The following is a 449,323-nucleotide window of genomic DNA, read 5'->3' as shown; positions in this document are numbered from 1 at the left end:
TTATTATTATTATCCGAAATAAAAGGTGCAAATGTGATACAGGCAACTTATATTAATACAATTGTAGTATAACTGAAAAAGATCGCATACTCGTAAGTAAAAGGTAAAAGTGCATGAAGAATGATATAAAAATATGACACTGAAAAAGACATTACACACAAATTTTTCTTCGTATGAACGACCGTGAACTATCTTGCCCTACAAAAATACATTTCAGTTTCGAAGAAAATCCTCTGGCATATTTAGAAAAAATGTTGACAGATGGGACGGATCTAAAGAAATGAGCTTAAATACATATGGAAGAGATTATTTTTAATAATAAATATAATGGTATAGTTTGCTATTTGCCGTGACATGCATCTGAATTATCCTGGCACGGGCGAACAGAAGTGAAATTTAAACAAAGTTAATCTTTGGGCCTTAGAATTTGGACAAAAAAGACATTGATACATATAATAATATGCGAGTTAAAGCTATCTGTTTAAAGCTCATTTCTAATCATCATTGAATCTGAAAAACGGTTTACGGTCCATGTACGTATTACGTTTAAACACAAAGCATGTCGACGTTCGTAAACGAACAGCAATGTATCTCTTCTGTGATGACGAGGCATAACAATGTCACAAGTTATTTTAATTGCCTGTATGAAATAAGAAAGACAATTATTCAGCAAATTCATATTTTTAACTTAATAAAAGATTATTATAATGATTAAGAATTCCAGTGAAAAAATCTCATGAATGATAGGCAAAATCAGAGAAAAATCGTTTTTCAGAGTTTATACATACCTCAAATTTTAAAGCTTAATTTTTTTTTAAAAATGGAAAGAAAATGGCTGCTTCTAAACTTTTTTTTCTCATTTTCCAAATTACCTGTAGTATTGGATTCCATGGAAGCATTAAATCTTTTATCTTTCCTGGAACTCGTCGACTTCTGAATCATAATTAGTCATATTTTATTGCAATGAGCAGCTTTACGCTTTACCTGATGTTCACAGATGCTCACTGCCTATACGATTTGTGTTGTGGCAGGACTTTATTTGTTAAAAACCGATAAATCCCTAGTGTACCGACACTTGTAAGCGCCATGATTCAATAAGAAATTCCCCGAAGTGCTTAGTTTTCTCAGTTCAGTGCATTTTTGTGGCTTTACTGACAAGGTGAAACTAGACAATTATTTCATTAGTCTCTTCCTGGTCATTATGAGAACATGTTACTTTAACAAGGGCGAGATGGGAAGGACGATAATATTATGTAATGAGTGGTCACAATTGTCTAATTACAGAATGTGCGCTTGTATTTTTAAGTCTTTAGAAAGTTAGTAATATTATAAGCCATAAAAAATCAAGCAAAATCAGCATATTTACGTTTGCAACAAGTAAAATGACAGTTAAGGATGTTAACATTGTTTCATTTCTTGGCTCTAATTCGCCAAAAGAAATAATATTATCAATTGAAAAAAAAAATAAAAACAATAATTTAATCAAGTTGAATCCAATCAAACTAGTTTTCCTCTCATCAAATTAATTCAGTTTAAACTGAAAAAAAAGTATTCATTATGCTAAACAATGCATTAATTTAATTCACCATTATACAAATATTATATATAGCATAGCATATTATAAATACAAGTTCAAACTTAATATAAGATTATATTGCTGTTTTATTTATCATTCTTATACTAGTTCGTTAAATTGATTTAAAATTTTCCAAGGTAATGTGACTTCATTCTTAGTTATTGTAATACAAAATAATTTTGGACATATAAGTAGAAAAATCAAATCATCGATTTTATTGAGATCACATTAATCATATTTTTTTACCCTTTAAAATAAAGTAAAATAACTTCATATTTTGATCTTTAGATTATGTGATGAAAATCTAAAACATGTTATCGCTTTTTAATATTTTACATGTCTGTTTCCTTAATTAGCCTTGCAAATAAAAATACTAAATGTTTCCATAAAATTAAGTTCGATGATAAACATACATCAGGTTTAACTTTCGGTTGAAAGTCTCACATTCCATGTTCGATCTTTTGAAACATATCTTTTTTACAATGATACACTCAGATAAATGTAATATTACCATAACGAAATAAATAGCCTACATAGAGAGTATATTTCACTTTTATGCTTGTTTTAACTATTGTTTATTAACAGTACTTCGACGATATATCGAATCGAAGGTCAAAACCAGTGTTTTCTTTCTCCACTGCTTTTCAGTTTTAGATATATATTCTGTTTTACATAAATACAGAAAAAAGTTCTTCAAATAAAGAGGCAAAATTGTCACCCACGGGAACTCCGATAGTGTTGGAAGACCTGATCTCCAATAACTACAATAGATATTATGAATCGGAAACTCAAGCATCTCTTCAATATCAGTTTCAGAGTACTTGTATGTACAATCAGAATAGTTTATCAAAATAATTTTGCAAATGACAAAGTAAGAAAATTTTTAGACTTCCATTTTTATTTATTGAAAAAGCAGCCGCCTATGATGTCAAAAAGTCTGGACATAAATTTATCACGAGAAATTGTAGCATAAATTGTTTTCAAATTTTGATTTTATTGGTTTTGTTAAAATTTTAATTTTATATTTTGTTCAAGTTCTTTCGAAATTTTAAGGAGTCTGGGGGTCAACAAATTAACCATAAGATATTACTTAATTTTAAGATATGAAATCTTAAACTCTAAACTATCACTTAGCAAAGAAAAATTTCACGGTCCGTTATATTTAAGTCAGGAGTAAAGAAAGAGACTCGATAGTATATTAATTTGAACCCCTATACATCTTTTGATTTTATGATTTTTCATGACGTGTAGGAATCTAGAAGAGATATGGTAAAAAAAATCACTTTTGCTTGTTGGGAATGTTGAAATACTTAAAATTGACATATAATTTTTAAGAAATGCCTCTTTAGAAGGGGGTTATGGAAAGAATTAACAGAATTAATTGAAATATGTGGAGAAAACGAACAGTATTCGGGCCTAAATATCTATTAAATATTGCTAATTAGGAGTAAAGCAAATACGGATCTCTAAAACATCAGAGGTGGGATCAGGTGCCGTAGAGGAGTGAAAAACCCCTTCCGAACGGTAACACCTGCCGAGTGCTCTTTGTCATAATCGGGAAATACGTCGACAATTAATTCAGTGCGTAAATATGGCCTAACAATCAGTATGAAAAAGTCATTCAGCATTTGACTTGATGATAAATTGTTTTTTGCTGACAAGGTCATGATTTCGACCATAAAACTTACGAAATAATGACTTCAAACGAAACTGCTGATATAATTGCTTCATCAACTTGTTGTCAATAACATACCTCATTTTAGAAATTGTTCATACGTAGTGCTATTCTGTATCGAATCAACTGAGAATGATAAACTCCGTATGCAGGTGAAAAAGAAATATTGCTGCATAAGTAAGGGAAGTTGACGATTGAAAGTTAAAGTCATTTAATTTACGTACATGTAAATCATAAAGCTTTGTTGTTAGATAACCATTAACGTTTTTCTTATATAAGATCCAAATATGAAACAGATGTGTCAGAATCTGTGATATCTTTTATTTCAAGCTCACTGGGATATATCGTGTCGACAAAAGAATGTAAATAATTATTGTTAATTGAGAATACGTCGTCGATATATCTAAATCTCGAGTTGAAGGCCACAGCAAGTGTTTTCTTCTTTTCAAATATGTACAGACATATGTATAAAAATTTACCCTTTATTTTAAAATTACTGATTTAAGGTACTTGTTATAAACATTGCTAACGATCAGGTATATTTTAATGAGGTATAAAGAAAGAGACTTCGTAGAACATTAACTTGAACCCGCTATGTGTCTTTGATTGTAAGAGTTTCCTTTCTTTACTTCACAAGTAATAATTTGTCCAGCAGAATCCACGGCTCAAGATATCAGGACCTTCACTTTGTTTCTCCAATTGAGCAAAGATGTAGGGTACATCTCTTCAACATGAATTTTCCATTTTTGGTGAAAATCGTATTATTCAATTAATATCCTTGTATCAAAAAAAAAAATTACATCATCAAAAATGATTTAATGATTGAAAGAATAATTTGCTAGCCCATTTCATGCTATTTTTATTTCGACGTTCAAGCTCTTTGGTATAAAGCATCTATTTATCTCAATATTTTATTAAATTAAATTAAACATTTAGATTTGCTTTTTATGGAAGAAAAAACAATTTCCTTTTGAACATTTTCTATGAAGTTCCTTAAGGATGTATTCTTCTGATACACGGAAAAAAAACGTGCATTAAACTTTTCACATGCTTATATTTTTCTGAAAGTGTAATATCCAAGGAATCATTTAAAGACAAGTAAAGTGTATGTTAGTGTTCATCTAAGAGAGATTCAACCCCTCCAACATAGGCCAAAATAGAGCATGGGAAATTTCATTAAAATAGCTATTAGACAACAAAAATACCTCATTAAGTTATAAATACACTCAATTTAAACCTAATTTGGCTAAAATTTACTTAGAAGTATTGCAAAGTTAATTTTTAAAGCAAAATATGAGCAAATAAACACCAATTAGATAACTTGTACCCAAAAATGTTGTTCACCGGTGTCAAAATTAGGCAATTTTTTCTCCATAAAATTGCTCAAAAAACTGAGAAAAACATATTTCTACAATTAAACTTTTTGAGAAAATTGTTGTACAGTTTCTTTAGGTATTATGGTTCCTTTTCATAGTATGAAAAGTAGGGGTTAGTGTACATATAAGAAAGTTTTGATTTTTTTTTATATTCCCACCCCCTATTTCTTTTTCAGCATTTAATGAAAATAAATCAAGGCATTTAGGCTTCAAAGTATGTGTTTTATTCACCGAATATTCAAAATTTGTGTGATAATTTCAAGTAATAATTGCAATTTTGTTAAGAAAAGCTTTTCATGAACAAAAAGTAATTATTTAACAAATAAAACTTCATAATAGTTTGTTAGATGTCCACTCTTTCTCTTGCCCTGCGGGTTCTGGATTTGGTTCTGGTTTGTGATGTTGGATGGTGGTTTCCCTGGGGTTAGTCAAATCCAGTCCCACTTTCTCAATTTGATTTGCATGGTTTTCTCCATCCCATTTTAGTGGTTCTAAAAACCTGCTCTCTTCTTAAGTTCTTCATTTGTGATTCTTGTGACAACAAGACTTACCTGAAAAAAATTATTTTAGAAAAAAAAAATAGATTATAATTACTGGTAATAACATTGTTCAAAAAATGTAAAATCATTATTTTGTCAATCTTTGTTTTTATGAACCCAAACCTGTAGTTTAGAATCAAATAATTTTTACATGTTCTATGATGTTTCATAAATGTTCCATTTTTTAACCCGCATAAGCCGCCATAGAATGAAGCGACCTAGTTTCTTCTCGAATGTAAGCAGCTAAAAATTATAGATGTTATCTTATTATTTTTGTACGGTATGTCTATAAATTTGGGATAGATATTCTGCATTTACAATATCAAAGGAAATTTATCATATATTACGAGCTAAAGATGCAATAAAAAGGATAATACGAATGCTGTCGTCTGCACGAATCTGAAGACCCCTATGCCTAACGTTCCGTACATGTATGTAGAATCTAACATGTTTATGCTATGTTCCAGTTCGCGATGTGACAGTATACTAGGTATTTTGAAACTTTTATATCTATAATACATAAACATTGCTATTTCAATAAGTTTGAAAGCATTGGAAACCTACATTTTCGCTTTCCACTGCTACTGGAACGTCGTCAACACACTTCGGCGCTCTTGGCTGGCATGTTTGGGGCGCTTTCGAGAATATACATGGCCTGATTGTGATATCGGCGATTTTTTAAATGTTTTAAAATTTCTGTTGGTTGGTTCTTTTAACGGAGTGCCATTGGGCATTCCTGTCGCTCTGAAACGGGAGATCCGGTCTTCTTCCCCTCTCGATCATGTCGATTTCACTTGTCGACTTTCTTAGGCCTATGTCGTAAATATCGTAATTTTGCACACGTCTTGGTCATCAATACAACATAGAAAGATTTTTTATTTTAAAATAAATATAGTTAAACATGTAAATCATAAAAACTTTAAAAACTTGTCTGTAAATTGTTGTCAGTTTGAATTTTACGACATGTTTAAGTACGAAGACCCACTTGTGGTAAAATGATCAGCAGAATTCATCCTTAAGGGCCTTCCTCACACAAATGCAAAATGTTTTTTTTGGACATTGAGAGAACTATATTGTATAAAGGTGTTATTTATATAATAAAATGCTTTCTTTGGTTGTTAGTACGGGAATGAATATCGCAGCTGTTGCAGAAAAAATACATAACCCGAATAAGCGGGTTATGTTATTTTTTTCTGCAATAGCTGCGACATTCATCCCGTACTAACAACCAATGAAAGACATTTTATTATCTGTTTAAATGATCATTTAAGGTAGGATTAAAAAGATTAATTATTGCATTGATGATACGAACGTCTTTGTACGTTTCATTGATGGAACAGCCACTGATCAAGAAATCTGTACAGGTGACATGCTTAGTGTACTTCATGCAGTGATTAACGCAATGGGTTTTCTTAAGAAATAAAGGAGGAAATATTCAGTGGATGTAAATATATTGAGCTTATCTATTTAATTTTCACTATTTGATACGTCGGATTTACCCCCGTGAAAAATGTTCAAATACAACATAGTATCAATGAACAGAAATCACTGTTAGTTACTTCCATAGAGACAAAACATGAAAATAACATGTTTGATTAATTTAACTTGCCTTTTTGAAATGTTAAGAATACATGAATTAATTACGAAATGACTGATTTACTGTAATTTCTTATTTTTAAGTTAGATTGCATCTCAATTTTAACAGATCTGTTCCTGTATTCATATGAAGCAGAATTTATTCAAAATCTAGATCGGTCGGCAGGAGATCCTCACTCCTTCATGGCACCTGATCCCACCTCTGATGTTTTCAAGGTCCGTATTTTCTCTGCTCCTATTTTGTATTTTTTTTATGGATTTTGATCTTGAATACTGTTTGTTCTATCCATATGTTTCATCTAAGGGCAGATCACTCTAACTACAGAAAAATGTGCATTCTTCCGAGGACTTATTTACTATGATCAAACATGTCAGTAAATCTTGATAAAATGATTAATTGTATGAACGAAATATATAATTGAAATCACGAATGTAATACCTGATAGCGCGAATCGAATAGCTTGCAAGTTGCAAGATTTAATTTCGTAAATGTAAGAAGGCATATTTGTATGAACAAATTATTTCTGTTCAGACGATTGAATAGTTAAAGTCATAAACCTAATTATTTGTTATATTTCTATTAATGTCTCTTTCTGGTAAATATCCAAATATGATAAAGATGTGTCAGACTATGGTACATTTGATTTCAAGCTCACTGGGATATATTGTGTCGACAATTAAAATGGAATAAATATTGTTAATTGATAATACGTCGTTGATATATCTAAATCTCGATTTGAAGGCCAAAGCAATTGTGTCCGTTCATGTATAAGATTTTGAATGAATTATGCCTCATATGAATACAAAAATACAGTAGATCTGTTAAAAATTGGAATTCCAAAAGATTGCTGGAAGACTTGGTCTCCAAAAACCACATGGATTTTGTCAATCAGAAACTCAAGCATCTTTTTAATATCAACTACAGAGTACCTGTCTGTACAATCAGAATTTTTTTCAGATAATCTTCAAGGAAAATACGGCATTTATGCTTCGTGTGCTTTCGTTTTGTGCAATAAATTACTAACTGGCGTAAAATATTTGTATGTACAAAGTTGTCATTTAATTTGTATTCAGAAATACAATATCCATGAATCCATGAGACAGATTATACTCAAAGTCATAAACTGCCTTACTTTCAGTTGTGGAAATTACTAGGTATAGATAGAGTACATGAAAAAGACAATGCATTATTTGAAATACGAATTACAAAAGTCGATATAAAATGAAAATTGACCAGTTATTTGCGCGTTTACTGTCATCAACACACATACGTATATTGCAAAAAGCTCAATTTATTTCTGGGAGGCTTTATGTTTTATCCTTCTGATGACTTGGAAAAAAAAATCATGAATGAAATTTGCTCAAGTATTTTAAAAACTTGGATTTTGTTTTTATCTTTGTACAAACAAGTTTCAAACAGCTCCTCTATACTTTAAATGGTTTATAACAATGTAAAAGAATCGATATTAAAAAATATAAACAATAGATAAGTATTTTCGGAGGACATTTCCTAGTGCATTTACCTATCAACATATTTATTCCGTCTTCTTATACACGAGTATTTTAATCTCAGACATAAGTACTTAATTGATGTTTTTAAGTACACACGTGCAATATTTGGTTATACTGTTTGCCGGGTAGTGAAAATACAGGATATTGATATCTTTTGTAAAATGCTTAACAAAAGTTTTTATTAACAAATACAAACAGTAATTAACAGCCGCTTTTTGTTTAATTTGATTTTTAAAACATGTTTAGATCTCAATTTTTGAAATAAGAAAACGTGCAGTTTCCTCACTAAGGGGTCATGACGGACGTGTTTTATTGAAAGTAAAATAGAAAAACACGAAACTCATCACTTGTGTTATTTCAATAAGAAGATTTAAGCATATTTCTGCAGAAATACATAATTAATTTGACAAACCCTTGATTGTTTCATGTTTCAAAAGTTTAACATTTTACGTAATGAAGCAAAGTGTCATTTCTTAATTGGGATGATAAATCGTTTCGCTTGACTACATTTTTCTGTGATTTTTACACGGAAGTGATGATTTGCAATTGTACCTGTGTACAACACTGACCAATAGAGCACCAATCAAAAATTTGAAATGGTATAAAAGGAGATAAATTTTACCAGAAAATGCATACTCCCTTGGTGATCATTCTGGGTAACAGTAAGTTAAATCAGATAAATTATGTTGTTCAATTTTAAATTAAATGTTTTGATTTCTTAATTTTAAAAACTTTTAAATTCTTTTTTCAGCAAATGATCATTTTCAATATATTAACCTATGGCTAAATGTTTTTAAAAGATATATTTTCCATGCTGTAATTTCTAAGTTTTGGACGTCATTCTGGCAGGTTTTACTTGATATATAACGAAATTCTTTTATTTAAACCAATGGAAATCATCGTCTTGCAACTATCCTATTAAAATAATCATTAACCCTCAAACACTTCTGCGAATCAACAATCAAGGAAATTTACTTCAAGTTAATCTATTCAAATAAGATTCGAAGTCTTTCAAAATTAGCTCCATTTTTTTTTTTTATTGAAAAAGGGAATTATAAAAATGCATGTATTTCGAAATTCATTTATTTTTTATTGTCACTAAAAGAACGACTTATATTTATTTTGTTTTATTTTAGGAAACATGTTGGGTTTTATCTCCCTATTCACATTGCTCGCTTTGGCAACAGCTAGACCCGGAGGTGGCTACTATCCCAAGGGAGGTTCCGGTGGGGATGGAATAGCTGTCATTCAAACCGGTGGCGGTGGTGGTGGTGGATCTGGGATTTTCTTAGGAGGCGGTAGTGGTGGTGGTGCTGCTGCAGCAGCTGCTGCAGCCGCCGCCGCAGCTGCTTCTGCAGGTGCCGCAGGTGGAGCTTTCGATGGTGGTTTCCATGGTGGATACTACCCAGATATCTTTTACGGTGGCATTGGTGGAATTGGAGGGGCTGGGGCAGCCGCCGGTGCTGCCGCAGGTGCAGCTGGACTTGGTGGAGCAGCCGCTGCTGCAGCAGCTGCTGCCGCCGCTGCCGGTGGATTAGGAGCTGCAGCAGGTGCTGGTGCTTCCGCAGGTGGATCAGGTGGATTAATTTATCCTGGACCAATCTATCCTGGACCAATTTACCCACCAGGACCTATCTATCCACCAGGACCAATCTACCCACCAGGACCTTTCTACTTTCCTGGATCAGGAGCAGGAGCTGGCGCAGCAGCTGGTGCAGCAGCAGGTGCCTCTGGCTTTGGTGGATCTGCTGCCGCCGCCGCTGCTGCTGCTGCTGCAGCTGGTGGATCCGGTGGAATCATCTACCCTGGCCCAGTGTACCCTTTCCCAGGTCCAATCTATCCACACGGACCCTTCTATCCTAAAGGTGGCTTTATAGGAATCGGTGGAGGCGGCGCTGGAGCCGCTGCAGGTGCTGCCGCTGGAGCTGGTGGATTTGGCGGATCAAGTGCTGCTGCTGCTGCCGCTGCTGCAGCGTCCGGAGGAGCTGGTGGATTCGGGGGTCAAGGTCTTTTCCTTGGTGGATCCGGAATCGGTGGCTCCTCTATAGGAATCATCGGTGGCGGATCTGGCGGTGGAAAGGTGAGAATGTTTTACATTGACCTTAGTTAGAAAGCCAAACTAAGAATTATTCGCTTTAAAAAACCAATTTTTAAAAATGTTTACAAGTCTCAATTTGCACTAATGTTTTCTCTTTTTTTTCATTGTTTTAGAAAGTATACTAAACTGTGATGGAATATTTTAATCAAGACAACAGACTGCCTGGGGACTGAATCGTATATGTAAATTTACATAATAAAAATATTTGTACTCATCATTGTAATATATTCTTATTTTTATATTTTGAGTAATTTACAGGAGATTTGAGTTTACAATGAGGTTAATAGTAGACACAAAGAAACACAAAATCCATATATGTTTACTTGTTTTCGGAAGTTCGTTACTGGTCTTACTATTGAAAGGTCTTTCAAAAACCTTGAGACACCCTTACAACAATCAGGCTGAGAATTCAGACTTAAAATTACTATAGTATATTGGATGAAATTTGCACAAAACATAATAGAGACCCAGTTCAATGATGCTTTGCATATGCTACAAAATTAATTCTCCTCTGTACATGTATAATTAAGGTCTTTGCAAATCTGCAGTTAATTTTACTTAAATGTCAAAGGACTTGGGTCTTCAATGATGTCTGTTTTTGTAATGAAAATGTAATTGTAATGTGGAGAAAACGACCAGTGTTCAAGCTCAACGTCCATTTCAACAATACATGTACAAATTGGGAACAGAGCGACACGGGCCGCCAAAAACGTCAGAGGTGGGATCATGTGCCATGGAAGAGTGAACATCCCATGCAATCTCGTCACATCCGCTGTGTGCGCCTCGTCATAATCGGCAAAAACGAACAAAACATCCGTAGACCATTCATTGTGTAAATAATGACCTAACGCAGTCCGCATTTGATCTAATGATAGTTTGTACTTGCTGACAAGATCATCGTATTGACCATGATAATTGTAGAATGATGAAAAATTGTAAAATTGATTGATCGATTATTGTTGTTTTACGCCGAGTCGGCAATATTTCAGCCATCATTGTAAAATTATACAAAGTTGAAACGCAATTGTCGATATCTTGTTTCATCAACTGTTTTGTCAATAGTGTGCTTTGATTTAGAAAATGTTTGCAAGTAGAGCATGCTTTTGCTTATTAAATTAAATGGGAGGCATAAAGTTAACCCAATATGAATATGATAAGGGTATATTGCTTCAAAGATAAGGGTAGAAATGAACGATTGAAAATTTGAGGTCATCACAGGATTTGAGGATTTGTTGTTAACCATGAATTTAAATCTTTTTCTATTAAAATATATATCTAAATTTGAAATGTGTAACTAACAAAAATGATTTTGCAAATGACCAATGACAAGGTTAGTATATATGTGTTTTTATTTTTATTTAAAAAAGCAGTTTCTATGTCATCAATTTTTTTAACGATGATTTGGAATCGACATCATCATTATTTGTTTTGTTTTGTTTGGTTGGTTTTTTGGGCGGGTGGGGGGTGGGGGGGGGGGGGGGGGTGGTTTGCTTTTTTTGATTTTTTGTTGTTTTTTTTTTCTTGGGGGGGGGTTATACAGGTAAACTGTAAATGCAAGAGATGGTTATTTCACCTGAGACGAAGACTCACATGAGCTTTCCTGATCAAAATGTTTTGTCAGCCGTTATCATTCTGATAAACTTTTTTTGATCTTCTCCCTCGGGCTTATATCAGCCAAACTTAGCATAGATTAATTCTTGGTGAAGGATATTCATTATTGCAAAATCATGGAATTATGCATTTAAAGACCCAATTTTTTTTTACCGTACGGTTACCTGAGGAGGGAGTGGTCCAAGTAACAGTGGTGTTATTTACCTGGAGACCCCCAATACCCAAGATGTCAAAAATCTGTGTATACGTAGCATTACACAGGAAGTCTGTGTCTGGTAATTAGGGTCAACATTACGTGTTTCGTGTCTGGTTTTGAGTGAAACTACGTAAAATAATTATTTTAATATGAAATTTATTTGTAAATTTAACGCATTCATCGTAATCATGGTAATGTTTTGAAGGAAATGTTTTCCTTACATAAAAGAAAAAATAACGAGTAAAATTTACAAATCAATAATATTTATCTTTTTTAATCTTCTATAAAAGAAATCACTTGATTAAAAAAGTCTGAATATTGAAATTAAAAAAAAATTATTAATCCACCTATCCGTCGTGCATGTGAATATGCATTTACCGCGATCGGATTTTTTCCCCCTAGCCAACAATGTTGTCCAAAAAATCCCATATTTTTTATTCTTCGTGTGTTAACAAAATTTTATTGTTAGAAAGTTTTCTTTTCAGAATCGATCACTATCAATTATCTTCACATTTTCATTACGTATATATACAGACGCTAGAGGAAATTCGAGCATTAATTCTGACATCAATTTCTGTACAACATCGTGCGGATTGTACCTATAGTACAAAATAAAACATCTCTTAAAAACTATGCTATGCCGTTTATTAGTGCTGAATATTTTTCTTATATCCCATTTCTTAAAAAATAATTTAAATCGTCGGATTCCAATTACGGCAAATAGAGCCGGTTCTGTGGACGCGGTCTTTTTTCTACAGATAACGTGGACGATATAACACTTACAAGTAACAAACAGCAGTGAAGATAGAAAAGAAATATTTTATAATGTCAATGTTTTAATTAGTCTACTTTCAATTATTTTTGAAATAAAATTCAAACATATTGGAGTTTTCTAACCCGCGTGTATACTATGCGGGTACATGAAAGAGTTTGACGCGTGACCAGGTAATTGTTTTCAAAACATGCAAACTCAGATTATCAGGAAGCACAGGTAGCTGACCTGTCAATCAAATCAGAAGCTATTGTTTTTTTAATGATTGACAGGCGGTAAATTATTGATCTTGAATCAGGTAGATTTTGGGGACGTTAACATAAAATTGGGTGTTTAAGTAGATAAATCAAGATTGTAAAACACGGGCAAAATGAAGTCTAGTAAAAATGGTTCATTGTTAATTATGTTTTTGAAGTTGTTAACTAAACATAGATTTAAATTTATCCGGATATTTTTTAGTATAAAAAAATGTAAACATCCCCTAATAAAATTAATATTCCTCTCTCTCTCTCTCTCTCTCTCTCTCTCTCTCTCTCTCTCTCTCTCTCTCTCTCTCTCTCTTCGCTGTTTCTTTCAAGTAAAGATACCCACCCACTTTTGTAGTCTGTTATAAAACATAAGACATTTTTGTTTAAGATAAACGCCCTTATAGGTTTATATTAATATAAAACAAAACATAGACAAAAACTAGCGTTTATAACAAATAATTATAAGTTGTGTCTAGTTCTGTTAATTATTTTAAACATAAATAGTAATGAATTTGATGTCATGTAACTTGGTGGCAAGTTAGATACTAACTTGCCCTCTTGTGTAACCGGGGTTTTTAATGCATCTTGATAAAAAAAATTTCAAAAGAAAATCTTCCTTTCATATGTTTAGTTACAGTGCAAAGTTTCTTGAAAGAGGGGTGCAGTATAAGATCTGGAAAAATCATTTCCGATATGCATACCTTATGTTTTGGTTAATTTGTGCCATTTTCTTGGGTTCCGGTGCATTCCTACTGAAGTATTGATTTTTACATATTCAATGAACAAAATCTATAAATTTTGCTTTTAAAAAGATAAACAATGAATTTTACGTTTTACGTGTAAAAATGGCTATTTTTATAATTACATTTTAAGGATAACATGACATAATGCAACCTCAAAGTAGGAAAGCTGAATCTTATAAACACAGTTGTATGCTTATTTTACACAACAGAGCGTAAATAGGATAATGTTTACTTAATAGAGATTATGCACCAAAAGAACACGTCCAAGAAATCAGACGTGAATTTAAACAAATCTGAGGGATTACAGAGCCGCATTTACTCCTCCTTGTGAACTATCTCAGTCCCATTCATTTTTTTTCTTACGAAAACGGATCTTAATTGTACATAACATCTGTCATGAATTCTGGGAATAAAATCATCTTTCTTACACTTCTGTTACTGAAGGTAAGTATGTTTTACCAATGTAGTTTAAATGTTAAAGCTATGAGATTATATTTTATGTTAGCTTGAACTTGAAAACCCATCTATTTCCGATACTTTTCGAGAATTGTGGTATCATTAACTCTATCCATGAAATATATATTCAATTCCCAACAATAATTCCTTTAAACATCTTTGCATCGTCATTGGAGTTGTGGATAAAAGATGGGTACCTTTCAATAATATATAGAGAGAGTGGCATCGTCAATGTTCTGCTATGGGAAACCTGAAATATGCTTTCGATCAAAAAGTCAAATGGGGGGGGGGGTGCACAATGGCACTATGTAACAAAGATTAATTTAATGTTTCGTTAAATTACATTCAGCTGTATAAGAGGAGTTGCGGATAAGAGATGGGTACCCCAAAGCTTAACAGACAGACGAACGTACAGACGGACGGACATCCCGCTCACTGTATACTCTCCCGCTTTTCAAGCGGGGGTATAACATGGAATTTTGGTGAATTCCGGTATTCGGAGTTGCTCATGTTTAATCGATAATTAAGCGTAGAACCTAGATATATGTTACATTGTTTACACCATAGCATCATGTCACCACATATTTTTAGAAAACCTCTTTTTAAAATTTTGTTGCAGGATATTTTAAAGAGGTACTGAGAGCACTGCTCTCACTAAGTAAATGATACTCCCGCTTCCCATCTGATTATAATGGCAAAGTCCATATTTTGCTCCGAAATTAGGGTCAGATCAAAAGGTATAATAGAAGGTGCAAAATGGCATAATCTTATTAAGAATATGTTAAGTAGATCATGAAATTTTCTTCCGTGGTATAAGAGTGATGTAGATAAGAGGTGGGTATCCTTCAATTTTACAGAAAGAATGGCAGTCCTTTTTTAGAAAGAATGGCCGTGTCCATGTGTTGCTATGGGAAACACGAAATATGTGACGGATTAAAAAGTAAATGAATAAAGAGGTGCACAATGGCACTATATAATACAGATTCTGTGAAAGTCTCATTAAATCTCATTTAGTGGTAGAAGAGGAGTTGCAGATAGGAGATGGGTACCCAAAAGCTTAACAGACGGACGGACGAACGTACAGGCGGATGGACATCCCGATCAGTATATTCCCTCCCACTTTTCAAGCGGGGGTATAACAAGATATGTTTGTGAATCACCGATGCATGGCATCTCATGACGAATGTTTCTAAAATGCAATTGAAACTCCAAGCTTAAAGTCAAAACGTTTTTTTTTTTCAAACTGCTGTCAAAAGAAAGATCTTGTCACAATAAAAACGCTTGACAAAAATGAGAGCCCCAACACCAACCATTCAATTATTACGGCCATGGTCACAGTTTTTCCAAAATAGATCAACTGTGAAGTCAAAATTAATTTAAACCAAGGAAAGGTCTTGTCATGAGGACTATACTTGTAAAATATCAGGCCTTGGCAGTAAATACTAAAAATTAAGAGCAAGGTTTAAGTTTTTATTTTAAAGATAGCGCAAACTCTTCATTCAAGGTCTTTAAGGGTCAAAATCGTTGGTGTCAAAGTGATGCTCTTATTACATATATGCAAAAACAAATTCAAAAGTTAATTTTAAAGAGTGAAAACTGTTGGTACGCAAAGGGAAGGTCTTATGACAAGGAAAGCTCATGTGTAAAAAGAAAGCCCTAACTCCACCTTTTTTAACATGATGACCAAGGTAATTTTTTTAAAAATATTATACACTTATACATAAGTTTATAGACTCTATATGCATATTCCCTGTTTGTTGCATTTTTGTGACTTTTCACAACAAGTATAGGAAGTGTATGGACTATATTCGCAGCACTCCTCCTCGGCAGGACACGGGTGTGATCCGCAGGTCATAGGTTGTGGCGGAGGAACATGCGGATCGTAGTTACAGAAAATCCCAGAACATTTAGTTCCAGGTCGTATGCTAGCGACAAAAAGGTCAAAAACGGATGTCTGCTGCATCGGTGCTCCATTTGTAAATGGTCCGTTCCAGTCAGGTGAAAACACGGGCCCTGAAACTTTGAAATAAGGGGGGCCATCCTTAAATGTGATGTTACATCGGGATATTGGGTCTTCGTTACACATATTGTATTTCATGTTAGCTTGAACTTGATATTCCATCCATTTCTGATACTTTTCACGAATTGTGGTATCATTAACTGTATCCATGAAATATCTTAAATTCCGAACAAAAATTCCTTTAAACATCTTAGCATCGTCATCGCAGTCAGGGTCACAGTTCTTTTCGGTGAATATACCACTGGTATTACTGTTGTAGTCGATAGCTGCTGTGGCTATTTTATCTGCTAGAATAAGGTATGAATCGTTATTGGTAAGTTTATACATTTCTGAAAAAGCTCCGATCATAATGCCAGTTTCATAAGTATATCCAACACTGTTTGAAGGTTTGCAAGAATTTAAATCAATGCCATCACTGATAAGAAATGTAGAGCTGTTGATTAAGTTATTAGAAAAGATATATTCTTCAATCTTTTTGTATTTACTCCTGAATTCTGTATTGTTAGTCAACCGATAGAGTTTGGCGGCTAGATGGAACATTTGGACATCTGTTATGGTCTGTTTAGCATTGAAGTTGTTGTCAAACCACATGCCTCCGTTACACTGCCCATTAGAATCCCAGCCCGTCTTCCAGCTCCAGTTCAGGATGTCAATGGCCGTCTGAAGAAACTCTTGAAGATTGAAAAGTTCGAATATCCTGGCATAGCTGAGACCAAACCAACCCATGTCATCAAAGGAAGGGTAGGGTCCATAAGCTTCCATCAGAGAATAAAGTTCTCTATGGGATCCCGTGACCACAGTCAGGTATCTCTTGTGCTGGGCGTACTCCATAAAGTTAGCCATGGACTCAAGTACAGCGCCATTTTGCCAAAACCCATCATACCCGTTCCAAATCTGCAATTTAAATTTCCACATTGCTGTAGTCTATAGTTTCTGATTGTTGCGACGAGTCCAGTTTTGAGGATAATATTGTCTTGATGAAATGAAAGTATCTCTTTGACGACATTTAATCCTTAACCATAAATATCAGATTTTATAAAGTTATATATGTTTTTCATGTTTCCGTATTTAAAAAAGTTACCTGGTAGCTAAACAGACCAGCTATAGGTGACGGATACCAATTCGATTGATGAGCAAACTCTGTAACACAAGCCATATAAGCGCTGACGTCATTTCCGAACATCTTCATGGAACAAGTTCCGTTCTCATTGGATATTACTGCGCTAAGAGTATAACCAGATGTTACACCGAATAATACTGTTATTGTCAAAAGTCTCATTTTAAAGACTTGTTTTCTAGCCTACTTTAAACATCTGATAGGATGCAGATATATTTCTGATAACGGCTAAATGGTTGTTATCGCTGTGTATTGATAACGATTAGCCCAGTATTACATGTAAATGATTCTATTCAAATGATTTGGGCATATACGATTACATCTGTGTATGGGTTACATGTATGATGAAGTGATGGAAAAAAATACTTATCCTACAGATTTTTTTTTTTCACTTTATTTATAAATGCCTATTTTCAACATCATTTCTCAGGTGAAATATAAAAATGGTGTTGATTAAAAAGCAAGCTTTGTGATATCGTCAACATTACATAAGAGACCATATAACAATGTGTGTGAGAACATGGTCTATACAAATTTTCCCCCATTAATAAATTAGCAGACCTACATCTGTATTAATATAACATAAAATTTATTCAAAACCTTATATATGAGAAGAAAAAAACTTGACCACCAACTCGACATTTAGATATACCATAAAATATATATAGGTATATATCGACGACGTATTATCAATTAACAATAGGTATTTCTATTCATATGTTGTCATGGTACATCCCATTGGGTTTGAAATAAAAGATATCACAGAGTCTGACACATCTGTTTAATATTTGGATTTTTTTACTGGAAAAAAAACGTAAATGATGATCTAATAATCAAACTTTATGTTAAACGTGATGACTTAAACTATTCAATTGTCAATCCCCTTTACCATGATGCAGCAATATACCTTTTCACCGCTTTATATCTCTCAGTTGGTTTTGATGCGCAGGAGCATGCTTTACTTATGAACAATTATATCTAAAACGAGGTATATTACTAGTATTGACAAATTGATGAAATAAGGATATCAACCATCTAGCTGAAAGTCATCATTTCGTATGTTCTATGGTCAATACAATGACCTTGTCAACAAATACAATCTATCATTAAGGTAAATGCTGACTAACGTTTTTTTATACCACATGTAATTTCCTGATCGTGAAAAGGATTACACGGAGGGTGTGACCGGTCGGCAGGGGATGCTCATTCCTTCATGGTACCTGACCCCATCCTATGTTTTAGAGGTCCGTGTTTGCTATGCTCCTGATCTGTTTGGTTTGTAGGGATTTCAAGCCTTGAATATTGTCATTATAAGAAAAGATTCAACAATTAATAGATTAAATTGATGCCTGTATATTCAGCAGTTTTTTACTATGGTTGAAGTTAAATAAGGGTGTATATAGTAAAAATCTTTTTAAAATCGTTCCTATGATCAAGCATCTATAATAATGGAACCATCCACAGGTAGTATAAATTCAAAATTATTCAAAGTATATTCCCCAGGGGTAGTTAGAAGTCACAATTGGCAATCAAAGTTATAATAAGAAAACATGTGATAAAAATCTTTAAAAGAATAAAGAATTGCAGTGCCAAATTTGGTCATATTTATATGGAAGCATCCGCAAAAAGTGTTTATAATAGTGTATACTCCAAGTTTGTTCAAATCGTAAATCCTATGGAAAGGATGACGTTAAAAATGACAATTAAATATTAACATGAGAATACTGAAGAGAAATATTTATAACCTTTTCTCTTAAGAACAGCAAAGCCAAAATTAGGCATATTTATTATTTTATATGGTAGCATCTCCATATGTGTATACATAGATTCACGTTTGTTCAAATCTTGACCCCCAGATGAAGTGGGCCATCAAAGTTTTAGATAAGAATACATAGGAAAAACTATTTTAAAATCTTATCAAGAACAGGAAATTCATGATAATTTATATGGAGACACCCTCAGGTGGTGCATATTCAAGTTTTTTCAAATCATGACCCCCATTGTGGGGCTTCAAAAAGGCAATAAAGGTTTTGCAATATGTATATTTTGGAAATAGAATCTGCAGATGCAAAACAAAAAGGGTCTTAGTTATTCACGTGAGCGTTGTGACACATAAGACTTGATATTTATTTACTAGTTTATTAGTACATGTATCACTTTGATTGTTATTTAACAACATAGGGATTAAAGCAACATAATACAATTTTAACAGCATGCATATTTATTTACCAATATACTTTAATGATTTAGTGCATATTTCGATTAACATTTCAGTATCAAATACAAGATTTGTTTGTTAAACTGATGCCCCCGTATGGCAGCTTATTTCAAAAGTAGATAAAAAGAATATACTCCTCGCTATAAGATATTCACAGTAGTGAAGGAGAAACTTCAAAAGAACTGTGCAACAATATATTCAACAAGAGGCCCAGGGGCCACAGCGCTCACCTGAGCACATTGGGCTTGAATTTAACACCACCCTCAGGTTTCCCTATATATCCCTATGTAAAACTTGGGTCGGCCGGGGGTCATGATTTGAAAAAACTTGAATCTACACTACCTGAGGATGATTCCACATGAGTTTCATCTTTCCTGTCCCAGTGGTAATTGAGAAGGATTTTTAAAGATATTTCCTATATATTCCTATGTAAAACTTGGGTCGGCCATTTTGGCCCCACCCTTGCCCCGGGGGTCATGATTTGAATAAAATTGAATCAACACTACCTGAGGATGTTTCCACATGAGTTTCATCTTTCCTGTCCTAGTGGTTCTTCAGAAGAAGATTTTTAAAGATTTTTCTTATATATTCCTATGTAAAACTAGGGTCGGCCATTTTGGCCCCATCCTTGCCCCGGGGGTCGTGATTTGAACAAACTTGAATCTACACTACCTGGGGATGATTCCACATGAGTTTCATCTTTCCTGGCCCAGTGGTTCTTGAGAAGAAGATTTTTAAAGATTTTTCCTATATATTCCTATGTAAAACTTGGGTCGGCCATTTTGGCCCCACCCTTGCCCCGGGGGTCATGATTTGAACAAACTTGAATCTACACTACCTGAGGATGATTCCACATGAGTTTCATCTTTCCTGGCCCAGTGGTTCTGGAGAAGATTTTTAAAGATTTTTCCTATATATTCCTATGTAAAACTTGGGTCGGCCATTTTGGCCCCACCTTGCCCCGGGGGTCATGATTTGAACAAACTTGAATCTACACTACCTGAGGATGCTTCCACATGAGTTTCATCCTTCCTGGCCCAGCGGTTCTGGAGAAGATGATTTTTTAAAAATGCCATTAATTTTTAACAAAGTCATGATTATCTCCCCTTGGAAAAGGGCGTGGCCCTTCATTTGAACAAATTTGAATCCTCTTTACCCAAGGATACTTTGTGCCAAGTTTGGTTGAAATTGGCCCAGTGGTTCTTGAGAAGAAGATGAAAATGTGAAAAGTTTACAACGACAACGACTACGACGACGACGACAACGACAACAACGACAGACAACGGACAAATTTTGATCAGAAGATGAAAATGTGAAAAGTTTACGCCGACGCCGACGACAACGACGACAGACAACGGACAAATTTTGATCAGAAAAGCTCACTTGAGCCTTCGGCTCAGGTGAGCTAACAAGAGGTGTAAATCAGATGTGAATACTTAAAATTGCCAAGGAACTGTTGGACAATTTGAAATCACAAGATTTTACCAAAATCGACAGCTTAAAAACTTACGACTTTTCAACTTTATACACAACGATTCCCCACGACAAATTAAAGTCCAGGCTTTTTGATATCATTGACAGCTACTTTTTTTAATGGAACTCGTAAATTTACTTACCTTGTCATTAGTCATTTGCAAAATTATTTTGTTAAAAACATTCTGATTGTTCTCTGAAGTTGACGTCAAAAAGATGAACGAGTTTCTGATTGACAATATCTATGTTGTTGTGTTTGAAGACCAGGTCTTCCAACAATTTATTGGAATGTCCATAGATAACAATTGCGTCCCGTTATTAGCAGACCTATTTTTGAATTCATATGAAGCAGAATTTGTGCAAAATATTATGCGTGAAAAGAAGAAAACAATTGCTGTGGCTTTCAACTCGACATTCAATTAGATATATCGACGACGTATTGTCAATTAACAATGGTAATTTCCATTCTTATTTCGATACAATATACATGTACCCCAGTGAGCTTGAGATAAAGACACCAGAGAGTCTGACATATCTGTTTCATATTTGGATATTTTACTTGAAAAAGACGCTATTGGTAATATAACAACTAAGCTGTATGATCAATGTAATGACTTTAACTTTCCCTTACTTATGCAGCAATACATCTTCATCGCCTGCATACGGAGTTTATATATCTCAGTTGATTCGATGCACAAGAGCATGCTCTACGAATGAACAATTTCTACAACGAGGTAAATTACTGACAGACAAGTTGACGAAATAAGAATTTCAGCAGTCTCGTTTAAAGTCATCATTTCTTTAGTTCTATGATCGATACAATGACCTAGTCAGCAAATACAATTGAGTCAAATGCTGACTGACGTTTTTCATACTAAGTTTGGTCCATTATTTATACATTGAGTAGACGAAAGATTTTTCCGTTATTTCCCGATCATGACAAGGAGCATACGGCGGGTATGACCGGTCAGCAGGGAATGCTCACTCCTCCATGGCACCTGATCCCACCTCTGATGTTTCGGAGGTCTGTATGTGCTCTGCTTCTATTTTGTATTGTTTTATGGATTTCTACACTGTTCGTTTTCTCCATATGTTTCATGGAGACGTCTTATCACGATGAATACTACTTTGCAACATGAAAGCCCTAGCACCAACTGTTCAAAAGTTATGGCCAAGGTTAAAGTTGGGTAATATTTTGCAAAAGTGGGCCCAGAGGTCAAACATGTTGGTACCCAAAGGAAGGTCTGGACACAAGAAATATATATGTGAATATGAAAACTATAGTTAATACCAATCAAAGGTTAAGGGCAAGGCTAAAGATTTTTTTGTGGACAAATGAACGAACAGAGCAAAGACTATAATAATATATCTTCTAATCTTCGATAAATAATCATGCATCACAATGTTCTTAATAAACTTCTACAAAGTACATAAAAAATATCTGGCATGTCACTAAAACTACGGACATTCCAGGTTTGTTTCTTTTTCGTCTGTTTAGAGTTTGTCTATATCATTCAGAGAAACCCGAACAGAATATTTAATTAAGTTCATCAGTAATTCAATTATCCTTCTCACAAGATGTGTCCTATATTTCTTTTTTTTATCCTTTTGATATGCTCAATGTCTTCTTTACGTGTCAGAAGTTTCGAGTCTTCTTGCTGGCATCTGTATAAGCCTAACAAATGAACGTTTTCTAAGTGTAAAGAAGGTCGCTTTAAATTCAATACACAAATGGAGCAGTGATGATTTTTAATTTTTACAGAAATAGTTAATGAACAAAAAATCTGTCTGAACACTGAATTTGCACCATAAATGTGCATGTTATAGCTTATCAAGAGCACAATTCAATATTATACATATATGTAGATTATTTAGAACAGGACTGACTCTAAAGTGATAGAAACCTTTAACTTCCAGTTGAATATCATGAAGTACCTTTATATATAAACGTTGTTCAGATTTTCTAGCAGCCAGCCAACAGCTTGTGTATCCCTTAAGGCTTCTGATACCCGCCACAAAGGTCAGTTTACATAAGCTGACTTTAAGACCTGTAGAGATGAAGTACCTTTATCTTGACACATGGTTTAAGTAGAGACTTGATGTCGGAACTATTGTAAATATATTGCCGCACCTCCCCTCAAAAGATTTGTCTATAATCTAGGTGACCTTAAGGAACCTTTACAGATTACAGGTATCAGAGAAACTGAATACATGTATCGGACTTCTGATTGTTAGTTTATTAACATTAATTAAAACATAGCTGATATGATCACTCCAAATGATGTGCAATTTGAAATTTATAGTGATTAGATTCTTTTTATCATAAAATGCCCTTTTTCTAGGTTGATTCTCTTTTTCCGTGAAATGTTTATACGTTAGCAATGGTCATGTACATCAACCAATTTGTAATGATAAATACTATGATAAACTTTAATAGAATTTAATGTTCTAAATTAAAGTATACGAGCCCGTTGATTTTACAAACAAAATTACGTAAGACTAAATCTCTAGTTAAATCCTCCAATACATCAGGCAAATTCAATGCCGGATTGAAACTGAACCAGCTTAATTCTTTGATGAGTTATACAAGACCTTCACAGCTATCTTGAGCTTGAAACACAATTAGCTCTGGGAACCCAGATAATTATACCCTGCCATAAGAAGGAACAGATCCCAGAGTAAACATAGCCGCGTTAACGACTTCTCCCTACCAGCCTGGTACTCTAGATGTTTTGTATGCTGAATGACTTTCACTTTGTAACCCTATCAGAATTCAGAGGAAATATTGTAAACTATGTCACTCTGCGATTATCAAAGGCGACCGGGCTGTGCCAGTAGGAAAAGCTGATTGTAGAATGAAGTTATAATTGTGTTTAGACATATTCAGCCAGGCAATCATTGTGTGGACTTGGGATTACTGCTGCGTGTTGCTCTTTGTTATTTGTTTCATTGTCGTTCTGTACAAGATCTAGAATTAACTCACCCCTTATCACCTTAGCATTTGTCCCTACCGCCCGTAATGGTCGTGAGAGGGGTATAGATCTTTAAACTGTTAAACACCTGTAAAGTGCGCGGGTCGAGTGTTCATTTAGGTGTTTTATCAGTGGATGAGGGAGAAATCGACATGGTGGTATAATTATGCGGAGAGTACGCCTATGCTTTCTTCTTCTGGTAAGGCACTGCTTCCGGATTTTAACATAATGTAGACTCTTTGAAATGCAGATGTGACATTGTCCATGTAAAGGGACCCACCTTGAAAAGTAAAAAGCTATGTGTAAACACTTTTCTGATTGAAGTAGGGATTAGTGCTGATCTAGTTTGTAACAATTCTTGAAAGAAAATATAAAGAATTTATTAAATGTTTTTATTTCATAATCTAGTTTTATACAGCAGGAACAATGATCAATCTGATTAAATTACGATCTCTACGTAGTGCAGAGAGTCTCTGCGCTATGTACATGTACTAAGAGATCAGATTGGAATAATGATATATCTACAGTGGGATTTTGCTCGAAAGCTAGTGTAACCAAACTTAATCCTTTTATTTTTCACAATCCTCCAATAAAACGAATTATTTTTAGCTATTTCATTTGAGACTATACATGCTATATGCTCTGCAGAAAATAATTTTCAGATTGTAATGGACTACAAATCAACGTGATCTGGTAATGCGGCATTCGGTGCATGAGTGTAATTCCAGTAGAGTATGTCAGAAATCATGTCGTTTATCAATAATTCAGAGCTACAGGGGTGCTTAGCAGATTTTAACTCTTGTCTTTTCGTTTACATGTGAGTGATCGAAAGACAAGCCTGTCAACTTTATAGATTTTACAGACGAACACGGTATGATTCACTAAAAATTTCTAAATGAATGTCATCTTGATGACACTCTCAGTTGTAATGATTAAATTTAGGTCGTATTTGATGTATTGTAACTTGTAACGATCGAAAGTATATAAAGGAAACCGTATGGTTAATTTAGGGTAGAGATCACTGCTCAGCTGACGCAGTAAGTATCCACTGTATGCTGGAGTAACTGAGTCGCCTGTATCTCGATAAATGAAGTCACCTTTTTACACATTTTTTTCCCTTCATAAACTTCCTACAAAAAAAAAACTTTCACAGAATAGTTACCCTAAGTAACTCAGAAAAGTTCAATGTCATACCGTGAAAAACGTGATCCTTTATCATTATTTTGATTTTTAACATCCCGTTAATTTACTTAGAAAAAAATCAAATGTATGTCGAAAAAATTGGATGCACATGTTTTGTTTTATTTGATGATAATGAAAAAAAGAAACTGGAGTGAAGTTCCTAAATTTATAGGGTTGTCTGGTCGATATAATTGTTCTGTCTCCAATTTGTGTTGCTTGCGCATATTGAGAAGATGCCATCATATAAAACGTCTAACAGACAATTAGCAGATTTGTATGTACGAGTACATGTATACTACAGATTGATGACCAGAGAGACACATGTTAAAAAAAATAGTGCATTTTCTCTGTATGTTAATAAGCCATACTGTAAAATTTATATCAAATTAGGTCCATGAGATTGTAACGAGTGAAAAAATTTATATACACTGTATACCCAATCGTGTTGCAGAATGTCAATGAAGGTGGAGCTATTTATAAAAGACGAGAAATTTTCATTTCGTTGATTTAAGACATGTTATTCTAAAAACAGAGTTGACAGAATGCTATTGCCGTAAAAAAGAAGAAGAGGTTAAATAAGTGCAGTTCGTTCTATTCTCTCTCTCTCTTTTTAAAGGCATGATTTCTCTTTAGTGCATATACAAAAATTATCACAAGTTTGTTACTTTATCGTGTTTATCTTAACTCAATGCTGAATATACGAGCACATCAGAGATATACGTAATGGATATTCTTATTAATTTTAATGAAATCAAACTTGCATTACTTTTTCCACTATTTAAATTATTGGCATGGTATTTAAGCACAAAAAATACAAAACAGAAATTCAGGATTGTTTATGATTTTAAAAAGATGGGCCAAATTTACACTCAGTTGACTTGGCGGATGTAATATACACCATAACATTAGATGCCTAATAGGTCAATGCTGTTATCAGAAAGATAAAAGTATTTTTTTAATCTGTTTAGTAAACATGGAAAAGAGTAGCATGTTGCTTTGAATATGAACAAGGATACGTTATGTTCACGGTCAGTAAGCATTTGATATTTTATAGCAAACATTATTGCATGCAATGGACTCTGTATTTATCAACTTCACACAAATATTACTAAACTGATATACAGAAAAGGATCGTTTACAAGATGTAGATTACTCTCGCTCCCTTTGATCCAAATCTAACAGAATGGTTTTTCTCAGATGTTATACATGTTATGTACCAGACTGTGTTATTTTGAACGAACAATATTTCAAAGATGAGAAAAGTTCAAGGTGGCCATTTTCCATGTTATCACTGTATCTGGAAATAGCACCAGACACACGTTTCAGCATATTAAGATATCTTTTAGGGTTTTAACCTATTTCTTTGGGTGGTATTATTATACTTAACAGAATATTTCTACTAAACAGTAGACTTCAAAGGAATGGCCCAGGTTTGAAACCCATTCTTTTTTGTGGGGATGGAGTGGAGGTTTTTTTTTCTAATCTCCATACCTTTATATTATTACAGATTTATTTACATGACACTGAAGCTCGATGGTCTGGATGGAGTGCTTGGAGTATATGCAGCAAGTCATGTGACGGTGGATTGTCCAATCAGAAACGTCAGTGTTTTGGAAACAGCAATTGCCTTGGACCGGAAGTCAGATATCGTCATTGCAATATACGGGTATTTCCCTTCTTCATAAAGCAAAAAGTTAAACGTGTTTTAACAAGGAAGAAGGAATTACCTTCAACAAATGTAGGATAACTCTAAAACTGTTAAAACGGAATTTGAAACACTCGCAACGCATGGCTTAATCAATTTCACCAGAAACACCTCGAGATTTTCAGAGAAATACTAGTACAATGTTTTCTTTGAAAGGAGATATTCCGCTTGATACTAAATTTGCTTGTACTATTTCCTTCTTTTCTTAACGTTCTGTAAGAAAATTTGAAAAATTATGGGAAAATATTAAGTGAGTACTGGGGGTTACTTTCTGTTAGGTGGCTATATAATTTTAAAATCATGCGTTACTTTGCAGCCTTGCAGTGGTTACCTTATGAATGACAATGACAGGATATGTAATTTCCACAATAACATAAGGTCCGCGAACCAAGAGTGGAGCCCGTTATCACAGCAGATATACCCATGTTACGTGTTCTGTAGGGATATGTCTGGAAACATTCCAAATGAAATCAAAACTGATAAAGAGGATGGCACGAAGTGCAGCTCTCAGCCCAATTTCTACTGCATTAAGGGAGAATGCAAGGTATAATGTATTCCCATTGAAAACACGTGATCATTTAAAATTACTAGTGTAGAGTGATAATACGAAAACGAACATTGTAATTTTAAGGTTACGTGTTCTGTATAATACAAAACGAAAAAGAAAATATATTACAAGCATGATTAAAATATTTTGGTATCAATCAATTTGTATCAAAAAGTAAGACGATGCTGTTAAAAATTCTGTCAGAGACTTGGTTGTGATGGGGAGGTGTGGTCTAACAAGTTGATTGACAGCTGCGGTGTCTGTGGAGGAAATGGGTCTACTTGTACTGGCAGCAGTCTCGCACAGTCACATTTCTATTGGCTGGTGGAATGGATGCCATGTTCGGTTACTTGTGGTGTAAGTGCATATAAAAATTGCAATTAAAATGTTTATAAAGTATTATTGGCAGCTAAGTTCTTTAAAAAGTGCAAAAAGAAATATCTGTAACAATGCAAACATTTTAATATTGTGAGCACGTTTTATAAAGATTATGCGCTGTGCTATTTTTAAAAAAAAATTATTCAACTTTTTCATTAACTTTCTAATGTTTTAACTGTATTTGCTTCATAAATATACATGTTCATTCTACATTAAAAATTCGCATAAAAGGCAAAACCAAAGAAACTTTGTAAGTGGATATATACAAATTATAAATTATAAAATTTGATTCGAATTCGTGAAAAGTTAAAATTTTGATTTTTTATTTGATTTCAGTAATAACAATGATCATTTTTCAAAGTAAAATTGCAATTTTCTAAAAATGTACAAACAAAAGATCATGTAATGCAATACTATATATTCAGACAGGTCATCAAAAATCTCACATAAAATGCATAAACAGACGGACAAAGAGAAGAACAATGGACTATTATTGTGACAGAGAAAAGAAACCTAGAGACCTTACCAAGGAATGTTCCTTACCAGAATGCCCATCACAGTAGGTTGTCTCAATCATAACAGTTCTTCGATTTTCATTATTGATCCCATCGTTGTATTTGAAGAACGTTGCTTGATTACATAAGGCGGGCACTTGTTTCGTATTGTCCAGGCCTTGTTTTTTACCACAAGGTGCCTCACACAATATCAGGCGCCTCTTCTTCATGCTCATATATTTTACTAATTTTATGTGAACTTCCGGTTAAAGTCATATTGTGCGAAAAAAGTAGAGATTTTTGTCTTTTCATTCTGATGTCTCGGGGTTTATCCTAAATAATAACCCTAACCGGAAGTTGATGTATTCTTTGTATAGTGTTAAAGTGGTATGGTAATTATCAAGGAATGAATGAGTGCCTTTTAATCTATATATTCAATCATTAACACAATAAGTAATAATAATTTGAAGTGTCGATTGATAATTTTGTGTTGATGCTAATATAAAATTTTAAAAACTCTGTTTTACATTATTTAAGGTGGGAAATTTCTACCTATGGGCGATGTTCTGTGGAGTGTGGCGGAGGAGTACAGCGTCGGCATGTCCGGTGCGTTCAGCGGTCCGGAAGAGCAAACGTTATAACTGTGAGATTCTCCCAGTGTCCTGATCCAATCCCGATGTCGGAAAAGGCGTGCAATCTGAACTTTTGTCCGGCCAGGTGGCAGACTGGTAAATGGAGCCAGGTTTGAGTTTAATATAAATTAAATGTATTTGTAATACTGAGTATTGTTAAGTTGATCGTAATGTAATGAAATCTTGATATTGTTTTCCTTGATATTGAGTCTATACTGGTGCATGTACTTTTCAAAAAATTTACTCCTCTTGGTAATTTCAGTGTTCAGTATCCTGTGGTATTGGCACTCAACTCCGAAGTCTGACTTGCATCAAGTCTCCTTCTCACGGGATACAGATTAATGTTTCCCATTCGGAATGCTTTGGTGCCCGACCAGAGACTTCACGGGCATGTTCAGTAGAGGCTTGTTTTAAAGACTTTTATTCAATTCCTTCCATTGTTGTGGATAATTCTACCTTCATTCAGACTCGGCGAATGAAAAGAGTGTACCTTAATGTTGGCGGTAAAGCTATATTATTACCAAAACAACCAGTGAAAATTACATGTATTGTGAAAAATATGGATAGAAGACTAATATTTTGGACAAAAGACGATCGACTTATTCCCGTTTCGCCTTATAAGAGAGTTCATGTTCTACCGAATGGAGTACTAAAAATTAAACGAACAGACCCAAATATAGACGCAGGAGTTTTTACTTGCATGGCAGGGATTGAGAAAGCCAGCATCTACATATCGTTTCAGAACAAGAAAAAGGCCACTAAGACAGCTAGAACAATGATAAAGCATATGGAGAAAGATATATTAAAGTTAGATAAACCACAATCAGACAAAATGCCAGGACCAGACGCGTTAAATAGCAACAGGTCCGAAGTAGCGGAATTCATGGTTGGTGATTGGTCCCCATGTTCAAGAACGTGTGGAACGGGTTTACAAACACGGGAAGTGACGTGTAGTGTGTACTCAAATAAATATATAAAAATTGTCCCGGTTAAACTTTGTGAGCAGCAAGAAAAACCGGTGAATGTTAGACAGTGTTTAGTTCAGGAATTCTGTCCACAATGGAATGTAGACAAGTGGGGGGAGGTAATTCTGGTTTTCTCCTTCTTCATATGGTCATCAATATATTCTGTCTTTAAAAATGACATAAATACGTGCCGTATTTGTTTGAAAAATTCGTTTATTAGGCTATAAGTTTCTGTACTAAAATGTAATTTTTATTTTCACGGTAAATAATGTTAATGTTAATTCTATTTCAGTGTAGTGTAAAAACATGCAAAAGGATAGGTAAGGCGGCACAACAACGTGCGGTGTTCTGTACAAACGGAAATGGTACAATCATACATCGCTCTAAATGCCTGAATATACCCGTACCAGTCGGTTTTCGGGAATGTGACAACGAGGAATGCAAGGTGGAGTGGCAAACTTCCAGGTGGACGAAGGTAAAATTAGTTCACACCGTACCAAAAAAAGAAATATAAATTACGGACCATTCATTTATAGGAACTGTCTGGCGGAGAAAATGGGTTTCTTTATCCGATTTGCTCATTCAGCGTGATTTATACTTAAGAAATTTTTGATTATTCAAGATAAACGTCAGTATTACAAGAAGTACTTACTCATTTAAAGATATGTCTTGATGTTTCAGTGTAAGCCACATTGCGCGCCCCGTGGAAAGAAGTTCCGGTTGTTTTCTTGTGTGTGGAAGAATACACGTAAACTGGCTTACACTCAGTGTAGAACACTTCCTCGTCCGTTAGCATGGAAACCATGCAAGTCCAAGTGTAAAAAAGGTATCTTACGAGGGATGTTCAATAAATAATGTCCTCGGTGCTCGGAATGAAGCAAAAGACGATTTTTTCTCTTTTAATTAAACACATGTCCGTAACACTTTTTATTCCTGATTCTAGTTCCTTCCTCTCATAAACCTTTCGATTTTTTTGCAAAAAAAATTTGCTTTCTAGCCTCCTCCAGAATTTAAACTACCTCCCCGAATACGAATTTGAACAGCAAGACCACTAATATTTAAGAAAAATGCATATAAATCTGTCTTTGTGCTCTTGCAATTCTTTGCTCTTCTCGGACCTTTGCTGTTTTTGTCAAGTACATCTTATTGTAAATTTTGTTTTAAGGGTTTTAAGCAATAGATTTAAGTTTCATTATCTGTTTGCATTTCAAACAAACGTGGATAACAAGAATTACTGATATTTTTAAAATAATTATTTAGATTTTCTTACACGCTGTCGTTTTCACTCAGTTTTCAAAACACAGGGTGACCTTTAAGTACTAAGCTTTTTTACTGTCAAATGTTTCTTTAAACTACACTCGAAATTATGTCTATTAAATTTGCTATGTGTCTTAAAGTCAATCACACATCATCAAAAATTATTTGTTAAAATTTGGCAAACAGTACATTAGTTGTTATAATTTTTGTTGGCAAGGACGGTACCCATTTTTGATGCCCAATACTAGTATATAATTTTTTATCATTGAAATCCACCTGCTCATTTGTCTATAAAACAGACATTGGTTGCTGCAAATTTTACATATTTCACTGAATATTTCTTTGGGATTCTTAACAAGTTTTAGAGTAGCTTCGATGAAGCTATTAATCTCACTCTAGTTCACTGATTCTTTACAATTCATTTTAAATTCAGTGTCTCGAATAGCCCTTGTTTTCCAGCATCTCACATTGAAAGTATATGATGAAAAGTGGTCATGTAAACTGTTACAAATTCATTAAAGATTCAATAATGAGAGAAAGTCAAGCTTAATGCCATATGATATCTGCATTGTATGTTATACAGTTCAAGACATTATTTATTGAACAGCCCTCGAACATTGGAAGTATAAAAACTTCACATTTCATCAGACTTTACTACGAACGGGAAATTGTAGTATATACTATGTATGGTCAGGGACTCCGTTATTGAGTATAGTATTCATTTTATCATGTTTACTCATTTATATTTCTCGCTGGGGTAATATAATAATATATTTTATTATATGCTTTAGCTTTAAAGCTGATAAGGCAAAGAGTCAAGAATAAAAAAAAATTAACAAACAAAGTAAATGATTGTTTATCTAACCATCATATCTGTCAGGACAATTCACATCATCTCTGATCTCTAGAAAAACCCCTATATATTCATTGCATAATTGAAATATCGTGTTTTTATTGAATATTACATTCTATGTAAATTCCTCAATTAATTAATTACGCAACAATTTGTATTTTTCAGCGTGTCACGACCATTCCAGATATTGTTCCTTGGTGGGACAGTTAAAAATGTGCCGATATCAGACTTTTACCGACAAATGCTGTCAGACTTGTAAACATTTGTAAAAAGTGTATTGATTATTTGTTATTCAATTGTTTTAAATGATTAGAAATTAAATAAAAGTATTCAAATATCAGTTAGTATGACTTGATTTGATTCGAAGTTTTTTGAAACTGGTTACAGTGTATGGTCTGTCTCAACTGACTTAAAATTAAATTTGCTTCTAATGTACGTAACAGATATTATTTCTGCATGCACACAACTGTCACCAAGATATCAACCTTGTACATTTTTACAAATTATCAAAACCCGGATTTAATTCAGTATGAGCAAGGGACTCTTGAAAGATTTTAAAAAATCTCTAATTCTAATCCGTTTAATTTTACATGTATTAGGAAGTATTTAAGTTTCTTTCAAATTCTTTTGAACTTGTTCTTTTTGTCGTTTCTTGGGAAAGTTGAATTAGATGTTGATCAAGAAAATGTAAACGAGGTATGTTTTTAAGCTCAATTCATCGTTAAAATTATTATAAAATACGAAAATTCAAATTTAAATAGATACATTCAAAAATATAAACTTAAAATCAGCCGAATTCAAAAATCAAAACTTTTCCTGTATGTCAACATGTACGACGTAGTGATACTAGTATGACATCATAATTCTGAGTTTACCTTAATCCTTTCATCAACTGGCTGCTCTTTTGTCGGATCCTTCAAGGATGTTTATGCTGTGCTGGAACCTTCGAGACTTTCTGAGCCATGCTGAATCCTTTCATTGAAGGTTGTCTGTAAAGTGTCGGATCCTTTCATTGAAGGTTGTCTGTGAAGTGTCGGATCCTTCCATTGAAGGCTATCTTTGTCGTGTCGGATCCTTTCTCTATAGGTGTTAATGCTGTGTCAGAATCTTTGGCAGCATCCAGCGTTATGAAAGGTAATTCATCATAAGGCCGGATTACCAAAGACAAAACACAGCTACAATAGATATAAATTAGATAAACCATTAAGTATGTTCGTTTCGCAGTTTGGAGCGACGGCTTAACAATAAAATAAAAACTCATAGTCAGTCTCTTTTGTTTCCAGGGCCTTATAAATGCTAGTAAGTGCAAACACCTGATGCTGGGAGCCCGCATAATGTAATCTTTCCCATATTTCGGGGTTAATTTTCACAACTCTTTGTAACAGAGAGAGAGTGTTGTATGTGTTCAGACAAATCAAAATATCAATACATCAAAATACTAAAACTCTTTAACACCCTTATCCTCCTCAATGATATCTTTAATGTATGTGTTCAGTGAATTGTATTGAACATTTTACTTTTAGGCTTATATAGCACATATAGAACAAAAAAGTAGTGACCGTCACGTTAATTTTTTTTTTTTTTTTTTTTTTTACATATTTAACAGTTTAGATTACTATAAGTAGTATTGAATCCCTTATATAAATTTCAAAACTTTTAAAGCCAAGCAGTTAAAAAATTGATTCTTTTAAAATCTATCCTGTATCCGCTCATGTCCTAACTTAGACAATGATTGTCATTATACGTAATGATGAGATTTTGAACAATGCAAAAAAAGTATAATTTTGATTGAATACTACTCACAGTGAACCGTCACTTTACCTGTTATAGACAGGTACATGTAGATACATGTACATGTATACTCTTGAGTGTATAATTATCGGACCATTAACCACATCTGGGCCTGTACAAAATGGTATCAGTCATTTAAGTCCCCCTAGTGACGAAACGAGAGGGTACCAGCAATATGTTTATCTTTGTCTGTCTGTCTAGCTGTCCGTCTGTCTGTCCCTCTATCATTCTGTCCCACTTAGTTTTCTGCACTACTTTTCTAAACTTTTCCAAATATGGCGTTGATTTTTGACATACGATTAAACCTTGATGAGTAAAGGATCAAGTATGATTTAAGGCCTTTTTGATTCTTTAAGGGGGGCCCATTAACGGTTGGGGGCTTGTACTACACTTTTAGTCATGAGAACTGTTTGCTTGATCACCATCATCTATAGAAAAATAGTAAGAATCACATTCTTTTGATGAAATAGACAAAGTTAAGTAGTCCCTAATAAAATCCGGATAGACCTAGTACTACATAGTTACGGTATTTTCATCTGAAATCAGTTGTCAATCACAAAATTAACAAAATCAAAAAAGCTCAGCTATGAATTTCTTTGAATTCATATGTGCTAAAGTCTAAAAATTTAATCAATCTGATTCCTATTATACATTAATTTTGTCGAAAGTTATTGTTAAAGTTGAATCATATATTGTTTAATGAGTTAGTAGTACATCTATGATGGCATATTTCTGCCATGCAAGATAAATTATGTTAACATGAAACATGTGAGAAAAATATGTCAGCATGCAAGATAATTATGTCTACTGGTCATGCAAGATGATTATGTTGGCAAGCAATTAGTTATTTCAGTCATATTTCAGCAGGTAAATCGTCCAACATTTTACGTTCAATGTAGGTTAACTTAGTAACGTTTACTTGCATATCAATATTTAATTATTAAGTTAATTCCAATGTGTTATTTTTTCCAAACCACATTCGATATAAATTAAACCATATCATATGGAATGAACATTGATTTTAATGAATGATTGAGCTGAATTTTATACTTGTGTTTTAATTTAAGAAAAATAGAAATTAATAATATAGATAAATATTATTTCATTTTTTTCATTTAGCGAAAATAATTCCATTTAGTATTTTAATATTTGACCTATAATCTAAAATATTCAATTAAATGTATACAAATATTTTGTATATTTTGCAAGTTAGGCCATTCCAAGTTTTTTCTATGTTTAGCGTCCACCCATCTTTCAAAAACCTACCTACCTATTCGCAAAAAAAAAAAAAAAAAACACACAGACCAAAAAAGAAAACACAAACTTTATAGTGATAAAAGGAATTCGTCTTTCAAAGGATTTGATTTCAAAAAAAAAATTTTTCTCCTTTCTAGATCTATACTTTAACAAAATCCATGTACTAAATGCTCAAAATATAGTACCAAATAGGAAAAATTGTAGACAGATTAAAACAGGACATGATAGAATTCAAAGATTTCGACCAGAATAATCAATATCGGGTCTTCTGATTTTGTTTGTTTGTTTTTTTTCTGATATTGGTTGTCAAAAATCAAGGCGCACGCGGACGCTAAACATTGAAAAAACTTGGAATGGCCTTAGTCTTTTTTAAACAATAATAACAGACTCTTCCAAGAACGACTTAGTTTGCAAGGTCACGTGATCAATGAGACGTAAACAAAGATGGCCAACACAAATGTCTGTGGCACAGTTGAAAATGTTTCCGCCGCTAGAGTGTTACAAACAATCCCTGTCATAATCAACAAAATACTGGAAACTCTTCCGATGAAGTCACTGCACGCCTGTGCAAGGTAGGTCTGAAACTACACAGCAGGAACAAGTAAGGAAGAGGTCTTTGTCAGTTTGTCATCAAAGTCATGACGATAAAAAGATAAACATTTAATTTTAAAGCTGTTATTTATTTCCGATGTCATCATTTGAAATATGTTTAATGACATGATTTTTTTCATAATTTGTCATGTTGTTGTTGGAAGAAAGTATCTGCATTAAATATTAAATGGTAGAAATTTCTCTCTTTTTGCGTTGTAGAGTGTGTCGGACGTGGAATGAAATTGTGAGAAAGATAAAGCAGACAAGAACAAGTCTATACTGGCTCTGCGTGCAGGGTGAGGATGAGGAAAATCCAAAGGATCACAACATTGTAGAAGATCTCACAATGTCATTTCAGGTACACTTGATTATCTTTGCACTGGCCAATTATTCGGTACTACGAATCATCGAAATGCCCCCAAGAAAAATCACTGAAATGCCCTTTAATTTGGGGTGCGTCGATTTACCCAAATGGACCCAAATGGAACCCAAATGGACCCAAATGGAACCCAAATGGAAACTCAAATGGACCCAAATGGAAATCAAATGGACCCAAATGGAATAGGAATATTGTATATGTATTTTCAAGTTGTTAGGCCAAAAATAAAAATAGTCTTGTTTCCTGCTACCCGACCTACCCTATTTTTTTGCACCTGACCCTAAAGTTTTTATTTAGTTTTTGAGGGAAAATCGAAAATTTCATGATCCAAAAGTGAAAAAAATATACATTCAAGTGGTATTTCATGAAATATACATGTTTTAATTATGGACTTGCATGAAACACTATTTATTTTAAACAATAATATTGACCTATGACATGTTTAATTTGGTTTTGTAATAGTTCATATCCAACAAACACCATTGGAAAAAAATAAAATAAAATAAAATAATAAAATAATTTCCAGACCTACCTACCCTATTTTTTTTAGGCTGGTAGCAGGAAACAAGACTATTATTTTTTTTGGCCTTACTTATTCAAAATATTGAAAATACTGAACTTAACAAAAAGAGAATATTTTAATATTAGTATTTTCTTAAATTTTATTTTAAAAAATATATATTTTTTTATTTGTTATAACTTTTGCACATAATTGAATACAAAACTGGAGCATATAGTTTACATGGCGGTAAGAACGGAGTAATGGGGGGGGGAGGGGGGCATGCCCACACCCAACAATTTTGCCGATATATAGAATAATTTTAAAAATTAATTCGTTTTCATATCTCAAAATACAGTGTTAGGAATTAATGATTAATTTAAAACTCCATTTGTAACTGTAAGTTCTTTTTTATCATTTTTAAGTAATGAAATACGATAATACATATTTAATATTCCATTTGATTTCCATTTGGGTCCATTTGTGTTTCCATTTGGGTTCCATTTGGGTCCATATGGGTAAATAGACGTGCCGTTATTTTCTTATGAATAAACCCCATTATTTATAAATGAAGAGTTGTATGTTGTTGAGGTACATATATTGCAATATATTTATAAACTAAAGGTGGGGCTCTAGTCTTTAAAAACTTTTATTTCTGAATGAACTTTGCAAGTGAAGTGGTTAAAAGTAACGCTGGAAAATTAAAAATCATATTTTGTATTGCAGAATATGACTTTGGAGCCTGCAAATGTTTTTATTTTCTGTACTACATTACTGTTTGAAGAGTCTCTTTATGTACCTTCCAAAAGTCAGAGTAGAAGACCCAGGCAATGCAAGAGTCAATCATATGATGTAGAAAGCTTTATTACATCCTTACTGCCCAGTTCCTGCAAGTCCTTCTCAGTGGCAGCAGATGGAATTATTGGTATACAAGTTTACAATATGATTATAAATGTTATATTTTTTTATACCCCCCGCAAACGAAGGAATCACCTTGTCCGTCTGTCTAGCTGTCCGTCTGTCTGTCTGTCCGTCTCTCTGTGCAAACGTGTCCGGTCCATATCTTTCTTACGGAGGGACATTAGAATCTGCTACTCCACACAAAGATTGCCCATGACCTAAGGGTGTGTCATGACTTTGACCCAAGGTCATTTGGGGAAGTTCAAGGTCACTGGAAGAAAAAGTTCATTATTCGTGTCCGGTCCATATCTTTCTTATGGATAAACTTGGTAGGTTCTCATTTCACACAAAGATTGCCCATGACCCAAGGGTGTGTCATGACCTTGACCCAAGGTCATTTAGGGAAGTTCAAGGTCACTGGAAGAAAAATTTCATAGTTCGTGTCTGGTCAATATCTTTTTTATGGATAAACTTGGTAGGTTCTAATTTCATACAAAGATTGCCCATGACCCAAGAGTGTGTCATGACCTTGACCCGAGGTCACTCGAAGAAGTTCAAGGTCACTGGAAGAAAAAGTTCATAATTTGTGTCCGGTCCATATCTTTCTTATGGATAAACTTGGTAGGTTTTCATTTCATGCAAAGATTGCCCATGACCTAAGGGTGTGTCCTGACCATGACCCAAGGTCATTTAGGGAAGTTCAAGGTCACTGGAAGAAAATTTTCATAATTTGTGTCCGGTCCATATCTTTCTTATGGATAAATTTGGTAGGTTCTCAATTCACACAACTATTGCCCTTGACCCAAGGGTGTGTCATGATGTTGACCCAAGTTCATTTGGGGAAGTTCATGGTCACTGGAAGAAAAAGTTTACAATTCGTGTCTTGTCTACATCTTTTTTTATGGATAAACTTGGTAGGTTCTCATTCTACAAAGAATTGCCCATGACCCAAGGGTGTGTCATGACCTTGACCCAAGGTCATTTGGGGAAGTTCAAGGTCACTGGAAGAAAAAGTTCATAATTCATGTCCGGTCCATATCTTTCTTATTGATAAACTTGGTAGGTTCTCATTTCACACAAAGATTGCCCATGACCCAAGGGTGTGTCATGATCTTGACCCAAGGTCATTTGGGGAATTTCAAGGTCACTGGAAGAAAAATTTCATAATTCATGTGTTATACATATCTTTATTATGGAAAAACTTACTTCTGAAAAAAACCAGCGGGGGGTATTTTGTCCCGTTTGGACAGTTCTAGTTTGGCTTATATTTCAATATATTTACATTTGCAAATGTTTTCCTTTATATAACACTACTGAAAGCAAGCGTATTTATAACTGTATAAATACAGGTACAGGGTCAAGAGGTCATAGATGTGCGTATGGATACATGTTCGACGTAATTTCTCAATGACGTCATAAAGGGTCGACGCGCGTTCAGTGGATTACATACATGCCGTTGGGTTTGAAAAATAATGCATTTCACATGTTAAAAGTCACAATCAGACAAATTTAAAATTGAATAAGTCACAAACGTAAATATAAGTAATAAGGTATCATTTTTTGAGTTTTATTGGGATGTAAAACGGGTTGGCACATGATCAAATCTTCCATAAAGCCCTTCAGGCTTTATGGGATTTGATCAGGCGACCAACCCGTTTTACATCCCAATAAAACTCAAAAATGATACCTTATTTCTTAAATGAAATCTTCAGAATTATTTCCAAGTTTTTATCATATTTATTTTTGAATTTTCAAGTACATGCTGAAAACAAGATTCATTTCTGTTCATATTCATTTTAGGGAGTTTATATATTAGGAATGTGAGATTTTATCGGTATGCCGGTATAGCGCGATTTTTTGTTGCTTGATACATATTATGATGTGGAGACCAAAATACCGGTGTTTAGTTACAAATTATTAAGTCCAGAAATTATTCATTATTTGTTAAATATTTCAATTTTCAATTACAGAAAGTCTAAGAAATGTCGTAAAATGTGAAAAGAATGGCATCTTACTATCCAAACATGATTAATTTTATGTACGTAAAAATTTCAAAATAGTGAAATTTTGTTTTTCTAGCATATTTTAAAGAAAAAAATGAATATTCATTTACAATCATTGTAAAAATTGCTTGTAAAAACGTCATGATATTATTGTTATATTTTGGGAAAAAATTGTGATATATATATTATGAAACAAATTTTTTGGCGATACCTATCCCCATTATATATCATGAATCAGTACAATATTAAATTGTTTTTAATATTATGTAATGTATTTTTTTTCTGTTTTCAGGTAGTAGTGAAAATAAAACAGTAGAAATTGAACATTCGGTGATGGCAATAACTTATTTAGCTATTCCAAGAATGCCAGGTGTTGAAATTTATGACTTCTTCATAGACCTCAATAAACATATTTCCCCCATGAGCCCAGAAATTCCTGACCGATTTAATGTGGAAGAAGTGACCACTGTGCCGTTTGACCAGGAGGTGAAGGCCATCCTGTTTTTCTCTGACCTTCACTTCTGTCCTCAGGAGATTCAGTTGGGACTGCTGGACTATTATAATGGCTGTCCTGTAGTCGGGGGATATGTGGACCATATCGTGACACCCCTCTCAGAATGTGGCTTCGACGAGTAAGTACATGTTCTACTTTAATATTAAATTTTTTTCTTTGATATATGAAATTAAAGTCCTATTTATTGATAAATGCCATAGTGGTTTAAAAATTTTATGTTCATAACCTTGAAGAAATGTTATTTAGAAACTTGAAAGCATTAATATCTGAAAGTGTCAGACTTTTTTTAATTAATGAAAAGCTTGCCCAGGACCATCTTCCCAAGTCAAGAGTTTCTTATCCACTCCGCTCCACATAAACCCTTGACCGAATAGGCTAAGTTTGACTGGTTAGAAATGCTTCCTCTGATTGGCCCCATGCAAGTTTGCATGAACCAATCAAAATCATTGTTTTATTTAAACTGAAACTAATTTGTAAACAGAAAAACATGCCAGATTTAGTCCCAAGGATAACGTCTTTATCATTTAATAGCACAGTTACAGGTTTGTCTCAGCTTTTTAGTTGAGTTATATTGAATTTATTACCGACTACCAATATTATCTCGAATTCTCTATTGAATTTGTTTACTCTGATTGGCTAATAGCAGAGGTCAGTAGAGTTTAAAATGTGTAATCTCACTAGATGGCGTGACAGTTAACCCAGTCAAACTTAGCCTAGTCGGTCAAGGGTTTATGTGGAGGGGAGCGGATCAGAAACTCTTGACTTGGGAAGATGGCCCAGGACCAAAGTATTACATCTTGCAAGTTGCACCCATGTTTAAAAATGTGCAATATTATGTTTCAAGTTGATCTAATAGTCTATTAAAAAACTGATTTAAAAATGCCCTTTCTTTATTATAAAGTTGATCCCTCCAAATAAAACACAAAACATGATCTTTTCTGATATTTTTTAAAAATTAAAAACATAAAAAAAAGAAGAAGAATGGTTGATATTTTGAAGAAAGTGTATATCATTGACAAAGTTAAGACTACTATTAATGCAAAATCATAGTTAAACGTTACGTGAACTTGTAAGAGTTACATTTCTTTACACACCTTTATGTTGCAGGTCCTCGGATTCACAGGTTCGCTGTATTGCTTTATGTGGACCTAATGTACACGTGGCCTCTGTTGTGGTTAAGGAAGACACAAACAGCGAAAAGAAAATAGAAAATGAACTTCTGAAACTGAAGGCCTGCAATCTGCCAACAGAGAAAAGCTTTGCTTTTATGTTTGCATGTCTAGGCAGAGGAAAAACTTATCACAATGGCAAAGAAAATGTGGAATCTTCCATATTTAGGAAGATATTTCCACACACGCCATTGTTTGGTTTCTTTGGGAATGGTGAAATTGGAATGAATTATCTTCATCCATATGATTCCACGAAAAACAGTTGTAAGTCAAAGAAGACTAAGTCTAATCCTAAGCTGTCTCATGCATACACCTCAATATTTGTCTTAGTTTCTATCACCTCTTGTTAATCTAATAAAGTTTTTATAATAAACATGTATGTGTTAATGTGATAATTTCTTTCAATCATTAAGAAGTGGTTATAAACAATGACCTTTTATTAAGATAAGGCTATCCAATGATTCTTATATGTATGAATATGTATTATAATATTAATTCTAAATCATCCTTTTCCAAAAAAAAAAATCTTGTTTGAAATTTTTCTTGTGAAGGAAATAAATGTAAAAATAAAAGTATGAGGAACAAAAAAGATAATGAATACAGCTGTAGATTAATCTCTTTTTTTTTTTTGACATTTAATGATAACCAATAGTCATTTATCTTTTTCTTTTTTTTTTTTTTTTTTTTTTTTTTTTTTTTTTTTTTTTTTGTTTGGTTTTGCAATCACCAAAGAAATTTCTGTTTATGATATTTTCTCTGGGTTTCCTGTTGTTTCATTCTATCAACTTTCTCTATTGAAATACAAAGCAATATTGTCATTGAAAAGGACCCATAAATATGTATGGAAGCAAAATATAATTCAATGTCTTTTTAATTGATCACATGCCTATGCTATATGTCAAAGATGAATATTTTAGACGATCAACTAACGAAGAGAGTGGTTGTGAGATCGAAAAGTAAAATCATATGATTCCAAAAATCAAACAAGATGTGTTTGTGAAAGACTATGCGCCCGGCGGCAACAAAATTCGATAAAAGCTATTTTTAGCATATAGGTAACAGTGAAGGTCACAAGGTCATCGACCTTGGCGTCATTTGAAAGAACTTTATTAGTGGAGTATGCATACCAAATATGAAGTCTCTATCTCCCATGGTATAAAAGTTGTGAAGGTTCAAAAAAGCTACATTTAGCGTATATGTCACAGTCAAGGTCATTGACCTTTGTGTCATTTGAAAGCTTTATTAGTGGAGTACGCATACGAAATATAAAGTCTCTATCCTTCATGGTTCAAACGTTATGGCGAAGGTTAAAGTTTGCAGACAAAAAAGATATTTTTAGTATATAGGTCACAGTCAAGGTCACAAGGTCATTCCCCTTAGTGTCATGAGAAAGAGTTTAAACATAATGACGTCATTTTATGACGTCATTGACCCTTACTACACAAGTTAATAGGCAACATCAACAAAATCGCTTCGGCGCAAGGGCATACCTTACTTTATTTTACAGAAACAAGGTATAAATAGACGCAGGATATTCAAAGAATTCAAGATATTGCTGCACAAATCAACAGTGCAGTTGTTTACTTTAAAATTGTAGCGTTTTAAGTTGAAACAGGGTAAAAATTCACGGTCCAGTGTAAGTTTCCTAAATTTTTATCAATTGAGAAAGAGCATGAGATTTGTGCAGCAGTTTTATTATTATTTACAATATTCTCCTTAATATTATCAGGTTGGGGGGAAACGTAAATTCCACTATAATAGTGGTATATCACTATTATAGTGAAATTCCGCTATATTTTCAGCTGTATTTACCCTCGATATCATCAGATAACATGCTTGCTGTTTAAAGCGCAATTCATGATGGGTATGAAAATGGACACTAATTACGGGTATGGAGGCCCGTTGTGACAAATGCTTAAAAGCTCATTTCATGTAATCTTTATTTTGGTAGAACCGATATATCTCGTCTAAATGCAATAAATCTTAAACAATCTATAAGGTGACACTTCTTCAGGATGTATATGTATCCATAAATGTGTGTGTGTGGGGGGGGGGGGTTCTCCCCCCCCCCCCCCCATCAAACAGTACCTTTCACTATTAAAAATGTCCCTTGATTGGAACCAGCCCCCTTCCCAATTTTTTTGTTGTAGCATACAGTTCAATAATGGTAAGGTGGTAATGTATGATTAAGTATAAATTCTGGTTGTGAAACAAAGTTAAAACCTAACACCCCCCCCCCCGGAAATAGGATTTTCAATATTTAAAATTCTCTCCAATTTCCAACGTTTTTTAAAGTCTTTTTTTCTGTTTTCTGGCTACTAACACACTACTAATACACTACGAATATGTAATGGTTTATTTTATATGTTTTTATGTTATTTTTATCCAACAAAAATTACACGAAATATAGCTGTAATTTCAAAAAAAAAATTACGTTTGGATTTAGAGATAAAAGACACTATGAATTATGACACAACTGCTTCATATCTGGATATTATATTGGAGAAAGAGATGGCAAACCAACTACTAAACTTGATGGTAAACCTGATGACTTCAATTTTTCTATCGTCAACTCCCTTTATTTATGTAGGAATTAACCATTATTACCTGCATGTGGATTTACAAACGCGGTTATGCCCCACGGGTGATTGAACTTGATTCAGTGCGCATGAGCATTTTCTTCGTATGACAATTTTTAAAACGACGCAGGCTTCTGACAAATATGTCTACAATCTCACATGAAGTCAACACTCCGCAAATTTCATGATCAATCCTCTGACCTCGTGTGCAAACACAATCTGTCGTAGGTTTAATGCATGTTGACTGACGTATTTCATACAAATTGTTTAAGCCATTATTTTCATACTAATTTCCATTTATACGATCATGACAAAGAGCAAAAGGCAGGTGTGACCGGTCGACAGGGGACGCTTACTTCTGCATGGCTTCTGATTTCAGAGGTTCGTGTTTGATTTGCTCAAAATTTATATTATTGCAATGTCCTTTTGAGCTTAATTACTGTTTTTTTCTTCGTATTTCATTGTAACTACTTAAGCTGTTTCTCCTTTTATTTCATTAATTGTAAGAGAAATAATCTTATTCCGTTACAGTTTAAATTATCTTAAAATTTCATAACCCTTTTCAGTGCATAACTTAGTTAAATACTAGGTAAATCATATGCCATGCAACTAAGACAAGAACAAAATCGTACAAAATTTATACTGTAAGATATCACTTCTACATCTACAGGTAATCCCATGCAAGAACAATGTGAGTGTCTTTCCGGGATAAAACTAGTCGTTTGAACTTGCCGTTTTACCATAAAAAGAAACGTTATACTTGTGATAACCTGAAGAAGTGTAACCTTATAGATTGTTTACGATTTATTGCATTTAGACGAGATATATCGGTTCTACCAAAATAAAGATTACATGAAATGAGCTTTTAAGCATTTGTCACAACGGGCCTCCATACCCGTAACCATGCAGACAAAGATTGTCTTTTCTACTGTATTCATTGCAGATTGAAAATTATTACAAGCATTAATTTCTGCACATGTGTGAGAAAAATTGGAATTCAGTCTTTCTTGAATACTGCCACAATCGCTGGTTGCTATGTGAAAAATGTAACTTCCGTTTTACAAAGTGTGTTCGCATTGTTAAACGCATCGGCAGAAAATTAAATAAAATTCATAATATGTAAGGGTGCCAATTAGTTTCAAGTTATATACCCATCATGAATTGCGCTTTAAACAGCAAGCATGTCATTTGATGATATCGAGGGTAAATACAGCTGAAAATATAGCGGAATTTCACTATAATAGTGATATACCACTATTATAGTGGAATTTACGTTTCCCCCCAACCTGATTATACATTATGTATTTTAAATTAAATAGGATATGCCCTTGCGCCGACGTTGTTTTGTTGATGTGTTTTATTATTTTGAATGGGAAAGAACAATGACGTCATAATATGACGTTATAATGTGTACTAGCTATAATATGCTGTGGGCATTAAGTATGAATGAGGAAATCAATTTGAACTTTCTTTGAATATAAAATATACAATTTATGCATTTTTATTAGCTCATTTGCATAGAAATCCCCATATTTAGCCTCAACTCACTTGCGAATTCATTAGTGGAGTATGCAAACCAAATACGAAGTCTCTATCTTTCATGGTTCAAAAGTGATGGCGAAGGTTAAAGTTTGCAGACAAAAGACTATCTTTAGCATATAGGTCACAGTCAAGGTCACAAGGCCATTGACCTTGGTGTCATTTGAAAGAGCTTATTTAGTGGAGTATGCATACCAAATATGAAGTCTCTATATATCTTTCATGGTTCAAAAGTTATGGCGAAGGTTAAAGTTTGCAGACAAACAGACAGACAGGACAAAAACAATATACGCCCCTGATCGATAATATTTGGCCTGTTTAACTGTGTTTAAAGGTATACAGGATTGTTTATTGCAGTTCCTATAAGCCAAAATGGTTCAATAATCTCATGAACACATCGTGGAGGGCAGGGAAACAGATACCGCCACGCCTCTCTTATGGTTAGATATGTGAGGAGTAATCGTATCATCTCGAGCCTTTCCACCAAAGGTCGGAAAAACAACCTCGATGATAAAAATTTATACATGATGGAGGCGTTTCCTATTTATTAAGGTATTGGAGAGACCGTCAGACTTCAAAGACACTTCTGTAGACTTTTTTTGGTAACATCTTTAATGAAAAGGGCGATAATATATTCGAGGTTGCTTTCCGGTTGTCGGAAAGGCTCGAGAAGTCGCGATTTTCTAACTACAGAGTAAAGTATAGTACTTATACTGTGGCCATGGATTAATATTGTGTTTTAATTTGTTAGTGAAGTTTCTTTGGGTAGTTTTCGGGTTACAGTCTTTCTTTTGCTGCACGATTAAATCAATGTTTCAAATATTACGACTTGTGTCCTAAAGATATTTTTGAATTTTACACCATATCAATAAATCACTTTGAATTAAAGTCTGTTGTTTTACAGTGTATCCATCAATAACTATTGTTTGCAGCGGAAAAAAATATTGCAATAAACATTTATTAATCAAACTTTGTGGAATACATTTTATATACATCAATTTGTAAAGAACGTTGCCCCCAATGTTCTGCACGTGGAGTCAGCTAGGACAGACCCGTCATACACATGCGTCCCATATTTATTTTACATACGATATCTTATATGTAACGAATACATGTATAATATATGTTCGTCGAATTAAAAAAAAAATCAAAGCTTGTCTTGTAGCAGTCACGTATATTTGACACACATGTGTGTTTGTTTGATTGCCGTTTAATCTATTAAATGTTATATTGACAAGTTCAGTGAAAGTAAAAAGATAAATAACTCAAATGATACAAAGAGTAGCCAGCATGATGCAGTGGTGAGAAGAATTGATCTGGAGTCGCTAAGTACAGTGTCCTGGGTTCAAATCCCGTAGCGGGACGTGGGGACCGTTCTCTATAGTGACTCCTGGAGGACTAAATATATAGTGAGACTTCTCCCGGGGAAGTTTTACTATAAAAGCAGTCTTCCCCTCTTCGTCGCGGAGACTTTCCCTTCAAATACAGTTTCCGGAATTTTTTTCTTCATTGTAAAACAATACAGTTAATGTTTTTAGTGTTTGAATAAAATTAAAGTTTTCCGTCATGTGAATAAAAACTTGTAATTTTCAAAACATTTCAAAACGTATTAACAGTTTTAGCCCAAAATAATTTTTGAATAATGCGTATTGATAAGTGAGATACATATAATTGAATAAAAAATGTAAGTACGTCATCGTCTCAAGCCACGGTCCGGAGTCCGCTAATAGCTACCTCCAGAATGGGAGAGGATCGTACATGTTGCCCGTGGTTTGCGACGATGCAAGTGTGCATTCTCCATGCAGCCAGTTAAACATAAACAAACTCCACAAGTCCATGAGTAATGGCCTAATACATATACATGTATTAAACAAAAACTACACTTCTTTTGATAAGAATCTTTTAGGACAAATTTGCTGATTGCATAATAAATTTTAATGCGCTATTTTATATTCATTCATTTCAAAGTACAAATCTATATTAAAATTTTATATGATCACAACCTGAACGCAAAAATATATATTTATATAGGTGTAAAGGATTTAAAAGGTTCATGCTTCTCTTTCCTTTTCATTATTGTATACACAACAGAGATACATGTATGGTATACTAAGCTTAAAATCAAGCAAAGACTTGTTGTGGTACATATGGGCGTATGAAAATATCTCCTTTTCTGCCTCTTAAATTTAATGCAAAACATTGAATTTATTATTTAAAAAAAAAAATCTGAAGTGACTGAAATTATTAACAATAGGGACTAAAGTGTCAATATAAATTTTGATTCTCTATACAAACTATGATCCCCTTATACTAGCATTTGAAAGCTTCACATCTAAGAGAAGAAAAAAAAATCCGTAAAAAGTAATTATTCTTTTGTAACAGTTTGTATCTTGCTATGACAACGCTTCAACATATGTCAAATTTTAAGAAAATCTAAAGATATCAAGTATATATATCAAAATATATATAACATTTCCTACCAAAAAAAATAAGTAAAACGGAGGAAATTCGGATTAAATTAGCCATCTATTTTAAAATAAATGCCTCAATTTGGTAGTATTTTCTGACAGTATCTTTTTTGTATATAAAGAAAAACATTTAATCTTTTGAAAAAGAAGTAGGCATCAAATGATTTTATTCTTTATGTTAAAGAAAAAGATTTTAACCTTTAATTGACCTTGTACCTAAAATAAAACGACTAAATTTAATCTAATTTTATTATCTTCCTGATAATATAAAAATTTCATTAATTATTATATGAGAAGAATCCTTCCTTCAAATTGGGTTCCTATTAATTCAATATGATACAAAATTCGCTTCCATTTTTCTCATTGACTGTCCGTATATATGAATAAATTGATAAAAGTCGGTAAAATGGCGGACTTATTACGTAGTTGATTGATTGACGTAATGTTTGTTGTTTTACGTCCCTGGCCTGGATTTTTGATGTATGTAAAAGGTAGAGGTCAAACAATGACGGATCTTAAACGATTCTTACACCAATACAAATTTGTGAAGAGGTATAAAATACGGACCCCTGGGAATTCTAGAGGTGGGATCAAGATTAGATTATACAAAAGTAAATTTACAATTTTTACTTTTAATTTCAAAGACGGAGATAAAGAACTTCACCCGAACTTGCTCCTAAAATGAAACGGGTCCTATTAAATCTAGCTGATACATAACTTAGTAATATTGCCTTCTGTGAAGATTTTATGTTAAATACAATAAATATGAGAAGAATCCTTCCTTAAATAAGTGATTCCTATTTATTTTAGATTCATTATAGCGAGATAATATTTATTACACCGATAAAAAAAAATTACAGAATTCACTGGTCTAGACTCTATATGTACATCATGGAACTAGGTCTGCATTACTTATCTAAATATAGTTCATTGCATAATATGATACGTGCTTAATAATGTAGGAAGTAAAACAAGAAATTAAGGGGGGAATGTAATGAGACGGAAAACCCTTTCCCTTTTCTCTATCTCCTTTCTCTTGATTTAACTTCTTGCCAAAGCGCCACCTTAAGCAACCTAGATGTAAGGATAGACAGAAGAATCATCGATCTGTAGCCAGATTCGTCTCATTATCTACCGTAAGATTTCTTTGCTAATCACTAGAAATTTGAGGATAGATACCCAGTAGTAATTTGACCGAGAGTCCCCGTTTTTTGTAATATATGTAGCTATTTTTGTAAACTGATGGGCTGTATTGCCCAAAGTTATATTCTGAATAAACTATATTTATTAATTTTATAGAGAAAATAATTTATTGTCAGTAAACATTATGTTACTTCATTTAGAACATTAAAGTACATATGAACAATTATACCAAATATTAGGCTTCAGAGTGGTTAGAGCGTACGTCTGCATTAGAGTCGCGAAAAAAGTTGATCCTTACGTCACGGGTTCGAATCCCACTGTGGGTCGTGAAGACAAGTCCTTCGGATGAGACCGTATAAACCAAGGTCCCGTGTCGCAGTAGGTGCTGACAAAAAAGATCCCTCCCTGCTCAATGGCCCTAAGTCTCGAATATACGACAAAATTTCCATCTCTCCACCGCCAAATGATGGGTCTCCATATGAGTGAAAATTCTTGAGAGGGACGTTAAACAATATACAATCAATCAATCAGAGCAGTCCTGATATTTTTATACGGTATTTGTTCTGCTCCAATTTTGTATCAATTGATGGACTTTTGAGCTTGAATACTGTTCGTTATCTCCATATTTTTCATTCTAGAACCTACAGTATATGTAAATTATTGTATATATTACATAACTAGTATATGTCTGTGTCTGTGAAGAGCTGCAAAAAGCATTAAACCGTTCCTTGAATTGTTTTGTCACTGATTACATGTATTTATATTTACGAGTGTATTATTTATTACAAATGACTGCTTTGTATACATAATTATATTTGTACGTGTTGGTGTGTGCTACTTTGAGAGAAGTGGTTGAGAATTGTAAAGAAAAAAATGTATATCAGGAATATTTTCTCTGACCGTTTATAAAAATATATTTATTTAATTAAGTTTATCACATTTATACATTTATGATGTTTTCTGATCTTTAAAAATTTACCTGTATCCCCCCCACCCCAATATTACACCATAAGCAAACTATTATATGACGTATAGTAATTATTAAAAAAAAAACTGTCCTTCATTCTGTCTGGTTGAAAAATACGTAAATTGTTACTCATACCCGTATTTCTACTTTATTATAAGATGAAAGACTGTATATAAGCTTTAATACCTAGTACTGTATGTCATATCAAATTCTTACCTTTATAATTTCTGATAAACTTACATAGAAATGATGACACCATAAGACAGTTCTTTATTTCTTCTGGAAAACCTCTATTATAGATTTTTTTTCGGAAAAGTAAGGCAATATGCTCAACCAGATGCTCCGTTGTCTTCAGAAATATTCGAGATCAGGGACACACATCTGGATGAAGTACAAAACTAATATTGCAGCGATGACTTTAATCTAGCTTACACATGGAAAATTATTTTAAAATGCTTTTTGGATGTATATTAAGTATTGAAGGTAAAGTGTTTTCTTGTAGTATATTTCTTTAAAAATTTCCAAAAACATTTGTGTAAAAAGACAAAAGTTTGAAAGTATGATGAAATTTTTAAAAAGAGTTATTTAACTTGATCATGAGATAATAGAATATTTCAAAACTATATATATTTAATCACTATTAAACAATGCAAAGTTGTAAAAAGTTGTTCAGGGAAATTTTTGTGTCTGAAAAAGTTTTTTTTCCTGCGGTTAAAAAATAATTGCACAATATTTTTAGTAATATTTGTTGTCCTTTTAGCATGTACCACAATGCTTTATCCTATCTGATAAAAAAACACAACAATCTACTTTAAAGCATGTTTAAAATCAACAAGTTTCATCAAGCGAAAAGCAGTGAAAGAAAATCGTGGTGAGTAACACATATACAAATATTTACAGAAATGAGACAAAGTGTTATTAATAAATATTGTCACTGGATTGTTAGCATGAAACAAATTCTCTTCGTCTCTATCGAAGCTGTCTTAGTGCTGCAATAAAACGCTACCAAACCAACGTTAAGGTGAAAGCCAACGTCAGTATTAATGACTTTACGCCTTCCATTGGAGTCGAAGCGTAATCATATCAGAAATCTCCCTCTACTAAATAATTAATGTTTGGTGCCAGTCCAGATGCAAAATTGCTTTACCCTATGAACCTCCAATCCGCAATGCAATGATGTGAAGATTGAAATGAATGCAATGGGTTTAAAAAATAAAGAAAAATGAAATAACAGTGCTAATTACGATACGGTTAATAATCAAACGTAGGGATCGACCGCCATTTTTGCCTTTGGTAACCTAGCTTTATGAAATATTAAATGAAATCATACAGCTAGATAACCAAAGACAAAACTAGCACCGCCATTTTGTCACGTGGTCCTTGGTGACTTAACCACAGAACCTTGCCATCTTCAGAATATGTAGCCTCTGGTGAACCGTGATATTAGTCCGGGGTTAAGCAACAGAACAGTCTCTGGTTCCAAACTAATTGTACCTAGTTCCTGAAATAAGAACAAAAAAATCACTGTTCAAAGTTAAAATACATGTACTTAATCTATATATCGATAGAGAAATATTTTCTGTTCGTTTTTATTTACAGAGCCAAATAAATATTACAAATTCCAAATGCAGACGTCGTCGATTTATCAAAAGTAGAATCTATGTGTCAAGCATTGCTCAAAATGTTACACATGGTTCGAAGTATTTCCCTGATTCACCCATGATCAGTCATGGAGAGTCAAATTCAATTCAGTGTGAATATTTGTATGTTTAATAGAAGAGAAAAACAAAGATTTGAAAACGAAAAGAAATTTGCGTATACCTGTGTGTGTGCGTATAATTTGCTTCTTTAATTCAATGGCGTTGGTAGATTAATAATATTTTATAAGCTTTTTTTAATTTAACACACCGAGAATATAACTTTATGGACAATCTTCTGCAAGGAATCAAATGATCAAGGTGCATGTATATTACAGAACACAATCTACCCGATCATTTAAAGTATTATTTGTATTATATTGCTAAATGGTGTTTTTTAGGAAATTAAATCTGATAAAATTTGCTAGAGTGTAACCTTCTAGCATGAATATTGAGAAAAACCCGATTTCTTCTGATCTAGATTTTAAAAATTACATCAACGGCTAATCAAAGTAATTCTAGATTATGATATCCTCTTGTTATAAAGTGACAAATTAGAATTGTTCATGAAGTCTCAGAAGCAGAACCACACGCCATTTAGGCCTCCGGTAGCATAGCTTTATGATCTTGCAAACTCAACCATACAGCCAAGCAACCAAAGACATAACTGGCGCACTCCAACAATTGTAGCTCTGTGATGTTCAAAAACAATTTCAATATTTTAGCTTTTCTAATTTTAGTTGAATATGCTGTATAAATCAAATTGCGCATATCGAAATATGTGAAGAAAGAAATCAGCTAAAGGATAACATCTCACAGCACAATTTATTTTGCGTGAGGAAAATACTGAATACAGATTAGAGCAGTGAAGATTGTTTGTTCACAAGATGAATGAAAAATTATGTGATTATATCAGTGTCATATATTTTCTAAATTTACAGAGCAACATATCTTAGAAATTGCCTTACCCTTAACTGTAAAACACAAGTAATGACCCCATCAACAGAATTAGTCAACAAGAACTCCAGAGTGCACATAGAAATTAAAGCAAAGAAAAGGTAAACTTGTTAATTCTTATGTTTAAGGAGAAAGAAAAAGAGGCCCAAAAGCAGTGAAATGAAACAGAATCTAAATCTCAAGCCCTTGGGCATACAGCTTGAAAAAATCCCTGTCTAATGATAGTATCGATATGCCATAAATCTTGCATGTGAGGCTTCACAGAGGGGTTTTATTAATGTTACTTTTATGAAATTCTAAATGACTCTTCATTTCCATCTACGATGCTACATTATCAAACAAAAGTTTTGACACTTTGAGAAGGCATCAAGCAAGAGAAACCACAAGATAACAATTGACAGTAAGACTAAGATATGACAGCGACTTCCTGAAGAGTTTCCCGGAGCTTCCGCTGAATTGGGTCCTCATTTTTGCCTCCGGTAACTTAGCTTTATAATTTTGCGAATACAATCATACAGCCAAGCAACCAAAGACAAAACTGACGAAGAATCTCGATCCCGATCATAAAAGTCCACAACCACAGACAAAGGAAGAATTAGCATTGGTTCCAATGAATATAATACTAAGCATAATACTAAGCACCCATTTAAAGTATTAATTTGTCTTTAAATTAAATGTATATATATTGAATACATATGTTATCACCGTAAACACAATCCATACGCACTGAAACGATGTGTTACTAGTGTGTCCGAAAAACTCAAATATATAAATAGAAACTACGTCTTTATTTTTTTTTATTGGATCTTGAATTTTTTAAACAGATTTTTTTATTGATAAAGATTTTTTTTTAATTGCAGAAGTAAATGAACTGTCTCAAACAAAATTGTTGTCTGAATACATGTTTGAAATTATCGATAAAACAGGCCTACGATTTCACGTTTTTATTGTAGACTAAAATTTTTAACGGAAAAGTGGATACACAGATATTTATTAGGATGAGAGAAACACGTGTTAAATGCCATAAAACTCGTCAATTTCCCTTTCCTTTCTCCCCTGGTGTGAGATAGACAGTATTGATAATGTTCACTTCATATACTGGATTGTTAATGGTCGGGCGAGAAAGCTGCTGGCGGTTAGACAACCTAATTTGAATGAAACAGAATATTTCTGCTTTTACGGGCAAAAAAAGAGTTTTCAAGTGCTTTACCGCCCGCCCTATTCAATATTTCAGATTGACAGTTTATGAGTTCTTATCCTGACAGGAAGAAGTAACACCTTTTTTAATATAACAACAGCTATCGTACGAGGGGCATGACTAGAGCGTTTTGAGACCGGGGGTGGTATTCCATTGCTTTATCAAAACAGTTCTCTTATTTCAATTTCTTTAATCGATGACGACAATCCATATTTTTGACTTTTCTTAAAAGTGTGTGCGTTTTAAAGGAGCTTTTTTCAAACTGAAGGTACATTAGCTGAGAAGGTTTAAAGTACCTTATTAAAATTTGTAATAATTTATGATGGATGTTAAGGGAAAATTAGGCACAATAGACTACACTTTACTGCAAAAAATTGACGATAAAACACATTCTTTCCGAATAAGCATGCACTGGATTTGCACATAAAACGTGGAGTGAATTTTTTTTTTTCCAATTTTCCGATTGGGATAGAAAAATAATTACTGTTTTGCGTGAAATAAAAATTCCAAAAACGTGACGTGTTTAGTTATGAAATACTCACGAAGGAGACTCAAAGGAGAAATCCATTGTACAGAGAAGACACACAACAGGGACTGAATCTCTACCCGACCTGTCAGGTATATATACAGAGGACACGAGGAAGACTCGAGGGACGGGCAAAAACACGGAAGTGACCCGTGGGTTCTTCACTTCTTACACACGCACCCCAAGGGGGTTAGAGAGACATGTTTGTGTGTAACTTGGCGCTGACAAATCGCGTACTAGCTCATGTATTGATATACTATGATTGGAAAAATACTTTTTTTCTGTTTCTCCCCAATATCGGAAGAAATTAATTCTTTTTGAGGTTTTATAATGTATTTTAGAGTGAAAAATAGTAAATCCTATAGTAACTAGGAGAATAATTCATTTCATTAATGTTGAAATGAGTCTTTGTATCGAAACATTATTTTTCCAGCATTGTAATTAAGACTACTTGTATATGTGTATTCAAGTTAGTATACATTATAGGTATATTTTTTTATTAGTTTTGAGATGCACGCCTTTTTCAGGTAGTAACCAGGTTTATCGTTATTTCTAATTTATATTTTTATGACTATGTTGTGGAGTAAGTAAAATAGCGGTAATCAATAATATGAAAATTTAAATTTTGCGACACCTGCAAAAAACTACAAATTCCAGCTCGGGGCGGTCGTCGAACTATTGTTCAGCACTTCATTACATGTAATAACGTGTTTTTCTTGTGAATTACAACATCCTGATCTATTACAACATAATGTATTGCTGCTACGCGATCGAGGTAATTACACCCATAATGCGCTGCAAAACGTGGCAAGACTAGTCCAACAGGCCCTCGAACTGTGTCCGAACACTGATTTCGGCACACTGTTAGGAATTTCACACCACTGTTTTAGCAAGATAGATACAATGATATGATTCAGGTGTAAAACAATTATTTTTCTAATTCTCACAAGGACTGTTCCCGTTTTGAGCAACCTCACTGTTTTTTTTTTTAAATATATCACGTTTTAAAATGATTGCCTGATTTCAGATTGATACCTTTCTTGTCCAATCTTTCTAGAAATCTTATAAATACTAGAAATCTTATAAATATCAATATGTATCCTGATACAAAAGGTGGTCGGGAATATAAACAAATCCCTTTTTTTACATGGCTTATAATATTAATTTTTTTTTCTTATCTTAAACTTTAATAACTAGCAGATGGATAGATTTTTTCACCCTCAATATTTTCTCTCTAATAGGCCCTAAATAGGTATATGCACGTGTTTGTCTTATTTTGAGACCAAGATCACAAGCTTCTGGTACAGAACAATGTCGATGAATTGTGTCAATGTAATGCATTATTCTCTAGAGTAGACTGATAAATTCTGAATATTGCTAGCAGGTTAATCTGGTCGGAAATGACGTTATTTTAAGCCGGAATTAGCAAGTTATGCATAGCATTTATTTTACTGATATATAAAATATTTTCCCTGAAACAAACCGAAGAAAAGGCATTCTGCAATCATGACTCATAAAGAATTTGATCAAGTACCTGATTAAACAGAAGGGGTCTAAAAATCCAGCTTGGTGTTGATTTTACTTGTCGTAAGCTTAGTAAGCCTAGTATTAAATATTTTAATATAAATTATAACTGGGTAACTTCACAATGGAAAAAATATGGAAGAAAAACTCAGCTAACTATGTACAATATAAATATATTCTTTCAAAGTATGAAGAAAGCCAAATGTACTAGAAAATTTACAATAAGGTAGCTACAAATCAGGGCTCACTGATTTGTAAAAAATAAGACGGCCGAACTCTGTCGTGCTTCCTACCCATCTACAGCTTACAACAAAACTATAACTTACTCTCGTACCCACTGTTTAGAAACCCAAGATACATCGTCACAATAGGAGTCACCAAAACCACTATGGTCCTTGCAAAGCAAATTAATTTAATTTCTGCCATTCAAATACTTTTAAGCTTATTCACATTCGTTAGAGCAATATCTTAAATAATTTTAAATATAAACAATTATTTGCACTTTATCACGTATAGTTTATTTGTTGGTAAAGTGTATTCCATCTTCTATAAGCACACGAGAAAAGACTCTTACTCGAGAAGTTTTTTTTTCTTTTTTATCACACTTTATCATATTTATAAAAACAACCATCAGGACCTTTCATATCTCCTCACTACAACGATGCATTATATTCAGTGATATTTTTACAATATTTGCATGTTTTAGAAACAGCACATGACGTCATTTTAGTATGTAGTTACTAAGATGTATTCGTTTTGATGTACGTGTGTGAATATTACAGCGAACAAATTAACAGAGAAACGCGACACGTGTTATTCCCTTGAAGTTACACATTTACACTACTGAAATATATAAAGAATTGAATACAAAGTATATCACTTATAATTCTCTACTCTCATATAAATAGTATTACGATATTTTACACGTAGAATTTATGGAGTGAAATATGGAGATAACGAACGGTAGTCAACCACAGAGTCCACTTAACTAAGCAAAAGAAGCAGTACAAACACGCACCTCCAAATCAACAGAGGTGTGATCGGGTGCCATGGAGGAGTAAGCATTCCCTAACGACCGGTCACGCCTGCCGTGTGCTCCTTGTCATGATCGGGAAAACATAAAAAAATCCGTATGCAATTCAATGTGTAAATGATGGCCTAACCATTCAAATGAAAATTCAGTCAGCATTTGACTTATTGATAGGTTGTATTTGCTGCAGTTGGTTTCAGACATTCAAGATATGCATATATCAATCAAAAATAAATCTTAAAAAATGCCATGAATATTTTGAACAACAATTCTTATCTTAATGAAGTTAATGTTCAGTTCAATTCATATACAAAGTCTTATTAAATTAAGCTTGAGTCCATTTACTCAGTGTAAAGTAACGATTTTCCTCTCCGTCTTCCTGGACCCCTTTCCCGCAAAGCCTTGTGTCTGATGAAGTGGGCTTTTATGTCGTTGTAATGTTTGGAGACAAATGAGTGCGATAATAATCATCAGCAGGTTGTATTGAACTCGGTGGATTCCAAAGGCGATGAAAAAAGCTAACCTTGTCAGGACCGTTAAAAGAACAGGAAAAACGGTTTCCATAACCGCCCACGGATACAGGGTATAGAAAGACAAACAGCTTACATAAGTAAGAAAAGTTTATCAGTATTTTGTAATTCAGAGATCTATGAAGATCAAACCAGAGATGAATTCTGACCTAGCTTTCTTCCCAGTTGGTTAAAAACGATTTTTCTCCCCTGTTTTCTATGCCGGGGTCGTACATTTCGAATTCTTCAAAGTAGAAATTATTGATACTTTCAAGTTTCAGATTAAGGTATGAATATCCCACTATTTCATCTATAAACTTGAGTTTAAACCCGTCATTAAGAATTCAGGCTCAAAATTGGTCAAGAGTTAAACAGAGCTTAGTTGTTACCTTAAGCAAGCATAAGAACATTGACTTGCGTTCTATAAAAAATCCACTTTGCTCTTCATTTTTTGCCGTTTGCTTTCTTTTCAATGATTGCATGGGATATAGTATAGTTAAATTTTGAAATGGGAAAGACTGAGAAAAACACAGTGTATAATTAGTTTTAAGTTATCGAACTTAATACTATTATCTGTAAAATATTCCTAGTATTCGATTTACAGGTTTGGGAGATGAAGAAGGTTGACTGTTAAAAAACCAACGTCTCTTACTTGTGTTTTGACCTACTGATTTCTGATTTAAAAAGCAGTGTTGATACAAAGTTTCATGGTGAATTGTAGGATATATATATTATATTCATCTTCAACTAAAATCCTAATTTGTTCACGACTGGATTTAATTATCTAAATTGCACTTAATGTGCTCATCATCTGATAGTGTATTCTTGTATTTTATGTACTTTAAAAGGAATCGCAGATTATTTGCATATATTTTGAAGTATTAGCATATCATGTACATACCTGCATAAATGCAGAGAGAATTTAATCGAATGTGTGTCTGTACTTGAACACTCGTTAATTCGTCTTTTGTTACGAAAGTACTCAGATAATTCTAAGGTTATGGTTAGATGACGTTTAAAGAATACTCTTTTTTATATCATTTATTTTAAGCACATTGTATATGTGAGTACATGCTGTTTGTGTCTTTTCAGTACTGTATGTTCTTTTTTCAGAATTTCAATAAAGAATCTGAGTCTCATTCTTGCTTTTCTAGAAATCTGTCATTTCTAATTTCTATCCATTTTGTAGAATTTGCGATCCAAAGAAATGACAAAATAAATCAAGAAGTGAATGAAGTATAACAAAAGACGGCAAATGGAACCAAGCAAAAGTCCTCTGTATGATCAACAAATAAAAATAGAAAGTCAGAAATGAACATAAAAAGAAAAATAAAGAAAACCATTTTTAGGGACAAAGTAGCCTAGAAAATGCATTATAAGAGTGTATCAAAAAGAGACAGGAAGAGCAGAGGATGACGCAAGGGATGCCTACCTTGATAAATGTACCAGTAAACCACGTGACCAATATTCTCTCCATCTTGCTGTTGTATCATCACATTGTCCAATAGCCTCGAGAAACGTAAAGCTAGAAAAATCATAAAAGGTTAAGACATATAGTCAGTCTATATAAAAATGCCAGTAACGCGAATGCGTAAGAATTAATTTCATCTGAACAATACAACTTTAAATTAACAAAATATAAATATATGCCCGTTGGATAGCACAGACGATTTATAAAACTTTAAGACAATATTTAAATCCACCATTCACAGTTTAGGTTGAATTAATCGGTTGTATACCTGGGACTTTTTGGCCAGAAACACAATATACCTTTGCTTTGTGGTCTGTGATGAAACATAAATATTTTAACTTCAAGAAAAATAAGAATAAACATGTTGGGTTTTAATGAAATGCATTAAGATTTAAAAGCAAATGTTAACCTAGGTCCCATTCAAGAAGTGCAATTTAACAGTTACTTTATAGATACAGTAACGCGTTTGTAACCGTCTATAAACAGACACACATGAATGAATTTGATACAGAAAACAATCCCACTGAGATGAAAACTAGAAACATTTTATAACTCATTGCTCAATTTTAGAAAGTTTTCGACCTCGGTCTTTCGCTTGTTGTAGACTTATGTTTGTTTGTTTGTTTAACATCCCTTTCGAGAATTTTTCACTCACATCGAGACGTCACATTTTTGGCGGTAAACAAGATGCAAATTCAGACCTATACTCGCCATTCGAGGACTTTGAAGTGAGTAAATATTTTTATTGCCCCAGCTAAGCAATATGTAGTAAGATTAAGAATAAGTTTTTTTTTCGTGCCAGCAGCTTATCATCAGGTCCCGCAGTGGCACCCGAACCTGCGATGTAAGGATCAACTTCCTACTAGTTGACTCCAAAGCAAACGCTTTAACTACTGCGTAAGAATTATAAAAGACGTCTGTCTATCAACAAATTCTGCAAGATTTCACCAACAACAGGTATGTGTTAAAATATTTCATGTTTATATATAAATGTTATGTGTAAGCTTTTTCTGCTGCAGTTTCTTGGAGTTTAATCGGTGCATGGATTAATATCTATAAATGGCAACATCAGCCATAAGAATTATCCATTGCGTAAGACGGTCAAGTGCAAATAGTTTACCATATTCGTCAAATAGCATTTGAAAAATCACTGAATGTATAAATGAAAGTCCCTCTTTTCCTTCCATGATTAGATTATGCTCAGAATGTAAGGCAGCAACAGAGAGCTAGAAATAGTGTTTGAATGGAGAGCGATGATCTATCACCGTGATGGATGTTCCCGCCACGATTCTCTGGTCTGACGTATCCTAATATTACACGGGGAAGGATTTCTGTGTTTGTTTATTTCCTATATATATATCAATGTTTTTTTAATTTTCCCTTTTTTAAAAATAAATTAAGGTAAAATTTAATTTAAAATAATGTTCATTGAAACACCACTCTTATAACTGGTATATAATTTCATCTCCACAGGTGTAACTATACTGGAATAATTTAATTAAGAGATGCTTCACATCAAAATTGTACAACCACTACAATCGGTAAATGGAGACTAAGGGCGCTCAGGCCATCGAGGTGATTCCCCGTATTGTAAGGTGACCTTGACTTGAAATATATGTTGGTGAAATAAACCGTTAACATATCGTAATGATCTCTTTGTATACAATGACTGAAGGTGTTCAGTGACATTGCATTGAAAGTAAAGGTTTAAACACGTCCTCCCAGGTATTCACTACCCACGTTATACGATGAGTACCTTTTAATGGGTTTCAACAGAGAAGACAAAATGGTATTCACTGAATAAATTCCCTCTATATGCCGTCATTTGAATTTTGTCAGAAGAGGCCAAAAAGGAACCGATCCACTCGCAATGAGGAATCTTTTGTGTTTTTCTGCACATTGTCTTCTAAAAATCATTTTAAAAAATACCCTGCGCAAACAATTATAGAGGGAAACAAAGAAGGATAGAGAAGAATATTGTCATGCAGCAGGTATTTTCATGAATTTGCAGTCTACTCCTATAGAAGCTTATGAATGAATCTGTAAACAAACACGGAATGCTATGAAAGAAGCAGTTCTTACGACAGAGCAGATATAATAACCCCCAGGTTAGGTATCGATAAATTGACAAATACACCCGGCCATATTCTGAAACGAAAGCGATGAGTTTGAGCAATTCATGGGTGTTCTGGTACAATACTGTTGTCAATCTTTTATTGGTTATGAATTCAAATGCAGAAATGAGGTGGTCTCTCTACAGTTATAGCCTATTTAAATTTGACAGTAATAAGCCGAATACAGTACACTAATCAGCAGAAACTTGAGGAATAGGTGTTGTTCGGTATTTTTTTCATATTTCATTATGATTATTTTTTTTTAAGGTTAAGCTATGTTGTTACTTTTTTCCTTTCCTTATTTTTATTTATTTATTTATATTTTTACGAGTCGTTATGCCTTCTTCTATTTTCTTTTGTTTTTAATTTTTTTTAACTTTGAAACTTTTTTATTGTAATATATACCATTTTTGATTAAATTTCTAACATTTAAATTCAAAAATTAAAAAAAGATAAAAAATGCTCTCCAGCCTTTTAATGAAAGTGATATTACTTTAAAAGTGAAAAAATATCTAATTAGTTCATTTTAAAGCAATTCATACAAAAAAATGTATTGAATTAAAATCTTTGCAAATGTCAGTAATTTTTTGATAAAACGATTTTGAATTCTCGATATAAAAAAAACTACTAGCATAGGGAGCCTTAAAAATATATAATTCATGAAAAAAATATATGGGAATATTAAAAGAAAGTAGGAAAAATATATAGGAAAACATATAAACCAATTCATGATGATGCATTGACAATTTTGTATTTTGTTGCTTTTTTATTATTAGATAGGTACCCTCTCGAATTCTTAACATGCTTTTTTGTGCTATACACTACAATCTATATTATTTTTTTAAAAATTCTTTCATAATCAATATCTTTAGATGTTACACTGAGAGTAGGAAGACTTTTTTACATGACAAAAATGGCTCAAAAAGACACAAGTGTATATAATGTTATAACTGTAACTATAAACATAAATTATGCCAGCCCTTTTTATGATTCTTATAAGGAGATTTTACATTCTGATAGGAGCACACTGCACTCAAGTGTAAGAAAAAGAAATCATTACTTTTTGATAAATTATTTTACTGCAAAAAAAAACTTAACAGAACTTTCTCTTGGTGAACATGTTTTTTCATATTACCTCTTCTTTCTTTCTTTTTGAAATCGTTTTCTTCATATAAAATAAAGAGATACAAACCAATATAGAGATTCTGATTTTCCGATCGACATTTGCGATTTTACAATATTTTCCTATAATTGCCTTTGGACTGACTTATTTTCAAGCTTTTCTTTTCTTTAATGTGTGTATATATAAATATCTTGTAATAATTATTTATATATAATGTAATACATTCACAAAGTTGTTTTTTAATCGCATGAAACTATTCTCGTGTTTAATCCTAATTAAGGCTAATTAACTTCAATGTTTTACATTTTGATTAATGTTATACTTTCTTGTTGAATTTAGTATTTTCTTTTTTTCATTTAAAAAATATGAAAATTTTCTCATTGTTAATTGCATTTCGTTTGGATCAATATTTGAACAATTGTTTGTCAAATGATCCGTAACGATGAATATTGAATTTTTAAAAAAAGACATAATTATAAATTTCAACAAACTTTCATATATAACATATAGTTTATTTGTTTGTTTTTTTTTTTTTTCATTATTCCTGTATCAAAAATAAAGGAGACTAGTAAATTCAGCGTTCCTTAAATTAAAAACAAATTCTGAGGAATTGAATATTTATTTTAGTCACTTTAGGCGTAATGGTCAAATAAAATCAGAAGAAAGGGAAGTTTATAGCGAATGGTGCTTTAGCGGTTTGCAAGTGAACTCGTTTTACGACATGTCAAAAATGACAATTAGATACAAACATCAAAGGTTGCCGACACCTGAATTTAATTACAAATTTCAATTTACAATTAAAATAAATGCACAGGCTGAAAAATCCATTTATCATGTTTCCATTCTTTGAAGTACACATTTTAGCGTCAGGTTTTACTATGTGAAAAGCCATTTCGAGCTATTTAAGTAACAGTGACGTCATACTTTTGCTTGAGGTTGACCCAAACCGTTTTGGTTTGCTAACAAGGTTTTAAGTTCACTGTTTGGGCGAGAAAATTTCCTTAAAGGCATTTTTTCATCCTGAATATTCGCCTATTTGCCTTGCCTCATGAAAACGAGAATATTCAATCAGAAACAAAAGCTAACTTTAAATAAATACGACAATATTATTCATTAAAAAATTGCTAATCTTAGTTTTAGGCAACAAATAGATTGAAAAAAATACCATTTAAGGAATGCAAACAAAACAATATATATGTGCGTGTGTTTTATGTGTTTTGATTTTTACAATGACCTATCTAAATACCGACATTATTGTATGGCATATTATTATTTATAACGAATGCTATTGCTTTTAATTAAGAATGCAATATTGATCAATAAATCCGAGTTATGTTCTCCTCTCAGTATTTTACCTGTAGTGTTAAACAAGTCTCTGATCATTTCAAAGTTGATCAAGTCCCAAAAGTTTTCATTATTTAAGCAAAATAATTTTTTTTTTAAAGGAATTGAAGTTTATTGTTTTTAAAGCCTTTCATAATGAATAATTGTGTTTAACATTATGGTAGCTAATCGTTGTGAATATTTCAAAATTGATATTAACTTTGAATTGAATTGTACCTGTAAAACATTATTGTTAAAAAATGTCCAAAAAAACCCTAATTATTTGAATATATGTGTACATTGGAACAGCACATTACAAAAACAACATGATTAAAATTTAGAATTACTATAAAGTTTAAACATGAAAATTCTTTTAATTCAACATATTCTTTTTCTGTTTGTAAGTTTCTGAAAATTTTAGTATGAAATTTAAAAAAAATTTATAACCTAAAAAATTCACACCTTAATGAAAAAAATTCTTGTAAATAATCTGGATTTTTTTTATTTAAAAAAACATGAAAAGGTGTGAAAGTATTTCATGGACAAAAAATTTGTTTGGTAGAAAAAAGAAATTAATACATCAACATGTGTTATGGCTTAAAATTAATTTCTTCCTATTCATAAACTTTCAAATCCTATTTGGTAAATATGAGATCCTTGCGAAATTATCAATCTTATCGTCTATCATAATAAATGTAGATATAAAATATGTTAAAAAGACACCCTAGTCAAGAAAAAGACAATGTCTAAAATTTTGACTGCTTTAAAAGTTTTTTTTTTATTATAAAATCTAACGGAAATATTTAGATATTTTGTCCTTATACTTTTTAATTTTGTTTGAGAACTTAAAATTTTCGTTAAGAGATAGAAATTTTGGTATTATGTTTACGTCCTATAAGATTTATTTAAAGCTTATATAAGTTTATAAAGATTTCTACAAAAAAGTATAGCGGAAATCTCTGAGTTTTTAAAAACTCAATATGAACTTTTAAGGACATCAATTATATGTCTTGAAAATAAGTAAAATATTCAGCCAAGAAAACCTTTTGTTGCCACGCCAAAGTTTGAAAACGCTTCGATGATCAAAGATCAAAGCTCCTTCTATATTTTGCTTCTTTTTGGCATTTATTTCCTTACCACAAAATATCTTAAACAGTTATGAACCAAAACCAATTAAGAAATAAAATTCTGATTTTGTTCTCATTTTCTTTAAAATGTAGAATCTTATTAAATTGATTATGCAAAGATATAATTGAACACGTGGTTTTAAATAATAAAACTACCTTTATTGATGTAATTGTTAAGTATTAGTTTTGACTCGGTGAGGAATATGTTACATTAAAAGTTTAAATCTAAAGTTTAAACTTATCTATAGTTATATAGATAAGTTTAAACTTTAGATTTAAACTCTTAATGTAACAAATATTTTATATATGATTTTTTGTTGAAAAAAACTACCTCATTTAATATTTGTATACATACAATGTAATATTCTATAAACGACTTTCACATTCAGTTTTATTCCTTTAATTTATTACAGTTATCAAATTGCACAGATCGCTCTGTTGCTGAAAACGTTCTATATATTTTTTTTGATAAAGATAAAACTTGTCATTTTTGTTCTGTTTTTTGTTTTTTTATAATTATTTTCCTGCATTGTCATTAAAGCTTTTTCGCTCAGAGAAATCGAATGGTTATGTTGACATGAGCACTACATAAAAGTTAACAAGTAATATGTTTTAAATTTGTAATAAAATCTTGGACTTCGTGATGCATAAAAATATTTTAGTAATATGAAATTCATTTTTTATTTGCTTTTAAGAAGAAATAACTACGTTTCATAATTCAATCTTCGATCGTCATGAGAGGACCATGGACATACTTGTCATTGTATACTGAAATGTTGATGATGGACATCAGAAGTAAATGTGGTTATCAACCAGGCGTTAACATAATCCTCATATATCCTACATTCATGTACATTTGATGGTACATTTGATACCTTATAACTGGGCTTTAACCCGGCGTGACCTCGATAGACAGTGATTGGTCGCGGATTTATAGATGGTTGTTTCTCGGGGCTAGGCGTAGATTGATCATCTATTCAGTGTCTATGTGAGGAACATGATGTCATTATGGAAACTTAGTCAAAATTAGGAAAAGGGCGACTTACCTACTTCGTACTGAAGACTTTTTTGTTCATGCTTTGTAATCCTTCTGTATTTGGCAATAGGAAATCACATTTTAGATCCCTGTTACCGTGTTTGGGTGAACTTTTGTGACCCTTTTTTAAAGTCTTAATTTTTAACACAAGTCTTCTTAAAATTTGAATTTGAAAACACTAATCCTGTCTGGCATTAAATGTCGATTACTTAACATACACCATAAACCGCAAGAAGTTTCTTTTTAAACTTTTCACTTTATGAACGATTAATTTTTATAATTCCAATTTCGTCTATCCACACATAGAACATGACACAATCCACATATAACGTGAGAAATTTCAATAAGAAAGAAACATGGAAGCGACCATAAGATCATGAGAAAAAGAATGGAGATTTATCTGCAAAGCTTATACACCTACACAGACCAAACGTGGTGACGGGCCCTTGTCTCTTGCATGCATTAAGTAGCTAATCAATTTCGATGTCTCCCCAAATCACTTGAACAACTTTCAATCACTCATCGATCTACAGGGTTCGAAACACTCAACAAATGACAAATGTTAAAACACTTGTTATTCTTTTCAAGTTGGATTCATTTTTGAATTAAATGTTCGGTGGTTTTTCCCTTGATCAATAAAATTGTGATGTTGTTATGTTAATGCTGTACTGTGAGCAACCGAGTGAATCCGAGTGAAAAAATATGGCTGCCATCTAATACAGCACTTTTACCTTTTTATATGATATATTAATGCAAATATAAAAGACTCTCTTTCAGTAAATCCATCCTTTGAATATTCTTTTTAAATATCTCTGATTGCTGTTGGGGAAAGATCATTAAAGAATGAAAAATGTTTAGCTGTTCTAGGTGAACTATTCTATTCTTTATCAATAAGGCAACATAAAGAAGACTTAAAAATTCGTCAGACAAAATAAACTTTAATTAAGAAGGACTTAATAAAAAAAATTAAACCTCCACGGCCATTTTATTTGGATATTCCCAGGTGCATGGAGTGACGTCACTTACAATCGGCAGAAACTGTACACTTCACCCATAAATCACATGTAAGTAGAATAGCTATATGCAAAAACTTAAAACACAACGAAAGTAAAGCATGCTTCCTGTTAAACATGTTTATTAAAATAACATTAACATTAATATTTTTCTTAAACATTACATGTAGAACTCTATTGGCTGTATCCCATGCAATACTTATTGGATCAAAGGAGGACGTAACATGGTCTAAGAATGTATAGCGTCGGATGCTTGCAAAGCTGGTGAGTGTAAAATAAACAGGAAATAAGAAATCAAGTAGCAAATTTATGCTGAGACAAGATCTGTCGGTATGAAAATATCAGAGAATAAAGGAAATAACATCATTTAAACCATTAAAATGTGAAAAGGCTTTTCAAACTTAATTAGAATGTTTCAGGAAGGAATCTTGTTTCAAAATTACTTCAGAACAATGAATTTAGTTCGAACTTTTTGTCACATTCAAAAACGCTTAGAAATTCTTAATAGATACTTAAGTTTTAAAAACATAAACTAAAGTTTTAAAATTTATTTAATAAATATGAATTTCAAAACAAATTACAACCTTGATGGCTAATAAAAGCTTTCAATTTCAGTAAAGATTTTGAGCAAAGAAATAGGTAGTGTTTTCTCTATATAAATAAACGACCAAAACTTTCTGTTTATGTGTATCATTTTATTTTTATATGACTGCTTCACCATATGTAAAAATAAGAAAATAAGGACGCATTTAATAAAAACTACTTTGTACATTCCCTAAAATTTAAGAAAAAATGGAGGAAATATGGAAAAGCCATATCTATTTTTTTTTAATTATTCATGTCAATTCGGTAACATAATCTGACAGACCCTATATAGTAACATAGTTTAATGTAAAAAAGAAAGAATAATTGTTGATTGGTTAAAATACTCTTTTTTATTCTAAATATCAAGAAAAAAAGAAAATGACCTTGACCTGACCTTACTTTTAAAATAAAACTGTCAAATTTAATCTTATTGATGTCATCTATTAGTGATATTGTGTGTATGTTTGTGTTTATACAACAGTTATTTTGGACGGAGAAGAAAGGATATAAATACAAAAGCCATAGGTAAGACTATATTATTGCAAAAGTTAACTGTTGATATACCTCATATAAGTAATGTGTTTAGAATAGATTCTACTCTATATACTGTTTGAAAAATTGCTGAAATTGAAGAAGACAATAAATGGGGACATTGTCTTATTTTGGTGACAAGATCAAGTCAAGGTCGTTCTTCTTTACTTTAATGATGATAAATCATTGTTGCAAACATATGATACATACTTCAACTTTGCTTTTCTCTTTGATTAAAAGATTATACTACATTATAGCTCTATCATTACGAATTCAGATAATAAACATGCTAAAACAAATACATGTCGGTTAAAGAATATTTCCTCTGAAAGATAGGAGTATCGTCCAACCAAATGACTTTCTTAAATATCAGTAATTCTTATGCAATGGATTTGCAGATCTTTCTTATTTTCAAATATGGCGAAGATGTCAAACTCATATACATGTAGATCTGAAGTCACCAAGTATAAAGTTTATTTAATTAAGAACAAGACTCTATTTTGGGATTCATTACTTTGTTGTAAAATTGAAAAGCAGAACTTGTGATATTTTCCTACTATGCTGCTTCTTCAAAAGTATGGTGCTAAATTTTGAATGAAGTAACATTTTATAAAGAGTTTAAGTAAAATGTATTTGACTATTCAGAGAAACAAGAATTTGCTTCATATACGGTGAGAGTATAGTGTACATATTGTGTATATTTTACATGTATGCACCGTATAAATATCTTGAATATGATGTAATAATAAAAACTGTTCTCAACATTAAAAAATAATGATCATTTTTTTAAAAAGATTAAAGGAACTTCAATCTTCATTCAGATGACACGTTCTTCATTCAATAATACATACTTGTTAAATATTTCTCAAGAATTTGTGATTGAAATGTTATAATTGCTTTAACAAGTTTCCTCACAAAAAAATAAAGGTTCCTTACTAGTGACCAGGCATTTGCTCTGGATACCAGAGGAGGACATTTACTATACAATCCTAGTAGATGTCACTTTCGAATTGCTGATATTACTGTTTTTTGTGTTTTATATTTTTAAGACAATTCTAAAATTCATATATATGGAAATAAAAAGACGAAAACGAAAATATATTTGGTATGTTACAAAGAAATAGAAACTCTTATATTCGAGGATGGTGTAGTCAAACCTTAAAGATAATGGTTAATCTTTTAAAAGTATTAAACAAAGTCCATAAAAGTTATGGTCTGACGAAAAGACACAAACCCCGATGGTTCGACACGCCAAAATCTGATGGTGAGGAAAACAATTAACGTTTATGACGTCATAGTGCCACTGCGCCAAACCTCAATGCATCACCATGCCAAGGTCTTAAAAATAAGTATAAATAAATAAATGCAAAAACTAGCTCTTATTTCTCATATTGATTTATTCAGTGTGCGAAAAGCATGCATTAACCCTAAATGCTCGAAGAAGTGTGCATTAACAATTTAACTTTGAGATATCTTATAAGGAAGTGGGTGCAAGACTAACCCTAATCACTCGACTATAGTGTGCGAGGCATGCTAACTTTGTAAAAATCTCTCGGGTGCTGTGAGAACAAAATTTCTGTGAAACATTTCTTCAAATGCAATACAATGACTTAACTTAATCAATAAATATTCGAGTGTTGTGCTATATACTAACCCTAATATCCCTGGAAATTGCAAGCAATAAGCAAAATAAAATTGAATGCGAGGACGAATTTAGAAATGATGGCTTTTGAATGCAGGACAACGGCGTCAACGATTGACGTCGGATTATTGTGACGTCATAAACGTTGATTGTTCATCCGCACCATCGGACTTTGGCGTGTCAAACAATCGAACTTTAGCGCAACGTGTCTCCTAGGAAACGAGCCATCGGGCTTTGGTGTGACCATCGGACTTTGGCAACCGTAAAGACAGCGAGCCATCGGGGTTTGGCGCAGACCCTCGGGGTTTGGCGACACCATCGGACTTTGGCGTCACCATCGCACTTTGAAAAATACTTACATATTTCAACAATAATATAACTATCAAATACCTATATATCGTTTACTTTTTGGTCTACCCTCGATTTTAGCCTATGTCACTTGAATTGCTGATATTACAGTTTTTTTGTGTTTATATTTTTACGACAATTTGAAAATCATATGGAATTAAAAAGACGAAAACGAAAATATATTTGGTATGTTACAAAGAAATAGAAAATTTTATATTCCAGGAAGGTGTAGTCAAACCTTAAAGATAATGGTTAATCTTTTAAAAGTATTAAGTCAAGTGATATAGGTTTTTTTCTCTTTCCTTACCGGAAGTGGATAAATTGATTAATTTCAATAAATTCTTTTCCTGAGAGATAAGAAGAAAGATTGTGCCTTACCTTGTAACTAAATTTAGACGGAGATTTGATCTACATCTGGCATAACTACAATGTATAAGGAAGGGTGCCTTCTTGAATCTGTGAAAATTTCAACAATTTTTAAATATCTGTGAGAGAAAACCCAACAATTATACGCTAAGTACTCAACAATCCTATTTTAAATTTGTAGATGGTTAAAATTGAAACCAAAAGCATGCTCTATTAAAGGGAAAATATCAAATTAATGTAAAAAATTCGTATGGTGTATGCCATTTAAAAAAATAGACATGCCGTGGCCGTGTCACAATACAGAAATAAGCAGTATCATAATTATATGAAAAAAGTATACTACCTATCCATGCATTTTCCAATGTGGCCACCAAAAAAAAAAATATCGTGCGTATGTTTGAGTGAGTGATTATACACATGTATAGTTAAATATTGCGAAACTACTCACTGCATATAACAAAGCAAGTATGAATATACATGCACATATTTTATAAATTACAACTGATGTTTCATTTTACAAGTTAATACTTTTATAGCATGCATTGCATTTTGCAATTGTTTGACTACTGGTATTTTATGACCATAAAAACTTCTGAAGAGAAACTATTTAGGAAAAAACATTTTTTATCATTAACTTTTTATTATTAAATTTTTGTATATAATTTACGATCTTTTAAAACTTGAGGAATAAATATCACTAAAAAATTGATGTTGGATTAAATATTTTCTTGTTCGATTTTGAATAGAAGTGATATAATAAATGAATATGCAGCTTTGTGAGATTTCTACATAAACCAATACTTTTTGCACAAATTTTATGACATTTTCACAAAATCTTACATAAATACCACATTAACCCAAATACTGAAGCACATGATTCAGTGGTCATTGGTGTTTGGTAAATAACATAATGGTTGCTGGTTCAAGACCGGCTCAATGTGTCTGATGCTGCAGGTGTATTGTCCTTAACGGAGGCACTTGTTCTGCATTGCAGTTCACCTTGCTATCCAATCCAAGGTATTGCCAATGGTTCCCATCAACTTAGCACAACAGAAAGGCGGTATATATGCAGCGGCCTTGTGAATCTCAAGAGAAGACGTTTAACCTAACTCTGACAGTGACAGATATTATTTAAGATAAACTCCTTCATGGCACCTGATCTTACTTTTTATGTTTTCAGAGGTCCGCGTTTACTTTGCTCAAGATTTGTACCATTTCCATAAACATTCGAGACTGGATACTGTTCGTTGTCTTTATATTGCTGATTTCTGGTAAAAGTTTATCTTATTTATCCTTAAGCGAAATCAAAAGATTTTAGCAATCATTTTAAACATTGATTCAACTAAGAAAAGTGTTACCGTTTCAGTTTTATGCAAATAAGGAATACATGAAACATTTCGTTTTTATTTTGTTTAGAAAAATATATTACGTTGAATTTATTTTCCTCAGCATTTCTACATGTATGTATGTAGATTTTCATGCAGGTTTCTTTTCTGTTGTTATAATTTTTTTTCTCCTCTGATATAGTTCTGTTGCTTGAATGTACATTCTGTACTTTTTTGGTAAAGGCTGATGAATTAAACAGTTTAAAATACTTAGCTCGTATGTTGCCCACAATGTAAGAATTAATACACGTATAGTATCATGTTTACTTTCTTGAATCGTTGAAAACAAATTAAAACGGTCATTAACAATTTCTTTAAAAAAAGAATTTCTTCTTTTTATTTTTAAAAAGTTTCAGTTTTAAAATGCAAACTAAGATTCAGATTTTAGATTTTAAAATCATAATTTTACTTATTGACAACGACTCTCTTCACAATATTTAATGAAACACCATTTGTAAGATCTGTTCTTTTTTAATGCTTACCTTTTTGTTGATGTGATAAATTCACTGACATTGATTTGACTTATTAATTAAACATGTTGATATTCATTATTTTTTTTTTGAAACATGAATTTAATTATATTTCCAACGTCTCAGTCTATAAAAATAATCTGATATACCGATGTGTTGCATTTCTTTATTGATTATAGTTTTCATATTCTTCTTTAATGTTGTAAACTTCAACTACCTGTTAATGTCCCTTAAAAATCTTATCATATCAAAGACAAATTTCAGATTTAACTTTTTTTCATTGTTTTGTCATCCTTAAACGCTTTGTGAACGTTTAACAAGTAACTCTATTTGATTATAGTCATATACAAGTTTCATGCGGGACTTATAATTTCTTTGCTAATTTTTAATAACAAATTAAACGAAATTAAGTCCCCAATGAATATTTCTACATTAGCATATAAAACTATATCATATACTTTATATACATGACCGTGTGATGGGATATGTCCCTTTACTGTATTATCCAATGATAATGCGACGCAAAACCCATGAATATATATTTTAACAAAATGCATGTCGGTATGCAAAATTGGAGGATCACTTACTGGGAGCACAAGAACCATATTTCTTTTCTTTTACCTTTAATTTCTTCCCTCCACTTCAATTATTATTAAAAGAAAACTAACAAAATTCAGACTGTCGTAATTATAGACGGGATTCCATTGATAAATCCATTCTACACAGAGTGATAGGATGTGTTACTGTATATATGACGTCATCAACCATAGCGTGACTTGGCGGTAAGAACTTGACGGCCATCTTTTTTAATTCGACCATTTTAGCTCGAGATGGCTCTACATTGTGCTGACCGAGAACAAGTTTTCTGACTTTGTCGCCAATCCCAATACTTCCTGACAATCCAGTGGACCGAATCCCTCCCACGGTTATCCAGCCCCTGAAACAGGGCATTTTAATTAAAAATTAATAATTCGGCTACCACAGCTAGGTCAGCAAAAAAAGTACTGTAAAATAAGTCATGATACTGGTATGCATATTTTATAGGAACGGAATCATGTAAGGCGACTGAAGAAGTCAAACTTGTCTTTATAAATGCATGTATTTATGATAGAAAATATATGTACAGCACATATGAATTTTTTTCAAAACCATTTACTTTTGAAACATTGTTTTATTTTGGGACTTAAATAGAAGAATAAAAGAAAACAGAACGGGACCAAAATCAGTATGAATGTACATCAAAGACGACCTCTGGTCTTATCAATTGAATCTTGAAATGTTCACGAATGATGAAATAGACGGAATTAATGAATAAAGTGTTGTATTTAATAAATTACAATTAACCAAGTGTCTGATGCCACAAAGTACAGAATAATTAGGAATTATTCTGATAACCTGAATATTAAGGGTCACCTCGGTGTATTTATGAATGAATTGCAGGTACAAATATTTTCTACATATAAGTTATTTTGCATTCTTATATATTGTGGAAATTGAACACAATTTAAACAATTTCCCCAAAAATCCGAAAACATAAAATAAGGCAAAATAAAAATAAGATTTATATATATATTTGTTACAATTATAAATACATGTATATTACTGATCAAAATGGAATTCCAGGATAGATATTATATCTAATAGATGAGATTTTTTAAAAATCTTATACCTTTCTGGATAAGAATCAATATGGTAGTCCTTTATTTCTGTCGCAGGTCGAACACCCGTGTAAGTGTTCACTATGGGGCGCCCTCTTAATCCATTCACACGGGACTCCCCATACCGTATTAGGCGCTGGATCGTGTTCGAATCACTCCCTGGGCGCCTTTTGTTGACTGTCTCCTCAAACGTTGGTCCGACAATGACATTACCGTAAACTGACAAATTGAAATCCCATGGATAAAAAAAGTGTTTTAAAACAAAAGTATCAATAAAATTAAGCAAATTCTAATCATATAATGCCCTGTTCACACGGAGAGTTTAATTCGAATTAAACGTAAAGTTACTGCGAATTAGCTTCGCTTAGCGTTCACACGGAGAATTTAATGCGAATTAGTTTAATTCGAATTAATTTACTGCGCATTAAATTACTTCGCATTAGCTCCGTGTGAACGCTAAGCGAAGCTAATTCGAATTAAATTTTGACGCATGCGTAAGACCAGAATTAAGTCACAGGACACGTGCTGGTAATTATATATAGGTATTTGTGCTATATTTGGTTCAAAAATTGAGGAAAAGTATGTTTATCACTAAAATCAATGAATACCTGTAGCCACTATATGATGTATCAAAGGATGGCTCTGCATACATGACGTGATTTACAAATGACGTCATAATAGACTTACTGACGCCTGACTGCAGAAGAAAATTTTTAATTCGCATTAGTTTACTTCGCATTAGCTGTCGTGTGAACGCAATTTAATTCGCATTAATTTGATTCGCATTAGTTTACTTCGCATTAATTTACTGCGAATTAAACTCGTCGTGTGAACAGGGCATAAATAAACTCCTAACTGATATAAAATTATTTTAATTTATTAGCCTCTTTATAAGAATGGCTTTGATAATGTCACGGTTAACTAACAAATTGATATAGTAAGTTTAAGCATTAGCTGGTATCTCCATATTTTTTTTAATTATTTAAATGAAGAAAAGTATATTTTTGTATTTCTATAGCAAAATTTTCATGCAATTTTTGCCGCCAATTTTGATTTCCAGCGATAAGTCTATAGACAGATGATGTCAGAATGACTTCAGTAGCATTGTAACGTCATCAGGATTTCAGCACATTCTTGCAGTATTATCTTAGGCCCCTACTCCAAATAATTCAATCCTCAGAAATTATGATTTACATCAGTATAATAAAACGCTTATCCACTGGTTGTGAATGGGATAGCTCTTTTATCAAACCCTTGACAGGAACTATTCCCCTCGGGCAAGCCCTCGGGGAATAGTTCCCTGTCACGGGTTTGATAAAAGAGCTATCCCACTCACAACCTGTGGATAAGTACATATAATATTCTACCTAAGAGGTCTATTCAAACAATACAAATTAGGAGCAGAGCGAAACACAGACCTCTAAAAAATCAGAAGTGGATCGGTACCATAAGGAGTGAGCATCCCCTGCTTACCGGGCACACCTGCCATGTGCTCCTTGTCATGATATGGAAAACGGATATATCGTTAGACTTTTCAGTATGTAAATAATTGCTGAACAGCTAGTATGAAAAATGCTTATTAGCATTTGACTTATTGATGGATTGTATTTTTTGACAACGTTATTGTATCGACCATAGAACTTACGAAATGATAACTTTAACGAGACTATTGATATTTTTGTTTCATTAAACTTGTTTGTCAATGGCTTTCCTTACTTAAGAGATTGTTTGTACGTAGAGTATGCCTTTGCGTATCAAGTCAACTGAGAGACATAAACCCCATATGCAGCTAGTAAGAGTTTATTGCTACCAAAGTAAGGAAAGTTGAAAACAAGAAGCCATCACGTTTACCAAAAAACTTATCATTAAGTTATATTAAAGTCTCTTTTTACTAGTAGAATATCCAAATATAAAACAGATGTGTCGGACTCAGTGGTATTTTTTATTTCAAGCTCTCTGGGATATATAAAGTCGACTCATATATATTGCTTGGGATGGTTTTATGGCGTAAGATCTGTGCCAAAACTGAAGATAATTCTATTTTTTTTCTGTATACATTTTAATTGAAAACAACATTTTGTAAAATCACTGGCAAATGGTAAATTTTTCCCAATTTCATTATTTATTGAAGTACTTAAACAAGAAAATGTTTAGTTATCTCTTTCTAAAACATCATTACATATTTAGCTTTTAGAAAAGTCCATCGTTTACATCCAGTTCTAAAATTCAAGATCAATGTTGACTATATAATTCATTGTGAGTATGTGACTTAAATTTTCATGTTGCACTAAAATTACAATATTTGAAAATATCGATGCTGAAAAGATAGAAGGTGTTGTTATTTATCAAATAAAACAATGTCTTGATTTGTGGTAAAATATGTCAAGAAATTTTGATGTCAATGAAATACTAGTATGTAGAGAAAAAATTATCTTCACTTTTGGCACAACTTTGTACCTTTGAGCTTAAATTAATTTAATTAAAAATTGTTTATATACCTGTTTTAAAAATAATTTCACCTTTCCCTCTGTCTGTTGGAATTGGTAAAATACTAGAATTGATCAAGTGTTTTGCAGTCTTTGGATAAACTGCATATTGTCCTTTCTTTGGAACTATGCTGAAAAAAGCATATGAATATTTGATTTTATAACATTGTTAATATTTACAACTGAGTTGTAAATATTAACAATGTTACAAAATTAAATATCTTTAATTTCTTGTAGACAAACATTTTATTTTTACTTTTTAGTCGTGTACACTGTACAGTTATTTATTTAATGTTACATGTATAAAACAACATATTTTTCATAGTATATAATTATTTTGAGAGAAAAAGTTTAACCTGTTAGACTATTGAACTTTTTTACTTTAGAAAAATCATTTTTTAATCAAGAACATAACTTAATGCATAACTGTTGCCTTATCTTCTCCGCGATTAGAAAATCAAAGTTTCACATTTACCTGTTAAGAATATGAAATTACTTTATCAATAAATATTGTGCATGTCTAACTGCATGTGAGAAATTACAAGTTGTTAACCAGACTATATATGTAACTTCTAAGGCATTTGACAGCCTGCGGCGACACAAATGATATAAACTTTGTACGATAAGATCTTTCATTTCATTTCATTGGTTTCTAAAAAAAATTTCATAACTTGTGACTTGATAAACAGAACTCCAAGATATTTTATTGCTTTGTACCTGAAATGTTGCAGCCCTGCCAGTTTGTCCACGATATCACCATAGAGACCACCACAGTTAATGACGACACGCCCTGTAAACTGACCACGTGACGTCATCACGTGCACTTGTTGGTTATGATCTGCTCTACATATGCTTTGTACCATAGTGTCAGTTTTGACCTTCGGACAAAGATATTAATACTTATCACATGTGGTTTATTGCAGATTTCAATTTTTATACCTTTGTTTAAAAGATTTCAAAGAATTCTCTTTGCCTATCAGGGTTTTTTTCGCCTTTTTTTTTTTTTTTTTTTTTTGGTTGTGCTCAAGATTGCGCTCAAAAATTTCTCTAGATTTAACTTTATACTTTTGCAAATAAAATCTTCATATGTAGGACACTCTGAAAATCAGTTGAGAAAAAATATTTAAACCATTCCTCTCAAATTGCTTTTTTATGAACTCATGTTTCAAGGGTAGAAAAAAAATTAATGCAAAACTTACTTCAGATGTATTAATTTTGCGGGAAAAGACTATCAACAGAATCCGTTGCATAAAGATCACCATGCAAAACGAACAGTTTAGCTAAATGACGCTAGATTACTTTAAAAAAAAATATAATTTCAAGTAACATTAGAAGGCATATGAGCCTGTAAATTAAGGAAAGCAATAAACAGTATACAAATTTCAGAACCGTTTAAATTATTTCTGTGCACTTATGAATTGAGTTACAAAAATCGTCCAGTCTTTCCTCTAAAACCCAAATGAGAGTGATTTGACACTACTGACTGCAAGTTACAAAACTTTACCATAGCTCCCTTTCTCCTGGCATCGTGTGCCATAGAGATGGCCGTCAGCCACGGGTCCACCACGGTCTCATCGGGGATCCACAGTGCCCCCTGGGCGTGTCTGCTGAGCCCGGGCTCCCTCCTGTACAGTTCAGACAGACTTATCTCTGTAGTGGAGGAAATCCCTGCTGCCCTTGACCTCTCAGTGATGATGGGTAACCTTGACACCTTTAAAACATCTTACAACTTATTAATATTTCGAAGAATAATGGGAAGTTAATATTAGGATTCTAATGATGCATATAATGTAATCACACAAAAGAATTTTACAAGTAAAATTATTAGCTCCCTTTTTTCTGTCATGTTTCATGGATGGAGTGGCGCTCAATGGATGAACAAAGTTTACATACAGGTAGGAATTCATAAGAAAAAAACTTAAAAAATTATTATCCATAGAACAACAAGGCCATGATAAGCCACATTCAATGGGATCGTTGTATCAATCATCGGATAAAAGATATTCAAGTTCGTGCAAATCGAGACACCGGGTATAGGTTGGGCCACAAAAAAAGAACAAATTTTTACGTAATAGGACACAGGCATCTTGCATTAATTATTTTTCTATACATAACCCGCACCCAAAACAAAAATAAGTAACGTCAGGTATCTGTGATATTGAAATATACAAAACAGCCTGCCGATGAAGAGCAGCAGTGCAATCGTGATTCAGTAGAGTGTTATGGACCAGGGGCCTTTTATGAATGAAAGGTACTATGACAGTTAATATATATATTGTAGGTTAGAGATACTAAAAATTGTTAATATATATATTGTAGGTTAGAGACACTAAAAATTGTGTTTTTTATTAACCTGTTCTTGTGTCCAAGCTACCATAGTTGCCCCATTTTTTTCGTATGGCAGTCCAAGTCCTTTTAATAAATCAAACATTCGGGGAAACGAGTGTTGTATACACTGAATCTCCAGACTGTTGGGAGAGGAATCAAACCCGGTGTGGAGCATCCCGCTATCAAAGGGGTAAAAAGGGTCAAATTAAAAACAAACTTGGCTTTTATAGACACGTGACATTTATTATTCCTACTGTTAATTTGAAAATTTTTATTCCATTTTAATCTGATATCTTACAATTTGAATTTATTGAAGTTGTGATGGTACAATTATTTGAATCGAAACAGCATGACATTAAGTAAATAGAAAAGCGATTGTTTGAGATTTTTCCTCCGATTAACTCTCTCTGATAAAAATTTCACTTTTATTTTTTTTTCAATGTTGAGAAATACATGATAACTGAAAATAAAATTTAAGATGATATCACAAGGAAAACAACTAAATTTAGCTTTAAAATTTCTATCAATCATGGAAATTCAATTTACCTATTTCCCGAGCTTGCTTCAGACACCAAGTTTTCATTTTTCTCCAGCAGAAGACATTTGTAACCGTGTGACGTCATATCCCAGATAACGGCGCATCCCACGACGCCGCCTCCGACAATGATCACATCGAACACCCCAGCCATTCGATCTCACCATATGTTGTCAGAGCTACAGTGACGGAGAATTTTACTTTTATTGAATTTTTTTTGTTTGAATATAAATCAGATAATGGTTAAAAAAGAAAGAAATGAAATATATCATCTCAGTTTGAACGTTAACATTGAAGGATTTGGTTGCACCCTACACCCGATTTTTCTTGAATATTTAAATTTAAAAAAAAAATTATAACTACTTTTTAACAAGAGTTAATTTAGTGGTTAGTGTAAACCCTCCGAAAAATATAATGTTCATTTTCGAAAGACATTCGAGGAATTTTATTGTTCGGAATTTTCAAAAGATCAAAACCTTGGTACTGTTTCGGCTTTTACAAACCATTATATAAATATATAAAGTCATTGATTCTTAAAAAAAAACAAGAAATGAAAGATTATCTTTAAGATAGACAAAAGTACACAACTGATAATGATTACAATCCTGGCTTGCAGCTGTTCCTTAACTGCATTCACCTTAAAACTTCGTAAAAAACAAAGAAAAAATTTAGATCTGACCTGTCAGTGTGGGTGGAACTATTTATAGAGATAAACATAAAAAGGGAGGCCACTCTATTAAGAAAATAGTTGTGAATTTCACATGTATTTTTTTCTTTATCCACAGAATATCTTGTTTCTTCTATATACAGTCTTTCTGCTCTTACCAAAAACTTATCAAAGTGAAAGTCCAGGCACGTAGCATCGTTTTGAAAGTGGGGGGGGGGGCCAACCTGAGAAATTTTTTTTTTACTTACCTGAAAAAGTTGACAAGCAAAAAAAAAAAAAAAAAAACGAAATATTAAAAGTTGCCCAAAGTCGAAAATCCTATTTCGCGTGTGTGTGTGTGTGTGTGTGGGGGGGGGGGGGGGGGGGGGGGGGGGGGGGGGGGGGGGGGGGGGGGGGGGGGGGGGGGGGGGGGGGGTAACTTTTTTCAAGACCAACTATCTTTCAATTCAAACTTATTGGGGTAAATTTTCTTTATAACACTACACTGTGCTGAAATGTGGGGGGGGGGGGGCAACCTTCCTTTCAGTATACATTTCCTATAGTAAAAGTAATGTCGGGAGAAAAAGTGGGGGGCCAGGCCCCCCCTTACTACGTGCCTGAAGTCTATAGTCATTTCATAGATTTTTACCTGATTGCACATTGCATCTACAAGTATTTAATTAAGGTAGTCCGGTCCTCTAATTCCGAAAATCAGGCCTTCAATGATTAAAAATGCTCACAAAAATGTATCTGAATTTTCAAAGTATGGGTACATGTATTTACCCAAGGAAATTCTTCGAACTTAATCATTCAAGTTTATCATATTTTATAGGGAAAATATGTAAATCTCAAAAAACTTATCGGGAAATGCAAATAAAAACATACTGTAGTAACTAAAGGAAGAAAATTGTAGATCTTTATACTTAAACATTACTTTATGTCTTCTGTTTACTTCATTTATTTTATAATGTATAGTGTATAAAGTTATTTGATCAAGTCCTATCATTGCAAAACACCATAAATCACTTCTATCATAAGAAGCATGGGCTAGATTAAAGAAATGTTATTTCGTTCAATGTGTAATTTTCAAATACTTCTATGGGGTACAAATGTCAACTTTTTTTTATAAATCCGTTTCTAAGAATTCAAAGAATCTTGAAACACATTGAGCTGCATAACATGAAAAGTGTTGTAAACATGAAAAGATTTCAATTTCAAGCTTCATATAGGCATCCTTCCTTAGAGACCAGCGGACATCCTTAAGGCCAAGTAGTATTATTTATGGTTGTTACTTTTACAACTAAAACCCTATTGTTAGTAAAGTATTTCCTTCGATATATTAATTGAATATTGATGATTTGAAATCGTGGTTGTTTGGGGCCTTTTGTTTTTAAAGTTGAAACCATAGCAGCGATCTTTTCCTCGCAATAACACGAGAGAGATGATTTTAATATACCCTCTCATAAACATTTTCGCTAATTAAAAATCAAAGTACAACTTGAAAAATTACGGATTATTTTTTTCAGTAATCTTCAGAGTCGTGCGGCAATTTTATACATAAGGAAGGATTTAAGAACATAAAGAGTGTGAGCCATAAATTTTATATAAAGGGGAAAAGCTGAAATGATATGAATTATGAGTGAGCGCACTTCTCTGCTGGTCAACTAAGACTTCTGTTTTCTTTGTTTCTCTCCTATATAGCACTATTTTTTCAACATATTCAAGAAATGTTAGATGGAGGTAATTTTTTTTAATACAAAAACCTATAACACAAACTGTGCCTGCGTGTTAATAACCATATTATTTGAAGTGGTTCTACCATTGGTTTCATGCTTAATGTAATTATGCCACAAAGATACACAAGAGTAAATCTTATCTCAGGGAATATGAAATAATAATTTATTATTAAAACAATGAAATTCTGTAAACAAAAACAATAGTTCTGTATAAATATTTCTTCAATGATATTTTACAACACACATCATCACACACCTCATTGAGTTAGTCTTAAATAAAGCAGGGCTCAAACGCTACATTTCTGTATCAACCGTCTTCAAGAGTTAACAAAATTAGTCTCTTAATTGATGAAGAGAATAAAATGTTCGTTTATATCAACCACAACATTACATATTTGAACAGTGTTTAACTAACAGAAGGGATACTAGTAATTATGACGCTTTCAAGAGAGTTTGCTAATTGCATAGTCATTTTTTTCATTGTAAAAAAGTTACATGGACTAACTATACAAGCTCTCATCTAAAGTATATTTAATATTTTTTTTAAAAAATATGCAATATGAGATCATTTTACATAAAATACTGGTACTGGAAATGAATATTACTTATACATTTCACTTTGATATTGATAAGAAAATACATACATCTGTATGTACACTTGTGTAATTGTAGTTGCCTTAGCAATATCAATTTTTCATTAATAAGAAAAGCTGTATTGGATATTTTGGCTGACAGAATTGAAATAGAATACTGACTAGAACTGACATTTGTAAATGAAATAACATGAAATAATATTATCCTGTATACTTTCATATTTACCAAGTTTCTTTGGTTAATAAATTCTATATGTATATATAAAAACACCAAGGTCTGCAGATAAATGTACACAGCAAGATCTCATCCCATACATATCTGTAAAAAGGAAAGGCTCAACATACAGAAACATGTATCTGATAACACAAGAGTTTCATTCTCAGATATGTGTAAACATTAAGATCTTATTCTACAGATATCTGTTAATACTTAGACCCCATCCTACAGATATCTGTAAACATTGAGGTCACATCCTACAGATATCTGTAATGAATGCGGTCTCATCCTTCAGATATCTGTAAACGCTGAGGTCATATCCTACAGATATCTGTAAACATTGAGGTCTCATCCTACAGATATCTGTAAACACTGAGGTCACATCCTACAGATATCTGTAATGAATGCGGTCTCATCCTTCAGATATCTGTAAACGCTGAGGTCACATCCTACATATATCTGTAAATACCAAGATCTCATCCTGAAGATATCTGTAAATATCAATGTCTCATTCTACAAGTATCTTAAACACTTTGGAATCATCCTACAGATATTTGCTCACTGATATCACTTCCTGCAGGAGAATTTCCTGTCTGAGTCAGGAAGAATGAGCTCTTTTTCTTTCTAGAATACCTCTTACTGGAGCTACTTGGATACATTGGTATATCATTAGTACTTTTCTCCTCCTCAAATGCTACACTAGGGATAGGTGTTCTGAGGGATGTATCATGTTCCCGCCTGATTTTAGATGTAAATGAGGATTTCTTCCTTATTTTGTGAGACCCTTTATAAGATGTCATGTCATCAATAGATATGTGATCCTCATCATTTTCCAGTAAAGTCTTACTACTGAGCTGGCTCTCTCTGGAAGCTAATCTAGAGGGCAGTCTGGAACCAATGCTTTCCCTTGAGGCGAGGCGTGACGGAAGTCTGGAATCATTGCTTTCCCTCGATGCCAGTCGGGCGGGGTATCCTGAGTCAGTACCCTCCATGGCAGCCAGTCTGGAGGCTGCTCTCAGGGCCTGAGTCTCTGGGGGAGCACTTTTTATTTTACAGGGACCAAGTTCATCTGGGAGGTCGTCTGACTCCCAGTCTGAGTCTGACTGTACAGGGATACCCCTCTTGTCTCTCTGCCTGTCCTTATTCTTCCCAGCTGACCCCAGCCCTGAGTCCCGGCTAGCACCAGACACACCTCTATCATCCTCTTCTGAGTCCCTGAAGCCCTCACTCTCACTATGTAACTGACTTAATCCTTGTGATAACTTTTTCAGATTTTTCTGGTCCTCTTTGTCTTTACTATATTCTTCCTCCAATTTTTTGGTTCCTCCAAGACGATCAATTATCGATTCCTTCGCTTTCACTTCCTTCTTTAACCTCGAGATCTCCTCTGTCTGTTCTGAGATTTGATTGGACAGTTCTAACACAATTTGCATTTTGCCCACATCAGGTGTGTTAGTCTTTTCTTGTGGTCCAGCTCTTTCAAGTGAATCTAATAGAACAGAAAAAAAGATAAACATAGAAGATGATTAATTATTGAACATAGTACAAGGATAGCCCCTATACAGCTGCCCAAATCAATCATAGACATGAACTTGAAAGGGTGACAGAGTATAAATACTTTAGCAGACAAGCATGAACCCAATTGTGGTCAATGAGAGTACGAGTAAATATTCGTATTAGTCGTATTGTCTTTTACACACCTTCCAGTTCTTTGTTTTTCTCCAACAGTCTGGTGATTTCATCTCTAAGTTCAAACAGTTGTATTGAGGTCTCTTGTTTGGCTTCATTCAGTTGTGTGGTCAAAGCTTTTATTCTCTTCTTGTAGCGAATTCTCTGTTTGTAAAATACAAAACATATGAGTTTTTGTTTGTTGTGTAATGATTTTTTTCCTATAAAAGGGGAATAACTCTAATTAGATACTCTAAATAGAACAAGTTGCCTCAACAAATCGTTCTTTTAAAAAATCATTATGGTGTAATAACACTATATTTTCTGAACAATTTATTTATTGCATTTTATACTGGAAGTATAAAATAGATATACTGAATAAAACTTCTAAATTGACAACAGTATTAAAACTTGAAAGAGTTTTAAAAAGAACTGCAGATTTTTTCTTCTTGCTTGTTCTCCCAGAAATTAAATGTATGGGTTTTCATTATCCACAAAGTCCTTTTCAGTTAAAGACATGGTTTTCTTAAGATATTTAATCATTTCAAATCTTTTAAAATATGCAATAAATTATGAAAATACATAAAATAAATGCTTAAATCTGCAGAAAAATTGTAATGACTTGTATCTAAATCCCTCACCGTCTTACTGAACTCCTGTGTCTGTTGTTTCTGTTCTTTCTCCAGTTTTTCTATAAACTGGTTCTTGGCATTGATGGTTTCCTGGTACCCCTCCGGCTCCTCCTGAATCTGGTGACACGAGTTGAGGTACTCAAGTCGCTCCTCCAGAACCTCCACCCTCTCCTGGAGGTCCAGGTTCTGACTCTCTGTCTCTGTCAGCTGAAATGATTGGGTGTAAAAATAAATCTGTTGAACCAATGTCCACTTATAAACATTGTAAAGAGACATACAGAATAAATAAAAACAAGGTTTATTTACAAATAAATAATATACTTACATGTTTAACTTGCTTTTAACTCAATATCAGAGAGTACATGTATATAACAAAATTAATGTCAATAAACCATTTTATAAATCAAAATATAAATTGGGAAAGATCTCAGATGTATAATTTCAAAATAGTGCCCTACCTTTGGAGAGAGTTTCTTTTTTCAATTTCTATGTCATTTTAATAATTAATATCAAATCATATTTTAACTGTTTATGTTAAATGTGTACTTGTCTTGCAAAAGCCACACTTCATACTTTTTTTAATCAATAATATACATATCTCAATATACACTGTATATTCTATACATTATATTTTTTTTCCATGTGATTGATCAAATGAAGACATAAAAAATAAAATCTAATTAAGGAAACAATACTAATACATGTAATTATCTGCATTTAGTCTCTCTATTGAATCAAAATCTGGTAACTAACTAAAAATGTTTAAGTCTTAAACTTGCCTGTTTTTGTAATACTGTCATCTTTTCTTGAGCTTCAAATAGCTGTCTTTCTTTGTCATCTGTATCAACTTTAACATCATTTGAAGTCTTCTTGGCAAATAGAAACAGTATAAATTAGTTGTAAATTAGTTGTAAACTTCTGCAGTGCATACATATTACTGACAAGTGAACTATTTAGATTGTACAATGAAAATCCTTTTGAGCTTCAAAGTTCAGAACATACTTTGCAGATGATATATTACATGTACAAGCTCTTTGTTCATAATACATGCCTATCAAACATCCTTGAAATAATATGTAAGAAATGCTGAAATATTACCACTCTGGGGTTAAATGATTTTCGTAGTAGCTATCAAATGACCCAAAATGGGATACTTTTTATGGTGATTTTAAAACTAATTTAACATATCTATATTTTAAAAATCACAAATTTCAGTGCAAATCATTTTTTCAGCAATAGATTAATTAATATATGTTGGGGAGGGCATAAGTTTGTAGAACTTGTGTCTAATTCTTATGAAATAATAAATTACAGTAAAAATGTTTGAACTAAAGCCATGTAATTCTAAGCTTATTTCTAAAGACTTGACTTGTATTCCTCTTCGCTCCTTGGAAAGCATAGGGTCACACTTATTTCTAAAGATGGTTGTTAAATGTTTATGAATTCTCATATATAACAAGGTTGTTGATAACTCAGGTTTTATGAATCGTGTCAAAGATAAAAGAAATGAATTTAATGGACATGTTTATGTCAATATAATCTTTTGATCTACTGACCTCCTCTGATGTTTGTTTATGTAGAGATGGAGCTACCCTTGGCGAGGTTGTACTGCTCATAGACTGACTTCTCTTTATCTGGACAGATGGACGTTGCTGGGCTGAGAGAGAGCAAACACGCTTTGTTTCTCTACCTGTTTTGGGCCTAAAACGAAATTTACATACATGTATAAACATCGTCATGTATCAATAGAAGTGAAAACTATATATTTTGTAAAAAAGGCAATGTTGTATAATTCAATACATTAATAGGCAGATTTACTTTGAAAAAGAGACTAATCTGACAATCCATTTATTCAAAACAATTAAATTTTATTATTCATCAGTGTTCATATCTCCAGTTTCTATCCCAAAACATTGATAAAAAGTACAATGTCATATAACTTATTAACTAATGAATTTAAAATGTACACCAGGTGTATGAATGGGTTAATCCAGTAACATTGTAATCCTCTTAATTTAGCGGCACAGCACAGTGCATGCATATGACAAAATCCTTTCACGTATTCTAACAGAGGACTTACCGAACATCCTCGTCCTCCTTATTTCCTTGTTCCACTTGAAAGGAATGCACCTGACTTGATCGACTCGAACCAGATCCCATTTTAGCGTGGTGACATGCATCAATTTCAGTTATCTGAAATACCACAGGAGCGCGCCATTTGTAAACAATGGCATAGTTACATTTTTACTGGTTCATGGTCCGGATAAAAGGGCGAACCACCAGATTAGTAAACATTAGTTCGTACATGGTTGCGATTTCAACGATCATATTCAAGTTTATCATTTAAGTATACGAAATATACAAATTACAATATAACTTGATTATTTTTTTTAATTCTTTATTTTATACACAATATGTTTTATTAAAAAACAAAATCTAACATTTGTACACAGAATGCGTTTTTTTAAAGAGAGATAGAGAGAGAGTCAAACTTGTGTGCATCTACATCTACATCTACCAGTGACGTATAACCCCCTTGTTATACGTCACTGCATCTACATATTACAGCGTTCCATCAATCCTGATGATTATACGCTGGCCCTGCGCAAACGGACCTATAAATTTTAATTATAAAACACAACTATGTGCCATATGCAATGAAAAACAATTTTTTGTGCATGAAAAATGTGTATTTACATTCTGTTCTACTTGTTTTCATAAATATGAGAGTTATGGGACATAGCTTGGGACCAGAGTTCTGAACTGGTCCAGAGAGGCCGCTGCCACCACTGAGTGTGGGAGAGAGAGGTTAGTGTATATAAATTTATAATAATCTGTTTGTACTGAAGGTCTGAAAGTGAAGAGGACTAGTATTACGTGTAATGGTCGTTGTCTGGGGTACTAAGTAAAGGTTTTGATCTATAGCCACTAATTTGTGTGTAATTTTAAATAACATTATAAGTGTACATATATTTCTTCTATTGCCTAATGTTGGCCAATTTAGATAGTGATGGGTCGGTGACCTCTTACAAGTAAAGAAGTAGAAGTAGAAGAGAGAGAGAGTCGTGTTATTTTGTTGACATGAATAGGATTTTTGTTTAAAAAACAGATTTGAAAAAAAAAATTAATATATAAATAAGTTACTAGCCTTTGAAAAGAATATTCCTCATCACTCTTCCAAAGACTATTTACCTTTACAGTACATAATGTTATAAGGAGTCTGATTTTATTACAACTGTGGTCAATGTGGAAGAAATTACCAACAACTTTCTTTTGGCATACACATACAATTAATATTTAATGCATACGAATCAAAGAACATGTAAAGGTTAGAAAATACTAGTTTAGGTATGCACGAGTTCATTGTAAAAAAATATTTACAGAAACACGTGAATTTTCGACCTAAATTGTTTGATTAATTAGATACAGTCGATCTCGCCCATTTGATCAATATTTTTGTACTTGAGTCTAGAAGAGATAAAGTTGGGCACAAAGAAATCTATTTTATAGATATTTCATGCCAAATTCAGAAAAAAATGATATACATAGTTTAAAAGTTAATAAACTAGTTTTTTTTTTTGGGGGGGGGGGTGGTGGTGTAAACTTTAGTTTACTAAGATTAAAAATACAGTTAACGATTCGTCACTATATTTTTCAAACTATATATCTAAATATATACATTTGTGGTATCTCTCTATTATATAAACATACAGATAACAAATATCTTCAATTCTGTATGAAGTTTGTCTGAGGTCAGAGGTCAATACGTGACCTAATCACACGGCGCAATAATAAATAAATATAAAATGACTTGCTCTTCTTGCATTTCATGTATAAAAAAAATGAACAAAATATATGCAAGTAAATAATTATTATTTCATTTACAACGTTAACAAGTATTTTATACAGTTTATGGCTATCGATTTAACCTGTATATACATGGAGAATATACCGATAGAAACTAGCTTTTGTTTACAAGTTTTATGTCACTTTTTTCAGCTGTACAGTCTCGAATGTTTATCCTTATTTTTTGGTAGACTTCTGGTTAAATCTTCATGATAAACTGTATTTTTGTCATCAAATTCTACTCACGATAAATGTGTAAATCTGTTGGAAAATATCAAAGCATTGCAATCACGCCACGAACAGCTGACAAACATCTCGACGCTGTCGTAGTTCAAAGTAAGTTTTCGCTAGTGTCCCCGTGTTTTGTTTACATCATGAATATGCCTTTAGTTATTGATATCGTTGGTTAAATGTTTTTGATCTTAAATAGCCTACTTGATTGCAAATTAACTGGCACTGTCAAGTGTTTCCATCCATCGGATCATGCATCCTTTTCTGGCGACCGAAATTCCTCCAACTTTTTATCATCGGTCTTCGGACGTGTTTCTGGTGTCTTTTCAGCATCAATTATCAATTTTCACGAATAGAAATATTCCCAGACAACAGTTTGTTCACTATTACTGATCACAGGTAGCCCTTAACAAGATATTCCCTTAGAAATAAAATCCTTAGCCTGCTGAATTCGAAGCGTAACCGCCATTCAAGCCGATTTACACCTTGCGTCATTTTTCAAAATCTACGACGGACGGTTAGTGCTATAATTTATATTCGAAAATATTCAAGTGTCTGTCTCAAATGTATATATAAGTAATAAATAACAAGTTTATAAACTTCAATGGGAATTGAAGTGGTCTTACGTGATCAAATCTTCTGAGAAGGCCTTCGGCCTTCACAGGATTTGATCACGTGACCGACCCACTTCAATTCCCAATATATACATTTGTGGTATCTCTCCATTATATAAACATACAGAGAGAAAATATCTTCAATTCTGTATGAAGTTTGTCAGAGGTCAGAGGTCAATACGTGACCTAATCACACGGCGCAATAATATAGATCTACCGGTACATAAATTATAAAATGACCTGCTCTACTTGCTTTTCATATATAAAAATGAATAAAATAAGCAAGTAAAATGATAATTATTTTATTTTAAATGTAAACAAGTATTTCATACATTTTTGGGCTATCGATTCAACTTGTGTACATCTATAGAGAAAACTAGGAGTCTAGCGTTTGTTTACATTTTTCTTCACTTTTGTCAGCTGCACAGTCTCTAACGTTCATCCTTACTTTTTGGATAGACCTTTGGTTAAATTTTCATGATAAACTTTTATTTTATCTTTAAATTTTACTCACGATAAATGTGTAAATCTGTTGGAAAATATTTTTGCAATCATGCCATGAACAGCTGCCAAACACCTCGGCGTTTTCGTAGTTCAATGTAAAGCTGTCGCCAGTGTCTCCGTGTTTATCAGTGTTTTACGATAAGTATGCCTTTAGTTATTGAAACCGTGGAATGTTTTTGATCAAATTGCAAATTAATTGGCTCGGACAAGTGTCTCGATCAGTCCATCGGATCCATCCATCCCTTTCCAGCGACCGAAATTCCTCCAACTTTTTATCATCAAACTTCGGACGTGTTACTTGTGTCTTTTCAGCATCGATTATCATTTTTCACGAATAAAATATTCCAAGAAAACAATCTGTTCACTATTACTGATCACAAGAAACCTTTCACAAAATATTCCCTTCGAAATAGATTCCTTAGCCTAATGAATTCGAAGCGTAACCGCCATGCAAGCCGATTTACACCTTGCGTCATTTTTCAAAATCTACGACGGACGGTTAGTGCAATAATTTAAATTCGAAAATATTCAATTGTCTGTCTCAAATGTATATGTAAGTAATAAATAACAAGTTTATAAACTTCAATGGGAAATATATACATTTGTGGTATCTCTCCATTATATAAACATACAGAAAGAAAATATCTTCAATTGAATTCTGTATGAAGTTTGTCAGAGGTCAGAGGTCAATACGTGACCTAATCACACGGCGCAATAATATCTACCGGTACATAAATTATAAAATGACCTGTTCTACTTGCTTTTCATGTATAAAAATGAATAAAATTTTATTTTAAATGTAAACAAGTAATTCATACAGTTTTTGGGCTATCGATTCAACCTGTGTACATAGAGAAAACTAGGAGCCTAGCGTTTGTTGACAGTTTTCTTCACTTTTGTCAGCTGCACAGTCTCTAACGTTCATCCTTATTTTTTGGATAGACCTTTGGTCAAATTTTCATAATAAACTTTTATTTTATCTTTAAATTTTACTCACGATAAATGTGTAAATATGTTGGAAAATATCTTTGCAATCATGCCATGAACAGCTACCAAGCACCTCGGCGTTTTCGTAGTTCAATGTAAAGCTGTCGCCAGTGTCTCCGTGTTTATTAGTGTTTTACGATAAGCATGCCTTTAGTTACTGAAACCGTGGAATGTTTTTGATCAAATTGCAAATTAATTGGCTCGGACAAGTGTCTCAGTCCATCGGATCCATCCATCCCTTTCCAGCGACCGAAATTCCTCCAACTTTTTATCATCAAACTTCGGACGTGTTTCTTGTGTCTTTTCAGCATCGATTATCATTTTTCACGAATAAAATATTCCCAGACAACAATCTGTTCACTATTACTGATCACAAGTAGCCTTTCACAAAATATTCCCTTTGAAATAGATTCCTTAGCCTAATGAATTCGAAGCGTAACCGCCATGCAAGCCGATTTACACCTTGCGTCATTTTTCAAATTCTACGACGGACGGTAAGTGCAATAATTTAAATTCGAAAATATTCAATTGCCTGTCTCAAATGTATATATAAGTAATAAATAACAAGTTTATAAACTTCAGTGGGAATTGAAGTGGGTCGGTACGTGATCAAATCTTCTGAGAAGGCCTTCGGCCTTCACAGGATTTGATCACGTGACCGACCCACTTCAATTCCCATTGAAGTTTATAAACTTGTTATTTATTTCTTAATTGAAGTGGGTCGGTACATGATCAAATCTTCTGAGAAGGTCTTTGGCCTTCACATTATTTGATCACGTGACCGACCCACTTCAATTCCTACTGAAGTTTATAAAATTGTTATTTATTTCTTAATTGAAGTTTATAAACTTGTTATTTATTTCTTAAATGTTTAACGTTGCAAACTGAAGTTTACGAATGCTAGTCTATAACCTAAGATTCTCTGTCGGTAAATAAACTTGACAACGCCTATTGTTGATAAATATAGATTCTTGTTTGTAAACTACTATTTAATGCCCTGTTCACACGGAGAGTTTAATTCGCAGTAAATTAATGCGAAGTAAACTAATGCGAATTAAAATAATGCGAATTAAATTGCGCACGACCTGTTCAATAGTTGTACGTTTTTGAAACGTAGGTCAAATTCCAGGGTCAATGTCAAAGGGTCAAAAGTTTGGAATTTTTGTGGAAAAGTGGGTCAAACTCCAAGGTTAAGGTCCTAAGGTCAATTTGGTAGTACCCAAAGAAAGGTCATGACACAAGAAATATACATGTGAAATATGAAAGTCATAACTCCACTAAATCAAAAGATATGGGCAAGGTTAAAGTTTTTGCGGACAAACAAACAGCCCGACAGACAGAGAGACAGACACGGACGGACACAACAAAAAAATATTCCCCAAACTTCGATTACGGGGGCATAAAAAAACAACAATTTTCACATCAAGTAATAGGCCCATTGTCCACATCACTTTGACCATACTGTTCTTTACCAGATTCCCCCCTTGTAATACCTATTGTCACCCCACCCTACCCCACGGGTCAATGACCGTCATAATTTGGACAATTTAAAATCTACACTACCCCATGATACTTTCACATAAGTTTCAGCTTTCCTGGCCCAGTGGTTCCGGAGAAGAAGATTTTAAAAGTTTTTTCTATAATATATTTTAATGTAAAACTTGGATTCCAAATTATGGTCCCGCCCTACCCCAGGGGGTCATGAATTAAACAATTTAGAATCTATACTACCCAGGATTTTTTCAAATAAGTATTACTTTTTCTGGAACGGTTGTTCTTGAGAAGAAGATTTTTAAAGCTTTTTCCTATATAGTTCTATGTTTAACTTCGATTCCTTATTGTGGCCCCACCCAACCCCCGGAGGTCACGATTTGTATGATTTAGAATCTACACTATCCCAGGATGCTTTGAGTTTCACATAAGTTTCAGCTTTTCTGGCCCAGTGGTTCTTGAGAAGAAGATTTTAAAGTTTTTTTTCTATATATTTCTATGTAAAACTTTGATTCCCTATTGTGGCCTTGCCCTTCCCCCGGGGGTCATAATTTGAACAATTTAGAATCTACAATATCCCAGGATGCTTCCATATAAGTTTCAGCTTTTCTAGCCCAATGGTTCTTGAGAAGATTTTTTAAAGGCTCACCCTATCTTTGTCTTTTCCTGATTATCTCTCCTAGGGAGGGGACTTGGCCCTTCATTCTAAAAATTCAAACTCCCCTTTACCCAAGGATGCTTTGTACCAAGTTTGGTTAAAATTGGTCCAGTGGTTCTTGAGAAGAAGTCGAAAAAAGACGGACGGAAGGACAAAATGTGATCAGAAAAGCTCACGCGAGCCTTTGGCTCAGGTGAGCCAAAAACCACGACTTTCATGGAAAAGATGGTATATCCCCTATTAGGGCATAAAATGTGTTTGTATACAATGTTATACGAGTACATATCTTTAAAGTTATATTTTTTATAGCCAATGAGTGTTTGCAGTTGATCTAGTCTAGAAAAAATCCCACATATTCTATATAAGTAATTAATGACCTATCAAGCAGGGTTATTTACATACAATTCCTTATGCAGCAAGCATGACAACGGTATGTTACCACAATAGATCAATCATCGTCACTTACAGAACTAATAGGATGTATGCGAATTGATTCTATTCATCGATGCTATTTAAAAATCAAAGTACTGAAAGTACTGAATCGAGGTGACGTCCAGTAAAATGTGAAATTCGTCCCCAAGTAACTGGCACATACAAAAATTTAAATCTAGAAGAAACCCTAATGAAAATCACTGGAAAGAAAAATGTGAGCAACACGGCAATGCATCTTATAACTTATTTGATCTATTAAAACTGAACTAGTTATCCTTAAGTACCCGTCACCATAAGCGGAAAACACCTCGCATTTCTTTACAAATTATATTTTGATTTGTTTTCTTGTTACACAGTAATAAAGATGAACATTATATTTAATGATATTTACAAAAAAGTGCAGACACTGGACTTATATAAAACCGCTAAATAGAACGTGTATCCTGGCAGTGTCATTTTGTCCAATGTATCCTAACTCTCTCACCAGGGTCCTCTACAATATGCCAACATATTAAAGACCCCCCTTCACATACACCCTAGTTAAACTTTTCATACCTTTTTCTTAAATTCTAAACATGAAAAATTGTTTTAAAGATTTCAAATAGTATTAAATTACATTTTTATAAAGGCATCAGCAATGTACACAAATAACGTTTTTATGACATATTTTATATGTAAAAATGTAGTCATGTTGAACCTTTGTAATAGACCTTCATAAAAATGACTGACAGGTAAAAATGACCATGTTAATGCAGTTTCGATGGAAGAGCACATATATAGGGGAAAGATGCTCACTGATTTCACATAAAAAATGATACCTATAATTAAATTAGCGTATATTTGTTTAGACGCTTTTTTCACTTACTTGTTGTAGTAGCTTTGAATGTTATTGTAGATTTTCAGCATGTATAAATTACGTTACAATCGCTTTCGTTTACAAATTGCACGGAGTTCCCGGAAAGTGATGGAGTAAGGGTATAGTGACGGATTTAGAGGGTTGGGCAATGCTCAGTTATACAAATATAGAAATGCTAACAAGAATCTTTGCCATACATATATGAATGTATAAAAAAGAAAATAATGTGTCATATATTTTTGAAATTGTTGTATGCAGACTCTGGGGCCATACAACTTATAGGCTATAGATGAGCTCACTCTTGATCTCATTCTCACTTTTACATAAATACTAGTAATTCATTAGGTAAAAGGGAAATTAGGATCAAAAGTGCGCCGGAGCCAGGAGACAACATTTATCATCGATGCAGCTTAGCATTTAATACAATAAAAAAACCTAGCCTCTCTTTAATTTTTTTTTTTGCCAAAAGCAGGCCTATTTTGACATTTTGAAGAAATATATAAATACCGCATTTTAAAATTTGACTTCCCAAATAGAAGAATATGGGATTCGTGATTTTACTTTAGTGATTGGATCGTCCATCAATTCTAAATCTATCAGTATTATTAGCTTTAAGGTTTAAAATACATTATTACTATCAAATTAAAAAACTTAGCATACATATGTAAGGTATCATATAGTTAAAAATATATATTATTTGATATTTTCCAGTTAAATCAATAGCATCTTTTTTATAAATGTCTATAGCTTGAAAACAAATTGTTCGTTATTATCATTCTAAAGTTTCAACTGATAGACTTTGTTACATCCTCTTTAAAGTTCATTTTCAAATTCTTTATAGATCTAATTATTTCTCTCTTTATGAATTAAAAATAGAAATGATTGAATCATGCTATGACATCGACAGATGACTTCTAACAACGTAATTTTTCATATGCGGAATCTTAAATGCTAGAGGAGTTCCGACCGAGTATTCGATAAAATGGTCATTAGCATGCAACGAAAAAGGTACAAGTGCCCTGCTATTATTCACCTGAGCTTTCGACAGTGATAACACCAAAGAGATTTAAAAAATAGGGCCGATATTTTTACGTTCTAAATAAATTTTTTAATGAATTACAAAAACAGAGGGGTGAAAATAACTTCGCCTTTGTGATATTTACCATAAAGTGCGAAAATACCTTCGCTTTTGTAATAAGTTACGGTGAATTTTGGAGCTCAGTAGGGACTATTGCGCCTCAGACGCCTCTATGTTAACCCCAAATTCATTCAATTGCATGTTTCAATTCAAGCAGAACGCCTGTTTCTGTTTTGTTTTAGTATATACTGTTCTGTTCTCTCCCTTGCCTGCGATTGACGTTCAATACACATACATGTACGTCACGATCTCTGCGGTAGCCAGTTATTTACATTTTACCCTCGCTAAAATAGTTCGGTGCGTAGGGATACTTCAATTCTTCATATTCTTATTCCCACAGAGGAACTTGTATTTAGTATTTTTAAATCTATAAAAACACTACTTGTTGCTTGGAAATCGCATTAAATACATTGTAGATCTTGTTTTGTGACTGAAATTCTGATTTCAATATATGTATAATCAGAGGACTATATTTCTTAGAGAACTGCTAAAAATTAACGTTTTAATATTTCCAATCAATCTTGCAAGTGCTATTGTTTCATATTAGCAACATATCTCTGATTTGATCCTTGCCTTCTAAGGTATCATTTTTTAACAACAAGAGTACTGAATTGTCCAAAAGAGCGGAGATCAATAAGAAAATGCAAATGGTAGTGATCACAGGATTCCGCCATTGAAGCTATAGAGCAGCTATCGAGGCTGACTTACGTCACCTCGAAAAATCACATACAGGTTGTCTCTGAGAAAACTCAGTTTTATTATCAAAAGTGAACATGTGCGATAAATAAGTTAAAAATATACGTGAGACAATATAAGTTATTGATTGACACGAATAGGTCATCATGGTTTCGCTCTGGTGTATTTCCTGGTGAAGTACATATTGCATGTTGTCTCTGAGAAAACTCAGTTTTATTAAAAAAAAAGTGAACATGTGCGGTAAATAAGTTGAAAATATTGGTGAGACAATCTACTGTTGATTGATACGAAACAGTCATCATGGCGAACATTCTGGCCTCGCTCTGGTGTATTTTCCTGGTGAAGTACATATTGCACAGCATGGCTTTGTGTCAAAGCTGGATTTCTGTATCCACTTTAAGAGATTGGGGTTTTATCCTTTACTGTAAATAGAAAAAAAATTTATTAATTTGCATTTTCGAACTCCTCACATTTCTTATTTCACATGGACTATCTATGTTGCAATTGACGTCACATGCATATATTTTAACTGAAGAATGATCACCTGTCGTAACAAATGCAGGGATAAAATTCATTATGTTACAAATTCATATACCAAAAGGAGTCTCTTAGACATATCTATACCCCCGCTCTGATGTGAATATATATATATGAATATAGGACAGACATACAGATAAACAGGAAAAGCAGGAGCTCGGATTCGTGTGAAAATTAATCCCACTATATGGCATGCCAAAACAAAGAGTATACTAAAATTTCATGTACCTGCAAAGAATAGTTACGGGAAAAAATTACGACGAAAGTGTTACGGACAGACAGACAAACAAACAAACAGATATACAATGGTAGGAAAAAGTACTTACTCCTTGGAAATTTCTTAAAGCTTGTCTCTTTTCTTCCGGAGACATCACTGAAAGGAGAATATTATACAATTTGAAAATGGATAAACTAATGTTTATTACAGATCCCAAATATCATTAAAAAATCTGCTGAAAATATTTAAGATAAAGTACTAGTATCTCAGCACTCACTTCCTGGTCTACGTGTCCTTGATCTATTGGTGGTGGCAGCAGTACTTCTGGTGGTGGTTATCGGTGGTTGCTCTGTTGAGGCGGTGGTGGAAGTGGTGGTAGTTGTTGAACTGGGTTCATTAGCACTTGTGTCTGTTTGGACTCTTTCATTAACGACAACATGTTGAGTGTTTTCGTTTCTGTTGCTCTCTATCGGATTACCTCGGCTAACTACCACACGTCCTGGTCTACGTCTCCTTGCAAACTGTGCTGTTTCCATGACTGGAGGTTGTCGCGTGGTTGATTCAGTTGTTGATGGTGTCGTCGATGTTTGAGTAGTTACTGATTTAGAATTTATCTCAGTCTTTGCTAACGTTGGTAGTGATAATTGTTTTGGAATATTGATAGAATTCCTCGAAACCCCAATAATATTGCGACGAATACCTCTGGAAGACCCTCTCAAAACAGGACCTTTACTTCCATTCGGTCGAACTCCTCGACTGTTTTTACGAATACCCCTAAAACTTCCTCGGGAAAAATCTCTTGTCATCCCTTCTTGCGGTTCCTGTGAAGAATCTTTTGACTTAATTTCTGTAATAGGTTTCGCTGTTGTCGTCGTTGGATTTGTTATGAGACCTGTTGTTAGTTCACTTGGAGAATCTGTTACGTCTACTGGAATAATTTCAGCCGGGGTCTCAAGTATGTGTATTTTATTTTCCGACACAGATGACGGCGTTGTGGGGATATTTATCGATCTGACTGGAACTGATCTCCCTGGTCCGGTGGGTTGTCTGCCTCGTGTAGATCCCCTCGACACTGGGACTTCTCTACCGATCGGCCGCACGCCTCTACCGTTAGGACGAATGCCCCTGAAAGATCCTCTGGATATACCTCTACTCCCTTGTCGAAGTCCTTGAGATGGACCACTGGAGATGCTCACTTTGACTGGTTTTACTGTTGTTGTTGTTGTCGTTGTTGTTTTTGTTGTTTGGTCTGTGAATCGAGAAGTAGATGGATCTACTGGGAATTCTTCATCCTTTGCTTTATCGGATTTTGTTATGTCCACTGGTTTTGGCTTTGTGTTCACAGCTTGAGAGACTGAAATAGGTCTTAACTGTTGGACTTGTACGACTTGGATTTGTGGCTTTTCTATTTCTTGTTTTATAATCCCTGCTGCCTGAACGTTAGGTCTAGATTGTAGACTTTTCAGGGGAGTATCTTTTATTGCAATATCTGATCTGGAGACTGGCGTATCCATAGAAATTTCAATGTCCTTTGCAATTGAAGCTTGTTTAACTTTGCTCAGTGAATGGCTTTGGTCTTGGTTTGCACCAATGCTTTGTGTTTTACTTGGTCCTTCTGTTGAAATTGTTGGCTGTCCTGTTGATACTGTTTGTGTTATAAATTTGTTTGGAATATTAACAGGTGGGGGAGGCCTGATAGCTGATTTTGTATTCACCAAAGATTTCTGACTACTCTTTTGAGCAATGTCTTGCTCTTTGACAATAATAGAGCTTGACGTTGTTGGTGTCTTTTCAACAATAATCTGAGGAACATCATTGATTTCGAAATCCTTGAATTCATTTCCAAAGCCGGGTGTGTCTTCAAAGACGTTTTTGTCATTCAATTGATTGTTAGAAACTTCTTTGTTGCTGAATCGGAAGGATGAAGGTGATCGTCCCAAACTTGGAGCGACGATAGAAAAAGTTGGGGATGGTAGATCCGATTTTTTGGTTTGCTGGATCACAATGACAGGAATTCTATTTCCTTTCCTGGCAAAAGCTGATTGTGATGGTTTGAAACTGTTTTTAACCACTGGTTGTGGCGTGCTTATAATTTTGGGGATATTAATGTTAGGTGGTGAAGGAAATGGAATGAAATTCTTTGGTATATTGCTGTTTCTATTTTGGGATATTTGTCCCAAAATTCTATCGATGTTTTGTTCAGAAGAAAGTTTAGGTTCAGGAGGAGGGCTGAATTTAATCTTTTTCGCTATAAGTTTTGTCAGTGAACTACCATATCCTCTTGCTGTGTTTCTGTTCATCTTGTTAGAATAGATTCTGTCGGGAGAAATTTTGTCCTGATTTTGCGGTTGAGAAATGGGTGGTGTGTGGTGGCTAGTGACTTGGCGTGCAATGGCTCTGCGAGCGAAAGCTGCCCGCTTGATCTTATTTGTAGTTGGTTTGATCGTGGTAGGTCCCATCACACGTGTGTCAGCTAACTGTATCACGTGGCGGGGAGGGTTAAGGGGGGCATTTCTTGGTATGTTTGAATTCCAGACTTCTGTTTTCCCTAATGCTCTGTGTATATCCCCCTTCATCTGTAACTGCCAAAGCGCTTTCTCAATTTGTTGATAAACGCTCTCCTCTCCTCCATAACAAGCTATTTAAAATGAAAATTAATTTAGAATGATGAAAAAGGTACTTTAAATTCAACTCGTTTGCTTCATTAAATAGAAAAGTGTATGGCAATTTGATCAAGGAATTTCATGTAAATTCAACCCTGGGGATTCCCCATGGGAAACAAAAATCAGTTGTTATACTTTCTATCTGTCATGCTAATTAATTGGGTTCACGAAGGTGAACAATGAATCTCTCTATACAACGTGAACTTAAAGGTATCTCCAAATAACGTTTTTATATTATAATGTATAAAAATTAAAGGATGACGCTTACAAGTTTCAGGAATGATGGACACAAGCACTAAAGCTTCTATCACACACAGGAGTTTCTTCATGTTGTCCTACAACAGTAAAAATGCCAGCACTTGACAATAAGTTCATAAACAACACATGACGTTTATGTAGGTGCCGTTTGATGGTGTAGTATGTCTTCCTTCCTTTTGATATTCTTATCACTTAAACAAAGATTATTCACTTCATTTTTTTTATTTTGACAATATCAAAACTCTAAATAAAATATTTCAAAAATTTCAAAAACTTTAAATTGAAATCTAGAAAAAAAAAATGATTAAATAATACCTTACCAATCTGAAACAAATGTGTCCTTATAACTTTTATAAATCCACGTTTTAATTCACTTTAAGAGATATTCCAGGTACAGAGAATAAGCTGTCAAATTTTGTGAAACTGTTTCAAAGCATTTTTAATACTCTCCTTTTAAAATTATCTATAACACATTTATACTTCTTTTGTTTCCAAAATCATTGATGCAATAACAGAAACTTAGCAGCGCATACTTCTATTACGGTTTATTGAAGTGGAGTAGCCAATACTTGTCTTAGGACACATCCGGGAGGCGTGACCCCGTGAACGGCGTCATAATGCTCATTCACGAAAAAAGATTGACATGACAGCATAATGACGAAGTTTTTGGCCTTACCTGGTGTATGATTTATTTGTCGGTCTACAGTGACCACCGTCAACAAAGATCAGTTAGGTTTATTTTTATTCAACTTACGTATTTCAAGGATTAAAAAGGCCCGGAAAGAGGAAATTGCAGATTTTCGTGATTTTTGGACAGGTGTTAATTTTATCTATTTATCAGTAAACAAAACAAACGATAAAATTTGTCTTCAGACGTTTGTCGCGTTCATTAACCGCAAATATGTGTACTTTGTCGTGAAAAAACCGTCAGTGTTGTCACTTTCTCGACTTGTCAAACAGCGGTTCTTTTCATTGTTTTCATTTCATTACAACTAATGTGCACGCTATTTGCAATCAGTAATCACGATTTGAATTTCACAATCAAATTAAGGATAGGTTGAACCTAGAATTATAACACTTAAATTTTCTTATGCACGTGGCAAGCTTTGGTAAATTTAGTGCTTTCCTTTATTCAGTTTCGTATACCATTAAATTTGCTTTCAAGATCTCGACATTTAGTATTCTTTAAAAAACAAGAATTTTCTATGGTTATTATTGACCATTAAACACATTTAAAATAAATAAATAAATCAAATATAGTGTGAATTCATAGCATATTGAAACTAAGTATAACCAAACATGTTTCAGGTTCTCGACTCGTGGAAAATAGGAAAGTGAAAGTAAACCGTAATATCAATTGCGCTCGGTGAAACTATTTGCTATTCAAATGAATTTAGTAATTTCTTGGTTCATTCTTTGTTTTAAAAATAATGATAATTAAAATCTACCGTAATAGAACAGAGGGACACAATACTTCACCAATTTACCAGAACATTACTAGACTTAAATCGGACAAATTCTCTGATTTTTATAATGTTTGGCTAAGATCTAACGTCCCAGAAATTCCCCAAATTACTTTTCAGAAGTTCCCCAAATTCCATTTTGAAATAATTAAATATGCATTTATATACATATTCACCAGCTTTAATTTCCTTGTATTTTTAGCATATTTTTTGCAAAACAGGCAATTCAAGAAGTGTACGAATGTCATAGTAAGAACACTGAGGAAATAAGGCTGTGTGGCATGATCATTTGTATTTTTTTAATTTGGTAAGTATTTTATCCTGACGCTACATCTGCGCGGTCCTAGTATTGTATATCAAGATCCTACAAAAAGTAAAGGTATCAAAAGAATGACTTCGTTTGTTTCTGTGTTTCGAAATACTTCCGTTTACTTTGTAATATATACTGACCCGTGTTTCTTTCATGATTTTTACTAGTCAACGCATCTTACTCCGAATCATATTGTATACCCCTTCCCTTCTCCATAATCGCAGTCATCTACGTTTCAGAGAAATGCAAAAGTTAAACTGTTCAAATAACATTTATTTTCATTTTTTCCCTACAATATCATACATATAACATTTCTTTCATTTCTGTAAACACACTCTTAAATTCTTAATTTATCTCTGAAGGAATATCTTAAGCTGAATGTGAAATGTGTTTTACTTCCATATTTCAACAAGTTACAAGAAAACATTGATGCAACCATCAATTGTCGCCCGGGAAATATATAAAGTAAACAATGGAAATAAGTCTTCTTCATCAAACCGCTTAGATATGTGTGAAAAGTCATGCGTCTAATTGATGGAGACGATAGTGGAGAACATTTTGAAAACTCATAGTCGGATAAAAAATCAAACAAAAACGGTACCATTTAAAACTTGATCAATTCCTCAAGTAAATGTTAGTTGCATAAAATATAAATTGAAGTTAGACACATGCATCAACTATATTCAAAAATGTATTTTAATTTTCAATTTCCGAATATAAAACGCGAACTGTGCAGAGTACGTTTTTATGCGAGAAGTAAAATTCGATGTTCTAAAAAAAGGGACCTGTCATTTTTTCTATAGTAAATGATAAGCAACTTTATATATTAAATATGAAAAACATATATATTTTTACAGATTCACTTTATGGAAGTAAATATATTATGTATCTCCTAATTTATCAAGGAAAGAACAATCTGATTAACAATCTTTCCAATGTTTAGAAAACCTTTAATTCTGAATAACTACTCCCGCCCCAATCCCCATACACCAACACTTAAACTTACATGTATAGAGCAGCCCGGTCCTCCGGGCTGCAATAACGAATACAAGGCCGTAACTAGGCTCACATTTTTAGTGAGGCAAGGGTTCTGGGCATTACTAGTCCCAGATGGGGCAAGGGTAGTACGTGATGTCCAGTGATGGGGGGTTCCAGGAGAGGGGGGTCCTGAGACCTGGATATTAGAAAATAAAAGATTTAATCTTAGAAAGTTTTTACGTTTTGTTAGAGGGTATGCTCTAGAGTCGAAAACTAAGGAGTTGATCCTAACATTGCGGGTTCGAATCCCACTGCGGGATGTTGAGACCAGTTCTTCAGTCGAGACCGTAAAAAGCTAGGTCCTATGTCACAGTATGATGGCACAAAAACATCTCTCACTGTTCAATCATCTTCAGTGACCCTGAAAGCCCAGTACAGTGGAACCTCATTTATCCGGACGCTTTGATTCCTAGTCAATTTGTCCGGATATGTGAAGCGTCCGGATACCAGAATTACCAGTTAATTAGAACAAAACAACGTTAAAAAATTACGTTCCGATAAAAAATCGTCTGGATACTGAAGCATCGGGATATATGAGGGTCCACTGTACATGTATAAATTCAAAACTTGCAGCCCTCCACCGGAAAGTACTGGTGTCTCAATATTAATGAAAAAGTCTTAGCAGGGACAGAGATATATTTTTTATGTCTCTGGAAGGGATGTTAAACAATCAAACAATTTACAAAACAAACATTTTGAATTATATTTTACATGCGTTCCAAATGAAAATGAGGCACCTGATGAGATATGAACGATTTACAGAAACTGAAACAAAAGTTGAAAATATTAATTTAACATGAAGACACACATACTAGTAATCCATAAGTTTCAATGTAATACTTTTTCACATTTAAGAAAACTCTAAAAATTTAGTGAGGCATTTGCCTCACTTGCCACAATGGTAGTTACGGCCTTGGAATATATAAAACAGCACTATGAAGTAAATATTTAAGTAAAGCTAGTTTAGCTTTCAAGCACACTTTTGTCATAAAACGGCAATAGGGGGATTTCCAAAGGGCTTTTCTATGGCTGTCAAAACTATGCTCCAGAAGAGCTGTTTGAGAATTCTTCCAGGTACCCACGTTGCAGAAGAATTTCCACGTAGCATTTCTTTGATGGTGGACGTCATATGTTTGTTATCAATATCACTCAACATGATAATTACTACCGCCTCTGTCCCTTGATTGCGGATCAGCTCCTGTGCTTTTGCAACCTCGAACTGACACCATTCGTCCTGCGCAAACTCGTTGGACATAACCAAAATGATTTTCTTACTTTCCTGCATTTTCTCAATGATCTGGCCGACGATGTCAACGCCTACGTCAAAATCTCGTGAAGGTTTACAAAGACTATAGAAAAGCTCTCCCTCCAATTTAGGCACCAGTGTGTGGAACACCCAACTCTCATCAGAGTCACAACTTATTATGTAGCAATCGAACAGATAATCAGTTGATAATTCTTACATAACCTTTCCTACGTAACTGAATCAAATAGATGATATTTCTGACAGTCGGAAGATGCCAGTATATAAGGATAATCAACATAATACAAAGGAAAAAGACAGAGCCTAGAAGACTGCCGATCCATACCCAGGGGTTTACCTCTCTACAGTCCACGGTGGTATAATTAAAAGAGACCAATAATTTCTTGTTCCAGGCAGATGGTGATTCACAAACATATCGCTGGGGATACTGGGCCACTGTTACATTTTTCGTGGATTTTAACCAGTCCCGGAACCAGAGAAGTTGACAGGAACATGAGAACGGGTTGTTGGACAAGTCGATCTCTCGTAGTCTTGTTTTTCTTGTGAACTCGAGAGAGGAGCGATTGACCACGGCGATGTTGTTTCCAGAGATGTCCAGTTCTTGTAGATGTGTTAATTTGTTAAATATGGTCCGATTCCATCCAAGTAAATTGTTATTTTGCATTTTTATTATACGAATTTTTAAAATTGTGTCAAAAGTACCAGGCGCAAGGTCTTTTAATCCACAACCCCCGAGGTTAAGTACTTCCAGTCTGACAGAGAACCGCAAAATTCTCTTCAAAGTTACACCACTTGAAATCTTATTGTTTCTGAAGTCGAGGTCTCTTATATTTGGAGCAAACTTAAACATATCATAGCTATATCTTCCTTTTTCATCAAAGTTATACAATTTAGAACTGAAATACAGGGTCTGCAAGGAAGTCGAGTTTAAAGCAAGATAATCGATTCTTCGTAGTCTAGTGAGACCCACTAGAAAGAGGGTTTCAAGCATTGGCAAGGCAGCAAAGGTGTTGTTTGGAATAATTTTAATGTTTGCAAACACAAGAGATAATTTCCGAAGATTTGGCAAACAGGTAAAATCTTTCATGAAGACGGCTCTCAGTGATGTTTGGCCCATGTAGAGAGTTTGCAATCGTGGCAAAAGACTCCTTCCTTGATTATTGCAGAAATTAGGACTCTCTGTAGGTATGTACCTTCAAGACTTAATTCGATCATATAGGCCATGTTGTTCAAATCAATATGACTTTGACGAATTGGGTTTCCACTCAAATATAGGTTTTTGACGTAAGGAATTCGTTGGAGAAGTCGAGTACCATTAAATGAATGCAAGTTGTTATGCGATAAACTTATAAATGAAACGTTGGAATTTTCAAGTCCATCAAACATATAGGTAGGAATAGTATTCCATTTATTGTACGCCAATGCCAATCTTTCAACCATGCCATTAACATGATATAGAGCTTTTGCAACAACATTGCTTTCAAGCAAATTTTCATGAGAAATTTCAAGCCTCACTAGATATTTCAAGTCTTCAAATGTATCCTTATCTATTTTCAATAATCCATTATTATAAAGAAAAAGCTTCTCCAATTTGATTTTGGTCAAATTTACGAGCATGTTTCGATTGATGTTGGGTAGATAGTTTCCCAAGTAAAAAAAGTTGTTTGATGTACAGAGGTAAGACAGGGAAATAGCTTAGGTGAGAACACGTAGCACTTCTCTTTTCCTTAGAACACGCACAATACCCGTCCCCACAGCGAGCTAAAACAGCGACAAGTCCCACAAGAAAAACACACTACAGCAGTATTCTTCTCAGGCTCATTTTATAGGAAATCCTTGCATTAGTTTTTAAAAAGATTCAGATTTTTTTCTCCTAAAAGAATTTTAGTTTTAATTTGTCCGGATTGAATTTTTAAGAGTCATTCTCTGTAAGCATCAAAATGGGCTGGAAATTGAAAATCACGGATTTTGCTGAAACTTGGTGAAATAATTACATTATAAGCCCTGTTTACAAAAATATTATTAAAAGTGATCAATTGGTCTTGTTTCCATGGCAACCAGGTTACCTGTTTTTGCACATAGGTGGAATATACCTAAAATGATATTTCTTCCCATTAATTTACATTTAATGAAATAAAGGTGATTATTATTATTTTTTCCTTTGAAATAATTTGTAATTTGTATTTTCTATACAAAAAACTTGAAAAATTTTTTTGGACCTGCCGTTAAATGCAAAATAACATAAAAAATTGCCTTAAAAAAGGGGGGTTGAACATAACAATGTACACAAAAAACGCAGGCACTGATGGAATATTCTGATGCTCTGAATTTCACTTTGTACAATAATGAAGAACATATGAAAAAACTGGAGAGGTAATATTTACTTTAAGAAAATAAATTGATTGTGAAGTTTGTAAAAATCTCTAAATTGACACAAATTTTTTGTCAAGAGTTATTTCCCTTTTCGGAAATCTTTTGCTTTAATCGTTGAAAATGAAAGTAAAAGTACACAGCAGAAAGCGACTTTGAGGGGTAAATACTGTGTGCTTTGGATATTTTCAGGGGTTTTAATCCAACCTGTGAAGTATTCAACATTACCCTTAGTTAAATGATTGTTCAGGCTTTAGTGTGTCTGAGAAATATACATGTTTATGTATAGATGTGATAAACTTAAAAATGGATTGCATCCTATGAAATTCCTGCCTATGTGACAACAAGAGCTGCATCATTGAAAAAAGTGTTTAAAAACAAAGTAAGTATCAAATGGACTTCAGTGCTAATAATAATAAGGTTGTGATGAAGAAATATACATGGCAATAATAAGCACTAGGCAAGTTCCAATGAAATATTTATCACATACATTGAAAGTTGCACATATTTTGTATGAGTTTATTAATAATAGGGCATGACTATTTATTATAAAGATAACTTTAAAACACCCAAAGCATAAATAATGACATGGTTCTAATTATATCACTAATTTATAGTATAGGCATATTATCAATCTGATTAAAATCAGATGTTGATGAAAATTATATAAACCATCTGTCAGGCCATCCTTAAAAAAATGTTTGTTTGGAATTGCTGCGTAATGGGTTTCGGACACAGGAGGGAGGGAAATAGTTTTTTTTAATTAAAGGTAAATTTTAAACTTTTGATAATAATCTCAGTAAACAGTCACTACATTTTCTGACTTTTTAAAAAAGTATCTACAATCAACTAAAAAAAACCTAATTTTACATAGATCTGACACAATATTTAAGTGTTTTGTATGGTGTATGTGATACATGTAATGCCCCCCCCCCAAAAAAAAATGATTAAATAAAAAAAATATCTTCTTACTTTTGGTCAATAAAATTTTTTCAGGAGGGGGCAATTCCAAACAAACTTTAATTTTATCTTGGCCTCAATAAAATCATATATGTTATATTAAAAACCAAATTAAACTAAAGCAATTCTGTATTATGACAAAAGCTAAATACCTCCTAATAGCTTTTTAATTGTGTGCTTGAAAAAAAAATGAGATGGGGGGGGGGTGGTTTAAAAAGTTATTGCTATGCAAGGTATTTCATCAATTTTTTAAAGAATTAATTTCATTTATATATCTTTTTTTTTAATAACTGGTAATTATTTTTTTTTATTTTACAAGTTGAGCTTATGAAATCACATCGCTAAACTGAACACAGGACAAATCTGCAATTTTGTTTTAGATTTCAATTTGTACAGGGCTGAAATTTGTTGATGCAATTTTTTTTGAATGGGGATCGATGATCGTGGGTGAATGCCTTTTCATTCGAATTTGAAATCATTGCAAAAATAAAATTGATATCAGATTATTTTATTGCATTAAAGAAAAAATAATTTTTTTAATTATTTAGATTTTTTGTCATAGCAAACACTGTCACAATTGAATTTAAGTCAAATTTATAATACAACGTGTACACTTTACTGAAACAATGTATAATGAAGTAATACATTAAGGTTTTTAGGGAATATGGCAATTTTCAGCGGAGAGGAGGACCATTCACGTACATGCAGAAATTGGGGATTTGTAAAAATGGTCATTGTTGAAATCATATATAACTAGGATCTATGTGCCCAAAGTATAGCTGAGAAAGAAAATATTATATTTGATTTTGTCATATTTTATGAAGGCATCTCAGTATTCCATTTATTGCAGACTTTATGTTCTGTAAAATATTTTTAGAAGCTTTCCAAATACTGAGTAGTTTAAAAAAAAAAGTCATTTATATGGAACGCCATCACTGCCTTATAGCATACAGCTATGCATTTATTATGTCAATTTATCATTGCGTGATGTGAACATATCTTTACGTTATGTCCATTTTGTATGGGATGATGAAAATATATCTTAACATCATGTCAATGCTGCATTACATGAAGTAAATACATCCTTTCATTATGTCAGCACTTCATAACTTGAAGTAAAAAAATCATTATGTGAAGTGATAATGTGTTTACATTGTGTTAAAACTTTATTACGTGAAATGAATGTTTCTTTACATCATTTCATTTCTGTAATATGTGAGGTCAAAATTGCATTACGTCAAGTAAATTGTGTTTTATAATTAAACTTATCATTACATGAAGTCAAAAGCCCATTTCTTTTTTTGAGAGTGAATATTTCTATTATATCAAAGAATTATTACGTGATATGGATTTATCTTTATTTTACGGCGAGGGCATCATGACGTGAGGTGAACACATCTTACCTTTATGTCTTTGCTTTATTACGTGATGTAAAAAGTGTATAACATAATGTGCACATATCTTTATGTTATATCAACACTTTATTGCATTATGTCAAAACTCCATTCCGTGATGTGGATATATAATTACGTTATGTCAACTCTTTCTTATGTGATTTAAAAATATCTTTATATTGTGTTAAATCTTTATCATGTTGATTCCAAAAGTTCATTACCTGATGTTAAAATACATTTACATTATCTCAAAGCTGTATATCTAGTATATAATGAATGTTGACGACCGTGTTTTAATGACTGGTAAGAAGGGGGGGGGGGTCCTAATTGATTAGGAAAAATTACAGGCACATAATATCAACCCCCCTCTTTTCCCAGGCATAACTTTACTATAGAAAATGTAATGTTCATCGAAACTGTACAGCCCCCCACCCCCACTTCTTGTTGAAGTATAGTCCACTAAGGGTAATATAATATATCTGGAAAAAAATAGGACTGATTGAAGTTGGACCACTCTCCCCGAAATAGGATTTTCGGGCTTGGACATTTTTTTTTCTTGGCTTGTCAAGTTTTTTCGGGTAAATGATTTTTTTCTGGCTGACCTCCTCTTTCAAAAAATGATGCTACGTCACTGGAGTTAGTAATTTTTTTTAATCATTCCAGGGCCAGAATTCTATTACAAAAATCTACCAGTCGCTAATCTAAATCAATTGAATATGCCTTAGTAAGCATGCATGGGCACATATCAGTGGCAGATATGGGAATCTTTAACAAGGAAGGGGGACGGTATATGGTTGGAGATCAAGGGCGGAAGGCGGAGAAGCTCTCAGGCTTTATAGTTTTATAGAAAAAAGTTTTCAACTTAATTCAGCTAAACTTAATGTGAAACTAATGCAATGTCCTACAAAGTATAAGACTTTTATTAAAAAAAAAAAGAAAACAATTCAAAATAAAAAGAAAAAATGACTGCTGCACAACTCATAATATTTGTTTTATTTAATTATCAGATTAAAGTAAACACCATTGAATTTCGACGTGACTTTAATTCACAGTCGCAGTGTTAAGGCTTTGCTTGTTTCAAGATTGTCAGTCATTTGTCGCTTAAAGTTTTCATTTAAAGATGTCATTCCGAAATCGCTGAGAATCTCTTCTACGACAGTTTTCTCTCCCGCCATTTTTAGTGCTTGCGGAACGCGGAAAATACGTTATGCTCATATAAAGGCCGAGGATGCCCGTGTTCGCATAACGTAATAGTGAATCGACATAATGTAGAAGAGTGCGCACAGTACGGCATGAGCTTTTCACATCAGTTAATAAAAACTAAGATTGTCATGAAAAGTAAACATAACGAAATGCAAGTTGACGAAATAAAATTGTAGTATGTGTAAATGTCATAAAGAGTTGACATAATGTAAAGGAAAGTTAACACGATGCAATAGTAGTGTGGGTTAATGTCATAAAGAGTTGACATAATGTAATGGAAGGTTGACACAATGCAATAGTAGTGTGGGTTAATGTCATAAAGAGTTGAAATAATGTAATGGAAGGTTGACACAATGCAATAGTAGTGTTCTGCTATAAGGCAGTGACGGCGTTCCATACATTTAACTTGAAAAAAATATTAATACAAATACATCAAGCCCCCTTTTTTTTAACAAATTGGAGGAGGATCTGGTATCATTTTATTGGCCGTCCCCCTCACTTTAACACCCCCCCCCCCCCTAGAAAACTATTTCAGATAATTATATTTTTCTCACTTTGAGTCAAAATGAGGTTCTCTGTTGATTGAATTTCAAAAGCTTATAGGGAGTTCATTCCCATGGGCATAGCCCCCACAGACAGTGTTTTGGACCTAATAAGAGCATGGTGGTTTGTAATTATATGCTTTCCATCTGCATGACTGCACTTTCCTTAATACTTATTTTAACCCTGTGCCTTTATGAGGAAGAACAAAATCACAAAATCTTTAAAATACATTCTGAATTTTGAATGTCGTTCTTAATGTGTATGAAAGACATTTATCTCTGCTGGGAAAACTTCAACGAATTTTTTTAGTCCCCTACCGGTGAAATCGGAGGGGACTATAGGTTTCCCCTGCGTCTGTCCGTCTGTCTATCTGTCCGTCCATCTGTCTGTCTCCGTCTGTCTGCCAGTGTGTCCCACTTGGTTTTCCGCACTTTTTTTCTAAACGCTTGCAGATATTGAGCTGAATTTTGGTATGTGGGTGTATCTTGATGAGTTACAGATCAAGTTAGAATTTCGCGTCACTTCATTGGTTTTTGACAGAAGAATGGCATTTTGAATTTTTCACATTCGTTTAATTGAGATCGGGTTCATGCTGCGCTAACTTCCGATGGTCGACATAAATACGAAGCAAGAAAAAGACGGAAAAATAAGTTGAATTTTTGTCTTAATGTGGATTATTTTATTAGGTTTATGGCATCCACAACCTCAAAATCAAGCAGTTTTACCTTGGACATAACTTTTGCAAATTATTAAATGACATACTGAAGAAAAACTTAGTTTCAAAAAGGGGAAACCGGTAGGGGACATGTATTGATTATTCAATACTCTCCGAATGCTTGTTTATGTATGGCACAGAGTGTCTGACACGCGGATAAACAGGAAGTTGACATCAGATTTAACCTCAAATGTTACCCACCATGCATATGGCATGCCTTAGCAAACACCTGCTAAAATTTCAAGCATCTTCAATGAAAAGCTGAGTTCCTGAGAAAACTGCAACCAAACATTTGCTACATACACACACAGGCAGACAGACAGACGAACGGACTGACACACAAAGGTAAATTAGTATACCGCCCTCTCCTTCGTAGCGGTGGTATAATAATAATAATAGGAACTGCAAAATATCATTTGAATAACATCAAAAACAAGTTGAATCGAGGAGGGAGGGGGCACTCTTGACTATGTGCTTGTCCTTCTTAAACTAAGAAACTTCTTAGCACATAGTAACTAATGTACAGGTTAAAACATGTGTATATATGTTTCAATTAATAAAGCAAGTTGCTTCCAATAGATCGGTCATGATTTTATGTAGGTATTTATTGTTTCCATGGAAACAAATCATGCTGCAGTAATTCAGATAAATGTGATCAGTTTAAGTTTGAGTTCATCTGTATTTTTGTCCCGCTAAATAAATTAAAAGTATAATCAAACACTGGTGGCAGTTCTATGAGTTTTGTATACTGGTACATCAATAATTGTTATTCCTGAATTATTTGGTTACCATAGCAACTGTTTATTTTAATTATCAATGTCTATTTTTATGTATAAGTGAAATGACAAAGTTTACATGGTTTGTGGAATTTATTTCATTGAGGAAGAAATATAATCAGGCAATAAAGCAGTAGATTTTGTATATTAAACATATCAATGATAAGGATTTTCCTGAACTATTGGCTGCCATAGCAACCATTTTTTAAAATCAAATCATTAATTACTACATGTATTTTGATATTTAGTGAAATACAATTAAATTCAATTTATTTTATTGAAAAAGAGAAAAAATCATGAATGGAGCTTTTATGATATCCGTTGTATACTTGTCAGTATCACAAAAATTGTGATAGCAACCGTTATAAGGAAGTGTTCAAAAACTGTTTGGTTACCATAGCAACGTGATTTTAGAGCTTGAATTTTTATTTATTATTTTTTTAAAAATGTACATAAGTGAATTAACAAATATAATAAGTGTTATCTATTTATTGAAGAAATTAAATAATGCACTGAGGCCACAGATTCTGCATAATGAAAACGTCAATAGCTATAGTGATTTTTCCTGACTTTTTGGTTGCTATAGTAACAGTTTAATTTATGAACTTACATTTTTATCATTTTATTTTAAAAATATGTGGTTTAGTAGTGTGATTTGTTTTACTTTTGATTTTTTTTAACCTATAATGTACAAAAAGGAGCCAAATGTTGAATCTACAAATTAATCCAAAATTTCCATAGCAACCGTTTTCATTTTCGTTTTATTTATTTTTAAGAAATATTACCACCCTAGAAATTTTATATTTTGTTGAGTAAGGAATGACCTTTTTAGTGATGGTAGTTGTTTGTTAAGGATTGCCTGCGTTTTCTTGCTACTAGGCTTAGAAAATGCCAAAAATTGGCATTTTTTCAAATTTGTTAAAATTTGAAAAATTCACACTTTTTACTTAAAGACAACTCTTTTATGACCAACTACTGAATAATTTCATCAGTTGTGGTAGTTACTCCAACAAATATTCTATCAGAGTAGGCAACAATTAAATCTGTAAATAAAATGCAGAAAATAGAAATTTATGATGAAGATTGTATACTTTCAGTAGGTTGCTCTGTATTTTTGGCCTCAAAATGGTGGTTTTGGTTACCATGGCAACCGGGACTCAAAATAAAAAATTATCCCCAAAAATGTTCTATACATGGTGTTTCTACATTGCATGCAAAAAATCAGCAAAATCTGTGATGTACCATTTCCAACTTTTTTCTAAATTCTTTGATTCTTACAGAGAATGACTCTTAAAATTCAATTCATATCCGATATTAATAAATAAATGAGGAAACATGAGGACCGAAATCCAATTAATCATATAATTGTAGTATCTGTGCGACTGTCCCGTGGTACGACTTACTGCCTGTATTACGTCAGACGGCGGGATAGTCGCACTCCCCCTCTTCTACACCTGGATGCCGAGCAGACAGGACGTGTCTGGGACAGCAGCTGCGCGGGAAGTCGACCCGGGCCAGAACACACTGTGATTGTGTTTGTATATATGTTGAATGTTAATAAATATATTGTAAAGAACACCTCCTATACGGTTACTTTACTGGCGCCCAATTCGCGGGGCCCGGAGATTCCCTTACCATTGCTTACTGCTTCAAGTGAGGTATTTTTAGACATCGGTTTTAGCCGCCATTTTTGGTGCTGCTAGGTACGTAAGAGCACGTGTTGATTTTTCATGTATTTTTCTCTGTGGACTTTAGTGTGTCCTCTCTTTCTGGGGATGATTTTCAACCCCGGAGCCCAATGCCTCACACTACCTTTGTCCGAGACTTGGTGAATACTTGGGACATGTCCAACCCCCACTGCCCGATCACACCCAATCCCTATGGTACCAAGGTGAGGATATTCAAACCCCACAGCTAGGTATGGCTATGCTTAGTGTATTACAGCAGCATAGTGTCCCTGTGTCAGCGACTAGTAGTCCTGCCTATCTCAATACCTTGGCCTGCCATTTTGGAAGGGAGGGAGGAGGATGGCACATGAGCAGCCGAATATATGTGGGCCCGCCAAGCTGGGACACTATGCTAGTCAGCCAGTCCCGGCCTACAAGGATCGCAGCTTTGGTACAGCTTTGGTACAGTAACACCTACACAGGACACCAGTAGGGTAGCTGGGAGTAAGCCCAGGTACAAGGACCTTAGGTATGATGGTAAGACCAGCTGGAAGGCATTTTTGCATAAGGTCATGAGGTTGTCTGGCAGTCAGCTGTGGACCGAGGAGGAGCAGCATGACCAGTTGTGTTTTTCCCTTGAAGGGGCAGCAAGCGAGTATTATACCCTGCTGTTAGAAACCAGTAGTCAGCTCCGTCTAGGCGAGATCCTGCAGAGATTTGAGAAGCGTTTTGGCTCCTCTGCCCCAGATCTCGCGCATCAACTTAACTTCCAGTCTGCCAACCAGGACCCAGGAGAGTCACTGCGTCATTGGGCCGACAGGGTCCTGACCTTGGCGACACGAGCCTTCCCCAATGTGCCTGATGTGCACACTCATGCTATACCTCGGCTATGCTATGGAGCTGAGGACAGAGATGCTGGTCTTTATGCGCTTGATAGGCATCCCTGGACAGTGGAGGAAGCCGTGGAGCGCATGCAATACTATCAACACTCACGGCATCACAGGCCTAAGCAGTCAAGGGAAGTGAGAAAGCTGGATTCTGCTCATGACATGAAGCAGACTGATCCCGGGAGAGTAAATGTTGCTGCTGTGAAGGAGCTCACAGCCCTCCGGGGCAGGATAGAGAAACTCAAGGAGTTGATGAGGCAGAGGGAAGCTGCCCCCCTTCAGAAACATCAGAGGAGTGGTACCCCGTCACCCAGATGGACAGAGCGGGACTGGAAGCCTGCTGTATGTTTCAGGTGTGGAGAGGTGGGGCACTTCCGTAGAGATTGCTCCACCCGAGCTGCAGGGAAGACGATGGCTACTGACGGGCAAAGGGGCGGGACCAGTATTGGAGGACTCTCTGTAGAGTTGTTTCCTACGTTGGATTCCAGGGAGCTGGGGATCGGTGTTTCCCGCTCCTGTGTGCGGTGCCGGCGCAAGCGCCACAGACTGAAAGATCATTTTGGGATTCCACCATCACCGGAGCTTTGCTTGGCTGAGGAGGAAGTGGTCACCATGGAAGAGGAGGTGGGGACTGTATCTCCCCACTACACTCTGGAGCCGCTTGGACCAGCCATGGTTGGTGATGAGCCCCATGACCTGGGAGGGTGGACCCATGTGATGTTGATCTGATGCTGCCTGCAGGGATGGGTAATCCCTGGGCACCGGTGAGAGTGGGTAAGGAGCCGTCTATACGCACTGAGCGTTTATGCGGATCTAAAGGTTTTACTGTTGGCCTGTGCGTGCAAGGCATGGAAGTTACAGCAGTAGTGGATACAGGGGCTGAGGTCAGCGTGTTGTCGACCAAGATGTATGATCAGCTGGAGCCTAAGCCCCCAATCCTGGAAAATGTGACCATGAGACAGGCCGGAGAAAATGCAGAGTTGGAAGGATTTATAGTGGGGCCTGTCACTCTGTGTATTGGTCAGCAAGAGCATGAAATGGAACTTCATGTTGCCCCACTACAGGACGCTATGTTGCTGGGCATGGATTTTCTCCGTGCCCGGAAAGCCCAGTTAGACTTGGGGCAAGGCACCCTTACTCTGGGGGATGAGGCCATAAAGGTGGAGTTCAGGAGGTCTGGTGGTATTCCAGAGGAAGGAGTGACCTTGAGAGGAGGCCCACTAGTTGAGGCAGACAGGTGTATGTCTGTTCCCCATTTAGTGAGGGACTTTGGTAGTGTGGCGCCTCTGACCCGTCTCGGAAGTACACTAGGTATACCAGGCCCAGTAGTAGAGATGTTTGGAGAGTCCCTCTTGGATTCTGCCATAGAGGATATCGGTGTCGAACCACTATCCCCAGGACCAGCCCAACCTATTTTCAATAAGGTGGACTATGGTCATGTTTCTTGGCGATTACCGAGTTGTGTGGGCAGGGGCCCAACCCCAGAGGAAGAAGTCACCAAGGACCATGTTGCAGAAATGGGGACAACCCCGTATGATTTAGGCAGTCCCTGGTCGTCTGATGATTCGATACCAGAGGAGAAAAGTACTTGTCGCTTGTACAGATCCAGGCGGAGGCGTGGGCGACGCCGGAGGGCAAGTTTGCCCTCCAGAGCCTGATGGTGTAAGTTTTGTCAGTTTCTGAGTTGTGAGTGGGCCTGGTGACCTTGGCCCACTCGGTGAATGTTATACAAGAATTGTTAGAGGTTGTCTGGGAATTATCCCGGGCATGCCATTTGGTAGGAACTGTGATTACTGATTAGGATTCGTGTAAATCCTTGTGGTGGTTTAGACTGGAGCTTGCTCCGGCACTTGTTATTCTTGGGCAGTTAGCCCGGGAGGGCGTTTACAGCGCCCCGACGATGGAGATGGATCCGGACCCTCTTTCCTGTGGTAGACTCAAGCCTTTCAAAGAAAACAGGGGGGAGTGTAGTATCTGTGCGACTGTCCCGTGGTACGACTTACTGTCTGTATTACGTCAGACGGCGGGATAGTCGCACTCCCTCTCTTCTACACCTGGATGCCGAGCAGACAGGACGTGTCTGGGACAGCAGCTGCGCGGGAAGTCGACCCGGGCCAGAACCCACTGTGATTGTGTTTGTATATATGTTGAATGTTAATAAAATATATTCTGAAGAACACTCCCTATACGGTTACTTTATAATGTTAATTCAATTATTAAGTGAGGAAGTTAATACAGAGCAGGATATAAATACAATTCGCAGATACCCTCAAGAATAAAAATGAAGATGTCATTTTATATAAATCTGACGTCATGTTTGTTATAAAAATTAGGTATGGAATGTTTCAATTCGATGTGTCATTGGCCTTGAATTATTGTCTACACTTCGAGGTCACTATACGTTTCTCAGTAGATAGAAACCCTTTGAAATGTCTGTCATGATAACTTTATTTGCATATGTTTAAACAATAAAATTGTTTTTTATGTTTGTTAGTATGGGATATAACAGGTGGAGATAAGTAACAGTATTCATTATCAAAAATCTTCATGCAATCAGAGAAATACATTTCATTGTTAAATTTTTTTCTGTATTCTGTTAAATTACATAAGATGTATTTTAACGGAATTAATTGTTTAAATACATTCTTAATGTAAATGCTCGAAACTACATAGGGAAAAGCAGCTGGCGTGATATTCATATAATTTTCTTTTTAATTGAAAAGTATGCGATATCATGTAAAATTTATATAAATATTTGATTATACGATATTTTTAAAAAGAATTTTCAGGTGATTTTTTCTTTGCACGATATTTATACGATTGTTCTTTATGTAAACATTATATGATTATAAGACATTTACATGTATGTCATAATGGCATGAAATTTTTTGTATAAATTTCATCTACATGTATCTTGTTTTTCGTCTATGTCTCATGAAAAATTTATATAAAATTTATGCAGGCCACTTTTTCCTGTGTATACTTAGGAGGGGGTACCTAGCTATAAGCTATTAGATAAACAAAAAATGATATAGAGATTAAATGGACTCAAATTGTATAAAACTTTAATAGCTAATAAATACAAATGTCAAAAAAATATTTTGAGACAATAATAAATATAAATGTGAAGTTTAAAAAAATATTGCACACAATTGTCATATGGCACAAGGGCGATGGCTTTGCCATCAAACAAATTAACTTTGGTAGGATTTCGCTTTCTTGAATATTCCAAGAGAACTTAGATAACTACGTTTTCCGGCGGATAGTTCCTTTCTGATTGGTAGAGCTGCCGGTGAATTTTCAGACCTTGTACCTAGTCGTTCTGACAACATTTCCTCAAACCTCTGCTTCTGAGCTTCCAATGAATGGCCACCGATTCCAGTACCACTTCCGGTGAGATGACCTGGAATTGGTCCGCCTATCACTGGGGACCCTGGAGCACCTGGGTAGCCGTTTGGGGGCATTATTGGTGGTAAGATATCTCCAATCCCACTCCCGGCTCCTTGGGACTTACCATAATCAGGTGCTTTTCTCATAGGGGGATCAATTGGTCCAAACGGTGAAACGTCTGAGACAATCTTGTGCGAGTTGTCATTGCTTGGGGCTTTTCTGATTGGTTCAATTGGCTTAAATGGTGAAACGCCAGGAGCGATTTTGTGTGAGTTGTCATAGTTTGGGGCTTTTCTGATTGGGTCCATCGGTCCAAATGGTGAAACATCAGGAACGATTTTGTGTGAGTTGTCATAGTTTGGGGCTTTTCTGACTGGGTCCATTGGTCCAAATGGTGAAACATCAGGGACGATTTTGTGTGAGTTGTCATAACTGGGGGGTCTTCTCACAGGGTCGACTGGAAAGTCTGGATTAAAAATCCCTCCTCCAACAGCAGGCACAAACGGAATGTTGTCTGGTACATGTACAGTCTGGACTGGTCCGTCATAACTGGCAGGCTTCTTCACTGGTGAAATGGGTACTTTATGGGAGTTGTCATAGCTTGGAGCTTTCCTCAGGGGATCCCTCGGAAAATCTGGTTTGAAAATTCCTGATTCCATACCAGGTACAAACGGTTTGTTTTTAGAAACACTTTTCACGAGACCATCGTAACTCGCAGACTTTTTCAATGGTGGTATACGAACTAGCTTATGTGAGTTGTCATAACTAGGCGCTTTTCTTACAGGATCTACGGGCAAGTTGTTATTGACACCAGGGATAAATGGCGTGTTGTCTGGAAAAATACCGATTGGTCCGTCGTAACCGGCAGGTTTCTTCACCGGCGGAACTGGTACTATATCTGACTTGCCGTAATCTGGGACTTTTCTCACAGGGTCAACTGGATATTCTGGTTTAATAATTCCACCATCAAGTCCTGGAAAGTCTGGGTTAAATATATCACCGCCAACGCCAGGGACAAACGGCGTATTGTCCGGGAGTTTTCTTACTGGACCATCGTATCCGGATGGGTTTTTCACTGGTATTATAGGTTTGACAGAATTATCGTACACTGGTTTCTGTCCGATAGGGTTGATTCCTGAACCTGGTCCATTAATAAAAGGATTATTAAATATTTGGCCATCATTTTGTGTAATTTTGATTGGTCGTCCATCAATGATTTGGCCCGGTAAAGGAATTGGTTGACCCTCTATCCATGGTTCCCCGATCGGACCCTCTGGAAGAGTATCGACCCATAATTTTGTACGATCTGGTCCTGGAATGTTATCGACCCATTGTTCACCTAGAGGACCCACTTGACTGCTATCGATGACCACAGGGTTAATGACATCTCCGGGTTTCAATACAGGACCCACCTTTTGTACATCCCGCGGATCTATCGGACTGCCTGGATTAAGGACTTTTGGAACAGATCCGCCCACTTTGGGATACAGAGGGTCTTTATTGCCTGTTAAGAAGAAAAAAATCTGAATCAAGGTTTATATTCATAATTAATACCTAATCAAATGTAAAGAGAGCATTTCACAGTTCTAATATAACATTGAACACAATTTTTATTTATTTAAATTGAGTTTATTGTTGAAATGAGATTATTGTTGAAAATTACCTGCATAATTTCCACATGATACTGCTATAGCACATGACAAAACGAGAAGTCTAAGCATCTGTAATGAAACGATAAAATTTGTTCAAATACAAGGAAATCAACACAAGACAAATACAGTATCGTGATACATGCTGCATGAGTCTTGACGAACATAATTTAATATATTCAAAAGATGTTCTACTTTTTAAATTTTTTTTTGTTGAATTATAATAAATGCAGCAGTTTTTGCTTTAAACTTATTAATTTCTTTTTTCATAAATAAACATGCATCTTGTACATACTAATGCAATTTATTTAAATTTCGTAAAAAGAAAATGTCTTTTTATAATATCACTTTTGAATTTACTCTCAGGTTCTCATGCAGAATTAAAGTTGACAAGTTGACTGGTGTAATACATATATTCACTACAAAATGAAGACTGGCTGAATCAAAATTCAAGGGAGTGGGAGCATGATAAAATTATATACATGTAGCATGTCCGCAAAAATGTTCATCTACAAAACGATCTTTTTTTTTTCTCTTTTTTTTGTGACAAGCATTTTGTCAAAAGAGAAATGTAACAAAACTCGAGATGGATTTATAAAAGGTTTCAAATAAAATCTACATTTTGTTTTAATTTCTGATATTTAAACATACCTTAGTTGGAAGTTTCTTAGTTTATTGACTATAAAACTAACATCGCTAGACTTTTATATTAAACACAAGGAACTCGACAGTTGTGTGGAGATCCCATTGGTTCCTTTGTCTTACGTAACGTGTGTACATAAATTTGTCACATGAATAATCTACCATTTTATATTACTGGGGGTCGCAAAGGAGAAACTTTTTGGTTAGGTATTTTTTAACAGTAGTGAGACCTTCAGATTAGAAAAGAATACATCCTCTTTGGTGTTCATGCCTTAAAATTTACCTGCAATCATTTGAAAATTCAAGGAATTTTATGATTTTGAAAGATTTCCCTAGGCAGCACCTCTTCAGTATTATTATCGTAGATGCGTCAGTCCGTTTTAAATCCAGCACTCCTCCAGCTATGTAGACAAGCAGTTCTTAGTGTATGTCTTACGTTATTGATAATTTGTGGTCCCATCAATCAGTTTCAGCTTAATGACAAACTAGGGTTTTGAGGCTTTAATGTATTTATAGAAAAAGCTTTCCCTCTGATTTTATGAAAAAATTTGATCACCTTGGTAGTTCATACATTTATTTTTTTTCGCTGAACATGCATGTTGAGATAGCGGTTTGCATTTTAATAACGTGATGATTAAAATGCAGGTGCTGTGGGCGTAAATAGCCAAGTTTTGTGTTTAATAATTTAATTTTCATCATGTACATGTATCTTCTTTTCTTGACTGGTCGAGTCGAGATGTCATAAAAATTGTTTATTAATTATATTTCAGTGTACGTGTTATTTTCACTTCTTAATTTGCTCTCATTTGTTTCTTCGTTCGTTGATTCATTCGATCTTTATTTTTTTTTTCCCATTTGAAGATCTGTATGAGGAAAAAAAAGAAAAGAAAAAAAACAAACAACCGTTCCAACATACATGTATGTAAATGTATGTTCATCATTGATGAAAAAAATATATATATACATTTGTATATATCATATGAATATAGCTTTTCATGCAATGGAAAACACAATCCATGAAGCAGACCTTTCCGAAGAAATGTCATTTTCTAAGAGAATTTACCGAGTGAGAGTATGTTTAAGCCTACCTACAAAATTTAGAACATGATAGAAATATTGCTTTCTAAAGTCTTGACTATTTTAGACAATCATTTTATCCCGTTTTTAGGAAACGAATATTCATCTCTCTCTCCTCTCTCTCTCCTCTCTCTCTCCTCTCTCTCTCTCTCTTTACGTTTTCATTTATTTCTGTATTTTTTATTTATTTGCTTTTTTTTTTTGTTGTTGTTGTTAAACGTCTTTCTCGAATTTTCTATTTTTTCCCTTTTTTTCATACATATGGTGACGCCATCACTTGCCGTGGAGAGCTGCAACTTCAATATAGACCTATATCAGGCACTCAGGGTCATTTTAAAATTGAGCAGTGATCGAGATTTCGCACCCGCACCTTTGAAATATTGGACGTTGGTTCAAAAGACACGTCCCGCGGTGGGATTCGAATCCGCGACATAAGAAACGACTCCTGAAAATTCGTGACTCCGAGGGCAGACGTTCTAACCACTGCGCCTCCAGGGTAGCTGCAGAACTGTAGCTCTCATACAAAAATACATATTGACAGACCGGAGAGCTACAGTGCCACCCATTGAAAAAAATGTATATTTATTGCGCACGAAAAAGTGCGCTGTTTTTCGATTTATTTCTCCATGTTTTTAAAACTGTCGTCTCAAAATATTACTAACCGTGTGTTCCTAACATTTCTGACACTGTTTCCACAACAAAATATGGTTTATAATTGTTTTTAATAGCCCTCCTGGCCCTGAAATTGAGATCATTGAAAATTTCGTCTATTGATAATCCCATTTTGGTTTGTAAGATGATTCGGTCCAACACGCTTCGTACTGATGTAAACTACGAGAGTACTTGACAAAGGAGTAAGGACTTTTTTGAAATCTAGTTTTTTTGCAATTGAGGTAAGAATTTTTAAGAATTAACCCAGAACCTTGCGCACTTTTTTGTGCGCAATAAATATACAGTTTTTTCAATGGGTGGCACTGTAGCTCTCCGGTCTGTCAATATGTATTTTTTCGGAGAGCTACAGTTCTGCGGCTACCTCGAGGGCGACTTGCTTGTTGTTAGAAAAACTAAATGTGATTTATTTCTAAATTCTGGGTTAATTGTGATTTATTTCCAAACTAAACAGTTGTCCACTAAATTGTTCATGTCCCCGAATACTTATTAAGGGACCAGGCAAAATTTATTACAATGATGGGATCGGTACAAACAGGCATGGGACAATGAGTTTTTCCATCGAAGAAACCCATGGGACAAAAACATTTTTCAATGACTTACAGTACTTAACCCAAGAGAAATTATCATTTTATTTTTTCAAAAATCGTATTTTTGAAACTGCAGTGACGGATACAAATGGCAACATAAATCTTTTTTTTACAACCAGGCAAGTAGCATCTTTTTGAAAGTGGGGGGGGGGGGGCAACCAGAGAATTTTTTTTTCTATGTTTGAGATATCTGTAGTCTAAGAGACTCCTTAGTTTTGTCAATTATCTCAGTAACACCAAGTTGTAACCATGGGACAACAACTTTTTATAAATTTCAAGGCATGAGAAAGATATTTTTTTAAAATGAGGATTTTGTTTTGTACTGGTCTCATCATTGTGATAAATTTTGCCTGGTCCCTAAGCAACATATGCGTCGGAAGCAAATTGAAAGTTGATGGGGGGGGCTTAACCAACAAAAAAAGGTAAACCCCAATTTTCAATGCATAGAAACTGTCTATCTTTGCAAAAAAAGTGGTGGGGGGCTAAGCCCCCCCCACCCGCGGTTCCGACGCCTATGAGCTATGAGCAAAGTTTGTTACGAACATATAGGGACTTCTCCGGAACCGGATTGTTTTAGAATAAAGTAATAAAATTTTGAATATGCTTTAAGAGATACTATACCACATGTATACATGTACACATAAATTCTACTGAAGAGTTTCTCCTGTATGATTTCGATTATAACTCCCGAGACAAAGCTTACGGGGGAGGGGGGAGGTCAGCGGTAAAAAAAAAGTCTTGGACAGGGTCCGGATAATTAGACATGTTAGAGTTATAACAAAAATAAAGTGAAACATAACGGACTGAAAATTAAAAACTTTGCCAGCAGTAGTATTTTATCTATAGCCGTGTTTGATATCAGTATTAACCGGAGAAAAATTGCGGACCAAGATTGGTTCATGCTTTCATTTTTCATTTGCTGTTTCCGATGGCGGGAAAAAGTATAATAGCAGAAACTACTTAGAAAGTACAGAGAAATGATAGATATAATGCGTCTGTGGGAAAGTATAAACGATCTACTTCTTTATTGTAATTTCTCATGTATCGTGCATTTGATTTAGGTCCCTAATTTGATTTGTAAATTTAAATTCTTAATAAAAAAGAATAAGAAAAATTGAATCTTACTGTGGGTCTGAAGTACATTTGTCTTTTGTATCCGAATGGCCCGATGTGACACTGGTCAGCGTGTCGGCCGTGTGACCAATAAGGCAGGAGGGATGAGTTAAATACTTAACACATTTCATCCATAAACAGATAAAAGAAACAGCTGAGGAAGCATGGATGCTTGGAAGGTAGGTTGAGAAAAAAAAGAGGTTTCATCTTCAGCACAATCGAATTGAATCTTTGATAAATAAAGTTAACGAGGTCAGGTACTGTACAGTTAGATAAATTATCTTGTTGACATTTTTGTATTCACTGTCAAAGCCTCAAGCAAAGTTCTTATTGCCGCTGACAGGAAGCTTGATCAAAATTTAAAATTTCCAGACAGTGATTGGGAATACCAAGAACTTGTAGAAGGTCAATGGGACTATGACGTCTCTGTCAAAATTTTTTGGGGCCATTAAACAAAATAAGAAATATATATACGAAAGAATATATGATTTTTAATTTTTTAAAAGATGCAAAGAAGCAAATTAATGAATTCACATTTACAACCAGCAAACCATAGCAACATGCGAGGTAATGTACCTGATGTAAGTGCTTCGTATCACCAGACGCAGTTTTTTACAGGGTTCAACCAATGAGATTTGTTGTTTTAAAATTGACTGGCTCTGCATTTATAACATAAACTAGTTAGAAAAAGTATATGCAATATATTTTTAACCTACATTGTTGTTGTTAAAAATTGAACTGTCACCTTGGCACCACCATTATAGATACATTGTAAGCAACCTTGTACTAAGCTGCAGATCTGTAGCGTTATGGTTTTATTTATTTGTCTTTGACTATAAAGCTATACAGATCCCGTAATGCAAAAATAGGTGCAATTTACGGCACAGTATTTTTTTCTCGCACTTTGGGAAGAAATTCTCCACTTTCTAGCATTGGTCAATCAACTAGCTTTCACTCCCTAATTCTAGGCACATTATTTAACTAATCTGTATATTTTATCTATCTCCCAATCGTTTATTGTCGTCTCTACAAGTGATAAAATCCCTTGGTTAAAATTATTTGTAAGACTGCTGAAAAATTCAAAATTCACTTCAAGTGAGTTTATTAGGGATGGGTATTGCCAAAAATTTCGTATCGCGATATATCACGATTTTCACCCAAATTATCATGATATTTTTGCAAGCAATATTTACAATGATTTTATATAAATAGTCAGTGTTTTTCTTAAAAATGTTCAAGAAAAACAAAATTTCACTTTTTATGTACATAAAATTAATCATGTCTGTAAGGTAATTAGCCGTTCTTTTCACCTTTTACAACATTTTTAAGACTTTTTGTAATTGTAATTTGAAAGATTGAACAAGTAAGTGAATAATTTCTGGACTTTATAATATGTACCTAAATACCGGTATTAAGGTCTCTGTATCACGATACGTATCACGCAACAAAAAATCGTGATATACCGGTAAACCGATAAAATCGCACATCCCTAGAGTTGATCAATGTTTATTGCCTGTAGAGACAAAGTCTATAAATGGTTGGGAGGTGGATAAAATATAAAAAATTGGCTACAGAATGTTTCTAGAATTAGGGAGTGAAAGGTTGTTGATTGACCAATGCTAGAAAGTGGAGAATTTCTCCCCAAAAGTGCAAAAAAAGTATTGCCCTGTAAATTGCACCTTTTTTGCATTACAGGATCTGTAGCATTATGGTCAAAGACAAATATATAAAACCATAACGCTACAGATCTGCAGCTACCTTGTCCTCACTTGTTTAATGAGAATTTGATTTTGGCATAAGCCATGATTAGCGAGGATGCTGAGATTGATAAAATTGAATACCCCTAAAAAATAATTGTATTTTATTTGTAATACATGTAGTTTCTTTAGTGTGCATTTCAAAATCACTCAAATTACATCTCACTAAAAATAAAATACCAATTTTTAAGGACAGAAGGCAAAATTTATGTCTTGCTAAAATTTCTACTTTATATGCTGTATGTTAATGGAAAAATTTTCACTTCAATTCGATTATGCCACATGGCGTAAGCCTTTTCCAATCACTGTCCAGATACCGATAATCATGAAGATTGATCAACGACATCATGTAATTTTCCATTATAATGTTCATGCATATCTTCAAGAATGATGTCATTAAAATGTACTCTTTGTTTACATGCTATAGGTAGCCTTAAATTGGATGATTCTTACAGGAGGATACTTGTATTTCAACACATCATGTATAAATTGTCAAGGTACAAGTATTTAATATACCCCCACTCCCTACACACATATAGATACACATACACAAAGTTTAGGGAGATATTTTGTAATTGGCATGTCTTTGTGTCTGTCTGTCCATCTATAGATATTTGTAAAATTATTTTCTATGGGACAAAGGACCCGCAGATGAAGTGGCTACATGAGTCATTTCAGGGCAGCATAACCCCCCCCCCCCCCCCCCCAAAAAAAAAAACAAAACAAAACAAACATCAAATATATTGGAAAAATTAAACTTTTATTGTTAAACAATTATATAATAAGCAAGTAATATAAATATTTTTTAAAAGTTCATATAATTTTTCAGCCTGTCATAGATTAATAGATTTTACAATGTATTGGTTGGTGTCTTTTTAGGTGACTTTGGTTTCAATGGACAGAATTACCTGGCACTAGATGTCACTCTGGGAAAACAGGACCTTAACGCCTTTACTCTAGAAATGAGATTCAAGTCTTACAAAAAGGATGGCTTAATTCTGATTCAACGCTGTCAGAATTTAATGCAATTTTACTCTGTCTCCCTAGTCAACAAGCATGTCGTATTTTGGTAAGAACAGTTTTGTACTACTTATAATCCATACTTATACTATTCCATGGAAGTATCAATTTTCTCAAAAATTAAACAAAGGTTAATGACCTTTGGATGAAAAGTTTCAAAAACATTAATATGCAATGTTCCTAGAAGAACATTTATAATGTTTTAAATTAGTTTGGAATAGCATACAGTCATTATGTTTTCATTTTGTTGCATAATTAAAAAGGTAGGTAGTACTGTAGGGGTTAAATTGACTGTTTTTGTGATTAAAATATCAAAATAAAGGCAAAATTGAGTGTTAGCTGGTAAATAAGAATTTTAAAAAAACCCTGAAAGTTCAGTTGAGATTTTCTGGTCACCTTATGTCCAGAGTCTGAATAGCTGTCTCTCTAACTAAACTTTTCACATTTTGGACTTCATAAAAGCCACTCAGCCAATTTTAACTTTACAGGCACAGAACATTTTTTAGCTCATCTGAGCTAAAAAAGGCTTATTGATAAATATTTATACAAAATGTTGGCATTTTGTTGTAGCTCATGATAAGGGAATCGCTGTCTATTTTAGCTGTAGAACTATATCTCTTTGCTTGAGAAAATTTGGACTTAATTTTCCAGGTTGAATTCTAGTAAATTCTTCAAGATTGAGAGCATACATCCTGTACAATATGACAACTGGAATAACCTCACTTTAACAAAGACAAACCGTCGAATTAGACTTACTCTAAATGACCATCCTGTCGTTAAGGTAATTTACTTAAGTAATATTTGATGAAATGAAAGGAACATTTTCAAGTAACTTTGAATGAATGATTTGTTTTTGCTTTTTAGAGTGAGAAACTTGGATTTTGGCCACCAGATAATATTTGCTTGAGTGAGAAGTTATACTTGGGAGGCTACCACACCCCCTCAGTATTGACCTTGGAGAGTCCCACCATTCTGCCTTTCAGTGGTTGTGTCCGGGAACTGACGTTCAGGGGGAGAAGAGTATGGTACTCTCTTGTAAGTGGCTAATTATTATGGTACTCTCTTGTAAGTGGCTAATTATTATGGTACTCTCTTGTAAGTGGCTAATTATTATTGTACTCTCTTGTAAGTGACTACTTATTATGGTACTCTCTTGTAAGTGACTAATTATTATGGTACTCTATTGTAAATGACTTATTATAATGGTACTCTATAGAGGTAACTAATTATAACCCCCGCAAACGAAGTTTGGGGGGGTATATAGGAATCACCTTGTCCGTCTGTCTGTCCGTCTGTCGAGCTGTCCATCTGTCTGTGCAATCGTGTCCGGTCCATATCTTTCTTACGGAGGGACATTAGAATCTACTACTCCACACGAAGATTGCCCATGACCCAAGGTGTGTCATGACCTTGACCCAAGGTCATTTGGGGAACTTCAAGCTCACTGGAAGAAAAATTTCATAATTCGTGTCCGGTCCATATCTTTCTTATAGATAAACTTGGTAGGTTCTCATTTCACACAAAGATTGCCCATGACCCAAGGGTGTGTCATGACCTTGACCCAAGGTCATTTGGGGAACTTCAAGGTCACTGGGAAAAAAATTTCATAATTCATGTTTGATACATATCTTTCTTATGGAAAAACTTACTTCTGAAAAACCCAGCGGGGGGTATTTTGTCCCGTTTGGACAGTTCTAGTTAAAGACTGTCTAGTGTTTTTTTAGCTCTGCTGGTTAGAGACCACCAGAACAGCTTATTCAATAATTGGTTAGGTGTCTGTCTTTATTCCTCCTACATGGGAACATGTCATTGTGTATTGCTCATTCCCTATACTTAATTTATAGAATTCATAACAGATTTATAGAATTATGGATATAGCAAAGTAAATTCAAAAGTCCCCAGGATTTTGTTATAACAAGTTTTACAGTTTCTCTCTGCAAACCTAAAAAAGATTTTTTTTTTAATTAACTTGATAAAAAGTCAGTACATCTCATTCTAAAGGCTTCATACATTTCCCAATACAGTTATACAAAGAGTACAGATTGTCACTGGACACAGTGATGGTAGATAAACTGAGGGGAGGACTTCTAAGTAATTCTGCAGTCTTCTTAATGTTACTCTGGGTTTTTTTGTTACTGTTGTTTTTTGTTCATCTGTTAAAATAAATTTGGAAAGATCTATATTCGGTACATTGCATATCTTTGCCCCCACGAAAGTCATATTTTGAAAAATTCTTAAAATGTGTTGAATTGTATAAATTGTATGAAAAATATAAATTAACAGAACATAATTATCATTTCAAAGTAGATTATTCACAATTTTTGTTTTTATGACGTCACAAACTAGTCTGATTTTGCATTATTTTTTAGAAGAAGGACAAAATGGACCAAATTCCCATAATTTTAGCTATAGAATTGATAGAGCACAGGTCTGCTCAGGAACCATATTTGCATATTTAATTGATATTATCATTCTACACAATATTTGAAAATATTGAGCCTGCGCAGACCTGCGCTTGGTGATTTTTACTTAAAATATCAACGCAATATTTACATTTTTCTATAGAAATCATGGAATTTTTAAATTTACGTTGTTTTACTGACGTCATTTCAATCATATGACATCATTGCTAATGAAAATATTCAGTGCTTTGAAGTCAGCATGTATCCCCCTGTTTAAGAACATAATGAAATATTACTCCGTCAAAGTTTGATTTTGGGGGCAAATATTGGTTATTACCGAATAAAGTCCTTTCTTTTAGATTAAAAATTAATGAATTTTTTACAGTGTTCATCTTTCCTTCAGGTTGATTATACTAGAAGTCAGAATAAATGTATTTACAAAAAATAAAATGAAATAACCTCAGAAATGAGTCATTTTGAGGCTTTTTTACATTAGAATTAGAAATGTACCATATTAATGACATCATATTTCCAGAATGGGCATCAATCATGCCAAATTCTTTAATGTTTTATCATATTAATCTCTTTAAATCATGTTAAAGCCAATTTAATAACTTTTTAAGAACATAAAATTTTTAGGGCACAATACAGTCCAAACTGTACTTTCTTCTTTCAAGTTTCAACTTCACTTAAAATTAATATTTCAAAATTTGAACTATATAGAATTGAACAAAAGAAAATTGGAAGCAGTCAGAAAAATCCATGTATGGAAAATCAGTCACTCCTTCATATAAAGCACATTAACGTGCATATGCATAAATTAATATTAGACAATGTCATGCATAATTAATATTTGACAATGTGTTTTGAAGAAAGCTGTGATATGACAGAACTGTGTAATTTTACCCTAACTGCATGGAACCTGACAGACAACTTGAATCAGCTGTGTCACTGGACGGGGTCAGAGGTCACCATCACTGCTGAGCTCATACGCAACTGTTCCTCAGATCCTCAAATAGCTTATCAGTGGGTATGTTTATAAAGCTTATCAGTGGGTATGTTTATAAAGCTTATCAGTAGCTTAACAGTGGGTATGTTTATATAACTTATCAGTAGCTTAACAGTGGGTATGTTTATATAACTTATCAGTAGCTTATCAGTGGGAATGTTTATATAGCTTATCAGTGAGTATGTTTATATAACTTATCAGTAGCTTAACAGTGGGTATATTTATATAACTTATCAGTGGGTATGTTTATATAGCTTATCAGTGGGTATGTTTATATAGCTTGTCAGTCGCATATCAGTGAGTATGTTTATATAGCTAATGATGGGTATTGTTTATATAGCTTGTGATTGGGTATGTTAATATAGATTGTCAGTAGCCTGTCATTGGGTATGTTTATATAGCTTGTCAGTAGCTTATCAGTGGGTATGTTTATATAGCTTGTCAATTGCTTATTAGTGGGTATGTTTAAATAGCTTATCAGTGGGTATGTTTGATTTATAAGAAAATCAATAGCTTTTCATTACTTATTTGTAAATAGCTTGTCAATGGGTATGTTTAGATCATTTTTGGCCTGTTTTCTTTATCTTAATGTGGCCAAAAACACACAAGATATCTGAAGGTTCTAAAAATGGAGGTTTAAAGTTCATTCATAAAATAATGTTTGCTTGCCTTCTCCTTAACTCTGTGGAAATTTGCTGAGACAGTTAGGTTGGAAAATCTTTTTTCCAGTAAATTTCAAGATATTTGTTGACTGGATAAGCAGAATAAAAAGAAAAAAAGATTGGATCATGGAATTAAAAAAAATATATCTAGTTGGGCATATTTAGTCAGTTCGTCGTGAGAGGGCAAACAAATAATTTTTTTTTTTTAGATTGTCTAAATTACTTTAAGAAATGATTGGGACTTTGGAATGTCCATGGTGTTGAGTTAGATGTGTTTTCGATAACAGAATTCAACTTTACACATAATTAAAGTATACTAATTACATTGTACCATTTTTCTTTTGGAGCTACATTCTATATTATGTATTGATACACATGTATTTGATTACATGTCTATGAAAAACTAGATTATAATGCCCCTAATTTTGTTTTTGTCTCCAGACTGTTCATTACCTCTATGGATTATTTACAACAATATCAGAATTCTCCAAGTCTCTGGTCTTACCCACAACACCCCTGAACAGGTCCTCCCTGACTCTAACAGTGGGGTCTCAGCAGGCAGATCTTACCCTAGGGGTGTACGGAGTCAACCTTACTGTAGTCCTCAATTCAGCAATCAATGCTACAGTGGTCACAGTACTGGTTTGTTTTTATCTTATGTTTTATACAACAGTCATATCACTTGAATTGAACAGTATTAATAATGAAGTTGTGTATTTTTTTTAAGTCCATTTATTCTTTGATATCCTGCATGAACTATAAACCAACTTTTACTTATGATGACTTTATTTTGCGATTTACCAGGGATAAAATAGCTTGAGACGATAATTTTTTGCGATCAAGCCTTTTTTGGATCTTTTGTTGATGGACACATAAAGTTTAAGGACCCGGCAGTTCACGGCAAAGAAAATTTGTGATGACGAGGTTATCGCGAACCTCGCAAAAATTTCTCCCACGCGAATAAAAGTTGGTTTACAGTATTTTATCCTATCTTACAGTTTTTCTCGTCAAGAAAACATTGCTGACATGTATGTGTTGTGTGTAAAGAGAGAGATTTATACATTGTGCCTGGTGATTGCCTACTTTTTTTTTACAGGGGTACTTTGTGGTAGGATGTAGTGACGTAACAAACGTCCGGGATCAGGACTGTTCATATATTCAGGATATTATAACACATGACATTATGATTTCAACAAAACTGTCAAATACAAGGTAAACACATTCAGGTCCCGTGGGTTGCTATTACAATCATGCTTTTCATTTTTAGCTCTTCTGGTCCGAGACCAGAAATATATACGCAAGAGTAAGGGGTTACCGGGTTGTTGTCTCTTATTCTGTTTGTAAAACTTTTTTCGAAATGCTACTCCTGCAGTTTTAATTCGTCTGATTTCTATATAACTTGGCACTCAAGAAGGCTACACTAATATGCATGATTCTATAAAAGGCTTTATGATTTCAATGAACAATATGCTGCCATGGTTACTTTGAAATAAATTTCTGTAAAAAAAAACTTTCATAATGATGCTCCTTCTACAATTTTGGTCTGAATTAAATATTACTAGGCACATTAATAGACTATACTAAAAGTACATAATTCTGTTTAAAAATTTCTGCAAAATTCTTTCAAAGGCTATATTCCTCTTTCAGTTTAGTTTGATATCAAAGACTTTGCTACAAAAGAGATCAAACCAAGCATCATTATTCTATTTTATTGCTGTTGCAAATTAAGTTTTAAGACCAAGTGCTTTTGCATTTTTCCTTTGTTATAAGTACAAACTTGTAGGCCTGCATGGCACAGTGTTAGGAGGAAGGTGTCATTGAAATTGCTAGTTCTCTCCGTTTCTATGGCTATTCTGCTTTTTTCTCCAATGCATGTTTAATAACAGCACAGTAAAAGAGACTTAAGACTGAGTTTATTTTACTTTATTTCAGTCACTGTAAAGGCCAGTCAGTTGTTACCAGAGGGAATTATAGCCATCCAACAGAATTCTGGGAACTGGAGCAAGAAGCCACAAATATTTTGTTAAATTCCTCTACAAACACAACAAATGAGCAAACAAATATTTCGTTAAATTCCGCAACAAACATAACAAATGAGCAAGCACTATTCCAGCTAAAGTAAGTTCGGAAAATTGATAAAAAATTTTGGTCTAGAAAAATTAATTTTATTCTTTTTTTTATTTTTGGTTGACATACTCATACTCATACCCTGCCCCCAATTTCACATGAATTATCTAATACTTTTGTTAGCCCTATCAGAATTCTGTTTTAGGTGCCTGTCTAACTGTAAAGTTAAGGCTGTACCTTGTCTAAATGTCTTTATTAGCCCTATCAGAATTCTGTTTTAGGTGCCTGTCTAACTGTGACGTTAAGGCTGTACCTGGTCAGACCCTGGTACTACAGAGTCTGTGTGTTCCGTGTACTTCTCATGCCTGGACTGTGTATGGGTGTGGCACTCAGTGTGACGTGCTGATTGGTGCAGACCCTCCACAGAATGGTTCTAAGTTTAGTATCTCTGTTAATGAGAGCTATGAATATCAAGAAATATTCTATACAGGTACTTATAATTATGCAATTTATAGACTTCAGTTTGTAATAGATCCTACAAACATTTCTTTTTTTTAATATCAGTCAGATGTTATAAGTTTGATCCAGGTGAAGATTAAAATTAATCATTCTTAAATGTTAAAAAAGGAATTGAAATGTTGTAAAAAGAAAAGTTATCACTTTCTAAAGGGTATTTTTTTTTTTTTTTACAATCAAACTCTTCTCAATCGGACAACATCTGTTTAAATAGGTAAATGATTTATGATATTTTGTATTTATTAGGAATCTTTCCCAGTGGCAGGAATGAGTCAGTACAGTATAATCTGACTGTGAACCTACCCCCTACCCCGGGGAATTGCACCATTACCCCCCAGTCTGGTTACTCCCTGGTGACAGCATTTAATGTGTCCTGTCAGGGGTTCACAGACCCAGATCTCCCCTTGACTTATGTTGTTTATCAGAGACAGCCTTCAGGTAAATAGACCATGTAAGAGTTACAGTAAAGGAAATCTTATACTTAAAGAGAACTTTTAATGATTTCCATAGAATACTTTTCCCTATGTTCTATGATACGGGTTTCAAGAATTCCATTCTTAAAATAGCAGTATTTAAGGTCCCACTGACTTCTATATAACTGAGTTTTACTGTACTTCTTTTGTCTAGAATCTCCTTTAAAAGGAGAAGAGTGGACATTGATCTAGAGAACTTTTTTTCTGCAATTACCTCCTGGATCTACAATCTTTTGAGAATATTTTAATTGCATTTGTTCATGAAAAGTTAATACTTAGCTCAGTAAGCACAAATTTTTGCCCATTTTTAATGTTGTGTTGTTTGACGTCCACCTATTCAGCAATTTACATCAGAGAATTTGGCCAGATCTCTAAAAATGCAGGAGGCAGATTCTTTGGATTTGGATTTCACAATTGTATTTCAGTCAGATTCAATAGTGCCATAACACAATGCATCACTATTTTGGTTGTAGTGTATACTTTCAAGCAATATTTGCAATAATAGCATTTTTACTTTAAAAACAGGCCAGTTCAAATCAAGTCTTTCCAAAGCTTACCTCAATAAAGGCAAAGTCTCACAACAAAAGCGTTGTCTGATTAAGTGTCAATCCCTTGATGCAACATTCATGCAAGTTGGGACTTAGTGCTACGGACAATTTTAAATTACTTGGGATTGGAGTTGGCTCTGTTTAAAAACCTTAATAAGCTCCCCTTGCCTTTATAGTGGTGAGCTTTGTAAAGACTGTGCTGTATTTAAAAAAAAACTGACTGTACTTACAATATAGGTAAGGAGACAGAGCTAATGAAGTCTGATGAGGCTGTGATTTCTCCCTTGTATCTGAGTGAAGGCCCAGGGGAGGATAACTACACACAGCGACTGAGTGTGAGATGTATAGACAGTGAAGGCCTAATGTCAGCCACACCCATTACTGTACAGGTAACAGACTGAGTGTGTGATGTATAGACAGTGAAGGTCTAATGTCAGCCACACCCATTAGACTGAGTGTGAGATGTATAGACAATGAAGGTCTAATGTCAGCCACGGCCATTACTATACAGGTAACAGACTGAGTGTGAGATGTATAGACAGTGAAGGTCTAATGTCAGCCACACCCATTACTGTACAGGTAACAGACTGAGTGTCAGATGTATAGACAGTGAAGGTCTAATGTCAGCCACACCCATAACTGTACAGTTAACAGACTGAGTGTGAGATGTATAGACAGTGAAGGTCTAATGTCAGCCACACCCATTACTGTACAGGTAACAGACTGAGTGTGAGATGTATAGACAGTGAAGGTCTAATGTCAGCCACACCCATTACTGTACAGGTAACAGACTGAGTGTGAGATGTATAGACAGTGAAGGTCTAATGTCAGCCACACCCATAACTGTACAGGTAACAGACTGAGTGTGAGATGTATAGACAGTGAAGGTGTAATGTCAGCCACACCCATTACTGTACAGGTAACAGACTGAGTGTGTGATGTATAGACAGTGAAGGTCTAATGTCAGCCACACCCATTACTGTACAGGTAACAGACTGAGTGTGAGATGTATAGACAGTGAAGGTCTAATGTCAGCCACACCCATTACTGTACAGGTAACAGACTGAGTGTGAGATGTATAGACAGTGAAGGTGTAATGTCAGCCACACCCATTACTGTACAGGTAACAGACTGAGTGTGAGATGTATAGACAGTGAAGGTCTAATGTCAGCCACACCCATTACTGTACAGGTAACAACTAAAGGATGTAGTCAGCATATGTTTTTAACCAAATATTTAAACTTTATTCAAATATGTATTTTCTATTGTACTGCAAAAAGCAACAGTGCCGCACACAATTTAGAATATCAGAAAAAATCATAGAAAGTCTTAATTTGTCCTAAGAACTACAAAGCCATATTTAGTCATTTTGATAATGAAAGTAGTGTAAATTCAAGTTTCTTCAAATCATGACCCATTTGGGGTTGGTTGTGGTCACAATGAGGGAACAACTTTTAACAATTATAAAGGGAAAAGTCATTAAATTTCTTCTCAAGAAAAAGAAAGTGATATGTTAGGTCATACTGTAAACCAACTTTTATTCACAATCACTTTATTTCGCGATTTACCAGGGGAAAACTACTTCGCAACGATTAATTTTCGCAATTAGGTCTTTTTTGATCTGTTGTTAATAGACACAGAGGATTTAAGGACCGGTTCGTAGTGAGAAATATTCGTGATGACAAGGCTCTCGCAAACTTCGCGAATATTTCTCGCACGCGAATAAAAGTTGGTTTACAGTATTTATATTGAAGCATCTTTAGGTAATGTTGAAAAATATTGACTCAAATGAGCATTGTAGCCCATAAGACTTGTTTCAGTATCAGTTTATGAGGTCAAGTTCATTAGCATATGCATATATAAAATCAAAAGCATGAGAAAAAAATCTGAAATAAATCATATATATATTTATCTGGAATCAGAATGAGGTTTCCACTGAATTGATTACTTGGAATAGAAAAGATAATTGTGATTTTTTGTCTTCTTGACAAATACAAATTCCTACTGTGTATAAATTGTTATATAATTATCAAATTTAGGTACAGCCATTGGAGGCCAATCCTGGACAGAGTTTGGATGTTATAGATGTGATATCTGAGAGTGTGCTGGGAAATTCCAGTTCTGCCGGCATCCTTAATGATCTTCTGGCTGCAGGGAAACAGTCAGGTAATGTGGCAGTCAGAAAAATAACAAAGTTACTATATCTGAAAAAAAAATATCAAGTTGACTTTTGAAATTTTTGCTTTATTAGCACTACTTTATCTATACTTTCAATAATGTAATGATATATCAATTAAAAAAAGTAAAAGTTGACTACTTGTTTTGAAGGCAGACTTAAGTTTACAATTCCTATTGCATCTTCACTGAGTAAACATTTTTTGTTTCCTATTAGATTAAGTAAATCTTTTTATTTAAGCAATCTATGCAAAATATAAGTTAGTGTAGACCTCAGTAGCCAAAGCCATCTCTATTTAGCACAGCTGTAACACAAGTCCTAAGGTCTATGGTAGTGACTTTGATGATGTTTTTACTGTATCATCTGAATTAAAACAGAACTATTGAACTTTTGAACAGCTGTAACACAAGTCCTAAGGTCCTCGGTAGTGACTTTAAACAAAGATGTAGAGTCAAGTCCAGGAGATCAACACAGACAAGAGCAACGTACACAGGTATAAACACTGATATAATTATAATGTAAACTTGACTGACTGGCCATGTGGATGAAATTTATTCACTCCCCCATTTCAGTGTTTCAAATTATTAAATATTTTAAAATCTAAAAAAAGGTATTTGGACATACCTGGTATATTATCTTTTTTATTAAAATTTTCTAGTACTTCACAACTAGGTTTTGAGTACTTGAAATGTTACTCTTTACATTTAAATGCATCCTTTAACTATTTGTTTAAAGGTGGAAAAAGGTAAAGTAATGTGTAATGGATCTTTGCCTTATTTAAACTGATGAGAGAGGCATTAAACATTTGACCTTGGACAAATTAAAGGTAAAGTGATTAATGCTTCTCAGGTAAAAAGCAATCTATCTTTTTATAACCCCCGCAAACGAAGTTTGGGGGGGTATATAGGAATCACCTTGTCCGTATGTCTAGCTGTCCGTCCGTCTGTCTGTGCAAACCTGTCCGGTCCATATCTTTCTTACGGAGGAACATTAGAATCTACTACTCCACACAAAGATTGCCCATGACCTAAGGGTGTGTCATGACCTTGACCCAAGGTCATTTGAGGAAGTTCAAGGTCACTGGAAGAAAAAATTCATAATTTGTGTCCGTTCCATACCTTTCTTATGGATAAACCTGGTAGGTTCTCATTTCACACAAAGATTGCCCATGACCTAAGGGTGTGTCATGACCTTGACCCAAGGTCATTTGGGGAAGTTCAAGGTCACTGTAAGAAAAAATTTCATAATTCATGTCCGGTCCAAATCTTTCTTATGGATAAACTTGGTACGTTCTACTTTCACACAAAGATTGCTCATAACCTAAGGGTGTGTGATGACCTTGACCCAAGGTCATTTTGGAAAGTTCAAGGTCACTGGAAGAAAAATTTCATAATTCGTGTCCGGTCCATATCTTTCTTATGGATAAACTTGGTAGGTTCTCATTTCACACAAAGATTGCTCATGACCTAAGGGTGTGTCATGACCTTGACCCAAGGTCATTTGGGGAAGTTCAAGGTCACTTGAAGAAAAATTTCATAATTTTTGTCCAGTCAATATCTTTCTTTATTATGGAAAAACTTGAATCTACTACTTCACGCAAACATTGCTTATGACCTGAGGTTGTGTCATGACTTTGAACCAAGGTCATTTATGCAAGTTCAAGGCCACTGACGGAAAAAGTTCATGATTCGTGTCTGGTCTGTATATTTAGTCTATTTTTTTTTTTTTATTAGGCTGCGCCTTCGTTTCATTTAAAAAAAAATATAATGAGCAATTACATTTGCACTAAAAATGTTTTAGCATTTCTCTCTTCTCTTAGATCCATAAAATATTCATGATTTAGCACTTCTGAAAAACCCAGCAGGGGGGTATTTTGTCCCGTTTGGACAGTTCTAATTAAGAAGTTGAATGGATGAAAATGTACTGCTTTCATTCAGAAAACGATTTCATTATAACCCCGCAAATAAAGTTTTGGGGGGTATTTAGGAATCACCTTTTCCATCTGTCTGTCTGTCTAGCTGTCCGTCTGTCTGTGCAAACATGTCCGGTCCATATCTTTCTTACGGAGGAACATTAGAATCTACTACTCCACACAAAGATTGCCTATGTCCCAAGGGTGTGTCATGACCTTGACCCAAGGTCATTTGGGGAAGTTCAAGGTCACTGGAAGAAAAATTTCATAATTTGTGTCCGGTCCATATCTTTCTTATGGATAAACTTGGTAGGTTCTCATTTCATACAGTGATTGCCCATGACCTAAGGATGTGTTATGTCCTTGACCCAAGGTCATTAGGGGAAGTTCAAGGTCACTGGAAGAAAAATTTCATAATTCGTGTCTGGTCCATATCTTTCTTATGGATAAACTTGGTAGGTTCTCATTTCACACAAAGATTGCCCATGACCTAAGGTCACTGGAAAAAAAATTTCATAATTTGTGTCTGGTCCATATCTTTCTTATGGATAAACTTGGTAGGTTCTCATTTCACACAAAGATTGCCCATGACCTTGACCCAAGGTTAATTTGGGAAGTTCAAGGTCACTGGAAGAAAAATTTCATAATTCGTGTCCGGTCCATATCTTTCTTATGAATAAACTTGGTAGGTTCTCATTTCACACAAAGATTGCCCATGACCTAAGGGTGTGTCATGACCTTGACCCAAGGTCATCTGTGCAAGTTCAAGGTCACTGAAAGAAAAATTGTTTGATTCATGTTTGATGCATATCTTTATTATGGAAAAACTCACCTCTGAAAAAACCCAGTGGGTGGTATTTTGTCCCGTTTGGACAGTTTTAGATAAAAATGTGTTGTGATGGTGCTAGTAATTGTTTTTTCTTTCAGATCCGTGGTGCCCTTGTGGCGGTGCTTGTCAACTCCTCCTCGGGACCCCCAGAAAGTATCGACATTAACGCTATCACCAGTGTCCTCAACACAGCCACTGAGGTTCAGGAGGAACTGTCAGAGGAAACTCAGGTCTGGGATACAGAAATGAAATATTTGTTTTGGACCAAAAGTGAGGAAAAATCAGAGACTCAATAAAAAAAGTTAAGACTCAGGGAAAATGTATAACTTCTTTGTTGAAATTATCAGTAACCAGAATCTAAGCATTAGCAAACAGTAAGATTCCAGTTTCTGAAAATGTTCACAGATTTATGTTAAGAATATAACAGTACACAAATATCTGTATGATTTTAGGACAAAGCAGTAGAATTATATGATGGAATGACCACAGCTTTTTCTACACAATCCGTCAACGTCACACAGAGTGCTGCTGAAACCACTGCAGGGTAGCACTGACAAGCTTAAAACTCAAAAAAAAATTTAATTTTTTTCTTTAACTGTGTTTATTTGTTTTCCATTTATCATAATACACACATTAAGTTATAAACTTCATTATTAAATAAAATCCATTTATTATGCCTTGAAATGGCAGCTTTGTATATGGTTGGGGATATAGTGTTTGACATATCTGTCTTAAATTCCATCCTTTTTAGCTCACTTGAGCCAAAGGCTCAAGTGAGCTTTTCTGATCAAAATTTGTCCGTTGTCTGTTGTCGTCGTTATCGTTGTAAACTTTTCACATTTTCATCTTCTTCTCAAGAACCACTGGGCCAATTCTAACCAAACTTGCCACAAAGTATCCTTAGTTGAAGGGGATTCAAGTTTCTTCAAATGAAGAGCCACACCCTCTTCCAAGGGGAGATAATTATGAATTAGTTAGAAATTAATGGCATTTTTAAAAAATCTTCTTCTCAAGAACCACTGGGCCAAAAAAGATGAAACTGATGTGGAAGCATCCTCAGGTAATGTAGATTCAAGTTTATTCAAATCATGACCCCCGGGGGTAGGGTGGGGCAGAACCACTGGGCCAGGAAATATGAAACTCATGTTTAAGCATCCTCAGGTAATGCAGATTCAAATTTGTTCAAATCATGACCCCTGGGGGTAGGGTGGGGCTACAATGGCCGATCAAAGTTTTACATAGGAGTGTATAGGGAAAATCTTTAAAAATCTTTTTCTCAGGAACCACTGGGCCAGGAAAGATGAAAGTCATGTGGAATCATCCTCAGGTAGTGTAATTCAAATTTGTTTAAATCATGACCCCCCGGGGTGGGGTTGGGCCACAATGGCCGATCAAAGTTTTACATAGGAAAAAATTGGAAAAATCTTCTCAAGAACCACTGGGTTAGGAAAGATGAAACTCATGTGGAATCATCCTCAGGTAGTGTAGATTCAAATTTGTTCAGATCATGACCCCCGGGTGTAGGGTGGGGCCAAAATGGCTGATCAAAGTTTTACATAGGACTAGATAGGGAAATCTTTTAAAATCATCTCCTCAAGTACTTCAAAGCCATGATTAGTGATATTTATATGGAATCATCCAGAGGTAGTGTAGATTCTAGTTTGTTCAAATCATGACCCCCAGGGATTGGGTGTAGCCACAATTGGGGATCCAAGTTTTACATTAAAATATATTTTTAAAAATCTCCTCAAGAATATCAAAGCCATGATTAGTGATACTAGTATTTATATGGAAGCATTTTCGGGTAGTGTAGAAAAATAAAGCCAATTAAAGGGAAAAATCCCAAGAACAGAAAAGCTTTGTTTAGTCATATTGACATGTAAGCATCCTCATGTATTGAAGATTTAAATTATTCAAATCATGGCCCTTTGGGGTAGGGACGGAAACAATGGGGAATCAAATTCAAATTATTATGAAGTTATATATAGGAAGAAAATGTTTTTAAAAAATCTTTTTATCAAGAAAAGCAAAGCCATATGCTATATTATTATGAAGGCATTCTCAAGTAGTATTAAAATTCAAGCCGCCCCCCCCCCCCCCCCTTCAGTAAACTTTTCAGTTAAGGTAAGGTCTCAGGTGAGCGATGTTGCCCCTGGGCCTCTTGTTATTCTGTCTATCACATATAGTGATAAGCTCAGTTTCAAAGACACTATTGAATATTTAAATCAAAATTCAGACTGATATATATTGGATTTTGACATAATAATCCAGGTTACTGTTGGAAGGAATTACCATGTTACTGGACACCAAGACTAAGTCAGGGTACAAGGCATTACACTCAGGACCAGCAAATGACACACTAGAAAGACAGGTGAGTTGAGTATGAACATATTAGTCTATACAATCAAATATTACACTAGAAAGGTGAGTTGAGGTTGATTGATGAAGGTTATTAAATTATTTTTATGGCCTTTAATCTGACCTTGACCTTTCCTAAGACCTTGAAACCTCTTTTGTTTTATATTTACTTGGCTTTCAATGAAACTGGTCAAGAATTGAATCTGGTCATGGAATTTTTATCAATCTTCATGAAAGAAAAAAATACAAATTGATCAGAGCTATTCATCTTTGTCAAAACTTTCAAACCTTTATCCTCGAAATAACCTTTACCTCACTTGTTTTGTGTTCAGGATAGTTGAAAAACATTCATAATATTCTTCTCAATATAAATATTAAATAATTGCTTTGATCTTATAGGTAAAGAGTTCAGCAGAGAAGCTACTTGGGACTGTAAATACAATCACTGACGTAATGATGGAGTTTATCAAGCCTGATGCTAATCCCTCGGTGTTTACCACCAGTAAAATGAACCTAGCTCTATCCAAGGCTTCACCCTCACAGTTAGCAATGAAGGAATTAAACCTAAGTAGGGGGAATAACTATGGTGATTTCACAATTCCAGCAGATAGCAAGTTGTCTGTCTTGTTGAGCAATACATCGTATGCAAGCATTCAGGTAATCAACTAACCATGAACTTGACATGGTTTTAAAACATTATGGATGGTTCTTTTTTTGATTGTAATTTCTCACATGATCAATCTTGTACTTCTCTTAAGTGTTATTACATAAAAATAATTCACCTCTCTTAGCACAAAAATTGTGAAACATGTACTGAAATCACTTTTTATTCGCGAGAACTTTATTTTCGAGTAATTACACGAGACAATGCGTTAGCGAAAATTTAATTCTCGCGTATAAAAGTATTCCTTACAATTATATAGAGGAATAACAACTATTTGTGAAAATTATGTCTCGCTTACAAAGAGTCAATTACAATCTCACGAAAAATAAGTTGTCGCGAAAATTTAGTGATCTACAGTATATGGTTTACATATTTTTAGTCATATTTGTGTGTTTGGTAGGTAATGCTAACTGAGAAAAATCCTTTCATCTGGGACCTTTCCTCTGATAATCTGACCACACCAATGGTTTCCATGACTCTGAGAAATGACCAACAACAAATTGTAAATGTTACAGATCTAACGGATCCAGTACAAATATTCATCTCCAACACCAGTGAGTACCATAGAATTCTTTATAGGGCTTTATTGATATTGCATATTATGCAGTAAGCTTTAAGACAAAATGTGCAAAACTAAGCTCAATTTCAAGCATTTATGAAATACTTATAGATAGTATACCATGTGTTATTTGTGAGAACTAGAAACTTTTCATAAAATGGGTTGGAAATGGATGTTAATAAATGGTTTAAAAGGGAATGAATTCATTTGGTTTAGATTCATACTTTGGAATCTTTTGAACAAGAAAACTATTCTGTGAAAAAGTCATACTCTTCATTTTATTCAGAACTGTTTTAAGCAAACATTTCTATCACACAGATCCAACGGCAGAGAAATCTGAAGAGAATTTTACCATCAATGCCGCAAGTTTTGATAGTTTTAACAGCACACCTGATGATCTTTGCCGGGTTTTGAATTTAAATGTCACTAAAAAAAGATCCAACATTTTGACCATACAACCTTTGACATTTAACCTTTCAATCAGTGCAATGGAAATACAAAATGGTACTAATGTGAGTCATTATGACATCACATCAGCGGGGATTTCCCTCAATAAAGCTAACAACTTTACTCACATCTTTACTTCCTTACCATCTGGAGTCATAGCAATAGGTTTCTGTGTTGATCAAACAATGGATAACTATAGGGAATTAAACAAAGGATGTTTGTCCTTGACATCATGTGTATTGACCTTGACGTTGGAGATCCAGGGTTACTCTGCTGTGTGTATGTACTGGAATGTGTCCGGGGATGCCTGGTCTTCAGGTGGATGTCAGGTAAAAAGATACTTAACAGGATTTATTGATCATCAAACAGTTTCATAAAAAATATGATCTGACAGGTCTTAGCTAGATTTTGTCCAGTGTTACATCTACTCTCTTAACTTATACATTCTCAAAAGTCTCTTTATGGAAAATGGAACAAATTAGTGCAAGTTTCATGCAAATATTTGGTTTTTAATTGAAATACATTTTAAACTGGTTTAGTTGTTTTAAGGGACTCCGACCCTCAGCCAGGAAGGACAACTCTTTAATTTATAATTTAATTCAAAAAGTCTTTAAATGAAGCTTGAAAATTAAATCTTTTCATGAAACAATTTTCATTATATGCCTCTCAATGTGCTTCAAGGTTCTTTGAACTTCTCAGAAAGGTCTAATTAAAAGTAGAAATTTTTATCCTGAAAAAGTATTTTTAGATACCAATGTTTATTAACATGATATGAAATTAGAAGTGATTTATGGAGCTTTGCAAAGAACCTTCAAGCACATTGAGAGGCATGTAATGAAAATTGTTGCATGAAAATATTTAATTTTCAAGCTTCATTTAAAGGCTTTTTGAATTAAATTATAAATTAAAGAGTTGTCCTTCCTGGCTGAGGGTCGGAGTCCCTTAAACCAAAGTTTTAAAATGAACTCATCATAGAGACATGCTATTGTATTTACAGGTAGGAAGACAGACAACTCCTGAGACTATACATTGTGAGTGTAATCACCTCACAGCTTTCTCCGGTAGTTTTTTGGTGGCGCCTAACTTTGTGGACCCTTTCGGAGATGCGTCCCTATTTCTGACGTTTTTCTCTAACCCAGTGGTGGTGTCCACAGTCCTCATTATCTGGTTGATTTACTTCACACTTCTGACCTGGGCCACAAAACAGGATAGAAGGGACATGTACAGGGTAAGGGGTAGAGATATGTACGGGGATTTTTTTTTTTTGCTGCTGAAATTTTTCAAGTTCATCTTTAGAAGCAGAGGTATTTTACGTCAAGAATTTTGGTGATTTCTTAATAATAAGAAAAATATCTCTTATTAAAAAGATATAGATGTACTGTTATTTGGAGGGGGATGATTTTCATTTGTAAGCTTTCAACTCAAATTTCTAAAATTTTCTAAATTAAACCAATTAATATTTACCCTTTTTAAGGGTGATCAAAGTGTGTCTGGGGCAAAGTATGTTTAAATTAACATTTTGCAGGGAGGAGTAATTGTTGCCCATGAGAATGACCCAAACAACAGATATGCCTACCTGGTGTGTGTAATCACTGGCTGGTGGAAGGACGCTGGGACCTCGGCTAACGTCAGTCTATCGTTCTCTGGGACGCGGGGTCACAGCGCCAGGCACTGCCTGAGTGAGTCGGTACCCGGGAGACAGTGCTTCATGTCGGGGTCTGAGGACTGGTTTCTGATTACCACTAGTCACAGCTTAGGGGACATCAAGAGTCTGTCTGTCTGGCATGACAACTCAGGAAAATCTCCGGCATGGTAAGTTATAGTAAAACCAATCAAAGTTTTCAATATTAAAAAAAATTTAACAGTTAGTGGATAAGACAATTCACAAAGCTTTACTTCAATACTTGGGGTTTTTTAACATTAGGTAAACATTTCTGTTATTTATTATCCACATCATATCATTAAATTTTGTTGAATATGCACTTAAACCAGCATCAACAGGAAATCACAAAATGTAAATCCATCTAAAATGGATTTTTTTTAAGAAATTGGCTAAGAAAATTATAACATGGTACATAAACAGAACCTTGTTTACAGAATTTTCCTGAAAAGTGGGAATTCAAAAATTGTCTTTATAAAGATTATTCACTTTCTCAACATGCTCAAGGAAAATAATAAAGAAAATACAAATTATTATTTTTTTTAAATCTTCTTGTAAACAACTAAGCTAGAAAAGATCAAACTTAAGTTTCCCTACTTATATAATTTCAAAGTTGTTCAAATTATGACCCTGGGGATGGAGGACCCCCAAGGCCATGCCAAGTCAAGTAAGAATCCTCAGGTAGGTTAAATTCAGATTTTGTCATCAAATCATTGCCCCTTTAAAGGGAACAGGCTAGGGCATATTAGAATATTGAACAAAATAAAGCAATATCAATTATAGTTCAAAGAATCAGCAGCAAATTTTTGTGCATCAGGTACTTATCAAGAATACTCATTGAGGACCTACAGAGCCAGAAGACATGGACGTTCCTTTACAGTGATTGGATTTCTGTGGACAGGGGGTCTGTCTCCCTCAAAATCACGCTGCAGTCCTGCTCTGATGAGGAGCTGATGTCCCACAAGAACCAGCAGTTCTTCTTCAAGTCCAGTCGAGACCTCCGGGACTCCCACCTCTGGCTGAGTATTGCGTCCAAGCCCTCCTACAGCACGTTCACCCGTGTCCAGCGACTGTCCTGTGCCCTCTGTCTACTTCTGATGACCATGCTGACCAGTCTCATGTTTCACGGAATTCCGACCGATGACCCTGCGGACCAGGCCAAGGTGGGATACCTAACCGTATCTCTATCTGACCTTGTTATAGGGGTCCAGAGTGGGCTGATCATGTTTCCTGTAAATATCCTCATCATTCAGCTGTTTCTGAAATCTAAGAGGAAACCGAGGGGAGGGGCTCAAGTCAAGAAGAAAGCAAGGAGAGAGAAGTACTCGGTAGTCAGTGTCGGGACTAGTGAGGGAGATCAGACTTCAGAGAAAGAGATGGAGCCCGCAAAGGAGAATGGAATGTAAGACATTACACTGTTACACAGAAACAAAGCATTCAGAAATGTTAGGTATTTGAGAAGAAAAATAAATTTTACTTTATAATCACTTTGACTATGCAAAAAAACTATTATTTTCATATTGATACAAAAAGTGTTACTTTTTTAGCTCACCTGAGCCGAAGGCTCAAGTGAGCTTTTCTGATCACATTTTGTCCGTCGTCCGTCCGTCCGGCCGTCCGTCTGTAAACTTTTCACATTTTCGACTTCTTCTCAAGAACCACTGGGCCAATTTTAACCAAACTTGGTACAAAGCATCCTTGGGTAAAGGGGAATTTAAATTGTTAAAATGAAGGGATATCCCCTCGCAAGGGGAGATAATCAAGAAAAGACAAAAATAGGGTGGGTCATTAAAAATTCTTCTTCTCAAGAACCACTGGGCCAGTAAAGCTGAAACTTATGTGGAAGCATCCTGGGGTAGTGTAGATTCTAAATTGTTCAAATCATGACCCCCGGGGGAAGGGCGGGGCCACAATGGGGAATCAAAGTTTTATATAGAAATATATAGGAAAAATCTTTGAAAATCTTCTTCTCAAGAACCACTGGGCCAGAAAAGCTGAAACTTATGTGGAAGCAACCTGGTATAGTGTAGATTCTAAATTGTTCAAATCATGACCCCCGGGGGAAGGGCGGGGCCACAATGGGGAATCAAAGTTTTATATAGAAATATATAGGAAAAATCTTTGAAAATCTTCTTCTCAAGAACCACTGGGCCAGAAAAGCTGAAACTTATGTGGAAGCATCCTGGTATAATGTAGATTCTAAATTGTTCAAATAATGACACCCGGGGGAAGGACGGGGCCACAATGGGGAATCAAAGTTTTATATAGAAATATATAGGAAAAATCTTTGAAAATTTTCTTCTCAAGAACCACTGGGCCAGAAAAAGTGAAGCTTATGTGGAAGCATTCTGGGGTAGTGTAAATTCTAAATTGTAGGAATCATGACCCCCGGGGGAAGGGCGGGGCCATTATAGGGAATCAAAGTTTACATAGAAATATATAGGAAAAATCTTTGAAAATCTTCTTCTCAGGAACCACTGGGCCAAAAAAGCTGAAACATATGTGCCCATGGAAGGATCATGGGGTAGTGTAGATTTCAAAATGTCTAAATTATGATCAGTGGGATAGGGTGGGGATGCATTATGTATAACAAGGGTGAAATCTGGTAAAGAACAGAATGGTCAAAGCTTCTCAGGTGAGCGATGTGGCCCATGGGCCTCTTGTTTTAAAATTTTGATATGAAAGTAACTGTTTTTCAGTTTGCCATGGTGGACAGTGTACATTGCCTGGACCCTGGTCATCACTCTGTCAGTTGTCTCCTCTTACTTTGTAATGCTGTACGGCCTTAAGTTTGGCTATCAGAAGAGTGTGGAGTGGCTTGTGTCATTCTTCACTGCTTTCTTCCAAAGTGCCTTTGTCACCCAGCCCCTGAAAGTTATAGCCATATCCCTTATATTCACAATGATTCTGAAGAAACCTGTTGAGATCCAAGGAGGAAAGACCAGTTCAGGTAATACAGAGTTCAATACAGGTAAAGGTCATTATTGGTTGAGGCCAAACAGGAAAAGTGTGATACAGGTCAAGGCCTGTACAGGTAAATACAATACATAGTTCAATACAGGTAAAGGTCAGTATTGGTTGGGGCCAAACAGGAAAAGTGTGATACAGGTCAAACCCAGTACAAGTGAATAGAAAAAAGAGATTAATGTAGGAAATGCAAAAAATTACATTTATTATACCCCCCGCAAACAAAGTTTTGGGGAGTATATAGGAATCACCTTGTCCGTCCGTCTGTCTGTGCAAACGTGTCCGGTCCATATCTTTCTTACGGAGGAACATTAGAATCTACTACTCCACACAAAGATTGCCCATGACCCAAGGGTGTGTCATGACCTTGACCCAAGGTCATTTGGGGAACTTCAAGGTCACTGGAAGAAAAATTTCATAATTCGTGTCCGGTCCATATCTTTCTTATGGATAAACTTGGTAGGTTCTCATTTCACACAAAGATTGCCCATGACCCAAGGGTGTGTCGTGACCTTGATCCAAGGTCATTTGGGGAAGTTCAAAGTCACTGGAAGAAAAATTTCATTATTCGTGTCCGGTCCATATCTTTCTTATGGATAAACTTGGTAGCACAGGCACCTGACATTACTTATTTTTCTTTTAATAAAAAAAATATACACATACCGAATAATAAACAAGGTACCCATCTAAACCCGCCATCTTGGATTTTCGAAGTAGGTCATCACTTGTATTTTCGTCTGAAACTCCGTCAAATAAATTCCCTGCAACCATATTCTTTCTGTAGCCAGTCTTTCGAGGTCTAAACTTACGGACACTGCAGCCAGAAAGGCGCATTACACTTGCAAATATTGAAAATCCCTCGTCAAACTCAACCTACTGCTTCAACATTCCGAGAAATCGCCAAAAGGGGGCCGGAAGTTTACATACTACTTGAAATTCTTAGGGAAAGCCCTTTTTTGATTGGTCAATATATTTGTGCGATTTATTTTTAAAAATAACCGGCGAAAGTTAGTACTTATTCCAAAAACAATATTTCAGACAATAATACAATGTAATATACATGTAAGAACATTCTTTTTATTTCTCTCAAAATAATTTCGATATATCTTGATTAATAAAGCGATTATATTTTGTAAATGTCGAAGATCGGCCTGATCATGCTAGCTGATCAATGAACATTTTCGAGACAAATTGAGTTGGTTGTAAGGCCCTACTTACATGCACTAAATATAATTAATAACACTGTCATTATTGATGCCCTGATTGAGCGCTATCCGTGCAGAAGATTGACTTTATAAGTATGTACGCACGTGTGTGAGAGCTGTACACTAAAATTATCCCAGGGAATGTTGAGATCAATTTTATGTATTGCAATAAAGTAGTGACATGGCGACATTTTTATTTTTTTCTTGGTGACAGATTATACATAAACATGTCGCATAGGCTTATATTTGATTTCATTACATATCCTTTTTTCAGTGTGATCCTTCTCCTTTTTCAATTAAGCATATGCCATGTATATATGTATACATATATATAACTAGATGGTTTGCAGTCTATTGTTTTTTGAAAACGATTCAATTAACTCTAGATGATTTGTTATTGATTTTTTTTTAAGCACCCCTCCTCTCTTTTATTCAAAATTGTTTCGAACGCAACGACCTGTATAGATTGATATAGTATATTTTACAGGTATATTTATAAGAAGTGTTTTATTTTTCCCATTTTGCATTTTTTCCATTTCTATAATCGAAATATTCATTAAAATTTCAAAGTAATTATGACACCCCGCTTTAGATCCACCACAAAACTGACAAATACGGAATTCCCATTAGCATATTGATGTAAACTTCTTGCCCCCTTTTGGCGATTTCTCGGAATGTTGAAGCAGTAGGTCGAGTTTGACGAGGGATTTTCAATATTTGCAAGTGTAATGCGCCTTTCTGGCTGCAGTGTCCGTAAGTTTAGACCTCGAAAGACTGGCTACAGAAAGAATATGGTTGCAGGGAATTTATTTGATGGAGTTTCAGACGAAAATACAAGTGATGACCTACTTCAAAAATCCAAGATGGCGGGTTTAGATGGGTACCTTGTTTATTATTCGGTATGTGTATATTTTTTTTATTAACAGAAAAATAAGTAACGTCAGGTGCCTGTGCTTGGTAGGTAGGTTCTCATTTCACACAAAGATTGCCCATGACCCAAGGGTGTGTCATGACCTTGACCCAAGGTCATCTGGGGAAGTTCAAGGTCACTGGAAGAAAAATTTCATAATTCGTGTCCGGTCCTTATCTTTCTTATGGATAAACTTGGTAGGTTCTCATTTCACACAAAGATTGCCCATGACCCAAGGGTGTGTCGTGACCTTGACCCAAGGTCATCTGGGGAAGTTCAAGGTCACTGGAAGAAAAATTTCATAATTTGTGTCGGGTCCGTATCTTCTTATGGATAAACTTGGTAGGTTCTCATTTCACACAAAGATTGTCCATGACCCAAGAGTGTGTCATGACCTTGACCCAAGGTCAACTGGGGAATTTCAAGGTCACTGGAAGAAAAATTTTATAATTTGTGTCCGGTCCATATCTTTCTTATGGATAAACTTATCTCTGAAAAACCCAGAGGGGGTTATTTTGTCCCGTTTGGACAGTTCTAGTATTTCAATAAGCCTCCTTTACATTTTTTCCCAAACCAATGTGAAGTTATACAATATTAGTTTATCTAGTACCTGTGGTATGTGAAATCACTTATGACTGACCTAAATATTCCAGAAGAAAAGAAGGAGCAGTACAGGGACATAGACAGGAGGCAGGGGTACTACGTCCCTGACCCGCTGTCCCAGCGGCTGATGAACCGAATCCGCAGACAGCTGAAGCTAGAGGAGGCCACTCAGGCCACACTCAGGGACATCATGCTGTACTTAACCTTTATAATATGTATCATCTTTATGGCTCATGGACATCGATCTGTCCGCGATTCATACAGGGTGCATAAATTTCTAGAGAATACATTTGTACAACCCAGACATCCTCCTATCTACATCGATGGCTCAGGATATTCCACAGACATCTTGGAACTTGACAACGTAAGTCTGGGATAATTTCATGGGTTTTAGGAAAAATGGTAACCTGAACTGTGTTAAAACATGAATTTCAAATTTAAGGATTCTGTTGCATTTGATATTTGTGCACCTTATATATATAAAAATTGAAGTAATTTCTTTTCTTTATTGACAAGTATTGTGAATGAGAGAACCCCCCAAAAATTAAATTGATTTTAAGTTCTCCTCTATTTTGATTACAGGTGGCTAATGTAGAATTATTTTGGTCCTACATTGAAGAGCGTATAGTGCCAGTCCTTGGTGAGATGTCCCTGGGGAATTCTGCAGTAGCCACGTCCATCAGTGAATACTACCTGTTGGGATCGTATAGACTGAGACAAGTCCGGATAAAACAAGGTAAGAACTATTCCTAATTAAAGGTGTCAAATCTCATTAGGGAATATTGTGTATTAAATCAATTATTACAAATATTACAGCAAAACTCGTTCAGTATGAACACGGATATTGCGAATTCACAGATAAAGCGAAGTTATCTTGGATCCCCAGCTATATAAATTTAACAAATTCCTTTTATGGATATAACAGATTACGGATATAGCAAAGTAATTTTATAGGTGCCAGTGACTTGGTTACAACCGAGTTTTACTGTAAATGAATTTATTGAGGGAGATTTCTAGTTTGAAGAGAATAAATTTATTGAGGGAGATTTTGTTTGTGTGGAAATCATTTAGAATTTTTAATCTTGATATTTGCAGACACGTGTGATTTCCCAGATGTTCTGAGGAAGAGTTTCTCTATTTCGTTGGACTGTACAGGGGAGTACTGGGTGGGGGATGAAGACACAGGGGACTATAACCTGACCTGGAGGAAACCCCTCCCCAACAAAGTCAAGTCCATCCCTGACACCTGGAGCCACCAGTCCTCCTGGAAACTGAAGACTATACCGTACGAGGGGAGGTTAGCGACTTACAGTGGTGGGGGGTATACTGTGGTCTTAGCTGGGAACGTAACCCAATCTCTGTCTGTGATACACAACCTACAAAACTCAGACTGGATAGATCTTAGAACCAGAGCTGTCTTCATCGAGTTCACAACCTACAATGCTAATGTCAACTTATTCAGTGTTATCATGATTCTCTTTGAATTCTCCAATATTGGAGCCATATTTCCAAGCTACCAGATCTTTACTACAAAACTTTACGGTTATGATAATGGTCTGGAAATATTTACTGCGGTCTGTGAGGTATTTTTTGTCATTTTTACTCTGACGTTTTCATATATAGAAATCAGGAAGCTGTACTATGGAGGTAGGACACAGTACTTCAGTGATCCGTGGAGCTTTGTGGAAATCATTCAGATTATTTTGTCCTTCAGTGTGATTGGCCTGTTTTTCCAGCGATTCGTCTCGGTATCTAGTACACTGTCAGACTACCTCACCAGTACTGAGTTTGTCAGCTTCTACACCGCCATTTCTTGGGACATGATACTAAACTATGTCATGGCTTTCCTTGTGGCGCTGGTGATTCTGAAATTTTTCAAATTTTTGAAATTTAATGCAAGAATGTATTTACTTTCACAGACCCTTTCTATAGCCAGAGCAAACTTGATTGGCTTTAGCGTGATAATCTTCCTAGTGGTAGTAGGATTTGGACACTTTGCGGTGTTGGCATTTGGACCTTCTATTGAGGGATTTATGGACATGGGAAAGACCCTCATCACCCTGTTTAGACTAGCCCTGGGAGAATCAGATTTTCCTTCACTTCAGCAAGCCAACAGATACCTGGGCCCCGTCTTTTTCTTCCTGTACATATTTCTGGTACAGTGGACAGTTTTAGTGGTGTTCATAGCTATTCTGAACTTTGCCATTGAGGAGGCAAAGAGAAATATTGCTGAAATGAGGAACAAGTTAGAAGTTGTGGACTACATTTATAACAAGATTTATCAGTTATTGCCAAGATGTTCTTGAAAGAGTTATTTGTTTTCATCTTGTTTTCTGTTCTGGAATTTGTTAAAACAACAGAGCTAGGTGCTAAAATGTTTCTCTTTGTTGAATTAAAGCTTTGAAGAAAAAAATTGTAGTTTGAATTGTCATTTGGTAGGAAAAATAATTTTTTTGTCCCCAGCTTTCACTGAAAATGAGGATTAATAATTTAGGTGTCTGTCTGTCCATTCATCCCTTTCTGTCAGTATGTAACAGTTTTGTTACCAGATGATATCTCAAGGAACTTTTAACCTTTTGGAATGAAATTTTATATCCCAACTTATGGCCAATGAAAGATTCCTAGTTATTTTGAGGTCATAAAGGTCAAAATGCTTGTGTATGAGATGTTTTCCAAGTGATGTCTTTAAAGGCTGTAGAGCTTTTGCTGTGAATTTTTTTTCACAACTCCTTATGGCCAAAAATAGACCCATATTGATTTTGAGGTCAAAGTTAAAAATTCATACAATCTATCTTAAAAAAAAACAAACAATTTTCATTACCCAGACAGTGTAACATGCTTATAGAGAACATGCTTAAAATGAATTGACATGTACAGCAAAGTTTTGTCTTTTTATGGCTTTCAAAAAGAAAAAAAGATTTTAAAAAAATTTTCCAATATTATTCCTGTGTTATATTTGGCTTTCCAATCCTGGCCCCAACCTTACCACTTGGAGGTCGTGATCTGAATAAATTTGATGCATTTATAAAGGTTTCAACTTTGGGTCTTTCTTGAAAAGAAATTTTTTAAAGATGCCACCAAATATTAACTTTAAAAAAAATGTCCCCTAGAAGGAGTGCTTGACTTTCTTTTTGTACAAACTTGAATCACTTTTATCTTGTGATACTTTTCGCAAAGTTGGTTGAAATTGGTCCAGTGGTCATGGAAAAGAAAATGAAAATGTGAAAGTTTACAACAATGAAAGATAACGGACAACTTTCATTAGATAATCTCACTTGAACCTTTGGCTTAGATGAGCTAAAACATGCGTGGATCCAGATTTTTTTTTTCCCTGGGGTTCCACCCCAGCCAAAAAGAAAAAATTGTGACACAAATTTCTCGACAAGCAAAAAAAAAAAAAAACGTAAACTCCTTTCCCAAAAGTTAAAAACCTATTTCATGGGGAAGGGGGGGGGGGGTCGTTGACTTATCAAGCTTCATACTTAGGACTTTTTATACCAATTTATTACACAGATCTGCATTTTTGAGGAGGGGTTCGCTAGAGGGGGTGTCCAAGGTAACTTTTACTTGGTTAACTAGATACATTCAATAACTGCAAATTCCGCGGGGGAGGGGGGGTCCGTCAAATGGCCACTGTATGTGATGTAAGCTAGACTAAGAGAGTTTCAAGTGGGCTTCATCTGAAAACTTAATACTCGTATAACCATTAAGACCTTTGAGCCTCTTATTAGCTCACCTGAGCTGAGACCATCCCCTGGTGAAGTGAAGTTTACTTTGTTGAATGGAAGGGCCAAACCCCCTTTACAAGGGGTAATAATAAAGAAAACACAAAGATATGGCGGGGATATTAAAAAATCTCAAGAACCACAGGGCCAGAAAAGATGAACCTTATGTGGAAGTATTCTGAGGCAGTGAAGATTCTAAATTGTTCAAATCGTGACCCTCTGGGGTAGTACTGGGCCATAATAGGGAGTTTTTCATTGAAATATATAGAAAAAAATCTTTAATTTTTTCTTCTCAATGCCCTTTGGACCAGGGAAGCTGAAACTTATTTGGAATCAATCAAGGGTAGTGTAGATTCTAAATTTTCAAATCATGACCCCGGGTTTAGGGTGGAATCCAAGTTTTACATTGAAATTTAAATGAATTATCTTTTTAAAACTCCTCAAGAACCACTGGGTCAGAAATGCTGAAGCATCTTGGGGTATACATTTGGGGAAAGCTGGTGAAGAATAGGAGGACTAAAGTTACTCAGGTGAGCGTTGTAGCCCAATTTGCCTCTAATACTGAACCGATTTCTGCTTTTCCTAGCTTTTCAAAGTATTCAGGTGAGTGATGTGACCCATGGGCATCGTATTCATTTTTTTGCTCACCTGAGCTAAAGCTGGCATACGACTGCAAATGTCTCCCTTACGTCGCGGGTTCGAATCCCACTGTGGGACGTGGAGACAGGTCCTTCGAATGAGACCGTATTTAAACCCAGGTCCCGTTTCGCAGTAGGTGCTGGCACGAAAAAGATCCCTCCTTGCTCAATCAATGGCTCATAGTATAGGACAAGATTTGCAGCTCTCCACCGGCAACTGGTGGCGTCTCCATAATAATGAGTAAAAATTTTTCGAGACGGACGTTAAACAATATACAGTCAATCTTCCCACGAATCACTAGTCCATTTCCTACAAAGCAGTCTTCGGTCAAGGGTATTCAAGTAAATTCAAATGAAAAGTCAAGCCCTCTTTCTTTTGTTTATTTTATAAAATGAAACCATTTCCGCCATTTCACGTTTATCTTTTATAAATTGTTTTTGTAAATATTTTACATAAAACCTTATTAATCATTAATTGGTTTGAGAGAATATATTGAACTTGAACTTTTTAATTTGAGAGTATTGTGGTTCATGGGCATCTTGTTTAATTTGCCTTACTGAATTAATAGTAATGGGGTGTGACGGTGAATATACTTTGAAAATCCAATAAAATTATTAATAGAGCTTTATGAAATGAGTTTTTTGTAAGATGGCTAAGACCTGGCAATTTCGTCCAATAATATATGACTTTTACCTCTTAGAGAAAAGTTCAATCATACAATATTTACGAGGCTTTCGTAAAAATAATTATTGCTGGTTTACTAAAGCTTGAGTTCTACCTCTTCAGATATGTTGTATAGGAAAATGGAAAACCATGGTCAGAGAGTGTTTAATATTTAATTGCTATATATTCGACGTTTTTGTTCTCGGACATGGAAACTCGAGATGAGATTTGTTCAAAAATCGATTTTTAACAAACACCCTGTGTCTTCATGTTCTCGAGATCGCCGTACCCAAGAGGAAGCCGTTCATTGTTAATTAAGGGATATACACGGTAAAACTGAAATTCAGATTCTTAAATACTGGTTTACTGTGTACAATATTATAATACCAGTACTAAGTAAAAATTGACTCCATTCCTGGACAACGTAGATTGATTGTATATTAACGTTTAACGTCCCTCTCGAGAATTTTTCACTCATATGGAGACGCCACTACTTGCCGGTGGAGAGCTACAAATTTTTTCCTATACTCGGCACTCAGAGCCATTGAGCAGTGAGGGTTCTTTTCCGTGCCAGCACCTACTGTGACGCGGGACCTCGGTTTATACGGTCTCATCCGAAAGACCGGTCTCCACGTCCCACAGTGGGATTCGAACCTGCTAGGATCAGGGGTCAAGATCTTACTAGTCTAAATTAAATTAGTATTTAATTTTCGAAACTTTTAGTGGTATTTTTGATAAATAAAAATGTTACCACAATTGAAAGTAAATAGGAGACTTGATGTCTTAATCAAATATGTGGGACTTTGCCTGACTTGTTTTGAGGTGAGCTCTGTTATCTTTGATTACTTATGGTTAAGTTTCTCCATCGTCCTGATATATTATACCTTGGACAAGGAGAGTATGGCATCCTACTCTCTTTCTCTGAAAGCCATAGTTGGTTAATTCCATTCAAAGTAAAGGTATTCTCTTGGTGATTTAAAATGGGAACATTTCTTATTTATTCGATGCTGAAAATCTACAACTGCTGAGAACGCATATTTAAATTCAATTCAAATACAGTGAAGTCGCCAATTCCGGGTCACGTCAGGGTGTTTCTTTGATATTTTGCAAATCTGTTCAATTTATATTTTATGCAATATGTGTATTAAAGGACAAATAGTGAGTCATCCAAACACCTTTTCGTTTTCAAAATAGCTGCACGGGAACAATATTTACAGGGGTATTTCAGCAAGGCCTAGCTTCCCCAGTTACGAATCATTTTCTCCATTTCCGGGTCATATGACTTTACGGTGGTGTAATATTCATGGAACGTTTCGGAACACGATTTTTATGATGTTGAAAAATAAAACAATTCATGCAGCTTGGAAAAAAAGTAAAGCAACCACAGAAATATGTTTAAATTATTTTTAAAACAATTACAACAAAACATGCTGAATTAAAAAAATGTATTAGGATTAAAAATAATACAATTAAATTCATTTATTAAAAAAATGCATTTGAAAGGTTAACTCGATTTTAATTTTTAGAAAAAATATTTTCCAGTTAGAATACTTTTGATAATCAAGGTAAATACATGGTTGTCGATTGGTTTTGTACATAGAATTTTGACATGTTCATGCCACGAGATTGCGTGACCCGCAATTGGAGAAACTACTACAGTTTCATTTGATAATAATTGTACTTTTATTTGAGCAGCGATCATTATGATTGATTTCTGAGTTAAAACTAAATGCATTTGTCATACTTTCAAGCTATCATTACTTATCTAGAACCTTTATACCAGCCTTTCTACAGCGAACAAAAACGAAAGTAGCCCGTCACCGCAGCAGAAACATTCAAATCTTTAATGCGTGCGTTTCAGAATTTCGATTGTCGGATGCTCTCTTAAAGTTTATATTCAAAATTTTGTAATTAATTACATACAGAAAGACCAGTTCTTCACGACCAGCATATTCATTAAGGTTTTTTTGCGCTTAAATTTTAACACTAGGCATAAAATACACGCGAGTGACCCGGAATTGGAGACGACCCGGAATTGGCGACTCCACTGTACTTTGATGGTTTCAAACCACGGGAAAATCATAATTTAAAAAAATCATAATAATATAAGCATCATATTCAATAAAACTGTTTCCCAAAAATTGGGCCAAAAACTTTATCACGAAATCGTATGCAGGCATCTAAATTAATTCTCACGATGTAATTCCCTGACCAATCGCTGCGGAGAAAACAGTGATGTGACCGTTGTTTCATTCTCCGCCTCATTATGATTTCTGATTGGTAGAACTCTTCAGGGGATAACCGGTGTATAACACTGTCGTGAACTCAACATTCAATTTTTATACAAGAACAAAGGCTGTTTGAGACTCTTTGAAATGGAATATACAATGATAGAAAATCCCAAATAGAAAATCATTAAACTGTTGGAAAAACAAATATGCCATGCAGTGACCAAGAAGATATTTAAAATCAACACTCTTTTCTTATTTATGAACTTATAGAGCGATTTAAAGTGGGACAGCGCATTGTTGGACAACAATAGTATTACTTTGTCTGAGGGGTGACACTGGATGAAATAGATCACACACATCATATAGACATCTGTTAATTACTAATGCATGTATCAAGAGCTGTTTCCGCATGGATATCGTTGATTTTATCATTTATCATAGGTAAGAATATGTTTTATTATATTTAGGCGGAGGGGCGGGTGATTATGTCCTGTTAATTTTTAATTTTTTTTTTAATTTGTAGATCAATCAATCATGTAAACTTGACTTTTTCTACAGTAAATAATTGCCATGTGGACCATGTACATGTATCTCATTCCAAAAATTGTCACGGCTTTGACTCTGATCTCCTGATTGGGAAACATCAATAAAAATTAAAATAAAACTAAAGAAGAATAAAAATTAATTTATAATAAATATTATAAATTTAATAAATTTATAAATAAATTAGTACTCTCTCTCTCTCTCTCTCTCAACCCACCCACCCCCAAATAGTAAATATGTCGCTAAAACTCAGTCAATTTGAACGTTTTATCATTGCTATAATATAAAACAATTATCAGAGAATTTTCCCCTCAGTGTCATCCTTCGTCCATTGTCTCCTAACTATACTTCTTAATCAATTAAAAAACGCAAAATACTAATTGAAATTCCTCTTTTAAGAGTAACAAAAGATAATTTATTACTTTAATTATTGATTTACATATATGTACAATCATTTAATCAGAAAGTCAGTGTACTCACAGAAATTCCCGCTTTATTGGATCGGATTCTTTACGTACTTTTTTGTGTACTCTTCCTCATAGAATAAAGACAACTTTAGATATATAGAAGTGAACACTTCTTTAAAATAAATATGTTTTATCACAAAATCGTTTTTACTTTTTTTGAAACTATTTTAAATATTCTCTGTGCTAAGAAGACAAAAGTATTTAACATTTTTAATTCCATTATCTGGACATTATGTATTCATTATATAGAAACTAGATCCAATAGTCGGAAGGACTAATTGTAGGTAGGAAATATTTAATTGGTTATCGTGAAATTAACACAGGTCAGGGCTCTAATTTTATCTATAAAGTAATTTCTTAATTAATTTTGATCGATTTCCAGTGTTTAATAAGCAAAGTGATCTCTTAATTCAGTTACGTGATATAGAGTGTTTGGAATTTGTCGCCTGAATGGACCGCGTCCTGTTTTATGATGCAGGACAAGATATATGATTAAGAACTGCATAGTGAAATGTATATCATTCTGCCACCGGTATTTAACCTTCAAATTACATGAAAGTCCATAGACTTAAAAGAATTAGTGAGAGGGTTGTCTATAATAAATCTACGAAAGCCCAGAAAGTTCAAACGAGATTCCAGATTCGACATTCAATATCTAATCTGGGCTTTCGTATATGTTTCAGGCTTTTTATCGTGTTCTCATATTAATTTTTCTTTGAAGCTGTGCAAGATAGAGCTACATCCCAGCAGCGCACCTCGATTAAACAAAAATCAAAATCATCATCAAGTGTATTAAAATGTGTAAAATCTTAATTATTTTCCATACTATTTGGAATAATATATTGAATGTAGATTAGTAAAGTAGGATTTTAAAGATCACAAACACAATCAAAAATATTTTTATAAAAACTTTGAGTGTCTTTAAAGAGACATGTTTTACATTTAATCTGGCAGACAAGTGTACAATATCATACGATAAAACAAAAATGCCCTGTAGAAAAAAGAATAACCAACATTCATTATATACTGTATACACAATAGCAAATCTTAGTAACTGTTTGGAGGCCAATACACAATTGAATTCTTTTATTAAACCAATTGATGGGAATCTTTTTTCATAAAAAAATAACAAATTGGGTTGTTGGATCGGTTAATAAAACAAAACATTTCAAAACAAATAATTATACAAGTAAATCATAATCAAAAACACAATTATGTTCTGAGAATCTGCTTATAAATACTATTCACGACTTGTTTCTGTGGGTATTTTTACTCATAATAAACTACAGTAACTGTAAATTATGAATATCCTCTGATGAAGTTTTAAATAAAACGCCTTCTCGTATTAACCGAGATTCAGTACCGCAGAGAATCAACAACTTTAATTATTATAGCTGTACAAACACAATTTGTTATTGCAATAAATCAGACAATATGACTATAATGTGAAAACATTACAATCGAGCATTCAGCCGCGCTGATGCTATAATAACGAATCAGTAATATACCAATGAAGATGACTAGATAAGGCATCAGTGCATAGGGTCACCAAAGGCATCAATCAATCGATAAATTAATCAAACAATCAGTGTAATGACGACACGCTTGGTTAATTATGGAATGTGGAGGTATATACTCTGAGCACAAATTCAAGGAACACAGAGTTCAAGTTATTAACATACATCCAACAGTATAGAGTGATGTACATTAACAGATGGTTCTCATTTCTGAAAGACAAAGTCTCAAAATGTAGAAACCAATAAATATATTTTTCAGTCAGTTCAAACATTTATAAGAAATTCTGGTAGATTTAATTAATTATTACTGCCTAACACTTACACTCTATATATTAGTTATATATTTATCATATGTAACAAATGCATGTTTCAATTTAACAAACATGTTTAGTACATCAATATTCCTTTTTCACTTATTTTCCCTATGTATATATATTGACAGTTGTATGGTGAGAACCTAGTAAGTTGTTAGAACTTGTGTTCAAACCATTTATATAGTATTTATACAATAAAATATGTTCAAACCACAAAGTCTCATAGGAAAATCGGTAATAAAGTATACGTCAGGCTAGCATTACCAAACATTATTTAAAATACAAATGTCAAAGAACGGGGATGCTTCCTCCTCCGTGGCACCTGGTCCCTCTTCTGATGCTCGTTTTATCTGCTCTTAAGTTTTATTGTAACAATATGCTCTTAAATTTGATAAATGGTCGTTGTGTATCTCCGTTTTTCATTGTACTACACTATTTGAATATTAAACAGTGAAAGCAATGTAGTTCCAAATTCCCAGCAATGAAATCAGACTGTGAATCAAATCAATCAAGTAACCCATTTCTTTTTAATAAAAATTCTCGGGACAGAGAACTAGAAAAAAAAATTACATCCGACAACGCGAGGTATCGGATATAACACGTTTGTTTAGCTACCCGGTCCTGTGTTTCTAAAATCGAAATAAAGACATAATTTTAACACAAAAAGAATTTGTTATAGCAAGACCGCTAGCAGGAAATTACCTCGAGTAAAGTCATCATAAGATTGACAATGTTAACATGATATGTAAGGCTTCATTTCTTTTCTTGTTATAAATTCAGTTCATCTTCAAGAAATTGGTTTTTCAACCATATCAGTCCTCTGGATTTTAGAATATTTTGTCCACTTTAGAGTGATTGACCAGTTTTGATCAAATAACATCTTGAATTGGTGGATAAAAGATAAATGGCTCGAGGAATTTCAGCCTTTTAGTCTTGTAATTTACATGTACTCGTATTATCTTTCCCTCCCTCGCAAAGAAAAAGTGATACAGTGTACTAGGTATGATAAGCTATCTGTCATTTTAGAGAATAAAATGTATTATTCTATCTTCTGAGAATCTATATTGTTGACTTTCATTTGTGTTTTTCCCTATGTTTCCCAGAATAATAATCTCAATAATAATCGATCTCAATACTGTAAATCTTATTTTATAATTTTTCAGAAGTAGCTACTCAGAGCACGGCTAATCAGCAGGCGTTACACACGCACCTGTTTACGTCGTACGACGCCGGGGAGAAGCCATACTGCGGGGGGTCCGTCAATGTCACCCTAGACATGGCTCTACGTCAAGTCATCGATCTGGTCAATATTTTACAATGTTTTTTGTTTAATTGCTGAAAATGAGACAAGTTAAACTGACATGATGTTTAATTATCTTGTATAATAACAAAAGATGAAAGGAATAAGAAAAACTTGAATACATAACAATGATATTAGTTTGAGGACCTGCAAACAGCGTGTCCTGTCAATATTATACAAAATAGTGTTTGTTTTGGAATTAGTGACAACTTTAATTAATCAGTTATAAGAATGTCTTTAAAGCATAGGAAATTGAATAATGTCAACCTTTAAGTGATATTTTATATATAATGAAAATCTATAATTTGTAATTACTTTCCTGATTGCTATGCTACTAATTAAACACGTTGCAAAATGTACTTTTAAAATCGTGCAAAACTCCAAGCAGATACAATGGTTCTCACGGACCTATTTAAGTTTTCTTGTATATTGATCTTTAATTGTCTTTCGCAATATGTACTCGTTTTTCTATACATTTTCCCAAGTCAATTCATATATGAGAGAGAGAGAGAGAGAGAATGTTTGGGGAATTACCAACTTACTCATCCAGTTTAGATGTACATCAGACATGAAGACCAATTTTATGCATTTTTGCTCCGACTTTGCACAGTTATGAGAATTCAGTAATTAATACCTTACTCAGAATTAGTACCGATGAATGAAAATAATTCAGTACAGTGTAAAAATACACGTGTTTTACACATTTTTCACCAAGTCCAATTCTGATTCCATTAAATGCTCGAAAACTCTCTTATGGTTCTATAGATCATATAAAATATTGACACATGTATTGATAAAGTTAGTGGACAAATTATCAATAAAATTATGTTTTATCACTGAAATATACTTTTTTTGTTTTAGTAATGCATTCATTTATCATGTCCATGTGTTGACATGCATTGCATTAACAATTATTACAGAGAAATTCTCGTCCACAGGCTCTCAATCTATAATTGTTTATTGTAGGACGAGCCCCAGCAGATTTTGAAAATCAATGTTTGGGTACGACTGGTAGGTAACATATTTACATTTGTCTGTAGGTTTTGTGTTTTTCTCTGCAAACATTGAATGTAACATTTACTGAAACGTTAATTTATTTTACTAGTTTGTCTGTGTCTTTAATGTTACCGGTATCGAAGAGTAGCATATTTCTCCCATAGTCAGCTGCCTTATGTATTCCTACGTAAGACTTGGATTATCCATTGTGGCACCACCCTACCCCGGGAGTCTTGTCTAGAGAAAACTTGAATCTACACTATTCTGGTCCAAAAAATGAGACAGGTCACCTTTTAAACTTTAGAATAAAGATTTTTGACAAGAAAAAATACGCTTAAGACTTAGGACAAGTGCGTTTCACGGGGTGAATGTGGTACTTTATGAAAGTGACGCACAATAGGTATACTCCCCATCAGGCATGATTTGGAGGAAAAGGCGGTTATTAACAAACAAAACCCTTTATTTCTAAATGGTTTAATTCAAGGTCTTGCAGGCCATTATCCCTGAATCACTGTTATAAATGCAAATGTAGCACACGATGGAAAATTGAAAATTAAACCCCTAATTGCAACCAGTAAACTGATGTAGGGTGTTGCATCGGACAATGGCGTCGGTACTCTAGTGGTCAAGGTGCCGGACTCCAAACCGAAAGGTTGTGAGTTCGAATCCTGGCCGCGACAAGTCGACGTTGTGTCCTTGGGAAAGGCACTTTACACGAATTTCCTCACTCCACACAAGAGTAAAAGGGGTACCTGGCTATAGACAGTGAACTATATTGTCAGAATGTTAATGTTCTAGCGCCTTAACAGCAGCTTGCACTGAGAAAGATTCTGGAATGCTATGGTCGATCTGTTGGAGTAATAATGTATTGTAAAGCGCTTTGAGTAACATTTATGCTAGAAAGGCGCTATATAAAACCAATCATTATTATTATTATATTATTAATACAATCAGACACACATGGGAAGACGTACATATGTTTTCGACGTTTCTAAATGTTTCTTATTCTTTCATTATGATTTAAATATAAATATAACTAACTTATAAAATTGTGTTAATTTAGCTGTTAACTTGTTTGCTCACTTCTCCGTTTGTTTTATGGCGCAGAAATGGCAGGACTGTCGTCTTACATGGACCCCCGCCAGCTTTGGTAACATCGGGAATTTTATTGTCCCTTACAAATACATCTGGATACCAGATCTTACGTTATACGACAGGTAGGTTGAAATGTTAAGTTTCAGGGAAATATCAGTGTAAATCTCTGAATATTATTATGTCATTCAATTAAATGAAATGGTTGTCTTTTGCCTGCTATTTCTCAAGGACAGGGTGAGCATCATTCACTAACACAACAAAATGCAGCAAAAACATACAAAAAAACAAAACAAAACTAGAAAAGAAATAAACAAACACGCACAACTTTGCTTCTAGCTTTGGAATTCTTCAGCTCATGGTAGTCTAGATATTTATATCCCCTCGCAACAGAGTTACATGGAGGGGTTTTAGTAACGCGCTTGGATGTGTGTTAGTTTGTGCGCTTGTTAGTTTATACTTGTGCAAAAAGCCAGGTATTGACATAATTTGCATCGGGATTGGTTTGGAATGCTACCTATATTTATAGATACTAGTATGTTATTGGCTAGGTGATGCTCCTTTGTTTTCAATCATGTTATACACATTTTTCGATATACTGCTATTGAATTCATATCCACTAAATATTATTTCCTTTATTCCTTATGAAAGCTATGGTCATTAAAATAGAATTGGACAGATATTTGCCATGCCAGTTATAATACAACAACATGAACAAAGTACTTGTAAAAATGAATTACAATAATTTTATAAAGAATATTCAGTGATTTTAATTGTAAGTTTTAACGAGAGAGAAATTTCAACAAAAACATTGTAGCAGGAGAAATGGAACAGGAATAATTCATTATTATAATATAGACCTACAATAATTCCTTATATTGACCTGCAAAGGGCGAAGTGAATATTGTACTTCGAAGGTGGCTAAATCATCGTTTTGACCGCAAAATAAAGCAATAACTGTGTTTTATAATATGATTAAATGATAGCAAACTCCAACAAGGGCTCAGTGAATATTGTACTCCTCAGGTGTCTAAATCATGATATTGACCTTAAAAAAAAACAGCAATATTTCTATAATCTAATTTAATTAATTTAAAGAATGATATATTTGAACTTCTGTGATACTTAGATGTTATTTCTGACAAAAAACATGACCCCCCCTCCTTTCTCATTTTAATAGACTTTATCAGTATGACATTGTGTTAACAATAGTAGCTTTGTAACTCAAGAAATGATTATGCATGTACATATTTGTATATCTTACCAGTTTTGATCATGCAGATGGTCTGTAAATATACAGACTGTTTAACTATAACTCACTAGGAGAAAGCAGAGCCGTAACTCGTAGATTCATAACTCACACGAACAGTACGACTACGATAAATCTAGCGACCACAGTGCTTAAAATCTCAAGGGTGTCAAGGTTCCTAGCAACACGACTGTTACATTAAGGTGTCATACAGAGAATCGCTAAACCTATCCGATCGCAATGAGAGTTTTCAGCATGTACAAGAGGTTGAACGTGATCACTTTGTTTAATTACAGAACACCATCCACAAGAGACCAATCAGCAATTAGAATATTAAATGCACCTGTCACTCAGGGGTGCAACTGACCAATACGAATGAAGCATAGATACTGTATAAAAATTATATGAGATTTTTCGCCCCTGTTTTAATTTTGCTCCATTCGCCCTACACAGTCGGGCGAATTTAAAACGAAACGAGTTCAAAAAAATCACAGTACTTATTTCTTAAACAGAACTGTGATTGGGCAAGTTTAAAAAGCAACAAAATTATATGCAAATATGAAAGGGCGAGTATAACACGGGGAGACGATAACCCTGTATATCAATGCTGCCTTCCCTATGTCCTTTTTGATTGATTGATTGTATATTGTTTAACGCCGAGTCGGCATTATTTCAGCCATATTTTGGCGGGATATGTCCTTTTTGTGTATAACCCAACAGCTTTATTATCACATATTCCTGACTGGCATCCAATTTAGTATTTTTATATTAAGTTATCCGAATCAGTTATTTTTTTCATAATTTAACTACGCATGTTTGTATTTGCTCTCTTCCTTTATAAGTTATTGCCATTGACGATTTTTTGTTCATGTATTCAAGTTAAGATAAGACTCAAAAGATTCAATCACTGATCGAAAAAGGAGTCTGTCGCCAAAATGTTATTTCGCATCGCACTCTCTGTGACATTTTAACGTTTTTTATGTACTTATAGAGAAAGCTGGACTTTTCCGTGACAGAGGATCAGAGAACGTGTCCAACATTCCCCAGAGGCCATACAACGAGACGAATGTTTGTTAATGATCTTATTGTCATTTCAGTGTTTCGGGTGAGTTTGTTGGTCTCAAGGAATACCGTCCAAACATTTATCCAGATGGCACGGTTTACTATAATTTTCCTTCTGTACTCGAAAGTCTTTGCACTGTTGACGTCGAAAAGTTTCCGTACGACGAGCAAACCTGTAAGTTGTTGTTTGGATCCTGGGCTTATCATGGATACGACCTAGACTTACAGGTAAATTATTATCAAATTTCAAAAGTAAAACATTTCGCAACCCGTCTTTTGCTCTTTTTTTTTAATTAAATTAAACTGCTTATAATTTTTTAGAATAAAAATCCAGAAGGTGACCTGTCGTCTGCTGTCACTAACGTGGAGTGGACGTACGTCTCTATGAAGGCGGAGAGACACGTGCTGTATTACGGCTGCTGTCCAGAGCCCTACCCTGACGTCACATACTATCTGAAACTAAGGAGGAAACCCAAATTTTACCTCATCAATCTAATTATTCCGTCCATGTTGATTACAGTTATGGCTGCTTTAGGATATTATCTCCCTGTGGAGTCGGGGGAGAAGGTTTCCCTACAGATCACCGTCATGTTGTCCCTCGCCGTCTTCCAGCTTCTCGTGGCCGACAAACTCCCGCCATCAGCAGACGCCACGCCTGTCATTGGTAAGATATCATGGTGTTTTATCAATACTATACCCTGACCTGTAGAGTACGTGTAGACTGTAGATCGTCACCAACATGCCGAAAACTTAGTGAAGACAAACTTCGGCCATCAGAGGACACGATTCTAGTCGCTGGTGCGATGTCTAGCGAGAAGCAAAGAATCAAAGCATGGTTTTAAACTTTCAAACATTCATTTCCTTTGTTGAGCATATTCTCTTTCAGAGAAACTTCAGCTATTAAGATATAAGTGTCGCCTAGTAATAGTAATTACCAACTCCGTCTGTCTGTCCGTCAGCACTTCGATTTCCCCACAACTTGACATACCGGTATTTAATATAAAGGTGTAATAATTTTTTTTTGCTTTATAAAAATTCAATGGTTAGATTCTGCGTACATACATTATTGCTTAGAGACCTGTGGAAGCCTCGAAAAGTCGGTCTTTCTCAATGTCGTAGGGAGAATGTTTGATGAAGTAATAGGATATTCCCATATTTTGATCTTTTGAAGTTACTGAGTCGTCTGTGAGCTCAAGGTATGCATAAAGTGATTCAGTTCAAACATCTATTTTCTATTGCAGCTACCTACTTCAACTTTTCCTTATTTTTGGTGGGTCTTGCTTGTCTCATGGCAGTGGTTGTCTTGGCAATCCATTACCAAGGCAACCGACGCATGCCAGACTGGCTATACAAGTATGGTTTGATCAAATTATCTTGCATCACCTTTGTTCATGTAGAGAACAATGCACCAGTCAAGGAAGAGGTAGGTCAGATTAAGATACTCGTTTACAATTACGAGTATTTGTTTTCTAAGATCAGTAACATGTCAAGAATGGAAATTACGAGGAAAAAAACCAATTATTTCTATACGGTTATTTCACCTTCTGTGGTAATCCTAGTGACGGAAACCCAATCAACCGTTCTCTAAGAGAATCCACAAAAAGCGAGACTGCATGACCGTTGGTTCTCTGCAAACATCACTTTAGAAATTCGTAACATTTATGGTTCATTTTTCATTGTAGAAACAAAATACAGTGAAAACCATTATGGTTAAGGGTTCAGTACATAAAGTTCGCCCAGAACAAAAGAAAACAAAAGGATCCCTACATTTGATGGAATACGATCAACCTGTGGTTGTTGAAGAAAAAGAACCTGTGTCAGAAAAAGATCCTGACGACACGGCACCAAAAAGGATATACCAGGATGACTGGAAGAAATTCGCGTGTGTTGTGGACAGATTGTCCTTCTATATGTTTGTAATTATTGGGACCATAGGCACTGGAATTGTTTTCTCTCAGTTTGGAATGTGATTTTTGTTATGTTTGTTTAGATAGACCTTAAATAAAAACCTCCAACTGAAAATTTATATGTTTAATATCCATGCATATTTCAATATTTTACATGTACTTGCATACATGTAGTACCTAGATTAATGTTGGATGCATCTTAAAAAAAACTAACAGGATTGAGTGATTCATTACCTTTTACAATATCGTGGTTGAAATCATTAATTTTAACCGTTGATTCTAGGGTTTTCAATTTCACCTTTTACGAGACCTACCCTTGGGTATCAAAGATTTTTACATAGGAGTTTGACATTCTGAAAAACTGTATTCTTCACAATACATGATACACAAACAACACACCAGATACAATACACTGACAGCACACTAGACATGATACATTGACAGCACACCAGACATGATACGTTGACAGAGCTGCCAACATTCTGAAATGATAAATAGTAAGGCGGGGTCTAGGGACCACCTAGGCCCCCTGCCGCTGAAGATGTTTTGTAAACGGACATGCAATCTGAGGCATGTTTCCAGTTTATTTACTTTAAAACACTGACATGAATGTGATCGTCCTTCTAAATCCAAAACGATGATACAGGCAAGTGTTGACATGAATGTGATCGGCCTTCTAAATCCAAAACGATGATACAAGCAAGCGTTGTAAGAATTATGAATATATTATAATAGTAGAAACTATAGACTGCTAGCTATGAGACCTGAAAATACCGGTATTATAAACTTGGAACGAGAAAAAAACTGAAATCGGAAGAATATAGAGAGAAATCGTAAGGCGTATTTTAGACGCTGGTTTCGTACGCCTTACGCAAAAATCGTAAGGGTTGGCAGCTCTGCGTTAACAGCACACCAGACATGATACACTGACAGCACACTAGACATGATACATTGACAGCACACCAGACATGATAAACTGACAGCACACCAGACATTATACATTGACAGCACACCAGACAACATACACTGACAGCACACCAGACATGATACACTGACAGTACACCAGACATAATACATTGACTGCACACCAGACATGATACACTGACAGCACACCAGACAAGATACACTGACAGCAGACCAGACATGATACACTGGCAGCAAACCAGATATGATACACTGAAAGCACATAAGACATTATACATTGACAGCACACCAGATATGATCACTGACAGTACACCATACATAATACATTGACAGCACACCACACAAGATACACTGGCAGCACACCAGACATGATACATTGACAGCACACCAGACATTATACATTGACAGCACACCAGACAAGATAAACTGACAGCACACCAGATATGATCACTGACAGCACACCAGACACATTACATTGACAGCACACCACACAAAATACACTGGCAGCACACCAGACATGATACATTGACAGCACACCAGACATGATACATTGACAGCATACCAGACACGATACACTGACAGCACACCAGACACGATACACTGACAGCACACCAGACATGATACACAAACAGCCCTAAAATCAATGGAAACACTGGCAGTTCACTGACAGTACAGACGGCCAGACACGATACATTGACAGCACACCAGACATGATAAACTGACAGCACACCAGACATTATACACTGACAGCACACCAGCCTTGATGAACTGACAGCACACCAGACATGATACACTGACAGCACACCAGACATAATACATTGACTGCACACCAGACATGATACACTGACAGCACACCAGACAAGATACACTGACAGCAGACCAGACATGATACACTGGCAGCAAACCAGATATGATACACTGAAAGCACATAAGACATTATACATTGACAGCACACCAGATATGATCACTGACAGTACACCATACATAATACATTGACAGCACACCACACAAGATACACTGGCAGCACACCAGACATATACATTGACAGCACACCAGACATTATACATTGACAGCACACCAGACAAGATAAACTGACAGCACACCAGATATGATCACTGACAGCACACCAGACACATTACATTGACAGCACACCACACAAAATACACTGGCAGCACACCAGACATGATACATTGACAGCACACCAGACATGATACATTGACAGCATACCAGACACGATACACTGACAGCACACCAGACACGATACACTGACAGCACACCAGACATGATACACAAACAGCCCTAAAATCAATGGAAACACTGGCAGTTCACTGACAGTACAGACGCCCAGACACATAATACATTGACAAGCTAGACATCTGATATTTCACAACTCATGATACATCAAAAGCCCATGAGCTTCATCATAGCAAAAACTGACGACCTCTGAAATTTCTCTACCCTGAATATAATAAAGCATCACTCAAAGCAACAAGTTTATACATTTTATTTACCAAATTTATAAATTATACGCTTATTGAGATTCTTAACAATTATTTGTGAGATTCTTTTAATAAATGAACACATGTTTTCTTCAGAGTGCTAAAAAATACACAATTGCAGGTCTTAATATTGCAACATAAAAGAACACAAACAATGATATTGATACATTTTAACAAAGGAGTCCTTCCACTGAAAAAGGCTTTAAAAATATTCGTTAAAAAATTAATATGATCTAGTACTTAACTGAAGAGGTGTGTCTTATACTACCATATGGTATGTGCAAGTATCAAATATAACCATTATTATGCATTTGAACAAAAGTTTGAAATTCCTCAAAAAATAAATGTCATTTTTATACAAAATTATGGAATGTGTGTAACTTGAATCAGATAATATTAATCTCAAGCAAAACAAATCATTGTTGCATAATTATCCTTAATATGAATTTTAAAAATCACTTTTGCTCTAGTTTTTAAATACAGCAGATCATTTATTTACACATGTAACAGATTGAAAAAATTGGGTTTATACATGTACTACCTTTGAGATATGAATATTAAGGTAAGTATATAATTTTGTTCATCCCCCTAAGCTAGTTAGAGCTCAGAATTTAGAAAGTTTTGCTTGTTCTCCATTGCCTTTTATACCCGAGGACAGGTGTAGAATTTATTTCCCTTGGTTTATAGAGCTCTGAGTAGATATAGAATTTTTTTTAACTTTGTTCTTTTTTGCTAATTTGAGCTAAGTGTGCTATTTAGAGCTCATTGTGGGTTTTTATTTAACTTGTCATCTTTAACACTAAGAGGTAAAAATAAAAGAAAATGTAAAAAAAAAAAAAAACATTTATATAGAGACATTATGTGACTTTAAAGAAATCTTAACATTTGGGTTTTTAAGTACAAAATAGTATAAAATTTTTATACAGATGCTTCCACATAAATAATTACAAACGTAACATTTTCTAAGATCAGACATAACTTACTGCATAAAGAAAAGAAAAAATCCCCTTTTTGGCACCAATTTAAATTATTCACATTGCAATCGTCTTTTTAATTTGAAGACATGAGACAATCAAAAACATTGGCCAATAATACAAAATTAAACATATAAATAAACAATACATGTATATATATGTTAACTCATCATACCATTATTACAAGGTGATAAATGAAAGAAGTTCTGTATCATACTTAATAAGGACATAACATTTTTTTTTTTAAATAAATAGTTATCTTTTTTAATATCATATTTGTGATAAAATAAATGCCATGCCACGAGATGTTTTGCAGATTTAAAAAAAAGGTCTACCAGGTTCATTACTCTTCTGTTTTTGTTTTTTGTTTTGAATTATAACTAAATAACCATTTTTAAAAATAGATACAGCAGTAAATGTATTTTAAATTAAAGTTATGCAAACCTGTTGAATTGTTGTCCATATTAAACCTACACATTGAACACTGTACTGAGAAAGCTTAAAAAAAGTTTTGAACTTGTTTGTATATTAACTTGATAACATTCAAAAGTACACTTAAACTATCACGTCAAAAACTTTATTACATGTATTTATCTAACATGTTTAGTATTTAAAGCTTTCGTACCTCATCTTTCTCTTGATAAGACTTTGATCTTTAACAGTATTTTTGTTTTTTTCAAATAAAACGTTATACAAGAAAGAAATTATACACTTAAAAAACAATAAATAAATACGCACCTTTAATGCCTTTCATAAATGCCACTGTCCCTACGTTATTTTTTTTTTGTCCTTAAACTTTTTTTATTATTACATTTATGACAACCACATTGAACACCAGGTAGTATTGCACTGCTTCTGCCAAATTAAATTGATGTCAATCAAATTTTGCTTACTTGAATTTGTCTTGTTCAGAGTCTCTGAATTAATTACTTTTTTAATTGACACTCTCTGTGTGTTGGCAAACAAATGATGTCCCCCTGACAATCAAACATATGATTTCATAGAATCAGCAATTCCCCATCACCAGTTTTAACAACGACAAAATCGTAGCTCATTTTATAAATAGCAAGTCATTCTGAACATGTGTGAGACAGTTCATAAAAGCTCAACTTTTAACAATAAACTATAACAATCCCTAAGTAAATCAAAATACTCTTATGTACAAATACAAAAATTATCAATCAAATTCTTCACATGTATGTGCAATTTGTAGCTACTGAAAAATCCCAATATTAAATGAGACATATTTGTCAACAAACTGAAAATTCACACATATGAGACAAATACGTACCAAAACAATAGTTGAAACAAAATTGAGAAAAAAAATTTATCATTGGTAAGGAAAACTCAATTTAGGAGGAGTTCATCACAATACAGCTATTCAATAAAGCAACTAGAATCTGAATTCACTGAGATTCCATAATATCTTGATAAAAAAAAACTTGAAATGCCTTTTGTCAAAACTTTAACAAATAAAATTGTACAGCAAATTTTTAGCATAAAATGTAATGCAGTTATTGAGGGTAAATACATGTATTAAATTGCATGTAATAATCACAGTTCTACATGTAGGAAACTCATGTCCTGTAATGAACCAACTCTTCTTGTGCCTGTTTATTACTTGAATTGTTTAATGTCTAAGATGAGCTCATGAATATAATGCATATGGCAGTTGAAAATCGTATCACAACCTTTTGCTGGCAATGGGAACTCCATCAAATATCATATACACATAACATTTATATACAAATAACACACACTAAAGCTCACATATGATTCAACAAGAGGCTCTAGATGGGTATAGAAGGTCACCTGAGTATCAAAGTAGTTCTACCCTTAATGAAATTGGCTAACTGTGTGTCTTGAACATTCTTCAGGTTGCTTTGGTTAGCGTTTAGGGTCAAAAATAGCAATTTCTGTTATAAATCAATATCTGTATTTTTAAGCAAAGCTAAGAAAAGAACTCTATCTTTACTACTATTTCAAAATTGTTTGTTAAACTAAAGAAAAAGTCTTAAACACCTGCCCCGCGGATCATGAAACGTCTTAAGCTTAAGTCAAAATATTCATGTTGTGCTAGAACTTTAATTAAGTCAAGCAGACAAAAATTAAAATATTTTTTAATATCGCTTTACAAAAGTGTTGTTATCTGCAAAATTAGAGATTCATTCAATGATAAATAAACATTTTACAGGCGATTATAAATTTGACTTAAGTCACATCTGTTTCATGATCCTGGGACCTGTAATGTGATTTTACAAGTATGATGTCCACAAGCATCAATGTTAAGCAGTCCCTACCCTGGGTCTTAAATTCACAAAACCTGCTTAAGCTATAGCTTATTGCTCACTGTTATCAAAGTTAACCCAGAAGTCCAGGAGAAAAGGAAAGTTCCAGAGAAAAAAATATATTAAGAAATATTTTTCAAAAAAGATGACCAAATTTCCTTAACCATATCGTGAACCCTTTTCTTAACTGTAATATAAATTGTATTTCATAACTCTACAGAAAAGAGCTTATTTTATTTCATATTCTACAGAAACGAGCTTATTTCTCATAATGAAACTAAATTTAATGTTAGGGTAAATGAAGTGAGGATGTTTTCCTCCTAAACCCAGATACAATACTTATTTTTATATCAAAATTGGTTTCCAGAGTTTAAGGTCAGCAATGAAATGTTCACACACGATGGACAACAGCAGACAAAGACAGATAGCAATAGGTCATTTGTGTGACTCAGGTGACCTTAAAATAAAACCATTCCTCCAAAATAACAAATAAACATTGAAATTCAACCTGAGCATCATAATTAAATGGAATATAGCAGCTTATACTATTATGCACAAATAAGACATAGGTTATCTACTCTCTGTGACTTTAAGGTCGACCGGGTCAGGAACTGGTCCCAGAGGTTAGGAGTAGAACGTGAGAACACTGGACTGGTTCCCTCGCAGGAGTAAGATGGGGGGCATATCTTTGGTCAGTGTCTCTATCCAGGCCATGTACAAACCAGCTGGACACGTACTCTTCCTTGGCACGGGCAATGTCCTGAAAGTCAGTAAGGAAATTTTTATGTTTACATCCACTGATTGCTTTCTCCTTAATTCCTTAAGAAAATCAATTGCTGTTTATCTTTGACCATGAATAATTTAGCTACATCCTGGTTTCTTAAGTTTAACTGTTTTATGGCTCTTTTGTCCATGTATGTACCAATAATACAAGATTATACATACAGTGCTTTCACCCACTCTTAATAAATAATTTAAAGACAGATCTCAATATTCAAAATAAAATGGCTACATATATTTTTTTTGTTGGTACAGTAAAACTCGTTTAGTACGAACACGGATATTGCGAATTCATGGATAACGCGAAGTCATTTTGGATCCCAAACTCTATGAATTTCATGAATTCCTTATACGGATATAACGAATTACGGATATAGCGAATTGATTTCATAAGTCCCAGTGACTTCGTTATAACCGAGTTTTACTGTAATGGGATTACAATTCCTGTATAAGTTATGGCTTTAAGAATGTGTCTTTTTCCTGCAATGCCTCATCAATTTTTCCCCATTTAAAAAAAATGAAAGCATTTACCAGGAATTCTTTGAATAAATATGTATTGAAACCTTTAATTCTTTAACTTCAAGCATATTGGAGAGAATTAAAGAATATTAAAGTGACAATATGGCGCACCTCTTCAAAAACAGACTTGTTAAAATTTTCCTATAGGATTTGGATTTTTTTTCATACTCATAAATGTATACACTTTCAAAAATTACAAATTTCAGAAGTAAATAATTCTGATTATTTCATTAAAATTAATAATTATTTATGGTACATAAATGTATACATCGCAACGTGTTCGAGTTTCCACATTCCATGCTATAGACGCATGCGTATAGTTTTCATAAACAGAACAGCATGGTAAGAGAGGGAAGCCCGGTAGGCCTGCTACATTGACAAAGTCGACCAAAACGAAAAACAAAACAAAAAATAGGGCTTGAAATTAAAAACCAACTTTCCTGACAAAAATTTAGTTGGGAGATTAATATAATCATTGGATGAAGAAGAAACGGGATATCGGCGACATTCACGTGGGGCTCGCGAAGTTCTACCCTACAGGTTTGTTGATACATGCTATCATTTCTCGTATCTCCATGGCTTTCAAAGAAAAAAGAATTCAGTGTAAACTCAACATAAAAAATGCACTTATGACATATAAAAATTATTGCCAGTTGAAGTGCAAATTGTATTGGAACTGCAGAAAGATATTTTGTTTGACATTTTGCCGCGCTGACGTATAATGATTTGGTGGATTTTCCTTTCCTGCACCCCAATACACAAAACGTCAACATTCGTACTTAATCATGTTAAATTTGTCTGAATGCAGACTAAAAATGTTAGCTACTATCAATTTACCGGAGATTTAAGATATTTTGATTCTGAGAATTGCTTTTACCTAATATTCCATTATAATTGTAAACCCTTCATTGTATGCACGTGCCATTTTAGAATTCACGTGGTACAAGTAAACAGATCTGAGTTGTACGATCCTTGATTTTCCTGCAGATTCTGATTACGTTAATTTTGTATGAGGAGAAAATTTTTATTTTTTTCAAAATGCTTACTTCAACTTTTTACCTTATTCCTGAATGATATATTGGGTAAATTTGAACGAAAAAGCACACGATTTGCAGCCGTATTGCCGCTTTAACAATGAAATAGATTGTTCTGAATAAAACAAAAACTTACATAACAATAAGTGCTGCATCTTTAGAATGTTCCAACAACAACTCTCTCAAACGGACATTTCTCTTGGTCTAAAATCAAACCAAAAGTGACATTACAAATCAAGTTACTGCATGTATAATAAGGAATCCATTTTATAATCCGACTGTCCTGCTGATTCGTGCATTGATTGTACATGTATCCTACCTTATCCTTTAAGAACAGTTTCTGCTCCTCTGTGATTTTCCAGGGGTATTTTTCTGAAGTTTCCCCATTATCCTCATCCAACATCCAACCCTCCAGTAACTTCTCAAAATTCTTCATGCTGTAAAAATAATACATATTTTGTACACAAGCATCCCTTTTAATTTGTAAAACTTAAGCTTTGTACTTAAGCCCCTACATCACTCTATAACTAGATATAAAAACACCCTTCCTCTATCTTAATGTAAAACAGGTACAACCTTTGTTCCAGATGCCCCGTATCCTACAAACATGCTGTGAGCATTACATGGATCTATCACAGGAAACATTTATATAAGAAATGAATTAAAAATAATATATAAATGATTTTATTGCTCATGATGTGAAGTTCATTAAATCAGTTAGCCAGCTAAGTGATTCAGTAAATTTAAAAATGTCCATACCAGTATCTAAGACCTATCTGTATGTCCAGGCAATAGCAGTTGATTGCGCAAGGTTTCATTTTATTTATTCTTAATTAAAAGACAAATGATTCTATAGATTAAACAAGCCACCCATTGGCCACATCGCTCACTTAAGCACTGTGGCTATGAAAAAGGCAAAACCCAATCCAGTTTTGAAAAGCTTAAATGCATGTGGTCCCAACCTACCCCTAAAAGGAAGAAGTGGGGGATGATTTGAATTATCAAATCATATTAATCATAATCAATGATTTGGAGATGATTTGAATTAACTTCAATCTACAAAGGATGCTTACAAACATGTATTTCTTCGACTTACTGATTTTTTCCTTATAAGTTTGAACTTTCATTTTTGCCCCACCCTGCCCCCAGGGGTCAGGATTTAATCAAACTTGAATCTACAATAGGATGCTTCCATATAAATATGACCAATCATGGCATTGTTGTTCTTGAGAAGAAGATTTTTAAAGATTTTTCCTATATATTCCTATATAAAACTTTGATCGTCCATTGTGGCCTTTTGACTTGTTTCATTCACCTCTCCTCTGACGGAGATCTTCCAATGTCTGACAAAATCGTCATCTTCTCACACTGGATTCTGAATCGACTCAGCAAGGTCGCCATTCTGAAAACATAAGGAGAGAATTTCTACAGCACTATTTAATGTTTAAGACTGAGACACAATTCCAATTATAGGTTATGAAAGAGTCAAAAGTACTGTGTTATGTTACACTGTAAATACCGTAAAATCCCTTGTATTGGACGCACTTTTTTTCGTCAGAAAATTGTTTAAAAGTAGGGATGCGCTCAATACATAGGAACAAAATTCAACCCCCTTTTTTTCAGGTTACATTCGCAGTGCCGAGGACCATTTTCCTGATCCATTTGAGTTGAGTTGATTATCCTTTGTAACCATTTACGTCAAAGTTATTCTAATTTCAGAGAGTTATATACGTAAGCCCTACCTGCAATCTGATTAAAATCAGATCCTCGGTCCGTTCCTTTGTTTTTTTATTGTCGCTACACTTGTAGCGACAATAAAAAAACAAAGGAGAGGATCGAGGATCTGATTTTAATCAGATTGGCCCTATCTGTTGTAGAAATAAACATATACCCTTAGTGCTGAAAGAAAGAAAACCGTTTCTAAAATTAAATTCTGATGAAAAACGATCTTTGTTTATATTTTATTTCCATTGCATATTCCGCCATTTTGAACTACCGTCGCTTATATCATCAACAAAATGCATGTCGCTTAAGACATATATGTATTTAATTAATACCTATAAATGAGTCAACAGCTATCATCTTTTTGATGTTTTCTGAATTATTCTCAATTCTATAACTTATTTTTATTTTTTTAAATTTTAGATATGTAATTCCAGTCACAAATCGTTAGGGATTCTATTGCCGCGTCATTGCTATATTTAACTTCAGTCTATTATCGTAGGATTTCATTTGTCATACCGGCATACGCCGAATGCGCCGCTTGACCTTTCGTAACCCGGCTTTTTACTTCATTTGACCGGGGAAGGTTCACTGGCGTACGCCGAATGCGCCGGTCTGAAATGACCGGCGAGGAAATCGCCAGTCTTAAAATTATGGCGGGAAGAGAAAACAACTGTGAAAATGCAGATACTTTTTTACCAAATCGACATGTTCTTTACTTGTTTGCATATTTTGAGCAAATCTCTATTCGTATATTCAAAATATGTTTTTATTTTCTGAAAAATAAAATTTTTATGAGGTCCATGGGTTTTTTTTAAAATTGAATTTCGAATAATTCTACAAAGACATAATGTAAAAAGGGACAAAACTCAATTAATTGATTATCATTTAGCGTGATTATTCACTTTTAAAAAATGTTTTCGCCAGTTTACTTCATTTGCCTCTTAGCCGTTTTACGCTGGTCATATGACCGGCGCAATTCGGCGTACGCCGATCAGTGACAAATGAAATTGGCCCGTTGATACGTAGGCCATGACCATTGTTTATATAACAATTATCACTTCAAAACCTGCGTTATTAAAACACTAGCCAGTGTAAGCACATATAAATGTATTTGTAAAAACAGTCAATTACATTCAAGAAAATTATCAATGGATACCAAGAACTGTTTAATTACTAAAAGCCAAATTTTCGACATTAATATCGCTTGGGTATGACCCAGTTTTGTTTACGTACATACTGACACGCGCTTTGTATATATGCATTCTACTGGTAAGCATAAATTGATAACACGCTTGGCTTGGAATTAATTAAAAAGAAAATAATCAAGTATTATTATCTCTTGTTAGATAACTATTACAAAGATTAAATTAAAATGTTCACACATGCACACTTGAATGTGTAAAGTGAAAAAACTGACGTTCTACTTTTGTTTGAGATTTGTAAATTTTTCATTATAAGTTACTGTACTAGAAAAAGTAATGTCACATCCAAATTCTGCATTTTTGGGATGCGCTTTTTACTTAGGACCAGCGATTTTTTCAGGATTTTGACCCCCAAAGTTGGGGGGTGCGTCTTTTACAACATTGCACTCTATACACGGGATTTTACGGTATTTGGAAAAAAAAAAGTTTTATTTCACCAAATAAGAAATCTCCATTATATTTTTTTAAGTGTAAGCCCTAATTTCTGTATTTCCTATCTAGCTCCTTCTCTTTTGTAATAACAAGAGGCCCAAGGGCCTTGAATCGCTCTTCTGATAAATTGTACAACCTATCACTTCTATTTGAAGCCTCTAACCCTAAGTATTCTAAGAGCCAAGTTGCATCAACTGACAAAGTTTGATGATTCTTAGCCAATTATAACTGAAGATATTTTAATAAAGCTATAAAAAAAAAACATAAGTAGGTCACAATGACCTACTTTAAGATTGAAGTCTTCTGAGGACTCAAGATGCATTAATAGACAAAGATTGAAGATTCTAAGCCAGTAAGTATGTGAGATAGTCAAAAGTAAGTCACTTTGACCTACTTTTTCATCTACATTCTTGGAAAAACCAAAATGCATCAACTGACAAAGTTTGATTATTCCAAGCCAATAAGTACTGGAGATAATTAATTATAGCCATAAAATGTTAAAAGTAGGTCACTGTGACCTAATTTTTAGTAGGCGAATTTCGAAAGCCCAAAATACATCAACTGACAAAGTTTGATGATTCTCCGCCAATATGTATCCGAGATATTCAAAAGTAGGTCACCATGACCTACTTTTTAGTCATCACTCTCTGAAAACCCAAGATGCATCAACCCACAAAGTTTGATGATTCTAAGCTTATAAATACCTAAGATACTTAAATAAAGGTATAAAATGTCAAAAGTAGGTCAACATGACCTACTTTTTGGTCGTCACTCTCCGAAAACCCAAGATGCTTCAACCCACAAAGTTTGATGATTCTAAGCTTATAAATACCTAAGATACTTAAATAAAGGTATAAAATGTCAAAAGTAGGTCACTGTGACCTACTTTTTGGTCGTCACTCTCCGAAAACCCAAGATGCATCAACTCACAAAGTTTGATGATTCTTAGCCAATAAATACCGAAGATACTAAAATAAAGCCATAAAATGTCAAAAGTAGGTCACCGTGTCCTACATTTTAGTCAACATTTTTCAAAGTCCCAAGATGCATCTGCTGACCAAGTTTGATGATCGTAGGTCTGAAGGTAATCAAAATATGCCTTTTAAACAATATGAAAACATATGCCTGCAAAATTCAAAAAGTAGGTCACAGTGACCTACTTTTTTATAAATATGTTTTAAGGTCCCAAGATGCAGCAATTTACAAGATTTGATGATTCTAACCCTCTCAGTGTCTGCAATAATGGAATTAAATGTTTTAAAAAGGATAAGTCATAAAGTTCAAAAAGTAGGTCAAGGTGACCTACTTTTAAGTTGACGTTGTTCAAGGACCCAAGATGCATAAACTAACAAAGTTTGATGATCATAGGCCTTAAAGTGTCCAAAATATGCCTTCAAATCAATTTGAAAATAAATGCCCGCAAAATTAAAAAAGTAGGTCACTGTGACCTACTTTTGATTTAACTATGTGAAGTCTTAAGATGCATCAACTTACAAGATTTGATGATCCTAGTCCTTATAGTAAGCGAAATATAAACGTTTTTATCAATTGTAAATTTAGGTCAACTTTGAAGTGACCTTGAGACCACGCCCTTTGCCCCAGGGTCATGCCTTGAAAAATTTTTAATCTTCAACATATTCTGATCCTTGTGTGTAAGTTTGGTGAAAATCTGCTTGGTGGTTCTGGAGAAGAAGATTTTTTAGCAATCAGTACTTTTGGTTTTGTTTTCCTGATTATCTCCCCTTGTTTAAGGGTCCCAACCCTTATTTTAGTACAAATGGTAGTCCTTGGGCCAAGGATACCCTGTGACAAATTTGACACTGATTGGCCAAGGCGTTCTTGAGTTATGGCCCATTTTCTAAAAAGTTAACGCACTCCGCACACCGCACGACGCACAAATGGCCATAGCATTAGCTCTTTGAGCCTTTGGCTCAGAAGAGCTAAAAATTGTAAGTTATACTGTCTGTCCTATTTTCCCCTCTTCTTTTGTAAAATTTATACATCTTACTGTCTCTGTATCCTATCTCCCCCCATCCTGTGTTTTTCTTTGTGTAAGTCCTACTGTCACAATGTCCTATCTTCCCCGTTTGACCTCTTTATGACCTTGTGTAGGCCCTTCTCTCTAATGTATGAATCATTGTCTGTTTCCCATTTGACCTCTATATGACCTTGTGTGAGTGCTTCTGTCTAATGTATAACTCACTGTCTCTGTTCCCTATTTGACCTCTATATGACCTTGTGTCAGCCCTTCTCTCTAAGGTATAACTCACTGTCTCTGTTCCCTATTTGACCTCTATATGACCTTGTGTCTGTCTAATGTTAAACTCACTGTCTCTGTTCCCTGTCGATTTCTCCTCTCTTGGTTCCTGCAGCAAACACTCTCAGTGGACAGCTTCTCCAGTACTGCTTTGTGGACAGGATATAAGGCAGTAAAAGGGTCAACCCTACAAAACAGGGGCTTCACTCAATAAAATTTACATTACATATATTAACATGAAAAGTACATTCATTACATATATTGAAACTTAATATTTACTCAGTTCTCTTTTGTACTTGATCCTTCATTATGGTTTAGCCATTTTTACAATAGATAGCTTCATTTTAATAGCATGAATAAAAATATATGATTTATCCTAAAACTAAGTAACACACCTCCATCATCAAAGAGCCACCAGACATCAATGGTTCCTTTTTTCTGTTTTTTGGCGAAGCGGTTTCTGATATTCTGTTTGAAGTTATTGGGTTTGACCTCCGCTGGCATATCTACAACCACGTCCTTCTCTTCTGCCTCACTGTCACCGGAGCTGGAGCTTCCGCGGCGCAGCATGGTGGGACTGCTGGGGGAACTAGGTCGCTTATCCTCCTCATCATCTAAAAGATTTACAGTCAAATATCAGCTCATTGCAATTCTTCATTATCTTATACTCTAAACCAACTTTTACTCTCGACAACTGATTTACCGGGGTAAACTAGTTCCCGATGATCAATTTTTGCAATCAAGACTTCTTTTGGATCTGTTGTTTATAGATACAGACTTTAAGAACCGGTTCGTGGCAAGAAATATTCGTGGTGATGAGGTTCTTGCAAACCTTGCAAAAATTTCTCGCGAATAAAAGTTGGTTTACAGCTTTAGAACATTTTATATCTGCCATAATCAAATATGTACATTTTATTACTAGAAGTAAAATATAAAATTGGTAATGTACATGTACGTTTAATTAAAAGCTTTAGAAAGTACATGGATTTACATGTACTGTGAACAATTCTGTTTGTTAGTGTTTCCTTAGTGAAATTCAATGATTTACCACAATCAACATCAAAATTGTGCTTTATTGAGTGGATAAGAATATTGGGCGCACTTGTTTCATTAGCCAGGTCAAGCCGGTTAATATTTCGGAAGCGGGCAAGTCACTTGTTTCAAATATTTTTAAGCCGCCAGGCGGTCAGAAAGTAGCCCGGATCGCCTGAAAAACTTCGAGCAGCCAAATGAAAAGCAATATGGCCGAAAACGGAGGTAGAAATGTTCTTGATAGTAAAATATTTGTTTTTTATCATTTGCCGTAGTCTGAGAGTCAATAAACATACAGTACTGAGATAATAAGTGACTTTTACAACATGTTTGTTTATATTTGCACGACCACCATTTCTTTTTTTTTAATTTTAAAGCTGCTTTTCAGTTTTGTGTGTAACGAGGCCCTATATATGCATGATATGCTCCAAATTCACAGATTGTACATTGAATGGATCTAGTAAATATTAAAACGAAATATATCCACTAAATCGATGTCCTCGTGCGTTCAGAGAATTTTTTACAGCAACAACACCAATACCAGCCATTTCCCGCTTATTTTTCACTCGTTTCAGCGACATTGACCGGGTCAATATGTCATGTGATAAAAGTGAACCGGTTCATCCCCTGGCTGTCTGAAACAAGTGCGCCTATTGAATATCATTAATACTAAAAAAAAACCCACTGTTTTTATATACAGTTGTTATCATAAATAGTGGCAAGTGATTTTGTTATGTGAAGAATATTCCATACATTTTGTACAGTTTAATATCAGTAATCATGGCAATAGTGACCTCTTCTTTAATGTTGTAAACAATTTTAACCAAAAATACATTTGTAATAGGTTAATGTGATTTGGAATCAAAGAAACATGCTGTTCATGTAGAAGTATTTAATTTTTATAAATCTAGTTTCAGAATTACATGCTTAAGCCTTTGTATGTATCATACCTTCAGAAATGTTAACATAGCATTTAATTTAATTTTTTGGAGAACTGCAGACTTCAGTGTTTGAAACAGCATTGATAGAATTTGTTTACATGGCAAAGATAAATATCTTAGAAAGCTAAGAATATGTCTATTTTGACTGCAGCCTTTAAAAGAGTATAACTTTTTGCCAAAATAAAAGCTAAAAGAGGCCCATAGGCTAAAATCATAATCTAAGTTTTGCTTCTCCAGATTTGAGCAAGATTTGTTTGCCTCTATATTCTTACTGGGGTATGTGGCTCCATCCTAGGGCTCAAAACTAAACCAAACTGGAACTCTATTATTATAAATATTATGGCCCCATCTTATCTTTGTGTCCATGATTTAAAGAAATTAAAATCTTCACTCATGAAAGAATCTTTTATAAAAAAAAAAATATTCTGGTCAAGTGTTTTTAGGAGAAGAGGATTTTTATAAAACCCTTCTTGACATCTTGTTTACTTTTCATGAAAATCTTCCAAATGGAAAGGAGGGAAGCAGGACCCTACATTAGAACAAACAAATTCAGTTTACTCGAGGACTCTATGTGTCATTTTTGGTGGACTGACAAACAAATAGGTAGACAGATGGATGACAAACTTTGATTAGAAAATCTTACATGAGCCTTTGGCTCAGGTGAGCTAACTAGGCACCCATTCAACTATAAAATTCCCAACTAAGACAATTCACTATTGATAATATCTCATTACTAAAATATTGAAAAGGAAGAACAAAACCTGAATCAAACATTCTATTTCTGTCATTACATGTCTACTTGGACATCAGAGGTAAATCAATCTGTTTTATCAGCAACTCCTAACACCACTGACAACAAAAAAATCAACTTTCTGTAAAGACCCAGGTGCTGTAAGAGGTGCCGAAACACTATAAATTTCAAAGATGGTTGCTATGTTGAAAGTGAGGCTACTTACGCTTTCTTGTCAATTTGAACCTAACTTTTGGATGTCGATCTGATTAAGAAATTCATATATAGAATCAAAGTTTTGGCTTTTATACATTATTCAATTATCATTATTTTAATTCCCTGAAACAAAGTACATTGTGTATTCCATAGTCTATCTCTGTGTTTCAAGCAGATATCCTAAGAATAGATCTAATTCATTTGACAGGTAAAATTATATTTCCTTGCTTAAACAATTTAGATCTCAATTTCAGTTTAGACATTCTAATTTTGTTTTAAAAATTGATAATATTCATGAAAGAAGAAAATCTAGCAAAATACCTAAAGATTCATCATTGAATGTCCTTCTTATTAGATGTATGTTAACATTAATTACTGCTGATTAAGCTTGTGAGTCCTATCCTCAGTTCTATACGTACCGTCCGGGTCTCCTTCATGATGCACCGAGTCCTCGATCGGTTCGCTCTCATTAGGGTCCGTCTCACACGACAATCTCTCCTTCAATCGCAGAATTCCCACTCCATACTCCAGGTCAAAGGCATCACTACAAACAAATGGAATGCAACAATATACTGCTGTAAAGGGCAGGGTCAAATCTGTTTACTTATAAGCAAATATCATGTGCTACATGGTTCAAATATGAGTTTCTTGATAGAAAAATTGATTCAGGCCAGATTAAAAGAAATAATAATTGTTAATTATGAGTAGTTGGGACCATTACAGCTGTCTGAGTGGATTACAGAAAAGAGAGGATCAAAACTACAAAGAATTCTTAAACTATAGATGTGAAAGAAGTGCACAGAACTGAATTTAAAGCCAAAATGGTCAAAATTCTGGACTACCGGGTACTCAGAATTTGGATTAAACAAATTACATGTAGGGTGAATTCACCATGCATCGGATACCCTTGTACTTCAACAAGTTCTAGCGGTATCGCTACCGACGGAAAATTATCAAAATGGAGTTTAACATTTAGTTTGTGATTAAAATATCAATTTGGGACACAATTATATGCCTTTTATTGAGAAAATATCCCCAAAAATCGAGTTTTTAGGAAAAACTGAAAATTCACCATGGATCGGACATTGTTCACCATGCATCGGACAGTATAGACTATCATACCTTTATCACAGTGCTTTAAAATCCTTGAAATGGATTTATTTTCATCTTTTATCTAAGAAATAACCCTCAACTTTAATTTATTCGACGATATTATTGCACAAAAGTAGAACGATTCTCGATACCTCACTCTGCCTTAGAAATGCTTTAAAATGCTTATAATGCCGTAATTCGCGCCTTTTTCTCATGGTTTATCATACTCTGGTTTGTAGAAATAAATTGAGTAAAATTCCAATATATCGATAACTTGTATTTTGACTGAAAATATAGAGTTTTTATTTTCCTTTTCCGCAAAAAACAGCTGTCAGCTGGGTTCTGTATGAAAATGATAGTGCTTACCTTTGCATCGAAAAGTGTCCGATGCATGGTTAATTTGTGTCCGATGTACGGTGAAAATAGCATACTAGTAAAAACCAGCTCTAATAAGAATTAAACAAACATTGAAGTAAAATTTAATTATAATTTATGTAAAATTACAAATCCCTTTCACCAAAGTTTTTCCGTGGAAGTCGAATTTAAAAGAACGATAACTCTAAAAATTGCAAAATCATAAATTTCGGGTTATTCCCCTTTGATGATGTAAAATATGACGTAACTTCAAGGCCATCTTCGGGGTATTTTTATCATAACATGATAAACACAATCGGTATTATTAAAAAATTTAAATCTTTGTCTTTATGACAGAAACAAATAAATACACAGAACTCTTGAGTTGAAAGAGAGTTTATTGCCTAAAGTTGTCCGAAGCAAGGTATGTGTCCGATGCATGGTGAACTCACCCTATACTGTATGCAGTGAATCACACTTTCCTTATATAGATACATGTAAATAATTCATTGAATTGAGTTACACAGAACAGTGACTACATTATAATTAGTCCACAGCAACTACAGTATAACTAGTGTACACCTGAAGTAGTACTCACTGAACAATGTTGACGTACTCCTCCACTTCACACTGGTCAACATCAGGGTCATTCCAGCGAGACATGAAGCCCATCATCAGAATGTTAGGCCGCAGCTTACCAATACCTACATTCTGAAATGGCAATTACACTTTATATTACTTTCTTTTAATACACAAGAACTGGCTTTTTTTTGCTTGCTTATAGGGTATCTTAGTGTTACAGGACTATACTATCCAATCATTGTTCATGTTTATATTTGAAGCCTGCTTTATGTTTTGGTAGAAGTACATTGGATACAGGGTATACAGAGAGTCTGACTGACCTTAATGCTTGTTTATTCAAAGTGTAGAAGGCCTTGACCCTTCTCTGATTTAACCAGCGATAGGCCTCCTTGGGACGACTGCCATGGAGATGTCTAAGGTTATCGGTCTGGGTGCCCTATCACAGAAAAAAATACTTCCCGAATTTATTATCCAACAAACCATAATGCTGATTTTATCTTGTTTATTCAAAGTAGTGTATAATACAATATAACATAACTTGCGGCAGTTTATGCTTGATAAATCACATAGCGGTAAAAAAGAGCATTAACTGCCCCAAATTATGTTATAACATTAAACTGTTAAAATAAGCTTCATTTTTTATAATTTAATTTCAGTGTAGACAATTAGACAATTTTTCCTCCAAAAACGGCTTCAAATTGAACATATTTTAAAAGTAAGGTCAAGCGAAGTAATGCACTTTAATTAACGTAACTTGACGTAGGCAACTTATGTTATACAATATAATGTTACAACTAAAATTAAATTATTTGTGCATAAAAGCATTGTAGCTTTCCTACAACACTACAGATAAATTTACAAAGATTTTTAAATACAAGAGTTATCTCCCTGTAGATGGAAGATTTTTCAATTTGTATACAATTTATTTAGTTAATAAAAGAATCTGTCTTGATAATTTTTTATGATTGTATAATCATAAAATTACTTACTGTCTATAATTTGGACTATAGCTTGGATGAGAAATTGAAACTAAAGAATAACAGGTCACGTGTTGCTTGCTGGTTCTCCAAAGAAATGTACTTATAATTACATGTGCACTATTCATAATATCAAGAGAATTAATTTTAGATTTTCTCCAAAACATGTCTAAAACTATACCTATTAAAAGCTTGTAGAGAATTTTTAGTACAGCAGAAATTAAAGTTTTCTTAGTCACTTGAAATTCCATTACTATGTACAAAGAATTTTAAATATGTACTGACCATTGAAACTCCATTTGGTGTTTGGCCATTTTAAAAATCTGAGTCATGTATCAAATCCAGAGAAATTAAAAATGTAACTTTTTATGCTAATGGTGAAAGCACATGTAACCTCCCAGACAGACAGATAGTAGACAAAGTGATCTCAAACTACAGGTGGTATACAATTAAAACCTTAACATTTGAAGAAATTTGTACCTACTATGATGATATTGCCACAATTAAAACCTTAACATTTGGAGATATTGAGAAACTTGTACCTACCACGATGATATTGCCACAGACCATCAGACTGATCTTGTGTGTCAGAGAATAAACAAAGTCCACTAACTCTGGCCGGGTCCACGGGGCACCTGTCAACACCAGCACTTGAGGTCTATAGAGGAGAGAGAGCATAAAGGGAGATTATCAAGTAGTCCAATTATTTACTGAGGAATCATGGGGTCAGGGTTTGTGGGTAAGCAAAATTTGAGAGATGACAGTATTAGAGATCAAAAACACAAAGATGACTTGTAGAGGTGATTTTACCTGAAGTTTTTGATATGGTCCTCCACAGAGATGAGCTTGAGTGTTGTGTTTAGAGCATTCTTATAAACATGGGCCTGGGTGGAGGATCCCCAGTTTACATCTAAAAAGACACAGAAGATATTAATCTGCAATGTTAAAGACAGTGAACAGAAAATTCATTTACCTGTCAACAATTTAAGGTGGTGGATACTTAATAACTTGTCTCTACCAGAGGTATTTAGCACATATCTAATGCAATAACAAAAGTATTCTTTGCAAAACATTTTATTCTCTAGTTTCTTTATAAACTAATTTAGAAAAAAACAATATTACTCATAATAATTCAAAAATAGTCCTACATTAAGGATTCATGTGGTCTCTTGTATATCTCACCTGGTTTTGAATAATGGACATAAACAAAAAGAGCACAAACAATAACGAATGTAATGAGGGCGGTCCACCAGTTCATAATAAACATCACAGCTATACAGAGTAAGGCACCAACTAAACTCAACCACATGGAATAATAACGGAAAGCTGGACGCCAACCTTTACAAAAGAAATCGGTTCAATTTAGAGAATGAGAAATGTGAATCAAAGGAAAAATCAAAGGAAAATTGATGAATGAAATATTCTCAATTTGTTTTACTTCAACGGACATATTCCTTATATCAGCTTATTGTATATTACTTTCTTATTAAATCAATCCTAAAATATGATTTATTATAATTTTTAATCTTTAACTCCTGACTTTTGTAATTTTCCAGCAAGTACATGTTTATGTGTGAGACTTACCTGGGGAATTGGCAAGCGAGGCATCAAAACACGAGTAGTTGATTAGAGCATATGACATCAAGAAGAAGTTAGAGATGATTGGAGCTATGGCATTCAGATCACCTGTAAACAGCCAGAAAAATACTTATAAATTATCATTCATCATCTCTTGAAAAAAATACTTATATCTGACCAGTAGAGCTAAAAAGAAATCCTTACCTATACATATAAATGCCACTCCAATAAAATAAGCTAGAAAGTAGGCTCGCCTAGGGTTCTCACTAGCACCATAACCTTTGGCAAAGATATGTATCTTAGGGAAAATTCTATCTTTACATACAGCCTGTAAAACAAAGATATGTATTTTAGGGAAAATTCTATCTTTACATACAGCCTGTAAAACAAAGATATGTATCTTAGGGAAAATTCTATCTTTACATACAGCCTGTAAAACAAAGATATGTATCTTAGGGAAAATTCTATCTTTACATACAGCCTGTAAAACAGAGACAACACAGGTAAAACCAAAAAAAAATATCATAATACAAATATACTTGGTGTTTTTTATTCCAAAAGTTAACCAAATGTGAAGATTTGAGACCTACTTTGAAAACATGCCTACTTAACAATATACATGTTAAAATGCTCATATATTTTAGGATTACTATGCATTGGCATTCATTACTCTTCTTTTTAGGTATTTCATAAAGGTACCTTTATTTGTGTATATAGAATAAGTAGCAGAACTGTTAGGCTCTTTATGTATGAGTAATTTGCCAGACACAGAGCATCTACTTCTCAAAGGCACAATTCAGTGACATGAAGTTGGTGCAGTATTTGTTTGTTTTAACTTCATAACCCAATAGAGTTTAAATGTAAATAAAAATACAATGTAGTAACATAACTTCACAGTTTACACATGTTTCTACAGAATTATTTCTAAACCTTTAAGGTAGATCATTTTATAAACTTGTCCTATAAAATATATTATGGAAAACTTCCCAGGAAATGTGAATATCAGCAAGTACATCATCGTCTCAAGCCACGGTCCGGAGTCCGCATATATAGCTCTCTCCTACCCGTGGCTGCTTGATCACAAAAAGTGTCGTAATCTTGAATATTTACGCCTCTCAATTGTGATGTCATATTCAGTCAGTGGCAAATTTTGTTTCCATCGCAATCGAAATCAACAACTGACGTCAACAGTATACAGGAAATATTTCCTTTACTGCGATTGGATATTGAAAGGTCGCAATAAAGTTCATCATCCGACTATGCTTTACTCGCATTGGTTAATATTTTAATGAGCTACGAAGAATTCTCTCCTCGTTCAACCACGGCCAGATGGGAGAGGAGTGTACATTTTGGCCGTGGTTTGCGACGATGCAAGTACATGTACCTGAGGTAAAAATTGATAAGAACTCTCAATGCCCAAGAATAGTGCATTGCATGTATGAAGCTTCCATTAAAAAGTTTCTTACTTGGAAGACTTTGGGGGCAGAAACTAAACTAGCGAGGGCAGAGGATAGAGTGGCAGAGAAAATTCCTACGGTGAGTAGGGGGCCCCAGGCAGAAACCAGCTCCATAGCCTGAAAATAGAATTATCACATACTGCAGGGACACATAAACACTGTTTTCTTTAAGTTTACCTTATTTCATCCAATGTCAGATTTTTATATTTATTTTATCACTAGCTGACACAAAAGAATATGAAAAACTAAAATTCAGCAAATCCAAAGTTTTCATTTTGTAATCTATTGCACTCTGAGCTCTTACTTGGAAGTCATGCAGCAGTCCTCTGGTACAGACCCCACCCTTCCCAAGACTGCAGTTCCTGGCCTGATCAATCACACTGACCCCCACCCCACTGGTCAAGTTCACGACATCTAGTGTTATGTTCACAATGTCTACTGTCATATTCTGAGTACTGTTATACATCAGGGCTGTCACATGTACTGGTTCAAATCCTGAAGCCTCCCGCAGTATACAGGATCCCATCAGCCAGGCACAGGCAATGTAAGTAATGGAGGATATAACAACAGCCAGGAACGTCCCTCTTGGAATGTCTCTTTGTGCATTCTATAAACAGTGGATAAATAACTCAAATGATGTACCATAATTCAGATTCACATAACTATTTCACATTTTTATGCAAAATCTGTTTAAATAAGCACAATTTTGAAAGTACAGTATGTAGATTAACCATAAAAATATTCATAACCCTTCAGCATGACATAATTTTAAAACATTTAGTATGCCATAATAATAGCAAAAAATAATAGCTTGGGGATAAGGTGAGCAGAAGCTTAATAAAAAAAAAATCCTTTCCAAGAACATAAAAATTACTAGAATAAATACTGTTTAAAAATTATTCCAATTCATAGACACAGTACAAAAATTATTCAAAGCAAAAAAATGTTGGCACTCATCAACATCTTTAAAGAGAGGACTATGGGCCACATTGCTCACCTGAGTCACCATTCTCTACCTGCTGACACAAGTAAATGTACCTCTCATTGTGGTCAACAAATTGAAATACATGACTTCAACATTTTTGATTTAGAATACAAGGAGAATTATGTCCACAAAATGTAAAATATGTTTTGGTATAAAACTTTGTTCCTCAATTGGGGCGCTGTCCTTATTTAAGGACCACTATTTCAATAACTTATGATATTGCTTACTGGTTTTCTGTAGAAATCCTAGATTACATTCCAATATATCCTCACACAAAGCTATGATCTGATCTACAACTGAATGAGGTCCTGCAGAGTTTTGAGAAATTCTTTTAAGCAATGTTTCTTATAAATTGACTTTTGATAACTCTGACCCTCTATTACATTCCTAGATCCTAAGACCACGTTTCAAACAAACATCGTTCAGCACTTATATATACCTGGTATATTATTAATAAGAATAATTGTTGCCCTCCTGTTCATTATTATCAGAGCAACATGAAAATTTGTTTGTGTATAAAATTTGATCAGTTTGGTTCAGGTAGGCTTATAGTTACTTGGGAATAAAAATGTAGGTCAGATCCAGCATCCAAAGCAAGTCTAGTAGTGTCCATCCGTAGATGCATCATCCATGCAAGTTTGGTTCAGATAGGGCTTATAGTTACTTGGGAATGAAAATATAGGTCAGATCCAGCATCCGAAGCAAGTCTGGTAGTGTCCATTCCTAGATACATCATCCATGCAAGTTTGGTTCAGGTAGGACTTATAGTTACTTGGGAATGAAAATATAGGTCAGATCCAGCATCCGAAGCAAGTCTGATAGTGTCCATCCCTAGATGCATCATCCATGCAAGTTTGGTTCAGGTAGGGTTAATAGTTACTAGGGAATAAAAATGTAGGTTAGATCCAGCATCCGAAGCTAGTCTGGTAGTGTCCATCCCTAAGTCTGGTAGTGTCCATCCCTAGATGCATCATCCATGCAAGTTTCGTTCAGGCAGGGTTATAGTTACTTGGGAATGAGAATATAGGTCAGATCCAGCATCCGAAGCAAGTCTGGTAGTGTCCATCCCTAGATGCATCATCCATGCAAGTTTGGTCAAAGTAGGGCTTATAGTTCCTTAGGAATGGACCTACTCCAAAAACTTTAACCTGGTCACTCATCTGGAAAATGTAGGTCAGATCCAGCATCCTAAGCAAGTCTGGTAGTGTTAATCCCTAGATGCATCATCCATGCAAGTTTGGTCCAAGTAGAGCTTATAGTTCCTTAGGAATGGACCTGCTCCAAAAACTTTAACCTGGTCACTCATCTGGAAAATGTAGGTCAGATCCAGCATCCTAAGCAAGTCTGGTAGTGTTAATCCCTAGATGCATCATCCATGCAAGTTTGGTCCAAGTAGAGCTTATAGTTCCTTAGGAATGGACCTGCTCCAAAAACTTTAACCTGGTCACTCATCTGGAAAATGTAGGTCAGATCCAGCATCCTAAGCAAGTCTGGTAGTGTTAATCCCTAGATGCATCATCCATGCAAGTTTGGTCCAAGTAGAGCTTATAGTTCCTTAGGAATGGACCTGCTCCAAAAACTTTAACCTGGTCACTCATCTGGAAAATGTAGGTCAGATCCAGCATCCGAAGCAAGTCTGGTAGTGTTCATCCTTAGATGCATCATCCGTGCAAGTTTGTATCAACATGTGAAGTTTGATAACACCATCTTGAATGGTATGTTTAAATTTGAGCTAAACACTAATTTAAGAAAAGTGAGGTCAAGGTCAAAGGAAAGGTCAAGATCAAAAAATGTTGATGCAGTTGCATAGCTCTCATCAATATCTATCAGCATATGAAGTTTGATGAAAATATCTTGGATAGTTTCTTTGAAACTTAGCTTTGAACAGAGCTAAACGCAAAGTGTGACGGAAGGACGGAAGACGGACATGGCAAACACTATATGCCCCGGCCATATTCATGGCGGGGCATAAAAATAGGACCCTGAATTGTGACCCCACCCCACACTCAACCTTAGTCTCTGTCTTGTGTCTCTTCTGGTCCAGTGATTCTTGAGAACATATTTTCAATGTTTCTCAACTCCAATCCTTTTGAAAAGGTAATGGCTCATTTGAAGAAAAAATCTCATACCAAGAATGCTTGGTGACAATCTTAGTTATGACTTACTGGTTTTGAGAAAAAGTTGAAAATGTAAAAGGTTTACTGAAGTATACAAGAGACTTCATTGAACACTTTGACTCAGGTGAGCTTATTTAACATTCCTGCTTATCTGAATAAAAAAAGAATAACAGGTTCCTTTCAGACATCTAACAAACATCTAATCAGTATCCTTCAATTATTAATAGCATTCAGATAATTCTCTACCTTACAATGCAAGGTAAAAAATAAATAAAAGGCTTCTATAAATATCTATTGTCAATGGATCAGAGAGACAATTTCCATACTTTGAGATCCCCTGAGATGTTTGCACCAGCTAATATCCCAGTAGCTGCAGGGAAAAATATTGCAAATGTAGAGAAAAAGTTTTCTCCTTCGGTGAACTTGGGACCTAGGTTCTCCAGAAAGACAGTCCCTGGAATAAAGAAATGGAGGTTAATGTGTAAATGTTATTACTGGAGGTAATCAATAAATTGTGGCATTGATAGCTTCCTCTGAAACATGTGGCATTATCTTATTCTGAAGCATCAGACTGACACATGCTTGTCTATTTATACCTCTTGACCATTGATTGGTTTCTCTCACCTTGATAACCTGTGATTCCCTTTAAGACTTTCTCTTGACTTGGAGGAATAAAGGTTCCAATTAAAAAGTTAAATATGGCAATTAACAGAGCACCCAGTAACACAACTTGAGCCTGTAAAGATAAAACAAAACTCAAATTTGTTAAACAATTAATTTGAGAATGATGTGTATTAGTGGGAGATCAAAGTTCCAACCCCCCCCCCCCCCCCACACACACAAATTCTTTACTTTTCTGAAATTTGAAGTTTATTTCCCCTTTCATCCCCATATACTATATAAGTAAATCTAAGTGCACACAATTTGAGTATAAATTCATCCAGGCATGAGTTATCTCTCTTGTCAGAGGTTCAAAAAACCTCATGGAATATATATTAATATCTCATACTCTACACAGTGGTCTTGGCTTAGGAGAATTTTCTCTGTATTTTTACATTATTTGCCAGATTCTGCAGGAGTTACTTACCCTTGCCTCCCATTCCATGCCAATGATGGCGATCCCTAATAACAGTGTGGCTGTCAGAACACCAATGATTCGAATGTCATTAGTTTCATCCACCATTAGAGCATCATTAGCCTGAAAAATAAGTTTATAAATCACTAAATCCTCCGTCTAATGAGCCTGTTCTCCTGATTCTTAGGGGGATCTTTTAAGCTAAGCCAGGAAGGAAACATTAACTTAAAAAATTAGAACTAACCAAAACAAGAATAACTAGTTAAAGATGAAGAGTAAAGCAAAAAATCCTTAATAGATGGATTTATATGTAGGAAGAGCTAAATAATGAGTGTGGTTGTATTGAAAACCATGCAATAGATTTGATGATCAAGTGACAGTTATGAAATAGTTCCACTGAGTGTGCTTGTACTTAGTTATACAGTGAGAAATCCTGATGTGTTTGCAACTTTGGACCTGCTGAAGCATCATACAATATATGGAGGGTGCTTGTATTGATAGTCATGCAATATATCTGATGTGTGTGCATGCATCTATTGCCATGCAATACATCTTGTATACTATAGTCCCATGCAATAAAGCTGATATCTGTTTTAGCCATGTACACTAGCCATACAATCGATTTGAGAACAAACTTGAATAGAGCTTTTGTTGAGCCCCAAGTAAAATATGTAAAGTGTGTAATAAACTTGAAACAATTTTTTAAATTGCCTTTTTACTAGAAAATGATTAAAAAATAGAAATCAAACTGGTTTATAGCATCTTCAGATAAGCATGATAGGTGCAAGCAAAGTTTAACTCAGTTGTTTTTTACTTAGTGATGATAGATTTTTCAATTCATCTTCCAAATTTTCTATGCACTGTGTGAGGTTTACTTAGTCCTAATGAGTTCTTAATCATAAAACTGAACTAAAATGAACCACAAAGATTGCTTGCCTCTTAACAGAAAGGTGGAACTTACAACTGACACTTGTTGTTTACATTTAACTCTCAAGTGTAACCATCAGGAAGATTCATTCCTAGAATCACCAACTATTCCTTTTTTTTTTTTTTGATTTATTTAATTAATCTTTGGACATGACTGTAATGTGGAATTTTCATTTGTCATGGCTGTCCATAACAACACTGTTAAAATAAAATTTAGGAAACAAATAATTACTGGCTTTTTAACAAATCTTTCAGGAAATTGATTTCAGTGTCCAACCTTAAACAGGTTGCTTGCAGTCCTTCTTTGTGTTTACAAACATTCATACAACTAATGGCTTGCCTCAAATAAAACCTTGATTCTAAACCCTACTTATCCTTTGGTATTCAACTCAGAGAACCCCATTGATTGAACCCTCCTCTTCTTTAAAACCTATTATTTCTGTTTGAAATTTTTGTCTAAAAAGAATAACCAGTCAAAATAATGTGGAATTCTGGACACTCTAACCATACAAAAGCTGCCAGAAATTCCATTAAACCTGTTAACCCTGCAGCATTTCTGCATGTTACACAGAGACTTTGTGGATTTTCCCTCGTGTATCTAATTTCTGCTCCTTTTAATGCTGTGGTAGATCAGAAGTACCTATTGATTAATTCTCCCTGCCAATTCTTGAGGATTAGATCTGACTGCTGAAACAGAACTGTATAGGCACGCTAACAAGTCACACAGCCCTGATCTGTTCTACTGACAGACACATCTTACGGTCTTTGTTGTGGTTACACAGTCTTTTAATAGGCAGCAGATTTCTAAAGTTTATGGGAGGATTTGATGTTTTTGTCTCTAATACATTAGATTTCATGCTTATACTGTATACATATGAGCCTGCATTTGTACCACCACATAATAAAACAAGATGAAAAGTATTCTCTTATAACAGTATATAGTTACAAATGTTATATATCAATTGAAAGACCTAGTCCCTAAAATCTCTCGTGTGACTTTATGTGTGGCATAACGGTATATGCAACGATTATATATATGTTGAAAGAGCTCTCTTCTCTTATGTGACTATATATGTGTGACATAATAGTATAGATATCAGTTGAGAGCCTGACAAAGTGTAGGTGTTTTGACATGTTTGAACTGTAACATAATCTTTTATTGAACTAATACTCTCTACCCTATATTTATGAAACCTTATCATATATATTTTTGCCTTATATTAAATATATTTGTCATGTCACAAAGAGGGAAGAGGCACTGTCAATATTCTCTGTGCAGAGAAATAAATTATCCTGTGTCTAGAATGTGCACATCTTAATGTATACACTATATATAAACCACAATATGATTTATGGGGATTTTATGACACATTCCTCCATATCTGTATTAGATACCTTTAGTAGATCTCTGACCGTTTCTGCAAAACCAACGACATACATGGACACTGCAACAGCATTGGCGACAGAGAATATGAGGCCAATAGCACCGCCGAACTCTGGACCCAGACTTCGAGAAATCATGTAATATGCTCCTCCTAAAAAATAGGCTCATATTTAACAAATACATAAATTTTTCCAAAGTTTCCCCTATTAATTCCTTAAGCATTCAAATTACACCAAAATGAATCAGTATTACTTTATGCCAGATAAACTGTATCTTAGCTATGCACTCTATCATTTAAATCTATTTTTAATGGGTATCTCAACAATAACATTCTTTATATGTACTGACTTACCTCCCTTGACCTCCTCATTTTTACAGATATCAGACATAGATATCTACTGACTTACCTCCCTTGACTTCTCTGTTCGTACAGATATTAGACATAGATATCTACTGACCAACCTCCCTGTTTGTACAGATATCAGACATAGATATCTACTGACTTACCTCCCTTGACTTCTCTGTTCGTACAAATATTAGACATAGATATCTACTGACCAACCTCCCTGTTTGTACAGATATCAGACATAGATATTTATTGACTTACCTCCCTTGACTTCTCTGTTCGTACAGATATTAGACATAGATATCTACTGACCAACCTCCCTGTTTGTACAGATATCAGACAGATATCTACTGACTTACCTCCCTTGACTTCTCTGTTCGTACAGATATGACATAGATATCTACTGACCAACCTCCCTGTTTGTACAGATATCAGACAGATATCTACTGACTTACCTCCCTTGACTTCTCTGTTCGTATAGATATGACATAGATATCTACTGACCAACCTCCCCGTTTGTACAGATATCAGACATAGATATCTACTGACTTACCTCCCTTGACCTCCCCATTTGATGTACAGATATCAGACATCGATATATACTGACTTACCTCCCTTGACTTCTCCGTTTGTACAGATGGCAGACATAGATATCAATGTGAGCAGAGTGACGACAGTAGCAAGGAGAATAATGACGGTGGCGAGACCTATCCCAGCCTGCCCCACCACCCAGGACAGGCGCATAAACAGCATCACACCCCATATATTCAGCAAACATCGTACCTACAAAAATTGGGGAAAATTTTTACTTTTTAGAACATCTCTAATCTGCTTTCTGATCATCACAAGAAAAGTTGACAGAAACTGTACAAGGACAATTAACAACAACAGTGTAGTATACCTACAATCATGTTTTTTTAAGACCTCTTTATTTTACCTGGCTCATAAGCATAGTTGTCCATATGAATTGAAATAGAATGGGACATTTGGAAAGTAGAACGGGATCTGGGGTTCCTCTCTTAATTATGAGTTTAGAAGGAATATCATAATTACATCTTTATGGCTGGGGATATTCCCCAGCCCCTGGGTCTTAAGGAAAACTTAGAGAAGGATACAAGGAAGTGTACAACAAAACACATCAGAACATTTTACAAGTCTGCATTAAATATATGGGTGGTATATTAGTTCTATCAGCTTTACTTATGTAATTTATTAATAACCATTTCTAGCAACTTACTTTGAAACTTGAGGACTTAGAAACTAGAGATAAACATGTCCAGTCCTAATATTTAAAGTCTTGAAAAACATTTCTTTTCTAGAGATTTAAGATAATAATACATTATATCAGGTAGGTAAATATATGTAAATTAATTTTTATATGTCAGTATAAAATCCTTGTTATCTTTTCTTTCCGTTTGTGGTCAGCCATTTCCTCAGTTTAAACCCCAGAACATTGACCCCTGGCGCACCCATGACCCTCAGTCTGTTAATTTGATGGTTAAGTAACCACATAAAAAGAAGCAGTGAACAGTCACAAAACAAAACATAGCCTATACATTACTGGTGACCATTTTAAATTGACACGAGGAATTATATTCTCCACTGATCAAGTGCAAATAATTCCCTATAGAAGAAGAGGACCTACTCTATCTATCATCATTCTTCATTCCCGATAACCTACCAGCTTCACACTCTATGTGCAGAAGAAACATAAAAGAGATGCCTCACTACCTCATTAAAATTTCCCAAAGCTAAATCCTCTTTAGCACAACTGTCTTAAATAGAGATGATTTAAACTCCAAAAATTCAAATTTGACCTTTTTTTTCATTTTTTCTTTAACAAGGATAGATTACATATAATTTTATCAGCTTGAATTTTATAAATTCAAATATGAATGTAAAACAGTTGTTTGAATTGATCTTTTCAAAGAAATTTTGGTTCTTTGAGAGACAAAACATGTTTGTTGTCCAAAGATATTAAAGAACACTGTTGCATTTGGAGAACGAAGGTCATGCTGGTGTGAAAAAGATCTAAAATAGTACTGCTCAATGGCCCTAAGTGTACTGATCTAAAATGGCAGCCTTTTACAACCTGTCAATGGGTGCCACCAAAACAAAATTCTTGAAGGGATGTAAATCAAATAAACAATCATTTTAAACTGGATATAAAATGCCTACTATATATTCTAGTTTGATCTCATGAAACTTACATACAAGTGACATTTATTCTTACATAATATATTCTTTGTGCTGACATTTCTTTCAATAAGTACTTATACCAAGACATAAAATGTTTATAAATTAAGAGACAAGCTACTCTGCTTTTGTCATTTTAAACTACTGTCATCTAATACAACTGTTGTAAAAGACAATCAGTGAATAGTGTAGATTAATTGTTTCTTCTCAAAAACTGTTCTCAGGTCTTTAAATTACTACCCATATGGTCAAGCATGGTCAAGTATTTCTGTACAGTGGAAATAACATGGTCATTTCCTTGATGTATATAAATAAAAGATCAATAGTTCAATATTTAAATTGCTGAGACATCCCCCACAATATACATGTATTATCCCTATAGAACCTCCTATACAAACACATGTAATATTTATGTGCTTCCTGCCTTGACATGTAACTTTACTATGGACAACTTATAAAAGGAAGTTATTTGTTTGTGAATAATCTAGCAAGCTGAGTAAACAACATATATATAACTATAGGTTTACTGAACTTATGAAATACAAACAAGACAAATTCCACAATAAGAAAGAAAAATCTTTAGGCAAATATTCCTTCCTTTTCAGACATCTCTTTCTTTACACTAAAACTGAGCTTGCACAGAAATCAATTTCATCAATTTATCATTTCACACTCTGTGGTAATTTGTCCTAATTGATTGCTGATCAATTAATCTTTTTCTAGCTGCCTCTGGACCCTTCTCAAGGTCACCATCTGACAGACTTAACAGGGACCTCTCTCCAATAAAAATGAGATTCCTTTGCCTATTCATCAAATCTTTCAGACCAGAAGGCTCTGATCCAAAGACCCATAATGATGAAGACAAGGAATTCTGTCTTGGCTTAGTTCAGGGAATGTTACATACTTTTACAAGCCTTTGATTTCTTGTGTATTATCAATAAGTTGATGTCCTCATTAGCTGAGTAATCTTTCTCGTAAAATTGGGATGCCAGGACTCCTTTCATCCTAACCAGATAATAAATTGCAAGTTTTCTCCTTTCATTAGCATATAGGAAGTCAAACACTAAAGCTTGTACAAAGGGACAAGGTCACCATTATGGCTCATTATCACAGGAAGTGTGTTTTATTACAAACGACCTTGACCTTAGGAGACAGGGTATGAAGTGCAGTTTCCAGAGCACTTAAATCTTTAACAAGTGAGTATTAGTAAAAGAATGTTAATTGTTTCAGCTGTGCCTGTTCTATTCTAACTCTACAGAACAGTAGGTGTAACCTTCAGAACAAAGCAAAATCTATTTTCTGTAATGAAAATTCATATCTGAGATCATAGTCATGAGATAATCTTCGAAAACTCATACCAAAAAAATCACAAATTTTTACAGAACTGAGAAGGTTATTGTCTTTGCACTGGGGTTGTAACTTCTGGTATTGATATGAGAATCACATATTCACAGTATCAATTATCAGGTCTCAAACTCTGGGGGGAAATAATCTTATCAGTCTGATGTGTAATGAGAGTCTTATTGTTAATAAAGCAGTAATTCACATCCAGTCTGCCAGATGTACTTTTTATCAGACAATAACCACAGAACAGATTAACTCCTAAACATTTATTTTTCCATATAGACAATTCAGGATATGAGTTTATCTCTATAATATTCAGATTGTTATTTTCTGCAAATTAATTATATTCAATTCGTTCAGAGCCGCAGTCTTCTTGCAATTTATCTTTACCTGTCTGCATTTTTTTTTATGTTTATTTATTCTATTTTGCAGACTTTAATGCCAAAAAATTCAGGCACTGATTAACACATGGTTGAACCAGTGGAAGCTAATGCTTGACAATTAAATGATCAGGTAAAATCTGCCCCTTATTTCCTGTACAGCCAGTGGTAATGGGAGTCCATTAAAACTAACCAAGATTGGGTTTTTAAAAAATCAGTAATAGCATTAAAAAAATTGAAAAATTGGGGAACTTCTGAATCCATACACTTTTAAAAAAATGAGTTTTATCGCAGCCATTTCAGCCCAAGAAAAGCATATATCGCAAGCATAAAGCATGTACCATTCTTTAACAACATGATAGACTATGCTTAATTACTAATTAGGTATAAGGTTACTTCATACATGTACTTAAAAAATAATGCAGATTTTGAAAACAACTTACTTTATCTCTTCGTTTCCTTGACACTAGTATTTACAATATTTGATCAAACATCACTGGAATGCTTTCCAATGACAGAGTAACTTGAACTGGACTTAAATGACACATATAACTCCCCCCCCCCCCTTTCCTCTAAACTAAAAATAACCCACCAATACTCCCTTGATCCATCCAAACTTGACTGCGGTGGCTTTATTAGCGGCAGACTCTTCCACCAAGTTCTCTTCTGATGCCAAAAGTGGTTCTCTCTGTTTGGCCCGAATCACCTCCTCCTCCTAAAACAGAAGCACTCAGTCAAATATCATAGCTGTGATGAACATGTTCAAATATCGTAACTTTGATGAACATGTTCAAATATTATAACTGTATTAAATGAACAGTCAAATATCTTTACTGTGATGAATATTCAAATAGCATAACTGTGATGAACATTCAAATATCATATAAACTGTGATGAACATGTTCAAATATCATAGCTGTGATAAAAATGTTCAACATGTTGATGAAATGTTCTATCACTGTGATGAACATGTTAAAATATCTTAAATGTGATGAACATGTTCAAATATTATAACTGTAATGAACAGTCAAATATCATAACTGTGATGAACATTCAAATATCATAACTGTGATGAACATGTTAAAATATCTTAACTGTGATGAATATTCAAATAGCATAACTGTGATGAACATTCAAATATCATAACTGTGATGAACATGTTCAAACAATTTTTCAAGGAAGATAGAAAAAATCAGCTTTGGATATAAGGTTGAAAATTTTATTCATAATTCTCTAAAGCTTTCATTTATAAAAATGGATTGTTCACCAAAATATTTGCTGTTCTATTCCTGTCAGATATTATTTCTATAAACACAAATATAAAAAGACAGGGATTCTAAGAATACTGTGCATTACAGCCATGTACCATTCTACTGTGAATGACTTACAAACCAGTACCAGCCAGAAGAAACCAACTTTTTTGAAAGCATTTGTTTCTACGAGAAAACAATTGTTTTCTGTTTGCCTGTCACTGCCCTGTGGTTCTGTAGACATTCTTTGGCAGTATCAAACAAGTCTGGGGAAGCAGACCTGTTACAGCTTAGCCTATTATCAGGACACCCCAAGGAATTTACAAAATACAATTTGTATTTACAGAAAACATGGGGTATCACTGTAGAAAAATGAAGAGTGGTGTAAAATGTGGACTTCAAAATTTACAAATCCCTTTATGATTGGGCTGAGAAATATTATGCTCTGCAACTTCCTAAGAAAACATATGACAAATGACAGGAGACAGGTGACTTAAAATGCAGAACAAATGTGTTTATTCCATTCTCAGACAGGTCAAAGAGACCAAGCATGAATTATATTTCCAGGTAAATCAAAATGTTTGTTGACTGGGATTAAATTATTTGGAAGTTCAGTCGATATCCATATTGATTACTAGAAATTCTCAGTTGACCCATAAAATTCTGCAGACTCATTAGTATTGATTTCCACTGATTAATGATTTACACATTACCAAACTGGATGTCATAGTTAGTTTACAAGGAAACAATATATATACATGTTTAGATATCTTACATGCTTTAATTTTAATTTTACCAATAAATAACATTTGCTAAGTTTTTAAAAACAATTTCCTAGCTGTCTGCAATTTCTATTTTGTTAATGCAAATTTTCTGTTTCTCTACATATGACATCAATTGAAAGTAGTACTGTTTTTACAGAATAAATTAAAACATCACAGACTATAGAGATGCTATGTAATGTATGCATGGTCCTTTATTTGTTTTTACCTCTTCTTAGAAGATCTATCTTTTGGAGTGAATTAACAAGATTTCAGTCTTCTTTAGTACATACTTTGTACTTACTCTAATTTACAGAAATTTATAAGTGTTTTGTTTTATCGTGTTTGTAGAAACATCAGCTAATGCTCCCCTTTCTATTTTCCAATATATATCAACGTTTCTTGAATGGCCTCATGCGTCCTCCAGGGCACGGAGAGGATACATAAGTAAGTATATAAACCTTCATCTCAAATTGTGGCCAATCCCTACCCCTGGGAGTCATGATTTGAACAAACTTGAAAGATGCCTCAATTTCTATGACTAATCAATGACTGTTGTTTTGGGGAAAATTTTCAAACTTTTTTCATATATTTTCCCTTGTAAAACTTTGATCACCTTTTGTGACCCCATCCTCCACTTGGTTCAATATGATTTGAAGGCACTTGAATTTACACTAAGTATTGTAGACTTTTTTGAAGTTTCATTTCTTCTTACCAAGTAGTTTTTGAGAAAATGACATTAAATTTTCACTGATTCTTAATTATCTCCCCTTGAATAAAGGGCATGGCCCACCTGACATTCGAACAAATCAGAAATATTTATTTTTTGTATAATGCATATAAGAGATAATAATAAAAAAGCAAACAAATGAAGAAAGACATGAACATGGCATTAGAAAGTTCTGTATTAAAAGAAATCTTAAATCAATTTTCAATGTGTCATTTAATAGATTTCACACATTCCATGAAATATTTGCAATTTGTAGCGACTGTATAAATAGTCTTTTATTATAAAATATTCAAGAAATCTTGGTCAATTAACAAGCGCCTGTGTAACATGACATCTCAACGAACATGTTAAAATTAATGAGAATTTTCTTGACAAGGCCAGTCTTTAAAATTCATCATCCATATCACATTATAGTAAAAGCTTACAAATCAACTGTGTTATTTTCGAATTGCAGAATTTAAAAGGGACAATAAATCATTATCAACCATGCATTGTAATGAAAATAATGGAAACAATCCAAATGTTGATATCCTAATCGAGGGGAAACTTTCTAGATACAGGGACATATTTACTAGTATATATGTGTATCCCTGCTTACTACTAGTTGTATTTTTAATATTTTTAACCATTACCGGATATACAACCTTAATAGACTCTACACGTGACTGCTGCTGCTGACGATGTGTAACAAATAAACAAATCAATAAACTCAAATCTATGACAGGTACGAAATAAAATACCTTTTCTTCGTGGAGTTCGGCAAGAGTTGGCCTCGACTTCAATGCTGCTGTTGCTGAAAGCAAGTTTCTGTAATGATCAACATGAGGAATAGCCTCCACTGTATTTTTTCCAAATGTTTTCATATGAGTTTCACATGAATTATTATATCCATATGTGTCATTGGGACTCACAGTTCCTCCGAAAAAATGTACTGAATCATATGGAGATTTGGGAGACTTGGGTGAATCCAGGATTTGAAAGTCGAGTTGTTTTGCCGGTTTCCCGGGCGCTGGTTCGGATTCAGATTCAGAAACTGGCGGCTGATCAGTCTCTTCATTTTCATCGTCGTTAACTCTAGCCACTAGAAATCGCGATGTTGAAGGAGCAGTATTCATTCCTCTAGAAAGATTGTTTAATTCCGTCTCTTGTAAAATTCCGTTACCTGTCTCTTTCGATGTGAGTTCGTTTATATCTTTTCCTTTCAGCTTACGTGCCTCATGTAGGTCCGCCATTTTTTAAATGTGACGTCACAAGGTAGAGAAGTGTCACGGTCGATAAATATGCAAATATAAACACGCCCCGATTCCTTTTATAAGATGAAATCTAAGTTATTTCTAGATGAAAACTTTCCAAGATATTAAGACAGACATTTTATCAAGGCAGAAAAAATATTATGCATTTCTAGAGCGTCCGAATAGTGTTTATCTGATAATAAAATACAGAAGTGATACATATGCAAATAAATAGAGGCCCTGAAACGGACTATAAAGTTTAGTAAACAATGCCACGTGCTTTAGCTCAACATGTGTCTGTGAAGGAGCATACAAGATGGAATACATTTAGGCCTTTTGAACATTCAAAGCGTCGAAAAGGCAATTCTCAAAAGCCCAAAATAAAATTTAAACATTCACTTTTTTTTTATTTTAAAGTAAGCTTATATACATGTATACATGATAATTATGATAATTATATACAGTAAATTAAAGCTAGATTGTTTCTAAGGTCAGTGATAATAAGACGGTACGATGTTGTATGTACAAGTAAATCCTACATGTCATGTGTACTAATACATATGTACATGTACATGATTTACAAATCTCAAATTTCTTAACATAGATAACTTTTATTATTTCAAAATAAGAAATTTGTAAATCAATCGATAAATAACAAAACAATCATATTGGGGGTGTCAGTTGTAACAGGAGAGGAGAAAAAATAGACGGATCAGACTAATAACAAAACAATCATACTGTCATGTTCAATTTAATAATATGGTTTCTGAATTTTATATCCATGGCATTATTTAAAGTAATGTACAGAGAGAGATAGAGAGAGATGGGTCATTTAAACCTGTTAACTTTATATAGTTGTTATATTATTCTGGTATACCATTTAATGATGTGGTTTCTGCCATAGCATTTAGAATACTACGAAAAATCTTGCTTATTTAAAAAAATGTATAGGAGAATAACGAGAGTTGTAGGTAATAATGTTTCCTATCAGTGCATGGTCATGCATGTCTCATTAATCAAGAGCGCGAGTAATGTGGGCGTTAGCTCTTGCAGTGACAATTTCTGCAAATTCAAATTTTTATTTCAAATATTTTATACTCAAATGCGTGACTTCTACTAAGATATTAAAGCACTGCCTTGCTAGCAAGATATTCTCGATATCAACGCATCATATCTAATCTCTACGGAAACTGCTAAATAATAGCATATTCATATCATTTTATTCAGGTAAAAATATCACATAATGTCATGATTCACATTTAAAACAATACACATTTAGAGAATTTTTTTTAATGCTATGTAGTATGTAAGTTAACATCGCATAATATGCATTCAATATTTTTCTTTTCGTCATTTTTTTGTATCAAACTTAACGAGGGAATACGTCTGCGAAAAATTTGTCCATTCTATCAAAAAATTAATATATACGTGATATCAAAGTCTTAGATATTCACGCTTGACTAGACTGATTTATGCATTGTTTGTTTTTGTACTGGCTGAATTGACTTGTTTTACTGGTGTCATGTTGTAAATTTTGAATTTAACGTGTAGCAGTAAATACAAAATTTACAACATGACAAGTTGTCATGTATTTTGTATTTACTGCCACACAGTAAATTCAAAATTCAAAATTTACAACATGACACAGGTATATAAATCCACATAAAATGTTGTGGGAAACAGACAGTCTTACGTAATTAAGCGAAAATAAACTTCTTGTGAGTAAAAAGTGATTTAAAGTATTTATAAAACTCTCAGCAATTTAATGTGTATAGGGAAACCACATACTATAAATCCCTATATGTTCGCGACATCTTATTTTCACGAGAGAATTTTGTTTACTAGTATTATATATCTTTGGATACATGATATCTTAATTTTGATATGATATATTGCTTTTAATTATGTTTAATTTTAAGCTTGTAATGCTGTCAACTGAGAATTGGCGCAACTTGAATGAATTTTTCATTCTAAAATTTAAATAAATTTACATTTATAGTATTACATTTATATTATATTGCTGCAATATCAGGTGAAATCACTTGCAAACCATGAAACAAATTGAAAAAGACCACACGTAAGGTACTGTGCATTGAGTACACCAGTCTTTCCATTACCCCCCCCCTTTCCAAGCCATGCCATCCAGTTCTATCCTCCATTGATCTATCGTCATTACAACAGTTAACAAAAATCTCATCTCCTTGTTTCTCTCTGAAAATTCAAATCAGTTTGAGAAAGGATGCAAGGAATAATGTAGAAACACTGTTGACAATATCTGGTATTGATTTCTAAGGAAGCAATATTTCCCATTACACAGATTGACTGACACTGATGCCTTGGGATTGACGCAGTTAGCACTTACACTTGGAAAAGACCATCAAACCTCACTTTAATCTACAGACTCCCTCCAGACCAAAAACTGGGGACCAACAAAACCCCAAAGGTGACTTCATAAGATAAATCTATGGATTTTTGAGTAAACTGTAATGAACAGCGATATAAAATTTTTAATTATATTGAATACAAAATTTATAACCATATAACAAAATTACAGTTAACAATGTTGAACATTACATATATAAAGATTCATTTCCTTGCCCTTTACTTTATTCTATGCTCTAATACAAGTAATCTGGCTAGTAAAAATGAAATATATGGAAATAACAAACAGTATTCAAGCTCAAAAGTTCATTAAACAATTCAAATCAGGAGCAGAGCATACAAGGACCTCCAAAACATCAGAGGAGGGATCAGGTGCTATGGAGGAGAGAGCATCCCTTGCCCCAGTCATATTTGACTTTTGTTCCTAGTCATGATCGGGAAATGATGAAAATTTCCTTTGACAATATGGCCAAACAATTTGTATGAAAAACATTTGTCTTCATTTAACTTGATGACAAGTTACAATCATTGTTTTACTACTAATCTTCTATCCCCACTTGATTGGTAATCAGCAAGGTTAAAGTATGCCATCCTCAGCTCTAATACTAGGAATTTGAAAAAGACAGCCCAATTCTAGCATTCTATAAGATAAATGTCATTCTACTCCCCAATACTTGTAAACTGTCAGGATAAAGTCAGTCTATGTTCCAATGCCAGTAGTTTGCTAGGTTATTGTCAGCATATGCTCTATTAATATTTATCAATTGCTTTTTATTTAGTGTAACCCCCCCCCCCCCCCACACACACACACACATTTTCGTTGCAGTATAGTCAAATAAGGATAAATAAAATTATCAGAATGTTGAGACATCACAATAAAAAAAAAATTTGAAAACCCTTTCAGTTTACAGAATACTTTATAAATGGGACTTGCACACTTACCATGATTCACAAAAACACTTCATCCCCCCCCCCCCAAAAAAAAAAAAAATCAAACAAACAAAAAACAAAACAAAACAAAACTTTTCTTATATCTTTTTTATTTTGTTATTAATGACGTATTTCAAATTTCAAAATGTTACTTCTAATCAAATTCCATAAAAAATTGCACAGGACACCTACATTTAAAGAACCCCTACTCTGGAGATTTCATTTCTTACATTCAGTTTAACAAAGAATAAAATGTATGTGCTCTAATACATCTCCATAAAAATATAAGCTAAATGGTGCATAATACTGAACTATAAGCACCAAACTGTTCTGGAATATACATTTCACAACCCTGATTACCTTTAGTTAAAAGGTCATGGTCAAAGTTTGGCACAGTACCGATCATCATCATGTTTAATTTTCTTTTATCAATTAACACTCATTTAATTTCACAATGGAGAATAAGCAGAAGAATATGCATAAACAGAAATCCAGGATATTTCTGCAGACTGAAACATAAAAGAACAAACAAGCACAAAACTTCATTAAAACCGACCATCAAAGAAAGGCGGGTATGGGTGTTCAGTTTAAAAAAAAATAGAAAATTTCAAAACTTTGAAAATAATTTATGAATACATGAGGAAAAATCTTGACAAGACTAGTGAGAAGTAGACAAACATGTATGAACCAGTGTTATCTGCATTCATAATTACGTCAAACTAACGAACATATACACCTGTCACAAAAAGGCTGAATAACTTGAAATAGAAATGTCTGCATTGATATAAAAAGTTTATAGCTTTGTTACAAAGCATTATGTAATTCAAGAATTTTTTCCTCTTTCGAACATATATGTGCCAGTTTATTATACAATAACAAATATGAAAAATAAACCATAATCTAAACATTAAGGAAAAAAGACATTTGTTTCAAACCAGATGATGGCAAATTAAGAATTAAGATGTTCTGAGACAGTTCAGGGCAGTGATGATAAAAACAAATTCAAATTTATCATTTTCACTAACCTTGATTTGAAATAAATTTCAGGCAATGCACAAACACAAATTTGCACAAATAAATGATTGATCACTGACTTGACTAGGGACAAGCAAAAACAAAATTTAACCCGCTTGTTTACAGACTTTACAGAGCAATAAAGACACTAAAAATATGTACAGAAAATACAGTTTGATACAAAAATATATGAAGTAAATTTTTTTTTATAAATATGAACTGTACAATATATAAAAATGTTTAATAAAATATATATAAATATAGACTTGAAAATATATCACAATAAAATAATCTTCATATATACATGTACATGGAATATTTGTCCATACATGTACATGTAATAAATAAACTGAAATATTTTATCAATAAAAGTTTCTTCTAAGCCAGAATCAAAATATACAAAAGTCTTAGTTAGCTTGTACAAGTACCGTATAAAAGTCCATCACAAATCACCTCGAACAAATCATGTCTGATCACAAATACTGAAACATTTATTAAAATCTCAAATCTGAGATTAGAAATACAGCCCTATATTACATTTTATGGCTGACGTTTGATGATATGGTATCACATGGAATGGATTTTGTATATATCACACTTGCTATTATGGCACGGACTGGTCTCGTTTATAGGATTTACGCCTCGTCCTCGACTTGTAAATCCTCCTCATCTTCCTCAGGGATCTTCGCCATCTCTTCCTCTCCGTCGATGTCAGAAAACGCTACTTTTTTCTCCGCGGACACGGGTTTATCCCCGTCTCCAGAGGTCAAGGTTATGTGTTTATTTTCATTTTTCGGAATCACTCTTCTCTTTGGTTTTTTCCAGGCGTTCCAGACGCGGATTGTTTGATCCCAGGAACAAGAGACATACTGTAAATACAGGATATATTTACAATAAATATTCCAAAAGGTAAATGGTATGAACTTTTTCCTCAATAATTTCATTTGGTTTTACAGAAGAAAAAAATATATCCGTGTTCCATATTTACTGAAGCTGACCTGGTTTCTCTCTGGGATGTGGATAATACTTCTTACAGCATCAGTATGTCCAAGATTGGTCTGAACCAGGCGGTAATGTTCACTGTCATAGACCCTGAAATTATAGGGACACTGCTATATACAATGTTCACTTTCATATACAACTGTACCCTGAAATTAAACGACACGGCTATAGACAATGTTCACTGTCATATACCCTGAAATTATAGGAACACTGCTACAGAACATAAGTGAACCTATGTAAATTTAATTAATTCCACCCTTCTCCTCCATTATGGCACATTTGTACTATCTAACCATTTTTTTAAAAGGAAATCTCAAGAAATATTTCACAAAAATTATTTTACTTTATATTTCAGTCAAAAGTGTTTTGACTTTTATAAAAACCCATGGATTTTATTTGGTTCTTTTTCCTGTAGAAATCCCAAGTTCTCATGACTGTCTCAGCCCAGGCTGACAGTTCATGACTTGTGGTAATAGTCTCGTCTCTTAAAAATGTCACACAGATTGACTTTTCACTCCAGTAATAGCTTACAAGACATTTTGGAGAAGTAATTGTAGTCCATTCAAGCACTGATGCGAAAAAACATGCAAGCAAAAACAAACATTTAATTCACCATAGAAAGGAACCTGGTGTGCTGTTAATGTCAAGAATTTTTTTGTTTATGTACAGTATACAAGATGGCCAATTAAATGCTTCCAAAAATATCTTCAAACACTTTTTTATATATTTTCTAGAATTGTCACATGCTCCTGGGACTAATTGACATGTTTCCTTGAGGAAGAAATGTTCTCACCTGGACATAAAGTTTTAGCTTTCATTCAATGGACCAAATATTAGTGATTTAACAAACAATGCATATTGTTTTATAAACAATGCCACTCTATAAAACTTCTTATCCTTTGTTCATTTACCTGATGGTGTTCTGGATACCAGCTACAATACTTCCATTCAGTTTATCAATACACATACAACACACCCCTCCTTGAGCAGCCAGAATTTGTTCACATTCATTTAAACCATGCCCAGCCTACAAAAATCATACAAACTCTTTTATAGAAAACAGATTGTAATTTAAAGGAATTTTATTCACATATAGGAATATACAAGAATATGATTTAAGTCAGTGATCAAATACAACAAAACACAGTGCTCACCCAGATTCGGATAGTTCCATCTTCTGAACCTGTTACCCATGATCCTTTTCCGTGGATGTTCCATCGCACACACGTAACTTCACCTTCATGACCTTGTAATGTGTTGACCAAAGTCATTTTAGCACCATTTGTAGAAAATTTTCTTATATACACCATTTTGTCACTGGAGGCATAGGCAAATTCTTTGCTGAATAGAAAGATAAATCTCCAAGTGAATTTTAAAAGCTCTTATTGAATACAATTCACATGTTCTTTCTAAAACAAGCAGTTTCAAAGATAAGGATCCATATATGGAAAAAATTGTAAAACCAGTTACAGTAAAACCTGTCTAACCAGGACCACTGGTTCCAAAGAAATTTGCCAGTTTAGACAACATTCCAGATTACACATAAAACAAGTCAATTTACTGATAGGGACTAAAAGTTTTTATCTCTTAACAGACATGATTTTGGAAAACACTAAGGATGTGCGATTTTATCGGTATACTGGTATATCAGGATTTTTTGTTGCGTGATACTTTCGTGATACAGAGATCTAAATACCGGTCTTTAGGTACATATTATAAAATCCAAAAATTATTCATTTATTTGTTCAATCTTTCAAATTACAATTCCAGCAAGTATAAAAAATGATTAAAAAGTGAAAAGAACGGCATCTTACCGTCCAAACATAATTGATTTTGTATACATAAAAATTTCAAGATAGTAAAATTTTGTTTTTCTAGCATATTTTTTAGAAAAATAATGACTTTCATATAAAATCTTTGTAAAAACTGCTTATAAGAATATTATGATATTATCGTGATATTGTGGGGAAAAAATCGTGATATATCGCGATACGAAATTTTTGGCGATACCCATCCCTAGAAAACACAACATCCACATTAGATACCTTGTGTTTATTGCATACTATCCATATGGTGGCATATTTATGCCTTCCACACAACTTTTTGTTAACATAGCATATTATGCCAAGTCAAGATAACTATCTCATCAAGTAATGATAACTTTCTTGTTTGTTGACAAACGCCGACTTTATATCTTCCAGATAAGCATTCATATCTTTGTGATAGCTATTATATTCATGATGCAAAATAAGTTATCTTGTCATGTCAAGATACTGTAAATACCTAATTAAATGCGAGGAATTTATTATTGCGTAATTTTGCAAGAAGCATCATTCACAAAATATAATTTCTCGCTTTTATTTCTATGGTGCTAAAATCCACGTAAATTCTCTTTATCAACCGCCCATTCATGAATAAATATTCTTTCGATCTGACATTAAAGAGCCATATTACGATAATAAGTACTTGTGAAAAATAAGGATTATCTACAGAAGCTATCGCAACAAATGTGATATCTTATCTTGACTGGACAAGATATAAAGTCGGTGTTTGTCGACAAACAAGAGTTATCATGACTTGAAGAGATAGTTATCTTGACTTAATTGACATGATATAACAAAAAGTTATGTGGATGGCATAAATATGCCACCATATATACGTACTGTTTTGGTGAGTAGTCCATATCCATGATGACCCCGTCACAGGCAAATTCCAGACTCTCATAGGCAGCACCAGGGGCAGTGTTACGGAAAGTACCCTCCAAACTAAAAATAGATACACATAACAAACAATCCTTTTACAACATCATAGAAATATATTATATACATTTTTTTCTCAATATGAGTTTTGAATTTTCACTCTTATGTAATGTGTCCAAGGATTTTCATGATAGTGTACTTACGTTCCTTTTTCTAGATCCCAGATACAGATTCTCTTATCCCAACCTCCACTCAACTGTCAATCAGAAAATGACATCATGTTAAAAAAAGGCAAATTACAAGAATATGTCATTTCTATATTGTTTGTTCTCCAATGTAAAATATGAATAACTTATTGAACATAAATCAAAAGTAAAGTACATTGTATTATGGATCACAATTAAGTTTAAGAAAAGGAATAGCAAGTTTTCAGATATAAATCACAAGTTTTGTATAGGTTACATCATAGAAGCCGTCGATTTCAACGCACCATGAAAACGATATAACCAATAGTATGAGGTATCTATGACGTAAGCAACTTGTCGCATGTCTGATGATGTAAATTTCATTGAGAGTGTCAAAATTCAATAAAAAAATATTGAGCGTGTCATGAACTTAAGATTCATTTCAAGCTAGCTCTACAACATGTCGGACGTTCTTAGTGAATATGACTTTGACTTTTTAACTGAGTTTGAAGATTTTGACGATTTATTTTGAGCCAGACACTCGACAAATATGAAATGATAAATCACATAAACAAATATCAAGGAGTTTAACGATATAAAGTTTGGAGATTTTACCGTATCTTTCAAAATGGATTAATCTTTTGAACAACCGGGGACTTCAACTGAGTTAAATACATGTATTTTTATTTAGTTTAAGGCTAAGAAATAGCTTAAAAACATGTTCATTTTTCTGTAGTTATGAACTTGTGAAATAATATCAGTTTTTTTCTCATGACCTGATTTCTGCCTCCTGCAGTGATATATGCAAGTTTTCGCATATGTGATATATAAATCACAAGTTTTATAACGGATAACACATAATTTGTATCATATTGCAAAGTTTAACATGTTTACATAATTTATAATAACGATTCACATTTTAAAAGTTTTATGATAATACACATGAGGCCAGCGTACAAATTCTGAGTTATCCTGTGGCCCCAGTTTGTTTGAATTAATATATTATAATTCTAGAATTTTAGAGAAAACTGCATAGTGTAATACTGTATACAGGTAAAATTTCAACCTCATTTTATTTTTGTCCCCTTTGCCCTAATCAAAACTGGTTAAATTTAAAATGGGGCAAATTCAAGAACACAGTTCAATTTCTAAACAGAACTGTGACAGTGCCAGTTTAAAATGCAACAAAACTTTTTGCACGTGTGAGAGAGAGTAAAATATCACGAGGCGAAAATAAAGCGCTCGCTCTGTTGAATAGACCTTTGGATTAGAGGTTGAGCTCTACTTATAATGTTATACCGATTTCTTTTTTAACCCTATAGCCGTTTTGAATGATATCTAAATGAAATGGAAACACTAATGAAATTAATTTGTGATAACACTTTAAAGCAAAAATTAATGGAGAAATACATTGTAGTAATCTTTATAAGGTATAGGTTGATCATGTCAACAATTTAAGGTGAGGGTCAACAGCCTTAATATTTTAGTGTAAGTAGGAAACAGCTGAATCAGACAGCTAAGAAAATGACAGTCTATGAGACAGAACATAGAATGAAAAATTATTACTTTAATTTACAATGACATACACTTATCATAATAAGTATAAGTCATGCAGATTTATGTGTGCATGTATTTAGTCGGTGATAATTTGACTTGTCAGCACATTTTTATGGTGCACAGCTATTTAAGAACATGTGACATAAAAGTTTATTAATAGCAGGGATTCCTTGTTGTGAACTTTAAAAAATGGAACCTTTCTCAAACACATTATTATTTTTTTTAAATTTGAAGAAAAGTCTCTAAACTTTAAACTAGAAGCATTTTCAACCAATATACATGCATACATTGTTATCAAATGTGTAAACTACAGAGTTGTTGGATATTATTATCAATGTCCAAATTTAATAGTGGTCAAATATATCAATGTGTAAAATACAGAGTGCTCAGACAAAAAGTTTGGAGACTAAGAAATTTTGTAGTACTTTATGCAAGACATTCATGATTCTCTGGTTGACGTTTAAATATGAATCATAATGACCTTCAAGATTAATGGGATCTGCATAGACTTGGAAAATTCCATAAGCATTACCATAACAACTTTATAATGTAAACGATAAACAGAGATCTTATAGGTTTGGTCAATAATTAATTGCCAATCTAATTAGTATGATGAATATATAAGTACTTTTATCTAACTGAAGTTTCTTCGCACATAAGATATATACCTGGCTAAGTAAATGGGACAACGTGCCAAATACATGACAAATACGTGACAAAAACAAACAGTTTTCATGACATGCATTCGACATTTAATAATCGTATTGATTGTCAGTGCGTAGTTACATAACGAATTGACAAGTTACATTACAACTTTACATGATACATGCATGATTCAGAGAAATCTATGACCGCAGGGCTTTCTAAAAATATAGATCAAAACTGGGAGTTAACCATTTCAAACATCGTCTTCACATTATGTCATATAAGCTACTTCTGCATTTCAATACTCCTATCATTTATTTTATGCAAAGAGAAATTTACTTAGTCTTGTTTTATCCATATGAAGAATTTAAAATATCATTTGAATATATTGGAATCACAATTGTCATTGTTGTTTACTTAGTTTTCATTGTCTTGAAAAAGTAAATTAATTTGGATGTAAAAAAAAAAAATTTCATTATCAGAAAACCTCTGACAAGTTTGCAACACACACCATTTCATGTGTTATTGCATAAAAGAGACTTTGGTATAGACTAGTTAACAAAATTATCATCAGATATTGAAAGAATTTTTTTTAAAGCAGTGCCTAAATAGTTAATATTGAACATTAACAAAGTTGAGGTGTCTTGTCTCTTATCTTTGGAAATGATTTTTGTCAACTTGGTTGTATTTGACCAGACCAGACCAGACAGTTATTTTACAGACCAGACAGTTGTTATACAGACCAGACTATACTTATACAGACCAGACTGTACTTATACCGACCAGATATGTGGTGTCCATTCCATACTCCTTCCCTATCACGACCATACTGGTGACACAACTCATGTGCTCAGCAAACACAAATTTACACACAAATCCTGCCACTCGATTTGTCACTGAGTCACTTTCCTAAGTGCCAAAAATAAAAAATATATATATCACAATAACTGGCAAATACTTTTAAAGACAATAACTTCTCAAATTGTGTATATACGTATATAACAAATTGCAATTTTTCAAGAGAAAAATCAAGGTGAATTCTATGGTAAATTTAATTTTCTAAATAAAGGACTATTTCAACAATGGAATATGATTCTTACTTGTATTTCAAAATATTTTTTGATAAAAATGATTAATTTTGTTAATTAATTTGAGGAATAGTTTGTGGTTTGTACATATATTTTATAAAATTTAACACTATTTTACTCCTATTGAACTGAAAAATCTGAAATAAAAACTACAATTAATTAATAAAGTTAATAAAGCCACCAGTGAGAGCAAAAAGTTTTAACTTATTTTTTAAAGAAGCAGCCAGTTTTAAGAAGAAATATTCAAAAGAGACATGAATGACAGAATCCAATCACCAGAGATTTTGTCACAAACACCAGAGACAACAAGAGTTATGTCCCTTCCCACCACTCTTAACTATAGTGTTTCAATACCCATCTCTGTAAAACCATCAAGACCAGGAACTCTACTGTTTTACTGCATGCTTATCAAAATGTTTTCCATGACTGCATACATATAATCTTTGAAGAATACTTGGTTGTGCTGGCTCATAATGCTTTCCTCACCTATATGATACATGCCTCTTCCCAAATGACAATTTAATACATTGTATTTTAGTTAATTGTGTGCCACAGTATAACCAGATAGTGTCAGTAAACTGTATTCAGAAGTAAACATCTTAACCTTATAGTATTCAGTGGATATCAGGATGCAATCTCCATCTTCAAATATACAGGTACTACATTAAAATGACACACAAATTCTAATATGCATTTCGCATTCTGTAAACATTCCGGTACATAAATTTTGAAGCAATACTCTGTGAGACAAAAAAAATCTTTCTACTATAAATACAGTGAAATGTGAAGAAGCACTTTAAGTGATTTTTTTTTTTAAAATCTACATGCACAATTTAAAGCTGTATAAGATTAAATATGTAAATCTAAAATAGCCATTGTGTGAGACCTGGAATGATCTTGTAAAATATACTTTGATAAACAATAAATGTATTTATTATGCAATTTAAAAATAAAGTTAACTGACAAAACCTTGCTAAAATTTAAGGTTTAATGACCCATGAAGAGCAGATCAAATAAAGCAAGTTCAAAAGACATACACTGCTTTTTAACTCAGATAAAATCTTTGCAAAAATACATCTAAAACAAGAATACTATGCTAAACTTTATTCAGAAGACCTAGGAAAAGGACTCTTCTATATACTATCTGGACGTAGTGTAAGGTAGTAGCTGCATCCATTCATATCAAAACTTTAGTTTGGATAGTAAGTAAAGAGGCAAACTGATAGAAAGGCATACAAACTGACAGACATATAAACCAGGTGACAGACAGACATGATGATTCCAGTTCATCTTCAAAATTTTAATTGTGAGCTGTATAAAGACTACCCTACTTAATAAAAAACAAGATTGAAAAAGCATTTAAAGATGGCAGCATCAGATGGCACATTTAGTGGGTCAGCTAAAAAATCCCATTGATGACAAAACGAAAGCTTTAGATAAAAGTTAGAAACTAATGGCACAAAAAAAAAAAGAGAGACTGCACTCGGTTATGTAGAGTACCGATTTAACACTGCTTATTTCTTCTTCTTCTGATGTCTCCTCCTCTTCCTTATCAAGAAATAAAATTGTCAGCGTTCATTTTTAGAACTCTGTGCTCTGAGTATGATTATTTTTTCATATATAAACAGCTATTGTTCAAGTTTTAAACATTGAAATTTTACTGATAAAGCTTCTTTAATAGTAATGTAATGTCAAGGCATACACACATACATTGTATATATAAATATTTATAACTTTTTCAAAGATTTGCATGCATAGATTTCAAACAATGAAATTTATCATTTAAAAAAAAAATGCATTTCACAACACTGACTGGGAAAGAATAAACCATGTAGGAAGGCTGGATTTCACTTTTGTGGGTGGGGGTGATTTTTGATGAGGTTAACTGTGAACACATACCAGGGTGTTGGGTTTATTCTGTGGTAACAGCTCAGAGTCAGGGTCAAGTAGGATACTATATTTAGCCACCAACTTCTCCATATCCATAGGTTTCATATCCTTCAATGCTTTCACTGCATCTGAGTCAAATGCCCAAACATCTGTAGGGAAATACAGCCTATAGAATCATCACTGAGTTTTTCACAAAGACTTTTACAAAGATTTTGCACATTCTGAATTATATTGCTTTTATATGTTGATAGCTCACCAAACATCAAGAAGCCCAATATAAATCAATATCAAAGAAGTGAGGTCAAAGATCAAAAGAAAGGTTAAGGTAAAAAATGATGAGGCAATTGAATCACTGTAATCAATCTGTATTAGCACTGGAATAAATTCAACTTATTGAATCAATGACAATATTTAATCTTTAAATTAATAACACAAGCCTATCATTTTTGATACTGACATATATTGCTGTCCTCTGATGCTGCTATGATGTAGTCAAATCTCTCCACAAACACAATCTTAAGTATGGTTGTATTGGGGTGGTTATGTACCGAAGGCTGTAAGAAGAAGCAAAATCAACTTAAATGCAATGAGGAGATTTTAGGCAGTAAGTGAACATCAGAGATATATGTTTATGTATTTCAACCCTCATTCTAATTTATGTGTATATTTAACAAACACCTTTACCGCATGTGTCTTTTAACATTATACTCCTCATAGCAAAAGTTTTATTCGACTGATATATAAAACCAGTTCTAATCTATGAAGTAAAACCTGTATTGCAGTGTTTGTTCTCACCGGTGGTATAAGTGGTTTATTGTAAGCGTAATGACTTCTGACATGGGTGATTTTCTGTTTGGAGGCCTCCACCTTAGCTGACTGGGTGTCGTTGTACAATTTGGAGGGAGACTGGTTCAGCTGCTGCTCCAATAACAGCTCTCGTGCCTTGCTTCCCACTTTTTTCTGCTTTTTTAGTTTGTTGTCACTCAGCTGATAAAGTTCCTTACTGAAAGAATCAAAATAAACCAAAACTACTTCTTTATACATTTCGCAGGATATGCCTTCAATTTGTTTTCCAACCACATTTGTTACAAACATAAAATTAAGCAACATTTTTTTACTTTCAAAATGCATGTCTTATTCTGATTGTTTACATATTTTCATGTGTTTAGCATCATGAGCAGTTTTTCTGGAGATCTAAAGGGAAATAACTCTTGATATAAAACCTACCTGTACATGAAATGGTTAGACTGCATTCTCTCCCACTTAATAATCACTCCTTCATTATCACCAGAAAATATCAATATGGGTACTTTCTTAGCTGAAAAGTAAACAAAACATTAATACTGGTTACTTCTTAACTGAAATGTAAACGAAACTTTAATTCTGGAAACTTCTTAATTGAAATGTAAACAAAACATTAACTTACTTATTGTTACTTACTGTAACTTATACAAAAAAGAAGTAGGATTAACTGTTACTTGTACAAGACTGAATGTAGGATTTACTGTAACTTGTACAAGGATGAATGTAGGATTAACTGTAACTTGTACAAGGATGAATGTAGGATTTACTGTAACTTGTACAAGGATGAATGTAGGATTTACAGTAACTTATACAAGGATGAATGTAGGATTTACTGTAACTTGTACAAGGATGAATGTAGGATTAACTGTAACTTGTACAAGGATGAATGTAGGACTTACATTAACTCATACAAGGATGAATGTAGGATAAACTGTAACTTATACAAGGATGAATGTAGGATTTACTGTAACTTGTACAAGGATGAATGTAGGATTAAATGTAACTTGTACAAGGATGAATATAGGATTTACTGTAACTTGTACAAGGATGATATAACGAATTTAGGATATACTGTTTTGACTTGTACATATAATGAAATTTAGTCTTTTACTGTAACTTATACAAAAATTTGATGAATTGTAGACTTAATTTTCTTTATCTGTATATAAAATTCAATTCATAGAAAACCTTACTGTAACTTGTACAAGGATATTGTAATATTAACTGTAACTTAACAAGGATGAATGTAGGACTATATATTAACTTATACATATGGATATAATGAATTAATATAGCAAATTATACAAGGATGAATGTAGGATTTACTGTAACTTGTACAAGGATGAATGTAGGATTAACTGTAACTTATACAAGGATGAATGTAGGATTTTATGTAACTTACACAAGGATGAATGTAGGACTTCCATTAACTTGTACAAGGATGAATGTAGGATTTACTGTAACTTGTACAAGGATGAATGTAGGATTTACTGTAACTTGTACAAGGATGAATGTAGGATTAACTGTAACAGAGGCTTTCTAGATTACATGACTTACTGTAACAGAGGCTCTCTAGATTACTGGAACACTTCAGAGCTGTGATACAACCAGATGGATTATATTTCCATACCACCAGGTGGCGTCGACTTGTGGAGGCTGTAAAAAAACATCCAAATGTATTTCTAGTCAAAGCAAGGTACATTTATTGTAGGGAAAACATCCTAATGTATTCATAGTCAAAATAAGGTACATTTATTGGTTAACTTGCATATTTATCTCCATATATGAACCTGTGGTAATTTGTTTTAGAGTTTTCTATATATGATTCCCCTTGGACACTTACAACACTCACTCGTAGCTACAATCATTCATCTCAAAGATGAGTACTTGAATATTTGCAACATATTCACCAATAGCTACAATCCTTCGAGATATATATCCTTATAATATTTACAGTACTCACCTATAACCTCATTCAGCTCAGGAATGTACTTCAGAATCTGCAGCTGATATTTTTCTTCCTCCTGTTGCTGGAAGGTTCCAATAAAATCTGATACCTACAATGTAATCAAAAAGACTTCACATTTGACATCAATTTTCATAATAATGAATGGTTAAAAACCAGCTGGAAGTACAGTAAAATCGGTTATAATGAAGTCACAGTGAAATTACTTCGCTATATCTGTATAAATTCATTATATTTGTATAAGGAATTCATTACATTTACATAGCTTTGGATCCAAGATAACTTCGCTATATCTATTCATTCGCAATATCCATGTTCGTACTAAACAAGTTTTGCTGTATATGTACTATATTTATAAAAATGTTTGACTGTAAAACTTATCTACACAAATATACTTATAAGTAATGAAGCTCTAGACTTACATTATCCCCTGACTTGGGATCAAACAGACTGGCATATGATGTCCCCCCAGCTACCCATACTGTCTTGTTACGAGGCACATAACAAATTCCGGAAATCGTAGCTAAGAAATTGTCCAGCTTGTGTGTGAATTTGCCATCTATAGACCAGATCTTCACAGTCTTATCAAAAGAACCAGTCATCAACCTAAAACAAACATGTGAATTGAGAGCTTACATGAAACAAATTATTGTTTTACCTTGGACTAGCTTTGACACTGTTTACTGGACATGTCAACCATATTTCTGTTAATGGTGAGTAACTTAATATAGACAACAAAATGGTGGATAAAATGATGTTACTGAGCTGTTTTCTTTTAAAAGGGGACCCTGAATCCTTTCAATAGGGAATTTTAGATTCAAAAGGTAAAAATATTGATTAATTTATGTTCTGTTGCACTGATGTCAAGATGTTAAAATATTGACAATGCAGACACCTGTCCTCTATTCATATTATGCAATATTATAACAGTTACCTCAAGATTTATCATGAAATGCTTGGAAAATTTAATCTGCTTGTTGGAAAGAAATGTGTATCTTAATTTTGATTTAAAAAAATCAAATTGGGATAGGGTCCTTTTACCAAACTAGCATGCAAGCAACCTTATAAAGCTCTGTAATATTCATCCATGCATGTTTACATAAAAAGAAACATGAAAGTGCTATCTTTTTGCATTGAAAGAAATCAATATATATTGAATATTGTGGTTAAGTTTAGAGTATCATCCCTTTTTAGTGATATAATCATCAAACAAAAAAGATGACAAGTGAAGGAGATTTGTTTTTCACAGAGAAAATCTTTTTATTTTAAGGGGGCCGACTATAGTTTCCATTGCGCAATATTTCACGCATCATAGTAAAATGAAGTGTATTTACTGTTTTAATGCAACTTTTTTTGCTTAATTATTGAAATTAAACAAAACTCAGAAATTATAGGTATAAAAAGGTAATTACAATTTGATATAACTGATTTTTTAACCGATTTTGCGATTGATAGGTAGGTTGACGTCGTTACAGTGTTTTGTTTTTTTTTGGACGTTATGATAATCTGTGTGTAGCTCTTAAAGAAAGGGGTAATCAAAATATTATTAAAGAAAAAGTAATAAACATACGCTCTTGAAATTTAAAACATAGAAATTTGAGAATATCTCCAATATTTTTAAAATATTTTCATGTAAATCCATTATGTACGTCATATTTTGTAATACTCTATGAAAATAGTAAAATTTGCTATTTTTTTTTGGCATTTTGAGATGCCCCCTCTGGTAACAAGACGGTAGAATTTTGTGTTTCTTACATATATTGTATAATATAGTATTACTCGTCAAATATTATAGTTTGAACAAAATGTCTATTGTAGTATTTGTATAATTTGCTTTAAAGTGCTAAAAATTGGCATTTTCCTATATAATCCTATAGTAAATGTACCTGTATTTTGAGACGGTCCCTCAAAAATACCTGGACGGTAGATTTCCACCAAAATTTGCATTTACACTGAAGTTAATGTAAGTTATATATGGTATAAAAATGAAGAGTTTCACTATTGTAGTTTTCACACAATAAAACTAAAGTCGGCCCCCTTAAATGATCTATGGTTTTGTTGTCGTATTGGCCCTTGACAAAACAAAACACATTAGTCTGCACAAGACTGTTTATTTACTGAAATACACTGCATTGATCAATATCTCACAGATGACTGATTTGAACAAGTTATCTACAAAATACATGGATGTTTTCCTAGAAACATTTTATTATTGTTGATTCTGTGTTTCTAGTTATTTAATACTAAGATTTAATATGATTCTAGCCTTTTCCCTTTTACTAAGCATTCCATTCTTTGGGAGGAATGCAAATCTTCTACATGAACAGTCTTTAATTTTTCCTACTCAATGACACTTCATGACAAATTACATTAAATATTAAGAAAAAAAAACTAAACATTTGAAGGCTTTACAGTCACAATTTCAGCTGAAAGGTTTATTTCAGACTTTGGTTCTTGTGACAGAATAAGAGTTAAAAGCTTTAATAATTCATTGATTTCACTCACCATTGGTTATTTTCGTTGTCTTTTTCTAGCAACATACAGCAAATCCCTGCATCATGAGCTTTAGGGTGCCTGATAATTAAAGTTAACAAGAAATATAAAATAATGCAAAGTATGCTAAATGAATTGGTGTATTTCCCATTGCATGTGATAAATCCCAAGTCCTATTACTGATATCAAGAAACCACTAAACAAAAAATTGTCAGTCGTATTATTCAATTCTTATGATCATGTAAATACTGTAGAAGTACTTTTTTCCACGTGGTATTAATTTACACTATGAACGCGGTCACACATTTTTGGCAGAAATTTGTCCAAGCGTACTTAATGTATAAATGTAAGGCATATAGTGACAGGCTAGGAAAACCCCATAATTTTCTACACGCGGATTAAACAGAAATTGAGATTCCGTGGAATTATGACCCCATAGAAAAAAGTACATCTACAGTACATGTAAGCTTGACCTTTGACCTAGGTACTGTCTTATAAAATATGTGCATCTTCCTCTAACTATTCAGCGTCTGTTGTCAACATATTGTCTCATTAGCTGCAGCTGACTGTAGCTTTACTGATCACATGCCACCCATTGAAAAAAGTGTATATTTATTGTGCACTGAAAAGCATGCTGTTTCTTGATTTGTTTCATCATATTTTTCAAAATTTTACTAACCATGCGTTTTTAACATATCCTTTTATTACTTCCACAACAAACTGCATGTACAAGTCATCACAGAGCTCACTGGAAAATATTACCTTGTTTACTAATATGGCAGTAATTAGTAAAGACAGGCCAAATTTTCAACAGTCTCAATATTTTAAGCCCAGTAGGACTATATTGTATAAACAATGGTTTTGGGAAATATTTTGTTGTGAAAGTAGTAAAAGAATATGATAGGAACACACAGTTAATAACATTTTGAGATTGCAGCATAAATAAATGGAGAAAGAAATCAAGAACAGCCCATTTTTTGTACGCAATATATATACCCTTTTTTCAATTAATGGAACTGTAGCTCTCTGGTAATCTACCCCATTTTTTTTTCAGACCAGCCAGCAACAGATCTGCAGCTAAAGGTCTCACATAAAAGTTTTAATGGATCTATACAGACAATGTTAAAGGGCAAACAAATCTTGATGCTAGACTCTACCTTAAAAGATTTTTGTCAAAACTGACTTACTGATGTAATGGTGCCAAACTGTTGTCTCGTGTGTATGATGAGTCATAAATCACAATTTTCTGATCATACCTACAACACAATGTTTATAATAAAAATTATCTCAAGATTTAGTCATAATTAATGTCACATTAACAGAATTGCGAAGAAATGCTGAATTACTGGGAAATCACTGATTTTTTAATGAGTTTACTTTTTGTTGTTTTTGTGGTGTCGACTATAAAGATCCAAGAATTTATAAACTCTACCAAATGTAAAATTTCAAATATTAAAATAACAACTTAGTGCTTCTTTATCCACAAAATCTAATCCCCATGAAATAATATACATTGTATTTGCCTTAAAGCATGAGATAATAAGCACCGCCCTCAGATTTACCTAGTCTGTATTCCCCATCAATCAAGCGAATTAAGGTCCATCATTGGGTACTTGAAATTGATGGACATTTAGCTTCTAGTCCCAGCTGTGTATAACTCGTACATCTTGTTTGATAAAAAAATTTGACTCAACAAAAATATATGATTTTACAGTATATGCTTATTTTCCAAATTCTTACCCTGCTGAATAAATTCTGGATTCGTGACACAGAATACATCGAACAATATCAGTATGCTCCCTAGCAACATACAAAACCTCCGTATTAATCACATGACCAGATTCCTTATCTGAAAAATATGTAATCAAAAGCTTAGTCAATTTTTTGAGCAGGCCAGAGTCATCAATGAAATATAAAAAGGTATGTTAATCAGCTGATTGTGACTAACCCTCATCCAGATCATACACCCGGACACTTCCATTAACTCCACACACTAACTGCTCCCTCCTATGGTTAATGGCCATACAGTAGACGGGCATACCAATCTAAAGACAGAATAGACAGAACAAAATATATTTACATCCAACACAATCACTGCATAAACTACAGTAGACATGTCGCCGGTACAGATTTCTTAATCAGTGGCTGTTTCATCAATGAAACGTATAAAGACGTTCGCATCATTAATACAATAATTAATCTTTTTAATCCTCCTTTAATTGATTATTTAAACAGATATAAATATAAACAATAAAATGTTATTACTGGAATGAACGGTCGCAGCTATTGCAGAAAAAATTTACATAACGCTTACGTGGGTTATGTATTTTTTCTGCATTTAACAAACAAAGAAAACATTTTATTGTTTAAATAACTAAGACAGACTTCTAATCATATAAGTAAGACACACTTCCCAATAATCTGTAAGTAATTAAACAAAGTAAGTATTATTGAATATTTTATTTAACTGGTGAATTTAAGATTTTAAGATTTTAGAAATTACCTTACACTGATAAACTAATTACATTGATTAAATAACTAAAATGGTGAAATGATTATACAGTGATGAAGCAACAAAACTGCTGAAGTGTTTACACTGCTGAATTACTAGTTACACTGCTGAAGTAGTTACACATACTGGTATTCTGTCATAAACTGTCCCTCCAGTAGACCACGCTATAATGTTACCATCATTAGCTGCAGATAACATCAATTTAGGACTTGCCCTGAAATATTCACAGAATTTCATATCAGTCCTTATTCACATTTTTCAGAAAATTTCACTTTATTTGCAAAGTTCTCATAATATATTCATTTTTAAAAGAAATTGCAAGATGTTATATATGTTACGGCAATGAAGTACAGATGTATTGTGTATTATGTACTTTGTTTATGTATTAAAAGTAAATGTTCTTTAACTATTACATATAGCAGTAAATTAGATTAATTATAAAGTGTTCCAAATACCCTGGCATGTGTTTTCATTATAAGCTGATAAGTCAGCTAATGAAGTGTGACCGGTCCAGTTTAAATTCCAGCTTATACCTTAGAATGCTAACTTTCATCACATTAGATCTACTAATTTACTCGAAAGTATTGATCCAGGTTTAAGGTCATTAATCCTAAAACATGACATGAAATAATTTTCTTTTAATTTAAATCCTTTTGTACTCAGTGTAAAAGTTAAATGAAATGGTCAGTGAGATGAGATTAATCTACACTGTAAGCATATAGTAAGTAAGTAAGTATAAATATCACTGGAGGTGTCAACAGATGGAAAGCTTAAGAATGCACAATCTGGTCCTATAACATGAGGTCTGGGCTTTATACTTGTGCATTCTCTCATTGTTTTTCAATCATGTATTATTACAAATTTTTAAGAGTAAAAATTCATATTTTAGTGTAGAATATAAGAATTTTAGAATTTTGAATACTAAAAAAAAGAGCAGAGATTGTGTGCATGCACTCATTTATAAGGTGTGCAAATCTATTTCAATCCAAATTTTGCAGCAGGGTGTATTTTGTCACATATGAAAAGTGGGGCATAAAAGAGCCTAGTTCATAGTAGGGTCTTACCAGAAGAGGAAATCTGTCACCCATCCTTTGTGTTCATAAGCTGTCATCACAAGCTTCCCACCCTCGGACTCCCAGAACTTGATCACTCCATCTGAAAGGTTCAAGGTCATAATGATACTAAAGGTTAAAGATCGTAATGGTACTAAAGGTTAAAGATCATAATGGTACTAAAGGTTAAAGATCATAATGGTACTAAAGGTTAAAGATCATAATGGTACTAAAGGTCAAAGATCATAATGACAATAAAGGATCTAGATCATAATTGTACTAAAAGTTAAAGATCATAATGATACTAAAGGTCAAACATAGGTAATCAGAAATTACAGAGCTCACCTCAACGAATGTTGTCTTTAAGTAAGGCAAAGTCTCACAATTAACCATCAAAAAGTGTACATTCCAAAATGAAAATATTTATGCAATTTTGATCTGATACTTTGGAATAGACCTATATAAAAACTTCAAACTATTTCTTTTTCATGAAAATGTAATTAAAATCCAGCAGTTGAAGCAAATCTGAGAGTTTTCATCCCTTGATGCATCATTTGTGCAAGTTTTGTTTATACAATGTTATATAAGCCTTACAGTTTTTGGGTAATAAACCTTCACCCATAACTTTTACCTGGTCCATTATCTGAAAAATGCATGTCGAATTCAGCATCCGAAGCAAGTCCATTAGTGTGCATCCTAAGATGGATCGTCCATGCAAGTTTGCTCATAATAGTGTTCATAGTTACTTGGAAATGAAATCTGCATCAAAAACTAACCTTTTCACTCATCCACAAAATGTAGGTCACATTCAGCATCTGAAGCAAGCCTGGTAGTGTGCATCCTTAGATGTATCATACTTGCAAGTTTGGTCAACATAGGGCTTATATGTACTTGGAAATAGGACCTGCATGCACCAAAAACTTGAACCTGTTCACTCATCCAGAAAATGTAGGTCAGATTCAGCATCCGAAGCAAGTCTGATAGTATGCATCCTTGCAAGTTTGGTCATTATAGGGCTCATAGTTACTTGAAAATGAGACCTGCACCAAAAACTTTAACCTGTTCACTCAATCAGAAAATGTAGGTCAGATTCAGCATCCAAAGCAAGCCTCATAGTATGCATCCTAAGATGTATCATCCATGCAAGTTTGGTCAACATAGGGCTTATAGTTACTTGGAAATAAGACCTGCACCAAAACATTAACCTGTTCACTCAACCAGAAAATGTAGGTCAGATTCAGCATCCGAAGCAAGCCTGGTAGTGTACATCCTTAGATGTATCATCCATGCAAGTTTGGTCAACATAGGGATTAAGTTCCTTGGAAATGAGACCTGCACCAAAAACATTAACCTGTTCACTCAACCAGAAAATGTAGGTCAGATTCAGCATCCGAAGCAAGCCTGGTAGTGTACATCCTTAGATGTATCATCCATGCAAGTTTGGTCAACATAGGGCTTATAGTTCCTTGGAAATGAGACCTACACCAAAAACTGCACCAAAAATGTTAACCTGCTCCAAAAACATTAACCTGGTCATTCCTTTGCTGAAATTGCAGCATCTGAAACTTTGACTGTTACAATGAAACACATTTGAAGCATCTTCCATGCATGTCTAATCAATATAGGACATAGAAGTACTTAAAAAGACAACTGCTCCAAAAAACTTAACCTGGGACGCCGACACCGACGCCGAGGGTATTACATAAGCTCCCCCAACTTCGTTGAGGTGAGCTAAAAATCATTTATACTAAAGGATAAAGATCATAATGCCACTAAAGGTTAAAGATCATGATGCGCTCACTATTAAGACTAGCATAGCATTTATCATAAAGTGTGACGATCAAATAGATTTTGATTCCGCTTTTAAAGAGTTATTAACTCTAAAAACTAAAATTAATAATTAAATTGAAATTATTACCAATAATTATTTTTTTTTACAATTCGATATATTCCCTGTGATTTCTTACTAGAAAGTGATTTAAGTCTTCTTTGCTGCAAAATTTATGTGTGGACAGTGTGACACAATCCATTTTGGTATACCAGTCAAGATGTATTTTCGTAGTATTTGAAGGTGAATTTGTGCAGTAACTGTTTGTCACACACATTTAAATTACAGTGTCAGAAGCTCATAAACATGTTATATAATATTTGATATAGTTTTTCCAAGTCTTGCATCTCAAAATTCAGAGGACATGATTAATTAACTATTCCATTCTTTTTTTTTAAAAGTAGCTCAATGAAAATTCATTCAGTAAAAACTGTATTGCTGTTATTTTGAATGTTTTAGACAAACATAGCACATTGTATATAAGCAAAAACTTACCCTCAAACATCCAAAAATATGCTGTACATCAGTATCATGAACTATTTTAAAGTCAAATGTCAAGTTTAAAGGTCACAAGGTAAAAAAAACCATGGTATTTTACACAAGCCACAGTGCAAAGGAATACAAGGCCAGCATATATAATCAAGTCCATATTTCTTTAGTTCTTTAAATTACTGATATAACAGTCATTGTTTAAAAGATGTGTAAGATGGACAAACAGACAGATGCTAGGTAAATTTGTGTAAGTACATGTATGAAGCTGCTCTAAAGGGAAGTTTGTAATTCCTCTGTAATTTTGTCACAATGCGTAAATTTTCTAATATTTATTATCATTTCCATGTGGTGAGAGCACACATGAAAATTAGTACATCATGTTTATTTTGAAATTTCAATTGGTTTAAGTTTGCTTATATTTATAGAGTATACAAAGTCTCAAGAATTGGAGTGACATTAGAAATATATAGGTCTTTATCATATACTAACTTTGTGATTTTTCAAGAATCATTGTTCAGAGAATTTTCAGAAGAAAAATCCAAAAGGTCAATGTTATTTGGTAAACACAATGAAAATGTAAAGAGCTTTACAAAGAAATGCAATGGGACTGTTTGCTTTCTCTCATTATTAAGTAATTCATCTTGACACGAGAAGTAAGTATACACTCTGTGAATCATTTTACATAAGTAAACATCTGAATTCATTCCAGTGTTTACCTCTATAGAATTATGACCTTTCGTGGCTTTCTTTGGATGTGGTACCTTTACAAGAAATACTTTTCACCTTGGACTCTAACTGAACAAGACATATTAAAGGTCCAAGATTTGTTTGCCCACTTTTTAATCTGTATTACAGACTTGTTATTTTAATATCAAGATGATTTACAGGATAATCACATTACTATATCTTAACAAATTTGAAAAGAATTCCATGTATCCATATTTCTTAATGTTACAATGTATATTAATGTATTTTAAAAAGAAGTAAGCCAGTCAAAAAAAATCAAATCAATAAAAAAATAGTTATGAAAAAAAAATCATATTCAAATACAAAATCTTACATTTTTATTTTGTCACTTTTATTTTCCTTGCATTAGTCTTTTTGTACTGCAGTATTCCCTATTGTAGGCTGTGACAGCATTTATTTAATTGACAATTATGTATACAGAGAATTGTAAATTATAAATATGGATATAGAATCTTTGGCAATAGTCTGTGTTAAGGTGGTTTATTTACTCTATTTTAAATAAAACAGGATGTTTTCTTTATAATAGTACGCTTCGTGAAGGGAATAGAATTGAATTTTTATTTGTTGTACTTCTTGTTTATTTTCTCCCAATGCTTTCTCATATGTTTAAAGTAAAGAGTATCATTTTCATTCAGTGGATAAATTACATGCATGAATTTTCTAGTTAAAAATGTAATTTATGTTGAATGTGCGACCGTTTGGGAGAGCGCAGATACTTCTCTTTTTTTTTTTAAATTTAGATTGGATACAACCAAACATGGCAGTTGATGCATATATACTCTGACATCACATGATGTCAATTGTAAGTTGCATTACCAGAAACAAAGCCTGAGCAATGCTGAAAGTTAATAAAGAACATTTCATTTACTATTTATCATCAATATATATCCATTAATTATGTTAAATGAAGGCGAATTTATTTTTTGTTGAACTTTTGTCGTTATTCTTATGAGAACATAGCTTTAACAAGTGATGCATTGTGGGTCCAGAGTAACTGCAGAAAAAAATTGTTTGGATCAATGTGCAAAGTCTGTATTTTCTCTTTGCCCAGACGTTTCTTTAAGAGCTAGAAGTGATGAGTAGTGCTTCACGCTGCTCTCTGTGCTCCCTATTAACTGCATGTTTTTACATAGACTGACAGAAATAGAACTTGAAAATATGTTTAATTATTTAATTTCAAGTCCTCTATAAATTAATTACATCTTTTTTGAAGCCATGCACAGTTTGGATTGAAGACTCAGATACTGCTTATCTCACAAGGGGCCTGAAATTGTACATTCATAAAATAAGTAATGCTCTTTTAAACATCATCGCAACTTCAAATTTTAGTTTTACCTTCACAACCTATTAAGATCTCTCTCCTTGCCGAGTTGTATCCGATTGCAGTAATGGCACGGGTGTGGGTGTCCCGCAACGTATAATGCTTTTCCATGGCCATTTTGAAAATTAATTTAAAAACAAACTAATTTAAACACAAAACCATATTACAAAGTTTCCATGTTAAGATAACAGTAGGTTATTTCCGGGAGCACTGAACCGCAGCCTATTTTTTCTAATCCCCATGTCGGTTTTGCCGCCATCAATGTATTTCTTGACAACAAATACTTCCGGTTTGTGCATTTCGAGTAGTTCGATCCATAAAATATTCTACATAATATTCCATTGAAGAAAAAATCATTGATAGTGTTATTTGTGTCTTATTTTATACATAATATCAACATCTTTTTTAATATCCTAAGGTAACAATGATATATTAAAAGTTCAAATTCAGGGTTTATCCCATTTAATTAAATGGGTCTCTGCGTCAAGGACCCACTGTGTAGCTACCGCACTACCCCCCCCCCCTCCCACCAGCACCACCACGCACACACCCACTCCTTCTCACACCCTCACCCTCACATACACACCCTACCCTACTGCTACAAGTAACAGCCTCCGTTACCGTCATTACCTCCTTATATACCTCGGAAATAATGAATATTTTATTGTTTCGTGTCATTCGTTAAGGTTCAAAGCCTGATTTTTTTTTATTCAACAATTTATTTCCACTTGTGGTTTCAGCGGTGAGAATTTTTACAATGGATGCTAGAGGTTACGAGGCGCCTTGGGTCAAAAGTACCTCGCCGTGAACTTCTAGCATGCTGGAGTATACCAAACCCTTGCTTGCTTACTGCCCCCTACTTTTTCCCAAAGAGTACTTTTTATCATTTAAAATGTTTATTGAAAAACCGCCCCTTCCCTTTTTTTTTGTAGTATACTCAAAGAAGGGTAATGTAGTGCTCAATGTATGACAATATTAATTTGATACTGAATGATGCTTGAACCTATCACCTCAATCCTACGAAATACTTAAAGGTTATTATAATGACCATAGGACTTATGAATTTAATGCTGACTTTAAACGAGTTTGTTGTTGGGTTCCCTTTAACATCAATTTATCTGTCAGTAGCCTGAGTCTCTTTAAAAATTAGTCGCCCTCGAAGCACGTTCTTGTAAAGCAATAAGTTAAGAGACATAAACACTATAAGCCAGTGAAAGTGAAATATAAATACATAAAATAAGGAGAGTATATTGAGTGCTAAAAATTGAATCGACACAAATCTAATATTCATTTTGTTAAATTTTATTTTAATTTACGTCATGGCTACAGTTATAATTGGCTTGATTGATAGAGTTTTTAATGCCAAATGAAAAAAAAAATCCCTTTAGTTGCCACAACACGCACCGTCATCAGTGCAAACACTCGTAAATTATACATTTTGACGTTTTGTGTATGCTTGCAAAGTTATTAAAATTACTTATAGTAAACTCGGCTGCAAAAGAAAAGTGTAAAATAATAATTTGGTACAAAATTTAGTATTATTCTATACGAATAAAGGAAGCTCTAGGCTAAACACTAACAAGTGCTTTTTGGACTTGGAGAAAAATATATCATATAAAGTGTGCATGTTGAGACTTTTTAATTTATTTTCAACATAAGGTACATGTACCTGCCTTAATTCTGCAGGGAAAATGTTCAACGACAATGGACTATGGGTGAACAGAAACACTGTTGTTTATCTACATTGGGAAAATTAATTCAATTACATATTAAATTCTTGGTCTAATATAATGCTACATTTTAGTGTGTTACAATTGTGTAATTAACTGACAGGTAAATAATCATTTCTACTATTATCTCACTTCTAAGGTAGATCACTATATAACAGCATAAACCCAAAAGTACCCTATGATTAGAACTCTTTATAGCTTTACAATTATTGTACATCTGTAATAGAATAGAATAGAATAGAATAGAATATCATTTATTTCCAATTTTGGGCCCATGAAGGGCATTCAAGAAAAATACAACATAAATTAAAAAAAAATATAAAGCTAAAGAGAGGAAGAGATCCAAATGATAGTTGAATTCATATGCAACAATGAATATGTATAATATATATGATAAAAGTACACAAACGCAAACATTATGCCACATCATGCATAAATTTTAGTGGATATATCTACCTTGTCTGCATATTATATCATTCTCGACTTTCAGGAACATCCTGAGACAACATTGGATCTTTTATTGTAACATTTAAATATATATTCTGCAAAACTATTTATTATATCACTACTTTCATTTGACATTAGCCATATAAATTTATTTCTATTTGAAAGTGAGGAGAAATTTTTATTTTCTTCACTTATATGACTAATGAATACTTGCCTATATAGTTTATAAGTTGAACATTCAAATATAAAATGGATTTCATCTTCTACAGAGTCAAGCACAAAGTTTACACTTTCGATTTTTTCTGTATCTGCCAGTTTCAATTTCAAGCTTATGTGAACTAATGCGGAAGTTTGTAAAACATTTAAGAACTTCTGGTTTTGATATCATAGAAAAATATTTTTCTTTTATTAGTCTTGTTTTGTATAATCCATATGTTCTAGTTTGCCTTTTTCATTTCTAACACACTCTGATAAATTATTTTGCATATATTAGTAAATAAAAAACTATTGTATTTAAATACAGGATAAAGCAAAAATGACTTTCTTTCTAACACAGTGCACTTGCTAGGAATTATCACATAAGTGACGTTTAAACACATATTGCACCACATACCGAATGTAAATAAAAAGTAAAATGTAAAACACCATATACAACCGATTTCTTTCAAAATGGTGCATAAAACAACAAAGTGTGGAGTTCACTCGGGGAATACCCTGCGTGCGTCACACAGCAAGTAAGTTTTGTTTATGTTGTCAATGTGGTGGATCAAAAATTTTATAATAGCTAGAGATAAATTACCATGAAATTAAAAAAAATTACAGAAATAATGAGAAGGATATTCTGTTTAAAAGAGAAGTGGACAGGCTTAATTTCGCCTACATCCACGCTGACTCTTAAGAGATTAATGATCGAGAAGGGATGTTATTTATAATATTTGTCCTAGACTATAGCATTCAGCGGCAAATGTGTAATCTTTCTTTAAAAAATATCACGTTTTTTTAAAACCTTCAAGCAAAAACAAAAAAAGTGTTTTTAATATAAAAAAAATAAAATAAATGATATATCAAATTTTATACCATGTTAATATTTGAAGTGGGGTTTTCCTTTTTCTTTCTTTCTTTTTTTTCAGACAGGGGACGGGGGTCCCGGTAAAACAATTCACTAATCAATTTAATGCAAGGAAACTCTTCCTTTGGGGGTGGGTGGGTTAAGGAATTTCAATATTTTTTTCGCCATTCATTTACACAGGCTGCATGAGAAATGGTTTGCGATGGGGATAGTTGAAAACTAAAAACAAACAAACAAACAAAATTTTGGTGGTTTGCTAATTAATTGTACATTTTGAAATTAATTTTCTCAAATCAATCAGATGTAATCGTAATTCCGACTTCTTCCAGATACACCAAGACATATAGAAAACAGTCCTGTCTTGTAAGAAAAGTAAAGAATTCCACCAACCTTCGCCTTCTGCAGGACTTTGGTATTGGCACGGATGATGTAGCCTACTCCCTCAGTAAAAAAGGCCGCTGGGTCCTGCCAACAGTCCTGAAGGAACACATACTCCTCGGCGGATTCAGCGAGGAAGGTCCTAACGTTCAACTCACCGAAAAACACAAACTAAGAAAAACAGCCAACTGTCTGGGATTTTACGCCTCTAAAGGACCAACCAGAAAAGCTGTTCCCTCTAAGAAACGATATTTCAATATCTCCAGTGTCAGGAAAGAACCCCACGTGACAAGTGAGGAAAAAGAAGAAGTAACTGAAGTTAAGGGAGTCAACCAATGTTCTGAACCCGAAATAAATGTTGAAGTTTTCCTACCAACTCCGATCACAAGCTCTCTCACTCACAACCAGAAATACATCAGACCTATTCATGATACAGATGTACAATTCAGTACAAAGAAACAAAAACGAAAGCAGAGACATCGTATGCAATTAAAGTTTGACATGGAGGCCGAGGTAGATAGCTACGAAGATGATTATTGGGAAGATGAGGAGACTGAAGGTTACGATGATGACCTTATTCAAGCTGAGCATCAGCGACCACGGGGTTTCTTTACAGCAGCTGATGTCCTCAGATCAGCACAAAAAACCAAACAGATCTTTGAGAAGTCGACAAAGAAAATGGACCATAAAAACTACCAAGATGAGAGAAACAGAAAAGGTAAACTTGTATATATCGACGAACCTAACCTCACAACACAGAATAAGGAAACTATGGACAACAAACCAATCGAAAAAAATACACCAGACATTGGTCAGCGTAGAAAAAAGCAAGCCATGGTTCCAAGAAAAATTGTTTTGTCCACCGAAGAGACAAGACCAGAGTTCTTGAAATTCATTTACGGTCAAAGGTATATGGAATGCAAAACATTTCCTCGCTCTTTCATGATTAACATAACAGATGAAGTGAAATCTATGATGAAACAGAACGTTCGGATGATGTATAAAGCTTTCTTAATGGACTTGACAACTGTCCTGATTTTCACGTATGATATATACACAGCCTCCTCTGATGGGGAGGAAATATTCGATGTACATATGAATCTTAACATTGACTCAGAAGTAATAGAGTTAGAAACTCTTTTCGATTTCTACACTGGATCAATGGAGTCCGTTATTGGCCAGGCTGTCTCTCAAGTAAAATCTTACTCGGAAATGCAATTTACCAAGCTGAAACATTATCCAAAAGGAAGCAATGAAACAGCATTTGATGCCATAACTCCAGGTCAGGCAAAGAGTAATACGTCAACTCTAACAGAAGAAGACGTTTTCGCTGAAACTTTGCTGATTAGCAGAGATAGAAATGAATCCAGTGAACAGATAGGCCTTGGATTCGAGACTCTTCCACCAGAAATATGTTACATCTGCTTTGATGAAATGAACGAGAACAGACCAGGAATTGCGATGGAGTGTTGCGGCCATTGGTTTTGTAGGAGTTGCTGGAGAGAACATCTAAAGCAACAAAATTTCTCCAAGTTGCTTTGCCCTGAATTCGATTGCGAAAAAGAAGTGGACTTCACACTGATTTTACAAGTTTTGAACATTGCAGATGTCCGGAAATACTTGATTCGTCAAAAGGAAACTTTAGTACAGAGCCAGTGCAAATACTGTCCAAACGAAAATTGTGATCGTGTCCTCTCATCATCTTTAACTGAAAGTAAACAATACAACACCATCTGTGAGTGTGGAACAAAGTTTTGTCCTGCTTGCTTCAAGTTTCCTCACTGGCCAGCCCCATGTGAAATATCACAGGAATATTGGAATTTATTGAAAGAAAAGGGAGTTGATGTAAAGTTTAATGCAGAAGATGTTTCATCCACGGAGCTCAATGTACGCGGAAAAAGTTGTCCTAAATGCAATCAGTTTATAGAGAAAGAGGGCGGGTGTTACACTATGACGTGTGTATGCGGCGTCAGCTTCTGTTGGGGGTGTCGTGGAATTTACGGAGTAAACCACAAAGAAAGCGACCTCTGTGCCCAGTGGAAACACGGCGACAAATTCCGCACTACGAAAAAACGCATCTCTACAGATCCCCTACTTTCACTGAAAATGAAAATGGAACCCGAACGTATTCAATTTGCAGTCAATCAGCGCGCCGAAAGAGCAAATTCCAAGATAATACTTATGAAAAGGAAGACTCATTATTTGTGTTTAAGAATTAGGACTCTGGGGCGAAAATCCTTAGCAAAAGCTGCTGGCTTCCTTGAGGGATACGAGTCAAATGAGACCAACATCTTGTCCAAATTTAAAGATTTCTTGCGAGACATGATTAAACTTTATCTGGAAATGCGACATCTTGCCGAATACACTGCTGTGTTTGCAAAACAACAGAATCCAAAATCACAAAGGAGTTTAAACTGTATTACCGAGCGCTTGGATGATTTAGCTTCCCAAATTTACGTGGAATTCCAAAGGGACATTGGCGCAGACCTGACGTGTCTTATAGATCGAATGCTATATATCAAAAAGCACTGCATTCATACTGTGTCTGGACTTGTCAAAATTGTTGATGAAAAGAAATTCAGTTAATTCTTTTTAATTGAAAAAAAGAACAATTATAACATTCAGTCAGATCATAAAATAGTTAATTTACAATTGTTCAGAAATAATCATTTACTTGTATTTAAGGGAGTATTAAAACAGATTTTTAACAGAAAATATAGTATTTGTTACCATTTTTGACTTTGATGATTTTTATCTCACATCTCCTTTTCCTGTAGAAATCAAACAAAAAATCTGACCTATCCCTTCTCAACTGTACCTGTAATTAGTGACAAATTATCAAAGTCTGGTTCCAGATTTGAATATTTGATTAGACGTTAAAGAAAACTCTGGAAGTATTGTCATAATTTCGCACAATTAACATATAGACAAATTAATATTTATGAAGTAATGAAACATATGGAGCTAACAAACAGTATTCAAGATCAAAAGTCCATAAAACTATATAAAAAAAGGAGCAAACAATGACCTCCAAAACACCGGAGGTGGGATCATGTGCCATGGAGGAGTGAGTATCCCCTGCTGACTGGTCACACCCGCCCTGTGCTCCTTATCACGATAGGGAAATAACGGAAAAAATCCGTCGTCAATACAGTGTATAAATAATGGACTAACAATTAGTATGAATAAGTCAGTCAGCATTTTACTCAATGATAAATTGCATTTGCTGACAAGGTCATTGTATCGACCATAGAACTTATGAAATGATGACAGCTAAAATTGTTGTTTTATCAACTTGTTTGTCAATAATTTACCTCGTTTTAGAAATTGTTCATACGTAAAGCATGCTATTGCGTATCGAATCAACTGAGATATATAAACTCCGTATACAGGTGATGAAGGTATATTGCTGCATAAGTAAGGGGGGTTTAAGTTAAAGTCATCACGTTTATATATTTTATTTATGTATTTATTCACCAATCAAAGGGCCTCACGGGGCATATGCAATGAAAAACAATATAATCATGATTATAACTGCATTAACAAGTAATGGTTGCGTCAGGTGCAAAATTGGCTTGATCCTCACTTGAAAAAGTTCTCAGATTTGAAATGCTGGTTTAGTTCACAATGAAATATTAGCATCACATATAATATAATAATAATACAATATAAAGAAAAAACCAAGCTGCTTTACACTTCAATGAACAGACAAATAATAGCAAACAAGTAATCATAAAATTACTCGGTATTATTACAAAAAGTATATATTTTGCTGGCCTGGTAGCATAGGGTACCAAGGGACGATGCCTATTGAGCAGTCTGGAAAAAATGAAAAACCAGCTTGCTCGGTCTTGTACCCCAAGCAACCAAGACAGCTTACAGGAGGAAAGCTTAATTTGTTGGCCTGACTACACGGGGTAGCAAGGGACGGTGCCTATTAAACAGTCTGATAATACAGGGCCCGTTTAACAAAAGGACTTCCGACTTAAGACCAAGTTAATTCTTCATATAACTTTTTAAATAACATTATATCGAAAATTATTTTATACCTTTATAAGGAATATGGTACTGAGATATTTTTACACAAACAATTTCTCAGAGAATTATTAATTTTGAAAAATTTTACAATCATTTCAAGTGTTTGGTCTAGTCGCAAGTTCTTTTGTAAAACGGGCCCCAGACTGTCAGTCTTGTACCCAGGGATTTTCCACCCAATTTTGGGAATGGGTCCCAGGCCCTTACCATTGCTGTTCATTTCTTGGAAAAACAGAGTAATTTTGCAATTGGGAATGGGGCACATATTCGCAACACGGGGCAGTGGAAAATCCCTGGTACCCCTAGTAGTCAAGACAGCTTGAGGGTATAAAAGTTCCTAGTATATAAGTTGAAAGGCAATGCATAAAGATACAATTCTTCGGAAATCAGATTCTATATAAAAACAAATACAACGAACAAGAATTTATACGAGTAGCTTTTAAAATAAAAGATGGGTTGACAAGGCGGGCGAATTAAGTGCCTATATTGGGACATACTAGTATATGAAGTGAAAAATAAAATCTCAATTTTATCAAAATTTTCTTAGACATTTAATCTAGCATTGAAGTATATTTTATGTAAAATCTCACAAAAATATTAATTAAGGTCTAAAATCTCACTATTGGTAAAGATTATTATTCTTTTTTTTTTTCTTCTACTTCCTACTAGCCTCACATCTCACTTATTTCTCAACTGATTTCGCTCAAATTTTCAGAGATACAATTTCAAAAAGTCACTTCCGGTTTTGAGTTATTTCCCTTTAAATGAAAATTTATAGGCTTTCGTTTCCAGACAAAGGCTCAGAGACGGCTAAAGCTGGAGCAGAAATTCTACTGATTTTAGATAATAGAAGGATTGAAGTTGTGCACATCGGTTTTTGTTTTTCGATTTCTCTATTCAAAATGGCGCTATATAGGGGTCAAAAATTAGAACGCTTAAAAGAGTAAAAATTACTCATATTTTGCTTCTTATCTTCTAAACTAAAAATATTTTGTTAAGACATATAGAACAAAATTTGTGCAGAATTAGAAGATCTTTCACATTTCTCAAAAATTAAGGGATCTACAGGGGCCAAAAGTTTTTTCCAGATATCTCAAAAAGTATTGAGAATTTGTAATACGTCCAAGAAGCAAAGTTGTTCAAAATGTCAAGCTAAATCTATTGAAGTCGTCAAAATGCGTCCGGCGACGTCACTTCAGGTCAAACCGGAAGTCGTAAGAAAATGCATATTTTTACTGTTCTTGACAAGTTTTTGGGTAACATATGTCACTTAAAACTTAATTTTCTGTCCGTCGACATCACTTCCGGTCAAACCGGAAGTAGCCAAAAAAGCTTATTTTTAAAGGTTTTGATACAAAATTGAAATTATAAAGTGACTGGACACGACTTAGCTCATTGCTTTCTTTTGTTGACGTCACTTCCGGTCAAAACAGGACGGAAGACCTACTCGTTGCTTTGCAACGAGCTTTGCTCTAGTTACTAGTACATTCCAAAAGATGAGTTTCCTTGGTCTCTGCTAAAAATATAAGAGGATTACAGCGTACTACCAATCACATTTCAAAAATTGATTGGGCTACTTCTAAAAAAAAAAAGATTTTCTTTATTTTTTTTTAAATCTTTCATCTCCCCCCCCACCCCCCCCCCCCCCCCCCCCCCCCCCCAACCCCCCCCCCCCCCCCCAAAAAAAAAAAAAATTTTGGACATGTTCAAGTCAGCACCAATCATATTCTCATAAATGTAGAACTATACTCCAAACCAAGGAGCAGTGAGATATATTTTCCTCCTGCGAAACGGGGCATCAATTTATACGGTCTCACCCGAAGGACGGTCTTCACCGTCATAGCCATCCCTTATTTCGAGATTCTAGAACAGAAGCTCTAACCATGCACTGCGTCATGCGGGCATAAAATGTCAAATTATATTTTTTGAAGTGTGACAAAGGGGAGATGGTGTATTTTTCTTTACATATACTTTAATTTGATGTCTCAGCATGTGTTATATTTATCAATTTTGACATCTCTCCCCCTCCTGTCTCACACTTTCAATGACAGTATTGTCAGTGTAGAGATAAAAGGTAGAGCATTCCTTGTCTTAAGAATTTTGCCGAAATTAATTTGTGTGTGTGCGTGTCCTACGTGTACATTAACTTATATTATACAGTTATAAAGTACTAGTATATAATTGAGGGAGTCGACAGATTCCAGTTCCTCAAGAGCAAGTTTATTATAATAAATTGGGCTCAATAGATCATAAAGTGAAAATGGATTGATTCTTTGAAAATTGTCTTTTCTTTTCAGCTAGAAATTATGAAGAACACGATTTACAGACAATGTACATATGTCCATAATAGATTATAATAATTTGTAAAAATAGTGCACAAAACAAGCAAATGGGGTGTCTACTCAGGAAATACCTTGCGTGCGTCACATAAGTTTGTTTACTTTATATAAATGGAGCGCAAATTATAATTGTAAAAACACGTGTAGTCTCACACCCGGTTTTTTTTGTTTGTTTTTGGTTTCATCGGAGATCCCCTCTCATAAAAATATATTTAAATATAAAACAAACAGATAAACAACATTCAATCCCCACTAAAGTTGTTCAAACAGTTCATTTTTTCTATATACATGTATATAATAAATATGGAAATATCCGACGATGTATTAATCTTTGTTAATTTGTTAACGTGTCGTTTCATTCTTTTTTTATTGTCCCCCGCTTTCGCGAAAGCGAGGGGACATTAAATCTCATTCGTCTGTCCGTCAGTCTGTCAGTCTGTCCGTCTGTCAGTCTGCCCGTCACAAAAACTTTAACCTTGCCCATAACTTTTGATTTAGTAGAGCCATGACTTTCATATTTCACTTGTGTATTCCTTGTGACAAGACCTTTCTTTGGGTACCACCAAATTTGACCTTTTGACCTTGACCTTGGAGTTTGACCCACTTTTACACAGAAATTTCAAACTTTTACTTTGGCCATAACTTTTGAATGGAAGGTACTAGGACTTTCATATTTCACAAATGTATTGTTTGTGGTAAGACCTTTCACTGGATACCAACAACCTTGACCTTTTGACCTTGACCTTGGAATATTTACGTACTTATGAAAAAACGTTAACTTTGACCATAAGTTTTGAACGGTGAGGACTAAGGCTTTCGTACTTCACATATGTAATCCTTGTGAGAAGACCTTTTATCGGATACCAAGAACTTTTACCCTTTGACCTTGACCTTGGAGTTTTAACTACTTTTTAAAAACTTTAACCTTGGTCACAACTTTTAAACAGTAGATACTAGGACTTTTATATTTCACATATGTATTCCTTGTTGCAAGACATTTCATTGGATACCAACAACCTCGACCTTTTGACCTTGACCTTGGAGATTTACATACTTATGAAAAAACTTTAACCTTGACCATAACTTTTGAACGGTGAGGGCTAGGGCTTTCGTACTTCACATATGTAATCTTTTTGAGAAGACCTTTCATTGGATACCAACAACTTTTACCCTTTGACCTTGACATTGGAGTTTTAACTACTTTTAAAAAAAAAACTTTAACTTTGGTCACAACTTTTGAACGGTAGATAATAGGACTTTTATATTTCATATATGTATTCTTTGTGGCAAGTTCCTTTCATTGGATATCAACAACTTTGACCTTTTGACCTTGACCTTAAAGATTTACGTACTTATGTAAAAACTTTAACCTTGACCACAACTTTTGAACGGTAAGGACTAGGGCTTTCATACTTCACATATGTAATCCTTGAGAGAAAACCTTTCATCAACAACTTTGACCCTTTGATCTTGACCTTGGAGTTGACCTACTTTTAAAAAAGTTAACTCTGGCCATAACTTTTTAACGGTCAGGATAAGGGATTTCATCCTTCAAAAATATCAACTTCAATGATAATTTCTATGAAATGACATATGATAGGATGTTCATATTAGACACAATATGTTTTAAAAAAAACATCTCACCAACGAAGACACCGAAAGCGGGGGACCACAATTCTTTGAATTTGCTTGTTTTAATTTAGAAAGGACTTAATGTATGACAGTGGTACACATTAAGTATTGTCTCTTGCGGGCTGGTTACTAAAGGTTTTGAATTAAAAACTATCGTTAAAGTGAACAGATGTTTCACAACTCTTCACTATAATAATAAGTTAAAACTATGTTCAAGTGACTGTTTTATTCATAATCAACTTTCTTCCTTCAGATACACCAAGACGTATAAAAAACGGTCCTGTCTTGTAAGAAAAGTAAAGAATTCCACCAACCTTCGCCTTCTGCAGGACTTTGGTATTGGCACGTTCCATGTTCCATCTAAAAACAGATACTTTGATGTTTCCAGCATTAAAAAAGACCCATCTTTGCCTGTTGATGAATTTATAGAGAATTAATCAGTCATTGAATGTTCTGAACCCGAATAAATGTTGAAATTTTTCTACCAACTCCGATCACAAGCTCTCTCACTCACAACCAGAAATACGTCAGACCACTTCACGATGCTAGTGTTCAAGTCTGTCATAGGAATCAGAAACGAAAACAGAAACATGGTAAGTTTGACATGCAGAACTGGAAAAACAGCTACCTTGATGATGTATGGTTAGAGAACGACGTTTGGGAGGAAAACGAAGTTGATTTCGATGAATATTTTTCTAAAACCGAGTTTCAGTGACCAAAGGGTTTCTTTACAGCGGCTGATTTACTCAGGTCAGCCCAAAAAACAAAACAAATCTTTGAAAAGTCGACAAAGAAAGTGGACCACAAAAACAGCCAGGGTGAGAGAAAAAGAAAAGGCAAACTTGTTTATATTGACGAATCTAATCGTGCATCAGAAATGACGAGTGATAAAACAATCGAAATAGATTCTTCCTATCATTGGCAACACAAGCAAACAACGGTTCCCAGAAAAATTGTTTTGTCCAAGGCAGAGACAACACCCAAATTCTTGAGATTCGTGTACGGTGAAAAATACAGAGATGCCAAACACTTCCTCGCACTTTCGTTATGAACATTACAGATGAGGTGAAATGTATGATGAAAAAGCACAGCCGAATGATGTGTAAGGCTTTCTTGATGGACGTAACTACAGTCCTAATGTTCACTCATGATGCTTACACCTCCTCATTGGATGGTGAGGAGATACTGTGTATGATGTAAACATGAACATTAATATCGACTCTGAAATAATAGAGTTAACAACCCTGTTTGATTACTATGCTGGGTCATTGGAAACTGTAGGAAACCAGGCAGTATCTCAAATAAAATTCTATAGGCAAGAACAGTTTGCAAGGCCGAAAGAGTACCTAAAAGGAGAAAGTGAGACAGCATATAATGCTTTAAATTCGTGCTTGCTCCAAGAAACCTGCACTTTAAATGAGGAAGATGTTTTTGCGGAGGCTGTATTGAGTAACATGGAAAGATATGAACGAAACAAACACCTCGATTTTAAAAGATGCAAGACTTTTCCACCAGAAATATGTTGCATCTGCTTTGATGAAATTAACGAGAATAGACCAGGAATCGCGATGGAGTGTTGCGGCCATTGGTTTTGTAGGAGTTGCTGGAGAGAACATTTAAAGCAACACAATTTCTCCAAGTTGCTTTGCCCTGAATTTAATTGTGAGAATGAAGTGGAACTTACGCTGATTTTACAAGTTTTGAACATCGCTAATGTCCGGAAATACTTGATTCGTAAGAAAGAGTCTCTAGTACAGAGTCAGTGCAAATACTGTCCAAACGAAAAATGTGGACGTGTAATTTCACCATCCTTAGCTAAAAGAAAACATACCAACACCGTATGCGAATGTGGAACCGAATTTTGTTCCAAATGCTTCAAGTTTCCTCATTGGCCTGCTTTATGCTAAACATCACAGGAATATTGGAGTGTTTTGAGGAATAAAGGTGTTGATATAGAATTCAGTATTGATGATATTTCATCCACGGAGCTTCAGGTGCGCGGAAAGAATTGTCAAAATTGCACTCAATTTATTGAGAAACAGGGTTGGTGTTTCACGGTGGTTTGTGTTTGTTGGACTTGCTTCTGTTGGGGATGTCGTGGAATTTACAGAGTAAATCATCGGGAAAATGACCTCTGTCATCGGGGGAAAGAAGGAAATCTTCATCGTACTTCAAAATAAGTCATAGCTGCTGATCTATTAGTACCAATGAAAATGAAAAAGGAACCGAAACTCATCCAGGTTGCTTTTAATCAACGTGTAGGAAGAGCACACTCAAGAACCTTGCTTATGAAAAGTAAAACTGATTCTATGTGTCTCAAAATTCGAACTCTTGGACCGAAACCGTCATTTAAAGTTGCTGAAATATTGGGGGGGGGGGGGGGGGGGACGGGTCAAACGAGAAAAGCCTTTTGTCACAAGTCCAAGGTTTTCTACAAGATATGATTAAGCTCTATCTTGAAATTCGTAACCTTGCCGAATACCGTATAAGTGGAAATTTTAGCGAGACGCAAATTTAGCGATTTGTCCTTAAAAACTGGTAATTAATTTTAAGCGAGATGTTATTTTTGCGATTTCTAAATGCACACTAAAGAAGCTATTACAAATAATACGCAATTAATTTTTAGCGATATTCAATTTTAGCGATCTCCACACCCTCGCTAATAATGCCAAAGAACGAGGGCGCTTTTGATTGGCATTCGGCAGGAATCTGAGCGTAATTGAAAAGTGAAAATTTTATCGACATGCCACATGAAATTTTAACATTTTTTTTTATTATCAAGTTGCTGTGCAACAGGAAAGGAAAATATTTTCCCGAAATTGAGTTTTGGTTTGTTAAAAAATAACTTGAAAATTGGCCAGATCAGACATTTGGTACAAAATTGTACATTTTTAAACACGTTTTTCTAAAAATTTTCTATCTCTGGGTCTTCTCTCCATGATTTAAAAAAATTATTTGTCTGTATTTTAATTCAAAGAAACAAATACACATTTTTAAAAAATGGAGAGAAGACCCAGAGACCACGAAAAATGAACTTTCCCCCAAAAAATCCAAATGTGTGAATGTGGTGCTTCTTTGTCCTTTTAAAATCATCTGTATATTTGTAGCGGTGATAGCTCAGTGAGTTGGGCTACCTGTTCAGTTTTTTTTTATTCATGCAAACAACCATTTATTTTGTCAGTTTCGTTTTATGTACTGATGTATTAAAATTTTGAATTAGATAAATTTTGGTTCAGTTTGGTTCTCAAGCAAAATCAATTCTAATCTTCTATTCCATATAATGTACATGTACACCCCAGATAGCAGGATGTTATTGGACCTTTGTTGGGCCAACAATGCTCCTTATGTTGGGCCACCGTATGCATTTAACATTGGGCCATCGGTAATTTGCTCATCGGCCCTTAATCAAACCAACTTGTTGGCTTATTGTTGGGCCAATGTAACAGTTAATATTGGGCCACTGTTGGGCCAATGTATTCTTTCAATATTGGACAAACGTCATTTTTGTACAGTTGGGCCATTGTAAGCAATTAATATTGGGCCAACGGTAATTTGCTCATCGGCCCTTAATCAGACCAACTTGTTGGCTTATTGTTGGACCAACGAACGGATATTATTGAACCATTGTTGGGCCACTTATTCTTTCAATATTAGGCAAACACCGTTTTTGGTCCAATGTTGGTTTGTATCTTATTGGCTCTCCATCAGGACAACTCATTTTTCTTCACTGGTTGGCCATTTGTCCTCAAAATTGAATAACAAACTATATATAATAAGGTTATACTAGTTTTGTAGTACAATTTAATGGTAAAAGCCCTTTAATACTATATAATATTTATGCTAGATTAATAGTTTAATACATATTCACAATATCTCTAGGAATTACCATCAACAAGTATTGCATTGTAAGTAGCTCTACATTAATTTAAAAAAATGAGGAAAAAGAAATCAGAATATAAAATAGCATTATAACATACTAATATTTCATTACTCAGTACATGAAGAAAACATTAATAAGGAACAGAAAGGTTGATGCTCACTTGATGCGAAACATGTAGGGTCACATGATGGTATACTCCCTCTATGATGTAAATTTATGCACAAGTTCAGTAAATTGCAGGTATCAATAAGCACGTCTAAAAAATAAACAAACCCATCCTGTTCTCAAAATAATACTAAAATGAATCCCGCAATTTTGTTTACTTACACAAAAAAATGTTTCTGGCATTTGCATCGTGTTTGTTACCAGCAAACAGACACAGAAAAGGAGAGAACTACAGGTATGTCACAGTTTAAAACAGAAAAAAGTTAGGCACTGCCACGTTCAATATGATCCGGCCTCTCCTAAGTCTCCTCTTTTCTCTCCAGAGTCTCCTCCTTCCCTTGTTTTCTTCTCTGTCCGTTTCTTCCTCCCTTATCCCTGTCCTTGGCATACCTTAGCCATTCTTTGATTGTGTTCTCAATGTCTTTTTAGAATCTCCAGTAGCACTAAAATTGTAGTATTTAGTACTTAATACATTTGTTACTTTTCTCAGTAAAGAGTAAACATACGATTAAATTTACAAGTATATCACTATATTTTTAAGCTGTCAATTGAGGAATAACCGTCTTTTTTGTTTCATGGTGTGATTAAGCGATTAGCTTGCGTGATAAAGGCATTTATGCATAAAATTTCTACGCTTGATCATCATCATCACACTCATTCAATGTTGCCCCATATAAATCATTATTCAAAGTAAAATACATGTTTAGAAAATTTGTCGGTACACTGAACACATTTTAAATGAAAGAACCCAATTTATGTTTAGTACTGAATAAACTTTGTTTTAACTTCAACATGTTCAACATTTTTAACATGTTTGATCATGTGCTCAACTTTAAGTGTACATAAGTAAAATGAGTGGTAGACTTCGGAAATTTATTATACTAATTTCAATCAGATTTGTTAATATACAGATTTGTAACAATCAAATGTTTATACACATTGACCCAATGTTGGTCCAATGTATCGGGCCAACATTGGGCCAATGAGCAAAATGACACTGGGCCAACGTCATTTGCCAACATTGGCCCAATGTTCTTCTTGACATTGGGCCAAGATTGGCCCAATGTCGCATTCAATTGGACAATGTTGTCGCAACGTTGGGCCAATATCTGTAGCAATAACACTCTAAATTGGGCAAACGTTGGCACAACATATCGGGCCAACATTGGGCCGATAAGCAAACTTACATTGGGCCAATGTCATTTGCCAACATTGGCCCAACCCAGTAACCGATAACACTGGCCCACTGTTGGCCAAATGTTAGCATGCTATCAGGGACAGTGTTGACTCAACAGCACCTGGCCTCTGCACTGATTTACACAGATTTGTACACGATATCGTTTAAACTATAAACGTTAATTAAGCTGTGTCGAAGCAAACATATTATAAATACTTACAAAGTGGATGAAGATATGCAAGGCATCAGTCTCATTATGCTCGTGTCAGATTAAAAATGGCGCGGATATTACAAGTAGCCCGGATGTTACCTACCCATGATGCTCAGCCAGATTTATGGTATATTGGGCCATCTTGGGGCCGATGCCAATCTCCCAACAATATTTTCTCTCACGATAATAGTTTTATGATGTAATGCCAACAGTTAGCCCAACATTGGCCCCATTATACATAACCAACTATCAATATTCCATGTTGGACCATTGTTGGCCTAATAAAGGTAACCCAACAGCGATAATACAAACATAATGTAAGATTGGAACAACGATGTTCTGCTATCTGGGATTCACATCCTGTTCCTGAGAACTTTTAACTAACATGTATTCAGTCTTCTCTTAATTCTCATGAATACCACGCTCATGAAAAAAATCATAATTTTAAGCGTTTTATTACAAATGAATAAGCATGCACACAATTCAAAAAAATAGAATAAAACACTCTTTGGTGCTGTGATCACTTATGTTCAAAGTTAAAATGTTGAAAATATCATATCTAAACAAAAGCAATCATCCAATGAAAAGCATGGACATAGAATATCCTCTTAATTATTTCAGAATGTGCATCTAAATTTATACTTGGAACCAAAGTTATCCAACGTAAAGCTCAGCAGCTTATTATAAAATTGACACCATCATTTAGTTGGCAGTATAATAATTGGACGAACGTTGGCCCAATATAAATATCCCATCTTTGAAACACCTAAACAAAATAACACTCTCGCTAATATCGGGCCAACGTTGGGCCAACATTCTATTACCAACTTGATAAGACATTTTCTTTAAGGGTGTATTACAAACATTGGGCCAACGTTGGGCCAACATACTACTTCCAACTTGATAAGACACTTTCTTTAAGGGTGTATTACAATCATTGGGCCAACGTTGGGCCATCATACTACTACCAACTTGATAAGACACTTTCTGTAAGGGTGTATTACAAACATTGGGCCAACCTTGGGCCAACATACCACTACCAACTTTATTTGACACATTCTTTATGGGTGTACTACAAACATCGGGCCAACGTTGGGCCAACATACAACTACCAATTTGAAAAGACACTTTCTTTAAGGTTGTATTATATACATTGGGCCGACATTGGGCCAACGTCAGCATCCTTCCTTCCTTGGAAAGTAAAGTGAATGGAAATTGCTTACGTTGGACCAACGTTGGGCCAACATAGGAATTCTGTCATGGTCGAGAAGGTTGACATGGTAGCATTGGTCCAACGTTGGCTCAACGTAGTTCCCCAAACTCCAACCATACAACCTTTTACCAGTGTTGGCCCAACATAGTCATGCTATCTGGGACGTATCATGCATCTATACATTGAGTTTTGGTTTGTTAAAAAATTACTTGAAAATTGGCCAGATCAGACATTTGGTACAAAATTGTACATTTTTAAACACGTTTTTCTAAAAATTTTCTATCTCTGGGTCTTCTCTCCATGATTTAAAAAAATTATTTGTCTGTATTTTAATTCAAAGAAACAAATACACATTTTTAAAAAATGGAGAGAAGACCCAGAGACCACGAAAAATGAACTTTTCCCCCAAAAATCCAAATGTGTGAATGTGGTGCTTCTTTGTCCTTTTAAAATCATCTGTATATGTGTAGCGGTGATAGCTCAGTAAGTTGGGCTACCTGTTCAGTTTTTTTTTTTTATTCATGCAAACAACCATTTATTTTGTCAGTTTCGTTTTATGTACTGATGTATTAAAATTTTGAATTAGATAAATTTTGGTTCAGTTTGGTTCTCAAGCAAAATCAACTCTAATCTTCTATTCCATATAATGTACATGTACACGTATCATGCATCTATACATTAAATTATTTTAGGTGTTTATTTTTTGTGAAACATACATGTAACTATGCTATACAGAGGTACCCCCTAGGAAAAAAAGGACATAAATGTTACAATCTCACAAGGTCTTTCAAACTAAATGAAAAAACATAGGTAATCAGAGATTACAGAGCTCACCTCAACGAATGTTGTCTTTAAGTAAGGCAAAGTCACACAATTAACCAAAAAAAAGTGTACATTCCAAAAATGAAAATATTTAAGCAATTTTGATCTGATACTTTGAAATAGACCTACATAAACAATTTAAACTAGTTCTTCTTCATGAAAATGTAATCAAAATCCAGCATCTGAAGCAAATTTGAGAATTTTCATCTCTTGATGAAAACTTTAACCTGTTCACTCAACCGCAAAATGTAGGTCAGATTCAGCATCCGAAGCAAGCCTGGTAGTGTGCATCCTTAGATGTATCATCCATGCAAGTTTGGTCAACATACAGCTTATAGTTACTTGGAAATGAAACATGCACCAAAAATTTTAACCTGTTCACTCAACCACAAAATGTAGGTCAGATTCAGCATCCGAAGCAAGCCCGGTAGTATGCATCCTTAGATGTATCATCCATGCAAGTTTGGTCAACATAGGTCTCATAGTTACTTGGAAATGAAACCTACACCAAAAACTTTAACCTGTTCACTCAACCGGAAAATGTAGGTCAGATTCAGCATCCGAAGCAAGCCCGGTAGTATGCATCCTTTGATGTATCATCCATGCAAGTTTGGTCAACATAGGGCTTACAGTTACTTGGAAATGAGACCTGCACCAAAAACTTTAACCTGTTCACTCAACCGGAAAATGTAGGTCAGATTCAGCATCCGAAGCAAGCCCAGTAGTATCCATCCTTAGATGTATCATCCATGCAAGTTTGGTCAACATAGGGCTTATAGTTACTTGGCAATGAGACCTGCATCAAAAACTTTAACCTGTTCACTCAATTGGAAAATGTAGGTCAGATTCAGCATCCGAAGGAAGCCCGGTTGTATGTATCCTTAGATGTATCATCCATGCAAGTTTGGTCAACGTAGGTCTCATAGTTACTTGGAAATGAAACCTGCACCAAAAACTTTAACCTGTTCACTCAACCGGAAAATGTAGGTCAGATTCAGCATCCGAAGCAAGCCCGGTAGTATCCATCCTTAGATGTATCATCCATGCAAGTTTGGTCAACATAGGGATGATAGTTACTTGGAAATGAAACCTACACCAAAAACTGCACCAAAAATGTTAACCTGCTCCAAAAACATTAACCTGGTCATTCCTTTGCTGAAATTGCAGCATCTGAAACTTTGACTGGTACAATGAAACACACTAGAACCATCTTCCATGCATGTCTAATCAATATAGGACATAGAAGTACTTAAAAAGAAAACTGCTCCAAAAAACTTAACCTTAACCTGGGACGCCGACGCCGACGTGGACGCCGACGCCGACGCCGACACCGACGCCGACGCCGAGGGTATTACATAAGCTCCCCCAACTTCGTTGAGGTGAGCTAAAAACCTATGGACGTGTTTGTAAAATCTGACCAGCTATGTTCAGCCAACCAAATCATGGAAATTTAAACCACAAATGTTTCGTACAAATGATTCCTGCAGATCACACGCCAAATGCGCCCATCTTCTTTAAATCCTCACTAAAAATTCTTCTTATACGGTATACTGCCGTCTTTGCACTGCATCTGAACTTTCGATCACAGAAGCTTTTGAGCTCCATTATTGAGCGCTTGGATGATTTAGCATCACAACTTTACATCGAATTTCAGTGATGTCAGTGATTGTGTGCCTGGCCTGATAGATCTAATGGTTACAATTAGGAAGCACTGTTTAAAAACTGTGTCAGAATTGGTAAAATTTAATTATAAAAGAAAAGAGTCTTTGCTAATTTTCTATCGTTCTGAATGGGTATTGTATTGTTAATCAGTTCAAATGTAGGTGTATATATATATAAATATATTTCATTATAAATAATGTCCGGAAATATCAAATATTAAACTTTATCTGTAGGATAATTTCCATTCTTATTTTCAATTTTGTCAATTAATAAATAAAAGTGACATTTTTTGTGAATATTTGATTAAAAATGGATTTGAAAGTCAGTTTGCTTTAAAATTGTATTGAGAACTTCCGACTGTTGATTCTGGTTAAAATCATGTCATGAAAGAAGAGGTATACTGCTTCGGTTGGGAATGTCGTGGAAATTTTTTTAAGAATCCTCTCTACACTGCACACTAAAGAGTGCTGATTCTAAGGTATTTTTCTGCAGTTAGAGTGCTCTGCCCTTAGATCTAATATCTAAAAATAGAAATATACAATGTATTACTCAATTAGTAATTTCAAAAATAATTTTTGTCATTTTAAAAGGCCAGGATAAATTAACTGAACGTGTTATTTACATGTATTTTCTTAACTGAAGTAATTAACAGTGATTTCTATTCACTGATACTGTGTTGTCTTTGAACATTTTTCCCAGGGGTAAATGCCACGCACCATATGGTGAAAACTGAATAAATAAGCAAAATATTAACTCCTTTATACAATATATTTTTCTCAATGTCCAAAAAAAATTTGCACTTGTGTAGAGAGAGGGTCCTTAAGCTCATATGATTTTCCGCACAAAATAAGGCCACATTGGTAAAAACTTCATTTATAAAAAAGGACAATTTTAAAACGGACTTTGAAAAAAAAATCAATTTTTTTATTCTCTAATTTGATGATAAATATAATACACAATTAACATCTTGTAGCACCACCCTTTGCCTTTTTCGCTGCTTTATTCTGTCAGGCATGCTATGTACAAGGTAGGTGCAAAAATTCTTTTGTTACCGAGAAGGAAAGTTATTGTATTTGTTCCACATTCTTCTAAGAGGGAATTTCTTGGACAGTTCTCTTTTCATTTTAGCCCAAATGGTTTCGATTGAATTGAGGTCCGGACTGTTACCTGGCCAGAGGAGAGTGCGTATTCTTTTACATTTTAGCTTTTCTTCTCCAAACTCGACGATTTTTCCTGTCATTGTAAGACTTGAATAAACTTTCGTCTGAGAACAAAATACTTTCCAAATCTTTCCCGTCATGCGTTTGTGATATCTTGCCCATTACAAACCTCTTTGTTTCTGATCTTTTGAGTAATGGCTCTTTAGAGAGAACGAATATCTAATTCCATAATTTAAAAACTTTTTTCTTGTAGTCGTTTCTTTTACGGATATCCTGGTTGATTTTACAATCTTGTCCTCAGTTCTCTTATTGCGAATCTCCTGTCTTGCAACGCTGGGTTCTTTATTACTCTTTCTTGTCTACGGGTGACCATGCCTCTTCTTCCACGTCCAGGCATAACTCTGTCTGAAATGGTCCGATCGTATCCGAAACAGAACTTGACCTAGATATTCTTATGATAAATCTATATACGAAATTTCATTGCAATATGTGCAACCTCAGCAAAGAAAATGAAAGGAAACTGCAAATAATTGGAATTTATCCGAGTCCAAGGGGCATAACGCTGTCTGAAATGGTCCGATCTTACAAACCGACCGACAGACAGCAGCAAAGCAATATGCCCTCCCTTCTTCGAAAAGGGGGGTATAGGAGGTGCACAATGGCACTATGTAACAATTCTGTGAAAGTCTCATTACATGCCATACAATGGTAGAAGAGGAGTCGCAGATAAGAGATGGGTACCTCAAAGCGTAACAGACGGACGTACATACAGACATCCCAATCACTATAATAAAGACTCTATGCGAGGATCGAACCAAATTCTCCTCCAATTCCTGAGAGCTTAGGACGGAGCTGTTATCGCTACACAACATGAATTTTTATGCCCCCTTTGAAGAAGGGAGGGCATATTGCTTTGCTGCTGTCTGTAGGGAGGGCTTCGCTGCTCTCTGTCGGTCCACCATCAGTTTCCGTTCAATTTCTTTGCAGGGGTTGCACATATTGAAATGAAATTTGGTTAACATAATTATCATAAGAATATCTAGGTCAAGTTCTATTTTGGGAACAATAGAACCATTTAGGACAGAGTTTTGCCCCTTGGACTTTGAAAAATTCCAATTATTTGCAGCTTCCGTTCATTACACCCCCGCTTGAAAAGAGGGTATATAGTAATCAGGATGTCCGTCCGTCTCTCAGTACGTCTGTCCGTCTGTTGCTCTTTGGGGTACCCATCTCTTATCCGCAACTCCTCTCACACCACTGAATGAAATTTGACGAGACTTTCACAGAATCTGTTACATATTGCCATTGTGAAACACCTATTTTACTTCATAATTTAGGTATCCCATAGCAAAACATGGACACTGCCATTATATTCATCTGGGAGTCGGGGGTATCATTTAGTGAGCTCATTCAGTCATTGCTCACAGTACCTCTAGTTTTCTTTGCAGAGGTTGGTTATATTGAAATGAAATTTGGTATACAGAATTATCATAAGAATTTAATATCTAGATCAAGTTCTGTTCTGGGTATGATCGAGCCATTTAGGACAGAGTTATATGCCCCTTGGACTTGAAAAAAATCAAATTATTAGCAGTTTCCGTTCAATTTCTTTGCAGAGGTTGCTTTTATTGAAATGCAATTTGGTACACAGATTTATCACAAGAATATCAAGGTCAAGTTCTGTTTTGGGTATGATCAAGCATTTTGGAGAGAGTTATGCCCCTTGGACTTTGAAAAATTCCCATCATTTGGGGGAAGGGGGGGGGGATAGATGATTTACAAACATCTCTTGTTATAACAAAGATTATATTTCCACAATAGGGCGTTTTTGGAAAACGTTCATATTTTATAGTCTTTGCTGATTTAGCTGATCCCGTTCATTGTGTGACGCAGGCGGTCCAACATCTCATTGACAATTTTTACATTGCAATTCCGGGTCAAACATCGACTTTTTTTTTTAATGACCGCTAATTACAATGCCTCATGTCAATCAAATGTACCCATGCTCTTTCCCTAATACTTAAGTTAAAAAAAATGTCCTTAGCTCAAGGAAACAAAATTTTAATTCACTCTATGATTAAAAGTCGAATTTAAAAAGATTAAAATTAAGACGGATGGACGCCAGGTTATCAGAAAAGATCACTTGAGATTACTCAGGTAAGCTAAAAAAAAGTTTGGAACAGGGAAGAAAAATCTTTTATTAAATAAATCAGATCATTCAGTGATTACTTGGATCAAAAGCACAATTACCATTTACATTAAACCCTTTTTTTAATCATTGACAATAACCAGACTTTTATAAAATATCTTTTTTGTATCTCCATGTAATATGTCAAAAATTACTCAAAATTTTCCTTCTCTTTTGAATTTGAACTGTTAATTTTCAAAGTGTTTTTAAAAAATAAGTACACATGTACATCAAATTAATGATACTGGCCTCAATTTTTTGAATGAAAACATAAAAGTAGCTACACTACACGAATTGAGAAACATATTGTCTGACCTTAATATATCTGTTCTATACAACTTGCACAATACTTGGAATAACTCAACTCACTAGATTTGTTTACATACATTTAATACTGACAGTGAAGTTGAGTGCCAATGAACATATCAAATTTGAACAAAAAGCTCCCATCAATTGTGAAATCTCTATAATTTATTAATGTAAAAAAAAACTTCATAAAAGAGTGAAAAATAGAATAAAAACAAGTTTTCATTTGTGCCTCTGAAGGTCAAATGGTGTTAAATTTTCTCCCAATACCAAAATCATTTTATAAATTTAAAGGCAGAGATTTTAAGCACCGCCTTCAAACATACCTGGTCTGGGTAGCCCTGTCAATCAAGTGTGTGAAGGTCCATCATTGGTTGCTGGAACTTGATTGACATTTACTTACTGGTCCCTGTGTATACCCTGTACACCTTGTTTGGGACTCGTTTTGACCTTCTAATTAACTTTTGATCCTTTGATGTTTACTGAACATGGTATACAGAAACTGTATTGCTATGTAATTTTAGATTGATAATATATGAATTTAAAATATCTTTAGTATTTAAAAGGATTATAATATAATAAGCATTTTTTTTTAAAAAATCCTTTGATACATAAAACCTTCTTTTTTCAAATGAAATTTGAATATTAATTTTAATATGCTAAACAGTAAACCTAGATTGGAAATGTTATTGATAAGGTTCAGAGCAGCACTGTGTGATGTAATTAAATTTAAAAATAATGTTTCTAATCATGGGTCACTTATATTTTCCTTTTTTATTCAGATAAGAATTTACAAGCATTCTTTTTTTTTAGCATGTTTCATGGTGACAAAGCCTTATTAAGGTTTTGAAAATCCCAGAAATTCTTTTTTAGTGAAATGTAGTTAACATGTCTCCTTTTTCATTTAATTAATAGATGGGATTCTGGGGATGAATGAATTATTAAAGTCTAATTTGGTTGTCACAGGATTTTTTTTTTTTAATTAACACATACACTAACATCTTAAATAATCTTTGTTTTAATATTTGAATTTATAGTATGTAATCATAATAATTTCATGGGTAGGGGTGTATTCAAACAGTCAAAAATAAACAAATAATTGAAAAACCTTTTTACTACTAATTTAAAAATTTTCTCAAAATCCCCAACACAGGTAAAATTTGACATCTGGGTATTTCACTGTGTATTAAATCACTTTCTGTGTATAGGGATTAGGAGACAGATGGCCACAGGTAGACTGCTAGCCCCCAAGGCATTCACACCTGTGCAGAATAAGCCCCTCCCTCACCTGGAATTTACCACCCGGTAAAAAATCTCTGCCTTTAACATAATGGTATTAACGTACATGTATTTAGAAAATTAAGGACTTCACACTTTCTTCAGAATAATACTAATACTAAAACAATCTGAAAAGCACTACTGTAACACATGCACTACTGATTACAAAAAGGAAACAAAAAAATCTTATTTACATGACTCTCTTCACCCCAAAATACTCTTTGTTCGTTTCATGTTATTCACTTTTTTTTCTTTAATACTGTATATCAAAATTGATATTCAGTCTATCAAAAAGCTGTAGGCATTTAATCTTCCTCTACTTTCCCCTGAATTTATTCGTTTAAAACAAAATAAAGGTCTTCAAATAATTAGGTGTTTCTTCATTTCAAAATAATACTAGCACTAAACACTATTAATAGCACTACCATAATGATGCATGCTTTACTATTACTTTTACAACTACTAAATAACTTCTAATGTCTCTACATGTACTTGTAAAACTTATCAAACCTAAAATTCAACACTCCATGAAACAATACACGTACCTCTCCAATTAAAAAGAGAGTAAAATTTAAAACTTAAAACAGGAACCTTAGATTGCAATGGTTGACCAGCCCCAAGACCATAAACCGGGAACAGACTTAAGTCAAAATTTTGATTTTTATTTTTTTGAGCTTTATTGAATGATTGTGCTTAAAATTTTGCAGTAGGTATTTTATTGTAACAGGTCTGTACTGTTCATATGTTAATATTAAAAAATTCAGTTTTGCATCATATTCTAATTTAAATATATGGCAAAAATTTGTTTCGTTATCAAATTATTTCGAAAGTTACAGTGATTTGAAATTTTTGACTCAAGTCTGTTCTCAGTTCATGGTCAGAGGTCATCATGAATTCTAGGGTAGTCTATACAATTCTGTCAGAACGTTTGTAACCCTTTTGTGACTTCATGCAACCCACAAATTAACACTTCGACCAATTTGCTTTCTTTCAATTAATTCCTTGCACTTTACTGTAATAATTTGTAAATTTAATATTCCATAGAAAGAAATGAGAGAATTTCTTCAAACCTCAACTTAAACTATAATTTGCATACCACTTTGAAATTTTTGAATATACACTGCAAAGGAATATTTAACTCCGTTATACAAACTCTTTACAAACGTTCTACAGCAACATACGAGCACTGGGGATCATGATTTGAAGAACATAATTAAAAAGCTAGCATATTGAATTGTTGCAGTTCCTTCCCCTCTATAGATGATGACTACTGTGGATTTTTCTATACATAAACCTGAGGTACATGTATATAATAATAAGTTTCTGTATATTACTGGAAAGAGTGAAGTAAATTTTGGAAGGGCTTGGTATTATTGACTTGCTTAAATATCATGCTTGATGAATAAAGTACGAATAATTTGAGCAGCTTTGCACTCTGGGGATCTTGTATAACTTTACTTCTTGCCTCCTTATATATTCAAGGTGTTTTAATTTTTTATTTTGATCTCACTCAAATATTGACCCAGAGATTGATTTTCAAATTAAATCTTCATTGAATACATAATGGAAAGAAAAATGTTGCAATTCTTATCCATTTTGCCCCTCAAATGTAAAATAGCATATTAAAATGAATTATAATGATAGAGAAGAACAGGAATAATTCAAGCTTCAATCAAACTCCCTTAAGCCTGATGTTTCTTGAGCTAAAAATGCTCCCTGCATTTCAGTCAACATAAATGAGTAAAAAGTTACTTCACAAAAATATATTATTTTAAGTTATAACTTTTTAACTATAAGAAAAAGAATATTGTACCTTAAGAATATTCAATGTTATTCACATATTTCATGTACCTTGGCCTTTTTCAACACTGATCAACACTAACTTTTACATTAATTGTCTAAAACCATAAAACTTCCTACATATTTTCAAAGTTTTTTGTGGCAAGATTTACCAACTGTGCCTTTTAAAATAATACATGTCAAAGAAACACAAAATCTAATACTTAGAAAACTATAATTTGCATTTCCTCCAAGAAAAGGTAATGAACATTTGAACTGTAATAAGAATTATAACACTGAGAAAGTTGGCACTTCCATTGCTGACTAGGGCAAAAATCACAACATTCAGATAAAGGACTCAAGTGTTAACAACAACCTTGGAAAAATTTGCGAATGTCTTGGTTCCTAGACTTGGAGGGCGTCTTCCCAGGGTTTTGTGGGCTGGATGGAAGAATCTCTCGTCCTACATCTCTGTTGTTAGGCTTGGCGATTTCTGGAGTTCTGTATGGAGTAGCACAATGAAAGCTTTCATCACACAGACTTTTCTTAATCACTTCATTTTCTAGGCCTCTGCTTCTTGGAGATGAAATGAGCCTTGACTTCTTCGCTGGACTTCCATAGACATCTTCTTTACAATCTTTACGTTTTTTTTGCTTGGTTGCCTGAGAAGAACAACTCATATCATCGTTCAAGAATTCAGAGTTTTCTCTTAGATTTTCTTTGCTTTTGGCTTTGGTCTCATGACACATTCTGAATGTTTTTCCAGAGACTGATTTGTCTTCTTGTATATTTCTCTTATAATCTGTATCATGTTTCTGTTTTTTGTCCATAACAAACCTGCTTTTCTCCAAAATAGAAAACTCATCATCTTCACATGAAATAAGGTGCTTCACAGATGCCTCGCCACCATTGTATTCTGAGGAGCAGAGACTTTCCACATCACTTGCAGTGTCATTAAAAGACCTAAATCCAACTCGCCTGGCATAATAATCATCTTCCTCAACCTCTTGACCATTATCCATAGAATCCTTCCAACATTGCTTATTGTCGGTAGGTACACTCTGATCATCTAGATCTGGCAGAGAATTTGAATCATCAGAAAAAGCCTTCATCATCTTTGCTCTTGACTGTTGTTTCTCTGCATCTGCACTCTTATGATGTGTGCTACCAGACAATTTCTTCAGCTTTAAAGGAATCCCTTTGTTTCTTTCATTGGGTTTTGCTGGATGAGAGTAGATATTTTCATCATGATAAAGTTCTCCCCAAGTTTCCATTGCATTGTTGCTTTTTTCCTTTCTGCCAGACATGTTTGTCCATCTTTCGCAAGGTTCTTTTCTCCTATGTGCACTGTCAGAACTAAAATTCTCTTCTTTTGGATCTTCTGATGTTTTCAATTTCTTGTTCTTTGCACTGAAGATATCTTTTCTGTAACTTACTAGGTTGTTGTCTCTTTGTTTTCTTTTCTCTTTCTTGTCTTTTTGCCCAATGTCTTTTTCTATGCATCTTGCAGGGCTGTTTTCATATCTTTTTTTGACGATGGGAGAAAGTGAATAACTTGATTCATCAACATACAGATCTCTCAGTGATGTTTTCAATTTGTCTTTTCCTCTGAAATCATCATTTCTATACCTTGGAGGGCTGTCTTCATATCTTTTCTTGACAGTGGGAGAAACTGAATAATCTGATTCATCAACATACAGATCTCTCAGTGCTTTCTTCAATTTCCTTTTATTTTCTCTTCCATCATCTTTTCTGCTTCTTGGAGGACTGTCTTCACATCTTTTCCTGATTATGGGAGAGAGAGAATAATCTGAGTAATCAGAATACAGATTTCTCATTGCTTTCCTTTCATTTGCTCTTGCATCTTCTTTTCTGCTTCTTGGAGGACTGTCTTCACATCTTTTCCAGTTTATGGGAGAGACAGAGTAATCTGAGTAATCAGAATATGTATCTCTCATTGAGTTAACTGACTGTTTATCTTTGGGAGGTGATGAGTATCCAAAGTCATAATGGTCCTGATCTTTCCAGCTAATGTAATTCTCCTTATGCTCAAATGCTGCTTTTTTTCCTTGGTCTTCCAATTCTCCCAAACAATTTCTATGAGTCTTCTGGCCCTTTTTAGAGGGTTTGACTGGGCTGTTGTAATTGGATACATCCTTTAATGGTTCTTTAATGTTAGTAATCAATTTCTCAGATACCGAATTCAGTGAAGAGTCTTCATCACTAGCAGGATCTGAATCCTTTCCTTCAAATTCCGAGTTACAGAAGGATGAGTCCATGTCGTCATCTGAAGGTACCCATTCTATGTCTGAACTATCCCATCTGGATTTCTTGTGCGTCTGTGGTACTGGCTTACACACAGTGTCCTGATATGACTTATACACATCCTGTCTTGGTATCCTTCCAGCTGACAGAATCCTCTTAACCTTGTATTCTGGGATGGAATAGTTCTTTGGTACCATAGGGTAGGTGAAAAATGGAACAATTGTTTGGTTAAGTTCATGTTTACTCACAATGTCTAGTGTCCTTGAAAAGTAGTGGGCAAATCCAAACACAGTGAAAGAGGATACACTTTTCTTCAAATTGGACAGTAAAGACTTCAGCAACTTGTCATCTGAAAAGAACAAGAAGTCTGTGAGCCAATGCTCACCAGTAATACCCCAACTCTGATGTGAATATACACTATTATATTAATGTATACGTCAAGCTTAGTTATGGGCAGATGCATGGATAAACATTAAGCTGACATCAGAAAACTGTGACGAAAATTTGTTATGTATGAAACGGACAGACACATGGATGAACAAAAGGTTGACATTGTATTTGAACAAAAATAATACCCACCATTAACATGCCTCTGAGAAGATTGTGTTAAAATTTCAAACATCTGCAATAAGTAATTGCTGAGGAAACTGCGACAAAAATTTGTTATGCATGAAACGGACAGACACTTTGTAAACACTATGTAAAACTTTGGTCGGCCATTATGGCCCTGCCCTACCCCTGGGGGGTCATGATTTCAACAAACTTGAATCTACACTACCTGGGGATGCTTCCATATAAATATGATCAATTATGGCTTTCCTATTCTTGAGAAGATGATTTTTAAAGAATTTTCCTATATATTTCTATGTAAAACTTTGGTTGGCCTTTGTGGCCCCGCCCTACCCCCGGGGGTCATGATTTGAACAAATTTGATTCTACACTACCTGAGGATATTTTCCCATAAGTTTCATCTTTCCTGGCACAGTAGTTCTTGAGAAGAAGATTTTTAAAACAAACCACCAAATTTTCATCAATTCCCAATTATCTCCCCTTGAATGAGGGCAAGGCCCTTCATTTGAATAAACTTGAATCCCCTTCACTCAAGGATGCTTTGTGGCAAGTTTGGTTGAAATTGGCCTAGCGGTTCTTGAGAAGAAGTCAAAAATGTGAAAAGTTTACAGATGGACAGACAGCTAGACAGAGAGACAGACGGACAAAATGTGATCAGAAAAGCTCACATGAACTTTCAGCTCAGGTGAGCTAAAAATGTATCTCACCATATGGCATGCCTCAGAAAAAATTGTATTAAAATTTCAAGCATCTGCGATGAGTAGTTGCTGAGAAAATTTATTATGGACAGACAGACACACAAGGGTAAAACAGTATACCCGCTCTTCAGAGTGAGGTATAATTAGTTCACCATAAACCTAGATTTTAATATACAGTGGACCTTCAGATATCCGGACGCCAGATATCCGGATGCTTCAGTATCCGGACGCTTTTTCATCGGAACAGAATTTCAAAATGTTATTATGTCTTGTTTAACTGGTGATTCAGGTATCCGGACGCTTCACATATCCGGACAAATTGACGGGGAACCAAAGCGTCCGGATAAATGAGGCTCCACAGTACACTGTATATATAATTACCGTATATACTCGCCTATAAGTTGGTCCGCCTATAAGTTGGTTGTATTTTTTCACGTTATTTTGGTGGGATTTGCTATTGACCCGCTTATAAGTCGGTACATTTTTTGCCAAAATCGGATGCCAATTTCAAGTAAATCAATTGATGTTTTAACCTGGTTTCAATTAATATTTTTCGAAATGACACTAAAATTTAATCTTAAATATTTTTAATAAAGTGCTGCGCCACAGCATGATACGCCAATCAAAAAAAATTACAATTTTCTTGAACAGTTTAGGTGCAAGAAAATCACATCAACCTTGATTCTAAGATTTCGATGATTTTTCCATTCCTTAAAATATTTATCCATCCCCTGTGATGTAGGCATCAATTATAATAAATATTACATCACTGATAGATTTCTGTGCTGGTTGTGTTAGACCTTGTCAAATGCCCATCATCAAATTAGTCTTAACAACTTAATCTATACCAAATTAATTTTGAAAAGAAAAGGCTGGCCATCAAATGACATATGTTATTAGCTGAACAGCAGTTCTTCTGTCTAATCCCCAAAGGGTACAGATAAGACTGCTTAATCATAGCGACTGAGACATCTAGCCTTCCTACATTGAACTCATTAATTAATCTTTAACTGGATGCTTGTCTACTCATTACTACCAAGAGATGAATGGGTCTGCACTACCTACTATAATTTTTTTTTAAAAACATATAAAATACTCAAAGGTTTTTTTTTTTTGGTTGAGATTTAATTTCCGACAGGTTTTAATATGTAATTCATATGGACATGCTGATTCCACCCCACCCCATAAAATTAGTTTTTAAATTGATAATATTACATAATCTCAGATTAGTCTATAATGCAATATCAAATTAGTTTTAATTACTTTTCATCAAATTCATTTTAAAACTTAAGCTAGTCAACAAGAGCTATAGCCTATTTTTAATCAAACAGGCTTACCCATTTGCCCAATACTCAATATAGATAACACCAATGCTCTGTCAGTTAGCTCCTCGCACTCAAAACCCATTAATTTCTCTCTAATTTGACATGCAATTTTCTGTTATCAAAATTCTTCTTGACCAGTGCTTGATAATTACACTCATGGGAGAGGTAGGATTTCTCTAACATACATTATATTTGTTATAGATTGCTGTCGAGTGTATGCTTAAAAAAAATAAGTATTTTCTTGATTTAACAATTTTTTTAATAAGGACAGTGCAATACTCTTACATTATTTGGGATGTGTAAATGAATAGTAAAAAGACACATTTAAAAAAAACTAGTGGGTATTGTTTTTTTAACAAAAAACACATGTCTCCCCTTCTTTACCAACATTTTCAAATGCAGTTTTACTATCAAGGTCAAAAATAATAATGCAGTGCATCTTTTAAGTCTTAAAATTGATCTAAAGTTATGGTCTGATCTTGTTTTTTCCTTAATTTAACCTTGAATGAAGAAAGTGATCAAGGTCAAATAATTTGATGTAATGTATTTAGGCTTAATGTTGTCTTTACTTGTTCCAAGTTTAAAATCCAAAATGTCAAGAAAGGTCTTAAGTTATGACTTAGAATATATTTTATATGAACGTTTGACCTTGTCCCAATAATAATTAGATTAAGGTAAACAATTTTGATCACATAGACTCTCCATCTATGTGTCCTCTGCATGTTCCAAGTTTGAAGTCTAAATGTCAAAGGGTTCTCAAGTTATGGTCAAAACATGTTTTTCTCTATTTGACCTTGAAGTAAGAAAGGGGTCAAGGTCAAAGTCCTGGTGCACTAGATCTTGTATTTAATGTCTTCTTTCTATGTCACAAGTTTGAGGTCCTAATATCAAAGGGTACTAAAGCTATGGCATAAACTCTATTTTGATATGAAAGTTTGACCTTGACCCAATAATACTAGATCAAGGTCAAATATTTTTATCACAAACACCTTTCTTTAATGTGTCTTCTGCATATTACCATTTCGAAATCTAAATGTCAAAAGTATCTCCAGTTATGGTCAATTCATGTTTTTCTCCATTTGACCTTGAAGAAAGAAAGGGGTCAAGGTCAAGGGTTCTGGTGCACTGCATCTTGTACTTAATATCTTCTTTCTATGTTTGAAGTTTGAAGTCCTAATATCATAGGGTATTTAAGCTATGGGCTAAACTCTATTTTGATGTGAAAGTTTGACCTTGACCATATAAACATTGGATGAAGGTCAAACATTTTGGCCACATACACCTTTCTATTATGTATACCCTGCATATTCCATGTTTGAAGTCTTAATGTCAAAGGTATCTAAAGTTATGTTCAAATCATGTTTTTTTTCTCTATTTGACCTTGAAGAAAAAAGGGGTCAAGGTCAAATTTCTGGTGCATTACATCTTGTACTTGATGTCTTCTTTTATGTTACAAGTTTGAAGTCCTTATATCAAAGGGTACTCAAGCTATTTCCAAAACTCTATTTTAATGTAAAAGTTTGACCTTGACCTTATAAATAGTTCAAGGTCAAAAATTTTGGTGGCGTGCACTCCGCCTTAAGGTCATCTATTTATGTTCCAAGTATGAAGTCTTCAGGTCAAAGGGTATTCGAGTTACAGCCTGGACAAAATTTGGATGAAGAAGAATAATAAGAAGAAGAAGAATAAGAAGAATAAGAAGAATAAGAAAATCGACAAAAACAATATGTCTCCCCTTCGGAAGGGGAGACATAAAAATTCACTTAAATTAAAGGTCACAGTGACCTTGAAATAGGTTGCGACACACCTTCTACCTAAGATACATAAACTGGCCAAGATTGATGATTGTAAGTCTTATGGTTTTCTTGTTATGGGCCGGAAAGGATTTTTCCATATTTGGCTATAACTTCTTAATTAAAGGTCAGAGCGACCTACTTTTTGTGCGCGACACACCTTCTACCCAAGATGCATCAGATGACAAAGTTTGATAATCCTAGGCCCAGTAGTATTAAAGTTATGAGCCGGAAACGAAAAAGCTAACAGACAGACGGACGGACACGAAGCCTATAACATTAAGACGGGCGTATAAAAAGGCAATGCTCACTAAAAATACAAATAAAATGTTTAAAATATATAAAATCTTGTACTTTATATGCATAATCTAAGAATATATAAATTATCATATATTATATCCAGACATTTTTTTCGATAATAGTCGGAAATGCAAATAAAATACTAAATTTCAGCCTCCAGAAAAATATCTCTTTATGACTTGCCTATAAGTCGGACATAGAGTTTTAGACCAATATTTAACTCCCAAAATACCAACTTATAGGCGAGTATATATGGTAGTCCAAACTGAAAAGTAAGGGTGAAACATTAACCGAATTTTGTAAAGGTTTAAACGAACAGCAGTAAACCAAACGGTACCGTTTAAATGGGAAAATTTTAATATGTGTTCAATTATTATGGCTACTTACTCATGAAACACTATTTTAATAAACCATTCTTTCACTATATAAATATAAGTATGAGTAGTCATTACTGTTTATTTGTTGGTTTTTATGACGAAGAGGAGGAAGTGTCAACAAGGGGCCCATGGGCCACATCGCTCACCTGAGTAACTTTGGTGATGCAGTTCTTTACCAGATTTCCCCTATACTTACATTGTGGCCCCCCTACCCCCTCCCAACCCCCATCTTTATTTCAATAATTTAGAATCTACACTACCCCAGAATGCTTCCACCCAAGTTTCAGCTTTCCTGCCCACTGATGCTTGAGAAGAAGATTTTTCCAATATATTTCTATATAAAACTATGACTCCCTAATGTGGCCCCTCCCTACCCCCAGGGTCATGATTTTCAAAATTTAGAATCTACACTAACCAAGGATGCTTCCACATAAGTTTCAGCTTTCCTGGCCACCTGGTTCTTGAGAAGAAGATTTTTAAAGATTTTTTTCTATATATTTCTATGTAAAGCTTGGATTCCCTATTGTGGCCCTTCCCTACCCCCCGGGGTCATGATTTTTATAATTTAGAATCTACACTTTCCTAGGATGCTCCCACATAAGTTTCAGCTTTCCTGGCCCACAGGTTCTTGAGAAGAAGATTTTTAAAGATTTTTCCTATACATTTCTATACAACTTGGATTCCCTATTGTGGCCCCGCCCTACCCCCGGGGATCATGATTTTTACAATTTAGAATATACACTACCCCAGGATGTTTCCACATAAGTTTCAGCTTTCCTGGTCCACTGGTTCTTGAGAAGAAGATTTTAAAAGATTTTTCCTATATATTCCTTTGTTAAACTTGGATTCCCTAATGTGGCCCCACCCTGCCCCCAGGGGTCATGATTTTAACAATTTAAAATTTGCACTACCCCAGGATAGTTCCATATAAGTTTCAGCTTTCCTGGCCCACTGGTTCTTGAGAAGAAGAATTTTAAAGATTTTTCCTATATATTTCTATGTAAAACTTTGATTCCCTATTGTGGCCACGCTCTATCCCCGGGGGTCATGATTTTTACAATTTAGAATCTACACTACCTCCATCGTCTCAAGCCACAGTCCGGAGTCCGCATAGAGCTCTCTTCTACCCGTGGCTGCTTGATCACAAAAAGTGTCGTAATCTTGAATATTTACGCCTCTCTATTGTGACGTCATATTCAGTCAGTGGCAAGTTTTGTTTCCATCACAATTGAAATCAACAACTGACGTCAACAGTATACAAGAAATATTTTCTTTACTGCGATTGGATATTGAAAGGTCGTGATAAAGTTCATCTTCCGACTATGCTTTACTCGCATTGGTCAATATTCTAATGAGCTACGAAGAATTCTCTCCTCGTTCAACCACGGCCAGAATGGGAGAGGATCGTACATTTTGGCCGTGGTTTGCGACGATGCACTACCTCATGATGCTTCCACATAAGTTTAATTTCTTCGGGCCCAGTGGTTCTTGAGAGGAAGATTTTCTAATGACCCCACCCTATTTCTGTATTTTCTTGATTATCTCCCCTTGGAAGGGGACCTGGCCCTTTCTTTTAACAATTTAAATGTCCCTTCACCCAAGGATGCTTTGTATTAAGTTTGGTTAAAATTGGCCCAGAGGTTCTTGAGAAGAAGTTGAAAATGTGAAAAGTTAACAGACGGATGGACAGACAGCTAGACGGACGGAGAGAAGGTTAGACGACGGACAATGGATGATCAGAAAAGCTCACTTGAGTTTTCAGCTCAGGTGAGCTAAAAACTGAAACGAGAGAGTAATATAAAAATACAAGAGGCCCAGGGGGCCACATCGCTCACCTGAGCAATTTGCTAGGAAAAAGCACATTAGATCCGAACTGAGTTTACTGAGTTTGGGTGGGTGGGGGGGAGGGGGGGGGGGCTTGAATTTTAACCTCCTATGGGGTCATGGTTTGAGCAAACTAGAATCTACACTACCTGAGGATGATTCCATATAAATATCACTAAACATGGATTTAAAGTACTTGAAAAGAGGATTTTAAAAGGTTTCCCTATATATTCCTATGTAAAAATTTTATCTGCCATTTTGGCCCCATCCTACCCCCGGGGGTCATGATTTGAACAAACTTGAATCTACACTACCTGGTGATAATTCCACATGAGTTTCATCTTTCCTGGCCCAGTGGTTCTTGAGAAGAAGATTTTTAAAGATTTTTCCTATATATTCCTATGTAAAACTTTGATTGGCCATTTTGGCCCAACCCTACCCCCGGGGGTCATGATTTGAACAAACTTGAATCTACACTACCTGGTGATAATTCCACATGAGTTTCATCTTTCCTGGCCCAGTGGTTCTTGAGAAGAAGATTTTTAAAGATTTTTCCTATATACAGTGAAACTTCTCCAAACCGGCCCCCCTGGAAACCGGTTCTCCCTGAACATCAGCCAAATTCATAAGTCCCGGCAAAATTCTTAACATTTCTTTACACATAAACTCTTGTAAAACCGGCCACCGGCCACTTTTCCAAGAACAAAAGTTAAGAAACGTAGGAAATATCCCCTCATCATACCGGCCACTTTTTGATTGCAAGAAATTTTACTGTCATTGGCCAGAGGGGTAATAATGACCGGCCGCTGGTGTGAAAAATAGCCTACCCACGGTAAGTCAGAGGTGTGAAAAACTGAATATGGCCTCATAAGGTTTTCTATTGTTTAGCCGTCTTGAAGGGGTAGTCATCGTGTCAAACTACGTAAATGGCCGGTCTTAGCTGTGTACATATGATTAACATCAATTAAACCTGAATTAATAAAACATCAAGCAACTAATAAATTTAAAATCACAGAATGAATCAACAAATTCTCGCACGCCATATTGCATCATCTTTTTAAATACACATAAGCGGCCTTAAAATTTGGGAACTGTTAAAAAAATAAAATGTTTACCAAAATAGACATTTCATAATTAAAATAACAGAAGTTTTGCTCAGAAATGTTTTAATTATTAACTGAAGTATAAACAATTTTTTTAATGACGTAAGCGATACACAAATACACATGCAGTATTCTGTATAGAGTTCACTTAAGGTAAAGGGTCCGGTTTATTTCTTCTATTATCATGGTTAATAAAGTAACTTTCCATTTTTTTTTTCTGTTCTTATTTTTTAATTTCTTTTTATAAAAATCAACATGTATTAATAACCATAACATGTTGACAGATAAATATAACAGAAACCAATATTAAATATTTTTCCTAGCATCTGTAACATAGTTCTGCATTTCTTCAATACGTTAGATTCTCGGGAAACCGGCCACCCCTCTAGTCCGGCCATTTTATTCAGTCCGGCAGCTGGCCGGTTTAGAGAAGTTTTACTGTATTCCTATGTAAAACTTTGATTGGCCATTTTGGCCCCACCCTACCCCCGGGGGTCATAATTTGAACAAAATAGAATCTACACTACCTGGTGATGATTCCACATGAGTTTCATCTTTCCTGGCCCAGTTGTTCTTGAGAAGAAGAATTTTAAAGATTTTTCCTATATATTCCTATGTAAAACTTTGATCGGCCATTTTGGCCCCATCCTACCCCCGGGGGTCATGATTTGAACAAATTTGAATCTACACTACCTGGTGATGATTCCACATGAGTTTCATCTTTCCTGGCCCAGTGGTTCTTGAGAAGAAGATTTTTGAAGATTTTTCGTATATATTCCTATGTAAAACTTTGATCTGCCATTTTGGCCCCACCCTACCCCTGGGGTCATGATTTGAACAAACTTGAATCTACACTACCTGGTGATGATTCCACATGAGTTTCATCTTTCCTGGCCCAGTGGTTCTTGAGAAGAAGATTTTAAAAGATTTTTCCTATATATTCCTATGTAAAACTTTGATTGGCCGTTTTGGCCCCACCCTACCCCCGGGGGTCATAATTTGAACAAAATAGAATCTACACTACCTGGTGATGATTCCACATAAGTTTCATCTGTCCTGGCCCAGTGGTTCTTGAGAAGAAGATTTTTAAAGATTTTTCCTATATATTCCTTTTATCGGCCATTTTGGCCCCACCCTACCCCTGGGGGTCATGATTTGAACAAATTTGAATCTACACTACCTGGTGATGATTCCACGTGAGTTTCATCTTTCCTGACCTAGTGGTTCTTGAGAAGAAGATTTTTTAACAAGAGGCCCAAGGGCCTTGAATCGCTCTTCTGATAAATTATACAATCTATCCTAAGACCCAAGATGCATCAACTGACAAAGTTTGATGATTCTTAGCCAGTTAGGGCTGAAGATATTTAAATGTAACTATAAAATACTATAAGTAGGTCATGGTGACCTACTTTTTGATTGAAATTTTCTGAGGACACAACATGCATTAATTGACAGATTGATGATTCTAAGCCAATAAGTACTTGAGATAATCAAAAGTGGGTCACAGTGACCTACTTATTGGTCAACATTCTTCGAAAACCCAAGATGCATCTACTGACAAAGTTTGATGATTCTAAGCCAATCAGTACCTGAGATATTCAAAAGTGGGTCACAGTGACCTACTTTTTGGTCAACATGCTCCGAAAACCTAAGATGCATCAAATGACAAAATCTGATGATTCTAAACCAATTAATACCTGGGATACATAAAACTAGCCATAAAATGTCAAAAATAGGTCACTGTGACCTACTTTTTGGTCAACGTGCTCTGAAAACCCAAGATGCATCAAATGACAAAGTTTGATGATTCTAAGCCAATAAGTATCTGAGATACTAAAATATAGCCATAAAATGTCAAAAGGAGGTCACTGTGACCTACTTTTTGGTCGTTAAACTCCAAAAACCCAAGATGCATCAACTGGCAAATTTTAATGATTCTAAGCCAATTAGTACCCGAGATACTTAATTCTAGCCATAAAATGTCGAAAGTAGGTCACAGTGACCTACTTTTTGGTCGACATTTTCTGAAGACTAAAGATGCATCAACTGACAAAATTTGATGATCATAGGTCTAATAGTATTCAAAATATGCCTTTTAAACAATTTGAAAACAAATGCCTGCAAAGTTCAAAAAGTAGGTCACAGTGACCTACTTTTTGATAAATATGTCTTAAGGCCTCTAGATGCATCAACTTACAAGATTTGGTGATTCTAAACCTGTCTGAAATAATGGGATTAAATGTTTTAGAAAAGATTAGCCATAAAATTCAAAAAGTAGGTCAAGATGACCTACTTTTAAGTTGATGTTGTTTGTGGACCCAAGATGCACCAACTGACAAAGTTTTATGATCATAGGCCTTAAAGTGTCCAAAATATGCCTCCAAATCAATTTGAAAAAAAAAAACCTGTAAAATTTAAAAAGTAGGTCACCGTGACCTACTTTTGTATTAACATGATGTCAAGTCCTGAGATGCATCAACTTACAAGATTTGATGATCCTAGTCATTATAGTAAGCAAAATATCAACGTTTTTAATAAGTGTAAATTTTGGTCAACTTTGAAGTGACCATGCCATGAACAATTTTTAATCTTCAACATATCCTGACCCTTGTATGTAAGTTTGGTGAAAATCTGCCTGATGGTTCTGGAGAAGAAGATTTTTTAGCAACCAGTACTTTTGGTTTTATTTTCGTTATTATCTCCCCTTGTTTTAGGGTCCTACCCCTAATTTTAGTACAAATGGTAGCCCTTGGGCCAAGGATACCGTGACAAATTTGACAATAATTGGCCAAGGGGTTCTCGAGTTATGGCCCATATTCTAAAAAGTGAACGCACACCGCACAAATGGCCATAGCATTAGCTCTTTGAGCCTTTGGCTCAGAAGAGCTAAAAATGCCATTAATTTTTCTCTAATTCATAATTATCTCCCCTTGGCAAAGGGCGTTGCCCTTCATATGAACAAATTTGAATCCCCTTTACCCAAGGATACTTTGTAGCAAGTTTGGTTTAAATTGGCCCAGTGGTTCTTGAGAAGAAGTCGAAAATGTGAAAAGTTTACAACAACGACAACGACAACAACAGACAACTGACAAATTTTGATCAGAAAAGCTCACTTGAGCCTTTGGCTCAGGTGAGCTAATAATACGATAACATTGAGGGTTCCGGTTTATGTTCAATTTTTCAAAGCTTTATTTTCAGGTAATTCAACATTATAAAGTTATAAGCATGATACTTTTTATTTTGTATTAATCAATAAAAAGCAACAACAGAGGTTATTCATTTTAGAACATAATTATACTGTAAACCAACTTTTATTCGCGTGCAAGAAATATCCGCGAGTTCTGCGACCTCCTTTAACTCGCGAATATTAATTGCCGCGAGCCATTCATTTTGCAAAGTATTTGAAGAAACTGACGAACCGCGTATAAAAGATGACATGAATAATAGTTGGTTTACAGTACTTGGAAAAATAAAATAATACATCTCTAGTTTTCACTACTCGGAAATCGGAATTAAATATGTTAGACCATATTGGTTTCTAGATAGTTTTGTTTAATATTACGTTTCCGGTATCTACCGGTATTACCGGTATATCAGAAAAAATGTTTGTATCAGACACAGAGTGTTTTCTTCGGTAAATATGAAATAAAACAACCTGTTTGGATGAAATTTTTTTTTTCTGACAGACGTTGATATTAACCTACGTGTAAACGTTTACTCAATTTGTAAACGTTTAGAGCATTTAATCGAAACGTCGCCGTTTACAGGTGCAAACGTTTCGCCCCTTACTGAAAAGCACGTTTCCATTTGAACAAACTTAAATCTACACTTCCTAAGGATGCTTTTGAATTAATATGACACATGGCTTTGCTGTTTATCAGATGAAAAATTTTATTGATATAGAATTTGTATTCCTCTGTATAGCTATGATCCACTCTAATGGCTCCTCTATTCTCCTGATTGGTCATGATTTGAACAAATTAAAATCTACATTCCCTTTTTGAGGCTTTTATATTGATGATCAATTATGGCTTTGTTGTTCTTGTGAAGAATTTTAACAGTTTTTCCCATGTATTCCTACATAAAACCTTGATCACCCATCTTGGCCCCACTCTACCCCCGGGGGTCATGACTTGAACAAACTTGAATCTACACTTCCCATGGATGCTTCCATATAAATAAGACCAATCACTGCTTTACTGTTCTTGGGAAGAATTTTAAAGATGTTTTTTAGTGTCACCTTAAAACTTTGATAATAACCCATATCCTTGCCCAAGGGGTTATGATTTGAACAAACTTAAAAGTACACTACTAGAGGGTGGTTCCATAAAATTTAGACCCATCATGGCTTTGCTGTTCTTGAGAAGATTTCTTAAAGATTTTTTATATGTATTCCTATGCTAAACTTTGAAACCCAATCCCCCCCCCCCCCCCCCCCCCCCCCCCCCCCCCCCCCCCCCCCCCCCCCCGGTCATGTTTTAAACAAACTTGAATCTACAGTACCAGAAGATGCTTCCATATAACTTACACCAAACATGGCTTTGCTGTTCTTCAGTAGGAGATTTTAACAGATTTTTTATATGTATTCCTATGCTAAACTTGAATCTACAGTATCAGAGGATGCTTCCATATAACTTACACCAATCATGGCTTTGCTGTTCTTCAGTAAGAGATTTTAAAAGATTACTGTATAGGGGATTAATTTCATGGGTTGTAATTTTCAGTCACGTTTTTCTCTCATCTGACACGATCGCGGTTTCTTGAATTCGCGGAATTGGTACATAATAAAAGTTACCTCCCTTGTCTATATCCCTTTATCCATACCCTAGCTACGTGTAAACGATATTAATAATCAGTGTTACGACTTTATTTCACGAACAACTGGCTAAGTTTAAATAAAATAATTAGATTTGATATAAAAAAAATTGACGATTTATTTAACATGGCTATTGAAACAGCTTGTTTAACAAATACGGGTTATTATCTGCTGATTTGAATTTAAGTTAAACGTGATAATTAAATTAATTGAATGACGAGTACTACTCGTAATTACCTGCCGAAATGACCATGTACTTCACGTACATGTATGTAGCCCTATCGTTATCTATTCTCAAATTTCCAAATAAAACCTGGAGATTATTGAAAATTTATTCACTGTTTCTTGAATTCACGGATTTATTAACACCGTGAATATAGCGAATATTAACACCGCGAGTTATTTTCCCCCTATACAGTATTCATATGTATTCCTATCTTTAACTTCGAAACCCCATTGTGGCCCTACCCTACCCCAAGGGGTCATACACTACCAGAGAACAGGGATATATCTGGAAATTGGGGTTGTTGGGCCAAACATAATGGGCCGGGGGTATGGGGGCCGCCCTAGGCCCTCATTGGGTCCAACGCCCTGGTGGGGGGTTGGGGGGGGGGGCGAAGCCCCCCCAGAAAATATGGATTTTAGGCTTTTTCAGCAGGATTTTCTGGCCATTCCTGAGGGGTTTTGTATGAAAATTACAAGCAAAATAAAGACTTAAATTTTTATAAACTCAAAAATCAACTGAGAGGCTAAAAGCAAAAAAACAAAATGACATTTTCAATTCATTTATCAATTCAGGATTCCAATATTGGAGTTCTTTTTCAAAAGAAGTCATGGATTTTCTTCTAATGAAAAAGAACCCGTTTTTATTTTTCTCCACACATCAAGAGCCTCATTAAAATCAAAGTCATTAATATCAGGACCATTAATTATTATGTTCATTACTAGCTTGCAATGTTCTCTGCTTATTCGATTTCGGATCAATCATTTACTTGAATCTCCACAATTTTACAAATGTATACAGAGACTACAAAAACATATAGGTGATTTTATACGTAACAGTAGATCTATACGGCCGGGGAGCATATTTTATTTATTTTCTTTATAAACATGCACAATTTTCTAAGAAAACCGTGTTTGTTGTTATCCAAAATGTGTTTAAAACTAAGGCTTAAAAAAAAAAAAGTTTGTTTCCTGTAACATTCCCAAACAAGAGGCCCATGGGCCACATCGCTCACCTGAGAAGCTTTGACCATTCTGTTCTTTACCAGATTTCCCCCTTGTAATACATAAAGCATCCCCACCCTACCCCACTGATCATAATTTAGACATTTTGAAATCTACACTACCCCATGATCCTTCCACGGGCACATATGTTTCAGCTTTTTTGGCCCAGTGGTTCCTGAGAAGAAGATTTTCAAAGATTTTTCCTATATATTTCTATGTAAAACTTTGATTCCCTATAATGGCCCCGCCCTTCCCCCGGGGGTCATGATTCCTATAATTTAGAATTAACACTACCCCAGAATGCTTCCACATAAGCTTCACTTTTTCTGCCCCAATGGTTCTTGAGAAAAAGATTTTCAAAGATTTTTCCTATATATTTCTATATAAAACTTTGATTCCCCATTGTGGCCCCGCCCTTCCCCCTGGGGGTCATTATTTGAACAATTTAGAATCTACATTATACCAGGATGCTTCCACATAAGTTTCAGCTTTTCTGGCCCAATGGTTCTTGAGAAGAAGATTTTCAAAGATTTTTCCTATATATTTCTATATAAAACTTTGAATCCCCATTGTGGCCCCGCCCTTCCCCCGGGGGTCATTATTTGAACAATTTAGAATCTACATTATACCAGGATGCTTCCACATAAGTTTCAGCTTTTCTGGCCCAATGGTTCTTGAGAAGAAGATTTTCAAAGATTTTTCCTATATATTTCTATATAAAACTTTGATTCCCCATTGTGGCCCCGCCCTTCCCCCGGGGGTCATGATGTGAACAATTTAGAATCTACATTATACCAGGATGCTTCCACATAAGTTTCAGCTTTTCTGGCCCAGTGGTTCTTGAGAAGAAGATTTTCAAAGATTTTTCCTATATATTTCTATGTAAAACTTTGCTTATTCCCCATTGTGGCCCCGCCCTTCCCCCGGGGGTCATGATGTGAACAATTTAGAATCTACATTATACCAGGATGCTTCCACATAAGTTTCAGCTTTTCTGGCCCAGTGGTTCTTGAGAAGAAGATTTTCAAAGATTTTTCCTATATATTTCTATGTAAAACTTTGATTCCCCATTTTGGCCCCGCCCTTCCCCCGGGGGTCATGATGTGAACAATTTAGAATCTACATTATACCAGGATGCTTCCACATAAGTTTCAGCTTTTCTGGCCCAGTGGTTCTTGAGAAGAAGATTTTCAAAGATTTTTCCTATATATTTCTATGTAAAACTTTGATTCCCCATTTTGGCCCCGCCCTTCCCCCGGGGGTCATCATGTGAACAATTTAGAATCTACATTATACCAGGATGCTTCCACATAAGTTTCAGCTTTTCTGGCCCAGTGGTTCTTGAGAAGAAGATTTTCAAAGATTTTTCCTATATATTTCTATATAAAACTTTGATTCATATTTTATGTCCCATTGTGGCCCCGCCCTTCCCCCGGGGGTCATTATTTGAACAATTTAGAATCTACACTATACCAGGATGCTTCCACATAAGTTTCAGCTTTTCTGGCCCAGTGGTTCTTGAGAAGAAGATTTTCAAAGATTTTTCCTATATATTTCTATATAAAACTTTGATTCCCCATTGTGGCCCCGCCCTTCCCCCGGGGGTCATGATTTGAACAATTTAGAATCTACATTATACCAGGATGCTTCCACATAAGTTTCAGCTTTACTGGCCCAGTGGTTCTTGAGAAGAAGATTTTTTAATGACCCCACCTTATTTTTGTCTTTTCTTGATTATCTCCCCTTGCGAGGGGATATGTCCCTTCATTTTAACAATTTAAATTCCCCTTCACCCAAGGATGCTTTGTACCAAGTTTGGTCAAAATTGGCCCAGTGGTTCTTGAGAAGAAGTCGAAAATGTGAAAAGTTTACAGACGGACAGACAGACAGACGGACAGACGGACGGACGGACGGACGGACGACGGACAAAATGTGATCAGAAAAGCTCACTTGAGCCTTCGGCTCAGGTGAGCTAAAAATTAAGGGTCAGTAGGTCGGAAATTTTTTTTTTTTTTTGCTTATGAATGGTCAAACATCCCCGGACAGAATATACCAGGTGTCATATTTACAGTGGACACCCAACATGGCATCCAAAATGGCTGCCAAGCGGCAGAAAACGAACTTCAGAAAGTTGTAGGGGGAAATTGTTGTTATAATAATGATTACTCTTTATAACTAAGGTAAATGTAAACTAGGTTGACATATTTTATGTCTCAAGTTAAGCTACAAGCTAATTTTCTTTTTTTAATAAATGGAATCAGCTGATTGATCAAACGAAGTTTTGCCATTTGTCAGAAAAAAAAATCCACCCGGGGGTAATTTGAATGGGTCGGTCGGGTTACAGGAAACAAACATATTTTTTTTTTAGGCCTAATTACATCGGAGTAGCGATTCTGTTTTGGTGAATCAACAGATCAAAGCCACTTCTGCTGAAATTTGTGTTCGTTTCCTTCACTCTCTGTATCAGTCTCTAGAACTGTATTATCTGTTTCCATCGTATCGTCTGTTGTTTCATAATGTTTCATCTTGTTTACTAGGGAAATCGAAAAGAGTAGATTAGAACGGTTTCTTGCTTTGATGAGGCCATCGCGATCAATGTCATGCAAACACATTTTTGTACATATTAAAATCCCTAATTTCAAGCGTTCATATGACCTAATTACTTTTAACTAATCATTGTGCATGTTGCAAAGCTATTTCGTACTGAACAGCGAACGATAACTGTGTAAGGCTTTAAAATATGTGAAAGTGAGCGAGGACCGATGGTAGGGTAGACTGTGCATCATTTTCTTTTTAACTGCGCCAGTTTAGCCCCGATATTTTTTTAAAGTGCGTCATTTTAATAAAATATGCGTGAAATCGCAATGGCGCGGCTCAGATCAATCCCTGGAGAATGTTTTCACACGAGTTTCATCTTTCCTGACCCAGCTGTCCTTTAAAGCCGATTTTTAAAGATTTTTCTAATTTATTTCTATGTTAAACTTTGATCCCCATTTTGGCCCCATCCTTCCCCCAGGGGTCATGATTTGAACAAAGTTGAATCTACACTACCTGAGGATTTTTTTGCACAAGTTTCATCTTTCCTGGCCCTGTGGTTCTTGAGATGAAAATTTTTAAAAGATGCCATTACTTTTTCCACCAATTCCTAATTATCTCCCCTTGGAAGAGGGCATGGCCCTTCATTTGAGCAAACTTGAATCCCCTTTAACAAAAGATACTTTTTGGAAAGTTTGGTTGAAATTGGCTCAATGGTTTTTGAGAATAAGACAAAAATGTGAAAAGTTTAAGACAACAACAGCAACGACGACAGACAAGGGACAAATTTTGATCAGAAAAGCTCACTTGAGCTAAAAAAGTCCAGTGTTTTCCCTTTATTTTAAAGTAAAGGGTTAGAGATCAGTTGTAACAGGCTAGAAGCTAAGGTTTATGAACAACAGGGGTGTGCAATTAGCATCGCCCGACGCCTGGGGCTACCATTCCTTGGGGTCGGGCTGGTGATTTTCTGCATGGAGGTAGCCCGTCGGGCTAGTAAAAATTATAACTACACACGCAATACATGAGAAGCACAACCTGTATTTTCACTCGTTTTTGCTATCAAATTCCCAACCAGTGAAAATTTTTCTGACAACATGCTCCTACTCTCAATAAATCTCCATAATCTTATCTGTTTTGCAGCACTACCTGACTTATTTACTTCCAAAAACGATCGTTTTTTCCTAATCCGAATTTCCTCTATTCTTTCGTTTATGGTAAATACATGCAGATATCTCATTAAATTATTTACGATCACTCAATCAACTGAAAGATAAGTGTTTTATGACTCACATAAAATATATTTATAGTGTATTTAATGATTTAAGATGAAAACAAAATAAATTAAATTTCATTCTAAATGAGCAGTGAGGCTGAGTAGTGCAATGTTCAGAAAAAGGGAAGATAATTTATTTAAATTCATTTTAATCTTCTTTCATTATAATTTATACATGATTCAATTTCATAGTGAGAATTAAACTTTAATTTTAAAAAGAATGACCTCAGTACCCTGACTTTTTCAACAATTAATTTCTTTTCAACGTGTAGTTTTTTATTTTAATTTTTGCCCCTATATTTGGGCTATTAACTTTTCACTTGGGGCTAGTAACTTTATAGCTGCCACTAGACCGTGGGCTAGTTATTGATTATTCTAACTGCGCACCCCTGAACAAATTCTCTGTAGACCTAAAAATAAATTTTTATTTCAAAGCAGCATTTTTTTCAATTGAAGCGATCAATTTGGCCGGTAGCCTGTTCTTAGGGAAAACACTGAAGTCTGAGAAACCGATTATCAAATATCTACCAAGTTGACATCTCTAAAATTCACTGATTTCATGGGGTTTATTTTAGTGGTTTGAGATTTTTTTGTTTTGGTTGAATTAACTTGAATAAAACATATCATTATCAATCAGAGGGCTAGTAAAAAAAAAATTTCTGGCTAGTAAATATGTCAAATTCACTAGCCCCGCTGGTCAAAGTGTCTCCGAAAAGTTTTTAAAGGTACTTGGACACAGATTTGAAGTTATTATTTTCTCTACAATATTACAACTTATATACTTTAATAGCATTTCACACAAAAATTAATTAAAAATCTTATTTCCTATAAAAGATATTAAAATTTCAAATTTTTTGGCAGGTTGGATTGACACATCCTTGCACTTTCATAAATTAATTCTATTCTTAATCCTTAGGGAAAAGTGGCAATCTTGTTGTGTATAAATGAAAAATATTAATACTATAATCCAGAAAATTCAGAGTAGACATGTTCGAAAGCAAAACAAACACGCAATCTATTGTCAGTCCGTGCAGTTGTGGTAAGCAGACTGTGACGTTTGAACGCGCCCGTAGAATTATTAACATCAACAATAACAGAACTCGTGCCCTGTTTACAAAAACTGTGTGCATAACACGAGTGTGCTCGATTTGCTAAACTCTGAACGCAACTCTTAGTTCGGAGTGACGATACTTGTGAAGGAGTTTTGCTTTCTAACAATTTTACTCTGAATAAAATCATTTTTCTGGATAAAAGTTTTAATATTTCTCAGGCCAAAAAAATAATAGTCTTGTTTCCTGCTACCAGCCAGAAAAAAATAGGGTAGGTAGGTAGGAAAATTATTTTATTTTTTAATTTTATTTTTTTTTTCCAACGGTATTTTTTGGATATGAACTACTATAAAACCAAATTACCGTAATTTTCGGGTTATAGGTCGATACTTTTTTTCTCAGAACCGCTGGGGTCGCCCAATATACGAATTCGACCTTTCTAAGGCTCAAGTTTACGAAAAATGCCCCAAAATCAATAATAAAAATTTACGTCAATTTCAAAGCAAATCTGTGCCACTTTCATAACTTTTTTCATTATCTTACGCAGAAAAAATTAATGCCCAGGTAAACAGTAAAATATTTATTCTATAGCTTTCTTACAAAATAAATTCCATTAATTATCCGTTGATGACAAAGGAAAACAACATTGCTTCATCTATTAAATAATTCCTCAACGTATTATCCATTAACATCATGCGGTATCCATCTTGTGAAGTTAGGAAGTCGCTACCGTTTACTAAAAGTAAAACCGCAACCGTATCAAAATTTAAAATATGGAAAAAATTTTAAGATCACAACTGTAGTGTTTTTACCATTTCTTAGTAGCGATAAATTGAAATAGTATATTAAATATTTTTTATTGTCTTAAGCAAAGAATTAGCAATAAATACGGGTGACAGAAATATAATTTACATTGAATTACCGGCATGCAAAGATTGGCTTCTAACAGAATTTTAATTGTCTGAAAGATAAAGGGATTTACACTGTGTACACAAAGGTGTAACACCTGTGTTCAGTTGGTTTAAACCTGCGGGGCATGATTATAACAAACCCACGTGCCGTTATTGAATCTACACTACATGAGCATGCTCCCATATAAATATGATGAATTATGGCTTTGTCATTCTTGAGGGTATTAGTGTTACACATCATTGAACAAACAAAGCCGTGAAATTCATGTTGACAGTCAAATTGTGAATGTACTCTCAATTAAATTTATAAATTAAACTTATTAGAGTGTTTATATGATTTCAATTCTTTACTGTTGCTTGATATATACATTCAATGGTCATTTGCGTGTTTTAGCGAATCCCTGGAGAAGAAAAATAAAAATGGCGGATATCGAAGTAATTGTCGTCAACCGGTAAATAATGTCTGAATAAAGTTAACAGGAATGTGTCCAAGTTGTTCTGAAATCGGAATTACTTTTCTTTGGTCTCGGGTATTTCCCGAATATTATAGCTGTAAAATAATAATGTACTTACGTGTTATTTATGCCTTTGATTTAACAACGGTGTGAAACTACAGAGGCATTGAACAGGCAAGTTGGAAAAAGATAAGTAGTAACACAATTCAAAGAAGTTTTAGCTGCTTTTTTAAAAAAAAAAAAAACTTTATTTAAATTCTGTACTCATTAAAATACCTGTTTAATTTCTTGATACGTTTATGTCACGGAATAACCCCGGTAATTTTAGGGTTTACCTGCTCTGATACGTTGTATCTGCGTAAGCATCTTTAGAAAATGGGAAACAAAGCCTCGTCCTATATAGTAAGTTCGTCCTATCTTAGGATTTTTCAAAAATTAAGGCTGAAAATGAGCCTTTCGACCTATATACCCCATCGACCTATAACCCAAAAATTACGGTAAACATGTCATAGCCAGGTAGATATTATCTTTTTAAATGAAATTCCATGTCTTTTGATGCACAACTCAAGTGGAATTTTATGTAAGTCCATATTCTATAAATATATTTCATGTAATACAACTTGAGTATAATTTTTTTTTCACTTTTGAAACATGAAATTCCTAAAATTTTGAATTTTTCCCCCAAAAGCCCAAAAAAACTTAAGGGTCGGGTGCAAAAAAATAGGGTAGGTCGGGTAGCAGGAAACAAGATTATTTTTTATTTTGGCCTCATTAATACACAACAAGATTGCCACTTTTCTTAAGGATTAAGAATAAGGTTAAAATTTGTGAAAGTACAAGGATATGTCAATCAAACCCACCAAAAAATTTGAAGTTTTCATAACTTTTAAATGAAATAATATTTTTAACTAATTTTTGTGTGAAATGCTATTTAAATATATAAGTCGTTATATTATAGAGAAAATATTGACTTCAAATCTGTGTCCAAGTACCTTTAAGAAGACTGCAATGAAAACTAGAACTGTCCAAACGGGACAAAATAACCCCCGCTGAGTTTTTCAGAAGTAAGTTTTTCCATAAGAAAGATATGGACCAGACACAAATTATGAAATTTTTCTTCCAGTGACCTTGAACTTCCCAAAATGACTTGGGTCAATGTCATGACACACCCTTCCATCACGGACAATCTTTGTGTGAAATGAGAACCTACCAAGTTTATCCATAAGAAAGATATGGACCAGACACAAATTATGAATTTTACTTCCAATGAACTTGAACTTCCAAAAATGACCTTGGGTCAAGGTCATGACACACCCTTCGGTCATGGACAATCTTTGTGTGAGGCCTAAGAAAAAAATTATGTTTGTTTCCTGTAACCCGACCGACCCATTCAAATAATCCCCGGGTGGATTTTTTTTCCTGACAAATGGCAAAACTTCGTTTAATCAATCAGCTGATTCCATTTATTAAATTAAAAAAATAGCTTGTAGCTTAAGTTGAGACATAAAATATGTCAACTAAGTGTACATTTATCTTAAATATAAAGAGTAATCATTATTGTAACAATAGTTTCCCCCTACAACTTCCTGAAGTTTGTTTTCTGAGGTAGGCAACCATTTTGGATGCCATGTTGGGTGTCCACTGTAAATATAACACCTGATATTTTCAGTCCGGGGATGTTTGACCATTCATAAGCAAAAAAAAAAAAAAAAAAAAAAAAAAAAAAAATTCCCCGACCTACCGACCCTTGATTTTTTGGGAATGTTACAGGAAACAAACATTTTTTTTTTAAGCCTGAAATGACAACCTACCAAGTTTATCCATAAGAAAGATATGGATCAGACACGAATTATGAAATTTTTCTTCCAGTGACATTGAACTTCCCCAAATGACCTTGGGTCAAGGTCATAACAAACCCTCGGGTCATGGGCTATCTTTGTGTGAAATGAGAACCTACCAAGTTTATCCATAAGAAAGATATGGACCGGACATGAATTATGAAATTTTTCTTCCAGTGACCTTGAACTTCCCCAAATGACCATGGGTCAAGCTCATGACACTACCTTAGGTCATGGGCAATCTTTGTGTGAAATGACAACCAACCAAGTTTATCCATAAGAAAGATATGGACCGGACGCGAATTATGAAATTTTTCTTCCAATGACCTTGGACTTCCCCAAATGACCTTGGGTCAAGGTCACGACACACCCTTGGGTCATGGGCAATCTTTGTATGAAATGAGAACCTACTAAGTTTATTCATAAGAAAGATATGGACCGGACACGAATTATGAAATTTTTCTTCCAGTGACCTTGAACTTCCCCAAATGACCTTGGGTCAAGGTCATGAAACACCCTTAGGTCATGGGCAATCTTTGTGTGGAGTAGTAGATTCTAATGTCCCTCTGTAAGAAAGATATGGACCGGTCACGATTGCAAAAACAGACGGTCAAGGTGAGTCCTATATACTAGGGCTGTGTATTGAGCCAAAATTTTCGATACGATACCAGGGATTTATCTAGCTATTTTGTTTTACTACCGTTTTATATGTAAAGGGGGAAAATGAGAGCCGCAGGCTTGATCTGAGCGCCAGAGGCGTCATATAATTCCTGGGTGTTATGCCCCCCCCCCCCCCGGAAAATTTTAAAATAAATGGAGCAAAATCGTGCATTCTTAGAGCTTCTGAGGGTCATTTGTAGACCTTTACAAAGGCCACAAAAACTTCACTTTTGAGACAAAATATTAAATAACAAGAAAAAAATTTAAACCAGGTCGATTCTTTATTTAATTTTTTCTCTCAGTATCTATCACAAATCAATTCTGTTTTTCATGTTTCACTACTAACATTGTTTTTGTTGTTACTCCATTCTTCCATATTCATAGTGATTTAAGCTCCATCTTACTCATCTACACTTTTCTTAACTCTGCAATCGCATACGTATATTTTGACATCATGGACATGGCACATGTTTACCGATCAATATCAAATAGAAGCTTAAATAATCTACTCTCTCTTTTAAAAGCGTCTGAATGACTAGGATGGTGAATTAGGATATGCTGTTAAACTTCAATCGGACAAAAACGGAAAATTTCAGTACGATGTTTTAAATATTCTCCGTTTAATCGGAGAATTTTCGATCTGAAAAAGGGGAATTTTTCACCTTTTTCAAGAGGGGAAAGGTACCGTTTACCGGTAGTAAAAACAGCCTTGATAAATCCCTGGATACGATACAATATTTTTTAAAGCGATATGCGATATATTGAATTCTAAAAGAAGTCTATTAGAAAAGGCTTCTAAATCATTTTAATGCATACATTTCATAACAATTAACTGTTTTATTACCCATTTTAAAGTTCTTGTCTCATTTTCTTTAAAAATAACACTTCAATTAAAACTTTTGATGACAGTTAAATCAACATGTTCAAATAAATTTCTCTTTTTATTTTGTAATATTGATAAAAACTTTGTTATTTCCTTAGAAATTATATAATTATTGAATTTTTTAATCCAAAAAAGTAAAATATAATCTTTGTTGACAATTCACCATCTTTTAAACAGAACATAAAGAAAAAATGTGTGTGGATACGTATTGGAAGTTATTTTTCGATACGATATTTTTCTTGAATATCGATACGTATCGATATATCGATATATTGATACAGCCCTACTATATACCCCCCCAAACTTCGTTTGCGGGGGGTATAATTAACAAAATTTGAGATCTGATATACAAGATATTTGTTTTAACTTACAAACCTTTGAACACACGAGGTTGTTGTAGAACATTATTCCAGGCATTGGCTACCTCTTCTAGTAAGACATGTGTCTGCGTGTTGTACTTGTGGCCAGGGTTTAGGAGTCCAAGGTCAACACATTCTCCTGCCAAGTAATCTGTCAGCAAGCACAGAAGGGTGCATTCTTCCTCAGAACTGATCTGACGATTGACAAGATACTGAAAAAAAATCTTAATAAGCATTTAGTGTTCAAGATTAAATAAACACACACATGGCTTAGAATTACTCTTCTGATAAATTGTATAACCTTCTCACTATTAGTATCCAAAATATTAAGTGAAATCTTGAAATTCCAAAAGGTCTCCATGACCTATTTTAATTTAACATACTCTGAGAACTAAGATACAACTGACCAAGTTTGATGATTTTCAGATACAACCATGAATTAAATTCCCAAAGTAAGACTCAATGACTTTTTTTTTTTTTGGAAAATGCAAGGGCCCGAGCGAGTCTTCTCAGGTTTGATGTGTGGAGGGGGTATCCATACATATCAGGTGCATATGGATGAGTAGTTACTAGTATTTCGTTGGGGGGAGACCATTAGATTTGGGGGGTGGGTGGGGGCAGGCTAGCAATTTTTTTTTAGTCAGATAATTTATTTCCATGTCCGTGAAGGACAGATTTATTCATTTTATTTATTTCCAATAATCAATGATATATTTAATAATATTTTTTGTCACTGGAAAAAGGAAATATCAAAGTCCAAAACTTTGAATATATTGTTTTTTGTTTTTGTTTTTTTTGGAGGGAGGGGGGCATAGAACTGTGCAGGGACAAATAATTTATTTTCTTGTCGGTCGAGGACAGATTATTTATTTTCAAAAATCTGCCAGCCCCCCCCCCCCCCTCAGGATGTTCCGTCCCCTTGCAATATGCGTTTTTTTTAACTTTAATTTTTTTAGCATATGATTTTATTTTAATTATATAAAAGCTAAAAGCTAACACGCTCCCTCTTATCAATTATGTCTGGAGCTAAATCTCACCAAAACTTTCCAAACAACTGATGGCGGCAAGTCTCCGTACAGCATCCCCATCAGTGAGGGAGGATTATTTACAACGAAGTCTTCAGCTGTAGCCAAAGTTTTTGTAATATTGTCGTCGTAATCTTTTAGCAAACAATTCTCCGCAGTTTCAGGTGGTGAAATATTTGCTGTGCCTTTGGCTCTTCGTTTTCTTGCGCGAGGCATGTCTGCTGTTTTCTCAGTGACTGAATTTCCCGCGATATTTCATTTCCGGTTGCATGAGCAAAAATTCCCATAATTCTCTGAGGTAAACAGTTGTGTAACACACAGCTTTAGCACATGGTGGTGAACTCGTGTCAGAAGCCAAAATCATGCCAGAAGGTCCAGAGCTGCATCTTGCCAGCAAGTTTGTTAATCTTGTCTGTAAAGGAAGAGTTTTTAAAGGCCCGATAATTAAATCGGAGGTGAGTAAACATGCCGATGTGGAGTTTGAGGACGAGTACACGATCTCCGCTACCTCCAGGGGTAAGGAAATGAAACTTACATTAAACACCATGTGCAAGGACAATAAATCACTCAATAAAAGCAGATCTCTGGACATCGTATTCCAGTTTGGCATGTCAGGGAAGTTTGATTTTTATGAAGCAACTGAACTGAAGAAGCACGCACATTTGAATTTCTTCACTAAAGAAGAACCGAAGATGGTGTTAAGCTTTGTTGACTACAGAAGATTTGGGAAATGGCAGGTGGGCGGTGAATGGTCAAAAGAGAGAGGTCCATGTGTTCTGTTTGAGTACCTGGCCTTTAGGTAAATCACAAGACGTACTTGAATTTTTATCAATAAGTTGCCAAATAAGCTAAATATCGAAAAATTATACCCCCTCTATATAAAATAAAAAATAATATAACTAGAGGTACTGTCAGCAATGAGCTCACTAAATGATATCCCCCCCCCCTTGCCTCCCATATGAATATAAAGTCTGCGTGTCCATGTTTTGCTATATGGCCCGGGAAACCCAAAAAATGTGTCGGATCAAAAAGTAAATTAGCTAGGAGGTGCACAAAGGCATTATGTAATAAAGATTCTCTGAAAGTCTCATCAAATTTCATTCAGTGGTATAAGAGGAGTTGCTGGTAAGGGATGGATACCCTAAAATGTTAACAGATGGACAGACAGACAGACGTACAGGGACGGACATCACAATTACTATTTCTTTTACTTACTATTGCTTTTCAAGTGGGGGGTATAATAATTATACATGTAGTGATGTACATTCAACATACATTTGAAGATACAGAAATGATCTGAAAATTATTGCAGATTTCTGATATATATGGTATTTCATGAGCTTTGAAAATCAGAGCATTTGTACATTTGTAAATGTAGACTAATATTTTTACATGTTTATACACTGATATACATGTACATAAATAAAAAGAATTATTTTGTAGGAAGAATGTTCTGGACAATATGAAGAATTCAGTTTTCAACAAACCAATATGTGAATTTCTATTGAACCAGACATACTTCAATGGAATAGGAAATTACTTGAGAGCTGAAATACTATACAGGTAAAAGAACATGATTTAATACATGTTTGTGTGCATGGTGATTGAAGTTACTAGGTAATGTCCCTGTCTGTGTTTGTGTTTATGATGATTGAAATGACCAGCTGATGTTGGCCTGCATGTCTGTGTTTGTGCAGTGTATATTTAATATTAACTACTGTTTATGATGAATTATTTAAGGGCAGGGATACCACCTTTTGTGTCAGCTAGATCAGTACTGGAACCTCTGAGTGGGGAAGGATCTGAGAATTTACTGAAGACAGAGACCCCTGACATTCTACAGCTCTGCCACATCCTGCCTCAGGAAGTGATCAATCTAGGTAGTCAGAAAATTGTCATCTTACAATCCATCATAGATACAGCTTATGTATAGGGAAAACAAAACAAAGATGTATCCTCAGCTGTAATATGTCACTGCAACTATGTCTCTCTCTCTGAATGGTTATATGGACGTTTAGCAAACTTGCACGATGGCAAACTTGGTACAAAGCTGTACATATTACCCTGCATTGATATGTGGAAAGGAGACTATTCTTTTTATTGTTTTTTAGCTTACCTGAGTCGAAGGCTCAAGTGAGCTTTTCTGATCAAAATTTGTCTGCTGTCTGTCATCGTTGTCGTCGTTGGCATTGTAAACTTTTCACATTTTCATCTTCTTCTCAAGAACCACTGGACCAATTTCAACTAAACTTGGTACAAAGTATCCTTGGGTAAAGGAGATTCAAGTTTGTTTGATTTGAACATATTTTATTGTAATATAATGTGAAGGGCCACACCCTCTTCCAAGGGGAGATATATAATTATGAATTAGTGAAGATTATTGGCATTTTTAAAAAATCTTCTTAAGAACCTCTGGGCCAGGAAAGATGAAACTCATGTTGAAGAATCCTCAGGTAGTGTAGATATAAGTTTGTTCAAATCATGACCCCCGGGTCAAGGATGGGGCCAAAATGGCCGATTAAAGTTTTACATAGGAATATATAGGAAAAAATCTTTAAAATCCTCTTCTGAAGAAACACTGGGACAGGAAAGATGAAACTCATGTTGAATCATCCTCAGATAGTGTACATTCAAGTTTGTTCAATTCATGGCCCCCGGGGGTAGGGTGGAGCCACAATGGCCAATCAAAGTTTTACATAAGAATATATAGGAAATATCTTTAAAAATCTTCTCAAGAACCATTAATTGGGACAGGAAAGATGAAACTCATGTTGAATCATCCTCAGATAGTGTACATTCAAATTTGTTCAAATCATGACCCCCGGGGATAAGGTGGGGCCATAATGGCTGGTCAAAGTTTTACATAGGAATATATAGAAAATATCTTTAAAAATCTTCTTCTCAAGAACCATTGGGACAGGAAAGATGAAACTCATGTTGAATCATCCTCAGATAGTGTACACTCAAGTTTGTTCAAATCAAGGCCTCGGGGGTAGGGTGGGGCCACAATGGCTGATCAAAGTTTTACATAGGAATATAAAGGAAAAATCTTTAAAAATTTTCTTTTCAAGAACTCTCTCAATAAGTTAAATGCAGAATTGATATGAAGGCATTCTCAAATAGTATTAGAATTCAAGCCCCCCACCCCACCACATTACCTCAGTCAACTTTTCAATTCTGATCTGATTTGTGCATTTTCCTAGCCGATGTGCTCAGGTGAGCGATGTTGCCCCTGGGCCTCTTGTTTTTTAAAATCAGCCTCATGCCTTTGAATATAGATACTATTAATTAAACACAATTATAATGAAATTTGAATTTAGTGATTACTTCTGAAGTAAATGTAAATTAAGATGGAGAAAATATAGGAATATCAATAAATATCATGTAAAACTGAAATGATAAGGTATTGTTAAAACATTAAATCTTCCAGGAGGGACAGGGTACGACCCAGAGGGGAGAGATCCAGACTATTCCAAGTTCTGTGAATGGCTCCAGTGTTACTACAAAGAAGGCATGGAAAACATGGCGGACCACAACAAAAGAACTATATGGTTTCATGGCAATCCAGGACCCTTGGTTCCAAATGGTATCACTATATGTTTATAAAAAAAACATCTTAGGCCATCTTTAAAATAATGCTTGTTTGCCCTCTCCTGACTCAAGGTAAAAGTATTGGGGCGGTAGATAGGGGAAAAAATTCCAGAAAGTTTCAACATATTTATTGATTGAAGAAGAGGAATAAAAAGAAAGAAAAAAAAAATCATGTCCTGGAATGTTAATAAAACGAAATGGGTCCATTTTAAGCCAGTTGGTTGAGAGAGGGCAACCAAACTTTTTTTTAAAGATGGGTGGCCATATCATAGTATTTATCACTGTGCATTTAACTTTATATGGAGGATGTGTTTTTATGGAATGATCTTCAAAGTGACAGTTCTTGACTGTCCTGAAAGCTTTTATAAGAGATGTACTTCTGGCTATTCTTAATATTTTTGATTTGTTGATGTTACTTATTTTATACCAACAAAGAGGTTTAAATGGTTAACTTCTGTTTGAAAATGGCTGTAATTTTTTTTAAAGAGCATAAATACTCTAACGTTTTTCTCTGTTAATGATAACATTTGACGTACACATTTTAGAAATCAAAGTCAGGCAGCTAAAGAGAAGCTCAAAAGTGGCCAAGAGTAATGCAAAGGTAGGAATATGATAAAGTTCATCAAGTGTGTGATATAATTCAATAATATTTATTTACATTTGCTGATGTCTTTCTTATGTAACAATGATAGTGAAATTGAATTTCAATTTTTAATGACATGCAGTTGGTCACATGATCATATTTTCTTGCATATGCATGGAAAGCTGTTCAGAGGTTGCCCCCTTTGAAAACTGTTGCTATGGGCTTCAAAAACCCATATATGGTGCGATTCTATGCATGAGTATTGGTGGCACTGACCTGGACCCCCCTCCCCCCCCCTCCTTTTTTCAAAATTTGCTGGATTAATTTGCCCCTGCAAAGTAATTATAAAATGAACAATTGGAGTGAACAGATATCAGCATTAAATTCATTGAACTGGTGGAAAATTATAAAGAGTAAAAGAGTAAATGCTACAGAACAATTACATTTTATTTTGAAGTGAATACATGTACTTTTTATATGCTAGAAAATGAAGAAAGACATAGAATCAGAGAAGTCAGGTGAAGAAAATGGAGGTTCAGAGACTGTGACAAGAAGGAAGCTTCAGGTAGCAGAAGGCAGGGAGTCTAAGCAGAAGGCAGCAAAATCTTCAACAAAATCAACAGCAAAATCACTTAAAAAGTCATCAAACAAATCCAGAAAGCTGGACAGTCCATCGGAATTAAGCAAAAGTGAATCTGCAGTTGTAAGAAAAAGAATTAAAAAAAAGGAAGAAAAAGACTTCAATCAGAACCAAATTAAATCATCCATCTCCAAAGAAAAGTCAACTTCAAAGATTGTTGTAAATGGAGATTCAAATACCCTTAAAGCAAAGGTATCACAAAAAGGAAGGAAGAAAAAGACCATCAAGTCTGATTACATAGGCCAAAAATCCACTGCTAGTAGGAGCAGATCAAAGTCTTCTGCTTCCACTTTGTACAGCAGGAATGGAATAGAGGGTACCCCAAAGTCTGTAAGGCAAATGTCAGAAAGAGGTGGGTTTGTCTGTAGTGAAAGCTTTATTTCTATTTTCTTATTGTAAATACAAAATAAGATATGCATAGGCACTTCCTATCTTCACAATGCCAAGGTCTTATGATATCATTCCTCTACACAAACCCTTGACAAAAGTTGCAATATAAAAGTCAGGCTAGAATGCTACTACTGCATTTGTTCCCAATCAAGGACTGGGGACTAATCATAAAATGGCTTTATTAAAGGTAAGTTTTGTAAACAAATATGATAACTTAAAAATGGAAAGCACTAATAATGTACAATATGTGACTAGTGACCTCAGATTAAATATTTGAGAAACATTTTTGAAAGATCCTTCCCCTTTAGTTCCCAAAAGTGCTATTGCTTCAAACCACTTGAAAATGACAAACTTAAAAGAATGGTTTTCTCATTAATTTGTTATCTATGGAATGCCTCAGCTACCTTATGTGGAAGACATTCATTATACTGGTATGCTGACAAACATTATATGCTGATACTTTGTCAATATATACTGATACTTGAACATTATTTAGTTTAAAATATATTTTATTCATATATAGAAATGGATTGAACAGCAGGCATAAATGCCTATGATCGTTCTCTCCATAGGTCAAGGTACAATTACAAGTACATGTAAACATTGAAAAAATGTATGAAGAGTAGATTATCAATTGGTACATATTTAGAATTTATTCAGAGAGAGAGAGAGAGAGAGAAATGATAAGAAAAAATATATATAATTTAACAAATGGATAGGAAAAATAATAATTATATAATAAATAAAATATAATCAGCAAAAAGGAAGAAAAACAAACAAAACAAAAAACAAGAACATATGTTTGAGCAATTGTTGTTGACCCAGAGTAGGAAGAATTGAACATTATTTGCTGATACATTAACATTATAATGTGATACTAACTTTGTCATTATATAATGATACTTTAACATTATTTGCTGTTTTTCTAAAGTTTATAGAAAATGATTTTGTACATGTAATCTTTCAGCTGCTCGAGCAAAACGTCGTCATGAGAGATGAATCATTTGATAGCATGACTTTCCTAAAATGAGATCAAATGAGAGGTCGGTGTCTACATTTCTGGACATATTGTCTGAAAACCCTGAAGGAAAAACCAGTCTGATCAGCAACATCTGCTGCATTATTAAATGATTTTCTGCTATTGTGAAGGAGTCAAATCTTTCCCAGCCAAAAATGGACAGGATTTTGTGGATGGACCGGGTGCCATGAATGTTGTGATTAAGTATTTCTAGGCCTCATCTTGAATATGTGGCATGGCAAATAGTGTTAGTCTTGTTCTTTTTCTGTCCATTCATCCTTCCTTCTTACCCATTGTCAAACTGCCACACCTTTCATTTAGATCTGTTTTAATAGTGTAAAGATAGTTTAGCTGTAATTCAATCATGGAAATAAATTGATAAAAGCTATTCAAGTATTACAACTTATAAAGACCTTCACCTTCCCTATTACCTTGACTCTACTATTTCTTATTTGTGTTAATATTTATACTTTTTAATCATTTTAGGCAAAATTCATACATTACATAGTCATAAAAACTATTCTTCATTGGAAATTTTTTGACTTTGATGTTCATAGTGACCTTATTTTATATTCTCTTTCCCATTTTTGAACCAAAGCAATATAGGGTATGTTTTGAATACAATATTATATTTTTAAGAATGTTCCACTCAGGTATTTCAGTACAAACAGTGGTATGTAAGTCAGTTAAAAAAATTAAATTAATTGATTTTAAATATTGTACTTATTGTTTTAAAGCATTTTTATAAAGTTTGTATATTTGTATTTATAATCATAGAACTTCAATAAAGTAGTTAACAACATTAAAAAAAATATTTTTTGATGGATATGTTGTGTGTTAAAGGAGTTGCCAACTTCTACCTATATGCAATAAATAACAAGTATTTACTTAAACAAGCAAATTCAAAGAATTGTGGTCCACCGCTTTCGGTGTCGTTTTGGGTGAGATGTCATTTTTTTTATGACATTTAGTGTCTAATATGAACGCCCTATGATAAGTCATCTATTTAGAATTATCACTGAACTCCAAGGTCAAGGTCAAAGGGTTAATGTTCTTGGTATTCAATGAAAAGTCTTTTCAAAAGGATTACGTATGTGAAGTATGACAGCCCTAGCCCTTACCATTCAAATGTTATGGTCAAGGTTAAAGTTCTCTCATAAGTACAAAATATCTCCAAGGTCAAGGTCAAAAGGTCAAGGTTGTTGGCATCAAATGAAAGGTCTTGCCGCAAAGAATATATTTGTAAAATATGAAAGTCCTGGTATCTACTGTTCAAAAGTTGTGGCCAAGGTCAAAGTTTTTGAAAAGTAAGTCAAACTCCAAGGTCAAGGTCCAGGGGGCAAAGTTCTTGGCATTCAATGACAGGTCTTCTCACATGAATTATATATATATGAAGTATGAAAGCCCTAGCCCTTACCATTCAAAAGTTATGTCAAGGTTAAAGTTTTTTTCATAAGTACGGAAATCTCCAAGGTCAAGGTCAAAAGGTGAAAGTTGTTGGTATCCAATAAAAGGTCTTACTACAAAGAATACATATGTGAAATATGAAAGTCCTAGTACCTACCATTCAAAAGTTATGGCCAAAGAAAAGATTGGAATTTTTGTGTAAAAGTGGGTCAAACTCCCAGGTCAAGGTCAAAAGGTCAAATTTGGTGGTACCCAAAAAATGTATTGTCACAAGGAATACACATATGAAATATGAAAGTCATAGCTCCACTAAATCAAAAGTTATGGGCAAGGTTAAAGTTTTTGTGACGGACGGACAGACAGACGGACAGACGAATGAGATTTAATGTCCCCTCGCTTTCGCGAAAGCAGGGGACAATAATGGAAAGAAAAGATAATTATGAAACAATGTTTGGAGATCAATTAAAACCCACTTTTTCGGATATCTACACATTAAATCGTATTCTGCTTGATCTCAAATTTTTTGTGTAACCATAAACGATTGATTGTTAATCAGAAGTTTTCAAAATATATTATTGGCAAATCTACTATTAATTAACTAAGGCTAAAATTATGTTTGGATTTGAATTAATAAGCATTTGAAAATAAATTTCCTGTTTATTTTTTTTAATAATAATAAAAAAATTATTGATAATCATAACACTTTTCCTTCCTGTTTGAACAAGGTGTTTTGCATTATTGGACATTGCCTTTCTGCATCATAAACAATACAGATAAACGCAATACTAATTTATATGAAACAGAGATAGATCTCGAATTACCTAGGCCAAGAACCACTAGGTATGGAAAACAGTCATTCAGCTATGTGGCTGCTACGTTGTGGAATTCTCTACCAAATCATGCTAGGGAACTTTCCACCCTCAGCCAATTTAAAACTTTCATTGAGACATGGACGGGGGAAAAATGCAAATGCAGTTCCTGCAGAAACAACAGCGTGGGGCTGCATAGCTGATGAGACAATATTTACGAGGGGCGTTCAATAAATAATGTCATTAGCTCGATGACATACAACATAGTAGTCATATGACAAAAAGCTTGACTTTCTCTCATTATTGAATCTTTAATGAATTTATAACAGTTTATGTGACCACTTTTCATCACATAGTTTTATCGTAAGAAGCTGGGAAACAAGGGCTATTCGAGACACTGCATTATAAATGAATGGTAAAGAATTAGTAAACTAGAGTGAAAATAAAAGCTACATTAAAGCTGCTGTAAAACTTGTAAAAAATCCCAAAGAAATATTCACTGAAATATGTGACATTTACAGCAACCGACGCCTGTTTTATAGACAAATTAGCAGGTGGATTTCAATGATAAAAAATTATATAATGGGCATAAAATATGTATAACGTCCTTGCCAACAAAAATTATAACAACTTATGTACTGTTTGCCAAATTTCAACAAATAATATTTGATGATGTATGATTGACTTTAAGACACGTAGCAAATTTGATAGACATCATATCAAGAGTACTAAACACTGTTTAAAGAAATGTATGGTACTCAAAGGTCACCCCATATTTTGATAAATGAGTGAAAACGACAGCGTGTACCAAAGTCTTAACAATTATTTTAAAATACCAGTAATTGTAGTAATCCACGTTTGTTTTATATTCAAACAGATATTGGAGCATGAATCTATTGCTTAAAACCATTAAAACAAAATTTAACATAAGATGTACTTGATAAAAACGGCGAAGGTCTGTCAAAAGCAAAGGTATGCAAGAGCACAGAAACAGATTATTATGCAATTTTCTTAAATATGAGTGGTATTATTGTTCAAATTCGTAATCGGGGAGACAGTTTAATATCTGGAGGTGTCTACAAAGCAGTTTTTTTGCACAGAAATCGAAAGGTTTATCAGAGAAAGGACCCAGAATCAGGAGCCCACTGCATTGAATTTCTTCATGACAGCGTTCAAACCCGCATGCCCTAAAGAGTAAAGGGGTTTACGGGATAAACAGAAAGTTAAAGTTTTTTCACGTTAACAATATTTGCCAGATCTTTGACCTTTTGACTTGTTTCTATTTCCAAACTTGAAAAAAAAACCTTTCAGAAGGAAAAAAAAACAAGTCCAGAAAATCATTGGATCTGCCATTTTCCAGTATCCTAAGGGCCATACCCAAAAATGAGTTCTAAAAACAATCAGAAATTGAATAAAAAATGTTACGGACATGTGTTTGAATTGAAAGAGATTAATAAGTAAAATCATGAAGACTAAATCATTGAAAAGCGTCGTTTGCTTTTTTCTGAGCCCCAATGACATTATTTATTGAACGCCCCTCGTATCTGTTATTTATTCACTTAGTTTAGAAACAGCTGAATTTTCATTTATTTTTGAAATCTTTCATTTGCTTTGATGATACCAACTCATTTTATTTCATAGTTTTCTAGTGTTTCTTTTACTATTTTTTTTTTCTTTACCCTCACAACAATGCATATCTTGCCTATGTAGGTAGGGACTGACCCAATCACAAGGCAAGGCAGGATGTGTATTGATGAGGAACATAAATTATTTTTAAATTACTGTTATTATTATTATTATTATTATTTTTTTTTTTTTTTTTTTTTTTTTTTAGTTATTTTTTTCCCCTTCTTCTTTCTCAAATTTGGTTTAGCTATGTCTGTGTGAATTTTTAATTTTCTAAACTTTCAAATTTATTTATTTATTTATTATAATTATTATTAATAATACATTTAGTTATTTTTTTATCTGAATTTATGGATTAAACTTAGTGCTTAATTTTTATTATTATCATATAACTTTTATTTATTTATTTATTTATAATACTCACGTTATATTTATTTTTGTTCCTCTTAATGCAATCGTATTGCTTTTCAATTTGTCTATTTTTTCTTTAACTTATTCTAATGAAATAATAAATTCTTATAATTTGTTAAATTCTTAAAATTCGTTTTATTTGTCATTTGTATGTGTATATATGTACATGTGTTTTTGCATGTTAATTTATGCTGTAAATGTTTTCCTGTGATATTTTAACTGTGATAGTGGTTTAAGAGCTCTACAGAGCTCATGTTTCTTGTTATGTATTGTATACAATGCCGACTTTAAATAAAATTTACTTACTTACTTACTTACTTAGATCGATTTGGTATTTCATCTGAAGGACTTTCTATTATCTAATAACTTTTTACAAAAACTATTTGATGTTACATTCGGACAGATGTTGAGTGTTTTCCATGGCAAACTTTTACATTATTCATATCAAGTGGTAAGTGGCAGGGGCGTAGTATCCGGGGGGCCAGGGGGGGCCTGCCCCCCCCCCCCCCCACTTTTTTTCCCAACCTTACTTACACTGTAGGAAATGTTAATTCAAAGTCTGTTTGGCCCACCCACTTTTAGAAATGTACCGAAAATGTAGTATAAGAATTGGTACTAAAAGTAGTTGACACTGAAAAAAAGTTTACCTAACCCCCCCCCCCCCCCCCCCCCCCCCCCCCCCCCCAAATAGGATTTTCTCCTTCGGGCAACTTTTTCCTTTTTTTTTTTTTTTTTTTTTTTTTTTTGTGCTTGTCAACTTTTTCAGGTAAGTAAAAAAAAATTTCTCTCTCTGGCTGCCCCCCCCCACTTTCTAAAACGATGCTACGCCACTGAGTGGTACACCTTTTGTTTTCACGCCTCCTGACCTCCTAATCCTGTGACTGAATTTGATTTAAATTTCAAATGGTTTCATTTTCATACTGAAAAGAAAGACTTTCCATTATACTCGTTTTGGAGTAAGGTTCCAGTGTGTGAGCTCAGTGATTAGCATACTTTTTTTTTTTTTTTTCTTTTTTTGATTACCATACTTAAAGTTTTCTTTTTTGTTAAATACACTTCCTAAAAAACGCTCAAAGGAAGGTCCAGTGTACGCATCGAACTGAAACGTAAAATTAAATCCACACATCAATCATCAATATATCTGATGTTTTTTACATGCATTAAGAAAGCTTTTTCGTGTTTTCCCTTTTGAAATAGAATTTCAGTTTCTGTAAAAAGAATTATTTGTCAGATTTATGTAAATTTTACACAGAAGAAATATAAAGATATGCTTTCTTATTCAATCATAGAGACATTAAGGGGTCTTTAACTTTTTCAGCACCTTTGCTGAAATGACAAAATTTAGTCAACCGGCATTTTTATACCCCCTGCTTGAAAAGTGGGAGGGTATAAAGCCGTCAGGATGTATGTCCGTCCGTCTGTCTGTACGTCCGTCTGTTATGCTTTGTGGTACCCATTTCTTATCTGCAACTCCTTATATACCACTGAATGAAATTTAATGATACTTTTACAGAATCTTCGTTACATAGTGCCATTGTGCACCTCCTTATCTTACTTTTTGATCTGACAATTCATTTTGGGTTTCCAAGAGCCAAACAGGGACTTTTCCACTATAATTATATGGCAGGGCGGTGGGAATGTTCAGTGAGCTCAGTGATCACAGTACCTATAGTTTTTAATTAAAAATATGAATTTTCCGGTAAGTAGTTGGAAAAAAAACCACCGCAAACTACACGCATGAAATGTGAATATTGCGACGTGATAAACATTTTGCACTGTTCTAATGATTATCTGCCTTCCTAAAGCATCTTTCAAAGCATTGGCTATCGTAACTTTTAACTCGATTACAAAGTTTCTACCTAAAAGTTTTCAAACGACACAGATCCTTGTAGAGTTTAACATGAAAAAAAAGACAAATGAATAGAAAATACAGCTCTAACAAATTTTTGTTCATGCAATTACATGTATTTTAAATTTGAACCATAGAATGATCTACGATCAGACAAAAATTATTGCTTTAAAATGGTATATCTGAGCAAAAAAGTACAAATCAGCCGTTGGGTATGGTGGTACATTAATTAAATTCAAATTTTCGATGGTCTTGTCACTTTACTTAATGTATTATATAATTTTACATTTGGCATATGAAGAGTGAAGTTTATCGAGTCATAATTTATTATTTGGACAGAGAGCAAATATAGTTGTTCTTTATCCTGATGTTACATTACGTGTGAAGACAAGTAATAGTTCAATGAGTGGTATTGTTATATTGAGGACAGGATATATGAGTGAACTGATATTGTTCTTTTGAGGACAGAAAACAATGAGTGGCTCTAGCACTGATGCAATAGTGAAGACAGAAAATATTTTAAGTAGTTATTTTATATTGAGGACAGGATATGTTGAGCGATCTTCCTATATTGAGGCTACCAGTCTATCTGCTTTCAATTTAACTCGCCTTAATTTTAAGCTCAACATATCGTTTCTGACACTCGTTCATTTTCTGTCTGCCTTCGTCTTCACTATTGTCATCAACTTAGACCGCACTGTTAGTCCAATTTCAATAAAACTAAGCATCTTAGAATAAAGGGAATTCAAGTTTGTTCAAATCAAGGCCAGGCCTTCTTTCAGGGTGATATAATAAAACAAGATGAAAAAAAGATGAATTCAATATTTGAAGAAGAGGACTTTGGGTCACAACGTTTGATCTGAGCAACTATGGTGCATTTGTTCTCGCTCAGTAGATTTTTGCCAACATATTCTTATGTAAAACTTTGAAAACTTACCAGTTATGGCCCTACCCTCCTCAAGATAGTTAGGATTTGAACTCATTTAAAAATATGACTAATCATGAATATGACTTCAAAGGATTTTTTCCTATGTATTCCTATGTAAAATTGATTGCCCATTGTGACCCCATTCTACTCTTGGGAGTCATGATTTGAACAAATTTAAATTTACACTTTCCCCAATATATTTGTACATAAATCTACACTACCTGGGGATGCTTCTATATTATTAATGTATCATAATGACTTAATATTTTTATGAATTTGCTGTTCTTGAGAGGAAGTTCCCCTTTATAATTCCTGTGTATCACTTTGACTCCTGTCGTTGCCCTGTTCCATTGTATCGGGTCATGATACCAATGCTTTGCTGCTTTTGAGAAGGTTTTCTTTTTTATTTCAAGTCTAATATCCCCGACGACTCTTGATAGGAACAAATTTGAAAAATGCCCTCACACAATTTCATGTTTTCCGGCCCATTTGTTCTAAAGAGGAAGATTCTTAAAAGATACCGTGAAAGAGAACATGAACACTTTTTGGACAACTTTGAATTTCCTTTAAGCAATACCTGAACGTAGATGTTTGTTTCTAAATGATTGGGCAACAAACAAAGGAGTCGCAATTGTTCTTTAATTAACAAATGTCTGTTTAGCTTCCAAACAACCCCTCAGTGAAAACCTAAATACACATCTACATGACACACCAACAAATTCTAAATAATCTAGCAATCTAAAATATGATTAAGCTTCTGTGAAAAATCTTTGACGAGTTCAGAGAATCAGGTCATGTCAAGCAAATACAAACAATCGTCATTTCGTCTGAACTTCTTTGACATCTTTCACAGTAGCCCACTCATATTTTCAATGTATCTTGTACATAGGCGATTGGGTTTTCAAAATTACAGTTGTAGATTTTCCCACATTACCGAATGATTTGAGGAGTAGGAAAAGTTTTCTGTAAAATGTTGGTTTCCTTAACTGCTCTTATATTTTAAACAGCAGCCAAAGCATCTTTTGCTTGCAAAAATTTCGAAATCTTATTGCAAATTCTAAGCATAATTCAAAGAAAAAATGATGGGCTACTGAAAAAAAAACTATCTGAGGATAATAGGGAACCATTTTTGTTTAAACAGAAAATCGTTGTTGTTTTTTACTCTCAGGTTTAATCCCGGGGCCCCAACCTTATGGCACACCATGAAGCATTTTCAATCTGGCAGTGTCAATATTTCGCTATGGGAAACCCGAAATATGTGTCCGATCAAATAATTAAAATAAAGGGTACAGAATGGAGCTATTTAACAAAGTAACATTTTGTGAAAGTGTCATCAAATTCAATCAGTGGTATAGGAGGAGCTGCGGATAAAAGATGGGTACCCCAGAGTGTAACAGACGGACAGACACCTTGATCACTATATATTTACATCCACTGAATATTTTCTCCTTCATTTCTTAAGAAAACCCATTGCATTAATCACTGCATGAACTACAGTCGGCATGTCGCCTGTACAGATTTCTTGATCAGTGGCTGTTCCATCAATGAAACGTACAAAGACGTTTGCATCAATAATACAATAATGAATCTGTTTAATTCTATTTTAAATGATTATTTAAACAGATATAAATATAAACAATATATACACTCCATAACCCGCTTTTATGTATTTTTTCAAGCGGCGGGTATAATGATCAGCTTGACTTATGCACAGGATAACCATCACGCTACATGGTGACAATCGATCGTACCACGTCTTGTCAAAATTACAGACAATTTTACTCATGCTGAAATTAATTGATGTTCATTATATAAACGATTATGTTTGATAGTTTATTACACACCACATCTCAAATTAAAAAAAAAAATCTGCCACGTTTACCAAATAGCAAAACACTGAATTACAAAAAAAAAAAACAAAAAAAAACAAACAAAAAACAAAAAACAAAAACGGGTAATTAAAAAAAAAGTTACAAAATATTTTATATAATAAAAGCAAGGGTTGGGTACACAAAATATTGTGGCATATTTCTGCCCCCTGTATATGCGAAATAAATTTTGTTAACATGCAAGAAAAAAAATGTGTCAACATGCAAGATAATTATGTCTACATGCAAGATTATTATTTTAGTCGAGAATATAATTCTACTATGGGTAAAATAACTATAAAATTTACTTATTATTACATTATTTGACATCAAACATGCAAGATGCAACAAAATTTATGTTCACATGCAACTTATTTGTATTAACATGCAAGATAATTATGTGAACGTGCAAGATATTTATGTCAATATTAACATGCAATTTATTTATGTCAACATGCGACCTATATTTATCTCAGCATGCAAGTTATATTTTAATATGCAAATTAATTAAATCAACATGCAAGATAATAAGTTGCATGACAACATGCATATCTCGCATGATGACATAATGAACGTGCATATTAATATTTACAAGTTGCATGCCTGCATAATTATTACGTTGCATGTTAACACAATTTATCTTGCATGTAGGGGGCATAAATATGCCACCATAACAAAAGTTTATATAATAAAAAAAGGAGCTGGGAAAGTTCTAGTGCTGTGATTTTCGATTTCAAGGAAAAAAATTACGCAATTCTTAGGTAAAGTGTTATAATAATCAATTAAGGAAGTAGAACAAACAAATCTATTTCATATATATGATCCTGAAAAAAAAAATAAAGATTGTAAAAGCTTTGCATAGTAAAGGGTCAATACCCCCCTCCGAAAAATGCATGATTTAAAAAAAAATTACTTCCTCACTACCATTTCCCATTCCCCAAACTTGCTAGCCTTTATTTTTAGAGGAACCTTTTTTTGGTCTTTATAAAAGGCTTTATTTTTTTTTGGGGGGGGGGGTACTCGTCCATTCTTTCCATGCAACAATCAAAGACATTTAAAATACATTTGAGACATTAAAAATTTTTAAAAATAAATCCATCATTTACATGATTCATCCATCGGAATCCATCCTGGATAAACGAAATCCTCTATAGAATTATTCCTAAATTCTCTAGAAAATTCAGATCCAGGAACAAATATATGCTTATAATACACAGTTATTCCCCTCGCCATCCAGCCTATCCACCAACCATAGGATCCGACAGACATGATGGTGTGATTGGCCAGGGATAACAAAGCCATATCCTCAGCGGCAGAAAGTCCAGTGGAGAAATAGACATTACGTTCTCTGCCCAAAGCCTTTTTCGACCATTCTATGTCATTAGAACCCACAATAAATAAAACATTTTCAAATTTATCTCTGAAATATTTCATTGCATTGAGATAATAAGTTTCATTGGGTGTGATTTTCCCGTATTTCAAATGCCCCTCCGTTGCGTAGTCACCTCTTCTTATATGTATACTCACAACGACGTTACCTTTCTTCTTGATGTCAAAGTTCATAATGAGCATAATGTTTTGGAATTGGGACAATGCCTTTTCCTTGATGGAATTCTTAAATGTAAACAAGTCACGAATTTCCTCTTCATATTTTATCCAGTATTTCCATGACTGATAATATCCGTCATATTGAACACTCTCACAAGAAGGAACGCTCAAAAGATCCTCATCGAAAGAGAGTCCCCAGCGCTCAACAAGGAGGGGTAGTCTTGAGCAAACTGCTCTTCTGTCCTTAATATCTGGCGGTGTCTTATCATAGATATAAAATTTATCCAAGAGTTCAAAGTTTTCCGGGATGACAGGAGTAAGAAACTTTATCTTAGCCACTGTATGAAGAAAGGCGTATTGTAGCATTTGATTCCCGAGTCTACCTTTGAATTTGACACATGCAATATTTGGTGAACGAAATGGTATTTCTTCCGATCTGTTAAGCAGGATCCAAGCAGCCAAACTGCAGAGAAGTACTAATATACACAAACGATCTGAAAAAAGTTAAAATAAATTTCTTTAAAAGTTCATGAAGATCAAAAGAGAATGCATTTATCATTTCAGACTTCTTACTTTTTTTCAGTAGTATTATATATTTTTTTGTGAATGAGCAAATTAAAAAAAAATGAAATTATATTGTTTATCTGTGTAGTAGACGTCAAGTTGGATAGCAAAATTCAACGTACTAAAATGTGGCGGTCAGACGGGTTTGATTGTCGTTGACCTGGCCCCGGGATCATGAAACATATATGTCAAAAGCTTCATGTATTACATAAATGTTGTGGAAGTCAAGCAGATCAAAATTGAAATACATATGTTTCATGCATTGATTCACAAAAGTGTTGTTATTTGCAAAGTTTGAGATCAATTCAATAATTGATAAACATTTTACAGGCGATTGAAAATTTGAGTTAAGTCTCAGTCTGTTTCATGATCATGGGGCCAGGTAGCTGAGAAGCTCGATCAGTTATTTTGGGTGCCTGAGTTTGAATCTAGGTCTGGCCAGTCGTATTTTGTGTGTATATCGCAGTGAACCTTAATGAAAGACACCACAGAGACTGCCACATGATCTGTTTCATGATTGGATGTTTAATTGACTATTAACAAGGGCCAAACAAGTAAACTGTATGACAAACGAGATGACTTCAATGTTTCAATCGTCAACTATCCTTGTTTATGCAGTCATTTCCTGCTACCATCTGCATATGGTGTTTATAACTCCCGACTCGCACGACAATCAATAGCATTAATTTTTAAAGCGAAGATAAAGTTGATTTTACAAGCATTTCAACATTCTCATAATATTATAAAGCCAGAAATTTGTCAATTCTATGGTTGTTGTAATGACAGAGTCAGCAAATATATTAATCTATTATTGGGTCGTATTTTGGCTGACTTGTTACATACCTAAGCCTTAGATTTTTGTCTCAAATTGACCACGGAATGTTCCATCTACCTGAATAATACACAGGGCTAACGGCGGGTGAGACTTATGGACAGGGGACACTTACTACTCCTAGGCATCTGATCCCAACTCTAAAATCTTCATACTAGTATGTCAGTCGTTTTGTGTCCTCTACACAGATATGTATTTTTTTTTTAAAAGTTTTTGTTCATGATGATGTTCAAAATGATACAACTGGGAATGGTCACTATCAGACTTTTTTGGATCTGGCATACGTTTTCTGGATTTTTGAAAGGGTTAGAGGTTTTCGGGAAAGACTCATTTGGAGAAAGTACAAGCACCATTAAAATGATAAAATTAGTAGAGATAAGCTTCTTATACTTTTATAACAAATTCGTTTCTTCTCTCTGATTACATTTTGGTGAAAGACCTGTCAGGGAAGAGTTGTAGTTGCTGTCTTCGAGGGCGAAAACTTTTAAAGAGCGAGGAATGTTGGATGAATGTTCGTTGGCCAAATGCCTCATTGGAGGACCTGACTTTTGATTCAGGGGTCAGGTCAGAATCCTTGTCTGGTCCGTCACTGTTTTCTCCTAGCTTGTTACATTTGGTGAAGTGTCTATGTCTAGAAAGGTGGAAGTTAGAGAAACATGAGGAAAAGCTAAATTGATTTCATTTGGGGCGAACACCTTTAAGGAGGGAATAATTTTAAGGTTAGACGTGTTTTATTGCTGGTAGCCAGATATGTCAAAAGCATTTCAGCGATTTACAATTCTAGATACTTTCATTTATATATCAACTCAATATATTCGAAATACTCAATAAACTCGAAATTAAAAACACTATATCAAATCTGTTTCATATTTGGATGTTTTACTGATTATAGATGATAATGGCCAACTAACAGCAAAACCGTATTATAAAACGAGATGGCTTCAGGCTTTTTTCTCCTCGGCTTTCTTTACCTACATGTATATATACATGTAGTAATATTGATGTGTTACCTGTTTATGGTATTAATTTATGTTCATCGATCAATTTGATACGAGGAACATACTCTGAGAACCAAGAATTTGTAAATCAAGGCAGACTGCCGTTAGTCAGGTTAATGTTACCAGGGACTTCAATAATCCGGATTAAAGTCGGCATATCAAAAATTCTCTTAAAATTATAATATCCTTGTTTACAACATATTTTGGAATAATTTTAGACATATCAAACAGCAACTGAAATCATTTTTGTTATACTGATCCCACCTCCGATGATTTGGAGGTCTGTGTTTGCTCTGCTCCTATTTTGTATTGTTTTTTGGACTTTTGATCTTGTGTGCTGTTCGTTATCTCCATATGTTTCACTTATTCTGATATCGGATTTTCCCATCTACATGGTCAATACAATACAGGCTGAGGAAGGATGTGACAGGCCAACACGGGATGTTTACTCCTGAGCACCTGAACCCGTCTCTGAAATTTTCATGGATCTTTTGTTTTTGTATTTTTCATTTATTCAACATTTACATTTTCAAACGTCTTTGTCCAAGACAAAACTACAAATTATGTAATATCTTTATACCCTCATAAAGTGATTTACCCAGTGACAGTTCTCGTTGCTAAGTAATATACTGTGGAGGGTCTACAGAGACTTCTGAATAAAAATTTTATCTTTTTATATTGAATCAAGGAAATAAGGAAAAACTGGTGTGTGTTTTTTTTATGTTTATATGGTAATGATCATTTTTAGCGAGGTTCATGCATAAATGGCTACTTGTAATATTTGATCAAAATCTTATGACCACGTAAAAGCGATAAAACTTTTCGCTGTAATATTTATTGAATCACCCAAACAAAAGTTCCGCATACGCAATGGAACTTGAACCATACAACACTTGGAGTCATATAGACTCAGATAAATCTTCCAACCGTGTCAAGATGATAAATCATGTTGCTTTAATGCTGCAGAGCCGATGAAACTTGATCCAGTAGATTACGGTGGTATTTTTTAATTTAAACTACACAGGATAGAATATCCATTAAAAATTTTCTATCATGCTTTTGATCCTCTTCCAGATAAAAATAATTAAATTTTTATTCTAAATTTTCTTGATTTTGACCTTGTCCTTTTTTCTTTTTAGCGTGTATAACTTTGTTATGGGTTTTTAATTTCTTACATTTAACTCTACACAACTCTGATTCAACACAAAAGTACTCTCAAGTTGATCATTAAAGGATGCCAGAGTTCCTCATTTAAAACATGTACGTATTCTTCGAAGACCAGGTTGTCCTAAAATCTAGTTGGAATTCCTAGGAGCACTATTAGCCGACCTGTCTTTATACTCCTATAAAGCAGAATTTATTCAGAAACCTCTGCACAAGAAGAACACAATTTAATTTTATTGGTCTTTATTGACTATAGACTCTGTAAAACATACGGTGGTTCCCTGAACGTCTACTGGACAAAACAAACATCTAATTATCACACTCAATCAATGATTTCACTAAATGGAAATTTCTGGGTCCGACTTTATACCTTGTTTAAAAATTTGCAATATTTTTTTTATATTGACCACTGTTCGTTATCTCCACCTTTTCATTCTATAACCCAACCTTAAAATGTGGTTATCATTTTAAACTAGAGGTACTGTGAGCAATGAGCTCACGAAATGATACCCCTTGCCTCCAATATGAATATAATGACAGTGTCCATGTTTTGCTATGGGAAACCCAAAATATGTATCGGATCAAAAAGTAAAATAGGAGATGTACAATGGCATTATGTGATAAAGATTCTGTTAAAGTTTCATCAAATTTCATTCAGTGTTATATGGGGAGTTGCGGATAAGAGATGGGTACCCCAAAGCGTAACAGACAGACGGACGGACATCCCGATTACTAGAATACTCTCCCGCTGATTTTGAAAAATGAAATGGCAATACGTCGCTCTACTTATCTACATAAGAACAGTTAAAAGATTCCTTTAAAATCGCCAATCAGATTTTTAAAACAAGAGGCCCATGGGCCACATCGCTCACCTGAGCACTAAGGGTAGGAAAAAGTAGAAAATGGCTTTTTCTTGTAAAGTTTAAATCCAAAAGTATTCCCATGACCAATCATGGATTTGCTATTTTTTAGAAAATGATTTTTAAAGAATTTTCCTATATATATCTTTAAACTTTGGTCGGTCATTTTGGCCCCGCCCTACCCCCGGGGGTCATGATTTGAACAAATTTAAATCTACACTACTTGAGCATGCTTCCATATAAATATGATGAATTATGGCTTTGTCATTCTTGAGAAGAAGATTTTTAAAGAATTTTCCTATATATTTCTATGTAAAACTTTGGTCGGCCATTTTGACCCCGCCCTACCCCCGGGGGTCATGATTTGGACAAATTTAAATCTACACTACCTGAGCATGCTTCCATTTAAATATGATGAATTATGGCTTTGACATTCTTGAGAAGAAGATTTTAAAAGCATTTTCATATATATTTCTAAGTAAAACTTTGGTCAGCCATTTTGGCCACGCCCTACCTCCGGGGGTCATAATTTGAACAAATTTGAATCTACACTATCTGAGCATGCTTCCATATAAATATGATGAATTATGGCTTTGTCATTCTTGAGAAGAAGATTTTTAAAGAATTTTCCTATATATTTCTAAGTAAAACTTTGGTCAGCCATTTTGGCCCCGCCCTATCCCCTTGTCATAATTTGAACAAACTTGAATCTACACTACCTGAGCATGCTTCCATATAAATATGATGAATTATGGCTTTGTCATTCTTGAGAAGACACTTGAAGATTTTTAATGAATTTTCCTATATATTTCTATGTAAAACTTTGGTCGGCCATTTTGGCCCCGCCCTACCCCTGGGGGTCATGATTTGAACAAACTTGAATGTACACTACCTGAGCATGCTTCCAAATAAAAATGATGCATTTTTGGCTTTGTCTGTTCTTGAGAAAAAGATTTTTAAAGAATTTTCCTATATATTTCTATGTAAAACTTTGGTCGGCCATTTTGGCCCCGCCCTACCCCCGGGGGTCATGATTTGAACAAATTTGAATGTACACTACCTGAGCATGCTTCCATTTAAATATGATGGATTATGGCTTTGTCATTCTTGAGAAGAAGATTTTTAAAGAATTTTCATATATATTTCTATGTAAAACTTTGGTCGGCCATTTTGGCCCCGCCCTACCTCCAAGAGAAGGACAATTTAATTTTATTTGAACTTTAACTTGATTATGGTCTACACTACCTGAGTTCCCTGATGTTTTCCAAAACAAAGTTTCATCTTTCCTGGCACTGTGGTTCTTGAAAAATTTGAAGATTTTTAAAATATGCCACCAAATTTTCATTAATTCCCAATTATCTCCCCTTGAATGAGGGCGTGGCCCTTCATTTGAACAAACTTGAATCCCCTTCACCCAAGGATGCTTTGTAGCAAGTTTGGTTGAAATTGGCCCAAATTTTTTCAGAAGAAGTCGAAAATGTGAAAAGTTTACAGACAGACGGACAGGACATCCCGGACAAAATGTGATTTTGAGAATAAAATGGCAAGCTCACTTGAGCATTCAGCTAAAAGAGGTGAATCGCTAAAAAAAAATCATTTATTGTCTCATGTGTCTGGCATGTTTGATTTCAGTTTGGGCGTTTGGTTAGAATTTTATATTTGTACTTAATTAATATGTTTGCCAGCTTGGCAAGACTTTATGTAAGTTTGGCTAGATTTTATGTAAAATAATGTTGTATATCAGCTTTATTGTAAATTTATATATAATACAATGCTTATTCTCAAGTATGTTACAAGCTGAATAGAATTTCAAACAATACAATTGTATGCATTTTGACTTTTGAATTTTTGTTATTCTCAAAATCTAATATGTAGACCGCTTGGTGTTCATTTAATATTAGTTGATTTCCATGCGAGGCTATGTGAACTTTTTTATAATCAAGTACGGTCAATCAAAAGACAAAATTTTTGTTTATTAAAAAGAAAAGCTTCAAAATCTAATGTTCAAGAATCTATGCATAATTTACAATCAATTGAATTTTTAGTTATTTGTCAAAAGGCTAAGTGACTATAAGACCGACAGCTGGAATGGTGATTCAAAGAAATTGACACAGAAAGTAGAGTCAATAGATACTGGAAAATCCATGTGAGTCAATGAAAAGAAATGATCGCATTTTTTATAATCAGATGGCTCAATCAAAAAAGAGACAAAGCCTTTTGTTAATAGTCAAGAACACAAAAGCTTCAAAATCTAATGTTCAACTAAATAGAGGATGTGAAATAATTTAAAATATATCAATTATATAAAAAGGAAATTGATTAGTTCAACAAGAGCAAATGCAATTTGAAGGTATTGTTATTTTTTTAAGAAGAGAAATTTCATCTTTACAAAAGGCCTAAAGATGATATAAGACACATATAAATCAAGACAGCATTGGAAATGGATCCTATTACAAATGTGTCACTTCCGATGACACAGGACAAACTTACAAATACACAATCAACACACACAATACACAAGAGCGTAACTACATCCCCATCTACTCCCATGCCACTGATGAGATGATAAAATAGATGCCCATCGTTAAAATGAGTTCAGCAGATATAAGGTTCAAGCCATGAGGTTTTTTTAAGCGCTAAGCGCAGCGCTAAGCGCTTTCCGTCAGCGTAAATCGACTTCCGTTCGCGATCCAGCGCCACTATAAGCAAGTTAGATAACTCCTCTTGTTATTCTAAAAATATGCAACTGGAAATCCCTGACTCTCTTCCTGCTATTTTAGTGTACTACTGCGTTACGTGTATTTCTAAGAATAGGAAGCAATTAGTAAGGTAAAGGGATATTCCACATTTAGCGGATAAAAGCAGTTCTTATCATGCTCTTCTCTATACATGTAGTTCATTTAAATCATGTCGACACATATTACTTTTGTATCATGTAGCTAATAATTGCTGAATCTATTGCGCAAATACTTAATAAAAGCAGTATACCATTTATCATTTATATGTAAATATAGTGATTGAATAAATACATAATTTAAACTCAGATCGGATTTTAATAATTAAGTTTTATACAGCTGTAAATCTCAAAATGGAAGTGAGTTACTAGTATTCAGTATTAAAAAAAAATAAAATTGATTAACAATTTACTACTTACATAATACTAGTATGGTGTGTTCTTTATAACATATCCATATAAACTATTATTTTTTTCATCTAGACCCTTACTTCAGGCAATGTAATTAAAACAAGCCTTCCTTTTAACACCTTGCACCATGCTGAGAGCTATCAGTGAAGTTGATTTTCGCATCTAAGTATCAATTAGTAACAGACTGCGCAATGGATTCATGGACTGTCTTTTTAAGGTCTTGTACTCTATACTTGAATGATATGAGTAAAACATTATGTAAATAATTCGAAAGGAAAGGCAGTTTCTGTGGCTGTACAGGCATGTAGGGCATGTGGTGATTGTGTTTTCGACGAATCCATTCAGATAGTAAAACTTGTTTTCTCGGAATATTGTGCTTTAAAATTGTATGTGTAGTTTGCAGGTTATGGCGAAAAATGCTAAAACCTTAATTTACGTTCTTGGCAATGGACAGATTTTTAAATGTAATGTTAAGCAATATAGTTTAATACTTGAAGTAAAACTATAAGGAAGAAATAGTTTATGTAAAAATGTGCCTCAGCTGTGTTGCCAATTCTTAATGTAGACTAAATAAAAACAGAATAAAATAATGTTGTATACAGCTCAACAAACTTTTTAAGCTCACATGGTTTTTCGCACAAATTAAGGTCACATTGTTATGATATAATAATGTGTATCGTGACAACAAAATACATTTTAAAAATATTTGTTTACATAATATGAGTTTTATTTCATTTCTGAAACATAATACACACAAATCAATTGGTAGAACTTTGATATATTCATGGCTAAAAAATAACAACTATTATCATTTGAATTTTTGTAGTTTCTTGCCAATTGCAGCTGTCCTTTTATCCTCTCTTTTGAAAACAATAGCTTTTGGCAGAAACGTAGACATGGGTACAGTACAGTTACTGTAACTTGTATTTTCTGTATATATCGACTCTTTAACTCGGGTTGGTAACAGTATTTTTGATATGTTTAACTGCTTTCTATGTTACTAAGGTGGGATTTTAAAGAGTCAACTTCTAAAATCTAGAATCATGAAAGATTCATCCCACTGCAAAATTTGAACGTTTCAAACCGTAAATGCATAAAAATTTTCCTATTCAAAGAAGGAATTTATTATTTAAAAAAAATAAACAAAACTTCATTATCCTACCCTTTAATGTGGTCTCCTTTTGCAATATTATCCCTTTTCGGTGCTACATTTCGATGAAAACACGAGGAGTATGGCAAATGAGCAAAGATTATTTTAAAATACTCAACTTTAGGAAGAAAATTAAAAAATTTCAATTACATGGGATCAAGGAAAGCTCGTTTTATACAATTTGTGAAAACCTATGTTAGAATCGTATTGTCGAATCATCCTATCATTTACATATAAATTTTCCTTTAAAACATCCGCTTTGGAAACTTAAGATGATAATTTTAAAAGACATTTATGCTTGACATTATATATGTAATGTAACGAAGGGTTATGCCATTGTACTGCAGTTCCAAAATGGAAATTTTTATTACAACAATGTGACCTTAATTTGAGCGAAAAACCATGTGAGCTTAAAAAGTTTGTTGAGCTGTATCTTCATGAAGATTTAATAATACTTGAGATTAATACTTGCATATATTTTCTTTCTTGTTCTCTTGAATTAGTTTTCAATGAAATAGCAGAAAAATAATGAGCAAATTATTTTCCATATTCCTTTTCATCTAGCACACAATGCCGTAGATATGTTTCTCCTCTCAGCATGTTTTGCATGGTAGTGAAGATCATACATACACAAGTAAAGAATGGTGTAAAGCATCAAGCGTCCGTAAAAAATATTGAAGCATTTTAAATTATTTTAACAATAGTCAAAAAATGCTTTGGGGGTTTTATGATTTTTTTTTTATTCCAAAGAGGAAAAGTGTAAAAAAAAAAAAAAAAAAAAAATTGTTAAAAAAGTAATATTTACAAATGAGTAAATCATATTGTGATATCAACACAAATGTTACAGCATATACGCCATAAATCATGTGCATGTATTTGAAAATCAGAGATTAAAGGATAGCATCGAAAGATAAATATAATAGTTTTATACTCAAATGTTTATTTACCTGTTAAATGTATCTGACAAAAAGGGCGTTAATTCTACAGATGTTCATTTCATCTACAGTTTTGTGACATGACGATGTTACAAACATGATGCCAATCTTCAATTTTAAACAATCGTAAACGCGGAATGAATTTTTTTTATTAAAAATGATCCCCAGAAGATTTTAGCTTTCAGTGTTGCACATAAATGAGAGGAATTTTAGCGACATTTTCAAGTGTTCACATTTATTTCAAAATATACATTTTCCAGCAATTGTATCGCTACATTTAAACTCTAAGTTTCATCGGAAAACTCAATAACCATCTCCCTTCCAATAAACAGAAATTTACACGCAAATATTACCTCTATTAGATGTAGATTCCTACAAGGCGATGGGGAAAGAAAATATTTTTACAAGGAGAAACATCTTTTTGCAATTTCATGTATATGATAATGATTGATTTTTTGACAGAAGAAAAAAGGCATAAGACAATATTGAATTTCATAATCCAACGGGAAGTTTTCAGGACTAACATATTTGATTATGTACCAAACAACTGTGCTCGCCTAAGCGCTGTCGCACTGTCAACATATTGCTTAAATTCAATACAACAGGAAATTTAAATTCAAAGTAATTCTGATCAATTTCGAATCAATATGCTTAGCGCTTTCCAGTACTTTCAGTACTTTGATTTAATACTGTTCCGGTGTGTTGTTAAGGAAGAAAGTTTATTGGTTAAGCTTGTCCAAAGCGTGTATAATATCACAAAAAAGTCAAATTTAGAAAATGAAGTAAAGACTCTATACTAACAGTATTCAATTTCAAAAGTCCATTTTAAAAACAATAAAAATTGATTGCTGCAGTACTTATTAATCAGGCGCGTAGCATCGTTTTTGAAAGTGGGGGGGGGGCCAACCTGAGAAAATTTTTTTTTACTTTTTTTTCCAGACCAACTATCTTTCTATTCAAACTTTTTGGGGTAAATTTTCTTTCTAACACTACCCTTTGCTGAAATGTGGGGGGCCAACCTTCCTTTCAGTAAACATTTTCTATAGTAAAGGTAATGTCGGCAGAAAAAGTGGGGGGGCCTGGCCCCCCCTGATACTACGCCCCTGTTAATAAGTTGTTGCATATTATGGATTTCATTTAAACAAGTGTTCAATCAAGAAAAGCCACTATTATAAATCAAGTAAAGCCACATGTTTTTTGTAAAACAGAGAACCCCCTTGCTTACGTTGTTTTACTGCATTCTTCAGTTCCAGGCGGAAAAGTCGTATTTTCATTGTGTAGTTTCTCCTAAAATTGAGATCCTCAATATACTGACGACTGCAACTAAAACAATCGGCAATAAATTAACAGTTCATTCACAATCTTGGACATCATATACGATAGATGATCCTGAAATACATGAAAAAAATCTAATAACATACCTATGAAGTGCGTACTATCAAAAAACATAAACGTCACACGCATGCATGTACTACATGTATGCAACTAAACTAATGCATTATAAATGCAAAAGGAAGAGACAATCAATACGGGAAGTAACACATGAATAACCTACTCAAAGCCAGACTAGTGTCACATTTCCTTTAAACAAAATTCCATTCGCTAAATAATCTTTTTTTAAATTTTTAATAGGTTTAAAATTTTCAGAATACTGGTATATAAATGAAAATTTGTGGAACCCAAACTGAAAAATGGCTGAACAAAGCACACGTGTTCCGTATTAGCCGAGTTATACGAGTCAATCAAACATAAATATGAGCCATTCATTCGTAAGATGATTTAATAAAGACCACAGTTACCATACACAACAAAGCGATCATTCTCAAATGATCTTTTTGTTCCAAAATCTCTAAGTGAAATCTAACAGAAATCCTTATTTTGGTGTGAACTGTAATTGATTGAAAATGAGAAAGAACCTCAGGGAATTTGGTTCTCTTGGGAAAACGTCGTTTTTTATGGGCGGCGGAAAGGGTAAAAAAGACGTTTATGCAAAACCAACAACTAATTTTATAAACATAATGAAATACAAAACAGACAACCTTAAAAACAAAATCAACAGACTCGTTTGCAAAATCAACAGACTCCGATGCGAAACCAACAATCACCAATGCAAAACCAACGATTATTCACTGAATTGTCGCTAGATGGCGCGCAAAAAACATATATTACCTGAATTAACGCTAGATGGCGCGCAAGTTTTTCTACGTCGTCATTATTTTTGTACAATCATAGGAACGTAAATGGATCAGGGCCACAATTATAGAGTGAAGGTCAAAAGCCTGAAAAGTAGCACATTTAAAGTAATATACGCCGTATGGATGCCGATTTGTGAAACAAAATGATTAAATGATTTGAAACACATAAAGTGTAATGAAAAAATAATATTTCCACAAAATTTAACTATAAAACTCGTTGTAATAACAGAACAATAAAGCAATATCTGCAATCAAGAATTCAGTCTTTTCATGAATATTGATAGAGGAAGTGCGTAAACAGTAGGTCTAAATATAGACACGTATGTCCACGGGAAATTATAGACAACGAGGCACGTTGCATTTTGACAACGATTATTAATAAAAGGTTAATATGCGTCATAACAGAGTATAGATGGTTGATACTGATTACATTTAAAGATAAGTTATATTAATAGTAACACGCCATCCATGTCAAAAGTGAGTTGTATCTCAAAGGGCTTACCTCGTTTTCTTGACGCCGTGTTTGTTTATCAATCTAAAAGTAGCGACGGCGTCACGTGGTGGATTTACTTAAAAATAGACATTATTCTCCTTGCAGGATAATAAATAATTATAATTTGATAACTTTATAACGAATTCTATTTAAATGGTGTAATTTACAGCATTTTCGTAACTTTTATTGGTAAACAAAATATATAAATTTCCAGCCGTATTTTAAAATGGCGCACGTTATAGCGTATATTACTTTAAAGGAAATTCGCATGCCTCCCTTTCAATGATAAAAATAAAAACATGCCCATGTTTGTGAAACTTTCTGGGTATATAATAAAAGTTTAATGTCAAAAGTTTACAATGATATGCATCAAGGTGCATTTCAAGCATAAATTATGCATAGAAATGGGTATTGAAATGAGAGGTCATTTGGTTTGTTTACACATTTTAAGCCAAGCGAGAACTATTCGGAGGTCATGACGTCAGAAGTTTATTAATAACCAAGGATTTCCACATTGAACACCCCCATTTTTATGTGAATATTTATCTGACACTCTGTCATGTGTTAAAAAATATTTTGGAAATGAACCTTTTTTAAAAAAGTTACAAAGAAAACAAAACACATGTTTTTACTATATAAGTCTATATATTTACATTTCCAATGTCTTTGTCCGAGATAAAATTACCAAATGTAAATGTACTTTATTTCCCCATCAATGTATTGGCGCGGTTCCAAAAAAACCACGTGCAGGCGGGACAAACAGCTAGACAGAAGCAGGGCTTTGAGCGCATGGATTGGCGGATTCAAAGCATATAAATATAAGGAATAACTGTCAGATTTTTCAATTTCATGAAGATGATCAATCGATTGGCTTGCGTGATAATTTTATGCATAAACGCCTTCGGCGTTTATGCAAATTATCACGCAAGCCAATCGATTGATCACTTCATGAAATCGAAAAATAAGACAGTTATTCCTTAAATATATGTACATGTAAGCTAATTGTAGTCCGGGTCCAAATCCCGCGAAATTGTCTATCAACATCCATTTTGCAAACCTCGGATAATAGCATCATGTCGAACTTTTAAAATTCAAACATATTAGAGGCAGCAAGACAAACGACTATTACAAGAAACCAGTAGCAGATATTGTTTTTTTCCCCCAAGAGAAATTTTTTGAAAGAAAAAAATCCCCTTACACTCTTAAAAAAGTTCATATAAAATTATTTAATTGTGTTCATGCATTACATAATTTGTTGATACATGAAAATTCACTTGGCAAGTTGTACTTTTATCATTTTTGCTTTTCTTTGTACGACTTATGGTGAAGTCTATCAAATTTATTTTAGAATAAGCTAACTTAGGAAGCAATCTGATTAAAATCAGATCCTTTGATCCACTCTCATTAATTGCTACTTGTTTAGCGATCTATGTGCGCGGATCAAAGGATCTGCGCACGTGAAAAAAATATATGGGCTGGATTGTTTTTATTGGGGTGGACCCACCCCGAAAAACAGGATCTGCGCCTGTACAGATATGAATTATATAGGACAGAAAAGATAAATGCTCTAAGGAACAGGATAATCACGGTTGGTACTTTTTGCGCAAGGGAGATGATGATATTTGGGGGGGGGGGTATCGATATCATTAACTCATGAAGTTTCCGTCAAAGTCTCACAAGATTTTGGTAACTTGTTAATTAATTAAACATGAATTAAAAATGTTTGATAATAAATCTGGAAAACATATACGAAAGGATAGTTTTAATTTTATTCAAAAGTTTTACTATGCGTTTCTTTTTCCTCTCAGTATAGTTGAAACCGTAAAAGAAATTCAGGGGCTGATCTAGCTGCAGATCTGTAGCTCTCCGAAAAAAAAATATTGATAGACCGGAGAGCTACAGAGCCACCCATTGAAAAAACTGTATATTTATTGCGCACAAAAAAATGCGCTCAGTTCTCGATTTATTTCTCCATGTTTTTAAAGCTGTAATCTCAAAATATTACTAACCGTGTGTTCCTAACATATTCTTTGACTCTTTCCACAACAGAACATTCCGCATAATTGTTGTTTATAGTCCTCCTGGCCCTGATATTGCAATCATCGAACATTTCGCTTATTTATACTGCCATTTTGGTTTCAAAGATAATTCGGTCCAATATGCTTCGTTCAGATGTCAACTACGAGAGAACTTGATAGAGGAGAGAGGAATTTTTTGAAATCTTCCATTTTTTGCAATTGAGGTAAGGATTTGGAAGAATTAATCAAGAATCGAGTGCACTTTTTTGTGCGCAATAAATATACAGTTTTTTCAATGGGTGGCACTGTAGCTCTCCGGTCTATCAATAATTTTTTTTCGGAGAGCTACAGATCTGCAGCTAGGGCGGATCCAGCAATTTTCGAAAGATCGATGCCCCAGCACTCATGCATAGAATCACAACAGGACCACTTGAAGTCGGTAACTACATATATTTATAAGAAAGGGGGCACCAAAACAGTTGACAAGCAAAAAAAAAAAAACAAAAAACAAAAAACAAAAAAAAAAAAAACAAAAAACACCACACTCTAAGTCCTTCTTTGGGGGTAGAGGGGGCTTTCTGTAACTTTTCTCTTCGGACTGCATTATATACTTTCATGTAATGCTTGAATCTGCGTATTTTCCGGCAATAAAAACTGTGGAGGGAGCTTCCAAATCAAAATATTAATTAAAACTACAGCAAAAGATTACTCTCAGAAAAAATAAGTCCCCTCAATCTGCATTTTTTTTTGGCATGTTACTTGTGAGTGGTCGGAACTCTTAGCCGGGGTTGGGAAGGTACACGGAGGAAGGTACGCGAAAATCTACAGATCTACAGAGCAGAGCGGACAAAGATTTTCCATTTTTTCAAAATATTAGACTTATTCTATATTTATACAGAAATTTTTCTCTCTATGTACAAAAATAAAAGGGGGTTCCAACCACCGGAACCCCCCCCCCCCCCATCTGGGTCCTTCAATGAAATTTACACTATAAGGCTACAAGGATGAGACTTAATTGTACTCCTGTACAAGATGTGGTGGCATCTTTGCCATGGTATGCGCAGTAGACCTTGTCCCATGTGCATTTTGCCTAATTTCTCCGAGTCCGAAAACAGTATCGCCCAAACCTGGAGTAATCGCTGTCCTACATTCCGTCACTTTATTTTTAAGCCCCCCCCCCCCCCCCGAAAAAAAAACCAAACACATGGATACACACATCTTGCCTTTATTTTTTTTTCTTTATAAAATTTTTAAAGTACTCAAGCCATTCCCTTAAATATACACAGGGTCAATCTAATAGATAAAAATGGGTATAAAATGTACTATATACCGGTAGTATATGATCCCTTATTATATATAAATAATTTCGATACCGATAATATATTCTTTAATACATTCCGAGGTTTACCAATTGGATCCTGATATAATTTCGCGTGATTTACGTTCCTATGATAGTACAAAAATAATGACGACGTAGAAAAACTTGCGCGCCATCTAGCGTTAATTCAGGTAATATATGTTTTTTGCGCGCCATCTAGCGACAATTCAGTGAATAATCGTTGGTTTTGCATTGGTGATTGTTGGTTTCGCATCGGAGTCTGTTGATTTTGCAAACGAGTCTGTTGATTTTGTTTTTAAGGTTGTCTGTTTTGTATTTCATTATGTTTATAAAATTAGTTGTTAGTTTTGCAGAAGCGTCTTTTTTACCCTTTCCGCCGCCCATAGTTTTTGATCCCCAAACACTAGTAGTCCATCAAGGTAAACATCGAAATTTCGAACCTTATTAAACATCTACATGACAATCTCAATCATATTCTAAAATATGATAGTGATAATGCGGAAATGTCATTTTTCAATCTTCCTCAAAATTCCAAAATATGAATGGGATAATGCGAAAATGTCTGTGATATTATCTTCTTCCTCAAAATTCCAAAATATGCATGGAATAATGCGGAAATGTCAAATCATCTTCTTCAAACTTAATATTTTTGTAGAGCCCATTCATATTTTAGACTTGATGGTGCCTTGAACATATATTAAATTAAGAGATTATAAAAAAAGTTTAAACTTTAGATTTATACTTTTAATGTAACACATGTGCTAAAACATTTTAAAATTCTCATTTTCACCCAGAGGGTGGTTGGGGTTAGGGGTTAAACAGTGCTATTTTTATAATTTTTTTATCGTTAAGGAATAAAGCAATGCTGATGTTTTCTCCTTGTCTTATCCCTATTTTGCATGGAAAGTATTCAGTAACCATTTTATTTATAGCTATTCTGGATTTACTTTCAGAGTTCATTTTCACTATTACATAAAAACATTTTCCAGTAATAATAATTATTTTGAACAAGTTTTTGCTATAGTCCTACTCTATATACATTGACATCAAAAGCAGCCTTAAAATCTATAAATGGACAGTATGGTTTCTTTTTCAATAAAGAGGATAACTCAATTTACGATTGTATAGTGAAAATATTATCTATTGTTAACGTTGGTTTCTTTGAGATCCATTAAATATTTGGTGTAGCATTCCTCCTCAAGTCTTTTGTATACCTGACTGATTAAAATTGCATGCAAGCAAACTTCTGACACGCGGTAATCTGTACAAGTAGCTCCTGATTTTATTGTTTAAAACCTTCCTATTTCTATTATACTTATCAAAGGAGATCTTAAATTAAATCACGTGACTAAGAAAATAAAGGCTCTTGACATGCTGTTTCCTCAAGAATAAAATTTGAACTTATCAGAAACAAACGCATTCTATGGAATAATCATCTTTTTACTGAGGTCACTGTGACCGCGACAGTTTGCTTGACGGGGCGTGCTAAAATTTTGTATGCTGATTATCATATTACTCATTGATTGGAGGAGTAACATTCTACATATTATTCTTTGTATTTAGTATTATTTGAAATTATACACGGTCTTTTACATAATCTCGTGTCCATCTTCCATTTTATTTGGATATTTTACAAGAAAAAGACATTAATGGTAAAAACCAAGCTTTATGATAAACATAATGACTTTCCAATCTTTAAATTCGTTTACTTATGCAGCAATATACCCTCCACACCTGCGCATGGGGTTAATGTCTCTCAGTTGATCCAAAACGCAAGAGCATGCATATTGCACAACGTACGGACAATTAAAAAACAAGGTAAATTATAGACAAACAAGTTGATGAAACAAGAATATCAACAACCTCGTTGAAAGTTATCATTTTGCAAGTCCTATGGTCGACACAATGACCTTATCGGCAAATACAGTCTATCATGATCATTAAGTCAGAATGATTGATGGGCTAATATTTACACACTGGTATTTTTACGGATTTTCTGGTTATTTCCCGATCATCAAAGAGAGCATATCACATGTGTGACAGGTCGACTTGGGATGCTCATTCCTCCATGGTACTTGATTCCATGACTGATAATTTTAACCTGATTTGTCTAATGACTTCTGAACTTGAATATTATTCATTAATTACCTCCATATATTTCATTTTAGTACATCTTTTATTATATGATATAGTTATGTCATCATGCTATGTCCGTTTCTTATATGAGATGCTTTTTACAAGACATGCTGTCGTTTTAACATTATATGCAGTAAACAACAATATACAGGTATACTGTGCATCTCACATTTCAGGGGATGCTCACTCATCCATGGACCTGATCCCACCTATGATGTTTTAGAGGTCCGTGTTAGCTCTGCTCAAAATTTGTATTGTTTAATGGATTTCTGATTTTGAATACTGTTTGTATATTTCATATGATAAAAAAGGACAATTAACACCTCGATCATTTCAATACGAGAAGTAAATTTAAAGCTTAAAGTAACACAATGAGTCAAAATCACGTGTTTCTTTTACGATACTGTAGCATATAGAGAAAGACTGCAAATTATGAGTACTAGTATATAGCTAAGATATGACAATTAAACTGCCAGAAAAAAACTGCACAATATACAATGAAGCGCATTGAAGTGGTAAAATTTTTCGTTTGGACGAAACGTTCTGAGTCATGTTTTGAACGTCAATTACAACATAATGACACGCCCATATTTTTAGAAACGAGCATGAAATATTCGTCGTAATGTTTTAGGACACCCCAATCTTCACGACAAGCAATATGAGTTACACTGAAAATGGAGCTTTAAAAATAAGAAGAGAGAGTTAGACACTCCCAGCTTCTGTAAAACACAAATTGCAACGAATATGTATATATTTTTGAACTTATCATGTCTATTGAAGTTACCACAACACATGGTTCGGTCGAACACGTGTTTACTCGGTATTTATTTAGACCGTCAATTTCATTGGCTATTATATTTATGGAAAACCTGTTCTACAGGTATTCGAATAAACAAATTGACCGTTTTATCCATTTCTAAAGAAATGGGCGTGTCATAAACGTTCTAAAGATAGCTCAAAACGTTCCATTCGAACAGAAAATTTTACCACTTCAATGCGCTTCATTGTAAGTGCCGGAAAAACAACGTTTGTATCTAACGTTTCGATCGTTGTTTTCGTGTATGTCGAGGTCACGCCACTTTTATTTTTATCTCAAACTTGTAAACAACATTCAACTGGAGCATGCAAAGGTAAGAAATATGTTCTAACAGCATTTTAAAAATTTTCGGTCTACTTACATTCACTCCTGGGAACTTGAACCATGATAACTATGAAAACTTATTCAACTTTTCTGCGCAAGCGTACAATAGGGAGGAAGAAGTATTGAGCAATAGTTTCGTTATGGGACATACTGAAATTATTTTTACTTTTATTTTTCTCCATAAAAATAGATTTTTTAAGTTTTGAATTCTGTAATTTTCTGAAACCTAATACTTTTAGGAATTGAACAAAATTAACGATGGTCATGCAAAATTCTGCAGTTGTCAATTTCCTCCTTTGTGCGTCACGGTGTCACTTTATGTAAATTAATATGATAATGATTTGTAGGGTCTCTACGAAGTAATCCGAGTCAAAGGTCAATGAAATTGTCGATATTATCGAACTTTTAGATTCTAAAAAAGCCTCTGGTCCAGACAACTTCAGTCATATTTTAATAAAAGAATTAAATAATGAAATTGCAACCTCACTAGAAATTCTGTTTAATAAATCTTTGATCTTCCATGCGTTTGGAAGCATGCTAATGTAATTTCTTTCTTTCAAAGTTGGAGAAATCAAACCCATCCAACAACAGACCCATTTCCTTATTGAGTTGTGTAGGAAATTGTTTTTGAAAGAGTAATGTTTAAATACATTCATAATCATATAGTATCACACAAACTTTTATATAACCTACAAGGTGGATTTATGCCAAACCATTTAACTGCTACCCAATTAATAGAGGTTTTTGCTATTGAAAACACTAAATATCTTTTCGAAGGAAACATAAAATAGTTTTGTAAAAGGTTCATTAAATGATAGAAAGTCCTCCAGATGAAATACTTAAACCGCTCTTGTCTTTTTTTTCATACAAATTAGTACTAGTATTGTTTATGATGCAGAAAGGCAATATCCAATAGTAGTTTACTAGTTTCAATCCCCCTGTTATCTTTTACACGTCTTAGGTCTTTGTATCCACGGAAGACAACCTCAGCATACTCATCTTTAGGGATGCCCCAAAGACACTGATGAATATCATTTCCCATGACACATCTGATATTGTACAATCTTCCTTTGATTGTTTTCATGTGTTTTTGGAATAAAAAGGCCTCACTTTGGCTGAGATATAGCGAATATGGGCAATGGAAGACTTCTGTACATGTATACATGTTCTTTCTTTCTTTAAAATCTTATTTACTTCTCTAAGCTTATTTGTATCTTCGTTGTTAGGTACAGGAAAAATACCCTGGTTACCGATATTTTGACTTACTTTGCATGAAATCTGTTCACATTTCCTTATTGCAATTCAAACATTAAAAATCACCTTTGGTAGTCCTTTATTTGGATGTATGAAAATATTTAGATAGACCTCTAAAATACTGCTATAATGGCTGTGTGATGCGTACAGTGTGTGTGTTTGTCTGTGTCTGTGCTTGTCGCTCTCGCTTTCAGCACCACCCCTGGCTAACAGTTTGCTGTGAAATGGAAGCAAAATATGTAAGTCTTCCTGCTAAGTATAGCCTCTCCACAGTTAGCCCTATGTGGCCCAGATATGGGATCCTCCTCGAGGTAGCAGATGGAATTTGGGTACCTTGCGGCCCCAAGCAGAACCACAAGGTCTTGGAGGAGACTAGGCCCCTAAATGCACGGCATGCATGGCCCACCGGCGTGTGGATAAGCCCTGATGCCTGCAATCCTAGTCCCCAGCTATGGGTAAATAGCAACAAACCGCTGCCTTGTGGTTACCTTTTGGAGAAGGAAAGGCTAAGGAGTAAACCCTAAAGAAATCCGCTCAGGTAAGGGCGTTAGCTGGGTAAAGTAGTTACCTAGGAGAAGATAAACTCTAATTTAAAAACACGGGCAGATCTAGTCTCGTTAGCCATGGAAAGCCATAGATCTATTGGAAGGAAACCATAAACAAATTACCCTGGTCCTCCAGGTTGGGGGTTGGGCAAGGGGGTAATCTCCCCTTCCTTTAAAATCGTAGCGATTACAGAAACAAGGACTAGAAATATTTCTACTAACGTCGAGTCTTCAGCATACCACCAGAATACTGCATGTTTGACTGTGAACAGTGAAAGCCGACGGGAAGCTGTCCACACGAGAAGTATACTGAACACACGAAAAAAAATGAGAGTCGGTTTCTGGAACGTACGAACCATGTATGAAACAGGAAAACAGGCTCAAGACATAAGTGAGTGTAGATGGACAGATTGTGGGAAGAATACTGCTAGTACAGGGGAAGTTATTGTTTACTCTGGAAGAAGGGACAATCAACATCATGAGGGAGTAGGAGTCATCCTAAGTAAAAACGCAGCAAAAGCATTAATAGAATACCATCCTGTAAATGAAAAGAATCATCAGAGTAAGACTGAAAACAAAACCTGTTCAGACATCTATAATACAGGTCTATGCCCCTACAAATGAAGCAGAAAATGAGATTAAAGAGGAATTCTATGAGGCTCTACAGGCAGAAGTTCAAAAAGTTCCAAAGCAAGATCTGATGATCGTCATGGGGGATCTCAATGCGAAAGTTGGAAGCGATAATGTTGATTATGAAAGAGTTATGGGGAGGAATGGCTGTGGAAGTATGAATGAGAACGGTGAATACTTCACAGAATTCTGTGGAAACAACAACTTGGTCATTGGTGGAACACTGTTCCAGCATAAAAAGATACACAAACTCACATGGGTGTCACCTGGAGGGAGAGATAAAAACCAAATTGACCACAATGCCATCAATGGAAAATGGAAAAGATCTTTACAGGATGTTAGAGTGAAGCGTGGGGCTGATGTTGGAAGTGATCACCACCTTGTTACTGCCAGCATAAAGCTTAAGCTAATGAAGGTAGCGCCAAAAAGCAACATCAGGCGAATAGATACAGGCAAGCTGAAAGAAAATAAAATGAGGCAAGATTTTAGATTAGAGCTAAAGAACAGATTTCAAGTCTTGCAATGTGGTGATGTTGATAATGAATCGGTTGACGTACACTGGAGTGAAATCTGCAACCTGTTTAGTGAATCGAGCAAGAAGTGTCTAGGGTTTAAGAGGCAGGTGCATAAGGAATGGATCACACCAGATACTTGGAATATCATTGACAGAAGGAAAGACCTTAAAACTAAGCTATGTAACACCCACTCTGAAAGAATAAAAGAGAGATTAAGAGAGCAATACTCCAACTGCAATAGAGATGTGAAGAAAGCAACAAAGAAATATCGTAACAGTTTTATAGCAGGCATAGCAAGAGAAGCTGAGAAAGCTGCTTCTGAACAAAGAATGGGAGATCTCTATCAAATAACGAAAAAGTTGAGTGGAAGGAAAAGAAAAACAAACATGCCTGTTAAAGACAAGCAAGGCAACCTCATTACATCCGAAAAGGAACAAGATGAAAGATGGAGAGAACATTTTGAAAAAGTGTTGAATCGCCCGGAGCCTAACGAACTGGCACACATACCGGAAGCTGACACTGATTTAGAAATTGAAACAGAGGAACCATCTAAAGCTGAAATACTCAAAGCAATAACAGCCCTTAAGAACAACAAAGCACCTGGAAATGACCAACTGCCAGCAGAGCTATTCAAAGCAGATCCAAACCTTGCAGCAGACATTTTACACTCATTATTCACCAAGATCTGGAATAATAATACAAAATACCAACGACATGGTCCGAAGGAAGTATCATTAAAGTGCCAAAGAAAGGAGATCTTACTAACTGCAATAACTGGAGGGGCATCACATTGCTATCAATACCTAGTAAGATTTTCAGCAGAATAATTATTGACAGGATTAAAACTGCAATAGATGCCAAACTAAGACAAGAACAAGCAGGTTTTAGAAAAGGGAAAAGTTGTTACGACCAGGTGTTTACCCTGCGAAATATCATAGAGCAATGTACAGAGTGGCAAAGGCAGCTTATAATAAACTTTATAGATTTCGAAAAAGCCTTTGACAGTATCCACAGGGAAAGTCTATGTAAGATCTGAAGACATTATGGAATACCATCAAAGATAGTAGAACTGATAAAAGCTTTTTACGTGGAGTTTAATTGTTCTATAGGCAGCTCATCAGATGCATGCTTCATAGTAAAATCTGGCGTGAGGCAGGGATGTGTGATGTCAGCTCTCCTCTTTATACTAGCAATTGACTGGGTAATGAAATCAACCCTAAATGGAAATAACACAGGAATAAGATGGACACTCTTTACCAATCTTGAAGACCTAGACTACGCAGATGACTTGGCCCTCCTATCACATCTGGAAAAGCATATGCAAAGTAAAACATCAAAATTACAGAGAAATGCAGAAAAAATTGGACTAAAAATCAAGACCAGGAAAACTGAAGTTATGTCATTAAACACCAAACAACCAGCAAGAATACAGGTTGATGGAAACAACCTGAGCAACACAACAAAATTTACCTATCTTGGCAGCATAGTAACATCAGATGGAGGTGCGGACAAAGATATAAAGGCCAGACTAAGTAAAGCCAGAGGTGCCTTCATTAGCCTCAAGGACATCTGGAAAACAAATGACATAAGTAGAAGGACAAAAATAAGAATATATAACAGTTGCGTACTATCTGTCCTACTCTATGGGTCAGAATGCTGGAGAATGACAGAAGGAGACATGCAAACTTTCTAGTTTCCACAATGGATGCCTCAGAAAGATCATGAGGATTTTCTGGCCAAACAAAATTACAAATGTGGAACTACATGAGAAGGCCAACACAGACAACATCTTGTTGACTAAACTGGCGATGGATAGGGCATGTGTTGAGGAAGCCAGCCGACAACCTCACCAAAGTAGCCCTTAGATGGACAACAGAAGGGAAGAGGAAACCTGGTCGGCCAAAGACCACCTGGCGAAGGACGGTTGAAAAAGAAATGAGGGACCACAAGCTAACGTGGGGAGAGCTGGAAAGAAACGCTAAAGATAGAGAGGTGGAGAAATCTAGTCCTTGCCCTATGTGCCCACGGGCATAACAAGGACTAGGTAGGTAGGTAGGTCTAAAATACTAAAATCTAATAAAACATGTTTGGAGCCCTTACTTCTCTTAACCATAATAAAATGACATTTTCTTCTTTGATTCCACATTTTTTATTATTAATCTAATACTTTTTTTGGATATGAGTTGATTTGAACATATTATATTGCAATGAATATATACAATGGGATTGTGCACAAGTTCTAAAAATTAAATTGCCCTCTTCCTACATGAAATATCACAAAAGACTAAATTAGACTCCAATAGTTTGTACGGAATAAATAAACTCACAATGTATACATATATATTGCTACATTATTTTTTTATACCAATTAGAAATTTAAGAACATTTAACAATCAATTAAATCTACCAGAATGCCGGATATAAGAATATACAATGGAGATAAGATATTCATTTTGAGTAATACTGAGTGATACACGTATCCCCATGAGTAATGCATAAATGTCAACAATATGGACTTTAGTAAACATCGGATATAAAAAGTGCACATATCTTTTCTCATTTATCAAGTAAGTTTATCAATTCTTTTGTTTTCTGTTTAAATATTTGTATTTGAATGGAACGTTGATATATTTAACGCGTGTTTTCCAGAAGGCATTTGTAAGAAAATAGTGCATCTATCTGATAGAAATCTTGTTATATCTTTTGACTGTTATATTCACTCTCTTTCTTTCTTTTGAATTATTGAATCCATCTGAAAAGTATACAGCGTCAAAGAACATTTTATTTTCCAAACATAATCATCCTAAATATGGGTTCTTCGGCGATTTATATAAAAAGCACAGTTTTCACATATGCCCTTATATTCATCTTCTTGGTAGAAATCATTTATAAATATTTTTCAGCTCAGTGTAGTGACTTTTTTGTGCATTCTTAAAAAGTGAATTTCTTTGCGAGGAAAATTTATGGAGTTTTCTGTGTTTAAGAGCTCTTTAATAGAACTTTTCAACTGTGAAAAAACAAAATTAAATGCCTAAATAAAAAGTCAATATTTAATCAGGTCTTTCCACGTTCATGATTTTAAAAGTTCAAAAGTACAAAAAAAACTCCATGTATTTTCATTTAATGTAGTTAATGCATTATAGCCTGATGCTAAAAATTCCAAAATACTTGATTCTTAAAAGATACCATTGAATTGTGAATATAAGGGAAGTTATCTTAAGTTAGAAGTATAATAAAAGAATGTCTGAAGGAAGCATCTGGGATTGAGTTATTGTCCTTTTCAATATTTTTTTAAAGATTGATTAAATAAGAAAATTATAGATGATTAAATAAAGTATCTATATATTTTTTTTTCAAATTATTTTACTTCACAATATTTATCATTACACCAATTGTTCAGTTTTGAAAAAAAAATCGATGACATCATAGGAGGATGGAAATACCTTAAGATATACTGTACATATATATTTGCAACACCTATTGAACGACCCTCGTAAAATATAAAATATAACTCTAGGATATGTCGGTCTATTAAACTCGAAAATTAGCATCTTATTCTAGGTTTATAGTCACTGCACTGTAACGATAATCTTACTGGAAACTACACATTCTTCAAAGCTACGTTACACTAAAATTCGTAATATTTGCCACAAAAATAAACTATAATAAATACATGTAAGTCATTACAAGAATGTCAGTGACACTCAAATACTAATTCCGTAATAAAAAGCCATTGCAAAAAAATTCTTCTTGGTACAATCGGTATGAAACTACAGTATGGTATAAATAGGTACGTATAGTATAGATTTTAAATTGATTATAATATGGTTTCAAAAGTTAGGTGTTTAAATTTTCGATAAAAAGAAGTGCCGAAATATTGCTGACTTGGCGTAAAAAAAAAAAAAACAATATTTAATCAATCGATAAAAAGAAGTAAATTTACAAATTTGGTCAGGGCTAGTGGATTTATAGTCAGGGCTTGTAAAAATTATTGGACGCATCCCGACTGGTTTAGTACACATGCACTTATAAAATTTAAGTCAAACCCTAATAATGGCTTCTCCACAAACAAGAAATTATTTTTTTTTAATGAAAACAATGTCAATTTTGCAATCATTTTCTAGCTCCGCTTTCTCCTCTCCTTTGTTTTTTCTTCAAATCTTCAGTATATAACATTTTTTCCTTCAAATGTCTCACCAATTTGTGTAGAATTATTATTGACTCTCTTTTTATCTCATTCAGGTAAACATATTTTCTAAATTGTAAATGCAGCCATATTGTGATGGTTTTTTGATGTGAAATTTGATCAATATTTTAACCTTCTAGTTAGCAGAGAATGTAAGCCACTGACAATAGTGTCCAAAGATTAGCATCTTATACATGTACTTACTTGTCTAGTTTACTTTGACTACGTTAAATCCTCTTGCATACCTACAATAACAAAAATCCAAAATGGCAAAATATTTCCAAGCACAGGTTTTGAAAGCAAGAAAACCAGGTACTCGGGGTACGTAGCAGCGGTTAGCTACAATGCTGTCTGATTCTCGAGGAGGCGGAGTCAATCCTCCACATTAAATGTACGGATACCTGATAACCATGCACATACACTTCTCGCCTTGTATTTAAATATATTACAGGGGCGTAGTATCCGGGGGGGCCAGGGGGGGCCAGGCCCCCCCCCCATTTTTTCCCAACCTTACTTACACTATAGGAAATGTTAATTGAAAGCCTGGTTGGCCCCCCCACTTTTAGAAATGTACCGAAAATGTTGCATAAGAATTGGTACTAAAAGTAGTTGACACTGAGTTTACCTACCTCCCTCCCCCCCCCCCCCCCCCCCCCCACGAAATAGGATTTTCGACTTTGGGCAACTTTTGCCCTTTTTTTTTTTTTTTTTTTTTTTTTGCTTGTCAACTTTTTCGGGTAAGTAAAAAAAAATTTTCTCTGCCTGGCCCCCCCACTTTCAAAAACGATGCTACGCCACTGTATTAAGAGGAAAATGAAACGCAGCGTGACATAATTTGCGAATATTTTTGTTTAAAAAGCCTAATTTAAAAACAAGAGGTCACCTGAGCAATTGAATTGGATCGTGTTTTAAACCAAAGGCCATGAAATTCACAATTTTGAAAGAGGCGCCATTGCTTATCATAACTATACATTTAGCTTTTAGCTTGCTTACTTTGGTTACTTTATACCAAGAGGTAGATCAAAGAGTCAAAGAGAAAATGCATTTCCACTTTACAACCAGTTGTGCACCCCACCCCACAGGAACCACTGACCCCGGGGCACATATCTAAAAATTTTGGAAATTTTTAGGTCACCTGAGTCACTCAGGTGACCTATTGCTATCCGTTTCCGTCCGTCGTCTTGCGTCGTCCATCGTGTGTTAACATTTGACGGTTTCAGCTTCTTCTCTGAAACCACGTAACCAATATCAACCAAATTTTGTATACAGCATCTATAGGTGAAGGGGAACAAAAATTGTGAATTTTATGGTCCCCGCTCCCCTGGGGCCTTAGGGGTAGCGCCAAAACCACTAAAATTAATGCAATCTTAAAAATCTTCTTCTTTACTCCTGGACATCAAGCCGTCAAACTGTTTGCATGATTGTAATCAGCATTGAGTCCTCTACCAAAATTGTGAAATTCATGGCCCTGGGGTCAGGGGTTCTAGTGTGTGTGTGGGGGGGGCTAAATAAGTATATAGTGAAAATGCATCATTTCTTCGAAAATCTTCTTCTCTGCTCCTGGGTATTAAATAAACCAACTAAGTACATAGTTATGATGAGCAAAAGTGTCCTCTACCAAAATTGTGAATTTCATGGCCCCAGGGTCAGGGGTTCTGGTGTAAGGGCGGGGCTCTTTTGATTATATAGTGAAAATATATGAATTCTTTGAAAGTCTTCTTCTTTGCTTCTGGGTATTAAATAAACTAACTTAGTGCATAATTATGATGAGCAAAATGCCTCTATCTTAATTGTGAATTTTATGGCCCCAGGGTCAGGGGTTCTGGCGTTAAAGCGGGGCTCTATTGATTATATAGTGAAAATACATGAATTCTTTGAAAATCTTCTTCTTCTCTGCTCCTATGTATTAAATTAACTAACTAAGTGCATTGTTATGACGAGCAAGAGTGCCTCTACCAAAATTTTAAATTTTATTGCCCCAGGGTCAGGGGTTCTGGAGTTGAGTGGGACTCTATTGATTATATAGTGAAAATACATTAAATCATTGAAAATTTTCTTCTCTGCTCGTATGTATTAAGCAGATGAACTACCTGTATAGTTATGATGAGCAAGGGCCCTAAAAATTGTGAATTTCAAGGCCCCAGGTCAGGGGTACCATAGACTGGGGGGTGGGGGGATGGGGGCTGTACTTATATACTTAAAATGAATGGTTTGAAATCTGCTCCTTGGTATTAATCAAATATTTTTAAAAAGCAAGGATGCCTTTTCAAAAATTGTGCAATGTGTGGACCTAGGCCTAAGGGTCAGGGTTTCATGTATGGTAGGGGCACTACTGATTATAGCTGAATATTACTGATTAGTTGAAATGTATTTTTTGTTCACCTACCCTGCCTATGTGTATTAAGTAACCAAACAAAGCAACTGCTAAGTGTATATTATGGTGATCAATGGTGCCTCTTTCAAAATTGTGAATGCCATAGCATCTGGCTTAAAACATGAAACAAATTCAATCACTGGAAAGTTTTTGCATAATGCTCAGGTGACCTGTAAGGCCCATGGGCCTCTTGTTAATCATCAATTCTATTTAATCATAAATGGTTGATTAATACCAAAGAGCAGATTTCAAAGCATTGATTTATTTTCAGACTATGTAACCCCCAAGTACCCCTGACTCAGGAGCCCAGAAATTAACCATTTTGGAAGATGCACCTTTTATCATCATTAATATGTACTTAGAACATTGGCATAATACCCAGGAGCAAAGGAAAAGATTTTCAAAGTATTCATGCATTCTCACAATATAATCATTAGATCCCCGCCCTAACACCAAAACCCCTGACCCAGGGGCCCTGAAATTCACAAATCTAGAAGAGGCACTCGTACACAGTCCACTGGTTTAATACCCAGGAGCAGTGGAAAAGATTTTTAAGAATTAATGTATTTTCACTATATAATCAATAGAGCCCGCCCTAACACCAGAACCCCTGACCCTGGGGCCATGAAATTCACAATTTTGGAAGAGGCAGTGTTATTCAACATAACTATGTACTTGGTAAGTTTATTTCATACCAAGGAGCAGAGAAGAAGAGCTTTGAAGAATTAATGTATTTTCGCTACAGTATATAATCAATAGAACCCCACTCTAACTCCAGAAACCCAAACCCAGGGGCCATGAAATTCACAATTTTGAAAAAGACATTCTTGCTCATCAAAACTGTGTACTTGGTTAGACTGTTTGATACCCTGGAGCTGAAAATAAGATTTTAAAAGAATTTATGCATTTTCACTATATAATTAATAGAGCCCTGTCCTTACTCCAGAAACCCTGACCTGACCCCGGGGCCATGAAATTCACAATTTTGATAGAGACAGCCTTATTCAACATAACTACTAATATTTGGTTTGTTTATTAAATAAAGAAGATTTTCAAAGAAATGCATTTTAGCTATATGGTCTATATAGCCCCGCCCTTGCACCTAAGAACTCCTGACCCTGGGGACATGAAATTCACCATTTTTGGAGGTATATGTACTTGGTTAGTTTATTCAATGCCAAGAGCAGAGAAGATTTAAAAAGAAAAAATGCATTTTCACTATATAATCTATTTATAATCTATTTAGCCCCGCCCTAGCACTAAACCCCTGACCCCAGGGCCATAAATTTCACAATATTAGTGGAAGACTCAATGTAGATTACAATTTTGCAAACAGTTTAACTGCCTGATGTCCAGAAGTGAAGAGGGAGATTTTTAAAGATTGCATCAATTTTAGTGGTTTTTGGCCCCACCCCTCAGGCCCCAGGGGGGACATGGACCATGAAATTCACAATTTTTGTTCCCCTTCACCCATAGATGCTTTATATTAAAATTGGTTGAAATTGGTTGAGTGGTTGCAGAGAAGAAGCTGAAAATGTTCAAATGTTAACACACAACGCACGACGACGGACAGAAACGGATAGAATAGAAAATTCAGGTGACCTTAAAAAAATGGTCAGAGGGGAATTTTGATTACCGTGAATTAAGGTTACCTAAACATGAAATGTATGACTTCACATGGGAAAAGGTAAAGCTAGAACAATTTCCAGTTGAGTTTGGACTTATAGTAAAGCGTGGAATTCTCGACGTTACCTAATTAGTTTCTCAAATTTACACAGCTTTCCTTCACTGTTGAAAAATACATACGATAGAAATTCGGCCGAATGTCAACTGGTGTAGCAAATAGGCAATTAAAAGTTCTCGCACGGCACAGAAGCGGGGCTAAGTCGTCTCACCGTTGTCAACAACAATTCAAAGTTCTTGATGTTATTAATTTCTTAACCAATGAGAATCTATATATTCGTCATTTGACAGACGCTAATTACATTGCGCCGAGAATACCACGCCTTACTGAAAGTCCAAGCTAACTTGAGAACTGTAATAAAAACACGTGCTTATTGAAGAGGGCGGGGTTTGTTAACAAAGCTCGTAGTACAACTATAATTCCCTCAAGAATCAGTGAATCGGAAGGAAATGAAAACCTGATCCGTGACTCATAAATTTACACAAAATTATCACAAATCAGCTCAATATCAGAAAACATAAAAAAGTGCGAAAAACCAGGTTGGGCGGAGTGACAGAGGAGGAGGAACATTTTGAAAATTACCTTTGCTAAGTCCCATCCGGTTTCACCGGTAGGAACTGATTTATTTTTCATTTTAAAAACTGCATATTTATGAAGTTCACATACAGAAAAATAATTTGAAAAGGTTGTCTGTACCACTATATGTCACGCTGGTGGGATGTCGCGTCTCGTTAGATCTGATGATCCGCGCCTGTCAACTCGACGTGATACGACCCTTCGGATCAAGTTACTGTTATAATAATATATATGTATCAGCAAACACAGTTTGAGAAAAATATGAAGAATTTAAATGAGTTTAAGATTAAAGGGAAGATCCAGGTAAAAATCAAGATGTGTTTGAGAAACACTCAGATGCTCCCGTATGGCAGCTTATGGCAAAGGTTTAAGTTTCCAAAATGAAAAGAAAATTCCAAGGTCAGGATTAAAAGGTCGAAATTGCTGGTATCCAATGGAAAGCCTTTTCAGAAGGAATACAGATGTGAAACATGAAATCCCTAGTACTTTCTGTTTGAAGGGTATCGCTAAGGTTAAAGTTTTTTTTTAAGTTGGTCAAACTCTGAGGTCTAGGTCAAAAGGTCAAAAAAAATTATATCCATTGAAATTTGTCTTAATAAGTACACATGTGAAGTATGAAAGCCCTAGCAACAACTTCAAAAGTTATGGCCAAGGTTAAAGTTTGGAATTTTTTGTAATTTAAGTGAGTCAAATTCCTAGGATACGGTCAAGAGTTTACATTTTGTGGTATGCAAGTACACCTGTAAAATATAAAAAGCCATTAGCCCCACCCACTCAAAGGTTGTGGGCAAGGGAAAAGGTTTTGCGGACAAACAGAAAAACAGACAGACAGACATGCGGACAGAGCAAAACTATATACCCCGAATCTTTGATTACAGATTCATAAAAAAGATGAGCTTTTGAAACACCGATGCTTCCGTTTTGCGAATGCAAGTCGAACCCCAAGTTCAAGGTCAAAATTGTTGGTGTCAAGAGGAAGGTATTGTCACAAGAAATACATTTTTAAATTTGAAAGCCCTAAGTCCTACCTGTTCAAAAGTTTTGGCCAAGATTAATGTTTTTTTATAAACCGGATCAAATTCTAAGATCTGGGTCAAAGGTCAAAATTGTTGGTATCAGGACGAAGGTCTTGTCACAAGAAGTACACCTAGGAAATACAAAAGCCCTAGTTTTAATTGTTTAAAAGTTATGGCCAAGGTTAAAGTTTTATAAAGTGGGTCAACTCTAAGGTCAAGGTCAAAAACCTTGATATCAATTGAAAGGTCTTGTCACATTAAAGGCAAATGTGAAGTATAAATTTCAAATTCTTAGCTAGCACGAACTGTTCAAAACTTATTGCCAAACTAAAAAGTTTGTAGTTTTGTGCAAAAGTGTGTCAAACTCCAAGGTCAAGATCAAGAGGTTAAGTTTGGTAGTACCCGAAAGAAAGATCATGCCACAAGCAGGGATCGAAATTAACTTTTTTGGCCACTAGCAAATTTTAGCTTGTGGATTTTTGTAACTAGCAAGTTTAAAATTTAATTTCACTTTAGGGCCTCACAGGAGCCATAAAAAAAGAGCCATAGCTGCCTTACCGACGATACGGCCGACTCAAAGGTAATCCTTTTCAATTCAAGATCAACCTACATGTATGTAATCATTTGTGGACCAGTGTTATATTTTCATAGTTGCAAGTTTGTTATATGACAATCATTTACTTGTTCAATGCTCTTATTCTAAACAAGACTTTGAGAAAATAATATAAATATAAAACAAGATAGCAGCTATGACTTTGGGTCATTAAAATAGTTTAGGACTTATTTTCCCAAGATAGTTTCAATTAAGGTGTAATGTTGTATTATATATCTCTTACATTATTTATAAATGTATTATAAAATGATAAAAGAAAACATAGGAAAAATGCACAGAGAGAAAAAAAAATAAAATCATAGCGAAATAAGAACGAAAAACACACAGTAAGACTCGAACTCACGATCATTATGTTTACAATCCAGCAATCATACTACTACGCCACGAAGTATTGAAAATCGCTGGGATAAATTTCAGACAGATTGTTGAATCTTAAAATGATCTTGAGAAGAAAATTAAATACATATTTTCAACATTTTAAATATGAGGACCACCTTTAACCAAAATTATCTAAATGTAATGAAGTGCAGTCATATCCAAATAAAATTATTCAAAAGTTGTTTCTCTGGTTAAGGGTGGTCTTTTGCAACAGTTCGTCATTGTTTAAGGGGGGTACCTCAGTATTTACTATATTCATATAAACTGAACGATTTTTATATGTATCATATGAAGGAACTATTAATATTTGAATATTATTTTTGTGTGATTTGCTTTAGGGCTTGTATAAACTAACTTTGTAAGACAAAGTTTTGGTTAAACATTGTATTTAAAAAATCACTACTTGAGTAGGAGAAAGTGACTATTAAAATAAAATGCGCTAGGGCTTTTTCAAGGCTTGACAAAGTCCGAATTGATCATAGTACGTGCTAGTTAAGAATCGGCACTGAACCCCCAATGCACATGCGCAAAAGAACTGTCGTGGCAGCATGGCCGAACAGAAAGTAGAAGAGCAACTTGAAAAGATGAGTGTGTCTGATCCTAAAAAGGCATGACAATTTTCGTCTTCAAAATCAATTCAAAATGCTTTCAAAGTCAATTCTCTTCCGTATTTCAAGGAAACTAGGGCCAAAGTTCCTTGCTAGCCCAAGCAGGGTGTGTTTTTTCTGGACCCGATTTCATCATCATTCACTAATGGCATAATATTTGGAGAGATCGATCTTGACACAATATTTCATCAATTATTATATCAAAATTGTTTGTATCCACAGGTAACAATTAGTGTATTACTTGTTTTGTTTTAAATTAGGGATCCAAATCGAAGAAAATGGACAAAGAGACCAAAGGCAAATTGAAAGACGTAAGTTAACTGCGTTATACGAATTTCACATTCCTAAGAGTTATCTCAAGTTGTCGGCGTAACGCTCATTTTCCCCACTTTGTCCTTTGTAAGTTACCTGTTAATATTTTCAATGTTCAGACATTATCAAACAATTTCGATCTGTACCTGTATTGCCAGAGTATGGGGCAACATAAAAAAAAACATAACCATATGAAGGGTAACACGAATCACCGGAATGCCCAATTTTGTAATCACCGAAATGCCCTTACAAATCACCGAAATGCCCAACAAAATCACCGAAATGCCCACACATATGTTTTTACATGATGTTTTTCATAAAAATTAATTCTTATTTTTATCATTAAAGCATAACTGACGGTAAAATTAATTATTTTCAGGTTTTGTGCTCGCGTACTTCAAAGGGAGATAACTCGTATTTGTTTCTAGGAAGCAAGATCTACGGAGCCTAATCATGCTAATATATATAATAATAATGATATTTCTCAGAAAAAAAAAATGATGACAAGTGATTGTCACACGTCACGATTATTGTTTTATGACCTTTGATTAATAATGTAATGTTAAAATATGGTTTGTATAGGTTCCTAGTCTTAATTTTTATAGTCAAGTGCACATGCTATTATTACAGATACATATATCATACGTACACTGTTCATTTAACTAGTTGAAGTTTTGGGGAATTTTGATTTGTTTAAGTTTTTTTTATTAAATGTTTGTGTCCTTTTCTTTTATTTTTTTTCTTTCTTCCTTTTTAATTGACTTTTTGTGAACCAGGTTGGACAATTTATACGCCTGCCGACGCCTGTCTGGGGAAATACATGTAGGTCTGGCGGTAAAATCTAAATACCCGTCATTATTTATGGAGTAAATTTATCTTTTATAAATATCTTATTTTAAGGACTATAAAGTTAATGTTTTACCAAACAAAATGAGAGAGAGAGAGAGAGAAGGTACCGGTAAACCAACTCCTGTGATAATTTACGATCGATATGAAAGATTTTCAAAAGACAAATGCAATCACAAAAGAAAAATAATAAGTTTTTAAACTCTGTACTACGTTAAGCAATGAAAATGTTTTCATTTTTTAAAATAAATATTTATTTTAATTTGTTACTGGCAATTGATTAGATACATTGTCAGTCAGGTCAATTACGGATCGTTCCTCTTGTATTGTGGCAAATATTTCGGAAGTAGGAAGTGCTTGATAAATCATGTAATGTCTATATTCCACCCATTCAACAACTTAAAAAAATTACGGTAAATTGTCAACTTTTACTATTTCATTTTCAATTGATGTAGTAAACTGTTCATTAGCAAATTTAAAGATCCCCTTTCCTGTGTTTGTATAACGCACGTGCGTACTTTCGGTCACTGATTGTCATGTACCTGATTATATATATATGTAACATGACATAAGAGTACTACACACCTGTCTCTAGATCAATTAATTAATCACTGTGTATACACAGTAAACATATTATTTCAGACATCCAATTGTTTCAAACCAATTGAACACAATAAAATCAAATTAATTTTGTCTTCGTTCTTTTTTCTTTTATAGTAAAATATGAAACTTCCAAAAAAGTTTGTTATCTTATATAACAAAAATGAAATAAATATTTAATTTTTATATATTCTATTAAATTTCTTTCAATATTGCAGTTCTTTTCTGTGCTGAAATGAAAAAAAGTGTATAATGATTTATTTTCCGCAGAAATAGTGTGAACATAATTTAATGTCATTTATTTACGAATTGGATCAGCAAAACTTTGATTTATACATGTAATATTTATCATACACTATCAACCATTTCCATCGATCCTTGTAAATTAAATAATGTACCAGGGACATATATAAGTCCCTGATTATACCAAGCTTATAATCTTATAGTTCAGTGATTAAAAAATAAATTTTGATTAAAGTCGTATATGGCATATATTTTTGTTTACATACTATAAACGTAAAATTTTTCTATTTGATTATAAATGTAACTTAATATATACATTGTTAATATAGGATTTTCTATTAAAATTACACATATGTCCTCCTTTTTTTAGAAATCAAGAAAATACGTCAACAATATTACAAATAATTTTTTTATAAAGAATAACTTATTGTTAGGAATATATTTAAACGAAAAAGAGGGAAAATTAAAATAAATAAAACTATTTTGGCACGTGTCTTTAATCAGTGAGAGTTATCTTTCTTTGATACTTACAGGCACATATCTTCAAATAAAAATACTTACGCTAAAATTATGAAATTTTTACTTGGTATTTAGGCTTTAGAACAGTTAATTCCATCAATATTTATTATTTTTTTGTTTATTCTTGACAATATAAGGGGCTTTTCGGTGGCATTTCGGTGATTTCTTGGGGCATTTCGGTGATTACAGGGCATTCCGGTGATTCGTAGTACCGCCATATGAACATACTCATACAGAATTTAATTTTTAAAATTAAATTTTTCACTGATTTGGAACTGAAATATCCCCACGTTTCTATATTTAAAGTGAATTTAAACTGTGTCTGATATTTAATTCTGAGTAAAAAAAAAATTGGTTATTGTTTTAAATCTCAGATATCTATGAAACCCGATCAATTTAAATTGTGTAATTTACAGGAATGTCCTTTATTGTATAAAGTAACAAAACAAATAGAAAGATCTTAGTAATTTAAGTTAGTCTGAACTTATCAAAAATATGCCATATATGATTTTAATTAATGGTGTTATTTTAGTTTTGGCAGTTTATGCTTTACCACAAAGCATACACTGTCCAAACCCATGTTATTTCAATTTAATTGCTATAGACAGTCTGCATTTTCTATGTAATTTGTCTATCCGTCAACCACTTATTTCGCACACTGCTGTTGGTATGTTCTATGTTCAAATGTAACTTCTCCTTAGTAATAAATTCAAGCAAATAGAAGTAGAGTCTTAAGGAATTCTGGTTTCCTTTCTCCATCTGGTATAAAGATTAGTGTAACTAGTTTGGTTAAAAGTTTTATTTTTAATAATAATTTTACAAAATGCTATAAAGTAATTCATTTTACAGTTGGTGCCTCCTCCAGAATTTATAGAACACAGAGAAAAACTGTGGCAGCAGCTGAAGGCTGATTATGATAAGTGGGTGGCTGCTCAGCCCCAGGGTCCCATCAAAGTAACCCTCCCTGACGGTAAACAGGTGGACGGGCAGGCCTGGAAAACCACCCCTTACGAGGTCGCCAAAGGCATCAGGTGAGAAATAACAATCCATCTACGATGAATAAAAGTTTTATGAGTGTTCTGATAAGACTCAATGATTTTTATGAACTAAGATTACATTTAATGATTTTGTAGTGAGTTTTTGTCACATTTTTTACATTATTAGATATTAAACATGGTGCATTTCATATTGGTGAAGTGCCCTAATTGACAATGTATTCATATACTTCATTTTCTTTAGCCAAGGTTTGGCTGACAACACTGTTGTGGCAAAGGTGAATGGAGAACTATGGGACCTGGACAGGCCTTTTGAGAAAGACTCAACCCTACAATTGTTAAAGTTTGATGACAAAGATGGTAGGAAATTTTAGATTTAGATAAAAATTGTGAAATTGCACTCAAAATTGAAATATGAAGTTCATGTTAAAAAAAAATAATTCGAGTGAATTAGTTTAGTGACTGACATCAGATACTTGTTAAGATTTGTAGAAAATTAACCAGTAAGAACAACAATTCCTGGTCAATAGGCTTTTATTTATAATGATGAATAAAAATAAACAATACTTTCTGAAGCGATGAAACTGAAAACAGTTTAGATCAATGTTTGGTTTTGACAGTTTTTTGTGAGTTTTATTTCAGTGTGAGTTTTATTGTTACATAATTGGAAATAACATGTTAGGTATTGTTTGTAAACACTATTTTTATCTCTGTATTGTGTGTTTTTCAGGGGAGTATGTTTTCTGGCACTCCAGTGCTCACATACTAGGGGAAGCTATGGAGAAATTGTATGGTGGACATTTGTGTTATGGGCCCCCTATAGAAGAGGGATTTTATTACGACATGTTTTGTGAAAGGTATAGTCCCTCTAAATTTTCTGTTTTTACTCATAATTTTTTTAGGTTGATTTACATTCACACCAGTATGAAGTGTACCTTTGTTCATTAATTGCCAGTAGAATCAACAAACAGATTGTTTCATTTGCACACAATACACATCACCATCAAAGTTTTTATAATGAAATAATGATGCATCCATAAAGTGTATTGTCTCATGCCATTATCTGGGTAATAAATTGTTGTTGAAGTGTTTTTTCTTCTGCAAGGACATTGGCTATTAAACTGGTAGTACAACTAGTTATTATGGTAGTATCAAATTTGGCATTACACATTTTATTATTAGAATTTTATTTTTTTTCAGTGCTGCAGTGTCCAGCAATGATTTCAGTAGTATAGAAGACAAAGTCAAAGGAATAATTAAAGAGAAACAACCTTTTGAGAGACTGGAGATGAAAAAGGAGGATTTACTTAAAATGTTTGATGTAAGAATTTTAACTGTTGTTTAATAAGGTATCCATATGAGTGAAAAATATTGAGAGGGATGTTAAACAACAAACAATATAGTTTGTGTAAACAAGGAAGTACTTATTTTATATTGAAGTCATGGAACATGGGGGAAAAAACTATCATAGGAAATTGAAACTTATTGTACTAAAAGAGTTTCCCATTAAAAATAAACATATTTCTCTAAAGAGTAATCAAAAAGAGTTATATATGACCAAATCATATTGTATAGAGGTGTGTGAACTCAAAATGTCAGGAATACTGTTAATCACAGAAGCTTGCTCAGCAACTGCAGACAAATTAGTCAATCCAGCAGAGTAACAGCAATAATGTTTATGTATTTGATTTTGACCTTAACCCTTTCAACACTGTAGACCTCCACAACGGTCTGATAAAATTTCTCCTTTCAACACGGTAGACCGTTGTGGAGGTTTCAGACACAAAACTGAAAGTAACATGTTTATTCTTAGAAATAGAAAGTATTCTCTGCGCAAAATCTTCGCTATGAATTATGGGTAGATTGATATAAACATCCTGTAACAAATATGGCGGACCACATGGCAAAAATCATGGAAAAAAGGAAAAATTAGACGAATTTTAAAGGAAACAAAGAAACTAGCAAAATGGCGGTAAATATCAAAATGTCTGATGTTTCTGGTGACGAAATCTTAAGAAAATATGGGGATTTGGACATTATAAACGTTCATAGACATTAAAGATATGCCTAATAAACATTGTTGTGAAAGGTAGTAGGAGAAACTCGACTTGGAATCGGACTATGAAGGCTCCAAGACGGACCACATTTATGAAGCCCCGGACTTCCCTCAATATACAAGAACATCATGTTTTTATTTATTTATTTTTTGGACTTACTTTTTCAAAGAATAATGACATATTGCATATCATTTTAATCGGGAATAATTTCTCTTTTAAACGATGGTAAGAACTTATGTGATTTTGAAACTTCATAGCAGCAAATTTATCAAAATATTACATAAGATCATTCAAAATAAGACATATTATTTTTCATTGGCGCTTTTGTCTTGTTAAATAATTTTAAATGCATATAAATTTCATACCATCTAAAAGAAAAATGTCTTACCTTTCTTATGATGTGTCTTTTATTAAAATATTTTAATAAATAAAGGAGTTATTGTATTTTTTCTAACGGCAGATGAATTTTCCAATGATGGCTTAAGTTACTCAGTGTACTGGGGTTGCTTGATAAAAGTTACTCAGTGTTGAAAGAGTTAACAGGTTTAATGCTGTACATGTAATTTGTGGAAATCAAAATAGAATAAATATATGCTTAAAAATTAGTCATAATTTGTGATTTCAAGTTAAGCCCCATTTTCTTTAAGTTTGAACATATATTGATATCGAATTATATAGTGTACCGGTATATATGCTGATATTAGCTGTACATATGTGTCAGTGTTGCTGTACAGCTAATATCAGATTGTGCTTTATTGTAGTACAATAAGTTTAAACAGAGAATTCTGAATGAGAAAGTCACCACCCCGACCACCACTGTATACAAGTAAGTAGTCTATCCACAGGCAGAGTTCACTACGATGTTCCCTTCTCTTTTACTGTTAATCACTTTTCATTTGCGAGAACTTTAATTTCAAGACAGTGTGCTTGTGAAAATATCCTTCTTGCATATATGTTAGTATTCCTATGGATTATATAGGGCAATAACCAAAATTTGTGAAAATTTTGTCTCGCTCATAGAGAGACAGTGACTGTCTCACGAAAATAAGGTGTTGCTAAATTTTAGTGTTTTCACTTTGCATTTAAAATTTTTATAATTTTGACCTCAAAAAATGTAAAAAAAAAAAAAATTAAGAATATTCAATATGTTTCAACCATTGAACAGAAATGTAAAAATATTCAATTCTTTATATGTCCTGAATGCCATTGATGTGTTGATATTTTGTAGATGTGGACCATTAATTGATCTGTGTAGAGGACCACACGTAAGACACACAGGAAAAATCAAGTCTTTCTGTGTCACCAAGGTAAAAAAAAAAAATAGATTAAATACATAAAATTTGATGCACTAGTGACTGTGAATAACAACTTAAGTAACTGTTTATAAGCGGACAAGATGTTATGTAGTTAGTATATTTTTACAGAGCTTGTCTACCAATTGGGAGCAATTAACACGTACATGTACTTAGGTACTTAGTATCTTCCTACAGAGCTCTTAAACTTACTGGGAGCAAGGTAGTCTGTAAATTATACATATATATACATGTACTTCGGTAGTTGGTGTAAATTGCAGAGCTCATTCACTTACTGGGAATGATGTACTGTACATTTACATAGGTAGTATATTCATACTTAGGTAGGTGGTATATTTACTTACTGGTAGTGATGTACATTTACATAGGTAGTAAATTTGTACAGAGCTCATCCATTTACTGAAAGTAATGTTCATGTATTAAATAAAGTAGTTACTATATTCTTACAGAGCTGATCTGTTTACTTGGAGTAGTGTACATGTACTAAGGTAGTTAGTATGTATACATGTACTGGTATTTAGGTAGTGTGTATTTTTGACAGAGCTCAGCCACATATTGGGAGGGTAAGGCTGATGCTGAGTCTCTACAGAGAATATACGGAATCTCATTCCCCGATCCAAAGCAGCTCAAAGAGTGGAAACATTTCCAGGAAGAGGCCGCCAAGAGAGACCACAGAAAAATCGGCAGGGTGAGTTCACTGTCTACTAATAAGGAAAAAAATGTTAAGGTCTCAGTGCTGAATGACAGGAGTAAGTGTAAGGAGGTATAAAGTGAGAAAATCAAACAGGTAAGATCTTATAAGGAATTAAAAAATAACTTTTCTGTTTTAGGAACAAGAACTTTTCTTTTTCCACGAGCTCAGTCCAGGAAGTTGTTTCTTCTTACCAAAGGGAGCCTATATATACAACACCTTGGTAGACTTTATCAAGGTAAGCTGAAGCTGGTTGTATTTTCTAGTAAGCTTACTATGAAGAAGTAATATGACTCGCTCATGTTGACTGGAGGTCTCAGATTCTTTGTACTTTGACATTTATCTGTTTGATAGAGTGAGTACAGAAAGCGAGGGTTCCAGGAAGTTGTGTCCCCGAACATCTACAACTGTAAACTGTGGGAAAGATCTGGCCACTGGCAACATTACGCGGTACAAATGTGAAAGCTTTGTCTCACATCTCATTTTAAGCACGGAATCACAAAGTCACACAAATTTAAATAAAAAAATTCAACCTGCTTAATTTGAAGGTTTATAATGTAGAGATTTCTCTTTGCTGAACATGCTATGATTTTCTTTTAAAACTTGATGTTTAGAGTTTTTCCCCTTTGGTCTAATTTGTTTAATTATCACAGCGATGTTACGTTAAATTTGTGTTTGAGTAACATTGAAATTAATGGTTAATTGTGAAAATGACCTCATGTTAACATAATTTCTTTTCTTAGGAAAACTTGTTTCAGTTTGATGTTGAAAAGGAAAAGTTTGCTTTGAAGCCAATGAATTGTCCAGGACACTGGTAAATACTGTGGGAAACATTGTCTTGGCATTATATTCTTCTTGTTTTTTTCTGTTTAATTGTTGATGACATTTTGTGTCTTTAAATGATTTTCCAGTCTAATGTTTGATCATCGTCAGCGGTCATGGCGTGAGCTACCCCTCAGGATGGCTGACTTTGGGGTGTTACATAGAAATGAGCTGTCCGGAGCACTCAGTGGGCTCACTCGAGTCCGCAGATTTCAGCAAGATGATGCTCACATATTCTGTATGCCTGAACAGGTAAGTTCTTCAACAAAAATTAAAAAAAGGTGGTTTCATTGAAAAAATTTAGTTTTTATTTTGCAAATATCCTGCATCAACGAATTGAATACTTTTGCACAAGTATTGAGCAACTGATATGTTACATGCAAACTTCTTCAGCTACAATATATAAGAGCTTTTGCTCCTTGAAATATTATAAGCAGTTTTTCTTCCCCTGAATCCAGGGCTAAGTTCTTTCATTATGATCATGAACATGTTTTTTTGGCAAATTCATACGAGTAAAGAGAATTTTAAAGAGAACATACATTTTGGTGGTTTAACCCTACACCTCAAGTCCAGAGGGGGAAACAAGCACTAACAAGTTTTTACAATATGATCTGTATTGCTTTGTACCAAAATTTTGTTACATCTGGTAAGTTTCAGAGCTCATAGCATCTCTGGTGAATTGAGTGACTTGGGTAACCAAACATACAAATTATTCTTTACCACCTCTGAAAGGTGACAAAGTTACCTACTTAGTCCTCACTAACTCTGAAAGGTCACATAGTATTCTATTTAGTCCTCACTACCTCTGAAAGGTGACAAAGTTACCAATCTAGTCCTCACTACCTCTGAAAGGTGACAAAGTTACCAATCTAGTCCTCACTACCTCTGAAAGGTCACTTATAGCTATAATTAGTTCTCACTAACTCTGGAAGGTCACATAAGTATCAATTTAGTCCTCTGAACTGTGTCTATCAGAAAATTATATCCCAAATATTTAGAAGGAAATATTATTTTCAATCCTATGTAATTAATGAACATTTTATTTTATTTTTTTTTTCTAGATCAAGCAAGAAATGGCCGGATGCTTAGATTTCCTTAAGGCTGTGTATGATGTGTTTGGTTTCACCTTTAAGTTGTATCTGTCTACCAGACCAGAGAAATATCTCGGGGAAATCGAGATGTGGGATGCAGCAGAAAAGGTAGGTTACTTAGGAAACTGTCTCTAGCTAAGGACATCAAGATGTTGATCACAGTGATTGGTCAACTTTTAAAATGTAACATCATTTTAGGGAAATTCCTAAGTTAAAAGCAATTCTTTATTTGATTCTTTCATGAGAGGTTCAAAGTACATAATCTTTGAAGTGGTTGTATTTCTTCCTTCAAAGGTGTCATTCAGGTTTTTGTGTTTGTAGTTCATTAATACAAGTGTAACTGCAATCAATGTATAGTGTCTTGAAATGGCTTGAAATATTTTGTTATTTTGACTGAATTCCAAAATTCCAGAAATGAGCCATTTTAGACAAAAATGTAAAGTTTAGCAACTGTTGGAGAGTTTAGATGAATTTTCTGTATGTTTTAGCAATTGACGGAGATTTTAGATGTATTTTTCTGTGTGTTTTAGCAACTGTCGGAAAGTTTAGATGCCTCCGGGTATAAATGGGAGCTGAATCCTGGAGATGGTGCGTTCTATGGACCCAAGGTACAGCTGAGAATTTTATTATTATATTAGGACTCCTTAAGGAAAGAACTCGATGAATTCATAAAAGTTTTTCTTTTGTATGTACAGATTGACATTATCATTATGGATGCCATGAGGAGGCCCCATCAATGTGCCACTATTCAGCTAGATTTCCAGTTACCTATTCGCTTTGATCTTCATTATGTCAGGTAATTCACAGTTAAGGTGTCCATTGGAAATATAGGCACTTTGTTGTGATAAAAAATATATTCTTTATCGTGATGACCTTTCTTTTGAGTACATTTCTAATATCTTACAAATGAATCTTACAAATGTGATTTCCATTTGTCACTGTTTTAAAAAGTATTGTGAATAGAGTAAATAAAAAAAAGTGTTTTTATAACAAAGCAAAACTGTCTATACATTTACATGTTTTGCTGTATAAATAATTTTTGTCTGCAATCTTGATTTTTAGTACAAAGATGCAAACTTTTAGAATGAAATATTTTGCACATGTAAATTGCTCCAGTCAAAAGATTTTAAACATATCATTCAACGCCAAAGCCTTGTACATGCATTTCACAACTGATAATCATAGATCCTACATTTTCATATCAAATCAATGTAGTTAAACATGACAAGCCTTATTAATCGTCACTCTGGTACATGTATGTATTTGGGTAATTGTTTAGTATGTAATTCTATTAACAATACCATATATACCCTGTCTTAGTGGAGATAGTATAGTATGTTGTTCTATTAATACTGTCCCCTGTTGTAGTGGAGATAGTATAGTATGTTATTCTATTAATGCTGTCCCCTGTTGTAGTGGAGATAGTATAGTATGTTGTTCTATTAATGCTGTCCCTTGTTGAAGTGGAGATAGTATAGTATGTTATTCTATCAATACTGTCCCCTGTTATAGTGGAGATAGTATAGTATGTTATTCTATTAATGCTGTCCCCTGTTGTAGTGGAGATAGTGTAGTATGTTATTCTATTAATGCTGTCCCCTGTTGTAGTGGAGATAGTATAGTATGTTATTCTATTAATACTGTCCCCTGTTGTAGTGGAGATAGTATAGTATGTTATTCTATTATTCTATTAATGCTGTCCCCTGTTGTAGTGGAGATAGTATAGTATGTTATTCTATTAATGCTGTCCCCTGTTGTAGTGGAGATAGTGTAGTATGTTATTCTATTAATGCTGTCCCCTGTTGTAGTGGAGATAGTATAGTATGTTATTCTATTAATACTGTCTCCTGTTGTAGTGGAGATAGTATAGTATGTTATTCTATTAATGCTGTCCCCTGTTGTAGTGGAGATAGTATAGTATGTTATTCTATTAATACTGTCCCCTGTTGTAGTGGAGATAGTGTAGTATGTTATTCTATTAATACTGTCCCCTGTTGTAGTGGAGATAGTATAGTATGTTATTCTATTAATACTGTCCCCTGTTGAAGTGGAGATAGTATAGTATGTTATTCTATTAATACTGTCCCCTGTTGTAGTGGAGATAGTATAGTATGTTATTCTATTAATGCTGTCCCCTGTTGTAGTGGAGGTAGTGTAGTATGTTATTCTATTAATGCTGTCCCCTGTTGTAGTGGAGATAGTGTGGTATGTTGTTCTATTAATGCTGTCCCCTATTGTAGTGGAGATAGTGTAGTATGTTATTCTATTAATGCTGTCCCCTATTGTAGTGGAGATAGTGTAGTATGTTATTCTATTAATACCGTCCCCTGTTGTAGTGGAGATAGTGTAGTATGTTATTCTATTAATGCTGTCCCCTGTTGTAGTGGAGATAGTATAGTATGTTATTCTATGAATGCTGTCCCCTATTGTAGTGGAGATAGTGTAGTATGTTATTCTATTAATGCTGTCCCCTGTTGTAGTGGAGATAGTATAGTATGTTATTCTATTAATGCTGTCCCCTGTTGTAGTGGAGATAGTATAGTATGTTATTCTATTAATACTGTCCCCTGTTGTAGTGGGGGAGAGGAGGGGGAGAAGAAGAGACCAGTCATCATACACAGAGCTGTCCTGGGATCTGTAGAGAGAATGATTGCCATCCTCTGTGAAAACTACGGAGGAAAATGGTAAAGTACCAAGTTATCAAAAATCTCATTGGAAAAATTCTGTGCTTGTTTAAGACTATTAATGTAACAAAGTTCAGTTTATATATCAGGGTGAAAAGATATCCATATTATCTAAATGATCTTTAGAAATCAACTTAAGAGTTTTGTTGTTTGTATTATTTTAGGCCTGTGGAGTTCCTATTTCCTCTCTTGTCCTTAGTACTATGTACCTATTTATTCTGTTCTCTGACTTTTTAGGCCTTTCTGGTTGTCTCCCAGGCAGTGTATCGTTATCCCGGTGGCTCCACCTTTTAATGATTACGCTATTCAGGTAAAATAAAATACAGAGACTGTTTCCATCCTTAAGGATACACCAAAGGTTTCCAAAGGGCAAAATTTAATTTGCTTGTAATTCTTTCATTAACAAAGATAACATACCCTAAAATCTTGAAAATAAGCCGCGGCTTATTTTGAGTTTTGGTAAGAAAGTGGGGGCTTATTTTCAAGACCGGCTTATTTTCAAATTGCGGCTTATTATCAATGCAAAAAACTGGTAAGGGAAGAGAGCACTCTTGTATTCATTGGTGTTTCCCGGTGTACGTTCTTTAGGATTGTCTACTTTATATTTTGAGAATGTCGATCCCGAAAAGTTAATTTCATTGTATACAGCGTATGAATTTATTTGAAATATAAACTTGTTTTAAAAAAATTAAAAATAATATATAAGATATCCGCTTGCAATTGAATTACTTGATATTTAATCAAACTAACAGTCTAACACATATCTAAACAACTCAACTATACGGTACATTGAAATTTAATTACTACCAAGCCCTGCCCGGCGATCAGCAGGTTTCTTGCTTCGGGCAGTATTACCTGGCAGTTCAATGCTTTACAAACAAAAACTTCCTTTTATCCATTTACTTATTTAATTACCACCCCAAACACATCATTAGCTTGTACAGGTCTTGATGAGATAATTATTGTTCTGACAATTTCATGAAAAAAAAATCACCGTTTAAGCTGGTTCCGTAATCAATTTTTTTTAACCAGCGCGACATGATTACTGGTAAAAAAAAAAAGAACTTTATAAACAACCCTTTATTTTGTAATTTTACATAAGTTTATTAGTAGCTACAGACTTAGTTCTACTGTGACATCGTTATATGCTGTATACAATGAAATTGACTTAGTTCTTAGACTTAGTTCTACTGTGACATCGTTACTCGTTCGTACTATGTCATATGCAGAAATTGGTAAAGGTTAACGAATTAAAGAAAGATAACTTTTTATTTTGCACAGTAAATAAATATCGAAAGTTTTCACTTGTCAGATTTTTAAGATGAGATAATCGTCAAAGGTTTAACATCTTTCCTAAATGGCATTGTCATGACCGGCTTATTTTCAAAACTGGCTTATTTTCGAGTAATTTTTAATGCAAGAAATGGGTGGCTTATTTTCAAAACCGGCTTATTATTAAATCCGTCTTATTTTCAAGATTTTAGGGTATTAAAAGTATATATCATTTGAAAGCTTGTTAAATTCACTATTTTATGATCTTAATTTAAATTTTCAATTTTATCTTATTAAAAAATTATTAATATTTTAATGTAAATATTAGTGCATTTATATTTTATAAATCAACTTTTTTGTATTCCACCTCTCAAAGTCAAAATTTTGCCTCAATGTAGACTAAAGATTGAACTTTAAAACCGTATCTCAGATTTTTGATAAATCTTCTTATTCAAAAGTTACATCCATTTGTCTTTCAATGTTACCAATTTATTAGCCTAATTCTACATTTCCCCCAATAATTCGAGAACTGAGCAAGATATCAAAAATCTGAGATACGGTTTTGTGAACACACATTTGAGACGCATTCTGGCCAGTTTTCAGAGAAATTGGTCAATAAATAAGAGAGCTGAATCCTTTCAAATAATACCACCAACTGTCTGATCTTACTTTACAGTAGAGGGCAAAAACCCGTTACACAACAAAGTCTGCCAAAGCTGGAAATATATGACACCTCAGAGATTCAGCTTTGGATACCTGTCACTTATCGATATTTCCTATGCATATTCACAAGAATGGGAGGTTCTGTTCTTTATTTAGGTGCTTTTAATGAAGTAAAATAGGTTCAATTCTGAATCAGAAAGATTTCCCGGCAAAATGGCAAGAGCTAAGCTCCACCTCCTATTTCATGGTCATTAGTGACCTGTTAGATCTCCTTCCCTAAATCTAGAGTCCCTGTAGTTTAATTACTGATAGCCTCTGTGTGGCTAGTGAAGAATTCCCCAAGTGGTCACAGTGATTTATTGCTCATTTCAGAAGCAGGCAGTTACAGACCAAATCAGAAGCTTCAATAACGGCACATTCACATGTGTTAGTGTTTATGTTTGATTATTGTTAAATAATTAGAAAACCGTTTAATAATCAGCAAGAATTTTTCATGCATTATAAAGCAGTGATTAGCATTGTTTTCTTAGCCAAAAATCTCAAAATTGACAAAAATCTTGAAAAAAGCCTTTGGTGTATCCTTAAATAAAATGTCTAGGAGTTATGTACAGAACAAAATTTAATTTAAATAGAGCCAATCGCAAAACCCCTAAAGGATTACATTGTTTGTGACGAGCTGACGCTTTGCTTGTCGAGAACTTTAAATTCTACGTCACATTCTTGCCACATCAAAGGAAGTAGCCGAGATAGCGTCTCTCCCACGCTAAAGTCGGTCAGCTGCAATACACATCGCCGACGTTTAACGAGTTTACAAAAGGGGACAGAAAACACAAATCTTATTAAACAGTTTAAAAAGAGCATTATTTATATTATATGCATTTTTTAGAGTCCATAATAAATTAAAGCCTTGAAAATTTAATTTTATAGCATTTACCATTTGTGTATATGGCACGGTATATATGCGATATAAAAGGATGTACATGATCAATTTAAATTGCTGGGTTTTAAGTATTCGTCCTGGTCATTCTTGGATTGTGTAGTATTTTAATTGTTTCAAATCACTAGTACTGTTGATGTGAAATGATTTTTCTGTGGAAAAGAGAAATATTCCGTTTAAGTATCAAACCATGAACTTGAGACTTAAGAACTTAGTATACATAGATTTTTTTTTTACATGTATACCCCAAACAGCCGTATTATATCAGTATGATATGTACTTGTACTTTAAGTATCCATATATAAAAGAACATTTCTGTCAAGAAGAGAAGTATGTCTATTCACAATTGTCAATAATTATGTCAAAATACTAAATTAGAACGGGTGCATAGTTTTACTTTAAAAAATACACACATGAATAACTCTCTCTCTCTCTCTCTCTCTCTCTCCAGGAAACGTTTCAGTGGATATATATGTATTTCACTGAACATTGCATCAGTGATGTTTAAAATATGATCAGGTATTTTCGTTAATTTAGCACTCAGTCTCTGATTTTTTAATTTTCAGTAAGCACACATTAAATCCATTCTGATTGATCATATACGACATACATGCACTGCTGCAGAGTTTTTTTAAATACTGTGCATTATGTAGAAAAGTACTCAAAAGCACATTTTTTGCAATCCTTTATAAAACTGAGATTTCTATAAGAACATGTAAATACCCATAACAGGGAACCCATACTGAGCACTACGTACGCAGAGTTTTTTTTCAAACAGCAACATATCCCCCATATATGGGGGGGGGGGGGGTTAGCATGGAAAAAAAACAGGTGCGATTTCAGCAACTGTGGGACAACTTTATCAAATGCTAAGACAACTTTTAATAATTATGCGATTCAATGAATATTTATATTGTACTAACGCAGTGGAACTACAAGAGGCCCATGGGCTACATCGCTTACCTGAGCACCGTGGCTAAGAAAATAGCAGAAATCAGCTTAGTATTGAAAGTTTAAATCCATTAAATCCATAAGTGGTCCCAGGGAGTATATGTGAACAAACTTTAATCTTCACTTCTTGAAATTTTCTTCCATAAGTTTCAACATTCTTGGCACTGTGATTCTTGAGATGATTTTTAAAACATGTCATCAATTGCAAATTTTCATATTTTCTGAATTATCTTCTCTAAGAAGTCGCCCTTCATTTGAATAGACTTGAATACCATTTACCAAAAAATGCTTTGTTGCAAGTTTGCTTAAAATTGGCCCAGTGGTTCTAAAGAAGAACTCGAAAATGTGAAAAGTTTAAAAACGGATAAATGGACATCGGGCAAAATGTGATCAGAAAAGGTCACTTTGAGCTTTCAGCACAGGTGAGATAATAAAGACTAATTGATATTAACTTTGTTGTGTTACATACAGCACAGACAAGTAAATTGGCGAAAAAGTATAAGGGGGAGGGGGTATGCTCTCGTTTAAATCCGATTCGTTTTTTCCCTTCAAATACGTTAGATCTGACGGGCACATAACATAAGGGCCAGCCCTCGACCCACCCTACTTTTTTTTCGTTTCAAACATATTGTTCGAAAGGTTCATTGAAAGGCTTTACGCTTTAAGATACTTTACAACCGCTTAAGTAAACAGTTTCATGTTATTTTAGTACATGTATATACTAAAAATATCAATTCGTGAAAATTATTGTTCATGTTATTTTAGTACATGTATATACTAAAAATATCAATTCGTGAAAATCATTGTGCATTTATTTTTAATTTTTTTCGAGAACAGTCTATTTATTTTTCAAAATCTGCCAGGCCCATCTCTAGGAATTAGATTTAGGCTTTTTGACATAGGCGTCGAAACCGAGCGAGCGGAAAGTGGGGGGGGGGGGGGGGCTTATCCAAAGTTAGACTTAGTATAGACATTGAACATTGCTGCGTAGGTATACCCACGAAATAGGAGTTTTGTGTTTTGAAAATACACATCCCTTGTTTTTGTTTGTGTGCTGGTTTTTTTTTTTTTTTTTTTTTTTTGCTTCTCAGGTTATTTTGGGAGGTCTAAAAAAAATTCCTTATAAACCCTTAGCCCCCACTTTAATTTGCTTCCGACGCCCATGATAATTAGATATTTTCCGTCGTTTGGTATTAATTACCTTGTACATACAACATTCGTTAAAACTTAAAAATAAATTGAACTTCAATCGTTAAAATTTGAAGGTAAATCGACACGTCTTCCCAGGCCTTCCCTCTTTATCTTTTCTCTCGAATATACGCATAAAGAGGGTATCAATTTTTCACCAGTATATTTTGTACCAAATTGCAACAATCTCAGCATGCATGACTTGGGTTGATACGCGTAACTAATAAATCTAATGATCAATGAATCATGCACTACTCGACTTTTATATTTGTTCGCAAATATGAAAAAAAAAGTAAATTTTGCGATAATAGAATAAAATAATCGACCAATGAAATATTCGTAATGGACTGAAAAAAATCTTTACATTTTCAAATTCAAGGTTTAAAAAAACTTTTTGTTTAATTCAAGGTTAAAAAAAACTTTAAACTTTGCAGGTAACATTCAAGAAAACGACATCGTGACTGTCTACTCCATTTTTTGAACCCCGAAAACAAGCTGTATGTTGCAGCTGACCGACTTTAGCGTGGGAGTCGCGATCTCGGTTACGTCCTTTGATGTGGCGAGAATGTGACGTAGTATTTAAAGTTCTCGACAAGCAAAGCGTCAGCTCGTCACAAACAATGTAATCCTTTAGGGGTTTTGCGATTGGCTCTAAACTTCTTTTTAACAATTTCAATTTAAAAGGTTTAGATTGCTAATGACTTAAGACAGCTTTCTTATGAAATTTTTGTTAATAAGTTTTTAATCAGAGGTAATTCATTTTTCATTATATTGAATATATATGTGAATTATCAATTAAATCTTGTACATAAATATCATGATGTTTGAGAGCAGTTACATTAAATGTAGTTACCTGTACTTTTGTTTTTAGGTTCGAGATCAGCTACATAATGCTGGATTTATGTGTGAAGCTGACGTGGATGATGGCAACACACTTAACAAAAAAGTCAGGAATGGACAGTTAGCTCAGTATAATTTTATTCTAGGTGAGTCGGGGAAACTTTGACAGTGTTCAACTGTGCCATTCAGCTATTGTATTCAAAATCAAGAGGATAAACATCTTTCAACACAAAGAATTATGATGGACACAGTTCATTTAAATATATTTATGAATTTGGTTGTAAATCTGTGATTTTAATCTAATTAAGAGAAAATTAGCAAATTCCAACTAGAAAAAAAAATGTGTTTTCATATTTTACATTCATTAAATCATCAAATATATTTGAAATAACTGAGTATCAGTGAACCTTAAAACTTTACCATTGAAATCTGTATTTACATGAGAGATTCTCTAAGTAGATATAAAAGTAACAAATAATATTTTAAATGAAATTAAGATGGTTATACATTATTTTTAGTTGTTGGTGAAAAGGAGTTTGAAAACAAGACAGCCAATGTACGCACCAGAGGAACAAAGGTACACGGTGAACACAGCATAGAAGACATCATCACAAAATTCTCCAAATTCAAGAACTCTCGATGTGCTGATGCCGAGGAGAAGTTTGAGTGAACTCCTCCCGAGATGACATTATTTATTTATTTCCTGTCACTGTGATGAACTTGTGTCGCTGTTTTGTTAAAATCATGATAAAAGCAATAGTAGTGCTTGTTACATCCAAAATAAAAATTGGCATCTGTATAGAAAAAGGACAAATTTATAAAGATGAAATTGTATAGTGAAATGCTACTAAAAAGTGGGGTTGTAAATTTAAAAGTGGGATATTAGCAGGGTATTTTTAAGTTCATATTAGTTAACAATTTAATTAAGCCTATCTTTAATATGGTGCACATATTTTTTTGATTGATTCCAGTCCTGTGTTAGATTAAATTGTTAAACTACTTAATATTGAACCTAGAAATTTTATTCATAAACTCTAAATGTGAATAAACACTAAAATGTTTCAAGATTTAATTTATTTTCAATTTATACAATTATGTTCAAGTACATATACAATGTATAAATATTGTGGGTGACGCAGTGAGGATGCAGTTTTTCATGAAAATTTAAAATTAAGATTTTATTTTGAATTGATACAAATTCAAACAGATTTAATATGTTATTTTAAAATTTGGTAAACACTTTTTAAAACCATTTAAAATTTGCCTTGACATGAAATATGGAATTTAAATCATGAACAATTGAGCAAATTCTTGACAAAATAAGATAGTTTTCATTGGTAGATTTGAGGAGAGACTACTGGACAAAGGTCTGATGACATAATGAGATAATGGAGAAGTTGAAGTCTTGGGTAAAATATTCATGAAATCTACAGTTGTGACTTTGGTTGTAGGAGCTGATAGTCTTGGGTAAATTAAACTGGAGTTCTACAGTTGTGACTGAAGTTGTATGAGCTTGTAGTCTTGAATACATTTCTCTGTTCTACAGTTGTGACTTTGGTTGTATGAGCCGGTCTATCTGACAGGGAGCAAGGTCATAGGAAGGTGATTTATCCATAACCATCTCACTCAGCACTTTTCCCACCACTGGAGACAGCTTGAAACCATGTCCTGACAAAGGAAAAACTTAAGCTACATTTCTGAAGTTCAATTTCCACTCAAACTGTATAATGGAGCATTGTTATAAAATATTTGTCATTTATTTACAACACTGATCACCAGTTTCTTTGATTTACCTGAAAACCCTGCTCCTATTATGATGTTTTTCCAGGCAGGATGGTGATCCAACACAAACTGTTTGTCAGGGGTGTTCTGAAAAATGAGTGGATTTTTTTTTGGTGAAAAGATAATTATTCTTGGAGAATTGAATAGTATGATACTCCAGCCTAAAATTAGTCCCAGGAAATTTGGAAGTAGATTTGCACTTAAATTTGATTAAAGGATTACAATTATCAAGCTCAAGAGGTAATACAGATCATATAAAATCATAATAATTTGGAAACCAAAAGTATGAATGAGTTTAACAATGTTGTCAATCATATGGAAAGGGGGCATAGATTAATACACTGGTGTAAAGATATGAACACTTCAGAAAGTTATAAGGAGAATAACATACTGTGTACATGCAGGTTTCAATGATGGAGGGCGTGCTTTTCAGACTTGGCATGTACTTGCTGACATACTGCTGCATCTCTGTTATGACCTCCCGTGTGTCTGCTTTATCTCTACTGTCAGGATTAGTGACAGGACCAACATGTAAACAGACCTACAGACAAAACAGACAGACCTAATGACAAAACAGACAGACCTACAGATAAAACAGACAGACCTACACACAAAACAGATGGACAAACAGACAAAAAGACAGACCTGAAGACAAAACAGACAGACCTGAAGACAAAACAGACAGACATACCTAGTGACAAAACAGACAGACCTACACACAAAACAGATGGACAAACAGACAGACCTACACACAAAACAGATGGACAAACAAACAGACCTACACACAAACAGATGGACAAACAGACAGACCTACACACAAAACAGACTGACCTACAGATAAGTAGAATTACAGACAAAACAGACAGATCCAAAGACAAATATTCTAGTATTTTTTATATACTTTGACATGCCCTGGATATTCTAGACTAGGCAGTGCGTAAACATGAATATCTTCTCCATCATGGATGAAAGCTGGGAAACGATCAGATGAAAATTCTCCTGCCGTTTTCTCTTTCCAGTAAAGTACGGAAATAAGTACAACCTGAAATAAAAATAGTAATCCAATAAATATTCAAATCAGTATGATTAACAAAAATAGTGAAGACTTAAATTACGTATATCTAAGAAACATTTTTTAATCTATTGACCTTAGAGTTTGACCTGCCTAAATTAAAATTAAGCAAAAGTAGGCCAATATCCAAGTTGAAGAGGTCAATATGTTAATAAAAGACTTTTTACAAAGGAATTGACCAGCCGTTCAAAAGTTCTGGACAATGTTTCAGTTCTTGCGGACAAACAGACAGGTAAAAAATTATTGCTTATTCAAAGAAAAATTTTGAAAAGCTACAGATATTTACCTTCAGTGGAATATGTATCCCTAATTGAGGAAGAAGTTTTGTTGCCCACGGCCCAACCGTAAGAACAAGCTTTCTTGCTTTGTACTGTCCCTTTGACGTTATTATAGTGACGTCAGAACCCGGAATAATGTTAATCACTTTCTCTCCGTCTCGTAACTCACCGCCATATCGGACGTACATTTTCTAAAGAAAGGGTAAGAACAGATGGTTGAAATCAAAAGCTCTGTACAAAAGTTCTTCGTGATATTTGTAATGGAGAGGTCACCTGGAATGCCTGCAGAGCTTTATCTGCCATGAGAACGCCGCCGCTGTAGTCCAACACTCCCACGTGATCGGGGGGTAACGACAGCATCGGGTACCTGTTCTGTAGATTCTTATAACTAAGGACGTCGTGGTTAACTCTATGCCGAGCCAGTGACGATATAGTGCCCTTGATGAAAGGATTATCCGGCGTACCAACAGCAAGACAACCGCAGTTCCTACAATTACATGTGATGGTATGTATACATGTGTTTTTTATGTTAGATAAAGTATGATAATTTAAAAACGTATATATTCATTGCAAGCAATATGAAAAATATTAAAGAGCTTTATAAATACTCAATCTGAATTTTTTGAGCTGTATCATTAATTAGTATCATTGAAAGACATACAAAAAGAGAGAGGTCCCGGACTCTCGTTCCAACTCCCGCCATAATTTACCCCCCTCCTTCATCATGTTGGCATAATGGTCATCCTTCCCGTACGCTACTCGAGTAATTCTACTCTGCCCATGCGAACTCCCTCTCGAGTGAGGTAACGGAAACTAAAACATTCAAAGAATGGGAAAATTCTTTTTTTTGCGACCGATTTGATGCTTTTCATCAATTTAACTTGTTATTCTTAAATATGGGTTCAAAATATATTAGCGTTCAACAAGTGCCTGTGGCTAATAAACTTGGATTGGCTGACCTGACTTAGAGGTAACAACTGTTGATTAAACTCATAGTTTTAAACATGTATATATACAGGTATAGTCAGCAAATTTTTAACTGTAGCTAGATTGTTCCCAGTTCATCAATGGTATAACTACCAGTATGTTTAACTCATTTTTGTAATTCTGCTTTGGATTTACAATCAATGTCGTTTTTAAAAACCGTATTTATTCAGAACTTTCACACTTTGACCTTTAAGGACTTCCATATTAAATCTCAAGAAATTAATCAGTCATACGTGGCGTTAATATGATCTTGCTTAGATCACCTTGACGGAGATAGACCTACCTGTTCCAGAAGCAGTGTTCTCTGACCATTCTTAGCGAGGTTATACGCCGTGGCAGACCCCTCTATCCCGGCCCCCACGACCACGGCATCATACAACGCCATATCAACCAACCGACATCAACTCTGAACTAAAGCAAAATTAGAAGGTTAACAATCAGGGTATTAAATATCATCTTTTTCGCAGGTTGCCCGCATGGCGCAGTGGTCAGAGCGTAGAAGTCGATCTTTACATCCCCGGTGCAGGACGTGAGACCACTTGAATAAACCAATTTCCCGTGTCTGGATGGCTCTGAAAGAGGGCCAGGTATGAGTCTAAATAGCAAAATGGTTTTTTCTAAATAGAGTGAAAAGGTATCAAAACGGACATTAAAACTAAAAAGTGTGTATAATTTTCTTTCCAGCCGTCTGAAACTGCTAGAATCTCTCAATATGCAACCCCGTAATTAAAGCAATACTAGAATTAATGTGAGCACTGAGCTCACTAAATGATATCCTCCGCCTCCCATATGATTATAATGACGAAGTCTATTTTTAGCTGGTATGAGTAGAGTTGCGGACAAGAGACTTGCACCCTTCAATATTACAGAAAGAATGGCAGTGTCATGATTTGCTATGGGAAATCCATATACAGTGGACCTTCAGATATCTGGATGCTTCAGTATCCGGATGTCTTTTCATCGGAACGGAATTTTTAAAAGTTACTTCATCTTGTTTTACTGGTAATTCAGATATCCGGACGCTTCACATACTGACTAGGAACCAAAGCGTCCGGATAAACGAGGCTCCATTGTATATGTGTCCGATCCAAAAGTAAAAATAGGAGGTGCACAAATGGCACTATGTAACAAAGATTCTGTGAAAGTCTCATCAAAATTCAATCAGTGGTATAAGAGGAGTTGCGGAAAAGAGATGGGTACCCCAAAACGTAACCGACGGAAGTACAGACAGACGGACGGACGAACGTACAGACGGACATCCCGATCACTGTGTACCTCCCACTTTTCTTTCTGTATAATAAAAGGGAAGGACAAGCAGCTTCCATTTGAAATACAATGTTACATTGAAGGATTTCAGTTTCTTTTAAAAACAATTTTGATCGCCTGAGTGGCATGGCGCAGTGGTTAGAGCGTTTGCTTTAGAGTTACGATGTAAGGAGTTGCAAAGAGTTGGTCATTACGTTGCGGATTGGAGTCCCGTTGCGGGACGTGAAGAACACTCTGTTAAACAACAAACAAAACATACTACTTTGAATAAAGAACTTAGTTACTCTTCCTAGGAATTTGACATTCAAAATTCCTCTGGAAGAATGTTCCCAACAGATGTTGAACCCTGTTTAGAGTTTCTAATACTTGGTGCATGTTTGTACCGAGCAGAGAATGTTCTTTAAATACAACCATGACAACACTGAACCTACCGGTGTTGGAATTAAGAAAACGGGCTCCATATTCTCCGACTTTACAAATTGGAGGCTCAAAGGTCAGCCTTATTTTTCAAATTGAAAATATTTACATGCATTACTAGTACTGATGCCGAGTAAGTAAAATCGGTAGCGGCAAGCCAGGGCCATTAAGACGTAGTTGATATTGTTTGTTCACGGTTGTTTCCGGGATCCTAGATTCTGAAAGACTTAATTGACGGTTATTAAATGACTTCGAAATTGGTTATTTTTCCACGAACCTTACATTAAAAGTTAACTTCTTATAAATCGAACAAGATTATGTTGTGTGCTTGAAATATTAGTAATCGGAATGTCCGTCCGTTACGCTTTGGGGTACCCATCTCTATCCGCAACTCCTCCTCTACCACTGAATGAAATTTAATGAGATTTTCACATATTTTTTTTTTTTTACACATTGCCATTGTGCACCTTCTGTTTTACTTTTTGATCGGAAATATATTTTGAGTTTCCCAGAGCAAAACAGAGACACGGCCATTCTTTCTGTAAAATTGAAGGGTATCCATCTTTTATCCGCAACTCCTCCTATACCACTGAATAAAATCTAATGATACATTCACAGATGCTTTATTACAAAAATGCCATTGTGAGCTCCCATTTTACTTTTTTATTTGACACTTACATGTATTTCGGGTCTCCCAGAGCAAAACATGGACTTTGCCATTATAACCATATGGGAGGCGGGCGAGTATCATTTAGTGAGCTCATTGGTCACAGAACCTCTAGTTTTCCATTTGAAATCATCATGTTTTAAGTTAGACTGGGTCTTTCTTTGATACATTCTTCATGGTTGATAAATTGTATAATGACGAGTTAACTACTGGAACCACAGATATCTGTTCCCCATGTTAAGCCTCTTTAAGCTGAGTCAGATTACGTCCATTCTAGGATGATTGTTGCTCTGATGCAATACATGGTCTCTGAGGTCTAAGCTGATGTTGTACAGGGAGCTTCCTAAGATCTGATGTAAAGCAGAATCAATACCTCAAGATTTGCTTTAGCCGATTTTGACCGTTTAGATGTCTTTTGTTTGTTTTCTTGTTTGTTTCCCCTGATTTCATTATACAGGATACTGTTTTTGATGCACAAATATAATCACTTGTAGTGTGACTGTGTCCCAATCATTCTAACTTACTTTCTATAGAGGTGAATAGCATCACGATTCTGAACCTATGAATACTTCATGCAATTATCATAGTGGTCATAAAGCGTACAAAATTATTCAATTTATACACCCAGACGTTGATATTCTCTTACATCAGGAATTAAAACCCGCCATTCTCATAGATCATTAGCATGAAATGATTATAACTTTAACTGAAGTTATTTAGCCTCCACTGCATGCATGATTAAAAGTGTATTTATTATAGTTTCGTATGAAGACACAATGAAAATGTTTTCGAACATAATTAAATAGCACGGTTTTAATTACAAAGTCGGTTTTAATTTAGCAGGTGTCTATTGTAGGTAATTAATATCAAGAGTACATTATTCCTGGTGCTTTTGATGTTGATTTGCAACAATAATATGAGAGATATGACAAGATGAGAGTATGTTGTAAAACAGTTGAAGAATATTTATTTATTGTTCCACTCTCTGAATCTGTTTCGCATCAATCTTGCAATATTATCAATATAACCTGAGTGTCAACCTTATAATACTGGTAGTTACAATAAAATGGCAAGAGTGTGTAATATTTTTCGATTTTAAAGCCTATTCCCTGTTTTCCCAATGATCTCCAAGACCCGTATTCTTAAAACACCTTACCTAATTCTTGTGCAACATGTATAAAGGTCTTTCGCTGTTTTGGATAAAAGGTTTTTGTTGTAAATAAAAGAACATGAACTCACACTTGTTGCAGCTGTATCTGATCGTGCTGGGTGGTACAATGGTTATGGAACTCAAGGTCTTGGCCATTAGGATGTAAGTTCAACAAACTTTCAGTGTGCACATCTATAACTTAGTTCCAGTAACTAAGTTGCATTTTCCTTATTTTGGTATCTTCGTTAGTTGTTTTTTTTTTTTTTTTTACTTGTAAATAAATTCGTCAATATATTTTTGTGAAGGTGCGTTAATTATTGTTTTGATTTGTATTGCTGCGGTACCTATTATGTATCTTTGATAACGCCGATCAAATACTATAGTAACAAAAGTTACCTTGTTTATTTGTACGGAAAATTGAGACTTCAAACTGTACTAAAAATCATGGATAGTTCTACCAAAGAAATGTAGTCGCAGTTTATAAATGTAAGTGTAAAAAAACTTACGTTAATACATGTACCTTTGAAACCATCCTAATATCTACTTGGGGAAGTAAACAGCAAAGTTACCGGAAAATGAAAAAAAGGAGCTTTGACAAAACATCATTTATCATGAAAGAAATTCTTTACGCTTCCTCCTTTAAGGTATGTCACTCGTGAATTTTATTAAATCAAGGATTTTTTGAGAAGTGTATTTTGGATAAGTACTCATATAGAGTAACTCAAAATCGCAGAAAAAATTGGGGGTCAGTGTTCATCTAACTGATCTACGGTACAATGAAGTTGACCTTTTTGCACTTAAATTTCACATTTTTGGTTAATTACTTTAACCTTTATAATATTTTATCAGATGTAACAATGGAAATCAATATGATTTTATTTTATGTAAAATACTTTGAATAATATTTATCATTGAACAAATCTTGCAAATTAATGCGCGTAAATTATTGTGTGACATTTTTGCACTAAAAAAACCCCCATATTTTGGGGTATTATAAAACTGAATAGGGAATAAATCATTTTCTTAAATCAAGCTTATTACGACTTGAGTGCTGATCAGTCACAAGTATCGAGTACTTTAAAATAATGAAAGAAAAAGTTGGGGTCAGTGATGTTAATTTTGAAATATGGGTCAAAATATGCGATTTTCATGCGAAAAACAGTGTAAATTTTATCTAGACTTATTTGACATATCTTCATTTTTTGGCAAAAATTCTTGAAGGAAGGTGTAAAACTTGTTATAAAAATATAAATTAAGACCAATATTAACTATATTCATAGCAATATCATACTGGAAAATATTCTCCGAGTAAAAGTATGTGAGGCTAAAGATCCAAGATATTAAATTTAATAAATGTGCAGATTTGCAGAATTATTTGCTAAAAATCCTTCCACCACAAGAAATAGTCCCTTATAAATCTTGCTTCTTTGAAGTTTTTTGAGCAGTTTTTTCTTTGAATGTTAAAACATTAACATTGTTGAAATTAGATATGTTATAAACATTTAATTTTAACAAATAGATTTGAAGTAAGATGGTCTGCGCTAACTTTTCTAAAATGCTGACGAGTGACATACCTTAATTACACGGTGAGATTTTTTTTAAAGTCTAAGATCTCGCATTTCCTGCAACATAAAGGATATCTCACATGTTTGTATTTGTATGTTAAAAACATGACATCCTGATTACCGGCATGTTTCACATGTATGTTTCAAGGATGTTTTTATTTAGTTTGAAATATATTTTGTCGTGAATATTAAAACGTATTGATATTATACAATTGTTGCTTTTTTCAGTCAAAATGATAATTTGACCATCTAAATTACATGCAGTAATAACAAAATTCATACTGACTTAATTTTGTTGAATTCCGATTTTGTACAAATGTTAATTATTTTATGCAAAATATCTTTTTACCCCTAAATATCATCACATGAAATAAATATAGATAATGAACAGTATCAAAGCTCAAAAGTCCATTAAACAATACAAAATGGGAGCAGAGCACCTCCAAAACATCAAAAGTGGGATCAGGTGGCATGGAGGAGTGAGCATGCCCTGTGCTCCTTGTCATGATCGGGAAAATCCATCCACAATTCAGTGTGTAAATAATGGCTTAAAAATTAATCTAAAAACTTCAGTCAGCATTTGACTGAATGATTAATTGTATTTGCTGACAAGCTCATTGATCATTGATTGATTAGAGACTGTTAAAAGTGCCAAACTACTTGGTGTACATATAGATGAATGTGTAACCTGGTCTATACAAATTGAATTTCTATGTAATAAGCTTTCACAAAATATAGGTATTTTACGCCGTCTTCAAAGTTTTATGTCAAAGGCAGCATTGTTAAAAGTTTATAACACTGTTATTACTTAAGCCCTAGAGGGGCTTGAGTTATCTAGAACGATGCTAGGTCATCGATTTACTCAATTTAAAAACACGAAGATGTATTATTTTTGTAGATAAAAACATTTCTAGAAATAAAAATGAAGCTTATCTTAAAAATGCCTGTATATTCAAAGAAATTAAGTGTTAAATGTCGGATTCTATTCTACGACGAATGAACAATGAGTGAAGCTCCGCAGCCGCATATACAGAGATTTCGCGCTTTTCTTTGCGTAGGAATCTCAGGTAACTTTTTACGGTCGCCGACAAAGCATCCTTGGACGAGTCCACTGGTTACACTGGACATGTCGCTTAGCTAGATCAACCCGTAGTTATTTCTAAATTCAATATATTAAATTTGTTTCAGAATACATGTATTTTATTCAACAGAAGATTGAACTCAGTAGCCCTCATCTTATACCATTTTAAGATATTAATGACACTTCTTAGTTGACTTTCTACGGCTTGAGTATCTCTGACGTTTTGTCAGTATATACTTGTTTTTCCTCATTTTAACTATTGTTGCTCTGTTTGGTGTTCAGCCAAAAACAAGAGTTTTATTGATAGAATTTTTAGATTACAGAAAAGGGCCACTAGAATTATCATGAATGTGAAAGACATTCAAACTCCTGTTGACACTTTTAGTGCTCTTAAATGGATGCCTGTATATGATTATCTTATTTATAGAAAACCTGTGCTTGCTTTTAAAGTTATGAAAAGTATGACGCCAGAATATTGAATGTTTTTACTTATGTTGGCCAAGTTAGCTCAAGGGCAACAAGAAGTAGTGTTAGTGGCCTTTTATATATTCCAAAAGCACGAACTGAATATTATAAGCGATCCTTTAAAGTTTCAAATGCAATTTTATGGAACCAGTTGCCTGACTCCGTTAGAAACTGTAATTCTTTGGCTTCTTTTAAATCAGCATATCTGCAAAGTTATAATTTAAATAGGTGAAGAAATTGTTCTTAAATGAATTTTATCTATGGCACAGTATTTAATACTAGTAGTTTATTTATTAGTATGTACAAATATGTCTGATATAATATGCTATGTATATATTCTTTTTTTACTCTAGTTTCTACTTTTTTTTAAAATATATCTGTCTATAAATATGTTTTATACAGGACCATAATGTAAACTAGTCATATGTACTAATTGTGCTATCCTGTCTAAATAGAAAATAAATAAAAGAATTTATTATATCAACCATAGAACAAGTTTGCGAAATGATTACTTTAAACGAGACTGCTGATGTTCTTGTTTCATCATCTTTTTTGTCAATAATTTAACTCCTTTTAGAAAAGGGAATGTTAAATCCAAAGTCACAAAAATTATATGTAGACTGTTTATCATTTGAGGAAGATGATTTAAGGAATCACTGTCTAGTTAGCTCTACTGGTCAGAGACCAGAAGAGCTTATGCGATAGTAATGCGTCCGGCGTCCGTCCGTCTGTCCGTCTGTCTGTCCGTCTGTCTGTAAACAATTTTTCAAAATGCTACTCCTCCTACAGTTTTGGTCTAATTTCAGTATAACTTGGCACACAAGTAGACTACACTAAGATACATAATTCTGTGTATCGGTTTTTGATTTCGATGAACGGTGTTGCCGTGGTTACTAAAAATAGAAATTTCTGTGAAATTCTTTCAAAACGCTACTCCTCCTACAGTTTTGGTCTGATTTCAGTATAACTTGGCACACAAGTAGACTACACTAAGATACGTAATTCTGTATATCGGTTTTTGATTTTGATGAACGGTGTTGCTGTGGTTACTAAAAATAGAAATTTCTGTGAAATTCTTTCAAAATGCTACTCTCCTACAGTTTTGGTTTGATTTCATTATAACTTGGCACACAAGTAGAATACACTATGATACATAATTCTGTTTATTGGTTTTTGATTTCGATGAACGGTGTTGCCGTGGTTAAGAAAAATAGAAATTTCTGTGAAATTCTTTCAAAATGCTACTCCTCCTACAGTTTTGGTCTGATTTCAGTATTACTTGGCAAACAAGTAGAATACACTAAGATACATAATTCGGTATATCGGTTTTTGATTTTGATGAACGGTGTTGCCGTGGTTACTAAAAATAGAAAATTTCTGTGAAATTCTTTCAAAATGCTACTCCTCCTACAGTTTTGGTTTGATTTCATTATAACTTGGCACACAAGTAGAATACACTAAGATACATAATTCTCTTTATCGGTTTTTGATTTCGATGAATGGTGTTGCCGTGGTTACTAAAATAGAAATATCTGTAAAATTGTTTCAAAATGCTACTCCTCCTACAGTTTTGGTCTGATTTCAATATAACTTGGCACATAAGTAGAATACACTAAGATACATGATTCTGTGTATCGAATTTTAATTTTGATGAACGGTGTTGCCGTGGTTACTAAAAATAGAAATGTCTGTAAAATTGTTTCAAAATGCTACTCCTCCTACAGTTTTGGTCTGATTTCAGTATAACTTGGCACACAAGTAGACTACACTAAGAACATAAAGAGACTTTATCAACGATCATTATTCTATTTAGTTTCAAATCCCAGCTGCTTAAGTACTTTTCTCTTCCTTTGCTATAAGTTCAAACCAGTAGAGCTTCAGTCTCGACAGAGACTTCTGGTTTTGAGAGTATGCCAGGGCATCAACAATAGTGGGAAACATGGGATAATTTGCATAACGGGCGAAGCCCGTTATGCTAAAATTATCCCATGTTTCCCACTATTGTTGATGTCCCTGGCATACTCTCAAAACTAGACAGTGATTCCTTATATTTCCATTTCATTGTGAAATAAAATTGTAGACTTAGACATTAAGAATGTAGACTAATCGATTTAAATTACACGAGGACTTCCATGCCAATTTCAATAGTCCTCCCACACTGACGTCAAACACAAAGGCAGCCGCACGAGATTTACATGCATATTTGGCCTCCTTAGCGTCAGACACAGAGACAGATGCGCACGAGATTTGCATGCGTATTAGGCCTCTTTAGCTGCTGATCTATCGACCTGCCTAATTTACATTCCGGCAGTATTATCAGGAAATCAACTCCGCTTACTTTCAAAGGATTATTATAGAAAAAAAATTTAGAAATGGAAATATAATGATTTTAATTGTGAAAAGGATTACACAAAATATACCACAATCAAGAAATAATTCCAAATCATGGCATAAATTGTTTGTTAAAATATGTCTATTGATTTTTTTTTCCTCGCCCTTTTCCTATACTGTACATAGTATAGACGCCTCATTGTCACGAAGATCGGAGTTTCCTGTTTGTATCACACTTTTTTTTATTTACAATGTATATCCCTTGTGTAGCCCCCTAACAAAGATCTGTACATGAGCCTTTTACTTTAATATTGCTAACTACAGGTGTATGATTATTTAGGGTATATTCGGGTAATTCCGGACAAAACTCACGTAAGCGTTGTTCGGTGGGAATAGCAGCGCGAAACTGATTGATGGGTAACCCAGTTTTGAATCGATGTGTGAATTCCATACATAATCCTCGATAAATAAATGTTTTAGATTGTTTTCCTTCAGGTCTTATTCAAATATTAGCAAAATAAAACGTATTGGCAGAGTGGGGTAAATCCGGACACAATGCGGGTAAATCCGGTCAGGCCAATCTTGTAATTGTATGGCGGCGTAAACGTGCAATGTCAAATAATAGCATATACAGTAAGTAATTAGATTATTTGTAAGATTTCAAAGATCCTCAGCTCTATTATATAAAGCATCTCAGTTGTTAATGCAGTTATATTCAGAGAGATTTAATTATTAAATTTCTAAGTATCTTACATCTCGTTTATTACTTTTGGACTTCAGAATCTATGAGGACGACCATTTGTTTTTGATGAGAGGGGAGTTTGCATTTGACAATAAATAATCTGTCCTTTAAAAGAATAAAACTATATATTATCAAATGAGAATAACATAAATAATCCGACCCTAATTGATATGTCACTACCCCCCCCCCCCTTTCCCCTTTACAAACACGCACATATGAAAAAAAGCATTCTCGGAATTTTATTTAAATGAAAAATGTCACACAGTCATTAGTCTCGTTTTCCCCAGACTCTCGCTCTCGAGACCTTGCCCGCTCGGGCAAAGTCTCGAGAGCGAGAGTCTGGGGTAAACGAGACTACACAGTCATTTACTTTTAATATTTGATCTCACAAATGATATTTGAAGAATTAAGTTGGTGGACAACTCGTTGAAGTACAGAATCGTCCGAAATCCTGCAGCCTATGGAACATCGCTGTTGTGGACCAACACGTTGATTCAGTACTACTGGGACCTCTTTAGGTTTTAATAACCATTTTGACCCTGGTACAATAGTAAACAAGTTAAATTGATGCAAAGCATCAAATCGGCCGCAAACAAAATTTAGCAGTAAAAAAAAATTCTTTCACATGCAAGGAAAGCACGTCAAGATATTCAAAGGAGAAATGGTTGAATCTTTTTTTTCAGCTTATCTTCAAAGCAAAGTAAATTTTTTTTTTTTTTTAAATTAATAAATAGACATTTTACCGCATTTGCTCATAAATAGATTCATCGACGTAAAAAAAAATAAGTCAATGATGAATGATGAGAATTTATTGCAAATGATGATGTAGCCCTCTCAAGATAAACCACGTGCTGATACCCTGGATCTTTGTCACGTGATAATGCCCATGGCTTATGCAGAGTAGGCTCTGCTGCAAGCCGCAGTGCAAAATGTAGGGAAATTATCTTTGCATCATTTGCAGTTTTAGAGCATATTCAAATCAATATTTTTACTGAGTTGAATATTCACCATGCACTTTTATCACGTCAACATTTTCCGGAATATCATGGCAATTTCCTTTCATATCTTACATACTCCCAGACCGGGGAGTTTCTGGAAAAAGAGCACCAAAGACCCAGATTTTGACATCATTTCCTGGTTGAACAAGATGAAGCAGAGTAATAAATGGGTAGGCTTTACCTGATTGGCTGAATTGAGGTATGTAAATATTTTCATTTTAAAGCAAAAATATTAATGTTTGAAATAAATGATGGAATGTGGGAATATTACAAAAATTCTAGAAATACCAGGGGAGATTGTAGGAGTGGGGATTGATATTTTTGGCAGGGTGTCATTTACTGCCGATCTCTGTAAGTTCTAAATAACTGCAAATTTGACCTATAAACGCCGCGGAACGGTATATTTTTTTTCGTGTTTTTAATAAGTGCTTAGAACGAACTTTCAAATAATACCAGTGATTTGTTTGAACGGGAATTAGTAAATTACTTGGAGGGCAAAAGGTTTGTATAGAGTTCTATGGGAAATTAATTGGTACTCTTTTCCCTTCTACTATACACTCTTTTTATATAACCATAAATTATCAATTATCTGACGAGAAATGATAATGAAATTGAAATATAATAACAACAGTTAATGCTAATATTAAAGCAAGTTTTTTTTTTAAATATTTTACTCATGATTTTTACTTTTTATCAATCAAGAATTATGACTATAATGAAAAATAACGTCTCATTTCCCCATGTGCACTTTCTAACTCAACCACGAATAGGTCGGACGCTGCTGCGGCCGATAACAAAGACGATACTATTTTGGCATCTCATTCTGTCCGTTTTAAATATGCCTTCTTATATGGCCCGTCTAATATTGGCGTCGCATTACAATCATATGGATTGTTTTCTTCATGTTGGAGCTTATACCCTGCCCCCACTGCAGTCCCCAGTGGTGCATTCCGAATTTCCGACGGCCCATATTAAGTTGTGGATGACTAAAATTGGCATCTCTGCGGAAATGTAAAAAACTGAAATGGATAAGATGTAGGAAGAATTTATTATGTGTATGCGTGTCACTATGTGTAGATTAGAGTATTTCATAAGTATAATTTTTAAATAAATATTTAGAGCGTATTATGGGCACCTTATTTTGTACTTTGAAATTGTAAAAAATTATAGTATCATCACTCACTCTTAAAAAGAGCTGCTTTATAGGGGAAAAAGGGGGGGGGGAACAGAGTATTAAATATATTTGAGCTCTTCCACTTTATGACTGTCCCGTCATGTTACTATAGACTTGATTTACTCTTCGCCCAGCTCACATTTTGACCCCTGTTTTATTATTTTTTTTAAATAATCATTTTTTTTTAGTAGATTGTAGATAACTGTAATGGACATCACCCACCCACACCTGCGCACACACGAGTTGATGATTATGAAAGCTTTTAAAATTCTTTATCTGTGTCCGAGAATTTTAGTTTGAGACCCCCTCACACCGTTTCCCTAGCTGAACTGTAGCTATACGAAAAAAAAAATTACATACTCCGGTCTGTCAATAGGCTGATTTTTTTTTCGGAGAGCTACAGTTCTGCAGCGACCCTTTTTCCCCAGTGCGTGACTCTGCATGAGTCTCTGTAGCATACAACATATAATACATTCTTGAAATTAATTTATTATGTATGATATTATGTAAACAACTCATTCAAAAGGCCTAGTTTAGAATTTCGTAATCTTATAGATTTAATGTAGGCCTAGATGAAAATAAATCACATAGAACTGCTAAAAGAACACAATATAACTATGTCCGCAATTACCCTCACTTAATTTTTTTTGGTAGGGTAAATCCGGACAATTAATTTTTTTCATTTCAAGTTAAAATTTGGCATAAAAATATAATATCACATAAATTTTTTCGATGTTTAACTTCTTTAGAACTAAAACATTACAGTTATTTAAATATTTTCATTTAATACTTACTTGTTTCGTAGTTTTTTTCACTCTGGTCTCTGGTTTAGGCAAGTTGAATATTCCCGCAAACCGACAACAACACCAAAACAGAAAGTGCAAAGGTCATTTTATTGACGTCATGCTAAATAATCGGGAATTCCCTTTGATTATAAATGAATATGATAGAAAAGAATAATGGTTTTATTTTCCGAAATGATACACACAATTCAGAGAAAATAAGACGATTTTCATTGACGATAACATAAAACAGAGGCATTTTATTTCTGTCCGGAATTACCCGCTGTCCGGAATTACCCGAATATACCCTACTGAGCGGTTTCAGCTTTAATCTAAAATGCAGTGCCGTCGTTCATGTCATACTCATTAACATCAACTATAGTTTTAAAGCAAAATGTTGATAATTATTATCTGATAATAAAAGCTCTCTTAAATAAATAAAACAATAGAATTACACAATTGATAATTGAATCTGCTGCAAGCGATTAAAATCGTTTTGGAAAAAAAAATGTAAATCATATTTCATTTTTAGTCGGGCTTATTGCTAAAAGAGCAATTGCCGGCTTATGTGATCCTGTTCAAGGCAGGAAGTCGACCCCATTGTCGCCATTTTAAAGTTACGAGTAAAAATATAGTTCTTGCTATCAACCGCTTTTGAGATAATACAAACGCTAAATAAAGCATTGCAAAAATAAAACGAAGTTTTATCTTTATAAAACGTCAGTAGTAATGACTTTGAAAATTTCAGTTCTAAGTCAAAGAACATAGTTCATCAGCGTAAGGATTTTTGATAATCAGTGTTATCGTAGTTCTCATCACATACGAGGTAAAGCAGGAGAGGGAACCAGACTGGCCTGTTTGTTTACATTCAGCTGCGGTACCAGATTAATTCTGATTCTGACAAAATCGAACCGTGGTATTAGGATCGAAAAACTCACTGTCAGTGTCTTATCATTTATATTGATAGTTTTAAAATACTTTTTTCATCAGAATATAAACGTATGATTCATGTAAGAAATTCATGCTACTCTGTAAATGAGCCCGGCTCTCTGTACTTCTGAGTACTTTGATTTTCCCTGGGAATCACTTGTAAAGGTTTACAAAATCATTTTCCAGATATAATATCGGTGCAATTTAATTGTATTTTATTCAACCATAGTTTTTCTTTTCCCAAGAAGTCTTTTTTTCTGTTGGGGTTTTAAAAAAACGATGTTTTCATGTTGAGTTGTGGTCTAAAGGATGATAAATAAGGAAATGTTTTCTTTCTTTTAGTTTATATAATTATTACATGTATTATAATTAACACAGTTTATTCACCGTTATGGAAATTTGTAAGATTGAAAAAAAACTATGAATATATTATAATAAGATTATACGATTTAGTCTGTCCTCCACGATTTTTAAAAAAAAAATTATACCGTTATTAAATGTATTTTATGGGGTTTTTTTTTTCCTATTTTGTCTCCCACTTCTCTTTTTTCAAACATGTATATCATTATTATAATTATACCTCTGACCTGATTTTATATACTGTAAATAATATAAACATTGTGTGCATTATATACTTAGATGGTTTTGAGTGAATAAATAAACTTGAATTTGAACTAGTATTCAATCAAAAAAGGAAGAAAACTTATGAGCTTACAGATTAACAAATAGATTTTTTTTAATTTTAGTTGAATTATTGAAAAGAAGTTGCATGCAGCAAGAAGCACGCGGAAAATATTTACAATCCTTACTGACATCAATGCTAAATGATATTTTTCAAAACATAAATATAAAATCTTAAACACGGTGTACAAAATGATTGTCGAGGCAGAAGAAAAATATAACTATACATAAAAGCAAAAACACGTAACGAGGATTACATCTTAGATGCAAAAGAACTTTACAGTGTTCTTTCAATTTATATACATATTGATACTGAGGACAAATAAAATATCCAGGAGGCAAGTCGAAAATTTAAAAATGCTGTTTTGGCATATTTAAAATATCGATACTAAGGAAATATTTAAAGTGCAGAAGAAGAAAAAAAATGCACCGCGGAAAAGTCAAACAGCTTTAACCAAAACGGAATAGTATGGATCCCAAAAAAATTTAAACAACTGGGACAAACGCTACAAAGTGTGGATTATGGATCCCAAAGGAAGCAAATCTTCGAGGACTTACGTATTTATCCCAAAGAAAGTAAAACAATGGAAAACGAAACAGCACGGCATTGATACAAGATGAACAATAAAGACAACGAACAGTTGATCACGCTCAAAAGTCCGTTAAACGACACAAATTAGGAGCAGAGCAAACACGGACCTCTGAAACATCAGAGGTGGGATCAGGTGACAGGAAGGAATAATTAAGCACCCAATGTCAATTAACATTTAGAAATATCGACGACGTGTTGTCAATTAACAATGTTAATTTCCATTCCTATGTCGATACAATATATTCTGGTGAGCTTGAGATAAAAGATACCACAGAGTCTGACACATCTGTTTCATACTTGGATATTTTACTTGAAAAAGACGTTAATGGTAATCTAACAACCAAACTCTATGATAAATGTGATGACTTTAATTTTTCTAGCGTCATCTTCCCTTACTTATGCAGCAATATACCTTCATCACCGGCAAACGGGGTTTATATATCTCAGTTGATTCGATACCTTAAAGTATACTCTACGTGCGAACAATGCCTTAAGGGGGATGTACGGCCACCTTCAGTGCAGTAAGAACAAAATGTAAACATTTCTTCAAATGGCTAAAATACATTATGTTTTGATCAAATTTGAAGTCCTAATGATAAAGATACAATAAATATGCATAACTGAATGCACATTGTGCATGTATAATCTATACTCATGCAGAAAAATGCTTTTGATATGCTCTTTAGAACTGCGCAACTACAGAATTCAGCAGAGCCTTAAAAAATCCAAAAAAATATGCAAAGCGTGCATTAATGTTCTCTCTACAACCATTTGTCAAGAAAATGTCTAAATTTTGCACTTTTCAATGGTAATTTCAAGTTCAAAACATGGTACTGTTGTCTTCAAAATGAGTGTAAAAAACCATGAAAGTAGTTCATGGATAACAGCACGTGGTCTATTTTTAGCACAGAATTTTGTTTTCCAGACCTCTTCTTAATACGGAGGCACATAATAATCTTAAAAAGTAGAGGAGAATTACAGTTGCAAAATGTTTCAAATGATAAGCACACTTTTAAAAGAGGAAATGTGTTATAGTGTGGCTTAAAGTAATTAGTATTATTATCGAACAGTTGTTAAATACTTGTTGGTATAAAAAAAAATTCTTAAACTCTTTGATTCCAGATAAGGAAAAATGAGCGCCATCAAATTTAAAAAGTCTGCCACAGATAACTTATTTTATCTTTCAAATGAAACACAGAGAAAATTGGACCGGTCGGCATAGGATGCTCACTCCTCCATAGCACCTGATCCCACCTCTGATGTTTCGGGGTCCGTGTTTGCTCTGTTCTTATTTTGTATTGTTTTTTTGGACTTTGAGACTGAATACTGTTTGTTATCTCCCTATATTCCTTCTAAACACAAAATCGATATGAATGACCTTGTTTTAATACCTACTAGTATACTGTGTCAGAAAAACATTTACAAATACAAATTTCTTCACATGCATCGAAGTACCATTTGAATAGGAATGAAATCATTCAGCGTGGGTTAGGAGATTTACTGAATGAAAAATACCTTTTTTTCTATTTGCCCATATTGTCAAAATTACAATTTTACAGAGTAAAGAAAAAATCAACATGATTAATTATTTTAGACCATCTTTAAAATGACGTTTGGTGGTCCTCCCAACTCAGACAAAAATTATTGGGTCCGTATTTATAGGTGAGAAAAAAACTTCCTCAAAATTTAAACATATTTGTTGACGAAAAAAAGGATAAAAAATATCATGGAATGTAAAAAAAAAATTGAGTCGGGTCATTTCTGGAAGTAGGTTGGGAGAAAGGGCAACCAAATATTTTTATAAAACGTGGTCTTAACAATATAAGGCTATAGTACATGTTCCATCACATACTTAGTAATGCAAAATTTCTGAGCATTGGCACTATTCAGAAAAACAAACCGTCATAGAGTTTTGGGGGGGGGGGGGGGGTTAGCCTCTCACGCTTTTTTTTTGCGAAGATAGACATAGCATAATGCAATGGACCTTTCTTTGCAAACATTGTGCTCGCTTCTAAATTTCAAAGAAACAACTCAGTGTATTTTCCCAAACTTCGTATGTTAGTGAGAGCTTACAACATGGTCAGCATAATGAGACGTGATGTGTTTTTTTGTCCAAACATTACTCCATACAATGTGTGGGTCATCGCAAACAATCTAGCTATTTATGTGAGGTGTCTGAAGGAAATCCTATAACTGACTATTTTTTCTATCTAACTGCTAAAAAACATTGACAGGTGTACCAACTTTTCGAATGTAATACATTTAATTACAATTTGTTTTTCATGCACAGTATATCGTTTAACATTTTTAAATTAAAAGCTAAGCATCCTCCTTGCAGAGCCCCATTTGAAAATAACTTCTATCGCCAAAGAAAAGAGACCGGCCGTAAACACATATGTTTAGGACATTTTTAATCTTTTTTCTTTAGTTTTGGAGAAACCAACAAATTATCAAGACTTGTTCCATGAAAAATTAAATATAATCATGGTAATAAACGAATCTATTCACATTAGATATATGCACATGCCAACCACGTGCTCAGTGGAATAATATGAGCGAGGAAACTCGAGCTTTAAACAGAACAGTTTTTCCCGATTTGCTGGTTTGGGGTTAAAATTGCATATTTTCATTAATCAGACGGTGCGATGCAACAAATAAAAGTAGTAAGTTATATAACCTTAGGATTATTACTTAGTAATTTCTTGTTTTGATGTTGTTATGGACGCATTTATTCTAAATTCAATGTTTTTTTTAACTCTGTGTGACAGAGGAATGGCGGACGCAATAAACATATGACCTCAAGAAGACCCCCATATGAAAAATGAAATTTACAAGAATTATGGATAATAACAAGAAAAAAGCGAAACAAATGGTTGTAGCCATATTATCAATGAACCGAACTGACATCATTTTCGATGCATTTATCATCTCAAGAATGCTGTAGCTGCGCAGTTCTAACCTGATTAATTTCCTCCTAATTAAAACAAAATAAACTCAATTATTTACTAATTTTGGTCTCTAACAGTAGGTTATGAGTACATTAGCACTTTGAGTAACTTTGAGCTAGTTTGGTAGAGTATTAAGAGTATTCTTGGTATTTCTTATTTTACACATGACTCGATCAAATATGGCTTGTACATCCCCCTTAAAGAAGAAATTTATTGACCAACAAGTTGTTGAAATAAGGAAATCAACATGCAATCTCGTTTAAAGTCCTGATTTAGCATTAGCAAATTCTATGGTCAATGTAATAACCGAATTGTCAGCAAATACAACATGTCATGAAATCAAATGCTGACTGACGTTTTTCATACTAACTGTCAGGGTACTTACAAACTGATTGTAAACGTTATTTCCCGATCATAACAAGGAGCACACGGCAATTGTGACTGGTCAGCAGGGAAAGCTCACTTCTCCATGGCACTCTATCCCACCTCTGGTAATAATTTATAGGTCCGTGTTTGCTCTCTTCCTGATTTGTTTTCATTTTTTTATAGGCATCTAGGCTTGATTGAGAAGCGAAGTATCTTTTTCGTATCAACACCTACTGCAACAGGGAACCTCGATTTGAAAGGTCTAATGCGAAGGAGCAGTCCCGCCGTGGGATTCAAACCCACGACGTATGTATCAACTCCTTACTCCAGAACTCTATCAAGCAAAAGCTACTACGCCATGCGGGCATTTCCTGCAAAAAGAACAGGGAATGTAACTGCTCTCAGGATGATTTAACAACGGGAACAAAACGTCAGACCAATGAGAACTATTAAAACAGCACAGGAAAAAATTCAGAGAAATTTTAACAAAGAGGACCAAAACAGTAAATAGCATTCGTCCCCGAGAAAGTTAAACGATAAGGACTGTAACGGCATAGCATGAGCCCAATGAGAACGTAAAAACGACGGGGAGTCAAAGCGTTTAACCATGTATCATAGAGAAAGAAACAGGGTCTGAAAAAGTCAGATTATGTATTCAATTAACTTGGACAAAAATAACACGGTATACTTCTTGTAGAAAGTAAAACAAGGGGACAAGAAAGACGAAGCGAGTGGATCATAAGGTAGGTAAAATAAAGATGAACGTTCACGTGGACCAAACCGCATGCAAGGCACGGATCCAAGCGTAATTTGAACCTGAGCATCGAGGACCTATACTAAGTATTACCCGAGTGCAGTACACATCAGAATTTCTAACTGGAATCAAATCGAAATGAATTATTCAGCATTTAAAGATATATTTGTTTGGTTAACCATCTTCTTAATAAGTAGAGCAATTTTTAAACCATTCATTGACTGGCGATCTGTAAAGTATACCAGATCTATTGTTTTGCTGCAGCTAACTGTTCTAGTAACCCATTATCAGCAGACATCGAATAATCAACGATTGCCATCATTAAGATTTTATTTAATGCAATTGAAAACTTATAACGAATATTAAAGATCCCTTATGTGCCCCCTGAATCACAAATGGTCTGAGTGGTCAAAAATTTTCATATAGTCTGAAAGAGAGATCGGCATTATTTACCTTAAAGTTTAAAATTTGACCCATAATTGCAGTAAAGTGTACATAAAAATGACACATAGGTAGGTCACCTAAAACTAAAGCCACCGCGTCTACTTATTCTATTATTATAAATGTGCAGTGAATTGGAAAATCTAATTAAGAAAAGTAGAGTAGTTAGGAATACACCACAGACTTGCTGATTCGAATAGTGCAATGGTCTAAGTATGAATTAAAAATCTGCCATTTTAAGTCTGTTGTCACTAGTTTGGGACCTCCTTTTCTGTTAGGAACAAAAATGTTAAAATTTGACATTAAGAATTTGAATTGACTTTAAATGATAAATAATATATATAATAAATTCATTTTTCAATTTTTGATCTTCGGGAGTTTGACAATATATTTGCTTTTTAAATTTTGTTATATATTTTTTTTAGATAGGTCACCCATCACGTTGTATGAATCCCGTTAGGCGTCTTTCCTCACTGCCATTCTTGATAAAATCATGAAATGTGATTATAAGTAATAAACAACGATTATTCAGTATTCATGGCGTTGTGACAAGCAGTATCTCTGCTGGTATTTTTTTTCCATTTCAACAGAACAATTGCTTTTATATCAGCACAAAAAAAAAACCCATAATAAAACCTTATCCAATGTTTTGCAAGTAAATACTAGACATGCTGCTAGATTGGGAAGAGTTTAAGTTTTGGTTCTTTATCATCGAAAAACGGTTCAAGTTCCATACTTCAATATATTTTGAATTTTTAAGATATTTTGATAGATGAAGGGAGAATATCAGAAGTATCCCCTCTGATATTTCGCCTTTGCTCCTGTCAGCCTCTGGAATACACTTTTGTGTAATGGAAAATTTGAGTTTTCTGACAAAATTCAGTTACGAATTCAATTGGTAGTTGGACAAAATCTGTTAATTTAACTAGAACAAAGGGAAAGGTAAGATGACTTATTAATTAAGTCGTGTTAACCTTTCCCTTTTTTTCTACCTACACACACCTGGGTAAGATTTTAGGAAAACAAATAACAATAAAGTTTTCTTTATTAGCGGAATTTAACACTTTTCACATCTTCCCTCTCAGTTCTACAAAAGAGAACGTCATTTGATTACAGGGATTTAGTTCAAAATCACAGCAAAAACTTCATCAGCTCCATAATACAGAGCGTCATTGGGATAACAAATTATTGCTGCGAACAAAAAATAGCTCTAATGCCCACCCTAGTAAGCAATAGCTTTTAAGCAATATAGAACAACATCGAAACAAAACAACACAAAAAAATTAAAAATTCAAAAAATAAAGCTGTTTTTGTCTCAATGCTGTATTCAGCACGTCATTGCAAAAACACATAGGTTTAAAAAAAACTGCAAAAAATGTAACATAGATTAAAAAAAAATAAAAATAAAACTTCATCCAGTGCACAAACCCACTCCTAGGTGATTCCAGTCGGCACAATAAAATGTGTGCGTCATTCTGAAATGACCGGGGGGAGAGTGGGCCCATGACTGACATTACGAAGGTCCCGCATCAGTTCATTGATTTATAATGAACATCATTGCTAGGGCCTTCCGATTATTATAATGTGATGATTAATAAACAGCGTGTTTAACACATGGAACTCTTCAATATAGTACAGAATGGTGTCTAAAATTCTGAAAAATAAGTGATTTTAACCCGTCATTCATTTTCAATAGCACATAGATAAAGTTTTTCTTACATTACTGACATTCATTAATTTTTCAGGGGAAAATTGTTATGCATAAAAAGATAGGAATAGGTGGGTACTAACAACAGGTAAAATGGTTTCAAAAAAAATCAGTGACTCACATACAAATCTTATTACTACACTCTAAATTAAAAGAAAATTGTATTATTACAAGTTAAAAAATACATTTCGATACTGCATGCATGATTAAACAATGAATACTTTCGGTATATGACTAGCTTTTGTAGCATTTTATAACAAACAATATAATCCTTTAAAATATTAAATTTTTTTCTACTATACTTTTATCACAGTCTACATTAAAACAGTGTAAAAATGTAGCACAGCTTAAGCATTATTTAAAATATTATTATTAAAATAAATCAACATTGTATATCTATAAATAAAGAATTTGTAACAGGAATAAAACCCTAAAACTAAAGTATATGTATGTAAGATCTACTCCACTTTATTTAATGGTTAACCAAGAGAATTATAACAATGCACTAGAGGTATGCAGACCGTTTACATGGTTTATAGTTATAAAGTCACTCCGCTGGTTAATTGAATATGGTTTTTATCCGTTCATAACGTGCGACAAAAATCCTGTCAGCAGGCACGTTCATCGATCTCTTGCCTTTTTGCGTTGGAAATAGCCTTTTTTGGAGTCATCGGAAGACAATTTTCTGCATGCTATTGATTTAATCAGGTGGCAATGAGAGGGGACCACCATAAGAGGCCCAGGGTTCTAAAATAAGCAGCGCTCTCTCTCTCTTTATCACGTACTTATCTCTGCAGGATTAGGTATGAATAGAATTGTATCAGCTAAGCTACTAGAAAATTCTCGAACATTTCTGTCTGACTACTTTTAAAGAGCTAAAATTAAAAATACAAAACATATACTCTCCGTTTCAAAGTAATGAATCTACCATATATGCATTTAAAAAAGGTATCTACATATTCCTTATAAAAAGTATTTCCCTGAATCACAATATAATAAAAAAAAATCATGTAAAATGAGACATATTCAGCTACATGTAATTTTACATATAGACAGATATTTCCTCTGTGAAATCAATTCATGATAATTCCTGTTTTATAAGTCGTTTTTGCATCAAATGACATTTTAGCACCGATATCAATTCTCTCTTTGGACAGCTAGCTCTCTCCTAAAAATTCTCTTAATTAACATTTCTAATCAAGATATTGTCAAGGTTGTCCTTTTTTCTTCTTCTTTAGGTGTCTTGGTTTATTCATTCTTCCAAGAAAACATTATAACATTGTCTTGTTTCGATCGTTTCCCCACTTATGCTTCAGAATTTTAGACACCATTCACACGTTTTTGGCAAATCATACAACTTTCTTGGCCTCTCTGTAGCGACGTTCGTACTCCGCCAGCGCCTTTGTCTTGATTCCACCCGCTTTCATGAATGGACAGAAAGTGTTAAATAGCTTGTCCCAGTGGTTGAAAAATGGCTGGAAGTTTGTCATTGGCTTCAAGTGGTGCATATCATGCTTAGGGGCACCACCAACCACCCCGAATGGTTCCCAGTTATGGATACAAAAAGGAAACTCGTACCCAATATGTGCCTCCACACTGACAACGATACTTAACAGCATGTAGAACCAGGTCGTCATAGGGTGGCACTTGAGGAACCACGAGTTGGTGGTGGTCAGGAAACCCACGGTGACTAGTTCCCAGGGATGGAGGTACTGAGTTACCCACACAAATGGACTGTTGTAGCGGTGGTGCACAGCGTGGATGTGCTTGTACAGAAAACGCACCTTGTGGTGGGACCAATGCCACACATAGTACTGGAAGTCAAAGATGACCAAACTGGCAATTATGTGCCAGAGAAATTCCGACATGGTGGGAGCAAGGTGTGGAAGCGGGGTGGGCGGGGCCCAGATCCACTGTCCGACGGCGGCAGGGAGGACGAAAAGCACATGATTCCAGAAAGTCAGCTGCAGGGTATCGTAAACTTGTGATAGCGTTACTTTTTTGTCCGTCTGAATCTTGTATTTATGGATCCATGGTAACCGTTCGCCGAGGAGATCGGCAATCATGAATGGGGTACAGAAGGAGAAATAGAACACTACGGAGAGAATAACCGGGAAGAGAGGGGATGCTATGTACTCCTCCCTGCCAATCCGAAAATCCCAAATGTATTGTAGTATCCGGTGGTTGGATTTGGCGGTGTAATTTCCATGTAGGGCACCGCTTAGTAGGTCAGATGTATTCCAGATTCCGCGACCGAGAGCTAAAAGATCTACAAAGCTTCCCGACGACATTTTAAATGTACGAGTCACATTTACAGCTGTTCTTTAACGCTACTCGTGTTTTAAATGAATTTTGTAAATAAGAAACAATAACACAACCCCTCTCTCCCGGTTTTCACGTAGCCGATGGTTTAGATTCGTTGGCTCGACTTCCCTTGATGTTTATTATTGACAAAAATAATCTACGTGGGGGCGCGCGAAGGGGACACGAGCTGCTCTCAAGATAACGAATTATTGAGGAATTTTGTACACATAGAGCAGCGTTACGTGCAACATAGCTGGCTACAAGTGGTCTTCTGAATGAACTTCATTTGAAATCTAATCTTTAAAAAAAATATACACACGAATACGGGGTTTCATTAATCAAGCTAAAGAAGTGGAGCAATATCTGTCTAATATTCCAAGCAACTTAATCTTTGTTCTACATTTGTCAAATTTTAAACGATACATTGTTTTTAAATATTGATTTAACTCTTATCTTCTTACAAATTCAATTTTTCTTATGCCAGCTGTGTCTTCTTCATTAAAAACATTGCATTTTGTCATTGTCAAAGTAAAGACTTTAAAAGTTTTAATATAGCCTAATTAAAACGTGTAAAATGTTCTGGGAAAAAATTAACAGAGAGAGGGGGTTGATATTTAAACAAATATATTTGTTTTTGAAATTGAAGAATTAATTAATTGTGAATTACGAATTAATATCAGTATAGGTTATGTAGTAATCTAGCTCAAAAATAAAACTCCATATATGGTAAGTTTGATTTTTTTTTTCTGAAATACCCTTATAAATACATGATTTTAAAAAATTTAAATGAAATTTTACTTAACATTTACTTGAAACTTAAAGTTTAAAATATTGCCTAAAATGTGATTATATATGATCTAAACTACGCGTGTATTTATCCTGTAAGAAAAATAACAACCCTTTCACAAAGATAACAAATACAAAAAATATATATTAATATATTGACAAATTCCTCTTCATGGTGATTTAGCGTTGAATAGCTTTGAATGGCTCCTTTAATTAAAATGTACATAAATTTATCGATTTTTATATAAATATTTTTTTATTAAAAGAGTTACAATTTGAATTATATCAAGACTCTTTTTTATGCGTGGTTCATATGTATTGGGGATTTATTGTTTAGGTATTAGTTTATTACTTTTCGATCGTCTTTTTAATGTGTACTTTTTTTATGCAAGGATGATATCTGTTCAAATATTTGTTCCTCTACTTTCGTTATAAATATCGTGCAAAATAAACAAATGGATTATTTATTGCCGAGTAAAAACTTGAAACTGAAATAGATTTATAATGCAATTCATAATTGAAACACCTTTTCAGAAAATCAAGTCAATGCTCTATCTTTATTTATAGTGATTGATCTTTATTTATAGTGAATGAAACATAGTTACGAGGAAAATGAAGCAATATTTACCTGTGTGACCTGGGGTCAAACATACCTTGTCCCAATTCCTTCTTATCAGGGTGCACGAGTGAACATAATGGGATCACACCATTCGTCCAAAATTCCAAAGTTTTTGGATAATGAAATGATAACCATGCTCTTACACATGCAAACAAACATGCAGTGAATCACATTTTCGATCATAAATATGTGTATTATATTTGGGATGAAAGATAATTTTCTTACTACGTTGATTTGTTTCGAAAGAAGAAGATAGTCATCCCAGTGATTAATATTAATTATTATATTAGATAATTATGACAAGAATATTGACGTATAGATTGTTAAGGCAACTCTACATATTTTGAATTCAGCTACCTTTTAATATAAAGACATATAATTACATAATAGTGTTGTTGGCTCTATCAATGAATATGTAATTAAAAAAATATTTTTTAAAATTGATTGGTTGTATTATTCGAAAATTGTTCAATCATATATATATGTGATCAGTGTCTGTATAGAATTCAACACCACAACTCTAATTTCTAGAAACTTTGATTACGTGCGGTGGTAGCAATTTTCTATCTCTTTAATGCAAGTTTCACTTTTTGTTTATATAAGTACGTTGGTATATTGTACAATATGTAAATATGGGCGTCATTATCTGCAAAATAGTAATGATATCATAAGGCAACAAGTATAGTTCAAATCAGTCCCCTCTTCTTCTCGACTTTAGTGGACTACATGAGAGAAAATAGTGGTTTAATGAGATTTATTGGAAAGGGCTATCAACATAACATGTATCACCAAACTAAATTGAAAAAAAAAAGTTGAATATAAGGAACAGTGATCGATGGTTAAAAAATCCAATAAACATACAAATTTGTAGACAAGGCATAAAACACGGTTGCCCAGAAGATTTAATTCCAAAGATAGAATCAGGGGCCCGTTTTACAAAAGAACTTACGACTAAGACCAAAAAGTTTAGATGTTTGTAAAATTTTGCAAAATTAACCATTCTCTTTAAAATTGTTTCTGTAAAAATACCACATTCCTTTAAAAAAGTTAAAATAATTTTCGATATAAAGGTAATCTAAAAAAGTTATATGAAGAATTAAATTTGGTCTTAAGTCGTAAGTCCTTTTGTAAAACGGGCCCGTGGTACTTAGAAGGAGTAAACATCCCCTGTTGACTGGTCACACCCGTTGTGATATATATTTATTGACGAGGTATTGACGGTATATTATATTCCAAGTTCACTGGAACATATAGAGTAGACATGTGAATTCAAAGAAGTAACTATTGTTAATTAAAAAAAACATTTCGTTGAAGGCTACAGCAAGTGGTTTCTTCTTCTGACGTAGAAGTTTTTGTTTTTTGAACATATTTTATTGACAACATGTCAAAAGGATTGGACACAAGTTCCAAAAGCTTAGATAGTCCTCTCCCATACATAAAATCTCAATAGCCATACAATATTTACAAAGTTTTTCAGTTTTACAATAATATACATGCATATACATCAACAAGATAAAATTCCAGCTTATGTTATAATACAGCAGATCACATATATGCAATATTTACTTTTTATAAAATATTTACAAATGTCTTAAAAAGCAATTTTCATTAAACACAACACAAATACAATGTACATTTTATATTAGCGGAGAAGTCTACTGCATTTCAAACTGTCCTCCTTCACGTTTACCTGTTAATTCGTTAAAAATTTTAAACATGCTTACTGTCGAGTAATTCTTATTCGCGAGTCTAGCGCCATTCCTTTTCGCGCGAATATTTCTCGTCGCAAAGCATGTTTTTAACTTTATATTTATTTTTTATGTTGTCTCGAATCAAAACTTAAGAAATTGTCAACATACAGTTAATTCTCGATAAACCGCCGCCTTTTGTAATTTAGAAATCATGGCGGTTTAACGAATTTTGGCGATGAATTGAATTTCCCATCTTTTGGGAAACAAAAAGTATCTAGTATTTAAGTTGGATATTAACATTAGCATATAAAACAACAGCAATTTGCCAACAAACCTATGTAAACTAAATCGATCATGCTTTATTGTTGTGAACCCTATATACTAAACCTTTGACACACTTTTTGACCTGTGGGTTGTATTACATTAATATATTAAAGATTAAGGACATGAAGTGCAAATGCAAGTCTTGAAACTAGTAACAAAGATTATAATACCCGAGAACGTTAAATTCTCTATTAAAAAGATAAAGGAGGAATGATACATATATATGTTCAGTTATCACAATACACTTAGTGACATGCATTTTTGTTCTCAGTATTTTTATGCCAATTGTGATTATGAATTACACGGGGTTACTGCGTACAGAATTATGATGATCTAACTGTTTACAACCTTGCCCCTTGTCCTCTACAAAAATTTGAATTTTTCAATTAAAATTTGTACATGACAATTCATATAAATATTAATTTTAAAAAAATAATTTTTTTGTAGAGGACAATAATACAAGGTCTGTATAATTATTTGTTGGAACAAGATGAGATGAATATAGTGGAATGAGAAATACTTTTATTGCTATATAGTGTTGAAAATTTTATATTTGAATAACAGAAATATTATATATTTTTAAACCATTCTCTACAGTTACTGAAAATCTTAATTTCAATAAAAATTTATGCAAACACATAAAAAACAACATTTTCCATGTATTTTCTTCAGTGTTTTACATCACATTGCCCAAGATAAATCTTTGCCTTTCAATTGTTACCTTAAAGATGACTGAAAGTTAACTAAAAAGCGAATTGTCAACTGAAAGATGACTGAGAGTTAACTAAAAAGTGAATCATCTTAAAGATGACTGAAAGTTAACTAAAAAGCGACTGAATTACAAAGCTTTGCCATTCAGTGTCCCATTTAGTTAACTTAAAAGTGCAACATTTCTTCTCGTGTTCATTAATTTTATTTTCTTCACTTTGATATCCAGTAATCAGTATTCTATAGGAGCGCCTCCAGTATAACGTTTCTTTTATATATGCTCAAAGAAACATACATTTATTTTAAAGAAATCACTGCATCATCTTTAAAAATGCAACCATCTTGCTAGCTTCAGTTTTAAGTGAATACCGGTATTTTACTTTATTTCTATGCGTTTTTTGGCTTTGTTTTACCGCCAAACATTTGCAAAATTCTTCACCAATTTCGTGAAAAAAAGTGTCACCTTATTACAACAAGAGATGTTTGTAAAACACTTACGCCCCCTCCCCCCAAATTGGAATTTTTCCAAGTCCAAAAGGGCATAACTCTGTCAAAAATGGCAAGATTGTACCCAACACAAAACTTGACCTAGATAGTCATCTGATAAATCTGTATACTAAATTTCATCTCAGGATGTGCAACAGTTGCAAAGAAAATTTAACTGAATTTTTTCGAAGTTTTTTGGGCATAACTCTGTTTGGTACGATCGTACCCAAAACAGTACTTGGCCTAGATATTCATGTGATATATCTGTATACTAAATTTCATTTCAGTATGTGCAACGGTTGCGAAGAAAATGAACGGGAACTAAGTGGACCGACAGACAGCAGCAAATCAATATGCCCTCCCTTCTTCGAAGGGGGGCATAAAAATACCCTGTACCTTTATTTCTTCGTTTCACTTGCGAACTCTGAATCTGATTGCATATAATATTCTAGCATTTACAACGTGTGGATAGTCCATAGTAGATCTTACATTTCTGGAATCCTTTGCGCGTGGACACTGCTTCTCTACTGTTGTAAGTGATAAGGAATCCGTTTTTGACAGTCTCGAAAAACTGCTCTCTTTCCACAAACGTTTTGTCGTTTTTGAGCAACAAAAGCTGAGAAAAATAAAGCAGCCTTGAAGACAAATTAATGCAGTAGCCAAATAAGATAAAACAAACCATGTGACAAAGGCGTCAAGAATCTGCACAAACCAAACCAAACCCGTAATAGAGAACAGCTTTGCAAACGTTTTTACTTCTGAAACTTTATCTTTTCTCATTTTACTTGATGAAGAAATTCCTCGAACAGTATTTAAGAAAAAGAAGCAATTTATAAAACAGGTGAGCGAGAGGGGAATAACGAATGATACGATGTTTGAAATAATATTCTCCACAAAACATATTTGTACTCCATACCCAAGCGTCCCGTTTACTGCAAACATCACTATAACGTTTGTACAAACAACGACTAAAGGTGTTAAGTAAGAAAATGCAATATATCGATAGAAGGTACTGATGGTGAAGTTAACCCCTGATCGCACCAGATTCTGACTATGGAACACTCTGTACATGTGAAAACAACAGATTAACAGACAGGAGCAAGTGCACAACCAGAAGTAGTGAAGGAGGATTCCAACAATTTCACAGGCAATTCGGTCGTCTTTATTGTTAGAAAACAGAAACAAGAGCTGAGCACAAAACAAAGAAAGTACAAGACTCATTAGATTTAAACCGGGTATCGTCCGTAACACCTTGAACAAACAATACGTTATAAATGTAATCAGTAAGCACACTAAACTTATGCCTGTGCACATCAAAGTAAATATCTGAAGAGGTAAATCAGATTCAGTAGAAGACATTTTTTTCTTCTGAATATCTTCCTGGCATATATGAATTTTTCCTTTCAAAGAAAAAACAAACTGCCATATCTGGAATCGCTGTTGGGTCTTCTTTAGGATTATTTCAAGAGTTTCATAACCAATGGTAAAATCATCCTTATTATATACTGTTTGTTTACAAAAAAGTAAAGAGCTCACGTGGTTATTTTTTACAGGTGATTCGAATAGGGACCTGTTAAGAGAGTCCAGGTAATCGTAGTAGGCCGAAGGCGAAGGATAAATCCATCTGTCGACAATGTATGGCGGTGTGTGTTGTAAGCCCTGTACCTTGACTGAAAGGGTGGAAAAGGATGAGATATTGTTTCTGATGCCCCTTAACTTATCCGAAGTAGTAAAATTAAATGAAGACGGAAATGAGAATAAGGAGAGTTCAACCACAGAACGGTCAAAATAATTATATGCTTGTAATTTTATGTAAATAAGAGTTTTGAAATTTAAGGTATTATGGCATTGTCTTAGTTGTCTAGAAGTAATTAAAGGAATAACAAAATATTTCTTAATCCCATGAAAGACAATCTGTTTTAGCTGTCTTCGTATTTCAGAAAAGATATCTTTCACTGTTTGATTCAAATTGAAGTTGGATATGGTTTCTGTTGATTCAACGTTAACATTCACTTCAAAATTCAGTGTGTATATTATTCTCGTCGCAGTTTTAAAGAAAACGACACATCTTTCGTCTATTAAGTTTCTGCCAGGATAACAACTTAATTGGTCACTTTGCATCTCCTAAGAAAAATAAAAAAAAGACATTAGGTAAACTGCCATATTGTCATATATAGTAAAACAAAACTCATACATAAAACACGGACCCCCGCAAATTCCAGAGGTGGGATCAGGTGCCTTGGAGGAGTAAGCACACCCTCTTGACCTAACACTCCCACCGTAAGCCCTATGTTTGATCGAGTAGATGGGATACTCAACAACAAAAATAAATATATATATGCTAACCAGGAATTTTTAACTATTTGATATTTTACAAGTCTAAGTATGTTGAAATCGCTGTAGAATAATCTTATCTGTCATTAACCTGATTTGATTTTTAAAAATTGGTCGTTCTCGGTCCATTGCGAGATAACTAAAATCGCGAGCAAGAGATGCTAGGGAAAAGATATGCAAATAATTCAGATACATGTATCCCCTTTGTTGATTTTAATTTTAATCTTTTTTGCTTGCACCTCAATACCATCTTGCTTTGAATGATGGGTGTGACCTATATTTTCAGAATTTCTTAAATCTCAATTAATATTTGTGTCCCAGAAATCAAAGATTCGGGTGCAGATAGTTTTTGCTCTATCTGTCAACCTTTTGTCTATCTTTTTGTGCGCCCACATTTACCTTGTCTATAACTATTTTTGATTCGTTTGAGCTATTGCTTTTCTATTCCACATGTGTATTGCTGGCGAAAAAGCCCTTTTTAAATACTAAAAATGTTGCTCTCTTCACCTCGAGAATTAAATCACATCTTAGGATACTAAGTTATTAAACTGCCACTAGCTTAAAACCCGAAGAAAACAATCCACAAATAATAAGACTGAAAGACCAAAATTCCGTATTTAATTTGAAATTGTATGATTCTGCAGCCTCGAGACGAAATAAAATAAAACAAGAGGCTCAACGCTCACTCCTCCATGGCACCTGATCCCGCCTCTGATGTTTCGGGGGTCCGTGTTTTCTTTGCTCTTATTTTGTATTGTTTTATGGACTTTGAGATTGAATACTGTTCGTTATCTATATATCCTTCACCTGAGAAACTTTGGCCAAGCTGTTCTTTACCAGACCCCCCTCCCCTTGTAATACCTATTGTGGCCTCGCCCTTCCTCTGGGGACATAATTTGGACAATTTAGAATCTACACTACCCCGGGATGCTTCCACATTAGTTTTAGCTTTTCTGGCCTATTGTTCTTGAAGAACAGAGCTTTCAGGTTTAAAAAAATATACCATTTTCATCAATTTATGTTTAATCTAACTTTCTCCCACAAGAGATTTCAGTCTATGGTTACGGAAATTGTCTATAACATCCTTTTGGTTAACCGATCATGATATAGTTAAAAGGTCACGAGGCCAATAACCATGGTTTTACATAAGTCGTAGTTATTCGCAATATATGAATTTAAATCTCTTACAGTTCTAAATATATAGGATGTGACAAACGAATGGACCGACGCCAGATTCAGTTATCCCTAGATGTTGCTTAATTTGCATCTTAGGCCACACAAAAATATTACTCTTGAAAAATTACTTTTATAAAATTCATTAACTAAAAAGTTTGTAAAATAATACAACCTGGTAAAACTGTTACAAACCATGTTTAATGCATAACTTAAGTCTTACCCCATGATTTAAAGAGGATTGAAATCCGTGAAACATGAACAAAGTCCGAACAAGCGGGGGTCGAACAATATTTGATCCTGGATCCGAGTTACATATGTATTGGCGACTCTGTTGTAGCAAGCAATTCGGAGCACATGGTTTATAGCAGGATTCGCAGAATCTGTTCTTATACCTCGGTTCAAAAGAATTGTGCAAAGTAACACCAGTATCTGGAAACAACGAGCATGCTTCCTGATAAAATGGAGTATAATTAATGCTGCTGTTATCACACGTGTCTATATCAACTGAAGCCTGTGGATTGCAATGTTGACAAAAGTCTGTGTTCAAGTATTCACTATAGTGTGAATTTTCACATGCCCATTGTATATCGGTGTCAAATGTTTTAAGACTAGATGTGACGTTACAACGAGAATAACCAGTTTTGAACGCCTTAGGACATTGAAAGGAATCGCCTGTATTGAAGACTAGCGAACAGTTTTGTGAAAGTGCATTTGATATCATATCAGTGAAACTTGCAGCATAATAAATGTTCAGTTCCCTCCGACACACGATGTTAACTTCCCATGCTTTGTAATGTGAAGAAAAGTTTAGACTTTTTGCTATGACTTCAAATTTGTTGTTACAGATGTAACAGTAAATATTTTTATATGATAATTTCCCAGAGGAGACTGGAAACATATCAAATCGACCAATGCTGTTTTCACACATGCGTCGTATGGCAGCATAATACTCCGAACCATCATACAGGTTGTCGGTCCTGTAACAACCGCTGATAACAGTGAACATTTTAGACTTCCTACCAGTGTTGATGCTGTCAGAGATGCATTTGATAGGCCACATCAGTGCAGTATCCAGACAGCATTTACAAGGCTCTTCGAGCATGCACGAAGGATTGCACTGACAGTCATCACGAGTTTGGTTTCTAGCAAGAAGTGGTAAAAGCGTCTTATCACATATGCCCTCCGGAAAGAGAGACAACCGTTTCATCAGTAAACTCGAGATGTTAATTTGTTTATCAAGAATTGTCATTATTCCTGAAATATACGATTCGGTTGTATAATTTGCTTGTGTGTGTTTTAATATATCCTCATGTAAGGAATTTTCTCGTAAAATCAGATTCTCGAACTTGTACTGGAATGAATCGAACTCAGAAATTTGTACTTTGATATCATTGAAGAGGTACCATTTATCATCCTCAGTGTTGTTAGGATTTCTTGTGTTACAGAAGAGACAGAAGACATTTTTGTAAGGATGGGTCATGTCAATCACAGGGTTCTCTCTACAGGCTAATTCTAAGTCCTCCTCATACTCAAACCATTCCCCCGTCACGTTACAAGAAGCTATTTTTGAAGATATCTGTTCAGCAGGGTGGCTTGGATTGCACATTGCACAAAATATATTAGTGTACATTCTGTAACGAAGATCATACGTCGATTCACAAGCCTTCTGAATATTTTTGTTTATTTTATTCATGGTGTTGTTACAACGACTCCTTTCAGCTTTTGGAGAAGGTACCTCCATTTGAACCGGTAATGTGTAGTAAGGTACATATAATAACGCACAAGATGCATTCCTTGCATAAGCAAAAATTTCCTCATATGAAGACAGGTAAAAAATTGTCCCTTTGACCGCGCAATTATTGTCAGTAGTTATACTCCATTCATGCAAGTCTTCGTTCTTTTCGCCATGACAGTAGGCACACGGACGATTAACGTACGATACGTTACTCCTTGTAGAGGTAACTGGTGGTCTAGTTAAAATTTCCTCAGCTGAAGCCTCGTTTTCACATTCAAACCTCTGCAATGTACTGCTGTTTTGGGGACAGGAAATGACCATAGCATACGACGGAGGTAATAGATTCAGTCGTACAAAGTTAGTTGGATAATTGATTATTATTGATTTGTAGACAGAATACGGTTTGTTGAAATATTTATCAGGACAACAGTTTCGTTCTTGAAAACAACTTTCCGAGCAGGAACACGCTGGACATAGATTTGATTTTCTGTAGTCACCTCTCAGGCGGTTAGAGATTGGCCAATCATAACATGTGTACCCAGGACCACAAACATTGATGTAGTTATTCATCAGGTCGGTCATATTAATGCCGGCGTTTACAATGCTCATAATGAAATGCAAAGAAGAAATGGTTGCTACAACAAAAGAAACACTTTGTCGGTGAAGAGCCATTCTGATCTGCAAAAAAGGAATGCGATGTAAAATTAGTGTAAATGATTTCTAGGCCCAGCATTTTCGTTTATGTTACAAAAGTATGGCATGTCAAACCTTGCAATATTCGATCTTTTCCATTTGTATTGTATAAGTTTCCATTCAAACTGTATAATTTCTATTTGTATTGTATGTATTTCATCTGTATTGTATAATTTTTATTTGTATTCTTTAATTTTCTATTTGTATTCTATAATTTTTCCATTTGAATTGTAAAATTTTACATGTGTATTCTATATTTTCCATTTCTATTATAAAAATCATTTCAACTCTATAGTTTTTCATTTGCATTCTATATTGTCCATTTGCATCCATTTGTATTTTCTTATTTTCGCAGTGTGATAGTTAAGTGGATTAATTAAGAACGTTAAGGTATTATCATCTATTACTCTTGAATACTTTTTTCCTGACATCTGTATACAAAGGACAATCAAGGAAAAACTGTTTTTCATCTTCAACACTAGTTTTACAATGGAAACAAAATCTATTTTCTCGAGGAATTACGGGATTACAATATCTTCCTGTTCCTAGATACAACTTATGTGCACTTATTCTTAATTTGGAAAGATAAGAAAATGAATTCTTATGAAGGGGAAAACATAAGTATGGTTGGATTGCCAGTTTATTGACATCATGGTTGAATAATGAACTGTGGACTGACAGCTTACCTTATCGAGTATTCATTGTTAATGTGACAGAGTTCAGAAATAAGATATTTCAAAGAAATTTTTAAGTCTACGACTAAAATTTTAAAATCTGTGTCAAAGTTAAAATTTAACATCTTCTGTATTGATTTTATAAAACTTTGCCAACATTTTTTTTTACTGACAAATCGAGTATCTTCCAAGCAAACATTCTTGAGTAAGACGTTGCAATTATCATTTGATTTTGTTAATTTTCCCAATCTGGTTTAATATCTAAAAACAAGCTGGTAGATTTTTGCATGTACAGGGAAAACACCCAAATTCCATGTTTGTTTCTAAGTTTGATGTTTTATTATGCACACCAAAGATGATTTTTAAGATAAAAGTTTGATTTTTTCAGAAGGGGCTTTATGAAAAATATATGGATTTGTATTAAAATCAGAGATTCAAATTTCTGAGGAGTACGTTAAAATTGGAACAATAATTGATTCATATAGCTTTAACTATATGCTGGGTGAGAAATTAAAACCAAAATGTAGTTTATAGTTCAAGGCAAATAAGCTTTTCTGGCTCTTGCAGTAAGATCATCATAAGCATGTTTTAAATTGCCATTTGATTGTAAAAATATGCCAAGATATTTGTACTTATGAGTAATATTTATATTATTAGGTCTTTCCACCTTTCTGTGGAAAGACCTATTGAAATGCTTATGTTTTTAGGTCTTTCCACCTTTCTGTGGAAAGACCTATTGAAATTGTTCTGTTTATTAGGTCTTTCCACCTTTCTGTGGAAAGACCTATTGATTTCCTTCTGTTTCTTCTTTTTTATTATTTTTCCGCCGTGTGATTTTTTGTTTCAAGATTTATCGAAAAGATTTATAGTCCATAAGAATGTACGCCGTAAAAGATTATTGCAGTTCACCCTGCGTAAATGAACCTTGACCCCTTTAGAAGTTATTGCCCCTTTCACAAGAAACGCTTGTTATCGCTACTCCTCAGAAACCATAAACCACAGAGGTATGAAACCTTCACTAATGTCTTCGACTACTTGAGAGGACCTTTCAATCTATTCATTGCGAAAGGATCCAAAGACCCCTTCCATGAGTTATTGCCCCTGAAACTTTTTAAATTTTACAAATAATTAAAAAATTTTAAAATGACAAGTTGTAGAGACATGGGACCAACTGCATAAGATTCATTAACCTTTGACCTTAAAATTCATGTAAAGGTCAAAGGTCAAGGTCATTCCAAAAATGAGAAATGCAGCTCTTTTTAAATCTCTTTTGTCTTTTAACATATATTTAATGTCTTTGCATCATTAATATGGACTTTTAAAACTGTTTCAAAGATTTTATTCTTGTCCCCTAACATTAACCCGTTTAAAAGTTATTGCCCCCTATGCTAAAAACCTTGTTATCGCAACTCCTCCGAAACCGTAGACCGTAGAGACACCAAACCTGCCCTTATATCTTAAGGGTCTTTAGGCCTAATTTCACTGTATAAGTGCAAAAGGATCTGATGACCCCTTAGATGAGTTATTGCCCTTTAACTTCTTTGTACTTACTATTAAACCTTATAACTGAAAAACTATAAGATGTAGAAGCATGTGGTCAATTGCATTGTGACCCTTGACCTTTGACCTTGAATATTTTTTCAAGGTCAAAGGTCAAGGTCATTTTTTTTTTCTTAAAATTTTCATTTTTTCTATGCTTTCACAGACTTTTGGTTTCTTTTTAATAGAGTTTATTTTTTAAGAGTCAGATATAAAACAAATTTGAAATTCAAAGAAGGTGGAAAGACCTCTTATTGTTCTGTGAACAATAAGTCTCCTAGTTATTATTATTATTTTTCCGCCGAATGGTTTTTTGTTTCTTAAGTTATCGAAAAGATTTATAGCTTATATGAATGTACTTCTTAAATGGTTTTTTAGTTAAACCCTGCGTAAATGAACTTTGAACCCTTTCGAAGTTATTGCCCCTTTCGCAAGAAATGTTTGTTATCGCTACTTCTCCGAAACCATAAACTGCAGAGATTCCAAACCTTTATTAATGTTTACGACTGGTTTAGTAGACTCTCCAGTCAAACATTGCGAAAGGATTCATAAACTCTTATAATGAATTATTGCCCCTGAATGTTTGCAATGTTTACGAATATCAAGAACTTTTCCAAAACGACAAGGCGTAGAGACATGGGACCAACTGCAAAAGATTCATTGACCTTTGACCTTAAAATCTAGGTCAAGGTCAAAGGTCAAGGTCATTCAAAATATGTAAAATTAAGCATTTTTTATAGCTCTTTTGTTCTTAACCAAATTCTCAACATCTTTGCATTTTTAGTATGTACTCTTAAAACCATTTAAGAGATTCCATGCTTGACCCCTAAGATTGAACCCTCTAAAAGTTAGGGCCCCTTTCAGTGTAAACCCTTGTTATCGCTACTCCTCCGTAACCGTAAACCGTAGAGGTACAAAACCTTCAACAATGTCTGCGACTAACTTTGTACACTTCTCATTCTATTAGTGCGAAAGAATTCGTAAACCATTTTAAGTAGTTATTGCCCCTGCCAGTTTATGATGTTTACGAAGAACTAAAAACATCTTAACGACAAGTCGTAAAGACATGGGCCAAACTGCATGAGATCTTTTGACCTTTGACCTTGAAGAGTAGGTCAAGGTCAAAGGTCAAGGTCATTGAAAAACTAGAGAAATTGTCGATTAAAGCTTAAAATCTAAATGAACTTGACCTTTGACCTTGATATTTGACCTTGACCTTTAATCCCTTACTCAAAAAGTAATAAAGAAATATTCATTACCTTTATCTACATTCAGCTTCAAGTATTAATCTCAAGTTTATCTCTCTCTTTCTTTCTTTTTTTTTTTTGATGACCTTGACCTTTGACCTTGATAAATGACCTTGACCTTTGACCTCCTATTGACCCAAAGGTCTCAATCAAGCTTAAGGTCGTTGAGGTATTTGCAACTCTTACTCTAACAAATGCTTAAACACCCCCCCCTTTTCGTTAAAAAAAAAAAACAACAGCAGCATAGAAAAAATGTCTACAAGTCAAAAGTCACGATATATCGACATAAGATTCGGTATAAAAGCAAGAAGAGACCTTAAAGAAAGTGTCCTGAGAGTTTTAAGGTGAGTCTCTGAAATATAATGAAATTCTAGTGAAAATCGGCAAAATCTGCATTTTTTTTCTGTCTGAAATTTAGTTATTGCTGAGCATATAAATTAATTAAAGCCCGTATTGGCTATTTCTGCAATTGTTGTTAATATCACTCGATTCTCCTGCTCTATTACGACATTTTAATGCCAAGTATTCTTGCGTTCTTTAGTGTATGGAATTTATTTCAATTTTATTTGGATTTAATATTAATGGAATGAATCTTCATTTCATCTGAAATTTGATTTTTTTCCCCCTAGAATAACACAATCCCAAGAAATAGCGACTTTCAGCATAGTAAAAAGAAATACACGTTTCTTCCCTGTGTTTCCCATCTAGAATTTCATGTTTTGAATTTTATTTATGCTACTTACAATGAATTTGATGCCTATTTCGGTCAGGAATGTTAATATCCGAACCCGATTCTCTGTTTTCCTTTTCCATAATTACAAACTGCCTTGCATCTCTCGCTCATCTTTCTCACATGCTCTTAAATAATTCATCGCCATCCAATTCAAACATAAAACAACTCATATCGGATATTTTCAAACATCTCTTTAATACATGTATAATGCACATATGATGCAGGTACACATGGGACATTTCACAACGTTTTCACTTACGCTTCCGTCTTGATGCGCAGATCAAATGCATGTTATTCATATTAATAGGTATATCATAATTTTAATCAGACCTTACCCCTTACATCTTAACTCGAAAACAATCTCATTCAAGCTCATATATACACATAGGAGCGTGTTACAATGTTTTTTATGTGCTCTCTTTGCGTGATCAATGAATTCGTGCTTATCCCCGAGTCGACTCGTATAAACCAGGAAGTCTGTTCAGATTATATTTATACCAACTGCGAGCCCGATCTAAACTCCTAGTAGAGAAATGAGAATTTTGCTGTTTTATTTATTTTCTTGCTTTTTTCCTACTTTTTTTCAGCCCAAATGATATTGAAACACTTAAAAAGGTGGAAAGACGTCTCATTGTTCTCTGAACAATTAGTTTACTAGTGTTTTTATTAGGTCTTTCCACCTTTCTGTGGAAAGACCTATTGAAATTGTTCTGTTTATTATTATTAGGTCTTTCCACCTTTCTGTGGAAAGACCTCTTGAAATGCTTATGTTTATTATTAGGTCTTTCCACCTTTCTGTGGAAAGACCTCTTGAAATGCTTCTGTTTTTTATTATTCTATTTCTCACCTTATGTTTTGACACCTTAAGACTTATCGAAAAACTTTATAGTTCATGATACTGGATATTTAAAATTATTCCGAAAAATGACCCGCCATGTTTTAACTTCGACCGCTTATGCAGTTATTGCCCCTTTCACTGTAAAGCTTGTTATCGCTACTCCTCAGAAACCGTAAACCGTAGAGATATAAAACCTTCACCATTGTCTTCAACTAATTTAGGAGACTTTTCAGTCTATTCATTGTGAAAGTTTTCTTTGACCCCTTCAATGAGTAACTGCCCCTGAAAGTTTATAAATTTTACAGAAAATTAAAAATTTTCAAAAGGAAAAGTCGTAGAGACATGAAACCAACTGCATAACATTCAATGACCTTTTGCCTTCAAATTCATTTCAAGGTCAAAGGTCAAGGTCATTCCAAATATGAGAAATAAATTTCTCTTAATAGCTCTTATGTCCTTAAATATATACGATCTATCTTATGTCTTTAATATGTACTTTTGAAACTCTTTAGAAGATATAAATCTTGGCCCCTAAGATTGACCCTTTTAAAAGTTGTTGCCCCTTGTGCTAAAAACCCTTGTTATCGCTACTCCTCTGAAACCGTAAACCGTAAAGGTATGAAACCTTCACAAATGGCTTTGCCTAATTATGGGGACTCTTCAATCTATTCATTGCAAAAGCATTCGGTGACACCTTCAATGAGTTATTGCCCCTGAAATTTTTTTGAATATTACAAATAATTAAAAGTTTTGAAAACGAGAAGTCGTAGAGACATGGGACCAACTGCATTAGATTCAGTGACCTTTGACCTTCAAATTTATGCAATGGTCAAAGGTCAAGGTCACTCAAAAATTGAGAAATCAAGCTCTTTTTATATCTCTTTTGTCTTTTAACATATACAATCAGTCTTTGCATTTTTAATATGTTCTCTTAAATCTATTTCAAAGATTTCATTCTTGTCCCCGAAGATTGACCCTATTGAAAGTTATTGCCCCTTATGCGAAAAACCTTGTTATCGCTACTACTTCAAAACCGTAGACCGTAGAGACACCAAACCTTCTCTAATGTGTTAAGGGTCTTTAGGCCTAACTTCATTGTAAAAATGCAAAAGGATCTGATGACCCCGTATATGAGTTATTGCCCTTTAACTTCTTTGTACTTAGTATAAAACCTTATAACTTGAAAACTATAAGTGGTTTAAGCATGGGGTAAATTGCATTGTGCCATTGACCTTTGACCTTGAAAAATTTTCAAGGTCAAAGGTCACGGTCATTTCAATTTTTTTTAATTTTGATTTTTTCTATCAGTTAAGACAGTTTTGGTTTTTTTATTCATGGAATTTAATTTTAAGGAGTCAAATAAACAAAATTGAAAACATCAAAGAAGGTGGAAAGACCTCTTATTGTTCTATGAACAATAAGTCTCCTAGTTATTATTGTTACTGTTATGATAAAATCCAAAACATTTCTTTATTTTACTGGAAGAACAAATGATAACCTTAGTTTTTTTCCCTAATTTTACACGCAACCTCTACTCTATATAATATCTTGAAAGACTCTCTATAGACTTTGGAGGCCTTCAGTTGACTCTGATAATAAAACAAGATCATCAGCAAAAAATGTGATTAAAAGTTAAATCACCTAAAGATACAGGGTAAGTCATTACTTTATCAAAATACTTTTTAAAAGTCGTCAACAAAATTATTAAAGTTAGACTTATTCTCATCTTGTTTAAATGCTCATGCAGAATTAAGAAACCAACACTTACAGCATATTTTGTAGTATTAAGAGTAAATGTTTAATGATATTGAAAGAAAATTCCACCAATACCTTTTTAAAAAATCTTATGCAAAAGAGCTGATCTACATACAGTATCGAAAGATTTGGAAAAATCGACAAAACACAAAAATATCTCAGTTTTATTAAACAGGTATTTCTTCATTAAAGTTTTGAGGATGAAAACATAATCTGTTGTACGATATCCTTTCCTAAATCCTGCCTGAAAATGACTTAACAACCCTTCTGATTCTTAATAATTATTAAGTCGGGTTTTGGAGAAGTCTTGTAATAAAGTTTACCCAGACAACTTGTTACAATCAATCCTCTGTATTTACTGAAAGAAATATATGCGGTATAAGTCAATGGACAAATAAGACACCTCTGGAATGAATAGCAACAAAGATTCAGGAGGTTTAAAAAAGTTATGAGTCGGGCTATTTTTGATAAGTTGGAAGTTTTGTTTATCCCACGTAATAAATTAATTTTTAATATGTAAATTTCAAAATCAGATGGCTGTAAATACCAAATTTATAGCATGGAAATACAAGTAATTATTTCAATTATAAATGTGTTAAACTCTTATAGGATGTTAAAAAAGTAATGTTAATATGTTCTCACTTTAATTTTGAGAAATGTTTAGATAATTTAACTCACCATTCGCTTTTTCCTCCTGTGGGCTTGTTCCCTGAAAGCAATCCTATGCAGCAGTTCAACCGCTGTAATCTTGAAATGACACTGAATCACATATTTAAGTGTCTACCATTTCAAATGTCATTGGTCATCATTGGGGAGCTAGAGGCTTCGACCTATATATTATTTATACCATCATATGATTGCATTAACATTTCCCAAGTGATGCATTCTGAAAGATAAACAAAGGAAAATCGTTAATTATTGATTGCAATTAATAATAAATAAATAAATTACAAACAAATGAAAAACTTAAATATCCTGATAAGATTTTTTTCCCGAAAATCTACTGTTTTTAAAGATTAAACTTCATCAGTCTTTATACAATGAATTTTCAGATCATTTCCTATGGGACCCGCTCATTTCACACTATCTAGAGTGTCAAAAGTATTACTCATGTTACAGATGTATTCATCTCAAAATACATAAATGTTTTACAAAACACAATTTTGCTTTTATCTGTAATTTTACAAAGCTTACATTTTCTCTTCAATGAAAAAAACCGGGAGGGGAAAACATGAACACGGATATTTTAGCTTACCTGAACTTAAAGCTCATGTTATTATTTTTGCCAAATTTTTAACGACTAGCTGTTTAATCTGTCAATCATTTAAAAGTCTAATCTTTTCACATTTTTACATCCCTCCAAAAAAGACAAGAAATCAAAGAGGCAAATGAACAACAATTTTCACCCAAGTCACCTTTGCCCTGCTTTTTTTTTTCAAAAGATTTGATTTTAAAAGAATCTCCTTTAGTCTCCTGTCCAGAAGAGATCACGTCAGGGAATGTAACTTAAATTCGTTCAACATATGGATACTTCGAATGTAAAACCTTGCTTTGTTCGATAATCTTGTGATGTATATTCAAAATCTTGTTATGTATGTTTATAATCTTGTGATGTACATGTATATACAAAATCTTGTTATGTATATATGTTTAAAATTCTGTGATGTATATACAAAATCCTGTGATGTATATACAAAATCCTGTTATGTATATACAAAATTTTGTTATGTATGTTTAAAATCTTGTGATGTATATACAAAATCTTGTTATGTATGTTCAAAATCTTGTGATGTAAATTATATACATTATGATGCATATTCTTGTGATGTATGTTCTATAATCTTGTGAAGTATGTTCTTATAATATTGTGAAGTATGTTCTATATTCTTATCTATGACAACAGTCAAAATTATATCCTATTATATTTATGGTTTGTACTAGATTCAAGGTACTGATGTCAGGTCATCTAAGTCAGGGTAGACCAACAATAAAAGAAATTGAAAATTTTCAAATAGGAACATACAACAAAAATTGTCAAAAACAACCAAGCCTGAATTTCTTTAGTACTTTTATTTATTATGAAACACACCAGTAACTACCAAACATTATAATAAGCAGGGTTTTATAAATACTTTGTCACAATATATAGATTTCACTTGGAGAATTGTGACCCAGGCTAGCGCAGTGATCCATGGGACTGCGGTTCATTTCATTTAACGGGATGTGGACTTCCTTCACCCCTCTGTACTTTCCATGCTTTGGTCCTCTGTGCTTTTCATGCGTAGATGAATCCCGGGAGATTTATCATATCATCATAAATACACCATTTATCAGAGTATTCAAATAAATCAGATGATCATAAAAGTGTTTGGAGACTGAATGAAATCTCAAAATATCAAATGTAGTGTTGTGTAAAGAGTGATTTAGACAGATTCAAATGAATTTTTCTCATGCTTGCAATCAAACTGAACTGTCCCTAAATTAAGATTACAAAAACGAGAGCTAAATCAAAGCGCTATTGCAAATGAAGAACGGAATTGTAGAAATGACCGGTGTGATTTTATGAATATATTCTATTCTGATGAATATATTTTAATTTTTAAATATTACCGATTCATTAAGTAAATAACAGTAAAGACTACATTGGATGACCAATCAGGTAAATCATGCAGTTTCAAACGGGAAAAAAAATTGTTTGAAATTTTGGAAGTCTTTCATATTGTAGGCCTCAAAAGGAGCTTATATAGTTAACCTACCTTAATTTGTTTCTTGTTTGTTGGCAAAAGACGATAGAGACCGACTAACAACTGTGTTGTGTGATATACTTTGCCTTCACATTTCCTTTTGTATGTACAAATGTAATACTTCACTTACACCTGTTGATGATATCAATGTCTACCATTTACATTATTGTTTCATACCAAATGTTTGACCTTTGTTTTTATACAAGTTGACTACCTGATTAACGACGTGTGTGACTAATTTCCTTGTGTCTTATTTTATGTCCTTTTCAAATCTTTGTTTTGTTTTTAGATTTTTTAAGTTCGATCCCTGTTCGTTATCTTCACCTTTACGTTTATCAATTAATATTGATATATTCAATATATTAATTTAAATTGATACATGTAAAGGTATAAAATATTTTATTATATGATTGAATAATTTCGATCTTTCTGATTGGCTGAGATCCAACTATGTTAGAAAAATATTACGTTGTATTGACCTGCACGTGACGTTCCAGGTCAATACAAGGATTTATTTCCTCTACATTGATCTAAAAATAGATTGGAAAATTCCAAATTGATACAAATTGTTTTAGAAAGCTATTTAAACAACTATGATTTTTATTTTCATGTGAACAAAACATAAGCGAATATATATTTTAGGTGATTTCCTCCAACACTTTTACTGAACAACATTTTTTTTTTTACTTTTTGGCATGTCCTTTTCTCTCCTTTCAAAATCTATCCTATAAAAAGACTGACTTTATATATTTTTTCATGGCAACTAAACTTGATTTAAAAAAAACATTTCAAATTGATACGACTGGTAAGGTTTTTTCACGTTTTAATTATGCATCTCTCTTGTTTTGGCTAGGACTTAATAAAATAAGCTGTATCATTTCATCAGTGAATCATATAATAAAACAATTATTGCTGTTTTTTCGGTCAATACAATGATTTAACTATCTTCACCTTTACGTTTATCAATTAATATTGATATATTCAATATATTAATTTAAATTGATACATGTAAAGGTATACAATATTGTATTTATGCACAAAATGAGAGTTTTAAAAGTTTACCTTTAAAATACGGTTTCTTTTCAGTTTAGTATTCTAAGTTCGTTTTTTCAAAGCATTTGTACAGCAAAAGATGGTAGATAATCTTACGTTCAATGTCGTTATGACTACCATGACGATAGATTAAACATGATGAATCTGCGATGACATGGTGGTAACCAGTATGGGTTTATTAGCCTTTTATATGCAACATGAGACTTGGTCCCGAGCAAAGGAATGGACCGAATCATATGGTCGAAAATGCGGCTTAATCAAGAGGGATCACTAATAAAAATAAATTTTATTATGTGCCATTAAATTGATTTTGAATAATTACACCTGTACCAGATTCCTTAACAATATAAAAATCCTTGAAAATAAAGGTACAGAGTGGATTCTTCGAAACTCTCCTTCTTTACTTCACACTTAAATATTTACAGCAGTAATGGAGAAAGTTCAAGAGTAAAGAACATCAACAGAAGTGGTGTAACATCATCAGTGGTGTGTAACATCAGAATGATATAGATAACGAAAAACTGCAAGGACCTTGAAACATGAAGTGTTTTGCTGTGACTATCAATGTAACACTTACACATGTAAATGTATGGATGACATTTTGTCTATAAAAAATGTAAATTTTTATTCCTTGTTTCAATTTATCTGTTTAAACTCGAAATAAAAGGTACCCCAGAGCATAGCACGAGTTTTATATTTGGATATTTTACTAGAAAAAAAAAAGACATAACCTATCAAGAAGACTTTATAACTTGATAAATCTTATGACTTCAACTTTCCTTTTTTGTTGTAGTTTACCATAATACTGGTAACCTGCATATGGCGTTTTTCCCCAAGCTGACTTCATACGCAAGAGTATGCTCCACATATGAACAATGTCTGAAACCAGGAAATCTATTGACAACAAGTTGACGTTACAAGGAAGTTGATGATTGAAAATTTGGTCATCACTTTATCATTAAGCGTTCTTTTTAGCTTATCTTTTATTCATTATATTTTTTTTATATAAAAGATTCAAAAATGAAACAGATAGTAAATACTTCAGTATCTAAAGACTTCAAAAGTGTCCAGTTAATTTTTTGCTATACATTGCTCAAAAAAGTTCCCCTCCACAAAGTTATTTTTAGTCAAAGAGCTACATGTACAGATATAAACCCTTTTCCTGTACATATTCCACATGTTATAAATTAAAAAATACAGAAAAAGAACTTTGTTTCTTTTAATTTTATTAATCTCCTTATTGTAATTTGCTAAAGGTTTTATAGCTGCTGTGTCACTTTTTCTTTATCAACTTGCAAGCCGCTTTTCATTTTTTAATTGGAATTCTGACCCATGTTTAACTGATATGAAGTATCCATTCATGAACTAGTATTTCATAAACTCCCTGTCTTCTGTATCTGTTAAATGGCTTCTGTGTGCCTTTTTACATTTTTAGATTTCTTTCCTGGCAGACAAGGGCGTAGACCTTGTGCTCTATATTCAATACAGATGTTAGTCCTCATTCAGGACTTGGTTTTAAATCCACACGGAATGGTTTATCAACAGGGAGTGATCCACACCTGGCAACAGTGATCTCCACCAGGGGGCGGTCGTTACTATCTGTACGAACGTTCTCCATCCTCCGAAATATGTCCTGAAACGATTACAACACACGAGATTGATCACTATTACTGAATAAATTCAAAAACAACAAATTTTAACTGATAATCAAATTTTCAAAATTACTCAACCATTCAATACATGGAAAATGGTTAAAACCAAATCCAGGTGCAGAATGGCAGTTGAGGCTTGATAATTTCAGGTTAGCATATTTTTTCTCACTATATATTTACTTTCCATTTGAATTTCTTGCAATGAAATACATGTATATGTCTATAACTAACAGCTCAAAAGTGCATTTAACATTTTCGTAACTTTTTCATTAATAATGTATCTAAATTTTCAAAAGCAATACTGAAAAATTCCAAATATTATCATTTAATCACATCAAACGTTTATCCTGCATGCCTTTTATCTTTTAATTTAGTACATGTGAAATAAAGTTGAAAAGTCATAATACATTTTATAGCAGACGCATCAATGGAAACTACTTTTGATAAATCAAAAGATATTTTCAAACTCATGAAAGGATGCAATTCAATCCAGACTACATAAAGTACAAGCGATGTCTTCTTACCATTCCTGCCAGGACTTTTCCAAAAACCACGTGTTTGCCATCCAGCCATGGAGCGGGAACGGCAAAAATGGCGAACTGTGAGGAGTTGGTGTCTTTACCGTGATGTGCCATATTGACCCATCCAGCCCCGTTATGTGCAAGATGGAAATTTTCATCAGGAAATCTAGCACTTTCATATATACTTCTCCCTGAAAATCAATACGTGGGGATCAAATGAATAAGAAATGATCAGATATTCTTTCTATGTCCTCGCTAAGTACTGTTTGTGGACAATTTTCCTACCTCCATATCCGTTTCCTTGAGTTATATCCCCTCCTTGTACAATGAAATCCTTGATGATACGATGAAAACGAACTCCTTCATACGTTAATCTTTTTCCGTCTCTAACCTAAAATCAAAATGGTGTTATTTCTCATTAAATGATACTAAACAAAATGAAATTTAACTGTATAGCGTAAATTAACGATACTTTAAAACCCTGCAAAAAAGGTAAGTCACTCCTGAAATTTGTTAAATCAAGGATTTTTTGAGAAGTATATTTTGAATAAGTACTCATAAAGTGTAACTCAAAATCGCAAAGAAAATAGGGGGTCAGTGTGCATCCTACTGCTCTATGGTACATTTAAGTTGACCTTTTTGCACTTAAATTTCATCTCTTTGGTTAATTACTTAAACCCTTATTATATTTTATCAGATGTAAGCATGGCAATAAATATAATGTTATTTTACGTAAAATAGTTTGAATAATATTTATCATTAAACAAATCTTGCAAATTAATGCGCGTAAATTATTGTGTGACCTTTTTGCACTAAAAATAACATATTTGGGGTATTAAAAAACTTAATAGGCAATAAAAAAAATTTCTTATATCAAACTTTTTACGACTTAAGTGCTGATCAATCACAAGTATCGAGTAGTTTGAAATAATGAAAGAAAAAGGTGGGGTCAGTGATGTTAATTTTGAAATATTTGTCAAAATATGTGATTTTCAGGCAAAAAGTGGTGTAAATTTGATCTTGACTTCTTCAATATTTTTTTATTTTTTGGAAAAGTTTGTTGAGGGAAGGTGTAAAACTTAGTCTAAAAATATAAATTAAGACCTATATTAAATATTTTTAGCAATATCAAAACGGAAAATATTATCCGAGTAAAATTATGTGAGGCTAAATTTCCATTACATTTTAAATTTTATAAATGTGCAGATTTGCAGAATTTTCTGCTAAATATCCTTCCACCAAAAGAAATAGTCCCTCATAAATCTTGCTTCTTTGTAGATTTTCGAGCAGTTTTTTCGTTGAATGTTAAAAAAATTACATTGTTGAATTTAAATATGTTATAAAAATCGAATTTTAATAAGTAGTTTTGAAGTAAAAGCTTCTGCGTAAATTTTTCTAAAAAGCTGACGAGTGACATACCTTAACATTCACAAAAATCTTCTCTGACTTTTCAGAAAATTTTTTATCAATTAAGTTTTCATGCCAAAAAATGACGCTTTATTAATAGGTCACATTACAAAAAACTTTTATAACTTCATGATTTAAAATAAAAATACTTAAAATGTGCACTTCATAATTTACTAAAAAGTATGTCAGAAATTCTGTAAATATTCTGTATAAATTCTTGTAACATCAGTTTTTTGTTGGTAAAGAACAGAGTATGCAAGGCTAGTTGCATTTAAATGTAAGTGTTTTACAGTGTGCTTACATAATTAAAAAAAAAATCCGTATACGTCTATACTAACCACTGTGCCCTCGGCGAGGGTTTTAAAGTTGAGGACAGTCTTAGGAACCACATCTCCAAATAAACCAATCACCATACGTCCTATCTCTTCATCTCCCATCCGAATGTCAAAGTAAACCTACATGATTGTATAGAAGTAAGCAGGTTCTGTACATAAGTGTACTTAAACGACGTGTCTTTAATGAGTAATTTAAACGATTACTATCTTGAGCTTGGTTGTGTTGGTGTCGATTGCAGGGATCCGATTACCAAACAAACCCATTCCAATTAACCATTATTCTAAATAGCACCATTGTTTCCTGTTAGTTTTCCACTGACTCACCTTGTCCGTCACCACGGGTCCCACTTCTTCACTAGCTGTATCATTGCTACATACAACGACCAAAACCACCATCAGAACAAACACCGACTTCTCGTCACACGTCATGACTGGACCGAAGCTTCTCTCTCTCTACCGTTCTCTAAGATAAGCAGACACGTGGCACATCAGACACTTAATCTGAACCGCTGCTGTACCGACATAAGCTCACGTGTGTAATGGAAGTCGGTGGGGGGCGTACAAAGCCACTATATACACGTACTGCAGAGGGTTAACTTCCCGATATATAAATTCTTTACAGTTTATTCACGCTGGCATAGCATGCTTATAAATGCTCGGATTTCTTATACAACAATGAAATAACTGCGGTGTTTATATATATAATCAACAAACGACACCGGCACTTTGCCCCTTGCTGTCACATTGGTTAATTACTGACTGATAAGACCCCAGGGTTTCTTCGAAAATCCTATGTGCAGCTAAATCTTTTTTACTGACCATGTACTGAGATTGTAATTATAATCTAATATGAAGCCTAATTTAAAACATGCAGAACGATTAAGGGACCTTTTTCAGTGTCATTCGAAAAATACAAAATATAGCCGTTTGTTCAAACTTTTAAAATATATTTCATATAACATTAACCAGCTGTTAACATACATGTGTATATACTTTATAAAGTCTTCAGTCACAAATCCCAACAATCTCACAGATTGAAATTAGTCGTCTACTAATAGCAGATGTACACCATTGGGAGCAAAAATGTTTCAATTCTGAAAATGCTGAAGGAAGCAGGAAATGCCCAAAGATATGCGGATTTGTGTGTAAATTGCTCTGTGAACAGAACTGGTGAATGGTCTGGTCCACAGGCACTTGTCGACAGGACACCCCTTCCCCCCACCCCCATATACACCGCCGGGTTAAGAGATATTTTTATATCTTTTTTCATAAATTATAATATTCTTTTATATGTAGTACACATTTGCAATCAAAAATCTAATATGAAAAATCCCAAAAATAATGCAGAATTAACGTTTTATTTAAAAAAAAGAAGAAGAAGCTTACCCGTGGTATTATGAAATATAGCATGATTATATATATATATATATAAAATACCGCGGCCGGGTATGATTTTTTTTTAATGAATTTATGTAGCATTAACTCATATGTGTTATTATGACTTGTATTTATCATTACTTGGTGGTCTTTCAACGTTCACGTTGAAAGACAAATATTATCTTGAAGAATTTATTTCTTTTTGTGCAAAGTTTATTTGCAAAGCCTCTGTCTTTATAGCAGGGCTTCTACCCATTCATATTTTTTATACCCGCACTTTCTAAAGAAAGTTCACAGGTATATTGTTGTTACTCATGTCCGTAGTCCGTCCGTGTGTGTCTGTCACACTTTTCTTCCCTAAACTCCTCTTACATTTTACACAGTAGGCTAATCATCTTTTGGGAGATGGTTGGTGGTGTCATGTAGATGTGCAGTAAGGTAATGGAAGCTTGATTTTGCCTTGGGGGGTCAAATGGGGGTCGAAAAATGACGTTTTTTCTGCAAAAAGCCCCGTCTTCCCTGAAATCTCATCTTACATTTTACACAGTAGGCTAATCATCTTTTGGGAGATGGTTGGTGGTGTCATGTAGATGTGCAGTAAGGTTTCGGAATTTTGATATTGCCCCGGGGGGTCAAATGGGGGTCGAAAAATGACGTTTTTTATGCAAAAAGCCCCGTCTTCCCTGAACTCCTCTTACATTTTACACAGTAGGCTAATCATCTTTTGGGAGATGGTTGGTGGTGTCATGTAGATGTGCAGTAAGGTTTCGGAATTTTGATATTGCCCCGGGGGGTCAAATGGGGGTTGAAAAATGACGTTTTTTATGCAAAAAGCCCCATCTTCCCTGAACTCCTCTTACATTTTACACAGTAGGCTAATCATCTTTTGGGAGATGGTTGGTGGTGTCATGTAGATGTGCAGTAAGGTTTTGGAATTTTGATATTGCCCCGGGGGGTCAAATTTCAAAAATGACGTTTTTTATGCAAAAAGCCCCGTCTTCCCTGAAAACGACGCTTTATTACTCCTCTTACATTTTACACAGTAGGCTAATCATCTTTTGGGAGATGGTTGGTGGTGTCATGTAGATGTGCAGTAAGGTTTTGGAATTTTGATATTGCCCCGGGGGGTCAAATGGGGGTCGAAAAATGACGTTTTTAATGCAAAAAGCCCCGTCTTCCCTGAACTCCTCTTACATTTTACACAGTAGGCTAATCATCTTTTGGGAGATGGTTGGTGGTGTCATGTAGATGTGCAGTAAGGTTTTGGAATTTTGATTTTGCCCCGGGGGGTCAATTGGGGGTCGAAAAATGATGTTTTTTATGCAAAAAGCCCCGTCTTCCCTGAACTCCTCTTACATTTTACACAGTAGGCTAATCATCTTTTGGGAGATGGTTGGTTGTGTCATGTAGATGTGCAGTAAGGTTTCGGAATTTTGATTTTGCCCCGGGGGGTCAAATGGGGGTCGAAAAATGATGTTTTTTATGCAAAAAGCCCCGTCTTCCATGAACTCCTCTTACATTTTACACAGTCATCTAAACATCTTTTGGGAGATGGTTGGTGGTGTCATGTAGATGTGCAGTAAGGTTTCGGAATTTTGATTTTGCCCCGGGGGGTCAAATAAGTGAAAAATGACATTTTTTATGCAAAAAGCCCCGTCTTCCCTAACTCCTCTACATTTTACACAGTAGGCTAATCATCTTTTGGGAGATGGTTGGTGGTGTCATGTAGATGTGCAGTAAGGTTTCGGATTTTGATTTTGCCCCGGGGGGTCCAATAGGGGTAAAAAAATGATGTTTTTATGCAAAAAGCCCCGTCTTCCCTGAAATTCTCTTACATTTTACACAGTAGCCTAATCATCTTTAGGGAGATGGTTGGTAGTGTCATGTAGATGTGCAGCAAGGTTTTGGAATTTTGATATTGCCCTGGGAGGTCAAATGGGGGTGGAAAATTACATTTTTTGTGCAAAAAGTCCTGTCTTTCCTGAAGTCCTCCTTAATGTTACTCAGAAGCCTAATCATCTCTCTAGGAGAGTTAAATATCTTGAAAATTATGTAAAACATTAACGTTAAAGAGTAAAAAAACACTTGCAAGCTGGGAAACATCTTGAATTTTTATGAGTAATTAATGTACAAATGTGTAATGTGAGAGTCATATCTCATCTCAATCAAAAGTTATAAGCAAATGCAACATTTTTGAAAAGTAGGTTAGGCTTCAAGGTCAAGGTCACAGAGTATATCATGATTCATTTGGAAAGATCTTATCACAGGTAATAATATACATGCATTATAATATGAATGCCCTAACTTTTCTCTTTCAAAATGATAAATTTATAACAATTTAATTTTTTTGCAAGTAGGTCAAACTTCTATATATAAAAAAAAAAAAAAAAAAACCATGCCATTCTCACAGGTAAATACTAGTACATAAGTTTAATATGAATGCCTTGTCTCTTCTCATTCAGTAGATATGACCGTGATAACCAAGGTTAATTTTATTCAGACAGAAGAACAGTCTGACATACAAATGTACATATTTCTATATGAATTGCATGGGTAAAATTGGCCCAGTGGTTCTAGAGAAGTTAAAATGTAAAAAGTTTTCAGACAAACAGATGGACGACATGTCACAACAGACATTATATGACAAGGAAACCAGAAAAGCTCAAATGAGTGTTTTGAAAGGGTTACAATATGGTTGCAGTACTTGAAAAGCTGGGTTTTTTTTCATGCAGAGATATGCATGACCAACATATTCATGTTTTATATTTTCTTTAGTAATTTGTTTGTTTGTTGTGAATATATCTCATTGGAATTTTTCCGTCATATGGAGACACCACCAAATAATAATGAAGACAAGATGTGTTTGTGAAACACTGATGTCCCTGTCTGGTAGCCTATGGCCAAGGTTGAAGTTTCTCAAATATATATCAAACTCAAAGGTCAAGGTCAAAAGGTTCAATTGTTGGTATCAGAAAAAAGTCTTGTCACAAGGAATGCACATGTGAAATAAGTAATCCCTATAGTACTTCCTCTTCAAAAGTTAATTGCCAAGGTTAATTTTTTAAGTGTAAACTCTACGGTCAAGGTCAAACATATTTATACCTGTTGACAGTTCACAATGAATACACATGTTAAGCATGAAAGCCCTAGCACCTACTGATCAAAATTTAGGCCAAGTTTAAAGTTGGGTATTTTTCTTGTAAAAATGTGTATTCTAGGTCAAGTGATCAGAGGTAAAAATTAATGGTACCCAAATAAAAGGTCTTAATTGTCACAAGAAATAAACCTATAAAATGTGGAAGCCAATTGTATAATCCCACTTAAAACTTATGGGCAAGGTTATAATTTCTGCAGACAAATATACAGACATAATATAAACACAAGAAACAAAATATGTATATAATTAGTCAAATGGAAAAAAAATATACTATTTAATTGGAATCACAAAATAGATTGTTATTTATATATATATATATATATATATATATATATATATATATATATATATATATATATAAAATATATATATATTAACTAAGAAAACATAGGGTTTTTTTTTTGTTTATTTGTTTTCAGTGTATGATTTTTTTCTCCTGCTTGTCAGGAAATTCTAGGCATGAATATTTTGACTGAGATGTGAACCCCCCTCCCTACTCCCGAAAAAAATTCTGGATCCGCACCAGTATTGGCAGTAACTGAATGTCACATCGACAAGGGGAGATAACTTCACATATATATTCGTCTATATATATATATATATATATATATATATATATATATATATATATAAACTAACTTACCGACCTCCATAGGTCCTGTAAACTTCATGAAATATAAATCCAATTATAACACAAAATGAATTAATCCAAAGCACACCATTCTGCAGCATGTTATAATTATTCCATTAAAACCTCCGTGGTGGTCACCTTATCAGATGAAGTGGGAATCACGTTACCGAAAGACAAAAATATGATAATGGGTGACGCAACGTGATGTGATGTAGAATTTACATGTCAAGAACAAATTTTAAATTAATTAATAACAAACACTGTTTTAACAAAACTGTTCCATCTAGCCTATTCCCAAAAGTATGTACTGTGTGATTGTGGTGTCGAGGGTGGGGGGGGATTAGTAAATTTAAAAAGGTCCTAATATGAGCAAAACATTTATCAAAATCTAATTTACATTATTATATATATATGTCTCATGACAGCATCTAGTTTCAGTTTATTACTGATCTTCTTGTAAATACTTTGAAACATTTCCCCCTATTTAAAAAAAACTTTTTGGTTGTTGTTAATTTACAATTTGAATTTGACAAGCGAACATAAAGATGGAATAAATAAATGGAACTGATTAACTTGTAAATTACATGAACTTGTAAATTACATGCATTGAATATAGAATAAATAATTTATTCACTAAGTAAGAAAAAAAACACCAATTTATAAATTTATTACGTTCTTACGAGAATGCATATAGTTTATACACCCCTGCTTCTTATCAACTCCTGTCTTATCCAATTATGCATTTCTGTATTGCACATGAATAGAAGCACATATTTTCCAACATAAGTAATATATACTAGTAAACACACAGGGAAAGTACACATTCTTTTACATATAAAAAAAATTATGCCACTATTGCATTTTGCAATGTTGATAATTTGAAGAATATTAAATTCAAATCTTTAAGCAAATTGAGACCCAAGCACAAAAACTGTTAATCATACATTAATTTATCATTTGTACTAGGAACACATGCTTTTGTTTGCTATGTGCTAATAAAAGCGACAGTAGCTATTGGTCAGTATTTAAAGGCTGATACCTGTAGAACAGGTGAAAAGGTATTCAATTTAAGCACGTTTTTAACTCATTCGAAGACTTTGCTTTGCGACATTCACCCCCACACACCCACCCTCTTACTTCACTCTCTTGCTTGTACTTTGTTTAATGAAGAAAGTTAAAAAAAAAAGTTTATTTAAAGAATTGATCAAATTGTTTCCATCACACGAAAATTTAAAGTTTTGTACACAACAGCTCAATTGTCAAAGATTGGAAACAATTTGCTTAGTCGCTCTAGATAATTTTATGTAATAATATTAGTACATATAGTCGAAATGTGTTTACAGATTGTTCTAACTTACATTTATTTTGCATAGGTTTTACTTAAACTAGTCGATTAATTGTACAATATATATTTATGACACTTACGTAAGTTTGTGAGAATGAGTCCACCATTTATTTTGTTTACCTTGCAATTGCTGCGGACTTAAGGTTTCCATAGTTTTTTCAACATAAATCGATGTTGTTTTTTATCTATGGTTTTTCCTGGGCGGCGAGGGAAGCATAATTGTGTTCATACATGCATTATATTATGTTTTTAATCAGTGAAGTGAGGACATATAAAAGCATTATGTTAAAATGCATTTTGTACTGTGCAGTGTGTTTAATTATTTTTTGATATATTGTAGAAGGAAGGTAGAGAATCGGTACCATTGAAGACTTGTGTTTTGTAAATGTATATGTCTAATAAATACTGGCAAGCAAGCGCTTCCATGTCCTATATAGATAAGTGTTCTTGTTTTGATTGTAAATAATTTATGTTCGTTTGTACGTAGGCAATCTCTTCATGACAAACCCTGTGTTATCTTCCAAAATCACACAAGAGAAAAATTGTAGAAAAAAGTTATCTCCCTAAAGAGTTTTTCCACATATTTCAGGATTCCACTTGATAATTACTAGATATATCACACAAGATTTTCCTTGTCGTTTGTACTGAGTTCGACAAGGGCTATTTTCTCAGGGCTGTCTCTGTCTGTCCTCTCACTGCTTGGCTGACTAGAACGCCCGCTGTCCAGTAGACTCGAGTGTCCACTACTGCCACTGCGAGTTCTCAATCTCAGATCCACAGGAATAACAGATTGACCCAAACTCTCTCTGTCTTGTATTATTTCAGTTTTTATTTTATTCTTCTTGCTTTGGTCAAATGACACTTTAGAATCTAGCATTGCCACTCCTGAAGTTTTTTCCAAAGATTTCAATTTAAATCCCTTTTTTAGGCTAAAAAAAATGAAGATGAGGATTTGATTTACATTGGTGGCTGAGGGGAATATATAAAGGGAGCTAAATAAAAGAATTCAACAAAAGCATGGAATGAAACCTGGGCCCACAAGCCCCATAGCTTTTAACTCAAAGATACATTTCGAATTTGCTTCAATGTTACATTACACATAATGTGCCTATCTTTAAACTGCTTCAATAAATATACAATTACACTTACTTATCTATAAGTTGGTTCAATAATTTCATGTAATGGTTGTATTCACTCTCTCCAAATATCTGAAAGAAAAAAAAAATCATTAAAAGAATGTACGTTACCAACTGAAGTATCATAATGAATACTAAAAAGTAAACTAAAGACTTAATAATTATTCAACAAAGTAAAAAACTGAAATTCTTATAGCTTCAGTCTGACTAAAGCCAGCCCCTCTATTTCACTTCATACGAAGGAAGTGAAATAGTAGGGGCTGGCTTTAGTCAGATTGCTTAAAGTTTATAAACACTTTATATCATTCATTTTATTATTAGTTTCTAATGTTCATATGAATATATAAATTAAATAAATTCTTTAAACAGACGACATATTTTGAAAAGCTAAAAAAATTTTGTACTAGAATTAAGGACTCAAAAATGCATAAAACTTAAATGAGTTAAATACCTCTGGGCTGTGACGAGCGTGTTCATAAGCATCACTGAACTCGTTAATAACTTCCAGTGGGCAGGTACTGAGGTAGGACTTCTTGAGTCCTGTCAGGTACCACCTGACTCGAGTGTTTGGGTGACGTCCCTTGTATGTGTTATCTTCCCCCTTAAAAGTTTCATCTAAAGAAAAAGCAAATATGCCATACAGTTTATGGTGTAAAAAGTTATACGAAAGGAAAAATGCCATCACAAAGGACAGTAATACTACATTGCAGCCAATTTGCAGGACATTAATATTACTGGTATTTTTAAAGTTATTAATTATTCCTTCTTGCAATTAATTATTTTATCGCTAACCTTTCATCATGGGACACTTACCAAACTTTGAAAATGCATCCATTGCCTTCATTCTATATAAATAATGGTTAGAATCTGAAATGTAAACATATATTTTACACAAGTACTTTGATCAAACAGAATTAGAATACCAGTGCACAACAAAAATATGGAATAATTTCTAGAAAATCTTGGAACTGAAGCAATCTTTCACACATCATATTACCTGGAGATGATAAAATTTTGTTGTTTAATAAGGCTGGTTCATATTTTATCTTTGAAACTCTGTTTAATTTCTCCATAATTTGTTTCTTTAGCATCTGAAAATTAAAAGTTCAAAAATACAAAAGTAAGACTGAGAATTCAGAAACTGTAAATAAAAACAATGCATTAAATGGCCTTTTCCCTTTCCTGAATTTGAAATTTTTGCAACTCTAAAGAGAGATTGTTGTTAACTGGAACCATACACACTACATACTAGAAAGAAATAGAGAGATGCTGATATGTTGCTGATCAATACCCCAAAACCATACAGGGTAAATATCAAATTCAAGTCAAAGTTAAATCAAAATAAAAATTCCTTTTAAAAGTAAATGACTTAAAATAAAAATTACCTTTTAATACCTTGTGCTCCTGAATATCCAGGTTAATTTTCATTAACATGTCTCAGGGCACCTCATAAAAAAGTGTGATATCAAATTCTTTTAGTGATATCACATTAAATTTATGCCTTTTAGCCACAATAAATGCCATAATGAAAACCTAAAAATATTCATTTATAGTCACTTTATAAGAAAATGAAAATGTTTAACATTTTTTCTTTATATTATATCTAAAGGATAAAGTAAAAAACAGTCTTTTGAGAGTGTTATCAATTTTTTCAAGAATGCATGTTTCTCTGAAAATTAAATGCATTATTATTTATAAAGGTTCATTTAGGTCCAAACCCTTATGGACAGAGTGCAAAGTGTTAATTTCCAAAATAATATAAAATGCTGCATATGCAAATAATACCTATATTCTTGCTATGATTTTTCAAAAGAAATGTATTTTATAAGTTAAATACAAACAATTATAGCATAGCTTGCGGTGCAAAATTGGACAAAAAAGACACTTCAACTTGGTAAATTTATAAAGTAATAAGAGACATTTATGTCTTTAAGAGTTATCTCTCTTATCAGAGTATCAATGTACCTTAAAGAAATAAATATAAAAGTGTTTGATTATTGTAAATAATTGTATTTAGTTCCTGCGGTTGTTTGCACATCTTCCGAAGTCTCGTGTTTCTTAGCCACTCTGCTCCCTCTGACCACTTGGCTGAATAGAAAGACTTTGAAGGGGTTTACTATCGCACCTTAACATATTCTGAACACTATTAACCTCTGCTACTGACCAATCATAGTAAGTGAATTAAACAGAGGTATTCAAAAACAATATTAGAAGTTGCATGGTGATAGCAATAGATTCAGCATAATTTTAACTCCTATATATGCAAAGACAAGCCTTTCACTTAGGTTTTTAAAGGTAAACTGTCTTGTTTTTCTGTTTACAATTTAGTTTCAGGTAAGATAAAATTATGTTTTTGGTCGAATCATGCAAATCTTATGAGTCCAGCAAGAGAGTGTATAAAAAATGTGCATAGGGGATTGAATGTTGTAGATTTTTGATGGATATGTAAGAAAATTAATCTGAACATAAATACTGAAAAGAATGTAAATCTCAAACTTAAATTTGGCCTTCATAGCAATCTTCCCTTGAATATTTTTTGGAATATTTGTCATTATAGTGAGTGCAACGAGCAGTGCAAAGCAATGCGAGCTCTTATGACAACACCTGGGTGAAGAGAAAATTTGGACTTGACAATAAATAAGTAAATTAAACGTTTTTCATTAAAGTCAGTGCTGTTCAAGCTTTGATTTATCTTATTCATCAACGCCAGCGTCTAGACGCATCAAATGTCACGTGCAATTTGGAAAGCTCAATCTAAATTAAAACTGAATAAGTATCTGCACACTCAACCTAACCGTCAAATCGTCAAAATATTATGATATTATTACCAGCAGTCCTGCTGCAATAAACAAGACTATTCCAACGATAGTTAGCTCCCTTGTGACAGACATCCTGTGAAACGTCCTCCTCACATACTCAAATCTGCAAGTAAACTAAAACTTTATCATGTTTATAGGTGAAAGAAATAAATGAAAAAATCAGTAATTAAAAATCAGTAATTAACTTATATCATACATGTAATAGCGAGCGCAGCGAAGCGAGCTCAATAGACTAACGTGTAAGACCAAAAAAAAATTCGGAATTAAATCTGTACATGTATACGTCAAGCAAATTTTTGTGTGAAACCTTCCCAGAATTCCTTTGCTACCCAATACCCTTTGCAAAAATAAATAAAAAAATAAAAGCATAAAAGGCTTTCAGTTTGTAGAAATCTTTAAAAGAAACAAAAAATAAATCTGCAATGTTTTTCAACAAAAATTGCACTAGGTCTATAGTTTCAACTAGACGCTCGGCTGTTTCCGTAAACCCTGACGAGCTCTCATGTGACGTCACAGTCTAGATGTCTCATGTGACTTAACGTTTGAAGTGGCGGATCAACATTTCAGGTGTATTTGAAGGTACAACTGGACTGGCCCCCACGGTCACACCGTAAAATATATCAAAGCGAGCGTCACTTGTCACTGCGAGCTCTTAAAGCAATGCCTGGATGAAGAGAAAATTCATACTACTGCACATTTATTCGATAGAAATTTTTCCGCAGTAATATGGACCCACAATGCATTGCTTCGTACACAAATGCTAAAGCAACGTTCTCATGAAATAACAACAAAAGTTAAACGAATAAAAAATGTGCCTTGATTTAATGAATTTGTTGCAGAAAAATAAGCAATAAAATGGTTCTTCATTAAAATTAGCCATGTTCAGGCTTCGATTTGGTAAAGCAACATGCATACGATGTCATGTGACGTCAGAGTCTTAGACGCACCAAATGTCATGTGCGATTTGATAGCCCGATGTAAATGAAAAGTGGATAAGTATCTGCGCTCACCCAAACAACTGCACCATCAACATATTATCTATTAGACTAATCAGCATACGACTCCATGATAATCTCAGCCAGATGTCGTAGAGAATTAACTCCATGATCACTCCATGATCATTGGAGTTTTAAATGGAATTCTTTCCGATACATATAAATTGTAACTTATAATATTAATAATCACATTGACCATGGGGGCTATGTAGAGAAAATAAATGAGTTAGAAAATTAGTACCTCAAAGAAAACATCACATGATTTCTTAATTTCTCCAAGGTTGTAATACTAGTATTCTGATTTAGTAATTTTCTCTACACAAGCCACAGGGACTTGTTTCTGTGATAAATTTTTGACCCATAGTATAATAATAACACAAGGTATCTAACTCCAAATTACACGGAATCGCGCTCATTCACACTTTCAGAGAAAAGGCAGTGGCAAACATTTTACACCTATGTCATCTAATATAATTTATCCAAACAACCATATATGGCTTATACCTTGTGTTATTATTATACTATGGGTTAAAATTTATTCCTGAAACAAGTGCCTGTGACACACAAGCCCCTGCCTGTGCATATTGACATGTATCCACTATCCAGTTACCTGAGCTATACATAAACAATGGAATTTCAAATACATGACAAAGCATTGTGTAATTCAACTTACATTTAAATGAGAAAGGTCGGTGCAAGGGGAAAATTCAACATATTTAGATTATTTTTAACAAGTCTTGAAAACTTTCTCAGCACTTGCCTTGTTTACGTTTTTTTTTTTGCATCACGATCCCGATTGGAATATCGATGTAATTATCTTACCCGTTGGCGATTGAGAGCTAGGACTGGATACGGGGGGGGGGGGGGGCTGTCCACTTTTTATGGCCAAAAGTAAATATCTTTTTAAAATTTTTCTTATAACATTTGTTTGGATATTGCCTTTCTTGTCTGGTACTTGTAAACTACAGGTACGTGAAACACAAGCACTTGTTTCTGTGATAATTTTTTTTTAACCCAAAGCATCAGTGTTATTAAAATACTTAACTATGTCAGAGTTAAAATTTTATTTCAGAAACAAGTGCCTGAGACATGAAAGTAGGAAAATGTCCTCACGTTAAATAGATTAACATTGTAAACTAAATCCGTAACGTTACATATAAGTATATTAAAAATTCGAAAAGATTTTTATGAATAACTATAATCATTTTTTGTATCTTCCTTAATCGTGTTCTTAATTCTTTCTTCTCTCCATGCACTTCTGTTCCCTTCCTTTCTTAATTATTTTGAATATACATCACGTGTATTAATTTTTGTTATTGTGTTTGTGTAACTGTTTGAGAGGACTAGTTGGAATAACTTAAATTGACGTGTCAAATCCAACTGATTCATGTTTTTAAAAAAAATAATATATATACATTAAAATCAAATCAAACCTATGATTTTTGTATTTTTTACAACATTTACAAGCACCTGACGAATGGATGGTGACCCCCGCCCCCTTCCCGCTTCTGAGAATTTTTATCAGACACAAAAACATGTCAAAAAGACATGACCTAGTCTATCATTTTTACATTTCGATATCTGTTATCATTTCCCACTTTTGTTAACGAAATATAAGAATGATAGACTAGGAAATCACTATACATATTTTTGATAACTTTTTTGTGTCTATTAAAAATTCTCAGAAGCGGGGGAGGGGGGATACGTCATCCATTCAACAGACAATCTCAGTCCCCTGTGATGCAAATATTACAATATCTTTTATCTGTTGATGTAGACAAATATATCTTCCCCTTTCTATCAAAATCTTTATGGCAAGAGTATAACATATATGCACTAAGTCTCAACCTCAGTATATATCCACATCACTAGAAATTATCAAAAACAAAATATGTTTTAGTTTTGGTGAAGTATGAATCTTTGCATATTCCTCTTGTAAGCAATAATGTTTATCAAAAATATTTAATCTCAATTGATTGTAAGATTTCTTTTAACCTCTAGGCCTAGTATTCGTATAAAAGTTAAACTATCAGGACCACATGACATTGGAAATAATTTTTTGTAGATTTTGAATTTTCGCGGAATCGGTCTACTTCTCAGTATGAAACTTTATACGTCACTTCCTTGTATACAACAGGCACGCCCACAGCACGCGGTTGAACCATTTGAGGTAAGTAATGGTTTATTTACGTTACCAAACGCGTAACTGGGCACATAATTGTAAAATTGACAACCATCAATACAGAGATGTTGAATAAGGATATAATTTGTTCATTTTTTAAATGGTGATTTCACCCATTTCAGACAACAGAAAATATTGCTTGTGTAATCCGCCAAATCGCCAAACGAGGTCAAGACAAAGAAAAGCACGTTGTTTTGTCAGTGGACTTTTAGATCATGATCATGACTTACCAAGATCAAACAGATATCGACTACGAAACAAGTCTGGCGGCTGAGGGGCTCGTGTTAATGTCAAATATGGTCGCTTCGAATATGGTGCATCGAACAGCTGACGAGAAAAATATGGCAGACGTAACCAACGCAGAAAAGAGAGACTCTTTGTTTAATCTGGCCAGCATTTTGACAGATTTGGGAAAGTTTAGACGAGAACATATAGATCATGACTATTTCAGTGGAGAAATGAAAAGGATTCATTTAAGATCTTTACAAAATGATGAAAGTTTCATTGATAAATCTACGAAAGACAAGAAACGAAAGCGCGCAAAAGCGACCCCGCCCACTTCAGTAGCTGAAGGTTCCGACGAAGATGACAGCTCTGTGTGTAATCCAAAGAAGAAGCTACACCAGTGTTATTACAAAGGATGTGCCAAAATGTATGGGAAAAGCTCACACTTAAAAGCACACCTGCGTACTCATACAGGTAAACAAGCTTTCACTCCACGTGGGGGAGGGGGTGTACGTGATAATTAAGTTATTATAACGCATAGGTTAATGAGACTACAGTTATTCTGTTTTGTTTTTTTCATTAGACGTTTCTTTTATTTGATACAATAGCAGTGGTCAGTGGCCTATACTGTTGGTATACATTATTTGCAATTATCTCCATAATGTAACAAGGTTAGACATGTTTAGACCATGCTAAAACTTCTTTCATTTTGTGAAGCCCAAGTAAAATAATACCGTTATTACATATTTCTTTAATTGAATATTATATTTCTCCCTGTTAAACTTTTTTTTATGAAAAGTTAAGTGTCACATTTCTAATTAAATGAGTTTTGTTCTCTGAATTCGTAGCAATTGCCAATTAAAATGAAATTAATTTCTCATTAGTAAATTGAGTGACATTGTTTGATTTTCCTTCTCTGATCTCTGTGTTTGGCATTTCAATTGACCCTGACTGTGACTTTTCAGGAGAACGTCCATTCCCTTGTACCTGGTCGGGATGTGATAAGAGATTTGCCAGGTCAGATGAATTGGCCAGACACTTGCGAACACACACAGGTAACTTCATTCTGGAGACATCATTATAAACCTCAATCTGTTCTTATTAATTTATCATAACATAATTTTATTTCTGTCATCTAATTAACCTTCTACATTTGAATATTTGATGAAATAATTTAAATTGTTTTACATTTTTTTACTTAAATGTATTTAATGTCAATATAAAAAAGTGAATTTGATATTTCCACACATTTAATAAAATACCTTTATAATATATAATTTTTGGATTGTAGGTGAGAAACGTTTCTGCTGTCCGTATTGTGACAAGAGATTTATGAGAAGTGACCATCTCAACAAACATGCCAGGCGACACCCTGAATTCGATCCCACTGTCCTTCAAAGGTCAAGGTTAAAGAAAAGCAATACCAGTCCATTAACCACTAGCAAGGAAAGTGAACGATGAAAATTAAAATTAAAGAAAGGCCAGAAAGAATCTGATTATAGTATATATTTCCAAAGAACAGAATATCTACAAGTATCTGTTCCTGAAGTCTAAGATTTCATGTATATGTAGGACAGAATTATAATGGGCTGTTCTAAACTATAGACATCATTTGGGATTTTAATCCTGACAGGTTGGCCAAGAAGGTAGATTTCTACAGACTTCAAAATAAAAAATAAATTTTCAGACAGGCAGACATATCAAAATGTGCTGATGAAAAAGTTTATCTGTAGCAAAGTATATTCATCCATGTATGTTAAAAATGTTTTAGATTTTGTATTGTTGTGCAGCTGAGGGATTTCAATGGAATGCTTGATCTCAGTATGTTTCTAGTGCATAACAGGTTTGAAGCCAAAAAGAAAATCAATGCAATGTGTGAAAGTTGAAAATGGCTAAATGTGTTTTCTATTGAAATGTTAACTTGAAACTTTTAAAAATGGATCTGGTAAATTTATTATGTTTATTAATTTCTCTGTTTTTTACCTCATATTGACTACACATATTCATTGCAATCTTTTGTAATAATTGCTTCTCTGCAATACACTTTTTTCATTTGTGTGAATGATGCGTTACCAGGATCTGTGGACTTAAAGGTTTTGTTTTGGTAGATGAAATTGACTTGATTATTAAATTAACTTTTCCAGAGCAGTAAACCTCTTGCCTGCCCTTGCCTGTGATCTGATTTTGAGGCTGTTGTTTTGAGTGACTTTTAGCCATGGTTGTGCCTTTCTAAACATGATAGAGTTATCCCTCCCCCTCTTTGTTTTGTTATATTTTTTGTTTTCTATGAAACTTCATGCATTGATTCCTGAGCTGAGTGTGATATAGATTCATGTTACTTAACTTTTGTTGATATTTCATTGTGTGTTGAATGATAATTATGAGGTGTCCTCAACAAAAAAACATTTTTACAAAGAAATCCCTGTTTTCTACAAATGTATATTGCTTACTTTCTAGTGCTCACTCTTCTTCCAAGTTAAACAATTTATACATGTATTTACATAGATTGAGGAGAAGAGAAATGATTTTAGCATCATGTATAGCTACATTTACTAACTGCCAGATCTGTGTTCTTATTAGTTGTCTGGGTATTAAAATATAGCAGTAAAAAACAAACACACTTATCTTAATTTACTAAGGGGAGATTACCCACTGGTCTACTTGACCAAGAAAGATAAAACTACAATACAATAGCTACAATACAATCTTAGGATTGTATGTACTAGGGATTTAGATATCATTTTGGTTATGTACATACATTGTGCAAAAGACTTTTTATGTTAGTTAATACTAGAGTCCTACAAAGACTTAGTAGATAGCTAATAATAAAAATTGTTGCTTTTATTAGTGAATTAATGTTTACATGAAGTTATTTAACTTTCATTCCATTCTGTCATATGACTGTGTTTTAAAATTTCACAAATATTAGTTAACACTCAACAGTGATGAATTTATAAAAATATGTGTATGATATTGATGTAAGAAAATGTGATGTAAATCAGGCCAAGTACTTTTCATACCAAGTACTCTTCATATATTATTACTGTAGGAATAAAAGTATTGTATGCATTGTAGATATTGTAGGACTAGAAGTATTGTATGCATTGTATATTTTACACTCCCATTGGATGATTGGTGCTATATTCCATTGTTCCAAGTGATAACAAGATCTGTCCATGTTCATTTTCTCTGTAGACATTTTCTCTGACAGGTTCTAGAAGCTGATCTGATGTTATATGTACATGTAATATAAGGAGTATCTTGGTATTTTTTCCTCACATGTAACGTTTATCATTTATAGATCTGATACTGTGTATTAACTGAACCACCCACTGAATCAGTGAATTCCATTAACATCTAAACATTAACAGTTCTAAATGTATCAAAAGCTGCCTATATAGAACAATTTTTTTAAATAATATGTCACATCCCAAAAATACAGCTCTTATTTATTGCATTGGAAAATAATTTGTCAAAATTTTGCACTTTATAAAAAATCTATTTAGGTTACTATAGCTTTTGAACAATTAAAATGAAATACATGTAACTGGAAGTCTGCATTTAGGGTGATGCTTTATAAATGTCTTTCTTTAATTGACCTGTGTAGAAGTTTTAATGTCAGGTTTTGGTGCCAGTTGAGGGTATATTTTTTCTTGCAGAAAGAATCAGACAAAGTTGCCATTTTCAAAAGAGAAGGTAAAAAATGTATATATTTTGTAAAAATGTTTGTACGTTAGATTTTATGAGAAAAGGGATATGTTAATCTGATTTTAGTTTTTTTCATCCCATATTTTGAGTTGTATTATATCTGTAAATAATTTTATTTTTGTTGATGTTGAACTCTATATATCTATTTAATTATATTGTGGCTGTTTTTACGTTTGTGACAATAAATACATTTTTGTCTTGTACTGATTGGAATTCATATACATACCTGTGTTGGAAATCACCCATTGATTAAAACAAAGCAAGTAAAGCACTGCAGTTACATTTAATGACATGTCAACTTGCTGGATATAACTTAATATAATTCACAAAAAAATAGAAACGGCAACATCATCCAATCTAATTAAAATTAGATTTTCCGAACCCGCTGCCACTTCTCAAATTAATTCAAGTAGATTGCAACAAAGTTCATACATTTGGAAAAATTAGGGAACGAGAAAGATCTTCAAGTAGTAACAAAGATTCAGGTGTTCCAATCATAACCACAGGGTGGGTTAGGGGGCCCTATAAGTGATCAAGAGAGTTTAAGATAGGAATACATAGGAAAAATATTTTTATTTTTAAGTTTTCGATCTCAAGAACAGCAAAGGCGTAATTTGACATAGAAGCATATTGAGTCTTCAGATATAAGTTTGTTCAACTCATGACAGCCAGGGATAGGGGTGGACTGGCGTAAGACGGAATTAACTTTTCTTAAATGTTTTTATTTTTAATACCATTTACTGTTCTCATCGTGTTTAACCTTAAGACAGCTATGGCGTTCTCTAGTAAAATCTATAGGATTAGCTTCCGAAGGTTACTTGCTTGACTAATGCACGGCGAAACCACAGGTGCTTGGGGACGGGACCCTTCCGTGTTCCGGACTCCAAGGGTTCTTGGATTTTTTTGATTAAAATATTTTTCTATGACATGGCAAAACGGGGATTAGTAAATTCACAACGATTAAATTTAATAAAAAGAGATATAACAGAAGAGGTAAAATGATCACTGTAAATAATGTAATTTAAAGTAATGCAACAGATCTTTGCTTTTGATAATTACATATAAATACAATTTTTCATGGTCTGTGTATGTATGAATAAAAACAAGAAAATCTTCAAAAGTGCTAGGAAAATTTTAAACAATATTGTCTTGCATTCCCTGTTCCAGCAGACTCTAACTTTGTGTGTATAATGTGAAATTATAAATATCCAATAAAAAAAATCGCAGTATTCAATCATTTGGGCAAAAAAGTGATGGTTTGCTTCTTATTTCTAGTGGTTTGATGTCTCTCACTTTTTTGATAGAGTTTTATTCACATGGGTTCGCCACAACTTAATTGTCTTCTTTTAAAGTTCACCCCTATTCTATAAACTAAAACCATTGCACCTTCAAGCGCAAAATGAAAGACAGCGAGTGCGAGTATTTTATTTTTAAAATATACATGTACTAAAAATTAAAGAGATTGAGAGCAAATGCTATATTTTTACATGTAACAGAGTTTAATTTGGCGGCTTTGTGGTCAACATTAAGCTTGAGCAAGCTAACAAAAGGTGCAATTTATTGCTCTTTCAGTTATGAACACGGTTTATAAAAAGAAGAAAAAAAAAATCTAATTTAAAGAATGGCATCAAAACATTTCATTTCAAGCATAGACGTCGGAACCCGGGGGAGGGGGGGGGAGCTTAGCCCCCTTACTTTTACGCAATTTTGCAAAGATAGACATGATAAAAGCATCAGTTGAGCATAATGGGGCGTAGGTTTAGCCCCTCCCCACTTTCAACACACAGAATTTGCAGTGTATTCAAACAAGGGTAAATGGTAGTAGAAATTTTGGGGGAGAAACTGGTACTGACTACTGAAAGAATTTTGATCCTACCCCCCCCCCCCCCCCCCCCCCCCCCGAAAATCTGATTTTCGTGTTTGGACAATTTACTATTGTCCTTTTTTACGCTCTTTCAATTACCCCCCCCCCCCTTTCAATTTGCTTCCGACGCCAATGTCAATAAAGTATTCTTTGGTCCAAAGATGCCTGTGAACAAGACCCTTTGAGCACTATTTTTACATTACCAGTCTATAGTAAGTTGCAGTTCTATATGGATGTCTATGATATCAATCTGATTGAAATTCTAGCGCAAAGCGCAGAACTCTCTGTGCTTTGCGCTACAGATACTCAACAACCAATTCCACTCTGTGTATACCAATGAGAACACCAGCAGCATGCCAGACAAGGGTCCTAGCCCCTACCCGGACATGCATCGTATAAGAGTGTCACAAAATGGAGTCTACAAGCTTCTTAAAAACATCAAAGTCAACAAAGCCACTGGCCCTGACGAGATACCAGCTAAGCTTCTACATGACCACGCTGAGCAACTTGCACCAATATTAACATCCATTTTCCAATCTTCTGTAGACACAGGAAGGATTCCAGATGACTGGCGACGGCAAGTATTGTTCCAATTTTCAAGAAAGGGGACAAACATTTAGCTTCTAACTATCGACCTGTATCTTTAACATCTATCCCTTGTAAACTGCTGGAACACATTATACACAGCCAAGTCATGGACCATCTAGATGAGAATTCCATCCTCTCAAACAGTCAACATGGATTCCGCTCTAAGCGTTCCTGTGAAACTCAGTTGGTGTCCACCATAAACAGTATAGCCTAGAACCTTGGAGAAAAAGGCCAAGTAGACATCATCCTGCTTGACTTTTCTAAAGCCTTCGATAAGGTCCCCCATCAGCGGCTAGCTCATAAGTTAAACTACTACGGGGTACGAGGCACCACTCTCCAATGGATTAGAGACTTCCTAACAGATAGGACACAGCAAGTACTTCTAGAGGGCCATACTTCCTCAACTGCACCAGTGGTGTCAGGATAGCCACAAGGGACAGTCCTAGGACCCCTACTGTTCCTCTTCTATATTAACGACCTACCGGAAAGGACCCTGTCAGATACTCGCCTTTTTGCAGATGACTGTCTCCTTTGCAGACCCATCACAAATAAGGATGATGCAGTCACCTTGCAAAAGGATCTCAACTCTCTGACCAGATGGGAGGAGGACTGGCAGATGGCATTCCACCCAGAAAAATGTGTTGTTATCTAAGTTACCAGAAAGCGGAAACCCATCACCGCTACTTATTCTATACATGGGCACCTCCTAGATGTGGTTGATTCCAGCAAATACCTTGGAGTTAGTAAAGACCTACGATGGGACAACCACATCAGTAACATCACATCAAAAGCCAACAAGACACTGGGCTTCATCAGGAGGAATATGAGGGGATGTCGGACATCTGCAAGATCCGCAGCATACCAGGGATTAGTACGACCGATTCTAGAATACGCCTGTGCAGCATGGGATCCCTGGAACTCCAAGCAAGTCCGTCAGCTGGAGAAAGTGCAAAGACGAGCAGCACGATTTGCCACCAAAAACTACCATGATAACCACCCTGGGAGTGTTACCCAGATGCTACAAGATCTACACTGGGAAGCATTACAAACAAGAAGAATGAAGATAAGACTCGTCTTGTTATACAAGATTGACCATGCTTTGGTGGCTATCCCTGCAGATATGTACCTGACACCCAGTGAAAGAAGGACCAGAGGCAGCTACACGTACCGTCTACCACACACTCGGATCGATGCACATCGATATTCCTTCTTTCCGAGGACAATTCTAGACTGGAATAACTTACCATCTGTAGTTGCCTCAGCACCAACATTAGAGTGTTTCCGGACACAGCTGGACTCATACACAAGGAGCCAGCTGCCCACCAACACCAAGTAAGTAGTGTGCCAGTTTTTAACTTTTTATTGTACATAGTGCCCTGATCGGGTTTTTAGCCTTGTCCGTCGCGTGTGACAGTCCGAGTTCAACGCTCTAGTAAGAGTAAACTCGTATGGGAAGAAGAAGTACAGATATGCACTAGGGCCTATAAAAAAAAAGATTCTAAAATATTTCGACTACCTATTCTAAAATTCTGTTTATATATATACATGTTTTTTCTTTTGTGTAAATGGTCCTTTATTCTCATGTAATTAAACTAATCGAAGTTGCCACGCACTTTCTGCAGGCGTGATAAATATTTTTCATATGAAACGGAGCATACATAAACCACTTGTACACGCCGATTCTACAAATTAAATACATCGGGTTCGTCATACTCCTTATCAACTTCCGAGCCGGTTTCGTACACGCAGGCAAAACTGAAAAAAGAAGAAAAAATGGGTAAATATTTATAAATAAATGACAGAAATGTGTAGTGCATAAGAGAACAGTGTACAAAATATGTCTATTGTAAATGAATGATAATGACAGATGCAGAGCATGAGTTTACTCAAAAGCAAAGCTTAAAGGTTGAAAAAAAACGTGAGCAACTAGAGTGGGGAGGGGGGGGTGAACAGACTCTTATTTCACATACAGGACAAAACCTACTTATTGGTTAGGGGTGCCCTGTACAAAACAGTTACCTGTGAAATGAATTTGTGTACAGTCAACTCAGATTCAATGCTGGCTACTAGTAATAATAAATATTGTAAAGGGTTTCAAATATCATGCTTGAGGTCAGCATTTTGCTATTTCTATGGTGGTTATTATATAATGATTATGTTTGTAAATATAATCAATTTTTTAGCAATATTTAACTTTAAATGACATAATTTTTTATGGCAATTTGTTAGGCCAAATTGTTTTTATGCCAGTTGAACTGTAGGTTGCAAGACTTAGAGGGCTCAACAGTCTAGTCAAACCCCCAAAGGGGGGTAAACGGAAGTAGGAAAACCCTACCCTCAAACGGGGGTACGCGCATGGGCAGACACTGAAAACAGTGCCGTTTTCACGGAAAAACGTGTGGTCCACAAAATATGCTGGTGCAAAGTGATGGATTATTTCGTAGCTCTGTATGTACTCAAATTTGATAGATTAAAAATGTTTAAAGAGATAGTATTATGAAAAAGTATATGTTTATTGCAAAAATCGAGACTTTTTCTCTCCCAAAGTTAGCGTTTTCTGTGCCTTGACCTCCATGCTTGATACAACTAGATTTTTTTTTATTCATAATTTAATAAAACGGATGAATAAACAAACAATGGTTTGTTTAAAGTTGAACTACATATAATTCCCTTCCCAAGTATTACAAATTTTGTGTAATTGACATGTTATTTATTATTTTTCGACACTTTCTTGTGTGCCCATCCGAATTTCCTCTGTCCTGTAAACAAACTTCTGTGCTTCAAAAATGAGGTAAATAAAAACGAAAAAAAAAAATTATTTTTTTCAATTGAAAACAAAGGTGTAGACAATTCATTTTCGTATGTTTGCGATTTTTGAAAAAAATATTTATTTTTTAAATAAGAAGAGTTATCGTTTTTAAATTCCACTTCCGCTTTCGCGTGTTGCATTAAGGGAAGGAAAACCCTCGTTTGAGGGTATACCCCCGTTTGAGGGTTCGACTAGACTGCTGAATGCTGGGGACACTGGTCAAGAGGGGATGTTTTATCCTCCCTGGCACTAGATCTATAGCTTTTAGTGGTCTGAAAAAAAATGAAGTAGATAACTAGAGAGCTATGGCGCCACACATTATGATGCATAGAAAAAGCGGTATATACCGGTATATATTGATCAGCAAAAAGTTTTGCCCGGTTCTGGATTGAATTTTCTAACTTCTTGCCTGAAGAGCACATAAACTCTATTTCAATCAGTTCCCTAATTTTTCTGGTATGAAATCTGCATAAAGTGTATTTTCTGGTAGACTAAATTATCCCTCTACCAAAGTGGCAGTATAATTAAATGAAACTTTCGATGGTCTCAATTTCTATTCCAGCAGGGCTATTCACAATAATTATGATAAGGCCATAATAAATAAATTGCTAGATTCTCATTGGAATTTTTTTAAAAATGGAGGCGGGCGGGCGGGCGGCTTTTATTTTATATTTTTTCAATTTTGCAGATTTTTTATTGACCTGGTCAGTCGGTGTAATTTTATCTACAACACCCAAATAAAAGTCTTAGTAAAGGTTCAATTATCTCTTAATTCACATCATCACCAGTCTTTTTAAACCAATGACCCTTGTTTAAAATATATATGCATGCATTACAGCAATTACCATCTTTTCAGCTGTCAAAATCATCTTCTTCACATCTTCTCCACTTTCTAGCATTGGTCAATCAACTACCTTTCACTCCCTAATTCTAGGCACATAATTTAACTAATCTGTATATTTTATCCATTTCCCAACCCTTTATAGTCCTCTCTACAAGTGATAAACTCGTTTTATTAAAATTATTTGTTAGATAGCTGAAAATTCACTTCAAGCGAGTTTATTGCCTGTGGAGACAACTATAAATGGTTGGGAGGGGGATTAAATATACATATTTGCTACAGAATATGTCTAGAATTGGGGAGTGAAAGGTAGTTGATTGACCAATGCTAGAAAAAGGAAAAATTCTCCCCAAAAGTGAGCCAAAAAATATTGCACCGTAAATTGCACCTTTTTTGTGGTATGGGATCTGTAGCGTTATGGTCAAAGACATATATATAAAAACATAACGCTACAGATCTGCAGCTAGCTAGGTCAGTGGGTGGCACTGTAGCTCTCTGGTTGTCCCGTTTTGTTTCTCAAACCAGCCAGCTTCAGATCTGCATGTAATATGGTCTTATCCAAAGGACCAGTTTCCATGTCTTCAGTGCCATTTGAATGCAATATAAGGAACAGCTCCTTACTATGTGACTCTAGAGCAAATTTCCTTACCACTGTGCCTTGTGGGTAATAAACATAATCACAGCATATTTTCTTTGCAGCTGTTTCAAGCGGTACGTCTTGTGTGCTGTCCTTCACGATGGCCTTGACATCGTTTGCTGCCATGCAGATGTTCAAACAACAGTTGGCTGGATCGGAGTACATGACCATTGTGGGGGGACTTCTCGGCAGTTGTGTCTTCTTCTTTATTCTTGTTGTATCCTTTTGCTGTAGTCAGTAGACTCTGGAACAATTTCAGTATGCACAGGCAGTAAAACGTCAAATTAAAATGGGCATGGTTTCATAGTGTGTACCCCTTTAGTTTAACAAAGTTATCGTTTTTCAAGCTCAAGTGAGCTTTAGTGATCACATTTTGTCCGGCGTCCATCTGTCAGTCAATCTGTAAACTTTTCACATTTTCTACTTCTTCTCAAGGACCACTGAACCAGTTTCAACCAAACTTGCTTCAAAGTATTCTTGGGTGAAGGGGATTCAAGTTTCTTCAAAGAAAAGGCAATACTTCATTCCAAAGGGAGATAATTAAAAATAAGTGAAAATTAATTGCATTTTTAAAAATCCTCTTCTCAAAAAAAACCATTGGGCCAAGAAAAATGAAGCTTATGTAGAAACATCCTCATGTCATGTAGATTAAATTTTGTTCAAATCATGACCGGCAAGGGGGGGGGGGGGGGGGGGGGGGTGGTGTAACGTGGAATGAGCCAGGCTTTCCTTTTCAAATCAAAACAAGAATTTCTTCAAAGAAAACAAGAATTTATTTACACAAAAAAAAAAAAGAAATAAAGAAAAGACAATTAACAAATAAATCACACACACACACTCACTCAAATGATCGTAACCAAAAAAAAAATGTTATTTACAATGATAAAAAAAAAATGATCAAAAGATGTTTAAACAGCTGTATCAACTATCAACACGTGTTCTCAAAAACTCAAACCAATTTAGAACTCAATTTCAATCATTACTAGTATTGTCCATCCATTTCTCAATCAAGTCCAACACTGTCCTTAAACCTCCCAAGCCTCCGGGGCTGTAGTCCCAGACTGTGGTTGGGATCAATGTTCACAAGACTAGTACTGGAGATTCCCGCGACTAAGTCGTAGACATCATCATCGTCGTCTTCATCAACATCATTGTCATCATCGTCATCGACACCATCATCAACATCACCGACATCATCGTCGTCATCATCAGATCATCGACATCATCGTCGTCATCATGACATCAGTTACCACGAACACCTCAGCATGGTGCTAAAATATTAACTTTCCTTTATCAGTAAAATAATTAGGTACTCTACATATGGCAATACTATAATATGATTATACTGGCTTTAATTAATAACCATATAATTATCTTGAGTTCAATATAACATAACACTTAAATGCTTTCAATATCTTCAGTTTGTTTACAGTTGACATAGATACAAAATGGCTGACAATACTTCCGGTAACTTACTTCCGCTCAGACATTTAAATGAAAAAGTAATACAGCGAACAAAAATACAATAAAATAAAGAAACAGGCTGTTCTTTAAATGTATAGAATTACACTAACAGCGATAAAACTTCTGACGAGAAAACCTATTCAAACACTCTCGCTAACGTCACACCTGAACGCACACACAGGTAAGTCATTGATGACTGCCTGCCAAGGTGAATTAATGTAACGAATTTTAAAAGTACATTTAACATAACTAAAAAGTACTTGCAAAGTATACTTACCACGGTCTGTTTTCCGTGCAGAAATATACTAAAATGTTGCAGTAGACTTGCTGTAAGTCATAGGGACAAGCTGGTGCAAAACTTTACCAATCTGTCCTGACCCTTTATATCGTGTCTTACACGGTGGACAGTTCTGCCGGGAATACCTAGCTATTGTTACCTGTCCTGTCGGCCAGAATTCTGCAGGGAATTCTGGGTGCTTACCAAAGAGGTGCTCGAAGGGCGAAACTTTATACAAAACAAGGGGTACAGTGTACCCTATAGGTTATATTAGTGATTGTTACAGGTGGGCACAATTGATGATCAATGTTTTACATTGAAATATATATAGGGAAAAAACTTTAAAAATCTTCTGAGGATCAGCAAAGCCATGATTAGTAATATTTCTAAAGAAATCTGAAATACCCTTGGGTAGTGTGGATTCATGGTTGTTAAATCATGACCCAGGGGAAAGGGCAGGGCCTCTGTGGAGAATTGAAGTTTTACATAGGAATATATAGGAAAAATCTTAAAAAAAACTTCCTCTAAGGAATAGCAAAGCCATGATTGGTCATGTTTAAATCATACATGGAAGCATCCTCAGGTATAGTGTAGATGGCAGTTTGTTAAAACCTTGATCCCAGGGCGAAGTTGGGACTGTATAAAAGTTCAAACTTATAGGGAAAAAAGCCATAGTTAGAAAAAAAATGTAAATGTCCTTAATTAGACAGTGTAGATTCAAATTAGCATAGAATTAAATTTGTTCAATTCATACTCATTTTTTATGGTCGGGACAACTTATGCATTTAATGAATTGATTTTTGCCTGTTCCTAGTCATTGCACATGTGAGTGATGTAGCCCATGGGCCTCTTGTTATATATTAAAAATTACCATGTTTTACTGTCACCCAATATTTTGGAATGTTTTTGGTCCCAGCAAGTGTAATAAGTAATACAGAGTAATAAATAAATAACTATTTATCAGATTTAAGAGTTGAAACTACAGTTGATAAGAATTACATGCACAACTAATCTTTTACCTTTTAAACTTAAAGAATACCTGGTATATCATACATTAGTTAGGCCATTCCAAGTTTTTTCTCTGTTTAGCGTCCATTTATCTTTCAAAAACCTACCTACCTATTCGCAAAAAACACACAAGCCAAAACATAAAACACAAGCTTAAAAGTCATAAAAATGACATCCTTCAAATGATTTGATCTAACTAAACTGCTTTAATAGAAGAAATATCTATTCTTTAAGCAAAAACAATGGATTAAATGCTTACAAAACACCCAATATAACTTACTGTACAGAATTATTTGGAGAAATTTACAAAATTCAAAAATTTCGACAAAATTTATCATTTTCAGGACTCCTGTTATTGTGTGTTTTTTCTCATATGGGGTGTCAAAAACCAAAGCGCACGTGGACGCTAAACATAGAAAAAACTTGGAATGGCCTTACCACATATATTTCAGATTATCCTTAATTTTTGTTCAGGGAGTTGGTAATTTAGAAAGCACAATGTTTGGCAGTCATTTTCAGACCAAGCTTTTCCCAGAAGGTAAGAAAAGTGTGAAATAAAAAGAAACATTTTACTTCAGAATAAACTAATCACAGTTGTTTTACAAGTTGTGTATGTATATGTGAATCAGTGTGCTGACGGTGAGTCGGTTAAGACGATGGTCTGACTTTGTGCTTGGTCTAACAATTAATCTGTTTGTTATTTCAGTATTGTTCTGTCTGGCGGCAGCCATGTTTGCCTCGGCCCTGGTACACCGTGTTTGTGTCACAACTTGGTAAGATAACCATGATAACTCATGAATCTGAAATGGCTTTGAATTGATAGTGGTCCTGGAAATGGGTTATACATGTATAATGTGATGGAGGCATTTATATGGAAGAAAATTAGAAAAAAAACACATGAAAGGGGATTGAAAGTAAATTTGTTAAAATATTATTGTTTGCAACTAAAAAGTTTCATGTTACGTCAACAGTTGACGGCTGCGCTCAAGGTAAATTGTACACGCCTCCTAACCGCAAGCTTTACGACTGGAACTTTCTTCTTATCCCTGATTAGTGCCTGTGCAACAGACTATTTCCGTGTCAGTGTTGATAATTTGAGTTGACCAATCACTTGAATTGTTTACGCTGGCGAAAAAGATCGTGACATAAAGTGAAACTTTACAGTTAGCTGCAAACTATAATATTTTATTAGGTCACCTGAGTAAACTCAGGTGACCTATTGCTATCTGTTTTTGTCCGTCGTCGTCCGTCGTGCGTTAACATTTAAACATTTTCAGCTTCTTCTCTGAAACCACTGAACCAATTTCAACCAATTTTGGCATATAGCATCTATGGATGAAGGGGAACAAAAATTGTGAATATCAAGCCCCCCTGGGGCTTGGGGGGTGGGGCAAAAACCACTAAAATTAGTGCAATCTTTAAAAATCTTCTTCTTTACTCCCAGACATCAAGCAGTCAAACTATTGGTATGATTGTAATCAATTGAGTCCTCTACCAAAATTGTGAAATTCATGGCCCCAGGGTCAGGGGTTATGGTGTTAACTGTTATATAGAGAAAATGCATTAAATCTGGTGAAAATCTTCTTCTCTGCTACTAGGTATTAAATAAAATTTGAGTACATAGTTATGATGAGCAAGAGTGCCTCTACCTAAATTGTGAAATTTATGGCCCCAGGGTCAGGGGTTCTGGTGTTAGGGCGGGGCTTTTGATTATATAGTGAAAATGCATTATTTCTTTGAAAATCTTCTTCTCTGTTCCTGAGTATTAAATAAACTAATTAAGTTCATAGTTATGATGAGCAAGAGTGCCTCTACCAAAATTGTGAAATTCATGGCCCCAGGGTCAGGGGTTCTGGTGAAAAAGCATTAAATCTTTGAAAATCTTCTTCTCTGCTTCTGAGTATTAAATAAACTACCTAAGTATATAGTTATGATGAGCTGTACAAAATTGTGAATTTATTTCTGGTGTTAGGGCGGGAGAAATTAGTGAAAATGCATTATTTCTTTGAAAATCTTCTTCTTGTTCCTGAGTATTAAATAAACTAATTAAGTTCATAGTTATGATGAGCAAGAGTGCCTCTACCAAATTGTGAAATTTATGGCCCCAGGGTGGGGTTCTGGTGTTAGGGCGGGGCTCTATTGATTATATAGTGAAAATGCATTATTTCTTTGAAAATCTTCTTCTCTGTTCCTGAGTATTAAATAAACTATTAAGTTCATAGTTATGATGAGCAAGAGTGCCTCTACCAAAATTGTTTCATGGCCCCAGGGTCAGGGGTTCTGGTGTTAGGGCGGGGCTAATTTTATATAGAGAAAATGCATTAAATCTTTGATAATCTTCTTCTCTGCTTCTGAGTTTTAAATAATCTAATTAAGGACATAGTTATGATGAGCAAGAATGCTTCTACCAAAATTGTGAATTTTATGGCACAGGGTCAAGGGTTATGGTGTTAGGATGTGGCTCTATAATGTTATATGTGAAAATACATTACATCTATGAAACATTTTACCCCTGGGTAATGAGCAGAATGAACTATTAACATAGTTATGATTGTTTTAATTTCAAGGCCCTTGTGTATACTGAAAATGAATTGTTTGAAATCTGCTCCTTGGTATTAATCAAACATTTTTGATAAGCAAGTGTGCCTTTTCAAAAATTGTGCAATGTGTAGACCTAGGGTCAGGGGTTCATGTGTGGTAGGAGCACTCCTGATTATTGCTGAATATTACTGATTAGTTGACTTTGTGCTTATCCATATTAAGTAAACAAACTAAACAATTGCTAAGTGTATAATTATCATGATTATGATTAGCTGTTTGTTATTTCAGTATTGTTCATGTCAATCATTTGAAAGTTGGCAGCCATGTGACCTATAAGGCCCATGGGCCTCTTGTTTATTTAAAGGAAGTGTAAAGGGTGGGGGGATTTTCAGTAATGGTAGCCAAAATATAATTAACACCTTTGTTCTCTAAATTCCCTATAGGCCACACCGATTTGTAACATATTCTTTGAATCTGAGAGGTGGCTATTGAAATATTTATTTTTTCAGTTTTCAAAATTATGAGGCCTGATATTAGAAAAATTTCTAAGGGTGTGCATACAAAAATCAAGGAAACTAGTGGCAGCTTTCAATCCCCTGAAAAAGTTACACCCAAACAGAGGGGCAAAAATTAAAATAATCCGAGAAGAAATTAATTGCAAAAAGTCGGGTGAATTCTTTTAAAATTAAAGTTAAAAGTTCTCATATCAATATTAATCCAGTTTAAAAAAAAAATTTTCATTTAAATGTTATTTCAATTGCACTAAAATCAAAATCATTTTGTTTTCATCTTAATCATTAAATACACTGGAAATATATTTTATGTGAGTCATAAAACACTGTCTTTCAGTTCATTGGATATCGACAAAAAATTTAATGAGATATCTGCCCATAAATGCAGGAATGTTCGGATTAGGAAAAAACAGGTTTTTGGAAGTAATTAAGTGTATAATGTGATGGAGGCATTTATATGGAAGAAAATTAGAAAAAAAACACATGAAAGGGGATTGAAAGTAAATTTGTTAAAATATTATTGTTTGCAACTAACTGTAAAGTTTCATGTTACGTCACGATCTAGTTGACAGCTGTGCTCAAGGTAAATTGTACACGCCTCCTAACCGCAAGCTTTACGACGATGGATTAGGGTTACTTTCTTTTATCCCTGATTAGTGCCTGTGCAACAGACTATTTCCTTGTCAGTGTTGATACATTTGATTTTTTCCATGAATAAACAATGATTAATTTTTTTCCAATCACTTGAATTGTTAACGCTTTTGGCAAAAGGCCAAAAAAACTCGTATTTAAAATTTTTTTCGTGACATAAAGTGAAACTTTACAGTTAGCTGCAAACTATAATATTTTATTTATTTAAAGGAAGTGTAAAGGGTAGCCCCGGTTGTTTGGATATGCTAATTTTCACCCCTAGTACATACAAAGAGTTAATGGTAGCCAAAATATAATTAACACCTTTGTTCTCTAAATTCCCTATTAGACCTGATGACAGCTGCCCTTCCTCCATCCTTTAGAGAAGGACATTTAAATAGCAAAAGTTGATCTGCTTTAGTGGAAGATTTGCAAGACATTTTTGTAGAAATAAAATTAGATATGGACATTTTAATGGACAGTTAACAGTGCTTTTGTTCCTCTTCTCACAAGCAGAGAGATAGAAGTGGGATTTTGTGAAGGATAATGTTAATTAAAATCAATACAGTTAATGTCTAAAATAAAACCAAGTCACCACTGGACAACACTCTTCTCAGGAGATCTCAGCATTGTCTCTATCAATATTCTGAATGGAAGCTCGTCTCAACTGAAAAAAATCTACTGATATTCCCTCGATGCAGCTTAAATGAATTTATTCATCAAAAATGGCCCATAAATCTTGAGACTTCTACCACTAAAATGTCCATTCACACCTTTTGCAATTCTGCTAAAATGTCCTTAGATCCTTTGCTCACTTCCTTAACGCTTACACTGGTCTCTGAATTCCCCATGGTCCTGACTCCCAATGTCAACTCCTTGTGAACTTGTCAGACCACTTGCCCCTCCCCCTTCCACCACCACCATTTTCGGAATTCCACATTGACCTGACCCTGTTTTCAGAATTCCTGTTCTGTATCAAATCTTGGAATGGCTACCTAAAAAGAATTTGACTTACTTTGAACTTTAACTTGATTGAGTTATGTTTAAGGAATCACTGTCTAGGTTAGTATGGTAAGCTAGGGCATCAACGATAGTGGGAAACATGGCATAATTTGCATAATGGGCAAAGCTCGTTATGCATGAATTATCCCATGTTGCCAACTATTGTTGATGTCCCTGGCATACTATACTAACTAGACAGTGATTCCTTGTATTTCCATTTCATTTTGATGCATAGTTGGCCTCCTTAGCATCAGACACAGAGAAAGATGCACACAAGATTTGCATGCATATTAGGCCTTAGCTCCTGACCTATCGACCTGCCTAATTTACATTCCAGTAGCATTATCAAGAAATCAACTCTGCTGACTTTCAAAGAGTTATCACAGAGAAAAAAATTAGAGAGGAAATATTTCTTGTTGAGTTATGTTTCTTGTTGCAATTGAGTTATGTTTCTTGTTCTGACATTGAATGCAACTGAATACACTAATACATGTATATAGATAGCCTAGTTTGTTATGTTATTTTACTTTCAGTTTCCTGTTTTCCTTGGTGGCCCTGTATTACATAAACAAGATTTCTTTAAACAAATATTCAGTTCCGGTGTCAGCAACTCCTGTCAAAGCTTCACAAGGCAAGAAGAGGAAATAGACCTTAAATTGTCATCTGGTGTCATATTCTGTTTACACTCATTCATACTTTATAGAAATAAATTTATATGTAGTATTGAATTTTGTTCTAACTTTGGGTTCACTAGTGTGAGTAAAATCAGCTGCTATACATCGTTTGTGTTCCTTTAATTATCAAGAAAGCTAATTTTAATGACAGAAAAATGCGATTCCCCAGGGTTTCCTTGGTATTATTTATGCACAGTTAATAGACTGGAACATTTTCTTGGTTTGAACAAAATCAGTTTAGAAATTGTAAATATTGCAGAGAAGTGGTTCTGAAAAATTGATAGCCATTCCCTTCATTTCAATTTTAATAATTATAATGGATACATTAAGAATAAATAATCAAGTCTTATAGTGAAAAGAGGCTATTAAGTGATGTTCAAATATTGAAAGAAATGGTTCCCTATTCCCAGCAGCATTTAATGAATTATTTTCCAAGTATTGGTATTGGTATACACTTCATCCATTCATGGAAACAAAATGTGGAAAAATGGCAGGTCTTTGTATAATTGCCTAAGAAGAAGCTTCTCAGTGGAATTGAGATCACCTGAGACATCATCATAGATGTGATAAATGTACATATATTGTTTGTTCAGTGTACTATTTTCAAGCTCACCTGTCCATTGTCTGTCGTTGTTGTTGTCATCATCCTTGTCATAAACTCTTCACATTTTCATCTTCTCAAGATCCACTGGGCCAGTTTCAACCAAACTTGCCACAAAGTATCCTTGGGTGAAGGGGATTCAAGTTTGTTCACGCCTTCTTCCAAGGGGAGATTAATTAATGAATCAGCGAAAATTCAAAGGCATCTTTTAAAAATCTTCTTCTCAAGAACCACTGGGCCAGGAAAGATGAAACTCATGTGGAAGCATCCTCAGGTAGTACAGATTCAAGTTTGTTCAAATCATGACCCCCATGGGAGGGCGGGGCCACAATGGCTAATCAAAGATATACATAGGAATATATAGGGAAAATCTTTAAATATCTTCTCAAGAACAGCAAAGCCATGATTGGTGATATTTATATAGAAGTATCCTCAAGCGGTGTAGATTCAAGTTTGTTCATGCACGACCCCCAGGGGTAGGGTGGGGCCACAATGGACGATCAAAGTTTAACAAAGGAATATATAGGTAAAATCTTTAAAAAAAATTCTTCTCAAGAACATTGAAGCCATTATTTTTCGTATTTATATTTATATGGAAGCACCTGCACGGGTATAGAGTCACGGTTGTACAAATCATGACCCCCGGGGATAAGGTGGGGCCAGGATGGACGATCAAAGTTTAAAATAAGAAGCGTTTGTTTTACATTTAGATATGAAATATATGGAGGAAACGAACAGTATTCAACCTGAAAAGTCCATAAAACAAATGTCCATATAAAAGTCCATAAAACAAAACAAAAAAAGGAGCTGGGCAAACACAGACCTCTAAAACATCAGAGGTGGGATCAGGTGTCATGAAGGAGTAAGCATCCCCTGCCCACCAATTTTTCCAGACAAAGAGGATATAATAATCTAACGACCAATCTAAATGATAAACGTGATGACTTTTCTATTGTCAAATTCTCTTAGTTATGTGGCAAAATATTCTTATCGCATGTATATCGGGCTTATAGCTCCCCATTGATTCGATACGAAAGATCCTGATTTACGTAAGAACACTTTTCAAGGCAAGATGCTGAAAAACAAGTTAATGAAACAAAAATATTAACAGGCTCTTTTACAAGATAGTGCAGTAAATTTATAAAAGAGGAAGAAAAAACATAATGCGCGAAAATGGGAAAAATGGGTTTTTATTTTAATTCATTCATTCAATCTTTATTTTCTTCATTTGGAGATTTGATTACAACATTGGTCCGAAATATCTGACGTTTTTCAGACTTTTTTGCAATACTGATATTTAAAATTACGTTCCTGGCACGTAAAATATCATTTTTTTTTTACATTTTTTTTAAAAAAGGCCTGGAAAACGTAAGATTTTTCGAATAATCAATCACAACATAATTATCTACATCAACACTGTAAAAAAATAACTAGTTAATGTCACGAAGAAAACTAGTAGATTCACCGTCCATACAATCACTACCTTAATAGTACATGTAGTTTTTCCAGATGTTGGTATATTTACTAGATAAGATTAGTAAATTTAGATTTGATGAGTAACTTTCACTAGGTATCTAAGTATCTATACGACCCCCGCTCCACAACTCATTATCTTAACCAGTAAACTGAAAGTTTACTAATCACGACCAACGCTTTACGAAACACACTAGTTAAATTCACTAGGTTTTTCTTTCCGTGAATGAGAAATTATGATATGTATACGATTTGTTTATTGCACTTTGCTTGATAATTCATTTTATTTAGGCATAAACATGTAAGTATTCAAGTAAACGGAGAAAAAAAGTTAAAATTATCCCATACGACAAAGTACATGTACTTGGAACTTCAAAGTGAAACTACAATTGATTCTACTTGCCTAAAACTTCTACATCGAATGTTTACTATTTTCTCGATCCAAATTCGCTTTAATTAAAGTATCCATAAATTGGTTAATCGGTTTTCCATGAAAGATCGGCATTTTTATTTAATTAAGGCGACAATTTTGTCCTTTCAATGATCAAAACATGATACTTTTGGGGGAAATTGACTTGCCAGATCTCCGTCATGTGGTTATTACCTTTTCTTTGAAATACAGAAAAAATACAGCAGACATCATATACCCGAAGACAGTAAAGTGGAGTCATGTTGAAAAGTGTTTGATTAAAAAAAATCTTTTTTAAAAAAGTCGTTGATAATTTATATGTATCCAACTTAAGAAAATCATGGTAGAAAACCATTATACTTGCATCCTGGTAAGGGAATGCATTAGATTTTGCTTGTACTGATGAATTTTATTTAAGGTCGTAACAATAGTTCTACGAATCTACGATCCATATACATGTACATGTACACGTTTATAAAATGTCACAAAAAACCTCATGTCAACACAGAACGTGGAGACGTTTTGGTGTGAACGTTAGAAGGGAAATTAATGTATTTACAATATTGCAAGCCTATAGTCTAAGAAGCCAACTCGAGCTAAGTGATTCAACTTTTACTACACTTGATTTCATTTTAATTTACGAAATTTAATTTTGTTTCTTGTTACATGTATCTTAGAAATCAAATTTATAGCGCATGTCTGAGTCTTTGAACGTTGAACGCTATAAGAATCAATGCAATTCCACCAGGAAGGAAATTATTTCTGCACAGTCTTGTTAAACTTCATGAAAAGTTGTACCATTCCTCTCAATCTTAATCGCAAATCCAGTGTTAACATTATTTGAGTTTTGTGCTTGAGAAAGGAGAAACCAAGTTATATCTTTAATTTTCTTAAAAGTGGATGCGATTGATTAATCATACAAAAGACTTGTGAGATTGCTTTCTGTGGAATTGATCATGCGAACTTCCTGTTTCATTGTTGGCCAAGAAAAATTCAAAACACCAAACAACCTTTTTATGTACATTAAGCTATTATTTAAAAATAGTCTTTATTTTTCCACCTGTGATTTTTCAAGCCTTTTAATTTTGTTACATTTTTATGTTAGTTAATTAAACAAATGGTCTGTATCATTTTGCTGCGTCCCCCGCTCTATTGATGAATTCCCTGTCTGTTTGGCTATCTAAGGTGACTGTTGACTTTGATTCAGATAAAATCATTATTGCTGCTAGAATATTCATTTCGACAGATCCCCAAATAAACATTTCTATTATCAATTTTAATATTCTTCAATACAGTGCTACTGTAAACATTGTTAATGTACTACGCTGTAATTTTGTCTTTACTTTATGTGTCATTCAATATTTATACAACAGATATTATATTTCACATACTTCCTCAATTTTAGTTATCTATCCACCGATTCGTTAACTAAAATCTGGTAAATTTCACGGTAGAGTTTCAGGAAAGTGTCCGATCAATGGAATCGATGATGAAAGCGCCCCACAGGAGCTGAGACAATAGAGAGGTCGCTGTCATTCGTCTCAGGTGTCTCCGTGCATAAGCTACAGGTAAGTCGCTGTTGTCTACCTTCTGTTGCCTTCTACAAAACTGCTACATGTAAAGCTAAATATGCAGTGAAATTCACCGGTAAAACTTTTTTATTCTTTGTAACTTTTTATGATTTAAAAATTATATACATGTTTGAAATATGATTTTCAAATATTTGCAAGTTTTCTGGGTTAACCAACAGTTGTAAATTAATGCATCGTAATTTAGAAATAGCGTTTTATCGTCGTGTTAACGTTTAGTTTTACATCGCACGCAAAAATTTCCTACTGAGACCATCAAAGGAAGTCAAAGTCTTTTAAAGAAAATGCATAATCATTGAATCTTTGTTAACAATTTCTAAATGTACAATACAGTTAAACTGAATATATGCGGTTATAAAGGTTATTGTAAATTTTGTAGTTAAAAACATTAAAAGTTAAAATTAAACCCCCTCCGCCTTTTTAAATACATGTATATAACATTCTTTTTGATATATAGTCGGTAGAAACCAGAAAGATAATTTTGTATTGTTTTGATAAAACAAAAGTATTATTGTTTTATTTCTTAACTATCTATTCTTGGAAAATGTTTAATTATTTTTAGTAATATTTAACCATAGAACACAAAATAGGTACTAGTATACAGTGTATAAGCATTTCGAGAACATACATTTTTACGATTCACTTGTACGAAATACAGAAGTTTTTTGCCCGTTATAGGTGATAATTTGAGTGCTAGATTGTGAATCATTCATTGTTTTGTCAAAGATTGTCCTTGTTTACCCACAGAAAACACTAGCTTTGTTTTGTTTTAACGTATTAAACATCGATCGCTTCTATGGGGCCGAGTCGTGTCTGATTAAATAAACGGTGAAAGTATTTATTTTTATTCTTAATTTTTAATGTTACCTTCGTTAAAACAAGGTTTTTGGTCAAATACAGCTATAGAACATGGGTGAACTTTTATATGTGTGTGTGTGGCTGAATTTGGTATAGACATTTTCAATTCCAGACTGATTGGCCTAGATGGTTTTAATCATAAAAGGAATGAACATCCAGCCTTCGCCTCCCTTGAAGTTTTTAGTTGGTGATTTTTGTTTGTTTGTTTGTTTGTTTTAATTATCATAGTTTTTGTATTTTTAAAAAAAATATCTCTATGAATTATGCTAAACCTTAAAAGTTGATGGTCTTTGGCGAATTTTAATTTGCGGAGGTATTTTTCCTTCAACATTTTTACTTTAGTAGCAATCTTAGATGGATGCATAAATGTTAGTCATGTAAATTGACAAAAACCTACGTGCCAACTAATGTACATTTTGTTTAAATATTAAACAACTCACCTGCTATGCATACTGATATCTGGAGGAATTAAAATAGTATGTAAAATGTTTTAAGAGTTTAAATGCTGCCATATCAAAATGTTTCGGTCGATCAATTTCCACCAAAACATAGCTCCAAATAATTTTATTTTTCTTAAGTCTTAAGCGCCCGAAATCTGAAGAAAGGAGCAGTCATTTTTCTGAGCGTCATTATTTTTTAGGTCATTATTGGTAAAATAATTTGCATATTCTTACTGCATGGAATTTCAATAATTCAGAAAGGATGAATTTTAATTTCTGACATCATTTCTAAATTTTAGAAAAATTTAGGGCCAGATTCGTATTGAAATCGAACCTCGTTCTTTGAAATGTTGACTGCAGCCTATTTCAGTAAGCGGTCTTTGAAGCTGGAGTTAATTTGAACAAGATGAAAAAAAATATGTTTGACATTATAAAATCATAATGTCATAAAGAACAATACATAACCTAATCCCAGATACATAGATTTAGCTGCCCTTCATCTGAAATGTTAATAATAATATTAAATTCATTTCAGAATAAACTTACCATTTTTTTTTTTTTTTAGAATATTGAATTACAAATACATGTATACACACAACAGTCAAAATAACGCTACAAGTTTAAATTATAATCTTCAGTAAAGGATATTTTGTCCAGTATATTGATAGTAAAAATTAATCGACCCCACTGGGTTTAGAAGACTGCAAATGAATACATAGCTTTACAACAAAAGACAATTGATTACACGTAGACTAGTGTCATTACATCTATATCCGGTTAATGGAGTCAGACAGTCAGTTGCTTTGATGATCCCGCGTTCTCTTAGATGTCACCTGTATTTCACTGTGTTCTTTTTAATTAAATTTCATTTAAAGACAGTTATTCTGTAAAAAGAAAAGAATTGGATCGAAAACAAAATTGAATACATTTTTATACAGGTATAATTCTTAATTAGCTATATTTTTGATCTTATCACAAAGGCGGGACGAGTGCAGAAATGTGAAAAGACAAGTACTTTTGGGATTTTCAATAAGTTAGACAATTTTTTTTTACACAATAACATTGATGTGACATTCACATTTTTTCTCTACTGTAACCAAAAGTACAATTTTTTATTACATTTTCAAGAATGAAATATAAATATTATTTATGATAAAATATAATCGTATTTAATTATTTTATCCCATTATTTGATTATGAAATTCAATTAAAAAGATAAGGATAACGAAGTGCCAGCAATATAAAAAGATCATCAAAGAGTACAAATCTGTAAAAAGGGCATGATAACGGACCCTCGAAAACACCGAAGGTTGGAGCAGGTGTCGTAGAGGAGTAAGCATCCCCTGTTGGCCACTCTGTATTTATCAAGATTTACATTACAAAGGCATGGTATGAAATAAGTCAACAAAAATACGACTCAAGAATAGGGTGCTAACAAATTTACATGTGTATTAAAACGACCGTAAGGTTTACGGAATGCCGACTTTAAACAAGATTGTTGCAATCTCTGTAACATCAATTTATCTGTGAGAAGCGTGCTTTGGTTTAAGAACTATTTATACTCAGAGCATGTTCTGGCATATACAGGTGATAACGGATGTTATTGAATTTTGGAAAAGAAAGTTATTTTTAAAAGTTCTTCGTAATGTTTGAGAAATCATAACTGATTAACACAACTTCTAGAATATGCTGTTGTTCGCGTCTGAACGTCTGAAGTTTCTCCTTTGCAAAATTTAATATTTTGATAATGAATATAAGCAGATAAGATCGAGGATTTGCTGGACCGCGCAATAAAAAAACCTTCATTACTTTTCTGTTTATGATGAAAAGAAAGCATAAATACTTCGATAAGAATCCGTAATTCAGCAATTAACATCCTTTGGAGGTACTGTATGCTTTTATCGATGTTTTTAAGAATGAATTATAAGTTTGTGTTTTATTGCTTTACGAGTTACAATATCACGAGTTCGTTAAATTTTCATACCATTACCGTGTTTGTCTGATGCCATTAAAATTCAGAGTACTTTAGTCCAAATATGAGAAAATGGTTTAATGTACATTTTGGTGTATATTTGAGATGTTTCATAATTAGACATACAAGAAAATGATGGATGCTAAATTATTTAAAATCCATACTTGTACTCAGCGTAATAGTTATCCATTTTAAAGATTGAACTGATAATCATTGATTATAAGGTAAATTAATGACTTTCGACTCGCAATTCAGATACATCGGCAAAAATTAATTAATTAACAATAGTTACTATCAGTTATATGTCGACTCGATATTTCTCACAGAACTTGAAATAAAAGATTGCTGTAGAGTCTGACACATCTGGCTTACAATTATATTTTACTGGGAAATAATGTCAATGTTAACATAACATAACAAACATTGAAATAATCACGCGGTGACTTAAATTTTGTAATCGTCAACTTCCCTCACTGGTGTACAAAAAACCATTATCAACATGCATGGGGTTATGCCGCTAGTTGATTCTATAAGCAAGAGCACGCTCTACGTACAGTGTAAGAACAGTTTCTGAAGCGAGGTAATCTACTGACAAACAAATTGATGAAATGCGGATATCAACAGTCTTGTTTAGAAACATTTCGCTAGTTTTATGTTTGATACAATGACCCTATCAGGAAATGGAACTTCTTGCTAAATCTAATGCTGAATGATGTTTTTTTACACTAATTGTTGAACCAACGTTTCCACACTGAATTATCTTCGTTTTTTTTTTGTTTGTTTTCCCGGTCATGACAAGGGTGACATCGGTGCTACTCCTCCATATAGCACCTGACCCTCTTCTGGTGAATCTGGAGGTGGGTGTTTAATATCCCGATTTGAATTGTTTCACTGGCATTTTAAGCTTGATATTTTTTTTCTTCATATTTCATATAATATAGCAATCTGTTTTTCTTTTTTGAATACATCAGTAAACATTGTCGCCATAGTTACCAAAATGCAATGATTAAATATAGTTTTTATACACCATTCTTTTTCTCGCCGAAGAACGGATATACGTTGTTAAGCTTGTTTCAAACGTGCTTACTTTTTTAGCCAACTTTTAAATACGGCCTTAATCTAAAATATATAATTGTACATTTTTAAAAATCGTCTATGGTTCATGTCAAGATTAAACTCTTCTGATTATTATAAGTTCAAACTAGTGGAGCTACTGTGTCATCAGAAATTTCTAGTAAAAATTATGTGTCAAAAAGTGAATAATTGCAAAGTAGTGAACAATCTTTGATAAAGATTCACACGACTGCTTTTGTCCTCATTCACATCTTTGCTTTACTGTGATCTCCACAACACTGCTGCTGGCTATTTCTGGTAACTAGGTAATTTTAATCCATTATACAGCAAATTATTTTGTCTTTTTTCTGATAAAACTTCATTTAACACAATCAACTGCCTAGAATTTATGAAAAAAAGTTCATACGTTTAATAACACGTATTTGATCTGTGACTATCAGTTGATTCTGCTTCAATGTAAAATAATAATAATAAAAAAGACAATATCAACCTCGAGATAAAAGTTCATTATCCAAGGAATTGCGACAAGCTATCATTATTAAACATAATATTTTCTAGGGTGTGAGAATGTTTGTGGTAAATATCTGTAGAGGGAGACACATCATGTACAAAATCTATATCAAACACTTTGTAAACAGAAAACGTGCTCTGTAAACAGAAAACGTACTCTGAAAACGTAAAACCTACTCTGTAAACATAAAACCTACTCTGTAAACAGTTGGATTAATTTCTCATTATTGAGGAAAGATTATCAATTTTATGCTCCCTGGATTTTGAAGTCCGTTGCCAAAACATTACAAAATGATGATGAACAATAAGTGCTCTTTCAAAATTATGAAGTTTAGTGGACCCTGGGTTCAAGTAAGGAGCACAAGGTGTGGCCACTCAGTTTGATATTAATTTTAACCTAATAAGTGCATTATATCATATGAAATCCTTGTCCTTACAACGCAGATTTATTAGGCAATCGTTTCCTTGATTATAGTGAGTATTTCATCTTTTAAAAATGTGAAAATATTTCGCATCTTTCAAAATTATATTTAAGGCAACCGTTTTCCTGATTACAATGAGTTCTTTAACGTTAACCAAAATTATACATGTAAAACTAATAGGCTATAATGTCTTACAACTAAAATCTGCAACAATGCTAGGTAAAGAAAAAACAGGTAATACGCAAAATAAATCTCCTTATTTTATTACCGAGTGTAGTCCTTATTTGCACAACATTTTCTCCCATTCATATTTTTCAATATTTTTTTTAGCTCGATATCATTGTATAAACCATGGACCATCAATATGCATGTACCTTTCCTTATATACTTAGTATGTATATTTCTTATTTCTTTTTAAAAAAAGTGTCTTAGGTTTCAGAACGTTTCTTTAAAGGCCAAGTATTGAAATAATTCTAGACAAAAATAAATGTTTCGGAAACAGTCGTGATGCTAATCTTATTACATATAAACTTAAAATAACATGTCTAAGAAAAACAAAAATGGGATTTTCTCGGT

At 34.1% G+C, this 449,323-nt stretch overlaps 25 protein-coding genes and 1 pseudogene across 35 annotated transcripts in view; 11 read left to right on the top strand and 15 right to left on the bottom strand.

The window, feature by feature from the left end:
- The first annotated feature begins 8,922 nt into the window (after positions 1-8,922).
- Positions 8,923-10,595, top strand: LOC134249842 (PE-PGRS family protein PE_PGRS47-like). Its single transcript, XM_062732213.1, has 3 exons — positions 8,923-8,936; positions 9,411-10,354; positions 10,486-10,595. The coding sequence occupies exons 2-3, from the start codon at positions 9,416-9,418 to the stop codon at positions 10,495-10,497; spliced, it is 951 nt and encodes a 316-aa protein (XP_062588197.1). The 5' UTR covers positions 8,923-8,936; positions 9,411-9,415; the 3' UTR covers positions 10,498-10,595.
- Positions 10,596-14,273: 3,678 nt separating this feature from the next.
- Positions 14,274-32,555, top strand: LOC134249822 (ADAMTS-like protein 1). Its single transcript, XM_062732194.1, has 10 exons — positions 14,274-14,386; positions 26,888-27,046; positions 27,402-27,629; positions 27,837-27,989; positions 28,436-28,569; positions 29,042-29,246; positions 29,399-30,220; positions 30,394-30,576; positions 30,783-30,927; positions 32,377-32,555. Exons 1-10 carry the CDS (start codon positions 14,339-14,341, stop codon positions 32,478-32,480), a joined length of 2,181 nt encoding a protein of 726 aa, XP_062588178.1. The 5' UTR covers positions 14,274-14,338; the 3' UTR covers positions 32,481-32,555.
- LOC134249824 (uncharacterized) lies at positions 16,106-17,697 on the bottom strand. The gene is made up of 2 exons (XM_062732195.1): positions 17,500-17,697; positions 16,106-17,312 (listed from the first exon to the last, which is right to left on the bottom strand). Exons 1-2 carry the CDS (start codon positions 17,695-17,697, stop codon positions 16,134-16,136), a joined length of 1,377 nt encoding a protein of 458 aa, XP_062588179.1. The 3' UTR covers positions 16,106-16,133.
- A 3,129-nt stretch (positions 32,556-35,684) lies between the features above and the next one.
- LOC134249841 (F-box only protein 22-like) lies at positions 35,685-41,689 on the top strand. The gene is made up of 5 exons (XM_062732212.1): positions 35,685-35,831; positions 36,070-36,208; positions 37,455-37,653; positions 39,924-40,263; positions 41,253-41,689. Exons 1-5 carry the CDS (start codon positions 35,704-35,706, stop codon positions 41,662-41,664), a joined length of 1,218 nt encoding a protein of 405 aa, XP_062588196.1. The 5' UTR covers positions 35,685-35,703; the 3' UTR covers positions 41,665-41,689.
- A 30,746-nt stretch (positions 41,690-72,435) lies between these two features.
- On the bottom strand, positions 72,436-79,647 carry LOC134249840 (glycerol 3-phosphate dehydrogenase-like). Of its 2 annotated transcripts, XM_062732211.1 has the most exons (8): positions 79,612-79,647; positions 78,944-79,111; positions 78,423-78,576; positions 77,574-77,780; positions 76,787-76,947; positions 76,082-76,200; positions 73,595-73,802; positions 72,436-72,862 (listed from the first exon to the last, which is right to left on the bottom strand). In XM_062732211.1, the coding sequence occupies exons 2-8, from the start codon at positions 79,084-79,086 to the stop codon at positions 72,613-72,615; spliced, it is 1,242 nt and encodes a 413-aa protein (XP_062588195.1). In that variant the 5' UTR covers positions 79,087-79,111; positions 79,612-79,647; the 3' UTR covers positions 72,436-72,612. The 2 variants fall into 2 exon arrangements, with proteins under 2 accessions (XP_062588195.1, XP_062588194.1); XM_062732210.1 differs by lacking the exon at positions 79,612-79,647 and having other exon boundaries at positions 78,944-79,143.
- Positions 79,648-81,878: 2,231 nt separating this feature from the next.
- Positions 81,879-86,679, bottom strand: LOC134249839 (protein FAM184A-like). 2 transcript variants are annotated; one of them, XM_062732208.1, is made up of 6 exons: positions 86,505-86,679; positions 85,981-86,125; positions 85,204-85,293; positions 84,434-84,631; positions 83,825-83,957; positions 81,879-83,613 (listed from the first exon to the last, which is right to left on the bottom strand). In XM_062732208.1, exons 1-6 carry the CDS (start codon positions 86,582-86,584, stop codon positions 82,664-82,666), a joined length of 1,596 nt encoding a protein of 531 aa, XP_062588192.1. In that variant the 5' UTR covers positions 86,585-86,679; the 3' UTR covers positions 81,879-82,663. The 2 variants fall into 2 exon arrangements, with proteins under 2 accessions (XP_062588192.1, XP_062588193.1); XM_062732209.1 differs by having other exon boundaries at positions 85,204-85,290.
- A 9,431-nt stretch (positions 86,680-96,110) lies between these two features.
- On the bottom strand, positions 96,111-100,038 carry LOC134249821 (mucin-2-like). Its single transcript, XM_062732192.1, has 5 exons — positions 99,873-100,038; positions 99,563-99,629; positions 96,909-99,269; positions 96,741-96,787; positions 96,111-96,299 (listed from the first exon to the last, which is right to left on the bottom strand). Exons 2-5 carry the CDS (start codon positions 99,621-99,623, stop codon positions 96,297-96,299), a joined length of 2,472 nt encoding a protein of 823 aa, XP_062588176.1. The 5' UTR covers positions 99,624-99,629; positions 99,873-100,038; the 3' UTR covers positions 96,111-96,296.
- Positions 100,039-103,342: 3,304 nt separating this feature from the next.
- Positions 103,343-105,476, bottom strand: LOC134249838 (toll-like receptor 13; annotated as a pseudogene).
- An 11,714-nt stretch (positions 105,477-117,190) lies between these two features.
- Positions 117,191-119,938, bottom strand: LOC134249820 (uncharacterized). The gene is made up of 3 exons (XM_062732191.1): positions 119,833-119,938; positions 119,196-119,253; positions 117,191-119,036 (listed from the first exon to the last, which is right to left on the bottom strand). The coding sequence occupies exons 2-3, from the start codon at positions 119,251-119,253 to the stop codon at positions 117,337-117,339; spliced, it is 1,758 nt and encodes a 585-aa protein (XP_062588175.1). The 5' UTR covers positions 119,833-119,938; the 3' UTR covers positions 117,191-117,336.
- A 5,522-nt stretch (positions 119,939-125,460) lies between these two features.
- Positions 125,461-152,352, top strand: LOC134249819 (polycystin family receptor for egg jelly-like). Its single transcript, XM_062732190.1, has 27 exons — positions 125,461-125,526; positions 125,909-126,098; positions 126,701-126,830; positions 126,914-127,084; positions 128,074-128,140; positions 129,324-129,481; positions 130,564-130,764; positions 131,219-131,334; positions 132,055-132,240; positions 132,471-132,679; positions 132,952-133,143; positions 133,964-134,115; positions 135,766-135,892; positions 136,301-136,395; positions 138,742-138,873; positions 139,096-139,187; positions 140,915-141,014; positions 141,401-141,658; positions 142,066-142,219; positions 142,543-143,000; positions 143,669-143,899; positions 144,197-144,483; positions 145,149-145,733; positions 147,031-147,281; positions 150,067-150,380; positions 150,599-150,752; positions 151,112-152,352. Exons 1-27 carry the CDS (start codon positions 125,472-125,474, stop codon positions 152,320-152,322), a joined length of 6,276 nt encoding a protein of 2,091 aa, XP_062588174.1. The 5' UTR covers positions 125,461-125,471; the 3' UTR covers positions 152,323-152,352.
- Positions 152,353-157,561: 5,209 nt separating this feature from the next.
- On the top strand, positions 157,562-167,840 carry LOC134249817 (neuronal acetylcholine receptor subunit alpha-10-like). 2 transcript variants are annotated; one of them, XM_062732188.1, is made up of 8 exons: positions 157,562-157,715; positions 161,279-161,418; positions 162,382-162,426; positions 163,519-163,628; positions 165,850-166,042; positions 166,136-166,478; positions 167,056-167,237; positions 167,497-167,840. In XM_062732188.1, the coding sequence occupies exons 1-8, from the start codon at positions 157,658-157,660 to the stop codon at positions 167,782-167,784; spliced, it is 1,359 nt and encodes a 452-aa protein (XP_062588172.1). In that variant the 5' UTR covers positions 157,562-157,657; the 3' UTR covers positions 167,785-167,840. The 2 variants fall into 2 exon arrangements, with proteins under 2 accessions (XP_062588172.1, XP_062588173.1); XM_062732189.1 differs by lacking the exon at positions 157,562-157,715 and adding an exon at positions 161,090-161,115.
- A 2,292-nt stretch (positions 167,841-170,132) lies between these two features.
- On the bottom strand, positions 170,133-205,062 carry LOC134249816 (solute carrier family 12 member 3-like). Its single transcript, XM_062732187.1, has 25 exons — positions 204,550-205,062; positions 201,661-201,783; positions 197,760-197,931; positions 196,814-196,953; positions 194,504-194,614; positions 194,041-194,152; positions 193,743-193,870; positions 190,619-190,921; positions 190,324-190,431; positions 189,062-189,185; positions 188,864-188,965; positions 188,462-188,617; positions 188,090-188,189; positions 187,826-187,937; positions 186,589-186,738; positions 186,319-186,431; positions 184,694-184,818; positions 184,285-184,323; positions 181,751-181,969; positions 181,428-181,542; positions 177,055-177,141; positions 176,059-176,176; positions 175,876-175,943; positions 173,361-174,166; positions 170,133-173,140 (listed from the first exon to the last, which is right to left on the bottom strand). The coding sequence occupies exons 1-24, from the start codon at positions 205,039-205,041 to the stop codon at positions 174,031-174,033; spliced, it is 3,453 nt and encodes a 1,150-aa protein (XP_062588171.1). The 5' UTR covers positions 205,042-205,062; the 3' UTR covers positions 170,133-173,140; positions 173,361-174,030.
- Positions 205,063-208,452: 3,390 nt separating this feature from the next.
- LOC134249815 (uncharacterized WD repeat-containing protein alr3466-like) lies at positions 208,453-235,409 on the bottom strand. Of its 3 annotated transcripts, none has more exons than XM_062732186.1 (22): positions 235,285-235,409; positions 227,273-227,363; positions 226,335-226,422; positions 225,645-225,741; positions 225,437-225,545; positions 224,884-224,952; positions 223,709-223,777; positions 221,626-221,809; positions 221,201-221,294; positions 220,795-220,893; positions 219,661-219,751; positions 219,229-219,436; positions 218,891-218,987; positions 218,443-218,582; positions 218,044-218,091; positions 216,239-216,364; positions 213,272-213,324; positions 213,033-213,134; positions 211,524-211,710; positions 211,281-211,396; positions 210,366-210,459; positions 208,453-210,236 (listed from the first exon to the last, which is right to left on the bottom strand). In XM_062732186.1, the coding sequence occupies exons 2-22, from the start codon at positions 227,317-227,319 to the stop codon at positions 210,003-210,005; spliced, it is 2,352 nt and encodes a 783-aa protein (XP_062588170.1). In that variant the 5' UTR covers positions 227,320-227,363; positions 235,285-235,409; the 3' UTR covers positions 208,453-210,002. The 3 variants fall into 3 exon arrangements, with proteins under 3 accessions (XP_062588170.1, XP_062588168.1, XP_062588169.1); XM_062732184.1 differs by lacking the exon at positions 235,285-235,409 and adding an exon at positions 231,663-231,946; XM_062732185.1 differs by lacking the exons at positions 218,044-218,091; positions 235,285-235,409 and adding an exon at positions 231,663-231,946.
- Positions 234,459-238,264, top strand: LOC134249814 (uncharacterized). Its single transcript, XM_062732183.1, has 2 exons — positions 234,459-234,559; positions 235,224-238,264. Exons 1-2 carry the CDS (start codon positions 234,495-234,497, stop codon positions 237,856-237,858), a joined length of 2,700 nt encoding a protein of 899 aa, XP_062588167.1. The 5' UTR covers positions 234,459-234,494; the 3' UTR covers positions 237,859-238,264.
- Positions 238,265-257,389: 19,125 nt separating this feature from the next.
- LOC134249804 (uncharacterized) lies at positions 257,390-286,636 on the bottom strand. The gene is made up of 3 exons (XM_062732169.1): positions 286,418-286,636; positions 285,397-285,592; positions 257,390-261,733 (listed from the first exon to the last, which is right to left on the bottom strand). Exons 1-3 carry the CDS (start codon positions 286,619-286,621, stop codon positions 259,485-259,487), a joined length of 2,649 nt encoding a protein of 882 aa, XP_062588153.1. The 5' UTR covers positions 286,622-286,636; the 3' UTR covers positions 257,390-259,484.
- Positions 286,637-286,698: 62 nt separating this feature from the next.
- LOC134249811 (endonuclease 8-like 1) lies at positions 286,699-293,420 on the top strand. The gene is made up of 7 exons (XM_062732182.1): positions 286,699-287,204; positions 287,849-287,968; positions 288,146-288,285; positions 289,836-289,991; positions 290,542-290,597; positions 291,064-291,571; positions 292,577-293,420. The coding sequence occupies exons 1-7, from the start codon at positions 286,768-286,770 to the stop codon at positions 292,606-292,608; spliced, it is 1,449 nt and encodes a 482-aa protein (XP_062588166.1). The 5' UTR covers positions 286,699-286,767; the 3' UTR covers positions 292,609-293,420.
- An 8,189-nt stretch (positions 293,421-301,609) lies between these two features.
- On the bottom strand, positions 301,610-329,457 carry LOC134249808 (galactoside alpha-(1,2)-fucosyltransferase 2-like). Of its 3 annotated transcripts, none has more exons than XM_062732177.1 (3): positions 329,378-329,457; positions 313,947-314,110; positions 301,610-303,567 (listed from the first exon to the last, which is right to left on the bottom strand). In XM_062732177.1, the coding sequence occupies exons 2-3, from the start codon at positions 313,993-313,995 to the stop codon at positions 302,624-302,626; spliced, it is 993 nt and encodes a 330-aa protein (XP_062588161.1). In that variant the 5' UTR covers positions 313,996-314,110; positions 329,378-329,457; the 3' UTR covers positions 301,610-302,623. The 3 variants fall into 3 exon arrangements, with proteins under 3 accessions (XP_062588161.1, XP_062588163.1, XP_062588162.1); XM_062732179.1 differs by having other exon boundaries at positions 313,947-314,044; positions 329,378-329,451; XM_062732178.1 differs by lacking the exon at positions 329,378-329,457 and adding an exon at positions 314,143-314,192 and having other exon boundaries at positions 313,947-314,044.
- Positions 329,458-336,321: 6,864 nt separating this feature from the next.
- On the top strand, positions 336,322-355,233 carry LOC134249806 (threonine--tRNA ligase 1, cytoplasmic-like). 2 transcript variants are annotated; one of them, XM_062732174.1, is made up of 20 exons: positions 336,322-336,422; positions 336,683-336,733; positions 339,792-339,973; positions 340,182-340,297; positions 340,668-340,794; positions 341,138-341,258; positions 342,756-342,820; positions 343,223-343,301; positions 343,849-343,995; positions 344,138-344,236; positions 344,353-344,448; positions 344,742-344,812; positions 344,910-345,072; positions 345,882-346,019; positions 346,442-346,519; positions 346,607-346,707; positions 348,488-348,595; positions 348,833-348,905; positions 354,478-354,592; positions 354,965-355,233. In XM_062732174.1, the coding sequence occupies exons 1-20, from the start codon at positions 336,363-336,365 to the stop codon at positions 355,114-355,116; spliced, it is 2,142 nt and encodes a 713-aa protein (XP_062588158.1). In that variant the 5' UTR covers positions 336,322-336,362; the 3' UTR covers positions 355,117-355,233. The 2 variants fall into 2 exon arrangements, with proteins under 2 accessions (XP_062588158.1, XP_062588157.1); XM_062732173.1 differs by having other exon boundaries at positions 336,393-336,528.
- Positions 355,234-355,928: 695 nt separating this feature from the next.
- Positions 355,929-362,176, bottom strand: LOC134249807 (peroxisomal sarcosine oxidase-like). Of its 2 annotated transcripts, XM_062732175.1 has the most exons (9): positions 362,155-362,176; positions 358,849-358,976; positions 358,240-358,391; positions 357,852-358,065; positions 357,587-357,769; positions 357,130-357,270; positions 356,620-356,769; positions 356,240-356,315; positions 355,929-356,114 (listed from the first exon to the last, which is right to left on the bottom strand). In XM_062732175.1, the coding sequence occupies exons 2-9, from the start codon at positions 358,948-358,950 to the stop codon at positions 355,987-355,989; spliced, it is 1,146 nt and encodes a 381-aa protein (XP_062588159.1). In that variant the 5' UTR covers positions 358,951-358,976; positions 362,155-362,176; the 3' UTR covers positions 355,929-355,986. The 2 variants fall into 2 exon arrangements, with proteins under 2 accessions (XP_062588159.1, XP_062588160.1); XM_062732176.1 differs by lacking the exon at positions 358,240-358,391.
- A 16,766-nt stretch (positions 362,177-378,942) lies between these two features.
- Positions 378,943-382,081, bottom strand: LOC134249803 (cholesterol 25-hydroxylase-like protein 1, member 2). Its single transcript, XM_062732168.1, has one exon. The coding sequence runs from the start codon at positions 381,912-381,914 to the stop codon at positions 380,973-380,975; it is 942 nt and encodes a 313-aa protein (XP_062588152.1). The 5' UTR covers positions 381,915-382,081; the 3' UTR covers positions 378,943-380,972.
- A 4,847-nt stretch (positions 382,082-386,928) lies between these two features.
- On the bottom strand, positions 386,929-400,145 carry LOC134249802 (uncharacterized). Its single transcript, XM_062732167.1, has 3 exons — positions 399,944-400,145; positions 390,272-392,464; positions 386,929-388,665 (listed from the first exon to the last, which is right to left on the bottom strand). The coding sequence occupies exons 1-3, from the start codon at positions 399,944-399,946 to the stop codon at positions 386,953-386,955; spliced, it is 3,909 nt and encodes a 1,302-aa protein (XP_062588151.1). The 5' UTR covers positions 399,947-400,145; the 3' UTR covers positions 386,929-386,952.
- A 4,337-nt stretch (positions 400,146-404,482) lies between these two features.
- Positions 404,483-407,579, bottom strand: LOC134249809 (peptidyl-prolyl cis-trans isomerase B-like). Its single transcript, XM_062732180.1, has 5 exons — positions 407,302-407,579; positions 406,981-407,097; positions 405,521-405,626; positions 405,239-405,426; positions 404,483-404,695 (listed from the first exon to the last, which is right to left on the bottom strand). Exons 1-5 carry the CDS (start codon positions 407,404-407,406, stop codon positions 404,561-404,563), a joined length of 651 nt encoding a protein of 216 aa, XP_062588164.1. The 5' UTR covers positions 407,407-407,579; the 3' UTR covers positions 404,483-404,560.
- A 6,380-nt stretch (positions 407,580-413,959) lies between these two features.
- On the bottom strand, positions 413,960-419,184 carry LOC134249850 (protein C1orf43 homolog). Its single transcript, XM_062732219.1, has 8 exons — positions 419,111-419,184; positions 417,452-417,545; positions 416,070-416,156; positions 415,621-415,714; positions 415,437-415,490; positions 415,075-415,238; positions 414,637-414,695; positions 413,960-414,416 (listed from the first exon to the last, which is right to left on the bottom strand). Exons 2-8 carry the CDS (start codon positions 417,512-417,514, stop codon positions 414,104-414,106), a joined length of 834 nt encoding a protein of 277 aa, XP_062588203.1. The 5' UTR covers positions 417,515-417,545; positions 419,111-419,184; the 3' UTR covers positions 413,960-414,103.
- Positions 419,185-420,483: 1,299 nt separating this feature from the next.
- Positions 420,484-424,724, top strand: LOC134249800 (Krueppel-like factor 9). Of its 2 annotated transcripts, XM_062732166.1 has the most exons (4): positions 420,484-420,607; positions 420,742-421,318; positions 421,810-421,899; positions 422,136-424,724. In XM_062732166.1, exons 2-4 carry the CDS (start codon positions 420,835-420,837, stop codon positions 422,303-422,305), a joined length of 744 nt encoding a protein of 247 aa, XP_062588150.1. In that variant the 5' UTR covers positions 420,484-420,607; positions 420,742-420,834; the 3' UTR covers positions 422,306-424,724. The 2 variants fall into 2 exon arrangements, with proteins under 2 accessions (XP_062588150.1, XP_062588149.1); XM_062732165.1 differs by lacking the exon at positions 420,484-420,607 and having other exon boundaries at positions 420,623-421,318.
- Positions 424,725-431,346: 6,622 nt separating this feature from the next.
- On the top strand, positions 431,347-439,453 carry LOC134249810 (keratinocyte-associated protein 2-like). Its single transcript, XM_062732181.1, has 4 exons — positions 431,347-431,508; positions 434,515-434,578; positions 434,747-434,813; positions 439,259-439,453. The coding sequence occupies exons 1-4, from the start codon at positions 431,392-431,394 to the stop codon at positions 439,371-439,373; spliced, it is 363 nt and encodes a 120-aa protein (XP_062588165.1). The 5' UTR covers positions 431,347-431,391; the 3' UTR covers positions 439,374-439,453.
- A 3,832-nt stretch (positions 439,454-443,285) lies between these two features.
- LOC134249837 (arrestin domain-containing protein 3-like) overlaps positions 443,286-449,323 on the top strand; it is an 18,435-nt gene continuing 12,397 nt past the window's right edge. The window contains exon 1 of the mRNA XM_062732207.1: positions 443,286-443,450. The gene's annotated coding sequence lies outside the window, so the exon portion shown is untranslated. The remainder of the gene's footprint in view (positions 443,451-449,323) is intronic.

This window comes from Saccostrea cucullata, unplaced genomic scaffold (genome assembly GCF_032062105.1).
Source record: "Saccostrea cucullata isolate Sc308-1 unplaced genomic scaffold, CSIRO_AGI_Scuc_v1 ctg160, whole genome shotgun sequence".
In the NCBI taxonomy this organism is placed as follows: domain Eukaryota; kingdom Metazoa; phylum Mollusca; class Bivalvia; order Ostreida; family Ostreidae; genus Saccostrea; species Saccostrea cuccullata.
Note: the sequence above shows the minus strand (reverse complement) of the source record. Positions and strands in the feature narration are given on the sequence as shown.

Excerpts from the sequence above, each read along its gene's own strand:
- LOC134249842 (XM_062732213.1), top strand. The coding sequence starts at position 9,416 with ATGTTGGGTTTTATCTCCCTATTCACATTGCTCGCTTTGGCAACAGCT.
- LOC134249822 (XM_062732194.1), top strand. The coding sequence starts at position 14,339 with ATGAATTCTGGGAATAAAATCATCTTTCTTACACTTCTGTTACTGAAG. Across the intron at positions 27,047-27,401 it reads ATCGTCATTGCAATATACGG|CCTTGCAGTGGTTACCTTAT; the intron begins GTATTTCCCTTC and ends GTTACTTTGCAG. Across the intron at positions 27,630-27,836 it reads GCATTAAGGGAGAATGCAAG|AGACTTGGTTGTGATGGGGA; the intron begins GTATAATGTATT and ends AAATTCTGTCAG.
- LOC134249824 (XM_062732195.1), bottom strand. The coding sequence starts at position 17,697 with ATGAGACTTTTGACAATAACAGTATTATTCGGTGTAACATCTGGTTAT. Across the intron at positions 17,313-17,499 it reads CTGGTCTGTTTAGCTACCAG|ATTTGGAACGGGTATGATGG; the intron begins GTAACTTTTTTA and ends TTTAAATTGCAG.
- LOC134249841 (XM_062732212.1), top strand. The coding sequence starts at position 35,704 with ATGGCCAACACAAATGTCTGTGGCACAGTTGAAAATGTTTCCGCCGCT. Across the intron at positions 36,209-37,454 it reads ATCTCACAATGTCATTTCAG|AATATGACTTTGGAGCCTGC; the intron begins GTACACTTGATT and ends TTTGTATTGCAG. Across the intron at positions 37,654-39,923 it reads GGCAGCAGATGGAATTATTG|GTAGTAGTGAAAATAAAACA; the intron begins GTATACAAGTTT and ends TTCTGTTTTCAG.
- LOC134249840 (XM_062732211.1), bottom strand. The coding sequence starts at position 79,086 with ATGGCTGGGGTGTTCGATGTGATCATTGTCGGAGGCGGCGTCGTGGGA. Across the intron at positions 78,577-78,943 it reads GAAGCAAGCTCGGGAAATAG|CGGGATGCTCCACACCGGGT; the intron begins GTAAATTGAATT and ends CCCCTTTGATAG. Across the intron at positions 72,863-73,594 it reads ATTGATTCTTATCCAGAAAG|GGGCTGGATAACCGTGGGAG; the intron begins GTATAAGATTTT and ends GCCCTGTTTCAG.
- LOC134249839 (XM_062732208.1), bottom strand. The coding sequence starts at position 86,584 with ATGGGATCTGGTTCGAGTCGATCAAGTCAGGTGCATTCCTTTCAAGTG. Across the intron at positions 85,294-85,980 it reads ATAAACAAACATCAGAGGAG|AAGACTTCAAATGATGTTAA; the intron begins GTCAGTAGATCA and ends CTATTTGCCAAG. Across the intron at positions 83,958-84,433 it reads CACAGGAGTTCAGTAAGACG|AGAATTCGCTACAAGAAGAG; the intron begins GTGAGGGATTTA and ends TTTTACAAACAG.
- LOC134249821 (XM_062732192.1), bottom strand. The coding sequence starts at position 99,623 with ATGAAGAAACTCCTGTGTGTGATAGAAGCTTTAGTGCTTGTGTCCATC. Across the intron at positions 99,270-99,562 it reads GTCCATCATTCCTGAAACTT|CTTGTTATGGAGGAGAGGAG; the intron begins GTAAGCGTCATC and ends CATTTTAAATAG. Across the intron at positions 96,788-96,908 it reads AAGGACACGTAGACCAGGAA|TGATGTCTCCGGAAGAAAAG; the intron begins GTGAGTGCTGAG and ends TTCTCCTTTCAG.
- LOC134249820 (XM_062732191.1), bottom strand. The coding sequence starts at position 119,253 with ATGCTTAGACTTCTCGTTTTGTCATGTGCTATAGCAGTATCATGTGGA. Across the intron at positions 119,037-119,195 it reads ATCATGTGGAAATTATGCAG|GCAATAAAGACCCTCTGTAT; the intron begins GTAATTTTCAAC and ends TCTTCTTAACAG.
- LOC134249819 (XM_062732190.1), top strand. The coding sequence starts at position 125,472 with ATGATTCTTACAGGAGGATACTTGTATTTCAACACATCATGTATAAAT. Across the intron at positions 129,482-130,563 it reads CTCAAATAGCTTATCAGTGG|ACTGTTCATTACCTCTATGG; the intron begins GTATGTTTATAA and ends TTTTGTCTCCAG. Across the intron at positions 132,241-132,470 it reads CAAGCACTATTCCAGCTAAA|GTGCCTGTCTAACTGTGACG; the intron begins GTAAGTTCGGAA and ends ATTCTGTTTTAG.
- LOC134249817 (XM_062732188.1), top strand. The coding sequence starts at position 157,658 with ATGCATGTATCAAGAGCTGTTTCCGCATGGATATCGTTGATTTTATCA. Across the intron at positions 166,043-166,135 it reads GATACGACCTAGACTTACAG|AATAAAAATCCAGAAGGTGA; the intron begins GTAAATTATTAT and ends ATAATTTTTTAG. Across the intron at positions 166,479-167,055 it reads AGACGCCACGCCTGTCATTG|CTACCTACTTCAACTTTTCC; the intron begins GTAAGATATCAT and ends TTTCTATTGCAG.
- LOC134249816 (XM_062732187.1), bottom strand. The coding sequence starts at position 205,041 with ATGGCGGACCTACATGAGGCACGTAAGCTGAAAGGAAAAGATATAAAC. Across the intron at positions 193,871-194,040 it reads GGGAATCACAGGTTATCAAG|GGACTGTCTTTCTGGAGAAC; the intron begins GTGAGAGAAACC and ends TCTTTATTCCAG. Across the intron at positions 181,543-181,750 it reads GTGGCTCTTTGATGATGGAG|GGTTGACCCTTTTACTGCCT; the intron begins GTGTGTTACTTA and ends CCTGTTTTGTAG.
- LOC134249815 (XM_062732184.1), bottom strand. The coding sequence starts at position 231,765 with ATGGCCATGGAAAAGCATTATACGTTGCGGGACACCCACACCCGTGCC. Across the intron at positions 213,325-216,238 it reads GAATGGACACCACATATCTG|TTGAGTGGAGGTTGGGATAA; the intron begins GTCGGTATAAGT and ends TCTGATTGACAG. Across the intron at positions 213,135-213,271 it reads TGGGATCTAGAAAAAGGAAC|TTTGGAGGGTACTTTCCGTA; the intron begins GTAAGTACACTA and ends ATCTATTTTTAG.
- LOC134249814 (XM_062732183.1), top strand. The coding sequence starts at position 234,495 with ATGGTGCATAAAACAACAAAGTGTGGAGTTCACTCGGGGAATACCCTG. Across the intron at positions 234,560-235,223 it reads CTGCGTGCGTCACACAGCAA|ATACACCAAGACATATAGAA; the intron begins GTAAGTTTTGTT and ends GACTTCTTCCAG.
- LOC134249804 (XM_062732169.1), bottom strand. The coding sequence starts at position 286,621 with ATGCCTCGCGCAAGAAAACGAAGAGCCAAAGGCACAGCAAATATTTCA. Across the intron at positions 285,593-286,417 it reads CAGTTGTTTGGAAAGTTTTG|TATCTTGTCAATCGTCAGAT; the intron begins GTGAGATTTAGC and ends ATTTTTTTTCAG. Across the intron at positions 261,734-285,396 it reads ACAACCTCGTGTGTTCAAAG|ATGACAAGTTGCTGAAGTCT; the intron begins GTTTGTAAGTTA and ends TGTTCTTTTCAG.
- LOC134249811 (XM_062732182.1), top strand. The coding sequence starts at position 286,768 with ATGCCAGAAGGTCCAGAGCTGCATCTTGCCAGCAAGTTTGTTAATCTT. Across the intron at positions 287,205-287,848 it reads TTTGAGTACCTGGCCTTTAG|GAAGAATGTTCTGGACAATA; the intron begins GTAAATCACAAG and ends ATTATTTTGTAG. Across the intron at positions 288,286-289,835 it reads TCAGGAAGTGATCAATCTAG|GAGGGACAGGGTACGACCCA; the intron begins GTAGTCAGAAAA and ends TAAATCTTCCAG.
- LOC134249808 (XM_062732177.1), bottom strand. The coding sequence starts at position 313,995 with ATGAAAATACGACTTTTCCGCCTGGAACTGAAGAATGCAGTAAAACAA. Across the intron at positions 303,568-313,946 it reads GAAGAATGCAGTAAAACAAC|ATCGTTTGTGTATATTAGTA; the intron begins GTAAGCAAGGGG and ends AACTTTTTTCAG.
- LOC134249806 (XM_062732173.1), top strand. The coding sequence starts at position 336,457 with ATGCTTTCAAAGTCAATTCTCTTCCGTATTTCAAGGAAACTAGGGCCA. Across the intron at positions 342,821-343,222 it reads CCGACCACCACTGTATACAA|ATGTGGACCATTAATTGATC; the intron begins GTAAGTAGTCTA and ends GATATTTTGTAG. Across the intron at positions 344,237-344,352 it reads CCTTGGTAGACTTTATCAAG|AGTGAGTACAGAAAGCGAGG; the intron begins GTAAGCTGAAGC and ends TCTGTTTGATAG.
- LOC134249807 (XM_062732175.1), bottom strand. The coding sequence starts at position 358,950 with ATGGCGTTGTATGATGCCGTGGTCGTGGGGGCCGGGATAGAGGGGTCT. Across the intron at positions 358,066-358,239 it reads TCCGGGACCTCTCTCTTTTT|GAACTGCGGTTGTCTTGCTG; the intron begins GTATGTCTTTCA and ends ATGTAATTGTAG. Across the intron at positions 356,316-356,619 it reads TTGAAACCTGCATGTACACA|AACACCCCTGACAAACAGTT; the intron begins GTATGTTATTCT and ends CTCATTTTTCAG.
- LOC134249803 (XM_062732168.1), bottom strand. The coding sequence starts at position 381,914 with ATGTCGTCGGGAAGCTTTGTAGATCTTTTAGCTCTCGGTCGCGGAATC.
- LOC134249802 (XM_062732167.1), bottom strand. Across the intron at positions 388,666-390,271 it reads AATCCTCTTTAAATCATGGG|GAGATGCAAAGTGACCAATT; the intron begins GTAAGACTTAAG and ends TATTTTTCTTAG.
- LOC134249809 (XM_062732180.1), bottom strand. The coding sequence starts at position 407,406 with ATGACGTGTGACGAGAAGTCGGTGTTTGTTCTGATGGTGGTTTTGGTC. Across the intron at positions 405,427-405,520 it reads TCAAGGAAACGGATATGGAG|GGAGAAGTATATATGAAAGT; the intron begins GTAGGAAAATTG and ends ATTGATTTTCAG. Across the intron at positions 404,696-405,238 it reads GAAAAGTCCTGGCAGGAATG|GACATATTTCGGAGGATGGA; the intron begins GTAAGAAGACAT and ends TAATCGTTTCAG.
- LOC134249850 (XM_062732219.1), bottom strand. The coding sequence starts at position 417,514 with ATGTCTGTCACAAGGGAGCTAACTATCGTTGGAATAGTCTTGTTTATT. Across the intron at positions 415,715-416,069 it reads ATATCACACTTTTTTATGAG|ATGCTAAAGAAACAAATTAT; the intron begins GTGCCCTGAGAC and ends TTTAATTTTCAG. Across the intron at positions 415,239-415,436 it reads GGATGCATTTTCAAAGTTTG|ATGAAACTTTTAAGGGGGAA; the intron begins GTAAGTGTCCCA and ends CTTTTTCTTTAG.
- LOC134249800 (XM_062732166.1), top strand. The coding sequence starts at position 420,835 with ATGATCATGACTTACCAAGATCAAACAGATATCGACTACGAAACAAGT. Across the intron at positions 421,319-421,809 it reads ACACCTGCGTACTCATACAG|GAGAACGTCCATTCCCTTGT; the intron begins GTAAACAAGCTT and ends GTGACTTTTCAG. Across the intron at positions 421,900-422,135 it reads ACACTTGCGAACACACACAG|GTGAGAAACGTTTCTGCTGT; the intron begins GTAACTTCATTC and ends TTTGGATTGTAG.
- LOC134249810 (XM_062732181.1), top strand. The coding sequence starts at position 431,392 with ATGGCCTTGACATCGTTTGCTGCCATGCAGATGTTCAAACAACAGTTG. Across the intron at positions 431,509-434,514 it reads TCTTCTTCTTTATTCTTGTT|GGAGTTGGTAATTTAGAAAG; the intron begins GTATCCTTTTGC and ends ATTTTTGTTCAG. Across the intron at positions 434,579-434,746 it reads GACCAAGCTTTTCCCAGAAG|TATTGTTCTGTCTGGCGGCA; the intron begins GTAAGAAAAGTG and ends TTGTTATTTCAG.